The sequence below is a fragment of the Gavia stellata genome, chromosome 19 (genome assembly GCF_030936135.1).
Source record: "Gavia stellata isolate bGavSte3 chromosome 19, bGavSte3.hap2, whole genome shotgun sequence".
Taxonomy (NCBI): Eukaryota; Metazoa; Chordata; class Aves; order Gaviiformes; family Gaviidae; genus Gavia; species Gavia stellata.
Window position 1 is genome coordinate 13611545 of NC_082612.1, and position 489820 is coordinate 14101364.

Below are 489820 nucleotides of genomic sequence, written 5' to 3' on the forward strand. Positions count from 1 at the left end.
ATGTAAGTGGCCACCACTGAAGCGTAAACTTAAATTTAGCCATCACTTTGTAATAAAGCACACATCATAGCAAAATTGAGGTCTTACCACACACTAAGCTTGCCAGACATTTAATAAGGCATACACTTGGATGTTACTAATTACAGAATTTGCCACTAGTTTACATTAAGCAATATGAAATTTCAGTTGTCTGTCTGCTCTTTTAAAGATGAGAGATATCACTTTTAGATCTTTTGTTTATCTTTAAAGGAAATATGAAACTACATGGGGAAAAAATTATCATTTATTAACAATATAGCTGGAATGCATGCTGCTGCTAGAAATTATAGAACAGCATTCAGTGTTCGCACGTTAGAAAACGTAATTATTTTAACGTTCTAACATACAAGCATGCAAATTGTATCAACAAAGGCCTAAGGTTAAAAATCTCATAGGCGGTGGGTGATGGAAGTTCACATTTTACAGGCCTTGGGCTTAGATCAGAGGTAACAGTTGACAATATAAAATAAATGAAGACTACCTACAACAAAGAAAAGAGCAAGTCAAGAAAAGGGTAGGATATTGGGAGGAAAAGATTAAAGGGTTCCTGGCAAAAACTGCCTTGTCGTAGACAGGAAATAAGTCTAGCTGGGTGGCAGTTTTAGCCCTCCATTCCAGTTCTTTTGCAGCCTGGCAGGCCTAAGTGCTGTCAGCTCTATCTTTAGTGCTTAATTAGTCCTGATTTGACATGTTCACTCTTGTAGTTATTTTTTTTCTTCTTCTTCTTCTTCTCATGGGTCCAAGTTAAAATTCAGAAAAAGAAGATCTCTTGCCATGATCCTTTTCAGAGGAGCAGGCAGCTTCTTTCAAAACATAGGCCCGCTGTCAGCTGAACAAAAGCCATGTAAACCAAAGCTGCTTTGTATATCTCAGTAGCTCCTTCATGGAGTCACTGGGCATGAGGTGACATGGCCACCACGTAGGGGTGCTCTAAAGATAGACTTTAAGTGGTCCCTTCTGTAATGCTGATGTTCATTTTCCTGCCCCTTGGTCTATGCAGTCCTCTGTTTATTCAGTTTTTCTCCACGCTCTGGATGCCGCAGGACAAGTGTTTCTGTATCCCTTGATCTAGTTTATTTATGTGACTCCCACTTCTCACTTTTTCTTCTAATGAGCTGAGCTGTGCAGCCACTTTCAGTGGAAGTTCAGCAGCACCTCTCTGGGAGGGAGTCGTGGAAAGTGCCCTCTGAGAGTAGAGACCTGTGCTTCTCTGTAGAGAAAAACAGCGCTGGTTTGAGATAATCACAACAGCATTTTCATTTCTTTCTCTGCTCCTGCTTCTTTTTGTTTGTTTTGCGTTTTTTTTTTTTAATGAAACTAGATTAACTCTTCATATGGAAAATTGTATTTCTCTTAGGAACAGCTCTTTTTCGTTTACCTTAAGCTAGTTGGAAAGCCACGTTGAAAAACATTAAACTTCAAAATGAAAAAAGCAGGGCCACCAAGGGATTTGGATCAGCTCAGCTGAATGATTTTTGAAGTTATATAAGTGATGCAGCTATCAAAAAAAAAAAAAAAAAGAATCATGGCCATTTTCACCCACTCATGAGGTAGACCTGCAGTCAATTCAAAACCGCTATTGCTGGGATACTGCTGTGCAATAACATGGGGTCAGCAGTTCAACAGATGCTTCTCTGCCCCTTTTGCATATAGAAAGCTGCAGTGCACATTGCTTTTTAAACGTTGGTCCTCAAAAGACTGTAGCCTATCTAATTCTATATGCCGAGCTTACTGCCTTTGGTTGTTCAGATGAAAGGGGAAAGTTACACTGATTCAGACCCTGAAGAAATGACCAAGAAATGACCCAGAAGAAATAAGGGAGTGAGGGTCCCACGACCCTTCCGTCAGTCAGTCCATTCTGTAAATCATTATTAATGAAGTAGCAGTAACTTCACAGGTGTAATTAGCGGTTTTTTCTTCCTAGGATAGACTTGCAGAACATACAGACTATTTTGTGAAAACTCTAGAAATAGAGCAATGGTAAAAAACTATAGATAATTTCTACAATAAAAATGTCAACATTTTGGGGGGTTCGGTTTTTGGGGTTTTTTGTTGCATTTTTACATGAGCTTTTAATAGACTCCGTATCGTGCTTATAGAGTCATAGAAAAGCATCCCATTTTTGCTGTGCAGTATTCCAACAGCAATAAATCAAGCTACATTTTAGCCTAAGGAAACAAGCTTGGAGACCTAACTGTCTGTGTGTCCGTGTCCATCCATCACTCTATCATTACTTTCCCCTTGACATTATTTGCCAATTTCAGCTCGATTTTATAAAAGGGTAGAGATCTCAAAGACAAGTTCCTACAAGTTTCAAGAATGCAAGTATCAGAGCAGAAGAGACCAACACCAGTGTGTGTCCCCACCAGAAAGCAGCTATTTTTTATGCTGACCCACAGCAGCCAGCTGATATATTGATATGCATATAGCTGTGTACCAGCTACAGCAATGCCATTTCTTAGCCAACTTGCTTTCTCCCCCACTAAAAAAGAAGGTGTTTGAAGTATATGGAGATGTAGTAGAAAACTGGTGGCACTATATGATTAGAAGACATGAGGAAGGCCTGATGGGGCGGCAGCAAAAGAATCACACAGACCACAGAGCATACAGCTGGGATTACAGAGATAAAGACAAGGGAACTTCCATACAGACCACAAATCCCTGGTAAACCAAGGGTTACAGTAGAGCTTGCTTTGTATATAGCTATGGGAAATGTGACGCTGTAGGACACCCGTTAAAAGCACTTAAAAGGCATCGTAATGGAAGCCCTGATTTTTCTCAGATACATACCATGCTACCATTTAATTGTAAACGCATAAACTCAGCATTTTCAAGGAAGCTCTACACATAAAATTATCTAAAATAAAGGTAGTCTGTAGAAATCAAATCCCAAATCCAATCCCTATGCTTGCTAAAACTAGCAGTTGGATTCTAGGGTATTCATTGTCAGCCTCCTACAAGGGATGTTACTGGCTGCTGCTTTACACATTACCATCACATATTTCTATTGCCAAGGATAAATACCAGGTAAATAAAGGTTCCACCTGTGAAGAATTCCAGATCTGACAGCTTTAAGGCAAAGTTTCAGACTTCTTGTTGTTCCCAAATGCAAGGTTTCTGTGCTATGAAGACACACGGCTAGTGCCAGCTTAACTCAAACTTACTTGAACTTCCTAGCTACCCCTTGATTTTATTCATGCTGTAGGCTACTAAAGCAGCTTATGTTTTACAGTGAAGTCCTTTAAATTGCATGTCTAATCCTAATCTTTTCTGAATTAATTCAATCTCCTTTATAACTTCCCCTTAATGGCATACAAGTTAGAAGAAAAGAAAATAAAATCTTAAACCAAAAACCAAACACACACCCTCCTTTCCTTAAAATTACAATGCTACTTTGCTTATAAAGTAGGTAAGCACAAGAAGCTTCTGATCCTCAGCATTGCAGGGGTTATAATGCCACTAACTACATGGGAGTTATGCGATTAGAGCAGGGGAGCAATGCAATGCTGAAACAAGCCTGTCAGGGGCAGGATTATACCCTTGAATAAATTTGTCTTGCTTTTTAGAAAGAAGGAATTACACTGATATAAAGGAGAAAGTCTATAGCAGTTTGTTGCTGTGTGTTAGATATATTTTACAATACAGCAGTTGCAATATTTTAGAAAAAAAAATTAAGTTAGAATAAGTGTGAAAGAGGACTTTACCTCATTCCCACTCAAAAAATACAAGGGATGTAGGTGGCATGTTGATTTTCTTAATTTAGACGTAGCAGAAAACAGAATGTTCACATGAGACCCTTCTGATACAGGAAAACCCTTTGGAAACTGTGGTGGTTTGTGAGCAGAAATTTCTTACGGAGGCTATCTATTTTTGTTTTCAACTGTTTCGCTTTAAAGAAAAATGAAAAAACAATTGTCCTCAAAGACAAATTTATCTTTCATAGCATATTATTTCAGCATTGGAAACTACTTCAAGCTCTACCATTAGTAAATGTCTTCATGTAGACGGCATCCAAGCGAGTATCTCTCGGAACTGGTACAGAAGGCAAGATTGCAAGAAGAGACATGCTGAAAGCAACTGGGCAGGGGGTGGAAATCAAGCCATTAAGGTTTTTTTTCATAAAGTAACAACTTCAAACACTTCAAAGTCCTTCTCTCTTCGTTTACAACCAGGACTGAATACTTTGTGTAACCTCCTTCTACTGCTGATGCTTGTAATAAGTGAAAAGGGGCAAGACTGCAGTGATTTTGATTTTATAGAACTTCATTAATCATTTAAATGCAAACAAAGACATTCACATCCAGCCTCATTGTGTTCCCATTGGCAAGAACTGTCAAGCCTTGAACAGTTACTCCAGGTTTGGTTCCTCTTGTATTATAATGGTCTCGGCACCAAATACTTTGCATTGGAAATTAGTCACTTACTACAACAGTGGAATGAAAAGGATCTGTATGATTTGGATTTTCTCCAAACCACAATTAAACTTCAAAAAAACCAAAATCAAACCAATTTTCTCCAGTGACAAAAAGCATACATTATTCATTTCTTCCTGTATTATTCAGCTCCAGGTTTTGGGCATGAGGGATTCTTTCTCTGTTCTAGGTTCTAGTAATCATACTGCTTTTGATTTAGTGCCCTCTTTTGCTTGATAATGTGAGTGCATGTTGCCCAATGGTTAATTATTCTCAATTAGCCCTCACAGGAGAATAACATTTCCCAGTAACTACTGAGAAAGAAGATAGCCTTATGCAGTAAGAAAGAAGCCAGGAAAAAAAACCAAACAAACAAAAAAAATCACATTATGGGAAGGTGATCATTGAATCTCCACAGATCCCAGTAATTTAATTACGTTACAGAGAGGGAAAGGGGAAATATGATCTTGATACATATTACTGTCTCTCCTCTTCCACTTACTCTCTATATTTTCCCCTTTAATTTAATTGGTTTGCATACTGCCATCAATGCCAAACTGAGAAGACAAAGTACAGGCAGCCAAACTTCCTGAGATGAAGCACAGAAACTATAGCAATGTATAACGTTTTTCCTAGGGCATAAGCAGAGCTCACACATATATCTTTTGAAGGATCATTAAGTCATGAGGGCTTAAAATAAGAAAAACTATTTATCACTAAACAAGCGAGATTTTTAGATAATTGAGAGGCACTGAATCTGCACATGAAGCTGATACAAATAATTAACAGACCACATGAAGAAGAGTCTTCTATTTCACAGAAGCTTCCCATTTGTTTGTTATGCTGGAGCTGTTGAACATCAACCACAAACAGCCTTTCAGAGCTTGCTAAAGCCATCATTTGAGTTTGGTAACATAGCAAGAGGAAGCGGAGAACATATGCAGGTAACTAAACCACTAAGCAAATCACACTGTTTCAACAACCTGTTTAATTACCTGTAGTTCAAGCAAATGGCAGGAACAACTCCAGCACAGAAACCTCCAGTTTCAGCCCTTCTTCCCATCCCAATAAAGTAGGAGGAGGCAACATCTCCCACAGCATCCCAGACAAAGGAGTAAAGACCAGAATGCAGGAGAATCCAGTTATCCACAATGAAGTTTGATGCCTGTCACTCTGGAATAAACCTTATTTCCATCATCCCATGCACCTTCCATCTTCTGCAGCAGGTGAGCAGAGCAAGAACAAAGCGCACAACCAAGAAATACCTTTCCTAAGAGCAGAACTACCTGTGTGGCAACAGGGGCCACACTCTGTGTAAATGAGCTAATCCACAAGCAGCAGATCAAGTGACACTAGCGCCTATATCCTTTCACACAAAATGCCTTCTGTCCCTGCATATCTCCCCCCACCCCATACATGCCTGAGCTGTCCTCCTGCAGCACTGCTGCCTCAGTCTTTCACCCCCTAACCACCAGCCGAGAGGAAACTCCAAAATGCTCCTCAGCTGCATCATATATGTGCATTTGCACACCTGCTGGCAAACAGAATAAGCTACTGATCTCCTCAGTCATCACTCAGCTGGTAGGAACTTTGTGTCCCTCCCACCTCTCTGGTAAAACAGAAGTTGGGGTTGGCTAATTGGCTCAAAATTTATGAGGGAGAGGAAAGGAGAGAGACCAACAGGACGGAAAAAAAGCACAGCCGTAGTTCTTGGGTTGGTTTGTTGGGGTTTTGTGGGTTGTTTTGCTTCCAGAAAAACAGACAAAAAATAGTATTTTATTACATCGTCGAAGCTTGCTGCACAGGCACAAGAAATCTTGGTTGAAGTATTTCACTCTCAGATTTTCCAAATTTTGAGTACCAACTTGCAGTTTGAATGATATTTTTAAATACTTGTCTTATGGCTTTAAGAAGCAAATGAAAATAAAATTGAAATTCTATATTGGCATCAACACTGGCAAAGGGTAAAATTTAAACTGCTAGATGGACTTCATCTGTCTCCAGCTCTTCAGCTAAGTGAATTGCTGCTAGCAGCAACAGGCTGTCATCCTTCACGTGAACTAGAGCTAGAGGAAGGTGAAATGCTTTTGCCAGCTGGTTTCACAGATACTTGCTGACTGCAGAGGAGCAATTCGCAGTTTGGACAAATTCATGAATGTCAAGTTTTATTCTGAGCTTTGAAGTGTATTGTCAAGAATGAACCTTTTCCCCCATCTCCTTCAGTCTTGCATTATGTCTGCTGTGATTTTTTTCTCCTTAATGAGCCAATACTCTTTCACCATTTCCTGTGGTTCATCACAGCCTTTGTGTAGCAACTCAAAAAGTCACTTTTCTGGAGGTGAAGGACAGAAAAATATTACTCTATGTGGTAATTAGCCTCCATACTAGCATGACTGATAAAAGTGATCAATGATGGCCAGGGATCACCTAAACCAGTAAGACAAAGAATTTCTGATTAAGCAACAAGGCATTCTGCATGCAGTTATCAGCTATTTATGTTGAAGAGCATCCCTCTGCAAATTGCAAAATATCTCTGTTGTTAATCTGGGATAATCAAGTGCTGAAGCAGACCGTGCTGTGCTACATGTCATCACAGCTAAAGTTTATAATATATTCCTAGTTCCTTTGGCTTTCAGGACTAGTGTCTTTTTTTTTTTTAATAGGATCTCTGACCTGAAGCATATGTACAGGCTATCCTGGCACTCTTATGTTTTTTGAAATCAGAAAGATGAAAAGCTTTGGAAAGGACACCATAGGTTGTGCTTCAATTCTTCAGGCATCTGTTCCCAAGGGCTAATATATTTTACCATGTACCAGGGCAGTTCCAGAGATAAAGGGACATTCAGCAAAGCCTACAATTTCAGAAACCCTAGTGCCAGCTGCAGAAATTAGAAAGAGTTTCTTTCACTGGGAATTAGTGAAAATGAGAAAACGAAACATTTCAGAGTATGCATCCATCAAAGGATGTTTAATCTACCAGATAAATAAAGATAGACTGATATTTTGTTGGATGAGTGCCTAAGACTTTTATTCCAGTAGCTTTGTCTACAAAAATTGCTTTTAATCACAGTGGCTTTATCCTTTAAGCAGAAGGCTGTGGTATGGCTTCTTGAAGTTCAGGAGCCTGATTTTACCTCTGCATTATTCCAGTTATTCCTAAGCAGGCATAGGGGCAATAGGCTGTATTTTTGTTGGATTGCTATTATAATTTGCTTTACAATGGGGGAAGGAGCATGCGTTGCTTTGTGCCATGGGTAGGAACGTCATAATGCTGTAATTTCCCTTTTAATGTTTTTCCAAAGTTCTGCTTGAAGAGAAAGCAGTCAGATACACCTTATAATTCACACTTTCTATATAAATTGTGTATAATATACCTTCTTTGGCCCTGGTTTAGAATTACCACCATTTTGTGGTGGCTGTAATGCTTTTTAGCTGGTGGGGGTCTCAGTAAAAATGTAGTGGCAGATGAACACTCATGCACATAGCACAGTGGAGGGTTAGGAGAACAGTGTCATGCAAACCCATTATTCATTATAGATTTTTTCATTATTAAGATAATACTAATATGACAAGATTATTTAGCTATTCTGTTCTTTATTAGTCCCTAAGAATCCTTGTCCATTTAAACACCTGTGGCATAGCTTTCCATGGGGATTTTGCTGGCCATCTGCAAGCGCTCGGAGAGGAGCTTTACCATAGCCTAAATTGCTCGGGATTTGTCCAAGAGTGTTCTCTCAAACCTCCATGTTGTTACACCACCGCTGCATGTCACTGCTAAGACAGAACAACACAGAAAGACTACAGCAAGCTGAATACGGTTTGGTAGGAATGGGGCCCAGCACCCCAAAGGTAGGAGCCACCACTTCGATCAATGATGATAACTTCAACCAGTGTTATTTTGATTTTCATGCTATGAAGTACCTATTGCTACTACTTGCAAATGGGTTTTGTTCTCAAAGCAGAAGCCTTAAAAATGTTTAGTCCTGGATATTATTGTGCAAGGAAGGGTAGCATCTAAAATGTTTATGCGGGGGGAAAAATAGATCTTGTACAGCCAAATGTCCTATGCTTACAATTGCAAATGCAAACTTGGGAGCAAACAAGGTTGTTATTTTCCCCATGACCCAATTTAAAAATACTAACAGGTAATTTTTTATAAGATTTTAACTTAGTTGAAACATTTTACTTACATTGTAGCATGGAATGTTACAATGGTATAATTATGCACCACAGTTTGGACCAAAAGTAAGAAATCAATGTACATAATGAGACAAAAAAGACCTAGAACGAGTTCACCTGACATGGTTTCAGTTAAGTCTACTGCTTCTCTTAGCACGTGTATTTATTACATGCTGGGTGGCACTTTGACAGTTGTTTCTGGATGCTACTTGCTAAAGCAGATACGTTAATCACAGAAGCATCTCTCTAACCAACTTAAATCGTATTGGGTTGTCTGTTGCAGCAGTGAATACTGGTCCTAAGGAGCAGTGTGTGGTATGACAAACTGCACAATTTCTTTTATGTCTCCAAGGAAGAATATGAGGTTTCACACAGGAATCAGCTGGTTGATTGCCACAAATATTTCCGTTAAACTTTTCAAAGGCTTCAGCACTGTTTACTGGGAAAAAGAAAAAAGAATCTGGTTTAGAGGAAGCAACAATACATGATGTTTAGCAACAGACTTGGTTCATCAGGTCTTTTTCATTGCAAACATTCAAAGCACACTGTAAACTTGACTGCAGGTTATCACTTAAGTGAATTACAGCATATAAACACTACTGCTGCATAAATCATGCTTATCTGATGGCTTGTGAAAATTTGCTCTGCTACCAACAACAAAGCGCAATTTCAAGGAATCCTTCATCCTCAGCAGTGTTGCTCAGGTATAAATGAATTCCCCCGCATGCTGGACACATTCCACTAAGCCTTACTTCTACAAATAGTTACTTGCTTAACTTTAAGCACGAGTAAACCAATTGTGTTTGCTGAGATTACTGATATAAGGAGCTTCATAGCAGTGTGAATTTGTGGCCAACAGCCACACACAGAGGAATACCTGTGCCCTGAAAAGAAAGGGGAATAATAATATATTCCTACTCCGGCAAGCTCTCAGCATCAATTCAAGGCTTCATCTGAGGATTTCATCCATCACTACTACTTCTATCCCTTCACCGAATAATTAGTATTTTTTTAAAAAGTGAACTGGATACTAATTTGATTCCCACATCAACATTCTTTGGAGGTTTTTTTTTTCCTTTGAATTCCCCCCAAAATACAATTTGTTTTAATGCAAACTGGAAGTTAAGGTCCTTACCCTAAAAAGCTTACAATCAAAGCATACACTAAAAAAAAAATTAGTTCTTTCCTAACTGGGAATGCATTGTGGCTCTTGACTTATAAATTGGAAAAAGTCAGCCTGGCTTTCAATCCAGCAGCAATCTTCCAGCACTAAGTAGTAAAATGTTTGGTAAACATTTCTCTTTTTTTTTTCCCCAACAAGAATGAATCAGAATGTAGTAAGAGACACTTTTTGTAACCTTGTGATGCTATAGTCATAAAAATACTTTTTTGTCAAAAAGATCCCAAGCAGTTTAAGCAGAATTCAGTGGACCTCTATTCTGGTAGCAGATTAATCTATTTTTCACCTATTTTCAATTTGTTCCATCAAAGGTGCTTCCTACAGCTTGCCTTCCCTCCCACTCCCACCCCTTTCAGTTACCATCTCTGCCTTCATTAACTGAATTGGATATATTGGGTATTTGTTGTCTAAATCAAAATCTGGAATAACAATGCAATGATTTTTAGGATTGCAAAATGTTTACAGGGAAAAATAGAGATTCCTAACACTATTGCTTTCTCTATATCACTGCATTTATGTGCCCCAGAGTGGAGAGAATTTCTTGGTACCTTATTTTTCTGATATGGTATCCTCAGATGCCCTTAGCTTTCACTTCGAGCAAAAATAACAGCTTTGAGAGGCACACTCTCGCAATTTTTCTGCACATCTCATCCACATTCATTAAATATATGTTCCCCTTCACACCATTATTCCCAGTAAAACACAAAAATTCTATTTGGTAGAGGAACATATCTTATACTAGCATTTTGTAAATTATTTTATAATTGCAGGATTGACTTTGCTTTAATTTTTTTTTCTTAGTTTCGAATACTAAAACAACATGGAAAAAGACCATGCAGTTTAAGAACAATATTTACCTTTTATGTCAAGAAAATAAGGGGCATTATCTTATTTTATACTGCAGTGGATGATGGTATAAGCAAACATGCATTTGCAAAGGACTCAGAACATAACGCTAAGGTTGAGTAAGTGTATTTAGAACATACGTATTGAGGATATACAATGAAAAATAACTTTTTGCTTCATTTCCTTCTGCTCTTGCACTGCTGCTCCAAGAATTAGTGTATGAACTGTTAACTAGCAGCAAAAATGATTTTGAGTATTCCTGACCTGGGAGGTTTATTTGCTCAACTTTCAGTTGTTTCTATTCTAATTAATACCTTTTCCACCAAGATTCATGTTCATATTTCAGCCAAACTTTTTATTCCCTCGGGTTTCTATCACCATCCTACAGTTCATTCTGGAAAGGGAAGTCACAGGAATAGTAAAATAGTAAGAATATTGTGGACAAAGTTTTTTCTTCTGTAAAGTAATAAAGCCAACTGAGTGAGATACTAGCAAAATTGTAAGACTATTATATTCAATATTTTTCATTAGCACAAACTAAAAGTGCAGAGAGACTAATAGTGAAAAAATTTCTTCAGAAAAAAACAGTCCGGAAGGTTAAAACCTCACCATGTTTACACTGAGGATAACACCAGAAGAGTTCACTTGTATAGGGCGATAATCCACAAGTCCAGTATCTATGTAGTTTAAACCAAGGTCCAAAGAACACTTTTTGCCTAGAAGAAAGCTACAACGCTTGGGTCTTTATCCAGTTTGCATGGCACTAAGATAAAGCCATAAATAAATACCCAGCGTGACAATTGATACAGAAGAGTTTTGCTCCCTAGCCTCTAAAAGATGCCAGCAATGGTTCCCAAACAGTATGAAATACTTCAGTGAAGTTCTTTTTTGCAGTGTACTTACTGGGAGCAGAAATACAAATTCACCATCAGAGCTCATGTGCAGACTTACCACATGCTGCAATTGCCACTAACTGAGAAAAAAAGAAAGGTGAAGAGCGGGAAACCCCATGCTGCAATTGTACTGTGTACCTTTAGGGTTCCTTAGCAACTTCTTCAGGTGTCTCCTCCTCCACAGAAACTGAAAACGGAGACAAAACACCAATGAGAAACATTGGAAACAACTTATTTGACGACAAATAGCAGAGTAAGTTGTTTCCTTTAGTGCAAAGGATCCTTTGGACTAAAGGGATACAATTTACAAAGTCACATTAGGTATACAGACGTTTTTCCTTTTATCTTTTTAATTCTAACTGTTAAAGCGTTTAGAGGCCAAACTTCTAAACTCCTTTGAAAATCTCCACAGTGATGATTTTAACACACTTTTTTCTTTGCATTCAATTATATTGTTCAACTTCAATAGCAATATAAGATCGTTTATAGCTTCATTGAAACACTGTGAGGTTTATAAATATCACATGCTCTATATTTTTCTTTGCAGCAGTGTAACTTAAGAAAAGTCTATCTTTCAAATTAAGTCAGATGTTAAAGTGTGTTACATCACATGCAGCTCAAGGGAGAATTTCTTGTTCTTAATGAACTTCACATCTAGCCACTTAGCAGGGCACTGAGCTCAAAACACCCCCGCGGTCCAGCTTAGCAATACCTATTTCTACTGCATGGCATATAATTTCAAAATTAATTTTTCTGCTAACACTATGATGCCAAACACAGTCATTGCCAGCAGCCACATTGCATCACTTGAGTTCTGCATGCTCTTGCAGCTAGTTCAGGGCAAACAGCCATTAGTGCTTTTCAGAGACAAAACATTTCGGACCCAGCTGTACTCTTGCACCTTCTGCAATTTGCCCCGACTCTTCAGCATCAACGTCCTGGCTCCTTGAGGATGTGTCAGAAATCTCTTGAGGTGCTGAGGCTACTCCTTCTTCGACACTGTCTAAGTTTTCCTCATGGGCAGAAGAAGCTGCAACATCCAAGACTTCACTCACAGTTTCTATGAATCAAATTAGAGAGATAATTGTCTTGTCTTTCCATTCACTGGCACAAATGAGGGCGAGCAGTCAAGGCTCACAAAGCATGAAGTACCTACCTAACATACATGTTTGAAGTAACCAAAGGCAACAGGATCTATCAGATGATTAAATTTTATAATGCAAATAAAAGTTTGCAAGTGGAATTCCAGGGAAAGTCCAACGCTTCCCAACCCTGGAGCAGAAAACTATAAACAAGAGCTATTTTCATGTCTTTAGACAAAGGTACGTATTCTCTAAGGTATATATTCCCTTACATATACCCTTATTTTATTTCCTGATTTCTGTCCAATTATTAATGATGTGCAAGATACTAATGGTAAAATTTCCATGGAAATAATTCTGGTCTAATCAACACCATAAGGCATTACACATATACTCCACATATTCTTGCAAAGATGTCACAAGTAGTTTTAATGTAGAAATGTCCTAACATCAGGCTGAAGGGTCAGGCCGCAATTCCAGTATAGCATGGTTGCCAACTAGCCATTTTTTAATAGTCTGTAAGGATAAAGCAATCTATCTGTATAAAAAGTCTGTAATATGTCTATTTATTAGTGTGTCTCTATACAGATACACCTGCAGAGAGACTGAACACATCATCCAGCAGTTACATGTTAAATTTTACTTGGGTAAATTATCTCTTACCATATTCTTCTAACCTTTCTGTTGGAGGTCTCCATCATCACACACCTTAACTGCTCGGCAGGATAAGGTTTGCAGGGACTTTGTCGTTACAAATTGTGTCCTATACTCAGATACACATATATTAAATACAGCTAACTAAACAGCTTCATTAGACGCTCTATAAATGCAGTAAACAGGAGTTTTGTAGAGCTCGCATCCCATGCCCTTTTCCAAATGTCAGCTTGCAGGTGTTTAAATACAGCATATTCTGAACATCAACTATGTCATGTTATTTTGCAGAATACTGACTGAATTTTGAAGAAGCAACAGAAAAAAAAAAGAAATCAGGAAGTGCTACCTTTGTCTTTATAGGGAACAGCTATGCTATAAAAACAGTATGTTTGAAATTCAGAACATTAGATATTTTATAGCTAGCATCACTTGATGTAAAGCAATATATATGCTGTGGTAACAAACTGCTTGTTTTGAGTTTGCAACATCAAACATTGTATTACCTAAAACTTGCTCTCTGGCTTATAGTATTTCATCTTGCTAATTTTTGTTTATTTCTTGTAATGTTTCAGTGTTTTAATTTCTTTCACATTAAGAAGAGTAGATCAGTAAGCGAGTAGAAGCGAGCAACATGGACTTTCCTACTTTTTAATAAAACCTCACTTCCTTTGAACGGGAATTGTGTTTATTTGTCACCTACGGGAATATCTGTCTTGAAAACGAATGTTAACACTTACACCACTTGTACTGAACAATTTGCCTCCGGCCTGAAGTATTCTTTATGGCTATCAGAAAGGCAGTCTACTGCAATACGGACTCCTCACAACGTGTCCATCCAGGTGTCTGCAGGGTAGTTATCACTCCCTAAAATACAAAGGGCCCTGTAGTGACAGGGATCGCGTTTTTGAAAACCTATGTCTGTACATACGAGTAATTGTCCTCGGTCTGCAGAAAACTCTAGCTGGTACTTTCATTTTTTAGACATTCAAGTGGCTTTCACGTCCGTTCCTTGAGCGCACGTGGCTAGAGTTTCGTAGCAGCCACCTTCCCGGTGCCACAGCTGAAGTGCTCTTTCCGAGAAGAGCAAGCTGGCAGGAGCTGGTGGTCCAAGCGCACTTGCTCACGGCAGCACCACACATGGCAACTTGCAGCGGGTCATCCCTGACATCCATGCCTTAAGGCGTTATCTCCAGCAAAGATTCAGACTGGCCCATGAAGATCATTTTGGCATCATTTCTTTGGCCTACTGTAACTGCAGCAAGGTATCTAAGTGTCTTTTGGTGCTTTGAACACCATGAAAACAAGAACCAGTCTATAACCACGAAAGCTATTTTGAGCATTTATCTGACATACCGAAACAAATCTCGGTGTATTTTTTGGTGGTTTGTACACGGCTTGGTCTTGGAACAAACGCTCTGTGTCCCGCTCATAAGGTCAACGTGGTTTTCTCTGTCCTAGGGAATTGCTGTGATCCCAGGGCAACAGCAGATGAATGACGACCTGGCAAGACGAGAACAAGCCCCCACCTCTCAGAATCGGGACTGCCACATGGTCCCTTCTCTGCGGGGAACATCAGACACACTGCCCGAGTCCCTCACGTCCTCTCCTACTGATCAGCTGGTAGCACAAAGCATTACAAAGTTTACGAACGTCTCTTTTTTAATTTCCCTGAATGTTAAATTTAATCTCAGTGCTATTTTTCCCCCCTTTTTTTAAACCTGCATGCATTTCATATTTTTTTTTGTCCAGCTTAATCTCTCACAGCTGTTCCATGTAAAATCCTGCAGTAACATCCTATCTCATAAAAGAGATTTTAATCTATGCCTGGTACAATGATGACTCATTTTCCATAATCCTTGGAAGAAGGATTTCATTCTCTATCTGTTCAATTATTGCAAAGTTGTTAATAAGCCTGTTGTGAAACTCTACAGCCATTAATAGATGTAATTGAAATCACTTCTAACTTTTGTTAGTTCAAATACTAAAAAATTTAAGCTTCTTTATTTTTCAAAATAGTTGTAGAGGAGTTACAGCATCTTAACTGGTTCTGTGTTGTTTTCTGCATGATGATCAGTTTGAAATTCTGAAGTCCCCGTATTTCCTTGTGCAGCGATGACTATGACCCATTTTGTCTATTTATGCCAGCTTTCTTACAATTTCTACAGGCTTTGACTGAACAAAATAATCTGCATTGTGCAACTGCTTCTCTGCAATGAAGACACATGGTATTTAAGTGCTGTCCGTGTTATGTCTTCTGCTGAATGCCCAGCTGCTTTATTATCGATACTACACAATACTCCTTCAGCTCCTCAACATCTTTAACAAAACACTCGCAGCGTTCCAGTCAAATTGGTCTCAGTCAAAGGATGATTCACCCTGACCCTTACAATTTAAAATCTGCCAAAAAATGGGAATGTTCTTGATTTTTTAAATTTCTTCATATATTCACAAAAGTGGGTTGATTTGTTTGTTTTTTCTTAATTTGGGGGGGGGGGGGGGGGAGGGAATGATCCACATCATTCATCAATAGCACTGGAGTTAAATGGTTTCATAATCTTACCATTTCATTGGGTGTTTGGTATCATGTCCCCCTCCAAACCTGAGTAGGATATATTACTCTACAGAAGCTATACACTTCATAGTTTCATACAAGGTATTATACCAGTAGCAAAATCTCAGCCTTTGTGTATAATACTAGCTATTTCTTCTGAAAAAGAGGTATCTATTTTTCTTATGCTTCTTCATCAGGCCTTTGTCAATTTTAAGTTTCCCCCTGGGATAAGTAGCTAAGTCCCAGTACCAGTGGCTACAGTTTTCCTCAATTTTGCTAGGCATTTGTATATACTATTGCACTTACAGATCTGAATTAGGAGCTTAACTTCCTTGTGCTTTCAACAAAAGATAATACAAAAGAACTTCAAGCCTCAGAGAAATCAAACTAATCACATTTACTAACTATAGGCAAGTGGTTAGGTTTCGCATTTTGCATTAACAGCTGTTCTGAAAGCATTCAGAGGGATTTTAACATACTGAGGATTTTGAGGACAAAAGTCCTCAGGCTAGTTAGACCCCCAACATATTCCCACTACGCCACCATCAGTACATAACTCAACGTCTTTGTATTACCCACTGCTTACGATATTGCCTGCTTCTGCCCAGGATAGCTAGATGCACTCTCAAGTGGTCTTTAGCTCCTCTGCTTTATGAAATAACCGTTTTGAGAAGAAATACGTCCTTCCAAATTGCACATGCAGGAACAGAACATGACTGGGCAAGCACCGGCAGCACATTACATATGCACCAAACCCAATACCAAACCGTTTATGTTACGAAAACACATCTGTTTTGAGTAAATACAGAAAAGGAAATTGATTTTACAGACAAAAGGAAATTGGGTTTTTGCTTTTAAACTTTTTTTTAAAAAAAGGCAGCAGCATTAGGAAGCTCCAGTAACTTATTAGCACAATAGCCAACATCTAATTCCACCTAGAAATACAATTTTTAGGAAACTATGCCTGTCATTTCAGTGGAAAAAAAAAAAAAAAGCTGCTTCCTGTATAAAGTAATTATTCCTGCAGTCTTTAAAGACACAATTTTTACTCTTACAAGCACTAAAGTAGCGGCACCGAGAGCACAGGACGCTACATTTCTGTGCATTCACCGTAGAACAGAAAACAAATCCAGGGCACGTCTGCATCCTCATGATTGTCGGTTGAACTGTCTGAATATTCGTGAGCTCAGCATTCCCCCAGCAGAACAGAGAAGCAGGGACTTGCATGCCCCGTGTCACTGACTCATCTTTGCTCCAGTTAAGAATAAAAAAATGATTAAAAAAAACCCCACACAGATTGACTTTCTTCTGCTAATAACAAAAAAACCCAACACAAAACCCCACGCACGGGGATTGCCTTTCAGAATCCAGATCCCACTGCTTGCGTGGCCTCTTCCCCCAAAGCTTTCAAGCATTTAAAACAAGCTTTCCAACTCTCCTGAGGGAGTTGTTATGCAGGATCAGCCTGGATTTTTGTCTGGGATGCAAAGCTCTAGCCTGAAATTAAAGGGGCTCACACTGGCAGTCACGTCCTACCACCTGGGAAACAATATGTGATAGGATGATCCTGAAGCCGGCAGGCGAAAGGGAGGTATGGAGCCAACCGACGTGGCACTGGTCATGATAAGCAGAAACTGAAATCTGCCAAGAACTTGGTTCTTGCAAGAATTTTTGTACAAGATACCATTTCTACAGGACACATGTTGTCAGGCTTTAGCGTTCATTGTTCATAAAGCTGGATTTTCCAAGCTGTGTTTCATACCACATACCAAGTGTGCAAGCTAACAAAGCAAACGACCAACTGTCCGATACGTACGTGTTATTTCATATATCAGGTGTCATTGACCACAATTCCTGAAGAAAGCAATAGGATATATGAGATCAAGAAGAAGAAGAAACAAATAGTTGACTTCTTTATTCTACATGTCTACAGTCACGTCAGCATTGCCAAGAGGAGTAAGCAGACGAGTCAGGAGCGAGAAGTTCTGCTCCTCCTCTAAGCAAGCTTGGACTACTCTGGGAGCAAGGTACCTTCCTTTGTTACAACACTGAGCTTTCTCCACTGCTAATTTAAACTGCTGCTTTGAAGCTCAGAGCAGCCCTTCAAAGAAATCAACCATGTTAATGTGAGGGTTAGGTCTTCACACTTCCACTGAAGTAGCAGCTAGTTAGCAACTAATTGTTAAGAAAACAAACAAACAAAACTTATTTTACATATAGAAATTATTCTAAAAAGGAAAGAGCTGCTTTCCTCCTTCCTCAGGCAGGGGAAGCACTTTACCTTGTGAAAGAAATATCTCTTTCTCTTAACATGAAAAGCAGAGGAAGCAGTCTCTCACAGAGCAGCATTACAAGAAGGAAAAGTCCAAATTTTTAAAAAAGCGTGGGGGCACTCTTGGAATTCAGAATTTCACTCCTACAGCAGAAGTTTTACCACCTTTGGCCAGTCAGCTCAGCACCGCTGCAAATGCTCTCCTTGTTCAGAGTGCTTTTCTGTTGAAACTTTTTTATTAGTATCTACTGATACCAGTTTACAGATGACTGATCCAAATAGCCTGTAGGCATAATTAAACTAACTTGTATATTACAATTTTTAAATCTTACTGGACTTCAAGCTTTTACCTTGTATTTTTAAGTGGCTTTGTAAGTATTTTTCCTTATTTACAATACATATGGAGAAGATAGCTGTTCCAGATATTAAAATGAAAATTATATTCAGTTTTTGCCTTGCTCCAGGAGAGGTGGGGATTTTTTACTCCCCAGGAGGGAAGTTTCATAGCAAGATCATACAAGATACCCACAACCTTCTCAGGAGTACAGCCTATATTTTTTCCCCCGGTTTTGCACTTCCCTACTAAAAACTATCATATTTTGATTCTAATCCTAATCCTTTGTTTCATTTTAAAAGTGATATTTCCAGTTAGAAACAATAACAAAATCTGAACAGGTTACCTGCAATTTTTAAAGATATTTAAAAATACACTTTTCCAAGTGAAGCATTTCACTTAAAGCAGTATCCTTCATATCATAATATTTTTTTTAAGCAGTCAAGATGAGGCTGGTATCTGTAATGCAGAATGTCAGGTCCAGTTACTTTAAAAAACATTCTTTGCAGAAGAATTTGGCTTTATAAAGCTAAAATAATACAAGTTAGCCAGCATAATACAAATGGAATCTGCCTGGAGCGCACGAACCAAAGCCGGAGTACAAAAAAAGGCTTTGATATTTCAAGCTGCCTGTAACATAACCAATGTCACACACTAATTCCAAAGGAAAATAAAAAAGTCTGATTTAAGTGTGAAAACAGAAATAATATTTCATTTACAGTCTTTTAGAGAACTACTCATACTAGAAAGTGATGCTGTTGTTTTCATAAAGCTTCTCCTCAGTAAAGTCCACTGAGGGTCTCGGGGTGTCCCCTGAAACGTTAGGAGAGGCAGAGCAAAAAATTGCCCATTCCTTTTCATAGTTTAAAGACCCGCTAATGAAAAACTGACAGTGGACTTGAATTCACTTTTAAAAAGACAAATTCTGCCATGTTTGAAAAGTAATTCAAGAATGTCTTTGAGAGAGACTGCAAAATAGAGTAGAAGAGGTGGGGGCACCTGGCTCCCACACATCTAATCCAGGGGAGAACACAGCGGTAGCAGTAAGAAACTGTGATTCCCTTTACGACCAACTTAACATATTTTGGTTCCATCATCAGCTTTAAGGAAAATGGAAAAGAAGTTCCTTCAACAGTGGCTTTTGTTCTAAATCCTGAGGTGGTGGTGACAGCAGAGGTCCCATTCCTTCCTCTCATCAGAAGGCACCTGCCACCCAGGTACGGCTGACCTGGCTTCAGCATCTCCTCCCTCCGCTCACAGAGGCTCAACCCCCCCATCAGCCACCTCAGCAATGGGAAGAGAGGGAAATAATCGTCACCGGGTCAGTTTGGGACAAAATAGGCAAAACTGTGCGTATGTCCCTGTCAAGCGAGCAGGTGCGTCAGGTTTCATTGGCCAGGAGGACACAGGGAGCTCAGCACGGAGGGCTTGCAGATACCCACCGGGACCATCCCAAGCACCAGGAATGTCACTCAGGACTACCTGAAATGCTCTCTCTCTGCTCACTGGCCTTTTATTCAGCGACCATTTAACATTATAATCAGCTAGAATAAGTTACCCATCTCTTTGGAAAGGAAAAACACTTAAACATTTAGCTTAAAAAGGAAAAAATCTACTGGATGGTTAACCACAGACCAACGCCTCTTGCCAACACTGTGAATTCAGCACTTGAGCTTCAGACAGGAAAAAATAACCCTCTCAGCTCTACGTGCCAAACCGAATCAGGGGACTAACAATTATTTAGAAAGGCACTGATTATTTTTCAGTCAGATCAGTTCCTTGAATGCACAGGACAGGAACTAGTGGGTGGCGACTGCTGAAGCCCACATTGCGCTCAAGAAATTCTTTGTGGAACTGCCCTGGCCTGCCCAGCCTGTTGTTTGGACATGGCATGAAGGCAGGCTCAGCCTTCCCTGCCTAGCCATACCTCGCCAGAGCCCGCTGGCGTCAGGAGTTTTCTCCCTTTAGCACTTCAGCTAGTCCGTAAGTTAAACCCGAACCAGAGGCTCAGAGCCCAAGGTCTTTGAGAAACTGATGAATAAAGGAAGGCTGGGACATCTAATTATCCTGCCACTATAAAAATATGACAGCTTTTTCTTTTTGCAAGCCATCCATAAGTAATCCAGACAAAAATCCATGAAGTCCAGTGACAGCCTAAACCTTGGCGTTATGAAGCACATTTTTAAGAAAAAAAAATTTCTTCACTCCATACAGCAAGAAAAGAAACTTCATTCAACCAAACATTTCACAGGTTGTTTGTGCCTAATGTAGGTCACTAGTTCCTAAGAAAAGCCTCATTAGTTCATACTAATGACCAGAAGGCTCATTTCAAGAGAGCTTATTCTCAATGGATCATTAAAAAGATTCAGAGATGCCTGTAATGGTCAGAATAAAAGCATAACAGTGCGTACCACATCAATCCCAAATAGCTTATAATACCTCATATAATTTCAAGTATATCCTTTTATATTCTGTAACAAGGATTTATAGCAATGAGAGGCAATTCACATTGTGGTTGGTTGGTTGGTTGGTTATTTTAAACAGACTACATCCGCTACTGATTGGAATGGATCACGAGGAAAACTAGTGCAAATTAACATAAACAGCATATACGAAAATGCACTGATAATTTGATGTATGAAATCCTTCAGAAGTTCTAATTCAAGTTAGGCATTTTCTTTAACACTCTTCATCCAAAGTAATGCACCAAGTTTTACCCACTTACATTGTATTCAAAGGAGCAACCAAAGTTCAGCATGTTGTTTTTTGAAAAGGATGTTTCTCCCTGCAATGAGAAACACTGCCCAAAAATTAATATAAAAAACCCCATCATTACCGTTCTGGTTTGAACTGCCACCCCAGGAGAACAGAAGGGAGTCCCTGTTGCCATTTTCTCTAAAGCAGGACGCTAATTGTATTCCTCTGCATGCTGTATTTACAGAAAATTTTCACATAACACAGGTAATACTACTTAAGGTAAAGTAAATGCTAACAGGTTTTGTTGACCAAAGTGAGTTCCTGCTTTCCAATTAAAAGAAATAAAGTTATTTCAGGATGCTTTTTACATCTTGACAATGAGCTATAAATATTTCATTAGTAAAAAGCAGTAAGTCCATTTTCTCCTTAATAGTGACATTTAGGCATTATTCACTTTATGTCCTTTTACCAGCTTTAATCTTTTTTTGAGAAGCTACTTGTCCCCTTGTTCTACAATAGACAAATGGGAAGACAGTTATTTTAAGTAGTTCTCCCCCACTTACTTGTTTGCACTCTTAGCTGGGAAGTTCTAGGGGTTTTTTTCCATTTCACCGGGATCTTCCTCCCCAGCCCAGTGCATGCTGCCAAATTCTCTTTTCAGCTAAGTTGATCAAAACCGAACAGTCTCTCCATTTACCAATTTGTGTCTTCAGATGCTCACAACTTTTACAGAAGTCTTTTCTAAATATTGTTCACATTCTTCCTACAGACATTTTCCAGTTATACTATGACAACTCATCTACAAGCTCATTTTTATGAAGGAAAAACAGGAAGAAGAGAGAAGAGACTAGTGGCCAGTGAATGGCAGTCAGAGAGATGCAAGATAAATGCAGCAGCTAAGTGTGAAGCAGAAATACCCAACAGAAGTTCCACAGGTCTGGATACTTCCCCAGTAGGATAATATTCCCCTAATTCAACTTTCTAGAGCCTAATTTAGCTAGCTTAGTCCACCATAACCAATGAAGAGAAAAAAATCCTCTAAAAGGAGATTCAGAATAGAAATCCTTTATTACAGCTGGTAATTAGCACAGATTTCATCAGATGATATGAATACTTCCCCTGATTCTATCTGTCTTCTGTTACACCAATCTATACCTAGAGACCCATTTCATGCCATGACGTTACACATATGAAAATAGCAGATAATAATAGGCCTGTTATGAGATGCTTCTGATCTATACAAGTGAGGTGGAGAAGAGAAAAAAAAAAAGTGTAGTTATTTTCACGAGGTCCAAGTGTGAACAAGTGGTATAATCATAAGGGAAAAGGTCTGTCCGGCCCCATGCATGCTGCATCTTACCCCAACGCCGAAGGCTGGGAAGAGCTGCAGGTTGCACAGCTTTTCCTCCTTCCTCCATCGCGCGCAAACAAAAGCCTGGATGGACGTGTTTGTTCTACTGAGCAACGTCATTCTGAAAGCCTCTGAATAAGTATGAGCAATTGCAAATTACTTTGAGGACTTCTCAGCAATCTTCAAAATGCTCCCTGTGTCAGAGCATTTGAATACGCGTCCAGAGTTTGGTAATTTAGCAAGCAAAAACAATGTACACTGATGATGTCGGATGTTTTTGTCTGCTTGGCATCATCGTGTGATCGGGTCAGCAAAAGTCCTGGCCAGAAAGCACTAACTCCGGTCCAGTGCAGCCTATATTTGTTTCTCTAGGCTGCAGACAACTGGCATTGTAATGCCATTCGAAGCTGAACGTGGAAAACACTGGCACATTCACCCGCTAATCCTCCCCAAACCTAGTTACTCACTCAAATGGTGTTTGAAGTAACAGAGAGGAGACCACGTCCTTCAATACTTATAAAACTAGAAGACAACCTGCGCTACAGAATTCAGGAGTCCAAAAAATCACAGGTTTGGGCTAATCGCTTTTGCTATTCGGGTTGGTAATGCCAAAACCTCAAGCCTCAATGCTAGAGTTGGAGAAAAGTTCATAGCGGCAATCCAAAAACTAAAAGTCACAGATGCAACAACACTGCCTAATCCAAATAGCAGCTTGCTGATCTGTGCATTTTATAGCATTTGTTCTATCTGAAGACTAATTGATCTTAATTTATGGTCCCCAGACACAGTGCACTAAAAGGAGAACAGCAGGAAACTCAGCAGCATCAGGCAGTAACCAAGAGTGACAGCGCAACAGCTCAAGTAATGAAAAGGTACAGAAAACTAGACTCTAGAGGAAGCTATAACCTTGGGAACAGAGTTGCATGGCACAGTACTTTTTTTTGCAACAGTATTTCACAGAATTCCAGATACCAGTAGTGAGTTGTAAATTGCTTAAATTGAGGCAAGGAGAAAATTCCAGCCAGGTACAATCGTAATGAACTTTCTAACACTGAAATTACCCCGATTAAGTATGAAGTACCTACCTGCAAGGTTGAGGGTTTTTTTTTTTTGGTTTGGGTTCTTTTGCACATCCATGTATAATCACACATTCATGTTATCTGTATACATACATATGTATGGGGCTGGAGCTGGGGACAAATGGCCATCGGCACCTTGCACTTCCAAACATATTACAGAAAGCCTTATAGATTAAAAGAAACAGCAGAGGTTTACTGGTAACGATAAAAATACGTACACCTTCATCTGCAGAAGTAACATCAAGCTACCAACAAAACTAATAAAAGTTATTTAAATAAGTATTCTTTTTCAAAGTAAGCCTGCATTTCCCTTGGCAGTTCTGAAAGAAAAATCCTTCTCTACCTCAGTGAAAAGGTAGATACAGTTTTTTTTCCTCTAAATGGAGAGATCACAAATTATGAAGATGGTTAAATACAAAACTGAAAGGTATTTCCAGAAGGATTTTAATTATAAAATTATTTTTTTAGAAACACAAATAGCTGTTGACTGCAGGTAAACACTGAACCAAGCGGTACATAGAGAGCAGGCAACTTTTGAATCAAAATACCATCTTCTTATATTTTAAGTATTATGCCAATGGAAAGTAGTTTTTATGTAGCTTAAAGAAAAGGGATACTGGTTTAAGCTTGTGCATGCAAGACCACGCGGTCAAGAGCCGGAGGCCCCCGCCAATTCCTCGGAGATCCGAGGGAAGAACCGCTTCAGCGGTCGCGCCGTTCTGCTGCAGACGGGACCTGGAGGAGAGGAGCAGCGGAACACCAAGGTGACCCGGCGGCAGGAGCCCCCCCAGCCTCCCGGGGCAGGACTGGGTCTACGCAGCAGTCACCGCGGGACTCAGCCCCCGTGGGGGAACCTCAGGTGAACCGCCTCCGAGATCCACAGGGTTCACCCGTGACTGGCACACTGGTTACGAACAGCTACTGACAACAGGCTTCACTGGCGACCAGTGGCACGGGAGAACTGTTCTCAGAAGCGAGTTGTAACACCCCAGAAGCATTAAAGAGACCAGGCAAGGCTACACTGGGGAGAACACTCCCTTGCTTTAGAAACTAGTAATTACTGAGGGGAAGTACAGCCTTCCTGCTTGGTGTGAAACGCTTTAGCTAATACGTGATATCCTGATTAGAAGTTGGAAGGAAGATGACTGAAACAACATGCAGAAGTTTCTCAGTGTTTTTATACCCCACAGGTTCGTTTCTGACAGCTTTACCACACAGCAACGAATAACCACTGCAGCAAGATTTGACAGAGGACCCCTGAAACGACCCGCAGAATCCCTTATAAATATCAATCTAACAGAAGTGTTGTTCTAGTGCTGCTTTCTTCAGTATGTTGCCAGAGGAAATAGATCTAAGAAATCAGTAATTTCTAAATAGCACATCCACTTCCAGTCAATGCCAGCAGTAACTAACCGTTACAAGACATACCTCCTCTTATAAAAAAGTGACCACTAACTACATGAAGTCACCATGTCTAGAATTAGATCCTGAGACTTAATCCACTTATGCACAACACTTCTCAGGGAAGGTTCTAGCTGCTTCCTCTTCAACAGAGTGGCAGGAATATTTTGCATACGGAAAATCCCACCCTAGCCAACAATTAACAAATACCCCTAGATGAGCATTGTGAAAGGAATATTCAACCACTTCTAGATACAAGCAAGTGCCTACTGCTTAAAGTGAAATTTTGCAATTGCTCTGTAAAGCAACAGAGGTAAACACTGCAAGACACTTCTAAACATCTTTTATCTCTTAACAGCTCTAATTCACTAACTTTAACATAGACTACTTCCTTTCTAAATGAAAATGGTCTAAATATTCCATGGAAATGGAAATTTTAAGGTTGTAGGTATTTTAACTACTACCTTACAAATATTTTTGTATGCAAACAGTAAGCATCACTACAAATATACTTAATTGTACTTTTTATTGGCTGTAGTACTTTTAGCAGATTGGACCAAGTATTGTTTTAAAATGTTATTTGTAATGGATTGTTTTGCAGACAAGCACGGGAGCTATTCACACATGAATTAAAATCCCATTCATACCTAGACCTTTCACAAAAGTCAGCCATTTGAAGTGCTGCACCATTTCTCAAGTTCATTTGTTAAAAAGGCAATTAAGATGCATCCATTCCTCACCAGAGTCACCAAAGAAAAAGGCGAAAACAATTCCGGAATCTGCTAATACCTTTCAAGGTACTACGGTAACCTCCCATGGACTAGCAGTCAAAATACCTTTAATCTCAGTTTGACCTGTTTTGGAATGATCCTCTCAAGTAGATGTTTGTTTTCTCAAAGGAAGTCAAACATAGGTGTGCACTAAAGATTTCATGTTTAAGTCAAGCTGAAACCTGCTTCAGTGGTTTTCATACTTGCTACGGCCACCCTGAAGTCTTCCCTTCCAAAGCAAGAATTACAGTGAAGTTTCTCTTTCATGACAGGCTGGCAAGTTTTTTTGGTGTTTTGTTTGTTTTTTAACTGAAGACACCAGATGCAAATGTGTGCTGCTTTCCTATCAACCAAGAAATTGCAATTGCTTTATTTGTGTCCCTTCCAGCTTTAGCTGAACAAATCAAGAGGTAAGAGGATAAGCCATTTCTCTATCCTTACAGGTTAGCAGTAAATAAATAAATAAGTAAGTAAAACAGAGTTAAATTCTAATCCTGTATTTTGTGCAACTTATGGATAGGTTTGCATTTGTATTCTTGTGATTTTTTTAAATTACAGTAAACCAAAATATTTCAAACAAACTGAAAGTTTAAAATACTGAGTATGTAGCCACTAACTGGTTTAAGTGCTTAATACCAATTTGATGTTTTATTGACTTTTGAAATTTTTAGCCTAGTATATCCTTAACACTAAGACCATGACAACATTTTGGTTGCTATGCAAGATTCTGTTGAAGTTACATTGACAGAACAGCTGTAATTACTTAGTGTGAATCTTAGGAATGGCCAGTGAAATAAAGAGTTTAGATTCCTTAACAAACCCTTAAGAACCAGGTGACTGAAACAACTGTTTAACTGACCATATTACACGCTTACCTTAATAGAAGATCTTAAAAAAGAGAAATAGAATGGGGCAGTAAAATAAACTTTTCATTCTACTAGTCTTAGACAGTAACTCTGGTGCCACAGGCAGCATGCTTTTAGAGACACTGATTTGATAAACTTCATTACCTTATGCTCATGATATGCCAAGGTAACACCTGAAAGAGTTTTCACTGCAGGACAAACTCCATTAGGAATACTGACATTTGTTCTTAATGTTCTATAGTGAGAGGCAGAGTTTTAGAACCCACAACACACACACGCAAAAACCATATTCATAAGTTAACCTTGCACTGCAGCAGCTTCTGAATTAGCAGCAACTTCCAAATTAGCAGCAGCTTCCTGCTGCACGTCCTCCACAGCGGGGGATGCCTCTGGAGCCGGTAAGTCATTCTCCCCTCCAGTTTCTGGGGATACCCCCACACTCTCATCCTGTGCAGCAGGTCCAGCACTCTCATCCTGTGCTGCAGGTCCAGCAGCAGCTACTGCATCAGCCTCTTCCGTGGCTACCTCTTCTTCAGTGACTTCAGCCGTCTCTTCTTCATCACCTTTTAAGGATTTATTTAATACGATAAAGAGAGTAAAATGCATGCATGCAACACAAATTCACCAACTACTTTTTACCATCATCCTCATTTAAATTTAAAATGGGAAGCTAAGCTTTGGGATCACAATTTACAAATAAAGTCAAGAAATCAATAATTAATCCCCCCATATTGTCTAACGTGGCACCAAAAAAGATGTTTACAAGATGAGGAAACCATATTCTTAATTACCGAGTTTCATAACTGCTTCAGTGTAATAAGAAAAGAAACTGTGGCTTAAAGCAAGTGACTGCAAGAGGTGGGAGTGCAGGGAAGGATAAAAAAGGACCCCACCAAGTGCTTCTGCAAACCCACTCTGCCGAAAGGGCCAGTGATAATGCACCCATGGGTGTCAGAGGGAGCAGGATTCTTACCCTGTTCGCACCCAGCAGTGGAGTTACCACACTGGGAATAAGACATTTGCTACCATACTTAGAAGCTCTTACGGGGTTTATTACCCATCAGGCTCATGGATCAGAAGCGCTGCAAGCCAAGGTGCGCCTTCAGTTTGCGCAGGGCTGTTTTCAAGGTGGCTAACTGGGCTGGCAGCAGCTACAATAATGCCGAGCCCAGCAAGTTTTCAGATGGGTTTTGTGCCATCTCTTAGCTCTACGCTGGCACAGGTACTCTGCTATGTACTCACCCTGCTTTCTTTAAAGCTATCTTGAATGCACTGTGACCCCTGCAAGAGCCATAGCACTCAAGTAAAAAAGGTAAGGTCTGGGAGGCAGAATAAAAGAGAGGACGCTTACCGAAACTAGATGCATATAAGTATGAAAATAACTTGCTAATTTTAAGTGGTCAGCGTTCACTTTACTGGAGATGTGACCACTTATGACTGACCATTTTCTTTTTACAAATCCCAGCTGTCCTTTAAAGACTTGTCTGCACTGCTGTGGGTTGGACTCTTTAGAATCTGAAAACCCCAGTGTTTCCCAATCATGCATTACTTCAAACTCAGCAGAGACAAGTCATTAAAAACTAACAGCACAAAGCAACAAAGATACACAATCACCATGCAAACATGCACTAAGATCAAGTTAACAAAGGGAAGTTATATACCCAGTGTTCATTTAAAGTTTACCAGTAGAACCAATTCACCATGTGCAAAAATAGAACTGGAAATAAAGTTTGTAATACAGTGTAAACTAAGTGAGAATAGAAAGGAAAGAGCTTAAAGAGACACGGTCAGAATTTATTTCATTCATTTGTATCTGTTTAAAAACTAAACAGATCAATTTTAATTCTTGGTTATGCTAGTGCAAGCCTATCTTTTTTGTGTTCAGGTTTAAAACACAAGTCTATTCATCGCTCAGTAAAAATCAAAGCTTTATATTATGCAACCTGATCATGTCCCTTTAAGAGAACGCTGTATTTCAAAAAAAACCTACATCGATTACACAAAGAACAGACTAACAGCCAAGCTCAGCATTCAGTACACTTTATTGGACAGTCAAATATAGAGTGCATTCATTCAGAACAGCCAGCTTCTCCATCTCAGAACTGCCTTCTACAAAGCAGATTCAGTAATAAGCTCAATATGGTTTGGCCTTGCAAACATAGGTAGTTCTTTTAAAGTCTCACAAGTATGGAGTTTTACAATAGAAGGTATAAAGTCATCCCAAGGTAGGCTGCAAGGTACGCAATGGTGAACGACTGTCCTTTGTTTGTATTTAACTTCCTCGGGTTTGGAAAGAGATTTCCCTTGTATTTTAGTCTGGAAAGTGTAAAAGCAGAGTATAGATTAGAAAGATTGAATCAGCTTGCATCAAGTTAAAAAGAAAAGTCATTGCTAAAAAAGAAGGAAATCAGGAACAAGTTTAAAGGAGACACATGCAAATGGAAGACAAAACTCAGTATTTCCTAAATAAGCAAGTAGAACGTTCTGCAAGGCAAACATCATTTTACAGTTCAAATGATGTCCCAGATTTCCTACTGCTACTTCGAGTCAGGCTTCTGCCAGGGGCTTTTTTAAACCCCTCCCTAAATTTGAGAGTAGCTTTCAGTTAAGACGAGCTACAGAAAATTTGCTATTAGATCTTTTTTTAAATGTCCGATATCATTAATTAAAATACCATTAAATATCATTTCAACCCTCCAATAAACAAACAAGCCTAGAATAGCATTTGATTGTTTCTCTTGTTTTGACAGCCTTGTTTGCTACATGCAGGTCTTTATAATAGACTTCTTGGGTTTGCGCACAAAGGGAGAATTTTCCTTGGGATGAGAAACCACGAAAATCATTTGTATCAGGAAAGTCTCTCTCTGATCAGCTGCTCCCTAGTATTAAGTTCTTCCAGCTAGAAAGTTCTTCTCTTACCAGAGAACATGCAGCAAACATGCCATGAATGTGCTGTTTGGCATGCTGCTTCTCTATCCACCATTTCATATTCTTACCAGCACTGTTTTATAGCTTATTTTAAGCTTGATTTTGTGTTATCCTAAAAAATACTAGATTACTTTGAGAACAGAATTTTTAATTGCTCTTATCAGCAATGCTTGCTGTGCAAAAGTGTAAGAACTAACTGAATCTAAAGAACGCGTGGGGAAAGAAGCTGCAGCGGCACTTCTGGGAAAAGCAATACTATAGGTAACACTCTGTGACAAGATACACACAAAAATATGACTACGCAGGGAACAGGAAAAAAAGGGGAGGAAGAGAGACGTTAATTCTTTTGAGAAAGAGGATTCCACAGGAAAAGTAAGAACAGAAACCTCTTTTGGGAGGATACAGTCAGGAATGAAGAAGGATTTTAAAAACAGCTGATTCAATGGTAGTTGTGTATTGTGACTTGGAATTAGTAACTCAGAAGTCCAATTAAAAACTCTGGGTTGAGCATTTACTCAGAAGTCCAATATTGAAAATAGTACAGGAAATGAGTTTCAACTGTGTTCACTGTATGACCTCAGAAATGTTTTGGACTTCTTACTATCAATAAGAGAGGCAGCAATCATCTGCCATTGGTTGCGACATTCACGTAAGTTACTAATCAGTGCAAGGCATCAGATCATGGGATGTCTGGAGAGTACCCGAAGCCAGAATTAAGTAAGTTACAGAGCACCGAGTACTCTTAGCCCAGTCTTGGGCAATGTAAGTAGAGCCTTCAGCGGGTTAACAGCACCCCTGACTCTGTGGGTACCCCACTCAAACATTTCGGTAGACTAGGGTTAAAACTCAGTACCTTGCAGAAGTGAACCTTAAGAGAAAAGAGGGAATATACGGACATCATTTTGAGTGCCCTGGAAGGTTTGCTTAATGCTTTCACACCTACCATGTTCTTCTGACTATTTTAGTCAGAACACGATGAGTGTCACCCTCATTTCTTCCCTGAACAGCAGCCGACTAGGTCACTAGGAGAAAGTATCTACTTTGGTCCTGGTTAGATTTTTTATTTTAGGGACAAGGAAAGGATTGCATTGAAATTGTGGCCAAATTCTCAGCATTTAAAGAATTAAGTTTAAAAACTGTATTGCTTCCAGCTGCTTAAGAGAAAGGAAATTAAGGTGTTTTGCCATTTTAAATCTTAAAAACTGTAATTTTAAAGTTCTAAAACTAAAGGATGTGTTGTGGAACTTCAAGACTAACAACTTCAAAAGAAATAAATTTGGAGGCAGACAATTCAAAGCATGCTCTCACATTGAAAATGAAATTTAAACTCAGCATACTTTATTCAAATCTATTCTTTGTGTGCATGCAAATATATGAAATCAGTTCTCTAGATGTCAGCATCAGAAAAAATAAGGAAACGCTTCAAGTGCTATGGCTTCATTAATTCATTTATTTTTTAAATAACAACTAAATGAAAATATAAAGATCCTTAAGAAGTCATTTTTTCTAACTGCTTTTCCTAGCAAGACCATGCTTGCCAAAGTTCTATCTTTCACATTAATGCCGCTGTAATGCTGATTGATGTAGACAGAGACAACATTCCATTACAAGTATTTGAACTAACATGGTCTAATTATTTAAGCATGAGGAGCTAAGTAAGGATTTGCCATACATGTAGGCGGTGTCTGCTTTTCATTTAATCCTAAATTTAAAAGGACAAAATCAAAGTTGTGGGACAAGAAATGGATCCAATTTACAATATTTTTAAAAAACATAGGTTTTTTGCTATTGAACTGTGTTCCATGATGGCACGTGGCCTGGAGCCAAACTGTTGACTGAGAAAAAATATATTATCTCCTTCCCCCCCAACAAACAAAAGAACAAAACTGATTTTGACAGCATTATGCATTTAGTCAAGTTCCATTAAGCTTCCAGTAAGTCAAATGCAAATACCCAGTATACAATTAATGGTTCACACATCAACTCTTTCCATCCAAAGAGACTCCGGCAGGTTGTTCACAGGCCAGATTCACTGCCTAAACGTGAAGTCCATTCCCAAAATTTGTGCAGAAGTAGCTTTGTAACAGAACACTGCACAACCACCTTTGTCTTTACTCTCACTCACAGAGCTCAGATAAGGACCTGGACAGGGTTAAGGCCTGATTAGACAATCGAGAAATCCGTTCCAGATCATTGTGTACCCGAGGAAGAAGAGAGAAGAGCTCAACTCACCCTTGCTTGACCAAGGTTTGTTTTTCCGCCCCTCAGCTCTCTCATGAAGAATATTCATATGTTCAATATACTTGCTGCGGGATGAACTGACTACCCTGTAGGCCTGAAAGGAAATTATACCTAAACTTATTGCTACATCCCTACAAAGTTACCAAACAAAAAGAAGGGAGAGGGAGAGAAGGGTTTTTAAGCAAGTGCTACTGCTCATCTTAAAAGGCATATCAAACTATGCAAAGCAAGGTTAAAAAAAAGTATCTATTTTGCTCTACTAACATTTTTATACATTTTATATTTCTCCATTGTTAGAAAGCAAATACAATATACCACACAGCTTTCGAAGTGCTGCAGTGTTTCAGGAATTGAACACAGTATTTTAAAAGACAATTACAGTCAGATTATTTTTTAAAAAACTATGGTAAAAAGGTGACAGCAAGAGAATTTATTACTCCTCCAGATATGCAATCACACAAGTTTGATATTTTGAACAAATAGAAGCTACTTACCATTCAAGAGGATTATTTTGTGGGAGAGGGAAACATGTACCTCTCTGGGATGTGTTAGTCACTATCTTAAATCTCGGGGGAGGCTATGAAATGGAGGCTTTAGGGACGTGAAGCACAGAGTCTGATATATTTAGATGCAGGGAAGAGAACGATTACTGAAAAGCTTGACAAAAGTAGATGTTTACAAAACTTTAACATGATTTTTCTAAGTAACTAATATTCTTATCTTTTTTTGTGCCCCAATTAATGAGGTTCATAATATTTCCCTTGCAGCTTCAGACAGCTTACTTCACATTTGTCTTGCTCACTTTGAGATATTCTTAGTGTTTGTGGTTGACAAGAAGAGGTAAGGGGTTAGAGGCAGGTGCCTTACTCCATCTTTGGACACAGTCATTTCACGTATTTTTCAATACGTTTTCCACTAAGAAGGACAGCAGCACTAGATATCAAAGTAACAGTGAAACAGGTGAGCAATAGGCATTCAGTTGCACTAGTTCTCTTGACCTGATTTTTAAGGTAGACTGTATTTAATTATGTACTACGACATTCACCTTCTATTGACGGTGTGTGCCTTGACCATATTCTTTACCCCAGAACACACCTTACACCACGCCAACTCAGAAAGCACAAAGAGCTCCATTCCCAAACACTTACATAAAATAAACCACCAAAAGCAGCAACACCAGCAAGGAGATAGTAAATCATGTTCTCTCCAGAAGAGCCAGGAACACTCCCAGATGACATCTGGCGAAGAGGTGCTATAAAAACCATTATTGAAATTGATGTAAAATGCTGCTAAAATACAATCTAAAAATAGAACGACGGAATCTGAATTTTGTATGGGAGGGGATGATTATAAAAAGCTGTAACAAAAGGGAGAGGTACAGCTTGGCCATGTTTAGCACAAGTGAGTAACACAGGGCGTTGCGCCTAACTGAATGAGGTACACGGCTGCGCTCCCCCAAAAAGTGTAAGATTGTGAACTACGCTGTCTGCCTATCAGCTTCCAAGTACTGGATGCAGTCTATATAGACTAAGGAACCACCTAGGGAATGTTAAAAAAAAAAGGAACGCAAACAAGTTCCTGCCTAAGGAATGTAAAAGCATTAATCTGTCCTTATTCAGTCTTGCCGCAGTCACGATCAGCAGAGGTAACAAATCCTCTTCAGTTTAATAGCAGAGCACTTTAAGAAAAAGCCTTTTCCTTTGAATTCCCGTTCTTCCATTCTCAAGTGGGCTGCTGACATTTAGATACATGCCCATAAGCTCAAGTAACTGGCCAACAGGGCAGACAGGCAGGATTACACCATTTTATCCCTGATCGAGTACATAGTCACTATAATAGCAGTGTTAGCCATTTATTTTTGTTCACCGCTTCTGTGGTTTCGATGCTTGCTATAGCCTTGGATTCTTCTGTACGTCTCAAGAAGAGACCCAGGAAAAACACATGTAATTCTGCCCGTCAACAAGGCTTTCAGCTGAATTTCGTGACTTCATCCCAGCACAGCCGAGAAACGCCTCATGGAAAGGGTGCTCATTAAACATAAAATGGCTCTGAGCATTGCAATCGGTAGCTGCAAAAATAGTCTCAATCTCAACATATTCCCATCGTCTGCCAGATTATGTTTAGCATCATCTGCCTCGTGACACACTGATTTTCAGACTCCTCTTCAACCCTGTGGCATCCTAATGGATCTTCTGACATTGGCACACGCGTTCTGCAGCAGTTTCTCATTAATACCTCTCCTCGAAGGCTGCTCTGGTGGGCAGGAGAGTGCCGGGCGAGCCTGCGGCCATCCAGCGCGGCCAGGAGGGGCTTTGCTACCGGTTACACAACCCCTGATGCGCCAAAAGCCACGGCTGCAACACAGCGGGCCCCTCCGCGCTCCCTCCCGGTGCTCACCACCCCTCAGGAGACCGCTGCTCCGCCTGCCCGCCCGAGGGGTTCTACCCCTCCGCCTCCCAGCTGCGAGGTGGGGCGCGGAGACCACGGCGGCCCCCGCGCCGCGGGAGGGCCGTTACAGCTGCCCGCCGCCGAGCCCGCTTCCACGGAGCGGGCGGGGGGCACGGCCCCACCGCAGCTGCTTCTCCCAAGGGCGAGCCGCGCCGCGGAGCGCCGTCCCGCTCGGCGGAGGCAGCGGCTCCCCGCCCGCAGGCGGCGGAGGTTTCGCGGCAGCCAGCCGGCTCCTGGCGGCGGGGATGACCGAGCAGCCCTACCCGGCTCCCGCCCGCCCCCTCGCGCGGCGGGGCGCCGCAGCCCAGCGCCGCAACGGACCGCGCCAACGGCCGCGCCGCACCTGCCCCCCGCGACCTTCGCGCGTCCCCCCCCCCCCCCACCGCGGAGAGGCGGCGGCGCGTCACCCTCCCCGTCCCGCCCCGCGCATGTCCCCCCCCCCCCCGGCCGCCGCCGTCGCGTTGACCTCTACCCGGCCCCAGGTCGAGCTCCGAGGCGGCCCCCGCGTACCACGCTGCTTGAGGCGGCTCGCAGCGGTGGGAGCCCTGCTCAGGCGAGAGGCCAGCGCCTGCGAGGCGGCCCTGCAGAGATACATGGCGGCGGGAGCCGGGGAGCGGAGCGGAGCGGGCACCGCGAGCTGCCTGACAGCGCGGGGCTACCGCCGCAGCAGACGACACAATTCCCCCCCCCACCCCGCCCTGCACGGCGGGGCGGGGCCACTGCCGGGAGGGCGGGGCCGGCGCCAGCCCCGCCCCCGGGCCACGTGCCGGCGCACCTGGGCGGCCGCCCGCCGCTGCCGGTGGGTCCCCGGCGCGGGGCCGCGGGGGCTCCTTCCCGGGACGCAGGGGCCACGCGCCGAACGCGGCCCTACCGGCTACCGCTGCTGAAACGGTAGCTGGGAAATTAAACACAGCCGTTGGCGCTCAATACTCAACTAGACTGACGGCTCGAAGACCCCGAACGTGAGGAAAGGGAGCAGGGGTCGCATTTACCGCGGCGGGGGAAAGGCGGTGGGGAACTTCTCACAATAGGAAGTTCTCTAAGAGCCCTTTGCCAACAACTCCTGGTAGGAGATCGGGAGAAATCAACTGGATTTCCGGCAAAGGGCACCCGGCTGAACGCCAGGACTAAGGAGTTCGACGTTGGCACACAACGCCGAGGAAGTAAATCCCCGCTGGGGGATCGTGTTAGCTGTGAAAGTCACGGGCGTATCGGGGTCAGTGCTGCGCAGCTGTCCTCCTCCTCCCACACCGCAAGACAGTTGCCCTGTTACTTGTCCCTTCTCCATACATAGCTTTGATGATCCCTCCATGATTATTTAATGCCACATTCTGCCGCCTGTCATTATCCCGTTTTTCTGTCCTTTGTCCTTGACTGACCTTGAAGCATGACGAGAAGGTGAAGGCGTAAGCATTGAGAAGGCAGGGCTCACATTAGAGACCGACACTGGCTGTGCAGTGAGGCTGCGGGCACCTTTCAGGCAGCGAACAATTCCAAAAAGGCAGGCAGGGGAAGGCCAGCCACTCCTCCCTGACACACGCAGGAGCCCTGGGCAAGGCACCACAGGCGCTCCCCCTCTACCTCCCTGAGCAAACACCACGGAACTGGCACTGTCCCCTCAGCTGCCCACTACCGCACTTTCAAGGGATAGCTCCTCAGGGGACTGCAGGGTATGGCTACATCCATGACCAGCCTCCGAGCGCTGTAAGACGGAGAAGCTGTGCCCGAGAGAACCCGTGTAATAGCCGCTGAGGATGGGACTGACTAACGAGTCACTTGAACAGTCTCCAAGATTTGAGACCGCGCTTTCACCCTCCCTTTCTGAAAACACAGAATACATTTCAACTTTGCACGCAGTAGCAAAAGCAAAGCAAACTTCCTGGCAAGGAAAAATAATAAAGAGCCACACAGAATTTAAAGGCTGGCCACTTCCGGTTTTTGTTGTCTCTGACAAAGCCTCATTTCTGTTTAGGGTGGGGGGGAATCAATCCAGACCACAAAGGACTGAAGAACAACAGCACTCATGGAACTAGATCAAGCTTGCAAACAGATCTGTAACTTTAATTATGGTATCTCTAAGTCACTAGATCAAGCTTTGAAAGTCCACCTGGTCAAGACTGAGTTGAAAGCTGCTTCTTCGATGTGTGAAATAGCAAATGCACATTTCAGCATTTGTGCAGATTAGTTTTACTAGGTTTCCCATAAATCCCATTCTTGTATTTGCTTATCACTTATTTTATAAATTTAGCAGTGAAAATGATGGCAGGGTGAGAGTACACTTAACTTCTGGAATATTTGCTGAACTTCCTCTGAACCGATGTCTAATTTTGTAATGTACCTTCCAGAATAACAGAGAGAGTTTTGAAAATAACATTGATAAACTATGAAACAGAAATGCCTCATAAAACAATTTAAAGACCAGCAGAATGAAATATAAATGGCAAGAAAAGTCTTCATAAGTTTCTTCCAGACTTTAGCATTTATTTCATAATTCTGCACATGAAATGTATGAACATATAAGTATTTAGATACTTTGTACTTCTGCTGTGCTCATTTATTTGTAGGACAACTGGTGATCATGTTACTTCTTATATATATACCATCTGAGTATACCATCAACCTAAGAAAGAGGAAAAAAAAAAATCCTAGCAACAAGAAAAATAGACACAATGAATATGGTTTAGAAACATCTCACAGCATACTGTATTTTTAGCTGGAGATGAGTATTTATAGCAAAAATAACCACAGGACTCCAAGTTTTTCTATACCTAGTATAAGCAATTCTTTCATGTGGCATATTAATTGCTCTGAGGCCATAATCCCCAATAGATTTTTTTTTTAGAGAGCAGAAACACAATTATGTTTTTTCCATTGAAAAGGACAACCACCACATACAATTTCCACTACAATGCAAGTCTACAGGCATTGACTTCATATCATTCTTATGTGTAATATACAAGTGAAACTGAGAAAAATGTTTCCCACTGTAGACCTGTTAAAATAAAAAAAGAGGCAAAGATAAGCTATTTTTAGTGACCTTGATCTTCTTGCCACTAAAGCACTTGTAAGGTATTCTCTTTGCGACCTAAATTCATTACAGACACTGTAAGACATGTGTTATTTCCCAAAAGTTGCACATCCAAGACAGAAAGCTGGCAGTGAATATGCACACAAATGAATATATGAAAATATAGATTAGTCACCTTACCACTTTAAAACTGGGAACGAGTTAGAAGAATAGGAAAAGCCAAGATGTAAAGTATTAAGGGAAATAATAAGGGAAGAAGATAAGTCAGTCCAATATCTTGATCGCTAACAGAAGTCAGACCTGCACAATTTGTGTTCAGCTAAGTCTAAAGCACCTGTATGTACATACTTACTATGAACATCCTGTACACTTATGTTGTCTCTCTTCTTTTCTTCTTTCATATTCCATTACATCTTCATTATGCTGCTTGAAAAGCTATAAAACAGCAGTATATGATAAATTGCTATACAATGCACAGCCGGAAACAGAACAAAAATATTTCTACAAAATATAAAATTGCTATTATAGGAATGCAAACCAATATGCAACTGGGAAAATACAGAGTAAGTTATCTGTAAATTATCAATTGTCCAGTGAGGCATTTTTCCCACACCTTTCTCAAATATTTTCTGCTGGCCAACTGGGGGGGGGGGGAGGTTTCTACTGTCAATCAATCCAACACCACCCCAAAAAAAGGGGAAAACCCAAAAGGGAATCCATCCCACCCTGAAAAGTGTTGTCATCGTGGGAGCACTGCTTATCCTCTACATTTCTTCGTGAGAGCTACAACACCCTGCTTGCTTTATCAACAACATCAAGCCTGTGAGTTCTCTGAAACAGGGAACATCTTACAACTGCATTTTGCTCAGGAAAAGGGGGTCTTAATCAATTGACCACAGCTGAAAAATGAGAAGAGAATGCACTAATAGTCTGATAAACACAACATTATTTAGGCATATCCCTAGGTCTAGGACTTTCTCTTTTTTTTTTTTTTTTTTAAGATCTATTGGGGAAAATATGTTACAGCCTTAAACCAGCAGGCTTGAAGAATTAATTCTTCTGTTGTGGCTGCTTTAAGTTTGCAACAGCAAGAAGCATAATAAGTTGTTCATTTTTGTACACAACATAGATTTGGGAAAACATACTAACCAACATATCATGCTTCAGTCTTGACACCTGCTATAACCATCCATTACCCCAATCAAGCTAAGTAAGTTGTAGTCATTGCCTTCAGATCACTATGGTTTGGGAATAGTAAAGTTCAACAAAACCAAATGAAAACACTTACAAGAGCCCACAAGGCAGCACTGGTGCTAAACGCCAAGCCAACTCCAAACCAGTTTGGTTGGTCATAATTACGTCTTTTTGCAACAAACGCAGAACGAGTAAAAGCTAAAAAGGCAGAAGATTACAAATGCGTTAACATTTCTCAGGTTTAGACCACCAAGTCAATTACTGACACTCATACAATCGTGCAAAAAAGCCCCAAACCAACCACAACAACAAAAAACCACAAACAAATCCAATTATCATGTATAAGTGGTCCCCATAACATTGTTATAGCTCACCCATTTGTAGATACAATGCAGCATGCACTGCCTGATCCAAGTTAGAGGAGAGAGGGGATGGGGCGCTGCCAACGGTTCAAAACAGTGCCTTTTTCCCTTTCCTCTGGCCACAAAAACCATACCCTACCGCATCTTTTGCTTGCGCCGCCTCTTACTGTCCCCTGCAGAAAGCTCCCATCCCCAGGCCTTCCCCACCTGCCCCACACCCCGCCCCTCCGCGGGCACCCCCCGGCACAGCCTTCCTGAGGAGGGTCCTCCCCCCGGCCTGGAAGCAGCACTAACTTAATATCGAAAAAAAAAAATAATAAGACTAACTGGTTTGGATTAAAAATAGAAAGAGGAAAATTGCCACCGTAGCTTGCTTTAATTCCAGCCATGAAGCGAGGAGCGCCCCAGCTAAGGGGGACCCCCCCACAAGCAGCCGAGCTCCCAGGGCACTCGGGTCAGCGGACAGGCCCCGGGGCACCGCCGCAGCCCGCTAACGCAGAACGCCCTCGGGGCGCGGGCAGAGGACGACAGACTCCCACTCGCCTAAACAAAAAGGGGCTCCCCGCCACCCCGAGTCACAGCGAGCCAGGCCCCCCTCTGCCCCCGCCGCCGCTCACCGAGGCTCGGCACTCCCGCCACCAGCCTCAAGCGCTTCGCGACCCTCAGCGCCGCCGCCATCTTGTCGGCTCGGCCCAGCTCCGCCCACGAGGGCAGGGCCGCACGGCGCCGCACTGCCCCCTGCCGGGCCGGCGGCCCCGCCCCGCCTCCCGCCCGCCGCTGCCCGGTACCCGCGCGTCCCGCCCCGCCTCTCCCCCGGGCGCCGCGAGCGGACGCGCTCCCCCGCACGAGACCTGGCGGGCCGGGCGCCTGCTGCGCAACATCCCCCCCCTCGCCTTTAACTGCGTTTGCTGACGGTACAGAGCGGCGCTACCCGCCCCGCCGGCAGCGAGAGCGGGCTGCGTGTCCTCTCCGCGCGTGGAACCGGCTCCGCGAGCCCGGGCCGGCGCTGCACGCGTGGGCAGCGCGACGCCTGCCACCCGCCCCTTCCTCCTTAAGCCCACGTGCGCGAAGAGTGCGCTGCGCCCCTCAGGGCCAGCCAGTGACCGCGCTGCGCCGGCCACGGGCTGAAGGACGCGCACCCGGCTGCGGGCAGCGGCTCCTCGGCGGGGAGCGCGGCGCCGGGGCCGGGCCCTGACCCAGCGGGCGGGCGGGGCCGCCCCTCCCCTGCCCGGCCCGAGACGCCTGGCGGGGGCGGGGCTGGCGCCGGCGCGGGGTCGCGGCGCATGCGCGCGGGCCGTCGTGACCCGGCTGGGGAAGCCCTCCGCGGTGGCCATTTTGGCGGCTCCTCTCTCCGGCCTGCTCAGTTAGCACGTGAGCCGCCGCCCGGGGCTCGGCGCGGCGCGGGGCAGCCCGGCGCGCAGACGGCGGCCGGGAGGGGCCGGGCCCGCGGCGCGCGAGAGCGGCGGCGGTTTGAGGGAGGGCGGGCGGGGGGGGTGGGGAGGCAGCGGTAGCAGCCAGACTCCGGCGGGGAGGCTCCCGGCAGCGGCGACCGAGCAGCGGGGACGGGGCGCAGCCCGCCCGCCCACCCCCCTCCCCGGAGACCCTCGGCGGCGCCGGAGCCAGCGGCGGGAGCGGGAGCGGCGGGGAGGATGCCGTCGGTGAGCCTGCCGCCCAAGGAGAACGCGCTTTTCAAGCGCATCCTGGTGAGTGGCGGGCCGGGAGGCCCGGGCTCGGCCGCGGCGGGCCGCGGTCGCGGGGAGGCGGCGGCCCGTGCCCCGGCTCCTTCCCCGGGCTGGCGGGGAGCGGAGCCCCGGCGCCGCCGCCCCGGCCCTTGCGGCGCCCCGGCCGCCGGCTCCTTCCTGCCGGGGCAGGCCGGGCCGAGGGGCCCCTGTCACCCGCGCCCTGTCCCGCCCGGGCGCGGCCCCCGCCGGGCCGCAGGAGCGCCGGGGACGGCCGTGTCTCCTCGGCCGCCCGAGCCGGTGCCCGCTGCCGGGCAGAGCCGCGGGGCCGCGGGCGGGCCGAGGGGCTGCCCCATGCCCCAGCGTTGGCCGCCCCGAGGCACTCCGGCGGCTCCCTGAAAATAGCCCCGTGGCCGCTTCATTCATCGGTTTGCTGTCTGCAGCCGCTCTGCTGAACCGTCCTCCCTTGCTTTTCTTTTCTCTTCTTTTTAATAATTCAGATTTTTGCCTTAGACAGTAACCAGATTTGTTACTGGGGGGCTGGTGGGGAAGATGGCTTTCAAAGGAGGAAGTGAAGAAGGATGAAGGTTTTGAAGTCTTCCCGAAGTTTAACTTGCAGCTAACTCTTGTTATGACAGTCGATTTTTCTGGGTGGCAACCAGCATATGGATGAAAGAAGCTGTAGTGGAGTTCAGGCAACAAACCTGGTTTTCAGAATGAGATTAAGATAGCCTACAGTCCAAACACCGCCACAGTGCACACAGTTCAGTTGCATTTTAAGGAACTTGTTTCAGCTTTGATGTGGTGTTTCAGGAACCTTGTCTTTCTAAGGACTTGGGATGAATTGAAAATGACAGAGTTATGTTAGTGAGCAACTTCAGTGGATTTATTTAGAAGATTCTGTATCTGGGTCAAGCACTACATTGCTTTCTCTCAAAAAAGTCAGTTTTGTCTAAAAATCTTGTCTTCTTTCAGAGAGGCTTAGTCTACTGTTTTGGATCCTTCCAGAGACCAGAAGTAAGATGAGTACTGTGGTCCTCTTGGAGTAACAGGACTCTTACAGCTCTGTAAACTTTTGCCACTTAAAGGTGGGGGGGGAATGTATGTAGTCTTCTATCACTTCTTTTTTCAAAATATTTTGTGAAAATGAAATACATCTGTAGAACTAGAAGTCCCTATGTACAGGCATCTCATCATGAGACATGCAGCTTCAGTTAGGCTTAAAAAGTAGCTACAATGAATTGTAAAGCTTATTTCTAGTTTGAAAGATTCAGTCCTGCTTGGGAGTTGGTATGGCCTTGGACTAAGTGTGTAATTTTTGATGTGTTATGAGCTGGGAAAGTAGTAGCCTTGTTGCTCGCTCACCCATTTTCCTTTGTATGCTTTGAGGATGGCTTGTGTGGTTACAAGGCAAACTGAATCAAGGAGCCTTTCTGTGTTTAAAACTGACTGTGTTGGTTTTTAGGGGTTGTTTTCTGGGCTTGGTGCATGGCAGTCTCAGTATTTGTGTGGAGGGCAGGAACAAGGGAAGAATAAGAGTTTCTTTGGAGAAAATGCTGGCTCAGCACATGTGAGTTGGGTAAAGCTTCGCAGTTTGGTTCAAGTCAGAAAAGAGAAAGGTGTGCTTCAGCCCAAGCAAATTTCTGTAGACTGAGGCAATTTTAATTTTGTCCTTTTTATAACTGAAAATCTTTATTAAAAATACAAGAGTTTCAAGTACTGGGTAGGCTACAAGTTATTCTGGCATTTTGATGTTTTCCTGTGTCTTGCAGGGATGAGCCTGTGACGTTTGTGTAGCCTAGTATTAAGACTGCCCTGTGATTAGTTGTCTTTGTAACACATGGTGAATAGAAAAGGCTTGAAGTTGGTTTTCATCACGCTGCAAATTTGGCTAATGAGCTACTTGTCTTCCTTGTTATGGATAATGACCCTGCTTTGTGAAGTTTTGATTACGTGTTTGACTTGAATTAGTGAGGTGTCTTTTAGGAAGTCCCATCTATCAGTACAAGTCCAAAGAAACATTACTTCCCTACTCCTGTGCCTTCACTCCACCTCTCTCTTCCTGCAGTCTCTCCTTGGTCTACGCCTTCTTTTCAGGAGACTGTAACCCTTCATTATGCCCTATCCTCTGCCGCCTCTTCCTTTGGCCCACGGGTGGCTGAACAGCAGCAAGAGGGGCCAAAGGGACTTGAGTCTGTAGGGGCAGCTGGCTCCCAATGGGACCTCTGAGCCCCGGGCCGGCTAACAAGGTGGTCTGATTGTCTGGCCCTGGGTCAACACATGCTGTCTCCTTGTCCAGGCATACCATGGGGTTGTTCTTTTCAGCAGATGTTTTGGGAACCAGCCCAAGTGGTATTGGAAGGATGCATTACTCTTCAAATAGCTAATTGCTGGTACACAGGCTGTTTAGAGAAATTTAAAATCATTCACATTCTGATTTTCATGGAGGTAGTAAACACAGGAGTTAAGTAGGGAACAGTGGTGTGGTTTTGTAAGTGAAGCATTAAATGAAAAAAGGCAAAGTGATTTTGTCTGTGTTTTAAGTTCCTGAGGCCTCATTTCTTTGCCGTTTTTAAGAAGTATGCCTGTAACAAATGTTAAATGTTAAGGTCTTGCGAAAACTACACCAAGCTGCCCAGCTTCCCATAGTGAAAGGCAATAATTGGATTTCAGAGTTTGGGGTTTTTTGTTTGTTCTGTAGTAAACATCTTACATGATCAGTAAATTTCTTCTGCGTATGGATTTGCTTGCAAGCCAGCATTTCTACAGCTGACAAATTCTGAGTTCAGAAGCGTGTGCACTTTGCCTTTGCGTGTTGCAACACACTAACTAGACTAACCTCTTCTAGTCACTTTACAGGTATGTGGAGGTTCGAATAGAAACATTTTGCCATTTGAAAGGCATTTTACAGTTTAGTGTTCCTGTAGTACAAAGGGAAAGGGATCTGCATGATTAGTTTGAATAAAAAAAACCACCCACAGGATTATCGATCACTGTTCTGCTTGAACTTGCACTTCCATTAAAAAGAAAGTTTCTAGCTTATATTGTTCTTACAGTTTTAACTATTTGCTGTTAAGCCTGCAGGTAGATATTCCTGTTCTTCTGCTCAAAGGTTCTGTGGAATTTAGAAGAAAACTTTTTTCCCTTTTGTGGGTTTTTTTTTTTTTTTTAACCATTTGAACATTTAAAATCAATTGAGTCCATATCTTTCTTTTGGACACACATAATCTCTAGGCAGCCCAGAGATTACTCGAGAAGAATTCAGGTGGAGGCAGAGGAAACAGTAGAATAGCAAACACAGGAGTCGAAGGAATGGAGAAGTTGATTTTTGGTACCTAGAAGGCTGGATGCACTATGAAGTAATGGAAAAAGCAAATTACTCCATTTTTTCCCCCCTCTTACTAGCAAGTATAAAACTAGTAGTTGGAGGAAGTAGGATTGAGGGATTTATTTTTTTTATTAAGTATAACTGATGAACGTTCCTGGCATTTTGCCAAATTATTCAGCCACTGTATCTGGTCAGGTACGAGTCATCAAATATATTCAGTTTTATTTCAGAAATCCCAAAGACAATATTTAATTAACTTTCGTTTGGATGTAGAAGTTATTTCTTCAATACATTTTCAATATATTTTAAATACAGAGCTATTAGAGGTGCCTTACATTATGTGGAAGAGCTTTTCAGTTCCTTTAAGCAGCAGAGGATAAAGTTCCTGGAGTCAATATGTTCTGGCAGAGTAAGGTGGGGCAAATACTTCTCCCCATAGCTAGTAGGCCTAGCCTCTAGTTGAATATAGTTTGATCAGGGAGAAAACAGTCCGAGTATTTAAGAATTGAAACATTGTTGTATTTCATGATGCAAACAAACAATTCAAGTGAGGAGCTAAGTGTGTTCAGGCCTTGTTTAAATAGTTTTACTGATTTATAACTCTAGTACGTACTGTAGAAGTAGCATACTGAAGAAGGAAGATGCCGTGCTGGTCTGGACTTGTGTCTATTGCATTGTATGCAGATCAGAGTTTCTCAGTTTGTTCAGGACTGGTGATTGTCTGTGGTCTTCATGATGTCTGGAGAGCCATACACCTTTCATCTCTGTATCTGTTACCTTATGTGCTAGGCAGGCTTGATTAGGCATGACCAGAACCTGCGTCCATCAGTGGGGCATGACAATAACCAAGGTGTCTGCTGCAAGAGAGGGGGGTTTGAATTTCACCTTTAGTTGGTCATTTCTACAGTAATGCTGCTGTGGTTGAGGGTATTTATCTTTGAGATGGTCTTTTTCCTTTCCATGCTGGCTTTGACGAGTGTTCTCCTAAAAGATATAGGAACTTCCTAATGATAAAAAAGCCTGTTGAACAGCGTCTCTTCAATGGCTCTGCTGTAAATATGCCAAGTCCCTCCTGCTGGGCCATCTTCCTGTTTCTTCATTCCAGAATCTGCTCCCTGTCCCTCCACTTTCAAACTAGACAGACCTGTGCTTCTCCTTCACTAATACTTTCACCAGCACCAGTCCTTTAAAAATAATGTTCTGTCTCATAGAAGTTCAGGTGCTGACTTTAAGGTTGCTGAGGTGGCAGACTTGGCAATCTCCTCTTAAGTGATCTTGATTCAAGATTAAAGACTGATTTCCAGAATTTCACTTTTATCAGTAACCAAATAAATTAGCATATTTTGTATGCAGTCATTGTTGCATTTGCATGACTGTACAGTAATCAAGTATGTTCACCACTGGAGTTTCACCACGTACTATCTCATCTGAAACAAGGCTTTTCCAATATCTTGGCTGTTGAGATGTCAATCACTTGTTTTTTCCTTTGCGAAAAGGCATATCCCACTTGGCTTTTCCAAAAGTAGTAGGAAAAATTATGTCTTGGTTGAAACATTGGAGAGAAAATAAAGAACAGCCCTGCTGCTTTAAGCAGAGTTACTCTACTTGTTTTTCAGAAATATTTCTCAAACTTGCTGAAGAAATTAATTACTCTTTGAGACTCTAGGATACCATTAAGGAATCACTTGAGCAATACTGCTGTTACTAAAGCCTGTTCACCAAAGTAGGCCATTTGTTGTCATTGGGGCTGTCAGAAATTGTAGAAACAGGATTCCCTGCTGTAAATTTTTGAGCCGCAGCATGATTTTGTTCCTTACCTGTTTCAGTTACGAAAACAAAAGACCTATTAATAGAAACGCATCCTAATTTCTTCACCGTTGTAAGACCATAGCGAGTCTTATGTTGTTACGGCTGTAGATACTCTTAGCTGAACCCAAAGTAGTTTTTGTAATGATCTGAAACTAATCTTATTTGGGGCAATGGACTTAATCCAGCTTATATGGTACTTACCCTTTATTTTGGTTAGAATTTGATCAAGTTGTGTTTATGCCTGTTTTTCAGAATTTTTCTTAATGAGTTTTTGCTGATTGCACTTTCTGGGCACCTCAAGTTTAAATCTTTTGTCCACAGCAGCACTGTGTCAATGCAGAAAGGATGGTGATAAGGAGTTACATCTTTTCTGATTTTGTTGATAGGCGATTTGGAGAAAATGAACAATTGTTCATTGCCACCCTTAAAACTGAGGTCAGTGAGACTTGTTACAAGGATCTCTGTTTGGTTCTATGATACCACACAATCAAGTTAGCAAACCTTGTAATGTTGAAGAACAACTTTTCTTATCTTACTAGCCGCATTTAACTATTTCGCAATGGCTCAATGCTACAAGACATTTCGCATACCTCAGAGCTAAGGATGAAGAATACTCTGGACATAATACATGGGTAGAAAATGTCAGTAGCTTCACCATGTGTCTTGGGCTATGCGAGATGCAGCTGAGTTGAAATGTCCATGTCAGTCTAGAACAACCTATTGTGTGTGCTCCTTTAGCCCTTTTCATGCTATATCTTGGAATTTGAATTGATTTGCTTAGTTGTTTCAGATGATTGTTGAAAACCAAATATATCCTGTCCGTACCAGATCTTTTGGGAGGTACAGTCAGTTTCATGCTAAATTCAGAGGTGAAGCCTGAACATAGGGGTTCCAGGGTGATGGACAGTAGTCAGCTGATCTCAGCTGTCATATGGCCAAATTCATGGTAATTCTTCCCAAGAAGGAGAGATTAAAGTAAGCAAGTAGTGGCCAACAGAACTGGTGTTGAATAAAGGATTTTACAGCGAGAGTCTTGCTTCAGTGAGTAAGGATTTCTAGTTTTGCTTCTAGAAGAGCTGTAACTATTTGTCAGCAGCTGTTTCCAGACGGATTTTGTCAAATACAGGAATGAGGCCAATTCAAAAGCATGTACAGATTTTTTCCTGCTTTAGTATTAAATGGAAAGGTACACATATTTCTTTTCTTTCTAACTAATTTCAGGTTGAACCAGTTCTATTCCTCTGGTTATATTCCATCAAGCAGTGCTAGTTCCGAAGGTATCGATCACTTCCGAAAAGTAAGGCAAGCTGTGCAGGAGGAGGATTTCTTAGTTCCTTAAATTAGGCAGTTGCTGAAGTTGTTTCTTGTACAAAACAGCTCTGTTCATTAACACCGCAAAGCAATGGAAGAGGATGGTTGGTTTCGATTTGACAGCAAAAAATTATGCAAGTTTGCCCCAGAGTTTTTCAACATTAACATATCTGTAAGCTTTGTCTTTTTTTTTCAGTCTTCGGGTTTACATCTTGTATTTGTCATGAAACTGAATCAGTGTGGTGGAAGCTTTTGCCTAGAGCTGTTGATCTGTTTGATATGGTTAGTGCTCAAAAGACCCACTAATTCATGGTGACTAGTTGCTCCTAATGCTTCCAGCTTTCAGAATCTTCTTTGCTACATTTAGCTTGAATTAGTGCACCTTAGTGATTTGACCTGATCTAGTCTAGCTGTAGAGAGAGTAACTGTGCTGGAAACAGCCTTGAGCTGCACAGCACCTGGACTTACTATCTTTTAAGTTGCTGGAGGAAATAGATAGCATCTCAGTGTCAGATATGCATATCATGCATTCTAAGCGCACACCTTGGCTGATGCTAAGGCCAAGTATGCTAACGCTTTCTGCTGCAAAAGCTCTTACGGCCTTGTAGGTGCCAACATTGCTATGTCATGCTGCAAGTGTACGTGTTCATGGCTGCTACTGGGAGAAACTGTGGAATCCCCTAACGAGCGCACTGCTGTAGCTGAAAGGATTTGTCCACCGTGGTTCTGCTCAAGCCTCACAAACCTTCAGGGAAGAGGATAGCAGAGTGTCAAATACCTGAATTTTTCTGGCAGAGCAGCCCGTTCTCCATCGTACTTTATCCTGGGGGCTTTCAGATGCCAGTAAAAAATTTACCGGTGCCGAGGCATAGATCAGTTGTCCTGTCTGATAACTCTTGTGTATGATGAGGAATAGTCTGCAATATATTGCTGCTTATGATGACACAGGCTATGTCACCTGCTGAGGAAGAGAGCCTGAGTACAGTGGACTAGCAATGTGAAGTTAAGAGTGCATCTCCACTGTCTCTTGGGGCTGAATCCAATTTTGATTCTCATTCAGTGAAGTAAATCATATTCATTGGCTAGTCCATCATAGCATTGACTAAATTAGGATGCTTGCTTTAACGGTGTTACCATCAGTGAGAAGTGATTTCCTGTGGGGTTTTTGGTGGTGTGGGTTTTTTGGGTTTTGTTGTTTGTTTTTTTTTAAGTACTCAAGTTTGCATTAGTTTTAATTCAATTAATTTGCAGATACTGACATTTTAAAAATGGGCCTTAAGTTGGAGTTAAAAGTGTGACCTGGGAAAATATGTAATCTTAGAAAACAGTAAAAAGTTCATACTGTTTCTGCAAAATTCTGTCTTTTTAATAGAAATTGCATGCTATTGTTTAGTTACCGTTTCGGTTCAAAGGGCATAACAATTGGGAATGTCATCCCATCCCACACACCTGGGTCTGCTATATCCTTTTTACTCTCACCCCACTCTTTCTTATAACCAGGTGTGCTGGTCCAAGTAAGAATAACAAGACAGCAGTCAATAATGCCCCAGTGAGGAGCAGACAGTACCTTCTTTGCTTTGGTACTTATTCTTGAGGGAAAAACCTTTAGTTTTGCATGCTTTCAGGTAAGAAGACAAAAGGCAGCTTCTCCTTTATGTTGTTCTCCTATGACTAACTTCAGCTTGCTCATGAGACATTTTTGGGTTCGCTTCTCACCTGTTTAATCAGCTGCAAAACCCAGCCTGGATGGACTCTTATGAGACTTCTTTATTTTTACTGCTGCAAAGTGCTTTTAAAATGCTCTTGAGTCAGGTAGATTGGACATACACATCTTCTCAGGTGCCCCTGCTAGAAAGGCGGTTTTCTGCTTTCTGTGTTTTGATCTAGGTGATTCTTTGCGTAGGTTAAGTTGAGTCATACCTGGTGGCAGTGTAGATTCACTGTGCTATGAAGCTTCTAGTAAGACCCATGGTAACTCCTGGCGTTACACTGAGTTAGAGCTGCTGTTAACTATTGATGTTACTGAACATACAGGACGCTTTAATCTGTGGTGTAGTGATTATAAAATGTCTTACAAATAGCAAATTTAAGTTGGGATGGCTGTTAAATTATTTACTTCAGTTATTAAATGCTTGCAGGACATGAAGACTGCTTTGTGATAAAGAGGATTTGCACTTCTGGAAGTAAATAAGTGCAACATTTCATGTGTAGTGGTAGAATCTGGTCTGCCATGTGCTGTGTATTTGATGCTGAGATACATACCTGCATGTTGAAATGCTGCACTTGACTATTATCCTTGCTTTTTATTTGGAAACGTGCGTACCTGACCATTAAAATGTCCATTTAGAGAGGGAAGGAATATGTCAGAGGTAAAAAGTGCTGCCTGCTTACAAGTAGCAAATAATTAGAGAGCCTACTTCTGTACATTTCCAACTTACAGCTGTAAAATTTCTAAAATGCACTTGTGAAAATGTATTTGTTTATATAAAGAAAGCAATGCTGAATCAAGTTTGGGTAAAAGTCATCTCTGTGCTATTGTCTTCAGCCCTTAAGAGCGCAGCTATAATGGGTAGCGTGGCCCTTGCATATAGCCTTGTGGGGAACTGGAGTAGTTGCTTAAGAATCCAAGTCAGTCTTACTTGCTAGCGGTAGGTTTGATAACAGGGTTTAGAAAGTAGATGCACCAGAGAGGCAAGATTCAAAACTGGAAAACTGGGGTGAAGGGGAAACAAACTCCATCTAGCAGTTAGCTGTCTAGATGTAGGTAAGCTGTAAATAGTTAAGTTCTTTCACCTTTCTTTATGGCAGTCATCAAGGAAGAAATGCGGAGGAATTCATTCCCACTTGGCATGCTGAGCACGTGTATGTGTAAGATAGCTGCTGGCCAAAGACTGATGCTGCACAGATGCCCTAATACAGTTTAGGGATCTGAACGCCAGGACATGAGCCCTCCTTCCACCTCAGACTCGGGATTCTGGAGAATATGGGCTAGCTCTGTTCCTTATAATTTCACTGACAGTCTCTGTCTAGTAATCACCATGCGTTCAAATTCACTGAATAAATACTTGGTGGGGGGAGCAGTGTAAATGCAAATTGTCTCCTACCTGCTATGGTCTTGCATGATTTTGAAGGAGTCATACTCTGTCTGCTTCATCTTCTTAATTCTTTGTAGAATTGTAGTAAAGCGGGTGCTATTTCCTTGCTATAAATATAGAAAATGAGTTAAAGGGTATAAAAAGAATCTTCGTGTGTTTGGAGTAGGCTGTAATTCTGGCCACAGCATGTATAGAAAAGCTTGTTAGATATCTTAAAACATCTGGTAAATTACTAAAGGAAAAGCTTTGAAGGGCAGCAAATGTGTAATAGAGATTCAGTGCTGATGAAGAGTTGGGTTCTTTTTTCTTCTAAAGCATTAGCCTTAACCTTACTTTTTAGAAGTTTAGCTTTTATGTTTTCTCATTGTATGATGTCACAAGCCATAGCTGGAGCACTTGTCTGTCAAGCATCACAAGCAGGCTCTGACTGCTGGCTTTGGAAGTGTGTATGTGCAGGAGTTTAGCTTAGAGGAGGCAACTGTGCTCTTTTAGCAGTCTCTAGAACAGAGAAATAAGTTACTTCTGCAGAACAGCTGTCCCAAAGTAAGCGTCGGAGGCCTGGGGATGACTACTACAAGCTATTCATCTGGGAGGAAACTACCCAGATGAAGACCATTTCTGCTTCCAGCAAGCCTGTATCTTTATGTCCCAAGAATATTTGATGTCACCATTCCTGTTTCTGGGATTTTTTTTTTTATTACTAGTTCTTTTTTTTCCTCTTACTCAGAATCTACTGTCTCTCTCAAGGATTTTGTCTCCCAGGTTGTGTATTACTCATGCTCATCTTTCCTTGTGTTATTATTTTCGTTCATTGTTTCCCCTTTTCAATATCTGCAGTCTCCTTTTTCTTAAAAGATTTTTCTTTCATGTTTCTGTTCCTTGAAGCCACAGATTCACCAAGGTTTGTACGAGCCATGGTGGCATATGCTGCATTCCTGACTTCTCTCTCATTCACACCTTTATTTAAGCTTGTTAGTCCATAACCTCTTTGGAGTAGGAGATAAGAATATGCACGGCTTCAAGTAGTGGAATCTCAATGATGCTGTTGGACCCACTTTGATGAAACAATCTTGTCTTCTTTTCTGAAGAAGGAGAAAACATGACCTCGATTTCCTTTCTTCCCTTCCTTCCACTGTTCAAAACATACAATGTGTACATAGAATGCATACATAGAATAAGGAAACTCATAAAATGACACAATTTGAAATGTTTCTGTTAACAGAATGAAATAGGCTCAAAGTATTAATCTGAAAGGTTGAAGAAATTGTATATAGGAAATCACTCAAACTTGTCCTGATCTAGAAACACCTGAAAAAGTGACCTATGACACTTTGCTGGGGGATATACGCAGCTATGGCTAGCTCTTCATTTGGCACTTCAAGTGATACAAGTACACGATCAGTTCCTGATAATTTATTGGTCCTACCCAGTGTTCTCTGCGTTGATGGGAACCTTTCTGGAGACCTAAATGGATATAAACTTGGAAATTTTTCCTCCCTGCAGCCTAAAGGGAGAATTTGTTACAATTCTCAGCAAGTTTACTCTGTTATAAAGTACCTTGGATTGTAAATTCTGTATTACTCTGAGAAAAATCCATGTGCAAATATTTCCTGTCTCTAGCATATATACCATCTTGCCTGACTTTCCTTAAACTTCAAGGTGAAAGACTGGTTGTTAGAATATGTAAAATGGAACTGTTTAGAGATAAGATTTCATGTTCATAGCCAGCATCTGAGCAGCTGTACTTAAAGGCAAATTGCGAAACCTCGAAGTACCCCTTCTGCTTGTGACAGTGCCTTAGTTACACTGGAGACGAACACGTTCTTAAGCTCCTGTGGCTGCACCACTTTTGTGACAGGTTTTGCTGCTTTCACACCTACCTAGGTGGGAGCAAATGGTGGTTCTGCTTTCAGGGAGGAGGCCTGGGCGGTAACTTTTATGACTGATGATTTCAGTTTAGGAAAAAAAAAAGGCTTGATCCTGTTGTGTTGTCACCTGTAAGCTCTCTGTCAGCTCTGACCAGTGGCTGATTAAAGTGACTCAGCCAGCTACTTGAAAGCAGGTAATGACTAAAAGGTCTAAATAACAACCAGTCAAGTTTAATAATAAAAAAAAGATGCCTATACAGATTTCCTCTTACCTAACCCTTAATCTTCCTTTGCTAGGTGGTTGCCCTGCTAACTTTTCCTGTCCTTGGTGATAGAGGGAGTTGCCTTTTGGAAGTGTTCAAAGTCAAGGTGGGACAGGGTTTTGAGCAACCCGCTGAAGTGAAAGATGTCCCTACCCATGGTAGAGACATTTTGCTAGATGATCTTTGAAGGTCCCTTCCAATCCAAACCATTCTAGCGTTCTTTTGTTGATACGTTCCTCTTGGAGTCCTTTTTGCTCTCTGAGCGTCTTCCTTCTCCTCCTCCTCCCCTTTCCCACGATTCCCTTTCTCCAAAGGGTGGCGGCAGGATAGGGGGAGCAAGATCCTTGGTTTGTGATGCCTCTTGGTCTTCAGCCTTGGTATTTCAGCTGTATGACTTCAGTACCTAGAAAATAATACATCTACTTAGTGGTATACCAGTTTTTTATACCTGTGAAATTTGTTGTGGGTGTTCCCATCTGTGCTTTGGAAGAGAAAACTGGACACTAACCAGCATTTTTCATGATGCAAAAGCAACATAAAGCAGAGAAGTTGAGGTAGATAACACCATTTTCTTTTTTAAGCATTTCCATAACATTCATGTAACTTCTTAAAGTTTTAGTTTTAGAATTTCCTGCTTGATGGGAAGACCTGTTGGGTCTGCCTCTCCTAACTTTTTCTGATGAGAGTGCTTTAGAGGACAAATTGTGTCCATACATGCTCATGATTGCTCCTGCATAGTTAATTTGGAGCAGATGGAGAAAGGGTGGAATCCTGAACAATAACTTACTTAGGATGACTTGAAAACTGTTGGCTGTTGCCCAGTTTTACACTCCTGCCAGCCATCCTGCCACCAGAACTGGTCAACTAGAGTCGGTGAGATCCTGTTAGGAATTACTTCCTAGTTACCATAGGATTTGGGTCTGTGCTCAAGCAACGTGCGTTTCTTTACTCTTATACTCAAGTCGGGGCATTGCTATTACAGTAAAATGAAACCTCAGAAATTCTTAGCATTTGCTTAAGTGACTTAAAGTGTATTAATTGATGTTTACAACATTACTTCTTCCTCCTTTGGCTTCTATTTAAAGATTAGCACAGGGAGTGGGTTGTCAGAAGTAAAATACTAAAACTGGTTTTAAAAGTTCATGCTGTGTGCCATTTTGCATTGCAGTTGCCTTGCATAATGAAGCAAATTGCTTGCAAAATGAAGCAAAAAGCATACACAAGCAAATCATTGAGAGTTGGATTTAATAAAACTGTAGAGGAATGTTTTAATTTGCAGTATGGCAAGATAATGTTTGTATGTATATGTGATATTCAGATTGATCGCAAGAGGTTGCTTTCCGAGAAAGTTTAAGCCAAGTTCCAATGATTTCATTTTCTTTCTGCCTGTATGGTTGTTGGAGGTTGTCTCATGGTGTTTCTGTGAAAGATAATTGAGCCAAAGTGAGTTCAATGCTTACCAAGATACGTTATGACATAAGGTTTGCTTATATTTTAAAGGAAAGTTGAATCTCTGTAGGCACTTAGGCTTCTGTGGTATCTTATCTGAGAAATTGCTGTATGATAATGTGTCTTCAGTTACACATTTAAATTTGTGTTCTTACTAACATACACTATTTTTTCTGGTGATGGAAAGAATTTTTAATCACAGGAAGATCATTAAACACAGTTCATTAAAATGTTAGTACATTTTCTAAAAGCCCTAGCTGCACTGATGCTTAATTTCGGGGGTGCAGAAATACTTTCACTCTAAATTTTTTGAATAAATGTACTCTGTTCTTCTTCAACAGAGGTGTTACGAACATAAGCAGTATAGAAATGGGCTGAAGTTCTGTAAACAGATCCTTTCTAACCCAAAGTTTGCAGAACATGGAGGTAAGTTTTCAAACGGCATGCGGTCTCTTTTTTCCCCTATGCTTTAGGATAGTGTAATAATTTGTAAGTTTTATAAGTATTTATAGCACTTTATGGTTGACGTTTTGCCTATAAAGCAGAAAGAGCGTCCAGAAACCTGCACCATGTTAAGCACTTATTGTTGGTAAGATTTGTAATTTTAAAGACTGGTCTTACCAATAGTTAGTAGTCATAGCTTGCCATTCTTTATCTTTATGCTGCAAGGCTAATACTCATTATAGCATGGTGCAAGTATGCACTGCTTAAATCACTTTTCAGGGGAAATTGTTATTCACTCATGTAGAAGTGCAAGACAAAAGGAAGAGATTGAATATTGTTCAGCACTGTATGTCTGTCAGCTCTGTGGTCTTTTTCTGAAGGAATAGTCTTATTGTAAAAGAAGAAGTAGCCCCTCGCAGTATTTTCAATTGATTCTTATTCCTGAGTTGAGTGTTTCTTTCCACTGTCCAGAAATGTTTTGGGTTTTTTTCTTTGCCAACTAGTTTGGCGTGGGTGGATGTGTGGAAGTCTCAGTGGTGTGAATAAATACTTGAGTAGTTATAACGCTCCTTTACAGTAAAAAAAAATACCTCTCCAAAACGTTTGTAGAGCAGCTTTTAGTGCCTTTAAAGTAAAACGCTGCTTCACTTTTTGGTGGAAGTAATGCATAAAGTTTATTGTTGTGTATGATACACTTAAGTGAATAATCTGCCAGTATAGTTTTCCATGTGAAAAAAGAATGCAAAATCTTGATGCTGCTGAGCCTAAATTAGCATTTATACTGTATTTAGAGTTGCTATATTAAGCTTAAAAGCCTATGAAAATGGATAACTGATACTTATTTAATTTTTTTTTTAAAGAAACCTTGGCAATGAAAGGACTAACATTAAACTGTCTAGGGAAGAAAGAGGAAGCTTATGAACTTGTGCGTAGAGGCCTAAGGAATGACTTGAAGAGTCATGTCTGTATCCTTTTTGAAATGGGGCTTTTGCTTATGAGTGGAAAATGTTTATTTCTACAACTACTTGATTTATAGAATTGCAACAAAAGCCAGTACTACTAGACTTCAATCTGGAAGTTCAGAATTTTAAATTTTGTTTCCAATACATAAGATTATTTTGTCTAAGCTCTCCAAAGGGCAGATACTCTGCAGCTATCCTTGCAGTTACAGTTAGCACAAGTATTATTCTGGCTTGCTTTGTTTATTTTTTTTAATCATTAAGCTGCAACTATAAACATGTGGTGGGCTGAACTAGGCATTTAAGCATGTGGTTTGCTTTAAAAACATTAGTAGTTGCCATTACATTGATAAGGACTTGTCATATACTTAGAATGCAGGAAGTGCAAGCACTTTAGTTGTCTAATATAAGCCCTTACTCAAAAACTTGTTTGAGTAAGCATGGTAGTCTTTTCAGAGATCCTATTGCTTGATTCCCTTCCCCAGTATGCAAAAAGTACAGTTTGCAGCATATTACATGCACCCTGTACATGTAAGTGGCAAACAGCTCTCTCTTCAGTTTGCAAGCAGTTTCTTTGTACAGCTGAGGAAAAGAATTGTAATAACATTACTGTCCATCTATAAAACGGCTTGAGAGGTTTTTACCAACTGTTCCGTCACTGACACGTTGGATCGGTTTTCTCCCTGCTCAAATTCAGTAGAATCCTTAACAGAGTTTTCCAGGTTGGCATGTCTATGGCCTTCTTCAGAGGTCAGACAAGAAGTATGACGAAGCTATCAAATGCTATAGAAATGCACTGAAATGGGACAAAGACAATCTTCAAATCTTGAGAGATCTTTCTCTGCTACAGATTCAAATGAGGGATCTTGAAGGTTACAGGGTAAGTATACATATTTATGCATTACATACAAATGCATTATACTGCATTTATTACCAGCTTCTGGGGAACTGCAGCAAAGGTGGCAAATAGTTCAAAAAAAATATATGGAGTTAGATCCAGAGTGTTAAAACTATGTGCTACTCAATACTTTATGAATGTAAAAGCAGGTGTGCTACTGAGCAATTTCCATAAAGTATGCAGATTTAATGGGATATTAAATGATTCTTTTTCAGCTCAGTGCAGAATTGTTTTGCTTTTTTAATGCTGTATAATCCAGCTGTAGACAATCCTCAGTCTTTTTGTTATTTTCTTGGAAGGATTCCTGCAGGTAAGAGGCAATGTATTCAGAAGATGACTGTTACTCAGGCAAAGGAATTTCTATTTTTTAATAACTTTTTACCATATATCCCTCCTCTTTTAGATCAGTGGCCATCAGTTTTCTCTTGGCAGTGAGTAACAAAACAAGCAGTATGCTGCATGAAACATCATATTTTGCTTCCCAGCCAACCTGGTCATTAGTGACAGCTCCTTTGGGTCCAAATACTTCTTTACCTTTCATGTGAGCTGTAAGATTGTGGATCAGAACCCTTGAATACTCCTCTTTCTTGATTTTAATACTCAAAATGTTTAGATTACTATCTTGGTTTTTTCTGGTTTTGGGTTTGGTGTTTTCTTTTTTTTAGTAAAGTAGTTTGGTAACTTAAATTGGAACCATCTTTCTGCCTGTTACTGCAGCACCCAGTTATTTGCTGCCTTGCGTCAGTTGTCTGTACTTAACCGTGTGAGATGTTGTTTCACACTAACCAACCATTATGAGGTGGTAGTGTCACAGCTGTGATACTTCAGTGAAGAGGAATACAAACTTTCTGTTGTCTTCTCTATAAATGCTGCTCCTAATGTAGTTAGAAATTTTTTTTCTGTCTTGAATTGCGAGCTGATGTCTAGCTTGTCAATACCTTCATTTCTTAAAAAGTAGCAGCTTCTGTTTGGTATGCATATTGCAGAGATGTTTATGTGGTTCAGGCGAAGTTGTAGTTGCTGCCCATGATCAATGTACGGCTCACTTAGGATTAGACAGAACAATGACTATAGAAGATTTAATTGTTTCTTACTGTGCCATCCAGGGAAAGGTGACAATGGTCACCCTAAGTATTTATAATTCAGGCATGAATTAATTGAAAAAAAACAAACTGCATTAGTTCCTCCTAAATTTCATTTTTGTGCCTGGAAACTTGTCTGGTTTTCAGCTGATGCAGGCTGGTGGAATGAGGCATTCCTTTTCTGTGCAAAAAAAAAATAATATATTTTTACCTGAGAGACTTTGAAAACCTGACATAAAATATTATCCAGGTTTTCTTTGCACCTTTAAAGTTGTGATTGTTAAAACACATTAGTTGGTCTCTTCCTAAATTATTTCCTTTTCAAATTAGGGTAATGTTAGTATGCCAAGAACAAGTTTTGTTCTCAGAGCCGTGTGGAACCATCAGCTAACATAGGTCCTCAGCGAATTTATTCGCAAGTTAGGACATTTCTTAATCACTGCTTTTTTCATATTACTAATTTAGAAATTTGACTCCTGTCTTGCTGAGACAAAATAGCCAAAACTTAGCATAGGTGCCAAAATCCATTTGCAAGTGTATGTTCTCTTGGCCTTTGGATAAATGTGAATACAAACGCGTGATTGCTAAACATACAAGGAACACATGGTCATACAATGCATTAAGGATTAATGTTAACATGCTTAGAAGCCAGTAATTCATGACTGATCGTATGCTAGTTTCTGAAGAATGTGAATTTACTCTCAAAACCAGGAATAAGGTTGTGGGTTTGGTTTTTTCTTTGCTTCAGTTTCCATCTTCTCCTACTTTATAATATTTTGAATGATCTTCATTCTAATCAAACTGCTGTAACTAGTTTTATTTCTTTGTTAACTTCTGATTGTTTGGGCTTTTTTAGTAGGTAGTAACTTTTTTCCTTTCTTTAAATTACTTGAAGATGTCTTTCAGGAGTCTGTAAAAAAAGAAAAAAAAAAAAAAGAAAGAAAAAAAAAACCAACCAAACCAAAAAAACCCCAACCAAAAACCAAAACAAAAACCACACCAAAAACACAAGTAATAACTTTTCCCTCAGATTAAAACAGCACGATACCAAGCAAATCTGTTGCATCTTCCAGCTGTAATTATCTTCTCGCCAAAGAATAGGGATGCACTTGCATGACCTATTTCGCCTAACAACACTTTGAATGATTTAATACATATGTACTTCCAAGGTCAATTTGAAACACCAGTACATAGTAAATGTTCCTGCAACTGAAACCAAAGTAGCCTTAATTGCATTCTGTTTATAAGTGGTAAGACAGGAAAAACACGTGTGTCATACATTAACAAAGTTAGTCTGACTCATCAGCATTCAATTGGACGCGATGTGTTATTTTGTGGGGTTTTTTTTCTTTCATTCAAGACCATCGTAGTGTTTTAAAGTTTATTCTTTCTTTTGGTTAAAAAAATAAATATTTGCATATAGAAAACTAATTCTTAGTGGCATTCCTTAAATATTAGAATACTGAAGACAGAGTATTGCATAATATGTTCTACACAGCATCAGAATAAAGTCAGGAAAATTAGTAGCTACTTTTTTGCAGGAAACAAGATACCAGTTGCTTCAGCTCCGACCTGCACAGCGAGCATCGTGGATTGGTTATGCGATTGCTTACCATCTGCTGGAAGACTATGAAATGGCAGCAAAAATTTTAGAGGAATTTAGAAAGACACAGCAGGTAAGAGGAAAACATGAAATTCCTATATGGATTGCTGCTTAAGCCAAAAATAAAACACTGCTTCCTTTCATGATGTGAAAACTTTATGCAATTTCTTTAGTCAAATGAATTAAACCCCAAATGATTCTAGAAGGCTGAACTTCCTCATGTGTCTTGCTTTCCTATGTAGACATCACCTGATAAAGTGGACTATGAGTACAGTGAACTGCTGCTGTATCAAAATCAAGTCCTCCGGGAGGCAGGACTGCATAAAGAAGCCTTGGAGCATCTTTGTACCTACGAAAAGCAGATCTGTGATAAACTGGCCGTTGAAGAAACGAAAGGTAATTACTTTTTGAAGGTACATTTAAATGCATAGTATACAAAGGAATGCCATCTTCTGGAACTTCATCTTTGATTTGGTTTTAGATTAATTGATTTAATCCTGCTGTGATAAAGGACTGCTTGTCTTGCAGCCTATCATACTCTTCCCCCGGGTTCATAAGACATCAGTAGAGTACAGATACACTGTTCTGAAACTTCTGAGCTGATGAGCGTTTCAGATGGATGATCCTGAATTGATGTCCTGAAATTCTGTTTGGGTAGTGTACCCAGACCCATGCTATTACAGTTTTGATAGTGGTCCTGACAGGGACACCACTTGCTGAGAGGGCAGAATCATCTTTGGCAAAGTAGAAGGCTTTTATGGAAATAGGTTCTTCAGCTAGGCAACCCAACGTAGGCTTCTGTTACTGTATTACTATAATTCTAGTGTATAATATTAGAACAGAGCAATGTAATACTGTATCTTATATTCCATAGCTGGAATTGCAGAGTGATAGAAGTTCATTCTTACAGCTCTATTAACAGGTGCACTTTTTCAAAGCATGCTTTGTTCCTCTTCTGCTTGATGCTTGTACAGTCCTTCTGTGAAACTTCTAATCTATCGAAGGTACTGTTTGCTCGTGGCCCACACTGAAATCTGTTTGGATGATTGCTTGAAGCAAAGAGAAGAAATCTTTTTACTCTATAATATTATTCATGTAGATGTTGTAGCTAGCTCCCTATTCCTGCTAACAGTAATCTTGCTGTCTTGCAAAAAGAACCTAGGGACTGAGTAGTGACAGTGTTATGGAAGGTATGTGGTACTTCAAGGAGAATGATTGCAGACAACTCTCCACTGTTGCTGAATAGGTTACTTGGTTTGCATATAAATGGAAATAGATGTAGGGATTACACTGTCACAGACCATTTTTCAGACATAGTAGTGGGAGTTTTAGTTTTGGGGGTGCGGTTTTACGCGTTATCTTTCAGATAAAAGATCTTTTGATATACTATGTGTTTTTAAGTTTTTGATGAAGGTCCAAGGCTGGTACTGAAATAGGATTTTCAACTAGGACTTCACCAAAAAAACCAAAACCAAACCCCAAAACAAAACACAAAACCTTCTAGCAAGTTACCAGAAGAAAGGACGGAAATACTCTCTGCAGTCTGTGCACTTTCAACAGGGTACAACTGATTAATTCTTTTGGGCACAGCTCCTGTTGTGTTGGTAGGTCCAGCTGAGGTGCTGTGCGTACTATAGAAAAGCCTGCTAATAAATGAGTGTTGTCTACAAATTCTAAGTGCATGCGCAAAAGCCATTGTGGATGAAGTACAACTGAGAAACACTGAAAATAGTATTGGCATTTGCCGTTAGATAAAAATTGTAACTTTCACCTCAGAGAAAGAATTTAGGTTTATTTTCCAGATTCTGTCATTCTCAGCAAGTGAACTATTGATGTTTTCCCTGGCATTAGATACTGCACATAGTCCTCAAGTTATTGGTGGGAAGCAGCATCTCTTGACAAAATTACACCTCAGTTGTGTGACATAAGGAAGAAGAGAGGTAATGCTGACTTGCATTTTCCTCTTGAAACCAGATGAGAAAATTTTACCTTAATCTAGAATGACACTGTGTCACCTCTGGTGTGTAATCTTTTGGTGCCTAACAGTTGCCAGTAGCAAAGCTTTGTTAAATGTGGATTCCCATTGTACAATGAGAAATTGACTTTTGTTCCAGTTCCAGCATCAGCAAAGATGCTCTATACAGTTGTTAGATCTAGACTTCAACAGTTGTATCTTGTAATGAAGTATCATTAAAAGGAAATTTGCTTGCAGAATCTTGAGAGTTCATTAATCAGATCAATGGCTTGATTTAAAACATTGGTATTTCATAAAACTAACTTCAGACTGAAGAACCATTCTTTTATTTGCAGCTCTGCAATTTCAGTTGGGTATTCAAGATTATATATATGTATGAAATACCATGTACAGCTTTTAATTGCCTTCTGTAATAAACACTGCACTCAAAGTAACCAGTCACTTCAGTAAGTGAGAAAAAACCATGTGCATCTTGCGTTTAACATTAAATTTTCAAGTAAGTTTCAAGAGTTACTGGCTGAGTTGTAGAATCTTACTGTAACTGTGATGATTTTTTCTAAGAAATTAGAATCTACATGGAGTTAAGGATTTTCTAATCTTTTACTGTAGAGTGATTAATATGACACTGCTTCAGTATCTTGTTACCTTAATATAAAACTTCTTGGATTCCACACAGGAGAACTCCTGCTTCAGCTTGGCAGACTTGAAGAAGCAGTTGAAGTCTACAGAGGACTGCAAGAAAGAAATCCTGAAAACTGGGCCTACTACAAAGGCCTAGAAAAGGCACTTAAACCAGGTAATGATTTGTTATGTTGTAGTAAGCAAGCTGTTCCTGCGCATTTGGAATTTATATATTTACTGAAAACTTGTATTGCTTTAAATAATAAAACTATTATTTTAAAATGTCTCCATTTAAGTTTTGGTTTTTAGTCATAGTGTGTATATAGTGTCATAAAGTTTTCTTAGGAAAAGCTGGAACTATTTCTTGTATTGTTGTTACCATGTCTTATTTAAAACAAAACCAACAAAAAATGCAGTAATCTTTGTGTGTGGTTGAAAGAAGAGAATTTTTTCTTACAAGACAGTTTTGATTTAGAATTTTTCTTTTACTGTCTCTGTTATCTTAATCTTACATTGTAGGTAATACAGGTTTTGGAAAAACAGGCATGATTCTCCTGAATTGTTTTCTTTTTTCAAGATTTCAGCACAGTGATAAGGCAGGAACTCTTTTTAAGATGAGAGACAAGCAGTTAGTCTTCTACTGCTGGAGGAGGAATTTACAGCTACTGAATAGCTGAAATCATTTCGTGTGGCAGTTTTAAAAAGAATAAAATGGAAATTAGTGTTCTTTAGGAAGTAAACAGCCATTAGTTGCTATATATTCTGATTCTTTTTTTAACCAGATATAAATCACTCCCTGCCCCCCTTCCCTTCTTGCCAAAAAGGAAGGAAAAAGTAAACTGTAAAATTCTGTTCTAGCTAATATGATGGAGAGGCTAAAGATCTATGAAGAGGCCTGGACTAAATACCCAAGGGGACTAGTTCCAAGGAGATTACCATTAAACTTTTTGTCGGGTAAGTGCTTTTTTGCTGAGCATGTAGTGATCATCAGTCATGTTTCTTAGATACTAATGTTTTAACAGCATAAACAGTCTGCAATTGACAAGTAATGTGTGGTAAAACAAAATCAACAGGTCTTTTTCCTCTCAAGGTGAAAAGTTTAAGGAATGTCTGGACAAGTTTTTAAGGATGAATTTCAGCAAAGGTTGCCCACCGGTCTTCAATACTTTGAGGTCATTATATAAGGACAAGGAGAAGGTAGGTTCCCCCCCCCCACTTTTTACATGATCTACCTCGTAGCTGTGATGCATTAAAGAGATGAAGAAACTCTTTTCTTCAGTGCTCACTCGATCAGCACTGTTGTATATTATGGCCTAGTATATCTAGAAGTCAAGTACAAGCATACATAGCCTTGTGCCAAGTTGGTAAATGCGGAAGACTAAGATTTACTTAATTATGAGCTGCATAAATGTTAACTGAGGGAGGCTTGGTCTTAATTTGTTAAAAAGAGAGGTGAGATTGAGTGCATTCCCATCTGTATTGTAATTCAGGATATAGCAGAATTCTCTTACCGAAAATAAATAGTTTGGGCAACACCAAGTAGTTCAAGTTGAAATAAAATATCTTGCCCACAGATTTTTTTTTTGTCTTGTCTTGCGTGTGTAGGTGGCAATCATAGAAGAGCTCGTGATAGGTTATGAAACCTCTCTAAGAAGCTGCAGGTTATTTAACCCAAACGGTGAGTGCTAAGACTGGCATACTTCATGGAAGTAGTGCCTGGTATAAGCGTTATGTGACCGTTCAGAGGCAGGGAATCGGTGGGGAGTGAAGAAATTGAGATGATGGGTTTTTTCCTTTTTTTCCCACCTAACACAGAACTGAACCATAGCCATCCTTAGAATGGATTTAAGCTGTCAGTTATAAAGTATGTACTCAAAATCTAGTCACTTGTTTTAAAAGTTTTGCCATATCCACAAATTTGATCATTTCTTTGCGGTTTTGAGTTCAAGTGTTCTATGTTCAAGGCTTGAGTTTATCATTCTCCAGGAAACTGAAATTTGAAAGCCATGTTAAATCTTTAATTACAGAAATGTCAAACAAAAAGGAACAGATACTGATAGCACAATATTCAGGGGGAGGGGGAGAGGGTTTTGGAGCTTTTGGTGGGAGCTGGGGTTTGTGTTCTTGGGAGTTCTTTTTGAGAGTTAAAAAGCATTTTCCAGGTTTTGACTGACAACTGTTTTGTTGTGAGGTACGGTTCTACATGTATTGAATCTAGCCTTCATAGTTTCCTCTCTGGTAGCTTAATGATGGGTTTTTTAGTCATTTGTCCAACTGCTTCATAACAGAAAATCTCCAAGAAACAACTTTGCTGCATAGGGTATCAACAGAGGATAGTCTTGAAATTTTGGTAGATGGATTATAATGGTGTAATAATCAAGATAGCATGAATGACAATATACATTAAAACTTTACAGGATAATCCTGATTATTAAAGACATCTTTTATTGAAGTTATAACCAGTTACTCCCCTGCTTTGCAGAAACATTAATGCAATACTTCATTATGAAATTCTCATCTAAGTTGCCTGTTAAACTTTTGCCTTGAATTTAATGCTATAGGCTACAATATAGCCACTCAATACCTGTTTGAATTTGTCGAAGCCTTTCAAACAGATTTGCGCTTTTCTGGTTTAAGGAAATGGCTTCAGTTGAATATTTGCTTTGATATTAAATTTCATTCAAATAAACAATTTTCTGCTGTCTTAAAATGAACAAATGCGTATAATTGCATGGTTAAGTTATACCATAAAATGAAGAACCAGAACCTTTTGGCAGGACTAGAGCCCTGACAGTTTTGTGGGTTCCCCTTCCTCCCCCCAGCAAGGTGCTATGCTTCATAGTCAAAATTGAGTAATGAAATGAGCTTTTTTAAGACTTTGGTAGATTTTTAAATTTCAACAGAGCTCTCTAACTTTCAAAAGTGACTTGTGTATAGGAGTATTTTCTAGGATATGTTTAGGTGAACAGTGCCGATAAATTGATCAAAGGTAGAAACAGAAAATCTTTTTAAAGCTGGGTTTTGGAACAGACAGCCTGTTTTGTTTGAAGATATTCGAGTCTGGGTTGAAAACACGCAAATGCTGAATGTACTGAAATCCTTCATGTTGTTACTGTGTAACGCTTGTTTTAGTGGGACTTTTTGCTATACCATTCATCTAAACCAGTTTTAAATAAGAACTCTACATCATGCGTTAAGCTGCATTGAGGGACTAGTTGGAACAAAATGCAACTCCCTTCTGACCCACTAACTCGCTTTTCCTTTCCCTTAAAACCACAGTATGAGAAGGGAACAGTATATGCTCAGGTCTTGTCAAAACATAGACTTAAATTTTAATGGACTTACCTGGTCTGTTAATGGTCCTGTTGTGACAGCCTGATAAGGAGTCAGAATTAACTTCAGTGGCTATATTTATAGCACTCTGCTTCTGGCATGTTGTTTTAATAAACTGAACAAAACAACTCCCTCTTGTTTTTCTCCCTCTAGATGATGGTAAAGAAGAACCTCCAACCACTTTACTTTGGGTCCAGTATTATTTGGCTCAACATTATGATAAAATTGGACAGCCCTCCCTGGCTCTAGAATATATAAATGCTGCTATAGAAAGTACTCCCACTTTGATAGAACTCTTCCTTGTGAAGGCAAAAATCTATAAGGTAAGTTTGGCTTGCTCTTAGTGACCAGAGGTTATTCGTTTGTTATGATGGAAGACTTTTACATATGCTTATACTTTCCTGTAATGTTTTTGATGTGAACATTGAAGTGTTAAGCTTGTGTTAAACAAGACACATGGATAATGCATGGAAAGTTACTTAGTGAATTTTAGTGAGTTTCTAGAGAAGGGTATTTTTTGGCTACTACTTGGGTTTTTTAGTGTGTATGAATAAGCCCCTGTGAAGATTTTTAAGTTGATAAAAGACAAGTATACTGCAAAATGTGAATTCTCAGTTTACAATTACATTTTTCATATTAAAAAATCACACTAATAAATGTAGTTGAGGTTTTAAATGTCTTCCACTTGTTCTTATCCTGCCCCCACTATTTTTAACTACTTGAAAACAATTTCTCAACTACACCATGGTATTGTATCAGAATGGGATTATTCAAAGTGGCCTTTAAGCATTTTCAGGAAAAACGTGTAGTGCCAGAAGACCTGTAATTCAGAATGAGGGAAAGTAATTTTTCTCCTTTTTTTGCTTTAAAAGTCTGTTGTTTTCCTGAAGAAAGCTATTTATTAAAAAATGTCTAAATAAATAACTAATTATATTAAACAGTGAGTGGGTAAAACATGCATGGTTTATAATTACTGAATCTAACTTGAATTTCAATCTCTTTAAGCATGCTGGAAATATTAAAGAAGCTGCAAGGTGGATGGATGAGGCTCAGGCTTTGGACACAGCAGACAGATTTATCAACTCCAAGTGTGCAAAATATATGTTGAAAGCAAACTCCATTAAAGAAGCAGAAGAAATGTGTTCTAAGTTTACAAGGGTTTGTAGCCTTTAACTATAGCTCTTTTGAATAATGTGGGCCTAATCCCTTGTGGAATAACTTTTTGTGTTAACTTTCCACTCACCTTTACTATAATCTTTAAGTACTGTTTCAGACCAACTATGATTGCTTGCTTCACTAATGGTAGTTGATATCAGGGTTTGAATTAATCTTGGATAAGCATGATTCCATAGTATTAAGTGAAAACTCTAAAGCTTGGATTTGATCTTTTTTGCCAGGTAGGAAAAATACAGCCTGCCTGTTTTAGAGATAACTACTCTGAAAAAATAATTTTCTGAGAAGTCTTTGGGTTTAATGTTGATTCTATGGGATCCTTGAAAGATTTGATAAAGTTGCCCATGTATCTGTATGCTGGCATAAAAAGTTTGCATTACGCAGACTGCTTGATTTCATGCGTCAGTTTTTGTCCCTGCAGTAACCTAGTCTGATAAGTTTGATCTCACAGGTTAGTTCCTTTTTAAACTGACTTCTCTTGCTGTTATTCTTTCATAACCGAAAGTCAAAACAGCTCAATGTAGTCTTTCCAGAATATTTGGCAAATCCTAGTTTTAGAATACTGGCAATATCGTTTATGTGTTGTCAGTAGGAGGTAGGCATCAAGCTATTGGGACCTACCTGCAGAAGTAATCCTTTATTGTTTGTTGTCCCATTTTTCTCTTCTCTCTTGAAGAGCAGGCAAAACCTGGAGTCAGGTAGGTTGAACAGGGGGGTATTTCTAGGGGGAAGACTGAAGGATTTTTGTGAAATGGAGGCTGTGTGCAGGCAAACACAGAGGGAGGGGAGGTTCTGTTTTATATGAGCTCAGCAGCTTTATGTGGAATTTTTGATGCAAAACTGCAATGAGTCTAGGTTAATTGGCTTCTCTCAATGCCTTAGGCAGCTTTAAGAAGATGTCAAAAAAAGCAAGCATACCAGTTGCCCAAAACTGAACTCTAAAAATATAATTTGATGATGTTGCTCTGTGTAATCTTTTTCATCTCCTTTTGATCTTATGTCTAGTCCTCAAGTACACACTGCTTAATTAAAAAACAATAATTAAAGAAGACCTAAATTAAGCATAATGAAAATGGAACTAACAATTTTTCTGATTTTTAGCTGCCTAAATCAGACTAGTTTAAAGACTGCCTTTCTCTCTCATTTGGGGCATTCTCCTTACCCTTCCATTTGAATATTATCTGTCATTTTTCCAGCTTTGGCTCTTGGCTGATTCTTGAATAGCCTGGTTTTTGCAAGATCAGAGTGAAGTCAGAATGGTTGCATCCACCCCAAGTAGATGACTCTGACATTAAGCACTTCATGCTGCAATGTGTTATTTGTGCACACAATATTAAAAACAATGAATTAATGTCTCTCCTATCCTTAAAGACGAGGAGGTGTCACAGTTAAATGGTCACTACCTGGCTATTTGATGTGTATTTCTGACTCTTCCAGTAAGTGGAACATAGAGGAATATTTATTTGCTTTATTAATGAACAAAGCAAGTCCGTCTTAACTGTGGCATTTCTGACTTTCAGGACACAAGTTTTGAAATTCAGCATTCTTTTGGTAGCCTCTTTATTTGTGCTTTTAATTAGAAAAAGATAAAAGAAATGGCAGTTAACAAATTGAGTGAGGCTTTTTTTAACAATGCTGTCTTTGCTTTTAGGAAGGAACCTCGGCAGTAGAGAACTTGAATGAAATGCAGTGCATGTGGTTTCAGACAGAATGTGCGCAAGCTTATAAAGCAATGAACAAATTCGGAGAAGCACTTAAGAAATGCCATGAAATTGAGAGAGTACGTATCTAGTTAAACTGCCTAAGTTGGAAAACACTAGCTTAAGTTTACTGTGCTAATATGTTTCCTTTCTGAGCAGTAACAGTCTACTTCATGTAGCTTCAGGAGACATTTCGTTTCCTTTTGGCTACTGGCAAGTTGATTAAATTACATTTCCTCCTAAAAATGCCATTGTTAACTGTGTATTATAAAGAGATTCTATAAAGTTATTTGAAGATCCAGGAAAGAACAGAAGACTCTCAGAAATAATCTTATTTTTGGCAGGGTGCATAAAAATAGGTATTTGTGTAAAAAAAACAAGAGTATGTGTACTATAAGTCCAAAAAGAATATGGCTGAGCTGACAAGCCCAGCCTTAAAGTAAAGGAAAGATGTTGCCTTGGTTATTGTTAAGCCATTTTATTATAGAGGGCGAGAATAAATGTAAAAAACTATCAAAAATATTAAATATCTTCTCCTTTAAAAAAAAATATTAATCTACAGTTTAAAAGAAGCTATGAGAAATATAAAGACTTCTTATAGTAGAAGTTGTATCCAAAAAGGGGGGATACTTGCACATGTAATGCAGATCCATAGTAAGGCAAACAAAAAATATCAGATGTGCAACTTCTAAACAAAACAAGTATGGGTTTAGTGTTTTTATAAGCACATTAAGGTCTAGAAAAAAGACCAGACAGCTGAAATGTCTAGAAAAAAGACCTGACAGCGTGAGTGAAGTGCTCGAAGAGGAGAACTTAGTAGGAAGCTACACCTCTTTCCAAGTAGAGAGCTGTAAGGCGATTTCAACACTGATGCTTTTCTGCAGAGGGGACTAGTCTGTGGAATATTCTCAGCTTAGAACAAATCAACAAAGTGGTTTGCCAGGACCGTATTCTGTTCACATAAATCCTTTAAATAAATTTGTGTAAAATCCTTTTAAAAGAATTTGTTTAAGAAACTACTAGTCTTGTAAATTGTCCTGGGTACCAGAAGAGGTCAGCAAATGAAGAGCTGACTCAGAAATGTTTTTTAGGGCGGCCTAAGGAATTAAGTCACTATGTTCAATTTATTTATTGGATTAATTGATTGAAGGTGTAGTAAAGATCAAAAATAAGACAAATATGTTGTATTCAGAAACCATCAATAAAGCTTTTATAAGAAAAACCAGGGCCTCTTAAATTTTTTTTAGAGGTGCCAGTTAAGCTTAAGGCAGTCTAGTTGATAAAATGTGCTGGATTTCAGAAACACTTTTCGTCATCCTTCACACTTTAAAGGATCTAGACTGTCTCAAAAAAAGAAGAGACGTTGATATCATGGATTTAATAGCTGGTTCACGGCTGGGAAAACAGAGTAGGAGCAAATAATGAGCTTTTACAAGAAAAGGAGTTTGTCATGGACATTACTAAGGTGTCTCTAGGGTCTCTGTTATTTGATATATCAATAAATGATCACAGCAAAGTAGTGAGTGAATAGTGCAAGGACAACGCTTGCACTGCCTCAATACTAAATGATAAAATGGTGCATGAAACGTAATGTTCAACACTGTAGTCGGTGAAGGAGGGACAAGAAGAATTCTTTGCCTGTGCATAAGTAGTAAAAGGTCTTACACAAATTATTGCTGCTCAGGAAAGAAATTCTGGAACCATTATACACAGTGCTGCAAAAACTTCTGTGTTGGTGTGGAGCAGCAGTCAAAAGGACAGCACTGGGAATTAAGTGACTAGAGAAATAGTACTTCTCTTCCATTATATATATAAATCTGTCATTCTGTTTACATCTGAATATCCCACCTCCTTAAAAATGTGCTAGTAAAATACATGCCATGGAGTAACTTCGACATGAAGAGATTGCAATTAGCTTGTCATGCTTGCTATTTTATCCTCAGCTTTGACAAGCAACAACTGAGTTTAGGATTAAGTTGTATGAGATCATAGGTGCGTGGAGAACTTAGAGCGGAGTGGCTTTTCACCGCTTCTCAAACAAAAACAAGGGGACATCAGGTGGCGGTGAGGAAAGCAGATCTTGAACAAAAGAAAGTATTTTCTCACACCATTTGTGATATAAGTGTGGAATTCATTGCCACAGTATTTAATGAAAGTCAAAATTACACTTGACTGAAAAAATCAGAGGAGTTCATAGAAGAAAAATTCTTCAAGTGTTGTTTAAATACAATGAATGTAGAACCTTTGTCCCTTAAACTGGAAATTGTCAGAGGGTAGTTACTGTTAGGAGATTGTGAAATGGGTGAATTTTCGTTCTGACCTAAGGTGCCTTCTGTTCTTTTCACCATGACTTTATTTTTGGCGGGTTTTGTTAACTCATGTTTCTAAAAGTTAGGGTGTATTTGTCAAACAGCAGGATTTTACTAAATTATTCCTTTGGGGGGAGTATATTAAAAAAGTCAAGGTTAGTATCTGATTGTTAATACTTGCTGAATAATGTTATGTTATGTTGTGTTAGCATTTTGTAGAAATCACGGATGACCAGTTTGACTTTCACACTTACTGTATGAGGAAGATTACACTTAGGTCTTACGTGGACTTATTAAAACTAGAAGATGTACTTCGACAACATCCGTTCTACTTCAAAGCAGCACAAATTGCCATAGAGATATATTTGAAACTTCATGATAATCCCTTAACAGATGAAAATAAAGAACATGAAGCTGATACAGGTATTCAACCCTCAAGATCTATTAAATACAGTTTCACTAATTAGTGGATATTTTATGTAGATCCAGTATTCTTATAGTTGTCAGCTGTAGTAGCCAAAAATAAGAGTTTTGTCATAACTCAAAAAAGGCAAATTGTAACTTGGCCTGCGTGTAAAAGTAGATGTTCTACTTAAAGTTAAACTAATGTATGTTTTTATCTTAGTAGTTATAAAACAATTATGGTTTTTGTAGAGACAATTGTAATTCTTCAGTAAAAACGTGTTTGTGTTAGGAAATGGCTGAGAAAACATGGAATTCTCAAGGTTGCTGGTCCATGAAATAACAGACTGAAGCAGCTGTGCTTGGTGGTAGCTCTTTTTAAAAAAGCATTTTATCAGTATGCAAAAATTTGACTAGGTAGCAACTTAAACTTTATCTCTTGCTTCTGATGTAAAAATAATGTTTAAATCCATCAATTTTTTTTTTCTCTCATCTCTGATTGGAGAGCAACTTAAGTGATTATGGCTTGGGGCACCTCAATTGGTATGAACAGAGGGTATTGGATCCTTCAAGAGGAATTTGTCAAGTTTTAATATTTCTCATCTCAGTTCATTTGTGTGGCTTCAGGTTCAAATTAAGAAAAGTAGAAGTGTAACAGAATTTCTTGTAGCCACTTTCTGATGTGTTTTAAATTAATTCTCTATGCTTTAATTGGAGGGAGGAGAGGATCTGAATATTAATCAAATGTTAAGATGTCTGTAGGGCATTAAAAGCAAAGCTGGAACTATCTACACCAAAGTGCGACTATTTCACCTTATTTCTGTTAGAGCATTTAATTACTACATTAAACATAACTTGTGTTCTGTAATGCCTAAGGAATAAATCAATGTGTATTGGTGTGCACTTTTACTGCTGACGCTGGATTTGTGGAGTCATGCAGTAATTACTTTGTCCTGCTTTCAGCATGTTAAACTACTGTTCTAATTCCTATTGCCCTGATTTCACAAAGGAGTTTGTGAATTATGAAGCAGCAGCGTCAACTGTAAAATAACCTATCAATACTAAATAAGCTTTTACAAATATTGGCAGTATTACTAGTTAGTAGATATGGTTTAAAGAAGATGATGGTATCTGACAACTGATTGAGACTTTAATATTAGACATCAACACTGTCTGGTTTTGCCCTTTGCTTGTGTACAGCGAATATGTCTGACAAGGAGCTAAAGAAGCTACGAAATAAGCAGAGAAGAGCGCAGAAGAAAGCACAGTTAGAGGAGGAGAAGAAGAATGCTGAAAAAGAGAAGCAACAGAGGAATCAGAAAAAGAAGAAAGATGATGATGATGAGGAAATCGGAGGACCGAAAGAAGAACTTATCCCTGAGAAATTGGCAAAGGTGCTTACTAATGTAATAATAAATTCATAGAAATTTCTAGAAAAGCTACAGTGAGCACACATACAATTTGAAAGCCATTCTGATAGCTTGTTTATTTTTTGTATGGCTTCCCTTCATAGCTGGCATTTTAAAAATAATTCTTTTCTAGGGGTAGTTTGTTGGGTATACTGTCAGTAATGTGATTAAATCACAGCTTTTGTGCCTGGTTCTCAAAGGCAGCGATTGAAGTCATAGACATTTGCTCCAGGTGGGATTATCTTCATGTGTGTATTGCACTAACGTGTTGATTATACCCTATTTCTAGTTGATCGGATGGAAGTCTTGCTATTCTGTATGTAAGGTGATTATCATTCACTCTTTATGTCCCATAATATTTTCTTATTTATTAAGCATAGTCTGTGAAAGAGGAGATATTGAAACCCTGAATGCTTTAACAGCATTTGTTTGCATTGGGGGGGGGGGGGGGGGGGCGCAAAAAAAAGGGATAAAGAAGCTGTTTGGAAATAGTAGTAGACTAGACTGAGATGGATTTTGAGATCTGGATTAAGAACTGTAAAGCTATATAAAGGGGAGGTGACCCAGAAGACTGTTCTTGTGCTAAAAGTTGTACCTGTAAGGAGCAGGAAAGCACTTGAAAAATGTGGGAAGAGATAATGAAAATATATAGAGACTGGAAAAATTAATTTATAGTAGTATAGTATCCAAGAACTGATAGGTACAGTATTTTCACATTACATGTATAACAAATATTATTGGCTCCAGAGGGGATGATATTTGAAAGCTGAGACAGTGAACTTCACTTTGTAGCCAGGAAGCAAGTGACTTAAAAAACTTGACTAGTCATTTAAGAATATTGTCGGTCTTCCCATTGTTTAGCTCACTGTTTGCAAGAAGCAGCACTCCAGTTGCAGTGCTAGTGAAGATTGAAATGGTTGTAATGAACGGAATGTATTGAAATTGAGTTCTGGAGTAGAGGGATGTCATGGGATATCCCAGGAAAATCTAGGCAGTCCCCAAGATTATAGGGAATAGTTGCAGCTGTATAAAGCATTCCTTTGGCAAATCTTCCCCAATTATATTACTAATTTAGTATCAGAATCATGATATAGACACTTCCAAATTCACTTGGTTCCTAGTGCCAGAAGACCGTTTCTGACATAGTTGGTCACTTGCAAACAGTTTTCCTGAAACAGTTGCCCCTAGCTGCCTTTGGATATGTCACTTTGGTATTAAAGGCGTAGCTTTGAAATCTTGTTTTGTTGTAGGTTCCAAATAGTTTAAGAGCACAGTTGTGATTGATGTGTGCAAACTCATAACAGCACATATAAATGAAGCAATTTTTTAATGAAAACTGCTGTAGTATATGGTTAGCAGGAGCTCCATAAGGTGTCCATCATTGTCTTCAACTCAGTTATTTGCAATGAAGTGTGTTGCTTCAACATTACTAAGTTGTTGTCAACGGACAACAATTAAATATTGTATCTGATTCTTGGAGAGTGGCTTATGTTCATAAAAACATAAATATGAAGGACAACAGACAGTTCGTGTTCGAATTACCGCTAACCTCTAGGTGCAAGAGATCTGTCTGTAAAGAATCCTTGCGCAGAATTGATTTGTGTTAAAGCTGTCCATTTACTGGATTACGCTAGTTAAGACCAGGAGAGCGTGATCAATACCTAGTTACTTCCAAGCTTGCTGTTAGTATCTTGGCTGGGAATGCCGCCATGACCTGGCAGCTTTCAGGAACCTGTCTGAAGCTCACCTGAACAGACTGTCAGGGGCATAAAGTAGTCATTTACCAACATCTGAGGCCCATGGGTGTAGATTGGCATACGAGGAGCCATACTGCCCATTACAGTACAGGTTCAGCTGCAGGTGTGTTTACTACTGACGTATGATAGAAGGCAAAGACTTCTATCTGTATTGGAAAATGTGATTTTTAACTATGACAAAGCAATTTTTTAGACTTGACAGTCTGTGTTTAGACACTAAGACTGAGTGAAAGATGCAAAATTTGTAACAGAAGAGGTTCTAAGCATCTTAGTGCATTGCCTTATGAGAGTAACTCCTCTGATGTGACTCAGCTAATTCTGTTGTAGAGTTACTAGGTTTAAACTTTGTGACTTAGTTGTGTGTCACTTCCTTGAATCTGTAGGTTGAAGCACCTTTGGAAGAAGCCATTAAATTTTTAACACCCCTGAAGAATTTAGTGAAGAACAAAATAGAGACGCATCTTTTTGCCTTCGAGATCTATTTTCGAAAAGGTAGGTGAGGAAACTAATGAAAGAAAGCAATTTGAGGTTCATAAAGATGTGTATTAGAATTTAAGCAAAAATTATTGATGAGCTATGAGGAATCAGTCCCTGTCAAGACACACAACTTTTCATTGGTCCAGCACCCCAGCCGTGAGCAGTCTGTGAAAAACCGAAGTTTGAACGTTTGGTGATTATCCACTTTCTTTGCTGAGTTTAAATCTATAAGCAGTGAGACTGTAGTTAATTCTCCCAGCTTGTATTTGCCCTAGTTATTTGTTTGTATCTATAGTTTGCAGAACTACACGCTGTAAAGAAATGGTGTGCAGTTGCCAATGAGAACCGGTCTTTTGAAACACTCGACTTTTGAATTCTTGTATCGGTTACATATTATGCTTTAAGAACTTACTATGTTCAAATTTACTTACTAGTTTAACAGGCTTAATTCACTGGTTAAATAAACACATATTAGAAAAAATGGCTGTGCAGTACACTCAGCTTTAATTTCTTCTAATTTCAAACACTAAATACTCCTGCAACATAATGCAGTGGGTTCCAACCACAGGTTTTTGAACATTTGCCAACACTTTCTTTTCCAGAGAAGTTCCTTCTCATGCTTCAGTCTGTGAAGAGAGCCTTTGCTATTGATTCTAGTCATCCTTGGCTTCATGAGTGTATGATTCATCTCTTCAGCAGTGGTATGTATCTGTTTGATATGACTTCATCTGTATATGCTACCAGATGATGCCTAACCCACATACAGTCATTGATTTTTAGTTTATAGACTGTTAGCACAATTAATTCTAAATATTTAATACACATAATAGAAAGCTTTTTAAACAACCGATTCATGCGAAAATTAAGTATGTTCATTATGACTGCAGCTAGATTTAGTAGTTATTCCAACAAGTATTAGTAAGTCTTTTTTAAGGCTGTGAGTAGTATGGAGTAGTATGGTGAACCCCTGAAAGAGTGAGTGAAGAAATGGAAATTGCAGAGTGAGGAATCTGGCTTATCTGCTGGCAGCCTGTGTCGGCATGCAAGGAGAAGGTTTAGAATTCAGTCCTTTTTGTTAGAAGGTTGGAAGGATTCTCTCCCTTCCTTGCCCCAAAGATCACCCTTCCTGTTGATGGCTACAGACTAGATACATTTAAGAGCAGACTTGTATGACTTTGAGCCTAATAGATTTTAATCAGTAAGGGGGAGAGTGTATGGGAGTAAAAAGGCTTTGGCTTTTTCTAAGCATTAGAAAACTGTCACACTTAAGGTTTTTCCAACCAGATCCAGTTATTTACCTTTTTGAATTTTGTGAATTTTGAGATTTTTAAAATTATATTAATAATGTAAACATAACAAATACTAAAATAAATGCATGAAGTAGATTTTACTGTGATTACCTGTGCTCACCTTGATTAACTTCTTTTTTTTTTTTTCCCAATTCAATAGTATCTGAAAGTAAGGATCTGCCTGATGCAGTTAGAACAGTGTTAAACCAAGAAATGAATCGGCTTTTTGGAGCAACTAATCCAAAGAACTTCAATGAAGCTTTCCTTAAAAAGAACTATGACTCACTACCACATAGATTATCAGGTATTTTGCCTTTATCCTTTTTGTGCCCTGCTTCTGTGTATTCTGTGCTTATCTAGCAGTGGCATCGCAGTATCGGCACCAGTGATGTAAAAATCACTCTTTCATCAGGAATGCTTTTCTTCTCTGTGTCTGTTTTTGTGATAACATAACCACCAGGTTGTCTGTGGTTTTCTTTCTTTTTTTTTCTATATGCTGCTAAAATACACATTTTTAGACCTCTCTGGCCTGTTTTCGTTTCTGGTGCATGCTGGACGTATCATAAGACTGTAACTGTATTTAATGCATCTGTGAAATAGCTCATGTGAGCTATGGTATGTGAAGTAGTATTTCCAAGTTGCAAAGGTTTTTTTGATACATGTATTTGAAGAGGCTGACTGCCAAGAGAGATGCGCTGAGTGCTCAGCAAGCCAGGTAACACCCAGAGCTGTTGGTAGCCTAACAAGAGGAACTTAGATGGTGCTGGTTACCTGTTACAAAAGGCTGTCTGTCAATAGTCACCACATATTACAGTGGGTACTATGTGGGAAACAGGATGTAAACCTCCCAGAGGAGCGGCATTGCTGTTGTGGCTCAGTCTGGGCTCAGACCTGGCCACAAAAAGCAGTGAGTTTACTCTTGCATCTTTTCTGGCATCAAGTCCCTTCAACTGCATCTGTGCTGTGGGACTCAGAACTGTGTCCTGACACGATACTGTAACAAGAGCTCTGTGTGCACATCTCTTCTGTGCCTTGGTTTCTGTGTGAAGGAGATGTGAGCAGTGTTGCTGGAGGGAACTGTGTTGTGTTGCAGCAGCAGGTCTGATTTGTTATTTTCACTGCCTGGGATTCCATGGTACGCTGCAAAATGCTCCTACCCTGAAGTAGAGACAATGCCTATTTGTTTTAATGCTTTGTCTAGTATTGAATAGTAGACTTAAAGCTACCCTTCTGCTTGCTCAGGTGTCAAGCTTTAATGCCTCAAGTGGTTACATTTTGAAGTACTACTGTAGAGTTCAGTATCCCCTCTTAGTCATATTATCTCTATTTCATGTTTATATATATAAGATGGTTTTGGTCATCCACTGGGTGATGAAGCTTATTTTCCCTCCTGTAGCTGCCAAAATGATGTACTATTTAGATCCTTCCAGTCAGAAAAGGGCAGTGGAGCTGGCGATGACCCTGGATGAATCCCTCATTAACAGAAATCTTCAGGTAACAGATATTTATAAATTTTAAACAACTTCTCGTATATCTATGGAAGCTTTATACAAATTATGGAGGTAAGAGGAAGCTGAAATGATTGCTGTGCCTTATGGTATGGTAAGGAGGTTGGGTTGAGAGAAAGGGGTATCAGGTTCATCTGAACTGAAATGTTTAATGTCCTTTTTGCACATTTAAATTAATTTAGTTTTGTTGTAATATGAAAATAGCTAGCTAGCAGCAGAAACCATGTTATTGCCGCAGGTAATGGGAAAGCTTATTAAACGCAAGAGAATTCACGTGGTAAAAGATGCTAAAGCTCCCCAATAATAAGAAAAGATTGTAGTCTGTCCAAGCTTTAGCTGTTCACAGGCAACTGTTGGCAAGAAAAAGATTGACTTAGGAGTGGCTCAGACTCTGCGAAGGCTTACCATATTCATCCCCCTGCAAGCTGTGTGAATTATCTTAGTTTTAATAAAAGGTGCATATGCATCTTTTGGCCTTAGTATGTAGTTAAGTAAAAAGCTTATCAAACTTTGAAACTCCAGTCCATTCTGGTGGTCATGAAATAATCTTCCTGTGCCACTGCCACCATGCCCCTTTCCTGCTCCCCCATCTTCATCTGGGAAGGTGATCAGTTCTGACTTGCAATTCAAAGTATTTGAGAGAAGGAAACTTTTTTAGTATCTTCACATGTTTCTTATAAAGAATTAATAAACATGGGGTTTTTTCTTCCTACGACCACACGCTGGCAGAACCTTACCTGACAAAGCAGAGAAGGAATAAAATGTCCTTTCTTTTTTCTAGTCTTTTCTAAACTATTTTTGTATTCCAGTCAAACCGTTTCTTTTGGCATCCCTGTGAGAGTGTCCAGCACATTTAATTAAGTATTAGAGAGATTCCTTGGCAGGCTGTGCAAACTTTAGGACATTTTGTTTCTCTCCGTTCCCCTGGCATATTATTTCCTTATTGTGCTCTTTATGTCTGGGGACTCAAGAATTTTTTAGATCTATTGCAAGTAAAATTGGTGAACTTTGTAGTAAAATTTTTGTTTTGTGGGCGAAAATCAGCATTTTCCAAAAAACAGACATCCCTTTGGAAATATACTGGGTTCAACAGAACTTTAATTGTGAAGGATTTTAAGTTCACAATAGAATTTTTTGACAAAACAGAGGGGAAAAAAGAGACAAGAAAAGACAATTTGCCATGATTTATAAACTTGCTTAGGGTGTTAAAGATTCAGATCCTTCCTCTAGCTGATCTGGCTATGGGACACAAACTCATGTCTTCCATACCCTAAATACATATTTAGTAGTTTTCATAAACTATTCTCTTGTTTGGGATTTTTTTTTTTGCATTCCTGTTTGAACAGTCTCAAAGAGCTTAAGATAGATTATCAATAGATTTAGAAAATAAAAATTAAATTGCCTTCAGCAGCATTCTTTTTGCCTCGTAGCTGTGTTTTTTGCCTGAGGGTGGGATTCTGGGAATTGGACTGGGGAAAGATTAAAATGTAACCAAAAATGCTTGGTTGGTTTAGAGGTGTTACCTTGGTAGGACTACAAGAAGCATTTACTGACTTAGCAGCATATAAAGATGATGTACACAGCATTGTGATAAAACTGAAAAAATTCAATTTAAGCATTCTTGGTGCCAACATAAAGTAAGAGTTGGAGTTCTACTGAACTTTTAGATGGGAAATTGAAATTGCCCTAGAAGATGAGAATCTGAAGGAGTCTAGGCATTCGTTGAAAGGCATTCTTGTGTGCGAAGAGATCAAACTTACTACATTTCATTTCCGTAAAGACCAGCTGTCTCAGGGCACATTGCAGGCATAAATCGAGATACATTTGACCTTCTGTGAATGCCAGTGTCGCAAAGAGCAAATGTGAGGAAAAGGGGTTGTTGAGGAGGACTTCATAACCCCATAGCGGGAGGACAGAGCAGTTAATCTCAATACACAGAACAAATAAAAGCTATGGTAAATGTCAGAGGAGTGGAAAAAGACTAGCTTACTATGCTAATGCTAGCATACACGACATGGACGGATGTTAAATGCTGCCAGGCTTTAGTGAAGCTCAGCAGGTTGGTTTCTCATGTTTGGAATGTGAGTTGGAAAAAAAAACCTAGGAAATCTCCTTTTTCTCTTCTAAATCATGAACAATAATGGATATGAAACTGCGGATATATCTGAAGGATGTGATAGCATCTGAGTAATTTGGTTTGATTCACTAGTTACAGACACACTTCTGTAAGTCACATATCCTTAAATGTAAATTATTTTTTTCCCTATCAGAAATGTTTTCACATCTAATGACTGTTATTCAGCTGATGCTATTTTTACTTATTAATTATATTCCACAATTCTCCCAATTCTATCTGAAAGCACGTTCACAAAAATCATTATTAGAAAATTACAGTATATATTCTGGATTCATTGTTTTTATCTGCGAACACTAGAATTCAAATGCATGTTATGTATTGCTGAAAGGTTCAGTGTATCCCAAGGTGGGGAGGGACCACAAACCCAAAAAAACACATTTAGTTGCAAGTAAGCCTGGTTCTTGGTTACCAACTAGTAAGAATCAAATTTTTTTAGGGAAATAAGGAACAAGTGACAAATGAGTATTTTCATTTTCAGTCAAGATTTCTAGCTGGTTTTTAAACTGCATTATTTTCAATCAGACGACACTGGTATTTCATGCTGTGTCTAGTTAAAGAAAGTGTCATTTGATACTGATAGAAACCCAAAAACAATACTTGGAGTTTGTTTTCTTTGAAGTATTGTATTTCTGGTTTGTGAGTGTTCCGATGAATGTTTAAGAAACCATAATGCTTCTTTATTTTTCTCTTTAATTAGACTTGTATGGAGGTATTAGAAGCTTTATGTGACGGTAGCCTTGGAGACTGTAAAGAAGCATCTGAAACTTACAGAGCAAATTGTCATAAGCTTTTCCCTTATGCTTTGGCTTTCATGCCCCCTGGATATGAAGAGGATATGAAGATCACAGTTAATGGAGATAGTTCTGCAGAACCTGAAGAACTGGCCAATGAAATATGAACAACTTTATTGGAAAAAAATGACATTGGACCATATCTGGTGTATAATATTTTTGTCACGCACCTGCTGAATTGTTCTAACTTACACAGAGAACAGAAGGGAAAAAAAAATGTTGCCTTCAAATAGTTTTACTTTTTTTTTATCCTGCTGACAAAGTATATATATAAAATATCTAACATATTACTGGATATAGGTTGTTCGGTTTCTTAAAAATTAAAAGCTGCTAAAATTGAAGAAAAAAACTCCTTCTCCTTACCTACCTACCCATGTTTTTAAACTAATTTATATGAAATCTGGAGGCGTATAGCCCTCAGAGCAGGTGTGTGGCAGAAATATTACTTTAAATTTGTCTTGTGAGATTACTGTTATCTCAGACAGCAAAAATGCTGTTTTAGCACTGGATTCTTTCACTGAGCACAAAGAGTTGATGGGGCTTTAGCATCTGACTGATTTTGATACGGGGATGATTCTGTCCATAGGAAGTATGCAATGTGAATCAGAATATACAGAGAAACCTGCAACATACGTGTTGTGTTGTGGATGCTGGGACATACGGATATCAAGCAGAATTAAGAAACATAGTGTGTTCAATAAGCTTGTTGTGTCTCTGAAATTCACTGTACACGATCAGTTTGGTGTTCTTGCACCACAGTTTTTAACTGAAGGAACCAGTTAAAACTATCTCTCTTTGAATTAACTTGGGGGGTGGGGTGGGGAGAATCGACATTGCTGTTCTTGAGATGAACCTATCAGCGTAGGTTGGCCAAACTTTTTAAAACTGTAATGCAAGAACCAAATAAAATTATGCACTGTGATGTGGCACCAACTAATTAGAAAGATAGCATGCATTTTTCACATAGAGTGAAAACAAAATGAGAACATACTATGGCTTGAAATTGCAAAGAGGAGAACTCCTGACTACCATTTTGACTGATCAAGAGACTAATAGTTTAAAACCTCAGCAGGCCTTGTTCACGTTATGCAGAAAAAAAATAAAGTGCTGCAGTTTAGATACCTCTGGAACTTTTCCACAGTGTCACAGGTTTGTAATACTTGAAGCCCTACATTTCTAAGAATATATTTCTTGCTCAGTTGTTTCAGGCAAGCCCAAGACTTTGTAACTTTTAAGGGGCCCAAGATTTTTTTTCAATAACAGACCAGCTTCTTATTCCTGCAGTTACAGATGTAATTTCCTTTGTCAAACATAAGGTACCAAATATAATGCAATAAAACGTTTTGAAAAACAATTGTGTGAATATTTAAACCAATCTCTGTTGTACTTCGAAATGAATGGGTTCACTAGAGTGCAGCTCAGGGTTGGCTTACTGTGCTGTCCAGTTATGCTAATAATGTCACTGCTGATGGGTGGTTGTTGAGTATAAAGTGCAAATGCATTATATGTAAATACTGAATGTCTGGGAAGTCCTATAACACAGAATGCTTTACTACTTGGCTTTTAAGTTCCACCAATGTTACGTTGAATTTTATTTTCCAAGTCAAGCTTCAGTCTACAAGTCTACTGTGTTAATAATATAGATAAGTGCTCAAATGTTTTTTTTTTTTATAGGCTCATCATATAAAACAGAGCAGAAAATAAACTACAGCTTATAAAGTGAGTGCCTTCTTTGCTGCAGGAGTTCAGTTACAGAGTATCAGTCGTGTGGATACACAGCCTTCCTCTTCCACATCATGGAATTCAGTGATTGACACGTACAGTTAAGAAATCCAGGAAGACTTATTGGGGTTTGTAGTTTTCTGTCAGAAGAACAGTTTTTTGTTTCTTGTATATTCAGCACCACTTTCTTTTCATGGTTAGACTATTCTTGTGTATGTTTGCAGCGTAGTTCATGTCAGAAATGTAAGTTGTATTGCTATATTTGTATATTTAATCTGCTGGGCTTTTAGGGACTAGAATACCTATAGAGCCTTTAATTGACTCTGGTATTTATGTCGAGATCTCAGTCTTTTCTGCAGCCTGAGATACTTGGACTGCATGTCTTCTGCAACTACTGAAGATGGTTCAATCTTGCCTGCACAAGCTATGAGCTTTTGGCCTTGCCTCTGAGTATTGCTGCCCTTTTCTTGGCTTCTGATGCTTAGCTGGAGGCAGATGAGTGTTCACTCTTTTTAACAGATTGTGAACTGCATCAAGCAATTTTTTTTCCAAATTCTGGTTTTTTGGTGCTGCCTATAAATGGGATTATTTCCTTTACTTTTTCACCGCCTGTTTTTGTGTTGAAATACATGAACTAAAAGCAAGAAGTTACATGTTATCTTTCATTATGCAAGTGGGAAAGGATACTTCTGTGGGCCTTCCAGAAGCCTCCATCTACACATCTATTGTGATTTCCCCAACGACACTTCTTCATAACCTTGCTGAAAGGCATCTATAGTGCTTCAGAGATGATGCTTTCGGATTAAAGAGGTTCCTCATCCCCTTCCAGAAGACTGCAGTCTCAGGAAATGAAACCAAGTCAAGAGTTTACCTGAAGAAGAAGGTTCTTTAATTGGCAAAGGAATTGTTATTCCTTCATCTTCGCGTCTCTCCCATTAGATGCATTGCTAACTTCTGGGGAAGAGTTTTTAAGAGCTGGAAATGAAGCTATGATCCAATGCAATGAGTCTTGTGAAGCAGTAGCAGCACAGATTGCCATGCTACAGTGAAAACTTTCCTTTGCATGCCGAGATCCAAAATTGTAATCATTGGTGCTCGGCTGCCAAAGCAGGTGAGCAGGGATTGCAGTCATAGTCAGAGTGACCTAGAATGTCGCTTACTAATGACGTGATTTGGTTTGATGCTTCATGATTTTCACTGGAGAATGATGTTTTCACCATCAGTGGAGCCACTGGTGATGACATATACCATGGATATCTTTCTTTGGGGGAGGAAAAAAAGTTCAAACAACAAATTTTCCCTAGATAGAGACATTGCATGAAGCAATGTCCAAGTCAGAAGTGGACAAATTGTAAGTAACTGAGAGTGGTTGTTTGCCCCAGGATGATAGGTGAGGTATTCACTTCTTCCATTTGGAGACCAGAGCATTCAGATATGTGGTATGTGTGAACAAACAGGTAAAATAGTTTCAAAATTATCTATTCAGTAACTCACTTTATTTCTTTGCATCTTAAATGCCTTAAAAGCCTCTATATTCTTCTACAGTTACGGTTTCTTTTCAGTAGAGGTCTTAATACTTCCATGTTCACAGGGGAGGAATCATGTCTTCATGTGTGATGTGTCAGCCAGAATACAGAATGAAGTTTGTCACTCCGTTTTTCTCCTAGCGTAGGGAGAAAATTCCATGTTTTCCAGGGAGCTCTCTAGGGCTAGATGAGGTACGTAGAATCAGCCTATTAAATCTTCCTTTAGTGTTTGCTTTGGTTTGTTTTCCCAGGTCTGGCAGTGCACCAGCTGTACAGCAGACCCTGGAAGTTGGCGTAGCACCTTATTCTTCAGCCAGATTGAATTGTCATTGTCTTTCTGTAAAGAAAACACTGATGAGAGTAGGGTGAAATCAGGCCTGAGAAACCAGAGGTGCAAATACAATTTCAGTGTCATGTGAGCAAGTTCAAATAATAAAAGATCTTTTGTCCAACATGATGCCTTTGAGGCTTCGAGCAATGGTGCCATGGTTCCTGCAGTGCTAGCAGCCCATACACCACAGTTGTGCTTTGAACATGTGCCACTAATGCTAACAAAACCACTTGATGCGATAATCCAGCTCAAGATACCTGAATTAAAATGATTTTTCCTTTTTCATGATCACTTTAAATGTTTTTGCAAGTGTTCTGTACTGGGTAGCTAGCTACCTTTGAAATCCTTTCCCTGTCTTTCCCCCTAAGAAAGTTTGCTCTAAAAATGCAGTTGGTACCTCTGCGGTAATGTGAAATAGCTCCAACTATGTGGAAGTAAGAGTTACGCTTGTCTGATAACATACTGCTTTGGTATTTTGTGGAGGAAAATTATGCAAATGTAGTATAATCAGAAAGTTGTACCAGTAAGGAATCGAGCAGTCTATAAGCTCATTAATGGAAGTTACAGTTCTAGACGGAGGAAAACGGTTGCTGAGCTTGGGGAAAGACTGGCTTCCAGGAGCATTCCAGTTGTGAACTGTTCTTGGATGTGGTAAGGAGCAGAGGGCGTACACTTTTACAAAACTCATGGTCAGGTTGTCATGATTACATTTCCTGGAAATTAAAGCTGCAGTCGACAAACATCAGTTTTAATGCCTGTTTCGGGCAGAGACTCTTCTTCCCAAGAGCATACAGCCAGCAGTGAGAATGGCAAGGAGCAATTGATAGAGCAGCTCAGCAAAAGGAGACTGAAGCACGTTATAAGGAGGTGGCATAATAGAAATTCCATTTTAGATTAACTATAAAATAGCTTTTTTTATTACTAGAAAGATTACTGAAGCTGTAAATACTATAAATGCAGTCTTCCCATGCCAAGGAAGCTGTAAATGTGTATTACTTTTAGAGTGGTACAAGCAAATAGTAATATGTTCACAAAGATTCTAGCTTTGTATGTTGGTCTTCAAGTAAATTGTGGCAGAAAACTCGGAGGACAAAGATTGTCCAGTTTACAACAGACCATATCAAAGGGTTTGTAAGAATATCGCAAGAGAAATATTACTAGAAAATCCAAAGCATCTTGGAATAGCTTTCCTAAGATGTTTGTTGTTTTAATTGAAAATGTTACATCTGCTAACTGTTCATAACAAAAGAGAAAAAATACTTTTACAAAATATTTCTGCCTGGCACTGCCCATTCAATATCTACCTCTACTAGTCCTAGTCTAGTTCAGCTACTGCATAACTTTAGCCATTTAGCACATAACATATGAAAAAGTGTCATTTACCTGGTTGGTGAACAAATGTATGATGATGGATAACGTTTAGTTTTAAACTGTAATGCAATAAACCACAAACTTAGTCAAAGTCCTGTTGGTTCAGTGCAGCAGCATATTTATTGCTTCATTGCTGGTGCGTTCAAAAAAATCTTAATTATGAACTCCACCGAGTTACTTGCAATTGTACTGGGGTTTGCTTTCCCTTCCAGCCTTCCTAACTGGTTAACAATGTTGTACTGTGTTTTTACGCTCTTCTCTGGTGGTAGCAAATATCAAAACTGGCAGGAAGTCAATCAATGAATAAAAATGCTGAGTTCTGTTTGTAAATGAGTGCTAGTGTTTCCTTGTAGGGTTCAATGTCCTCCTTAGATGCCTACCAGCTTTGTAATAAGCGATCCCTTGACTAGTTCCCTTAATTCCCCATTGTCTCCATCCACACTGACGGGTTGTAAATTGGGGTGCGGGTCTTGCAAAAGGGAGAAAGATCAGTAGGCAAAGGCTGTGGCTCTCTTCGGAGTCGGGCCGGGTAAGAACCACCTTGGCAGGGAGCTGTCTTCCCTACCCTACAAGCTCGTACATACATATAAAAAGATCCTTTGCTCTTTCAAGCTACAAAGAGCCAATATGGGGATTTGGGAAATGCTCTTACTGATGGATTGAATAAAAGGGGTTTGAGAGGCAGCTGAATGAAGAGGCATTTGCTATTCTCCTCAGATCTGGTTTGGGGGGCAAAAATAATAAATCTCAGTAGCCTCTTCCCCACCCATGAGCCCACAAAGCTTTCCTGCCCCAGCATCCCCGGATGTCTTGTGGTTTTAATCAGTCAGCAGAGAAAGTAATATGGTAATGCTGACTAATCGGAGCAAAACTAACTAGCTAGCAGCTGGCATGGCATTACAACAACCTATAATGTGTTGTGAACTTGACAGTTAAGATTGCCTGGAAAAAAATGTTAACTACTGTGTATAATGAATAACAGTTCTGATTAACACTCTACAGTGAGCACAAAGGGCTTCAGCAACCTGCAGGGTCTGTATTTTGTTATAAATAAATAAAACAGGGGTGGTGGTGAGACACTGAAGTGATTATAGCAATATCCTCATATTCACCCCTTTGGATGTGAAAGGAGAGCTTGTTGCAGTAAGGGTTCCTTTGCATAGATCGTACCCTACTAAAAAGTAACATCCCCTAAAAAAATAGCATCCCCTCTTTATCAATGTCCTCAGTGGTTTCATTTTAATTCTGTGAGAGGCGAGGGGCATTCACGCTGGGTAACTGCCTGCCTCGAACTTTTAATACCTTCAAACTTCACCCTTCCATTTCTGAGAACAGCACCTCATGATTGTCTAGAAGAGGTCTTAAAGTGCAGAAGATTTATGAGTAGCCAAGGTAGTCTGGCAGTTCATACATTATTTTATCTGCATAAATCTGTCAGGACTGACTTTTCATCAGTACCTCTCCATTCCATCAGGTATCTTCCTACCTTGTCATTATGCTTCTGGAAACTCTCCTGGAGGTCCCACGTGCAGCAGCAGAAAGACAACATCTCTTCGGGGTCGCTCTGTCCCTCAAAACACTGGAGGGATGCATGCTAATTGCCTAGCGAGTCCCCTTCCTGCAGCTATTGAACCTCACCAGATGCTGCTGGAGGTGAATTAATACTGTTCTAAAACAAAAGAAACTAGTCAACTCACTGTACAGTTGGCAAAGCAATGTCAGGGTTCTGCTCCCTTTAATTTTTTTTTTTCTAAATAATATGTGCAAAAGGAATGTTCTCATTTGGATTGCATGACTTCGGCAATGCCTGAGCTGTTGTGAAGCAGGGAAGGAGGAATCCCGCTCGCTTTACACCTTAGCTGCGCTGTAGATGAGGCAGTCAGCGGTACTCCAAAACTGGACTCAGCTGCTACTTTATTCCCATCTGCCTTCATGCAGCTAACCCGAGGGATGTGTAAATGCCCTTTATTTCGGGGAAAGTAAAGGGTGAGCAAAGATGGGGCTGTTGAGTGGTTCATGCAGAAAGACTGGCACTTCCACGGTAAGCAAGTGCAAGTCGTGGGTTTGTGAGGGCTTCTTCAGGACCTTGCAGCGCTTGGCATTTTCTCCTGAACTTCTCAAAACTAAGAGCCATCTCTCTATTCTTCTAAGAGTCCCACAGTGATGTCCTAACAGCCCCTGAGAGCAGGACCAGCTCTGTTTCACTAGGTAAACTTTGTATGATTTTATCACAAAAAAAGCCCAGACACTCCTCATAATGTATTAAACTGCTTTTATTAATTATCTGCTAATTTTTCTTGCAGTTGTCTTTTTCATCTAGAAGCATCTTTAGACAGTTTTAGGGCAATGTTGGTTTCTGGCTGTTTACGTCATGCATTTCAAGCATTTTTTTTTCCTCATAGGAATCACCAAGTGTTCATAATTCTGCATCTCACTTCACTTGCAGTATCAATAAATATCTTAATGAAATGTAACTGGAAAATATTTGTGTTTGAGCTGGGAAAAGAGTCTTTTTGCTTTATTGCAGAGTAAACTTGTTTGTGCTTTTAAATTCCTGTTTTGTCCCCTGATGAGCACCTTTCCCCCACGTCTCCTTTACCTTCTGTTTAGTATCACAGGACCCTGATGGTGGAGGATGGTTACCCGCTTCTGTTAGAACTTGACACTGGCAAAACCGGGCTGAGACTTCTTTATACTGCTGTACGTAACGTACAGCATGTCACGGGCTGTCCTGTGAGCCACCTCATCCATCCAAAATCCTCCCCATGCAACAGTTCAGGTGCAGCAAGCCTGACCCCTACCCTATCGCCTCTTTCCCGAATTCCCTGATGCTCCAAACTAAAATACAGAAAGGAAACAGGGATAGAGAAAACACAATTTTTAGCTCCTGTCACTCTCGGGCAAACAAATTCGCTTTTTCACACAGTCTGCCTTTGCTTAGCTTTTTTCCCTCTGGCGAGGCGACCCCGAAGCACTTTCAAGCCGGGTAAACCCCCTGCCCAGCCTTCTGCCTTCTCTTCCAGCCCCGACGCGTGACCGTCTCTCAAAAGCCCAGAGAGCAGAGAGCACAAAGGGATGCGAGACACTGGTTTCCAGGCAAAAACATGAATTAACAACTTGAGAGCATCCCGAATCTTCTGGCTTGGTTGCACTGAAAAGGTTAACCAAGAGTGAAGCCGTCCTGCTTTTTCTAAGTTATTGACAGGTACACAAATTGCATGCGTGCTATGTGAACAATGTATGGTGACCTAAATTTACCCTTATGTAAAACCCTGAAAGAGAAGGGAATGGCGGAAAAGCCTCGTGCCGCAGCTACGTTAAAACTGAGGAAGCAAAGTCATCTGAGCGCAGGGCCACGAGTCCTGTGTCTGGAGGCACGGGCTGTTGCTGAATGTTAAGAAAGGGCAAAAGAAAGACTGACGCCACTGGAATAAATACAAGTAGGAACGCTGAATACAGTAAGAAACTTAAAAATCTGATAGCAGAAAGGACATCTTCACAAACCACTAGGAAAATGCAGTTTTCCCTTGTACCTATGTTAGCAATATTATAAGATGCATGGGCTCCGTCTGTTTTGGGGTGGGTTTTTTTGCTTTTTCTATATACCTTATAAATTATTCTTCCTGGTGAGATCATAGTATTTTCAATAGCACAAGCACATTATAGTATTTGCTTTCTAATATCCTGTCATACGTAGCCCTCTTAAAAAGCAGATTTGTGTGGCTGACACCTTGAAGACTGATGTTCTTTCAGAGATGTCCTTAGGGCAGTATCTCAGCGCAGCTGTGGAACCACGATACCGGTAAAGAACCAGGTTAGCCATCCCAGCCTGGTGGGTCTTCCCAGCCTCTGCACGGAAACCAACAACTGATGCTAGTTGCAATGTTTTAGGGTTTTTTGGGGCAGGAGGAGAGCAGAGGAAGGGTTTGCTATTTATAAAGCTAATGCTGATTTTATTGGAACCCCCGATCTTATTCTTGCTGAAAACAAAACTGAGGTTGCTGATGTAAATGGGATTTTACCAAAAGGGCCTGAAGTGGGGACAGTTCCCAGTTTTGTTCATAGGTGGGGTTTTTTAATTCAATGTTTTAATGAAAACAGGAGTAGGACCATGCCCTTGCTAACAAATGAGAGCCTGGAAAAAGAAGGAGAAAAGCTTATTCTTGCAGAAATAAGTAACAAAACCACAGTCTGATATCGTACTATTTGAAGAAAAACCTGTTGCCAGAAAATAAAATGCACAATGTATCCTCACAGCAAACAAAGCCTTGGGGCTCAAGGTCTTCAATCTGGAGCTTACACATGCGGGCAAATTGTCGGCAGAGCACAGTACAACGGGATTTGTTTGCTGCCCGGGAATGATTTATCGGAGGCCCTGGTGCAGACAAGTAAATATAGAAGCTTCGTGACATTTGATGAACCTTTCTGCAGTGCTGCTTGGGGACAGGCAGAAAGCCCTTGAGCACAGCGTGTACAACTGCAGGGAGAGAGAAAGCAGGGACGCAGCTTTTGGTTTAACACGCACTTGGTGGAAATCAAAACACTTCAGAATAGCTTTGCCGTCGGCTGGTGCCGTCGGCACCCCCGCTGTCGAGATGCTCCCCGTTAGGTTTTCTGATCCCCCGCGGGTGAGTCAGCCCAAGGAGGCAGAGGGCAGGCCCAGCACCGGAGCGGGGATGCGTAGGCTGCGTTGGTACAGGTTTGGGATGTGCGGAGAGCCCGTGTTTCAGCGATAAGCTCTTGACGCAGAAGTGATTCAGTTATCAACACGGCTACCTAGAGAGGCCAAATGGCTCATTATTTCAGTTACCGTCATCCAAGAGCTGCAGGGCGTTACCTTTCCGTACAGACCCAAATGGCCAAGCAGTGTTTCAAGCACTGAAGACGCAATCCCGCAGCCATTCACGTTCCTATGAGTAGGGACGGTCAGTGGGTGCTCCTCTCAAACTACCACTCATAAAGCTGCAGATGCTGCCTTTAGCACTAAGGGTCCAGTTTTTCTCTGCCCATGCTTGGCAGGGGATTCTCATGGCAGGGGAGGTAAGGCTTCTGTCAGACACAGGCTACGGTGGTATGTCCGGTGGATGAGGACTGTTATTATCATCCAGACAACCTAAAACATACACTGATCTAAACACTAAAGCCCCAATCTCTCATCAGGCATGCACTGAGAATAAAATCCAAGCATAAGACAGAAATGGAAAAACTTTTCTTTCTTTTAATTTCCTTAGAGCTTTTAGTTCTATAGTTTTGACAAGAACAAGGGCACGGAAGTGAATGAGAAGGTCACATTCCAGTAACTGGCAGTAAAAGCAGCTGTGTCAAAACTTTATTTAAATGCAAAGACAGATGAGACATTTGGCTTTGTGACTTCAGCAGGGTATGTTAATACTTGCTTTTTCAGTCTGCTTTAAGAACCTGACGTACAGGGTCCTTAAATCCTATCTCCTAAAAAGCTGACCTTTCTTGCTGCAACATTTCTCCCATCTGTATTTTAACATAAAGGAACATGTCAATGGGAGGTCCAACTCTTCTTAGACTTGCAAAGTCGAGTCTTGCAACAGCAGAACTTTTCCTTGCAAAACCACAGGACTTTCCCCTGCAAAAATGGAGGATGCGAGGCCTCGCACGAAAGGACAAAGCCCCCAGAGGAATTCAGAAGTCAGAGGGACAGTATCTCTGCAGAAACATTAAAAGCATTTTTAATCAGCAAACTACCAGGCTCAAAAGGACACACCTGAAAACTTTTTGATCCCTTCAGAGAGTAACGAGCAACATGAGACAGTCTTAGACTTACACTTTTTTCCTAATTTGTTTCTTAACTTAAAACCCAGTAGACATAACTTTTCGATATTGAACAGTTTGCATTTTCGTGGGACTGACAAGTTAAAATACGTCTTCAAGGAAAGACAGAAATAACTATTCTTGAAATGCTGAGCAAGCCCAGAGACTTGCAACTATTTTCAGAATCCCCTTCCTTAGAAACGTCTACATCTGCTAAATAAAAATAACTGTGAACTTAGGCTCTTGTACATTCATTCACCGAATACATCCGAATACCGTATTAAAAGTACTTGTCCTTGCAAAAGAAGAAAACCAAAGTTTTTTCAAATGCTTACATAGCAAGATGTATTTTTAATTCATTCTGTTACTATAAATAAATTCAACTAGATTTGCTAGTCTCCAAATATAATAGAAAGGAACACCCAGAAATAGTCTGTGCTGGATGAAATGTAATGATCCCATCGACACCTTTATCCCTACATATATATCAGAAGTGATGAAATTTCCACTACTACACTCAAGTAGCTCATATAGAAGTGACTTCAGTCCACGAGATTCTCCTGAGATCGCCCTGCATGGGAGTTACTGCATTAGCCATCATTTTTTAACCCATCACTAATTAAGAAGATCTGGCCTTGTAGCCTTACTGATTCATGGCTGAGGACCTCCAAGGAATTGTATGAGCCTCCTTCTCTTTATAGAGAATTTGCAAAGAAATACTGTACCTCCAACTTTCTTTGGCCACCTCCCTGTATTTGCCAGAGTGAGGAGCACTTTGGTTCGTGGGGATTTCCAGGAGCGCAGTCCCACCCACTGCAGTGCTAACCGGGCGGCTGCATCCGCCTGGCCATGCCCCTAGCAAGGGGGAAATGGGAGAGCGATTGGGAAGATCTTAACTGACATTCTTCCTGTAGCGTTAAACACATCTCTCAAAATTTTGGAAACTGCTGTTCTGGCTCGTATTTGGAAAACATTGTAACCTGGCGTATTACATTCAGGGTTGGCCTTCTCTGCTGAAAAAGGGCCGTGTACTTCACCTCAGGGCTACCAACTGGCACAAAATACCCTGAGGTAGAAAAACATAGCGAAAACAGAATACCTCAGTTACTGTGGATCAGCATTGCTGAGGCATCAGTTACGGGACAGCATTTTGGATGCCCTACCTTGCTGTAGAATTAAAAGACAGGGCTTCACTGATGATTTTTTTATTTCAGAGTAACTCATGTGCACTTGTTGCTCTAAGATAAGCAGCTTTCACAGCGAGAAGCAGCCATTGGAGAAGATGCATGAATCCCATTCAAATACTAGCATGAATGTTCCCTACAAAGAAAGCTGGAAAGAAATTTTACCAAGTAACTTTCACTGTTTATTGCCTTTTCACTCCCGCTTGGAGTTCAATGTCATACGAGTTAATTTTTTAAATTTTTTTACGCTTAAAAAGCAAGAGTGACCTAGTTCGGTGTACTTCTGACTTAACCATACTGAGAGTTTCTGTGTAAGAGCTGCATGGATTGATCTAAAAATCCTTCAAGCTATTAAGTGTATTTGTAAGCTGCTCTTATGTAGGCACTGCAAAATAATAATCATTTAAAAAGAGAACTCTATAACGTTGTGATATACTTTAAGTTCAAAAGGTGCTTTAAAAACAAATAGATTTTCTACTTTACAGCTGTTGGTAAAGCACTTTAAATCAGTTAGAGGATCAACTTTAAAGTAAGTTTTAAGATAATTTTTAATTTACAAGTGAAGTGTATCAGGAATATTTGTTCTTATACAAAGGTAGACTTTCGACGGAACAGTTTTGATGCAATTTCTGTTTGTGAAGTCCCTCACCACGGATCAGCAGAAGTCATGAGGGTGTAAAGGCAGGCTCTCTTATCCCCTTGCTCTTGTAGTCTTCCCTTAAGCTTCCTCTGCCCACAGCAGGCAGGAGAGCAGACTAGCTGGATTTTTGCTCCAGCCAAGCTGGAACAGTTATAATTGTCATACCAAAACAACACTGCATCAGTTTTGCATGGGTTTACGTACCCAAAACTCAGTAGGCCACAAACTTAAAGCAGTTGTTTACATGAAGCTCTTCACATGTAAGCTAGTTTCACACTGCTTGGGCTATACTGGATAGAAACATAGCTCCTCTTCCTCTTGAGCTACTGCCAGATGGACTAGATGACGTCTACCAAAGGCCATTGGGCTGGAGAACGGAAAGTTTTGACCTTTACCATTAACGGATGTGTAGCATACCCAGCATACATGAAGCTTCTGTTATCCTCCAGCTGAAATGCGTGGCTAGCAATTAATTGTTGATCACCGTGGGACAGGTATCTCTCAGCCTCAGCTGGACTTGAAAACCGTGCGTGTTCCACCTGCGGTTCTGCAGATCGGGATCTTGGGATTTCTGGTCCAGCTGGCAGAGTGTGCAGAACAGAGCAGTTCTGTGAGGAGGCAGAGGGAGGTCCGTACCAAGTGCCAGCTGCCCTGCTTGGGGCATTTACCCGGTATCTGAGACCCTGGGTCAAGTCCCTGTGATGGGACTGAAAACTGAAATTAGATTTTTCCAGACCTGATGCATTTTAGCCATCACCTCTTCCTACTTTCCTGCTCTGGGTCTGACCAGACATGCCATTTTGAATCACCGAACACTCTCCTGGGAAAATTTTAGTCACTGAAAATACATTCCCATGAAAAAAATTCAATTTTGACAAACTGGAATTTTGTCATGTACACAATTTAGAGATTTAAGCAATCTCTACACAGCTTAGGAATTCTGGCTGAAACTATGGAGTCTGCCCATATAAATCAACTGACCTTTCCATCTCCATCTTACCACAATTCGGAAGGGCAGTGGCATCTGGCTGTCAAGCGCAGAACAGAGGCAGTGACTGCTGTCCTCTCGATGGGAAGCCACCTTCCCCCGAAACTCCTGCTCTGGAGGAACAGCTTTACCGGAGAAAAGGAGGAATGGGTGGGATGGGTCATGTCAAATCACGGATTTCTTACTGATTTGTTAAGGCTCATCAGGAAGTCTCATGACTGGTGTACTAGGGAAGTTCAAAAAGGACAGTTAAAACCCCCACATGTACTTTTACTAGCTCAAGCTAAGGCAAGCCGCTGCAAGAAGAGCAGGCAAATTCTGAATACCATCAAGAAACCTTAAGCAAATGAGGAGCTTCATTAACTGCACTCAGGATTTTATTTTGACCCCTGGAAGAACTGGGCATTCTTTTAAGTAAAGAGTACTTTAAGTAAGCAGTACTTTACTTCCTGTACCCAGAAACCCTGAGCAACATCTTTACATATTGTCCACATCTGGGACAGTATTTAAACTCTGCCCAGCCCGTGCCAGTGAAGGGTTTTCAGAAGCTGGATTCCCCTGGGATCGTCACTCTCCAACGGGAAGCGTTAGCAGACGGTGACTCTCAGAAGGTATTTCCTGCAAGTCTGCTCTTTCAGGGCCCGGCTGTGTTCCAGAGCATCCCCGTGAAGGTGGTTCTGCCTGTCTTATGGCTAACGAAACAGAAACTAGGGTGGCCGTTGACAGTATTGAGAGGCAAATTCCTGGGCAAGGTGTTGGGGGTGTCTGTAAAATTAGGGGAGTATAAAAACCTAATGACTCAGAATGCCTGCGGCCACTAGATGGTGTATCGATTCTGCATTTAAAGAGCCTTCCTTGGTGAAATAAAAGCTGTTCAGAGCTGTTGAAGAGCTCAGATCTAATTATAACTCACTTTGGCCCTCTTGGCATAACCCAGATCAAACTCAAGTTAAATGAGCTGCTGGCAGACCCTGCCAAACAGCTGTTTAAACTCTCCTTTTAGCATGCTAGCCAGAGCCCAAACCAGAGCATCCCCCGCTAGAATTAGGACTTCTCTACTCCTTTAACCATTACAGATATGCTTGCTATGCAGCCAAACACGTTTTACATTCTGACTGCAAAAAGGAGCCATTCTGTAGAAGGGACAGTAAGAACCCAAGCGTGGCACAACCTCCTTTAATCTTACTTTCACACCGGAACAAAATTACTCCTCTTCTTTGTCAGAATAAATTATTTGACAGCATAAATGAAGGTATCTTGTCTCAGAAGAGGACTACAGGGTGGAGGCACTTCTCTGCAATCTTCCATGAGGTTGGTCCAAGGGAGCGGGAAAGGGAATAACAAGATGGGCACTGTGACTAAAGCTGCTTTGAACTCAGGGCATTTTATTTTTTTTACTTAATCTAGCCAATTGCTTTTATAAATGAGCAATGACAGGCTGCTCAAAGCACTATCCTTCAACCACATGACAGTTGCTCTACAGGGAGCAATGATCCAAGGATCGTTTCTCACTTGTGCAGGCAGAAGCCCCGACTGGTCGGAAACATGTGTAACGGGCTAAAGCGGAGGACTCCCAATGGCTATTATTAGGTATCTGATCCAAACCTCAGGAATCCTGGCTCAGCTATCAGTTTGCAGGCCAGAGAGCCACCGTCAGGGTAACGCTTCTCTCAATTACCGCAATCTACATTTGCTTTTCAGTGTAGGGGTTAAACTCTTTTAATTTTGCTGGTGGACATTGCTTAAGCTCGATGCCTACATCCTACCTCTCCCCTAGGCTGATGCGCTCGGTGAGTTTATTGAGATTCTTAAGGCAATGCCATACTTATTGTGAGATACGCCAACCGCTTCTGGTCCACCTGTCTCCCTGTCAGGGATGAACTTGCTGCCGTCTCACCGCCATAGAGGACGGCAGAACGGCCAGGCCGGAGCGCAGCGATGGCACCGGGGTGGGCCGAGATCCGCTTCCCCCTTGCCGCCCCACGGCGCGCACACGCAGCCTCAACAGAACGCCTGCCCAGCAACGCCGGCTGCCCCACCGCCACCTCGGGCCCGGGCACCTGGGCCCTTCCCGCTGCCCCAGCCAGAGGCCCACCGTGCCACAAGCGGACCCTCAAGGCGATGGCAGAACGTTCTCCCCACGAGCAAACACAAGGCCTCTGGTCTTTATTCGCCACCAGTGCCGGCACTTCACAAACGTAACCCCCGGGCGGAGGTGCTCCTCCGGCACCGGAGGGAAGGGCAGGCCGCTGCCGCTTCACCCCCGGGCGCCGGGCTGGCTGGGCGGGGACACGCCGCTTCCCAGGTCCCGACGGTGCCCGGGTTACCGCCGCAACTCGCTCCCGCTTCCCGCCCCGGCGCCTCAGGGCCTGAGGCCCGGCCAGCGGCTCCCCCTGGCGGCGTGGGCCGCGCGGCACCGACGCTCGCGCACGCGGACTGGCGGAGGGGCGGGCAGCGCCGCGCTCTCGCGAGATCTCCCCGCGCTGCCGCCCCCAGCCGGCGGGCGGGAGGCGGCGAGACGTGACGGGACGTGACGTGTCGCGTCGCGGCGGGGCGCTACCGGCGGCGCGCGCGCTGTGGGCGGTCGTTTCTCCCCGGGGCGGCGGCTAACGGACGGCGGGGCGCGCGCCCGTCCGCCGCGCGGGAGGTAGGAGCAGGAGCAGGGGGAGGAGAGCGCGGCGGTCGCGGTCGTGTCCCCGTTCCCGAGGCGGTCCGCCCGGGCCCCCGGAGCGATGATGGCCGCGGCGGCCGACCTGGAGTCCTCGCTGGAGCTGAGCCTGACGGGCAGCGGCGCGCTCCCCGGCGGGCTGCCCCCCGCGCGCTCCCGCATCTTCAAGATCATCGTCATCGGGGACTCCAACGTGGGGAAGACGTGCCTCACCTACCGCTTCTGCGCCGGCCGCTTCCCCCAGCGCACCGAGGCCACCATCGGCGTCGACTTCCGCGAGCGCGCCGTCACCATCGACGGCGAGCGCATCAAGGTACCGCCGCAGCGGGACGGGACGCGACGGGACGGGACGGGACGGGACGCGACGGGGCGAGCGCTCGCCGCCCTCCCCGCCCCCGTGCTCGGCCCGCCGAGCCCTGCTCGGGAGCGCTGCCCGCCGCGGCCTGCTGCTGTCCCCCGGCCGCCCCGCCGCTTCGGGCCTTGCGGGGAGCGGGGTGCACCCGCCGGGCCGCGGACAGGAGGGAGCAGCCCGCGCCTGGTACGGGGCTCCAGCGTCGCTGGAGCGGCAGCTGGGAGGCAGGAGAAGCGGGGGGAGAGGAAGGCGCGGGTGCTGGCGGGTGTCAGGCTGGGGCCGGTGAGCCCCTGCCAGCCCCTGGCAGCTCGCCTCCAAAGGCCGGGGCAGGCGGCGGGGCTGTGCGCGGTTGGCGTGAGGACCGGACGTCCCGGCCCCCCCTGCCGCCGTGCCGCTCGCCGGGGTGGTGGGTTGGCTCTCGGGTCACGCTTCCGTACCCCCGGAGTTAGTGCGGTTGTGCCGCGTAGCCGGTGGCCTCGGCTGCCTCTGCTCCGCAACTTTGTTTAAGACTATTTTGCCTTGCTCCTATTGGAAAGGTAATTACGATGCAGGTTTCTATGGTGGTGAAAAGTTCCTGCCATAGGCCAAGCCTTTGCGCAGCTTTTGGCAGGTGTTAGTCGATAATTTCTCCTTAAAATGGACTTCTAGGTAGATCTCTTACTTACCAGTACTTTAGTGTTGGATGTGCCTGGCATCAGCGGCTTCTTGCCTCCCAGAAATTCTACTTCTGGGTTTATCAAGGATCACGCTTAATTGGCTTAACCTTCAAGCCCACGAAGCTGTGCAGATGCCACTGTTACGAGCATTTTGCTTTTAAAATGTCCCGTTAAGAAACTGAACATTGTTCAGGAGTGAACGGCCGCATCAGCGATAGCAATGTGTTACAACTCCTAATTTTTTTTCTAGGATTCTGTTAAGATTGCTGCATGTTTAGGCAAATGTGGTACAGAACTGGACAGCAACGTTTGACCGTTGTTTTTTACTCCAATTATAGGTTTAGCTAAAGCTTAGTCTTGCAAAACTAAATTTACTGAAAAATTGGATGGGAGGAAAAAACGCTCTTTTGGCTTCTTTGCACTGTAAAGCAAATTTTAAAAGTATATGAAATACACCTCATCTGCCTGGTAGATTACATCAATGCTAGTGGTGATCCTAACAGTCCTTTGCAGATTAGACTACTAGCTGCTTACAAATGCAGTTTGCTTTCTAGGAGTAACACGGTTTTAAACAGAATCCCCTTCTACTTCTGTGTTATAGTTTGTTTCCATGAGCAAAGCTTAATAATGTGTAGAAAAAGGGATTAACAGTACTCTTGGAATTGTACTTTTGCATTTGTTACCACCAGGCTTTGTAATGACAGCTTACAGTCATGTAGCTGAAAGCTGTAGTTTTTCCTTGCTTACTTACTGATTAAAGAAATTGTGGAGGGCATATAAGTCCATTTGGTTTCCTTCTCTTGTGTTTTTTTCACTTCATATCCTCCTTTTTAACTAAAGAAGAAAAATGTGTAAGACTCGCTGTTACTCTTTTTCTTTATAAAACCACTGAATAGCACTTCTTTAGCTGATGGCTGAGATTCTGTACTCCTTTAGATGATGGCTGAGATTCTGCGCTCCCTGGGCTGTTGCTGTCCGTGATGGAGGAGAGAACCTCCTGAGGGTTATCTTCTTGTCAGCACCATCTTATTGACTGGCGTTTTCACCATCTCTGAATTTTTTGTTGGAGAGAAGTGGAGAAGAATATAGCCTAATCCACAGTTCTGAGATGTTTCACAAAGGTTATTGTGCCATTTTGTTATATATGTTGTGGTAAGTTGTTTTGCTGCGTTCTTGAGAATATTGCCTGTTGAATATACCAGTTCTGGTTGAGGGAGACGGAGAACTGAAGGAGGCTCTTTTGAGACACATCGTTTTCCGGGAAATTCTGCTTCAGCTTTAAAAGGAATAAACTTCATCATTATGGCCAGGACTCTAGCTCTTAAGGGGATGCTGTGTGCCATCAAGTATGCACCAATTTTTGGTTTTTTGCCATCTTCTCTCCCTCATTTCACCTTTCTTGCTTGTAGCAGTGAGCTCCAGCAATGCCTGCTGAACCAGGAAAGAGAGAAGCTCAGATGAACTGAATTGCTGCTGTTCTTGCTGTGCCCTGAAGGGCTTGCTGAGCAGAGGGATTTTTCCTCTTGCGTTGAAGGAGACTGTAAAGTAGTGTCTTCTCTTTCTCTCTTCTCCCTTCCCCCAGCCAGCTGGATGGTCGTTCTTGTGCTGCTACAGTACTGAGCATTTCCCTCGCAGCTGGGAAAATGCTGTGTCATTGGCAGGAACACAAGCACAGTTCTTCTCGTCGGGGGTCTCCCACACGTGAATTGTGTAGAATTCCAAGACATGGGGACAAGCGTATTCCTTTGTAGCTTGTTCAGTAGGCTAACAGCTTCGTATGAAACACCGATGCCTAGATGAGATTAATAAATTCAAATTTTCAACAAATTAATTTTTTGCATTCTAAATTTTCCTCTTCCTAAATTGTTCTAAGCATTGAAAATTGAAGAAAACAATGATGTCACTCTTTACTGACCTACATTAAAAGAGCAAAGGATGCAAATTAAATTCAAAGAAGAAAGTCCAAACATCATGTTCTGTATCTTTGAGCTCTTCAAGGTTTTTTTCCCACATCTTGTAAAAGTTTGCCGTTGTATCTTTATTAAAAGCCAGTTATGTTTTTACCAGCGTGTTATAAACCATGCATGCTAAGGGAGTCCTTGTTTAGAAAACAGCCTTTCTGGATCTGCAAAAGGGAGTCAGAAGGTGGGAGGTGATAGCTGAGTCAATATACGCAAGTACCACTTGTCTTTCCTAGGGAGTGTGACAAAGTGGTTCTGTCCACAGTTTTATTAGCGAATTATGTTGTTAAACCAAATTTTCAAATCACGTATTTTAAAGGGCTGTTACAAAAAATGTGCTCCCTTGAAGATGGATGGTATTGAGCTAGTAATGAAACAGTAATCTTAATGTTAATTCATCAATGCACATCTATTAACGTGAACATTTTCAGTGTTGTTTTTCAGTAGAGCAAATATTTTGGGGGGGCCAGAAATGGAATGGTCATCTCAAGTTCACCTGGTAAGAGGAAAAAAGACACTTCTAAAGTGTGAAATTTTCAGTCTTGGGGAAGGATTTGCCTCTCAGTGGAAATGATTCCATGCCAAGAATATTAACATTTTTAGTTTGAGATAATACCCTTCAAGCTTGAAAGCTGCATGTAAATAAAATTTAGAGGAACTGTAGTTTACGCTTAACTTGGAAGTTATGTAAACCTTTAATTTAATTTCCCCTTCTCTACCGAAGGCTGGCAATACGCTTGCGGATCTGTGCTTGACTGAAGCATGACTGATTTCTGCTCTTTGAATGAGGCGGAGAGAGAAGTGTAAGCTCATAGCTAAAATGATCTCCCTCTTTAAATTAATTTGATATAGCATTTTCCAAGATTATCTATAGTGATTCCTTAACATTACGTTGTCTGATCGTAAGGATTATTTCAGTCTGTCCTTCTTTCTTCTGTCTTTAATTTGTCAAATTCCAAATTAATGAAAATTTTCCATGAGGCTCCTGACTTTATAATGTTTTGTAAGTGCATAGAACTAGAAGTATCTCTTATCTGGGTAGGTGAATGAATCTTACCCAAACTTAGGTGCCTGTATTTAATCTGATTGTCTAGACTCCCTTAACAGACCACGGAGATGCAGCCAATTGTGTTCAGAGTGTAATACCATTGAAAAAAGCGGGCGTTTGCTCCAAAATGAGATGGATTGCAACTGACTACCATTTTCTGCGATCAGAGGCTAGGGCGACTTAATAATCATTTAATTTTGCTTTTCTTAATAATCTTAATGACCCTTTTAGAAGCAGCACATGGATCTTCGTAAGTCTGTGTATCAGAAGCTGCAGATTACTGGACTAGACTACGGAAGCCAAGCTGTTCTGATGTTTTCATGTAAATTCTCAGTTCCCCTGATGAAACCAGTAACTGCCACTTCCACCTGCTCCAATCTGAGTTTTTCTCGAGGATGGGTGACCAGGGTTGAACGTAATACTGCAGAAAAAGTCACACCATCCTGAAACATCAGTTACTCTTTTTATCTCCACTCTATAACACTAGTGATTCATAATGTCCTGTGATTGACTCGTGTATCTGGATCGTCATCCGTTTTAATAATTTCCAAACTGATGAATCCTGCACATATAGGAAAAGTGTTTATTAGTCACTGTTATCAAGACTTTGCATCTGCTTCTATTCAGTTTCACCCTGTTTCTACTGTTCCACCTTTCAAAAGAATGTTATGTGATGCTGTAATCCTCCTCTCTATCAGTGATGCATCTTAGCTTCTTGCCATCAGCAAATTTCCCTGACACTTGAGTTTCCTTATTTTTAATATTGAAGTCACTGGTAAAAATGGTAAACAAGGCAACTTTCAAGATACTTGCAATTTCTAAATAAATTTTACTGAAACATTTGGATCAAAGGAATGCAGAACTATGGTAATGGGAGAACAGTTTCATCAAGGGAAGATGTCGGCTGTACCTTTCATGGGAACAGATTGAATTGTCTGTTACACTGACTAGGCTTCAAACAAATATGTTCAGTCTATTTGGGACAGAGTGATGCGTACCTGGGAACAACAGTAGTATGTTAAGCTAACAGGAGGTTTATGCTTTCTTTTTTCTAAGTTTTTTTTATTCCTTTTATGCATGCTTTGATACCACAAACCACAGTATGGTCCTCGTTTAAGCATTAAATAAGCTTAAGTTAGAGGTTCATCACAGGAGGGTTTGAGTCCAAAAGATACACCGCAGAGAAAGATTTCTTTGTCCTGTTTTTGTCGGTGGTGTAGTTATTCAGGCATGGTTTGATTTCTTCCTACTTTTATATAGTACCACAATAAGCAGTTAACTTCACGCTAAGAACAAAACTTTGGGGAAGGTGACGTTATTTAGGGCAATAAAAAAATCATGTCAGCCAAGAGTTGTGCTGTGAAATACATGTTGTTTTTTCAAATAAAAGTGCTACTGCCAAGACTTCAGGATTTGTTTCTGTAAAAATCTTACAAAACACATGCTCCAATAAACTTTCAGAAATTCGTATTTGTGATCAAGGTGCATCATCATTTCTTTCTGGCTTCAGTTGTGAGCAGCTTTGAAAGCAAAAGTTTCTGAAATTGTGTAAAAGCAACAGTTTTCTTCACCACAAATTTTTCAGTACGATAAATTCAGAAGAGTGGGTTTCTGTGATCGTGTGATTCCCCTAGCTACAGGTGATTTGTATTATTTTCCACCATGAGTAATAAAACATTTTTTTCTGTCATTGTCTTTCCCTTTTCAGATCCAGCTATGGGATACGGCAGGCCAGGAGCGCTTCAGAAAGAGCATGGTGCAGCACTATTACAGGAACGTACATGCTGTTGTGTTTGTATATGATATGACAAACATTGCCAGTTTTCACAGTCTGCCGTCATGGATAGAGGAATGCAAACAACACCTTCTTGCCAATGATATACCACGGATTCTTGTTGGAAATAAATGTGACCTGAGAAGTGCTATTCAGGTACCTACGGACTTGGCCCAGAAGTTTGCTGATACTCACAGTATGCCATTATTTGAAACCTCTGCCAAAAACCCCAATGACAATGACCACGTGGAGGCCATATTTATGACACTGGCTCACAAGCTTAAAAGTCACAAGCCATTAATGCTTAGTCAACCCCCAGATCGCGATGAAATACATATAAAGCCTGAACCAAAACCTGCCATGACCTGCTGGTGTTAAGTCATACTATTGTCAGGTATCACCTTGTCTTGTTTGCAAATGCTTCAAAATTACGATCTTGGCAAAGTTCCAGGTTTTGGTAGCAATTATAGCGAATCTCTTTGGCACTTTAATGTGTTGGTTTTGTTTTTTTTCTGGTGTAGATGTGCCCATCTCATGTTCTTGCACTTTGTAATTGTACTTTCTGAATTACTGAAGTTTCACTATAAATATACGGGAAAGTAAACTTTCAAGCGAAGTTTTGACAAAGCAATTCTACTTGAGCTCTTGCTGCCTGAGATTGTTTTCATCACTTGTGGTAAGGTTAGAAATAGTAAGCCAGTTTACTAACATTTTTGGTTGCTACTTGCATTGGAATAACGTATGAGAAAAAGTGTCTTGTGACAGCCAGATAGCTTGATTTTTGGGTCAGCGAGTGGGGAGATTTTTGGCATATGAAGGAATATTTGGTGACTGCTAGCAAATTGCTAAGCAAGTACCTTTTTATTTTACAAACAAAAAACAGGACTGTCAGATAAAGTTTGGGCTGTCAGTGTAGGTGCAAACTGCTGGCTTTGGCCTGTCATTCCACTGTAAACTTCGTCGGTTTCTTCATGGCAATGGTAAGAGAATTGACAAACTTGTCCCTACCTCTGGATAATTATTTGGTACTTAAAACTTCGTTATTTTTTCATAATTAGCACGTAAAACTAAACTATGCATTCCTTCTTGCGGAAAGTACTGTAGCACAGGATTTGGGGTAAATTTGGGCCTATAACTGTCTATAACTTCTCTGACCTTACTAAAACTTCAATGAGGATTTACTTCTAAAGATGCTGTATTTGCGTTGGGTGTCCCAGGGTAAGTAAAAACACTTAAGTAAATAAAAGATCGAGTGAAGTTGGCAAAAGCATACTGGTTTTCAAAGATAGGCGTTTGAGAGGATTTTGGTGAAGCTGAATGCTTTTCAAATATCTTGAAAAAGCTTTTTACAGCCAACTTGATAACGTATTTTAGGGATGGAAATGCTTAGGACAAAATGTTAGGAACATGGGACTTCCTTGAAATACTTCTGAATACAAAATAAATTAGATCTTGAAATGTGAAGAAAAGCTGCCAAATACATCATCTGTTACAGATTTTTGAGCTAAAACCTGCTTGTGTAATGTCATGGCTGTATGTGGGGCATCCTTGGCGTTACTAAACTGAGTTAGTAATGTGTTGGGTCAGATGAGGGAAATTACCTCTCTAGAACCATCTTCTTCTGTGTTCTCATAATTGCAACCGTTTCATTTCAGTTCTGTCTGAAGGTCAAGTTTCGTAACAAAAACGGTGCTAGGTTGCACGTAATTACATAAAGCGAAATGTAAGCCATAGAATGCAATCTATGACTTCATTCATATGCCATGTCCAACAATGTTTTGTGACTTAGTTTTTAAAGGAATTGAAGTAAAAATGAAGGGTTTTGATTTGCAATGTGTAGTGTGTGATGCTGACTGGAAACTAAATGGAAGGGCCAGTTCAGAAGCTGCCACCCTAGCGATCACCTTAGAAACAAAGTGTTGAAACAAGATAACTAATATTATTCAAGCTACTACAATTAATGAGATGTAATTCTATTGCAAGTTATACTGACAAAAGAAAAACGCATTGACTTTTTTCTAGATTTAGAAAGAGCATTCAATGTGGTCTAATACGATTAAGGTGTTTAAAAAGAATCTAAACAAAAGGTAGTATTTTTTTCCTGTATAAAGCTGCTACAACTGTGACAGTAATTTTCTTTAGGAAACATTTGTAAAAGGGAACTTTTGTATTCACTCTGAACCTTACATGACTAGAATTTGGTTTACAGTCCTTTCAGAAACAATCAGCTTTTTAACACTAGTGTCCTTAATGATTTTTTTAAGAAAAGGATTGATCTTAAATTTACATGTATACTATTGTAAATAAATATGGTTTACAGTCCTCTTGGACAATTTGTTTTTCACTCATGTCCTTAATCCTTTTTCTCAAAAGGATCCATCTTAACTATTTGTATAATAATTATGTCAGCAAACACTCTATTTTTTTTTTTTTTTTAAATAAAAAAAGCAGAATGAAGAATTCCAAAGTCAGTCAGTCAGGTTGGGGCTTGAGGTGACGAAATCATATAGCTACAATGTTACTGCTAAATTTGATATCAAACATCTGCAAATCTGTTAAGCTTTATTTGCGTTATTCACAACCTGTAAATAATGGCCCTCATGTCATTAAAATTGTGTGGAAACAATGTTTAAGTATGTAATTTCGTCTTCAGCACAAAGCATGTTTTACTGGTTCTGCCATATGCTTCCTGGCTTTCAGTGGTAATGTTCTGCCCACAAAATTGATGTCAAAAGTACTGAATACTTTGTATATGTATTTTCACTTTACCAAACTGTAAAGTTGGGTTATTTTGTATGTGTTGGGGGGAGGGCAAGACACAATCCCAGAAACCTAATAAACTGGCTTTGCCACAGACTGTTATCCCTTGTTTTCAATAATTGTACTAGGAATGATGATATGATTTCTTATGGTAAAATCCATAAAAAAACCTATAAGGGAGGAAAAAAGAGTTTCTTGTTTCTGTGTGTGGGATGACAATTTTGTGAAAGACTGTCACAATACTTGGACTACTGTCACTGCTTGCTCGTGATGGCTCTGAGTTGTTTTGAAGCATCTGAAGCACCCACCTGATGATTCAGAGGCCTGTTCAGGATTTATTTCAGATTCCAGAAGAATGTGAAGTGATACAACAGTTACAGAACTAGGAATTACTGACCCCTGAATGTATATCAAGACCCTAGAGGCGTCTTCTCCATTACTCTTCCCTTGTTGCGAAATAAAAGCTCTTAACTTCACATACAGGTGGGGCTGCTTTGTTATCTCAAAAGTCAGCCTTGCAGGTTTCCTTATGTGTACGCATGCACACGCGTGTGCGTGCAGACATACACCTGGAGCAAGGCTTCAATTCCAACTAAGCTGGCTTTTTGGTAAATACCATAGCCCTTTACATGCAAAAGAAATCTCCAATCATCTGTGTTATATACTGTTTCACTACTGTCCTATTTATGCTCCTCTTCTAGTTCCACACTTAATAGTGTATTAAAAACAAAAAGGTAGAACACCTTTTAGAGATTATTTGCATCTTTAAATACGATGGCAGTCATCACTGCTCACACAGGCTGTAAATTCTACTGAATGACTAAAAGAACGTGTCTACTGTATGTGTATACCGGGTGCTTTTGGACCCTGGGAATGACCAGGAGGGACTGGGGTAGACTACCAGCAGTGCGATGGCGTTGTGAGCCCGTGTCCTAGATTGACACGAGCTATTTCATCAAACTGCTTCGGAAGCAAGCAACTTCCAACTTAGGAAGGCAAGAGGCCGGCATACAAACTCTAGATGTGTCCTAGTATTCATGCATATACTTACTGTGCATTAGGGTTTTCTTGGGTTTTTTTTTCATGTCTCATCTGATGTCTTCAAGCATCAAAATAGAGGGGGGTTTTTTATGTGTACTGTAATCTCCCCAAAGCAAAAACTGCTGATCCAACAAAGGGTCTAAAGTACATAGTCATTAAAGAATTTGAAAGATGAAATAGCTCCACCCTTGTCATTTTTTCCAGCTTTATAAACCAATAACTTTAAAAGACAGCTGTCCAGATACAGTGAGAATAGATGAGGACCCCCTAATGAAAGTAATATCTTTCACTTTAATCTTATTTCATCTCTATGTCTTAAATTATCTAAAAATTAGTTAAGCTCTGACTTTGATGAAAAGGAGTAACGTGGGTGTCCATACAAGAATTAAGGTAGAGGCAGCCCTGCCTCTTTCGCCTTTGCCACCTTCATCTGTGACTCACGGGGGCTTTCCCACCAGGAATCAGCAAACTGGAGAGCAGAAAAGACATGAGTAACTGTTTTCCTTCAAACACCACAGCTTTGCATAAAGACAAAACTGATCAGTGTAATGCTTGCCCAGGCTTTGATCACTCTTGGACCAAAAATGGCTGGTTTTGCCTTTGCCTCTGATGACATTTGACCATGCGCTGGGAGAGCAGCTCCTCTATTTTGCAGCTGTTCATAGATGCTTATTACCTGCTCCATCCTGCGTGGCACGGCACAATTGTCATCTCTCAATTGTAACCCCACACTAACATTTTACCCAACTGATCAGCTACAAACTTGCTGTTTTTATAAAATTCATTGTAAATCCCATTCCTTGTCCCCGCTTGGTGAGTATTTTCACTTCCACCAGAATAACTCATTCTAATGGTCTTTTTTTTTCAGTGTCCTGCTTTCAAGGCTATTGACCAGTGTTTTGTAACATCTCAATTCCCAGATAAAAAGTAGAGCCACACGTCATTTTAAAGTAATGTTACTTTTTAAATGGCAGTCTGGTTTTACATGCAAATCAACAGAAATCTGACATGTAACCTTAAATCTAAAGTTGTAGATAACATTAGAAATTGGCATTATTCTGGGACTCACAAAAAAAAAAAACTCTTTTGAACGTGGGGGTTTTTTCTTTCCCTCTGTTGACACTGGACGCTCGAAGGAGGCCTCTCGTTCATCCGGCTGAGCGGCGTGGCCAGCGAGGGCTGTGAAGGGGCATTGAGAGGGAAAGAATTGCTGCTGGTTTGCAGTGAGGTCCCAGCCTGGCTGGGCTCTGGGCACCCTCCCAGCTGCAAAGCCAGCGGCGCAGAGGCTCACACCTATTGAGGCACTTGCTGAAGGCAGCACCGTGTAGCCCAGGAAGGTATTTCCAGGCACGTAAAAGGTGCTAGCCACCCAGGCACCCCGCTGCGGTGCACAGCCCTGCGCCGTGCATCCCAGAGGTCCCCACTACGCTGATTGTTGCTGGTGTGTACATGCACAGATTGTTACTCCACTGACCAAGAGTTTTCAAGGTGAAATCCTAGATCTTCAAACACTTGATGCAAATTAATGCCAGCATTTTAGTAATCACTTATTTAGATATTTCGGAGTATCAGAAAAGGACTACAATCGAGGTATCGACAGAGCAAGGCCTCTTAAAAGTCTAGGTAAAAAGAGTAATTGCGGAATAGCCACAGAAGAGATATCACTGACTGACTACGATAAGACAATTGCTGAGGAACATGTTTTGACATCACAGGGTCATCACAAGCAGTATCTCACTTTCCTCTAGCTTAATGATTTACTCTTGCCACTTTGCTACATCTGTAGGGAAGGGAGAAAACGCTGGCACACGTGCCATCCAGTGAGACACACTGAACGCAGCACACTGCAACCTGAAGCTAGTTGCACATCTGGAAAACAGGGAACAGCACACTTTTTTGCTCAGGATGTTGCAGATGTGGGCTATTAGCGGAGTCCAGGACTTCTTGCTGCATCTGATTCTGAAACCTGTGGGGTGCACTTGGGTCTCACGGTCTGTGCTTCCATTAAAAGAGATGAAGTTTGAAAACAAGACTTTGCTTACACATTTAAAAACCACCCCGACAACAAAAACCCACCAGAATCTTCAGGTAGTTACTCACTCCCAGAGAATCAAGGAAAAGCAACTGTGTTTGACAGCACCGAAGAGCTCAAGGTGCCTCTCTCTTCTTTCACCTGCCCATCATTATCCATCTTTCTGTACCATCAATTGATGTCAGGTCCTAGTTTAAAAGAAGTTAATTCTCTTTATAGCCCTGCAAAGAGCTTGCAGTGCCAGCTGAAAGCAGCAGCCCTGCCTCTGCGTTTGAGAGTAAAAGCAGAGTCAGAGCTTCATTTTGGAAGGGAACAGTGGGGTTTTTTCTTTCTACGAATCCTAATATTTTTCAGTAGGAGGTTTACAGAGTGTCAAATTTAAAAAAAAGAACTAGCGTTGTCTTTCTAACAGCTTATAAGCTCCTTTTTAAATAGACTTTCTGTTTCAGCTGCTGCCAAACCCCTGAAAAACAGAGCTGTGTTGCACAGCTGTAGCCATCAGCATGCAAAACCACACCGGCAAAATTACAACAACGTGGAGCCTACACACGGACACACACGGACACACACACACACACAGACACACACATGCGGACAAACACACACACAGACACGGACACACAGACACGGACACACAGACACGGACACACACACACACGGACACATGGACACACACACAGACACACACATGCACACAGACACACAACACGCACACACGGAGACATACACAGACACACACAGACACACAGACGCAGACACAGACACACACATGCGGACACACACACACACGGATACAGACACGGACACACAGCCACACAGACACGGACACAGACAAATACACACACACGACACACGGACACATGGACACACACTCACAGACACACACGCTGGGGGGACACACGGACATACACACACACAGAAACACACATGGACACACACAGAGATGCACGCACACACACATGGACATACACATGCACACTGACACACATATACACACACAGAGACAGACACACACACAATAATGTGGAGCCTACACACACACACACGGACGGACGGACACACACACACACAGACAGACACACAGACACATGGACAGACACACAGACACACACACACACACACAGAGATACACAAACAGACACACCACACACACTTACTAACTAAAAGGGAAGAGGCAACTAGTGTGTCTGTGAGCACATGAAAAATACGAGTCATAAGACCGTGAGCTTAGCTCAGTACTTCCCTTTTTTTAAAAAAAAAAATTATTTTTTTGCTGTTTGCCTCGTCTCTTTGAGAAGGTCACAGGCAGAAAAAGGCTCTGTTGTGAAGCAATATGGTAAATTCCCTCTTAATGAGTAGTTTTAGTTGTTTATTTAAAAAAAAACACCATATTTTTTGCATCTAAATCTCACGTTGTAAAGCAAAGTCTGTGTTTGAAGACCATTTTTCCTCTCCCGTGGCCGAGGGGCCTAATCTTGGTTGTTGCTTTGAGCACAGAGCCCTGGAGCTGGAGAGGCTTTCCTTCAGCTCTCGTATGTCCCCCTCCCTGTGCAGCAGCAGGTTAACATGAGGGTGTTGTTGGTAATGAGCCAACTGCTGAAAGTGCTTTAAAAATCCCATCTTCAATCTTCATCAAGAGGGGGGGGAAAAAAAAAAGTAAAATCAAATAATAAAATAAAATAAAATAATAAAATAAAATACAGTAAAATGAAATAAAATAAAATAAAATGAACTAAAATAAAATAATAAAAATAAAATAAAATAAAATAAAATAAAATAAAATAAAATAAAATAAAATAAAATAAAATCAACCGAAGCTTAGTGCTACTGAGCGAAGCTGGCAGAAGATGAGTGCAAGCAAAATTATGTTGTCTTTTTAGGCACCACAGTTCAACTGGAAGCCCTGGCCATGGGCTGGTGGGACTGCTAGGGCTTTCTGAAGGTTTAAGGAAAAAACCTACGTATGTTCATGGAAGAGGATTTCTTTTTTGCCTGTGACTAAATGGGAGGGAGGGGGCTCCAAGCTACAAGGAGTTGGTGGTAGCGTAGGGGGGACGTGTGGTATGAGCTGACCCTGCCCTTACATTCGTTCCTAAGCATTTGGGGTGGGATTTTTTGGCTTTTGGCGAGCACAGCGTGGCCAGCCCGGCTCTCCAGCCCCTGCCCACCCAGGGGACCCCCAGCCCTGCCTCCCCTCCCCGTGCCCAGCTGGGCTGATGCTCGGCTTGGGGGCCGTTGCAGAAAGGTGGACATATGGGTTGAGGTTCTTGGGTGCTGGTACGTAAACGCCTGGTCAGCCCCCCCACCATCCCCACCCTCCCACAAACTGCCCAGGGGAGTTGAGGGGCTGCTGTTCTTCTCGCCCTTCCCAGTCCTCCGTCCCCCGGTGCTTTGCTTAGTCTGGGAAAGGCAGACAGTGAGAGAACGCTTAAACTGACCCTAAAATCCATGCAACAGCTTTTCCATTTACGCCAAGGTATTTTTAACCCGCTCATAAATCAGAGGCAACGAAGGGCTCCTGGCTTCAGCAACTAAAGCTTCAGCTGCAGATTAAAAAAACATTTGCTAATCAGAGGGGGTTTTCAAGTTCCTGTATGTGATTATTCATCCTCATATTACTACCACTAAGTGCTAACTTCAACACCGAGCTGGTATCTGAGTCACTGCGACACTGCCATTAAAAAGCACAACGCTGGCAGCCCTCGTGATGGGCTTCTAAAGCTCTCAGTGGTTCTGCTGGTCTCAAATTGCAACTGCATTGAAATAATCTGTTTCAAAAGTTTCAGCTTTCATTAAATAGGTATATTTCATTTTTATGTCTGGTGATAGGTGATGATATCTGGATATATGTTATTGCTATAGAAAATAATGACCAGAAAATATGTATGTTCACACATATATATATATATATTTTTTTTTTTTTTTTTTTTTTTGCATCATACACTTGCATACTTTGGCAATGTAATGCACCACGTGTGGGGGTGTGTGTGTCTCTGTGTGTGTACACAATGACAAGTTTTTGTTACAGCAGTGAGGTGGCCGTGTGGTACATGACACCCGTGGGAGCCCAGCGCCAGCATCTACTACCAAGCTCCGGCTCTCGGGCGTTAGGGGTGATGGGCTGTTTGATATAGCAGAGTTGGGTCAATCAGGGGTGCTAGGCTGCCTGCCCAAGGCAAAATAGAGACACAGAAGCAACTGCGATGAGATACTGCTAGGGCAAAGAACTTGCCAAATGAGAGCACCAGCAGTAATCCGAAAGCAGTCTCATGGTTAGTAGGTGGGGGGCAAGGGCTTGGCAATATTTGCATGTACTGTTTCAGTACGAACACTAGCTATACAGCAGCTAATATTGATTAAAAAAATGTGATGCGTGTATTTAAAAACATGTAGTGGCCAGAAGTCAGAAGATGAAATATAAACCAAAGTAATTTTTTTTTTTTAAATTAAGACAACATATATATGTCATGTCAATTAAAGAGAACACACACGTTTCTGGTAGTACTGAGCTGTAACCAAAAAAAAAAAAAAAAAAAGACATTACTGCAACAGCTCAGAAAGTGCAAGTGAAGCTGTGCAGTTCTGCAGTGTGTTCCAGTTTGAGTGACCTGAAGAGGTGCGGGACACAGCAGTCGCTATCTTCACAGAAAAGCTGCTAGGGAAGGCTGGGAAATGCTCTTTGCTTTGATGGGCTTTCCCTAGAGTTAAGTCCAAGGATTTTTCCCCATACTTACACACTGTTAGTGCTGGAGAATCGTAGAATCATCTCTCAGGTTGGAAGGGACCCATAAGGATCAAGAAATCATGCGGGATAACTCCAAAAAGTGCATGCCGTGCTCTGGTTATATTAGGTGTGTTTTCTGCCGACTATATGAAAAAGAAAAGAAAACCTTCCTCCTTTTAGCTGCAGGCCAATACCCCTCTCTGTTTTCAGAACATACCTGTACTTTGATTGATTACTGCTCCCCCCGTCCCTTCCCAGCTCTTTTAAGGCTCCCTTCTGCAGCCTGCTTCTGCCCAGCAGCGAGCAGAACGTTTGCGTGGACCGCAGGGTGCCGGACGCGAAGGCAGCGGCCGGCCGGGGCGGCTGATGCAAGAAACTGCTGTGCCAGAGCCACCGAGACCGAGCAAAGGCTTTGGGGAGAAACTCTCGGTTTAGCAAGCCAGATGATAATTCTTCTGCTATAAACTAGTACCCTTCTGCAGTAAGTGGCTTATATTTTTTCTTTAATGAGCAAGACCTATGTATCCCTGGGGTCATTCCCAACACAAAGTATTTTAGGCGAGTTCATCTACCTATAGCAAGTTTGACTTCTCTTAAAAAATTAAGTACTTCATTCTATGGAGCACGCAGAGCTGTGGGTTTTGGGTTTTTTTATCCCCTGGCTTCTCACTGCCTTTTGCCAGCAAAGGGGAAAGAGATTTGTGCCCAGCAAAGGTGACTGCTTGCCACTGCCCGAGCAGCCCGGCAGCGTAAGGGAGGAACTGCACCAACCGTATACATCTGGAGCTTGCAAACTGCCGTAGAGGTGAGGAGTGGGGAGACTAAACCCAATGCTGGCAGCAAACAGTGTCCAGCGCACGCCACATCAGTCTGAAACCATCCGTATTGCTCAACGAGGCTGAGAAAAAAAGCAAAGTGTTCCTGTCGGCGCACAGTGTAAGTATTGGCTTACAAGACTGCAAGTGAAGTTACAAAACAAATTCTCCCAAACAAGCTAGTTGTCAAAAACGTACCTGAACCGGTTCTCTGATCCTCATCGTGATGAAGACCCCCTCCTCTTCCGTTCCTCCCCCAGCACCTTCTCGCCCTTTCTGTGGGGGAAACGACTTCCAGCAAATACTTTGCCCTTAGTTGAACGTTAACTCACAAACCCAACTTCCCCGATTAACCTGCTGATTACGCCCTGTGATTAACTCTGGCCACCGCTAACAGAGAGGCTGGCAGCCTTCGCTTTTACAGCCCGGGGATTTTGTGCACCTCGTTCTGCGCAGCAGGGAACCAAGTAACATTTGGCTAAGCTTATTCAAAATAGATAGAAAAACGTTTTTTTGGACATAAATGCCTTGTCTTTGACTTAATAGAAATAATGCTAACACAAGGTGAGCACGAAGTGCTTGGTGCCCATGGAATTTTGTCGTGCGGCACCACATAACCCACGTCAGAAGCGAGGTGCTGGTGTCCTGCCCGTAGGCTGCTCGGGTTAGATTGGCAGTTTCTAATATGCCCAAGAAAAGAGCTGGATGTTTGGCCTCAAGGAGATCTGAGGCACGTTTGCATCTGTCATTCCTCTTCAAAATGCCAAGTTATTTCTATTTCTTAGCAGCGAGGCATAAGGTGCCTGTGACTAAGGCGCAGCACCCATGTGCGCAGGGTGTTTCGGTGCAGAACAAGCTCTGGGCTCAGGTGGAACTTGGAGTTTCTGTATTTTCCCCTGGGCTCCGCTTGCATTATTCTGCAGGCGCTGTGCTGAGGTGTACCTGCTGCTACACCCACCCCTCGACACAGCCTGCCACCCTGTCGTGCGTAACCGTGCCTCCCTCCAGCACCCACGGGCCTTTGCCCACCCCAAAGGGGAAATTTTGCGGTGCTGGGAAGGAACAGGGAAGTCAGCTCGGTTCCTGGGATCTTGCCAACGAGGAAAAGTCCGTGAGGAACAAATGACGATGCCATTTCTACTGGCCGTACGATAGATGGGTGTTTGCGTAATAAATAAAAATCCAATTGACTTCCATCAGCGAAAGCCGGGGGTGATGCAAACAACGAAATGTCCCTGGAGATACGGGCAGGCTCTGGGAAGGCACCGTAACCGGCATGTGGAACGAGCTACTAAATACAGCACTGGAAGCTGCAATCGGGAATATATTTTCTGCAATGCTAACCAGTTAGAGGGAGTGACATTAAATTGGTATTCCGTTTCCACCAATTTCCATATTGCAGCTGTTTCTTTTCTAGAAACTCCCCTTTTGTAGAAAGAACTGTTGAAATTGCGTGTCTATAAGTGATCTTAAGTGCTGGTATTGCAATAGCAACACTGCAGTTGCACCATTGGAAGGAAGGACTGTAAAAAGAAATACGGCCATCAAGGGCTTTATAGCTGATGCTGAATCAATTATATGCATTTTTATTTAGAAGTAGCATAGAGCATACTTCTCTTTTACACATTCATAATTCAGTATCTGCTGTAACGGCTGTTTCACAGCCAAAGGAGTACCTGCCACACTGGCAGAGGTCTGCCTGTCACTACCCACCACGGATCGACCGCTTTCAAAGCCGGCCGGGAGGAACGGGCCGGGTCCTCGCCTTGCGCCGCAGAGCTGTGCCAGGAGGACCTGACCTGCATCAGCTGTGGTTGCGTCCGCCTTGCAGAACAGCCGCGGATTTCACACCCTCATCTCAGCAGTTACCCTCCTGAGCTGATGGAAACAGTGCCGCGTTCGAACAAGGACTAGCGAGGTCTGTTCTCTGCGTGCTTGCAATAAAAGCTAATTGCTCTGTTCAACCAGCAGTCGAACGCTGTTGAATTCTACTGGGTATGTACCATCTCATACGGTAATGAGTAGTTACAGAGTAGTATTTCTGGATGGGACCATAGCTTCCACCCAGAAACGGCGCAGTGGCTGAGCAGTACATTTTAGCAACAAACTATTTGAGCAAGTTTCTCCTTTCAAAGGCAAAATCTGTTTTAGACTACAGGAGAATCAAAGCCACATTGCTTTTAGCTATTAGCAATCACAATAACCTCTCAGGGAGTCTTACTTTCTTTTAGTGTATGAGAACAGCAGTTTATGTTAATCAAGGAGAAAAACCCCAACATTTCATCGCAGGCTGTTTGGAGTTACGCCAGAAGCCTCTGAGGTTGGGGAAAGTAGTCACGCTCGGTGCTTTGATGCTTGCTGACACGCACTATACCAGAGGAAAAGGCACAGCATCGCTTTTTGAATTACAATGTCTGAATTACTTCAGTACAGTAATTCAAACATTGATACCTTCAAATGGACATCTGCAATGACACCAACCGTGTCTTGCATGGCGTAGGCAAACACATGAAGGTATTCAGAGCCAAAGCCAGAAAGAATTTGGCTACCGTGGCGCGTAGTCGAACTTGCAGTTGCCAGAACAGGACCTGCAAGCCCAAGCCAAGCTGCTGGCCTGAGCACCGAGGGATGGGGGCAGCTCCCCCAGCCGAAGCCAGGCAGCAGAGGAAGCGATGTGTGACCAGGCGGAGGCAGGCCGGTGGTCAGGGCTGCTCTTGGTCCCAGTACCTTTCTTTATAATCCCCGCCATTAACAACCTTAATGGTTAACGTCAGTAACGCCGACACTTGGTAAGCACCCTACATAGAATGGGGTGCCAGAGTCCATTAGGACTTCCTCAGTATGCAGCTTAAGGTCTTTTTCTGTTCGAGATTACAACCAAAGGTGTAAAACATCTTCAAATACAAACTCTTCAAAATTTGAAGATGTTTAGTCCTAGGAATTTTACAAATAATTTAATAGAAACTAACTGTCCATCTCTGCACCTCACCACCCCCAAGAGACTATGAAGTTGGACAGGATTTGCTAACTTGCATACGCCAGGATTAATTGCATACCGTAATGCTCATTTTTGATGATGTAGCTGTGGAAAGCTGTTTTGGAACCAAGGATATTTTAAGTACACATGTGATAAGCACAGACTCAGAGGACTGCCCAGCATTTTGTCTGTACAGTGCTTTCATCAGGTGAAGGTCTTCATTTATGTGTTGGACTCCCTTTACTGGTGTTATGAAAAAGACTTCAGTCTCTAAGAAAAAAAAAAAATCAAGAACAATTTAATTCCCTCTTCTCTTGGGAATGGGAGAGGCACCTTATATGCTGCAATAAGATAAATCTTATCTGAGATCATTCCTGGAGTTACATGCCTTGTGGTGGGCATGACTTATCCTACTACTCACAGCACTTTCTCAAGATGGGCACTTCCAAGCCCTGTTCAAATGAATGTGCCGTGTCAATCTACATCGTGGGAGAAGTAATCTACCACTTCATGCTCAAGGCCTGCAGGCAAGATAATCACTTGACAGACACCTGTAAGCCTACCTGAAAGTGAATCATAAAGTACATATGGGAATTTTATGTACCTCAGGAGTTGATGGAAGTTGACTGGAAGCTGTAGTTCCTTTGTCGAGAGGACCAAGAGGTCCTCTAGAGAATCTCCAACAGAGCACCTTGGTCTAGATCTGCAATGAATTTTAGCAGAATGGGCCCCAAAATAAGTGGTTTTTAAAAGTTTCAGTCTCCAAAGTTGAAACAGAAAAACCTGAACTGAATTCAGAGTATCTAAGTTACTCTGTAAGAGGAGCTACTGCAACTCCAGTTCCTACCACAGTCCAGCATTACACTTCAGCACTAAAACTAATTGCATGTACACACGTACACCCCACAGAACCCACGTTTTGAAAGAGGTACCTGAATGGCATTGGCAAGGCTTCGTGTCATAAACTTCACCTGCCCTCATCCCTCCCAAGAGGAAGAGGGAAAGCACTCTGAGGCTCAGTAATGAAGTGGGTCCCTCATTATCCTTCACCCATTATCATATCATCTAGATAATTCAGTGGGTGAGGGGGAGAAATGGAGATTGCAGTTAGCAGGGGGAAATACTCCACAACCAGTTTCTTTTAAAAATTAATTGTATTTAATATTTGAATGCCTAAGGCTAGCACTGCTAGACGAATTGCATGATGAATTCTAGTGGAATAAAACATGATACAGGTACAAAAGCTGGAGGACAAAATGCTCACGCTTTCCAGAGACAATGAGGTATTTTAACTGTACAAAGTCTGAATGTCCAAAAACACCTGCAGATCTTCCCCTTCGCACTGTTATCTTTGCTGAACGTCGGGCATTCCATAGTTCTCTCTTTCTGTGTGTTTTTCAAAAGGCCAAGGAAAAGTGCTTAACCATCTTTAAAGACGAAGAACTTCTTACATCTTTCTTGCCACATTTTTAGACTAGCAGCTTTAAAACATTCGACCACTTTTTCAAGCCATTCTGATATATGGTGGAGGTTTGGATGCGTCTTCCTCTGCATCTAAGTCCTGGGCTGGAAACCGATCTGGGCAGTTAAAAATTCTGCCCCCAGGGCCTGTGTAGGGAAGGAAAGAGGAAACCTTTAAACCCGGTGTAGACACTTGCACAAAATCCTGAGTTCCTTATGGCTCGGAGTATTTTGGTTATCAGGATTTTGGCCTGGGATGTAAATCTTATTCAGGATGTTCCTTCCACGTCCCTGGTGAATATCCAAATACACGGAGGGAAAGAGTTACTCACTTTGTACAGCGCAAACCATTTCCACAGCCTGACTTTGGTCCTCACTAGGTTGCAACCATTCCTATGAATGAAACAATGCCATCAAAAAAAATCATCTGTGAGTTTGTTCAAGAAGATATACTTGAACTCATTTAAAAAGTCTGTGTAGTCCACTCCTCCTAACAAGTTTTAGTTTGAAAGTTTAAAGCAGCCTGACATTACACACTTGGTATCTTTAGTGAAGAACAGCTGCCTTGTAACCTGTACCCATTCAGTCCCTACCAAATGAGACAGTTGGATGTATACATTAAATACAGCATCAGAATTACTCTAGCAGAGAAGCAGCTGGTATGTACTGAGCTCACGTAGCAGAGACACGCAGCGTGTGCCCCATCACTTGAGGTAGAGTCCTCATAAATAAGCAGTAAAACATGGTGTGTCGTCTTCCCTACATTTCACACACGGTACAGGGGATATTTTTATTATTGAATTTGTAGTTCTAAGGATAATGCATCTTGGTGTGTAAGTACCAGTAAGTCTTTGAAATGCTGTACCAGGAGCAATCGTGGGTTCAAGGGTGAGAGAAGAGGGAGCAGTTTTTGAGGAGAGCAGAAATTCATAGGAAATGGGACCACAGTAGCTTGAGCACTAATGGTTTGGAAAATGGAGATAACTTATGCTAGGTCTTACACAAGATTGTAAATAACAGGGAGGTAGTAAAAGGAAAAATACAAAAAGTATAAAACCCTTCTAACACTCACTTAATTTCTTAAAATTAGCCCTGGATGACTGAGGTAGAGCTGAGGTTAGGTTTATAGAAGAAAAACACATCTTCTCCCCGATTTCTCCCCCTCCCAGCCACACTCAGTACAAACAAATGGGTGCCCTGGGCTCCTCACTCACCATCCCAGTTACACTGTCGTAGCACGAGCAGCGTGGAAGACTCCGGCATCCCAGGTAAGCCATCACCAGCACCACAAAAGCACTGCAGATAGATGCGGCTAGCATGGCTACGTTAGCACCCTTGACTACTTTATTAAGTACGAACTTCTGCAAGCAGAAAAAGAAATGTTAAAGCCATATTCAAAAAGTGAAGCTCTCCACCAAAAAATATTCTAGTGGCTGCAACAACGCTGCGATTGCATCGTAGGAGACTGATTCAGAGTCAGTGTTATTTAAGGCTTTTCTTCCTGTGCTCTGAAGAACAAGCCAAGTGTGACCCTCAAATAGGAAAAGAGCAAGCAGTAAAACAAGGCTTCTGGTTAAATGTAAGACGCTATGCAACGGCATCAGGTTTGGAAATAGCTTTAACAATGAGTAGAAACCCAAGGAATGGCTGCTCCTCTTCACACTGCATATGAGAAATGTCTTCTCACTATACCTTAGCGACCTGACATTTCGATTTGTCCTGCAATAAACTAACGAACAGCTTCATCCACGTGGAACGTCTTCATCCCCACAGGGAGCCATCGCTTGTACCAGGTTTGAGGTACAAAAGGGCTAACTCATTCCTTCTTTTCAGCTTTACTGTGGAGGATACACTTGAAATAATACCCAGTTTTAACCAGCTGACCTGTAACTGCTGTAACTTCATCACCGGAGGTGCATGCTGGAAAGGATTTGAGCCTGGCAATTGCTGTCTCATTCCAGGCCAGGGATACGGCCAGCACAGACCCCTTTTCATGAGCAGCACCGTGATTTTTTCCTGGCACAACCCAAACCCTCTTGCACTCAGCAGCAGCAGCAGTTAACCCGACTGCAGTGTGTTCAGGCGCATACCTAGCATGCACGCCTGCGGCATCGAGCTGCTGCTCTCAAGCAGCTGCTTCTCAGACGGGCATCCAGGCGAGCCGGGCGTTAGGTCACATAGCCACCGATACTAGCCATGCTGCAGCAGCAGCGAACGGCAGGAGCTAGCTGTAAAATGTCTATCTAGCCCTGCGTGGGATTTGTGGTTTTCAGTACCTAACTCGATACTTAACTGTAGGCTTGCACATTTTTTTTTTAACAAGTGCCCTGCTGCAGGCACCACTTCAAACTCTGATTTAGGAACCCGGGAAGTCTGGTTCTATTTCCAAGTCGTGCCTAGCAATGTCTGCAGATTAAGACAGTCGTGTTCCCCAGCAATACGATATCAATACTTACTGTATGGATAACATGGACTGGGGCAGAACTCAGCTCCTCCTCTTCACCATAGTTCAGTGTGAGGGAGCTATAAACTATTACGATGAGGATGGCAATGCAAGAGATAATGGAAGCTACTATCAGCACATTCACCTAGACAAAAAAATTAAAGGAGAAAAAGAAGGGGAGCGGGAATTAAAACTACCCTCTGACAAATCCACACAATTAATACAGACAAAATGTACTAACAAGCATTGTAGGCACTAGCCTTCGACCTCTCGTAACACTAAAAAGTACATGGCAGCAACAGTCACTTGGAAGCCAAACACAAGAGCAGTAAAGGCTTCCATGATACCGAATTTCTGAGCTACAACTGAGTCCCAAATCTTAACCACGGGTGCTAGTTGGACCCGAAGACTTTGTTCTTAGACATCTCTTACTTATAAACAATATCCCCCCTTGTTTACATGGCTGGAGGGACCTGCCTAGGAAATGCAAGTCAATTAACTTGTTTCCTATTTTAGCGTACACAATTCTTAACAACAGGAAGGAACACCAAAAGAAATGCATTCAAAAGCAAGCGTTTTTACAGATTTTTGCTTATTATTAGAGCCAGCGCTTGTCTGCTACAGCAGAAAGCGAGGTAACGCTGCATTCTCCTTTTGCTGAGGAACATAGCAGCTTTTAGGAAGATAACTCAAGGAAATAAGCTCTCGATTCTGCAGAAGGACCAGCCAGCTCATTCCCTACCAAAACTGTTTTCAATTGCCCCGAAAACATTTTGCCCCCACCCTGTACACACACAGTCCACCCCCCCTCCAGGCTTACAAGAACTGGATTCTTCCTCTGAGAGGAAAACAAAGCCAGGATGCCTGGGACTCCCATCACCTGCAGAGCAGAAAAGGAATGGTAACTGGGAGACAAGTATCGGATTCAGAAGATAAACTACTACAGAGCAGATGAAAGGCCCTTGTTTTCAAGGCTTGGATCAGAGTAACTGTTGCGTCAGAAATGGACGGAGAATTGCTGATCCCTTCTGTTTTCCTCTGCGGCATCTCCTGGGGGCAGGACGCTGCGTGAAATGCATCTCGCCCACTTGCTATCCCCACGGCAGCAATCCTCCGACTGCCCTTACGGCTCTGACCAAATAATAAAACTGATTAAATAAGTCCAATTAAAGCGGTAAAAATGCGCACTGCTTTCCCAAGTCCTTACGCATCTTGTAGATGGAAGAAAGATATTGCTGAAAGGAGGCGGGCAGCCTCCGGATGGAAGAGAGCGCTTCGGTACAACTGCCTTGCGGCACGAGCTCACCGGGCTACGAACGGGAATGTCAGGGTACGGAACGCCCGGCAGTGGGGATGCCGCTGCCCGCTCCTCGCTGCAGTACAGAGAATTAGTGGCACTGCGCTGTGGGACACAGATCATCACCCAGACATTCATCTACCTGACGCGAGGACGATGCGTTCCCCTCCTAATCTTCGGTGGCCTCTCTGTGGTCACTGCGCTTCTGCCAAAAACCCTGTCAATTGCCACTCTGCCCTATTTTCTATGTTATCCAGTAGAAAGGTATTTTATTTAGCTGCTTCAGAGGGAAGTCTGCTTGCACTCTCCTGCCTATACCACGATAAGGAAACTTGTATTACCTGGGTTCGAAGAAGAGCTGCCAAGAAGTCCTGGCCTCCCTCCCAGCCCCAAGCTGAGTACTAGTAGGTAGCAGTGGGGAAAAAAACCCCACAAAACAAAGCATAGAAATATAGCGCAACTTTACCATCCCAGCCCAGACTGGAGCTCTGGTTTTGCCCAGCTGAGACTCCGTCCTGAAAACGCCGTCTATGAACCCGCTGACGACGCACACCGTGCTGAAGGCTATCTGGAACAGCCCCAGCACCACCATGTTCCTCTGGTTGAAGATGAAGTATCGATAGCGATCCATTCTGCTCTCATTCACACGTAAACCCCCACGGGCGAGACTGGAAAGCAGCGTCGCGGCCCTCCAGCGAAGGGGGGAACAGCTTTCCTGGGCAGAAGAAGGGAGAGGCGCATCAGCGCGGAGCGCGCCGCGGTTGGTGCGGGGCCCGGCGGTGCGGCGGGAGCAGGCCTTCACCGCGGTACAGAGTCCGTCTCCCTCGGGTCGGCGGCAGCGAGCACGGGGGAGCGGCCTTTTCCGAAACCCCTCAGGCTGCTGCTGGGCGGGGGCCCGGACCCCTCTTCCGATCCTTCTGGGCAGGGATGTGCGACCTCCACCTCAGACCCCGCTGCCAACCTTCTGCCTTCGGGCTGTCCGCTGCCCCGAGGGGCGCGGGCTTTGCTGGCGCTGTCCTCCTCCGCGCAGGTGAAGGCGGTACCTCGCTAGGAAGCCGCTCACCCCCTTTCCCCAACGCCGGCGAGGCGCCCGCACCCCCGCGGAGGGGCCGCCGGCACCCGAGACCCGCCTCTCCCCCTCGCCGTCTACCAGACGCCGAGCAGCCCCGTGGCTGCTGCAGCCGCGCCCGCCGCCCCCCGCAGGCACCGAGGAGACCGGCCCGGCGCCCGCCCCGGCTCCCGTCCCGTTCCCCGCCGCCCCGCCGCCGGCGGGACCCAGGAAGCGCCGCGCCGGCCCCGCCCGGGCCGCGGGCTCCTCACCTGCGGCGGGGCGCGGCGGCACCCGGCCCGGCCCGGCCCGCACTCACCGGCGCTGCTCCGCGGCGGCGGCTCCGGGCGGAGAAAAGGTACGGGGAAAGCTCCGGCTCCGCCTCCGGGGGGAAAAAAAAAAAAGTTCCGAGTCGGGGCGAAAAGAAGCCGAAGAGGTGGGGAGAGCCTCCGCCGTGTCGGCAGCGGCCCGGAGCCGCGCAGGGGACGCGGCTGCTCCGCCCGCGGCCGGGCGCCGGCTCCCCCAGGGCCCGCCGGGTGCTGCGCAGGGAGGCGGCCCCTCCGCCCGGGGAGGCCGCGCAGGAGCCCACCCCAGCGCCTCCGGCCAACTGCGGCCCTGACCAGCGCTGCGCCAAGGCTCGCCTGCCCTCCGGCCTTCCCCAGGCACCGGTGCCTGGGTTAGCCGCCTTGAAATACGTTCGCAGCACCTCCGCGGTGTGAGCCAGGGATTGTAACGCCAGTCCGGGACCCGAACACAGCCGGGCGGGGTGAGGCGGGCCCGCTGCAGCGTCCCCAACCCAAGCGTCACCTTCCGCACAGCTCGATTTGGAGAGGGCGCAAACACAGCGCAAGCACTCATCCTTTCAGGTTCAACGAGCAATGCCAAGGCCAAGCAAGTCCCTTCTCGAGAAGGGAGAGCACAGCCTTCGCGTGCCTACACCCAGCACATAGGCACAAGAGGCCGTCAGTTACCGCAGCGATTGCAGAGATCACAGGAGGGCAGGGCAGGGCCCAAAGTGGTGCCCCTTTCCTCGCCACTCACGCCGCAGGATGCGTACGTGGAATTTGGCAACACAGCAGCAGGTTACCTGCGAGGAAGGCAGCGCTGCTGCGTGCTGCCGTGCCTTCCTGCTGCCTCAGAGTCGGCAACGGCGAGAGAAGAATACACCAGTGCACGTTCGCATGCTTTAGAATGCAACTGGTAAAGACACTTTGGCACACACCGGCAGGATGTTCTTCCATACCACAACACAACTAGAGCCCGTGTTACGTGCACTGAGAAGAGAGAGCCGAATAACTGAAGTGGCAGAGGTACCAGAAAAAAAAACAGCCCACAAGGCAGTGGTGTCAGGAGCGTTCTGCTGTTCATTCGCTATTAATATAACGTAGCCTAGAAGTGTGGTACCTGTGCGCCAAATCCTGCTCCCGTGCATCAGCAATAACCACGGCTGCAAAGCAACCACACAGTACACAAGCAAAGGGGAGAGGTCAGAGGATGCCCAAAACCATGACACACAAATAACAAGGAAAGATGACAGTTCTGTTGAATATTTTAATATCTGCATTGCCTTCATAGCGCAATTAAAGCAATCTTTAAAATTCACTTATTACAAATGTTTGTCAAGTCTGTTTTTCCCCAGAAACATTTTTCTTGCTTCCTTGCACATACACCCAAACACACTATAAAAACCTCATTCATAACATCAAAGGAAGGGCAATCATCATTCATGTAAACATCTTTCTTAGAGTTATCCATTTTTTAAAAGTCATGAATAAACCTACAGATGTTCAGTAAGGCTCATAGTTCGAGTACAAATGTCATAAAACACCTATCAAGTACTGTATACAAGTTAAATACTCCGGGGTTAACTGTTAACGCACGTGTAAGCTTACCCCAAGGATTATTCTTTAGCACTTAGTTCTTCAGAACAGAGACACCCAGTAATTATGGGCTAAAGAGTATTAAAATAGCAGAAGGCCCAGCAGAAACTGTTAAGTAATACACAATTTTAGTCTGGATCTTAGCTCAAGAGTTAAATTCAGTACAGTTACAGTAGGAAAAGTTTTTTAGGAGGAAGTCTGCAGAAAGGAGGGATGGGTCCGTTTGTACAGTATCATGGAGGGACAAGCTGAGAGGTATGTCCTGAAGATGTGACTGGCCTTGCTATTGCAACTATTTATGACAGCTGTGTGTAATGCTGCATAAATACTTTCCCAAATAGCAGAAACGACCATTTGTAATTGTAAAGATCATTTGTTGCATCTCCCCTTTAAAAAAAAAACCTACTTATTGGTAATCAATTACACTTGCATCTTACAAAAAGACTTCCTTTTAAATTTGTTTTCGATCTTACTGGAACTTTTTTTTAAATATTCATTCTACCATGAAAATATTTCATACAAACGTCATTTTACATACAAATATGTTAAAACTTGTGAAGAGGGTCTTCCCACACTCATGATTTTATGGCTTGAACATTTAATTGCTTATAATTTTTGTATATCTATTTCTCCTGGAAAAAAAAAAAGTAGTTACAGTAAAACTGGTAGAGAAAGAGGGCAGGAGCTTCAATTGCCTGAAGACAGAAGAGCGCCAAGAGGAGGGACCATTCAACAGATAGTGACCTTAGTGTTCAAAACCTTTGATCTGGGGCAAGTAAACATGCACTCAATCTTGCACCTTTTTTTTTTTTAAAAAAAAAAAGGAAAGAAAAAAAAATCCCTTATAAGACTTCTTAGAAATGCTTTGTGCAAAAATATAGTTCTCATGTTTCTAGTACACAAAGCAAAAGGAACAAGTTCACCCCGGGGTGCAGGTGAGCCTGAAGCCCACTTACACCCACAGGTAAAGCTGCTCCTGCGCCCGCGGTTCCTCGCCCAAATGCTCTCAGCATACGACAGTGCAGTGTAAAGTGAGGAAGAGGCATCTAATGCAGCACCCCAGCATATAAGGAGACACTTCAGCAATATTGTTTCCAAAGGAATTATGTTTTTTAAGCGCTTGGAGGTGATTCCTCAGGCACCCACAGCTCCAGCAATTCTGCTGTGCCAGAGGAAGAGAAAGCAGCAGATAACCGGCTCTGTACAACTCGTTACCTCACCGCAACGGCAGCATTTTCCAAAAAGACTATCAAATCGAGTGAAAGGATAGAAATCACAGAGGTCTCTGGGACAGAATTGACACCGTACAGTTCCTGGCACAACCGAAGTGGCGAGCACCGGTTTCGACTGAAGGACAAGGGCACCCACAAAGAGTGACGGGGTCAACTCATCCACAGTCGGGGCTCCCCCCGGGGCTTGCAGCCAACTGGAAGGAAACGGAAAAGTGACAGTTTCCACCACTTTTCCGCTTCTCGTACCAGATGGGTTATGTTGGCTACTTGGCTCCTCCAGTGCCTGGCAGAGGGCGAGAAATCCCCGATGGCACTCTTGCTTCCACGCCAGCAACGTACTACAACAGCCCCGGGAAAGAAACCACAGCCACTGACAACTGTGTGCAACACTGAAAGCTCCGCGTCCGAAAAGGCTGAACTAAGGAGAAGGCTGCCTAGTCGCTCCCGGAACACGCAGCCGTGCAAGGCCAAGCAGCCAGCCTCCCTAAGGTCTCAAAACTGCACGAGTCGCCCAGGAGCTGCACCTGGGGAAAAGCACGGGCCATCCTAGCGGGTATTGTTGCAACTGTGGAAAAAGTCAAAAAGCTATCACAGCTCTCACTCTGATCGCTGAAGAGTCACATCCATGTATTTCCTTTGACATTTTCAACAGTTAAGACTTATATGTACTTATGTAGCTTAAGGATTTTTAAATTACTACCAAAAAATAAGGAAAAAAAGCCTTTTCAGATTGGTGAAGAAAAATCAGCTATTTTAGTAGATCCCCAAAAGTCAAATTATAGCACGAGACTCAACTTGAGACTCCCCCCTAGGCCTAAGCCCTTTTCCCTCTTATCCAGAGGAGTGACCCAGCAGCAGGTAGCTCTCAGCTGTAACTTCTCATGCTCTCTTGTCTCCAAGATTAACTGCTTCTCCAGAAAAGTAAGCTTCAGTATTCTTGGTGACAAAGCACAGTGCTGCCATAGCAGGAAGATCCATTTAAGATTTTTTTTTTTTTTTTAAAAAGAGACAATCATCAGCCTATAATACCAGCTGACACAGGCTCCTTCTCATAAAGGAGCTCAGGTAACAACCCTAGAGGAGCCACATGCAGCACTGCAGATCAAAGGCAGATGTCGGGAACTGATCCATACCTGAAAAAAGCAGCAATTCCAGGTTCTCTTATGCCATTCTTTAGTCACAACGGTACTCCGAGAGCCAGCTGCTCACCCAGGCTCAGCTGACAGGCATCAGCTCTTCTTCCAGTTTCTGTGCCGACAGGACAGGTCTTTGGCCAGACTCTGAGAAGTGGAGCTGCTTTACTTACTGCATATTCACCAATAGTCAGCTGCATTCAACAGACTCACATGGATCTCTTTGCAAAATGACTGCTTCCTCTGCTTCAAATTAAAACCATGTTTTGGTGTGGGTCTCGTGTTACTACTGATAAATAGTTTTGCTAAGCTGGTCTCGCTATGTAGTGAGCCCCAGAAGCTGAGCTGCAATACGTTGACCAAGTTAAGGCATTATTTGGAGTTCTGTAACTAACCTGTGTTTGAACCTGTGGTTGCCAACGCACACCTCTCAAAAACCTCTGAAGGACACACTGAGCCCTGAGCCCTTTCGCTACCCAGTGGTGAAGAACATTCCAACCATCTCCACTCTAACAGACCACAAAGAAAAGGAAAACAAAGAAGAATTAAAAGGCTTGGTCCTGAATCAAGCCAAAGCAGCTTTATAATCACAACTTTTATAGAAGGTTGGTCTCTGAAGAAGGGATCTATAGGAGGACCAATAGATTAGAAGAGCAGAGAGAGAAAAAGGACAGTAGAGTTAACAGAGACAATAGCCACAGCTGTGGCATACTACCAGGCTACAAGCATACACAAGAGCAAGAGAATCCGCTTGACTGTCACCAAATTAACAGCTTTTGAGAACACACAGAGGATACCTCAATGCCTTTTTTTTCTAGCATTGCCCTAATTTTAGGATGCAACCTTCAAACCTGATGTGCAAAGAGCACCTATCTTGTATTTATCTCAAAAATCAGGCAACATGAAGACTGACAAACCTATTAAAACATAAGCAAGTCCACACAAAGAGGAGATAGCAGAGGAATCGGAGACGGATCAGGAATGAAGCCAAAGGAGCTCTAGAGATCAGAACATTTTAAGCACGATTCCCTAGTGGGCAAAGAGGCCAGCAGTCCAAAGCAGGTTATCAAGACTGTGGAAGGAGTTACCATCCATTCACAGCAGGGTTCAGTCACATATCTTCCCTCTCCTCTTCCCTGCACTTAAATACAAGCCTCAACTTCGCAAACTTCACGGTCCTGGCAGAGTAACCCACAAGCTGCACACAACAGCATCCTACCAGAGAGGCATGCTTTTCTGCAAACGGCTGGAACAGCACTGATCTCAAATAATGACCTGTGGGCAGGTAGAGAAAGATCAAGACATGCGTATTTCTTTTTGAGGTTCATTTGCTGCAGCTGTGCTGCCAATCGGCCTTTGACAGCTCTCCCTCACCTGTGAGGCTCAGTTCTGTCTCTGCACACTCAGCTGAGTCCCTGAGCTGTCACCTCTGCCAGCCAGCTGCCTTGGACAAGAAGCGGAGCTGTGGCCCAAGTCTCCAGCGCGAGGAGATGGGTGGTGTCAAAGCTCACATTCGGATCGCTGCTGGAAGAGTGTTAAAAGCCCTGAGCCTACTTGCCCCCCCCCAAGCACATGCACAGAGTAGCTTTTGTGCAAGCTTAAATGGTGAGGTGCTGGAAAAGGTTTGTGATCAGTCACAGGGACTACACAGAGCCCCAGGTTAAAGAGGTTCTTGTTAACAACTCCTAGCTTTGTACAGGTACCAAAGCAAGGATTCTTCGACTGCACAAAACAGCAACCTCATCCTTCCACGTGCAGGTACCAACCCGACACATTCTCCATGTCTAGCTCCCCAGACAGCCAGACACCTCCAACCCTTCAAGCAACCAACCAAAATGTGTTGCAACAGAAAGGTAGGTCTGATTTCCAAATCCTTTATGTTACATATATACAAACTTTTTTAAACTACAAACATTTAAAGAAAGTGTTGCAAATGCATTCGAGTTTTTCCTAAGCTGCTAAACCCAGAAGAGAGCATCGGAGTCCCAGGAGGGCTCCAGTATCCAGACTGAGATGATACAATATTTCTCTCTTACACAGCATTAGGCAAGACCAGTACAGCATCTGAAAAAATGCACAATTTCCCTACCCCTGAAAAACCCCAGAACACAGCCCTGCAGATGAATATTCACAAGCCCCCACTGTTGGCTGCAACAAAGCTATGGACTGACTGCTGTTTCTAAATATGAGCAGTGAGTGATGTTTTTACATTCATTGTTTGTCTTTCAAAAACAATCTTTTCACTTCTTTTTTTTTAAATCTTATTTTGATATCTCATACTATATTAATTTACTGTGTCTTAAACCAGTACTACTGAAAGACGGCTACAAGGCTATATTCTTTGTCAACTGAACACATAAAAAAGATACAGCTCTTCTTAACCAAGTACTACAGCCTGCCCTCAAATACATACACCTCCTTTAAGAGAATTCACGTGAGATGCAAGCATCTCATTGCCAGAATTTTTGCCTTAAGAACTGGCCGCTTTAGCAGGTGAAATACACAAACCAACTCATGGACACTAATGCAAGTAATGCGCTTGCCTTCCAGAACATGTACTTCTGAAAGTCCTTCAAAAAGTGAATCCATTTTCTCCTTTCAGAAAATCTTCATGCAAAGAACAGCTTCATTTGCGTGTCATAATCATAAATTAAATAAAATAAGCCAGCCGTAAAGGCTAGATAAATATTAGGTTTGGACATGTTGCTATACTATTTAGAGAGCCACAGAGACCAACACACAGCACTCTCACATACACACACAAGCCTTTCCACTAGTTAGAAAGGATTTTCTCCCGCAAAAGAGGATTTGTAGAAAGAACAACGTTCAGACAAGAGGAAAGGGGAGTTAAAACCCAGCCTCCTATATGCTAATAAATAAACTGCTCTATTGCAAGATTCAGATCAAAGGTTTAAAAAGGCAAAATTATGCTACTATTAGAGAATATCAAAATATTACTGTTATCATCACAAGTGGCATATATGCAAAATGCAGTTGCACAATAATGCCTAGGCAGATAGAGCGCAACACTAAGTCTGCCGACTAAAAGTGAACGATATACCCATTTTAGTTTTCTGTCTAGTCTTTTGGCATCTTTGCATATGGTGCAAAAGCAGAAGCTACCAAAGAATATCACGTCTCGTATAGAATATTAAATAATTTCTCCAGATAAGACTGTTGCAACGCTAGCTAATTTTAAATCTGCTATGAGTAACACAGTCAAACCTAGTTAGTATGCAAGAAACTTATCTCTTAACACAGAATGCAAAGTTATGATGCAACAGCATGAACAATCCCTGGTTGTCCAGTTTTCAGTATAAAGGTAGTGCATAGATCCAAATTTCTATTTCAGTTTGCTGAACGGAGAAGGAGCTCCCATTTCACTTTTGCTGGGCAGCCTGGAAAGCTTTCAGTTCCAGCTGGTACCACTCCGGTGCTTCTGGCCCATTTTGCCCAATGGGATTGTGGTCGTATCCGTAAGCCACTGTTAATTCTTCATCCTTCTCCACAGCCCTGATGGTACGGATACACTTGATAGGCCCAAAACGAGGATGGACAAACCTAGACAAAGAATAGAACACCTTTGCTAGGCTTAGCTGTCAATTCACAGACTCTGTTAGCCCTTTCTATAGTTTCAGAAGTCACTTACAGTTCAGAGTAATACCACATAATCTGGTATCAGATGAGTAGATTGCTTTGAGTCAACCTTATAAAGACTTAAGTAATAAGGGCAAAAATATCAATATATTAAAGCAGCTTTGTGTATTTCTATTTTTGAAGTTTGTCAACAGTCCTGCAACACTGCTTGTTTGTAATAAATAAATAAATAAATAAATGTTAATCACTGCCACATGCCTTGGGCTTGCAGACGTAAGCATCTGCATGACAGGAAAACAGTATAGATTATGAGAGACCAGAGAGCATGGAAAATTGCCCATCTTGATTTCCTCAGTCCAGGTTACCCACCAAACAATCACAACACACTTCTGTACATCTTCTCCCAGGGTCCCCCAGTAAAGGGAACTGGCTCATTTAATAACGGAAAACTATTTTCTACGTACATCTCTCCACAGGTCTGTTCATTTATACATTGGTATGAAAATATTTATACCCTCGAGCATATGTATACATCAAAAATTTCCTAGTACTCTGCACCCACGGCAGAGCAGCAAGATGCTTATTTTTTGAGTTTCAGAAGTGACAGCACGTTTCATGGTGCTAGTCAAGCATCTGCAGTTCAGCAAATATGGTGCAGTCCTAGCCAAGCTAGGATTGAGAGAGCTATGCTTATGCATTTTAGAATCAAGAGGCAGGTCCTAAAGTCCATGACAAAATTTAACACAGTTGCAAACTTCAAGATACTCCACGGTGTAAGTCCCAAGAGACATCAAGCACCTGCAATGCCATCCAGTTTCCAACTCGGCCCAGGTAAGCAGGAACTCCTTCCGTGCCTGGACCCCTTACTCCCAGCCCCACTGGTTGCTCCTCATTCGGCCGCCCAGAAACACCCCGTGAGCCCAGACTGCCGGGCTGGACTCTACTTACGGGTCATAGATGCAGTTAGGAGTAAAAGAATGGTTGGCCTTATGCCCCAGCGAGGCACAGTACTTGGCGGCGTGGTTGTAGGGCTCTGGCACGTCTATGACTGTTTCGTCATCCAGGGATATTGTATTTCCATTGAGGGCCCAGTCTCTGCTGTCTACCTAGTTTGCAAGGCAAAAATCCAGTGTGTGTGTGGAGGGGTCAACTTTGCCAGCAGTTTGAAAGCAAACATTCAAATATACGCAACTAAAGCTTTTCCTGTAAGTCATTAAAAAAAGAAACAAACCACCACCACTTTTTTTTTAATATATATATATATATAAAAAACATATATATATATATAGGTGAACATGCACTTTCTTTCAATTAAACGCCATCACATTAAATCTTAAGGGTGGGAAGGGGGTGGGTGTAAAATCCTACTATATGAAGATTTCAGAAGGAGCAATGAAAATTCAGACTGACTTTTTTCTCTCCTTTACCTCCTGGTGTGTAATTCGCACTCCGTTGTAAAAGGACATAACTGTACTGGCTTCTGCTGCTATTTTTGAAAATAATCCTTCTCCAGCACTGGAAATGAGAGAGACATCAACATACACCCTACAAGGGGAAAAGGGCATGGAATTAGTGATTGGCTACAGTTTTCATTTTCAAGAAGTATTATCACAACACAACTGGCATAAAGACTAATACTTCAATATAATAATAAAACTAATAATAATAATAATTCAAAACCTCCAAATGCAACTCCCTTCTCCTTCCTCTCCTCCATACGTTCTATTTTGGCAAAATGGAGATTTGGTGAGAAGTGGGGGCTGACTTCATCTGTAAGTTTGAAAAATTTTTTTTTTTTTTAAAGGGCTAATCTACTATTACTCCTCAATGATGCCTTCAACTCGGGAACACTCTCAGTAACCTACCAGAATCCCAGAGGTCCCCACTACGCTGATGTTGCTGGTGTGTACATGCACAGATTATTACTCCACTGACCAAGAGTTTTCAAGGTGAAATCCTAGATCTTCAAACACTTGATGCAAATTAATGCCAGCATTTTACTAATCACTTATTTAGATATTTCGGAGTATCAGAAAAGGACTACAATCGAGGTATCGACAGAGCAAGGCCTCTTAAAAGTCTAGGTAAAAAGAGTAATTGCGGAATAGCCACAGAAGAGATATCACTGACTGACTACGATAAGACAATTGCTGAGGAACATGTTTTGACATCACAGGGTCATCACAAGCAGTATCTCACTTTCCTCTAGCTTAATGATTTACTCTTGCCACTTTGCTACATCTGTAGGGAAGGGAGAAAACGCTGGCACACGTGCCATCCAGTGAGACACAATGAATGCAGCACACTGCAACCTGAAGCTAGTTGCACATCTGGAAAATAGGGAACAGCACACTTTTTTGCTCAGGATGTTGCAGATGTGGGCTATTAGCGGAGTCCAGGACTTGACTGAATGTCTTTGAAACACTAAGAAATCTTCCCAGTTTAATCTCTTAAAAAGTATTGCTGTGTTCTATCCATTAGAGAGCAATTTCATTGTGCGAATCAAAGAAATTCAATCAAGTCCAACGCTGACTGATATTCAGTAATGGGTTCCATTTCACAAACCCTTACACACTTTTTAATTTTAAATGAGAAAAGGTTTACAAAATTAGGCCCTAAATACATAACAGCAAAGAAACAGGGACACTATCGAAAGAAGGGAGAAGAAAAAAGCCTACCTCTCTGACTCGTAAGGATCAGGAAGAAGTGCATTTGTAGAAATGCAGGATGAAGTAGATTTGTCAAAACTGTATACTGGGCCTAAAAAACAGAAATCAAAAGAAATAAACTAATTGGCAGTACTGAAAGCATGCAGCCCTTAACTTAATCAAAACATTCAAAAATTAAATTTTAATGACTGCAAGAAATAAATGTTATGCTTCCACAAAAAGGTATTAAACAGAACTGCACCTGTAAAAGGTCTTCAGAGAGATACTGTTTCTTGATTATTTTTCCCCTCAACATACTAGAGTAGCAGTATTATCACAAAAAGGTGATATATACGTTCTTCAAACTACCAACTTTTAAAGGAGGATTGGACAGTCTTTCAAAACTGACCCTCCTAGAGTCTCTAATTAAAATTAAAAGTAAAGCAAAACTTAGAAGAATATATTCAATAATACATTAATTATAAAAAAAAACTTGGACTATTTTAAATACGAAATGTTTTCTAGTCCAAATCCTGAAGAACGTCAGCCAGAAGATAATGTTCAGTAATCACAAAGTCACTTATTTCCTGCCATTAATAAGCAACTCAGTGGTACAGCTCTAATTACATCCTTACATCCCTCTACAATCAAGTGCCAGAGGACTATCTGGGAGATCGGTTAAGATGCAGGTGGAAATAAGATGGGGAAAAAACCCCAGACCACAATATTACAAAGTTTGGTGAAAGGCCATTGCCCTGGTGTCCAAGATCTGTCACGGCTGAAGGCAGCTTCCTCCAGAGTGTAATTCAATCCTATTTACAAAGCACAACTGTACCCTCTCAGAAGCTATCTTTTAAGTTAAATTTTGATTTGCTATCACAACTGAGAGATTTAAAAAATAAAAAGTCACATGCATTTGCTTCTCAACGCCTTTTTGGTGAGTTTTATGTTCTTATTTCATATCGAGCGAGACAACCCTTGCTGGCAAAAGAGTAAATGTGTTAGCATCGTCCCTGTTTATTACTCATGGCCCTGTCCGCAGCTTAACCCACTCACCTCCAAAACATCACATACACCTCAGAGCAACAAAACCACTCCAGAACTATAGGCCCAAGCCGCCGCTGCCCCGGAGAAGGAGCAGCGCTTACATGGGTCGAAGGCACTACCCGGACCCTAACCATTCCATAGCCACTTTCAATCAGCAGGACTAGACAGCCTGAAGGGTGCTGGTCAATCGGACTGTTACACAACAACCAAATCTAGTTCACTAATTCCAATCCCTGTGCCCTTTCAGCCCCATAACGCAGGTGCCAGAACATTCACAGCGCTAACATTCACTTGCACAAACCCAACTGACAGAGCTACAACCAAAGCACAGCCTCCCTCTCCACTTCGAGTTATTTTACTAACAAAACAAAGCCTGTAACCGTGTCAGCATTAACACGGCACAGAGGGCAACGGTGTGTGCGACAAGCAGGACTGTGCCCACGAGCGTGCAAGAGAAGGGTTATGAAATGCACTTCAGCAGCACCACCGCGTGGGTCACTCCCCATTTGTTCCCGGAGCAAAGGGATCGCTCCACGTGCCCTTCGGTCCAACTTTATAATTTAGAAAAAGGGCTTCTCGCTAATAGACTTCTTATCTCATCACAGCCAGCCTTTACAGTCTCTAATAGGGAATGTTATAGAAACCAAGCTGTTTGCAGCGAAGAGCTGGTAGTGAGAATACAAGTTTCTGTGTTAGCTGAACTTACTGCCTGGTACTACTTCAAACTGAGGTTTCCCATCTTCTGCAGAAGTCAGAGTTGCCAGTTTTGCTTCTATCATTTCTCCATCTATGAACCTTCCAGAATACGCAGTCTTTCCATCTGGGTACACATAGGCTATTTTCTCTCCAGTCATCTCCCCTTCTTCATTCACTTCTCCCACAAGGCTGCCTCCATCCTGAAAGCACAGGCAAGAAAGAAAAGGCAGAGCATTTAGTTGTATTTTACTATCTTCAGTAAATGAAAACGATTTTTCCCAACTTTTTAAAGAAGCAATCTAAGCTACAGTAAGTTCAGATGTGAGATCATGAAAAGGAGTGAGAAACAGACACATGAAGAAGCTGGATGAAGTCATTCCAGTCAGGATAAAACTGATAAAAGAAATGAACGGGGTTTTCTGTATTGTTTAAAACAGGCAAAACCCAAGGTCTTTCCTTCCATGTGACACAAATAATGAGTTTCAATTGGCAAAATTTTTATGTGAATAGTCTGCGAACCAAGGCCCAAAGCCACACACAAACTTCGTCTGAGTTTTGTTAGTATGGTACTGTGCTGGAGAAAGAAAAAATTAAAATGCTGCCTTACTCACTGCTAATTCATGGTACATCAAAAGACTTGAGCCTATTAAAAAAAAAAAGATTTGCTGGATGACTGGGAAGTATCTCTGTCCCAGCATCCCCCCCCTCACTGTCAGGTGATACTTGATGAGAACAACTGTTTGCTGAAAGCTATCATCAGCAACACTTTTCCTCTCTAAGGTTTACACATTTTAGCCCTGGGCTTTGCCATCTGGGATTTGCCTGCAACTCCGGTTAGGTCTATTTACAGAATTGCAGAATGAGATGCATAGATTAGCACAGGTCTAACGACTTCATGTGTTTATTTCAAAAAGGACAAGAAAACATCTTCAAATAATGCCCTGGAGCAAAACCAGCAGGTGTGACGTGGAAACAGACTGATTCAGATCAAGATCGCTGCACACAGACTCTATTTCAGAGCGACACCATTTTGTTCAACTCCAGGGATGAAAGAGCTTCAAACATACCATAGTGAGGAACACTGAAACTTAAGTCTGGGTAAAAATTTGTGCACATGGCATCATGCACAGAACCATGCATAAACAATTGCTTCCATGGCAAAGGTTTTTTTGAAACACCTTGCATCCTTTAGTCTTGTGAGATGCTAATGATAAACGACCTCTAAATAGCCACTTTTCCAGAAGGTACAGCAACACTTTGTCATCTGGAAGATGAAACAGGAGACATATGACTTGAAGGGTCAGCTGTGTGTATTTTATACACCGGTATTGAAAAACTGCTACTTGTTTGGCAGCGTACACCAAGCGTTTGTCGATTCTAACACATGCTTAATGGCAATAGTGAAAACCAGTAAATAAAATGAACAGCCAATGGTGAGCATTTGAAATGAATCTGCTACTAAAGTACGTGCAATACGTAACACAGAAATAGATTGGGTTTTGACCAGCAGCTTGATTACATGCAGATGTTTCCCCCTACTCAGCACAAGGTAAAGATTGAAAGGTTCAAGTCTAGAATGTTGTGTAAGGCTGAACAGGGATTAAAATTAGAAGTTACATCTGATTTGTTGGGGGAAGCCAGACTTCACAACATACCCTGCAGAAGTGGACAAAGTCTCCCCTCCTCATTAAGAGCGGCAGGTTGCAATAGCTTGCACAGCTCCCATGCTCCTCACCTGCAGTCAGCACTACAAAGTGGCAAAATCACTGTCCCAGCTTTCCCAAGGAGATAGACATGAACGCACTTCCAAGGGGCTGGGTTCCTTGGAAGATGAAAATAGTGGAGGCATCTCGCGGCCTTGCTGAATCCTGCCTACTGGGCAAACATTGAACACTGAAGCGGTTTAGCTGTATGTTGGATTATCCAAAATCAGAATGCACAGAACTTCCACCCTGATTTTTGCATGTTGACTTTTGGATAGCTGGTGGGTATTTGTTTCAGCTGGGGAGAAAAGAAAGATACATAATGGTACTATTCTGCGATGAAGAGAGCAGGTGGTCAGGCTTACCGGATAATAAATCCAACAAACTCCATGTCGAATGTTGTCTTTATACTGCCCTTTGAATATCAGCCGCCCGTCACTGTCATACTCCTGGGCTGGTCCATTCAGCTCTCCATCCACGTATGTGCCATGAAGGACCACTCCATCCTCGTAAGTGTAGATTCCCTGGCCTTGCAGGGCATCATCAACATAGTACCCTTCCAAGGTGCTGGTAAAGACAGAAAGAAACAGCAGTGGAAGACTATTCACCTCTCTAAGAGGTGAACCCAAAGCCTCGACATGAGGCACAGCACAACCCTGCTCCTCTGCTCGTCATTCTACATATTACTGGCACCGAGAGGCTGAGGGGAGACCTTCAAGGAAGTCAGGTCCTAGGAAGAGGCAACTGTTGACGCCTGGTTTGCTATTGCTGGGTGCTCTACAACCCTCCCCGAAACGCACACCACCACGGCAACAATCACAGCTTTTTTCTCGGTGGCGTCTCTCCGAAAGCCCAGGCTGTGGAGGGGCAGAGCTATGCGCAGGCAGACTGAAAGGTGTGCTGAAAGGCTTGGCACCAGCTGCCGGGGCTCCCTCGCTGGGACACTGCTTCCAGCCAGCATCTCTCCTCCGTCCCCTGCCAGGCATCACTATCCCCCATGTCTGAAACTCTGATGCGTTCGCTGGTTTCAACCAAATTTGAGTGGGACAAGGGGAAGGGGAGAAGGAAGGTAAACCTGACTTCTCCAGAAAGCCAAGATGAAAACCAAACTTTTTTCTACAGACGTCCAAAGGCAGAGAACAACTTATGCTGTCCTTTCACCAGGGTGCGCTTCATGGGCACAGCATTATTCATCTAAATTACATTGCTGAGCTTTTTATATAGGCTGGGGTAGCAAATTACAGCAGCAAATGGATGCTCGTGGTCAAAGAAGAAATTACTGCCCAAGCAGGCTACTCTCAGGTTAGGATTTTCTACCTCCTACGTTTGGATCTTTACTGATGTCTCTCTGGTGAGATGAAATTGAACTGCCGTACAGGTGGACCGCAAAAGGGCACAAACTCCAGCCTGCTACCAGTTCAGTGTTAGCTGCCTAGCGATACACTTAGCAGCAATCTGTACCAGATTTGCTAAAAGCACTGTCATTCTTCATGTATTTCTATTAAAACGGAACACAGCCTGTCAAACAGAACTAGTGCTGCACTTGGATTCGAACAAAGAAACATTTCACTTCAGTTTTGTCTTGCAAACCCTTTAGAAGGGGCGCAGTAACGTCTTGCAATCTGCTTCGCTTCCTTTCTGAAAAAAAGGCTGCTGAGAGACATTACACAGAATGAAAGCATAAACATAAAAGAGGATCTACTCAGTTATTTCTTTCTCAGGTTAGAACTAGCATTAGGAAATACAAACTGTTTAGCTTTTACCCCAGTACATTTAGCTAACAGCCCGCTGCAGTACACATACTTTCACTGCATAATTCTTTTTCTGATGCAGATGTCTAAGGCCTGGGAGCATGTGATTCCACATGTTTTACAAAATTTTACAAAACAGATATTCAAAAGCTGCAGGAGGAATGTTTTCTCAGAATTAACTTTCTGGTTTCTAAAGCTTCACTCTCTGTCTTTACATAACTTCGGCAAGCTGGCTGAGGTTTCCACGGGAAAACACACTACAATACACTACGGTAAAAGCCTCAATGCAAACCAGATGCAGAGCAGGAAGGGGCAGGAAAACCGTTTTACTTTTCAGTCGGATGAATTTCTTGATCCAGGTAGCTACTGAGCTGCACAGACAGCTATGGCACCACAGCACAGGGAAGGAGCAGAGCAGATGAGGGAACCACCAGAGATCTGGGCACTTACTCAACTATAAATGACACCACTTTCTCTTCTAGTTTATCACAGATCACCAGATTTGACTTTCATTGTAGCTGGCAACACACATAAGAGTCCACATGTAGGATTACTCTTTAAAAGAAGCAGCCACCCCCAGTTTATGTAATGAAACAGACCAAAAAACCTACCTTTAATGATATTAGTTGAAGTTAACAAGTTGCTAAATTACAACAGTGCTTCAGCACTGGAAAAAATGTCTTTTCTTTTACTGTAACTCAAATCTCTAGGTTTTTTTTTCATTGTATTAAGCTCCAAACAATGTCCAAAAGGTCCATCTCTGCCTACTCTCGTATCATTTGAGGAAATCAAAAGATGGATATGAGGAAAAATTTCTTTACTGAGAGAGTGGTAAAACACTGGAATAAGCTGCCCAGGGAAGTGGTGGAGTCACCATCACTGGCGGTGTTCAAGGAACGTGTGGACGAGGCATTGTGGGACATGATTTAGTGGGCATGGTGGTGTTGGGTTGATGGTTGGACTTGATGATCTTACAGGTCTTTTCCAACCTTAGTGATTCTGTGATACCTAAAGAAAGAATTCCATGTCTTCCAACCTTACCTAGAAAGTCAGGTTCTCTAAAACTTTTATACTTTTCACAGTTTTTGAGTTATTTCCACCCTGCTCCCCTCTTCTCTCTCTCTGTCTTGTTAAGCTCTCGAAGGATGGAGTATGCAGCCAGACACGATACTTGCAACTAAGACCTGACCAGCATGAGGAGGAATAAACAGCTTCTGTGTTTTGCATAAACAAAATCTTGATAATACAAACCCTGAGCTAGCCTATATTTCTCCGGTTTGCTTCTCATCTTATCACACCTGTGATAATATAGTTTTACTAAAGTCAAGTTTTATCAGATATATGGTCTTCCCATTATCCACCAGGTCTAGACGGGATCTAGCATATCCACTACCTAAAAAATAAACCAGTGATAAGAGCTGGGGGGGGAGGAATACTTACTGCAGTATCCTTCCAGGTATTAAGTTACATCGACAGACCCTGATCCATTCGCCCCCCACTCCCTATCTCCCACCCTTCCCTCTACATGGGAACATTGAAAACTTTTTCTTAAAAATAATACTGTTCTGTACTGTGTTCTGGCAGATGTCAGTTAACAAGAGCTTCTAGTTAAGGGAGAACAGCAGCCGCAGCTCCGTGCCAAACACGGCTCTCACGCTCGCAGTTATTGCGCAAAGCGTTTTCTGAAGTGCACTCCAGCAAGCGTTGGCACTAATGAAGGCTCAAGTACACGATCCAAAACAGGGAGTATGCCAGAGGTGAAACTTCTCTCTCTGAAAGAATATGTTGGCTTTTGTTGCATTTTTGAAGGGGGAGGAAAAAACAACCAGTATTTCATTCCAGGTTTCCCCTCCCTTAAATAACCAACAGGAAGGGGGCAGCTATTCCAGTAAGGGGAAAGGTTTTCACTGAGGCAAACAAGGCAGCCAGGCAGCCGATCCTATTTCCCAACACTCAAAAAATGAGAACGCTTACACTGCTGCCAGTCCAGCGTCTGACAGGACTCAACTACTCCCCGACAACAGACCCACAGCAGTTCAACTGTCAGCTGTTACCAGCAGCCTGTCAGGGAAACGGACCCAGGAACACTGAAACCAGCTAACTTACTGCCCTGAAGCACACTGTACTGTAAGGGGAGAGATGTTTTGAGAAATTTTGGGGATTCATTTCTCTTCTTCATAAACATTCAGCCTTGCCCATGGCACAGTTAATGGCAACAGCACGTCCTGCCTTATACCAGGTCATTCTTCCCACAACACCTCACGGCGCCTGAACCAGCCACTTCAGAGAGCAATTTACTTGTGCTGGCTGGGTGTAGCTAGGTACATCGCAACATCTTTAGTAACTAGTCACTGCTTGGTTAAGGCTGCTTCAGCTAAATTAAAATAAGCTTAGGGCAGTTTATAAAAATATCCCATTTTCCAAAACCACATTACAGACTATATTTGTATATTTTCATTCTGCTAGTTCCTGAAGTCATACAGTAGCCAACTGTTCCATTTTTTTAAGCGTTATGAAAATTACAGGAAAAAAAACCAGTTGGCAACACTGAAGCAGTACAGAAAAGGCTCAGCAGCAGCCTGAGTTTTCCCACAGAGCACTGCCTGTACCCTGGATTACTTGGAGGAGCAGCCCTACAAACAAAATAGTGGGTCAGTTTCCCTGACTGTACAATCAGCAACTGCTCTGCTGAGATCATCAACAAGCACAGAAGCGTGATGTACATGTGTCCATAGAGACGCTGCCTGCCAACTTAAAAAAAAGGCTATTTTAGAGAGGTCAGCTGCTGGGCAGTACTGATTTTCAGTTACTCATACAAGATTTAATAAGCCCATTACCAACAACAGTGGGGATTTTTCTTCATCCAAGCTTGGAGGCCTGATCCATTTCTGCATAACTGAATAGATAGATTATCTTTCTCATGAAAAACCCCCACAATCCCCAGTATGAAGCAATTGCAAAGGCAAGTACAGACAAGGAGCTGACTCACTGAGACAGCACAATACCTCCGCTCCTGCTCAGAAGTTCTCTGAGCAGGAGGAGAGTAGACCCGGCACGACTGTCAGTTTAACGGCTGCTATTCATAGTGCCACCGACAGCTGCAAAACCACGAAGAATCGTGTCATTTTATACATCTGCTGCTCCTTTGGAGGAAGTTCTGAGCAACTGCAGAGAGAAATGCTGCAGTTGGGGGAAGACGAACAAGGTGTTCATAATGAAGACCTGGGAAGAAAACACATGCATAGGCACCGACCAGCACAACTTCACTGTCACAATTTCCAGTGAAGAGAGGGGAAATAATAGGGGCTCTTCTGAAAATAAATCAGGCCACAAGCAACTTGCAGAGGATTAGGTAGAGCTGGGAACAAAACCATATTGAACTCAGTCCTTTAACCACCAAACAATTTCCAAGACCAAGCAGAGGGTAAGCCTCTCTGTCAAGGTCCTACGGCTGTGCGCGAGGTCTGGCACAGGGAGCTCCCACTCCAGCTGCAGTCTCTGTATAGGGCTATAAGACAAACAAAGAATTCCACTCGCAGTTATGGACTTGAACTTTGCAGTCCAAACCGCTGCCAGCATGGTTTCCAATAGCTCTGACCACCTCCCAGTTCTTACGGCCTCCAATTAGTTCGTAACTTTACAGTGCTAAAAGAGCTGCCTTCTCCCACCAGGAAACAACTCCAAGCACCATATTACGTACAAAGCCCCCAAGCCCCCAAAGGTATGGCTACAGCAGCAGTAGAGAAAACTTTCCAGCTACAGTTTTTAATGAGAAAGCTTATCCAGAAACTCAGCAGCATACAATCAATGCAGGTTAATTTTGTACCACTGCAAGCAGGAGGCAGAATATAGAGGAAAAATCGAAGAGTCAGTGTCTACCTTCCATCAAAAAAGAAGAACTTGCCGCGGCCATTCTTCTCTCCATGCACAAAGTTTCCCTCAAATCTGTCTGTCGACGAATAGGTGACTGTACAGAATCCATGTGGCAACCCATCATCATCTAGATGCCCTGAAATGAAATCCAGACAAAGAGCAAAAGAACACATTAAACATTATGTAAAATTGCAAACCTGTTCTGATTACGTAGACACTTGAAATGCGGTAGCTCCCTAGTACAAAACAATAATCCGCATCAAAACACTTCTGTTAGGAACAGTGATCCGAGATTCAGTACAACTGAAGTCTGTACTTGTGTAACGCTTCGCTTAAAAATAAAAAGGGTCAGGATAAAAGAAAAGGGATGACAGACAGTAGAGAGAAGATAAGAATAAGCAAAAGACATATTTGTAAAAGAAAGAAGGTTCATACTATTCTAACTTGTGTTAATATACGTCTTCAAAAATACAATAACTCTATCTAAAATACGTATTTCCTGGTGAGAACAGAATATATTTAGACTTTAATCTACTACATAAGAAAAGGGTTGTTGTTTTCTTTTGATAAATACATGTTTTACAGCAATGTGGGTGTGCCACCTTGTAGCTATATCCACAGGAATTTAAAGAAATAAAAGCATGTAATATCTGTAATACTATGCCCTTGCAATATGTCAGTCAGCTTGCTATTTCATAGTTTAAAGGCTGCTCTCCAGTGCCTTTCTGATGTGTTCACATTACATTCTCCATCCCGTTCCCTTTCCTAGCCATATCAGTTTTCCCCATTACAGCTGTTGCACATGAGGAAGGCAGAGGGATGACACACTTGGATCCTCATCTTCATGGGTCTGTATTTTACAGAATACAGCTGGCCAACTCTGATTAAGTTGAAGCATAATAATGTTCCTATTGCATCTCTGTCTGCCTCTTCAAAACCAAAAGAAAACGGAAGAGGAGTGTTTTAAACAATTGCTATTGCCTGGTTTACCCGTGTGAACTTGGAGTCCTTAGCACTGCATTAGCAGAACACTGCTCTGACTGCAGAATGAAGATGCTCAAGCTCAGCAGGGCTGCTTTCAGCACAGCGATACGCCAGGTGCGGGTGTAACAAGCTCCCATCGTGACATTTTAGCAGGTATAAATTTTGCATGAAAACTGACAAATAAATAAAAGCTAGTGTATATTTGTGTTCTTCTACCTTTCTAAATAAAAACTGACCTCTCATCCCCTGACTCTCTTGATGAGGCATACAAAGCCATTAGAGATGAGAGACAGCACACCCATCCACTTCTACAAGCTTTGGGTCAAGCTCTTCCCTGACGGAATTTGCCCTGAACTGAAAAGGTTCAACACACACATAGAAAGGCATAAACAAACTGCAGCGTGGGGGGGAGCGGTTACAGCCCAGGCTGATGCAGGCAACAAGAGGCACTTCAGTATTACCAAACCTCGAGCCCTACGCCCAGAGAGAAAACGAGCTGTGCAGACTGCAGTGGGAAAAGCCAGCCACCCATGCGGCTTCAGAAGTCCACCTCGTCATGCCCCGACTGCAACAGGTCCGCAGGGCTCTGTGGGGATAAGGGTACCCAGACGGCACGCACGTGCCCACGTGTTCTTCCCACATCACCATAAGCTACTGCTCCCCTGGGATGCTTCACAGCCCCCCCGGGACATCACAGCCAGGGCATGGTAAGGATGTGGGGCAGCATCTGGTTAGAAGTCCTCTCCTATGAAACACATGACCTGCCCCAGCCTTTTAATACCAGAATGGTTGACAGAAGAATGCCATACAGCACAGGATAATTTGTCAGGATATATTTCCAAACTTTTGTCTCTCTTAAAGTAAAATTTCATTAAAAAAAAAAGGAAGAGAGACAAAGATAGAGGAAGGAAAAAAAAAGAGCTAAATGAATGTTCCTCAAAGTAACCCAGTAAGGCTGCGCAGCTTCATCAGCCATCTCCTGCGCTTGTTACACCAAGCATGGAAATGCACCTAGAAAGAAGGTGTGCAGGAAAAAATAACGCCGAGACATCTGAACTCATCCAAGAGCCAAGATTCCCTCCTTCACCCTTCCCACGCGCGTTCCCCAAAGTTTCTCTCGCACCTGCTCTGGCACTTGCCTAGCACCCTCTGCAAGTGGTGCAAGTCACTAAGTTGGCAGAAAATCCTTCCCTTCCTTGCTTTTGGTTCGGGAGGCTGACCCCGCAGCCCACCGCCACGGCGGAGCCGGGTGGCTGGGAGCCCACCTGCCCCCCTCGGGGGTAGCAACCCACCTTGCTTCCCGTTCAGCCACTGCCCAAAACATCACTGCCCTCTGAAATTAAGTTCCCAGTCCAAGGCAGATTGAAAACAGTTAAACGTTTAAAAAGTCAATAAAACCAATCAGACACTGCTTACTGTCCAAGCTGAGAGAAGTAACAGAGTAAAAAGAGGGAGCAAAACCGGGGGGGGAGGAAAAGCTACATCACTAAAGGCTTTTAATAACTTCGAAGAAGAACCCTTTAAAAGAGAAGGGACAGCACGCTGCTCTTTCCAAACAGAAGAAAGGCTTTTTTTCCTCCCATTCAGTCAGGACACCCCTTTTTGTAGCAGGGAAAAGTTTTAGCAGTTATGTCAATTTAACTAAAAGGTCAGTGAAATTTCCAATGTGGACACCTCTTTTAGAACAAAACCAACTACGTCGACATTTATGGTTTTAATTAAAGTCTTCAGTTTTATCAATATGGGAAGGGTATACTGGTGTAAGTTAACAAACCCTGAACAATACAGTACCAGTCTTCCCCTCACTACAGGAGCAAAACTTCTATAAAACACTTGGATTAAAAAAAATATACTGACAGTATTGGTACATTATACTATTAAAAAAAAGCCCCAAACTTGCAACTTTGTTCTCTGTGACTATTCAGTTTTGTCGAGATTTTGCTGGAATGCAAAGCCCAACACAAAAGCTGCCATGCTTATACACAGCACACACGTCAGGACTTCGGCACGGTAGGATACAGACTATCCCAGAGATTTAAATGGTCAGCTTTGATGCAATGGCCTCTATACAGAGTCCTAATCTCAGCCATAATACAAAGAATCCAATTCTTCTAATATGCTAGAGACTTTCCCCTACTGAAAAAAAAAAAATCATCCCCCACCCCAACAAAAAAAGAGACAGTCTCTCTTAGTCAATAGGGGAAAAAAAGCAATTTCAAGTTTAATTACATAGATGCAACTTTTCCTATACGGCTGAGGCCTTAGGCTCTAACTCTGTTTCAGATGAAGTCAATGGAAAAAATCCTCATTATTTCAGTGGGAGCAAAGCAGAGTGTGCTCCACTTCCCTTTCTCGCCCCTCTCCTCCATTTGTGAAAACAAATCCAAAATGTCTAAACATGTTTTTAAATTATTGTAAAACCTCACTTCTGTTACTTCTTTAAGGGTGTCTCAAGATCTCCTCTTAAGCTCAGCCCGTGAACTTTTCAACAAAAGGAATTACACTAATAGGGGCCAGTTCACAACGCAGCATGACAGGGCCACTTACCAAAAACACTGATGTATACAAAGCAAAGATGAAAACCCTTTTACTGTCAGTATTACTATTACTTTACAGAAGACATACAGTGTGCATCATCAAGAAAAGATTCTGGACACAAAGATGCCAGATGGATGTTTTGGGAATAACAACACTAAACCAACGACCCACCCCCCCAGAAAAAAATGCTGATTTCTGTCATATTTCTAACTTCCTTCAGGTAAGTGCAAAAACACCCAGCCATCCTATTCACCCCCCAAACAGCACCCTGCTTCTGCGTCACTTGGAAAAACACGTATTTTCATATACACTGCTGAGAAACGTATGCTTTAAAAACTCCTTTCCCTAGCCCACAGAAACGCTAAGCAACTCCACGATACGGCAGAACGCTTTACCGCTGACACGAAGATCGAAACTGTGACTCTTTGCCCAAGACACAACTGCAATCCATAGATTTGAGGAGCAGGGAGGGGAAAAGACACGTCTATTGCGGTACAGGGCTCATCCCATCCATAGCACCCTGCGTTTGAAGAATCCCACTCCCCTCACAACCATGTTTTACCCAGCAAAGCTTCTCTTTGGCTCTGTTACCACATTCCCAGACAATAAATCCAGATCCTAGCAGCAGCTGCTTAGCTCGCATCTGTTGTTAAACTAAGCTGCCGCGCTCGACGCCTTCTTCGGAGAAGCGCGCAGTGAGGCCTAACCCTCCTGCCACAAGGCACCAGCAGCCCGCCGCCCAACGACGGGAACTACCGGCACCTTGTCACAGGCGCCTCCGTACTTCGGGTGCTTAATCCCAACAGCTGAAAATCCAGGCTTGCTCCTTCCGACAGGACCGTGCCCTGCGAGGAACCTTCGGGAACGTCGGGCTGGCACGCTCCGCGCGAGGGCCGCACGAGGCCAGGCCGCACCGCGCTCCTGGACGCCCCACAGGATGACAGCGCTGCCGAGTCGCGCCGCTCGTCCCGAGGTTTCCGTCAGTAATGCCTTCCAGAGGCACGCGCCTCCGTTTTACGACTCTTGCGGGGTCAGTGCTCCCCTCCTAAGGGGCTGGCGCCGAAGGGGTGCGCGGTGCCCGTGAGACGGCCCCCCCCGTGAGACGGGCCCCCCCGTGAGACGGGCCCCCCCGCTCCCGCACGGGTGACTCGACTCGGGCTCTGCTGCCCACGTACGTGACCGCAGCCGCTCCCGCCCGTCGCCGTTTGCTTCTCCCTTCGCAGGAAGGTAACGGCAGCCCCCGAGCGCGGCCGCCCCTCGCTCCCCGAGCGCTGCCATGCCTCGGCAGCCCCACCGCCTCGCTCGGAGCTCGCTCACCTCCTCGTTCACCACCGCGCTAAGGGACGCGGCCGCCCGGGGCTCGCAGCCGGCGCGGCGGCGGAGGGAGGCGGCAGCCCAGCCCAGCCCAGCCCAGCCCCGGCGCCGTGCGGCGGGAGAGGCCCCGGCCCGCCCTGCGAACCGCAAAGGGCACCGGCTGCGCGGGGCGGGGAGCGCGGGCCGAGTGCCGCCGCCTGCACGGGGGGCACGGCAGCAGCGGCAAGGCACGACCGGGCTTCGCTCCCCACGTTAAGGGCAGAGGTCAACGTCGCCACCGGGTTCAGGAGCCTCACACCCGGGCTGGCGGTGCCGGGGGTACGACAACAGCACGGGGCCGGGGCCGGCCGCGGGCTGCCCTGCGCCGGACCCGCCCGTGCAGCGCAGCCGAAGCAGCAGCCCGGTAAGGGCGCCAGGCCCGGCCGCACGACACGGCGCTGCCCCCCGCTCCGGCAGCCCCCCCGCGCCCCGCCGGTCCCACACCGCCACGTGCGCGGCGGCGGCGGCCCGGCAGCGCGGCCGTTGCATAAGCCCGCTGATGTCATGCGCTGCCGCCGGCCCCGGGCGCCGCTCTCGGGCCGCCGCCGCCGGCCCGCGCCCCCCACCCCCTCAGCCGCCACCCGGGGCCCGCGGGGCCGCCTCTCCCCGCGCCCGCCGGTGCCGGCGCCCCCTCCCCGGGGCAGGTACCTTCCACGGTCTCCTCCAGCGTCTCCTCGTCGCTGTCCATGGCGGCGGCGGCGGCGGCGGGCGGGGCGCAGCCGCGGTAACCCGGGCGGGCGCGCGCGCGCCGCCCCGCCTCCCCCCGCCCCGAGGGAGGGCTCGCCCCGTAGCCCCGCCCCCCGGACCAGGAGGGGCGGGGTGTGGGCGTGGCCGAGGCGCTCGGCGCGCGCCCGGCGGCCGCGAGGACGGAGAGGGTTCAGGGCGAAGCCCCCCGCGCCCCGCAGCAAAATGGCGGCTGGCGAAGATGGCAGCAGCGAGTTCGGCCGGGTGTCAGCCGCCCAAAGGCGCCTCCAGGGGAAGCGGATCCCCCCGCAGACGCGTGCGAGACCCAGGCTGACGGGGATGCACATGGTGCTCAAGCGAAGGCGCGAGGAAATCGTTAAATTTCTGCCGAAGAATGCTGCTAACGTGGCACAAAGCAGCACAGACGGCAGGAAAATCCCAACCGAGCCAGCGCTGGGCCCCCAGGGTGCTCTGCCTTCTACAGAGCGGGCACGGCACCCTCAGACTGCTGCTCCGAACGTGCATTGGTACAGCTCACCCCATGAAGTAGGCCTCCCTGCGGACCCCTAGCAAGCACCATGACACCACCGCTCCCTCCCCACGCCAAGAACCACTCTTACCTGCTGCTCGTGGCGTTGAGGGATTTAACTCCCAAAACACACAGGCTCTTGGATTTCAGTTTTGGAGGAAAGGCGACAGCGGGGGGGTGCAATTTGTGAGCTCTTACCCAGGGGACGTGAGGACGGCCCTCTATCACCACACGCCTCGGTGTCCTGCAGGGACCTCACTCTCCACCACAGCTTGCCAATACGCAGGAATCACCTTAAAGGAAAGTCAGAGTGTTTCTAGGTCTTCCAGCCGGCCGTCTTGGGAGCGCAGGAGGTATCTCCTCCATCCTACCGGAGATGACCCAGACAGTCGAGCGCTGGAGCACGAGCTCTGCGAGGCGAGACTGAGGGAACAGGCCTTGTTCAGCCCGGAGAGGAGATGGCTTCGGGGGAGCCAGCAGCAGCCCACTGGCACTTACAGCAGCGCTACCGAGAAAACAGGCTCTTCACGGTGGTGGGAGGACAAGAGGCAACCAGCATTACTGAAAACAAGAGAGGATCAGACATGAGATAAGGAGAAACTTGCTCCCCGTGAGGACAGCCGAGCAGCGTATCAGGCTGCCCGGTGAGGCTGTGCAGTCTCCATCCTTGGGGACATTTAAAGACTGACCAGATAAAGCCCCAAGCAGCCTGATCTGACCTCAGAGCTGACCCTGCTGTGAGCAGCAGGTTGGAGTAGAGACCTCCTGGGGTCCCTTCCCACCTGAAGGACTTGGTGAGTCTATGCTGAGTCAGCCACACGCTGCCAGGCAGTGCTGCTGAAGTCAGGGACAACATCACACCAGGAAAACAGGACAGCTACAGCTTAGCGAAACAAAATAATTAGATACGTCTGCAGAAAGAGAGTTTGAAAATCTTTAAACAGGAGAATAATGAGGTTAGTATTTGACCTAATTGACATGAGAACTTATAAAATATTAAACCTCAAGAGCTTTGGAGGGGATTTGAGACGTAAAGAAAGCTTGAGCAGAACAGAAGGTCTTGCTTCTGTATCATAGGTGGTTAATTTGACTAAAGGACAGTCGGTCAGTTTTGCTGTTTAGGAGAGAGGATTTGTGGTTTAAAGACCATGTACTTCAAACAATTCTGATCTCAGCCAACCAAAAAGGAAACTGAGGCATGAGGACAAGGCATGGTCATTGTTTTCCTTAGATCTGCAGCTTTACTGTGCTCGAGCACAGTAATATTGTGCTTGAGCACAATAGGAAGCCCTACACAATGTATCTGTTTTGTTTCACTAACTGTGAGTCTCTGAAGAGATTAATTGATACTCAGCGCATACATCATGTTGGAGTTAGCAAAGGCGATGTGCTGGTGAGCACATACCTGGTGAGCAGAAAGGAGACGAGGCTATGGCCGGAGCTGGAACACACGGTAGGCACCCTTTTCACTAAGAGAGAGCAAGCGCTCAGGAAGTGCATCAGAAAGCAAGGAAACGGGCACTGCTGTGACCTACACACACAAATAAGAAAGTGCAGATCAACGGGACCTTTAAACATGGTAACATGGTGGGTGCTCACCTGCAGAAGCTCATCAGGATGTGGGATAGCAGCATTTATACTAAAAGCACACCCCGTTCCCCTACCTTTTGCCAAAAAAATCACACAGTAAAAATGCTAGGGTTACAAATTCTCCGAATATAAGAAATGCACCTCCAACTGCAATGTGGCCTGCTCTATATAGAAGCTATTCTCCTGCCTTTAACTGCATAACCACATACTCTTTTTCCAGAGGGCCCGTGCTCTGCTCTCTCAGTGCTGCCTTTTGCCCTGTTCATTCCACATACAGCCTCAGGCCTCGCTTTTTCTACTTACCATCCTCCACTGCGTACAAGGGCAACACTTACGAGAGCTTCTGCTCTTTGCCTTCCATGGTACCCAGCTTCCTCACACATTAATTAACTTACTTTTGCAGCACAGCAATGGCACTATGCATGTTACCATTTCTACAGTAGGAGAACTAAGAGACTCGGGCTAAGACTATCAAAGTGTCTGGTAAATATCAAGTACTGGATTGTTGTCAAGAGTTCTTAGCATTACGCAGCGTTTCACATGTTCAAAGCATAATTTCCGTTAACTTCGAATACAGCTGTAAGGACAGCATAGGAACGCTAAATGAAATTGATGGTAAACACACTGTTCTAGCATTTCATGGTGGATATTAAGAAGCGGGGAAAGTTGTAACATCAAACTAGAAAAAACTCAACTCGCACCGTTACCCGCAGCCAGGCTGCTCCATGAGAGCTCAGCCATCTGCTGAGCTATTCCCAACTGTCCCTTATGGAGCAGAAAACAAGCGGTGATCAGCTGCGAACAGTTTGGTTCAGCCAATGTGCCCACCACAGGAGTAATCCCAAGCAAATGCTTAGTAGGCTGCAGTGTTTAGGGGTCTCATCAGTTTAGACTTCTTCACTTGTTTTGGCAGGTTCTAGGCTGGTGTTCAGCTTTCTTAACCGTCTAAACAGACAAGCAGACATGTTGGGACTCACAGTATGTCTTCACATCATTAAGCATTTGTTCAAGTTTGTTCCAGCTGCTAGGAGCTGGTTGCCTCTTTTATTTTCTTCTAAGCAGGGGCCTGATGCTGCCTTGCCCTCCTTAAATGTTAACTCTGCATCCAACAGTCTAATCTTATTATTGTTTATGCAATCCCTTGCCTTACCTATTATTTAATGCCAACCTCTGGGAGGTAAAACAAAGCCTAAATCTCCCTGCACTACTCTGACTGTGATAAGGATCTTTTGGAAACAAGCACGTGATCATATAGTAAGAGAGAACAGCAAAACACGCAGAATAATGGGGTGAGGTTGGACATGCGATCTCTGTTCTTTTACTTCCTTTGCATTTCGGTTTGGAAGAGCAGTAACAGTCTCTTTTAACATAAGTGCATAAGACTCCTAATTAGAACAACAGAAAGTATCACAGTGACTCCTAGCTATGCTCCTAAGGTCACAGAATTAATGTGGGAGCTGGTAGCATCAGGACATGGCCACCCATGGGGAGGAGATGGTGGGGTGAGGAGGAGTGACTGTTTTGCAAAGGGGCCTTGGAGCTGCTTGCTGAGAGCAACAAGAGGAATCCAGAGATTTGGTCTCTCTAAGGATATTTTGGAAGGAAGTGGGTTTTGTTGATTTAAAATCTCTGCTCATCCCCTATGGTCTGCCTTCCTGCCCCTTCCTTACAGCTTTCCCCCTCTTTCTCTTCTTCTGGTCCTTTTCCCTTCCCTCAGTACTGAGCTCTGCCTGGCTGTGTGCCCCGCTCGGCTGCCCTTTTTGCCTCATGCAACCTAAGCAGAGCTCAGGTACAGCCTGCCACCTCGTAACAAATGGTTTTTGTCTTCTCTAAGCAGGACAAGCTTTATTAAGAGAGAAAAGGGAATGACTGCTTCCTAAAACTACTTGAAATGCTAAAATGAGAAATAACCCTTTCAACACTCCAGGCTGTTGCTTATTTAATCTGCAATGCTATGTGTTTACAACATACTCTGTTTTTTGAAGGACAGTACTTGGAGGCTTACATCGAGGCACAGCGGGTTGTCCTTTGGTGATTCCTGTGAACCATGCGCCTTCAGACATTTGTAACACAGAAGTGGCTCCTCTAACACACGAAAACTTTTGCACCTCTATAACAAAGCAGCAACATAATTTATGAATCCAATTTATATTCAAAACACTATAATTTTATTCTTACTGCTGCAGTTGGTTATCACTGCTCCTTTGTCAGACAAAACAAAGCAGCTGTGGTTGATATTTCTGGCCAGGGCTGTAACAGCTTGGGTATCTGCCGAGGGGCTCTAGCATTGTGAATCTGCTAAAGTCGCAATGTCAGCGCGTGTAGAGGCAGTCGTTTGTGTCAAACTTTTGTAGGAGGCTCCCAAATTCGGGGCTGCTGTGGATGGTCAGGCCCTCGGGGCTGTCTGGGTGCGAACACCTTGGGATGGTGGGTTTTACTGGATGGCTAGACAGAAGTTTTTTCCAGTCTCTCTGAAGTGGGAGGGTCAGAGCTACCCCAAATAAGGCCACAAAAGCTGGGCTTTTAGAACCCCAGAGCCTGGATAGGTCAGGAAGTATCTTACCAAACCCAGGGAGACCCAGGGCTCCCACTGCAATGAAAGTACACCTCAATTTTTGTCTAGCTCAAGCCAGGCCTTGCTGATGTAGGGAAGACTGAATGGTTCAAACTGCAAGCTGTGAACTCTGCCACAGGACACTGACTGAGAAGCTGCGCAGCAAAAAAGCATGAGTACAGCCTGGTTTCATGTCCAGCCTTATCATCAAGTCACAGGGGGATTGCAAGTGGATTTCTTTCAATTTCTACTCCCAAGACTTCCCTTTTGTATTCAAGGGAGGGAAAGAATCACTGAGCCTAAGGAAAAGTAGATTAGCTCTGCAGCCTAGCAATATTGAGACACACTCAGATATGGAAGAGACAAATTTATGTTCAAGTTGTTTATTCGGAATGAATATTGAATTATTTCCTTGGGAATGTTTCACTTGATCGGAGAGACTGACAAAGCGTCATCCCGAATGTGCAATTTTCAAGACACTTCTTTACAGCTAGGTTAATGGCGGTTGGGCTGTTTATTCACGAAACCTGGGACTCTCTGGGGATAATTTACAACTCTTGCCTCCCCCGTGCCTTACTGGCTACTTTAGGTACTTCACCGGGTTCAGTGAATGCCATTTGCAGGTGCAAATTGTATGAGCAGCCTGAGCTCACTAACTTGAAGAATGTATGTGGGTGATTCCCTGTCAATAGGTTGTATTGCTTCCCATCGACGGAGAAATCCAGAGAGTGGATGCTAGGGGAAGAAATATATATACCTTCTCAAATTCTTTCATCATAATATCATAGCATGCACAAGCTATGCTCAAGGCTTGGACACTACAGATTAATATCCTGCAGGGTAGAGACTCTGTGCCTCATACTGCTTATAGAGCCAAATACTGTTCTTCCTAACTGCTCATCAGTATGAACAGAAGACTTCCCTCTGCAGTTGAGTGCTCTACAAAAGATGACTGTGTTTAAGTGACACTCCTGAGCAGATGGCCTATGGTTCCTAGTACCAACAATATGCATCTTTTCTCTATGGTTTCTTGCTGCATGCATCAAATAATAAATTAATCTGAGATGGTTACTGATGGTCTCAGAATTTTTCTCCTCTGTATTTCAGTTCTCTCTTTCCTTGGAGATAGTGGAGAAATAAGGCAGATAAATCTCACATTACTACAAAAACCTGAGCTACTCTTGAGATTGTTCTTTCCTTGAGTTTATTTCCAGCAAAAGCGCCTGCATCTGGCTATATCCCAGTCCTTTGCCTGCCTCTCACAAAACCTCTAAACTCAGTATTGGAAACACAGAGAAGCATTCACATTAAGTAATGGAGTAAAAGGTGAGGAAAGTTTCCGGTGCAAAGCTGAGTTTGAACTTTTAGTCCATAAATTCTCATTATGGCTCATCAGTAGAGGAGGTCTTGTGGAACAGGTAAGGTTTCCTTGGTGTGTGTGCATTTCTTACTGTTCCCTTCCCTAACATTTGAAATTACCTCTCATGCCTAAGATTGGAGAAGTTTATTGTATTTCCCAGCCTTTTGAATATACACGTTATCTGGAAGCCATTCCATTTTCTAAATCAAATTCCATCCTAGTCTAGTGGCTGAAGAGGCTCTGCATCTGCCAGATGATGTACACAAGCCACATCATTTTGTCAGTAATGACATTCAAGCTATACGCTGTTCTCTTTTTCAGTCTGGGAAACTTGTAGTTTCCCAGGCCACTTGTACTTTCACAGGCCACAAGAGTTTAGACTAGATGGGAGCAAAACAAGGAATAAGGTAGATGGAAGCACAGGAAACCTGGTGGAGAGGTCTCTCCCAGAGACAGGGAAGGGATGTGTCTTTCTGTCTCCGCAGCATCACTTTACTAAGTTCACGGATGGGTTTATGCCTCTGATTTACATTGCAGCAAATTGTCCCATGTCTAGACTTTTGAGAGAGGTAAAGCAAGCGGCAATGGGGGAGCACACGCACCTGAAATTTTGGTAACAAGCTTCTTTGAATCCAGTTTCCTCATCAGCCAAATAATTAGTGGCTGGCTCCACATAGTGGTTTCTCATGTAATTCCACTGAGTAGGGGTTCGGTATTTGGTATTTTCTCTCTCAAAATAGCATTGCTTTAGTTTTCCAGTGAGTTGCCATTTGCAAGCCTGAACAGTCTCGCAGCCTTTGCAAGCCTCTGAACAGTAGAAGAGCGAAAGCTGGCTGGAGTCCTTCTGGCCACTGCCAGTCCCACTTGTGGCTGGAGAGATGAGGGATTAGAAAGACAGTTGTGTTCTCGTACGCATCACTGAGTGTGATATCGGGCGTCTGCAGAGATAGGGATAGCGTATCAGTGGGTGAGCTTGCCCTTTATTACCTTAAGGGTGCGCTGAGATTTCTTTAAAAAAATAGCAGAGAGCTTAATGTATGGAAATATTATACCAACCCAAGTCAGTGTCTGGCACTCTAAGAAATAACCACGCACATCCCACAACCTTTGCTTAGAGGTCTTGCAGCAGCCAAGTTTTTGACACATGGTTATGGAGAAGTACTCTGCCAGTCAGAACTCTCACTTCATCTCCCCCTCTGGAGCCTTCTTCCTGGTAGGAAAAATACCACAAAAGTTTTAAAGCCTCTTTTCTGCTGAAGCTGTCTTATTTTCCTCAACTCTCAGCTATTTAGCAGTGATCCGAGACACACAAACTTATCCCTCATGCTCCTTTAGTCCTACAAGCATGACTGATTGTATCAAGGATTTCTCTGTGTGTCAAAGAGAGCATAGATGCTGATGAGGTGTAGCTGTTTACCTGACCTTTTAGGGTGCTACAATGCCAAAGATGCTCCTGTGAAACATTTTTCAGAGGCCAACCTACCTATCCCTTCATTCAACTCATCTTTGCAAAATGAGCCGTTTTTAAAGCAGAGGACTAAAAGAAGAAGGAAAAGGCACGTGCCCGTTTTTGTTCACAGCTTCCACCTTTGCAGGTGACCCTTTTTCTGCACAGCACCTGCCTGTTGCTCAGCCAAAGCCTGAGTTACTGACAGGGCTGCAGTGCAGCCCCATATACAGTTTGCTGGAGTTGAATCCCAGAGCTTCAGAAGAATCCTCTGGCAAAGGAAAAAGGGCAAAGGGACTCTCAGATCTTGCTATTTGTTTGCTTCTACAAAGCCCTTACCAATATTTATTTGCCCATCTGAAGTGAAGATTAATTTTCAGCACTGAGTGAGGATTTTTAAAGCTACGACAAGTCTGCTAAAAGTATCTAATTTCCAAGGAAGTTGTGGTGAATGAGGTGTTTTACTGTAAAGCCCTTGTTAGTGTGTGTGCTGCGAACAGCTGTGTGATTTTGTGTCACTTCATTAAGGTATGACACCCCGTGCTACTCAGAAGCTTTGATTTTAGTTGTGTGTGTAAGCGTCTGTGTCAGCCTGAGAGGAAGCCAAGTTGATCCACACAAATAATGCTGGACTTGTGTACTGTAAAAAGCATGACTAAACTCTAACCAGAAACTTTTTGACACTTGTTAACAACGAGATGGGTTCCCGTCTGCTTCCAATTTTCCAATCTGTTCTCTCTGCGGGATGTGTGGGGTTAACATGTAGCTTTCCATTAAAAGACAATTCAAGAACTGGTACCTGTCATTGTTTCTGGGAACTGTATGCGCTGCTGGGACCAGCCAGTGAGAATGGGGATTCTGATGCTCCTTTGAAGGTGCTAGCACATACAACTCCAGCTGCTGAGTCTTCAGCTTACAGCACTGACAAACTCTCTTCTTGCGCTGAATGTCTGGCTGTTTCTGGTAAGCTCTGTCTCACGATGCAGTGACCACAAGTCTGTAGGTGCAGCACATAGGCTCTTCCTTGGCCTGTCTCTGCATGGACCAGTTGTAAAATTAAACAAAGTGATGCAGAGGTATTTAAGATGGCAGTGGGGGAAAGGAGAGAGAGAAAAGACTCCTCCGACCTGAGGATGTCTATATAATGTATAAAGGCAAACTCAGTAAAGATCTGATGGGGTAGGACAAAATCTTGTCTAACTACATCGTGTTAACTCGTTCACCAATTAGCACTTGCCCTCTTGAGACCCAGTTGAGAGTTTGGTTCACACAGCAAGACCACGGTATACAAACAACTGCTGTGTACGTGCATGGCCACGGAGTGTGACCTCAGGCTCTGAGATGTAAGGAATCATAGCTCTCAACAGATAATGCAGCAAGCAACAGAACTGCAACCTGATACCACACAGGATGAATAACTGACATGGTTAATGCACACATGTGCACATGCATCTGGATACTACTCTTCTAAGCTCTTATCTCTACCGCAGTGATTTTTGATAATCTGCCTCAGCTGAGAAGCAGATGGGGATGCTTAGCACTTCCATTTTCTGTTGATAGAAGTAACATGCCGTAAGTGTATGCATGAAACATCCCAAACATCTATTCCTACAGCAAATCAGATTTTTATAACCCCATCTTTTTAAAGACAGCTAACGATAAAAATTGTTGCACCACTATTTAATTCTGTCTGAGTTTCACAAAATGCAGGTGTGCAGTATTAAGCTTTCTATCTCTATGTATGTCCCTCACTTTTCACTGATTTTCACAGGACCACTCTTTCCAGAAACTAGTCTGACTTACTAACAAAAGAGAAAGAAAGGCGAGGTTCAGAATAGTGCAACACTCACTCTCTAATCACATCCTTTCAATTAATTGAAACAGAGGCTGTGCAGACCTCAACAAAACAAAAATAATTTCTTCCAGATATTTCTAGAGGCATGGCTAGTGTTTAGAATGGTGTTGCCAGGAGAAGCTAAGAACCTGTATGTTTTCACTTAATCTTTGGTCTACAAATCTATGTTAAAATGTATATGTAAGTACTGCGATAGGCAGGTTGGCAAAATGCAGCCGTGAATCCGCACAGTCCTCAGCTGCAGCTGTGTACGCAGAGTCCATGTGAAAAGCTGGATTTATTCTAGTCACCAGCAGGCCAATCATGTGGGATACTGCTTTGTGGTAACTTAAACCCTCCACACTGTTGTTGAAACTATGCCTTGACAACACACAACTTATTTGGCATCCTATGTTAGTGGGGACTGGTATTGCCCTCCTATTGCTCATGCTCCGAGGCAGGCAAGGTCTTTGAGCCAACTACTTCACACCAACCAGTCTTGGGCAGAGTTTTCCCGGGCAGTTTTTTCCTTCAATATACACAAGCCTTCTTCTGAAATTCTCAGGGCTCTTCTGACATTGTGCAAACTCACAGTTAATGTTAGATCAGTTATGCCCTGCAACGGCAGAAAATTAAAGCCACTGCTGTGGAACAGCTGTGCACACTACTTGCTTTCAAACATTGCTGAAAGCACTTGCTACTTTTTTCTTAATAGTGATGCTTCCAAATGTATGCTGCCAATGTAGTAGTGAATGTTTTATACACCCATCTAGTGCTGACAGAAGGGCTGCATTCTGATCAGTTTGCACAGGGAGGCATGCAATTCTGTCAGTAAAGCCATCAAAATAAGCCTTCTATTCAGAGTGCCCATATCTTGCTAGCAAGAACATCCACACATCCACCTGCACAGAGGCAGTGCTCCAAATAACTCAAAATTTGGGTTAACTCTCAATTAAAAATGTATATGTTGAATCTCTTTCTTCCTCTGAAATGCCAGGTTGGCAATATCACTGGACCTGGGGGCAGACAAAATGCTCCTTTGATGAACGATCTCTTCTTGGCTGTGCGACAGACCCCCCAGGGAGCCCACTACAAGTCATTTCAGGCAACACTTTCCATAACATTTTGCCCTGGCTCGGGTCTACTTACTGTCATTGACTTTTGCTTGCAAAGGAGCAAACCATGTCTAGGTACTTCTGAAAAGCCTGCGCTTCACCCTCCTGCAAGCCTGACTGAAGCCTTGTGCTTGACATGCTTCTCACTGACTGTAAAGCTACTCTCCTTCTCTTTCTGTCTCTCTCTCTCTCCATACCTCACACATGCCATAGATGTGAAGATGTGGAATCCCATCCACATAACTGTTTTGAAGCTAAATTAACGTTTGTAAAGCATTAAGGTCCTCAGTTATATAAATCTGAAGTATTGCTAGTAGCTAGGAGCTTCTTTGACTGCAGACCTATCAAAAGAATGCAGGAAGATGGGGTGGGCAGGTGCACACTCAGGGAGATGCATGCCTCTGCTGAGTTTTCGCCCGCTGCCTCTTTTATCTTGGTCAGTCCCATTCCATTAGTTGCCTGTTACTGCGAGCTAAGCCAAGTGCTGCACTGATATATACCCTACCATTCAGAAAGCTTAGGGCCAGCCTTGGTAATTCTGCTGGCCAGTGCTTCAGGGAGAACTGGGGGTATTACTCATCAAATGAACTGAGTCATTCTCCATGTACTTCCTAGAAGGATTATGACCGATGGTAATTGCTTGTAATGAACAGGCACCCATCTTTCCAAAAGATTAACTTCCATTGCACAGGGGTGAGGTAATCTGCACAGGTTTATATCATACTCCCTGCTTATGCCCAGCTCAATTTTAAGATGGATCTCCTTCCTCAAAAAAGCTCATAAAACGCCTAGCTCTTGTCTTTATTTCTAAAGCCCCAGTGGTTTTGTTAGACAGACACATGGCTACAGCAAAAGGTTATTTCATGTATAAAATGCAAAGCAACAGGCTCGATAGCCCTCGGAGCAGGGAGAGGGCTCTGTTGGCAAGGAAGGAAGCTGGAGGTAAGAGTCCTGTGTACCATCAGAAAGGCCACTGCACAAATATGGGAGAATTGCAAACCCTGACCGTGCAGGAGGGATAAATTAATGCACACCCTAGCTTGTTCTGGCCATCCTTCCTCCTGAGCGCTGCCCTGATACACGTAATGACGAATGTTCTTCGATGCACCCATCTTGGGCGGGACCTTCTGCTAGCATAAACCAGAAGGTTGGCGTAACTTCTGAAGCTCCTCATCTCCTTATTAGGGTGCAAAGCCATCAGCTACCCCACATTCACACACTCACTGCCGTCTCTCCTGCAGCGTCCCACAGCGCGGAGGCTGGAGCACAACTCTTGGCGTGCTTTTGCAATCCTACATGGCATCCACAGCTGTTTTGCTGCAGGGGAAAGGGCAGGAGTAAGAAACAACCGGTGCTGGCTACAGGCGCAGACAGGCTGTAGATGTAATGCACGGATGTTCGGTGCCGCTGGAAGCAGTTACTAATGGCTGCAGATCTGCATGCACAAGTAGCTTATCAAATTATACTCGGGCCTACATCCCCCTCAGTAATCAAGGCTCTGCTGGCAGTTCCAATTACACAGTCTCTTTGTCACGGGTTAATAACTAAGCTGTAAGCACTCAGTCTACGGCAGCACACTGTGGCAGCAAAGTCTTGGAGCATTTTGTTCTTAAAGCATGGGTTATTTCTATGGGTTTTTTTGTTTGGTTTTTTTTTAAGAACAGAGATGGCAAATAGTAAGAGAAACAATTAAAAAACCAACAATACACTCAGAAGCTCACTAGGCTCATAAAATGGAAATCTGATCTGCTTTATGAAAGTTATTTCAGGGTTTTTGCATTTTTAATTTAAAAATGTTATTTATCATTCACCAACCAGTCGCTGTGTGTTTCAGTGTTACTACCTGCTTCCCTATTATCACGATGGTCTGACAGTAAAGTCAGACTAAGAAAAAACGAGTTAGTGGATATGCTGTCACATATTGCCATTTCTATCGAGTTTAGTTTTGAAAAGTGTCTAGACATTTATCAGGCAGACTGACTTTCAAGTACCAAGTTAGGTGACCCATCTTGCCCCCCGGCATCCTTCTCGCTTCCTGGCTGGTTTGTGCCTTCACTCACACGAGCCCTGGCCGGCAGAGGACCCAAGCTGCGCACCAGCATGTGCAAGTGGTTGTGATTATTTCAGCAACCTGCTCTCCTAACCATCATTTGGGGCCACCGCTTTTCCGATCCCAAGCGATTAAGCCTGGAAGGTGACACAAGGCATTTCTGCAGCCATGCAGATACACACACACGTGCACAAGTGTACTTCTCTGCAGTAAGGATCAGGACTAAAGTATTTAAAGGATCAACCTAATAAGCTTTGGAGATTCCCTAAGTTACGGTGTCTCTAGGGCATGCTTATTTTTCCACTGTGCTGTAGCAATTACAGAGAGAGGTTTGTATTCAAACTAGTGAACCCAAACTTCAGTTTGTGCTAAATCTCAGTATTTGCCTAAAATATTTAACAGGAATAAAATAACATTAGTGTTTTGCAACTGGATTCAATAATAGCAGTGACATCTAATTAGTTCCCGTCACCAGAGGGCATTGGAGGACAAGCTGATTTTTAGAAAGCACGGGCCCTATCCCTTAGTCAAACCCTTGAATATTAATGAAGTCAGTGGGCCTGAGATCTCCCTCTTGTTGGCACAAACCGAGCAACTCTGGCACCAGCAAACAAGGAGCAGGGCCCTGGGTTTGCCCCATGCAGAGCTGCAGGCTAAGGGGCATCTCCTCACTTGCTCCCCTGCAGCTGTGCACACATCTGAGGACAAGCTTGAGCACAAATCAGGAACGTGACTAAATGGTGCTTCAGAGATTGCCATGCAGCCAAGTCACAAGTGTCTTGGGATGGCTCTTGAGGGACCAAACTGCTGACCGACAAAACCTTGCCAATACTTGGCAATCAGCCTCTTGGGTCCCCAAGCGTGGCACAGTGGGTTATTTCAGAAGACAGAGTGCAAGAGAGGCAAACAAAGTGCCCGGGGACCTTCCTCCTGGACAGAGCTGAGCAAGGGGCTGGGGGACAAATTTGAGCTATCAACCCACGGCTCCCCAGCCCAGGCCAGCTGTCTTGTAACACACCTACAGCGTACATGGAGACTACGAGGCTCTTCTAGGCTCCAGCAGTTTCCTTCTAATTCCTAGTCTGATTCATGAAATTCATTTCTATGTTAAATACAGGCTCAGAGGTTTACAGCAGGAGAAGATTTTCTTAGACTGCCTCACTTGATTGAAGGGTACCTCTTCAGATTAGCAAGGGAATAAAACCAATCTGAGCCTGGAAACAGCGTGAAAAGTACTCACTTTGTCTGGTGTCAAAATGGCAAATACATTTCAGTTAGCAGAAAGAGATACCGTCCATTAGAATCAAACAACGAGGCTTTCTATGCGTTATGAACACTTTGCTTTTAAATAGGAGGGAGCAGGACAAGTGGCCCTGGTCTCTTATCAACGTAAAATAGCGATGCTCATTTATAAACTACGACTGTGGCAAATTTATGGCCCATGTCAGATCCCCAAGGCTATGAGATCATTGACTTCAATTAGAGAGTGAATACTGCTGTGTAACAGCCAAAGGCCTTTAAGTCTAAGGCAGGGGTTCTTGTGCTTTTCAACCAGGGTCAGCTCAACACCCTAATAATAATGTTTCAGGTTGTATCAGGCAGTGGTTTAATTTGGATCATATTCTACTACCCTGTTTTTCCTTCAGACATGTATTTTTTTAATTCCAATTCTCGCTTCACTTCATTCTTGCAATATGCTAGGCAACTACAACAGCCAAGTGAAAGAGTGAAAGCAATGGGGTGTATGAATTTATTTGCTGTTTTAGATGTAAAGCCTTGGCAACTATACAAAATACAATAATCAATGTATGGACCTTTCCAGCTCATCACATATTCCCCCAAGGTAGCATGTATACATTGCCAAAACTGCTAACTCATTCATTTCTCTTTAAAAGCCAGGTGATCTCCAAAAAATGAGTTGTGAAAGTTGTCACATTGACATAGTTGTGGATCACGGGAAAGAAAAGGAACTGCCTTGAAGCCCTTATAGAGAATGCTTCCAAGTTGCCCATGAAGTTTAAAATAAAGAGGATCTGACATGAATTCATGACCCATGTTGATACTGGGACTTGCCTCAAAACAAAATGCAACCCATTCTCTACCCTGTATAAATTGCCTTATTCGTTTCAAAGCTTGCAATCTGGAAAGACACAATTTGCCACGAGTACTACATCCTTAAATTTTTTATAACATCAGTAGAACAGACTCAAAATTACAAAAAGCAGGGATTAAACAAAGCAATGTTTTGCTGGGGTTACCTGGTTTTGTGCGCTGATCTGAACACTTTCACTAGTGTGCTTTTAGCAGGAAAACTATTTCAAGCAAGGCCAAATTTTAATTTATTTTGAAACTTAATATTTGCATTTTAAAGCAAGTTAAAATAAATGTCTTCTCCACGTAGAAGTAGTGTTTTAATTTCAAAATAGAAAAATGCTTGGAATATTAATCTTTTTTGCCCATTAAAAAGTTGACCTCCTTCCACTCCCCTTTGGGGAAATGTGGTATTTAAAGTGACAGGTAAAACCAGAACCAAAATCTTAAAATAATACTAAGTTAGCAAATGCCAAAAAAGAAATTCTGATTAAGAAATAAAAACACAATAATGCCCATGGGAAATTAAAAAGGGATAAATTTCCAAAATGACCTAAAATGCTTTTGTTTACTTTTGAATTAGCATAAATCATGAATGATACTGAAACAACACAACTTGATGTGTATTCCAATATTCTCTGCCCGTTGTCATGCTATGCTTATTTCAGGCTATGAGTATTTTATAAGAGAACACTGCTTATACAATCATGCCCACGTATGGTAATGCTCACATAGCTCTATCCACCAGGGAAACTAAGCACAATTTATATGTTGATGCACTTGAAAGTTAAGATAGTGGAAATGCTACTTCCCTACCTGCACCTCCAGATTTTGGCAGGTAGGCATTCCCCTACCATTTTATTTATTGCTCTATTTATTTTCTCCAGTCATTTTTCTTTTGGATTACCCGAGCAAGGCTTCCTAAAGGAACAGTACCAGTCAGAGAAAATGGACCAAAAGGCAAGTTTTGGTCCTCCTCTAGGGCAACGCTGCCTGCTTCCCTCACCTCCTCAGTGCTTACGAAATACATCTGCACCAACTCCCGTGCGCCGATGCTCTTCCACAGCTTCAGCAAAGGACTCGCAGCCTCTCATCTCTGCTTTGCTCCCTTCTCATTTTGAGATGCAGGTGAGGGAAATTCTAACATTTTCCTTGCAAGCGGCAAGGAAAACTACTGTGCGCTTCCGTTGTCTCCATGGGCACTTCAGTAATTTGTGGAAGCAGTAAACCAGTCTTGTGAGATGGGTCACACTCTGCAGCTTGACCACTTGAGCTGTTCCTGGTCAGAGATAGCAGCTAATGCATGAAGCACTTGTCACTAGTCCTCACAGGAGACACCATTTTTCTGGCAAGTGGGGCAGCCAGGATCGTAGAGGAGAATGTTATCAAACAGGCTAGGGGTTACAAGTCTGTCTGGGGCTTGTGACAAATTTTGAGAGGAGGAAGTAAATTTGCCACTGACAGACTTTCGAGTCTTTCTTGCTTGGTCCTTTCTATAACACATGTTGACAAAGTGTTGTCGCTCTGAAGTCATGGGCAAGGACTGCATGGCGTAAGGCACCAGTAAGCAAAGGAGAGCAAGGACAGGAGCAGTTTGCACATGCTATTGATTACACAAAGAAGAACCAGGCCGCTGAAATCCGAGGAAGTGAAGCGTATAACTGATTAGGGATAGGCAGAAATGGGACGCGTTATATTTCATATTGATACAACATAGAATGTGCCGTTTCCCACAAGCATCCCCTTCCTTCTCAGGAAAATAACTAATGGATTTTAGGAGCTGAGGGGGGCTTTTTCTGTCGGAGGGGTGTGAGAGTACTGTGGAATGGAAGGAAATACGGTTGCCATGGGCAGAAGGGAGAAGTGCTACATGCTCATGTCAGAGGCCCCGGATCTCAATGGAAGATATTTATAACTCTGCCTCTGAAGAAGATGAAAGTAGTTCTTATGCTGAGAAAGGGAACAAAAAGCGTTACCTAAAAATAAACGTCCCAAGTCAATGCCACCTATTTCTACATTCCCTGTTTCAGAGCTGGCTAAATGAACTACATCAAGAAACATTTGGGTTGTTCAAAGAGTAATAAGGCCATTCTGGAATTGGAATGGCTTTTACTCTCAAACTCTGCTAATTTATCAGCAGTTTTCTGTACTCTGCAATATCATCTCTCACTGAGTTGAGAAAGGCAATTCAGTCAGCACAAGGATGTGGGCTGATCCAGACAGGGACCAGGGTAAGGTGACCCATGAAAGTACACATTAATTGCACTCCCACATCACTTGGTTTAACTCCTTCTAGCTTCCGTATGAGCATTACCAGGTTATGCTTTGAGCTGACACGCCTTCCCCACTTCTGTTTCCACCAGAAAACCCAGAGGGGTTTTCAAGCTGAAGAAGACTGAAAACTACCCCCAACTGGGCTATGCTCATTCTCGAATTTCAAAGCACTCTCTCCAAATGACTTTGCAGAGTTTCACAAAACTCCGGATTTGTAAGCTATTGCACCCACCTGGGGTGCAGAGCCACTGCTGAGTAGGTGGAGCTGGGAAACTCTCTCAGATCTCTCTGTTTGCCTATGGAGCAGCCTGTGCTTAGAAGGGGTGCAAAGTAAAAGAAATAAACAAAAACCCGTAAACAACATACTTATCTCCTGGTCGCTGTAGATTCAGGGAAGAAATGGCTGACAGCGGGTAGTTACTGCCGATCACTTCTGTCCTGGTTTGATTTCAGAGAACTTCCTCCTAGAACCAGCCCGCCTAGGCTAAGTGAGCCTGATTTGGAGCTTGTTTTCTTTCTCTGAGGACCAGCTGGGCCATAGTCTCCTCTTCCTTCTCTACCGGTGCAATCCCATAGAAATGCAAGCTGCCCCCTCCTCGCAGGTATGCCTCTCTGTTGTAGTGCCTTAGCACTGGGCCTTCATTTCTATAAATGTCTTCATTTCAGGGCCTTTCAAAGGTCTTCATTCTATAAAGCCCTTTCAAAAAGGCTATCCCTAATAAAAGGCATGGGAAAACCGGATTTTAAAGTGGATTCAGAATCTCCATCTAAGAGCTTTTCGACTGAGACTTTCATTTGTCTCTACTCAGCATGAAGATAAGTGAGTGGGTGTAGAGCAGGCAATATGCCTTAAAGCTGCGGTCAGAAACCGTCTCTGCATTCAATTGCAACAGATCAGACATATACAAACAATAACTACATATACAATCTAAATAGTATAGTGGCAAACTAGCAAACCAACCCCGTATGTAAGCATCCACTGTAAAGCCAGCTCAGTCGGTCGGTCAGAAGGAGAGCTGAATGCGAAAAAAAGAAATTACAACCCCATCTTTTTTAATTCTGCTTTACATTGGAGTTGGCTTGTATGCTGCTCTGCAGCTTGGGCCCCGGTGAGGTGGACATTCCTGTTCTGGGTTAGCTCCTTGTTGTCCTTGCGCTGACGCTGCGTGACCATCACCTGCTGAACAAAACCACCTACCTTGTTTGCCAGCTAGCTACATGCAGGCAGCTTTAGTTCCCCAAGAGGTAATTTTTTAAAGTAAAGGTTTCTGCTCGGGAAATTAAAAGGGTTCCTCCGGCTGAGAGCGGAGGGCACACACCAGCACTTCTGGCATACCCCAGCAGAGGGCAATGGCAGATGTACATATGCATCTGTCCCTGCAGAGCACCCCAGCAAGACGGAACGAAGTTCTCCCCTTGCCTGTCACATCTTGTCACAAGCTAGGGAGTCAGTCCGTGCTAACAAATGGAATAAGACCTATCTAGAGCTGAATCAAGGCCCAGTAGAAGATCCGGCAGCACATAACTAGCCAGCAGCATGAACAAAGCTTCCCAGAACTGTCCTGAGCGACAAAAGTCTATCAAGGAAAGGAAGGCCTCAGCAGGATTTTCATTGTAAGATCAGAACACACATGTGGTCTGGCTTTCTTGCTGTGCTCTTTTAGAGAAAACAGATAAGCAAAGCTATATTTCTTCTTTGGCACATCCACAAATGCAAACCGGAAAGACTAAGCTGGAAGTGGTTAGTGGGGAGGAGGAAAGGACAAAGAGATAAGGTGGAGACTCAGACATCAGGAAAAACCCTGGCTGCTTTATCTCTGTCCATGGAAACGTTTTCATTTTGAAATCTTAGTGTTAGCCTTAATGTCCTTTTGAAAGGGACAGAAAGCAATTCAGAGCAGAATTTGTTCAATGTACACATACCTAAAAACGAGAGCCACAATTTGAGGCAGTTAAGCCGGACTCTCTTACATTGGATTTTTGCACTTCTGAGTATAAAACCCTGGACATCTCAATTTGGGGCTGAAATATAGAAACCTCCAGAACCAGCAGCCACTTTAGAAAATGCCAATAAGATTGTATGTCACGTGCACTGAAATGCAGTGACCATTCATTAATTATGCAGGCATGCCACAAAAGCATGTAATAATATCTATCTTGACCAAGGAAGGATGTGAAGAAATGTTTACGAATCCTTTTACGGCAATAACCATAAATAAGAAGTAAACAGCGACAGGAGCAACTGCTGCTGTAATATTGCTGTCATTTGTTGTGCGTGCATCAGCAGGCGCTGCGAGGGGAAATGACTGTCGGAGGAGAGAGAAATATGTTGCCAAGCAACATGAGACCCTGGCCGGGGGACCCCTCCCCTGCCCGGGAGCAGACAAAGCTTCCCTGGCTTTAACGTACAACCACTCCGAAAGCTAAGCCGGGATCCATCAGGGGAGAGCGGACACGGGCGGAGTGAGCGAGCCAGAGAAGGGGTGAGAGCAGAGGCTCTAATTGGTGAGGAGAGGCTGCGGAGACCAAGAGAAGAAACGGCAATCGCACCGGGAAGGGATACAGAAAGGAGCTGAGGGGATAGACAGAAGCCAAGCCAGGATGGAGCGGCCGACCCGGGAGTGTGGCTGCTCCAACAGCACTTGGATCAAATCCCCCTCCAGTGTGGAAGGGCTGGACCTGACTGGGGCTGCTCGGCTGGAGAGAGAGATGGAGGAGCATAGCAGAAGGAAGATACTCTCCAGGGTTTTTTTTCTTTTCAAAACACGCCCATGTAAATATGGCAGTCACAGTATCAGCTGCTTACATTATTTTTCTCGAGGGAGCTGGCGTCTAGGTCCCTGCATGCTCTGCGACCTGCCAGATGGGAGGAGGGTGCAGCGTCTGGAATTCAAAGCTCGAGGGCAGCAGCCAGGTACCTGCTCTGGTTCCTGTCTCTGCCATTAACCTCCTCTGTTAGCACAGCCAAGTCACACAAGACTTTCAAGTGAATCTCAGGGAATGGAGCATCCCACCTGATAGAAATTTGGGAGCAGCTAAATACATAACTACAGCAGGCACCTTGGAAAACTGTCAGTTTTTCAATTATGACTATGACTGGGGCTGCTACATTCCCCTGGTAGCTGGGGTTGAGCAAGCATCACTTTGATACCGAGAGCCAACATTTACCAATAACGTCTCTGAAAAGCTGAAGATGCAGGCAATAAATAACGGCACGCGGTTGTGACTGTCTGTAACGCAAGCTGCGCTGAAGAGTTGGCCAGGCTGGAAGGCCTGGCTCGCCAGCTACCTGAGCGAATGCTAAGATCTGCCTTATCGCCTGAAGGCATCGGATAAGGCTGAACATGAGCACGATTCACCTCCTACTTCCCAAGCATAGCTGATTTCCACGAAGATGAAATTAAACTTCCTTCTATATGGATGAAAAGACTCCCTGGAGCTGAAGTAGTTCACTAATTAAAATAGCTCTTTGTCCAAGGTTAGCAAGTTAAAAAATAGCAAGTGCTACGTTGTCACAAATCTACTAGGTGTTGCAAAGGGAGACAAGAGATGTACAACCAACACGTCTTCAAATCTCTTGCTGAATCTCCATTAATCCCCTGCATTCCAGATATCAGAGCAGTCACGCTGGCCTGGGGATCTGCTTCCAGTTGGTCAATAGCAACAGGAAAATCTTTAAACCTCCTTTTGATCCAGACATAAGTCGTGCAGGATCTGCATCTCGCAGACCAGTCCTCGGTTCTCCCAAGACTACCTGCTGCAAACTGGAGATACCGTACGCAGAGCCAGCGGGACCGCGCGATGCAGGAAGTATTCTAACGTCTGGAAGCACCGCTGCCTCCCAGCTCCCATCACTTATTAATGAGTTGTTATTCATTGCTGAAATGCTGCCAATTTGTGTTATACAGGCCGTCAGGCAAGATGATCATACTGGGCCACAGCAGCTTTAGCCTGTGAGCGAGGCGCGGAGCGTAAGCCACGCTGATTTCCATAGGGTGAGGAATCTGGGAGAGTTGCTGCTAATCTTCAGGCATAATCACATGCACTGACAAAAGAAATGTGACTTGGCCTAACTCTCTCCTTAGACGTTATGTGACTGCAAGGCCCACCACATCCTGTCTCCAGGCTGGTAGCTTTTGCAGCACACATTAAATCTCTCACAAGGGAAGTCAAAGGAAAGAATGGAAAATAGCTTTGTATACCGCATTTCCTCCTCCTCTTCTGCTGAATGGGAGAGGCAGGGCTTGCAGAATTCCCTTCTTGTGTTAGGCTGTACCTCTTCTCTGGAGATTTACCGCTTGTTCCAGAAACATTCAGGTTAGGAGGAGGAGAAGGAGGTCTGAGACATGGGAGATGAGAAATATTCGGCCTCTACCCAGTTGTATGCCCCAGGTATTCCCTGATCGCCATACACACACAGCTTTTTTACGTGGCAGTGCAGATATGCTTGTGTGTGCACCATTTTCCTGAACGGGTTCTGATACTCTCTCCCAAGCCACTGCACCTCTGAGCTCCTCAGAGCTGAGAACAGGTGAAGATCTTTTAAGAAAAAAACCATGTTTTTTAACAGAAAAGCACCGTTCTAACAAAAAACCACCACATACTGTAATTACACTAAGGTACTTCTTACAATAATCTAGACTCCTCTTTTTGCTGCTACTTTGAAAGCCTGCTATGATTACAATGGGATATTATGCAAGATTGCCACAGTTTATGTTTTATAAACATATGTAAAAATACATTCTTCTCTATCGCAGTCCAGAATTGCATCCCAGATATGTTCTTGCAATGTCCAAAGTAAAAAAATATGATGATACCCAGAGGCCGTAAGGAAATCCAAGAGGCCTGTGGGCATGTGGGAATTTATGTGCATATAGCAACTCACATTAACACTAAAGGGAGTTAAAGCACATCAATCTTTTGTACACCCAGATGAGAACACCATGAACCAATTCTTTCCTGACTTATATCCAATATTGATGGAGGTGACATAAGGCTGCAGAAGGTGCAGATCAGGGAAAAAGCCGAACCTCTGGCTACTACTCTATTTAATCCTTTTAAATCTGCTCTGCCACCACCATCAAAAATAGTCTAATCTCATGCCACCAGTGTCCAGAGGATGGGGATAGAAAATGAGTATCTGTTTTACCATTTGGTAACACTGCCACAAAGCAGGGGACTCTGAACAACCAGACCTTAAAATGAACAGAATAAAGTGAACTGTTCATCCTTACTCTGATGCCCCTGCAAAGTATATGTGAAACAGCAGACATGGATTACAATTGGTATTTAGGAGGTAGAAATAGGAACATTTGAAGGAATAAACATATTTTCTTCTTCTTTCACCTGTTTCATAGTTCGTATAAATTTAAAGCCTGAGTATGACGCAGTGCCACACAGGCCCATGTTCTTTGTAATGTATTGTTGAAAAGCAGAATAAATTAATAAACTGCAGAGCTCGCCGCTGTTACTGCTGTAGCTAAACTGCTTTTGATACACGAGCTAGCCTCATACATTGTAATAGTCTTGATTTACCCCATAAATGTTTCCAGTGAAATATAGGAGAGTTCAGATATGTTTTCCCTTCCAGCCAGAGGAGCCTCTCTGTTCTTCAGAGCCTGTCTTCTAGAAGGTGTTTAAAAATAAAAGATGCTGCACTGCCACTTGTGACTGGCCTTTAAGAAGTTACACCCCAGCATAGACTGAACACTGCCCTTTGCAAAGCTCTTTTCAGCTCTTCCAGAGACAAAAACTGAGCAGCTTTGACAGTGTAACTCCATTAAAAGAGCTTATTTTGATCAGTCTGGTTTCATGCTTAAAATGCCTTTGGTCTCACTACCCCAACCATCTGCTCTCTCGTGACAGCAGCTCTGCCACCGTGCTGGGATTTGCCTTCGCTGCTGGTCAACGGGAGCTTCTCTACAGAGAGAAGAGCCAGCCTCTTTGGAAAGGTCCGCCAGGGACGCACACGTCAGCAAGAGGCAGGACCACTGATTTGCCTTAAATCCTGGGGCTACGCAGACTCCCAGCTCTGATATACAGCTGCTATGTGAAACTAGCAAGTCCCCTCCCTACCCAATGCCTCACTTTCCGCTGTTGTTAAATTATGGTTTCTCTAACCATAATAACTTGTTTTCCCTGTAGAGCACACATACAAAGTACGGCGCAGGAGTAAAATACCACTGTTCCCAAATGGGAACGACCTAAGTCTGGTAAGATACCACCAGTATCTCTGACTTCACGTTACATGTCACTGTTCAGAGCCTCTCTTCTTGCTTTCGAGACAGCTTTGGACAGCTGCAGAAAACACATGCATTTACAACAGCAGATACAAGCAAAGCACATATGAAATATATGCAAGTGAAGGGAATCCAAAATCAAATTACAATCATCAGGAGCAAGCTGAGAAATCAGCCACAGACAAGCTGTCAAAATGTCCTGGCATAACTGGAGAAATCTCTTTGTTGATTCTAGCATCTATTTACATATTGGGGCTTATACACATCATACACACTCTGGGCATCTGAGGTACTACTGTATTTCCACAATCATAAATAAATGCAACCTTGTTTTGTATATGAGCCGACTTCCTATTCCGGCCTACACAGGGAGGAAGCATAACGCTAGATCAAGTTGCCTGTGGACTACGTATGACCAAAATCATTATACATCTATAGGCAACTACAAACTCTCTGCTACCAGTGGAAAGTGAACAGAGACTTAAGCAGACTCTAGCTCAGCCATAACGGCCATGTAACTTATAATCTATCTGCTGATTTAATCCCCTGCCCTATATTGTATTCCTGCCTACTTTTAAGACAATCTTTGTTGGATTTTGCAAGTCTATTGCCATTTTGAAATTCACATGCTTTGAATAAAGTCAGAAAAAAAACCCCATGACTTCATGGCCTTAAAATGTTTAGCCCTTGTGGCTTTAACTTTTCAAATGACCAGCTCTGTCAGCTTCCTTCACTTCCCTCTAGCAGCAGGGTGACAATGTTTTGAACATTTCTGAGCCAGCCCCTAAAAACATAGAGAAACTATGTGGTCAGAAAGCCAACCCATACTACAACAAGAACCACAATTAAAGCACATAAATCAGCAATTAAAGAGTCACTAAGCACAAACACCCAACTACTGTTACTACAGTATATCTACTCTTCCAATCTTTAGAAAGAACAATATCCTGAATTAACCTTTTAAAATTTGTCAAGTTAAAATAAGTGATTTAAAGTCCTTTTTACGTTAGCCTTTAAAATTAGCAAATTTGACTAAAGTCAATGAAATATCCCACTTTAACATCAGCTGGAGACAAAGTGGATAGATAACCCTGGAGTCATAACAAACATTACACAGGTTTTGTTCCAGTGGTCTTATGGGATCATAAAGGTTAACAACACTAAGCTTCCTGTGAGTTAGGGCTAGCTGATAAAAAATATTCCTTGAGAGAGTATCTCCTAGTTTTCGGACTAGGCATAAGCTATAGGAAGCGTACTCTGGGCTCTAAAATGAGGGGAGATATTTCTTTCTTTCTCCGTTGTTTTACCCTTTGAACTATCCTGAACAATTCCTTTCTGCATGCTGACTACTTGTAAAGTGGCTGTCATGTCACCCGTCAGAGCCCAAGTTGTACATGTTCGGCAAAACCCGTAAATCAAGGGTAGGGACAACACAAAGCTCCGCTCCCCCCTCGCATCTCCTGCACCTGCTGCTTTCGAGTGGTGCTACTAGCGACGGACGCAGACCTCGCCGCGCTAGACCCTGTACAAACACAGAACAAAGTCTTCGCCCCCAGAGAGATTGCAACTGAAATCTAAGACATAAAAGAACAGCTGAATCCGCAGAGGCAGGAAAGGCTGGTTTTGTTCTCTCTGTGCTTTCACACAGGCAAGAGGCAGGCAGGGCTGGCTGACTGCATTTCAACTTTTTCAGGAATGAAAAACAGCCATAATTTTGCACTCCTGTCTTAAAAAGTTGGGCTGTTTTCTTTCCAGGGCAGACCTTTGTTGCAATGCTGCAAAGTACTGTAATTCTCCCACCTGTTGTTTTTCCTTATTGCTCACTCAAGCTCTTCTCTCCTATACGCACATCCTGCTCGCACACGGAAGCTGCTGGGAACATGGCTGGTGATTTAATTTTGCTTGCGTCTGTCTCTCTTCTTTCTGCCTTCCAGCAATGTAAGATCTGTGGGGTTGCGTGGCTGGGGCTTGGGGAGGTTTCCACCAGTTCTGAAGTACTGGATGTTATTTTATGATAAACTGGCTGCTTTGTAACTTCAATTTCTGAGAACTCCTAAGATTTTTCTCACCGGAGCATTGTTTACCCTCGCTGTAGTCTGAGAGGGAGTTGGCTCAGTGGGACAGATTGCTTTTCCCTGTGGGAGAAACGCATTTGTTTTCAATTCCATTTTGTTTGCTGACTTTTCGGAATCATACTATTGTGAGAGCTTGTAACTAGCTGTAAAGTTACCCCAAAGCCACATTGTGTCTTGGTTTCGATTCCTATTTAGGCACCTATACAACTGAAAACCTCAAAAGTGAGAATAAATTTGTGAAATCAAATACACCAATGCTGGACTGAAAGCGCTGTAAAACCTGTTTCCTGAAATAGAGAGATATACTAAGTATCTGAAACAAAAGAAGAAAGCAAACCTTTACAACAGGCAGCAATAATATGAGATATTCCATATTATGTTCTCATCGTTACATTTCTTTAAGATCTAAATTGATTTATTTTATCCACTGCTGATATGCCTCTGAGAATCGAGGACTAGGGAAGGAAGGGGGCAAGCCTGAGACGCTTTTTGCTGTGTATCAGTCAAAAACTGCAGCAGCTTTTTAAATGCTTGTCATTATTTTCTTTGAAATCTGTTGATTCATATAGTCGTGTTTACACCAGGAAACAAGACACATTTTGAAGGCATTTGTGCTATACTAGTATGAGATTAAAAGCAAGTTAAAAATAACGACTCTGCCTTTTTTTCAAATATCTATAGCACTGCCAACTTATCTACCAACCTATCTATGTGGCTTGATAGTTTGTTTATTTGTTCTCAAAGCCTCAACTACTGAAATAACATTTGTACCCGGCAGAGAAAAGCTTGAGAATGTGACCCTTTCAGGTTAAAAAAAGCCCAACACAACAGAAGGCAAATAAAAAACACCTAAAATTTACATTCTCTTTTTCTGTTATCAGATCAGTTACAACATACCCTTGTGATCTTCACAGAACATTTCTATCTGGTGGCAATATTTACCATCAACTTCTGTGAAAGTTCAACTTGCCTGCCTTGATTTTTAACATAAAAGTGGGAAGGATTAAAAACAAACAAACAAACATTAGCCGGAAAAGTACTGCAGTTTGGAAGCTCAAGGAATTGTACAGATACTGAAACTGCGAAGGGAGGGGGAAAATACATATGTTCTTCTTTGTGATGGTTAAGCTATATTAGTTAATCTTAGTTAAAATCACAGAAAGGACGAGATAACCTGGGTTTTAATTGACACTGGCAATCTGACATCACGCCCAAAGAGAAACCTGTGTAAGAATCTGATCTGCTGGTCTGATTGAAATCATCACAGCTTGGCTTGCTTTCAGCATGCTTTCTAGCATGGGTAAACCAACACGGTTTAATTTATGGGAGTTCAAATGAATGTTGTGAAACCGGCACCGTAAGCATGTGTTACAACCAGTTCACGCAAGGGGAGCAGCCCAGCGTGTGACTGCTCGCTGTGAGCAAAACACGCACAACATGCACAGGTGCTCTGTTTGCTCTTCTGTGTATTCTGCTGAGCCGCTGGTCCCCAGTTAGGAAGGTGCTAATGGGCAATACCACCTCCCTGAAGCGGTGCTGGAAGTCAGGTTTCACTTGGCAATCATCAGAGGTACGAGATTTAGTGTCCCAGAACCATGAGCTATTCAAAGAAATCAGGTCAGTCGAAGATTAAGCTGTGCAAGAAATGCTCTAGGGTAGAAAGAAAGAGCAGAAACAATGCAGGATGTGGTTTCCAGTCATGAATCCAGTTTTAAGCAGATAAGATTTGCTTGAGAGATTAGTGTTTTGTAGACCAATGGGAAAACAAGGGAATCCAATGAAAGGTCATAATGAATCCCAGTCATTGATACAGGAGAAAACAGGGAGGACAGGAGTCCCACCACTCCTCTATTTTGAAGCATCTCTCTGAACTAGCACCTTTTAAAATCACTCTTGGTAATTCCAGGACCCAGCAAGGCATTGTTAAAAAATATTTGATTTTTTTTTTTTTAAAGGTTGTGAGGCCAGGCCATGCAAATTAACATGCACTGTCATACACTGCGATACAGGTAGCAGCTTCTCTACAGGCTTTTTAACAGATATAAAATGTTTGAGAGTAATGTTCCTTGAAAGCCTGCTTTGTCGCATATTTTCACAGTAAAGACATTAACTCAGTAACCATAAATGCCACCTGAAGAGGGAAGCAAAAAAAAGCAAACAAAGGCAAGTCAAGCATACTTTGTAACTACCTCAGTCATGTAATTTAGCCTGCTAGAATTGGACAACTTGATACAGGGGGAAGAAAAGGCTACGAAAATCTTTACTTACTCCTGCTGCAGTGCTTTCTGGAGTCCTCACGACAGCACCTTCAGTGGGTTGGGCAGAAGAGCTCTCCCATTGCTTTATTATTTACTTTAGCCCTTCTTAAACCATAATCACAAAACTTAAATTTGGAGTGGCACCACTACTTTCCATTCACCAGAAAGGAACTAAAAGGCAAGTCCTTTGCAGTTAACAAAAAATACAGTAATTATTCCTCATCTGAGCTCTTTTCAAGTCCCTGGTAGGCATCTGTCTTGTTCTGCACCCCGGGCTCACCTTTTCTTTTAAGGTGACAGACATGACTCTTGTTCTCCCGTTACACAGTGCCACAGCTTGGTTTTCATTGGCATATAAAAGCCCACTTCTCCCTAATTGAAGCAAAGTTCCATCAATCACAGCGGAAGCCACTAAAGAAGTAGATTTTATGATGGTCGGCCATACTATCGTACTATCACAACCTGTTTCTGCGTATGGTTAACCAGCGTCTCTCCTGTGCAAATCTCGGCCCCTCAAACTAGAGCCTTGCTGACCAAGCAATACCAAGGGCAAATCGCATTGCAGCTGAGGCCAGGGTTATGCCGTGGCCTTGACGATTTGCTTTGGTTAATTGTACTGAACAAACAAGAACAATGTGGCCCCTACAGTGTCTTAATCTTCTTATTTCCCCCAGTAAGTTTATTTTGTCCAGCATCTGTTCAAGGCTTTTTTTCAACTGATTTGGATGCAATGAGCCACCTCGGCTTGCCTTAGTTCCTCAGTAGAAAAAATCTGATCCTAGACTGGTTGTAAGCATCGAATGGCTCGGTGCAGCCAGAAAATGAGGAACGCATTGCTGGCTAAAAACGCCATCGCACAAAATACTGTGGCTCACCTACCACTTTGACTGATAAGCCAGGCAGGATTTGCCAGCACGTACCATTTGTCATAAAAAATAGATCGTTCTGAGGACGACAGAAGTTAAAAAGCAACTTTTCAGTTAAGTTTTCCGGGAAAATAATTCTCAGAGGTAATTCTTGTGCTTCCACAAGTCTCAGTCTCCCTGAAGCATGTTCCTAAACCCTCCTCGCCACCACTCTTCCCTTCTGAAAGGGCTGCAAGGTGGCAACTAACGGATGAATCACCAGGCACGCACGACAAGAGATGTGTGGGTGGGACTGGAGGAGGTCTTGCTGGATGCAAATACAATGAAAGGTCCTGTAAACCTGCCTTACAGAGAGATATCTGAGATGCTCTGACTAGTCTCAGGAGAAGAAGGTTAAGAGGTCACTTGAACACAGCCCGCAATTACTTATATGGGGAGAAGACAGATGGGAAAATGCTTTTTGGGGAAAAGGCATTGGCCACAAAGCTAAGGCATGAGGTGCACATGGCAGCACCACTAATATCTCTAGCTGTATTTTAATGCCACTGCTCCCAGAAGGGAGGACAGAAGGTATGCTCGAGGCTTGCCTCTTAGAGTCTTTTTAGTGAACTCAGGTGGGTGCCTCATTTCTGGACCCAGGTAAAGTTTAGGTACAAGGTAGATAGCGAGCTTCTCATACAGGGTGGCTACAACACGACCAGAAAAATAGCTCCAGGTACCTAGAGAGTTTTAAAGTCAAACAGGGTGATGCCAAATAGCTCTGCTGCATACAGAAAATTGCTGTGTATTGCCTTTTGTCCTTGCAAGCCTCTGTTCAATTTTCAGGGGGAGACTTCTGTAATGAGGACATCAGTAAAATGAGGTATACATATATACATCAGAAGTGATGCTAGAAATACAGGTCAGAAGTGCAGAGATAGTGTTTGATTGGTTTGGGGTTTTTTGATAAGTAACTGATATTTAGTCACTCTACAGTAAGCAAGCTATCTTTTTCATGGCACTGCATCAGTTCTATAAAATGCTTTTTACAAGACAAGTAAGTACTATCAGCTCCCATCAGTGGAGGTGGAAACAGCATAGGTCCTCCAACACATAGCTCTCAGAGCTCTCCAGCAGATGAGGCGGAGAGCAAGGAACAGGCTACAGCCTCCTCAATGGCAGCTCTCTGCTCTTTCCAACATACTGAACTTTGAGAGTCCGAGACAATAACAACAGATGGCAAAGCATGCACTACCAGATACGGGTAAATAACTTTAAAAAGGTGGCGACCAGATTTTTGTTTCCAAAGATTGTAACGTTGCCCCATAATTCAAAGCATCTTAGCGTCACTAAAACAAAATGACCATATGCTATTCAAGCAAGTAGGGAAGAGACTTCCATCAGGGCAATTTGGCTACTCAGATACTGCTAAGGTGGCACACGGCTGCTGTAGTGTGACCAGACCGCTCCTAGGCTGTGCAGTTCTAGGATTCAAGTGAGGTGGAAGGATATTTAAGTCATAGCTAGTGTAGCAAATGCAAAAAGAGAATAAACGTAATTCTGAATTAGCAATTTTTCCCCTTCCTCATGAGTAAGTCACTCTTACTTACTTTTGTAGGGAAAACTCTAAACTTTTGTAGGGAAAAACTAGTTTATCTAATATTGGTCTCTTTCCATCAGACGAAATGGAAAGGGCTGAAGAACAATGATCTCTATTTAAAAAATTACTGATGTGTTAGGGACGCAACTGAGCCGAGGAACTGTGTAATTCATGAGCCCTTATTTTTGCTTACAGGTCATTTTGCTTGGCTGGTGGGGAAATCAAGAATGAAGCACAAGGTCATGCCCCCAGCTGTCACTGGAGCTCCAGAATTTGACAGAACATTTCGTGCACAGTAAGTCCGGAGATCATTAAGATGGTGGCAATGAATAACAATTCAGTCCAGAAGAGAAGCAAAAACATTATCTTAAAACATTACCTTTTCTTTGCATCCTTTGCTCAAAAAAAAGAAAAATAATGAACAGATCGCTTTTCGAATGGTTCAGCTATTATTTTAATGATAATGGGGTAAGTTCAGCTCATTTAAAACAGTCAGTGCTCAAAATTCTGATCAAACTAGGCAATCAGATTACCCAAACCTAAGTAGGGGCTGGGAGCTAATGGACTGTGACTTAGAGAATTCAGATGTTCTGGATCTAGCAAGTTGTGCTGTCAGTTCTCGGACTGTGGCTAACACCAAACACGTGGAAGACAAGAGCACAGAAAACCTCTGTCTTCACAGTGGATAATGGTAGAATAGCCAATCTAAGAAGACACCATTTTCCTAAAGGGCTTCAGTTTGTGATTAGCTAATGACCCTATGCAAAAGTATTTATATTTATTTCAAACAATCCCATCTGCTGTAACTGTAGTTGTAGTGGATAACAATAACGAGACATTGTATACATTAGACAACATATTAGATAACAGAATACCTTAGATGTAGAAAGTTGCCTAATTCGTTAAAAGAAATTGATTCAGAAGAAATGATATCCTAAGAAAATATTGGTGGGAAAACTGATGATGTCCATGAAGAAAGGTGTTATGGTCCGCGCCATAAGAAGATCTATCGTGTGCTATCTTTGCCTGACAGCACTTCATAAAGGCAGTTTGCCCCAGCAGAGCAATCCAAGCTGCCTATGCACAGCTCTGTGCTTCCTCTTGCAGTCCCGGGAATGCTGACCCACAAAACTTGCGTACCGAGTATGGAGATAAGTGATTAACATCACATCCACATGCTGGAATTCCTGCCTGCCTCTGCCGCACAGGCATTTGATTTAGGATCATTTGTCCTATTTATTTCCGTGTAGTTGGGATCCAGATCCTTGTCTAAGTTTAAATACCAGGCAAGTATTTGAAATAGTTTATATTTGAGATTACAAAGAAGAGAATTTTTAAGAGCACCTAATGCTGGCTTGATTGTGCTCCCACTGGATTCAATAGCATTAATTTTAGTGGCAACTAAATGAGGCCAAAGCCAATTCTCCCTGAAAATCCCACCAATAGTTCTTTTCCTTTCCAGACTAATGTTCTTTCAAATTTATTCTGCAGACAAAACTGTGTGGAGTTTTATCCAATATTTCTGACTGTCCTCTGGACTGCAGGATGGTTTTTTAATCAAGGTAAACACTTTTTGTTTTTATCTTGGACTGAGAAGTTTTACATAACTTTTCAAAACACTTTAGTTTTATCAGGAGGTAAATGACCGTAGACATCTTTTTCCCTTCTTTTAATGGCATTACCTTAGTATAGCCTTTCTAGAAGAATGCTCAGTCACACTGAGATCCCCACTTAGTCGTGGCATTTCACATAGCCCCACCAGCTTTCACTTCTCTCTGCAGACCAAGGAGCCAGTACGTGGCACATTTATCATACATTCAGTGGATTTGCAGGGTGAGTCACTCAGAAAAGCAGCTCCCAGATACTTCCCACTAACAATTACGAGCACTGAAGCACAGCCATAACAGTGGCATCTCCAGCCATAGATATTGTACTTCAGGTATGCAGTGGGGACTCAGGAAAATCTATTATGTTTTCTCAGCCACCTAGCAGAGGGCATTTTTTGGCAAAATGTTCTGAACTCAAACACCACAGAGCTTTCATACCTCTGGTGGACTTTCCAAGGTGAGTCTGTGATGTCTCTTAACAATGATAGAGTGGAGTCTCATAGAGCTAGAACTTGTGACAGAGCCTAATTTTTGCATTCTGCTTTATTAACCCTTTCCCAGCTGATGTTTTAGAAGCATGAAGTCTGTGGGCTGGAGAAAGGATAACTAGCTCATGCCCACTATACCTCTCCTTCCTGAACGACGAGCTTTCTTCCCCATTTTCTATGTTTGCTCCAAAACAGTAATTTTGTTTTGGTGCTCTCTTATAGCCAGAGTCCCACCTCCACTGCAGATCCAATGTAAATCCAAAGTAGCACCACTTAAGTCAACAAACTGGATAGGAGATAGTACATGTGCTCATAGACAGACACTTGAATCAAGGAAAATCACAGTTGCTAACCAGCAACACAGACATGCGCTGTCATATGTAAGAAAAGAAGGATTATGTTAACCTCCTCTTTAGGCCATTTTTTCAGCTAAGCATCTCCCACAGATATGTTTACACGAGTTAATCCAGCACACAGTAAAAGCTGTCCTCTGTAATACTCACTCGCACGGTTTGAAAGAACACAAAATTATCCAGCTTAGTCCTGGATAATACAACTGACCTACACACCCTGCTCCATCTATCAAATGGAGGTGACTTTATACCCTTCCCACAGGGAGGTCAGAAAGCTAACTTCACTACAGCTTTCTCTCATGTCCTTGGATAAAAGCTGCTATATAAATGCAAAGCAGGTTATTAACAACATAAATAAGATTCTCTTTCCAAAACAAACACTCCCCTTTAGCACAAACTGCTGTAACAATACAAAATGACAGCGCTGGGTCAAGCCACAGTGCTCCAGCGCACTATCCTGTCTCTGGGATAACCACCAAACTGGGGGGGCTACAGATTCCTGTCAGTTCTTGAGACCTCCTTTCCAGGCAATGCTTTTAGATTTGTTTGGACAGTCCTGTGCCCACTCCTATCTGTAAACCCGTATCAAGAGCTTCCTGTAACGAATGTTTAAGAATACATATATGTCTTTTGCATGATTCTTTCCCAAGATAACCTCCAAGGGTATGGGTAGCAAATCCCCAAAGCTATATAACTAGAAAACATAACTAAAGTGGTTAACTGTCTACGCTCTTCATTTTTTAGTTTTCTAACTGTTTTTCCCCCCCCATTAATCTTTTCTTTCTTAGAATTAGCTTCCTTTCTGGGCGTGTTGTACGTGTTTGCCCGCTACAAGTACTTCCATGGTTACGTACAGTCTGTGAAAGGAAGGTAAGGAGCTACCAGCTGAATGGAGGTTAAAAGCTCCAGGCTGTGGTCTGAAGCTGGGCTGGGAGCCAAGGACTGGCAGTGAAAAGTGACTATAATTGAATGCAACATGTGTAAAGTGTCAGCAAGAGGTCCAAAGCGGAAGCCCTCAGGGAAGAGGGCTGGCTGTTACAGCAGAAGCCTAGGTTAAGATGTACACGTGCTACAGGTCACGAGAGAGAAAAGGTTTGATACTCACCTTGTGGGTGGCTGCTTTGTACTGAGCATACTGGCAACCAGACTTGGAGAGGTCTGAAAACAGAAACGCAGTTTTGCAGCTCCGGACCTGCTGTAGGATGGGAGACTGCTCAGGCAAGGCTTGCACAGCGCCTGCCTGCCTGCTATTTTCATTTTTCCTTAGATTGTCACATTAAGACCTTTACTCTAGCCATACAACATGCACTAAAGGAAGCGAGCAAATCTGGCCTTGTAGGCAGATGAACCTTCACCAGACAGATAAGAGAACACAGCTTCAGATAAGCATACGTTAATGAATGTTAAGTGCACAGCATCTTGTAACGTGGATTCTGCTTCAACAAACATGCACACTGGCAAAACACGCCTCCACTATAAACACTCAAACACACAGTTTATTTCTTGTTTCACTGAAGCCTCTGCACTATCTTCTGTGTCCTGACCTAAGGCTCCTCTTCCAGCATACATATCAGTCATAAGAAAATAGCATGATATATGCTTGTCATAAAATTAAAAGACTTTGGATGTGTATTTCTAGAGGAAGATACAACACAACCAGACTATTTTGTAGTGAATAATCCTGCAGCAGCAAAAGACTATGCTACAGGGCTATCTTCCATAGCTTGTATACTGATGCTACCATTCTCCTTCACACTCCCGTCTCCACCAATCCTTTACCCTCTTTGGAAGAGCTGTTGCTTAAGAGAAGGGAGAGGCTGCATATTCTAGAGCAAGTATGTGGAGATAATTCTGTATTTCCTAATAAGAGATGCAGTAATTCAAATGATGCAATGAACACCAACCAGAAGACTAGCGACTATTAAGGAAATTTGGGGAGCAAAACAGTCTAAGTAAATGAACAAGCAGAGCATAACGGACTTCTCTTTAATCAACAAACTAAAAACTCCTTGGTTCAAGAAATCTTTCCCATGCGTTACTTCAGTACTTAGACCAATAGTTTCAGCCTCTCAAGGAAGCCTAAGAACAGTGGCTGGCTTCACTATTAGAGCTTTACACTCTGGTGAGACTCTAATTTCTCTGCACTGAACAGAGGCTGCCGAGAGTCGGCCTGGCAGCCCAAGAAAATGGCTTTGCTGACACGGCCTGCCGCTGCATGCCTGCCTGGTGCTAACATTCAGCGGGCGCTCCAGCTAGCGACAGGTCAGCACAAGTCGGGCATGCAGAACCTGGCCCCAAAACATACAATAAGCCTCCAGCAGCCCTAGTAGCGAGAAGGTAATTAGCCTTCGCACTGATTCTCAACCGTAATCACTGACTACAGCTGTGATAGTTAAAAAGACAAACCTGGTCCACGCAGTCAAACAGCTGGTTACGACACATACTCGTGCACTTGACTACGTGAATTGCAGTTCAGATTTGCCAAGGCTGGATTTTTTAAGAACACAACAGGAACATGCACCTTCTGCTCGGTTTCTGTGCTGGAGAGGCCTTTGCAAGTGACCTGTATCCTTTATCACTCCCTCCACCTGGCTCTGACACATACTTAAAGGGCTAAGCGAAAGACTTCTCGTGCTCTCCTGAACCTGAGGAAATCTCGTACTTCGCTATTTTGAAACCCACGGCTAGATACGGCATGCCCAGAAAGGCTACTTATATCAGTTCTTTAGGCACCAGTGAGATTCTCAGGCTCCCCACACCCAACCTCTTCAGCTTCTCTGGGTATGGGGATAGCCAGCTATGAATCGAAGGCTGACAAGCTCCTCAGACCTCTCTCCAAAGCTAACGTGATGGGATTCTCCAAAGAAACCTTGCGTCGCTTGCTTTGCTGGCAGAGACCAACCCAGCAGCAACTCCCAGAATACGCCTGTCAGACCAGAGTCTGCACCAAGGCAACTGAGAACAGCTCCAGGAGGGTGTGCATGGAGGGGAAGCTCCCTGCTCACACGAGCCCAAAAAGTGAGCTCTGTGTTTCAAACCTGAAGGGCTTTCCCAGCCTCTTCTGCATGAGCTTTCGATTTTGTACAAATAAAATAACCCAACCCTCTCCCATCCCCAGCAAGTGCCCGAATGGCTGATTTTGTAGGATCAGCGCTCTTCCTTTCCGGTCTGAAAATCCATCTCCAAGTCAAAGTGATAACCAGCAGCAGACCTCCCAGCTCACTGGAGGGTGTACACACCATGGTGTACACACCATGTACCGCTCCTAACAGTATTTTTCTGCTTTCCATTTCTAGGTTAACAGGTTTTTATTTGAATTTGGTAATTCTGATATGCTTGATGACCCTGGGTGCAGCTGGGATTGTTAACAGCTTTCTGGATGAATACCTGGACTTCAGCATTATGAAGAAACTACGTAAATTGTTCTGAAGACTTTTTTTTTTTTTTTTAAATAAATAAATAACGTGGATGCTTTCCCTGAACACCAAAAAGATTATAGGCTGCATGTGAATAAAGCATCAGAGCTCTTTACTAACAGCCCTTTGCAATGTAAAATGCATGTTTTCCCTGAGCTGTTTGCGCTTTCACCTTTCCCTACAGTCTTGAAAAAAAGTCAGCAAGACAGAATGTCACGTCACATCTGCACTTGCAATTAAATGTTCTGTTTTCCCGTACAGTATTGTAAACCCTAAACAAATTACATAAAACTAAACCTATTAATTCACTAAGTAATTTAGTTGCAACTGGCACTGCAAGCGTCAGCCCATCTTACCCAATGTCCTTCAGCTTTGCCAACGCCTCTGTAGTCTTCCTTCACTCCTCTTCATTTCCCCCAGCAGTGCCATCCGTTCTGCACAAATGTAAAAACACGCTTCAATGCAATATGCTGCTGCTGCGAGGTCCCAATTTTCCAAGTATATCCAATCCCATTGCAGGAGGCTGTTCAAGCATATGTGGAAACACTGCTTTCTTCAGGAAAACATTTAAAGCTGCACTTGACCCTACGTTTCTGTGAAGGCCTTTTGATTTTATACGCACGTTTACAGCTCCACACACGCTCAAACGCTCGTAGAAGTGGGGCCCTCCTGTAGGCAGATCCCAGTCCTCACACAAAGCCTCTCGAAGACAGGCGGTACCCCCAGCGTGGCACTTGCGAGAGGGAGAGCCAGCCCAGACAAAAAGAAGGCACAGATGCTCGTCTAACAATTGGGTCTACTGCATTATCTCCCGCCAAGGCACAGATGGCTGGGGTGTGGGAAAGACTAGACAACCGTCCCAGCATGGCCACAGCTCTGGGAATCACAAAATGACAATGAAAAGCAAACTGACTATGAAAACAGTTTTCTGCTAAAAGCGGGGGGGGGAAGTCATGGCTTAGCACTAACAGCTCAAAGTATGCTGATGGTCAATTTAAACTGTGTAGAAGAACAGAGAAGCAAGGCCATGCCTGACTATTTTGATAGCTCCTCATAATTCAAATTATTTAGGCAATGCTGAATATACTCATGCTAGCTAGAGCCAGCAGGCAGAATTTTTCCTTGTCATGCCTCTGAAGACGTGATTTGGCCAAAAATACCGCACCTTTATACAATGAACATGCTTATGGTCTTTCTAAAAGTGTACTGAGGTTGATAACCTGAGCACAAAATAATTGAGTATTGGATCAGGTTCATAATAACATTTCATATGAAAAAGGTGGACACGTGCAGAAGTTGACTTGTGATTAAAAGGCACAACTTAGTGCTTGCAAGGGGCAAAGGCTGAAATGGCATCTGGAACAATAAAATGGAAAAAGTGCAACGGTGCAAGACTTGGGTCCAATAACGACTGCCAAGGGGAAGAGAACAGATCAGGCTGGAGCCAACGCAGCTGCGGGAAGGGCAACTCTCTGGCACTCACCTCCAGGGAGAAAGTACAACAGAACCAGATTTAACAGCCACAGAAATCACCGGGAATTCTTCCACTAACTTTCCTTCTTTGGGCTGAAAGACAGAAAATCCACCTACCCACCCGCCGGCGATGCTTTTAGACAGTCATGGGCAGCAGGAAGTGCTGCCACCAAGAAAAAAAAACAAGACAAAGGCCCAAACTACATAAGTAGTTTTGAAATACACACTAGAGGAGGCCCAAAGGTTGCTAACCGTGTTCAAATAGGTCTTTGCATCTGAAATTACTCCATTCCAAGCTTACCTGTTGTAGTGGTCTGGCGTGTTTATAAAGAGCTTCCCATTTGCCACCTACTCCACAGAAAGGAATAAACTGCTGCCGCACAGGGACAATTTCACATGTCAAAAAATGCAGGTCTGAGGCTGCAAAGCGTCATTCAGCAGCACAAAGCCAGAGTGCCAGGGCATAAACATGAACCTAACATCTTAGGAGCTGCACCAGCTAACGAGAGGGCAGCACTAGGCTTAGAGTTGAGGATGCTACCTGTCTTCTGAGTCACTTTTCCCCCAATAAGCCAGGACAGAATGTCTATGATCGAAAAGTGTTAAAGACTGACTCATCTATCATTAAAACAAAATACACCTATAACAGATGGATGCTGTCAGTACCAGTATTTAGTTTAACTCTAGTGATAACCACACCATGTCCTGCCTGCTGATGGAGGAGTCAGTATCAGGCTGCACATTCAGCACACGCTGCCTGTCAATGCAGATGTTCATCTATTGGTCATGATCAGAAACAATGATGGTCCTTGCTGCAGCTTCAAAGCCAGTTGCTCTCTAGCTGAAAGCACCTTTTCTCAGCAAGCCCTCTACCAGCACTTGCTGAGGTGCAACTTTGGCAAGCTGCTCTGATCTGGGCCAATCTCCTTCTTTGTGCCCCATTATCCACGTTTAGAATGGTAAAGGACTGACATTAAGGAGAGAAGGGGAACCTCACCTTAAAGGTTGTATGTGGAGCCATACCACATTGACATCCCGAACAGCAAGCTGTGCAAACAGAGCTCCGATGCCTGATCCCCCGCGACTCCCCAGTAGGCTGGAAACATGGAGAAATCGGTGTCGAGTCTTGAAGGCTACACGGCATGTTTGTTTTGAACAGGTCATATAAATCTGACAAGTCTACGTGCACTTTCCAAAAGGCTTCTGACAACACAATTCTCACTCTGCAGTAGTAGTCGGCGATAGGGAACTACTCCAAGCATGTGTCTTCATGCTTCCCCAGTTTCCCCATCTCTTCTTTCCAACTTCTACATCCAGCCCCGCATCTCCCTTCTTCCACCCACCTCACCTCCCAGATCTCAGCCAGAGGACTCCTACATCCTGGGCTCTCCATCTCTTGCCCTCCCCTGAAAGCACTTCCATACTCCCTACTTTTGCTCCCTACACGGACTAAACGCAAAAGCCTGGAGTTGCCACCTCTAATGAGCTCAGTTATGGACCAGCTCCCCCGCAGCAACTCCCCGAGCACAGACCTCACCGCAGCGCACAGGCAGTTTTGATAGCTCACCTCGCCCTGAGAAAGGGGCACCATGACCCCAAAGCAAGGCAGACACCTGACGAAGCACCCCCTGCCCGGCAGCTCATCGCGGCAACCCGTGGCCCCGCTGCCGCAGGGGGGGCTGCTCGGCTGTGCCTGGTGGGGCTAATCGGGGTGCGGGGGGTTTACCGGCTGCTGAAGAAGCCTGGGGTAAGAGGGGCAGCCTGCTACCCCCTATACCCTGCCCTGTAACGCCCCGACTCCGGCCGGCGAGGGCAGCTCCGCAGGGTGCGGTGAGGCAGCGATGCAGAAGCCCCGCGGCCGAAACCAGGCCCACCTGGAGCTGGCCTCCCTCCTCCCCCTGGAATATCACCCACCGAGGCGCAGGACTGGGGCGAGAGATGATCCTACAAACCAGCCTGGTATATGACTCAGATAACCATCTTTTATTTGTGGGGGGTTTTGTTTGTTTTTGTTTTGTTTTGTTTTCTTTAAAAGTGGTATGTTAACATCAGGTCTTTTTCTACATTTTCAGAGCTCTGTACAGGTCTTAAAAGGAAATAAGCAATGCTTAATGTACAAAGTAAAACCAGAAAACTAGAAAAATCTGAATAAAATGGAGCAAGTTGCTGTCAGGGATACAGTACAAATTAGTAATTAGACGTCATCTGAAGTGCAATACCACTGCAGTAAGGATGAGTTAAGGAATGAAATAAAAATACTCTATTTTAAACAAACAGTATATATATATATTTTTATATGTATATATTTTACAGATAGTAGACCCAGTGATATTTGTAGAATTGTAAAAACATATTTACAAATAACTTTTTTTTTTAACATTACATATACATCAGCACCATAGTAAGAAAGAAAAAAAAACAACCCCAAATCTAATAAAATCTGCCTCTCTAGTACTTGGTCCCAGTACGGAGTATTTGGAGGAAGCTTTACAAAGACAACAGAGACTCAGTCTTCATCACCATTTATTCACCAAAGCCTGTATCTCCCTCACGCACACGGATTTGCACTTGTCTGCTGCGTGATGGCTGTGTGTTTCTAAACCCTCATCTCCCCGCTCTGCCTTGGCAGGCGACCCCCAGTCATTCGCACCCGAGAAAGGGATGCTGTGCCGTCCCCAGCACCGTCCCCCAGGCAGCGGGCTCGCTGCCTCCTCGTCCCGGCACGCCTCTGTGGTACGGGGCGGGACAGGTATGTGCCACACCAGCTTGTCGCTCCCTCTCCCACACGCTCACGCAGACACACACGAATGCACAACACCCCATCCCTTCAGGGTACCATTTCTCATTGTCTGCCTATCCCTTCCGTTCAGGCTAGTCCGACCAAGAGCCACTTACCCGCAAGACGGACCGAGAACTTTGGCTGGCGCTCTCTTTCACTGAATTAGGGCCCAACCCGGCTCCTGCTGAAGCAGCGGACAGGCAAACCCCTATCATCTTCAGTAGGAACTGGAATAGGTCCTTGCACTGCATTTTAAAAAGGGGTTAGCTAAAAGAGATGCAACTAAAGCGTTTTCTAAAAATTCAGCAATCAGGGCAAGCTGGATTGATAGCTCACCTTGACTAGCTAGGCCATGTTAAAAACACAGCTTGTCCTGCCTACGTTATAGCATTTAAAACAGATACTTCCCCTTGTCTAGGTAAGCCCTGCAAGGGGTTACTGCGCAGAAGGGAACTGTAACGGGGCACTGAGATGGTTCCAGGCCCATTTTGCTCCCACTCCTTAATGTGATGCATATCTGTGCTCCACAGGGAAAGGCAGGACTTGAAAATGCAAGGTGCCAAGCTCCTCAGCTGCCATGGATTTCAGCGTCTCAGCGCTTCGCATCGCCGGGCCCAAGGAGTGCAGCGCACGAGGAGGTAATCGGTAGCTGGACAGTTGGTACTGGTAGCTGTACGCTAGAGACACTTTTGCTGCAGAGCACATTTTACGGCTCACAGAGGCCAGCATTAGGCCAGAGGTTCCCAAACTTTTTGGACTGTGGATCACGCCAACATTTTTTTATGCACCACTATATACCCTGATAAGCAGCTCTCAGCTGAAAACACTAAAAAGGTGATAGGTTTTGGAGGACAAGCTTACCTTGGCCTCAGACTGCAGCTTGGGAACCACTGCTTTAGACATTCAGAATGGCTGGCGTCTCAGTATTGTGCAAGACATATCACAGCTTCATTACAGTGCTGCTCAGCACTGGTCCACACAGTGGAGATAGTGATACGTCGCTATTACCTAAAAGCTTATTTGGGCAGACCCCATGTTTGTAATAACTACATCAATTATTTTACCCATTCATGAATGATCTTTACAGTAGTCCTTCACTGGTTCCTGTTCTTCAAATACTGCAGTGGGTTTTATTCCAGCAAACCAGAGAGATGAGACCAAACATCTGTTTAAAACTGAAGATCAGGTTGCATATAACATCACATCGAGAGCCCAGACACCCGAAAGTAATAGCACCTGCCAAACTTGCACTTTTCAAGAGGAGAGGAGAAACTCATTCTGCGTGCCAAACCCTCTCTGTACCTTCTCTCAGGCCTGTTTTCTCCTCTCCTGCCTGCCCCTTTGTGGCACTCATTGCTCACCTGAAAAAAAGTGCAGCCAGCTCACCTTGCTTTACACTGAAGGATAGGAGGGGAAGGAAGTGAACTGAAAACATACTGGGCAGGGAGGAGAGAGAGGCACCTGCTTAGGACCTAACTGATGTCTCTTGGTACCTCCTGGCCCTTCAACACCATCTGTAGCCGCTGTTCTGCACCCCCAGGCAGCTGATACACGCCAAAGTGCTCTGACAGGGAAGCGCTACTGCGAGTCCCAAGGGGACTAAATAGCTCATTAAGTTAACCCACCCACCTAAGACGTCTCCAGCAGCAGGTCCATAATCAAACTGTCCTCACCACACTGCCAAATTTATGTTCTCCTACAGTTTTATTGGATTTTTGTCACTCTGCAATGAAAATGGTAACCTCCCTGTGACTATTCAGGTGCTGCATGTTCCCTTGTGACAGCCCAGAGCCGGCCCTGTGGGCCTGGCCGTGGCTCACCGAGACCTGCTTACCCCTGGGGTTAAGCCTGTTTCCGACCAGGGCCTGTGCAATCCCCCATGGATGTCTTTAGGCTTTGCTCCTGGCTGTTTTCATCTGCTCCCCTGAAAGTTGCAGTGTTTACAGTTACATGAGGTGGGAGATATTGGGACCACCCCATACCACTGTGCAATGAAGCCTCATTTCAGTTGGGAAAGACCAAATTTTCCCAACCAGAGGCATCAGCTGGCTTTTCCAGTTTCCCCACCCTGCCTCCCGCCCCCCCTCCCGCCCCCCCCCCCCCAACACACAGCGGGTGCTGCCACACAACGGAGATTGCTTGGTGGAAGTCTTGGGATGCCGATGCTTTCATCGTCCCCTGAATCTTCCAAGGTTGGCTACAGATCAGCTCAGTTTGCACGATTAAAAACAAAAGAAAACAAAATAACCCCAAACCAAACCAATTCAAACAAAAAACCAACAATCCAAGGATGGGGAGAACATCCAACTCTCTCTTTTCTTTTTCCAAACGTAACAACCAAAGCTCCAGACTATACAAGCCCATTCACTGGGGGTTTCCAAACAACTCATCAAGTTCCTGTATCCACTCATCCCCTGGTCCGCTCTTAATGATGGAGTCCACAAGGTCTGCGCCCTCTGCTAAGCTGGAGAATGACCCCCCTGCTCCTTCATTACTGTAGTTGTAAGATATGTCCTGAGTGGGATTCCTCTCGTAGGCCTGCCCTTGGCTGCTCTGAGCAAAGTTACCACTTGGCATTTGCTGCGTCGGAGGCTGGCTAAAGCCAGACATCGTGGGGACCCCTTGGCTTATTGCAGGCATTACCATCGGCCTGGCCTGGCTGGCTCCTTGTTGCCCAGGTAGTGGTTGCAGCAACTGTCTCCCCATCGCTGGGTTCAGGGCTCTTACCGTTCCACTCGTGTCCACAACTGTCTGGTTCAGCCCCTGTGGGAAATGTTGCTTGGACAGCCGTGGCTGCCCAGACTGCATTGCGTACGTTGTGCCATTGTTGAAGGGCCCCATTTCACTGCTAGTCCTTCCAGGTATACCTTGTAGGCCTCGCTGCTGCCAGTTTTGTGTTCCTTGAGGGACAGTCCCCATCAGGTTTTGAAGTCGTGGTGCTTGTGGCCTGGGTAAGACCTGGCCCACAGGTCCTTTCATCTGCTGCTGATGCTGGGGAAGAGCAGAGTTTACCAGCATGTTCTGACCAAAATTGCCGACCATTCCCACCGCTTGTCCAGAGGCAGGCTGCCTCGTTCCCTGGCTGGCGTTATGTGCCATGTTCATGCCACTTTGGTTTGGGTGCTGCAACATTTGGCTCATCCCTGTGCTCATACTGTACATTCCCGGCTGGCTGGAAGAGGCGTTGCTGTAAGGAGCCATGCCCATGTCTGACTGGCCTGCGGTCGTGGGCAGTGTGCTCGGGTTCTGGGAGGGACCCATCGCCATCATGCTTGCGTTCTGGGCCATCATTCGGGATGTCCTCATGCTCTGGAGTGCTGCTTGGTTTCTCACAGCTGCTATATCCTGGGGAGAACCTACACCAAAAAGGGAGGAAGGTAAGAAAAAAACACAACCCTGTAAATAATCTTAATTAACACACCTTTGCATAAGAGAGAATCCATAGGAGCCTTCTGCATCACAGTAGGATTTCAGATTGCTGTGCTTTTTGAGCAAATAAATTATTGTTTCATGTGAAGGTTAGCAGAGAGCTAGAAGACTATCCATCCTTAGGAGATCTGCTTGCTGCCTAACGTTAACTGCATTTCAGAGATTATGTGTTCCCCACCTCACTCTGGCTGCAGCCTCTGTCCTGACCTGCCAAGTCCCCGCTCCTTGAAGGTGAGAGTCAACACAGCTCAAGTGCTGCCCTAAACAGGAATCACTGATCGTGTTAAGTATTCAATTCGTGAAGCGGGACACTGTTCAGCAGAGAATACCATTGATGCGGATGAGCAGCCTAAATTCCCTTAAGGCCTAAAATGAGGCTGGCAAGGTTAAAAGGCCAATGATTTACTCACTAAGTAATTCTCAATTATGACAATTTTGGGATGTGTACCCAAAGGGATTCATGGCTTCAGATTCTTGAAGAATTGAGGCAAAACGATTGCATGTGTGATGCATGATTACAGCCATGGTTGCCTCTCTGATAATAACCTGCTCAGGTAGCTAAGCTACACAGCAACGGGAGCTGCAGAGCTAAAATAGGCCTGCCTTTCTCTTACTTCATTGGGACCAGAAATGAAATTTTTAAGTGACCTGGGAGTCAAAGTCCCCTTTCAAAAGTAAATGTGAGTCTTTCTTTTTGCGTGTGTTTTTTTTTCCCCAGGACCAGTGACAATGTGCACCCCTCTCCATGAAAAAAATTAGTCCCTAAGACTTCAAAGTTGCATACGCACTGTGATTCAGTAGCACGTACCTTCTTCAGATAAGCCTAATTCAGCTTCTAGCAAGCAAATGAGAAAGCTTCCACTGGCCTTCTTCAATGGCAGCAAAGCAGCTGAACTTCAGTTTACCATTTGAGGCTCTCTTTTAAATATCTCCATTGTCTTTCAAAAGTAAGCCTTAAAAATGGAAATGTCAGGCTCAGAAGGCCAATCAATTTTTTAATAGCTCAGGAGGCACAAATGAATGGATTTTCTATATCACTGTTACTGATTAAGTCTATGGAAAGAAGAAAAATTGTTTTTTGTGGACATTTAAAGCAGGCAGAGTGTATTAGTGAATCAATATTATAAGCACATTTTACTCCACCTTAGGCCAGTGATGGGAAACCAGAAAATCCTAACCTTGTTAAATTCCACACCATGGCAGATAACTGAACCACGCTTGTGTCTTCCTTTCGGGGTGGGGGGAGCTATCGATTTCTGGGAAGCCAATATGCTTCTGTATTTACTACCTTTATTTAAAAACAATTACCGTAACTCTGATTATGCCACGGGTTCGCTGTGGTTTTGAGTCACTACCGTACCGAACTAAATAAAATACTCTGCAGATGAAACTCCGAGACTATGAGGCACACAATTACTCCCAGCTCAAACATTATTAAATGCAAGATGTAAATATAAGATGGTTATTTAAGAGTCATAAATTGTACAACAAAATCTGAATGTTCTTAAATCAGCCCCTACATTTTGTCCCTCAGTGGCAGACAACATACCTGAACATCCATAGAGAATAAAGAATTTTGGGCCCTGTTATGTACGTTGGCTTGGTTTCTGTGATGGGTATGAATAAAGGAAGTGTCATCACTGTAGTTTTGCACACATGATGCAGAGGATGGCTATGTCTCCTTTTTGCTGCAGCAGGATAAGCTTCTGGAAGATGCTTTTAGCTCATCTCTCTAACATGTAGATAAATGAAACATTTTGTAGCATGAAGAGAGACCATCTGGATCTCACTTGCACAGGGCAAATATAATGGCAGCTTCTACTTTATCTATGCTATCAACTAAATTGTTTTCTTAATGATTGGCACTGGGGTCTTCTCAAAGTTTCTTAATTTAGATCACCTCCTTCTTCCATGATTAGAAGCTGTCTCTTTTTGCTATGATTCCAGCAAATGCTTAAGTGTACAGATAATGATAAAACTCAATGCATCTTTAGCTATTTCTTAATTGAAAATGGCAGTTGAAAACCTCCAAAGGAGTCACTACCGGCAAGTGGTTCGCATACTACTTTGGTGAACCACCGTGCTTGGCATAAGAGGCAAGAGCTCAGACAAGAAGTAGTTAAAAGAGAGACGCAACAGATTTTAAGATTTTGGGCCACCTTCTGGTCTCACTTACACATAACCTACTGCACTTGATTACATTCTTGTGACTAAATAGGAAAAATGGTGAAATATTTATATTTAAATTAGCTCATTTACAAAAATGAATTCCTTGCTCTCTCAGATTAGCCTAAACTCTCTTCTGCATTTCTTTTAAATGATACATATGAAGGCAAGGTTTCAAAAAAGCATTGACGTAGAAAGATTTTAGATGTGCGTCTCATGGCGGTGCGCACATGTATTTTGATTTTGCAGATGAATTATTGGGAAAAAATTCATTTCATATAGAATTTATGCTGCCAAAGGTAAGAATGAGCAGGTGATTATAGAAGGAGCCACCCTGATCTATGCCAGCAGAAGATCTGGCTGCCTGTTCCCTTCCTGGGTATGAGAACTGCACTATGCTTGCCTCCCTTGTTTTCTGTTGCAGCTACATGACACTATCATGAACATACAGCCCAAGTGCATGTTCGTTTCATGTCTATTTAGAATCCATGGTTACTGAAGACATTCAGCTGATGCTTTGCACGTAAAAAGCTCAGAATTAACTTCTTTTTCTAAGCCAAAATGATTGTCCTTACTTTCTTCAGTCATCTGTGAGCACACTGAAATACTACTTGCTTTTTTTGAGAACGTTAAAAGATCTCCGTTTTCATCTCAGATATTTCACTGTGTTTCCCACACCTGACATTTATCAGACCCTTCTGCAGATAAAGATGACCTCTCTGAAATTCCCTGCTCATCAAATTAGATAAAGTAGGGAATGAAGAGGAGCAAACCCAAGATTCAGTGAGAGACACTAGCTGAAAAAAAAAGCGTAATGAGAGTGGAGGCAGTCAAGATAAATCCATAGAAGCCAGATGTCAAAGAGGCAAAACAAATGTCAAATCAAAAATGCAGCTTTTGCTGAGGGGAACAGAAAGGAAATTAGGAACTTAACTAAATACACAAACCTGGGCATTCCCCTTTGGTAAAATATGCAGTATGTGCAAATGTGCAACAGCCCGACTTCCTATTCTGGCACACTGCTTAAACCCTGGTCTTCACAAAATGCATGAACTTTCACGTGCCCAATTGACTCATTATTGGAAAAAGAATTTGACTTTTACCTTGGAACTGATTGACCTGTTGCACCGGATACGGGCTCCGCTGTTGCTGCAGATGCTGCCGAGGCAAATGGGACTGCTGCTGCAACTGCTGGAAATGAATGAGGGAAAGAAAGCAGAAGGGAAAAAGATGATTAATTAATTAGTGAGCTGAGAAAGGGGCTGGTGGAAAAAGTACTGCAGCAGAACCGCAGTGTTTCTTATCTAGCAAGCTGTTCTGGAGAGACAAGCAGAGTCATTTCAAGAGTCCTCCTGAGAGCACTTGGGATACTCAGCACACGGACTCCTTTTGGTTCAAAAAGGAATAAGCGCTGAGGCTAACATCATCTCTCCTTACTTACAACCACTTCATCTTGCCCTCTATAGCGCAAACTTGACTGTCTTCAGGCTGAAAGGAGAGGGAGGGATATGAGATAACTTGGCTCACCTAGGTCTAAGGGCAACTGTAGCCACACACCCTTTCCTTCCCCCAGCCCTGCCAAGGTCTAGAGGTTTGTGTTCCTGGCACAAGAGTTCCCTCCACCTCTGCACTCAAAGCACTCAGCTGCAAGGAGTACCGCATCCTGACCTGAGCACTGCAGCCTAGGGCCACTCCCGAGCCAAAACAGAAACGGCTACTAAGGCACATTTCCTCTTGTGCTTCAGAGAATGGTATTTGGGGAGCAGGTGGTTGCAAAATTCCTCCCTCCCTTGATCCAGCCCACCAGCCCAGCTTCTCTGCAGTTATCTTCTATGAATACTCATGCATCTAAAACAAAATCAAGGGCTGATTATAGAAACAGTGTGTTTACCAGAGCTCTCCAAGCCTAGGGTATACTTGACTAAGCAATTACTAAAAGGACGTATTTTGGTGCTTCATCTGGAGCTGTACAGATGCTGTGTCCAAGGATGTGTAACAAAGGTAAGAAAATGGCAAAGATGGGAAAGACGAAAATACTAATCCCTGCGTGCGTAAACACGTGTTACAAACTACCAAAAAGATAAAGGGAACCTTGTTAGGCACAAAACACCCAAAAGCTAGGAACCTGAGGACTGTGACTTCGTCACTTTTCATCTATGCCAGCACACTTGACAGCCACAGGCTTGTGGTTTTTCAACACTTTTAGGCTTGCCTTCAGCAGCCAGGTCAGTGACTGGCTCTTGGGTTTATGCACTTGAATCGACCTAATCCATGATGGGGGAACATTACCGCATCCTCACCCTTCTGCGCTTGTTCCCCTCTGAACAAACTCATGCATCTTTACCCTGCATATTTCTAGGAGCATCCTTCCTCTTCTTCTTTATCTAGTGAGGGTGAATTTCTCATGGTCCTCTTGAGAAGCAGGAAAGAGGGGAAGGCTATCGGTATTTCTGTAGTTACACAACGTACACAAGTTCTAACTCAAATTAAAGCAGACCCCAGGTCTTAAACTGTATTTCCCCAACCAGGGAGGTGAAGCCAAGCTTAAAGCAACTACTGACCTATTAGAACATTTTCTAGGTAGCGTTAGGGGACTGCAGGTTTAAAATTGGGTGTGAGCTTACAGGAACTGAACAGTGTGACTTTCCACTTTCTCCTGGGTTGCTTTTAAACTACAGCTGAGTTAAACATGCATAAACCATCACCATTCAGACCAGTTAATTCAACATCTGTATTGCAAAGGCCGAGAGCTCCAGAAGCCAGGTGACAGGCTCCAGTGCAGCAGTTCCACACTGCCACTGCGAGAGGTGGTTTTACTGTTCTCCCACTTCGGCTTCTGGTTCCCCCCTTGATACTGCCTCTCCCTTGTGCTAACATAATTGCTTGTACTGGTATGTGATAAACTGGATTAAGGAATTGATATAGGTAAATGCTAACCTTTTCCTTTGCTAGGTTACTTTTAACCCACGTCAATTCTTTGTCCCAGACCACCGCACAGCTGTACGTAGCTTTTGCCAGTGCAAGACCATAGTCAGAGGTAGGGGAGAGAACCAGCAACTGTAACTGCAGCAGAGTCTGCTTCTGCCAGAGTAAATGCACCATGAAATACCAGGTTAAGAGCTAACTTTTCCAGTGTCTAAAATCCCCATGTGACTGTCAAGCCCACAGCTGGGAACATGGGTAATATTTGCCAAGCTAATGGTAGGACCGAGACAGATGCCTCTTCTTTGATAACTATTGCTGAAATACCACGATATGAGCCACAGAGGATTACCAAATATAAAAGGAAGGGCTGGTGTTGCACTGTCTCTAGCGCTCATGCTCTCATACCAGCGTGCACTGCAGTACTGGAGATGAACGGATACTGTACCTGCTCTGCCAGGATCTGCTGCTGCTGCTGCTGCCTTTGCTCTCTTAGAAACTGTTGTTTCTGCTGCTCTATCACGTGGAGCTGGGCTCTCTGCTCAATCAGCATCTGCTTCATGATGGCCGCTTGAGGTTGGTTTCCCAGGAAGGGACCCCCAGAGCTCGTGCCTGTCACCACGCTGCTGGAGCCCGGTGGGACAGAAGGCTGCATAGGCCCTGTGGTCCGAGACAATCCCACTTGATGCTGCTCCTGTGCAAAGAGAAGGCCTCGTTACTCAGGGTGCTCCGTGGGCAAGAGAAATTACAGCTCGTTAACAAGAAGCACTGTGTCTGTGGGCGAAGACTGGAGCTTGAAGAAAGTAAGAGTCCTCGGAAAGATGCTCATGGCTTGTGACCAAGCCACGGGCTGTCCCCCACGGGAGCAGGTGGCAGGTTCCTCTTCTCTCCTGGAGTTCAAAGCCCCCTCAGATAAAGCAAGAGCACTTCGCAATTCATTAATAATAAAATGATAAAGTCGTGCACCAAGCCTATTTTCATTCAGGATATGTAACTTCAGAGTAATGGTTTTGCAAACTTTTCCTCCCTCATCATGGAGACAAGAAATACATTTTCTCTCCGTTTCCCTTTCTCCATAACGGCAGTTTCAGAGTCTTCTGGACTGAGGAGCCGAGGTTTTGGGCGCACACAACGAATAGCGGGAGCTGGCAGCATTGATTCCCCCTGCACTGCACCAGAATCTCAGGGTTTAACCACATAATGCATTTATTTAAGATTTCCATCCGGCAGCAATGGCCCAAAAGCGCGCAGCCGAAAGGCTGCAGGGTGTGTGGCGCCACAGACACCTTCTCCTGCACCCACCCGACTTTCTCTTGACGTTTCTAACCCCGTTTGCCTTCGAGCGCCCGGAGAACGAAGCGACAGAAGGCCGGCGGTAAATCTCAAACCCTCCTCTCTCCGCCGGCCCTCCACCGGGCGCCAGCCATGATGAGATAAGAACCTCCCATCTCCCACTGGGAACCTCTGAAACGCCCGGGGAGCCCTCCCGGCCCGCGGCGAGCAGCACGCCGCTCTCCCGGCGGCGGACCGGCCGTTTACCCCCAGCCCCGTACCGCCCCGGCTCCCGGGGCTGCCGCCGTGCCCGCCGGCGCCGCCGCCCGCCGGCAGGTGTCGCTGCCCGCCCGCGGCCCGGCCCGCCCGGCGGGGGACCAGCACGGCCCGGCGCGGCGCGGGCACCGCCGGCGGAGCGGCACCGGCCTCTCCCCGGTGCGGGCGAGGGGGGCCGGGGAGCCGCGGGACACCCCCCCCCCCCCCCGCCGCAGGCAGCAACGGAGCGGGCGTGCGACGGCGGGGAGCGCTGAGGGGGCTCTGCGGCGGTGCCCAGAGCCTTGGCCTTAACAAGCCGCCCCCCGAGCTGCCGCGGAGCGGGCGGGTCCCTCGGGCCCCCCGGAACACGAGGCTCTCCCGCTGCCGGGGACACAGGAAGCTTTACAGCAACCCAGAGCCTCCCCTCAGCGCTACGGAGGGAGCCTTGCTCAAAAGCAGACGGCCAGCTCGGGCCGTATTTAAACCCCAGGGATTTGGGGGGGTGATGACAGCGCGGCGGGTGCAGCACCGCTTCCCCAGTCCTCGTTCTGGGTACGCCCTGGTGTAAAGGAGCTTAAGGATTTTCTTCTCTCTCCCATCTACTTTCCCCATGATAGTACCTGAGCGCCTCACAGCCCCCTGCGTGTGTTGCCCCTGCGACCGAGCAGCACTGCTCCGCGTCCCAGAGGAGGAACCGCAGCCCCGGGTCACGCTCGCAGCCTGTGCTCGGCCGGCGTGGGAGAACGGGAGCCCCAGAGCCGGCACCCCTCGCCGTGGGGCTGGCTCCACACGCTCTGCCCTGCCTGGGCACCGCTTCCACCCGCCGCCGGGCAGCCTGCCCTCACCGTCCCACACCTAGCTCTTCATCAGCGCCCAGCTCTCCGCACCGCGGGCTGGGACGCACGGGGACGGCCTGGCGAGGGAGAGATGAGTAACGCTGTGGTTAGCTCAGCCTGACTTACCGTAAGACAAAAAACTGCGCAAGAGTCGCTCCGCAGGGCAGGACCACCTTTTATCAAGTATTGGGAAAGCCACTAGCACATCCCGGCTTGCGGTGATACCAGCGCTCTTCACCTCTGCCGGGCTATGCAAGCCAGAGTAAGCCCTGCAGAGTGCTGCTTGCTTGGCAGGGCCGGCCTTCACATTTGCTCGTTAGAACCTCTGTAATTGTTTTAGAGAGATGGGTACTCATTCAAAAACACTAGCTTGATGGAAGGGACCTATATCACTTTAGGATCCTTTGTGCAAAGCATGCCAGGGTGAGGTTTAGATTCATCTGGTTCATGGATGGTTTGAATTATGTCAATGACTGTGTGATTGGGAACATACAGAAAAGTAATCTTATGACAACCACCCCAACCCGGTCAATGAAAGGGTTAAAATCAATGCTTGAGTGTAGCTTGAGAAATTAGGATCAGCCTTTCTGCACGAAGGTCACATTTTCAAGGACCCTTCCGAGGAAATAACAAGAAAATACAATTTGTCCACACCTCTACTTTGCACAGTTATTCCCTGAGGGGCTCTCTGCTGAAAGGCAGCTCTCCGATATTTAGCTTCTTTCTCTTTTTAACATCTACCCTGGTTTGAAAGTTCCCTCCCTGCTCCTCTTTCCACTTCTGCCCCAGTCCTGTCTCATGCTGCACTCTACAACCTGTCAAGCACGGTCCCGGCAGCACCCTGAGGGTGAGGGCTGCGGCAGCTGCTGGGGCTTCCCCGAGCCAGGCTCAGGGAGACGCACCCGCTGATGATCCCTCAGCTGCTCTTGCACCCAGCCCTCCCACCCACCCCTGTCGCTGAGCTCCCGCTTTCTTTGCTTTGGGGGGGACACTGTCTCTCCAGCGGAGCTGACAGTGAAGGCTTTTTCCTACCCCCCCCCCCGGCCCTCCCCTGACTTCTGATGAAGTCATCAAGCTACAGATTGCATAACCGATGCACAGGACTAGCTTGTGTTATACTGGGAGACAGGCCAACTGCTTCCATTTATAGACAAAAGCAATGCCATGCTGCCAAATAATGGAGCCTTTGCTGCATCCACTACAAGGAAAAAGAAAAGGGGGGGAAAACCCCGGGAGCCAAAGGGCATGCTGTGAAGTGACATCACTCGGAGCTTCCTCTGCCGAGCCTCAGCGCACAGCTGCCTTTGGGGCTGCAGCCCAAGTCCTCGCTGAATCGCCTTCAAAACAATCTTATTATAGAACTACTGTCCTGGCTCTTATGCACGCACGGGTACGCCTGAGGGACACGTTCACCCCACAGCAATGCCGCAGAAGGCACTCTATTCTGTATCGTATTACGTTATAAGTTAATTCCAGAGTTTAAAAGGAAGAAAGCTTTGACGGGAGCCCCGCCAGCTGACGTGAGCCCTGTGCACTGTGCAGCAGCTGGAGGAAATACAAAGATTAGCACAAAGGTGGTACTTCCAGTGTTGTGTGTTCAGTCATTTCAAGGTGCAAGAGTTTACCTACTCACAGTGAAAACTTCCTGTTTCCAGTTTTAATCACAGGTTTAAAGCCAGGCCTTCTTCATCAAGCCGGAACACCACCCTCCCGCTCCAAATATTTCTTCGCCTTTCCATTTTTTTTGGTGAAAGCTCTTCCCAACCAATGATGAAATGCCCTGCTGACATCACCGGGAGCAGCCCTGGGTTGTGTGTCCCGAAAACAGGAGCACAGCCCAGGCAAAAGGTCTCCGCAGGCCGGGAAATGCTCCCTAGTGCCTGGGAGCAGAGCTGTTTACCAAGAGCACCTCTGCAGCCTGACACTGCTGCTGTTAAGCTCCGAGGAGGGGTTGCACGGCCCTGCCCAGTCCTGGCAGCAGCGCAGGGCCACATGGGCTTCTGGGTGCCTTCGGCTGTCCAGCCACCGGTGTGCACACCCACCCTCCTTCCACGGTTCCCTCTGGAGCTCTGGCATGGAGGTGAAACCTGGAAGTGGGCTGGGGGGTGAGTACATGTGTGTGGCTGGGAACTGGTGATGAAAGACGCAACGCTGGCCTCTACACGGCTGCCTCTTGCAAACCACGCCTGCTCCAGGCCCAGACGTAGTCTCACCGCAGGAGCCGAGCACCGAGTCAAGCAACTCGGGCTAAGTGCAGCACTTACACAGTTATAGAGCTTCAAACCCAAACTAGTCCAAGCTTCACTGACAACGCTCTTTGCTCCTGCGCTGCCTGCCAGCTCCCTCATCCTCCTCCTGCGCCCTGAGCCTTCCTGCCCCTAGACCTCCTGCTCCTCCTCCTCATTCCCTGCCATCCCTTTCTCCTTCCTACACGGCTCTGCCTTGCCTCTGTGTTTTCCTTTCTCTACCAACCGGCACTGCTGCCTCTTCACTCTCCAGACACCCTCATCAGCACCCCGGCTAACCAGCTCCTGGCTGCACATCACCTCGCAGCTGACAGCGCTGGTACCCAGCGGCCCATGCCCGCAGCCTGACTCACCGGGCAACGCAGGCTGCCACCGCTCCAGAGGGATCCCCGGGGATCCACAGCAGCAAGGGGACAACCCAGCTTCTTTCCCCAGGGCCCTGTGCTCATGTGCGTGTGGGCACGTGCACACAGGGGTGCCCTGTATGGGTGTAGGCATGTAGTCCCTAAAAAGAGTGACAAGACGTCCTGGAATGGGAAACACGTGCTGTGTTCTCAGCCTGTCTCTCATCAGCCTGTTACATCCAGGAAGATGGTACAGTGTGACTTCTGATTTTTCAACAACACCCAAAGCCACTGTGTGCTACTTGGAGGCTGCAAACAGCTCTCTCCTGATAACGGTGGCTCGTGCAGAGTCACACGCACTCCAGGCGGGAACAGGGAAGCTGCAGCTATGCCGCGAGGTGCTCACCGAGGGGCAGCGAAGCTGAGAGGCCGGTTATGCGAGGGCGGACGGTGCCAAGGCCTCTTCCCCTGACTCGGCCGTGCCACGGAGCGAGTTCAAACACACACGCTGGCCCTGGCTAAGCCTCCCAGGAACCCTGCTCGGACCCCTCCTGCCTCTGCATCCTCAGCCACCTGCTTTTAGAACAGCCCAGGGGCAGAATCGAGTGCTCGGCCCCTGGGAGCAAAACTAGGTATTGAAAAAGCCAAGCTGCCATTCACGGAGCCAAAAAAGAGCCACCATTTCCAAATGGTCAGCATAACACGTCTGGACAGGTTTTTCTAGTTGCAGAGCACCCAGTAAGATGAACTTCCGTAGCGACCTGACTGCTTAGTTAACGCCTACATGGGAGTTGCCCTCTGTTGATAATCTGACCCCTAGTTAAGCAATAGGAGCATAAATCCTGTGTCCTCCCAGTGTATTTCCAGGGATCTACTGGAGTGAGAGGATCCTCCGCAGGAGTTCAGGAGTGATCCATATGCATATATGTATAGTTATGCACATTAAGCATAAGGACTTTAAAAAGAGAACAAAGGGGAGCGGAAAAGGTATTTTCCTCTTTGTCTCAAATCTTACATGCCTCTTTCTTATCATGCAGTGATTTATTCCTTCTGTATGTCATTCAATCTCCCAACTACAGCTAAGAGCAATCACACTATTTTCTTTCAGAACAAGCAGAACGACCACCACAGCTGATGCCCTGAGAGCCGGGCAGCTGGGTGTGAGTAAGCGCAGGCAGGAGGGACCGGCCAAGCCTACTCATCGGCCCTCCCCTGCACAGCCTGATGATCAGAGCCCTTGGACGTGGTGAGCCGGCTCTGCTCCTGCTGAAGGCCAGGAGGGCAGAGCGGGACCCCAGGGAAAAGGGGGCTGTTCCAGGCAACTGCTGGCAGAAATCGACGGAGGAGGAGTATTCTGCATCTGGGAACAAAGTGTTTCCCAAAAAGCTGAGGGAAGCACAGACTTGAAAGCACGGTCTTAATGTGCAAAACGGACTATCAGACATGAGCTCGCTGAGCCGTTCGGTGGTATGTGAATTAATGCAATCCTTGAATATACAAAGAGTGGAAGAGCAAATAGAAGCCAGGAGGTGGCTTATCCTGCATACTGCATTAGAGGAACGATACTAGAAAAATGTATACAATCAGTTGTCTACATTTTAGAGTCAGAGCAGAAAAAGAAGACACAAAAATGATTTGAGGCAGAAAGTGTCTGCCAGTGAGCGACTTAAAGAGCTCAATCCATTTAGTTTACCACAAAGAAAACTGAGAGATGCTTTGACCATGGTGTATAAAAATACCTTTACGAGGGAAGAAATCCTTTAAAGAGTTCTTCTATCCAGTGAAGAAGACAAAACCAGAAACAAGGGCTGGAAGCTGAAGACAGATTCAAATCAGAAAGAAGAATCAAATTTTTACACTGTGATTTCATTACCCATCAGAAATGGCAGATCTCCATGTTTTGATGTCTTCAAGGATGACAGCCCTTCTGGATAAACACAACTTAGTGGTGTGATTGAATGGCCTGCAATGTACAAGATAGAACAGTACTGTCTGCCCTTACCTCCGCACAGCTCGGAGCTGCTGCTCCCTGGCACCCGGCCCTCCTGCGCCAGGCTGGTGCTGGGCTGACGGGCACTACTCCTTTATCGTGGGGCTCTTAGGTACTGCCTGTGTGTACGTATATATGTTAAAACAGGGGGTCTCCAACCTATTACTGGGATCAAAAATATTACTCCATTTCCATATACACTAAAGCATCATCTCTACCCAGTGTTTTCAGAGCAGCCTGAAAGCACATTCCTGTATTTCCCCAGAAATATTGCTATTAAATTCCTTGTAATGTTGTTACTTATTGTGTCTGGCAGGGATCTTAATCCCTCTCTCTAAATCAGGCTGCCCAAAGCAAAGCCACCTTTCGCAAAATGGTACCATCTGACAGACTAAGGAATTACAAATCCATTCATTTCAGACCTTTTTTTTTTTTTAGCCTTGAAAGAGCCAGCGTACAGGACGAAGGGACGGAATATGCCGGTTTACAACTCCCACTCTGGCAGCAGGCTCTGCAGAGCGGATTGCTTCACCTATTTCCTCTGTCATCCAGTCTCAGGGAGGGGCTACAAAGCTCTCCTCTCTCCCCGGGCCCCCGGTTGCCATGGTCTTTCATATAGTATCTGAGCGAACAAGATCCCTCTGACGTTTGACACCAGACCTCTGCATGCAGCCAATTTGTTTTCCTTTCACCTCCCTTCGCCTGCATCTCTCCTCCCTGTGTTTTCCATACAGTTTATTCTTTCCACAGAACAAACAGGATCTGTCAGACTATTACCCCTGTGTATTTTTGTTTGCTCATCAGAGGGACCAATTTCTTCATTTCTGGTGGTGAAGTAGATAACAAAGGGTTTTAAAATGAGCAACTCTTTTTCTAATACCATTTAAGAGCTAAAGACCTTCAGAAGTTCATCTCAAAGACTGCACGGCAGAAGGGGTCATCCTTTTACCGGGTGGCACCAGAAGCCCTGCCTCCCCATTCACCACTTCTGCTTCAGCACAGGGGTTTGACTCCACAAACCCTGAGCAGTGCTGGTGGGATTCAGAAATGCAGCGTTTCAACAGAACGCTATTGAATTTCAACCAGCATAATTAAAACAGGCTCATTTCCTCTTTTACAAATAACAACTCTGGCGTTTTCTCCCCTCCCCCAAGAAAGAAACCTTTGCAAGGGAAATCACTCCTGCTTTTCAGTTTTGTTTATCCTCCGTTTCACCAGCTAGTTCCAAGGTATGGAGCGTAACGATATAATGGTTGGGTCTGTGCACCAAGGAAGAACTGTTCATTTATCTCAAATAACTAGTTTCCTTGTAATTGCAATTTTTTGTTAGTCGTATTATTTTTAGGAGGAAAAAATGGATCAGCCCAAATTAAACCCAAAATAGCCTCTTCACATACATCTCTTAAAAAAGGGAGAAGTATACAAATATAAAAATATTTCTGAAGTGTAAAATGAAGATGAACTCTTCTTATTTGCTTTAATGAGTTACAAGTCCTGGCTCAAGCGGAGCCTCTTGCAAGGCTATGGTTACCACCTAGTACCTGCTCGGTCACCTGTGGGACGCAAACCTCGCAGTCTGGGGCAAGTCCCCATGGATATGCCCATACCCCCTGCGTATGGCAGGGGCTAGTGACCGTGCTACCAGCCAGCCCGGAGGAGCTGAGACCTGAGCAGGGCAGAGCCCGCGCGACTCTGGCAGGTCTGCGAGGCAGCCAGGGCTGCTTCCGATGCTCCCACCCAGCCCCTGCAACGGGAATGAACCCGCCCGCTCTGCGATCTCACCGGCTCTTGAGCTGTTTGCACCCGTGTTCATGCTCCAGTGAAACGGTATTTTACATCGTTTTCTTGCAGGAGTGAACTAACGGGGTTAATCAAGCCATCAGTTCGACCCACAGAAGGAATGGCTGCACAGACTGGTTTCTGTGAGGCAAGGCCGGCTGTGGTTTTACAGCGCATCGGTTACTCAGAGGTTACTCCCACGTCCGCCTCCCACCCCGCAGCAGTACGGAGCAGCCCTCCTCTCCCTGAAGAGCAGCCACCTGGCATGAGTGTCTCAGGGCAAGAGGTCTGAGGGAGCTGCAGATGGGCCACAAAGCTATCCCTAACTGGCCCCTTGGCACCGTCTCCGCAGCCGCGCTCTCCAACGCCTGCCCACAGCACCGATTTCTGAGCTCCGGCCCCTGAGCAGGGCTGGCGGCAGGGAGGGAAGGAGGGCGAGGATTTGAAGAAACACCAAGTGCCCAACCTTGTATTTTAGGCGTATTACGAGGGCTGTAATTACTCCCCTCAAAGACTGCTGCGTGAAGCTGTGCCATCACGGCATTTCACAGCGCGCCCCACCGCTCTGAAAGCAAGCAGCAGCCTTCGGGGAGCACAAGGCGGGAGGAGAGTTGAACAGCCAGCGCACACAACAGCTTCTCCACCCTCCTCCCCACTGCCTTCTACCACAGGCATAGCTGAGGACTTTCAAAGGTACGAATCAGGCCACTCCGGAGGAGCTGCGACTGCCCTCGCGGTGCCAGCTGGGCCCCGTCTTGTCAAATTTCCCGGGGCTTCGGAAGCTGGTCTGGGAGCAAAGCGGAGCGAGAACTGAGCTCCCCATCGCGGCTGGACCCTGAGGACGGTGCCTCTTAGAAATTCTCCTCCTAAAGGTTTTAGCTTTAATCAATGCCCCGTTCGAGTCCATCCTGGAGCAGGAGGGAGGAAAGCTAATGTGAAGCGTAAGGATAATCACGGCTGGAGAGCCCCCGGGAAGAGGGAAGAGAAGAAAAATGGAAGATGAAAGCAGGCAAATGGTTTAAACAAACAGTCGCACAGGGCCAATGAAAAGGGGGGACAGAGGGAAAATGACACAATAAAAATAAATGCTCTAAGAGAAAGAAAAGCTTCTAGCACACATAGGGAAAAATGTGGGGCCTAGAAAAAGCGAAAGTATGAGGAAAAGATGCTCTAATGGAGCTCTCGAGCAGCAAACACTAAGCCATTACCAGGCAGCCCCCTCCCTTCTAATGGCCCGAGCCTGTACCACATTATCACCTTGTACCCCATGGAGTTTGCCGGTTGTTGAGGTATTTCACGGAGCCTGGCTCTAGCTCACGCCTGGCAAAAGCTGCCTGAAGTCTGCGGACAATTGCAGAGGGTTTTTTTTTTTTTACTCTAGGTGAAATTTTGTTAAATTTCCCCGTGGTTGTTTTGTTTGAGCATAAACAAAAGGTATTTTTCACACTTAAGGGCGTTTTTCAGATCCTTTTCTCTGTGCTGTGATAAATGAAATCCCTTTCATTTTTAGAAATTCAAACTTGGCACTTGTATTGCTCCTCAGCAAGCAGCATGTAATTTGCCAAGCCCGAAAGAATCCTGGCTGAGAAATAAACACAGTGGGCCATATGCTCTCCTCCCCATATGCAGAAGGCACCTTACCTCAAAAACTGGGACGAGGCTGCAATTGCCCCATGTCGTTGCTTCTGCCAAGGCAAAAAAATCCACAGAAAAATTCAGAGCAAAGGTTTGGGGCTCTCCACAAACTAGCCCTTCTTCTGCATGCCTTCAGGGACCTCCCTGCACTGTCACCGACTCTGTTGCTGGCTTCTGGCCGGGCAGAAATGCGGTGAGGGGTCAGGGAGCGCGTATGCCAAGTCCCCGGTGCTCACAGTAAAGCTGCATTATCTTTATCGGTATTTCCTGGCACAACTTGCTTTGCAAGTGAACAATCTGCAGAGCACAACTGTTCCTTTAATACTACTCTTTTCTAGCTCGTTCACCTCGTGTCCTCACAGGAGGAAGATCACACACCAGAAGGACTCGGGTGAAGTGAGGACTTCTTTCTGTGCCGTGCCTGTAAGAAACACAGAGGGAGAGCGTGCCATGTACACGCAGTACCTCAGTTTTCTGGGGGGCTCTGGCAGAGGATGAGTGTGACTGATAAAAGCACCAAAGCAGACTCATTGGTGCTTATGAGGAATGGTTATCTGCACAAATTCACGCATAAATTCCATGACCTTCCCCTGTCCGACACTGACTTCAAAGAGTTAGAATAACTCCCTTGTCTTCGGTTGCAGGCACGTGTCCGTGCAGCCTCTCTGCAGGTGGTATTTCAGTCTAAAATCAAGAGCCAAATGTTTCCAAAAGGTAGCCGGCAAGACCGAGGGAAGTGCTCTTCCACTACAGCTGCCCAGCAAAGCCACATTATCTTTGCTGTGGTTTCAAATAAGTAGCTGCTGATAAGCTGAGGTGGCTGGGATGGCACACCAGGTCTGTGATTTCACGAGCTAGTTCTTTTAACATCCTTCAATCCAGGCTAGCCAGATCACCTCGTTCCAGAACTTGAAACTCTTGATTTTTCTTACACCTTGGACATAGTCTTTGTGTTTCCATTAGCCACCCGGCCATTGTTTTGACATTCAATCTTAACAGTGCCAGTGAAAACTGAGACAAGGTATTCCGATTTGGGCTATGCCTAGGTTGTCTTTAACCTTGACATGCTCTTCACTGCATGGCTCCTCCCTTCTCTCTAAGGTCTCCTTTATTTATATGGCTAAGGAAAACTCCACTATTGAATTAATTTCTTTTGCAAGGCCCAGTTCAGCTCAGCTTTTAGCAGTACTGACGTTATCCCTAGACTTCCAGGTCTCTAAGGCATAGCTTCATTTGCTGATCAAGCCCTTATTCATGCCGTCTAAGGCTTTCTGGATATCCTTGATACCTCTTCTGCGACAATTACTTATCTCTTAAGCTTTAAACTTACTTTTTTTTTTTTACTTCCTCCACAACATGAATGCTTTTTTGCCTCCTTCTATCCTGCCATCTTCCGAATGCACACTCATGTTCGCCAGCTTAACTAGCCCTCACAGCTGCAATCCCAGCTGCCTTTTTGCAGCCTTTGACCCACTCCTCAAGCCCTGCCTTCTCCTGCCTTCACTGGAGACAGGTCTTTGCACAGGTTTGTGTTGATCTCTCCCATGAGAGACTTAACAAAGCAAGACATGATCTCCCTCTCCCCCTGTTTGTTTTCCTTCAAGTCCTGCCCGGCTCTCCCCTCCTGGCCACAGAGGCAGTGGCCTCATCAGTGGTCCCCAGCCCTTCTGCTTGTCCTGGTGACCTCACTGTGTCCTGTCTTCTCATCTTTCTTGCCCCATCTGCCTCCTTCTTCTTTATATCTCTTTCTCCTCTCGCAGCACAAGCATGCTTCATCTTCATGCTTTTTTAAAAAAAAAAAAATCCAACAACCCTTGACTCCAAGTGACTCTCCAGCTCTCACCCTATCTCTCTTCTCAGTATTATCTCAAAGCTTATCGAGTGTGCTGCCTATGATTTATATGATTTAGACTGAATTTAGTCTCCATCTCCAACACAGATTCTCTTCCAAACAGGCTTTCGCTTCTCGCCTGTCACAGAAAGCAGTATCACAGAGTCACTAATACCTTTTGTCTGGCTGCAGCTCTGCACTATTACGCCAGGCTCGCTGCCATAGCCTGTCAGCTCCTTCTGGCACCGCTGACCACACTCCACTGGAAACCTGGTCCTCCTTTCCCTACTTGACTCCGACACCTTCAGTTGCTTGCTCAGTGTTACTCGGACTAGTTAGTCGCTACTCACCCTCCCACCCACCGCTGTTCTGTGGGTCCGTGTCCTCGTCCCTCATCTCCTTTCCCTCTCACTCGTTATCTCTGAGCAAGCTCACTCTCCGTACACATTCAAGGACCTTCTCTACACCAGCTACTCACAGACCTACCTCTCTGTCCCCAGCCAGTTCCCATCTGTTCCGACTAAATTCATGCCCTGCCTCTGGGATCACCTTGTGGATATCTGTCAGCTCAAGCTCAAAGGAGGATCTTATCCTACTCCCTAGGTCTCCTCTCCTTCCTGTTTCTTCAGTCCCCGTGGACAACACCATCGCTTGCCTATCACTCAGCCCTTAACCTGGTTGTCATCTTTGCCTCAACCCTCCCTGCAGAGTCCCAGGCTCTCATCGCCTCGCACCCTGACGGTTGCAGTCTTACCCTGCTTGCAGACAGCCAGAGTGCTGCTGCCCAGGTAATTTTCTTTGCCTGTCGTCTTGACTGTGCCACCTCTCTCTTTGCAACCCTCTCTCGGCTTCCCCTTCTTTTGGATTTCAGCCCCCTCCCTTGCTCTGAAATCCAGCTGCAGCATATGCCACCTCACGCATCATCTCTCATTCACTGCCGTGGCTTTCCATCACCCCATCATGACCCACCCTTTTCCACATGTTACCTTTTAGCTAGAAGTGCCTTCACGCTTTCCTCCCTGCTGGATTTCATTTTTGGGAGAAGATTCTCAAAATCATACAAATCTGACCCTGAACTCTGCCCCCAGTATAGTTACATTTGTAGAAGTTTGTAGAAATTCCTGTCTCCGTGATGTCCAGCAGTCCCTTCTGTTTCCTTGTACTCTCTGGTATGTTTGTCCCCCTGTGTTATCTCTTATCTTACAATTAGGTTGGAAGGATTTGGGGGGAAGGAAATAATATTTCCATCCTGCATCTGCAGGGAGCCTAGCACAATGGGACTCCTAAACTGCGACTACGACTCAGAGGTGCTACCCACCCTAGCGCAAGCAGTTACAAAGACAACTTCAATCTGCATACAGCTAAATATGCTATTTTATATTCTGTAGATGCGAAAACACCAACATTTCAATGTGCCTTTGCTCCACCACTTCTTCTTTTAAAGGACATGATATTAGTAGGAGATATTGTATGCTGAAAAAGTCAGGAAATGCTAAGTTACAGTTCCCACGGCAATTGTAACTCGGCTTCATACGGTAAGGCACAAAGGTTATCACCATATACAGTAACAGAGGATGCTGAACACATGCAAAGTGACCAAATTAGTGTTGTGGCAGATAACCAGGTCTTTGAACTTCCGTGCAGGTAAAATCTTAGACATTTAGGGGCTTTTAGCATTTAATTCTAGAAATGTGAAGTCCAACACCCTATAAATAAAAGTCAAAATTATGTTGTATAGCAAGTAACCGGTCCTAGCAGCAGCTTGTAGCCCTCTTTGCAGAAACACAGCTAATGGCAACAGGAAATATTTCCATTACTTCATGAGCTCTGGTAGCTGTCAACTGAGAGAGGGATCTGCCGATCAGAGAAATCTGGGAAGACATCAGTGTGTCAGAACAAGTGAGAAGACTTGACACAGAGGGCACATTTTTGTTGAGCAATTTGCATTAGCACTTCTGGACAAATTCTACATTTCACATGCAATTCACAAACCAACAGCAGCACTGCTAATTGGTGCAGTTGCCACTCAACTGCGGTGCCTCGTTTGAGCTATCACTAACGTGAATGAAGACTACAGACTTTTTTTGAAAAAATGCAGCAATTATTTTGCCGACTTTGAGTTGGGTTCCCCCTGCCCCCACTTTCATCCTTCTAATTTCATTATCTCAATACTTAAAAAGGACCTGGAATAGAAAAATGCAAACCTCAGAAAAGTCCCGTTGAAGTTATTAAGAAAAAACCCTGTTTGCCAAGAATGACGCCCTTCATTAATATAACCGTTAGCCCTACCATCACCGTGAATTTGACCGTGTCCCGGAGCACCAATGCAAAGCTACGCGTTGAGCTGAAAAAATAACAGTAAGTGGCAGAGTACTGGTGACTCTGAAAATCCCAGCCACCAAACCAAGGCTGTGCTCTGCACATACCTAAAATGCTGATGGGATGACAGAATCTCTCTGCTTCCTTTTAGGTGGTATTAGAAGTTATTTAACTGAAAACAGGGCAGATCTCTCATCCATCATTCTTTATCCTTTGTAAAATAGTGTCTCCTGAGAACAGGAAAGAGCTTCCATACTGCAGCTTTCTATTACCGCTGCTCAGAATGCTCAGGCAGCTGCGGCTCAGCTGAAGGAAGGTTTGGCTACCTCCTTTTCATAAAGTTGGATGGCTATTTTTAGGCCGTATTTCCTTTAGGCACATACAGCGCAAAATCCAAAGGAGCTAATGGGATTGGCAGGTGCATAGATTATTGGTGACCTCCTCTAGCCCAGTGTTCACATTTCCTTACTACGTTTTCTCATAATGTACAGTGAAAAAGGGAACAACCTACAATTAAAGATCTTTCTAGCTAGCCTTTTATATTCAAATGCTCAACGAGAGACCAGTGCACAATAGCGCAAGATGGAACAGCATGAGAAAAACTATACAGATGTCCTTAGAGCTAAATAAAACTAAATCTGAAGAACTGGATTTTTACTGGAGTATTTTGGTTGCATCTCTACAGACAAATAGGTATCTGTAATATACTTTCATTCTGACCCTAATCTTTCTGCAGCTGCAAGAATCCCATCCCCTTTTCTTGTTTCCCTCGAGATCTCCTTGGCCCCATCCTACTAAGGGTCCAACCTCGCTGATGTAGGAGTCATTAGCAGAAGCCACATCTTATCCATGCCTCCCAGCTGAGCTCTCCTCGGAAAGGACAAGAGAAACTAGAGTTAAGCTAGTGTAACTCCCAATCCTGATCACGAGTGGGTCTGAATCGTGGATACGGATGTCATTTCATTTTCCGCAGTGAAGCACAAACCAGACTGTTGGGCAAACTCCTGTAACACATCTTTGTGGTGTAAATAACTCAGCGTGGGCTTCCTTCTGCCACACCCTGGCTTATAGGCACAGCAGTCATGTTTCAGTGACTAAATCCTCATTTGCAGGCCCAATTATTTTGAGTACGACTGCACAGTCTTCTTGGAAATTGGTGCTATGTACACCCCCGCTCCCCAGGCTGATTCGGTGGCATTCAGGGAGGCAGGGGCTGGCTGGGAGCTCTGTGTGTGCCCTGTCCTGAACGCGGGGCGCCCAGCACTGCCTCTGCAGGGCTGCTCCAGAGGGCACTTAGCCCAGCGAGGCTCTCCTTCTCCCGGCCCGCCTCTGAGCATCCCCCCAGCATTCACCCGGCAAGGCATGAAAAAAGAGAGCCCCTGAAATCCCCAGGGATATGGGTTGCCTCCTTCCTTCCAGCTACTTTATCCTCTGCCTGTATTCAAAAAACAGAGAGCTGATACCTCAAACCCTTCACAAAGCAAAGCAAACGGTGCCTCTGTGAAATCACAGGCTGTACTTCCCAACAGTAGAGCAGGGCTCCAATTTACCAACACATGGTATGGCCGTCAGCTGTGATTCTACAAAAACTGCAGAAGGTATCTTTGGACCTCTTAATATCTTATTTCTGACATATGGAGGGACTGGGGAGCTTGCAGCTTCCCACCTGCTTAAATATAATTCCCTACAAAACATCAAACAGATGCATTCAGGCCTTTGTAGACATATCATTACCTTATGTGTTCATGTAACGCACATCTGTAGCACATTGGCAGTACACCTAGTTAATGTGTGGGAGACTCCCTGGTTCAAAGCCTCCAGTGTTTCTTTTGTTCTCTAATGAATCCTTCTTTTGTTTAGCTCCCCCTCCCCTCAGGTTGTAGCTGTAACTCTGTCATTAGCATCTTAAAAATCTTTTCCTCCAAAACTACCTACAACACTGCAGTAAGCTGGGAACATAGTAGGAAGCACCTAAATGAATCACGAGTCTTACTTAAGACAGGTTTAACAGGTCTGGGGCACTGTTTTCAGCAGCACTGTTGCTTAGTTAGCAAACTCGGTAATCAAATATTCCCCTAAAAACCAGGTGAGGTGAAATTCCTGTGCTATATTCCAGCTGGTAAGCTAGGTTCATAATGTTTCAAATAAAAGATGCATTCATGGCTACTAGGAGTGTCACAATTTTTGTGTCTGCAGACCTGCATCTGCTTCTCAGTGCCCAAAAATCAAAGCATGCAGGCACCTCCACCGCAGCCCGCTGAAAATGCTGAGCTGTAGCCTTTGTGTGGAAACATTTTGTTGAATTTTCACTGGACTTCAACCTAATGACCCCACACCTGATTCCTAGGTATTATGCACGAAAACACACATGAAACACTGAGATAGCATCTGCAACACAGACTGGCAACTGTGGTGTCCACCAGATTCACTGTCCCCTCCGAGTGCTGGCATCTTCCTGGGCTTCACCAAAGGGGACCAGATACCAGCAACTTCTGGGAAACAGGTAGCAGAAGAGGCTGATAAGGAAATGTTATCACAGATAGGCACACAGACAGAAAGACTTCACTCATGTTCCGACAGCCATTTGTCTGGGTGAAATGCAGCGGGGGTTTTGCCTTTAGAAGCTAATATTCACTGCGTTACTGTGCTTTCGGCGGGCTGAGGCCGGTTCTTTCCAAAGTTGTCAGACCTCTTCTCCAAGACAGCTTGGGGACTGCTAGAGAAGGCCAACGGTCAGGGTGTGATCTGGGGAATTTCCTCTGCCAGAAACCAGCGGCGAGGCAGGCAGGCCCCACCGCTGGCAGAAGCGCCAGGACTCCCCAGTGCTGTGCTGCTTACACCTCACGGGCATCGCCGGCAACTCACCCGCAGCGCTCACGCTTCCACGTTATCTGAGTAACTCTGCACCCTAGTAAGACAGTTCAGCTTTATAAAAAGATTTGGGATTCTTAGCCAGCATGGTGATATGTGCCTAACATTGTCAGACGACTCCACGTTGTAACAGAATTGGCAGATTTCAGCATTCGGTTTGTCACTGCAAAAAAATCAGCTCCTTAACAAGCACAACACATTAGCAATGTGTATTGTTGCTCTATACTCATCAATTAGCATTATTATCTTTATTTTACTGTAAGTGGCATGTTTTCTTTGCTGGCTTCCTTCCAAAATCATCTGTTACTCTGAGCTGAGGTAGTAGTATGCACTCTCACTGCTTATGATGAGACATTTCTCTCTTAAAAAGCATAAGCACACCACCACCTGAAGAATGGTGTAGCCTGGGAAAAAGACGACCATAAATAAACCCCATTCTTCCTCTCCCTGACTTTTCAGAAACAATCCTGCAGCAAACTCCAGCTCCTTTGGCTAGCCACTAAAATCAGCAAAGGTATAGAAACACAGAATCATTTAGGTTGGAAAAGACCTTTAAGATCATCAAGTCCAACCACCTGAGCCAAGGCAGAGCCCCAAGCCTTCAGCAGCTGCTGGGGGAGTGGTGTAGGGAGCTGCCGGAGTGCCCCTGCCTTCCTCTTGTTCCTCCTCCCCGCGGAGTGGGAACCTCTCTCCCGTGGCTCTCCGCAGCGACTCTAAGTGCGGTGGCAGCCTCAGTTACAGATCCCCTGGTGACAACCTCCCTTCTGAAAACCAAACAGCCAGCTCACTCAGATCAACAGCCACCTCACTCAGATCAACAGCCACATGCAGCTGCAGAGGAGGAAGGCCTCCTGCCTCTTCAGCAGGTGCTGGGCACGGACACATCTGCTTACAAGAGGAAGTGACTGAAGATTTACAATGGCAGAAGCAAGGTATACCACCTGACAGACCGATTCGCCTTTTCCCGCCCCTCCAAACATTTTCTTATGGCCTAAAAACACATCCTGTATCTTACGCGAAATTAAGAGGAGCGCATTGACTCTTAACCGCCACATCATAATAGAATCACCTCTAAAAATTCATATTCCCATACCCAAGCTTGTACGTGGCAGAATCACTCCGAGTGTGTGGGACCAGTTTGGCACTGGTGCTAGGAAGAGAAACAAGCCAGCGTTGTGTGTCTCATTTATATGTTTTTACTATTATTTTCCCTCACTAATCTAAGCCTGCTTCAAAATTAATTTTCTCGTCTTTCTTAAAGGCTGTGGCCACGCTGACTAGCAGAAGTGAAAAGCTACAACGTTTTTCTGAAGCCAAAGTCATTGCCTACAGGATGAAAACCTTCATCCACAATGGACTCAGCAGTCAAAGCTGAGTGCAGAGTGCAGCGGTGCAATGTAGGTCATACGGTCTTTTCTACGGGACTACAAACAAGATTAGCGCAGAAAGGGGTCCAAAGATTATTTAAATGCCAAAACGAACCTAATTGCCTAATTAATTGAACTAAGCCCCGCCTCCTCCAGAATAATTCGACCCGTTCAGCACTGGAAAAAACTCGTGTTGACACTGCCCTTGTTTGTTTGGCTGCGTGTCAGCCCGAGAGGGTATATTTAGCTTTAGCGCGCTTGCAGGACCGCATCTTGCAGCTCAACAGGAAATCTCTGGAGTCAAAGCTAAAGATATCACGGCACGCTCGGAAATTTACAGCCAGCTGTAAAAGTGGAGCTGCAGTGGTCAGAGTCCTCAACAGCCTTCTTTTAAATGAGCGAGGAGGCTGGATTAAATACTTCACTGTACTGAGTTCACGGCAGGCAGGGTGCACCCGCCGAGCTAAAAATAGCAATAGAGGAGGCTCTTCTCTTGCTGGGATAATACTGAATTGACACGTCCCGTTCCCATTCCCAAGCTTGTGCTCACGAGTAGGTGGGAAGGGGAGAAATCTGAGGAGGGAGAGCTGGGGACTGCATGCTTGTGAAGGGTTGCTGAAGGAGCACGGAGATCTCCTCCTCTGAAGCTTTCAGAACTTTTAACAGTTGTCGGATCCATTTCAAAAGAGATAAATCACAAAAGAGAACACGCATCCAATGCAGCTTTTCTTTTCCATTAAAAAAATCTAGACGCAGGTTATGGCACCAATTCCAGGGCCAGTGAACAGACAATCTTTTTCTTTCAGTCTTGCCCGTCCTTGATGTTTTTAAGTGCCATTTTGCCGGATGGTCTCACGGCTCCTGAGCACACCTCTCCAGCGCTGGGCAAGCACGGGGCACCTCGGCTGCAGCCTCATCTAATGCCTCAGTCTCAGAGAAACACGTTACGCGGGAAGAATTTACTGAGGTGACTTTTGTGCTAAATGCTGAAATGGTTAAAAATTAACCTGGGTATGGAAACGCACACCCCTAAGGTCTCTCTCCCGAAGCCAGTGGTGATATCCTGGGGGGTGGCCCACAGCGTCAGCACACCGGGCGAGCACCTGAAGCGGCCTGTGGTCCTGCGAGATGATGCCAGCCGTGTGCCCCCACAAGTCATGCCGCCTTGCCTGGTTCAGTCACCCAGCGGGTGGAAAAAAGCAACCACCACCACGGAAGCCCGGGGAAGACAGGGCCTTGGAGCAAACCGTGACTCGTGGGGAGCTGCTCTGCAGCGTCGCGTTTGCATGGCCTGATCATATAAGCTTCACACGGCGTTCTGTAAAGCACTGGACCGTACTAACTCAGCAAAGCTCCGTGGTATGCTGAAGGATCAGGCCCTTCTACTTCACCACCGTTAAGGCATCAGTATGACCCAGGACCATTCTCTACTGAGATAATGAAAAGGCAAGATGTAAAAACAGCTCTTGTTTTCTGTTAATAAGTGCTTTCTTTCTCTATCTTATCATTTTCTCTCAAGTGATGGTTAGCTGACTGTTTGCATTTCATCTCAGCTTTGGGAACGCTTTGTACAGTCCAAGTAATCCGAGTAAGCCGGAGCACACCTCTCTTTGCTCCGTGACAGGACAGCTATGTATGTTTGTGAAGCAAAATCAAAAAGAAGTAAATGTAAACAAGCCGTCCCTCTTTGAAGAGCTCCTTGGGATACAAAGTGTTCTGTCAATAGCTGTGTAAGGGTATTTCCTTAGAATCTTGCATGCTGTTGATACCAAAAAAAGCAACTTTGAGAATCTAAGTAAGATTAACCTGTTTTCTTTCAAGCAAAAAGCTGCCGGTGCCACCCTGCCTACAACTGACTGGTCTCACAAGAACAGACTAATTTCTTTGCCTCCAGACAGGTCATTAACTGATGGAGAGGGGGTAGGCAGGTGGATGTAGTCTTAGGAAGTGTGCAGAATTTTGGTTTTATTACCCCTACACAGGAGAAGGCTAGTTGTAAGGCTGGGGTTTGGCAGCCTGATGCATTCACAATCCGAATTTTGGAAAATCGCTCCCCTGCCTCATGCCTCAGCATCCCCACCTGTACGGCCAGAACGACAACAGTTCCTCTGATTTCACCAGACTGCCCTGACCCCAGCAAAGCAGCCGGCAGCCAGGGAGCTACAGTGCCAGCATGCTCTAGTTACATCCTCAGAGAATACGTTTTCTCCAAAAAAGTCCCGAATTGTATTCCTTGTCTGCATGCACCTGAACAAACCCACAGGCAAAAATCTTAGAACAGAACAAGGAAGAAAAGAAAGAAATTTCTCTATTTCATTCGACACCCGCTTCCTTTGAGCAATGTTACTGAGAACATAGGTTAAGGAACAGGCAGGAGAAGGTGAGAAGGCTTCTTGGCTAAAAAAGAGGGATTTGCTGTGGCGCTGACAGTGGCAGCTTTTCTGGATCCTGAGTCAAGCCTCTCCTTATTTCCAGAGCTGGGTGAGACAGAGTGGCAGAGCCCCGTGAATCTGTCGTGGCTGTCGGGAGCGGACAGCCGTGCGCTCCCCCTCAGCACGCTGCTTCCTCTTCGTCAGGTGTGATTTGGGTGCTACACACTGCCGAGCACATGTTCAGCCCCTTGTTACAGGCGCCTTTGCGGTGCCAGAGAAAGGCTGGGTCGCCGTCGGAAGACTGAAGGGATGATGCTGAGATGGGGGCCGAGGCTGGCCGTGGCCGGCTGCTTTCGGCTGCTCCCGCGGCAGTGCTGCTTGCTGGAGGAGGTGCGGTGCCTCTCGGGCTGCGCCGGCATGCTACGCTACCAGCACCAGCTTATTGCTGAATCTGCTAAAGGAAGCAAAGTTCAGCAGTAACCAGGAGACCCCTCAGCAGGGAGAGACCCTGCAGATTTCCCATGAGTGGAAGAACTCGAGAAGGTGTGGAGCCCTTCTGCGCCGAGGCACTGGTCCAGCCGCCTGAGCACGCGCCAGGGTACAAGGCTGCTCAGCAGCTTGCTCTCCTGGGGCGGCTCTTCAGGATGGTGACAGCTCCGCAGAGCAACGTGCCGCGATCCCAAAAACTTGCTGTGCCAAGTCATGACCTGATTGGCAGATGATGGGAGTCAAGCCACAGTCCCCTGAGTACACACCAGATGCTTAGAGTGCAAAACCGCTGCTTTGGTTAAGCTGTCTACGCTTTCTATTATGTGATGTACTTTGAGCTAAAAAGGCTCTCCTTGGATAATCCCGGCGTTTTAGAGCTTTACCGCCAGCAGTGCTCTCTAAGGGCACTGTTTAGAGAGGTGTCACGTACTAACGACAGAATCACAGAAGGCAGAGATGGAGAAGATCACCTAGCCTGTCTCTCAGCCTGTACGGGGTTGCTCCCATGAGGACTTTTTAGTCCAACGCACAGGAATTACTGTAACGACAGAATCTCACAGCACATCAATGCTCCTTAACAAACAATGAAAAGCCTGGGAAGAGGAGGTGATCAAGAACTTTGTGATATATGCCCGTTAGCAGACAGGTCCTTCTAGAGATGGCCTGGAGAGTGTTCTTGTTAAAAGCCAATTGGATGAGTGACATTTAAAAAAAAAAAAAGAAAGAAAGATACATGTGTCACTTTCCACCAGCTTCCCCCGGCTCAGTTCAGACAATTACAGCTTAACTACCAGGGTTAAGTTGAAGCCTTCCACAGTGTCAGAATGTAAGATAGAGAGGGACACTGTCAACTTCTTCAGGTATTGAAATCTCATTTATGAGAAAGGAAGGCATTCTCTGTCAGCGCTTTCTTTCACATCTGAAAGTAGTAAGTCAAAGCAGTTACAAAGGAAAAATGTGGTGGGTGTTTTTCACAGTAGCCTTTACCTGTGGTCTTTCATTCGCATGGCTGCTGTGAGAGAAGCCTGCTCAGAGGCTCTCTGGGGTAAAACTGTTTTGCCATTTGACAAAGGGGGAACAGTGCCTTCCCCACAAGCCTCCTCCTGATGAGCTCCATCAGACGTCTCCCAAGCAAGTCTCCAGCCAAGCCATAACCACGCCACCCACAAACCTGCCGGCTCCCTGCCCAAGGACAACACATGCCCATGGGTGCAGACTGGAGTAGCAGTGTCGCCACCCTTGAAATCACAGCCCTGGATGTGCAGCAAGGTGCTGCTTTACCATCCTCCCTTGATGTGCTCCCTGAAGCTGCCACTTGGCACTGAGATGGGGGAACTGGGAGCTTACCTTTAATCAAAGGTGCCTACTCACAGGCACAAGATGCCTCAGAGTTTCATTCAGCTCTAAAGTGCTGTTGAGGCATGGCAAAAACCTCCCAATGGGAAGGTGGAAGATAGGTAAGAAAGTGGTCTGAAAGCTTCTGCACCCTGGGAGTGAAATGCCTTTCTCACACTACTGAAGAGACTAAGAAAGTACTCAGGCTTCTAATAACTTGTAACGTACCAACCAATGCCAAGCTGTAGGTACCACTGGAAGACACGGCACCGTGGCAATCACTGCTTCTGCAAGGAACTCTTGAAAGGACAGGATGCTCCTGGTTTCTGGAGTGCTGCAAATCTCAGTGCTGCAGCTCTCTTGTATTGCAAAATCAGGGGCTGGTCTCTCCTTCCTCCACCAGACAGTTAAGGAGATAAATTAATACACCTGGAGTTGGTTCTGCTCCAGACTGAAAACTTTACATCCATAGAGTACAGAAACTTGCTTAAAAAACCACAAGAGCTGAGGTGAGGCATTCAATCACCTTTGATTCAGGAATCAAAGTCTTGGGACAAAAATCAACTGAAGAAATACCAAGGTGTGACAACATTACCGCTCTGCTTATGCACGGCCAGGTTCAGCAAGGGATAAACGGAAGGGACACCGTTTTCTGTGAAGAAGCCTGGGAAGGCAGAAACTTAAAGCAGAACGATGTAGAAAGCTACCAAATTTATTTCTAGCATTGCCAACATAACTAAATGTTATGTTTAGAAAGGGAAGATAAGTTTTGCTGTTTGTTTAATACCATTTCTTAAGACTTTTTTCCCCCCAATGTTTAAGTAGTTATCTGGAGCACTAGAAGTCAAGAAATCCAAGATGCAGCCCTTGCTTGCCCAGAATCCACTATCGGATCCTGAACATATCTATCTATACAACGGGGAAAACATTTCCAGTGTGTTGAGACACATGTGCAAAGTACTATTACTTCTTCCACATACACTTCACCACTTTCAGAGAAAAATTTGTTCTTGGACACTTGCACAAAGACCATGCCAAAAGCAATGGCCATGCACGTACACTGTCAAAAAACAGGCTTTGGCTTCCTGAAGGGAAAGTTTTTGTTGTTTGATTTTCAGCAAAGGCCTCTTTCCAAGGGCACAGGGAACCACCCTTCTGCAAAACAACAAATTACAAGTGTTTCCCTCAACCACACACGCGCTCTGTGGAAACTGAAGAGGATTCATTTGGGAAAGCAGGGAGGGACTGCACCAAGCTCTGGGAGAAAGGTGTTATTTCTTTTTCTCATGTTTCTCATTGTTAAACGATCTGCCTCTCCTCTAGGCCACGGTACACATAGCATAGCTGTAGCTTTAACTGCTGTCCACATGCATCTCTGCTTGCGAGATTCACTTGGCTACCTCATTTCACGAAGCAAATCCCAGAGTCCTCAGGCCGGTGCGGGACCCTAGGGGACGTGGCAGTAAGCAGTAACCCTCCATGAAGAAATGGTGCTTGTGAGGAATTTTACTGCCGTGTCCGCTTCCAATGCAAAGAAAGGGAAGGGGCAGCCGGCTGAGGGAGGAGGGAAGAACAAATTTATACCTTCTGGGGCAGCAAAGCCACAGTAACCTTCTGTTCAAATCTTCTACAAGTTGCTTCTTTATGCTGACTACTTTCCACCCCTCTCAACAGCTCCCTGTTTTAAGGCATGGCCCATCCTTGCCCTCTCCTACTTTCCGCATAAAGCACTCCACGATTCTCAGCTGCAACACGTTCCTTTTTTCAACAGAAACATCTGTTTTCAGGGACGTAACATGCAGGCACGCACATGGCCCTCTCCTTCACACCAGCTCAGAACTGGCATCTTGTCCACTGACCCAAATGAAAGCTGTCCTGTACAAACCAGTCCGGACAAAAGCCAACAATTTTAGACACCGGAGATCTCAACCAGAATGAAGGTGGCAAATGACCCAATAACACACAACTATTGCTGTCACCAAAAAGTCTTGACTTTCACCAAAAAGCCCTCTCAGAAAATCTCTACTCATGTCATTTTGATACACTGTGAAAACTACTTCAATAGGTTTCTGATGCTCAGCATTTTTAAATCTTCTATACCAATGACTAACATATTTTACTGTAGAAAATGCGGTTTCCCAGAAGAAGCCATTTCAGAATTTGGGGTGCCGGGAGGGACAGGACAGCTCAAAGTCCTGTTGCAGTGCTGGGGTCATTTCTGACCTGCCCATTTTGAAATAAAAGTCTCACTCATTATTCATGTTTGTGCACATCCTTAATCACTGGGTACAGTGTTAAGGCCTTTAAACAAGTACACGGGTCAGAAGATGGACCTGTGCAGCACTGTGGTCAGGCCGAGGTTACTGAAAGGTTCAGCAACAAGAGTGGTTATGAAAAACAAGCACCAGCATTTATTTACAGATCCACATACCCACTGGTTTGATTTTATTTTCATCCACAGTGGGATCTTCCGTCTATATAGCCTCTGAAATATGAATCTGTAACTTTATTTTGGGGGACAGTCTTCAAAATCATTTGTTACCAAATGTCATGCTCTTGAGTTTATTTCAACTACTGCTCCTTCACTGTGCTAAAATAATGAATAATAAATAATGGTGGTGGCAGCAGCAGCAATAGCAGCAGCTGCAGAGAGACATCCAAACACAATCCATACTACAAAAGGAAACAAGTCGTATCTATTTCTCTCCTTCTCTTTTAATTTCTTTTCCCATTTTTTACCATGGATTCTGCTGTCGTTATTGTCCACTTTATCTTTTGCTTCCCCTGCTTTTTTCTACCAAGGAATGTGGAGGTCTCTAAGAGGTCGAAGGATTTCACAACATCAGCCCTCCGCTTATTTTAGGTACTGACTGCCACTGGAATACATAATTAAATCCTAACAACTGGGTAAGAAGAAGGTGCCCCTACCAACCTTTATTCTTACTTTTCTGCAGATCTTTTGCATTTTGGACTCATCCTGGATAGGGATGATAAATGTCTATTCAGATAAATGTTAGTCGGCATACCTACCCCACTGGACACCAATTTAGTTTATTATTCTTCCCTCTATCACCTCGGACGCTGCTGAAATGGAAAGCACAAGTAAAACAGTGCCTGAAGGATGAGCACACACGACACCATCGGATTCCTTCTCCCGTGAGCGCCGGGTCTGTTCTCCAAAGTGCCTGGTCTGCTGACAAGTCTCTTTTCCTTGGCTAGTCACACAGGAAACCACCAAGGTTGCATTGTGGGCTCTTCTGGCTGACTTATCCCTCACACCATGATAGGGCTGAATGGCTCCTACCAAGCTAACAAAAAACCCCGTGTACACGCACGTTAGAGCTCCGAGAAAGAATTACAGCCTGTGGAGGCAAGACAAAATACTTAATAGGTCTGAAAACGCTGGTGAAAGAGCAAAGTAAAGCGTAAGAAAGATGTATCTGTCTGTGATCAGAGGCTGCTCCAGCCCTGAAAAACAGCCATCTATCTGCTTGCCCCTCTCCAAATTTGACTTAAAAAGTGAGTTTCAAGAGAATGGCTCAGCAGGGGTGTTTAGTGACTGAAATACTAAATCTGTGACTTTCATAAAAGATGCAGGAACAGCCCTGTGTGATCTGTACGCCAGGCTGATTACCGGATCTTTGTTCCCTAAAACAGCCACCGTAAGGAGTGCTACAAAGCTCACGTCTTGGAGGAAAATGGGTGATTCACTCTGACCACCTCTGGCCACTAAATGAACACCGCTTGTGGCACTAAAAAGGCAATGCGCAATCTTGTTGGCTGGGAAAACAGTGACATTATTTCTGAACCATGGCCTCACAAAGTGCTTTCACAGATGGGCAGAACTTGAACACAGAGTTTTACTTAAATACTGGGACCGGGTAAAAAGTTTCTTTTGAGACTTCTTTTCCCTGGAAAATTACCATTTCAACTGCATAACATTCATCACAACAGGTTCCTGTTTTCAGGGGGAAAATTAGTAAGTTTTGCCAAATACTGGGGAAAAAAGTGCTTAAAAAACAGAACACTTCAGACAAATCTTCCCATTTTCAGCAAAACACTTTCACATTTTTCAAGAAGAGTCGCTAGTTTCTACAGAAGAAATAACCTACACTCTATCCAGCAGTACTCAGCGCCAATTTTTGTCCAGTGACACTCCCTTAAAGGCAACCTTCTGACCAGAGTCAGATGGATGGCTTTGTTGATGGCTCAGCATTTAACTTGATAGATCACTGTATAAAAGACCAACCAAAAAAAATAACCCTATGCAAACTAAACAGCACATGCTGACCACTTCTAGAAGGTACAGCTTCTTTGCAAAAGTTGATTCATTTTGTGACGGAAGTGGATCCGTTCTGTAACAATTTATGAATACTATAAGTTGACCTGGTTATTGTAATGCTTACTACATAAATGTACTCATTTCATTAAAGGCTACCAAAAAAAGCAACCAGGAAGGAAACAAGTAGTCCTGACAAGCCATCCGTTAGTAATCACGGGTCTGCTGAGAGACAAAACTTGCACTATTAGCACTGAAGATCCTACCTCCTGCCTCTAGCCAGCTAACAGATGGTTTGGAAAGGACTCCACACAAATTCGGTGAGAACAAGAACAAAAACTAAGGAAGTTCAGAAAGGGACTTTACGAAAGAGGAAAAGACTTGCTGGGGGAAGACGACTGGGAAGGACATCTGCTGGGATGTCCTGAAAAGTCTGCCCAAGCTACCATCTGCTGGGCAGGTAGATGTGCATGTGCACCACTGATTTAAAATACGTTTTATCCATAGGGTCTCTCCCTCCTGTAAAAATAAACAAAACTTTGTTTGCCCCCGGCCATAAGTTCCTGAGGAAGAACCAGATTTGTCCAAACTCAGTCCAGTCGACCCCAAGAGAGTATATAGCCTACAGCCCAGTGTAAGAGTGGGAGGGTTTCAGATATGAGCCTTGGGAAAGATAAAAGCTTGATGCTCAAGCCTTGCAAGACAGGCTTGAGAGAGTCCAGGAAGGGAACAGAGGAGCTTTACTGGCTCTGCCGCTGTGCCAAGCCTCACTTGAGATTTGGAACCTTCAAAGAGTTGAATTTCATGACAGTCTTCCACTTAACAAACGTATAGAATTAGTCTGAAGGACCTGGAGGAAGGGAGACACCAGCTACCTTCTGGGGCACATCAGGGGACCAGAGTCCTACCTTTGCCATCACATGTGCCTTTCTTTGCACATTAGGAAGGCTCATAGAGGTGGTTCCTTTTCTAGATACAGAACAGCATTGTTTGCGAACTATATTTTTTTACAGTGACAGTAGTCTGGAATCAAGTTATGGTATTGATAATTTACCTTTTGAAGCCAACCAATGCAGACAATGGAAACACATGTTAACACTGCCCCTTGTTCTCCCACAAGCACTTTTCTCTATAGACACACACGTGTGTAAAAACAAAGCAACAAAAATGCTCTTAAACTTGAATTTTTTTAACCGTCATGCTAGGGGACTTGTCCAAGGGCACTCTGTGTATCAGATCTAGATTCCTAACAGGAAAATGCTGTAGCTGTTTGGTTTATATTTAAATAAAAAAAAAAAAAAAAAGGAAAAAAGAAAAAAGTAGCATGCCTGTGCAGCAGAAATTATAAAGACAGTCCTTCAGAGCAGACAGTGAGAGACCTGGCAGTTCTCTCTGGCTGTGTAGCTCAGTGTGACTAACACGACCAAATGTCAACACACGCTCCCTAAACCCTCGCCCAGACTAATCTAGCAGTAACTGTCCCTGGTGACAGGGAGTTTCTTAAATCAAAGTTCCAAGCAGCAACTTGATGGATGTGCTGCTCTAAGCGGTGTGGAGCACGGCCACGCTGGGCGAGCTGATAAACAGCCACGCGGCGCTGATTAGATCTACCTGCTCCTCTCCCTCTCAGGACGCGGTGTCGCATTCAAGGTTCACAGCCCAGGAACATGCTGCAGAGCCTAAGCCTGTACTGGTGCGGGCTTCCTCCTGCCTGAAGCGAAGGGCTGTAAAAATCACTTTGCCTCCTCATTTGCAGTCAGGCTCTGCTTTCCACTGCTAAACACCTACGTCCCTGCCTCCCGGCTTTCCGTGATGGGACATCCAAAATTGACAGGCATCTCTGCAAGCGGCGCAGAGGGGAGCAGCTCTCAGCTGCCACTACCTACAATAGCCAGGGAGTGTTTGTCAGGGTGGCTGGTGGCAGACCTCTATATAACTGGAAGTGAATGGGGCTTCTGTGCGCCTTTCACGCCATTGTGTACAACTGAAGTTCAGGACAATGAGAATGGAAACATTTTGCCTGTTGTTGACATCTAACTGCCTCCTGGAGGATACAGTCTCCACCAGACAGATGGCTAATTTCTTTACCCTAACCTCCTCCTACAGCACTCCAGTGTTAGTATGATGTTCTGCCCCTGGAGTGAAGCCCTAATTGCTGTCAAACGTTCAGAGACAGAAGTGGTGTCTACACATCATTCATGCAAGTGTTGTTACCAGGGTGTGAATTAAACAGCAGAAGCCACTTGTCAATTGACTCCAACGTGAGCTGTTTTGCTCAAACGCTGGCTCGCATTTTAAAGGATCAAGGTTGACAATTTTTATTTCAGCGCAGGCAGGGACTGTGTGCACCAGAAGACACAGCATCTTTCACTGAAGGACCCTCAGCCGCTTTCCTTCCATTAGGCTTACAAAGGACGCGGGGTGCTCTTTCCCCTGATCATTCAGAAATCCTCCCACTGAAGAAAAATGTTCATTTTCCTTTGTCCTCGCCAGCTAAAGGCAAGTGGCTGTTCAGCGTGAAATGGGCACTGAGCACAAAGCCAAGACACAGAGTTCCTCATTTGTCTCGTTCACACATAAGACACGTTTTGGGACCGACAAACTTCTTGCTTCTTGGAGACGCGGCTGCCATTGAACAGACAGGTAATACTAATGGCCAGACGGTGACAGTCAGCTATTGGTAGGCTGATTGGATGCACATTCATCTTCAAATTATGTTGTGTGACAGCACAGGCTGCTGAACACCATTTTAACATGCAGAGTAACTCCTCAGGAGGCTCTTCATTATGCATTCAGTGGGCTATTTTCAGACTAAACAGCATGTCAGTGGCTGTGTTTATCCCTTTCCACCTGGGCAGAGGAAACAGTTCAATGTCCCTTCGGGGAATTAATATATATTACAACCCACACGTCGATTCTCCTCAACAGACAGAAATGGCCAGACGTATTACATGTTTCCAGAAAATATTGAAGTCCTGACAATGAGGGATTGCTAGGGGAAAAAAACGCATTCGAGCAGAGATCCTCAGTTAAAAGGAAGCCAAACTCCCCAGGATCAGCATGAAACGCTCCCCATTCTCCCTCCACGCGGAGGTGTGCACGCACAAACACGCACACAGACACGCGTCGTCTCTCGCACAACTGCTTCTGACAGCGCACTGAGAGGGGCACGCTTTTCCTGGGTCTAAAATGGTGTTAGGAGGCACGGCGCCTGGATCCCCCACAGCCTTGCGAGCTGCCCCACATCAGTGTCCGCCCCGGGATGCTGCCGTCCGCTCCCGGGCTGAGCAGGCGGCATCTGCAATGAGGCTCAGGGGGGCCTTCCCTCTCTCTCTGTCTCCTTCCCAGCGTGATTTACTTCCACTTGCTGCAAATACTTCATCTCGTGCCCTTTAACAAATTCTGCTGGTGGCTTCCTGGGAATGGATTCATGCCCATGCCTGTAACTCCACAGCAGTGACTGAAGAATGTAAAAATCTTATTCTTCCTCTTCTTTTTCTTCCCTTAACCCACATAGCTTTGCCAAAAAATGGCACCTGCAAGAAGCTACTCTCCCCAAGCCTCGGGTAACACCGGCGACTTTTCCTGGACGTAGCAAGACCAACAAAGAGCAATAAAAATGTTACGGGGATGCCTGTGGTTTTCTTGCTCACAAAGCAGGGGTGGGGGGACCTGGCTGGAGGTGGTGAGGGTGGGGGACATGGGTGCCAGCGGCAGCAGGGAGCAGGGTGGGAGGTGGGCAGGAGAGCAGCACCGGGAGCAGGCCTCCTCCTTGGAGAGCTCATGGCCCAGCACAGACCTGGAGCTGCAGAGAGGTACCCAAGCCCCAAAGGCAAGACCCCAGGTCTCAGCCCGCCTCAGTCCCACCATGTCAGGCTCCAAGCAGGGATTCAAGCCAAGGTGCAGACTCTGCCATTTATTTATTCCCAGACTTTAAAGCGGCTGCACTACAGTACTGAGCCTTATCAAGTTTGGCGCAGTCCGGGCTCAGAGCAGAGTGTGCTTCAAACGGAGCCACTGCTAATTAAACACCTCTAATTAAACACAGAAACATGACCGGTGGTTCTGGAAGTCCCTGAGCTGCAGACTGCTGAAAGCTCAGAGGGTCTCCTGAGGGAAAGCTCCACAGCCCTCTCCTGCCCTCACGCTCCTGCCGAGGCATCGGCTCACACCCACTGTCCAGGACAGGACGCCAGCTCCATGGACTGATGCTGGTCACCGTCCTTAACGTCCCCACCACCACCGTTTCCAGCAGCGCGCACGGGAGGGCGGCGAGGGAGGAAGTTACATGTGTTCAGTGAGCAGCCCTGACACGGGAGATCGCAAGGTCAGCAGCCCCCCTCGCCACCAGTAAAGCCTAAACCACATTTGAAATGAAAGACTGTTTATTAAAATTGACATTTCTATGGTGCCTGCCCAGCTGATTAGAAGTAACAGCTGTGAAGCCAGCAGTGAAGAGGCCCGATATCCCAGAAGCTGCAAAAGCACTTTATATCCCGCTTCATTACTGATTTAACAGCCACAGGAAAAGATTTAGAGCCAAGTTTCTGCAGCCTGCGAGGACCACGCTGCTCTGCGTAACCACCTGCAGTGCCAGCTGCCCGGCCAAGGGGAGCTTTGTCACCCGCATCCCGGGCTGGGGCAGACGCCAGGGATGCTCGTGCGAGTGCCCGCGTGCGCCGCGTCCGGCAAGGGTCGGCTGGCAGCTGCAGAAGGTGGAGGCGATCCCCGGCTGCTCCGGGCTGGGCAGCGGAGGATGGAGGTGCTGCTGGCAGCTCCGCGGAGGCAGGGCCGTTCCCCCTAGCAGTGACAGTAAAGCACATTTGGGATGGCTTTCTGTGGCAGAGGAATATTGAATTCATTATACTGCAGGGAAAAACTGAGAGGTTAAAATAAAATGGCAGCAGGTGCATCTAATAAGATTACAAGGTCCCCCAGGGATGTACTGGGAGAGCGGTTTCACCGTGTATTTTAAACCAGACTATACTGTTGAAATCAACAGGATTTTAGTTGCAAAAGGCAAGCTAATTGAAAATTCAATTCATGATTATTCAGGTGTAAGGAATAACACAGCCAGAGATGTGCTCACATAAAATCTGCTTGATCTAAGCTAGGAAGAACAAAGTGGATGTACCTCATGAGTATAAATGTGTGAGACCTGAGTATGACGATATGGGTGGAAGTATACCTTACAGACATTTCTGTACTGTCATTAAAAAGACATTCCAGTGAAAACAGAATGAAATATATTGTGCTAAAATACCATTTAGATTCTGAGGCTTTCTGCTTTAATACCTCGCACAGCCTCAGAGGAGGGGCTAGAAGTGCCAGTGTATCACCCTGAACTAACCAAGCTGTTTTCAGATCTGTAGCTTACAGATGACCTTATAGAATGAACTAAAACAAACCTTAAACTTTATTTTAATGTATCTGTAAAACAATTAAAGACAAACTGTAATTCTGCCGTGTTGCATCTAAACAGTAGCTGTACAGCCACCTTTCAGACGTGCTCATAAGGCAGAACTGACAGCCTGAACGGAGGAGATGCTCCGAAGAACCTACGTAACCCTTCAGCTAAATCATGAATTCCTATTTGAGCCAATCAATCCGGCTCTCCAAGTGTCAGCTGGTAACACACACATCTGTCAGCATCCAAGTGCTGCAGTCACAGGGTAAGCTGTATTCACAGCTGGAAACTTAGCTTAGCAATTGCTTACATTTAAGTAAAAGATAACCCTGGATTATGCATTTCACACAGCAGAGGTTAAAAACGAGACTGGGGCTTGGGTTAATGCCAGTACAATGTTTCTGTCTGACCCCGAGCACATATGAGGTTGCCTTTAGTAATGTTTCCTCTCAGTTCTACCTTCTGTGTTGTCCAGGAGAATTAAGGGAGGGCAGCTCCCACTGCAACCAGGACTCACCTGCATAGCTTGTAGATGCAAAAGGAGTCAGCTTTTACTATCAAAAATCCTATCCTATTCTCTGTGGGCAACTTCCAGCTTCTGCCTGGGAGCATACACTTGTTCACCTTTATATCATTACATTAGCTTGCATGTTGACAACTGCTATTAATGTCTACACAGGTATCTAAGCACCCTATGGGATCCTACCCGCCCTTGTGAATCTTTACCTCTAGGGCTCAGGAATAGAAAGCATCTCTATATGTTTCACCTGAAAAGACGGCAGTAAGGTAGACATTTCAGCTAGCTAAGTAGAAACCAATGTGTTCCTCAGACAAGCTCCAGCTGGCCCATCCCAAAAGGCCTGCAACATCAACAGCTGACTGGTAATGGATAAGGAAGGCAATTCTCAACATACTGAACACCCAACTTCCCAGGAGGCTTAGAGAGATGTGCCCATTTCTGATCCGGCCCTAGAAACGGGCAAGGAGCTACTGAAACACAACTGGCACCGGTGCAGGTTTTGTTCACCTCTGAGCATGGGGCACGCATCCTGCCCTCTCTGCCGGCAAGCAGACACCTTCCTCCAAATCCAGCTGCTCTGACTGAAAAGCTCCCTCTCCCCCACACGGTTCCTATGCTGTTTTCCATTGCCTTCTAATGAGAAGTGACAACTCACTCAAATCATCCCGTGCAGAAACTTGTGTAAGTGCTTTCTACTCCACTGCAGTCCAAATGAAAAGGGTTAAATAGTACAAACAGCAAGTCTTTCCTAATCTGCTCCTTTTAGCTGAAGCAGGACAGGGAATATTCACAAAAGCAGCGATGCCGGCACACTTGAGGAGAGGAGCAACCAACTCTTCCAGTAACCGCAGCATAGTCCATTGGCAGTCTGAGCTCCTACCTGCACCCTTCCCCAAAGCAGCGGGATTCAGCTAGACCGAACCATCTGAACCTTGATGTCTAGTTATGACATGTAAGAAAGAGAGCTTGGGTAGAATAAGAAGAGTGAAAGTGAGAAAAATTGCATATTTCTAATAGTCTGGAGAATCTTTGACAGAGAAGAGAAACCACCACCACCTTCTTTTCTGAGTTATTTCTCAGGCACGAGCAGTACTGGAGAACCTGTGAGCGAGGCTAGCCCTTGACTACACGTGCTCCCCGGAAGTGATCGATCCCTGCTTCTCCTTCCCAAAAGAAACAAAAGCAGAAGCGGAATTATTTCTGGTACCTCAGAAATGGCACTGCTCACACAAGACTATCCATCGTAAGCGATGCGTGTACAACGTTGCACTAACCTCTTCAGTGCCACCCATCTATCACACCTACAACGCTGCTGCTATCTGTTGATATTTTTTTGAAATCTCTCTACCCGTACATTTCCTAGTGCATCCCTCACAGAAGTGTTGATGAGCAAACTAGACCCCTAGTAAATACTACAGGAAGATACGAAGAAGATTATTTTAAAATCAAGCAGTTAATGAAACTTTACCATGATTCAGAAGCACTTCAAGGGCTACAAAGTGAACAGAACGATAACCACACATTTGACTGCAAAAAAGATGCAGATTCTTCTATACTTTCAACTAAGGTTTCCCAGAGCTGCGGTCACAGAGGACTACTGGTTTAGCTCTCTGGGAGGTACCAGGAACAGTGACTTGAGCAACCAGGCTCTCAAGCGGGAATCTGGTCCAATTTTCTGGACAGCCATCCTATGAAGCAGCATCCCTGTATTCAGCAGATGCAACAAATGAAAAAAGAAACACCTGGCAGCTGGCCCTGGGGTTGCTCTTTGGAACTGCTGGGAGGAAGAGCTGGGCCCTTTCTCCAGGCCATCTTCCTTTCCCCTCCGACTGGAGATTCCCATGGTCCCTCACCCTCCGGCTCTCCCTCCAGTGAAATCAGAACCACTCCCGCGGTGTCAGTCAGAGCTGGCGAGGGATGCCAGTGACTAAATGGTGCAATATGGCACTCAGTGAGGCTATCTGAGGGGCTGCATCGGGGAGCAGGGACAGCTCACCTTCCCCTTCCCGTGCGGGGGCTCATCGCCCGTGCCAGCCCGCAAGATCAATGAACCACTCTGCAGTGTGGGAGTGCAGCTCTCGAGGTGACAGTCCTCACTGAACGACACAAGGGCTTCATCACCTCCTCTGGCAAGTGCTTCAGTGCAGGAAATCATCCCTCCCCTATCACTCCACACAGGAGCTGCCTTTTTTTCCACCAAGTCAGCAGCTGCCTTAGAACTGAGACCTGCTGTGAAATAGGGTGCACATGCAGATATTTTAATTCCATTTTATGATTCTTAACATCTTCACCTCAAAGGCAAGGTGCTTTTTAACTCTGCTTCATTTTTAAACAGCAGGAAATGTAGTTTAATATGTTTTTCCAAAGTGGTAAGAACAGAAAGGGAAAAATATAGGCAATTGGGAGAATAAATGGAACAGGAAACTGAATGTTGTATCTGCAAAACAGTGTGTACTTTTCATGCAGAGCTGATTAGCATGAACCAAAGGGTTTAAGAAAGCAAGAAGTACGGCACTAGAGAGAGCAGGATGCCATTGCTGACACAAAGGTCTTTATCCCTAGCACTTCACGTCCCTTCTTCCTGACCCTTGGCCCTTTACCTCTTTGTGTCCCAGTTTTCCTAAAAAGGAAATCACAACTGCTTCCTTCCTAATAATTAGGAGGCCGATCCCTGTCACTAACTGGTGCTGTCGGCACACCTACCGCTGACCGCAGCAGGGGATCTGGGCCAGGAGGGCTCCCCAAGCTTGGCACTGCTGTGTAGGACGCCAAAATCCTTGCACCTCCCTGCAGCATGCAAACTCACTGATCTTCAGTTGACAGTTAGCTCTCAAGCGCTGACGGATGAAGCTGGGGCTGTGTCCATCCCACTGCACTTCCACAGCGGGCTACCTGTGTGGTAGGGAGAGCTTCGCTGCTGGAAAAGCCTCTCTTGCACGGCTGCAGTCCATTAAGGCAAACTGCAGTCTGTGCCAGTTCACCTTAATGTGCTGGGCTGTGAGCTACGGCAGCTCGGGAGCTGAATCAAAAATGATGAAGCTGCTCTCGCTGCAAGGGGAGCTACTTTGGGACTAGGGGCGGATGACAGCTCGGCACAGCAACTTCCTCCCTGCTGCACGTTAACTCGAGAACATCTGCGGGTCAAGGCCCTGAGAAGGAAGGAGGGTCACCGAGGGACTCCACGGGTCGCAGTCTGTTTCAATACCGACCCCGTCAGGTACATACATGTGTGTGGCACCTACATGTGTATGGCTGTGTGCCATCTCTTTGCAGTTTTGCTGCCATACACCTTATCCCATTCCCACCCACATGCAGGGATTGTAGCCCATAACCTATTTTTTCCTCACTGTTCCAAATGCTTCACTTCACTGCAACTTCTTAGAGAGAGGGAGAAGTGCCTGTAGCGCACAGAAGGGGCAATCCGAAGAGGGAAGGATGCTGCTGGCTCCGAGCGCCGTGCTCAGGGCCTGACACTTTGGCACCTGGGAGCCAGCAGCAGGAGAGCGTGCGGTGGGCACACGTTTATTCCCTCTTCTCAGCCCAGAGACTCTGCTGGAAACAGTGCAAGCAACTTGCCCGGGAGACTCTAGCTGTCAGTCAGCCACGCTGGCTGCACTCCTTTGTTTCTCAGTCTTTCTCTTAGGGCCCTGCACAGAGGGAGGCTGAAGCGTGTGCTCAGCAGCTGGGCTCCATGCCCACAAAGAAAGAAGGGAAGGAGATGTCTGAAATAGTGGCAGAGCAGCTTGTTTGCTGCAAGGAAAAGAGGCAATGTCAGCTCTGGTGCTGCACTGGAAATGGAAGTGGGCTTCCCCTGGGGCGGCCAGCGAAATAAGTGGGTGCTGCAGAATCAAATGGTGCAGGTTGTGTTTCAAAACCGACAGGTATCACTACTGAATGGCCCGTAACAGCAATACATGACTCGCTGGCAAGGCAGCGGGCACAGGCTCATACAGAGAGCCAGCAGCACCTCTGCGAGATGCTGTGAGCCAGCACATTGCTGGGTCCCATAGCAGAGGCTCTCATGCCACCATGCAGCTCTGCCGCCGAGCTCACGTATCCCCCCGCACATAACCCAGGCTGTGGAGACTGCTCTGGCCAGGCTCGGAGGGATGGTGGGCTCAGGGGAGAGGAGCCTGGCCCGCCGTGGCCCAGTGGCAGAGCAGGAACACAAGCCAGACCTCCAGGCTCCCGCTCTGGTCCTCCGTGCCCCTCGCCTTTAGCCCCCTTGTTCATATGTACTAATTTGACTTTATATATAATTTACATATTTATTCTTAGTTGCAGCTATGCACCCAAAACTACTCAGACCACTGGGGTTTAACAAACAGTTAAGAAAAGATCATTTTGATAGCAGCAGTTACAGATATATACTAAACACAGTAACAACTACACCCCACTGTTTCTACTGTGAAAGTGAAGGGGTGAATTAAGAAGCGCCCTCTTCATTTGGTTTGTGGCTGGTGGCTGCTTTGGAGCCCTGTTATGTTGTTATCGCTGTCTTTATGACTGCCCAGGGAAAGAGCAATCGCAGCTTTGTGCCTTCCCGGAGCAGCTGTCCTCCTGCATCGCTGCAGCCGGCAAGCTGACACCAGACCCCAGCGCTATGCTTTTTATGGCCATTCCACTTCTAAGCGGAGCGACAAGGAGCATGCAGAGTCATGCACCGACCCAAAGAGATATTAGCTAATTGAAATTGTGCCGCCAGTGCACTAAATGCTAGTCACTTAAATCAATCGCTTGCTTCTTCCTCTCACCTCCATCTCATTCTCTCCACCTTCCCCACGCCTCCATCCTTGCTTCCCCCTCTCCTCCTTCTCAGCCCCCCTCCCTTTCCCAAAATCCCCCATCTGACTCCTAATCCCTCCAGGGTGATTAAAGCAGGACCGACAACAAAGGGAAGGCGACAGGAAACCCCATTATTTACCCTCTGCAGCACATTCTCCCCTTGGGCTTGCAGCACCCACGCCTGCTGCAGGTAGCTGCCCCCCAGCCCCGGGCCGATGGTCCCCGCCAGCTGGGGTACCTGGGGTGCTGCGCAGTTGCAGCGGGCGCCTTCGCCCCTCCCTGCACCTAAGAGGCACTCGTCTTTCTCAGAGCAATTACCAGGAATGATTTATGTGGCCAGTCAAGAGGGCCTGCCAGGGTTCTTATTTCATCTCTGAAAAAAAGGAACTCTGCTGGAATTTTATCAGGGAGCTTGGATTAAATTGACAGCTGCCTTTTGTTTTGTTTTTAAAGACCTTCCCTTTGGAGCGCGGCATTCTGCCTGGATCTGGGGGGGAAAATCCAACACCAGGCAAAGGGTACGAGCCCTTCCTGTAAGAGAAAAATCCATTCTCTTCTCTCCATATACATTTTAAGTGAGGCCGTTTTTAAGGAGCTGACATCTGAGAATGATCCCCACTCCCACCGACTTGAAACAGCATTTTATTTCACTTCACTGAAGCCACCAAGGCAACAGCTTTTCCTCCCAGTACAAGTGTCTGTTAGGCTGACAGAGGGAAACGATGGAGTCTCCATCTCAACGAGAGCCCAGTCTCCGAGTTCAGTGTAAAACGCTGCCAGCCCCACCACACGCAAAGCCTCCCACGTACCGTCCCGCGGCCAGGCGCGCAAACGCACCGGGGCACACAGATGCACGGGGCAAGATGCGTGCCGGCAGACAGGCAGACGCGCTGGGAGATGCAGATATTGAAAGCCAGGACCGCGCAGGGAGGCAGATGCCGGCACGTCAACTGACTCGGAGAGACCCGCGCAGCCAGCAAGGCACAGGCAGACATGCTGGGACACACCGGAGCAGAGCCCGTATGGAGCACGCAGGCAAACACAAGCCGAAGCGAGGCGCACACGCGAGAGACACGCCAACAGGCACGCAGCTACCGACAAAATCGCACGGCACAAAAACGTGCCGACAAAGGCAAATGCAAACGCAGAAGGCAGAGACAGACACACAGACAGAGCTGATTAAAACTTCAGGCTCTGCCAAAAGCGAGAGGTACTAACGAGTATTTAACAAAGTCAGCTGCCTCTCGCCTTCCTTTGCTTAGTGGTTGGCTCTTGCGCACCCTTTGAACATATTTGAAAGCATTTGTTCTCTAGATAACACAATTTAGGCTTTATATATATATATTTGTGAGGTAAAGTATAACACGAGGACATAAAATTACTGAAGATGCCAGCGGAGATTACAGCATCAATGCTGAGAGGTCTAGATCTGTGTGTATTGCCTTAAAAACAATTCTGATTTTGACACAAAGCATCAGTCTTTCTCTGTACCACAGGGTGGGAGGAGAAAAGTATGTTAATTTTGTATTAAAAAAAGTGAAAAAGATTACAAAAGAGAGATGAGCAGTCCAACAACAACACTAAAAAGGTGACAGAAAGAGGATGCAGGGCAGTATAATTCACACAAAGGAGAGGCGTGTCTCACTGCAAAGGGCTCTCTCAACCCAAAATCCAGGCATTTCCCAGACACAAGTTTAAAGTATTTTCAACAAATTCACCTACCTAGATGCCTGCTCTAGCTTCTGGTTTTTTCTACTGACATTTTCATATTTTCAGATGATTCTCTGCCTGCCATCACTTCACGGAAGAGCTAAACATGCATTTTGGGGAATGAACCACACAGAAAAAACACGGACACCAACTACACGCGTATGCTACTAAGTGCACCACGACATTAGACAGGAGAAAAAGAAAAAACACTGTTTTCCTTCATACTTTCTCCTCTTGACACCTTCAGTATTGCCATCATCAACAGCAACCCTACTCGATTTCAGAAGAAAAGACGTTTTAAAGCCAGTTGGCATCCCTTTGAGATGCAAAACCTTTAAGATCCATTTGTTTCTTGCTGCTCTGCCCACCCAAACTGCTGTGCACCCGTCTGGCACAGGTGTCAGAAGCGTGGTCCAGCTAGATAGGGCCAGACTGGTCCAAGAGCGTCCTTCCTTTCAGAGACCTTTTTTGCTCTTCAGCTTCTACCAGAGATCACCAAACTGCTATAGCCACACGCTGCAATGCAAACTGTCTTGCTAGGTCTACTTGCCTGGGCGCCTGCTGATTTAGGGACACTCAGGAACACCCGGGCAAAACTAATTTTGTATTTCACTGCTCATACAGCAAAGCACGTTAACATCCCCATGAATGCTCTTACGTCCAATAAAGTGGCCATGGATCAGAAGTTCTCCACAGTGGGCCCAGGATGAATCACAGCACTTAACGCTGAATCCAAAGAAGCTGCACTTGTGTTGCTACTTCATGTATTACAAAATGGCCACATTTTCTTACTTCTTCCTGACTCCCATCACTACTTTTCCTGTAACTGGGCATGTTTACAGAAGCTTAAGAGCATCCAGCTTCCATGCCCTGGCTTCACTCTCCCAGCTATAGGCTTTCTGCCCATCCCCAGGCAAACCTGGCACTGGAGAAGTGATATGGAAAAAGCACCAAGAAAGCAAAGGAGAATACAGCCTCTCTGCAAAGTGGCAACATGCCTTTGTCAAGTCCCTGACTCAGCTGCGCTGGCTTCTCTAGCTTCCCGATGGTACGGTAAGGAACGGTGCAGCTACAGCTGTATGGTATGCACAGATGTGTCTTCTTCAGCTGTTGCTGGGGGGAAATAAAGGCTGACACAGGCAGGATGTTCTCGTAGAGGGAAGAGGAAAATAAAATCAATGTAAGAAGCCAGTGGAAGCTGACTGCTGTGGATCTGTCCGTTATCGCACTCTCAGTAAATACGCTCGCTGCACCAGGCTCTTTGGTTGGCCATGTTGGGTGCTGGAAGCACCGTTACCCTGGTCAAAGCAGCACACTCAGCAGTGGTGCCCAAATCCCAGTCCTGCTCTCAAAGCTAACATAAGAGCAGTCACATCCCAGAGCCTGTAGTTAAGCACCTGAGGAAAAGTGGTGGATTTTTTCTGAGCTCTTAGCATCTCTGACTGATAAAGATATTGCTGCTCCCAGGACTCGCATCCCTGACAAATCAGGCTACTTAAATATAGACAGCTGTCTAACGTTGGAGACCTGTGTTTGAAAATGTGATTATCAGTCATCTGCTGCAGAACAGTTGCCACCTAAGCATGCAGCTGGCAGGGGCACTCTGTTCTCCTCTTGAAGTCAGGGGTGAACACTTTGGCATTCAAAGACCAAGCTAGCATCTTCACCACCGATCTCTTAAAGATCTCACCAGGACCAGTCACGCCACCCTGCCTCTGGTCACATCACTTGGATAAAGGAGGAGAGCTGGTTATTCTCTGTTAAACAAAGAGGGTTATGTTAATTTTATGCTAATTAGGTGCATCCATACTGCCCTGCTGTAGAATTACTTCCTCTGCCCAGGTCTTCTCCACACCGCAGGAAGGATGATGGGGGAGGCGACAAGGGGAGCACAGTGAGGATGATGAGTATAATGCAGGGAGTCCAGCATCACCGAGAGAAAGAATGAACCCCTGTTACCTTCAGCGGGCTTTGCTCCATTTGTGGCTCAGTTCCCTCCCAGTGCAACCCTTTGCAAGGCTGCCAAGCTCTCAGGCCCTGAAATAGCATGTCAGGCAGCAGAAAAAACAGAGGGGAGGGGGAGATGCAGATAAAAATAGAGAGAAATGTTGATTGCATTGTTACTGCTTCAATTAAGCTCAGACACTTCAGCCTGATGAGTCAACAGCAATGACAAGAGGGCACAGAAAACAAGAGCGACTGCAATGCAAAACCAGTTTACCAGTCCCGTTAATGTGGAAGGCACTAAACTCCCAAACCAGTCACTTTGATAGGGAAAGGAGGAACAGCTCTGACATTGTCCCCTCCGTGCAAGTCTGACAACAGCAGCAAAAACAACAAAAAGGCACGGAGTTAATAATGACCTAGCAGCGAGAGCTGACGGCTCTGTAAAAGAGCGGCCCTCAACAGCCCAGCATGCAGCAGTGGGGCAGTAAAAGCGGGGCATTAGAGGCCAGCTCGGCTTGTTCAAATGAAGCCATTGTATTCTCCAGGGGCTTAAATCACACTTGTGATGCTTTGTGTGTTGCTTCGGCGGCAGAGGAGGCAGAGAAGTAACAGATGGGTATAATTACAGGGACCAAGGCACAGTCCCCTCTCCACCACCTCGTGCAATGCATGTTTTCTCTACAGGAATAGACTGCCCTGCGCCCCCCATGAGCGGGGGTGATCCTACCCCCTCCCTGCACCATTGCTGCTGCTGGGAGCTGACAGAGAAGGGAATTTGGTCAAGGTACAGGCGCTGAGCAAAGGGGAGGACCAGCAGCGCTATGGGACAAGAGGTTTCCATGGGAGGGCTGGGTGGGAGCAGCCACCAGCTGCCCCAATCGGTCCCTCTCTGCAGCTCTGAGTGGTGGAGGACAGGCATGGGACTGAGGCAGGAGACAGCGTGGTGGATGGCAGGCAAAAACTCTCGAATGACCTTTGGACTAAGAAATTACTGTTGTGGTTGTCTGTGTCACGCACTACGTAAAGTCATCTCCGAAAAGAAAAGAAGAGAAGCAGTTGATCACAACTTCAAACAGTCTTGTCTCTTGGCCTTGCCACACCATACCCTGGGAAATGTTCACCTCCCTCTGTGAAGTGGTTTACAACACACATAACATCAGCATTTATTGCGCTGTCTGCCAGCGCTCCTCCTTTGACCATCCCCATCAAAGGGATGCTGAGGAAATCACGTATGGGACTGCTTATGACCAGCAGCAGTTCCACAAAGCTCTGCTCCGCAGCCTGGGCTGCCCAGGTTATCCCATCATGTCCCAACACAGGCGTTCATCCCACCCTTGTCCTGTCAGCGTAACGTAATGGTCTTACACATAAAGGTTTTCTTAGCCCAGTATCCCGTCTCTGACAGTAGCCAGCCATGAATGCTTAGGGAAAGCATAAAAGGAACAAGGACGAATATACAGCGAGCCTTCCCCTGGGATCCCTCCCAGCTTCCAGCAATCAGAGGATTAGGAGCATCCTGTGCTAGAGACTGCGTCGATCTAGCACACACTCATTTTCAACTGCAAACTGGTTTCTCCTTCATGCATTTATCCAACTCCTTTTACATGCAGCCTTTGCAACAGCATGCAGCAGGGAATTCGGCACATTAAGTAGATGATGTGCAGAAAACCAAACCAACCATCCTTTTGCTTTAAACCTGCTGCCCACTCCTGTGCTGCTGGAGTGCTCCAAAGATACTACAAATCTCATGCTCTTTTTCCTTGACGGTGGGGAGACCTCACATTTGGGGCAGTTCCCTGGGTACCTGCCTCCTGAAGTTCCACCTGTGTCCCCTTTGCTGAATGGCTTTTCAAGCGATTCCCGCCTGTCTGTAGCTGACTAGCTAGCCATCAATTGTGGCAGGCATATACAATTTTAAGACGATGCTACGCTTAAGTTAAAAAGGTCCCTTTTGAGCCTAGAGGCCCATTAACTTGCATGGTTTGGGCTTGCTGTGCCCACCGGTGTTTGAGAAAGCAAAGTGCCAAGCAGCACCTCCAGCTGCCTTTGGCTCCTTCGCCCACGGGAGAAGGTGCCCGGCTGACGTGGGCTTGATTGGGGTGGCGTTCGGCAGCAGTCTGGAAAGGGGCTCCCACACCTAGCGTGGCACAGCCTGTCCACCACCATCCCAGAAGACAAGCAGAGTGTGCCAGGCTTTATGAGCTGAAACGCTGGCAGTTTAACACCACTTAGCTGAGCTGGGCTAGGTGCTGGTGCAGGAGAAAGGAAATGCCGACCTACTGCGAGCCTGGGCGCTCCACAAGCACACCCGGGAATTGCACTTTACCTTCTCAACTGGGGCTGCGTCTGAGTGAAAGGGAGCTGCTGAAAGGAGAATGAGTACACCTGGAAACACGCGATTGCACCTCGGGTGAAAAACTGCATACCCGCTGCATGGTGGGGATACAGTTATCCGCTTCTGAGACATGAACCTGCCAGAGAGGAAAAGGGCTGGCACAGGATTAGAGCAAGTGAAGCTCGAAAGTCCTTAGATCCTGTGTTTGCACACGCACGGGGCCAGATCCAAGGTTCACAGTCTTTCTGGTAGCTATTCATCAAAACATTTGCACTGCCAATTTGGACAACATTCATTAAAATCTATGTTTAGTTTGCGAGGCTCATGCCAGACTGTCCAAATAAATGACCCACCGAATTAATCTCTTTTCCTAATGTTATCTCCCGATATTTAGGATGACTTCATGCCAGATACCTTGCTAAAGAGAGGAGAGTTGGGCTGGGGGAGGAGCAGGGAGGGAGCTGCTCAGGGGAAGAGCCCAGCCGATATTCATTCCCTTTCGCTCCCCTGTGAGTCCCTTTCCATCACACTACTGAGCACAACACAATTAGTGAAAAGGGCCCATTTTTCCTCCAGGAGCCAAGGTCCCAAAAAGGTACAGCTTCAACATCATTAGCAGTTCATCTTCTTAAACCTCCGGGCAGCCCCTAGGCAGATCCCCTCATGCAAACCCCACACCCCTCCCCCTTTTTGGTGTCTGCTTATCAAACTAATGAAGCACATCTAGACTGAAAGGTCTTGGGGTAGAAGACAGCAGCTTAACCATGATTCAGTACATGTCCTTTCCCCTCCTCCTCTTTATCAAATAAAGCAAGCAGAATTTCCTACACTTAAATGGAAGGGAGGAGGAAGGAAGGAGGGTAAGGGGAGGGAGACAGTTTGTCTAGTAATTCCCTGCAGAAGGAGATGTCTGTTTACTTTCTTTGACTGAGCACTTGCATATTAAAAAGGCTGGGCTCCTTAGCGGACAGGATTTATCAGTGCCACATTTTCTACTTGATAGGGCAGAGCTGGCGATGCCAGAATAAAACAACTTCTTGTGACCTTCCCCTCGCCCTTCTCCGAGTCCACTCCGTGCAGGGGAGCCGGCGGGGGGATGCAGAGGGAGCTGAAAGCCAAGAGCCGTGCGGTGGGGAAGGATGCTTCGCATGCTATAGTCCTAAAACAAGAACACCACTGCAAAAGCAATGAAAGCACAACAAGGCTCCATTAGCTTTTTTCCATTCAGTGATATCCGGAAAGGCAATTTCCAGCTTTAGGTAAAAACACATAAACATCTTTCATCATGTCACTGACCTAAATATAGATGATTACTTCAAGGCAAGTGAAGAAAAAAAGGGGAAGGAAAAAAGAGCCCTATTCTTCTACCTTCAAAAGCTATGAAGCCCTACAAGCAGACTGCAGTAAAGAGGAGCAATAGATAACCAGTCAGATGTGAAGAAAGACAGAAATGCATGTTCTTGCACGATTGTCCTGACGGACCATTATTCTGCGCCCAGCATTCATCCGCCCGGCCGACACAGGCCTCCTCTGTGCCCACCCGCGCTGGGCTGGCTCCTGGGCTGCCCGCTCCTGGCACCCGCACCCTTCTCCCCGCTGCCAGTGCAGCACAGCGAGCAGGACCTTTGCTTTGGCAGAAAGCCTCCAGAGTTCAGATTCTCATTAACCCCATCTTAGCCAGGCCACTCCACTGTCCTGAAGGGCCGGGCCATGTTTTTCAAAGGGACATAAAGCTGCCCTCCGACCTAGGGGCACACTTTTAAACATGTCAAAGCTACACAGGAGCCCGCGTCATGCCAGCCTTCAGTGGCACTTGTGCACCAACGTCACTAAGAGCATTTGAGCTTGTTTTCTCCTGGGTCACCCTCACAGCAAAGTAAGGTTGCACTCTTCTTGTCAAGGATAAGTGGCTTTGCTCACAGCACCTCTGCCAGTTTGCAGCAGCCGTCCCGACACCGCAGTGCCAGGGAGCCCACCACTACCTAACAAGCTAGAGGGTCCCTGCAGAGAAACACACACACTGCCAACGTGGTAGCATGGGGATGTACAGGCCAGCTCTTCCCACTAACACAACCCAAATATTAAATATCAGTGACAAGCCACGATCCTCCACATTTAATGCACGTCCTACCATCCAGAACCACAGAATCGCACTTTGTGACTCTCACTGGTATGTGCTGGGGACAGAATTAGGTCCTTAGTTGCCCCCTGCCTCAGTTTAGCCCTGCACATAAATGGTACATCAGCAGTGTATACAGCAAAACTGCCATCTTGGGACGGTGTGTGAACCAAGTCATAGGGGTTTGCAAAGACATCCGTGCATCTTGGTGATAACCCGCTGTTCATTTTAAATCAAGTAACATACGCTTAAATACTATGTGCTATTATGAGTCATAGCTGTTGTCACAGTTTAAACTCAGTCTTCACTCTGCTGGGTCAGCAGGAGCTTTGCCTGAGAAAGGACTTTGGGAGCAAGAAAGCTATTGTTTACACAGTAAAAAATTATTCTTGTCAAATAAACTGGATATATTTAAAAAAAGAGTTTACTAGGGATACCTCATTGTCGTAAACACTTGTTGCTGTACAGTATCTTCCCAAGGATTGTGCAATTGCCTGTTGCTCAGGGACTGACAAGCCACTTTGAGTTTAGGCTGTCAGAGGCTGCCTTCATTTAGACCCAAACAGAAACCTCCCCTTGCTCCCTAACTCTAGATCATCCTGCATTTGCAGCACTAGGCTTGGTTCTTCTGAGACAATGCAAAGGAAAAGCTCAATTGATCTACTGTACCTGCTTGGAAATCTTACTGTATTGGGAAGACTTAACAAACCCCAAGTTTTGTCTCTTGAAAGGCAAGGACCAGATGAAACCAGCCAAAAATACTGTGCACGTATCAACCTCATCACAGACCAATCATGCAGACTATAATGTTGACTGAAACCCAAGGAAGCCACAGGATCCTTTTTTAAACAAGTTTGAAAAATAGTAACAAATAACAAATTTTTCTCTCCCATTAATGTAGGTTAATAGTAATTTCCATCAATGCACGTGAGATCAACATGTGGATTTGAGTGTCAGAAGGGAAAAAAAAACCAACCCCCCAAAAAAGAAGCTGGAAGCTGAGGGAAGTCCTCCCTAGAGGACATGAGGTTTGCAGGGGTCCAGCCCCGACACCACTTAAAGGAAATCTGCCTTCAGACATCAACAGCTCCGCTGGAGAGTGACACCCTCATGCTCAATCCTGTTTGCAGGTCTTTGGGTCAGTCAGTTTAGCAAGGTCGCAGGCCTGGGCTGCACTCTCGTGCCTTACTCTCTTGACTGTTTATTTGCTACGCAGAAATAAGCAGTGACCAAAAATAGCAGCACAACAAAACCAACGTGCCATCGTCAGACTGCAAGTCACCCGTAGTAACTGCACACATCTTTTTCCTCAGGAAACTGGTTCGAACGTGGGTTGTGCCACAAGTGAAATTGAAGCCAATGCCTCATTCTGGTCTTGTTTCGTCCAAAAGACCCCAGAACTAGTCCCGGCTGGGATGGGCATCCTTCCGAGGGCCCCTGGCGAAACACAGACATAGGTGTCTTCTGCTGGGCCCCCCAGGTTTGCTGGGATCCCACAGCCGGAGAGAAAGAGAGCAAGCGGTGGCTTGCAGTGTAGCTGCCCAGAGCTGTTCTTGCACCCCGCTTCCCTAAGCACCGTATCCAAGAATGAAAACATATTAAATGGTTTTGTGGAACCTTGCAATATCACTACAGGTGATAAAATACACCGCATTGTAAGTTCTGGAAAGTCCTGGGAATCACTGAGCCTCTTCCATGGAGGACCCATGTTTTGTGAAGAGTCTCTCAATTACCATTTCTCCTTCTGATGCTGCTTTCAGCCACCATTTCAATTGAGAGATGAAGGCTACAAACAGTGTCGAAACCCCCTATTCTCTGTCTCACAAAATACCTACTGCTTAAAATGTCAGATGACATTAAAAGCCACACTCTCAACTCTGTAACAAAATTTGCTTTAATTTTTTTTCCTTGGAAATGCACAGGTATTCTTGCAGTACAGGCTACTTCTCACCCTTCATAACGTGGTCTTTGACACGGTCTGTGTTGGACTTCGACACACAGTACTGTGTTTGTAAAATTTGCTGCCAGCCTGATATGCCTCAGAAGACTCCTCCAACACTGTCAATCCTGTGCACATACCCAGCTGACCTGAATGTAAAGACTACTAAAAAAAGCTCCGGTGCCCTCCGTGATGGGTGCTTGCAGGGCTGGTAGGTTCTGTGCTTCCCGACTTTCAAGCCAGCATGGGAGTGGCTCAGTGCACATGCCCACGCAAGCGAAAAGAGCTTTACGAGCCGTGTTAGGGTAGAGGAACCCACTGCATGAGGAATTTGCTTCTGAGGGCTGGCACCAACTGGATTGCTATTTCTCTCTCAGGTTTCACTATGGCTCTTCTTCCTAAGAAGTATACGTGAAGCTGCAGACCAACCCCAAATGCCTGTGTCCTCTGAAATCTTTAATCAACCACTCCGTGGGTTGAAGAGAAGAGCTGAAGACAGCACCAGGCCAATGCCTTGTCCACAGTGTTAAACATTGCAGAGGATTATTCTGAGTTAGAATACTGTTCTCTGAAGTTTAACATATCCAGCGTATTTATACTCTGCTCTCCATTATCATGCTGCTTAGCCTCTTTATTGTTTTAGCTTGAGGTAAAAACTTAGTCCTCCCTACAGAAGAGACCTGCTTTTTACCATCATTATTGAATGTATCTCACCGCTGTTAACACTCAGAAGATGTGCAATCTGAAGTTAAGCTTGCTGGGTCAAAACCAGGGGAACTAATGGGAACCTTGTCATCAAAACCGCCCTGGGGAAAACAATGCAGCTCGTCAGGAAATTTGTGAAAATGAACCGTAAATGCAGACAAGCATACAAACAGACACGGGGACTGCATACACAATTTTGAGTATGAGTGCCCCGACACACAAACTTATTTGTACAATGCAAACACCCAGAGGCACCAAGAACACAAGCATGCCTTTTCTTTAAATATCCTCCCTGTTTGTGCCACCATTAGGTTTCTGCCACTAGTAGCTGATGCCTGGTCGTGGCATTTAGCTCCTCCGTGGCCGGGCTGAGCTGTGAGCCGAGCCAAATTCAGCGTCAGAGGCCAAGAGCCAGCCTGCCGCAGCAGCTCCCTGTGCTCCCACCCATGGTGCGGGGCACTGGCAGGAACCCTCCATTGAAACACCACAGCTGGAGAGCTGCAAGTGATACGATGTACAGGGTTCAGGAGCCGCATGGACACAATGAACTAAAGGAATGGAAAACCTGCATAGATGTAGCCTGAAAACATGTCTCAAGAATATTAAGGGGGATGAAATGCCATTAATTAGAGTTATCCAGTTTCTGTACCTGACAGAGACAAGCTTGCTCTACAAAATGAGACTCTGGAAGTCAGATCCCGGTTTTGCCCCTTTTAAGTTTGGATTGCAGTTCCTAGCTGAGTCAGACAGACATCTTTCTGAGAGTGCCACATTTGTTGTTAGCTTGTGTGCATTATCACGTTGTAATCAGTCCAATAGCCCATCTCTTATCTAAAATATAAATACTAATTTCAGGGCTCAGGGAGAACACAGCTATTTTATTTTCAGTTTAAAAAAAAAAAAGAAAGAAAGGAGGAGGCCTGGCATCATAACAGTAATTTATGATTTTACTGGTGTATTATCATCGGGTAATAAGAGCAACTTGAAACTGCCAATTATCTCATAAGAGGGGTATCACCTTTTCTATTTTGAATGACTCCATCGATAAATGCAGGTTCTGCTTGCTAACACTTTGTCACATAATCAGTGGCCTTACAGCAGGAGAGACGAGTGCATGAGAAAGAGAGAAAAACAAAACCCGCAAACACACAAACACTTGATGTGAGCTAAGCCCTTGGCTCAGCAAAAGGGAGAGAGGAGGGGGCCGAGGGGGCTGGGAGGAATCGCCCGGAGCACTCGGCAGGTCACACACACAGAGTGTGCAACAGCAAACTCAGTTTACAAAGAGACATCTGTTCCATTACTTCGATGCATTGTGGCTAATTACATCCTGGCCCGTCTGTGAAATGACAGCCACTTATTCTCCAGTGAACCGTAAAATCTGTACATGTTCGATGTGGGCAGTGGGGAGTAAGAGGAGTGCAGGGGAGTAGGGGAGGGGGGAGGATGGAGAAGGGAGAATGGGAGAGCAGCACAGGCGAAGGACCAGGAAAACGTATCGCGTCTCTCCTACCAGTTTGGTGTCAGAGTTGGGAAAGGGCAAGAGGAGAAAGCAAGCCACTCTAGAAGAAAGGCCCTAACAGAGCGCTGCCATTTTGATGCAGGGCTGCACTGCCTGCTCTAACCCGAAGCTCCTCGCTCCCCACCTTTGCCTGTGCAGGGGGAGTGAGATGGTGCCAGCAGCAGAAATTACACCAGACCTGCATCTGCGTGCATAACTTGCAGGTTTCTACAGCATTTCTGCCATTGCTGTTTCTATCTTCCTTACCCGCTGGTCCTACAGCTTTGTTAGAGGCTATTCTCCTATACGCTAATTTAATTTTAGACTGAGATGAATTAAAACCAAGGACTTCTCATCTCCCACCACCTCCCACAGATCTTTAGAAATCTGAAGGAAGCTGCAAGGAAATGAATCTTGCCTCAAGTTTTCTACATAACAAAATGGGCCTTGCATTCAAGCGTGATTGCAAGCCACTGAGTCAGATAACACAAGGCAAATCATATTTCCAGACCTGGAGTATATAAGCCAAGGTATGGCATTCAGCACCATACCGGCTAACAAGCATAAAATCCTGATCCTAGCAGGTCTGGCAAAAAAACCTGCAAACCCTTCAGTAAAGCTGGGTTAAACATCAAATGAGCCAAAGGCTGCAAAGGTTTGAAAGTAACTTTTGTTAGGGGAATAGCGGCTTTGCTTGACGCTAGCGCAGAGCGCTCACAGCAGCGGCTCTACCAGCAGCTATCAGCTGGTGACTTCTGATCCCGTGTCCAGCCACAATCCCCGCTGAACAGACTTCTGCAAAAGTTTATGTTTCGGTGACTTGGGTGAACAGAGCACTGGGGTGGTGTTAAGTGGCCGGTCAAACTGTTAAGGTGGCAATTTAAAAAAATAGCTATGTGGTGAAGAGGGTGGAAACAGACTAGAAACAAAGACTGGCTGCTCAACGACAACTGACCAGCTCTGTAACCGGGGGCACTGCTTTTGTTCCAGGATTTCTGGGTGAAAGCATCACTTTTCCATTAATGCAATCACAGCTCACGTATTTGGGCATAATTTGCTCAGTGCGAGGAACTGCTCACTCCCAAAATATAAGCACAACTACGTGCACAAGGAAGGACGATAAAGAGGATTGCTCCTATCGTCTACAAGCCGAAGCTGTAGAAATCTGATGAGGTCTAAAAACAGTAGTGCAACAGCCAAACTAAAGACAGCTAGGATGCTTTGGGATGGGATTTCTTCTTGTACTTGGCTATGGGCTAAAGGGACATATTAATCCATCTGAATCCCTGACTGTACCATATCCTGCAGGTGTTATGGCCATTCAAGATGGTCAGATCTAGAGGGGAAGAAAAATACAATTTATCTACGTTCACTTACATGGTACACAAACAGATGCAGAAAAAGGGAAGCACTGTAGGCAGCTGGTTTGTGTTCACAGCTTAAAGCAAAACCACCTGAGGCTGAAGCATCAGGAAAAGTAGTGTGAGCATGCTGGTTTTGCTCCAACTTTAAAACTGGCCTCTGTAACTGTTGGCAAACCAATATAACAGGGAAAAAAGGATCAGGACCTAGTGTTCCTGCCAGGTTGGGAGTAAAAGTAACTGGAAAGTTTAATGGATTTTTCATTAAAACGTTTACCACTTCCTCCAACTTTTGGTCTGCAAGCTGTGGTTTCTGTTTTAATCTTCCTTTCCTGACAAAGGCTTCAACACTTCTGAGGGCCAGAATGAATATTTACAGTCACCTCGCTTGTGAAACACAGGTCACAGACTCTCTGGCAGTAACCTCTGCACGATGCTTGTAATGTCTGGTTGTGGCCAGGCAGGGATCCTCCGTGCCCAGAGCCCTGTGCTCTGCCGGGGGCAGCTCCGGCCGTGGGCCTGCTGCTGGGACGCGAGGATGCTGGAAGAGCGATGTCTCCAGGCCAACCTCCCTCTCCTGCGTGAAGGCAGCAGCAGCGGCACCGTAGCTCTGTGTGGAGTAGAGAGGCGTCTTCGTAACCGACAGCGTGACTGGCCAGGGTTTTGAAGGGTTTCTCCATGGGTAGATGCCCACACCTTTGAGCTCCGCTAGTGGCTGGCATATACCATAGTTTGCAAAACTCAGAGGTAAAGCACAGCTCTTCAGAAGCACCTGCTTTGACTGACAGATTTAAAGCAAGAGGCTCAGTATCACTGTACTTGACAAAACCTGAAAAGCTATTGAAAGGCATCTGGGCAACTGAACGCTGTCAGTCTAACTCAGAATGGATGATACATCCATCTTACCAATTTCACTGCACAACAGGCAATCGGAGAAGGCAGACCAAGGGGAAGGAGAGGGCTGAGTGGGCTGAATTCAATCTTTCAGTGGGTTCCTCTGCTGAAACAGCTGGTGCTTAGTTTATGGATAAATACAGGATTTCATTTTCCGTGGACATCAGGCTGCCTTTCCTCACCAGCACTGAACTCAGCCTCACAAAAGAAAAGATTAGCAGAAAAAGAAGCTCACAGTGTGTAACTCTACAAAGAGCTTACAGGAAGGATTTGTAGTAAATTAATACCATCAGCAACCACATAGCTCATAGAAGCTCGTAACCTTTTGGTGTAAACTGTGATCTAGTTGGCTAACACGTTAGGTGTAAGCTCCAGCAACCTCAATTATGCTCTTCACTCCCTGCCTATGCAGAGGGAACCTCCTCCCCACGCTGCCTTAATGATGAACTTCGTTTCAGCCATGTTTTTGTTGTACGTATTGACCCATCACCTCTGATCATTCATCTGGGCGTGATGGTCTGCACAGCGTCTTAGCCTGCTCTTGTGTCTGAAGCCTCAATGTTTTACAGTAGGTTATCACAAGTTCAACTTAATGGGAATCAAGGAAGCGTATCAGGTGCAGGCCCAGGGTGGATCCTGAGTTCATTCTGATCTGAAAAGATTAAAAGATACATTCCCCCTCCTCTATTTTATTTTTCACTTTCCTTTCACAATGTATATGGACACCCAAGGTGAGTTTCTCCTCTCTTCTCCAGCAAAAGCTATGACAACTGGAGAAGAGCAAATGGGTGACATCACAGGAGTCACAAGTGAAAAATGAAGCCATGGGAGAAGGCAGGGTTTTTAATCATTCCATTCAAAATGCTGCTTCCTCCTGAGTTTGTGTGGTGTGAATTCTTGCTCGTATCTATTTCATTAAGGAATGAAAAATTTGTAACAAAGGACATCTGTTCTGTAAATGCAAAGCTTCCAGCTCTTCAATAAAGATGAAAAAAGTGTCTTTGAGACTTTCAGGAGTTTTTCTGTCAGAAAGCGCAGATATCCTTGAGGCCTATACGGCAAAGTGAAATCTACCCGCTCTCTTTCAGAATCCATCCCTTCTCCCCCTACTGTGGCCTGATGTGAAAGCTTTTTTAAGCCATTTTCCCCAACTGTAAAATAAAGGTGACCAGTACGGGGTTTCAAAGATACGGCTCTGTGCTTCCTCTTAGGTAAATTCTTCAAAGGCAAAGGGAGGTATGACTTTGCAAAAGCTGAAAGCATTCCCAACCAGCAGCTGGAAAGAGCAAAGCGCTAAATTCGCCCCCTGAGAACCTTCCCTGTTCACAGAGAGATGCCACCGTTACGAGCCTTCCTGGTTATGCCCCCCTGGATTTCCCGAGCTGATGACACTTATCCCTGAAGTAGGGCAGATGCATGCACTGATTTTTCTTAGGGGAGACGACAGCAAGCCAACTGCTACTTATTTCCCATTACCTGGTTACAGTCTTGCTACCAAGGTGATTAGACAGCAGTGCATTAAGAAACCAGATGAAAAGAAGGAAACAATCATTTTGCCTTAAAGGAAAAGACTGGAGAGGAATATTTGTCTCTAAATTCGAAGGTTGACACAAGCAGCATTTGAACTAGCTTTACAATATTAGTCCCTCACCTATCAGAGTTACGCTGGTAGAGAACTGGTTAGCTTGGGCCTTTGAAAGTTCAGTATAAAAGGGATAGAGAAGAAAAGAAAACTTCGGGCCTATCTATTAATTAACAAGCCAACAGGGGAAGAGTTTTAGGTAAATGAATGCCATGCTAACTAAGGAAAACAAAGCCTGGAAGAGGCATTAAGAATATGTGTGCACATACACAAAATATACAGGGTTGCTACACACATAACTGCTTGGATCTCTGCAGTCAAATGCTAGGTCTTCTGTGCACAAATGCTACCTGTAAGTAAATCTGAATAGGAGCTGCTTTTGAAAACGTAAAGCAAGGCAAATTACACGTACTTTACAGATGCATGCAGAAGTGACAAGTTCCAGATGCTTCAGAAAAGCCATCCCAGGAAACAAATGAAACGCAGACACAAGCCATAGCAGAAACACCACTTCACATGTGAGCCTGCATGTCCTGAGTGTGGAGAGAGGGGAGGAGGGAAGTAGAGGGGCTATATTTTGACAGAGGACAGGCTCAGCGTTCCTTTTCATAAGTACCCATAAAACCAAACTGCAAATATAACACATGGCACACATACCTGACTTGTGCCTGCAACCACAGGGCATGAAGCAATGCCACGTACTTAGATCTATTCGGCCAGTGGCAAGGCAGAGCAGGGGTGCTAAGTGGCCTAACTGGAAGAGCTTACCCATTGGGAAGGTCAATCCTTAGAAAGCATATTTCAAGGAATTCAGAGCGTTTCGTGTTACTCAAATAAACCTAGTGTGACTGTGGTAGCTTGGAGGAAAGGGCTGTGTTTATGCACGATGGGCACACTAGGAAGCGGTGGCACAGTTGGGCTGCCCGGGATGTCTGAAGAAGCACAGGGAGGAAGAGACGGGAGCTCTCCCTCCCAGTCCTTGGCCACTGACCTTGGCGCTTAGGCTTCCAGAGCGTAACACTCAATTACTGAAACGGTTGCTGGCAGAATAAAAATAATGAGTTTAAGTCCCTCCGTGAGGCCAGTTTACAGTAGCTGCAAGTGCCGGTTCCTGGGGATGGAGCAAATATGCAGCTGGACCCTGAGTGTGCCGGGGCTGCTCACCGCCTCGTTCGGCGAGTACATGGGTCCCAGTACACCGGCCCTCCCGGCTGGTCACAATTAGCGGCGCTTGCTTTCGAGAGACCCGAATCATTAGCTGGCATAGAAAGTTAATCACCTGTCCACCATTACAAAAGGGACGGTCCCTTCAGGAGAAAGGTCGTTGGCTGGGACCGCTCAGGGGACAATGTCTGTTCTCTAAATGGTGCCCTATGAATAAATCAATGTCCAAATCCCAGGGCTTCTAAGTCTCTACAAACACAAATACTCAGAAAGTATATACATTAAAAACTGATTGGGAATAAACACGTCTCCCCCAGCCCCAGCTTTCGAGTGCTATCTCTCTGGTTAACCCCTCCCTGCCCAGGCTATCCTCTCTGCCTCGCAGAGTGTGTTTTGTTGTTCCCATAGTACATTATTTGTTGAAATAAATATGGAAATAAGGCTGAGCAAGACAGCCAGACTGAAATAAATTCATCACTCACGGGCTCTCAAGGGAAGAAAACCGCGCATTTTTTCTAAATGATTATTTCTGAAGCACTGAAGGAATGGCTATATCACTAATGAGGCCAGTGCTCCATGACTGCTGATTATAAATGACCTAAAAAGAGACAAGGGGATGGTGTATGTGTGTATAGGGGGATGGGGAAAGAGATGATCCTTAGGATCTGGAATTGTCTCCCCAGGCTCCTCAAAAGTCTGAGAGCATTTGTGGTTCACCACAAAGGCAGATCTGGCATATTTACAGCCACGCAAGGAAGTTTGGGCTGCAGTGTTGGGCTATTCTAACAAGTAGGCACACAATTCCTCTCCTCCCTTGACAGGTCACCATCTATTCACTGCAATAATAATTAAAAAGGAAAACGAGCTCTCCCCGTTGCCCCTGGGTCTAAATTATAGGTCCTGAAGGTTGATGCAGCCAGACTTGAGGCTAAAGGGAGGAATAAGATTCACTTATGCCTCTCTCACTCGCTAATTCCCATGGAAACAAGCAACTCACGACAAATGACTCAAATACGCTTGCAAAAATCTTACTCATATGTTTTGCTGGCTACCTTCCCCCACACCTTCAGGTTGAATGATTACAGATGCATTACACATGCAGCAATCCTAGAGCAGGGCTGACTGTGGAACAGGACAGGATGGCCACATGTAAAGGTGGGCAAGAGGCAAGCCACAAGCAGCAAAATCAGCAGCACGAATTCAGAGAATAATATAGCAATTCGGCCATAAAACCCTGCAGCTTTTAGAGTCCTAGCAGTATTATTTATATCACATGATATGTAGAAATGACAGCATCCACAAGTAAAAGAAAATCTAAGGGACAGCCCCTAATACATAATGTGACCTATGACCCAAGTCTGAGGGTACTGAGAAGATGGGATTTAGTTATGTATTTAATGGAGGTTTGGTTTATACACAGGAATTACGCAGGACACCTTGAAGAGCAGAGATCTGAAAATGAGCTTCTGCAGAAGTTCAGACAAAGGAGCCCTGACAGATATTAGATGGATTATAGTCATGCACCACTGCCAGAGGTTTCCTAACACTTTCTGAGGACTGTCCCTTTTTGCAGGCAGCAGTGTCCTCTTGCAAAAGCTGATGGGGTTTGGGAGATGCAGCTTTGCTTCCATCAAAACCGTTCGAACTTGCACGTGGACTTACGGTAGCAAACGGACACGTTCTCAGCACGGAGGCTCAGGCCAGGGCTCCTACTATCACCTACAGTCTCTACTTCAGCTGACTGGGGCGGCTCATCACATAAGAGTTACTGCAGTCTCAGTGGGGAACTCCAGAAGATTTTCTCCCCCTCGCGGGAGAGACCCTTTCCTTGGAGCCTGGGATCAGTCACTGATCTCACAGGAACCCATCGTTACAAAGACCGAGAGCACGCCTAGACTTAGCACAGCTGCCAAACCTAGGGGTGGGGACAAAAAGTTTAACTAAGTTTCCCTCCTTCTCCCGGGTCATTTGTCACAACCCTTTATAGCTAATAACCTCTCTGTAAAATTTATAAGCCAAGTTAGAGAATTACAGAATAGGGAAATAATTCACTAATAGCCTATATAAGGTGGTTTAGAAATCTTGTAGGAAAGAACTCCAATATATTAAATGCCACAGGTTTCAGAAGTAAATGCCGTACCTGCCACTCTTTTTAACCCTATTGAGTTCAGCAGGCCTAGATCTATGCCAGATCTATTTGAGCCTAGCCATCGCCGCAGCTCTTCTCTCAGAAACGTTGAGAGCACACAACCCATGCTGGAGCCTGTTTCCTTCTTCTCCCTCAGGGGTTACGGGCAGGGTTCCCTTCCCTCTCCTCATGTAAGCACACCTACAGACAAATGAAGTACCTCATTTGCTTTTCCGAAAGCCTTGGACTACTTCACCACAGAAAGTAAATCTGACGAGCAAGCGAAGACCGTCCACTGGGTTACACTGACTCTCTCCCTCTCGCTTGGAGCAGGGAGCATGAAGAAATCAGGCCAGATGCTGTATCGGTATCATTTCTGAAGTACTCTAATGAATCTGACCCCAGGCTGAAGCTTTAAAAGACTGTAGTGGCGTGTCACCGTAAACAGCTAAAACTAGTGTCATGTCAAGTGGTAACAAGGCCACTGCTGTTTTTACAAGCATCGTGCACTTAGCAGATAAAAATGAGCATCCTATCAAAGCCCGCCACAAGTTGCCCTAATCGCCAGCGAGAAGAAACAATGCCCCCGCACGATTGCTGTTACTCAGTGCCACCGATAGCAAGTCCAATTTCTTACAAGCTGTCCATTAGTATGATGAAGAGACTAATAACCACCACACATGGGTTTTTATCTTTTCTTTTTCTCGTTGTTGGTCCGCTGGCAACTGCTAATAGCTTTCCGGGGCTCCTTTAAATAAACAGAACTAATTACTCTGCACAATGGCACCGTGGCTTACAGGCAACTAATTATGTCATGGAGGGGTTTCTTAACATGCACATTTATTTGCAGAGGGCCACATCTAACATGAAGCAAATTTATTCAGCCTTTATGCTATCAGCTGGTACCAAAATAACACTGAATACACAGCAGATCCAGATTGCAGAACTTTAGCAGGCAAGCTCTCCCAGGAGACTGAAAAACAACACATGGAGTACGCATATTACAGAACATGTGTACCGTGTCGCTGCTAGCCTCCTGCGCGTTTAACGTAGTGCCATGGCACAGACTGGAACTGTTGTGTAAATAAAGCTCTGCTTTTCTTCGCTTGCATTTGCTATACGTTGAACAGGCAATCACCACTTGCTATGCCTTATGCCCCGACTACATGCCTTGCTGGAGGAATAATGGAAATCCTTGTCCAAAAAAGCACAGAACTGAACAGATGGGCAACATAAAAGACAAGATACACTGGGAAACTGTTCTACCAGTAAAAGAAGAAGAAAGAGAGAAGTTAAGTGACTCACTGTATGTCATGCGGCCAGCTGTGTTAGAGGCTGGAAACAAACTTAGGGTTTCCTGACACCCCCTCCCTTTTTAGACAGGAGATAGTGTCAAACCAACACTCATTTTTTAAAAACAGACTTTGCAGACAGATATCTAACTGGCAAGACAGGTTCATACCAAATTATTCAAAGTAGTTGTGATTGAATGCTTTTTTGAGCTCCTGCAAATCTAAAAGGACTTTGTTCTTTAAAGTGAGATGCTGGGTGAGAGGATTTAAGGTGTGCAGCTCCCCGCCCCGCCCCTGCATAAAAAGGAAATGAGAGCATTTGATTTGCAAGCATTTCTGGACAGCCACGTCGTACGAACAGCAACTCCCTCTCCTCAGAGACAATATCCTGAAAGGATATAGCAAGGACACCTCTCCACACACACTTATAACGATCCTCAGCATTAACAAGAGTTATATGCATAAAAAGCAGCATATATCTTGCTAAGCATGTCTGAGTGGCAGATGAACTGATATAAGAGGGCAGAGTATCTTATTTGGAGCTATTAGCTGACTGTCTGGTCAAAATACCTGTGCAGAAATGTATGCCCAATTATACATGTATTCAATTCTCATCCACGTATCAAGACCACCTACACCTCTGCAAAGAACGCGGTGCTTAACTTGCCATTTAAAGCATTCAAGTCAACAGGTTTCATAAGAAAATGGTAGCCTTTACAAAGGGGCTTCAAAAATCTCATTTAAGATCTGTGCCACTGTTTTCTGCAACTCTTTAAGGCTCTACCTTCCCCCTCTAAACAAGGGGATGTTTTTTTACAGAGAGCAAACTGAACTACAGATTGCAAGCTCACCGTAAAACTGTAGCAGAAACAGGAGACAGGTAGTTTTCTCAGGAACCAGGCTGAGCTTGACAAACAACATCAAGATAAAAACTACACCGCATGGTCTCCCACTATGGTTTTGCAGAGGTGGGTCACTTCAGTTACGTCCCTCGCAGTAGAAACGGACAGCCCTAGCAGAGACGACATACTCTCAGCGGGCTCCCCCCCTTTACAAAAGGAACCATTAGAAGATGACAAGATATGCATGGAAAACTCTGACGTGGAAGTCGAGGAAAAAAATGGCATTAACGAGACAAAGAACAAGGGTGCATCACGTCCTCGGTCCCTCAGCGTGCCACTGCAGTGTAGCACCACGGAGAGGGGACCTCCCGCTGCGGCTTACGTGAGCGAAGCAGAAGCCTTGGGAGCAACGGTTGAGCAGTGCTGCAGCAGGTCCTGTATTTATTAACTAGGCAGAAGGTGGCCAAACCAACCTGTTGGGAATCGTGTAATGTTAGGCATAAGGAGGTCATGTAAGGTCCTCATTAAGGGTATCATTACCCACCTTGATTTTGTACTGCCCAACTTCGGGTCAGTGCCAAATGCTAGCAAAAAAGGAACTGAATCAGCACATTTCTCTCAAGACTGGACAAACAACTTGATTAAAGCAAGGAAAAACACACCAATCCTGAAAAAGAGCTTCTGCTCAGAACCATCGCCTCTTCCTTTACGCTTCCGATTTTCAGATCAATTTAAAAGAAACTACATGTACCTCCACAGCGAGCATACCCATGACCTAGTTATCATTTCCCATGGGAAACCCCAAGGTCTCTTATAGCATTTTTCTTACTCTTATGCTAGGGAGACTAAAACACGATTACAGAGCAACCAACCCTGAATATTTAAAAATCAGGAAGCAAATCCCTAAAATCATGGCACTGGCCTTTCGATTTCTTCTTAGTACCATTAGGGTTTGGGTTTTTTTCCTCCATTTGCCTATTGTTGCAGGTACCAGGTTCAAGCTTTCCTTTGTTAAAGATGCTTTTTTCAAACCACAAAACCCAAGACTCTTGCATATGCTGCGGCTCCAGGATCTGCGGCCTTCCAAAGAAGACACCAGATATCAACTTCATGCTAAAACGTGAGCTGGAAAACATGGATTGCTCCCTATAGCTCAAAGCACAGTGCTCACTCATCAACCCTTCTAAGGCTCAGGAAGAGGCAGAAGCCACGCAGGGGTTTTACACCCAGGTCTCTTCAAATGAAACCGCGTTGCCTGAGTTCCCAAGGCCAATGGCCACACACAGAAAAAAACGGGGGAATTAACAATTTCATACAGTCTGGTATTACAGTCCTGCTCTTAGTGTGTGGTAGCAAGAAGTTATACACCCCTCCTAGCCTTTCCTCTTAAGGTTATTGGGGTAGCAATTCACATAACCTGTTGATTTTTAGTTATCTTAAGTGAATATAGGATTTATAAGTGCATTTTTCCCTCCAAGAATGAAGATGTAGAGGGCACTGCAAGACACATTTTGTTCTGTCAAAGTGGTCTGTAACAGGAACGGAAAACTTTGCTTTCTGATACTACAGGCTGAAGCATGTTGCGGGATGAAAGGAGGACAGGCTCTTGGTGCCTCCACACATGCAGGTTCCCTGAGTGGGTGCAGAGATCCATGCTCTGATCACAAGGCAGCACTGAAAGACGTCACAACTGCCAAAGGACCCCATGACTGCAGGCAAGCAGTGATTTTCCTCTGCCTTTAAGACTCGTATCTTCAAATTTATCACCCAAACAGGAGTCCAAAGACGGGCAACACACTAACACCTCCCTCCGGGAGGAGGAAAGCATTTGTTTCACTAGCCTGACGGTGTCAGAACCACAGGTCATCTCCTGCGTGCAGCTGCAGCAGGGAAACCAAACTCCCCGTAGGATGCAGTTCCACATGGGTGATTGACATACGTGGTGACTATTGACAGGCAGCTTGAAACTTTGGTATTTGTTCCACATTTTAATGCCTCAAACTTCAGTACTGTAGGATTCAGACCTCAGAAGCCATGAGTTCTGGGGACAGCGTACAATTTATAGGGGGGCTCTGCACCTTTCCTCTCCTCTCCCCCTACTCTTCTGAATATTTATACAGGATTTTTAAGGTTCCCCCCCCCCCCGACTGCTTGCAATTGATACAGGAGAAAGTAGAGGTCACAGGAAGAGTAAAGACACATAATCTAATTTTCATTTTGTCCATTAATCATGCACGATTTCAGCCAGCCATTTAACAAGGTGGAACTCTAAAGCGATCTCTCAACTGATGGGGGAAAATTCCCTCTAATTCCTGTTGCTGCAGCCTCTCTTCCTTAGACAGAAAAAATGGAATCCGTGTGTCCAGGAAAATGTACACTCTCCCGGAAGTTTTCTCAAAAGCTTGTTGCAAAATTTAAGTGTCCAGCTGAAGCTGTTGGTGCTTTGTTTGTGGAAGGCTGTTTTTTGGGAGGGTGTGTGGATCAATGCACACCCAGTAGGAAGCTCGGTATTTTAAGACTTTTTGATATGAAGCTGTCAATAATGCCACACATTATCCCAACTCACAAATAAGAAAGATCAGAAGTTCCCTGTGTCTGTACCCCTTATATGCTCTCTGCTATTTGCCAGTCTCCCAGCTAGTCAGGACCAAATCTCCTCTTTCCTAAAGCAAGATGCTGCTGGAAATGAAAAAGATGTGCAGTCATCATAGGTAAGCTCAAGGAGATTGGAGGCATCAGGCCTTGGACACCCACAGATGAGGCATTAAAAGGCATCTTCATTCTCAGCTGGGGTTTGATGAGCATTGCAATATTGGTCACCTTGGAAGATGATGATGTCTAGTCCTCAGCTCATTTATCTATCTCATACTTGTTTAATTCTTTGCAAAAATTACCTAGTGTGGAGAGGGAAAGAAATTTCTCTATGGTTTAAGAACTGACTCCCCCTCTTCATCAGTGTGAGAACTGCGGAGAACCCAGCAACTCCATATTCAAGGAAGCGTCACTATTTTGTAAGGTTTCTATGTCAGCTGTGCATGCCTCAGTCTCCCCTCCATTCATCGTGCTTTTGTCAGACAGAGGAACAGAGCAAAGCCTTATCCTGGGCTGAGAAGCAAGAGGCCCAAGGACATTCATACCTCCCTGATTAACCTAGAGGGGAACAAAGGGGCCTTCCAAACCAAAAAGGCGATATGTCTGAGAAATGCTATCTATCTCTCTCTCTCACCAGATGCTCAAGGGCATCATTCAGCAGAAAGTAACATTTAGCAGTAGGTTCCTTCACCCTTTCAAGGTTTCAAAGAAACAGTGGGATGTTTAAGTAAAGTTTAAAGGAATGCATATGCACAAAAATAGGATAAGATTTGAGTATGTCAAAGACTGAGTTGCTGACAAACACTTGACCTATTTCAGAGGGATCCTGAGCAGTTCTGCTCTGTGACGGACAACGCATTTGCCAAGACAGCATTGCCACGCAGGAGCCTTCTTTCTCTACTCTGATGACTAAGTGCTCATCTGTTCTAGGGAAAAAACTGTGTTCTCCAGCTGGCTGCCCACCTTTCTCTAAAGAATTACATCCTCATTTCCAAGAGTATCTAGGTTTCTCTAGTAAGGCCACTAATGTAAGCAACAGTGCTACAATTCCTCGGCCCAGTCTTTAAGTCCCCAGAAGTACAGGAATTTCCCAATATGCCAGTGCTACCTCAAGTCCTGATGCAGGCTGTGGAGAGGTGGCATGGGGAGCAAAAGCCCCTTTAGCACGACTTTGATAGAAACAAGGTGACAAACAGGTGAAATGAAAGTTTTATTACATTTTCTTTTCATATTCTGAATTTGGGTCTCATAATCCTAGGGGCTAACAGCCAATGTCTATGACACCAGGAATATGGGAAGGATAGCAGGGATTATATTTATCTGTCAATGTTTCTGATGAGATTGACCAACTCTGGGAAGATGTGTGGGCATTCTTGTCAGAGCAAAATAATAAAAATGCAGATAGAAACTTTTAAAAGAAGAAATGAGAATTAGTGATCCAACCTGCACTCACTTGCTGTGGGATTTGGGGGCATCACTGCCCTTTTGAAAATTTCCCTCTGCACGTGAAGAACGCAGTCATGTGAACCGAGATACCACACCTACAGTCAAGAGTACGGAACAAGAACAGACGTACTGGCTTAATTCTTATGACTCTATTACATTCATTTTTAACTCTCCAAGCAGAAATACCATAAAGTTCAGGAAAGACCTTCTTTGACATGAAGACAGATAAACAATTATATATAATAATTAAAAAGGGTTTTCACAGTGCCATTACTGAGCAAGCCGTTCAGTATTACAAACAACATTATCAGGTGCTGAGCCAAACCGTATTTCACAAGGCAAAAACCTGATCAGAGACCACAGTTGCAAGGCGGGTATTATGTAGTGTTTTCTGTTCACATGCTTGATCCGAAAGTAGCAGCATAGAGCTAAAATCTTGGCTGCTGGGTCTGACTTTTGCTACATGTGCGTGTGTTTAGTAAATTACATATTGCAAGCAACCCCTGGGTGTGCAATCCCATCTCTGCTAATAGACTTTTATATTCTGACAGGGACGCTCAACAACATGAAATAATCCTCTCCAATTTACAAAAGAAGTTCCCAATCTAATAGTTTAAACTATAGTTTAAACTAATAGTTTTAAACTATTAGTGATCCATCACTTGCAACAAAACCCAACATAGCTTCTCTGTAAACAGCCTGGATTTTAAATATTCACAGTGGCTGTTTGCCTGGGTGTGCAGAAATTACTAACTCTGCGCTCCAACTTCTAGAGACATTGTCAAAGACAAGAGGGGATTGTAGAAGTGGACTATTTCCTGGTTAAGTATTTTAATGAGTTACATTTTTTCCCCTTTCCTGCATTATTCTAAGGAAGAGAATGTAACTCTACTTGTGGGGGGCAGGGGGAAAAGCAGCAGATGATGTGACAGGAAAGCAGAGACAGGTAGGCACAGAGGCCAAATAAAAAACTATTTTTTAATAACACCAACATTTGAATGCCAAATGCAAAGAGAAGCAACAATAAATACCCAAACTTGTTTCTAAAAGAAGGAATAAGCCCCACATTCCTTCAAAAAGCTGGTATTTAAAAATCTGATACGTGCCTTTTAAATAAATAAAGCAGTTCAACTTTGGAGTGACTGAGATACTTTAACTTTGTCATAACCTTAATTTTGTACTTGAATCCAGATACTATGATGACAAGCTCATTGGAAATCATTTGATATGAAATAGGGAAAACAAAATAGGACAGATCCCCATTCCTGACCAATAATGATCCAATACAAAACATGTGCATATGCTTCTAAGAACAATGACGACAAATTCTTTAAATCCTTGTCTACCTTCTGCAACTGAGCCAGGAGATTTCCTTCCAAAATAAGCCTGATTTTTTAAAATCATATGCTGTTTTTAGACCAAGATTTGTGCTTTTGTCCTGTACCCAAATTCTTCCTTTGTGGAAAAACAAATATAAAACCAAATATTGTAAGTGTGCTCAAAACGTCTCAAGTGCTGATCATCTTTTTTGTTGACACCAGTTATAACAGGGATCGTTTTGCCATTGTAAAAAAACAAGCCTAAATGAATGCTATTAAGACATCCAAAACTGCACCAAAAAATGATGGTCCTACCCTATTAATTTCTGTTTTCCAGGAATTGCTATCGATAATGAATACTGTGTATTGGAAGACATGGTCTACTTTCTTTCAGAAAATAACCATAAGGAAGATCTCATTGCTAAATACGTTTAAAAACCAGAAAAGGGAGGGGGAAATCACAGGCAGTAGAGCAGAGAAGAGGTGGGCTTGGGTGAGATAGAGGCAGTTTGCTAGAGAATGCAAAAATTCTTGGTTTTCATTACTGTCTGACCGCAACTTTTTTTTAACAAGGGCACAGCATTTATGTAACAAGGGATTCACTCATTCGATGCCAAGCTGTGCCTGTGTACTACTGGGAAGTGAAATAATTACATCACGTGTACTCCCCTTTCTCTCTGGAAGAAAAACATGCCTTTGCGCAGAACTTGACCACCTGAAATCGCCCCACAAAATTCCTCAAGGGAGTCGTGCTAGCGCGGGTGCCAGGAGCGCAGCTCAGGGCACCAGCTCCGCTGGCTGGAGGATCGCCTGCACTGGGACTCACAGGAGCTACGGCTCCACTAACAAGCCTTGGGACTTGGGTGCGTCTTTAAAGGACATTAAACTCCCGTGTGCGGAGGTGGCTCTTGTACAAGCCTGAGGCTTAGGTTGCTGTAGGTTACTTCCTGGGGTCTCCATGTAAAACAGCCCTGAAAACGTCCCTCGGGTACCAACCACTGCAACCTCTGCCCCAGTCGTTTATTGTACTCTGCTCTGAGTATCGGCACTTATTCCCCAACTTCACACAGCTTTGAAGCAGCATATGACCAAGCAGTTTATGACCTGTTTCTGCAGTAATAGACATTAACTTCCCTGAACTAATTAGCAGAAACAGCATACACCTTCTCCACGAACCCATCTAAACACTGAAGCTTCACTAAACGTACTCTGATCCCTGGTCAAACTACGAGGGTCTGATTTTCCTGCACAGGATAAGGTGGGATCTTGCTGCTACCAAGGCTGCAAGCCCCAAATGCAACTTGACTAAGGACTGAACTGCCCTGTTTCCAGAGCTAATGCAAGCTCCACATGCTAATTCTCTGCTAAGCCAAAGCATGGGGCTTTGATTTCCTAACCTCAGGATGTTATCTGGCTCTAGCATAGGATTACCATTAGCTCTGTACGTCTGTCCTTACAGCAGGGTCACTGTCATGCCATATGCCACTTGGACAACCTTTATTCTTTCTAGATTTTTATTTTTTTTAAATCACAGTGTTCATCTGGAAAAGCCTGGATTCCCTTGGCTTTCAAAATCTGCTTTGCATTGCTAATGCATGGGGCTGTAGGCAAAGTTGCATTAGAGAGACAGAGAAAGACAGAGAGAGATACACTAAAAACCTGTTAAGATACAAAATGTCTTCAGGGTGTTCCTCTCTTAAATATTAACAAAAAAACCAGAAAAGGTTTACTCAATTGCCATTTACCAAACAAAAGACCCAGTTCTTTTCTAAAATGGCTTCTGCATAACTTCGTTAACTTCAATGAATATTCCTGACTTGCACCAGCGTCACTAGAGAGTCCAACCTAGAAAGAGCAGGTCAGGCTCCGCATGGAAGTCATAGCAGGGTAGGGAGTCATGGCATCAGGACACACAAGGTATCCTGATCGTTTGATACAGCAGGAGAAACCTCCCACAAAATTCACGGACAATTAATTCTCCCTCTCCCCGCTCTGGTACTGTGGTAAGAGAAAGGGTCATCAGTCCCCAGATTGTCACTCTCTCAGCAGAACAACAAAAGAAATCAGGGAATCTGGAGGGAGAATTGAAATGGCTGTTCCAAGATCAATGCCTGGCCTTCTGGGACATTAAGAAGATTTTATACTCATATAGTACCTTTCATCCCAAAGGAACTCAAACACCTTTCTAAATGATATACTGATCTCGCATGAAGACGACATCCATTGAAAGGAAGCGGAGAAAACCACGTCCATACAGGTGACAGCGAGGGGCAGGGACTGTGCTGCAAGAAGCACAGAAGAGCACCCACAGGAGATACGGGGCCTCTGCCCCAGGGCTTTAACAAGCCTGGGCCTGACTGGGAACCACAGACTTGTGAGTCCCAAGAGAAGAGACATGTGATGTCTTATCTGTCATGGGGGACTGCTGAAGCAGTCAGCAAGGACTGACAGTGTTCCTCCCCATGCCTGGACAAGCAATCCAATCCAAACAGCTCATCAGAGGCTGCTCAACCCCCCCCATCGACAGCACAGCACTAGAACCTGAACAGCATCTCCAGTGCTCTGTAACACTGCTCCCTGTATTCCCATTTCCCCTTTCAGCGGACGGATTGCTGAGAGAGCTTACTATGCTTTATAAAGAAGTGAACAAAGAGAAAGAGTCTTTTTGGTTGACAAAAAGGAAGAAAGGAAAAAAGTGTGAAGGCAAGAGCACAAGGAGAATGGACAAAGATTGCAAGGGGGTGCAGGAGGGAAGAGGATGACCAAAACATAGGGAAGCCACCAGAAAAGGAAAGAGAAAAGACAGTTAGGCTTGCTTCAGTGGGGCAGAACATCAAGTCAAACCATGTATGTAAGAAGCAAATGGAAACGCTCCACAGCCATTCAGAAACATAAGCAAGAACAGCACGATTGTATTGAGGTTGCAAGGGAGATCCAGGGCACATTCCTGTTGTAGATGAAGACAACAGGACTTTTTCTACCAGCTTAAGAATGAGCAAGTCACAGCAGAGTTTGGACTCAAGATGAAGAAACCAAAGAAAAAGAGCCTGTCTCTCATTGAAAACCGCCATGGTTCCCTGCCTCATTCCCACACCTCATCTTCCACTGCTTTGCCAATGAAAAAGCTCAGCACAGCCTGCGGATAAAGGAGCGGCACCGGATGCATCCCTACCAGGGTATCCAGTGGAATAAAGGTGCTCCTGCAGCCCTGACTCAAACTGGTCAGCTCAAAAGTGTCACTGGAGAGCTCGTGCAAACATAGTTTTCAAGGAAATTCAGTTACACTCGGAGGCAAAGATACAGCAAGTGTAATCCCACCTAGGGTAAATCTTCAGCTAAGCATCAGATGCTTGAAACCAATCTTAACAGCTCGTCTTCCTGTGCCTCCTGTATTTCCCTATCCCCTCTCAGTCTGGGGCATCCACATATGGCTGAGAGTTTGTCCATGCTGGGACGGTAGGATACAGATGACAGAGGGAGAGACTACAGGTTGACCTCATTGCCAGATAAAATCCATTATGCGTGATTAAAACTTAACAAAATGCAATCACATTAAAAATGACTATCATGAAGTGCACCATGATTTACTGACTAAATGAATGAGAAATTTATCTGAATAAAATAGTCCTAGCCCTACTGCATTGGCAATGCATGATAAATTGCTGATTGTGAGAAGATCATTGCTTGCTGTTGGATGACATACATACATTGATTTTTCCTGACAACACTAATTAGCATAATGGCATCTCCACGTATATTACATAAAGTTTCCTCTTAGCAAGCAAAAGTTATTTCAAGCCTTCGGGTCCCAAAAATGCAAAGAATAAAGATGGAGAGGAAGGATTTACAAACTGCCTCCTTGTCCTTTATTATGCAGATCAAAGGTCCAACCCACTGGATCTTACTTAATCTTGAAGAGATGGGAACAACATTCAAGAAAACGCAGGCATTGTGCAATTAAGCTGTGATCACAGTGGGTTGTTTTTTGCATAGCGGTGATCTAATTTTGTGAGGCCAAAAAAAGCCTTTGAGAAAGAAGAATCTAATCCTAAAGAACTAGGAAAAAAACCATTTCTCCAATTTCATTAGACGCACGGGGGGTATACCGTGCAATCCTTACATAAGTGCTCCCATTGACTAGGGCTGTGTAGGTGAGAAAGCACTCACTAAGCTGAAAAGGCAAAGCACAGTCTATTAATAGGAAAATAAGTGTTGTAGAATAGGTAAGGAAAACGGAGGAGAGAGACCACATGATTCTCAATTAATGGAAAGTCAATCACAATAACCTACTTTTTTTTTTTCTTTGAAAAATCTGAGAGGTGATAAAAGACCACCTTAAAAACAAAACAGTGCCCTGCCATTCAGTGCCCTCAGCAGTACATGGATTTCAGACTTGCTTACGAGGATTTTCCAGAAGTCCATGCTTTTTCCAGAGGAATGTCCTTCTCAGGAGCACGAGTGAAACAGCTCATTTACCTACATTAATATTTTGGGTTTTTTTACAGAGTACACTGTACCTAGAGCAGAGGGCCTGACCAGAAGCAGAGGAAAGCAGACACCTAAGCTGCCTTTGGTGAAAGCAGCAATGCCGGAGTGCACCCAGGGGAGCACCCAGCCTGCGCTGGCCACCCCACAGCTGCTGTTCGGTACAGCAGTCGCAGTGCTGGGAGCTCTGCTGAGGTTACAGCCCCGACGTTTCCACTCCGCTTCGACCTATACTGCACGGGGCCAAAGCTCGCGAACCCTCTCTGATGCGAGGCGTAGCGGGGTGGCTGGGAGGCGGAGCGGGTAAGCAGGATGCTCGGGACAGGGGACCGGATAATCAGCTGTAAGGGGTTTGGGTTCTGCTGGTCTTTATTCGGCTTCTCCTGCCCAGCTGCAGCGGGAGACATCCTGCTCAGAGCAACGCGTACACAGGCGTTCGCAGCCACACGCACACAGTGACAGGCACAGAAGAGAGAGTCAGGGGTGCAAATACTGCAGCTTTTGCTCCAAGGCAGTAGAGCTTAGGGGTCCCGCTCTTCCCACGAGCTCCTTTCTCCTGAAGGGCTGCACTGGTACCCTTGTGCCAGACGGCAGTTTTTAACCCTCCCCAACCCCCAGTCATCGCCACCGCTGGAGCCTTTTCCACTGCTTCATTAGCATTAAAATCCCAGGCTGGCAGTGCAGCTGGCCCCGGCCATCCCTAGCCAAAACAGCCTCCCTCGAGCTGCGAGTGTGTCTGCAGGTGACACCTGGGTCCCTTTCAGCAGGGCCCTTGGAAAACAGCCCACCCTTTATGTAACCGGCGTCAAGGATTATTTTTTTTGGTAGTGGTTTTCGCTCTTATCTGCGGCCTGGGAAGGACTGAGGATGTAATCCCCGTGCTGTCTGCAAACCAGGTGCAGGAACCGGGCAAGTGCCAATGGAAACTTCTGCAGCAGCGCAGCCGGTGACTTTTCTTGTGTCATGGTGTGAAATCTCTGACATCTCCATCTGAAACGTCGAGCTTCACCCGCTTCAGACACACAAGCTTTTTGGTACTGTCCCATACGTTTTCCCCACTGTGCTCTCTTTTGGTGCACAGAGTAAGGTTGGTGGACGTGAGCAGGCGCTGGGTTTCTTCTTGATCCTGGACTAGCAACCCCCATGTGGTAAGATGAATGAGGTAAATACTGTCTCAGAGCGACCACATACATTAAATTTTACTATACATCTGTGTGCATTGTGTAGTTGATGACGTACGTAGTAACTATTCCAGAAATGTCTTAAAAGGCTTTAAATATTTTGGTTCTATGCATCTCTCCGTGGGAACTGTGAAGCTGTCTTCAAATGATGAGACCAGTTTCACACGACATGAAGGGCAAGAGAAAGTATCATTAATACAGCTTAAAAGTCACCCAAAAAAAAAAAAAAAAAACCAAAACCCAAAACTTAAAATTGCTTTTCCATCTGTAAGAATGCAAGGGCTTGTAAGACTAATTTACTGCCGCCTTCTGCCAGAGACAAATCCTCAAGGTGTGGGAAACAACATGTCACTGGCAATTTAACAATAGAAAAGTCCTCCTTCTTTAGTTTTGTTTTAGCTGTCTGTGATAAGGGTACACTACAAACAATCTTGATCCAGTGAAGCTGCTCCATAGTTCGGAACATTGAAGTCCTGGCTGAGATGGATTAGTGGGCAGCCTGAAGGTGGAGTGGCCAAATTTATCACATGGATGGTGCCACCACATTAGTGAGATTATAGCTAAGATCCCCAAGTCCTTCATCTGTCCCATGACTGGTTAAAAAAACATTTAATACCACAACAAATATTTCATGCTATTTCCATCTGCCGGAGGTATACAGACCACAGAAAGCCATGGTGTCTACAGTGATTTCCTGCACACTGTGACAATACCAAAAAAAACAGTCCTGTGCGATTAAATGGATAAGAAGGGGAGGCAGAGAAATAAAAGCTGGATGAGGGGAAACAGAGGGTAAACTTGAGCAGGGAGCTTAGAGGGAGAGAAAGAAAAATGGTGAGAAAAGGAACAGACAGATAATATAGGACAGACTGTAAAAAAATAAAAAACCTAACCTGCTAGACTCAGAGGGAAAGAAGTACACACTGGAAAAATAATTCCCTGGGAAGTGCATGTTGGGTACTCTCAGGAATTTTGCTTTCTCTAGGCAATGCTATGTACAAAAAACAATTTAAAATGCAGATTCTTTTGAGGATGTTAACTCAAGCCTGCAAGGAACATAGTGTCAGAAAAGAAAGAGGCATCTTCTCAGGGCAGACCTTAAACTCTTTCTAGGCCGACCCTTTCAAACTATTTTTCTTTCTGTTTTTTCAAGACATTGTCTTTCCCTCAGTTTCTCCAAATAGCATAAGGAATCAAGAGACAGCTTACAGGTATTCCTCTGTTTTTCAAAAATGGAGATTTTTCAGCTAGCAGCAAACAACCTGTCAGAACAGATTTTACAGAAGGATGCTAGCATGAGCAGCCAAAGACTGAGCTTCTGGAGTGAGGAATAGACTTTAATATTGCACAAGTGTGAAACAGAAGTGAAAAAGAGACAGAGAAAACATTAAAACATGATTTTGCGACAGTGCTGCTGGACTTGGGCTTGCTTTCTTATGAAATACTTGACCCTGTCTAGACAGCTCCCACTCTTACTGTAGAGCAAGAGCTGCTAACAAGCTCCCACTGGGTGTAAATGAGGAAGCCACCTGTTTGGAAGATGTGTTGACACAGAATGGGTGGTTTCCTCCCAACGTGTAAGATATGCTTGCAGGCTAATGCATGCAAAACGTTCCTCACGCACACGAAAAGGGGCTAAATAAGGGGGGACGACTCAAGAATACACGTACGCACGCACTACATGAGAATGAAGAACATAGGGACCAACAGACTGGTTGCTCTCCTTAGTAACAAAGTTGGCTGTCTCAGACTTAATACTAAGCTGGTGAACAATAACATTAAAAGAGCAAGTTTCCCACTGCCCATGAGGAATGAAATCTTTGCTGAGAGAGCAGAAGCCACATTCTTTAGCAAATTAGATGCATCAGCTGGGATTTGGCAGAACCTCCTGAATGCAGGACTCCAAATCTGCACTTAACCACTTACTGGGACAGTCTTTCAAGAGGTATTAAGCATTCCTATTACGGACACATACACATCGCAGACATTAGGAAATATTTCTGGAGGGAACACACGTGCCGATAGCATAACACTTCTAGGTAGCACTGGGCTTGAATATCCAGAAATGCTGTGGAAAGCACCAGAACAAGGATCCACATAGATAAAATAAAAGACAAAATAGGAATTCAGAAGTGCAAGGTACACCTCACTGTTGAGCTGGAACATCATAGCCAGCCAGGTAGCATAGACGACTCATCAAAGAGCACTCCTTCACACAGACACAGATTAGGCAGAGACACAGAGAGCAGAAGTTCAGCTCGAGGCTTTGAACGCACGCCGACACCGGTCCCGGCATTGCAGTGCTGCTCTGGGATCGGGTGGCCAAGCCCTCTGCTGATGGCTCGGAAGCAGGCTGTAAGCCACACTGCTTTAGAGAAGGGACAGAAAAGCTCCCGGTAATATATGTCCAAAAAGGTATGGTAGCCACAGAGGAGTATGTACATGCAAATTTTAAAAGAGCTGTTGGGCTCCTCTGTAACTCCACAAAACACAGTGACATTGTCGGCTCACAAGTTCAGAACACTCCTGAGCTACAAGCCATGAACCGCAGTAAACAAAGGTGAGTGAAAATCAGCCACTAAAGATGGGACTATTACTTTTCCTCTGAAAATACGAGAGTCTTACTTGGTCCTAAGTTCCTGGTTGGAACATTCATCGGTCCTTACTGATGTTCTCCTCAAGCAAAAGAGCTGAGCTATATTCATGCGCTTGGGATAAACAAACAGCCTCTTTCAGTGTCACTGAAATGCTACTGAGTGGGGGAAGACGTTTAAGGAACATGGGGATTATGACAGACAAGGGGATTTTCTCTTTCTGGCAGTGCTCAGCCTCCCATAAGGTATTTGTATGCTTTAGCTTCTCTCCCTGTGTCCCTCTTCCTCTTCTGCCATTTCACAGAATCACTAAGGTTGGAAAAGACCTGTAGGATCATCAAGTCCAACCATCAAGCCAACACCACCATACCCACTAAACCATGGTCCCGCAGCCTTGCTGAGTTGCACCTTGCAGAATAGCACAGATAGTTGTGGACAACTTCAGTTGTGGCATTTCTGATTTTTTGAGCTCTTCACAGTGCTACCCAAAATGAAGCTGTTACTGAGTGTAATCTTTAATTAGCTGCAAGATCTCTGAGGCGGGTACTACCTCTTCTGACATGTGGCTCCCACACCTCACACAAAGGCCCAGACTGAGCACCACCACGGCAGAAATACTAAGATTTTCTTCCCTCGCAACATTGTCAGCTTGATCAGACGGACGTGACTGCCTCCAAGAGCAGTTGGAAAGGACTGCTACTTATTCCCCCACCTCCCCTCCCACTCGCAAAGGAACCCATTTCCCCATTACACTGATAATGCCGGTGATGGGTACAGCGGGAGAGGAACCCAGTGGTTTGCCCTGCTCCCCAGGCTAGCTCTCTACATGCACCAAAGCTCAACCTCAGAAACACAGCAGCCCTTCTGGCCCGGCCACCCCAAAAGCCAGCGCCTTTCCCAGTTAGCCTGCGAAGAGGAGCTGGTGCGGGAGACAGCAAAGGAGGATGCATACAGTGTGGCTTGCTGCCCATGCTCCCCCCAGCAAACAGCCCTCTGGGGGAAGGCAGACCCCATGCTGACTTTCCGTAATTTACCTCCCTGAGGGTGTCTCGTCTTCTGTTTACCTGAGTGTAGAGCTATGGGCAGGGAAGGAGTCACCTACATGTCACAGAAAAAAAAAAAAAAAAGATGATGGGGGGGAAAAAAGAGAAGAGGAGGATGGAGCTTACTTGTAACGTAACCACAATCTATTAATAATTCAAAATAGGCTTTTTAATTACAGGGTACCCTATAACCTTTACCCTTATCAATTGATTATTTGACAAGCACTTTTGCTTGCTGCAAGCTCCTTAACAGAAATCACAGCAGAGAGAGATTGCAGAGAAGGGAAAAAAGGTCCTTGACAGAGCAGGCTGGGTGATCACCGTAGAGCAGAAACTGCACGAAATCTACTTAACCGAGTTAAGCGGCAGAGTCATTCCATCCCTCCTGCAGTAAAGGGAGCACAGGGGGAAGGTATTGCTTATTCAAGAAAATTCTTGTTGCAAGAATATTTCTATATGTAAAATGAACCTTTTCTTCAAATACTAATAAAAAAATTTACAAGTTCACTTGGAATTAAATCTCAGTTTGTATAAGCCCCTACTACAGGAAGGAGATGGAAAAAGAGTTAATTTTTAATCCAGTCTCCAGTTTTCTTTACAAAGGTTGGGAAAGACAATGAGACTACACTTAAATTGGAGAATGAACTCCCAGGCTACCTGGAAGAGGCTTTCCTAGCAAAGGGATTTGCTAACAGTTTGTTCCCTGTAGAACAGAATAGTCAAAAGGCAATTTTAAATCTAACGTTGGCAGAGATACACGAAATGACGCTCAGGCTTAGAAGCGCTGCTAAGGGTGGAAATGCAGCCTGAAAGGAGGCAGTCTGGTTCATCGCTTACAATCAGTACAGCAAGTGGTAAGGGTCCAGCTCTCGTTAATCTAAAGTGCATTGTTATATGCCTGAAGACGACTAATAATTTATTTATTTAAAACCAGATCTTTACAAATGATAGGAAAAAAGGACACTTTACATGGTTCTTCTGTGGTACCTTCAGATCCAAAACGCAACAGTAAGTGCAAGCAGAAGGGCACTGTGAAATGCCCCCCCCGCTCACAGCAGAGGCACGCACCGTACAACGCATGTCTGCTGTTCCTTACGGTCGGCTGACTTGGAAAGTGTCCCCTGCAGAACTGCCCGCAGCGCAGGAAACGGGTGGACAGCTGCAAAGCCTTCCCTGGTCTTTCCAGAAAAGCCTCTTCTCTTCCAAAATTAGTTACAAGGCTTGCTTGACTCCCTTTAATGGCAAGGGAAAGCTGACCACTGACCTCGGTGCGGGTTAGAGCGAGACCTGGAAGGTTGGGCAGAAAAAGAAGAAGAGATCTTCCTTGTGCCTCCGAAACAGAGATGAAATAGAGGCCTCCCTAGCCCTGGATCTGTACTGTTAAATCTGGTCAGGAGCTGCTGCTGATTTTATTACTACTGTTAGCTGCAAGGTCTAGTAAATCCACTCCACGCAGAAAATGCGCACGCAGCCTCCTTGTCGGTGGCAAATGAAGCAATTTCAGTACACCCTGAGCAATTACTTCACCCCTGTCCTCAGCACAGACAGTAACTTGGAAACAATGTCATTTGTTTCTGTGAGGTGACTTTTCTAAAAGGGCTACGTGACATGTTAGAAATACAAACACGACCAAAGAGAAGCTTCCAAGAAAGAGGTTTGGACTTGCACCATAACCTTAGTTGTCCAGCTGGGTAGCACGAGAACAGATGACACTGAAATGGGGGTAGGGAATATCCCCAGTATTACATTATCTTGCAGTGCTATTGTAAGATTTATTGTTTGACATGTTTTCCTTTCACTTTCATATTCTAGAGTCAAAGGGGTAAGGGAGAATCAAAGCTTCACTTTAAGAAGTAAACTTCTGTCCCAGATAGAGCAAGAAGAGGTGGTTCAGAAACCAGGAAGACAACTGCCACCACCATCCCCAACATGTATTATTTTTATGAGCTCATTATTTTAAAGCCAGTTTAGAATTTCTGAATATTTACGACCAGCAGTGTTATGGAGCATGAGTTGACTTTTTTGAGGCATTCAGACTTACATATTCACGAATTTAAACACAGGAATATAGATTCCTCTGAAATTAAGGTCTAATTAATATTTCTGAGATGTTGAGAAGCAAACTGGCAAACTTGGGAATTATGGAAGGAAAATGAAAATACAGGGGCAAGAAGTACTCTAAACATCTGAACTCCAGAAAAAAGTAAAGGTAAGGACAGTCATGGTCTTAGAGACTGTGAGACAAGGACAAATTTAAAACTCCAAAATATTATCTAAGTGTAAGCTGTGATCAAACCTGCATCCTGGTTGGGCCACGCAAGGCCACAGACTGGAGAGAAAGGGATCAGACAAAGTCACACCAAAGCGCTCAGACAAGCGCTCTGCGAGCTCTGGCAGCCAGCGGTGAGGCCCTACACGGTAAATAGACAAAGCACACTGCCAAGGATGGGAACCTTACTCTTAGTCTTTGGATTAAGTCTTCTCTCAAAATAAAAACAGAGAACAGCAGAATTCAACTCATGAGCTGAACCCACTGTCTACATCAAAACACGACAGGTACTGTTTTGCAATAAACACTTTTCCTGATCCACAAAGAGTAAAGGCGCCAGCGGATGATTGCATTTACCCCTATAGCTTTCCCACAGCGAATACACTGATTCTTAGAGGTGACCGCGCGGGTGGAGGAAGCAGGACAGGAAGGAGAGCTTTTGATTTTCCAGAGAACACCAGAACACTGTTACACAAAGAAGAGGCTACGTGGATCATTCAGTCTCCATCTAGCACTGAAAGCATCGGCCTTTTCGTGCTAAATTAGTTATGCTGATGCTCAGAGGGCAGCAAACTAGCCTGTGGAGGAGCACAGTGTTGGGAAAAGCAGGGTATGAACATCCCGGTACGTTCGGCGGTGCTGTGTCGCCAGCTTATGACAGGTCCAACCATAAAAGCAGGCAGAAAGAACACAGTTTTACACCATCTGTATATTAACATTAAGAGCATATACAATAAACAAGAACAGTTAGAGAGGCTCATGAACAATAAGAAATGGATTATGACTGGTATTGCTGAAAGCAGGTGGAATGGGTCATGAGACTGGAGAACTAAAATTGATGATGATAACTTGCACTTTAAGGAGAAAATGGCCAAAAAAACCCCAGGAAAGGGTAGCACTTTATGTAAAAATATGCTGCTACCGGCTATAGACATTTCAAAATCACAATGCTTCGCGATTGCAGTCATAACTAATAAAACTAAAGGAGAGTTGGTTGGCACATGTTATATCATCAGACTAACAGGCCTCGCTAAATAACAGGACAAAGTGCTCTTTACACAGCAATCTAGATTATGTAGGAAGAAAAAGTATGCTATCATGGTGACTTCAAAATAGGGGACGTTTCATATAAACTTCGTGCAGTCGGTAATACAAATTTTCTGCTTCTTAAAAGTAACGTAGGACAACTTCCTCACACTCTGAGTCTTCAAGAAACTAGACAAAAAGCAAATGGCACAACAATGTATTTTAACAAATCCTGGACAAGTGGAGAAGTTTCTGAGAACCAAAGATTTACCACTACAACTGTGATATTTAAAAAGAGGAAAAGACCAGTTATTCTGACACACTCCCCAGCAAAACAATAGAACAATTGGTTTCAGTTCTCTACCAGTGATGACTCGGAGGATAAAACAGGAATAGTGGTCAGCGTGGTTTCAGGAAGGTAGGTTTCACCAAAGACATCTATGTTTTTCTTACCATAAGATGACTGGTTCAGTTGGGGCATGGGAGCACTGCTCTTATACTTCAATTTTGCAAGGCTTAGACTAGAAAAAAACCTTAGTATTGCAGAAAAACATTTACCATGCGGAATGAACAAAGTATGTATTAGGTTAAAAAGTACACGCGCACAGGTCACAAAATAAGGAAATACCAACAAGCCAAAATTTGGTTTTTAGGATTATGCCATGGAGATCTGACCTTAGCCAAGTGCTGCCCATCATTTGTTTCTAGTGATTTATGCTAACATGACCTCCTTCCCAACACAATGGGTAGATGATAGCAGGAATGGTAAGAAGGCCAGGCTACTGTTTACAAATTGCCTGGCGAGGTGGTCAGAATCCATGCGAGCACATTTCAATTACCCGTCTGTCCTTAAGAGTCTATGAAAGTCTGATTTCTGGGGAGCAAATTTCGGCATTTGTAAAAGGCAGGCACTGCATCTGAACTCCAGGGCAAACCTTTTGTGGAAAACAGTGGCTACGAGTCAAACATAGCATAGACGGGCATTCATTACATCTCTATAGGCTGTTCAGCAACTGATCCTCACTGATCTCAGTCATTATTTCCATTCCAGCTTGTCTCCCCCAAAATCTGGTAAAACAGTTGTGTTTCTGCCACACTTTCATGCAGGGAATACAAATCTGTAGACTTTCTTCTCTACTTTCAGGTAGGCTTTTAAAAAAGGCCAAATCCCAGAAGATCAACAATCTCTTTTTTCTCACTATCCCAAAGATAACCTTCAAAAAACTATAAAATCTCTTTTACAATTCCAGAGAGAAACACACCTTTTCACTTAGAAAGGACAAAGACAATTACATTTTGGAAATGTTCTCTGGACACAGACCTTCCTTTATCCTTCACATGCAAAACCAGACTGAGCAGATGACGCATCTTGAATTTGTAAGATTAAAGCAAAAGACAGAAAAGAGAATTTGAAGATACTCTTCCAGTATGGTGTCATTTCTCCCCTTCATTCACATCCCTCCAATTTCAAACAACATAACTAGTGATTTCAATAGGAACTATAATTGCAGCATCCTCACAGTCCCATGCAGGCAAAGATCTGCAGTCTAGTTTTATTTTTCTTACACCCATGGAGAATTCTGTTTTGTTTCGACCTCTCATTACTCTCCCTCACTCACTTGGCTCCAAACATCAAATTCTGTCTCAGTCGTTCAACATCTATTCCGTTGGGCTGCTTTCTTCTCTTACCATTACGTATACATATTGAACAGCTGGAACCAAGGACAGGCACAATTAATGATTCTGAAATTTTCCAAAGAAAACGTTTTCACTTTTCCCCAATTTGAAATTACTTTTTGGTTTAAAGAAAAAAAAAAAGAAAGGGAAAAAAGTGCCTCCCATAAAACCTTACATACACCTCAAAAACTAAATGGAACATTTTAGATTAAACAAAGCTCTAATTTTTGAGAGGAGGTTGGTTTAAGCTTGCTGGCTTTTACTTCTTAAATCCCATACAAAGCCTAAACAAAGCCCCTGTTGCATCTTGGTGTGAAACCAATTTCTTTCATTATCGCATGGGAACCAGAATAGCAGAGGACCTCTAGCCCTCAAACACCTAACAAGTTACGAGCCCCAGTGAAAATGTGTACTTGCTGTTTTAGCCTATAGCTCCAGATAAGCAAGAACGAAAGAACCACCCAGGAAAAGCAAGAGGCTAAAGGGCAATGCCTGCCACACTAACAAACAACTGGGTTTAGGGTAGATCAGGGTACGTGGGGCAAGGCGAAGAGCAGGAATTTGTAAGTACAAGCCTGACAACGTGGAGAACGGTCAGGCATGAGGGAACACTAGTAGCAGGACAGAACCTTGCTGAAGGTAGATGGGTCAGGATCCGACCATGGGTTTTGCTGCATATAGATGGGTCAGGATCTGACCATGGTTTTAACAGTCAATTCCACAAAAAGCGGTCTGAATTCCCTTCAGGCTAAGCCCAGAAAAATCCCCGACTCAAAAAACCAAACTGGTATCTGCTTTGGGGAAAAACAAATACCCCATCCAGTGCTCCTTTGCAGAGAACAAGCTATAGTATAAAACAGAGGACATTGTGGTTCAGGGCACATGGGTTGTTCAGCATTAGCGTGACAGAGGTTACAACCACAGTGCCAGCACCAGTCCTGGATCTGCACAGCAAAGCAAAGGACTAATACATCTGACAGGAAGAGTTTCAACACCGACAGTGCAGAAAAGCCTTTTGAGAAATCCTACTTCTGTTGCATAGTAGTTTTGCTAGCGAAGCTGCTAATTTAGCACTCTGCCTGTCCAACCACTCACATGGATATTGAGTTGCACAGCTTCCTTTCTCGCTGCCGACCTCTCTTCACAAGAGTATGCTGTGATGCTCAGCAAGCCGAGGACACAAGCCCAGAGCACCAGTACTGACACGTTAACAGGACAGTCATGGGCGACTGACCTCCACAGAGCATTTGCAAGGTCCCAGCTGGACTGAAAAAACGGTGTGCCTCTCTAAAGCATCCTCAACGACTGATGCGATGAGTACGTGTAAAAATTCTGCTTATTAACAACAGAAGTACCTTAGGCCCAAATAGACGTAGGTTTAATTAGTGTACGTAGTGTATGTAGTGCATGTATGCACACAATTAGCCATACTTGAATTTTACAGCAGTACACAGAAAATAAGACGAGGTGTTTTTGTACATGTCTGATGTTCCATAAATCATCTTTTGGTTCTCGAATATGCCCTTGTAATAGTCACCTGACAGAAATATATGGTCAGTGCTAATCATGAGATGCAATAGCTAGAACTTTTTTCCCCTTAAATGCCATTCGTTAAATCCTGATGATTATTTAACACACCCACACACTTTTACAATTGTGTATCAAAGACCAAAACGACAATGAAAGTAGGAAATATAAACTGACTGAAAGATACATTCATGTTACATTCAGAAATGTGTTTCAAACTGAAGAGTCCAGTCTCCTTATTTTCCATATATGATCTGGCAAGTCTGACCGTCCACATCGTGCAGTAAATATTAGAATCAGATAATCTGCATCAGTCTGGATTTAACTCAGCAACATCAAAATATCGTTCTTACCACCTTTGCAAAAGTAACCCATTTCCACCAAGCACATCTTACAATAATAAGCTTTCCAATTTTCCACATAAAAATGCTTTTCAGGGAAGCAGGAAGGGAAGGAATGAAAAAATACATTACTGTTAGAAATCTATTATTTCAACCTTCCTCACCAAACAAAATCCCTCTGGCGTAGACAAGTGGGCTTCACAAGTAGTGAAGGGACCTTTCTACAACTACACACAAGCAAGGGGTCCCTCATCCTGATGGGGTCATTAAATGTGAATTGCATATATTATATAACAAAGTATGGCTTTGCCTTAAGTTTTTTCTTTATAAGATATAGAAATGACTGAATAGCTGGACTTATTTTTGGAAGAATGTCTAGTTGTATCCAAATGTCTAGTTTTTCCTACATTAAAAAAAAGGAACTGAATGAGATTAGATATATGAAGTCTTGGGTTCCTGTTCACACTGGAGAACTGCAGTGAGATATTAACATGAATTTCTCAACTTATGAAACGGAAGAGATGACATTAACTCTTTCACATACGCAGTTTGTCCTCTCAACTGTTTGATGGGTCTGTTGAGTTCAACAGATTTAACAAAAACAAAGAAACAATAAAGCATTAGACAGCCTGACCAAACATCCTCTGCCTCTCAGTTACAACCTAACCAATTCTGTAGCTCAGATTACAGTCTGAGTTTTATATCATTATTGCAGTATTTCTCTAGAAAAGTCTTCACAAAAAGAAAAGGCTTTAGACCAACTATTTCTAATACAATAGGCAAGCAGAATTAAAATTGAGATACAAACCTTGGAGCTGTCACCATACATCCTGATCCAAAACCAGGAGGCAGATGAACATGTCTTTTTGTTTTGCAATTAATTTTAAATAATGTGATGGGCTCTGACCTGGTAAAGCTCCTACTCCTCCTATTGGTAGATCCCCAAATTCCACAGGCTGAAGGAATGACAAATTTTGCTGTATTTCTCCAGGCATTACAGTGTGAGTCACAGGTAAACCATGCTCAGAAGGAAGTACTCCTTGTAGGTGGTGTGGAAACAGCTAATTTGGTAAAAAGCTGTACACTACATCTATCAACCAATAAGTCTATTAGTGTACTATTCTATCAGAATTCCTTACATGTTTGGGTGGCACATAACTTCTGTGAAGGCATCACCTACTTTGTGAACTTATTATTAACTTTAATTCTTTTTAAAAACTTTAAAACAACATTAAGAAAACTTATTCTCAAGCCTTTCCACAACACCAGTGTGCAGATCTTTACAGGGGCTGCACAACTGAGAATACCCAGCTGCCCTAGGAGGCAACAGGGCATTACTATAACCATTATTCAAATCAATTATTAATTCATTCCAAAGCATTCCCCAAGCCTGGCAGCTGCAACTCCAGAGGTTAGCATGGAATAGATGCGAGACAGGGATGCCAAGTCGCTCAAGCCAGCATGGCTTTAGCCTCTTGCTGAAAGAGTCTACAGATTCGTAACAATAAAATACTTGAGGCTGCTAAGACTGCTTGAAAGTCCTGGAATAAACCATCTCATTTCACACATGGTTCAAGCACCACTAAAAGCATTCACTTGTGCTTACTTCTTCTAGTGAAAACCAAAGGCACTCAGCACCCAAAACATCCTTCCTTTGCTCCCTAAGCCAAAATGCCAAACATGCTGTTGAAAGCTGACTGGATTCCTGCCCCAAGAAGGCGGGGGGGCAACCACTCTGTCTTTTTGTTGCAGTGCTAACTACACTGTGCGAACTAAGCCATGCAGTGGTTTGGGATCCAAAAGCATCAAGTCTTACATTATGAAAAAAAGGAAACAAACCCTCCAAGGAGGAGTAACTTCCAACCCAAAACTTCCCAGAGTAGCCCTGAGCACTCATCAGTAGAAGCACAGGAAAGAGCACTAGTTCAGAAAAACAGCCATTTAACAACATCTAAAGCATAACGCAACATCATTTCAGCCATTTCTTAAAACGATCAACCTCCAATACCGCATGGGAAGTCCAAGACGTGTCTGCAAAGACGTTCCATACTTTCCAGGAGAAAGAGGAGGAGTGAGTAGGATACCATATAAAGAGTTACTAAGCCTTTTTACCAGCCTCTTTTTGGTTGCCCGCATATCGTGCACTCGTGCTTACCTGACCAAGGGAAGGAAGTGTTGCATATGCCATGGGCTGATTCATCATTCCTTTCTGCTTCATGATGAGCATGCGTTTCTGTTCCTCGCTCAGGTGCGCCATCTGAGCTTGCATCTGCGGCTGCTGGGACTGCTGCTGCTGGATGTATGGCATCATGGGGTTCTTGCTGGGATTTGCCATTGGTGGGGTCATCCTCTGACTCAGCTCAGCATTGAAGTGGGTCAGAGGTTTGGTGTTGCCATAAGAAAGCATATTGGGCTGTTTGCTTAAGGAGTTCGTGCCCAGGTTATTTGGCTGCTGACTGATCATATTCATGTGGTTTTGAGGGAGGTAGTTATTAATTGTGGTCTTCTGCGGATTGTTTGCCATAGGAGGCACTATTGGGTTTTGGTTGTTAAAGGCTTGGGGATACATCATTGGACTATTTGGTTTGTCTGCGCTGAAGGGTCCGCCGTACGGACTAGACGGAGGGCCCACAGGTGACCAGCTTGAGGCTTGATTTGGATGCTGCTGCTTCTGCTGCATGAGCTTAGCTCTTTGCTGCTGCTGGGCTGCCATTTGCTTGAGCTGTTCAGCTGGAGACAAGTCAGCGCTTGGCATAGTCACAGGCCCAGGCCCTGATCCTGCCACAGTTGCTGCCGCTGGATTCATAAGATAGCCATTTCCAGACCGTGTCTGTGTCTGGCCTGGAGTGTGGGCCTGGCTGGGAGTCTGAGGTGACTGAACAACACAGTTCGCTGGTGAGCCGGCAGGGATTGGGGCTGGCGGGGCGCTGGACACAGAAGCTATGCTGGAGGCTGTGGAGACGTTTGAAAATGGAGGACCGGAAGAAGAAGGCCTCACCTGGGGAGACCCTAATGGGACATGAGCGAACGGAGAATGAGATGGATCGCTTTTCACGCTTGCACTCTCTTGAGTCTCTGTGGCAGGCCTGGGAAATTCCGGCTCCTTCTTCTCTTCAAAGTCTTCGTTGAACAAATCTTGTATATCATCTTCCGGAACAGTGTTCGCTAGTTCATCTATTAGCTCCTGCCACTCTTGATCGTTCAGGTTAATGTCTGAGAAGAGCTTGTTCTGATTTGAAAGAGATGTTTCAGAAGTGTCTATGCAGCTGGGGTCATCCAAAGGCTCTTGCTTTAGCTCCTTGTTCTGCAGGATGTTAAAACTATCGTCTAGCTCGTTGCAACCATTAACGGGGAGCTTTATCTCAGAAAGCCCACCGTTTTTACCCAAGTCTTCTAGACCACTACCGTGAGTTCCACTGTTCTGCAGGGGCAGGGGAGCTTTCATGTCAAGCTGGTGAAGAGGAGAAACAGCGGGCAAAGGCAAATTATTGGGCAAGCTGTTGATTGCCTCGATGCCTGGTACATCCTTCCGTATCCGCTTGCTGGTTGGAGAAAAGCTCCCATCACAAACTCCATTCTGCTGTTCTCCATTGAGGGGTGAACGTGCGCCTTCCAACTTCCTTTTGACCGTCTCTTGAAGCTTAAAGAAAAATAAGAGAAAAAAAAATTTAACCAGTTGCAGAGACAAAAAAAGTGCTGATGAGCCTTGTGACAGATACTCCCCATCAAGCCTACTAGTGACAATAAGTTTTAAAAACTATGATTAGGAAGTTTCTTTGATTTCATTCTTATGCCTTGATTGATTTGAGAAGACGGTCTAAAACAAACAAACGAAACGCCAAAAAAACCCAAAACCAAACCTGCCCCTGACGAGGCAGAACTGTAAAATATGTCTGTGCTCTCCAAGCTACCAGAATTTTATGGAGCAATTTGACTAATTCAACTTTTTGCTGCCTAACACAGTGATGAGACTTAAACAGTGCCTAGCACAGTGAGGAGTGGAATTACTAAAATTTACTATTTACTCTGAAAATCTTTTTCTTGGAAGTTTCTAGAAACTTCTTGAAAAATATCCACAATACAATTGATTGACTGCTTGTGTTGAAACATGTGTTGTCGACACTACAATTTTTTGAGAAAATTCATTAACATCGTTTCATTTCATTAGCCCTCTGTTCTTGGCTACAAAACATATTGAGAATCAGTTTTAAGTGAGAAAAAAATATATCCACCCTAAAAAATAGAAGGCAGTTTGCACAATGTTATCTCAATCAAATAACAAAAAAAAAAGGAAATAACCTGTGTGCTAGGAGCTAACGTAAAAGATAAATAACTAACAGAAATGATAGCAAGACAAGTCTCCAGGAAAGCAATTAAATTAGAATATAAGAATGTTACAAAAAAAAAACCCCAATAGTGTATTAACATAAGCTTTAACTCAGGTTAAAAGAAGCACAGCAAAGCACTGTAACAACCTATAGTCCTCTCCTATCACACTAAACGTTAAGTCCTCCACTTATGTACCAGGCTAAAAAAAGCATCCCTCTTTGGCTAAGGCAAAAAACAATAGTGGGGAGGGGAGGAAGCAAAGAGGTCACAGCTCTAGCGAATGTCTTCAGGACACACTTGCATCCTTGATACTAGAACAATAGAAGACAAAATACTGAAAGATTTTATCAATTTTTAAAGTACTTTTACTGGTATGAAAATCCCAGACATGCAGCTCCCACCCCTTCCCTAACCTAGAGGTCCTCAACCTTCTTTCTTCCCACAATCCAGATCCCATTTATTTCTCCCATCCCAGAGGACTAGTTCCCCTTTCATCCCATGTGTAAGACAGGCAAGCAAATCCATATCTCATCCCCATTTCAGAGGGAGTGGTTCTGAGAAGGCTGTGCCCTTCTCTCGCCCTTCAGGCCTGCGTGGCCTCTTCAGCACGCAACACAGAAGGATGTGGAAAACGCACTCCTTGCTGCAGTCCCAGCTGAACATGTGTGGGACACTAAGCTATGTGTGGGTCCTCTGCAGAGATGTGACCTTTATGACAAAGCAGAAAGGCAAATCTATGAGACCTTAAGCAGACCATCAACTCCTTGATTTGTACTGGAGCAGAAGAGCTTTTTTTATGTGGGAAAATGATTAACACATGGCTAAGAGTCACCAGTGGGTCCCTGTTGGCCTACGTGCCCGAGACTTTGCTGCCTGTTCCCCCTGCGCAAAGCCAGTGCGTGCCAAGCTTCCCAAAGGCTGAAATTCCTTCTCCTCTTGGCTTCTGTGGCGCCGCAGAGAGATGGGCTGTTCTGCGACAGCAGCCTCTGCCACACGGACCGCTGCTCGGCCGTGCTCTTCCTCCAGTGCAAGATACCTGCACAGCTCCACAGGAGCTGTCCTTAACCCGAGTCTTTCCCCACCAAAGGTTTCTGGGGATCAGGGAAGAGCGAGGCCAGTGGTTTGCATGGAGAAGTTCCTCTCCCTGTGCCGCAGGCTGCGACGGGGAACCAGCCTGCGGCAAGGTGGGGGTCAGGAAGGTTGTGAGCATGTTTTGGGCCTCCCCCCTGCCTGTGTGGAGTCCCCATCAGGGAGCTCCCACTCCTCTCCCCTTGCCCGACCACAACAGCTCTTGCTCCCATGAGCTCCACAGACACCTGGGTCCTGCACGTGGCAGCAGCTGCAGGTGGGCATGCACGCCGTGCCGGTGGTCTCTTTGATTAAAACTCCGCACAGTCACGTTAATCAGCCACGGTCTGCCGGAGCACACCGGGCTGCAGAGCACAGAGCCCCGCAGCAGAGCCATCACCTTCTCATCTCTCCATGCCACGGCAGCAGCGAGCTCTAGCAAGAGGTGCTTGCCCAGGATGGTAATTGCCTCATCTGTGCCATTTAACAGCAATGTGGAAGGTAAATCAACACCCAGGCCTAGTGTGAAGGAGAAAAATCAGATCCCACAAGGAGGCTTATGATATGGCTCTCACCTCTGCTGATTCCCTCCCCTAAAAACCTATGTTAAGCTGAACACCGCTGTATGGCATTACAGCTCCCTGCTGCTTTGTGACCGGTGTAACTGGTGTGCGGCTGTAGATTATAGCTGAGCCACTGAGTTTGTTTCACTGATCTTTATACAACCCTAGTTCAGACCCCGGAGACGAGGAAAGGACGATACAGATGTGGTAATGGCACCACTTCACAAGCACAGGAGCACAGTCGCTTCCAAGTTTCCTTTCTTCAGAGGAAGAAAAGAAAGAGCACAATCTGGCTTCAAGTGCAGGTGGTCAGTAACACAGTTGATACAATGGCTTAAAATAGGATACTTAAATGTTGTCCCTAATGGGCCACTCACACAATTTACAGCTGAAATCACCCATTTCAGCTCCTAAGCCATCTCACTACAAAGTCACTATCCCTCTTTGCCTTCCACATCAGAAAACCAGTCACCGAATGGCAAGTGACTCAGACCAAGTTCAACGGGCACGCAGATGCAAAAACAGGGTTCGAAGAAATGTCCAAAACTTGCGATGGCCCTTTGCCCTGAGTTTGTATTGGCCAAATGCTGGACTAAAGTAAGAACAGACATACCAAAGGACCTGGTGACAGGCTTCTAGTTGTGAAGAAAAGTTCATATAAGGAAGAGATGGGAACAAAATTAATTTGTCTTAATGACAAGTCAGGGATTAGTGAGAGCGATTATCTCCTGAGAAATACAAGAGAACTAACGCCACACATTTCACAACAGTTTAAAGGCATCCCTTACGGAATATCGGTCAGAGTGACACACTTTCAGGTTTCACATCATTTACTAATTTATCCTGAATCATTAACTTATTTGCACATGAATGTTTACCAAAAGAATCAAAACTATCTAGTGGCAAATAACCAGCCCTAAAAATATCAGCCCCTAAAGATTTCATCATGTGCTGAAACTTGGATGTCCCCCTGTACAAATACACAGTGACTTCAGCAAAAGTAAAAGCAGGCCCAGTATATAAATACTAATAATCGTGTTTATCATGCATTACAACAAAAAGCAGCTTTAACATGGAAACGATTTTCCATCAAATATCAAATGCACAGAAATCGTGCCTTGTCGCAAATGAAAACAAAATTAAGCCTATTTTATGTTTATGGCTCCATATTATTCCACTTCAGAGGTTTTAGGATTTGGGGAGTTAACAGGCACTAGAAAAAAACTAATCTTTTTATTTTCTCTGTTTGCTCATTGAACAACTGTAGCTCGACAGAAACATAACACGAAAGGTTTATTTGAAGGCAACATGCTGGATACAACCTTTGCGGGTGGGGAAGCACCTTGGTTCCGGCATTTTGGAGGGGTTGGGAGCCATAACAATAGATGCATCTCTTCTTTTTGGGGTACAATACAGAAATATTCTTATCAAATTATTTCAATGCAAACATTTATTTTCATATCTTGATTTCATTCCCAATCACCATGTCAACTACTGGATGGCTTGAATATCATACACTGATCATATACTGGCAAACAGTTTACCACCAGCAGGACTCCTCAGTGTCTTAGACTAAAATCCTAGCAGTTCCCCTTCCCTCTGTAAAAACAATGTCTGAAGTAAAATATTCTCCTGTAAAGTGTCTTCTCTCTCATTCTAAGAAGTAGTGTATAGCTTGTGCATGTGATTTACAGTATGCATCGTTAAGATATTAGAACAGCTTAGAGATTTATGTCTAGGAGCAGAAGACTCTTGCTGCATAAAATAAAAAGGAAAATATTAAAATAAAACAAAAATATTCAAATAAAACCCTTGCCAGTTTCATAGGCCTTTAGCTTTATTCACACAAAATACTTGGCCAATGGACCTGCATTTCACAGCAGGTTTCTACCCCAAAGCAGAAGAGAGGGAAGCAGGACTCGCTATTCTTTATATGCCTTTTGGAGAAACTCTAGTTGCAGAGCAAGAAAAGGTCAAACTTTGGCGGGTTGACTTTTTAAATTCCTCTCGACTGGGGGAGAGGTGGAGGGGGACGGAGGCTGTGCACGCAAACACGCAGACTCGAATGCCCTAATCCAACCCGCCCTGAAATTTTCGGCAGAGCTGCTCGGACATGCCACGACAGACCCAATACATAAACGAGAGCGTTGAGGCTGTCGGCAGGGCTTTCATCTGCGGGGAGAAGCTGCTCCGCTTCATCCCACCAGCAGCAGTTCATTTTTCAAAAGAAATGAGACCGAGGTGCTGTTGTTATAGCAACAGCCGAGCCGCTCGCCAGCCCATCCTCCACCGCCGCGCTGCCTTTGGTGGGCGGCTCTTCCAGTCATCCACGGGGAGTGACCAGGGCTGTGGCAGCAGCCTAGTCCTTTCACTGCTCTCTAATTAAAAAAAAAAAAAAAGAAAGAAAAAAAGAAAAGAGGGGCAGGGAAGCCAAGAGGCTGAATTCTCTTTCTGCCTGTAGAGGCTGAGCACGGTTCGCAGGGTCTAACACAGGTCCACTTCCACTCGGTGGCCGGATGATCTGTGAGCCCACAGACAAGAGGGCTGGGGTCACCTGGACAGATGCTTTCACGCACCAGCTACATAGCAGACATGTTGCCACTGACTTTTCTCTTGTTAAGGCAGCTCCAGCCACTTCAATACAAAGCAAGGGAGACCACTGAGAGGTCCGGCACGCTCCTTCCCCAGCTGTGCTGGGACACACCTTGCTCCGTAGCTATCTTTGCTCTCCATGGGAAAGCAGAGAAACCAGCCAAAGCCCAAAGTCCATTTTCCTCAGAGACGCACGTTTACACAAAGCAAGGGTTATCATATTCTCCACACTGCTCTTCTGTGACTCCTTCTGTTAAAAATAAAAATTGATCTTTTCCATTCCTCACATTGAATCACGGTACGGCCCACCAGCCACCCGTGTTCAAACGGGCCTCAGTTCCCTTCCAGGGCAATGACTCAGTCTTGGCCCTTTCTGCAGGACTTCTACTCTCCCTCTCATCAGCCTGTCTGGCTTAGCACCTCTTCTTCCTGGTGTTCCTGAGCTTGTCCCACCTTTCTTCTCCCTTCCTCTCCTTGAACTTCTCCAGAGAGATCTTGACACACACCCCCACCTCTGACAGGGAGTGCTCACCACGAGCTCTGCCAACCACCACCCAATTCAGCCATCTCCAGCCTCCATCCTGACAACTGAGTCAAGTTCGCTCCTTAACTTTTTGTGCTGCGCTCAGCTCCTATCAACAACTTAGCGAGTGTCCCAGGGGTTGCTGCGAAGCGACACTAAGCAATTTGATTTGATGCAACAGCTCTCCTAAGCAAAGACCTGATCTGAGATCAATAAGGAATAATCAGTAATGCCATTTGCATGCCAGCAATTCAGCTTCAACATCTGAAAGGAATCCTCGTTTCTTGCACATCCTTCCTTGCTGTACCACTTCCGCGATGGCCATTAAAGAGACAACAGTGCCCAAGGGCGCCACTGCCTGAGGTACAGCCACATCTTGTGACCCGTGTCTGAAGTCCATCAGCTCCACGGTGGCCTCTTAATGACACTTGCTGCAGGTGTCACGCAGAGATGGTGGGGAGCACAGGACAGCCTTTCAAAAGCTGCGTTGGAGCTGAACTCAGACAAGTGGCCAAGCAAAGCGGAGGTGGGTTACATACCGCTGCTTCCAACAAATGAAAGTATTTCATGCATCAAACCACTCCCCTACTACTCGAATTTCTTCACACTGCTGAAAGCACTGCACCAATGCCTGCTAACTCACAGGATGAAGCCTGACGTAGCAAATTGATTTTGGATCGCAATTGCTCACTTAAAGCACATGCTGTGCTCTTCCATGCTGGGCCTGCCTGCCTGGTTCTTGTTGGCCAGGGCAATGTTTCAAATACGCAGGAAATTCACATTGTGAAATCTGTTTGAAGTTGGTAAAATCTTGATCTGCCAACCTAGCCAGTAACCTGTTCAACGCTGCAGGCTCACAGAGTAACCTCTGCCTCATGAAGGAGGTCAAACCTTTGCCTGTTACCCAAGCTGCTACGGGCTGCTGGGGACCCTGTCATCACCCTTGTTTTTACAAAGTCATCGGAAGAACAAACCGACTCCCGTTAACGATGAGAAGTACAAGATGCTCAGGGCACCGGTTAAACCTGAAAGAGCTAACGGTGAGGAAAGTGATCCACTTCCTCACATTTTAGCCGGGCTGGCTGGACAGGAAGGGTTGTTGTCTCAAGCTGTGAGAGTACCGGCTGTCTGGATGCAAAGCAGGCAGCGCAGGGGTGCGCAGGCAATGGATGCAATTAATTTTCTCATTACAAAATTACTGGAAAGTTTAACTGGACTTTAAAGCACGAATTATTTCATGGATGAAATGCTGTCATCATTGTCCACCAGGCTTCCTGTGCAAGTGTATGATCTACGTGGCTTCCTCCTCTTCAGGTCCACCCAATTTAATCCCCCTTTAGCCCAATAGGGTGAACACTGGCAAAGCTGTAACCTCATGACTTAGGGGGTGCCAGCATTCTTCTGTCTGTGCAAAAGTCTTAATGAAGGTGCTAAGACCCTGAGAGCTAAACTACTTAGCTGGCAGTGCCTACTCCTGTCTCTCACATGGAAAAGCTGAGCTACGCTCTCCCTGCAACTGTCCTCACAGACGGCAGGAGCTAAATTTTCAAAGCGTGTTATGAGGATTTAGTCAGGCAGCCTCTAATTGACTTGTCTGGGAGTTGTGCTGATAAATCTTCACCCTTTGAAAACACTGCCAATCTGCTTTGTATCTGGACAGGAGAGGAAACTAATGATAAAAAGCAGACACTGCAAATTATTAAAGCTGTACCTCCTGAAAAACTCCTGCAAATCAGGGTAGAAAAGAAATGCAGGAACCTCTTGTGTTTTAAACTAAAAAGCAGCAAAGCAACATATCCAGTGTTGTTGCACATGCACCATAGCTACTCATTCACTACTCACTAGGTCTATAAACTGCATATGCGACACTAGAAATGGTCTCCTGGGGAAAATCTTGCCCTAATTCATCCTTGGATAGACACAAGTTGTAGCAAGATAGTGAAGTGCACTGGTGCCACCCTGCCTGCCTAGCGAAAGGGCATTTGGGACAGGAAAGCATTCTTGTGTTCTGCAAAGGAGCAGCAGCTCTCTGACACAGCCTCTTGCTTTCCTTCATCATTAAGGCACCAGTACAGTATGAGCTCTGTTTATGACTTCAGAACCAACAGACTAAAATCTTGTCTAACTGCTGTAAGGGAAAAGCCCTTCCTATGCTTAGACCAAGCAAGCTACCTTCCAGCTGCATGTGAAGTACTGCCATGGCACAATCTACATCCATAATATAATACTCCAGAATATTCTTGGAGAAACTCCGAAGGAGCCAGAAGAGACAAGGGATGGTGGAGGCATGACAGTGCTCCCCCGATCACACTGTTGGTTTCCATGGACGATGAGCTTCTAGTCAATCTCTTATTACCAAAGCCTGTCTAGTTTATGATCTCTAGATGACCGATAGCAAGCTGTCAGAAGGCTGAACTCAGAAACACTACGGTTGTCTCCCATTCATTTCACTGGTGTTAACTCCCCACAAACACCACTTCATGTCAACATGGATATTTATTTCACAGTTGCATGAAGTAGCATCTTCCAGTTCCTCAAATCAATGTGGGGTAAGTAATTTCAGGGATTCTTCCACACGACTAAGTTCAAGTTCATGCTATTTGAAGTGAAGGGTTTGATACAATCAGAAAAGGAAGGAGCCAGGTAGTCTATACACTGTACCTGTTCAAGCCCACATATTTCAGTTACCCCTCTTAGGGTAACATCATCATAAATGAAACTTCCATTTGAAAATAATTTAAAGGTCAGAATTAACACAATTCCACAACTAACACATAAAAAAAGAAAAATCTTGTGAATCTACAACAGGACAAGTTATACCGTGCTGCAAACAAAATGGTGAATTTATCCCACAGCTTGTCTCCATAAACCTGCCTCCTCTTCCCTAGCTGTCCCCTGTGCCTGACTGCGGATCTTGTCTGAGGACGTAGGTGACCTGAAGATTTCCTTGCAAGGACAAATACTTTTAAGGGAGTGTAGGTTATCTAAGTACAGGTTAAACAATTAACAGTGCAGTAGGCATTGGAAAGGAGACCCAAGCATGGGGGGAAGGGGGAAGGAAATAAATCTTTTGCATGCTGATTAATTAATACTCGTATTTTCTGAAGTCCTAATTCTCATTATGCTCCTGAGCCTTGTCTTTTGAGGAAAGGAAAATAAAAAAACCTGGGACACATGAGTTTGAAAGTAGAATAGTGCTAGACTATAGACCATAAAAAAAAAAAAAACCAAAAAAAAAAAAACAAACCACACAACTATCAGAAAATTCTAAAACAGAAAAGATATCTGAAACATCCAAAATGGATCTGTGTCTTTCCTTCATCCAAACGTTCCCTGATCGACACAATCAGCTTGATCCATCTCCAGGAAAGACGAGCAATGCTAGAACTGCTTGTTTGCCTCGCCTTTGCACATCTATTTAAAAGAATGCATGCGGCAGCAGTTTTGTAAGACTCCTGTACAAAACCCATAGCTCAATCATGAGAGGTGCTGAGGCCCACAGATCCCGTTAAGTTCACTTAGGGGTCCATTGATAAGATTACTTCCTCTGCACCAAAATTTCTTCAGAGATGGACGCAATGTCTGGTGGAACAACTCTTCTTTACATTCCTTTTGTGCTTTTAATACAAGTTACAGCCAGCACTATAAAAAATATTGCAGGATCCTTGAAGATCTGTGAAGACTAAAGGAGTCAAGGGATTGTAAAGGATGCCCCAGACATGTTCTGAATGATTCTGGGCACAGTTTGAGAGCTATTTGCCATGGACTAAATGCCAGACAGTACTGAACAGCAGTTTTGCCCTAAATATGGCCAAGCAAACCATACAAACTTTACTTCTTTGTTGCCTCAGCATCTTCACCTCAAGCTGACCCTGGGTCTCACACAGGCATGCAACAACAACTAATGGAAAAGTATGTGTCTGGTCTCCCAGATCCCAGCGATTATCAGCGTCACAGAGTCCCAAGGCTGGACCTGCTGTGTGGGGTGAACAGCAAATGTAGTATTTAAGTCTACTGACAAAGTGTAAGGAAGAAGAAAAGAGATTTGAAGCAAATCAAGGCTCTGACTCAGCCAAATATTTAAGCACATACCCTGAGTACTCTAAGCAACCTAAAATACAGAGAATGATTTATGCAATGAACAACTTCATCAGACCAAGGCCTTTGCTCAGGTCTTACCTTCCTTATTTCATCTACAGCAGCTGTCTCCACCCCAGGATAAACCTCTTCCACTCTCCCGTTGCTACTCTGAATATACATACACAGTGTAATTGATTTCCATATGTGCACCTGCCTTCATGCTTCCCCAAAGGACAGATCCTAAAAAGGATGCACTCTGTTGCAATCTGGTGAATCTCTTCACTCCCTGCGCATACCTGGAGCACCTAGGAAAGACAAGAGCCATGGGAAACCTGCCCAAGCAATTCATACTGTTTGCTGGCGGCTTTCACACCCTTCCAGTGGGCAGTGTGGACCGTTTCTCCCAGTGGCCCCAGTACTTTCCTCAACAGTGTGAATGCACATTTGCTTGTCACACGATAACGATGCCCAAGGTGGGCACAGATGCCAGTGTTGGGGAATGGGCTGCGAGGCACCTAGAAAAGATGGTTGCCAGGAGCAAATGCTAGCAGCACCTATAAATCACCTGGCCCAGAGCCCTCCTTCTGTCGACGTCTGAGTAACATCAAGAAACAAGGTGCCTGTGCTCAGTCGAAATGAACTACACTGACAGGCGGGGAAGGGCCCACCTCAGCAGCAACCAGAGCCTTGTGAATAGACGCCCCATGCTTGCCTGCTCTGCTCTCCTCCTAGAGCTGTTACGTGAAGTTTGCAGATACCTTATCACCAGGGTATCTTATCATTGAATGCTTTTGAAAAAACATTAGCTACTGTTAGGGGGAAACCACATCTCTACTTTCTTAAGCCATCTATGTATAAAGGTGCTCAGTTCTACTCAGAGCTTGTCTGAAGCAACACAGTGTCCCAGAGTATAGCAGCAGCAACCTGTCTGCAGGCAAATTCCCCAAGCTCCTAGCTGTTGGGTGGTTGAACTCATTGTAGCAATGGCAGGAAAAGTTTGCCAAAACCCCAAAGGTGTGTAAGGCTTCAGGATGTCTCCATGCAAACCGAAAAGATGACCAGAAGAAAGGTGGTCAGTGCTCTGCTAAACAGGTCAAATCCCCATTTAGTTGTGGCTGTGCACCAGAATACTATCAGACACTTTCATCTATTTGTGTATTTTCAAAACAGCCCTCCAAGGAAAGGAACTGCAACTCATAATGCTACATATGTCTGTACATGCCCATTGTGCACAACACAGGTTTTTTTACTTTTTCCTTTTGCTGGCAAAAAAGATTCCCTGCATTTTCCACGCATGTGCACGCATGCACATGTAGTTGCTGCCCATAATACTCACATGGGTTTTCATCTCGGCAATCTATGCCTACTAAGCGTATATTAGCAGCTAATCCAAATTAAATTTAGACTTCAAGTCCCATTCACCACTGAGAGTTTGTGCCTTTAACAGTGTCAAACACAAGGCGACAAAAAAGCATTTGCTATTGTTAGATGCTGTGGGTAAGACTGAGTCACTGGGAACGCTACAGTTCTTTCTTAAACACCGTGGAGGTATGAAGCACAAGACATTATAGTTTGCTGTTAGATAAGCCATAGAAGTGCACCATAAGCCAGCTGTGCATTCATATAATGGGCTTCCACTAATCTTATTTTCCTTCTTAAAAGACTTCTCATTCCCACCTTCTCCTGTTCTAGGAGTGATGAGCCACCTAGTACTAAGGCACTTTTTAATTTGTTAGTCTGGAGATAAAGTACTCTTGGGCTACTACCAGAATTATGTGGATTTTGGTCTCAGAGAAAAACAGAGGTGGGCTGAATCTAAAAAGAAAAAAACCCCACACAACTATTTGTGTGTCAAAAGAACCCCACAAACCATCACTTAGCACTTAAATGGTGTCTGTCATTCAAATGCAAACATATATTAAACCTCTGAATTTCACTTAAGACGACAGAGCAGGAGGCTTGCCTAAAGCTGTGTATGAAGTCAGTGGTAGGGTTAGAATTGGACTCAAATCTCCCAAATCCTGTGCCCAGCCAATGGGAATACAAAATACCTTCTATCTTCTCAGATCAATAGGTGGTTTTGCTTCTCTTTCTTTTCTTATTCAGGAAGAAGAAAGCGGGGGGGGGGGGAGCTATGAACAGGACAGAAAGAGCCTGGGAACTCCTGTAGGCACCGTAAGAAAGTTGCAGGCAAGAACAAGTTGATTCATTCCAGTCTTAAGGATGCAACTCATATCCCCTACACCAGGCAGAGATAGGAATGAGATAAATCATGCTCTAGAAGTATCTTTTTCTTTTCGCTGACCTTAAAGGGAGCCTTGGTAACTAGCTCAAAGAGAGGCATCCACATTCAGATGCCTGCATCTGGACCCTCCCCAAGCCACCAGCATTATTTGCCCAGTCACAATTAGGGCACTAATTACATGCTACTTTTGTTGACATCTGCGTTTAATAAAGATTTCTGTCTGTGGGTCGGGTCTTTCCCCCAGTTTCATTTCCAGAGGCTTCAGTTTTGTCCCACTAAACTCTAAAAAAAAAGCTTGAAATCTTTGTAGTTTGGCCTGTAATTATGATATTATGCTTGCTCTTGGAAAGAGTCTTACTTTCTTGTAGCGCCAAGGGAAAGAAGGTTGTGCAGCTCCAAGTTCTTGCTTAGTAACTTACATGCCTAATCACTTCTGGATTATTTAAAAGAGGCAAGGATAAGGGCAGGGGTAGCAGGAGGGGCTGTGAGTTTGAATTCCAGATAATAGTAATGTTATAGTCATGATGGTCTAAGCAAAGCCTGTAGAGAGGAAAAAGAAGTATTTTTAATTAGATCCACAGATAGCAGGGAAATATAGACAGGCTTTGGGGTAAGCAAGCACTTCTTCCTTCTTAAACAACAGTTGTAGCAGCATTAGTAACGACTTTAACAATGAGCAAGCATGCTCTAAGAAATGATGGAAAATCATGTAGATATCGGGCATATAGGATTGTGTGCAAATCTGCTGTGTGATAAAGCTTCCCACAGTACGAAAGTTTGTTTTTAAAGGAAATTACATGGGCAGCAGGTTGAGGTTTTCCTAGGGCTATTTACAATACTCCTTTATTTTCCTCCTTTCTTCTAAGCTTTTCAAAACTGTCAGATGAAAACAAAAGCCTGGCAATTAGCATATTTCAGAATTACATTAAGGGCCCAGCTTTTAAAATGCACAGCTGCCCGAGACTGACTTTTTTCAATGCCAGGTGGAAGACAAGAGGCCAAGAACCAACCTTGAATATGGTGGGTCCTGGTGGCTGTAGGATTTGCAGGACACTGTGGTCTCAGTACGTCTGGGGACATAAGACACTACCTTCCCCCCACCCCCACAAAAAAACAAGCCCAAAGCTGTCTGGTATTGCCAAACTCCAAATTCAGACCCGCAATAATCATATTCAAAGCATTCGACACTGCATACATAGAGATTTCCCTGACTCATCAGCAAAGTAGTGCCAGCCTTCTCTCCCCACTAATGAGAAAGGACCACAGTGCCTGAAACTAGAGCAGATATTTTTCCCCTCAAGTGTTCCCTATGTCTCTGTACAGCAGCATAAACTACCCAAGGATGTTCTGTCTGTACAGGGCCTGGAAATGTTACCAGACAGCGAGCTACTAAATGGGTACTGGGTGAAAGGCTCCCTGAGGAGCTGCGGGGGAACACAGCAGGGCACAGCGCCCTTCTTGGGAACGCCGTCTCTCCACGCAGCCACTGTCTAGCAGAGGTTCAAACCACAAGGATTCAGACTAAACCACAGAACCACACAGATTCGCCTCTCGGTCTCAGCACAGCAGGGCTGCTGCAGACAGCCTGTGTGCTCTGGCATTCCCGGCTTACGCTCCAACGTCTCTCTTGGTAAAGGCAAGCAGGCAGGAGTGCCTGGGGATAAAGCTGCTCTCGTGCTGCTGCCCTGTGTGGGGCTACGAGCTACAACTGGTCCCTGTCTCCTCTGCTTTCCCATAGCTCTGCCGGACCCCTGAAGCTCTCATCTGGGTGGCAGCAGCCATCAGAGGAGGCAAAGACAAACAAGCAGCAAGCTAGCAACAGTGGCAGCAGCTCTATGCGGTGACGGGAGGCTTCGGGGAGCTGGGGATGAAATGTGCATCAGGTAGGTGGGGAACATTTCCCCCCCCACGTTACATAGTCCCATCTTTTTTCCTCTCCTGTCACTGTGTCCCCTGTTTTCACAGTTCAGCTCTCACAGCTTCACACATAAGTTAAGGGGCTGCAGAAGGCAAAGTGGCTCTAGAGCATTAGCCTTCCTTCTGACAGTTACAAAGCCTCTTCTTGCTCCCACCCTCAGTGCATATTCATATTCTGTGATCAGCCTTTCCCCATTTATCTGACTTCTTTCTTCCCAGCTCTGCTGGTGCTTATGGGTCTTGGAAAAAGCCATGAGAAAAATTGACCTCATTAGCAGTTTCCTCAAAAAGTCAGTTGGAGCTGAGCGTCCACCTCCTACAGCAATTCTCAAACACATAAAAAACACAAAAGGAAACGATGCCTAGGGTTGCTCCAGGAATTCCAGCTACTGCCTATGAGAGGAACTTGCATAACTTGACCCCATCTGCAGTGCAAGTTGCAACTGTTTCTTGGCTTTCCTCATTTTCACCCTGCCCTTCAAGGACAAGAAGAAACCTTCTTCACGTAAGCAGGGGGCTGCAAAAGCAAACTGCTTACAGTTGGGGTCAGCAAGTGATCCTTACACCTGCGATGGCTGGAAGATGGGAAGACATGCCAGGGAAGGCTGACTCTGCGCCCGCTCTGTTTCTTACACTCTGCTTACTGACTCCTGTTGCAGAGAGAACACTGGGCTAAATGCCCCTTTGAGATGACCCAGTACAATTGTTCTCATACCCGCAGTGCCTGCAGAAGAAAAGCTACTTAGAAGCTTTTTACTAAAATGAAACAAACAGAACCCTCCCTCTACCAGTTTTTGAATGTTCTAGTTCTGAAGCATTTTGATGATAATACATGATTTTATAAAGCTGCAGCTATACAACGCAAAGTGGTATAAACTCCTTTCCAGTGACCCCTAAATAAAGAGGGGTCGGTGCAGGAATAACAACCTTAAGCACTTGCTTAACCGCTTTTTGAACATGGACTGAATGCCAGACTGACGTCATCCCATTAAAAGACAAACAAATGACCATACTTTCTCCTCTTCCCCTGGTCATCCCCCACCTCCTCCCAAAACTCCCAGCTCCAACATAACCGTGACCTACCTATCTGATTTTGGATTCCTAAAGACTATTTATTGCAGTTTAGTATCTGAAAGGAAGAACTGTGATAACCATCACACCAAACATGAGGAGGCAGAAGTAAGTGATTTTAGCTGTTCATTTTTCTAGAGGATCTCAACACTCTTTAGAAGGAGAACTCTTCTTACTAATATCCAGGGCATACAATATAAATAAAAGGTATTATTTCATACACAGAGTGGTATCGCAGTGAAAGGCCATGGAAAGTGAAAGACACCAGTGGGAGCAGCAGACAAGGGAGCCTTGAGGCCGAAACCTTTAACCTGCCGAGGCCCCCGATACGAATGACAATGTTGCGTACAAAAATTAGGCTTTGCTAGAGAACAGACCAGCCACACCACAGATAAAAAGTCACAGCACTGATAGAGTCACTTAAGGAAATGGGAATTGTCATGTTACTCGAAATGTATTTTCTCTGCTTCATATGCATAATGGGATCCTCTCAGAAAATGTAATCTAATTGATTTTATTTAAACAATCAACTCATTAAATTCTTGAAAATATAGAAGAATAAATATATGGAGATCCTAGATATACAAAGAGACTATTCTTTTTCCTAGCTTTCCTTACTTTTCACATATGATGCTGTGACTCAAATAAACTCCACATAAATTCTGAATATAAAAAGATTGCCAAATTAATTTTTTAATAGGGAAGGGGGGGAAAAAAAAAAAAATCAATCTCCTTGGCAGAACTTGAACTCCATTCCTCGAATGATTAGTTTGGCCACTGGAGGGCTCCAATATTGTTCCATAAAAGCAAAAGAAAGTTTACTAGGAAGGATAAACACAAAACAAATAGCCTGGGCAATAAAGTTCAGACATAATACCTAGTCTGAACCAAGATCTATGGGCTTGCAAGCATTTCGTAAGAGTCGGAGCTAATTTAACCGTTGTTTTGCTCTTTTAGCACAAAAGGAGTTGAAGAATGATTTTCTTACAGTTTGGCTATAAACATCTCCTCAAATACAGCACCTATTAAAATGATTTTTGTACGCAATACTAGAATGACTAGGTGTCTGCAGAAAAGCAAAACCCATAGGTTTCATTGGTACATGTCAGTAAAACACTTCTGCATGAAAGCCCAGCACTGCAGAGTACAAAAGTAGTACGTTCTCCATCCCACTCGTGACTCCAGTCTTCTCAATGAAAGTTTATCAAAACAAATCACGCAACTCAGCAACTGGGAGCACAGGGAGGAGAGCCTGCTACAGAAAGTCCTTGATTGTTCGGGTTTTTTTGGATAAGCCATTGTTGGGAGTTGTGTTTTATTTTTTAAGAAGATTTATATGTTCAGGTATAGAAAGTCAAGGAATAACTGGCCCTAAAACTAATGGGTATTTTCCCAGTAACATGGCAGCCAAGATTTTATCAGAAAAATGTATGTGGTCCTGCAGAAGCCAGTACGGGCACTGATGTCAGCTGATAAGCTAATGACTGCAGCTTATCAGCTGATAAGCTAATGACTGCAGCGCTCCAGTTAAGGATAAAACAAAAGCTATTTCAGTATAGGAGCATGAGAAAAAGTATTTCAGACATCATTCTATCTACAAACTTACAGAAGGGAGCAAAATGTCAAAGTACCCCCCGCACTCCCCAGTCCGTCTGGTTGGGGGTGGGGAGAGTTAATCCTGGGCTGAGATCCTGAATGTTGGAAGCTTCACATTGAGCCAAATTTTACAGCTGAGTTAAGCACTCCTGAAAATAAAGGAAGTTTATTAGAAATACTGAAAGATGCTAGTGGGTACTATGATAAGCCCAACTGAGCACTGTTCTTGTTTGATGAAGTGTACTGTATTGGGCTGATGCACAAAACATTGTGGTTTGCTGGCACCTTGCCCCGCGCACACTATTTTTTCCGCTTCTTCAATGTAAAGGAAAAAAGAAAAAAAAAAAAGCTTGCTTAAAATATCCCTGCCGCTCTCCTGTAGCCCCTTCCTCCAGCACATCACATGTTAATGCCAATCTGCTGGGAGACTGCAATTCGAACATAATGAGATATTAATGAGCTTTGCACATGTCCCCAGTTGCAAGCTCCCCCCCCAGCCCAGCTCATTTCTCACAGACCTACAGAGATGCTTTGCTTGTTTTCCTGACACTGCATTTGTGTCTCCCCCATCCTGCCCTCCCCAAGCAAGCCCTGCTGCACCGTTCCCCTGAAGCTGCCAGCTCTAAAGAGCACCAAATGGGCTGGCACTGTCTTGTTTCCTGGCCTAATGGATGCTTGTTTAAACACTGGAGCTGTTTGCATTGCTGCGGCTCACTGCATGTTAAACACAGTCCTCTGAAACCCTACGCCAATCCAATAAAGGTATCAGCAGTTCAGCGTGGGGAGGCAATTACTATAAAGTCCCAAGTGTGCCTTCTGAGCTCAAGGAAGGAAAATTTGATCGAACAACTAAAAGCAAAATCTGACTCGGTTCAGCATCTCGTGGAGGACACAAGGTTTAACTGCAGCCAGACCCATGGAGGGCAGGAGGAAATCAATGGACGAGCTGGGGAGAGCAACTGCACATTGTTAAGAGGGCTTTAAGCTGGCCTGTTAGCAATGCTCTCTGCTGCCTTCACAGAGCCGCCTCGCTCCCCCTTCGTCTATATGCCAAGGTGTGCTGTCTTTCCTTTTTTTTTTTTTAATGATATGCTGCCAATTTCTTTTCACCCTTCATCAATTCTTGAAACAATTCTTCATCTGGTAAAGGTCCTTCCCCTGTACAAAGTCATTGTCATATCAAAGGGGAAGTGTTACACAGGAACATCTATGATAGAGGGTTGACGGTAACCAAAAAAAGATCTGTGCTTCATCAAGAGATGAAAAAAATCCAAATCTCAGACTAATGATAGTCAATATTTCAATGGACCAGCTCTTTAGCTGGCCGAGGGCAGAAAATCAAGGGAGGAAGAAGCTGTATTTCAATTCATTTAATCCACAGAAACAAAGCTGCTTCCAAATGTTCTGCTTCCTTTACTTTTAAGGGAGAGATAAGGAGATGGGGGAGCGAAGGCATATTTCCATTTTATACTTTTTTCTTTCTTTTTTTTAATTTTAAACAGACTCTAAGATGGCCTCACTCTGAGGGCAGCTTTGCAAATGACGTGGAAAGTTTTCCAAGCACTTGCCATGGCCACAGCTCCCCTCAGGAACCTAGGAAAAGGGGATTTGCCACACCAGATCAGGCCAGCGAGCCAGCAGGCTTGGCATCGTGCCCCAGCTGCGCCCCACACCTCCGGCTGCTGAGGGGGCTGAACCCCTCCTCTCCCCTCCACACTGCAGGGAAGGGATCGTGCGTACGGCCGGGAATCAGGGGAGGTATCTCTGAGGGGGAACCTGTCCTCCTCAGAGCCAAGCTCCCAGTCGTGTGGGCCAGGTTTGTCCCGGGGAAGGACACGGCCGGCAGTGCACAGCTGGCACCTGCCCGTGCCCAGAGCTACCCGTCATCGCCCCAGCCAGGGCTGGCGTCTGGCTAATGGGCTTAAGGATCAAGCTGTCCCTTCAAAGCAAAGTTCTCACAGGTCAGAAATCCGGTGTGATCCTAAGAAGCACAGGCTGAAAGGTAGAGGTCTGCGCCAATTAACTGATTACCAAAGGATAAATGTCACCGGGCTGCCATCACTCCCGTCTGGAGACGCTGCCGTTCGCGACACTGAACCGAGGAGGGCAGGAGAAGCAGCACTGTCTAGTTTTAAAAAGGGCTATCTGTGGGGGGAGATTGTTTCCTTATTTGTTTTTTTTACAATTTAAAAGAACAACTTGTGGGGAGAGGATGGGGTTAATCCCAAGATCTCGCCTTCTGTGCTCCGGAGTTTGGGAGCCGCAAAGCCCCTGTGAACTCAAAACTCAGTGCAGGCAACAGGATGCCACTGGCGGCCTGAGTTCAGCTAGTTAAAGAGCGACTGCCTGATGGGTGTTCTGACAGAAATTAGGGGCTTTCAACCAAGAGGGGAAAAAACTGTTGGGAAACATCTGTTTTGTTAAAAAAAAAAATTAAAAAAAAAAAAAGCAGCACAGTAACTTTCCTATTTCCAGTTTTACAGCAAAATACAAACAAACAAACAGGACTTGTTTTTGCTGGCATTCCTTGCCAGGGCTGAGGGGTGGGGGGAGGATGAGCTGGAGACATAATGTCTAGGTAAAGGGGGAATCCTTCCACATACTGCCCTTCAGTCAGGGCTTTGAATCTGGAGATTTAATTTCCATACCTTACAACAAGGATCACTACTAAGAAGACAGGGCAAAGAGCACCGTCCTCGTGGGTGGAGCGATGCAGCAGCCAGAGCTAACCAACACCAAAACAAACAAAACCCAGGCTGTCTTGAAGGCGTCAGACCCAGAGATTCCCCGAGAGACTCTTGTCACATTACAACTCCTTTCCTCTCTTTAAGCTGAGAATACAGCTTCTGTGAGGGCTTGAGAAACCCACTCACCTACTCACCAGTGGTAAATGGAATGATTTCCTGATGAGACTGGGGAAGGATGTGGCTCTCAAAATCATCCGCTTCTGCAGAATCTAGCCTTTAATTTGAACAAAACAACACAACAAAAAAATCCAGCCCTCATGATTGCACAGATAACTTTCCAAATATGACCCACTGCCGTGCTGTTTCCGAGTCTGCAGATAGGCTTCTCCCGTTGCTCCCAAGAAGCTGCACAGTGAAATCAATAAGACTCATTAATGATAATCAGTACCCTATGGGCAGCAGCAAAACCAACAAGAATCCTGCCAATTTTGTCATCCTGCTGTTACTTGGGGAAGCTCTCTGATTGACAGGAAAGGTAGATTTCCCACTTGCTTGCATTCAGAGGCGAGGGGAAGTTGCAGACAGAGTCCTGCGGGAGGGTCCAGCCACAGCATCCCACAAGGAGCATCAGCACTTGCTCCAGTCAGAGAAGGGCTTTGCACTCTCACAATCACCTATAGATGGAATGAGGCTCTTTTCATTCTTCTTTTACATCCTGATGTCCTGCTCATCCCTGAACACCACAACAGGCTTCCCTGCCTCCTGACCTCACCAAGCTGGTAAGCCGATAAGCAAGTCCTGACACAAGCCATACCCTCAGATTTGAGATGCATGGGGAGCTACCTCATGAAAGACAGACTAGGCTTTTAGTTAACGCAAAGTGTCCTAGATGTTATTTTCACTCTTTTAACTCCGGCACAGTGACTAGAGGATCTGCCACCCATTGTCTTCCCGTCTGTTGCTGGTGAACCACTAAGGAGATGTTTTGGGACTCAAGGAAGGGACCCAATGGTCCCTTCAGCTTCAAGGTCTGCCTCCCCCCAGCTCTCCTCCCACTTCAGGGACTTCCAGTTTTTGCTCGTTCCCTTCAGACCAGAAACTCCTTGGGCACCAAGCCGGCCCTGGACCCCACCACGCATGCTCTCTGACATGCACCAGCACAAGCGACAAGACAGATGTGTAGACAGGACCACTGAAGATGAACTCCCGTGGAGATTTTCATTTCAGGATGAAATTATTATTAGTTTTTAAGATTCAGTTACTTGGAGGCATACCTTGCACACTTGTTACTTGTTTAAAACATATTTCACTATTTGATTTAAAATGGTACTTCCGAAGGGACTGATTGGTTTCCATCTTTGAGATCTGACTCAAGGAGACACGCAAAAACCACGGTACGGTTTAAAGCAGCAAGAATTTCCTCCTTCCCATCCCCTTTGAATAAAATGCGTCATGATAGCATAGCTATATATTTGAGTGGATCATTCCTGAGAATAAAATAGCCTTTTCCAGAACATAGGCCTACACAATGGAGATAGTTTCCTATTAATCCATATTGCGGAAGAAAAGTGTAATAAATTGATGTCTGTACGTCCAATGTCTGTAATCTGCTTAGATAAAAAACCTGAACGTTTTTATAATTCACACTTTCAAGGGAAATAAATGGAAGGATTCACAGAGCCTACATTTGTCAGGATAAAAACCTAGGGGAAAAAAGAAAAAAAAAAATCCCCAAAGTATTTCTCAAGCACAGTATCATTTCATCAGATGATGCACAGGGTGACGCTGAGGTAAAGGAAATGGAGAAAATGCCATTTCCTGCTTCATTTCCTCCAGGGAGAATCTGGAGCAAGGTTTCATCAGATTAGAAATCCAAACAACCACATGTAGACTAAATGTTTTGTTTGCAGTCCCAGGCCTCCAAGGGAAGTACCCTGCCACAAGCGGCAGTGGGTTAGCTCTGCCTCCGTGAAGGTGCGGCAAAAAGCGGAAGGGGAGCAAGAGAAGCTGGTGATGTGAAGAGTAAAGAGTGGTGGTTGTCACCTCCGATGGTGGTTTCTAGGCCCTGAGTAAGGCAAGTACAGGCTTCACTACAGAAGACAAGGTTACTGGCCTGGGGCTGGAATTTCAGGTTAACAGTTACAGAAACAGGAAAGAAAAAAACCCCAACCACCTATCTTTTCATGTCCAGAACAGTTCAAATACTAAGGGTGCCTCAATTACACATATAAAGGAGACAGGTTTTGAAAAATGCCAAGTATCAGATCTCTAAACATCAGACCTTTGCACATACAGGTACTCCAAACTTGAAAAACATTTTGGGAAATGTTTTCTGTTCCCGCCAGCTCACATCAATAGTCACTGCCTTGAAATCAGCAATGTTAGACTGGCATTTACCATCACTAACCACACAAATCTACCACATAATGATGCACAAAAATGGCAAAACAGTCATCAATTGTACTTTATTTCAAAGAATGTATCTAATGGGAATGTTGTTATATGCCCAAACATAAATAAACTTATATCAGAAGCTGCTGACTAGATTTGGTTTCAGTTCGGCTCTTTAAGAAGCCTGAAGAATGGAGGCAAATTGGACGCTGTTCATATGGGAAAGCACTTTGCAGAACACCCCAACAGTGGTCCAGAGGGCAGAATTTGAAAAGCACACAAGGGATTGAGGGGCTTCGGGACACTGACGCACAAGGGAGGCTGGTTCGCTTTCAAACAGCTGAAAACATCCCCACTTTTGGTCATTTGCTGTGCCCCACACTGGACCTCAACCAACTCCTAAGATCCCCGCAACTTACGGTACAGCGTTTAACATAAACTGAAAACTGTGCTAGGTTTACCTTAAAATTCCCCACTGAAATCTCACTGAAGTTAGCTTTGTGAGCCAGGCGCTGAAGTATCAGGTGCCTCTGGGACACCTCTGTCAGCCATTTGAAACCAAGAGGCCTTTGATTCTCTAGCACAGTCCTCAGCCTCATTTCCAAAATGGATTCTGGTATTTCCCCAATAAATAAAGTGTGGGTGACAGAGCCAAAACATTTCACTCGCAGTGATGCTAAGGACTGGGGATGGCCAGTCTGTGGCATAAGGACTGGATCTGGCCTGCAAGGTGGCTTTTCTTGGTGCCCATGTCAGCAGGACAAACAAATTACCAGCTGTGTGGTATTTTCAGCATATTCCTGGTGTCTTGAGCACTGCCAGTTGATTGCAAGGATTGACAGTTACAAAAAGGATTGTGGTTGATCAGGGCACCAGGCACTTTTCTACCAACTAAATGGAACAACTGTCCTTTTTGGCCTGAGGCACCAGGATTTATCAATCCTACAATGTAGATTTACGGTCATCTGGTAGCATATATTTTCTCTTTTCTCTACTGCAAGTTTAGGCGATCAGAGAAATGGTTATTAATGTTGAATGTGGCATCAACGGTGCTGAACTGCTCAGAGTAATGCAATTCCAGTAGCTGGCAACAGTAACTTCTCAGCGATCAAAACTCACATGCCAACCTGGAAGTAAGATCTCAAAACCATTTGTCAGAGGCCGGGCTATTCACAGACAACTAACACTGGTGCTCCCAGGAAACCTCACCCAGCCTTGATACAGGTACCCAGCCCCCTGCAAGTCACTCAGGCCCCATGGTGGCCCAGAGAACTCCAGCTTATGCTTCCTCGGACATGCTGGAAACACCATCACATACCTCTTTGCTCATAACAGCCTCCTCTCTCTCTCTCAATGCACCGTGAAGCATATGGATGTGTGAGAAAGTTCACTACACATTCCAGATCTCTGCTAGTTACACGATTTGCATCTGTTCAGCTGTACTTTTGCCTTGCATCTGTTCTGTGCAAGGAGGTATTGTAGAAAGCTTCAAGAAAGAAAAAAAAAAAAATCCAGACAAATATAATGCTCCTCTCAGCACTTCTATATGAGTAGCCGGGTTGATAGTTCTGCCTGTGGAGCTGACAAGTTTTGCATTGTATGTACGTGTTGTGTTGTCTGCCATTCTTCTCTGGAAGCAAGCACACAGACTCTAGTAGCAGCAGTGTTGTACAGATTGAAAGAAACAGCGTAAATCTGTTCAAGGCCTTCCCTGGAAGCCCTTCCAATAAAAGTTGAGGGATTATTTGTTTGCAATTTGAACAAGTGATCGCTCTGAACCAGAACTCCCAGAACTGAAATATTCCTGCACTGAATATAATTCTAGATTCTGATCTCCACTTCACATAAATCCCCTACCTGGGTAAAAGCTGCAAATCAAAACCAAGACAGACATCACGGGTAGGCCAACCAGGCAGCCTTTTGGGCTGCCTCATTTTGGCAACTAATTCCTACGGCAGCTCCTGCCTACCCACTCCTCGCTGGCCAGAACGACCTCAGGAAGTTGGCAGATTTTGCAAGTAACACGCAGTGGTGAAGACTCAGATCCACCAGGAACCAGTTGTCTCATGTCAGCCGTGACCACAACCCAGCTGTGAATGCCACAAAATTAGAGAAAACTTGAGTTGTACTTTGTGGGTAGCTCCCCCCCCGCCTCATTTTGATTACTTGGTCTTCCGGGACTTTATCTTCATCCTGGCTTACAAAGCATGCCCCGCTGGTGGGCTGACACAAAGAGAGCCAGTAGCAAAGGAGCCTGCTATTGTCTTAGTCAGAAAAGTCTCCTCAGAAGAATAAGTGACAGGAGGGAAAAGGAAACCCCGTGGAGCGAAACTACACAAAGACGGTGCTGGTGCTAGCTCTGCTTCTCTAGCTCCTATTGATGTTTATTTCTGAAACATGTCAGAAATAACAGAAACATCACCCAGCCTTGATTTTAAGAAGGGAGAGAAAGGAGAACGTCCTTTTCTTCTCTCCCCCATTTAGTCTGCAAGGCCAGCCCCCTACCCAGCCTGGCTGCCCCCTCGCACGCTGGCTCTTCTGCAGCTGGGGCTCTGCCAAGGAGGCCGTGCCCCGGATCGGAGGAGTGAATGCCCTGCACTGTTGTCCTTGCATTTGCTGGGCCTTTGGCCAGCTATTAGTGGTACGCCCTGTCATATATGATATACTCCTCAATGTTTCCAGGCTGGGCAGCCTGTGCCTGCTAAAGATTTACCTGATCTAATTTGCCCAGTCAAACTTTGGGTCTCATGAACGTATTATAGTAACAGGCGGCTGTTGACCTTTCGTGCCTCTCTGCTTCCTGAGGTCCATCCTGGGTGTGTTGTGAAACCAGAGCCTTGCTGTTACTGCATTAGGGTCTGGGGAGAGAAGACGGTAGAAGTGACCTTCAACTTGGACCCGTCATGATTTTGGTCTCTGATAGAAAGACTTACACTCTAAACAGACTGAAGTTTCCAGCACTACTGCTTTTCGGAGGAAGGAGGCAGATGGACCATCATTCTCTCCAGTGCTTCCCTGCTCCTCTCCACCCACCTACACTTCACCAGGGAGCCGGCGGACAGAAGGTCTCAAAGTGCCTATTTTCCACTTAGCCATTCCTGCCAGATCATGCTCTCAGGTGCCAGCAGTCACCTTGCAACGAAGTAGCAATACATTAAAGAGACAATTAATAGCATTAATACAATTAATAGAATTAATACAGCTCTCCTTGAAGCAGCATACTGATACTGGGACTAGGAGTAAGGAGATTTTATTTCTTTCAGGGGGAAAAAAAAATAAAAAAAAAAATCACAGCATTCTCACTTAAAACTACCTCTTACGCAGAGATGCTACAGAAGCCTTTAAAGAGCAGAGAAGGGATGGAGAGAGACCACCAGTAGGTAAAAATGTTCTGGTTATGAAACCCTCTGCCCAGTCTGCCTCAGTAAGTCGGTATTTCTCAGCATCAAGCAGCCCAAATTCATAGAGGAAGTACCTTCATGCAAATAGAACATCGTCTAGCAAAGAAATTCTCTGCTTTGCCATTTACTTAATGTCCTGGGCAAGGTATTAGTCAAAACATTTGTTCTATAAAGGTATATTAAATCATCCATTTCGGTCCCTTCTCTTCCAAAAGCTTTGGTCCTCTGTGGAAGAGCTTTTCTCTACACAGCCCACAGAAAGACAAGACACTCAGTTTCCTTTTTTTCTAGCCAAATATTCCATTAATCCTTACTAGTTTATAATTTTGACTCATAACAATCAGATTGTTATGTAATTCTTAATTGCAGCAAGAATTGTCTAGAGACTAATGCTTAGATCTCACTGACAGAAAGGGGTTTTTTTAATGTCTTAGATTATGGTTAAAGAAACATAAACACACCAAAGTTGCTCTAGGCAAAATATTCATTATACTTTCCCAGATGATGCCACTTTTGTTGTGGCACACTGTCAATAAAACAAAAACAGAATTACAAAGGTCTTGGCTCTGTTTTTACATTTTTTTAGAATAGGTAAGTGGGGAATTGGAACATCAATATTTGGCCCATAATTAATGAATTCAGCTCAACAAATTCTTTCCTTCACTGTGAGAAGTATTGCTTGAGCCAACAGTCCCAAATCCCAGGGAAAGCAGGGACAAGTGAGGTTTATTTGTTCGACTCTCAGATAGCAGTGCTACTCAAGCAAGTTTCTGGAAACAGAGGGACCTGCAGTGTTTCAGAAAATGAGGGAGCTTTTCATCCTTTATATAGGAAATGAGCACCCTTCTCAGGGGAGGGCTGCCATGCTACTGTTAAAACAAAGCTGAGAAACACAGCACATAGCCAAAATACCACCTCATGATCTTGAATTATTTTACCCACACTCAGCCATCGGGGTTGTTTATTATCGTAGCAGTAATTTTCTAGTAAGATGCTGGAATGTCTTTGAGCATGGTCCTGTCTAAATTAAAAATGTTTTCAATTATTATTATTTCCAACTAGAGTCTCCCTCTTTTGGGATTTTGCAAATGCCACTTGTGTAGATTTCTGCTCATCAGGTGAGCAGTCTCAATAGAATCCTTGCACCATGCTAATAGGAGAAACTTGTATGAGTCCCATGGGGGTACGAAAACAGTTTACCTTAGATACATGAATTTATATTGTTACATTATGAAAGCATTGCAGAAAGGAGAATTTCTAGCAGGTGTCAAGCTTTTGTACTGTGTAATCTATCATCAAATCTCAAAGACATTTGGCCAATTATTTTATTTTCCTTTTAAAAACCAAGGGGGCGAAATAAAAGCGAATTTAACATTTACATTACTATTTGCGAAAGTGGAAATAATGTTTCTTCCAGCAAGTTATGTCACTACTTTTTAGTGTAACATGTTGACAAATTAAATATTTTGCAGAAAAATTCTCCACTACCATTAAAAATATGTGGGTTTTTCCCCCCAATTTATGACAGCTCCAATCAATATTAAAAAATAAAAATAAAAAGAGGGCAGATGCTGCTCACTTTGAATTACTGAGTTTCTTTTAGGAATCTTTTCCTAGGTGCAGACTGAATCTGGACTTTCAAAATGCCTTTGTTTGACCAGACAGCAAAGCATACCTTGGCTCTGCTTTACTTCCCCCAGCACAGATCCCCTCCGGGTTCCCCCTGGCAGCGCACCTTTGCACAGCCAAACGCTCCTTGCCGCCTGTCCGCCCAGCACCCTCTGTCGCAGTACGCTCCGCAGTACTGCCTAGGAATTTCCCTCTTACTGCCTCAAATGCCACCCCAGTGTGCTGGCAGGAGAAACATGCGCACTTCTCTTTATTTTCAAAGAAATCCCTCTGAAACCTGACCCTCCACACACGGCCACCTGCCTCCCCACACCTGGGCTTCTACGGGGTTCACGTGCTTGGCTTCCGCATGTCTTGCTGCTTCAGTATGAAATGACCCTTGAAATCAAGCGAGATGCTTTCAGGAGGTAACGCTTCCATCCTCTGTATCTCTGCAGGTGCTCTAGGCTTGAGGACTTCACAGACAGCTAACTGCACAGAGGTACCACGGGCTCACGTCTCTCAGTGACCAAGGAAAGCATCCAACATCTGGCTGGTGCAAAACACTGAAACCCTCTCCTGGAGCAGCAGAGTGTTTACAGCAATGCAGTTCTCTCAGAGTAACTTTAATGGGAACTCAGTCCTGCATTGCATTTGAGAACTTTCTGAAAGGTGCCAGCTGTCCTTCACAGCTACGGATGCAACTTAGACTGTAATCCGCACCCTCAGCAACATTCAGGATATGCAAGTTGTGCCACCTGAATAAGAAATGTAGCACCATTTGGGGAGAGGTCAAGTTTTTACGCTGCTTAAACTAAAACTCTTTCCCTACATACGACGGGCACCATGAGTTACGCTGCATACACACAGTGCACGGAGACAGACAACAACTCTGCTGAGTAAGGGAAAGAGGCCTTAAAAAAAACCAAGCACACATCACTAGCCCCCACTCCCCCCAAATCTTCCACGTTTCCTGATTTCTAAACGTCTTCCTCTGCAGCCTTAAGATCCTTTGCTGTTCAGGTACAACACACACACATCACGAGCTCTCTACCACCACACCTCAGGTGCAACAGCTCTGCTATTCTCCGGAGCAGAGCGTGCCAGCCTCTGCAAACCACGTCCTGACTCCATGATAAGGACAGAAGTCTCCTTAACAGCTTGGCAGTTATTGTAAGGAGCTAGCAGTTCTCTCTTCAGGCATGGAGGCTGAATCATGCGTACTTTTTCATTGGGTTTGGATGTAAAACTTGCTAACTTCCCAGTTTTATTTTTCTATGGCAATCCTCTAGCAGGTACCCAATCGTAAACACAGCAGCAAAAGCAGATCCATATTAAAATCTTAACAGATAATTTGGGGTATAATAGAAAAGTGAATTGCAAGTTACAGGGCGGGGGGCGAAGGAACAGCAACCAGCTATGCCTTCCTCCTGACATTGATTCATTTCAGCTGGTGAGAAGTTACGAGCTGGGAACTGCACAACTACTATCACTGGTTTTGTCAGAGAATCCTTCTCAAGTTTCACCGAACCCATTTCAACTCCCGCTGCTGTTACAAAAGCATCATAAAAATAGCAGCAAAACTGTGCTTTTTGAAGCAAGCAGTGCAGAAAAATATCCTTCACAAAAGCAAAGTTTGCAGCATGCTGTAATTAAGCTCACATCCTGACAGCGGGAGCATGAAGTTTTATTCTAAATATAGCAGAAGTCTCTCCAATGTACAACCCCCTTTTTTTAATGCAAGATTTACAAAATTAGTCATTATATGCCAGCACCCTCCTAGGAATTCTTTAAAAATATTTTGGGTTCTAATGCAGGGAGCTTTACAGCAGGGATTCAATGTAATCTCTACTGTCAAGAAACAAATAAACTTGGTTTGTTTACTTACTACCTACACAGCGCTTGGAGTAGGGCAGGCACTACACACAGGCAGGAAGACGCAGCCTCTGCCAGGCCTGACGGCTTGAGCAGGCGGCACACACCCAGAACACAAAGGGTAGACAAATCCCTTGACTTTTCCCCTAACATCAATCTCTTTTCCCAGCTTTCAGCACCTGTTTCTCATGGCATTTTACCTTGAGCTGGCAAGGCAGTAACGACTCCATCAGCTTTGGGTTGTCTTTGTTTAATTCAGTCTAAAGCAGAGATTTAAGCCAGCTCAGGCAAGCTCATACTAAAACAGAGTTTGGCTAGCTGGCATGAATGAGACCACACCAAGTTTAAACAAGAGTTTGGAAACCATGTTCTTAAATAGATACTCTTAAAATAGATCAGGTCCAAGCCCTGATCCTAACTGCATCAGTTGAAGGCAGAGTAATTAATAATTTCCACAATGAAACCATCCTGTAACTCCAGAGAAATGAGATTCTGGCCTGTGTTTTATCTTTGTGTTTCTGGTTCAGGTTGCAGGCCTCTTCTGCATCCTGCACCACCTTTGCAGCGGAAAGGGAAGAGGAAGGAAGCCCCCAGGTCGCCCTCCCTGGCAGTGCCCATGTTGCAGGAGCTTCTCTTGGGTGGGTAAGTGGCCTGGCTCCTGGCGAGAGCCTCTGGAGAGGTGGACTTGGCTCTGAGGTAGCACAACACCAGGCAGGACGAGCATTTCCAACAAGGTGTGCACTGCAACTGCTTCAGACAGCTGCAATGGCTCCATAGCAGCTGGGTAAACTCCTACAAAAATAGCAACAGGCTGCCAGCAAAATCCATTTCTGATTGAGTCCAGCCTGCTCCCTCCCCACGCTCTGTAAACTGAGCCCAGCCCCTGGCAACACACAGCTCAACGCTGGGCTCTGGGGGTTGCATCCCATTTCATTGACTGGTGCAGCACCCAGGCAAGTTTGGTAGAAGGCGAATCCAGCTCCTCAGCTCCATGCCTGACGGCTAACCAGGCCACACCGAACCTACAGGAAAGCGGCAGGAACATGGGGATACCCTGGTGATACTAGCAAGTGCCAGTCCACTCCGGTACTTACACAAGAAGCCTTGTTCCCCAGTCTACACTGCCCCAGATGAGCCCAACGCTGTACCTTTTTCTGCCCTCTCCTGCCCAGCATTTAATCTGTGTAAAATGCAGGCCTACTGCACCGCACAGTATTTAATACTTATCAGCACACTGTGCAGTTTGTACATCATGCATCTTCCTGAAGGTAGGCATGGCAATGATGACATATAACATCGAACCTGCGCGTCCCTCCCAGGCTGTCTCAGGGATGGCCAACTTATCTGACTCAAACCCCAGGATCCTGCATGCCTGTGGCTGTTGCTCTGCTTGGAAGTCTTAGGATTTCTCCTGTTCTGTACAGCATGATGCCCAATGAACCTCTCTCCTACTGCACATACCAAAACTCACATGGAAAAGTGAGCAATGTTGTAGCCTGTATCAATTACCTTTAAAAACAAAATTCCAAACCCTGTATTTTATAAGAGGCTCCAGACTGTGCCTGGAAGCTGTGAACATGTAACAGTGAGCAAATCCACCGTCTACCCAAGGCTGTTTTCCTTGTGGTTTTTTTCAGTAGCATGCATGCATGCCTTCGGTGTTTACTGTCAGCAATTTTCAGCGTGCTGACATGGCTAAAAGTGACCACAAAGCCAATGCAAGCAGGCGAAGAGAAGAAACAGAAGTAGAAATGTCAGGAGATGCAGGCTCAAACTTTGCACTTCTGCAGCAATAACTACCAAGGTAACCTGGCTATCACAGGAAAGAACGTGATTAGCACAACTTAGAGCAGCCTCACCTTTTTCCTCCTTTTTCATTAACCAATAGAGCTTTGTTCCCGATGTTGCTATTTTTGTGGCTGACGCATGCAAAGAGCGAAGGAGAGCGCCTTTCACACTACAAGTGTTATATTTCTTTCCCTGCTGTTGGCTCATTCAGGGTGGCTGGGTTGTTTTTCCAGCAGCTTCATGGACTTCTCCTCTGCGGTTTAATTCCAAAAGCAATTTTTGGTTTGTATTTGCTTATTTCTGAGCAGCAGTTGAAAGCTAGGTGAACAACGCAGTGCCTGAAAACATCCTGAGAATGATTAAGAGAGACTTTAGAAACATCACGACAAAGTTTAGGTCCCCAGCTTGCCATGCCTTTGAGGTACAGGAATGTAAACTAATACATGCAGATTTTAAATATCTATACCTGAATTTTAAAACACTCCGTGCAAAAGCAAAAGTATTAATGAACCAGGACAGGCATAAAAAGCACTTCTTAACCTGATGTTACATAATAACAACTTCCTCTTAGTTTTACAAGCAAAACTTGTCAAGCCCTCCTCTCCGAGTTGCCCTTCTGTCTAGAAGAAGCAGCTGGAACAAGCAGATCAAAGCCACACAGGCCGTTGTTTCCTGTAACTCCCAAGCTGATGCAGAGCCATTTTTTAGAAAATGGAAAGAACCAAATGAAGATTTTCTTACCGTTCCACTGGAAAAAGCCCATCTCTGTGGAAAAGCTTTACTATAGTAACTTGCAACAATACACATGAAAAGTTGCCCGTGTAGCAGAAGTTTCCATTTCTCCTTAAGTTTAGTATTTCTCCATTTTTACATGTCAGTTACACTACAGGTGACAGATGCTAAGTACCACAAATTCAAAGAAAACCTGCAAAACAAGCTGTTTATTACACTTTGAAACCTTGCTCAGAATTAAATAAACTTCCCTGATTTTCCTTATTTGGGTAGTATTTCCAATGCTAATAGACATATATACATCAGAACAAAAAGTTCTGGGGTCACTATAGCTAAGATTAATGTACATACCACATAGCATCCAAATAAGAAGTACTGAAAAAGCATTGGCACCTGAACGTGCCTCTGAAGAGCTGCAACCAATTACAGATTTAATCTATATATAATGGAAATGAGTGCCTAAGTGTCATCATTTTTGTAAGAGAGATCCAGCCCTTTGCAGAGGAAAAGAGAGTAAGGAAGAGGACAATAAGGGAAGCGCATTCCTCTGTACACTGGTGCTTTCACAGGGAGCACTCAATCTCTCCTGTCTTTACTGACTGGGTTCTCCTCATCCAAAGTTCACCACTGTGTCTGCCTCCCTGTGCAGAGAGCCGAATAACACATCCAGCTATAATGAAGCATTCGATGTCATGGAGCTGCTGGATGCCTATGTCGTGATGGTCGTAACTTGTACGAGTGAGGAAGGAGCACAACCGTATAGATCCCACCGCCTCCCCGTCCTGTGAGGCTGTTTGGCGAGAATCAATAGCTTCCCCAGCCAGGGTCTGAGGTCCCAGCCTACAGGATCAATTCGGAGGCATGATTTGCTAGTTACGCTGCTGTGAACTCCTTGCAAGTCCCAGCGGTGCCAAGAGCAGAGCCGTGAACTCTCCTGACTGGAGGCAAGATCTGAGTTTCCCCGGAGTGACATTCAGCCCAAACCTTTTCCTGGGCTGTGCACAACCACCACCATCTGCTTACAAATGCCAGACTCGGAGTGAAACACGGCAAGCGCGGCCACCCCACGTAGCCCGGACTCAAGCAGCCGGGCTGCATAAGCACTCCCCCCATCCAGGCCAGTTTTGGGTGGCTTCTGGGCAGGGACGGCGTGCCCTGGCTGCACCCCCTCTGCAGCGGCTGCGCTGCTCCTTCCCCCTCTCCTCGGGGTCAGCTTGCGGCCTCCTTGCAGGCACTGAGCGCTCATTCATACACACAGCTTCGGGCGAAACAATGCAAACTAATTCCGGCCCAGAATAAAGGCGGCAAGGGGAGGCCTTCAAAACGTACCCGGGACCCGATAAAACAGCCAGCAAGAAAAACATTTGGAGGGAGAAACCCCAAGGTTGTTCTATAGGCACTTTTCTCTTTGCAACACAAAGAAGATCCCCAGCATCCCCCAGAATATGGGTTTCTGATTTCTTACGAATTTCCTTACATGCCCAGTTGAAAATATTAACAAGAGTCTTTTTCTAGTCTGATGCAGAAGTAATTCTCGGGGCCTGATGGACACTAACGGCCTCCAATGGCCCTGACCAGCCCCTACCTGGGCCCTACAGCCCAGGACCCCACGGCAGCCCCCCAGGGCCATCAGCCGCTGCCCCTGCGATGCCGCAGCAGGGCCGGTCTCCAGCTCCCCACAGCCCTGCCTGGCCACCCCTGGGCCCATGTCCCGGCCCAGCCTTGGCCCGTCCCCAGGGAGCTGCCCCATGCCGGGGGCTGCCTTGCCCCGGGCTGGGCTGGGCCCAGCTGCCCGGCCTTGCCCTGGCAGACCCCCATGGGGACCCCCTGCGGCCCCCAGCCTCAGGAAACCCTTGGCCCATGCAGCACCCCGACACAAGTGCTGGAGGGTTAGAAACAAGCTTCCATTAATTATTTTATTAAAATATGTTTTTCAAGGCCAGTAATTGCATGAAATTTGTCAGGTTTAGATCTTTTTTCCCCTCCCAGCTGTTTTCAGTCCAAGATACCAGAAAGACAGCCATAAAAATAACTGACCCTGTCCATTTTCCTTTGTCCAAATCCCAAGAATCGCAAATTTGGACCAACTTCAATGCAAGCACATATCACAGCTGAAAATCATAAATTTTATTCATGTTCTCTGTAATTATGGAAGGTGGAATTATTTGCGTAGCAAAATGTACCCACAAGCCCTAACAAAATACATTGTGAATCTTTTACTTTGCCATGAATGCAAACATTTTTTTAAAGAGAAAGAAAGATGAGAGATTATGGCTTCACGATGAGCTTCCAACAGCACTTAACTTTAGGCACTGCAAGGTATAGTGAATATAGCTCCCTGGATAGCGGACAGGGATAGGCGAGCTCTCCAGATTGCTGCTCGGATCCTCTAACTTGGTTCTGCTCCAAACGTGCCTCTGGAGGAACCGCTCCTCTTAGACACTTCAGACATGGTGCAAATACCCACCTTTCTTTACAGAATCTGAAATTTGCCTCTGCCCAACAGAAGAGGCTTACACTGGCCTTCCTCACGGGAACTGAGCTCACCCACCATGAAGAGAACGAGCTTGTAACGCTCTAGCACAGGAACAGGGACAACCTGGCTCTTGCTTGACATAGCTCTCAGCACCCATCAGCACAGGCCAATATGGCACGTGCGAAGCACATCACCTACCCTGCAATCAGGTGGACATTTCTGTCTAGTCTGTCAAAAGTGGCTCATCATGCTAAACCTGAGGTCCTTTCACTAGAGAGCTAGGGAAGATAAGGTGTTTTCCTTTGCATGCCTGCCAGAGGCACGCGTAAAAACAACCAGGATCTACCTGGGTTTGATTGATTAGCATAGCTAGAAAGTTACGTTCTTTACTGCTGCCTTTCCCATTTCAACTTCTAAAACTAAAAGCACGATAAAAATGCCACATCAGCTGCAGTGGTGAGGCATTAACTAACTGTGGGTTGTTTTGTTGCTCAGTCTCTTTCATGTCTCTTCCTAAACTGCAGTAAAAACATTCCCCCAAACTGAAACCAGACGGGGCAACACAATTATGATAAGAGTCACAAAATATAATCATTTGCATATCCGTGACTGACACAGAAGATCATTAATTAGGCATTCTGAGTATAAGTATATATGTATAAATTAGCATCTATTCATCATTTAAACTGTAATAGTTTTTTTATATCTGAATATTAACTACATAGGAAAATTACTAAGTTTTCTATGGAAGGGCATCCAACAAGAAATTTTATCAGCAAAAATAAAATGAGTATTACAAAAATAATCAACACACTTGAATGAACAGTGAAGAATTTGACCTCAGTAGCGCCTATCACCGCTCTGTTCCACGTCACTTGTTGCAAGCTCTCCGCTACCTCTCTCACCATCGATGCACACACATGCCCAGCTATTCTTTATGGTAGGAGCATTTCAGGAGTACTATCTCTGACTGAATTTAAAAGGCAATGTAAAAACCTTCAGGATTTCACACATCTGCTATCCAAGCAATCCCTACATCTCATTAATATTAAAGAAGATACAGACTGAGAGCAGAACTTTTAACTACACCTCTACCTAGCAGAGCTCCTGAAGACACACATCTTGCACTAATTCGTACTGAGGAAAATAGTTAGAAGGAAACAGGAGTTCTAAGTTTTTAAAAAAGCTGGATGTAACCTCCTCGGCAGGAAGTACAAGACACTTCAAAGACTGTACTTTTGCAAATGAAACAAATCTGGTGATTTTGGAAACGTGAGATGACAATTTGGAAAATTACCAAAGCTCACAGCTCTTGAGCAGAAGTAAACAAGACGGGAATGCTGGAAAAACGATAGGCAAGACAGAAACTAATGAAGATATAATTGCCAATAACAGCATTAGCAAAGTTTGCTTGGAGCTACAAAATGCACAAAGGGTAGATAAAAAAAGATAAAAAGGGGGTCCTCAGGTGGCTTAAGTGGAAGCAGCTGCTTTGCTATGCTGATTTACCCTTTCCAAGCATCTGGCCTCTACTTTTAAGAGCACCCATGCCTACAGTCAGCCAGTGAAATGGAGAACCAACAGAAACAGCATCCTCCAAAGGACAGATATTTACCTAGTAGAGAATGGAGATGAACTTCATAACATGTAAGTTCTTATCGGGCTACCTATACATGACAGAACTAGTAAGATACAGAAAATCAAAAGCACACTAGCAAAAGCACAAAGTGTAAAACCTCTGTTTTCTTCTGTTATTTTTTCCCTGAAGAAATAGGGAACACTGACTGTTCCCTGTCCATCAAAGTTGTGGCTTTTACGTGTAATGGGCAGCTGCTGTCCCACTATCTTCTGCATAGGTAGAGATGGGAAGTCCATAACCACAGCAAGCAATTTAGTTCTCTGTGATATCACTGGGAGTAATACAACCGTGTGACTGATACCTAAGTTGGACAATACAATCAAGAAGCTGGGGAAAAAAAAATTTAAGGAAAATCTGATTTAAAAAAAAAGGTGCAGGTTCCTTTGTGATTCAAGTTTCCTGAATTCAGCTAAATTTAGATTTAAGGGTAGCAAGCACAAAGAATGTGCTCTCACAAGCCCTCCTCATTCTTCCCACTCTTTGGCTTCATCAATATGCAAGCCAAGCCCACTGACCTTGCCCAGCATCTCTGCCTTACCCTATTATTACAATATCAGCTTATCCATGTCTTTAAAATATCCATATATAGAACCCATTAGAAGACTGAAAACTCATTGAAACATGTACACACACACATCCAAAAGAAGCAAAACCAGTACCAGAGTGTTTAGTGGTCCTGGCTTCTCCTCTTTGACTTCAAAGAAAAATGGGAGAAAGAAAACTCTAGCTTAATTTTCTGACTTTCTGCAAATGTAAATACGTCTGTCATACATCATCTCTGCATTTTGGGGTTGTTTTTAGCTCTCAGACTCCAGGCCTGATCTAGAGAGTTGTAGAGCGCTGACAGCTCCCACTAAACACACGCACGAATGACTCCAGCTTTGCCAGAACTAAGCAGGGGGTGGGTACAACTTTCTAAAGGTCCTTCAGAACAGAGAGAACTTGCGAATTTCTACATGCCAGCTTTCAAGCTCATGCCTGCTGAGCATGGTCCCTAAAATTACAGGGCTCCTGAGGGCAAGGAGAAGATAGGTCATAGCTCTGTCTTGGGGTCACGCAAAGCTGCACTGAACAGTATGTGGATAAAGCTAAAAGGTAACAATACACAGACAAGTACAGGCCACTTCTCCTGATGTCAAGGCAAGAATTATAACCACCAAAGCTAAGAAGATCAGTTTAAAGTGAGGTAGAGTGCTTAGCGCCAAGAACATCCATCCACCAATCCAGACTAACGCCTGTCATGTAACAAGCCATAGGAACCTCACAAACAAAACAGAAAATTCAGATAGTAGCTAAATGAAAACTGATGAGGTAAATATGCATAACTTGGTACAGATGGGTCTTTTCAAATGTCATGATTAAATATGAACGGGACAGGGAAAGGTAGTCTACAGGATCCAGTGCTCAAAGCAGCCTCAGAGAAGTGCAAGATTCCCATGTCAGCGGTTAATGAAAGAGCAAAGGCAAGTCCTGGTCATGGCCTTGCAGATTTTATCACTAGGACCTGTTCTTCTGTGCCTAAGAAGCTGCTAATGATCTGGTTGAATAGGCGTGAATCCCTAAAGGAAGGATCCTTCAAAGATAGAGCAAACCTCTTTGATTGAGGCTTTGATGTAAATAAAGTGGCTTCAGATAGTTTGGGACAAATTCAGCTCTCAAAGATGAACGTAATTCAAGCATTCATCCCAAACTCTTGTAACATCCACTGGCTATAGAAAGGGACTGATTTCTTAAAAAAGACTGTTCTGGTAAGAGGATGAGGGACAAAAGGAAAAAACAAGCTCTATCATTTACATGGAAGAGAAAGACCACCTTTGGTATGCTAGGCCATGGCTTTTCTGTGAGGACAATCAGACTGCCTTGCGCTTCGTGCTGCTGCAGCGAGCCTCCTTCTGGAGCTTGGGACAGACGCTCCTCTGGGACAACACAGTTGTCTTGGTGGCACAGCACAGCCTCACTCCCATCTTGTGCCTGAGGTGGACTGGGGGGACGGGTTCACAGTAGAAAGCCCACAGTGCATGGACTCTGCTGGAGGACATCATCCTCAGCAAGAAAACAGACTGAAAGAAAATAAAAGGGAACCACCTACAAGGAGCCAGTAGGATCAGAGGATGAGAAGGTTACTCAAAGTCTGAAACAAAAAAACCCCAAACCAGCTGTCAGTTTGCTTTCTGGCTCTTGCCAACGGTTACCCTTTCGTGAGCCTCAAAAATCTGAATTTACCAGAATTCTGCTCTAGCTAGAGCAACACTAGTTATACAACTTGATCTTAATTGAAATATTTGGTGCCTGCTGATATGTTCAAACAAATTCACCAGATCTTGATTATGCGCTGGCAATTAAAGACATTAAGTCAGTAGACAGACAGCAGGTTATTTCATTGCTATTTGACAAAGCCAGCCGTCGTTCTTTCCCCCTGTCTATGTGACAGCACTGTAATTAGCAGTAATCAAATACTATTTGTGCTAGGTGTTGTGAGTTTGCTTCCTTAGCTAGCAAGATACCTCTGCCAACTGCAGAGCGCAGAAATCTACCTCTGGTCAGACGATACACAAGATACAAAGAGAAGAAGAAAACAATGAAACACAAGGAATGAAGGATTGCTTATTTCAGGCTGAAGGAGTTTGTTCTTGAAAGCACGATTCAAAATTAAGAACATTTTTTATTCCTGCAAGTTATATATTAAAAAAATTAAGCTAAATTACAAAAGCCTGATCAAGTAATATTGTGAAATACAGTAATAATTACAATTATATTTAGCATTTATGTATTCCCTGCTTGAGAAATGCATGCAACCTCCATTAGCATTAATGGGTGTTCTACTCATGCATCAAGCAGAGACTAGAGCCTAATAGTGCATTACAGCTTCAAAGTGCTGTACAAACATTAACTAATTAATCCTCATAACCACCCTGCGTGGTAGGTAAGTGATACATGAAACGTATATCTGAGCAAGCCCAAGAGCAAGACAGCACCACTCTGTGCCCTTCAACACAGACCAGAAATTCATCACATTTATGCTGCTACCGAATTCAGATGTATTTTACAAGAGCAAGAGAGGGACCCATGGTGAGCCAAGTTCACTGAAGCCAGCAAGAAAAGAAGGGAATTACACCTCCCTCTCTCTTCCCTCCTCCCTTCCCTCTGGCTCGCATCTTGACGAGAGGAAAGTATTCATGCCCACTGCTTCCCCTTTGGATTTCTACTGGGGGGAGAGAGCTCCTGAATCCTGGGAAGGAGAAAGGAAAAGATCCATGGGAACCTCATCACTGCAGACTTCTCCGTCAGTACCATCCCCTTTGATATCTTGATCTTCCCCCTTTCTGCTACTATTCTTCCTGGCAGGCTTTTTGCCTTCAAAACCTTTTGACAAAGTCTGTATATCAAAGTTGCAACAGGACCCCAGGAGAAGGAACTCAGCCCACGATTTGGGTATTCCAATTATAGCACCTAAGTGATTTCTCTTTAAATAGTAATCTAGCAATGAACATGTTTCATCTTTCCCTGATGAAAAGATACTGCATTCTGAACGCCCATTTTGCAATAGGCCACAGGCAGGCACTTTGATGGTATAACTTTATAAGCAGCCAACTATTTTAATACCATGCAGAGAGGTCCCTGGTCATATATGCTCAGAGAGCATTTTAGAAAGGTAACAAGACAACACAGTAGTACATCATGAGAGAGAGGGGTTGCTCTTGGAGAAGAAAAAGGGGGAAAGGGCAGAAATGTTAAATCAGAAAGGAAAAAGGAAAAGCGGACGAGGTACTTAATGAAAACATTACACTGCACCATTTTGATCACTACTCTGCTTTCCAAAGCTCACTCAGCCCAGTATCTGCCATAGTGAAATGGTGAGGTAGCAGGTGCTCTGGCAAACAAACACAAAGATATTAAAGGTGTTTAAGGTTCCCCCAAAGCCTTGGAAGCTCACTGTCAGAGTCAAGGCCACAGCTGAAATCCGTGGGTCTCTGACAAGCTGGTCTTCTCCATGGAGAGAGGCCAAGCTCAACCTTCCTTTCTGCACGCATAGTCCTGATCTCGCCAGCAGCCACGGGCACTTCTCCATGGTTGCCACTTGCCTGCAAAGTGACGTGTGCCACTTACAAGTCCCAAAGCAGATGGGTGCGCAGAGAGAGAAGCACAAGCATGAACAAAACTGCACATTCAAGAGAGAAAGATGCTTTTAAAAGCATGCTTTACTACCTTCTGGTGTCATATCAAACACAAGAACAGCCAGTATGAAACAAGAGAAACCTTCTTTGAAGAATGCTTAGAGTTTTGCTTAAAGTAGCCCACACAACATAAATTATATTTCATATGCCAAATCTGCAGCTAAAGGTGGTACTCAAGACCAGATCACCCCGACTACTTTAGCATGCAGAGTTCAGGGTTTGGATGGCAACAGGAGCTATAGAAGGCTCAGCTGGTGTGTTTGGTCTTTAAAGATAGAAACACATTTGAAACATTCTGTTTTCATTTGCCACAGACTGCCTAGAAAGTTTACAAACACAGATCCTGAATACATATGTACTTACTTATATCAATCCACAACATCAATGAAGTTTCAACAAAAGGCTATGTGTAAATCATCTTAGAAAATGAACTTTCACATGCCCTAGAGTTTCCTGGTCAATATTTCAATAAAATGTACCGTGGTATAGAGAGGAAACAGTAGTGACAACCGTGAAGCTCCTGATGCTTGGGAAGGAAAACAGATCTGAGTTTTGGCTAGAACAATTACAAATTGAATTGAACTTTCTGGGTAGTGCTTTTCTGTTTGTAAAAATCAGGTTAAGACTTTCAAAATTGGGTGTTCACAACTAGAGGCAACCAAACCCAATGGGGGTTACAGTTCCCCTTCTCTTTATTTAATGTGATCCAAAAAGTCCACAGTGGCAGCAAATGCAGCCCTTGCCCCAGATAGATGCCCCTGCACTGACCATTTTTATATCGAGTGATAGAGCAGTGCCTCTCCTAACATAAGGCAAGCACATGTCTGCAGAAGGGAACAATATATTTTTTCTGCATTAGAACTGAGAACCTGTGTATTATTTTTACCTGCTTTTCTTTCAAGGAAGAAAAGGTTTTCCCAAAATCCTGTCTTGGTGAGAAATCAATCTATAAGCACAAGGAACACGAGGCAGCTTCCTAACCGTGGAGGCTTTCTTGCATGCTGAAAAGCCTGCTGTGAGCTCTGCCCTTACAGGTCTCACAACTTTTGGGGCAAGTGTATGCCGCCGGCTCCCTTCGCCTTCCCCACCCCAACCCTGACCAGGCGCCCGGACCCACCTTCCCTTCCCTGAGCAAACAGAAGCCCTGAAGCACTCCCTGCACACAACTCCTGCAACACTAACTTCACGCTGCCTCATCTTCCCAAAATGAAGATGACTAAAGGAAATTTCTTTCATGCCTTCCCTAATCCTGTTGCTTGATATGGAGAGAGAGAGAGAGAGAACAGCACAGAGCAATGAGATTGTGAGAAACTGGTCTCATTTCGAAGGAGCCCTCCCTCTCTGCTAGTAAATATTCAGCAAATGTTGTGACCATTTAATTTCTATCCTCTCTCTCCCCCTCAGTCAATGACTATATAATTTCCAAAGATGTTGAGGAAATATTCCCTGATCAGCTGAAATTTAGTGTAGACAAATGCAAGGTAATGCACATAAAAAGCAGCAGTTTTCTCATACACGCTGATGGATGTTATCTTAACTCCAACTGCTCTGAAAAATTCTTCGGCATCTCTGTAGGCAGTTGAGTGAAAACACCTGCTCTGTGCAGAAGGACAAAGAAGTGGCAAAGAAACAAGACAACAGGGCGGGAGAATGTGTTAATACAGGGAAAGAAAAAAAAATGTAAAGCCATATGTAAAGCCTTCATGCACACTCAAGCTCAAGTACTTGCTACCTCATTTCAAAAAGGATATAGGAGAACAAAATTTATTACAGCCATGGAGAAGTTCCCATCTGAAGAAGGATTTAAAAGATTATAACTATTAAGTTTAGAGAGAACTCAGGTCAGGAATGACCTGATAAAAAGTATGTCACATAGTACATGCTTTAAGGAAGGTCCCAGAAATGTGCCTATCTCCCTTTTTCTTAAACAGAAGAAAACGAGGACCCAGTCATTTAATGGAAAATATATTTAAGGGGCAGTATGTTTAAAAATAATGCTCAATGCCTTGTTGAGACAAAGGTCTCAAAGATTTCAAAAAATAATACATGTTCATTGCTAAAAAGATTTATAGTTTTGCTACAAGTTTGTATGGGTTATCAGTGTTCCTGCTTCAGCCAAAAGATAACTGTGGTAACAGGTAGGGGAAAAAATTCCTCCTTGGAGACCTCACTGTATCATCTCTCAGGACTTCAAAAGCACCTGTGCAAGCTGAGCACCCAGCTCCTTCTGAAATCCATGGGAGCTAGGTGCCCGGATCCCAGAGCGCTGTTGACCACCCCCAAAAGACACTAACCTACATCTTCAAACATCTAAAACTATGCCTACATGGGGCAACAGGCAAGGGCAAGCAACACCTGAGCCTGGGGGGACCAGACTAGCTGTGGGAGTAGGAGATCCCAGCTCAGCGTGGGCTCTGCGGACAGTGATGCTGGCTGGCAGTGCCTGTGGGGCCGGTGCCTCTGTGCAGCGTGGTGGCAGGGCAGCGGGGACGGGTCTCTGCCCCGAGGCACTGTACAGCGCAGACTTGCCTGGATCATCTCGGCAAATCCTGTGCGCTGGTTCTGGCCGCTGCTGGGGTGGCTGGAAAACCAGGGGCCCCAGTCCAACGCTGAAGACAACCCCCTCCTTCGGTATGTCACGCAGCTACTTTCGGGATGAGTCTGAAACATCCATGTCTCCAGGTCACAAGCAACGTGACAGGCTTCCAATTCAAAGCTGAGATTGAGTTGCATCAGATATGATTCTGGCTTGATTTTCAAACAGGCCTAATTCTGCTCTCACTTTGACTTTTTCATTAATGCAAATGAATTAACTCCAGCTATATGCTAATGCAGCTAAGAATACAATTCAGAAATTACAGAAGGCTATTTTGGGGATTTTCTTTTATTTCATGAAAGACCCTTAACTCTCTTAGTCTTTCAAAGTAAGCCAAAGCATTCAGACGTTGCTGGTACAAACTGCATCACGCAAGACACAGAAATAAAGAGTAAAACAAGTGCCATAATTTAACATTCAGGCGAGGCGGCTCAGCACTGTAAAGCCCCTACGTATTGTTGCAAAGGAACAAAAGTTTAGAATTGACTCCTCTTTCCAGAGAAGTAAAGGAACCCCCCCGCTGGCTTTTTGGTTTTGTTTTTTAAATTACAGCTTCGTGGTTTGTGCAATTACAACAAGAATGTATAAATGGAGCTGCTTGGCCTAAGGAATTTCGCCTAACACAAAGCAATCCAAAACACTATGATACTTGCTTGTTTGTTTGCTTTTAATGTTACTGATCGCTTCCCACCACAAATCCTTTCTATCTTTTGCCCAGTTACTCATTGCCATAGTTTACCAGTTCTCCTCTGCCTGACTTCAGCACTTTCAGGCCTGAGTTGATCCCAGAAATGCAGGAGGGTCTCATTCTGCAAAGTGCCCAGCACAGCCAGAATCTGAGGTTCACAGCGACCATTCTCCAGCAGTCAGGGCTGCTATGGCCAAGCCGAGCACGCTGCAGGCCTGCCCTCCTAGCTTGCGTTTTACAGCCAGCCAACACCCCCCCTTCATTTCATAAAGGATTCCAGAAGGATGGCAGTCAAAATGCAAATCTCTGTGGAAAGAAGCCAACTTACCCTCCCTGTGGGCAGAAAGGCAACTAGCCCTGTGAAAAGGATAATAGACTTGGGCTTTCTCCTTTCAGTGCCTGAGCATGTACAAGGAAGGAAAACTCATCTCCTGTCCCTTTGTGTAACATTTTTGCCTCACCATGAGCACCTGAGCTGCCCGGAGCGCAGCCCTCCCCATGCACGCTGAGGGCGTTTCAGAAGCATGCAGGAGCAATGTTATAACTATACTCCACAGGGAAGTCTAAAGGATTTGTGCAGGTTCTCCGAGGAGAAGGAAGGGTGATGCTGCCAACCAGCGCATCCCAAATCCTCTTTGAAACCTAAGACCACGCTGCGGGGACAGAAGCTTCTGTTAGTCTTGGGCACAGGTGGTGGCATGATGCAGAAGCTCCACTCCTCTAGCCTGACAGCATTCTGCCCTGTGTGACTGCGGTCACTGTATTTTTCTCCCCTTTGTGCTGGGAGTGAGAGCAGACCATAGCGCTCATTGTTCTCAGGGATTTACATGCCGGAAAATCATGTGCGCCCTTCTCTTTCCCTCCCTCCCTCCCTCTCACTTGCATGTGCACGCACAGAGCAGCCATCCCCTCCTCCTATACATTTCTCCGGGGCGGCTGCACCAGGCTGCGGGAGCACATCTGCACGGCCAGCCACACCTGCTCCTTACGCGAGGCTCCAGGGTGACTCAGAGCAAAGAAAGTTGCGGTTCAAGGGGTGGGAGGTGAAGAGATGTGTGAAAAATAGCTGGCAAAGTAATGGGATTAACACGAGCAATACTGTCTAAATCACGATATTGCAGGCGTCTTTTTGCTACTCACACCAGCTAAAAGCAATAAACCAAAGCATAAACAAGATACCTCCCCCAGCACAAGTTACATTAAGGCAGGAACTGACGCTGGGACTGCGTCGGGAATTGCATTACTTTAATGCAGAGTTGCAAAATTTTACTCATCCACTCAAGGCAAGTCGTATTTTGATGGACAAGCGAAATAAATAGATTTTTCGTTATAAGTGTCCTACTAAAAGGCTGACAAATAAATCTTCCCCCAGTGGTATTACCTTCCATTGTAGTTTTGGTGCTCTGAATGCCAGGAACATATAACAGGTATTTAAGTGCATTTGTTCATATTCGCATGGAACTGACTTTTTGCGTAACGAAAGTCCAAGTTTTTGTCTCAGCCATACTGGTGTAAATCCCAGCTAAAATCTACTCATGTTTTCTATTTAGGAAGAGCAAGCTTATTCCAAGGACATGTAATGGGATAGTATCAGTCGTCCCACTAACATTTCTTAGTACGCCCTGATTTTATCTGCTCTTCTGCTGGAAATAAAACAAAAAAAGTAAAAGGGAACCACTATCAAAGGAAAACAAGAGTCTGTGTTCTCGCTTCTCTATTTTCTGGGTGCATTTGGAATTCATGGGCATCACTGTAGTTCAACAGAATGTTAAAAGGTGAGCTGATGATTTACATCAACGAATTTGTAATTTCCAGCAAAATCTGTCCTAACGATGGAATTTCTTTCGTGGTCATGCTGTAGAACAAAAATATTTCTGAAAGGTTCCTCAGCTTTCTGTGCCTTCCTGTTTATAGACAGATAAAACTGTTTCAGAGCTGAAGCACAGTAAATTACTGCTTCAGAGACCCGTGACTTTCCTCTGCCCCCAGTTATGCACATTAATGTCAACTGTAACCCAGGTGTAGTCAAATTCCAAAGGCCTACATGCTTTTAGAATCTAAAATGCAGTTTTTCATTTAAAAAAGAAAATCCATCTGTTCAATTTAGGGATTTCTACACTCCTGTCATCCGAGTACCTATCCTGCTACCTAAACAGAATTAGACAAAATAAAAATCTGCTTCAGTGGTTAACTACCATCAAGATTGTTTTATCCTGCTTCTTCAGAGAATAAAGAATATAAAGAGGATTTAGGCACAAAACAAGCATAGTCTCTCCGTTGCTAGTGGCACGGAAAAGAGAATGCAGACAGCGAAGCTACCGCCTAAACACGGCATGTAATAGATTCCCTATAACCAGATCTGCACACTCACACAAAAGCATCTGCCAGCAGAGCTAGCGCGGGCACCAGCCAAGGACTATTTTAAAAGTGCAGCTTACGGAGCATTTCCTCCAACCAAGACGCAAACCCCGGAAAAGGACTTCCTGGCTGGCACCACTACAAGTACGCTCCGACTTTCTGCTGGTTTAACAGCATCGCCCAGAGCGACGCCCCAGACTGAGCGACACGCCAGCGGGAGCGTGGCCCGTGCCTCTGCGAGCCTGCCGTGTCAGCTGGCCACCAACCTGCAGCTGCCCCCGCCGGGCACCCTGCTGCCACCTTCCACCCCAGCACCGCTCGGCAAAGACGGCCCCGGCCGCCGGGAAGCCCTCCACACCCCAGCTTTATTTGCAGCCAGTTCACTTGGCCGGCCTGCACGGCCAAATTTAACCTACTTTCATTGCATGCTCAGAAAAGGAGCAAAAATAAGACAGGATTGTGCTGCCTCCATTTCAAGAGCATAGTGTCAGACACTGAACTTTAGAAAAACTCCCCCGGGACTGTTCAGACTAGGGAAAAATTGCTGTTTCCAGTGAACTGCCTTAACTCAATTGATTATCCCACTTTAGTGCCGATACAGACGCATTTTAGCCCCTCTCACACAATACTAGCAGGGCAAGCGAATGTTACAGACTGACACGCCGTTGCCAACGTGGCTTTACTACGCTGGCCTTGAATGAGCCCGAGATAAAAGGAGCTCTATTTTGTTAGTAGACTCAAGCCCAAAGCTATTTGTAGGCACATAAACTGTCTTTAATGTCACCATTTACTGCTCATTTACATGTATCGTACAAACATCCAGCCTCTTATGTGGGTGCTAAGATACAAATTTCAGTGCTTAAGTGCAGGCGTTTTAAAAACATGTAAAAAAAAGTCCTTCTCTTTCCTGTCCCATCTTCTCTTGGCTTAAAAGAAGGTGGTGATTGTGAGGATTCAAACACATACTGATAGACCATATTATTTTGAGTTACATGCCAAGAGGTTCTATGCAAAACTCTGCATTGCTTTAATTTCCTACCATTTTAAGTGTAACTACTTTGGACAAAGTCAACCAATCTCTTCTCTACCTTTATTAAACTGTTTTTTTCTTGAAGACGCCTGGTTTATATGATGGATCCAGACACCTGACAACAGACAACTTTAGAAAAAATATCAGCAACCATAAACCCAAACTGAACAGGCATTACTTCTGGGAAGGAAAACCCAAGTAAAATACAAATGTAAAAATGCTTTCAAAGCTTCGGCGGTGCTCGGACATGGCTGAAGCAGGCAGGCTGGAGGCAAGCCCCAGTGGTGCAGCCAGCCCAGCCAAGCAGGTGCACAACACAACAGGCTGGAGGAAGAGGAGGCGCGGGAGGAGCCAGGGCACGCTGGAGGTGCCGAAGAGGGCTGCAGACCTGGGAGCCCCGTGGACAGGCGTATACAAGGCTGCAGGAGGGCTATCCGTGGGCCCACCGGGATTGCTTCCACTAATGACGGGGCTCTGGGACTTTTCCCCAACCAGTTCTAGCTGCCTGCCCTGGCAGAGGATGAAGCTCGCTGAGCAGATAATTGACTAATGATCCGCATCTCCATCTCTCCTCTCTCCCCCTCCTGCATACAGGGTAATGCTGGCTGTGCTGCTCCCTTTCGAGACAGCATTCACACATCCACACCACTGTAAGAAATGAAAGCCCTGTGCATTTATAAAGGTGCTCCGTGCACTAGTTTGCTCTGTCCCTCTGATCTCTGTTCTCATGAAGATCGAGGCTGCAATATAAAATATATGATTTTTAACTGTTCAGCAGGATTATTCTGCCAGGGCTGGCAGCAAAATTAAAAGAGAGGCTGAAAGAATGAAGAAAGGCCTTCTCTTCCTCAGAGCCCTGCAGCTGAAGCCAAGGAGGAAAAACGGCTTAAGGCTCCCTTCTTCCTCCTCTCTCCCAACATCTACCTTCCTTTCTCTACAATTCACAAGACATGATATTCACATTCCAGTAACAAAGGTCTGTCTTCATAGCAAGCACTGGCCCAGGAACTGATACGGACTTAAAAGCAATGTGCACCCACAACAGCCTTTTGAGCGATGAGCCTGTTTCTCATGAAAAATTTCAGCCAGGAAGCCAGCACTGCTGGATCTATGCTCGTGTAGTCATGCTGCTGCCGCTGCAAACTCTAAAGCTGAGGCCGTGGAAGGATTACGCACATGCGGTCCCACCCAAAGGAAGTTAAGCTGCAGTTGGCACCACTGCAGTAAGTTGGTACTAGGGCCTTTGAACCCTAGTAGAGTGTAATAACGCAGAGGATTGGAAGAACTCTGGAAAAGTTACTCAGAAGTCCTGTTAAGACTGATACAATTTCCATCAGGTATCATGAACCGTCCTGCAGGACTCAATGGCCACATCAAGTCATTGACACAGGGCAAAAACTGAGATGTTGCAGGGGCTAGTGTCATCCAAAGAAGCTGTAATTTTTATTACATTCAGGAAACCATAGAAAAACTGTAGGCTTCTGCAAAACTGCTCATGACTTAAGAATATTCTGCATCTCTATTATAAATTGACTGATAATGTATGTATGCTTGTGCGTCTCAAATGTTTCAGAGAGACTTTACAGAAAGTTGCCTAGTGTTGTCTGTCCAACAAAAGGCTCAACTTTCTGCAGAAAACAGAAATTATTCATTAAAACGTTTCTGAAGCAGAAAATATTATTGCTGATAGAAAATTTTCTAAGATGACTGCTCGGTCTCTCTTGAACCTAAACACCGTATGTCCACACATCAACATACTAGACCTGTTTCTCAGGTGAGGGTTACCTGGCCGCTTTACAAGTGCTCTCCACTTCCTTCCCCCATGTCAGCAGTAATGTTCATGTAGTTGCACAATGGACTGCACCACAGTGCTCCCCAATTTGAACTTGCTCTCCCCCAAAAAAGGTAAGTTTTCAGCTGAACCGCTCCTCAGACAGCTCTCACGAACCCCACTGCTGGTGCAAGATAAGCAGGGGGAACATGGAGCGAAGGGCGAGAGACACGTAGAGCTGTCTGTCTCGCTTCACCAAAGCCTCATGCCGGACATAAGAGACTGGAATAACCTTGGCCTTAGGGTACTCTTTGCCCCAGTACTTGAAGTATTAAATACAACTAATTTCCACCATTAACTTTATTTAGAAACCACACTGCTCACTGCTGAAAGAGGAACCTCATCCCCATGCCCACACTGAGTTGTGTTCTGTGGTATTATTTAAAGACAAAATGTACAAACCAGCAGCTCAGCTGTATGTCAAATGACAAAACTGGGCTCCTGATTTTTTTTTTTTTTTTTTTTTTTTTTTTTAAATTTTTTAAATAGGCAGTAGGCATCCGCAGAGCTTCCCTGAGTGCACTGAAATGTGTACAAGCGCCTCACCAGCCAGGGCCAGTTTCTTTTCTTGCCTTCCTTCCACAAGCAGTCTCACTGGTGTCAGTGGAATTATTTGTTCAACTGCAGGGAACACACTGTGATAATAAATATGTCCTTCAGCGTCAAAAAACACCCCAAACTAAAACGCACAACCTGAAGGGCTGGTAGGGAATACTCTCTCTCCTTACAAGGCTCTGGCACACGGCAGAAACACAGAGAGTTGACATGAAGATGTCTGCCTCTGATTTGAGAGGCATTTTCCAAGGCTAACACCACCCCGATTCCCGTGTGGATCAGGATCATTCATTCCTGACTGAGGTTCCAGTTCAGGAGCATCTGATATGTTTCAGGTTCTTTCCTATTCAGGACAGCAAATTCACCACACGGTTAAACACACACGTGCACAGAGGCAGAGGACTGACCAGATTATAGCAGAAGAGTTACTACATCCTCTCATCTTTAAGAAATGACCTTGATCAAGGTCAAAAATATTGGAAACGCAGAGAAAAAAATGCACTGCCAATGCCCCTGTGGTGCCAGTTCTGTGAATAAAGTACTCCAGTGTTCACTGCTGTCATTTTTGTAGCTGTTACGAATGCAGAAAAACCCAACTTATAAATAAAAAGCACAAGGATGCCGTAACAAGCCTCGAGTCGCCAAACGGTTCCAACAATTAAATACTACCCTAACTTTAAAGGTTGTAACTGGCACCTGGTTATTTAAAATTCATCTTTAAGCACTGCTTTAACAAAAATGGCTTTTCCCGTGAAAAATCAAGAACTACATCTGAGTCAAACACTTGTTAAGAGATCTTGCCACCCTCCACTGCAGTGCTGAAAAAAATGCATTAGCAGAGATATAGGTTGGCTTCCTCCCCCTTTTCTGCTCATTACCATCAGTTTTGAGAACTGATTAGCTGTGGTTGTTATTCATTAGTCACATCTCTAAAATCTGAATTATAAACACCTCTGTGAGGTCTTATTCTAATCAACCTATTTTGAGTCTTGCAATTAATACTAACACCAGAAAAATAATTGAACAGTGTACATTTAAAGACCACCCCCTCTTCCTACAAAAATCCAGGCTTAGATTTGCATGAAAAGGAAGACTAGAATAAGATCTACAAACTCTGCCATCCCTGCTATACATCCCTCTCCCATGTACACTGCAGCCAGTTCAGGTGGTTAATACAGGCGACATAATGGGTACACGGTAAATACGATGCAGCCATCAATGATTTTCCTGATGGGGTCAGATGCTACACAGCTGATAGATCTCGGGAGGACAAGAACACGCAGGCATGACAGATTAAGTGACTGCCATTGGCTGTGTGCTTGCTCTGAATACTCAGCTATGGACAATAATCAATTACTCGGGGCTGCTAATGATACTGATCAAATGCACTTAGCACTCGGCAGCTTGAGGGCTACCATCCTGACACTTGGAAAATACACAGGCTACCCACGGGCAAGATGAAATAAGAGGCTGGTACCAGCAAAATCCTCAAAGTCAACAAGAAAAACAGCTTATTCCTTCTTTGCCCCCCGCCTGAAATTATAAAAAAATATTTGCTTAGGAGTAAGCACAATCTTTCCCATAAGACAATACACTTTAGAGATGCTATGGCCATCTGTGAAAGGTTGGGGCCAGCAGTTCCCATGGAGGGACCCCACCACTGCTTGAAGAATGACTTGTTACAGGAAACAAAAAGTCTATTCCTGTATTCCACCATAGGTGTTGGCTTCCAGAGGTCTGTGTAACAGGCCGCCTGGCTCCTGACATTACTTCCCAGGCTTGACCTATGATCCAGGGTGATTTGGCTTCCTTGTCATTATCATCAGCTCAAAATGCTCATCTCTTTCCAGCTTCTACAACCAGTGAAAGTAAAAAATTTTGCCACTGGTTTCAGAGAGTGCAAGATCAGGGCAAACATTTCTTAGTTTGTCTCAGGCATCCTAAAAGTCAACTCCCTCTTTTAAGGGTTGGGGCAGGGGTGGTGGTTTGGTTTTTTGGTTTTGTTTTTTTTTTTTTTGTAAATAACTAAGGTCTTGTTCCTGCACAAAAAAATTCTACTGCTTTAACTGTACCGGTTAGTTATTCCCTATTCCTATACAGAAAAATAATTCATTGCACAGTGATGTAAGACAGTGTTATACATAACTGAGACTATACCCTTCATTTTAGGGGATAATACCCTTCCTTTAAGGGGTTAAAAAAAGTATTACTCTAACTGACAGAGGAAATCACTTCTCTAATTGTTAAGAGAAGCAGTAAGTTAGACCAGACCTAATCCCCTGACTGGTTCTTTGCGCTCAGCTCCCAGAACTGGGATTTCGGGCATCGAAACCAACTTTTCATCCCTTGGGAATCACTCCTCCTTCTACTGTACAGCAGACAGTCCCATAGCAACACTTTGACTGACCACAGGGATCAGTTGGCAAGATGGAACATACTCAAAAATGTCTTTACAAGTACACTGCATTTAATCACCACAAGAAAAATAAATTGTGAAGAAATTACCAAACAGAACAGTCTGAGGAGAAGTTGTAACAGTTAGTCCTGCAGATAACTGTATGTTCCCTGGCAGCCCTTTCTCTGAATGCAGGAAATTAACTGCAGAACATGTCTTACTTTTCAAATAATAATAAACCAGCAAATGAACATACTGCAGATCTGTACCACCAACTTGTTTTTGCAAACTGTGTGCCAAGATTACTGCTCATCTGTTCTGGGGTTACCTCATCAGCAAGCATCAGCCTAGGACATGAGGCAGTGTGTACCATACCTGCTGGAACAGCAGGGGGGAGCTTCAACAGGCAGAATGCATAACTATTTGGATTTTTAGCTAAAATTTGCTCATTGTGTAGAATGAAAAGAAGAATCCTCACCACAATGCACAGTGAGGATTCATTAAACTGTTAAGAAAGAAGCTTGTACTAAGAGCCCTACTTAGTTAGTAATTATTCATTATTGAAAGAGCTAGCTCTAAGTATGCTAGCAGTGATGGTTAATCCCTTCTTTCCCTCATTTGTTCCTGCAGAAAGTGCCACAGGAATCCTTCGCAGCTGCTCGTTTTCAAAATCTCAGTTCTAGGGCTCAAGATACCCCAGAAGGAGAACAGCTCCTCATATCTCCACATGTACCAGCCTTCAAGTAAGTGCTGCCTGAGACTGACAAGTTCATGACATAAAGCAACACTGCTGGGGGCAAATACAACTTTGTCTGCACAAAATGACCTTGTACAGCATCAGGTCCAACACAGGTGCCTACAACCCAAACTGTTACATCCTCCCTCCCCACTGCTGCCTACAAGAATGGCAGCAAACTGGGTTCGTTAAGCCCTAAAAATAGCAGGCAAAGGGGAGGTTTTCTTGATGTCTTCCATGAATGGGAGGATGTAGCCAGTCTCTTAGTGGACCACATAGTGGTAAATAGAGGGGCAAGACACGAACTTCAACACAGAAAACTGCAATTATATACCAGGAAAAAGATTTTCCATGTGAGCGGAGTCAAACACTGGAGCAGGCTGCCCAGAGAAACTGTGGCTTCTCCATCCTTGGAGAGATAATCAAAGCCCAACTGAACGTGGTCCTCAGCAGCCTGATGCTTTGAGCAGAGGCTAGGCTGGATGACCTCCAGAGCTTCAACTACATTATCCTTATTCCACAGTAATGCTCGTTTTAGGAGAAGGACCTACATAGCTCTGGAGATTTCCTATCCCCTCCTGCTGTTTAGCCCTGGAATACAGCAGAATAGAAGAGCACTGGAAGGTGAGAATGGAGAAACAGGCACTCTCATTATTGATATTCAATTAATTTTTTCAGTTGTGAATACTGAAGGCACAAGGGTATCTTTTTTCTGCTATATCTGTGCTGCTCAGGTCTGGATACCTTCAGCCGTTACAGTGGATCCTGATATGTGGCTGGGGCTCACAAGCACTTCCACAACAAGCACTAGCTTGTTGCCAGCTTGAAGGACGTTAGTCAGGTGCTTTTTACTAGCATGGAACGCACTCCAACATATGCTGTCAAACACACACATTCAAGAAAAAACAAAAAAAGGAAAAAAAACCCACAACAACCACCACCCTCTGCTCAATTAAAGTACATTAAAAGGCAAAAAACAGGGACGCAAATCCTATCCTCCTTGTGAGCAGATACTAAACCAACGAGGTTTGTATTCTGCAAGCTGGAATGATTTCCCAGCGAGCCTGTTGGCCACAAACTTCTGAGAACTCACCAGAGAGGTCGCTACTTTAATGCAACTTGCTAATGCCATGCATTAAATTATTCTTGTTCTTACCGTCTGTTCCATCTAAGGGCTGCTTCGAGGCAATTACTAGTAACTTGTTATTGCATTCCATTACACAATTCACCTCTCAAAAAAATGCAATAAACTAATTCTTTCCTGTAACACACTCAGTGTACTCATTCTCCTGGCTACTCCGCATACCCAACTAAAATACAGTATCAGAAACATCAGCGTTTTCTCCACAGTATTAGGCATCAGATACCTAAGTTGCATACATAAGCGCCTGAAATGCCACAAAGACATTATCCCTGATAAATTGGTATTTCGAGCAAACATTTCAGAAATAAAATAATTCCTATCATTTAAGTCCTCCAGAATATTTAATTCACTGTGTCATTCCAATTCTCCCTTCCCTCATTCATCTCAATGCTCAAATGTTGCTCTCAAGACATATGCCTCTCTTACCTTTCTCTGGGACTAGAAAACTAGTTTTGCATAGTGAATCATTTATTTATTTCCATGGATGTCTCTGGGTTCCTTTGACAGCTTTATCTTACTGATGAGGATAAATGTTCTTTCAAAAGCTACTGCCAGACTGCCCTCATTCTCAGATGTCAAAGGATGCGGTCGGCAGAATCTGTCAAAAATAACTCACGTGGTCTGAGGGATCTGAAAATTACAATTGATAGTTTTGAAAAGACAATTGATACGTGGTAGAGCTGGGTAGGTCCACTTTACCACTAGCACCCAATCTCTTCTTGCCTTATTTCTCCTGGTCGCCATGGGAATTATTCATTTGAAAAACAAATTAGAAAGAAGCAGCGATATGACTTCAGTATTTCTGAAAATGAGATTGCTTTTTTCTCTTAAGGTTCTGCAGGTACTCGTGTCTAGAACCTTTTTGAAGCATAAAGGAAACAAAGTAAAAGAAGTTAATCTAAACTTAAACCAGAATCCTATAATGGTTTGGGGCTTCTATAGTGACTGCTTTTGCTGGCATCCAAATCTGACTCTGGAAGCTAATGACCATTTTTCAAAGTCAAATGCAGGAGCGACTAGCTGAGAAGGATTAGCAGAGGCAACTAGATTGACCCCACAAGTGCCAACAGGTACAGCGTGCATCCCCTGAGCCAGTGAGGGCACACGCAGCAGAAGGCCAGCTCTTCTCCCCTTCCCTCCACCTACCCCGCGGAGAGGCAGGGATTGCCTTCAGGAGGCCCCATACCCAGACTAAGCCTCTCCTCCCTGTCAGCGGCTGCGCCAGTTAGTTCACACATGCTCGCTGCCAGAGAAGTGGTGTCAGGAAGCTTTCAGAGCAGCACCTTGGCTTCAGACTTGCCTTTTCTAGGCTCCCAAATAGGACACAAGGGAGCAGGGGAGATAATGGCTTCCAGGCAATGACGACGGCATCATGTTTTAACTTCAAAAGGGCTCTTACAGAAAGGAAAATGGTTCTTTTCTCAACGCAAGCAACTACAGGTATCCGAGAGACACAGCACAGCTTCATAGTGAGCTCTCTAGAAAGCAGCTCCCTTGCTGATGTTCCAGATGTGGAGCATATTGACCTTCATGGTTTAGTGTCAGGCTTTTAGCTGGGTGGCATGAGCTGATGGTGGTCAAGGAATGCAATGGTAGGCAGCGTCCTGTACTTGGGTGTGCTGCCCAGGTGAGCACCGTCCAGTAAGAACATAAGCCAGTTTATTTAACATTTTTACATCCATAAAAGGAGGACGGCACTTTGGGTCAGAGTTTATACAGATCAGTATGAGCTGTTTAGCTCTTACCAGCCACCAAACCCTGTGTGTATGCTCACGCACGCACATACACAATGCAGAGTAGCTAAGCCTTACTACAACATTTTATCTTCGCAAGTGAGAAGATCAAGTGGCTACGGCACTTGAGAATTATCCAGTGCCTCCTTTCCAGTGGAGATAAATACAATGCTCATATCAAACCCGAGCATTGTGAACTGCATACTGACTGACAGCAGTACATTTAGCTTGTGTGTTCTCCCAAGACACTGTCTCACTGACCTTTTTTTAAAGGAATTAAACAAAATTATTCAAAATATCTTCTCTTAGGCTTGTTACTAGAAGTGCCCCATTATACTAGATCACAGATCCACTTAGTCTGGTATCCTTTCTTTGACAGTGCCCAGCAATGGGTGCTTAAAGATGGCAAGAAGCAAGGCAAATACAGAAGATACCTTCCCCTTGTACGCCCTACCCAGCTTCCCACAATCAGCCCGTGGGCCTGAAAAGGGCATCCAGACCATCATAGCTTGACATGGTCCATCCTTCCAAGAATTTGCCCAACATCTCTTTTGATCCGATTTAGACTTTCACCCATTATTGCAGCCTAAGGTGACGTTTCACAGCTTCATTACCTGCCCTGCTTCTCTCGTTTGCACCACCTCGGGTTCCTGCAGTTTCTACATTTGCCTTTTGCACCCGTTTGCGATTTTAACACAGCTCTCGCACGTCTTCAGCTTACTCTTACCCAGGCTAAACGGGGCTCAGCTATTTGCAGTATTCCATCAATGGAAATCTTCAGGCAGCAGTATTTGCATCTCCAAGGCCCCCATCTTACATTTTTAATTGTGATTTTACTGTGTATTTGTACAAAGAGTAAAAGCGTTCATGTGAACACTTGTGAGCTGTTGCTTGCAATGTGCCTGCAGTTTTGGCAGAACTGGGTGGCACTTCTGAACTGAAGATGAAAACTTCCTACATTTGAAGTTTACAGTCTTTGCTGAGGTTCATCTCAAATGGAGTAGTATGCTACCTGCAGTACACCCTACCAGAATACACAGCCTTCTCTCATACCCACCAAGCGGAAACACCAAAGCCAATCAAAAACTGAAATTAAGAAGCTATTTCTCTTCCTGTGTGGGCAGGAGCGCTTTGAAGTGTGTTTTAGATAAGGCCAGCATTCCTGAACCACACATTGCCCTGCTCAGGCTCAGGCAGGTATCTAGCTGCCCCAAGACTCAGGAGCCCCATAGCAGCTAAGGGACACACTGGGGCAAGTCCTATGCTGCCTGAATCTGTGCAGGTGGCCAAAACGGCCAGTTCATCAAGCAGTGTCTGCATGGGTCATGATTGAGATGGCACCGGCCAAGATCCAAGCCAGTTCCAGGCTTGGTCCCTCTGAAGCGTTGCCAAGTCACAGGTCTGGCTGGATGCTTCATCCACCTCACTGCAGTCGGTGTAGCTAAGAGAGTGCAGACGGCACACATATATGCCTGTCTGCATTTCCCAAGGAATCCGTTAGAGAGAGAGATACTAAGCTGTCCTTGCAAACAAGCAATTACTGTTTGCTACCGGTGATAACCTGGAGCCCTTTGTCTGCAGCAGGTTACTTGGCATGGCTGCATCTTCAGAGTTGTTTTTTCAAGAGGCCATTTTGGGATGCAGCCAGATCTTTGCAAGGTCCTGTAATTTCAATAATGAAATTAAAACCAGAATTCAGCACTTGTGGGACTGAAGGAAAGTAACACGTGGCTAAGTAGTGCCTGCTCACATTTTTTTCTTTATGACATCTCTCAATCTGCTAAATAAAAATCACGCAATTCTTCACGATCAAGAATGCAAATCATAAAACCAGCTTCTTGATAAGGCAGCAAGCGTAAGGCTGGGAAGCTTAAAGCGATACAGCTAAAAAGAAAATATTAATGGTTCTAGAAAAATTATCTGAATGGACTGCTCTCATCCTTGGTCTAATTCCTACTGTGCTTAGTGGATCTGGACTGGTGTATTTAAACAAGCTAGAATCCATAGCAATTTTTTAAAAAAAATTAGTAAAAATTAAGCAGCTGCTTAAATAGTAGAGAGAGAGAACATTGTGGTCCCAGGCAGGTCTAGGATCCTTTTGAGAGATCTGGGAATACACACTGGTAAGGACCTCACTTCCACTGAAGAAAAAAAAAAAAAAAAAAAAAAGAGGGAAGAAGGCCCCTCCTGCCTTACATGCTTCTGAAAAATCTTCCCTTGAACTACGTATAAATACATTCAATGGAGACCACATCTTTAAAACACAGCTTTTCATGCATGGGGTTTACACGGAGTGCAGATACTATGCATGCCAATTCTGTTGCATGCACAGCCAAAGCCCTGAAAACCAAGGCTCATAGGAAATCAGAACACATCTGGCCCCAACTCAGGTTTGCCATCAACCATAGTCCAAACGTTAATGCAAAGAGTCAAAATTACTTCTTAATTCCTAAATTCCAACTAATAGGAATTTTAACTACCAATTTATAATCCCTTGTGTCCCTCCAATGAAAAGCGGGGAGGAATGAAAACCAAATCTGCAGCAGACCCTTATGTAGAAAAAACTGGAAACGGCTGCTGTACAAACAGAAATTATATTACTAATGTGATCTGGCAGTTTTACTTGAATCCCATAGCTGCAGCTTAATCATATCTTTGACACAGCTAAATTGCTAGGATACAATGGGACCTGTAGCTAATAACATTGCTTCAAAAATAAACAAACTCCTGTTTTTCTAAAGTGATTATGAGGAACTCCCATATATTTTACATGAACTGCATCTGCTTAACCATCCTGTTCTGAGGCGACATCAGAAGTAACTGGCCTGTTCTCTGTCATGGTGGGAAGGGATCAGACAGTATTTTGTAACAGGCATTCCCGCTGCTGCTCTCAAATGCTCTCTTTTGGTTTACACTGACATTTAACACAGCAGCGATGGCGATTGGGAAGATTTTGTTCTTATTTTTAACAAGAGAAAACAAGACAGCGTAGATAGCAAAATCACAATTGATAGCAAGGACACAGGGCAGATAAAAAGAAGTAGGTTTAAGCACTGTGCCTAGCTTCCAAACTGATGCGAAGCCACAGAAACTCTCAGCCTCAAACTTCATCGCTCAGTCCTGGAAAACATGGCATCCAAGCATGGCCGGGCTCAGCAAGGTACCAGCTGTCCGGCATCCGTCTGGCACCAGGAGGTCTGCAAACTACCCCTTGTTTGAGAGCTCCCTAACCTTTTTCAGTTAAAACCCACTTGTGCTCAGTAAATACCAAGCACTTAACTCAGTTAACTGAAGCCAGCTGATTTTTGACTGAAGTGGATACAGGAGCACTCATGTGAGCAGTGCCAACCCAGATTGGCAGGCACGCTCATCCCCTGCAAGCGTTAGTGAGAGCTGCAGGTTAAACTCTTTATAACTCATTACAACTCTCTGAAGATCCTACCCCTACCTTCAGCTTGCATATGCTGGCTCTGAATACGGCTCAGAATTTCCTGCATTTGCAAAGGCTGGAGGGAGAAGTCATTCTGCTGTCACATGGGTTGGAAGATGTTTGGGAATGGGGTATTTTGGATAAAGATGACATAAACCATAAACCAACCCTCTTCCTCTTTACCGTTCCCAAATTTATGCTAGAGACATCCAGAATTGTGTTTATGAAATATAAACCAGTATAAAAACAGCCTGCTTGGTCCATCTCAGTATCCTGCACACCCACGGCATAAGACAAGGGTGTTCTGAGTGTTTGGCTGTTTCTTCTGGAAATTTAAGCAGTTCCTTTTCAGGCCTTTGCTGATACTTTACTCTTACAACAACATTGCCTCCACCACTAAGGCTATGCAACATACCTGAAGCTGCAAGCACTATTTTCACCATTTTCTAGATGGGTACAGTGAAGGCTCACTTCATCTTACTCACTTCTGGGTGGCACACAGATAAAAGGACCTTTTCTAACTACCCACCCTGACAAATCATGCTAGATACTGGGGATGAACTGGCAGTAATGAGGTCAAACCAGTCCCACAACTAACTTAGGTGGGATCAGGATTCTCCCTTGAGTTTGATCAGTTTCTTTCTTTCTTTCTTAAATCATGACCTGCACTAAAAGACTTACTATGTCAAACTGGTATTTCAGTTGCATCTGTTATAGTGGCAATTCTCAATTTTAGGTGATACTTCTTTTCTATTTGTGAATTTTTAATCAAAAATACTTTTTCTTTATTAAAGGGAGCCAATCTGATCCAATCAAGGTCAGTATAAGCCTGGAACCTCCTCCCCATTTTTACTGCCTATTCAGACAGGCATCAGACTTCACATGTGCATCAAAAAGAGCTCATTTCAATGCATTTCAGACAACACAGGTACTTCACAATGGGTTTATGGTTGTGTTCTTTTCTTTATTAACCATAGCACGTAAAGTAAAAGCACAAAGGCAGTTCTCAAAGAGAGAAATCCCAGAATGCTTTGGGAAAAAAATATCTAAACAACTATTCTGCTGTTCTCTAATGTTTTACTAAAGACACCATCATCCCTCATCCCTCCAGAAGTGTTCTTAATTAAATAAGAATCTATTAAAAAATACAGTGCCCCTCAGCGTAAACTCCCACCCCCACCCTTCTCTTTCAATTTTACAAGTGATCTATCTTGCCTTCTCCCTGCCTAGGAGCTCATTAGAAACAGCCCCTTCTGCACATATGCATCACCTAACGCAGATTTGGAGGGAGACAGACAGAAGAAAGGGAGAGAAAGAAATTAGAAAGTGAATGAAAATAGTAGGCCTGCGAGACAAGAAAGCAACTGCAGACAAAGAACACCCGGTACTCACAAGGGAACAATGAAGGCTGAGAGAGGAATGCTGGTACCATGGGATTAAAACAGAAGCCATTGCTTAACTTTGCAGCAGAGATGCAGTGTTGCTCTAACTAAATTCAATTATCAACAACAACCAAGGCAAATCAGACAGATCTATCGCATTGCTTTCTCTGGGTGGCAAAAGGTTGCCATTAAACACGCCTTAAACTTCAAATGGAAGCGCCAAGCACAGGCAGTGTTCCTGTCGCACGCACAGCCACTACCTGCCGATCGCTACGTGAAGCCCAAAGGATCATTCCCTGCCACCCTCTTTCCTCAGCACCCACTTCCCAACATTGCCCAGCTCACCCGTTAGCTGAAAAGTCCAAACTGGTCAAATCAAAAAGAACAATGACCAGACCCCTCTCCGAGAGCTACAGAGGTGACAAAACCGGCAGCCCAGGAGTGGCTGATTTTTCCATCCATTTTCTGTAACAGAGCTTGACTTGAGGAATTAACTCCTAACAGTTCACCTTAAAATCATTTTTACTATCCTGCAAGAATTTTTCCCACCTTGAGCGAGATACCTCAAGGAGCAGCATGGCATTGTTGATGGCAAGCGACTCCAAAGAAGTTCCCTTTGAGCTTTACTCTATGGCAGGATAAATGAGAAAGTAACAAGTATTTCCTCAACCTCTCTGACACCAGAAAGGACAAGGATGCGGGAACAGGCAGCACAGGAGTCCTGGGATTGAGACAAATTCAAAATGCAGTAAATCTGCCTGCCTTAATGCTAGGAGGGGCTGAATTCACACCTAACCTTCAGCCATTGCTTAAAATATCTGCAAAGAACAATGTGAACTCCAGGCTTAACCGGGGCCTTTTATGTAACTCCCCAGATATATCTGCCTAAAAGGTAGCTTTGCCCTCAAGATAGTCTCCACTTGTCCTGCACCTCCTGAAACTTGAGCTGTAAAATTACACAAGCCACATGCCTTTATTGCATTTTTTTTAAATAAAAAGTTGTTTCTGCAATGGATTTTAAGTAACTTCATACAACTGACTGGCACAGCTGCCTGGCAGTCCCTTCAGTACTGTGGTGGGAAGACCCTTCTGTCTCTGACCCTTGGAAAGCAGTGCTGGAAGGGACTAGGAGAGGGGATCCAAAACGAGGCCCCTAACTAAGCATGACTGCAGGGTTATTTGTTTGGGAATGTTTTGCTAGGTTTCCTCCTCCACACATGATGGCTCTGTCCTTCACCTAAACTACGATGGAATTTGCTCCATCCCCAGTTTTAATTAAATAAATACCAGGCATCCCTCTCCAAGACCAGTGCTTTCAGAAGATGATGCAGTGTTTCATTCAGGGAGACTCCTAGGAATTTCTTTGCTTGTGTATGTAGAAACAAAGGGATGCAGCCTGACAAAATGTCTTACTGACCTGAAAAAAAGAGTATCCAGAAAAGATTTCTGTCTTCCCCTCCCTCCAAATAAATTAAGATCAGTTCACCTTGTCCTTTTTTCTGAAGTTGCAGAGTCACCCCCTTGCTGAAACTCCAAGGCATTTTCATCTGATGGCTTTTTTCCAGTACACTCTCCTGTGAGAGTTTTGTTCTTTATGATTGCTAAGCTCACACTTGTGAGAGGACAGATAGCAAAAGCTGTAAACCAGACTGAGGTAACCACAGTCACACTGAGCAGCAAGCTTGATTAGATTTTTAATAATGCCAACATATTAAGCAGAATTGTGACAAGAAGAACAGACTCGAAGAAGCCACGGAGGTAGCTAGTTTTAATAAATCCTTTGCTGATCTGGGAAGTGGGAGGGTGAGAGAGCACTGATCTCAGCACATAAAACTGAGGCAGTAGCTCAGAAATTAGACCCTGTATGTTACTGAACTACTGCTGGGAAACCAGATGGAAAGACATACCTTCATATTCTAAAATTTAAGTAGCCAGCTCTTGGTTTCTAATGTCTCTTCCTGAAAAGTATTTCAAAAAATAGTAGTAAAAAAAAAAAAGTTAAAATCTCAGATAATTTTAGGAAGCAACCCCGCAGTTGTGGGGAAGCCACGCACACAGTTGTTTCAAAATGGAGGTTATACACCCGAAGCTTACTTTCAGTCTTCTAGCCTCTGCCAGGCTGCACTCAGACCACGGCGTTGCTGGCAGCGAGCTGCTTACAAACCATCTTGGCAGATGCTGCGCCCCAGTGCCTGGCTCAGCCGGGTGTCTGAGGGAAGGGACCGCCTTCTTCATGCTCCAGTGGCACTCCAGGTCCCCCTTCCTATTGCCTGTCCCTGGCTCTATCTATCTCCTCCCCATGGGGACTCCCTGGCTTCCTGGCACTTGGATGTACCATCAAATAAATACTTTGCCTTGTGCTGTTGCTTGGTCTCTGACCACGCTTTCACCTGGATCTGGGGAATGGTGCACCTTTTGATTTCTCCAGTTCTTGATCTTGGCCCACACAGACTGCTTGCTTTTTGTCCTGTTCTGGGCTCAAACGGATCTAAGTGAAACAAACTTACAAATATTTGTGATGAACTAATGCAACCCTATGCCAAGCAGCTACAAAGCAAGTCTCCTTGCAAAAGAAAAACTGCAAGATCAGAAGCTCTGTCAGTAAAGCAGAGTATTTTGTTTAGCCCTTAGTAATAAGAAAGTATGAGGAAGAAAGAATGTCAGAAAGTATTAAGAGCCATTAAAAGCAACTAATAGGTACAATTTTGCCAATGCCCACTTCCAGGTCACAAGAAAAATACCATTTTATTTTATCAGCAGCTTAAAGTGAAGGAGACACCATTTGCAATGATGAATCTTACACTCCTATCTTCAACAGGAAGGAAAAAAAAAAAAGAGGGGAAAAAAAAAGAAAAAAAGGCATTCGAAGACAAGTTTTGCCCTTTAACATGCATACCTGTTACCGCATTGATGGAATTTTGAGCTGAATAACACTTGGGTACGAATTGCATCAGGACCTTCAGGTCTCAATGGATGCTCCAAGTACCAGAGTCTGAGTAAGAGATGTTGTTCATACTGTCTGCCACACATATAAACTTTGCCTTTCATACGAAGAAAGGCATGTAACTGTTATTTGAGTAATTGCAATCCAATTACGGCCCCAGGACAGAACTGCTCCTTCGCAGAAATACATCTGGGTGTTTGCATATATTCCAGAACAAAGATAACAGAAAGCATCTTGTCCAGCTACAGAACAATCCTGCTTCCAGCCTACCTGGTTTGTTAACGAACATAAGCAGTGACATCCTCCCCAGATATCCGAGGGCTGCGCTGTGGTTACTGCTTGGACTTGCAGGAAAGGAAAATACAATGGCAGTGCAGGGGCTGCACAGACCCAGCCTCCCACTCAAAGCAAAGGAAGGACGCTTAGGCCCTGTCTGGGTGTGTGCTAAGTTGAATATTAATGTGCATGATAGTTACTGGAACCTTTACTATTTAAATTACTTGGTTTTATGTTATAGTGAAGGCCAACTGACAGAAATAAAACATTGCTTCTCTTGGTACTCTCTACTTAAATTGCAGCAGTAAATATTTTTACGAGTAGTGTTGTCAAATCTCAAGTACAGGTTCATCCCTCCAGATTGTACATCATGCTAGCTTGTTATCTACCATTTCATTATGAGCGTCCATAAATAAACTGGGAGCTACCTCTCTCCTGGGCTGGCTATTTCCAGAATTTAAGTAAAAATTCCTGCCTTTCTAATCTTCCCACACAAGAAACCACTTCTTTATTTCTGCTGAAAGCAACTAACTCTATATACCTGCCCTACCTGCCTGTGAGGATCTGCTCAGTAGCCCTAGAGATCCAACCTCCTTGCATTTCACAACTTTATACAAAATGTAAAAGATTGTTTCTCACATACTTCGAGAAACGTGAATCTTTCATAACCCGCCTTTCGAATAAACTCCTATTGCCTTTCTCCAAAAGAGAAATAAAAGTAATGATAGATTGAAAACGCAAATTTCTTATTTCTCAATCAAAAGAGAATGAAACCAAACTGATTTCCAACCACGTCTCAGAAAGGACGAAAGAGCAATAAATGAAAAACACGCTTTCCCTGATGGCTAAGGCTGTGATTACCTAAGACGATTTCCCTTTCAAAACTCTACATTCCTGTGAATCACAAATGTCTTTGATAGTGGCTTGCTGACAGTCTCCCATATGCTGGTTGTCTCAAAAATGCGCACAGCTTGTCCAGTGAAGTGCTGAACCTCAGCATTTTGCAACCCCCAAGTTTATCTAGCAACTACATTTGCTAGAAAAAAAGCTGCTGTTTGCTGAAACACATTTATAATCATTTCAGCTATTTCTGAGGCTGTATACAAGAACAGAATGCCCTGGCATATACAGTAACTAAAAGCGAGGGACAGCTCTATTTTGTGGTTGTTACATGTGCTGCTGACAAAGGAGATGCTGTTTGGTAACTAAATATATAAAAGATTGATATTGGCCTTTATTTCTGTTTCCTGATTTAACTTTTGTTTCAGAACATTACTGCTTTGGCTTACACACTTTGTCTTCCAGTAAATCACAGCATGCACTTACAAACACAGAGGGAGTCTCCAGCTTTTCCCAGGCACTCAAATGGCGATTAAAAAAATCCTCCTGTATCATAAACTGCAGGTCTGAACCTGATGAGTGACACACAGGCTGTAGAAAGGCAGCAGCTGAGGGTGAGAAAGGGAACTTTGCATAGAGCACAGATAGATTTATTGTCTATTTAATTACTTTTTGTGGTTTGCACTGGCAGAAGAGACTTTAACTGAAATTATTATACGTTTTGAGTATGCAGGACTCCATAAACATGCAGTTGTCCAAGCAGTGACACACACTCAAATCGCATTGCAGGGACTGACTAGTTTGTGAAGTTTTCCATTAGATGTTGCCTGCTCACAGCACAAGGGTACAGAACTGCACAGATGCTAGCCTGGCAGAGCTGCAGAACAGTTCAGCCCTGTGTACCGCTGCTCCAGCGACAGAGGACAAAAATAGATGCAAGTTTACAACTTGCAAACCCAGCTCCTCGTTCTTTTCCTCCAAACCTCTTCCTACACCTTTAGATCTTTCTAAGATGTTTACCCATCTCCCCCACCCCCAAGACCTTGCCTGCAGCATAGCAGTGTATGAATTTGCCTGGCAACCTGACATAAATATCCAACCAACCAGCAATTAAAGCCTGGCACGCTCTTAGCGACAGTGCTTCTGTGCACAGCCTTAAAACAAATCAGAGCTGTCCACCGGACAAGGAATTAACTCATTTTCTTTAGCTCAATTTATAATCTAAAGTTTGAGGGGAGAGGTGGGCACTTCCCTGCCTTTATTTTACTTCGCTGTATGGCATGTTCAGAGCTCTGCTACAGACATCTGTCTCCATCTTTGTTCAGAAAATACAACGCACTGTATCTTCTCTACTCATTTTTAAACTGGTTAGATAAATAACTCTACCAGGATGAGGTGAGATAAAGTGCAAGGAAAGGTGGGGTGTGAATGAGTGGAGATGCACTGGAAAACATAACAGAAATGAACTATGTTTGACTGACTCAGTCTGGGATCCTGTGGGTGCCCAGCACCCCGCCTCTCTTCACCGAAACCCACCGCCAGACCCAAGCTGTGCCCCAAGGAATGGGGCAGAGCTCTGGTGCTGAAGGGGATCATTTCAGAAGCTGCACGTCACAGAAGGGAGCAGTGTGGGGCAGGAATCTGTGCAAAACATCACAGACAACCTTCTTCAAGATTTCAGCTAATGCCTGTCTATGGAGCCCTGCGCTGCCCCGGGGGCAGAGAGGACTACCTTGCCCTGAGTGGCTCCTTGTGTACAAGCTAGTAGCTGGTGGCTACTAGCAGTTCCAGCAGATAACGGGAGCTACACCCCGCACAGAAAGCAGTGCTGCATCCAAGCGCCGCCAGCTTTGTCCCTCCGTCCTCTGGGGACATGCAATACACAATGAGCATTTCAGAGGTCAGCATGTCCTCCGGACTTCAAACCAGCAAACTCAAGATAAGTACACAGCAAGAAATCCCCACCTCATTTCTTTCAACTTATAAACGTGTAAAAATAAATGAGACCTGTATCCTATATCAGCTATGAGCGGAGTTAAAGGGAAGGTGTGACATTAATAGTTTCACTGTAATTAAACTGTTACATTCCATACTGCCCCACAAAACAGATTACTTGAGACTGGAAAACAACACATAGGACCAAGTCAAGTCAGAAACAAGGTTTCACTCCATCCTTGTTTGCCACTGTGACTGCACCAGCTTGCACAAAGGTCTGAGTCCCTGCTGAGCACACGGGAGTCCATCCCGCTGCTGCTGCCCTTTATATGGGCGATAAAGAACCCAGGTAAGAGATCCCCTGTAAAAGAAGTAGACAAGGAAGGCTGACATGAAGTGCCACACTTCGACACATCATAGAAGTCTTTTTTTACCTTTTGTTTAAGATAAAGCATTGCTAATGCAAATAATTTTCAATAATAATGCAGCGCGGTAATACTAGGACCTGGTTTGCGTGGGATGGAGGTGAATTTAAATGACATGCCTTGTAAGAAAGAACAAATGGAGATTAGCAGCCGACAGGCTGTTCCACATGTACTGTACTGCATAGTGGCATGGCTGGAGTGAGAAATGAACGGAAAGCCTTAACCCCTAATGTGCTGTTGTTTCCCCAATCCGCCTGCCAACTAAACGGTTAGCAAGAGTGCACATCAAGAGAGTAAGGTCAGGAGAGAGGGGGACAACTCAAAAGTGAAAATATTTCTTACAATCGAGACCAGCGCAGATACTGCAGACTTGGAAATCCAAGGGACAAAGGTAGCTTTGCCTTTCCCTCACTACCTAGCTCCAACTTGTAGGGTCAGGCCCTTCCATCTGTGGCTGGTACCACATAACACATTTGCCTGGCTGGCTGCACCCGATCGTTGCTATGGCATATACTGCAGTAGGTTTAACACACACAAACCTGTCCAGCCCACAGGGTTTGCCTACGTACTCAGCTGGTATCAAGACAAATACCGCATCCTTTGGATTCTCGCTCGGGGCTGACGGCCCTGGCTGCGTGGCACACCCAGCTGCTGCCTCCGCCGCCGCAAGCAGGGCCCAGGCTTTGCACGCAAGGAGCAAGGTGTTTCTCTTCCCTTTCAAAGCCCCTGGATTACTTGACATGACTTGCTGGCTTATGCAGAGGACAGGAGACAGAACTAGGCCCACTAAGGTATCACCAGTATCACCCTCCATCCGCCCCAGAGCAAAGGGCAATGGGAAGCAAAGGCTTTCTTCTCTTGGGCTTCCACCTGACTAAAAGCTTGGTCTGTCACGTGCACAGAGCATCACCTCCTTCCTTGATTTTTTTAAATTTATTTTTCCATGTCAGTACAACGTCCCAGAGCAAAATTGTCTCCATTCTGATTACTTCTCAAACCCAAGGAGTGTACTGTCAGTTAGTAAGTCCCTCAGATACTCAGCTTTGCCTATCTGAAAAAGTGAGAGTAAGCTTGTTGGCCACGTCAAATGCCTTCATGCTTTGTCTTTTCCCACAGGAAAGAATGGGAGCAGAGTCAGACTTCAGAAGAGTTAGTGAAGCTTCAACAAAGTAGAGGTAAGCAAAAGCAGAAACTCACCCACCACCCCCTTGTCTAGAGGCGGATGAATGTGAACAGACCACAATTTTTACAGTAAGCCATCTTTCTCTGTCCTCAAAAGCTTCATTTTGTACAGTATGGTGTTGCATACAATATGACTTCTACTATTTGTGAAGGCACATGCTGAATATTTGGGAAAATCAGTCAGCATACCAACTGACATTTGGACTCTTATTTTCATAACCAAAGGAATATAAACTTACTTTCCCGTTTTTATTTTACTTTCTAAAGCAAAAGCTTACATTGAGAGAGATCCTGGAACACTTGGGAAAGAGGCTAGTGACACAGAACAGTCCTGAGGTACAAAAAGAGGGTAGCTTTATTTGTTCTTCTAAGAAAAAGAGAGGAAAAGCTAATCCAAACAAACCATATGCATTCTGCCTTGTTGGTCAGTTATGGAGAAATCACATGTCAAACACGCAAATTATACAGCATGTCTTCTGAAACCTGAAACACAAGCTAGTTTGTCTAAATATGCTCATTTTACAGCTTCACTGGATAAACTAAAGAAATTAATGCTTCAGGCAGTTACCCAACAATGATAATTGCCAAGACCCCCATAATTAAAATCATGTTGTGAAACTGGATAAGAGAAAGCCCTATTTTGATCAGACCCCACGTAAATGTAATGCTGACGGTCAGCCTGCAGAGTCATGCACTATGCCTGAGCTCAGGGCTTTTCTTTATCACTGCCCGCTCCTCTGAACCAAGACGCAACTACTCTGTCCTGAGCACAGGCACCATAATGCAAACAAGATGTAACATCTCAGCTGAGGATCTGAATGGGAACACAGGGCACAGATAAAATGAGTGAAACCAACAAGTTTTAATCCAGATGTCTATACAGCTATTTCACAATGTGCTTTAAAATATTCAAATAAAATTAAAATGTTCATTAACACCATGACAAAGAGAAGCACAGGAATTTCATTCTGCTAATTGCAGTAACCCTCCCACCCTACAGTCAAAGTTTCTTACTCCAAATACCTCAGGAACACATCATTGTTCAAGCTATTGACAGTTCATGTTATGGCAGGTACTACTCAGTATTATCTCAGTTACTACTGCAAGGTTATATACCTGTATTTTTTATGTATATGCTTGATCTTTTTCCCCAGAGATAAACAGATGAAGTGGCACATTTAAAGTATATGTGTGAAACACAACATTTTTTAAGTGGTGACTGTGACGGTAGTGGCAGTATTGGCAGCAGGCTAGCATTTGGCTAATCGAGCCATTCAGGTTAATGAGCTCCACAATTGTGAGGATCCACTGGGAAAAAAAAAAACAATTCTTTAACATCATAAGCATTGAGAGGTTGCTTATCCAGGTTTCCAGAAGAATCCTATTTGTATCAAAGAGGAATGAGAAGGACACAAATCAGGGACTGAAAAGAGCCCTTCCCACACCACACCCCCCAAGAAAGCAGGACTCTCCCAGACAGCACCTATTTGAGATGCCAAACTGGAACGCCGAAACAAGACCCGTACTGATAGCAAATTGTGCAGACTCTCCAGCTCCTTCCTTCCAGTGGAATAATTAACAATGCTGGCAAGTACATTATCATAAACTTCAGCGTTAACACCCCCACTGCAAAGAACAAAGGCGATTCACATCCCTCCCTGAGCTCCTGCTGCAGACTGGGTGCCGATTCTGACAAGTTGCTCTGCGCCAATTTAGATTCCATTCACATTTGGAAGATTACGCTCATAACCGCGAGCTAGAGAACACTTTTTAAACGATGCCGGAAAGCACAGAAAACAGCTCTCTGAAAACCTGCAAGGCAGCCCAGATCACCTCTTGATTACACTGTTGGTTTAGCTGTATTTATGCAGAACTCAAACAAATAATTTATAACAATCATGCATAGCATCCTTTATCTCAAAGGATCCTGAAGTGCTGCTAGACTGAAGCTGGATCTTGCGCACTTAATTACCAGCCACCCTCTCCCTTGATAGGCCTACAAGTTGGAAGAAGCCAGATACCTGCAAGAGTAGGTCCTAAACACTTACATGAAGAATTTTTTTCCACCTCTGATACATAGTCAGCAGCTGACAACATACAGCAACACTTCAGCACTGGGCAAAACTTAAGTCCTGGTGAAAGCGAGGTGGCTGATGCCCGCTCTGCACTAGATAGAGGTGACTGGGAGGATTAGTCATGTGCAGCCCGTGTTAGCTGACCAACAGGAGCCTGCTCATCACTTCATTTGTTAGTAAAGTCTACAACTTGAAAATCTAGTGAGGATCGGAGCTGTTTTGGAGACTTACTTCAACACATAAGCAACAAGGGCACTTTCCTACTCAAGTCTGGTGGCTATACAGCTTTCATTGGGATACAACATCATCAACACAATCCATCTCCAGGCCATCTTCAGATTGATGAAACACACTCAGCAAGATGTGTCCTACACTACTGTCAAGACTGCAAATCCTGTGAGGTGTTGCAGCTCAGAAACGACACACAAGCGGAGTCTCTGGTATTTCTCATCTACGGTCCCGAGAGCAGACCTCAGGTCACTACACTTTTTTTAACTGATAAACTCCAACTGGTCTGAGAGCCACCCTAACACAAGCATCATACTTTTACGTGCATCAAACTTCTACTCTGTGAAGGTGGAGGTTTACAACAGAGGAAAAATTTCTGTAAGGGGCCTTGGGGATGGGACTCCGTTGTTTTTTTCTCTTGACGGTCTGCCCCATAGCCAGGACAAAGTCTCTGGTTGTGGGGTTGGCATTTAATTTCTGTCGGAGTAGTTAGGCATGGAAGCGGGAACAGCTGCTTTGTATTTTTAATGGATTCTACTGAGCAAGACTGGATTTCTAATGGAAAGCCAAGATACATACAGCACCAGAGAGGCATGTTTTTCAATATGCTGAAACAAGTAATAAATAAACCCCAATCCAAGGTGTTTCACTACAGATACTTTAAGTTCCTGAGGCTGTTAATTTATTCTGCAAAGTTCTCTTTCAAACAGCTGCCACGAACTCTGCAAGTGTGACAAAAAAAGCTGACATTTCTAGGAGGCAAGTGATGTCAAAGTGTAGCAACCTTATCCAGGAGGTAACAAAACAAAGGAGAAGATTATCATGCACTGGGAAAATAGATGACCCATAAAGAAGCAACTGCACTGTAAAAATAAACCAAACAAGATTCCAACCAAATCAAACCAGGCCATGCCCTTACTTCTTCTGCCCCTTCCAAATACCTCTGGTTGCTAGCCTCCAGAACGAACCGTGGCACCAGGAGTTCTCCCTTTAACCGGTAATTAGTACATATAGCCTCTCTGTTAGGCAGTACGCTCTGCTTAGACAAAGCCAGCTCTCAAGAGTTTGGGAATCCAGTGTTTCTGCGTTTTTTTACAGAAAGAAAAAAAAAAAAAATCCCTCTCACAGAGAGCAGACCTGTTTTTCACCTGACCTCTGTCAGCTAAGGATGCTGCACTACATTTGGATGTGAGTAATAACAATGGATATGACCTGCCTTGTTTACTCAATGTTAAGTATTAACAAGGCCTGTGCTATCTCAGCCACGGCCATATTTCACTAGGCAAGATCTGCCTGCATAAGTGGCTTTATACAAACACCAGCCCAGCCTCTGGGAAGGATAACGCATCCCAGGAACAGGGAAAAGAGGCCAAAGGTATTTCATGCTGCTTAGAACCACTGAGCGGTAAAATAAAGCTGGGGGGGGTGTGCGTGGAATCCGTGTTTGTAGAAAACTCAGCTGTTTGTCAGTCACAGAATGCTTATTTCCATCTTGAAGAAATACGGAAGATTTCACCTTTGGAGGCGACTTCTGGATTTCTCTAACAAATAAATAATAACTACTTCTCAGTAGACAAAGAAACAATGCTCCTCAGACTCTAGTCTGTAGGGATTCATCTTTTCAGTTTCTTATACACAGTGGAAATGTAAATTTTGTTATCTGCTGCTGTGGAGAGGGAAAGCCAGTGAAAGTTTATTGCAGCACATTCTCAGGATTCTAAACATACCGTATCACATACACACTGTAATGAGTTTTATTTTAACTGCTTTTGGAGATTGCTTTGGTGGACACTGAAATTGAATAACCAGCTCTGCTTACAGAATGAAAGAAACTATAGCACTATACATAAAAGGTCTGTCATTATGTTACATCCCAGGCAAGAGGGATGTGATGGACAGCTATTCTCCTTCTTGGGGGTTTAAAACAAACAAATAAAAAAAGCCAACACACACACACCCCAAAAAACAAACCAACCAAAAAACCCCAAACACACACATCCTGGAGCCATCATTTTCATGCACACGTACTTCATCGGGGCACACAAAGGTGCCACGGTTACAAGCTGGCAAGTCACACAGCAGCACTAAGGTAGCTTCCCCCCCCCAACACTACAATATCCTTATGGACAGACATCTGACTCAGAATTTACATTTTCAGTCTCCTCCCATTTTAAATGCTCTGTTTTACCCTTCTTTCCCACCTATAACCTCTCATTGATAATTTTTGTCTGGGGAATTGAGGCATTAGGAAAACTAGTCAGCTTGCTCTGAAACAAAGACAGAAGGGGATATTCTTCACAGCTTGAGGAAAGTAAGTCACACTTTCCACACTTACATACTTGCTTACTCGGATCTCAAATGCTGACCTCTCTCCCAACTTTATTTGTTCCACCCCACATAAATGAGCTATCTACCCATCAAGAAAATCTACAGTGACCTCTCTTTCCACCACCTCCTTTTTGCCACTGCTTTCAAAAGACAATCCAGGTTCAATCACACTTTCAGTGACGCCAGTGGAAATCTGCTTTGCCATTTACTTCAGTGAGAGTAGAAAGAGGTTGCACCAGAGGCCTGATCCTGGCTTGTCTACATACAGTTACTAAGCAATAAGCCTGTAGGTGAAACCAATCCAAAAAAAGACATCACAGAAAGCAACACAAATCCTATTGACTCTAAGTTTTTCCTTAGCAATTTTGTAATTAAGAATAATAAATATTTTAGAACTTCTTTTTTTTTCCCCTCGTAAGATCTACTACACATGAAACACTACTTTTACTGACTGCCCCGAGACTGCCTCGTCCTCTGTGTTAGTCCATGTTCAATATTTCACTAACAGACCTCTAAGCTAGTGCTTGACATTGGCAGGTCCAAGAGGTCACTAGTTTTGCAGTTCAAAACAAACCACCTAAGATACTGCCAGTATTTTAAAACATTCCCCACCAATGACAGGGAAGAGCAAAAGTCACCTTAACAACTGCTTTCAACATCAAAAATGTAAGTGCTGTACTGCTATGTTGCTTGTACTTTGTCCCTGCTTCTGGAGATTTTTCATCCTCCTTACAGACATAACGGCGGGAGCCATTGCTACGAAGAGTGTGTTGTCACATGCAGATTCCACCTGCAACCATTTCACTACTAACAGACAAAGACAAATGTTAATTTCCAGCCATTATAAGCTTTCTGTCCTTCAGTTTAATATTTGGATGCTGTTTACACTTGTTCAGTTAAAACAAAAATCACATAACAACCACCCAGACCTTAACCTGCCTATGCACAAGAAAACAAAATGAAAGATGCTAGGGGAGGAAAAGCTTTTGGAAGATAAAAGACCACTAAGTGGCAACGCACTCCTCCATCAGAATTTGATGAGAGCAAAGAAACATTTTTTTGGACAGAAGTCCCTAGAAAGTTTTCAGGAATGTTTATGCAGTATCAGTACTACAGGTTATGGCTACCTGACTACTGGCCATTGCCTGACAGATGTTAAAAGTAGCAGGAAGTTAGAAGCTACAAGCTTCATTGGTAGTATATAAAAAAAAAGACATCAGCTACTCTTAAGCCACCAGGAAAACACTACCAAAATCTTCAGATGTTACAGGCCCAGACAGCCCTTTAGGCAATGCTGTGGACAGCCTACAAAACAGTCTTTTCCAGCAGCTCCCCAGCCCGTATCATGCCATCTTCCTTCAGCTGGTCTGAACACACTCTTTTGGTACAGAGAGGTGGCAGGCCTGTATTCATCTGCCCTTACTTTGCAAGTGCAAAAACTAGTGAACTTGGAGTTTTTCTTACATCTGGGGAGATCTGAGTGGCAGCACTTATACATGGAAAGTCATCTGTCTGAAGAGGTTTGTTTGCAGGGGAGTACAGCACTGCTGTACACATAGCTTCTCATTCCTAGTTCCTCCTTCTTCCCTGGACTCTGTTAGTACTTCAGCATACATGATGCACATTATCCTTTTACTCCTCCCCTCTTGCACCGTTTGTCACTACTCTCTTCACTATCAAGATCTGCTACACTGACTTTGCTAACCCATGACACGCTGCATTGCCTCTCCCACCCCTCTTTCTCCACAGCCTTCATCCCCTCCCACCGGTTCTCCACCAGCGAGGAGCCCCTCACCCAGCCGCACTTCCACCCACCCACCCGCTCGCCGGCAGGCAGCACACGTCCGCGCACGTCCTCCCCAGTCCGTTACAACTCTGTATTGTTTTGGTACATCTGCTCCATTTAGCCTCTACGCGCTCGTGACACCCACCCAGCAGCAAGGGACCATGCTCCCAGCGCATAAAACCATAGAAGTGTAGAGCATGCCCTGGGAATGCTCTTGGTCAGTGGCAGGGAAGAGTAAATGCGAAAAAAATGCTTCAGAAGCAAAAAAATGTATGTAGGAAAGGGAAAAATTAGAGAATGAGAGAACTGCTCATTATTACATTAGCAAACCTAAACTATTTATAAGCACTACATCTATCTATCTATCACTTCAATTACATGTTTCTAAATGAGGCTGAAGCAAGATATCCATAATTATTACTGAAATGCCATTTTTACATTAGCCCAACAGTTGTGCGTGTTCTTCACAAAATGCAATAAGCAAACCACCAATTTATTATTTTCTGTAAATTACACATAAATCAATCTAAATACCTCTTTTGCAATAGATTTGACTTTTAACCCAGAATTCCTATTTCCTTTGAACAGCACAAGCTGCAGAAAGCATCCATTTCCCTTCTATCTCCTCTTTTAGAGAGCTTTTCCTCCCCCATTCTGTTTAGTCTAAGGATGCTCAGAGGAAGAAGTAGCATTAAAAAGGCTTGTTTAACTTGCTTGATAAGACTGTGTTATTCTTTTACTTCTCTTCCCTCCTTTTCTTCCATTTGTCCTTTTGTGAAGCTCTTTCTTAGAGACCCTCAATGCTAGCCACTCCACTCCACTCTCCTCTTTTCTGTCACATCACCGTTTGCCTCTTGCTTCCTCAGCTGTGAGAAACACTGGAAGTGATGTGTGCAGCCCAGGGATGCGCTTCCTTCATTTGGAGAGAGCAGGAACAGAGGCTGGCCAGCCCCTGCACTTCTCCAGCCCCGGAGCTGATCCTGGCCGTGCCGCATGTTTGCAGCCTCACCCCATCAGTGTGTACCGTGGTCTGGGGACCACCCGTATTGTATGCTGGTGCCCCACCTATTCTCCCACCTGTACATCCCTTACGCCCAGGTATTTGCTATCCTGCTCATTCATTCCCTCCCTTGCTGGTAAGACCAGCTTTCTTTTCTATCTCGTCACTGCTAGAAACACTTTCCCATTCCCATAAAAGCAGCAGGGAGCTTTACAAACCAGAGACTTTGCCTTCGGACTTCATGGAGAAGGAAACGGAGGCATGAAAAGGTGAGACGCCTTTTCCAAAGTCAGGCAGACCACACTGAGCAGGCCTGGACACAGACCCATTCGAGGTGCTGATTTGCTACTGTCTATTTTAGTTTGCTAGAGATGTAGCCGTGGTCTAAATATTCTCTCTCACCACATATAATTTCCCTGCCTGTGCTTTTAAAGGTTTAAGCCACATGCAAAGCATAATCTATTCTAGGACAAACATTTTTTTCTTTCCAAACTAAACTGTTGCAGCAACAGAAGTTGTTTGAAATGGTTGTGCAGGAGCCCCCACAGACACTCCCCACTATCAAACACTTCTTTTCCATCACTCTCCACACAAAGCACAGCAACAAATCCCTATACCAGATGATGACTTTTTACCAAAACCTGTATTAAAAATAGTTATAAAAGTTGATGAAATTTTGATCAGCCAAAATAAAGACTAAAAGTCTGTATCTGAGCTGCAACACCACTGTAATTCACTTGTCATTTAATGCACAGCACTGGCTCAACTCACAGAGAAGCGTGAAAAAATGTGTAACTATCCCATGGTGAGGCTACTGCAAGCTTTCCCCGCTGCCCACAGCCTACCAGTAACCGAGCAGCCTACGGCCCCTTGCCAGCCTGTTAGCTTACCCAGCCCTTGAGCTGGAGATGCACTGTCTGGAGACAAGAAAAGATCAACCTTCAGGTCGGCTCCTCTCTCACAACCCTCTCAAAAGGGTCACAAGAACAAAGCAGAGAGCCCCAGACACGTTTTAGTAAGCTCAGAGGAGATGTTCTGTCCCCCTCACGGCTGCTTCTCTTGCCCTCCCTCGGATCAGCTGGGAGCCTCAGCTCCCCCCTAGCCCTTTACAACACACTCAACCTTACAAAGCCCCAGCAAGCTGTGTTCCAGCCACCACCTCAGCTTTTTGTTCTGCTGCAGAGGATTAGGCACTGCAAAGCAGAGAGGCAAGGAGAGAGGAGTCCCACACCCGCAGCATCCTCCTGCTCAGCTAGCCAGACTTCTGGCAGGAGCCTCCTGCTCAGCTCCCCCTCTGGGGGAGACAGGGGATTTGAGCTCGCATTTAGCAATCACCAAACAATACTCCATTCTCAACATCACTCTAAAGAGAAAATTAACTAGTTCCTGATCCCGGGATTCCTCTAGAAGGGCTGCACCCTGGTAACCAAACGTGGGCAACGTTCAAGGTAGAGTAGCTAGGTATTGAAAAATAAACATCTGAACACAAAAGTGAGAAACCTTCCACATCTGCTAAGAACAGGAGTTGTCTTCTACTGAAAAATTACAATTTAATCCATCAATTGATAAATGCTCTATCTTCCCATCCCACAAAGTTGTATATTGGGTTACAGCATAAGTCCTGCCTTCCATTCCACCTCCATTCCTTGCCTCCTAGTTCAAAAACAGTTCTGAAGACCTACCTGTGCTTTTTGTCCTATTGCCAAGATCACGCTCAAATCCTTCTCACTCTGACCTGACCCTCAGGACCTTGTCTGGATTCTAAGGTTTGTTCCAACCACAAACACTTTTAACACCCCTTCTGCATCCACTTTGAGCTGTAAATGTAGCTTTCACTCTACTGAGCTACCAGCCTGTATTGCTAGAGGGGTGCCTGTCCTACAACTCTGTTCTCATTTTGTATTTACCTACTGCCATTTCTGCCTGTTCAATAAAACATCCTTCTTCAGCTCATGACAGAACATTTCACTTGGTGTCTTATGACTGGAAAAGTCTTTGCAAGTTAAGATACCCGGTCATCCTGCCTTTGAAGCCATGCTAATACTCTGCTTTCTTGGTTAGTCTTCCACAGCTATCCATTCTCTTCTCACCTCTTGCCTACAAGGAAATACATACTACAACTCAAAACAAGGTATTATTAAAATTAAAGAGAAAGCAAAATAAGAATCTCCCGTGTTTACACAAGAGTTATCTACATATTTGCATGGTCTTTGACTATATCCAATCACCCACACTTTCTGAATTACAGTCACTCAAATCACCAGCTTTCTGGGGAAAGGAACTTGCCATCTGGAGTTTACTTTGAGGATGCAATGCCAATCCTCAAATTACTATTAAGTTTTCAAAAGCAGAGACTAGGAGCCAGATATAGATCTACGTTTTCACAGTGTACATCCACTTTAACCCATCTTAAGACCATGTCGTTACAAGCACGGCAGGAGTCTGGATTTTGTTTTTATCAGTTTACTTTCTGCTGGCTCAGCCCTACCAGCCAACTTACTATGCGGCTGTAGGAAATTTGGTGCTGGCATGAGAAGGCGGCAGGAATAAGTGTCCGAAAGCAGGATCTCCACTATTGGCCATAGTGCAGATTCGTACTAGATGAAAGTGAAACAGCGACTGCATCCAAAAGCCCAAGGAACTTGCCTTGTAGTTAAGGACACCGTTGTAAACTTGTACTGAAGAAGAGGACAGCAAAGTCTGACTGCAAATGTGACGGGAGGATAATCTAATTCTTACGTAAATATTTTGAAAGAGAGAATTATTTTAAAGTCATTTTCAGTGCTAGTATGCTCTAGCTCTCCGCATGGGTACTTCTGCCTGGTCTTTTTTCACCTGATTTGACTAAATAATCAAGGACGATATTTGCTCATTCTGAGATTACTGAAGACGTGAGCAGCGCATCCCAAGGACAGACGTTTTCACATTATTCCAGGAATATTCAGCACATGGCACAGGTGCCGAGAGCACAGAACCCCATCCTGTGGTACTGGCAGGTCCTATAGACATTCAATTTAGCTAACTATATAAAAAAAATCAAGCCATTGACAAACTTTAAAATCAAAACTTGACCCAGTACAAGCTGGACACGGTGAAATAAATGGCAGAGTTCATAGGTCTGAATCAGAGCACCAATGTCTCAAGGAGGACATCATTATCTGTTTCGCTAATTACAATTGTGACAGAAAATGCACGTAATTAACAATTACAAGACATACACACACACAAAGTGAAAACTATTATATTAGTATTAGGGCAAGCAGAGAGTATATAGCAAAAGGTAACTCAGCCTCAGCATTACCTCTCCTAATTCAACCTTGGTAACTGTACGGCAGCAGCTCTCGCCGGGCCTGGCCGGTGAGATGTTTGCCGGGACACTGCAGCAGCAGTCCAGGGCCGCTCCACAGGCCAGAGCTCCAGCGCTGCGCTGGGACCGAAGAGGCATGCCATTTTGTCTGAAGGGAGCATCGCACTGACATTGGGGCGGCTGGCACTTTAAGATCTCCGGGAGGTTTGGGTTATGAAACCTTGAATAATTCCTTCACAAGCAGCATAATCTTATCTACACTGAAGGGCTGTGTATGCTAGAGTCAAGGCAGGCTGGACAGAAACTTGCAATGAAACTTTGAAAATAAAATTCAAAATAAAGGAAAAGGTTGGGGTGGCTCACACAGAACAATGAGAAGCAGATGCTCACACGGAATAAAGCCCCACTTCAGCTGGCTATGGCTAGCCTGTGGAAAAATCGCACCTTATTAGCAGGTGAAAGAAGCAAATGTATACTTCTTTGCTGACTGTAATTTCAGCCTTGGCCCAAACGGTCCTTTTCCTTACCCAGGAGTGCAATTATTGCATCTTGGTTTGCATCTCTTAACAAAATACAGCTTTTAAGAGACAGCTCATTTCTTTACCTTTAGGGAATGCCTGGAAGTCTTTTCATTAAAATGCTAATAGAACAATAAAGTTTAACACCGAATTTCCTCCATTTGAGTTTGAAAGCAAATGCTTTGGTCTAATTCTGATCAGAACAGTGCCTATTTTTTCATTAAAGTTTTATTCTGATGTATTTATTATTGAGGAGCCTATGAGGAGCTGCATTATATTCAAGAATGAACTGAATTGAACTTTGAAGCAAGAAACAAAGCCTGTCTATGCAAGGAAGCAAACTGCAAAAAGAATTAAGAGATGAGGCTTACTGCATTTCTAAGTGGTTTGTCACTGTAATGTAGCAGTATTTTGTTGTTCTTGGGGCTGCTAACTGCACTTACCCCTTTGGTCCGCTTTATTTGGTGTATTCATTAAATAACAAAGCATCAACACTTGGCACGCACATTTGTGATGTTTCCTAGACGGGCTCTCGATTAATCTACATACTAATGCAAGAGGACACATTCTGCAATACAAACAAGCCCTGTGTCACGTTGAGTTACATGTTCTTTGGCTTTTCCCAGTGTGTGGGAGGGTGCAGACTCTCTACAAACCTACTGCTACCCAAAAAACGGGGCGAGAATGCTTCCAGCTTCCATCGTCCTTGTCAGTCAGTAACAACCGAGGATGAAAGAAACGCTTAGCTTAAAACTTGTCTTTCTCAAAATAGCTGTAGATCAGCAGTGCCCAGTGCTTCTTTTACTTCACTACTGCAACGGCCCAAAGACATAATTTGCGGGCCAGCCATGCAGAGCCAAAGTACATCATGAGATTTAAAGAGGATTCAACGCTCCAACACATTTTCCCTTAGCTCCACTCAGCCTTCTTGGAGTGCTCTTTAAGAGCATTGGGTTATACGCTCTCAATAACTGAACACTTAAAGAAACCGCAATCCATGCACTTGCATGCACACAGCCACGTGATTTTCTCACGGTAACCTTCTCCTTTCTTTTCCTCTGCCCTTCCTCCCATTCCCCTTTTCCATTCACATTACAGACTCTGTGGGACGGAGCCCAAACCCTCTACCTGACATCCTCTGCAGTCGCCCCGCTATGAAGGAGCAAGAATACACAGTAAGGTTAAGAGAAAAAAGGGAATACAGCATGCACATGCTTTCCATTTTGTGTATGAAAATGAATCCACATCCTCCTGTATCACCTGCCCTTATTTGAGAAATTTCTTTTCCTCTGGTTCTCATTATAGTTTTAATGAAGCAAGGAAAGCTTATTTAAAATCATTCTGCTACAAATGAGCTGACTTAAAAAAAAAAGGTAATGCATTACTAGAGGTGAGCCTCCTAGCCAACTCTCCAAGAGGGTGTTTTTACAGAATCCACAGGGAGTGCAGTTCCAGGGAGGCAGACCTCTGCTTCCAGGAGACACCTGAATGGCACGGAGGGCCTGACAGGACTGCCTCGCTTCTGCTGTGCTGGAGGAAGAGGAGGGCAGCTCTGCACGGTGCCACCCCGAGGGCTGCAGGGCTGGGTGAACAGTGCCAGGGCAGGAGAGGAGAGTAGCCCCGCACAGCCACTCCTCCCAAAACTGCGGGAGCAAACCCCACACAGGGGCACTGGCCTTCCTGGCACCTTCTGCCCTGGTCAGTGATTCTTATCAGTCCCCATGTTCTCTTCAGCAAAATTCCTACAGAGCTGACCAAAATTCAAGTGCATGACGCACCCCTCCTTTCTCTTATCAGTTCGGGACATTGCCACCAACGCAAGGATTCCCAGCCAGAGAGCTGCGCTGCTCCTGGTGCGGCTCTGTCCGCGGCAGGCTGGACCCAGGGCCACGCTAGGCTTCGGGGGGCGGCAGCGGTGCTGTGCCGCGGGCTCTGGGTGCTGTGCCGCGGGCGCTGGGTGCTGAGGAGCACCGGCTGGCCATGGGGCACAGCCCACGCTCCAGAGCCCACACTGCCTTCCCGGGCAGAGAGAGAAGGAATTTTAGCTTTGCCACTGATGCTGGCAAAATAGCGAACGTTCCCAAAGCGCTGGAAACTGGGCCTGTGAGAGAATTGTACAACATGTTCTCCCTTTCTCCAGAAAACTGCCTTTTCATTTCAAGAAAAGATTTCAAAAATTAAAGCGCTAACTACAAAGAAAAAAAACCAAAACAAACAAACCTTTCCATCTCAATTACTGCACAAACATTCCTTCAAAACTGTTAGAGCTACATGAAAGGAAAATAAGCACAAAAAGAATTTGAATAATGCCTGTGTTTAAGGGTTACTATCTAAATAGCACATACCCCAGCACTTAGGAATCACAAGGCTCATTCAGGTAGGAATCTCTCCAGAATACTGTCTGTTAACACCTCACGGTGCCTCCATTTGTTTTTAACCCTCCAGACCCAGTTAAGGTCACTTAATGTCGAAGCACTAACACCACAAGCCAACATCAGTACAGGGGTTGCCTGACTTACAGAAGTTTCAAGGCATTCTGAATTGTGCTTTTATTAAAAAAAAAAAAAAAAAAAAAAAGGAAAAACAAAACCCAAACCCTTTTAATAGTGTAACAAAATCTCAGCTGGCACTGACTAGACATAATCTTATAAGGGTCTTTTGTCTCTGCCTGAACTCTTCGGGTATATAGCACTCTTTTCTGTGATAATTGGTTTGGCTGTCCATTCCACCCATCAGGTGATAGAAAACTATCAATCAGACTAAATGCAATGTGAGAGAAGTCTCTTTAGCCAATTAGTTGGTAATGAGAACATTAGCCACAGTATCTTCTGCAGAGGGCACCTTAGCAATTCCAGCGGAGCCCACAAAGATGACAGTTCTATCTGTATGATTAATAGCGAGCGTATGACATTATAGGAATTCTACACAGTTGTGTAAAATCGGGGAGGAATGATCCACTTTATGCTGTTAAATATTTTAAGAGCCACAGATGATTTTATATTACATTCTAATACATACACTTATTTTGTGTCTTGAAATTAACTCTCCTGCACCAAGAATAGTTTTTACAAGATTTGGAGTTCTCCAGACAAGAGGAGTTGTATAAATTCAAGTAATTGGGAGCAGCAGTTACAGAGTGATAGAGTCCTCTTGATCCAGTGCGGGTTTGAACACTAGCAGGGCAAAACTAAGTCAGCCTGTTTCTCCACTTTCACCTTAAGTATATTCTTCTGACTCTATAGAAAGTGGCTTAACTTCCAATCTGGCAGGTCAGAAACAACCACCTGTGTAATGTGCAAGGCAAGGGGAAGTCAATATTTGGTTTTCCCAGAAAGATTTTTGGGACGGAGAGTACTTGCCGTATGAACACGCATGCATACATGCAATGGTGTATTCAAATGTGCTCTGATCTCAATGGGATCGCACCCCAAAGTCCTTCATATCAACCGTAAAGCAAGGGGAACTCAGCTGGACTGCGGCACCGGCAAGGAGGGGATTCGAGGACCACCGCTCCCAGCACTGGACCACAGCCACCCCTGACCTGTGAGTTGTCTTTAAAACACCAGGAGGGCACTGCCAAATGCCAGCACCCTGAGCTGACGGACCAAACGACCTGATGCTAAATTTCAAATTTAGTCTCTATCGCTGGATTGCGCAACAGCTTATCTGCGCTACAACAAGAAAAAACTACACCGGCACTTGAATTGATTTAGTTACACCAGTGAAAAATCTTTAAATTGGCACGCTGCAAGGCTATATTCCAGATTAGCCTAATTGGAGTTAATTGACAAACCAACTTGAAACAATTTGAGTTTCCTGTTGTGCCAGAAGGGTGCTTGTAAGAGAAGTCTACAATGGGGCAGCTATTGATACATCAATTTATTTACGCTACAGACTCGCCTAACACAAACAAAGCCTGAACGAGCTGCGTTGGGGCAGAAAAAGAGGGGAAAGGCAGAAGAGATTAGCGAACAGTGCAGTTATGGGAAGTGACAGGGCAATCAATAAACTCCAGGTTCAGGGGGTAAATTGAACTGACAAAAGTCGGCCTCAGTTTGCATACCAAAATCTCATTTGTATAAATCCTCTGTGGAGAAGGAAGGAGTAATGCAACCACTAGGATGATGTGAACCTGTTTTTCTTCTCCAACTACTCTTTCAAACTGTTATTTCTTCCTTAGTGCTTCCTTTTATTGAAGCTTTGTTAAGCTTGAAACACACGGCAAATTTCGGATGGAATATATTAAAAAGTGCTTAGATGCCATGGTGATAGGCACATTGGGAACACCACACAACACGACAGCCGAGATAGACAAATGGGTTTGCACACAGTGAATTCTGTACAAAAGAATTAAAATAAATCTGCAAAGGGGGGGGGGGGGGGGGGGGGCAGAAACCACACCAACCTTCATGGGAATTTTACAAAGGTGGTAAAACATAACAGGCCTATCATGCAAACTCACACCTTTGGTGAGCGAACAAGCCAAAGTAGTAAGAAATACTCTCATGCAGCATTATACAGAGATCTCAACGACTTAAAGCAAGCAGAAATAACCTTTCAGAAGTGCACGGACTTTCCTGTGCAAACCCTATGTATATAGCGATGGTGGCTCTGGGGCAGGGGAACAGTGAAGGCGCTCGGGGCAGGACAGAGACTGAGTTTCACCCAGGCAGGCAATAGGTGCCAGGCACCTGCTCTGCACCGGCTCTCCCAGCACCCGCCCTGCAGCAGCAGCAAGCAACGGGCAGGAGCAGCCAGAGGAGGGATGCCGCTGCAGGTGGCCCCGGCCCAGAAGAGCTCAGCCCCGGTGGCCTTGCTGCCAAGCCGCATGAGGGAAGGAGACCCCCTCCATCGAACAAGGCTCCCCTGGCCTTGGCTACAGGCTCAGGTACCTGTTACACCTTTCACAATTTGCTGAGGCTTTGCATGAGGGAAGACACACACTTCTGAGAGCGGAGGCACAAATGAGCATTCACCCCGAGGTGTTTTGTTTGTTTTCTTGAAACCTGCTGATCAGAACTATTTTTTAATCAAGTACACTTCCGTGCTTTTATGTAATATTTTTTTTATGTAAGGGCAGTTAATCTGGTAATCCTGCAAAGGGAGCTGTTCAAAACTGGAAATTAAAATTGGATTGACAATTGTGGATTGACAACGTGTCATCTGTTAATTAAAGGTAAGTGACAGCTGTAACATTATATTTCATTGTACAATGCAAAATTATTGACTGTGGCAAGCTCTTCAAAGTTTTATCACTCTTTTACAGTAGTCAGCAGGGTTAAAGAGGCAAGCACGGTCTTAGCTCTGCAAAGCACTAAACAAATTTGCCAGATACTTTCTAACAGACGGTTTCTGTTGGCTTGAAAGGGCCAGTGTCATGTCCCTGCTCGGTGGCACAGCAGCAGCTGTGACATGTCAAGGCAAAAGACATGACTGATTCACATGGCACCTGACTGTAAGCAGAGCAACCTTTGGTTTAAAGGAACACCCAGAGAAGCACTGGTGACCCTATGTTAAAACTATTGCATCACATGGATTCATTCAAATTTCACGCTTCTCTTCCTTTGCAGACAGGAGAACAGTCTTTGCCCCCAAATCCTTGCCTTGACATTGACATCCTCACCAACCACCACCCTGCCTTCAGTTTCCCACCATGTGGAAAGCTCAACGCTCCTTCGGTCCGGTCTACGTGTTTTATTACATTACCTACAATCTGTAGGTTACATTATGCACTGTGATACATTGTGGACTTCACTGTTTGCTCATCGTCTTCTGGTGAGAGCTGAGGAAGAGAAAGGTCTATGCTGATCCTTTTAGATTATCAGGAAACCCTTCACTGCTACTGCTCAGAGCCATCAGTAAACCATCTGTTAACGATCATGATGTGGCTTAAGTGGATCAATTGTCATTTATGGGTACAGTCATTGTAAAAAAATCTTATTTCTTTAATGGTATATTTGCGTTTCACAGGCTTACTCTGCTCATCAGGTCCAACCACCAGTTCCGAGGGGCAACTCACCCCACCCAACCACTGTCCCTCTGCAGATATCGTTTATCTACCCACCATTTGTCTTGAGATTTTCAGCTGGGGAAACTTGGTGGCTGTGGCTCCCAAACAATAATTGTTGAACATTCTCCTCTCATTTACACTTAACAAGAAGGCTATGTCTTTTCCTTCCAGGTCCAGAACTAACTGCAATCATACACGCTGCTGCTTAGAGGCTAGACGAGTGCTATATTCCCACGTACGACAGCAGGCTCAAGCCAGCCATAGGGCAAACACAAGTACTTTACGCTGGCACTTAGTCACTGGCACTGATGGTTTACAGATAAAATTTACTCATTTCTTTGCTGTGCCTAGAAAACTTTGATCAAGATGCAAACATGTATAAACAGGGAGAACTTCAAATACAAGAAAAATAACCTGCAAGAAGACTCCACAGTAGGTTAATACTGAACATTAGGCTACCAAGCACATGCTTTAGCTTATCACTTGAATCGCAAAAAAAATGGTGCTCCATTTGTGAGAAGCGAGCCATTACCTCTTTCTTTTTACAAAATATAACTACAAGATGGCCAATCCCTATAGCTACTGACCCTGTGGCTGTTTGCTCGTTGGGACTGCAACAATCACACAAGTGCCTGCAGTGTGCTCAGCAACCTCCCCCTCCCCAAATACTCAGGAAAGAGAGCAGGGAAACAATAGTTGTAAGGTGATAAATGTGTCATAATTAGTGAGGGGAAGGCTGAAGCCCCACTCAGTGTTTCTCTGGTTGAGGGAAAGATAAGCCTCACAATACATTCCAGTATCAGTGATTAGTAACAGATTAACAGCTATGAAGACCACAGCAAAATAACTTCACAGTGTTAACTCATTCCCTAATCACAGCTTGGAGCTCACAGCACAAGGAAAACCATTTTTGCCTGTGTGTGCGTATAAATACAAAGGAGCATCATATTCTCTTTCTTTCCCCAGGTATTACTGCATTTATCTCCAGAACATGAATGGCTATTATGAATTATCTCCACCATCCTGTGTTCTGCCTCTCCCCTCCCCACTTTGCTGTGAAAGGGGGGTGGGAGGAGAGCAAAGAAAAAGACAGCACCGTTGGATTCCCTTTCTTCAGCTTTTACCAGCCTTCGGAGGTCAGGATGCTATTGGCTCCGCTCTGTGTGTGAGCTAGAGCTGTTCACTTAGCAACAGAAAGCAGAAGCGGCAGACAGCAAAACCATCTAGCTACGTGTGTGTGCGCCTGTGTGAGAAAGGAGGAGAGAAAGAATGGTTTAGGTGATGCACTCCGCTGCTGCGTGCGGAGGGTCCCCTCTACAGAAGTGCTGTGCACCTCCAGGGGTGGCAGCAACCGGTGCCGGTGCTCTGCACCCCACTGCCTCCCACCCACAGAACCGCCGGAGTGCTCAGCATATTGCATTTTTTTAATATAGGAGCTTAATTAGAGCCTACTAACAACAACAGACAGTCTCAATAAAGCCTGTATTTAATGCAAGTCGTAAAGAGTGTCTCCTGTGCCTGAAACAATAAGGATATAAAAGGCAGTGTGTTAGAAGAAAAAAGATGAGAAAGGAATGAAGCCAGAGCTAAGGGTACGCAGAAAGGACAAATGAGTTGTTTACTCCTATCTACCTTTTCTCCCACTGTCCATCAAGGCAAAAACATCAAAACTTAACGAATTTTAGTAAGATGCTGTCTGTAGTGTTATTCAGCCTCCAGAAGGATGAGCTTATATCGCAGCTAATTCTAAACAACAGTTTCTTACTGGGAAGGGAAAGAAATAGCAGAGGAAGGTGTAGACAGGAGAAATACATATTTCACAGATCTTAGCTCCTCTATGAGACACAAGAGACTTGTGTTGAGAGATTACTGAGTAGAGAGATTATTTCATGCTCCCATTCAGAGTGACATAAGAGATTTCATGCAGATCATTCCACAGGGAACATGCAGCCGGCAACCCTCCCATGCGACTGGCATCAGATATTTTCCTTCCCGACGCTGCTGTGGAAGAGCTCTGAGCACACACTGGGGAAAGCATCATTTTCTTATATGTAAGGCACGTCTCCCTCCTCCCCACCCCATCCCTAAATAAATTAATTGTGGAGCCAATGTAACTGACCCCATTCTTTTTCCCCAACTGCTCTACATTTCTGTTCAACTTTAATTTTAAAACTGAATGTAACTTCCTCGACGTGTGGAGTGTATCACTGCTCGTCCTTCCAACTTTGAACAGCTAACCTCTCAAAGCAAACCCACTTTGCAAACTGCCAAAGCCTACTGAAATACAGTAGCTGAACAAGTACTTCAGTTCTTCACAGCTCTGAACAGATGGGGTCGAAAAAACCAACCAGGATCCTCTTGCTATTTAGAATGGGGAGCTTAAAAGCAACCAAGTGTGTTGTTTTATCCTTTTCACCTCTTTTGTGTGACAATTCTATTATGTTTTCCTTATATTCAACGATACAATGGATATGTAATAAAGGAAAGGAAACGGTACTTCCTTAGATTCAATATATCCGAAGCGTATATGTAATTGTTAAAGAGGAACCTATGTTTTTCAAGGAACAGAACTAGAACATGGGTTGCAGGCCCAGTTCTCCTATTATGTCCTCCATAGAAGGATTCCACCTCGCCAACAAAACCTACAGCTCACGGGAACTGGGCAGAGGTGGAACAAGTTGGCTATCAAGAGTAGCCCATTGGTACTATGAGAGGCAGTCTGGCATAAATAAAAGAAAAAAAGAAAAGAAAAAAAGAATTAAAAGAAGAAGACGGAGAGGTTCACCCGCCCAAGGAAGACCAAAGAGCACTGTAAAAATTCAACAACTCAAAGATGAAAAAGAATCCAAACAACAGGTAGGAATCACAGCTACACAATGCAATGCCAAAACTGAAGTCTGCTGTCGTATAGTTTCAAGAGATGGGAACAAAAAAGAATTAGAGCTGGTCTCCAGTGAAAATGAGTGTCTACAAATGTGACCTGAAAGGTATCGCCCCACACCTCCACCTAGATGATCAGTAAGAGTGGGGCACACGCGGCACCTCCGGGGGCAAGCAGCAGCTCCGGGGAGCACGGCCTCCTTGGGCCCCCCGAGGAGACCCCTCAACGCAGGGCACGGCTGCCGCTCCCCACGCTGCAGAGCGGCAAACGCGGCAGGGCCCGGGAAATGCCCGCTTTCCTTTCTGCACCTCCTGAATACGCCAGTGAGCAGCAAAACGGTCGATTTTCAGGATGCCCTGGCTAAAAGAGGGAGAAGTCATCCCCGAGGTGGGGCCTCCTTGCCAGGCAAGGCGCCGGCCCAGCGCCCAGCAGGCCCGGGGGCCTTCCCACCCGCTCCTCTCCTCCCCAACCGTGGGCCTTTCGAAACAAAGCTGTGTGGGAGGCAGCTGCCTACCTTGCTGCGTAACCCGTTCCCGGCGCACAGCAACCTCTGCAACCACAATTCACGGTCTCGTTTCCGTCAGTCCGGCAGGAAAGCCGAGCCAAGGGCTGGTGCCAGCCAGCGGGGCCCTGCCAGCCTCGGCCCTGTCAGCCTCGGCCCTGTCAGCCTCGGCCTGCTCCGGCGCCAACGGGGAGCAGGGCCGGCAGGGACCCGGCCGACCCGCGGGGTCACCTGGGCTCTCACCCACGGCTGCTTCACCGTTACCTCCAGAGGCTTTAACGCATTTCCAATCGGATTCACCAGCTGCTTGGTTTTTTGTTGGGTTATTTTTTTCTTCTAACATCTCTTCACCTCTTCTTTCAATTCAGATATATTTTTGCTCACTACTTCTGCTTTATATTAGGGTTTTCTTCATTCCTGCCACGCGTTTGCTTTTTCACTGCATCTTATTGTTGCACTAATAATGGTTTTTAACCTTTATTAGTTTTTGAATCATTGCTCATCCACGTGAATAAATTAAAGGCACTATAGGAAGAGGTATGAACACTTGTCCTGAAGATGCAAACATCAGTGATCCTCTCATTTCGCCTCCTGTTATTCCTAAAATTCACGCATTTGCTTACATTAGATCAGTCCTCCTTTTCACAGCTCTTTACGGCTGAAAGCGCCTAACAGAAGGGAGGCCCTGGCACGGCCACCTTTCCTGTGCCTCAGTCAAACTCTTACCAAGGCCAGTGGGAATGTGAATGCCCCCTTACTGAAAATTGCTTAATTGTTCAGATTTTGTAATTTGAAGAAAAGAAATACTGATCTTCTTCACCAGTAACACGAAAAGCGTAACGTGGAAGAACAGCCCTGCGGAAGGCAAGGACTCGGTTCTGCGGAAGGCATCAGCTCCTGTTTGTTGCTGAGCTCTGAACTCGGGAAGAGCTGGGAGCCAAGAGTAGTGTCCTGCTTTGCAAGACGTAGTAGCACCTCTCAAGGCAGCCTGCTGCACAGTGCTTGCAGGAATTATGGTACCAAATGCATTTCAAATGTAGCAGGCCATTCTCTCTCACTGGCCTCTATCCCCTGACAGTGGCAGTGCTCCAATTTTCAAAATAAAAAGTGCGTGGCCTAGTGTATTGGGGCGAATCACTGCATACTGAGGTATCTTCTCTTCTACCCCTCAAGCTGCTTTTCCCAGCACAGAGCCTCGTGCCCACAGGCAAAGCGATGCCAGAAGGACTGGACTACAACGTTCATCCATCTTGCTCACGCTGCGAGGAGCGGTTTCATTTGTTTGGTACCTATCGCGAGCAGCACAACCCCAATCCTTCCTGTATTCCAACGCCCCTGAACGCACCGAGACGGTCTGGCTGGACAACCTGCAGATGTTGTCCCCTCTCTGAACTGACTGAAGTCACGCAGCTGCCCTCAGAGAGGCACCGAGCCTCGCGGAGAGGCAGAGCCCATTTGCTGGACCTTGGGACGGCGATAACACAGCCGGCACAGCTCCAAGCAGGGGTGCAGCAGGCGCTCTCTCGCCCACCCGCAAAGGAAGCTGCAGAGATACCGACCGTATCCCACGGTGTCTGCACAGGCTCAGGGCTGTCCCACAATTTCCACATTACACATACACAATTTAAAAGCTCGCACTTTAAGGATTGACTTGCATGCCCAGCTCTGAAGTGGCATGACCTGAAGAAGAACTGTGTCTGCTAACAGCCCGTCTTTTAATTTGTACTTTAAGTTACCGGAATAAGCGGGGGGAAGGGAGTCATTAAGTGTTTTTGTTTTTTTTTTTTAAAAAACACAAACATCGCATTTCCTATATGCTTCAGCAATTTCACTGTAGGAGACAAATCAATACTCTTCTCTTTGGAGTTAAAGATTCTTATTTGGTAAGGGAGAATAGGGGATTTGCCTTAACGAAAACAATACATACTTCTTTAGAAGAATAAAACCCTTCCTTTTGTCTAGTTTCTGTTTTGTTGATAAAAACTAAGCACACTAGAGAGAAGGGTTTTTCTGTACAGACAAGATTTTCATAAACAAACTCGCTCCTTTCAACACATCGAAGGAAAAGCAGAAATGTGTGCTGAGAACAAGAAAAAGCCTACAGGACAAAAACACTTTAGAAAGGGCCTGGATCTCGCTCCCAAAACCCAGCTATCTTCTGTCCTTCCTGAGCGGCCACGGAGGAGCAGCTCAGGCCAACAGGACACCACAATAAAGCAACAACTGAAGTACACATCCTCCATCTCTTTGCACGTGATTCAGTTTTGGTTGTTTTGGGAGGGTTTTTTTGGGGGGTGAGGGTATCACTCTTCACCCAATCCCTAGTCCTGTTCGTGCCCATACCACGTTGCCAAAACAATCTTTATTTCTGTGATGAACATGACAGCTAGCTGTAAGCTCCCACCTTTCCACACCACTGATTTTAGCATAATCGTTTTTGTAAACTAAACAGAAAGGTTTACATAAAGGTTTTCTTAGTTTAAATAATCTGGAATTCTTAGCAGCCAAAGGAATTCCCCATTGCTTCTAAAACTGAGGTCTACCTATATTTTATATAGATTCTCTTTAAGCAACAGCCTGCTTTTAAAATGTCCATACTGGTTTTGGGAACAGAAATTAAGTCAATACACAGAATGATGGCGTTTTGCTGACAGACAGTTGGCAAGCAAAACATCACGATGTCATCTTGCTAACTGGCACACCCTATACGCTGTCGCTGAGGCCTTCTCAGTAAACATGACCTGGCACTAAACCACCGCGCTCTGGCTTTTTGCTTTTGTAATGGACTTTCTCACTTCTTCATGGGAGGCCTTTCCTGCTGCCTCATTTTATCAGAGCAACTCTAGACATGTCAGTGGGGTCACACCCTTCTTTCACAGGGTGGATCACCAGATCCTGCACCTCCAAAGCATTTTACTGTTTGACCTACTCTCACAGCACGTTTACGGCACGCCTAGGGCAGAGGATCCAGGGGGATACTCCCGTTTCTCCTACAGATGGGAACTGAGGCAGCTGACATAACTCTGCTAAATCAAACAATATGTAAATAGCAGCATGACAATGAAAAGCTCAACTAGTCAACTCCTGGCCTTACACTTCCTCTGATTACATCATTAATTACCTCTTTAAAAAAAAGAAGTCTTACAAAGTTATCATTACAAAACATTTACAAGCAATCGTGAACCATTTGGTAGAACTGCTGCTTTATGTCACTCGCATCCCTGGTAACAGAACGCCAGCTGACAGTCTCGCTGCTGGTGTCAAGTGGTTCCACCAAAAAATGGACTTCTTTTCCAAAGCCTCGGTGGTATGATGGCTCTTACCATGGGAAGAGAATTTCACAAGGCAGACGAATAATGGTGAAACGCTCTGTGACTGGCAGAGTGAAATCCAGTCCCACAGACAGTCAGGAAGGCAGCAACAGCAGGTGGTTATCAAGACAGTTTCATCAGACAGTCGAAGGCCACGCAAAGCTTTATAAATCAGTATGAAGAGTTTACAACTGACACACCATTGAACAGAGAACACTAAAGACTTCCCCTGTTCTGAAAAGCTGATTTTTGGCATCAGCCTTCCTGCAGCTTTTAGATTTTGCTTACAAGAGTTAAAGAGTGGAAACAGATAGAATCAAATAACCCAGTCTCAAACTCAAGAAGGCATGAATTAAAATCTGTCTCCATGACTGAGGGAAATTATCTGCTGCTGATAATATTCCTCAGATAATAAAAGTCAGGATGTGAAACAGCCTAAGTACTGCAGGGGAACCAAAACAATAAATCAGGATGCTAGACAAGTGTGATGTCCTCTACTACCTGAAAGACAGTTTCTCCCACCTGAGATTGGACCTCTCTGCCAGGGTCCTACCCCTGGTGAGAAACCAAGGGGGAGGACCTGGCCACAGATGCAGCTACCCCAGGCAGCCCTGCCTGGCATTCCGATACCCTCAGTGGCAGCACGCAGGCAAAAGGATGTGTCCCTGAAATCAACTTCACATGGAGCAAAACGACACCTGCAAACAACCGCTAAAAAATTTAAGTCTTATAAGGAGACAAACATGGTATCTTCCTGCAAACCCAAAACAAGATTCTAGTGACAACTGTAACAATTCAATAGTCGACCTTTTAAGTTTGGGAAGGCAAGAATTACCAAGGGCACCCAAATAGCATTTACAATTACACATTTCACTAGTCTGAGTCTAAAGTTACTGAGCAGTAATTGAAACTGGAAAATCTAAAACAACTGACAGATGGCAAAGTGTGCAGGAACAGCCATATTCTATACGACATAAGAAATGAACTGAACTTTAATCACCCTAACAATATCATAGTCACTGAAGAAGAAAACTTCCTCTCCACCATTTACTATCAAACCGAGATAACACAGAGGCACAAACAAGAACTCCACACGGACTAGGGGTGCAGGAACTAGTGATGGGCTCAAAGACCTTGCCTATGTATCATTAGCTGAAAACTGTCCCAGGTATGAAGAGGGGAGGACTTCACTTCCCAGCAGAAATACAATGAAGCAAGAGGAACAACCATCCAGATAATGCTCTTATCTATCCATTTTAGCTATACAAGTAAAAACTTCTGTTAATAAAACCCAAAGAGAAATTCACTGAATTTTTTTTACCTATAATGCAAAAACTATTCCTCTACTTCAAACAATCTACCAGATTTTTCATGCCCTGTGCAATTTTTTCTAGGGGGGGAAAAAAAAAAAAACCACACGAGAGAAAGAGAAGAGAGAGAGGCAAGAGAGACATTCTGTTCTCATTTTAATAACCTGATTCTTAGAAAGACTGACCCTCCAGAGAAGATAATTAGCAGCCAGGCCAGTAATTCTCTTTAGCCACACAAGCGCAGCTGTTAACCCCTTCTCTAGAACAGGGATAAAACACTGCTATATAAAGGATAAGTACAACTGCAGCGTGGATCTTGTGTGTGACATTCCAACAACCCAACATTTCTTACCAAGCTTGACTGGTCCCAAGAACCTTCTGCATCAAGCAGATGACATGATGTAAGAGTTGAAGATGTCATCTACATGCAAGGAAGTCCAAATGAAGCAAATAATGCTGTAATTAAGGGTAAAAAAGCCATAAAATAATAGAAGAAAGCTTGTAAAATGTTTGAAAGATGCAATATAAACAGTTTCCCTGTACAACAAATCCTTAGGACAGTTTGGAAGCAAATCACGACAGATATCCAACTTAATGTGCTGATCACATGACACCAAGAAACAGAGATGTCACAGTAGCAAATCTATGATCAAACTATGAGAAATCTGAAAGAAAACCTGAGACGGGACTGAGAGGGCAATAAATGGCCAAAATTAAAAGAGGATTTATAGTGTCACAAGAAACAGTAACGTTTTCAAGAGAATTATTGTGAACTGAGCGCTGAATGGAACAATTTAAAGAACAGAGAAACATAACAGTGTTACCATTGTACCTAAGAAGCAGAGATTTATGGGCAGCACCGGTATCAGTGGGAGTATGTTTTGGCTATTATAAATCACCACCTCTTCCCCATTTAAAAAGCATTCCGGATTTCACAGTGATCTGAAACACTCCTAGGGCCAGAAGGAGCTATGCTGATTTACATCTCGGAGGATAACGGCCTATGATGCTGATGAAGCGAGAGCGGTTTATGCCAGCAAAGGGCATGCTGCAGTGACTTTGGAGGAGCTCTGTTAAGTCCAGGCCATTTGCGGGGCTCCCTCCCCACTTCGCTTGCAGGTTTGGACGCCGGGACTTCCCGAACCCTGAGCAGCTCAGTGTGCGGCAGGAGGCTGTGCAGACAGACTACTTACTGGAAGAATAAACTCAACAGATTCGTACTCAAACTGATCTCCACCCTCCCTGCCTGGGTGAGTCCCCATCAGGGTCCAAATTGTGTCCAGTGAAATAAATACAGGCTTCCAGCGAGAAAAATAATTCCCATTAGACTTGAAAGAAACAACTTGTAAAACACACCAACAAAAATAGCGGTAACACAATGACATATGTTCTTACCCAATTTAACCAAAAGAACGGATGAGACGTGCTCACAAGACACAGGGTGTCCCCCCCCAGAATACCTTCATATCCGAGCTGAGACTTTCAGCCAGAAACAGACATACTAACCCATCGTGAGTTGTTCAGGCACTAGCAATGTTTTGGTCCTACCTTTACTGGCATAAGTTTCTGTGTTATGCAGCAGCTCTCATTAAGGACTGGATGGTGGAACCATTTGTTATTAAGTGGCTACTTTAGACTCTGGCACTAGGTTAAACTTAAGTGACAATAATCTAAACACAGGGAGTTTTGTGGTTCATTAAGACACCTTTTTATTTGAACCCCTTTGAGAGCTCCACGTCCCTTCTAGTGCTGCTTCGCTAGCAAAGAGCATCTTGTCTAAATTGCTGGCTCAAATCCAGAAAAAATGCATAGTAACTGAAAGCCATTACCATCTGGTGACTGTTCAACATCCTATGTGGTACGCTAGCCTGCGTCCAGCAGTGGGTGAACAGGTGTCCACATAATACCAGCCATCACAGTTGTCACTGGTTTGTAATCCCATTTGCAGACGTGACACTCAGGCAGAACATTGAAAGCCTGTCATCCTTCAGCTGATCCCCCCGGCATGCTTGTGAGGAAACTTCCTTACTGCTCCTCTGCCCCACGCTATCGAGTGGCTGTCGGTGAATTCTGTGCTGGATTTCATTCACTAATACTTCCATTCTTGTTCATTTGAAAAGAACAAGCAAACAGCACTAACAAAAAGAAACGCCCTTGGAAATCCAGTGTTGTGCAAATACACAGGGACTAAGACCTCTCTCTTTGCCATTCAGACTCCAGAAACACCAATACTCCCCACAAGATGGGACTCCTTTATGAAAGCAGTAGTGAAACCAGCTATTATTTATGCCCAGTAGAAAAAGCATTTGCTACCTATAACTTTAGAGAAAAGAGAAATAACAGACTCCTTCCCTGGGTTCAATGAGTATCTAAGGAAAATAATCATTTTCTTCAAAAAAGGCCGGCCCAACCATAACGTCTTATTAACTTAAAAAACATATACGTTTGCCTAACAGACAGATGTCAAGTCAGCTAAAATGGAAAAAAAAAAAAAAACACCCACAGAAAAAGGCAGGCTATGGATTTCACTAGTGTCTGGGAGTTCACAGAAGTAGCCAAGTTTACAAGGATAACAAATTACCAGGACTCAGATGAGCCATAGTAAGTAATTGTTTGTGCATTCCTAGATCATAGCAAATATGAGGTAAAGGCTCATTAACTTACAGCTTTCCCACTGAGGTATAAACTAACACATTGTACCTGGTATTTTCTAAGAGCTTGCACACAGGCATTTAACTGTTCAGCTAAGGCCAGGTAGCTTGCAAAGCCATGAATTTCCCTCAGGCGCACGACCCCTGAGCTGAGCACTAATAACTAACCCCATGTTCACAAGGGAAAGCATCCTCCACGTGGAAAAACCCCTATCGGTAGCCACCGCCACGCAGCGTGGCATAGGAGCGAAGGCTGCCCGTGCAGCTCCATGCCAGCCAGCTTTGTTATGGCCATTTGAATCCCCCCGTTCCACCCAACAGAAGCACTCTGAACCTTTGACAGCCAAGTTGGTTGAAGCAGTCTTGAACAGAGACCGAGTTAACACCGCAGGGAGGGTGTCCTCCAACAATTTTACAGAGGTGAATGTCCAGTTTCTAGCTGGTTTAGTTTGTTCCCTCAACAGTCTGCAGAGAACAAGAGCAATGAAGAAACGACACTCCAAAACCTGTGTTGAGCTCTTTATAACCAGCAAAACGTACTACAGGTACTACAGTCTCCCGTGGACTTACATCATTATACTGCTCCACAGATAGCAAATTAGGAACATCCCTAGTGAGTTGCCAAAGGGCCTCCTCTGAGCAAAGGATGAGCACCCCAGATCCATGCTCTTTTTGGCAAGTGATCCATACAATCTAAATATTTTCCAGCTAACATTAATAACTCCCTCTTGTTCCTTAAGGCTAGCTACTTTCCTTATTCTATACAAACTTCACCAACATTTCCATGTCCAGAAAAGCATAGCCGCTCTACACAATGATCAAAGCAAAGCTTTCTAATTAATAAAAAAGCACTGTGAAACTTGCTGGAAGGATAAAATATGGTTACTTTCCAAACACCAAGAGGAAACCAGCTTCAGAAATGCTTTGGCAAGGTCTAGAAAGTGAGATTCTTAAAGTAAACCCGGAATGCCCAAACTTAGTAATTACATATTTTACCACAGAATGTACATATCTAAATCTTAGTCTTTGTGTGCAAACAGATAGGGCTTTGCCATGCTGTTGCTCCAGCCTTATAACAGAATTACTCCCTTTACATCATGCAAGTTAATTACACCAACACCCAACTACAGAAATGGAGTAGAGAAATCTGGCTTGGTTTTTTTGTCCTATGCCTGCCTACATATGTTAATATATGTCTGTATGCACACACAGCCATGAACGTTCACGTTGCACTGAGATAAACCACGAGCAGAACAATGAGGATTTTGTCATCTTTAACACAGCCCTGTTATATATAACCTTGCAGCTTAAACATAAGTTTAAACCTGAATCTCTCACACACATAAAGATACATACTTATTTATAGCTACAGCAATAGGGAGGCTACTGAGAAAAGTAGAACATCTTTGGAAAAAGTGGGTGGTGATAATGCAAAACAGAATCTGCTTTTCAACTTTACTGGTGTGTCTGGTCTATGAAAACTGTGAACTTGAATCCCCTTTTTCTGCCCAGTGGAATTCTTTGACTCATTCTAACGTAACCCTCTCTTAGGGATTTGTTACCTGACCTGTCGCCTCAATTGCACTTGAGGAGCGTGGCTGCATTCTGGCCATCAGAAAATCGTAGGAGGAGGAATGGAAACGGACTTCTTCACACTTTGTGTTCTTACACAAGCAAAAGAGCAACAGAAAGCAGGCAGTGCTGGGCATGGAGTTCAAAGTTACCTTGCCTCGCACTGAGCAAGGATCTCTGAACTGCTGGAAATACTGGGACACCGTCTCGGAGCCGAGGGTGCCTTACAAAACACAGAACTGCCCAGCCTCCCCCCCTGCTTAATATCTGTGGCATAAATTTTGCTCTCATTTCATAATTCAGGGGAAGGGAACAAGTTCACTGTTGGGAAAGTCAGTCACTTGAAAGGCTAGCTAGTAACTCAAAGTTTATTACTCAGTGGAAGGGAAGTAAAGGCTTGAGAAGAGGTCACGTGCTGCTGGGCTGCACCCAGGAGTGCTGTGTTGTGTGTACCAGCACGGCAGCATCAGATTGAGCACGGGACACGGTCTGTCTGCAATAAAGGTACACTTGACTGGAACTGTGTAAAGCTTGATGGCAAACACATTGTGGTTCGTGGCTTATTCAGCTCCATCTTCATCTCGGGTTTTTTGTTTTCCTCTAGCCTTTCATCTGTAAGGGTCTTCAGGGAAAATTTGTGTGTTCTGCATTGTAAGCTTTAGCAAAGAGTAATTCAAGATGCTTGTTATACACGCTTATATAGCCGGTAACCCATCACAGATTGTGGTTTAATGTGTAAATCAAGTATCTGTCATGGGTATTTTGCATGTTAGATCGTATTTCTATATGTAACTGCACAGACTATTGAGAGGCTCTCTTCATATATCCTCAGCCCTCTGTTGCTCCTCTCAGCTCACAGTAACTGCAAGAAAAATAAAGCTGCATCTGTCTCCTCACAGTGAAGGCGATGGGAAATGGGAAACAATGAAGGGTCCAGGCCTGACTCTCAACTTGCTAAACATTGCAGGTGAAATTGCATTTCACTGCAGTCACCACAAGGCCTGCCGCTTTCTTTACCAGCATCAGAATTTCACCTATGTGCACGTTGCCTTGGCTTTATCCCGGCACTTACATCATACCAGCCATACTAGTTTTAACTACAGCTTTATAATACTGCAAGCTAATTTCAATATTTAACACTACATCAGAAGGGCTCAGTGAATGTTACGAACACGGAACAGGCCTCCCGTGCCTGCCTTGTGCAGGCAGAGACTTTGTAAAGACAGCGTATACTCGGCCAGGCTGTGCAAACGGTTCAGCTGTTCAGAAATTTTGCTGACCTCTTGTTTAAGTTAACTGCAGACTTACAGGGAGATTTGTAAAACATCACTGCTTCTAATATGTTCAGTTTATAATCGAATAACTTGTTCATGGCTCACCCAAATCAGTCAGGCATGAAATGTTTTCTGTGGACAAGACAGCTAAAACAGTTGCATTCACTTCCATTCCCTGACCTCAGTTGGGCTCTTGGGATTTTGCATGTTGAGTCAGGCAGAGAGAGCACTTGAAGAATGGGGTTAAAACTAAGTCAGCCTTTCTGTTCTCTCTCAATGATTTTCAATCGATTCCAACCTCTGCTATTGTCAGCTCAGCACAGATCCACTGTGAAGTTTGCTTTTCTCTGCCTCTTACATTACAGCCACTACTGAGGACTTTGCAGTGCTGGAACCATCTGACAATTTTGTTCGGGCAAAAGAGAACCAACGTTGCTGCTCCACCGACACAGCAATGCCAACAGAAGTAAAATCTTGGTTGTGTAATTGAAATGAATAGTTATGACTTGCTACATGTGCTGGGAAAAGATCTGCTGAAACAGAGGGAATCAACTAGGTGGTTTCACCTTGGGAGAGCAGCTGTATTCCAGTCTGGAAACCTTGCATGTTGTGCTGATGCTCTGATGTACTCATCTGCGGGGCCTTGCACACATACAGGAGAAGAAAAAGGTTCTTAAACATAGAGATGGCACAACAAAGGTTGGCTTTCAACACAGCAAATGTGGGAGGAGGTGTTCCCACATCCTCTGGAAGAAGTGGGAGGCCACACAGAAGCACGTTACAGGTCTAGTGCAACACGCAGACCACCAGCTGAAATGTTTCATCTACAGTGGCAGACTGGCAGCCTGACATATCATGTTATCATGACTGCGGTGATAAAAATATAGCTGGGGGATATATGAGTTATGTCCTACTGTCTGAAATCTCAGCAGGCCCAGTAACTAAGCAACCTCTAAACCTTTGCATTCCTCATTAAAGTAATGCAAGCCCATTAACTTTGCTTGGACTGATAAGGGTCAGAATTTAACCTAGTATTTCCGAGTTGGCTTTCTTTTTCCAGTACTGCCAAAAGTCACACATGATTATCCCATAGGGTACCAACAGCCAAGTGAACACCCAAAGGAACCCAATATTAAAGGAGACCCAGCTTTTCATGCCTCCCATCTATATGGGAACTAACATAGTTGTGGTCTTTACTTTATATGTAAAAAAAAGAAGCCATGAAAAACCAATTTTCATTCACACCTCTGCCATTCCCCCATAGAATAGCCCTGGGTACGTCACCTATGTCACCCTTTTGCTTCCTCTCTCTTCCCTAGGCCACTGGTGCTGTGCCTGCACGCCTCCCTCCAACCCTGTCCAACCCACTAAACAATAAAAATGGAATCAATTAAAACAAAGCAGAAGATGAAGTGAAATGGAAGCAGCAAAATGCTTGCCAGGCGTCACCAGGTGTTTCGCTAATATACTCCATACCTTGCCTTCAGTTCTTCTATTTCAGCCCCATTCAACAAAGCATCCTTATTAGGATACAATCCAAACAAGTACTTAAATGCCTACTTAAATGCTGTCATTAATACAGATGATTTAAATACTTTCCTGAATGAAACCCTTTAACTGTAAGCTCTTCAGGACAGAAAGAATGCTTTTGTTTTGGCTCACACAGTATTTAAATATCAGGTAGAAGAATGCTCTTCATGGCTGCATCGTTGGCTGCTGACAGCACACAAAAAAGGACGTACCTTTCTCACTTCCTCTCAGCTTTGTGCTTTGGATGTTAAAGAAGGAGCAGACAACGGAAGACACTTACAGATCTCATCAGACAGACCACTAACCATATGCTGAGAGAAAAATCCATGGAGCTGCCATTTCTGGAACAGAATTACAATCATTCAACATCAGAGTTTTCACTTGTACAACAGGAAAAGTGCTGCTCAATCCATTCCAAAAGACATTAATATGATTTGTTGCTTGCCCAATGCTTTGAGATAGAGAGTCCTCTTTATGCCAATACTAAAATTACCAGAACCTCTTTTTTCCTGAGTCTCGAAGTGTTGTTCATGGCCTCCTACTGTGGGTGGACTACCTTCTCCTGACAGCAGCTGAGTGCAACTTCCACCAATACCTCCGAGCAGCACTCCTACAGAAGGCAAAGGGGGCCCCACGAAGCAACCACAGATGATCCAAAAGGGCTTCATGGACGCTGTGGCACTCCTGAGCCTCCCTGCCCTTAGAAGGGAGTGTGCTCAAGTCAGCGTTTTTTGAGTCAGGAATTGCATTTTGCCCTCCCTTTCCTTTCAATCATTTAATTAAATCTTTGGTAAAACAATAACAAACAAGAAAACACTCCCGCCCTCCCATCTTCCATTTCCACGGCAGAAAGTACAGCACACGTTTCGATTAGGCAGCCACCCTCCCAGCTGTGAACCGAGTGAACCGAAATTCATGAATGCGGCAAGGCCACAAAGAATATGTGCATATTGTACAGTCTTAAGCACACACAGGACTCCGATCGTGGTGGCATGTTTTGTGTCATTTTAATGATGCACGGCCCTGCTAGCTTCCCCCCCTCTAAAGCTTTATGTAGGAGGCATAATTATGTAATAAAATTCCTGTTTCTGCAGCATTCGCCCCGTACCAACACAGAAACGCAGGCTTTATTATTCTTCCCAGCTGGTAGGCACTGAATTACTAGTGTTTTAACCCTCTTTGCACTAAACCCTCAGTTTGATTTCTGACTTGCAACAGCAGGAGAAACAACCACTGATCATTTCTGTTCTCTCCACTTGTGCGGTTGATTCTTGGCCTTTGAGATCATTTTTATCAGCTCATAAAACACCTGCTTGTTAAGGATCCAATCTATTTCCTGGGGTAGCTTTTAGTCATCGTGGTCGAGTTGTTTCCAGGACTGGTATGGCTCAGCCTCGGGACAGAACTACTTGACCCGGTTTTACACTGCGACTGCACGGAGAAGGATGGCACGCACGCTGCAAAAGGGCAAAGGTACAACCCAGCGGTACGTTATGCTGCTCTGCTGACTACAAGGCCTCCGTAAAGGTGAGACCCCAAGTATGTGATTGATACTGAAAGGGTCGCTTCCTTTGACATCTTGGTTTCATTCCTTGAAAGAGCAGGGGCCACAGGCTCGCACGACATCTTCCCTTGCTGCGAGGAGCCTGGTTGCTAGGCAGTCTTTGTTTCCGAATAGCAGGGCATGGGTTTGCTTTTCAGTACCCTGCTTGCTGTTACTCAGGGGTGCAGCCATTTTGGAAGAGCTGTTAAGCAAAACGTGGACTGAAATCTGAGATAGGAGCTAGTGGCCAACAGACCTTATTGGTGTCTTTTCCACCAAATGGACTGCCCTCTCCATTGTGGGGGCATCCACACCCAGACAGCAAGATGGTGATCACCCAGAAAGAGAAGGCCTCTTCCATTCCCTGATTTACGCTCTTTCAGCCAAAACATTAAAGACACTTTACGACGAAGGTTTCCGAGCCAGATGCTGCCAAGCTTAGGTCTGAGTGGGCAAGAGCTTACAGTTAATTACCAACTAACGCCTTCTTGTGGTAGTGGAACTCTTAGGGATGATTTGGAAAGGGATCAGGTACCCAGGACCGTGCATACTACTGGAGCAGCCTCAAGCAAGATCACATCTTGACATCTCCCTCTAATGCACAGCACCAGAGACAAAGCACGCCCCGGGACTGCTGGGCAAGGAGGTGCAGGGGTGCTCACACACCTCCTCTCCCCGTGCCGCAGAGCAGAGCCTGTTCCAGCCCCGATAACACTGTCCTGGAGCCCCAATTCTTCCTCGCGTAAGCAGAGTGAACGGCCAGCTGAGCTACATCACGTCTGAGCCCCGTACCTCCACCTCTCGTCCCTACAGTGCAGCGACTCCCAGAGCCTTCCCTCCACCTTCCCTCATCGCAGTGATTCTGCCAGCTCAGCTAGCAAGAGGGAACCGGATTTGGTCCCTCGATGAGGTACTTGTTACACAGAAAATCCGCCACCAGCAGGAACATGCCCAGGAGCAGAACCTGAATTCTGCAGGCTTCAGAGCAGAATTATGCCCCAGCATCTGTATAACATTTCCACAATTACAATTCACAGCAGCTTTCTTATTAGAGAACGTGGCTGTTGCCACTTTAACAATACTCGTTCATCAACCCTGACTGACCTTTATTCGCAATCTCCCTGAGCAAGTATTTCCTGCTACCCGTCTGTGGTTGACTTGAAACACCCAGCAGCCTAATTCTGGGATACAGATACCTCTCCAACCGTTTATTCACGCGGAGCTGTGAACGCAACACATCATCTTCCCAATAACCTGCACTGAGTAAGGCCTACTGAGTCACTATCTTCATTTTTCTGTAGGCATGAATTTTCATAGCCCACCACGAGCACAGTGTAAGCAGTTGCACAGCAGCACGGACCAAAAGAATAACCGTAACACGAAGGAAGGAGGGGTGCTTTACCGTCACGGCCTGAATGCCGAAAAACAACAAGGAGTTGAGGACAAGACCATCTTCCCCCAACCCTGGCCCCCTGCACCCTGACTAATCTGGTCAGCCTGACCGCTTCCGCCAGCTCTCCTCCAGGAGGGCTAACGGGGAGGATGATCCCTTGTTGGTTAGCGGTGTCCTGGGCCATTTGTGCTGCTGGTTAATGGAGCTGTCATCTGCTTACCCTGCATCGGGTGTGGTAAATACACTTTCGCTTTCATCAGCAACCTCAGTGAAAGTTCCCCATAGCACGGGACTCCAAAGAAATTCTGCATTCTTGAAGAAAGTTATAGACAGAGTTGTAAAATCTTCCGCTCACCTCTCCTTTCATTCCTGCGACCATTTGTTTTTGCTATGTAAAAATGTTTAATTGGGGGAGGAGGGAAAGAAAACATTTTTAAAAATTAGGATGACAAATTCTACCCTCTCTCATTGCATAGCTTCCCCTATAAACACACACTTAAGTAAAAGGTGTTTTTTTTTTTTCCCCGAGCCGTGCCACGAGAGCTAGTGTGAGACTGGGGAACAGGCAACAGAAGAAAAGATGATCTGACCTTTGCCTATAAACATCTTGGGAGGGGCGGAGGGGAGCTCAAAAAGGTTTTTCCTCCTGTGAAGCTTCAGGCAGCCACAGGAATGTATCTCTAGGAACAGGCTGGCTGCGTAACTGGATAGGACAAGTTCAGAGCAGCGTTGCAGCTTGCTCTGCCGCCATGTCGGAGGGGGAGAGGGAGGGAGAGGGAGCTTCAGCTACAGAGGCAAGCAACTGCTGCGGGGCCGCTGCTCACGCCCTCAGCACCCGCAAGGCAGAGCGCAAACTCCGGTGGAGTCCGCAGCAGAAAGGGGGGACAGCCGCGCCACGCAGACTGGCTGGTTTTTGTTCCTGTAGCTGCTGCATCTCGAATCCCTGCGCTGGAGCTGCGTTTGTTGCCAAGGCTTGGCTGTGGTCACGAAGCAGCTTGGGTAGGGCTGGGATCAGGCTGAGACATGAAGCTGTGTCCCTCAATAAGCAGGGCTGGGATAGCAACGTTTCCACTTTCTAATGATAAGTCTTACGAACTTTGTGTAACAGGAAGATCAGCGTGTGGGTGTATTTATGTTGAAATTAACTTACGTTTAATCACATACAGCAAATAGTTGGTTTTCTGTCTACTTTAACAGAGTCTGTTTCCTCCAGCAAAAGTACTTGCCTGAACTTGAACGTTAGTTCAGATTAAGGTAGGATGTGAAACTAAAGCACTGCAACTGGGGGTATCCCCCCGCAGAACAGGAATATCTTGATCCACTGTGGTTTAGCTTAGCTAAACTGGATGACAGTGTAAGTCACACTTCTGAGAGGTCCCCGAAACCATCAATTCCTTGCATGGCTAAATTCTTATTCACAGATGTCATTTCTGTTATGTACTGTTAATGAAGTAGGATATTTTTTTTTCCTTTTGAAGTGGTAAAGAAAAAGGAGATTTTACTACTCTAACATTTTACTGTAGAAGTCCAGATTTACTTTGCTGGAGGTTTTTTTGTGTGTGATGGGGGTTTTTTTGGCTGAAGAACTGCCCACGCTCGTGAGTGCAGTTTGACCTGCTAAGAGGATGCAGTTGCTGCTGAGTTTGGTCAGGGCTGGGACCACTGTGCAAGGACAGCAGCTGACATCCACGGCTCTGCTCAGGGATGTCTAACCTCAGCCCTTGTTGGCCAGGCCAAAGTGAACGTACGCACTGCCCATAGGCAGTGTTCTATGGCATGGCGCTCCTAGTTTTATCCTGCCACTACCTGACTAACTTCCACAGAGGTAACATCGCTATGAAATAGAGAAAGCGCAAGGCGAATCAAATCTGGCAGTTCTTAGATGGAGCCCAGTGGAATGCTTTTTCCTCTCAGTCGCCCTAGAAAAGAAACCTGGAGCAGCCCTATACAACAGGCCCCTGCAGATACGGACTTACGCTGGTACTAATGACTTTCAACTTGGTCCAGATGTTTAAAACACCCTCCAGGAAAGTAAATTTATATTCATTCTACAGATCCCATTGACGATACGACCTGATGCACCAGGAATCTAAATGACATGCCCAAACCTATAAAAGCCAGTAGAGAGAAGGTAAGGAATACAGAGTCTCTTACAGAAGACAAGAGAAGTTATCTGAACTCTATACTGTCAGTTCTATGCACATACCATGTAAAAAAGCCAAACAAACCCACCATATTATTTATATTATTTTAGTTCTTTCCAATCTGGAAAGCAAATCTAGTAATTCAACTATTTTTTTCTTTCAGTTTATAAAGATCTGGTTAAGTACTAATCTGGTTAAATAGTATATATCTGTAGTTGTAAACAATGCTTAGCTTTGTCATTAAACAGGACTATAATCAAAGTTTTTATATTTTAAGTATATTTGTGTGCAAGTACATTTCTCCTGCAATGGTTAATCTGCAGGAAAGAAGAAGGGAACATGTGTAATTAGCACAAATGTAATCAGCATAAAATGATGGGAAGGGAAGACAAATGAAAGTGCTTTAGAAAGGCTGTTGGTAATGGTGTGCTGTTTCAGATAAAGATTTTTCCATGCTTCCCTCCCAGGTTAGACTGCAATTTCTCTCTCAATAAGTTTAGAAAGCCTGGACCAAATTCTTCCTCGGCGTAATTCCACTTGGATTGATTATATCAGGATGAATTTAGCCAAGTGCTTCAAAATCATGCTTCATTTCTTTCTCAGGTATATCTGAATATAAATTATGAAACTGAAGAATGAGATAGAGCAGAGCTAAGTAACTTGAAAAACAATGCATCTCATCTTTCTGGCTTTAATCAGGCAAAACTCCAACACGAGCTGTACCTAATTAGAGGTTGGGGTTTTCTTCCCTTTTTAAGACCCACATTACCTGTTTCTTTTTTCTCTTTCACACTTGCTAGTCTTACAATTAACATTTGTAAGCACTATGATGGAAATACATTAAAGATGAAGAAAAATATCTTTTTCAGAATGCCTTTTCGGCTGTTTGCAAATTGCCAGCTTTGCTGCGGTTCTACAGTCAACTTCTGCTGAAACTGCAGACTCATTGCACGGGAACAGCTATCACTATGTGGCAGGCAAGTTTGGGCAAGTGCTGTCTCCAAAACAACTTTTACTACTTATTATTACTCTTTCTTTTTCAAAATATAGCTCACAAGATTTCACGTCAACTATGTCCTCTTAAAGACCGTGGTTGTCAGCTTGTTTGTCTTCTCCTTTTGTCTAATTTCACATGGTCAGGCTTCACGTTTTCTATAATGACCGCTTATGTAGCTGGAGTTTACTATGTTACCAGAACTGCAACATTTTAAGTAGTCTTTAAGCATTAGAACTGAATTTTCTTCCCAGTTGTGTGAGGATATCCTACTGACAGGCATGTGTTTAGAAAAAAAAAACACAAACAAACCAAAACCAAACAAATCCAAAACAACCAAACAAAAGCAAAACAAAACCAAACCCAAACAACTCATTAAAAATATTTACAGACTTCAAAAGAACTGTTCAACTGAGAATTGAAAGGTGCCCCAGCACCACTTTTAACTTTTTTTTTTTCATTATCTGGCTGATATACAGCCAGATAATGAACGAACTTGAAATACCCAAGATAATAGCTATTAAGTTTTTAAGGAATGATAGTGAAATAAAAATCACTTCTGAAAACTTTTTTCCAAGTCATTTAAGTTTCTTTTCAGTGCTATGTAATATTTTTCCCTTCCACTATGAAAAAAAATATGAAAAAAGCGATCTGTGTAGGAACCAAGATGAAAACGGAGACGGCAGGAGGCGAGGCAGTAACACAGAGAGCCCGACAGAAATGCGCTGGGCTAACGATAGCCCTCTGCTACAACCCAAACAGGCAGCTCCCGGCTCTGAGGCCGTGTTTGGTCCTTTGGGCTGAAGCGGATAAAGCCACACGCGTACGCAAACTTCTGCTGGTGCCATCACGCAGAGCGGTGGCAGAGGGGATCCAGCTCCAGCGCACGTCCCCCGGGAGGGGAAAGCCACCGCCGGGGCAGAGAGTGGGAAGGGGATTAAGTCCATAATGCTTCTGCCTGGTAAAAGAACACACCAAATTCTGGCAGATCAGATTTCATCATTGCTCTACTAAACAGGGCCTATATGTGCTTTTTCACCCAGGCAGAAGCCTAAAGTACAGAAACTATTCCACAGTCCCAGAGACGGGCATTGTGTGCCCTTCCCACCTTAATAAACAGGGCATATCACCATCAAAGGCCCTTCTGGAATGGGGCTGAAGTTGTTTCAACTATCGCTCCTTCTATCAGATTTACATTTCCCACACTAACCCTCACCTAGTTTATTGCCAGGTGCCTTTCTGCAAAATGGGCTGTTCTGCTCTGAAGGCCCGCTCCAAGACGGCTAGAGGAGCAGTAAAGTTAAAGCAGAAGCCATGGCAACAAAGGGATAAACTGAAGTGACTGCTCCCATAGGGAAAAAAAATAGCCTGAGAGTAGCTGTCCAATGAGGATTGCTGCGTGAGCATAAGGAACAGGCTGGGAAGCTGCAGAATATAAAGAATTCCTGCTGTGTTTCCCCCAATGTGTCTCCTTTATATTCAAGTGTTCACTAAACCGGTTCCTGCATGCATTAGCTTCTCACATCTGGAGACACTGGTTCAATCATACTTTAGCCTATACGTCTCCATTTCTTCCCTAAAGAAAAAAAAGTGTATGCAAAGACGAGCAGGTATCCAGAGGAACCCCACAACAGTCAAGGAAAATAACGCACCTTAACTTCCCAACAGATAGAATCTTGCTACAGGTTTTCAGCATCCCTCACGTTTCTTGTGAACTGCACACAAGCTGTAAAAATTTCTAGTTTTTGGAACAACTCTTTTGAATGTGAGAATGTACAACCATAGAGAAGTACTGATGAATATTTAGGAGATTTTAAAGTCACACTTAGGGCACAAAACCCCCTACCAGCTCGCAGCTACTGAAAAGAGGAGCTCGCACGTTCTCTTGCCATCTCCTGTCGCTCACTCCTCCCAGCCATAGCTCATAAAGCTTACTCTGTGTGGCATTGATTCTTGTATCTGCCAATGAGCCATTTTAACTTGTTAAAGGGGTAGAAATATCTGGGGGGAAGGGGCAGGAAAGCTACATAGATTTCCAGTGGGTTTGGGAGTTAAAAAGAAAAAAATAAAATCTCCCGAGATGGCTTAACAGTTGGCAAAAAGGTGAGGAAGTAGAGACCAGGAAAAGCTAGAAATGGTGGGGAGAGAAACTTGCACACAGAAAAAGTATTTCTTTTCTTGTCAGGTTTTTGAGCAAGCCATTTTCGAGCCTTTTGGAGAAGGTTTGAAACCAACAGAAAAAAGCTGCTTGCTGTGCAGCTGCAGAAAACTGGGCAATTGTGGCTCCAGACCAAAACTAGGAATGGGCTTAACTGGGGACTAAAACAAGTTAATAGACTGTAGATCCATCAGTCGTTTCTAAACAAGAAGGTCTTTGGCTGAGGAAATCCCTTGACCACTGATTATCAGAAACTGGAAGGATATAAGGCAGGATATAAGGAAGATCACTCTCTTCCCCCTTGGAATCTGCCAATGGCCACTACCAAAAATCAGAAGGCCAAATAAAACTTGGCACAAAAGCACCCCAGAAGGCGCTGATTTTAACTAGTTGTGTCCCACCCAGGAAGGCCAGCAGACCTGCATTAGCCAGCTGAAGCTGTTTCCAGAACAAGGCTATTTTCCAAGCACGGATCAGAACTAGACATAACCACTGCTGACTTTTTCATGCAAAGGTGACTGTTTCACCACTGAGCCTTGTGAAAAGGCTTTCACACGACTACGCCACAAATACTTGAACATATTGTCAAGTATTTATTATATGATATGCCTAGTTTTGCTTTATCTTTGGGCACCACCAAAGTCCTTACACTTCAATGGATGTTTCCCCACACTGAGGGTTCAGCCGGACTAAGCGCTTTGGAAACTCCTCTTGGAAGGTTTCCCAGTTCTTCTATACAGGCTTGATTGACAAAACCAATGTTGTATCTCTTTTAAGGATTGGCAATCAGGCTGCTTAGCCCCTCTTCCAGATCATTAGTACTGTTCAGTACAGTAGTATGAGCCCCAAGGTGCTCTGCTGTTAACATTTTCCCAGGATGACAAACCAGCCTTTTCCCCTGGTGAGAATTTGCCATTTCTTTGCTTGCTATCTAAAATAGTTTTTAAACCTGTAGTACGACTATAAGACTCACCCCGTGATTACCAGCTTTCCCTAATAGCCTCTTCTGAGAAACTTTAACAAGAACCTTTTAGGAGTGGAAATAAGTTACAGCATAGCTAACATTTCTGCCATTATTCACTATTTTAACTTTTTCAAAGAATTCTAATATAGTAGACAGAATTTACACTTACAGAAAGCTACACTGGTTTGCGCCTCAGGTACTTTATAATGACATCTGTAATGACTTTCTCAACAATTTTCCTAGGTAGTTAAATGAGGGTCATGAGTTTATAATTCCCTGGATCACCCTGATCATCTTTCCCACCTCAGTAAGAATGCTGGCAATCTTCCAGATTCTTCTTATTATAGCTGTAATGATAAATTAAATCACATTTATTTTGGGGTTGTTTTTTCCTGGGAGGTAATTCAGCTAATACTAAAGAAATTAACTACTGACTTCATAGATTAATGTAGTCCAAATATTAAAAATATTAATACTCTCTACATTTACATACACATATCAAACTGCTTTAAAAATAAAGCCAATGTCTTTATCTCCATTTTGAAGACAAGGAAAATGAAGCCCAGACCAGGGCATTATGGAACAAAGCTCCAAGCAGAGTCCAAGTCTCATACTTGTATCACTGTCTGCTAAATCATGTGATTCAATGGTGTCTTATTAACAATAAAACTATCTCTACTCCTGCCAACTCTTTACCTTTACTAAAAGTAATGCTAAGCTCAAGAAGTACCCCTCTGTATGGAAGACCAGTGTAAGAAGTATTTTACATTTTAAATTCTCTCTTCTTAATTGTCCCTTGAGCCTCCTGAGCTATTCAGGCTCATCAGCTCTCCAGTGGATTTCCAATATTGTTCTGGAAGAAATTACTGTTTTGGTTTGTTTTTTTTTTTTCTTTTGTTTAATATATTTGTCCTTTTAACTTCCTTTCATCCATCTTGGTCCCTAGCTTTCCTACAAAAGCATATACTTCACTCTCCTTGCATGACTCATGTTAAGTTTACTTCCCCCTCGCCAAGCTGTTTCTCTAGCCTGCACTCTTGTCCCTTCTCATTTAAGCATATTTTTTTAATTTTTCTCTCCTTCTGCTCCTTTCTCTCCCATTTCACTATAAAGTGAAGTGTCATCATTCTGTGTGACGGTTTTATTCATATAAACATCTAATCACATTCAGTAGTACCAAGCTGATGGATGCAAAGATACCCTGCAGCCATCAGTTCCATGGAGTAAGCAATTCGGTTCTTAATTTTTTTTCCTGGGCCAGATCCTCAAAATGGGCTAAAACAGAGCTGTTCTGTGCAGCCAAAGACTAAGAGAGAAGCTGGTCTTCCTCATATTAAGTTAATGGATTACTCCACCTTGTTTCAGGCTCTTCCCAATTAGTTTCCTCAGTCATCTGTTCTGGTAATGGCAACCTGATATTCTTTCATTTCTCTTTCCAGAAAAAAATCCTTCTTGATGCTAGGCATCACATTAACATTAATAACTTCAGTGGACATAGCATCTTTTATCCAGAAGGATCCCAAAGAGCTTTGGAAACTCTGTACAATTTCATTCACTGAAGTAACTCAGCCAGAAGGAGGATCAACAGCTGCTGTAGAGCAGCACATGGAAACGTGGCACACAATAGGGTGGGAGTTGCAAACTGACAATGGAGGGAGAAGTTAGGTGAATAAGATATAATTATTGCACCTGGAATTGGGTCGGACATTGCCATTAACACCCTTTTTCTAGGAAAAGTGTCATGGGATAGCTACTATTTGTAACATTTTTCAAATTCTTGAGTAAGCACTTCATCCAAAATACACAAGGTGAAATTTCAGCTCTCGCTCCAGTGCTTGTGTACCAGGGGAAAAGGGAAGGGAAGCTCTCCTCCATGAAAGCTCCCATGACATGGCAACAGTAAAAGCCAGCTCTACAGCTTGCTTCATGGTCCTCCTTGGAGGAGTTTTCAAGCTGCAATATAAAACAAGCATCTCAAGAAATGCATTTCAGTGGGCCCCTACCACACAGGATTGCAGACCTTGTGGTAGTGCTGTGGTCCTGTGGCCGATGCAAAGGCTCGCAGGGCACACGCTCACTCATGAGCGTATGGTGGCTTACTTGGGACAGCTGATCGTGTTTCTTGCTACATGGATGGCTGCATGCCTTGTAGCCAGTCATGACTTGTAATAACAACCCCATTTTTAGGCATACTGAATCTGGTGTCTACCCACCTAACACACCAGGCTGTAAACCACAGATTCAAAAGTTACCGTGAGCAGCTCTGCCACCCATACAGCAGAAGTGCAGCAAATAGCTCAGGGTGACATCTCGGCCAGTTATCCTACTGTAAGTCATCTCTACTTACGCGTCAGACCACTAGGCTGTGTAAATAATGTTGAAGTTGCTTCAAGCTGCAGATCAGCCCAAGATCAGGAGCGTGCAAGAGCAGTCTTATTCTGCTTCATCCTGCACCTTTCTTAAAAGCAGACATTCCATGTAAGCTACCCTTTTCCTTTACTCTTCATCATGCAGTTAACACTACAACACCCGGACATGGGCTGAAGGCATTTAAGCTGTAGGTACCCAAGTGTTATGCTTTGTAAGAGGGTCATGTTTTTCAGTAATATTATCACTTTTCCTTTTCCTTCTCCCCCCACAATTAGTCATGTTAGCATCTCCCACCAAACAGTGACCTGCCCAGCTTAACAGTTTAAAGATGAGATGAGACAGCATTTCACAGTACAGTGTAACCACATCCCTTTCTGAAGATAGTTACTGGAAGACATAAACCAAGCCATCGAAATGGGTCAGCCATAGTTACTTCTGGAATGAAATCTTGCATTAAAACTCCAGACAGCCTCTCTCTTGAATACGTCTGAAAACTAAAACCAACCCCATAGCAAAATGTTATTGTTTGGGGTCCTGACAGATTCCTTACCCACTCCTATGCGCTATGTCCTGTATCATTTACAACCTGTTTACATTAGAAGGCAGATGGAGCCATTATTGCCCTTCTGGCTGATTTTGCCGGCTCTTTAAACTCTTCTGAGATGCTGCACTTGCCATCCCCGCTTTGATCCAGAGACTGACAGCACACTACTTACTGCTGCAGCTTTACTGTCTGTCCTGGAATTTTTATCCCTGCCGTTTCTCTACTTTATAGTCCTTCACGCTGAAACACTCCTGCAAGGAAGCTCCTGGAATCTTTTATGCAATGCATTACTCTTCCACGGGTAAAAACAACCTGTGTTTTCTACAGAGTTTGTTATGTGCCAGTATTACAATATTCATTGCTCACACTGTGTCTCAGACCTGCCAGTCCACTCTGCTCTGCAAAAGCATCAGAGGCTCTTGCTCCTGGACTCTCATCTGCTCAGTCTTTAAAATCTAGTGAGGAAGGAAGTTTGGGTTGTCGCTTATGAACGTTAGCAAATGAACCATTTTCACTTGTTCATAGTGCAAGGCAGGAGGGAAACACACTGCGGAAGCCCAGTCAGGGTGTTCCACGCTATGACTCGTGTTGAATCTCAAGCTGTAAAAAATAATTTCCAAATTAAAGATAAGCGATATATATGCTGAAAAAGAAACTACCTGGTAAAATAAACTTGTATATCTTCTATCCATTTAAGTTACTGCTGTCAGCGTTGTTCTTCAGATGTGAAGGAAGTATGTCATCCCCTAAACCGGTCAGTGCGAAATGTACAGTTTTTATTCGTAAGCATTGAGATCTACAGCTTATCGGGAATATTAAAACCTATTTCTAACTTGCAGCTAATACTACATCTACCTTTATTATTTCTCTCCTAACAGCTCCTACCTTAAAAAAAAAAAGGCAGCTAGTCAATCTTAGGAGAGACATGACAAATGACACACGTTTCAATAGGATTTAACAATAAACAGCCACCTCAACAAAGAGAAGCCTTCCCCCACCTCCCCACTAAAGCAGAATCAGACAAGAAGCTAAGTGAGACATGCGAACAGAGGAGCACTCCAATTAACGTCTCCTTTAAAGCAGAGACCAAAGCGGGCTGCTGCTCAGGATGCGGAGGGCGCGGAGCCCTCATTGTCACTCGGGCACTTAGCTCCCCGCCGCCCGGTTTATCTCTCGCCAATTACTGCTTCATCTGCATCTCAATGCCTGCCCCGGGAGCCAGGGCCGAGGCTCCGGCCCCAGGAAACGCGGCGGAGCCCACCGGTTCCCGGGCGGGCTGGTGCCGCGCCGCGCCCCCCGCCTGCAGCCCCGCGGGCGCCGCCCGCAGCGGGGCTCGGCCGTCCTGCCTGTGCCCGCCCGGGCCCACGGCACCGCCGGGGCGGGAGGCAGCCCGGTGGAAACCGAGAGCCCGCAGGAGGCCCCGGCGGAGGTCCGCAGGAGCGGTGCACGGGCGACAGAGGCGTGCTGCCTCCCGTTCCTGCGCAAGTCTCGGTCCCGGCGCGTCTCCCGGTGATGGGTTTTGCATTTTCTACTCAAAATTCACCCGCGCTGGAAAGCGGCGTGGCAGGCAGGGTCCGAGCGCTTCACCGCTCTCGGGCTTAGCGCTCCTGCTCCCGCAGCCCCTCCAAGCACTGGCCGCGCATTCAGGCCCACGACGCTGGGTGCTGGCGAGCAGCGGAAGAGAAGCAGCCTGCGCCGCACGCCCTCCGTGCAAGAATGGCACAGGAGGTCTACAGGAAAGAGTCGGAAAGTGCTCTCCAAAAAGGAGAGGGACAGGTTGGCTTGGCCGCTGCGAAAGACAGCCGCCTCAGGGATGGCAATGGAAGGTCCTTTCTTGAAAACATAACAAGTGAGAAACGGAGCCTGCAATATGGGTCCGGTAGATGCAGGAGACGATCTTTAAGGAAAACGACAAGAAGGACCAGGCTGAAGGATCTTGGCCATAAAAGCAATTCTTTTCGCCTCTGTGTGTATAAATATATATATATATATCCCTGCCTCTGCATTCTGCATGAGAAAATGCAAAAGCAGGGAAAAGTATGTCACAACAATTTAGAAGTGACATTATGAGAGCCTCAACAAGATCTTGTTGAGGTGTCCAGAAATGAAACTAGTATCTTCAGCAAGATGACAGTGTATCAGCTTAGTTGTCTTAGAGGGGGAACAACCGGCTGTGGCTAAGCCACTTCCATGAAAGATGGCAGAATTAAAGGCCAACATTTTAACTTGGAAGAGGCGGCGGCGGCATAATCACAAAGCAGCAGACATGAAGGTCACGTACTATGGACAGTGGCTCAGATTTTTTTCTTGCACATGTGATTGCCCTGAAATGAGGTACAGAAGGAGATAAGGACACCTGCACAGAAAGCTTGAGTGGAATGAAGAGGTATCTCTAAAGCACAAATTCAAAAAAGCAATCACAGAGAGAGGAAAAACAGGGAGTGGACAGAGTCAGGGGGGACAAAGGAATCCCTACCAGGGAACGGACGGCGTACTTGAGCAGGTTGAAGGTACTGGACTGGTCAAGGAGGAACGAGGATGGAACCAGGGTTCCTAGCTTCTTGGCTAGGGAACGGCCATGATGCACATTGATGGTGTGCTATTACTTGCTCGGCTGCACAGAGCTGGGAGCAGATGCGAGAGGGTGTAGGATGAGACCGGGGAGGCTGGAAATCCAGAGGGCAACTGCTGGCTGCGTACTGAGCGGAGGGGAGACGAAAAACACAGCACTTGCAGCTATTCAGACCTGTTGCTTTGCTTCCTAGACAGCACAGCTTAAAGACAGTATCATGTAAGTTCATCAATATTTAACGGATTCCCGTCCCCAAAGGGTGAAGCCTGCCTATTTGCAAAGTATCACAACTGAAATTTACCACCCAGTTTTAGAGGGGTTTCAGCTCTTGAAACCATCCGTGTACTTCATAGTATTTGGAGGTCAGGGATCAGTCTTCCTAGGTGACAGAAAAGCCAGCGCTGCCTCCATTTGTCAGCCCACTCGGTGACATCTCATCACCACACAAGGTGCAGCAGATACCCCTGCGGAGAGGGAAGAACCGCTCCATCTAGATCTAATTCAACATGGCCTCTATAACTGACATGGGATTTCTTCCGATTTCTGCAGCCAAAAAGAATCAGATGTACAGAACCATCGGTTTGATTTGCTGACAAGATGCATTTCCATGGGTTTTCCCCATGAGTGAGAGAATTAAAAAAAAAAAAATCTGTGGGCAAGTCAGACTGTCCACCCACTGCACAAATGGGGTGGGATACAAATAGCCAGCAAGTGCAGAACAAATGCTACCTCCTACTTGGGAGTGTGTTAAGGAAAGGTTGGTTGTCACTGATGAGCTGCAATCATAGGGCTATAAACTACCCATAGCATATCTCAGAAGCATTTTGCTCCATGCTAACCAAAGAAAATCAGAGATAAAAATCAAACCAAAACAAAAATACACCGCGTGTCTTTTCTTCTTAACTAGCCACCAGAAAAGCAACAGAAGACTAAGATTTGCTGTGACACCTAGATTGCTGCTCCCAATTAAGAAAAGCACATGTGTGTAAAGCTTGCACACACAGAGCTTATTTTCCCCTGCCATCAAGACCTCTCTCCTTTGAGAAAAAGGAAAGGATATTTAAATAACCCAAAGCAGCTTCTAAAAAGTAAGTAGCCAGAGCATGAACTATGGTTAATTGAAGGCCAGCACAAAAGTAATTTACCCTTCCTTTTGTTTCTTTTTAAGTGTTTTTAAACGCTTTTTTTTGGCTGACTGTATATTTGAATCCCTCTGTATTAATAAGCTGATCAGTTACTGGCTCCATATCTGCTAAACTCAGCCAACAAACTGCTCTTTTCTCTTTTGTCTCCAAGCCAAAAGAAACTTTTATGGGGAATAAGTTCTCCCCCTCCCCCTGCACAGAGTCACAACACAATGGTGATTTGGAAACCTTCCGTTTATCACCAGGAACAAAAATGCTAAGCCAGACAGCAAACAGGGGTTTGAAACAGGGTCTCTGGAACAAAAACTCCCACCACCACAGTCCGCACGACTCCTGACTCAGGCCTTCTGCCTCTGAACACCACCACTGCACAAATAGTGCCGTCCTGCCGTTCACTTCATATTGGCTTGGCTGACCTTGTGTTCTCATATCATTAAAGTATCTCTATATCATTAAAGTATGGTTTATTCTGCTACAAAATGTAACGCAGCCTTTTGTTTCTTGATTTACCAGTCTGGTTCTGCCAAACTCAAAATCTGCATTTGCGAAGTATGCCTTTTCCCTGTAGTTTTAAAAGTGGAACAGTGGTCTGATCCAGGCATCAAATCTGTTCGGTGGAGAAGGAGTTCCACAGAGGGGATTTCTTAAGACAAGTTGAATGACAGCTGGGGAAGAAGAGTCTGCTGGAATCATCTGGGATGACTTCGCTGACTGACATTGCTTCTCAAAGTGACACTGCAAGACAGTCTGGTCAGTAGCTAAAGACCAAGGCTGGCTCCACATGACTCTGCCCAAATGCTCCGCTCCAGGCTTACCCTGTTAACCCCACCTTTAGCAACCAGCCCAGCCAGCTCTCAGATAGCTAAAAGATCTTGGCCATGGAGGGCTCAGCTTCCCATCAGCAGAATTAGCGCACATTTGTGGTAGCCTCTGTCACTGCTTACGGAGCTTTGACTCAAACCTGCTGCTGCTTCCCATTTTGGTGTCCTTACCATGCAAACTGAGGGATGTACGTGCTCCCGTCCTACCCAGAGATGACTGCTCCCTTAAGAACACACAGTATCTACCCTCCGTGTACCAGCAGCTATGAAACATTCTCCACGTGTAGTTTTCCAAAAGGATGTTAGATCTTCTCTAAATCAGCCTAATTCATTGTTTTAGTATCCATCACCACCATCTCCACATGCACAATACCCCTTCATGCTGAATTGTCAGAGAATTATGCTATCTGAACACCAGACAGCATGAACAACCGACAAAACAATAGCCTGACTGGTTAAGTTATGACAGCTGTATACTGGGTCCTCCCAACTGAGATAGACTATGGCCTTGGCTGAGTGGCAGTAATTATTTGAATGTTAAACTATAAAAAGCAAGACAAATTCCACTGAAATCCTGGACCACTTTGAAGTAGGATGCATAATACAGCCAGTTTCCTTTCTGCCTGCCCCACATCCCCAAACAAAGACAATGAGTCAGACAGTATGAAAAATCCAGCTCTCAGATTAATATTGCATAGAGTCTTCTAGAAGTCTGTAATAAGAAAAGCACAGGCAGAATTGCAACAAATAACTACTTTTTTTTTTTTTAACCCACACAGGACAAAACACTGCTCTGTTGGGACTGTGATTTAGTGTTGCATCAGAGGCAGAGCTCCTTCTCATGCATGCATGTGCACATATCATCTGAAACAGCTGAGAACATATACATTTCAGCTTCCCTCCCACTGGTCAGTCAATTTAATTAACAGCAATCATTAATTGCTACAGCAGGCAGAAGTAACCTGACTATAATTTACATCTTGACAGTAAGCAATCAGCCAGGTTTCCAGAGGCAGACAGCACTCACCGATCTTGGAACTTCATTGAAGTTTGGGTGCTTGGCACCAACTGGGTTATATTTCAATTTCAGACTTGGCCTGTTTTCCAGGATTTCCACACACCCCCCATCAGTGTCTTATTTTGTGGGTCATCAGCTTCTTCTTTTGCTTGAAGTTCTGCCCCCCCCCCCCCCCCCCCATTTTCTGCTCTTCTACATCTACTGTAGAAACCCTTACAGCTGATCTTCAACGTAATGTAGCTCAAGCCGTAACTAATATAGCTTGATTGTATACAATTGATGTGGGGCTCGAGCTTGAGCTAAGCGTTGTCTTTAGCCAAACTATGTGGACCCAAAGTCACAGGCTAAAGCGTGTCTGTTACAAACACTGAGTGAACATACTATGACGATCTGGCTATTTAGTGCTATTACTCTAAACACTTCAACTGACAAATAATATTTTACAATACAGCACTGACAAGAACTAGGTCACCCTTGGGGGAGCTAGCAACTCAGAATATAGGTATCATGACCTCCACTGCAGCAAAGGCACAGTTTGAATATTGATCTCTGTAATTAAACCCTTCTTTCACACATTATTCCAGTTCTGCAGAAATAGGATTTAGATGGAGGTGGAAGATGTTGATGCTTACAGAGCATATGGAGAGTGTGGAGGCAAAAGAGGCACTAAACACAAGTCTCTGCTACATGCTTCAACACCCTCGCTGCCAACGTGTTCAGTTCAAATACTTACTACACATAGTGGATGAAACATTTCTTCAATCCCAACAGTTAATGCATACTCATAAATGAAGAAGAGGTGTCTTAAAAACTCCAAAACCCATAAGCAAAGCAGCACTACACTGTGCACTGTAAACTCTATTAAAAGAAAATTAAGGACGTAAAGTCAAACCCTGGGAAAGGCTCAATATAATTTTTCACCTGCACATATAATACTTGGCTACAGAATCTGTGAAGTAGCAAGTGCCCCACCAAGCACACCTTTTTAAAGCTGCTTTTTTTACCTGTTTCCCCCAAATGTACAGTTCAGCAGAGAATGCTCCTACTTTTCATCATCCAGTTCCCTGTCTCAAGGGAACTCAGGAAAATTATTTTTTCCTAGCAAACAGAAGTCTGTAAGAATTTTCAAATCAACCATATATGGTACACCAACTTGTTTTTATTATGGAAGAACAATTCCAGCACTGACATTCTACTATAAAACACTTCATTCAGTAATTTTCAAACCTGGGTGCCTGAAGTTAGGTTCTGGAAGCTCCCAGAAGTGTACTTAGGCACTTAAAAGTATTTGCCTGGAAAAAGTATCCTGCACTGCTGGAGCAGGGAGAGGCAACGAAGCCCAGCATTCTTTTCTCCTGCCTTGACAAACAGTCCAGCCCCACTAGCCCCATCCAAACACATTGCAAAGGGGTTGTATTAGGTTTTGTTGTTTGGGGTTCCCCCACACACACTACAGAACACATTCATTCTTCAAGCACTCCCTTCTCTAGGAAGCTACTTCTCTTCACATTCAAGGCTCTTCATAGCCTCTCTCTTCCTCCCAAATCACATTTAGACTTTCACCTCTGATCAGCCCATGGCAGACACTGACCCCTCTCCACTTGTTACACTCTCAAACAAATCTCTTTCTGTGCTCTCCTTCATGCCTGTCAGAATCTCTCCATAAACTCTCGTACTTCCTCAAATTCCTCCAGTGTTGGGATGGAGAATGTACTGAGACCATTGCTATCATGTTCAATATCCTGTCACTGCCACTTTGCTCTCTGCCCGCTACCCATCCGTCACCTCTTTTTATACCTGGAACACAACTGTCTTTTTGTACAACATAAGAGAGCCCTGGGCTTTGGCTAAGCTCTTCATACTCTGGTAATTCAAGAAAGTTAAAAGCAGCAGTAACAGGGAAACCGCAGAAAGGTTTAATAGATTTGACCACTTACAACACTAACCTGTGGGAGCACACACTGGTCCCATTACCTGTGCTGGCCTTCCTCAAAAATAGCTGCACAAAAGCTTCAGAAATCATCACTATCATCATCACCTCCTCTACCACTTGGGCAGTGGCCTTTTTACCTTTCTTCCATTACTGCTAGAAGGAACGGAAGAGACTCTGCTGCCGGAATTCTTTACCCTGGTCCCTGAGGGCAGGTGTGTTTTCTTCTTCTTCAGCATATTTATTATTTCCTCTGCTGTGCAAGGGTATTTCCAAACAGAAAAGAAGAATCACAGAATCACTACGGTTGGAAAAGACCTTCAAGATCATTAAGTCAAGAGTTGCTCTCTGTAGCAGATGATACGGAAGACCCATCAAGCTAGCATGGCAGCGATGGCCTACTAAAGCCCAAGCTTTGGTACGTGCTTTTGGAGAGCACAGGAACTCCCGGAGACACAGCATGTCTGTCAGACCTGGGAACGGACTAAGTAACTACCCCATCTTCATTGCCACCGTTACCCGTGCCAGCTATATTAAAGCCAGGATAAATCATGCTAGCCTACACCACAACTACAGCTTCTTGTTAACGTGTGAATAGTCTTGGCTTTTCTCTGGCTGGTCCAGGGCACATGCTGACCAGCAGGACCGTGCACATGTAAAAGCACATGCTCTGATCCCCTTTGTTTTGTGGCACAGCTGCACTCAAACTGACAGCGTGTCAGTGTTGGCATCACTGGCAGAACAAAGGAGACAAAGGCTGACACCGGAGAGGGAGACTTTGTTGGGCTCCTGAAGCAGCAATGTTAAGAAAAAAAAAAAGATTTAAAAGATCAAACTTTAGGAAAGGATGCCCCTGGGCCAGGAGTAATTTTTAAAGGAGGAGGCTCTGCCTATCTGGCATCTGTGAAATTGGGGGCTCACCATTCATAAAAGCCCGTCTTTCCCTACAGTTTTGTGCAAGAAAGCGTGGATTTGGTGAACAGAGACAGATCCAGTGGCTCATTCCCTGTGGCAGTCCAGCCCTAGCAATGCATGTATTGCCTTATCTCTTTGTAAACAAGCTAAACTAGGCTGGGCTAAGTGCGCAGGAAAGTACACTAACCATGAGTGGATTTCAGGCTCTTGGCACTAGACACAGTCACTTGGTTTAAGTGGCACGTGTCTTAGTATTAAGGCTCATGCTAAGCAGTTGCAAATGGATGTGGCAGGCACACTACACTCGGCACCGAGTTTAATGCAGGGAATTGCATATGCTCCAATACAGCAATGTACCAAATGATCTCAGAGGCTAAAAACGCTTATTGGGAACTTACATCTCTGATCTTCTTCCTCCCCATCCCCAACTCAAGAATGCCCAGAATGGCCTTTGTATAGCCTCACCTTCAAACATGCCCTGATCTGCGCTTATTTCCAGTACTATCTAACACGCAAGGGACATTTCCAGGGAGACAAAAGGCTGTATCTCCATCCCAAGCAGCTCACAAGCTAAGGATGTGTAGAGAGGACTGATGTGCCACTTCAGTCTCTCCCTTCGCACAGCATCAGAGCCAAAACTTACTTCCATCCACCCAATTAAAAGAAGTATATTGCTGCATTTATTTGGGTGTTAGTACGACAAGAGACATCTCCATCAGCTGCACTGAAACCCTGCAAGTGACTTTTGCAAATGCCATTGTTCTTAGACATAGGATTTCATTACATAAAGCCTGCCCACTGAGAAATATGTTGGGGGGGGCGGACAGGAAGGAGGGGGAGGGAGGCTTTAATCAGAGGTGGGGGAAAGAAACCCTCAGAGATCCAAAATAAATGATTCTTGATTCATAGGGAGGCAGGAAATACAGCTCACACCCAAACAGAGACACTCCTCCATGGCAGACAAGCATCCTGATGATTGTTGGCTCTGTTGTTACAACAGGAAACCCCCCCACTGTCAGAGGCACCCACCCGTGTTTTTCTTTTCTGCTTCCCCCGCAGGAGCTCGCGGTGAGTAGTTGCTGGAACATGCTGCAAAGCAGTTGAAATGAGAAACATCTCGGAGATGCAGCATCTTTCAACTCACTCAACAAATGCCTTCTTTAATTCAAAGGACTGACAGTGAACAAGATATTACAAAAAAATATTTCCCACGGGTTAACGCAGCAAACACTATAGTACAAAACTTACGATACGCCACCATATGGCTTCTGCATTTTTACTAATAATGTAAAACAACATGTACTGTTGTAACTGCAACAACAGTACAAACTGGTTGCAGTTACAAACTGCAACCAACACTGGTACAGCTTGTTTGTGCTGGGATTAATGTTGAAGTGGTTTCTTATTAATTATTTAGGTCTAGCATTGTATCAAAAAAACCTGAGGATGGAATAATAGTATTTTTATTTAGTTATTTTTGACCTAGGGTATGATTAAACTGTTTGTGAGAGCCAGGAGTCCAATTTTTCAGAAAAACTGGCATGCAAAAACACTGCTTACTTTCAAAACAGAAAGCACTACGTCGGCAACCTAGTAAAATACCTCTTAAAAGGCATGGGTTTATACCAAGCAATAGCTGCGGTCACTATTCCGAGCTGAAAAGATGAGACAGAACCAAAGAGATCCGTCCTGCTGTAATGAACTGCAAACTTAATCAGGATCCATATCGGTTTGAAATACGTAATCTGTGCTGTCCATTTCCCTCCTCCTCTCTGTGTGCGCGCAGATGGTCAAAACCTCACAGCTAACCCTGAGCAGTGGATAATGAGGTAATAACTCTGCCCAGCCTACAGCCTCTGTGGTTACTTCCAAATTAACATCCAAACTGCATTATCAGATTCACAATACCAGAAACAAGAGTCTAGTTCGCTGGCCAGGCCATCTTGTTAGTCAGGAAATGGTTATAGGAGCTACATTTCTGCACCTATTTTTGCTCTTCAAAGTTGTGTACGGCTACTGTAAACATACACATCAAACCATCTCTATGTTCCAGCTTCAAGAGAAAAAGAACAACAACAAAAAACACTGAAGAAAAACCAAAAACAACCCCCTCCTACCCAGACTTTTCCTGAATACTAATGCTAAAACTATTACAAATGCTAATTTGGTACCAACAACCTATGATTAAAAAACAATGAAGCACCTCAAGCACATGAATTAAGGCATCATCTTAAAACACTGCTCTTTTCATCTTAAGCTAGAAAACCCTTATATATACATCTGGGCCTTTTTTTGCTCTCAATGATCTCAAAGCTGTATTAAAGATGCAAATCTTTATGTAAGATAATCTAATGCATTTTGGGTCTGAATGAAAGCTAAAGACACCACACTACTTTTGAAGAGAACCACAGATGAAGCCAAAATCTCAGTGAAGATTTTTCTTTTTCCCCCCTATCTGTAAACACACGCTGAAGGCAATCTCATGGATTATTGGGATGCCTATTGAGTTACTCAAGTACCATTACCTAACATTCAGCACTTGGTAAAGAACATCACTACTTTACATATGCTTTGAATCCGTAAAGTACTTAAGCAGAGGCAAGGATGCACTTTCACAGCTCTTCGGAAGCAAGGATCTCAAAGTTTAGTAACACTAATTCATCTTTACAGTTCTTTGTTTATCTGTGTTTTAAAGTATAGGAAACCAAACCTCGAAGGGCCGATTTCGTTCTCTGTGTTGCACTGCTCACCAACAGCAAAGCTTGAAACAGAAACCATAGTGCTCAGTGCCTTTTCATGTGCTCAAACCATCAGACACTACTCCCTCAATACTATACCAAACTTTTTTTATTCTCATCTTGTATTTGTGCATAATGTTTAACCTACCTAACATCTTCCATCAATAGAGTGATAAAGTAGGCAAAAAGCCCAAAATTCTTGCAAACATACTGGCCGTTCGAGAGAAGGAAGAACAGATTGCTTGCCCAGAGCCAACTGTTAAACTGTAGGATCTTCCTTTCCCACCCCATCCTTCACTTCTGTCTAAAACACCGAAATGTTTAGAACAGGGGCAAAGACCTAACGTTGGTCAAGTGTGCGGCAAAAAAAAAAAAAAAAAAAATCAGTTACCAAAAAAGGAAAGAACCCAGAAGGTCCTCCACTCTCACCCAGATCAGAACTTTCCTTTATACAATGTGTCTTTGCAAGATCTTGGGTTTTTGGTGTTTTTTTTTGCTAATTCATTCTAAATATTAAATAACTCCCTACATCAATAGTATCCTTGATTGATTCATAAGTCAGTATTTGATTGCAGTTAAACACTTCATAGGGACCTTTGGTGAAAAATAAAAGCTCCTCCTACAATCAATAAACACACTTGTATCATCTAAAAACCCAGAGATACATCAAACAAAAACATGTAATCCTGGGTTCCAGAGTGTGGAGAAGCCAAATACTAGCTCAGAAAGCACTAAGCCAAGAAGTTAAAATTTTTCTTTTTCCCCCGCCATTTGAAAATTGTAGCCACACCGGATTGATCATATTTTCCAACCGACAAAAACCGAAACATCTACATTGCTTGGCTGACATCTTCCAATTCACAATTCCATGCAATTAACAATTCCAAGCAATTCCAGCCTCGCTGTTGACTGCAAGACTTACCCTAAAAACTGTTCTTTATTACGCTTCGTTTTTAGTGCTTTTCTGTTTATGATCTTGCAAAAAGGTGCCGTGATTCCAAAGGTGATGATACAGAAACCCACAAAGCCTAGCCAAGTGCAAGATTAGAAGCACTCTTTCAAATGCCTGCCTACTTTCAACTCTACTTTTTCTACTAGCTCTAGTCTTCAGTACTCACAGCATCAGCAGAGTTTGGGGTTTTTCCTCATAAATGCTCCCCCTGCCTGCCTCTGCATTTGAAATAGTGAGACCTACCTTGCTGAGGCAGGATGAGTAGATGAGAGTGGGGCTTGTCAAATGTTGGCCGCCCCCGTGAGATGAAGTCACTTTCCCCCTCACCGTGTTACCGGTTGCTGGCTGGCAGTCTAACAGAGCAAGTGAAACGTAGGATAGAAAGTTGGAAACCAAACTATCCCGTGTGCTCTCTGAAGCAATGTTGATTTTTCTATGTACCATTTAGCCAAAAGAGCACGGAGGACATGAATTTATGCTTTGGACAGACCACCAAAGGCATATCTGAACTAACAGATAGCATGTTTCAACAAACCATGGGAAGAGGTAGGCAAATCTTCCATAGGATCTCCCATAACTAGACAAAGTAGTATTTCCACTTCAGATCAGAGTGAAGTACCAAGACCAAAACCACCCCAAAGCCACCCAACTGAATTCCCACGGACAAAGTATTGCAGGAAACTTAACATTTGACTAGAATGAAAGTTTATTTTTTTTCACCATCATTTCCATTATTCTCTTTGCAAAGAGTTTGTCTCCATTAGAGGATGAAGGTAGGTCAATAGCTAGTAGTAGGCAGTGATACATAGCAAAATTACACAGATGAACTAATTTTAGTGTCAGGAACTACTGTAAATCTCAACAGTTTGAAAGGTGCTGTCAGCTGCAAAGGGAAGGGGATGAGAGTCAGAATCTATTCGGAACTTCATGGCATGTAGACCCATTAGAAAGATAACTGCTCTGAAAAAGAAATTACTTTGTAGCAAGTCTAATGGACATTTTCTATTAGCCATCTTGACTTTAAAATGTTATTTCCCAGTTTAAGTTTTGATATCCCTTTAACATCTCCACCTCTGGTCAACTTCCTATTAGCAATTACATCCTGAGATACAGCAGTGAATACATCGTACTTTCCTCAGTTAGTATTGAAGTTCTGGGGTCTGCTCCAGCTGTCAGCTAGAAGTATTTGCCTTTCTTCCCAATTCTTTTCCATCTCAGCCTAACACCACCATCATCTTGACTTTGAGAAAGCATCAACGACATAATAAAGACGTATATTTGTATGTATTTCCCCCTTTAAGACTGTTTTTGCTCACATGGAGGCATAAACACTCTAAAGAACCATCCCCGAGCCATCTACAGCTCTCACAAAAAAAGCTGCTTTTAACGCTGTCTAGCTCTCTTCCACCTGATCCTATAAACACTGCTGGCAATTTTTCCCCCATGCCTCTAACATATTTTCACTTAGCACCAGTTTGATGTATAAGATCTGACAGCCAGGCAGTTATAGGCCACCTGCATCACTGTCGCCATGACAACAGTGAAAGACAATCCATGATCCCATGCCCTGGTCACACGTTTCAATACAGCTTATCTGTCCAAAGCCACTGAGTCTAATGGAAGAGAGTAATTACAATCTTCCACTCATTGTCAAAATTCTCGCCATATAATGCTCTTCAAAATTATTTTATTCCTCTCACATGGCTGCTTTGCAAAAAAAGAAACCAAACCAAAAACCAAATACACAACCAAAAAATAACCAAACAAAAAACCCACGAAAGAAACCTTAAGTGGGTTTGGGAGGAAGAAAAAAAAGAAAAGCAAAGCTGTGACTGATACAAAAAAATATAGCAGTGTGAGAAAACTGTCTCTTTGCAGTGCCGAAGGACTCATCAGAAGCAGGAGAATGTACCAACGCCTAATAGGGATAAATGAAAATTTTTCTTCTATTCGTAGAGCATCACTTAAGATCCTTTCGGCTTTGCACTGAAGTGAAGAGAGGATATCAGCTGCCCTCTTTTTCCCCTCCCCTTCCTGGAAAACTTCCTATCAAAATGAACAAGCACCATACTGCACTGTGCGGCAGCAACAGCTTCACCGAGCAGCATGGCTCTTCAGATGATCATGTCACTATAAACAGAGAGGGAACCCTGCGCCTGAGACGGCTGAGCGGCAGCTCCTCCTCTCCATTTCACCCTCTTTAACAAAGTTCCAGGCTATCCCCTCGTTTTCCATTTTTAAAGCAGAGGCGCAGGGAACAGCTTCAGAACCGTATCCTTTCTGATCATCGTCCCTAAAGGATCACTGTGTTCTCTCCGTTTCTGGCAGAAAATGCCAAACCGTTATTCCTCTGTCTATGGCCACAGCCATAATTAGGACGGACTGATCGAGCGCTTTGCCCCAGCACAGCCTAATTTTCCCCTGCCTGCCTCAGTCTGCATCTGTAGAACAGGGACATGACTTCCCTGCCTTACAGGGAACTGAGAGGATAGCCGCAGCAAAGAGCGGAATACAACAACAACAAAGACCAGCGACTTTGGACTACGGCAAACGTTGGACAGCAAGTGCCTCGGCCCCTCATCCTGCAGGAGATATGATTACAATACCTTCCGGCACAGAACTTGGTGCCGGAGGATCAGGTCACAGCCATAATCAATGAAAGAAGGTTCTCTTTCTGCCTGATACTCCTTGTCCCAACCCTTCCTTCTCCTCCAAGCACCTTAATGCAAATCGGTCAGAATGTCAAAGCTCCAATTCATTAGGCATGTAATACCTCTTGAATTAGTAAAATACGATAAATCAGAAACAGACAGACAAAAAGATCCAGTAATTTATTAGAATGTTTCATCCACCCATGTCCAAACCACACTAGTAAATAAAGATGTCAGATGACTGCCCATTTTAGAGACGTATTTTTAGTTGGATGCTTTAGGCCACAGTGTCAGCACTGGGAACTGAATGCTTCATTCACAGCAGATTACTTGCATTTGCCATACGCTGTTACCAGGGATCAGCTGACACACAGTAACTCGACTGTACGCGCGGGCCCCAGAGTCCTCGCTCTCAACTCCCAAACCACAAGGTAAATAAAAAGTCAGTCTTTTTGGGTCTGTACTTACAGGAACACAAACAGGCCTGAGGACCCTCAGCCCTAGCGTAGTTCAAGCGTGCATCTGAATACTTGCGTTACCTCCAGCGTTCATGGCAAAATTACTTGGAAGAGAAGCGACGCTGTGATTTAATGAGTGACACTCGTTTTTAGCGGACGGGCCAACGAAAACGTTATCACCAAGGAAGGCAATAGTACCGCTAAGCCTCTGCGGGGCTGCGCCTCCCTCCCAAAGGCGGGTACGGAGTGCGTGGCGGCAGACGCGAGGCGGAGAGGCAGCCACCCCTGCGGCTGGGTGCTGGGGACGGTCAGCGCTGCCCGCTCAAGCTGCAGGGCTCCTTTCGGGGGGCAGCACCCCCGGCCTGGCGCAGGGCTCAGCCCAGCCGGCCCCCGAGAGCACGAGTGGTGGCATCTCCAGCGATGACGAGCAGGCAAGGCTGGGCCCTGGGCTGGCCGTCGTGAGGCGGGCGGGGAGGTTCCTCAGCTGGCGTAGGTCGGGCTGGCGGATGCCATCCGAGCGCCCGGGCCGGGCTCCCACCCGCCAGCGCGGCCTACCCCTTCCTGCTGGCACCGGTTCAGCGGCATCGCAAAGGGAAGGGTGCCACCTACAGCACTGCGCACGGCGCGGCCTCCGGCGCCGGGGCCTGCCTCGGCCGCGGGATTAGCCGGGCCCGCCGCCTCCAGTGGAGGCTTGGCGGTTCCTCCACCAGAGCGTGGACGACGGCCTCAAAGGGCGGCTTTCGCTGCGGGAGCGCAGAGGGGCGGCCCCTCAGGCGGACTCTTGCCTTGCTTTCCTTGGGGTCTTACTGTTGCGCTGCCAGCGTTTCCTCTTCCACTACGCTCGCACGTCAGCGCTACCGAAACCACCGCACCATCTTAAAAAAAGAGGCGCGGAAGTCACCTCAGCGTCAAACACGCTTTACTTCAGGACTTCTTCGAAGAAGACTTGGTCCCTGCCCCTCACACTTACGCCCCGAATTCCTTTTTCTCTCCCTTCCACGGGAAAGATGAATTCAAGTAACATGTCTTCTCCCTTCCATGAGCCACATCTTTTGGAGTTCCTGGGTGTGCAACGTCTGACCTCTGAAAAGGCATTAGAAGCGAGGTGCCGCTTCCCTTCCTGCTTTTAACCCCACTAAACCACTGTTAATTCATCCAGGAGATGCATAGCCAATAGGTAGAGTCTGAAAACCAATTCTCGCTCTTACGGAAGCACGCCGGCTCTATCCGTCAACTCTAATCCGAGATAAATATCCCCGTGCAGGATACATGACACACAGGCTGGCCAGAAGGAAGACAAAGAAGTTGAATTAGTCTGATAGAACCCACCTGCCATTGTTGATGAAACGGTCGGTAAATGAATAGGTATCCATAGCCACCGCAAAAGCTAAAAGCATCATCCAGTAAAACAGAATAACGGTTTAGCTAAATAGGACGATTAGGTTCTCCTCATTTCTTCACGCTCCGGTTTTTATTACACAAGAATTTCTCTAATTATTACAAATTTGCAATGAAAAGCAAGCTCTGGTCACAGCATTGGGACTCTACAAAGTCAGAAAACAGGAAAAATTAGCATTAATAACTGTTTAATAGCTCTAAAGGATAGTCTAATTTCATTCATAACTGCCTGAGTGTTTTCCCTGCTTGGGGTGACTTTAGGAATGACCCCAGTGAGCCAAGGGCCACAACAGCACGCTTCACTGAAGACTGACGTGGTCAGAAAGCACCTTGTCTAATAAATTCTGGATACCAGGAGGTGAAATCCGCTGCTGACACACCCGGCAAAGCATCTCGATGTCTAGAGGCCTGTGCCTGGGGACAAGCTAGAAAGCAGCCACAGGGGGATAGCCACAGATGACCACCACCATGCAGGATCTTCTCCGGCACTGTGGACAACTAGTCTGGAGTGAAAAAAAACCATCACGCTGGAAACAGGCCAGGGCAAGGTCACAAGTCTCCCTTTGCAGTAATCAAGCCATTCTGGTGCTCGGTGTGTCTGGTGCAGTTCAGCTAATGGGAGGAACAGCAGCTGGGAAGCTCCTTCGCCAGCTTCCCTGTCTTCCAGATACCCACTGTCCAAACACCAGGCTTCTACATGGTGATGTGTCTTCTGCTCCCCAAGTCTCACTCACATCTACAGCTGCTGCAAGGATCTAACTCCTTATCAAGTGTGGCATGGGCTGGTGTGGGGGGAACAGGACAGCAGGGCACACTGCTTTTGCTGGGATCTCCTGCACGCACAGAGTCACTGAAGTCTTTACACTGCGGCTCGTTGACAACGAGCCAGCTGGAAAGGACCAGATGGAGAAGCAAGTCTGGTGACCTGACAGCAGAAACCCAGTGCAGAAACATGAGGGTGGAAAAAACAAATGCCCAAAATCAGAACTCCGCTGTTCTGTTCCTCTCGCACTGTTCCAAGGCATTCGGTCTGTTAATACTCTTGCTCCTGTGGCTGAGAGCCAAAGACTTCAAACCTACAGGGAAAGCACCATCACCCAATGAGTCTTCAGCCTTCAGAAGAGCAAAATCCTACCACTGAAAGTGACACGGGTCAGAAAAATCTTAGATAAGGTCTCATCTATCTGGATTTATATATATTTATATATAAAGATTTATATATATTTATAGCTATCTAAATAAAGACTATTGGAAGCCAAAATGTGATGAGCACAGCAGGCAGGAGAAAAAAACAGAAATGTGAATCCCACTCAGAAGTGAGGCGAAGCATCCGAGAAACACCAAGAACAGTGACCAGAGAGACCTGTGTACCTCTGCATCATGTGCTTCCGCACCTATCATGCGTCTCCTCCAGAAGCACAGGTGCCTTCAGCTGAAGCTGCAGGCTAGTGCTGTAGCTGGCAGCATGCTGAAGAGGAGAGGTATAATACTCGATACCTGCTTCGCCAAATGAGGTGTTTTCAGACAGACACACCAGACATGGATGCAGCTGCACATTTAGTACTCGCATACACTGACTGCTTCTGTACTAATGAGCCACCACGTTCACAACCAGCAAGTCGTATGTTTAACTGGACATTCATGTTCAACTGGACACGTCAGTTAGACATCTCCAGCTTCATTGTCACTGCACACGTTAGTAAGTATTTAACTGCATTTTTGTTCTGGTATTTATTTATTTATCCTTGCAGGCTTAATTTATTCAGATTTATTTTCATACAGATGCAGGATCCTGCGCTGTCTGCCAGGCTTTACATCAACCCAAAGACATGCCTAACTTGTGTTGTCTAAGAGCTATTGTTTTAAAGGGAAAAAAAAAAAAAAGATCCTAACTAAGTTTAAACTCTTATCCTGCAGGTTCCTGCGTGTTTCAAGATCTCACCTGAAGTCCAAGGGTGGTGTGGCCTTACCAGTTAGATGCGGTATGTAGAACGGAAGCTTTACAGCAGCTGGGACTAATCCCCCCAATACTTTCCTAGTTTATTTCACAACAAGCATGTGCTTTTCACAGTGCTGACCTCCTGCTGAAACCAAGAAACTCAGCTACTTCAATGAGAACTGATGTAATGCGGCTTCATTTTTAGTAGACTACAAACGATACGGACTTACAGGATTGAAATCCCCTTTCACTACTTCTTTCTCAAATGTGTAAAGAGGATGGTTTTGCCAATAATAAGAGAAAAAAGAGCATATTCATTAAACTACTGTTTTGTAGAACTAGTACTTGTACACAGTCTGGTGAGCATCCAACCCATGTAACTTTGAATCAGTATTCAGTCTTTCCTCAGGAATAAACACAAGAAATCCCCTAACAGATCTTCACCTTCCTGAAAGGCAAGCCACAGCATTCCTTCTCTAGCGTTATTTCCCTATCTCCCTACTGCAGACATCAGACTAATCCTAAAGAATATATGCAGCAGAGAAGGATTAATAAAAACATTTACTTTTCTAAGATACAACAATTAACAGATTTGCCAGATGAAAACAGACACTATGTCATGCTCAAAAATGCAGCAGCCATTCCTGTATGTCAACAAGTAAACTAATATTAGTTGCAAAGAAAGCCACAATTCACAACCAACTGCGTCTTCTAAAGTGAAGCCTGACTAAAGGGAAACACCTACAATGTGAACCTGGATGCCTTTGCTAATGAGTAATGAGAGGTATTAAATTACAGGCTGCCACAGACACCTCCCCTGAAGAAGCCCAGCTTTTAGGGAACATGAAGACTTATGCAACAAACTACTGACTAGGGAGAAACCAACAGAACCCTCTCTATCGCTCAATAATACTCCAAACTCACCCAGAAATAGGCGCTGTATTTTTATTCTTACTTAGTGAGCCACAATTTGTAAAGCTATGACCATAAATTTTCATAAATAAATCTGTTTAATTTCTCTTTCCACCCTGGCTTAATGAACAGTTAGACACTATTGACATCGGAGCCATTACCACCTTCTTCTCCTTCCCTTCTCATAATAGATTGCCCTCTTAGGGATTTTTCATATTTCTCATTAACATTTATTATATTAAGCCCTAAACCCGCCTACAGGTGTGAGAGTACTGAATCTAATCTCTGTCTGGAATGCATTGTAGCCATCCGTACGGTCTGTTCCAGGCCCTCGCTGGATCAGGTCCTCAGATCTGATTACCTGCGAGTTACTGTGCCTACCAGTATCTAGAGAAAATGTTATGTTTAACTGAAGCTTCAAACAGCAGGAAAAGTGTTTTCTAGCAAATACTGCAATAATTTCTCACCAAGGGAGGAGAGGGGGAATGGGGGCTTTTTTTCCAGTACTGTTTCTCAGTTGCAGCAATCAAGGAAAAATAATTAAGATCAGAGTATAGATTATTTACTCCAGCATAAGGAGGGGTGGCAGTGGAAATCCAGTCTGAATTTCATAGAAAGGTAAGATCTTTGAACCAACTGTGAACGCCAGTCAGATTTGGGCCGAACATTCCAGATATCATTAAATACAGAAATAAACTCTGCAAGTATTTATTTATTAACAACCGTAATGTGTGGCAGACCATTTCTACTTTTGTGCTATTCCATTAGTTATCCACTTTTATTCCTGCACAATAACCAATGACGACTCATTTTTCAAGACTTATGTTTTTTTTCATTTTCCAGTTTTGCACCACGTGGGTCTGAAAAGAAATGGCCTAGATGTATCTGTCTACGTTCTAACACAAATGTAACTGGGAAAAGGAGATCGAGCCACATAAATGTTCCTACATTAGTCTGTTGCATGTCATCTTTTTCCCATTTTTCCCACAGTCCAATTTTAGAAATTCTATTTTTAGTCTATCAGAATTTGATCTTTTTCCATGGTCAGAAAGGAAAGGTTGGTCGCAGCTGAGATTTGCTAATGTTTTCCTAATCACAGAATCTGGGGGGGAAAAAAAAAATGTATGCAAATATATTTTATTACTCTGCACTCAATATCTAACTCCAAAGAGCAAAAGAGAAGAGAGCTCTCTCTTACATACGTATCTACAAATTAAAAATTATCATGATATTCGAGCAATCTCCAGCTAAGCGCTTTCCAGTACGGTCCACCAGGTTACAGTTAGCAAACAACACTTAAATTAGTCCCAAGATAGGAAGGTTGTCCTTTTCTACAGAAAGTAGCATTTACTGCATTTGCCAGAAGATCTCTGTGGCCTGATGAATTGGCAACAGTATCAATTATATTTTCATTAGGTAAACGTAGACGTACATTAGCATTGTTGGCAAAACTGCACGTCATGCTATATATTGTTACACAATCTTTAAACTAACTGTTCATTTCAGTCACTTCTAATAAACACAACCTCAAATTCCGTTTCTTGTCTCTGTCCCTGTGCATCTCCATGCACTGCGATGAAGCAGACTTCTTAACCAAAACCACAGTGAACCACGCTTCTCATTCACTCGGACCCATGTCGCATCCCAGGTGTGCAAGGTACTTCCCAAACAGTCACAGACTCCTTGTTCCAGGAATTACCGGGAAAGGTTAAAACCTCGTAACTTCCCCTTTGCTTTCTACTGCAGCAAGATCTGTACAATCAGAAAAGTAAAATATCTGCCAAACAATCTCTTCCAACCCCCACATATACCCATTTCCTCACGGAATTTTACTATCAAGCACCCTCATATTTCTCCCCCACGTCCTTCTAAGGGATAAAGCGCTATCAGAATCAGGTCTCCAGCAAATCCAACACAGACTTAAAACTCACTGGTGATGGAAACAGGTCTCAATCTGTACGGATTTTATTGTCATCGATACAACTAAATAACGAGGAGGAGGAGACTAGGTAAAAAGATGCATTCCAACGAGACAGGCCAACAGATACTGAACAGCAGCTGAACAAGATAACTTGGGAACTTGAACTCACCTCTACTAGGACTTTAAAATTTCTTGATTACCTTTGATTTTTTCCCCCTTTAAGAACACGAAAACTAGCCATTTACCAGTCCAGGCACTGAAACTAAGACTCTGGAGATGATACCAGCATTTCACAACCCTCAAGCCCGTCTGCTAATTAACTCTAAACATTGTGGAACGAAACCTGGGGCATTACTCTTTAAATTAAACACAAATATTTCTTTTGTCACTATGTCTGCACACTAGTTAGTCAACAGGGAAGGGAAAAGGAAAAAAGTGCTTTTTGGAATCCTCCACCAAAGCAACTTTGCATTCCTAACACCTACTAAAATAGTAGACCACCAGTTTACAATTCAATTTCTACAAAAACAGCTTCTGTGTTTTACTTAAACATTTTGTCTTTCTTCATTGTTTTTGACACTTAAAATGACAAATGATTCTGAAATTGCACTTGGCATGTAAGAAAACTTCCCATTATGGTATCTCATAAAACACAGTTAACTTGGGTAAATAGAAGTAATCCGTTTACCCTAGTTAGCAGAACAGCGTGTTCATTATGTCTGTTTGCTCCGAAGACCACACCACACACCTTCACCACCTGGCATGGACAAAACCCATCTGATCTGGAGGCTGGAGTGGAAAAAGCACCATTTTCTCCTATGATTTCAAGCTAAAGGCAAAGGGACAGGGAGGACAGAGCTTGAAGTCCTTAGTTAAGAAAAAAATCTCATTGAGGTCCCACTGATTTTTAGCCCAGTAAAAATGAAAAGAACAGAATGAAAATGGTAAAAGCTTAAAAGAAATTAACTGTATATAGACAAGTTCCATTATGATACAAAATATTTACCGCTCACGGACATCTGTAGAAATTACACATTTGTGCTGCATTATCATCTAAATCATACTGTTAAACTGCTCAACCCTTCCTTATTCTGATACAAGATTCATGTTGAAAAAGCACAAAGGAAGATGTTTTAACTGATGAGCATAGCAAAGGAAGCGCAGATAGACATCAGACAGACCGTGTCAATGACTTCAAATAGGGCGGAGTAAGTGTAGTGCTAAATGGTAGAGGGTCTGAAGTCCCAGCCTGTTCCCACTTAGTTTGAAGGCAGAATGGCTGATATAAATCAAAGTGATTTAAATTGCTGATTTTAATCAGGATTTAAATTATCAGGCAGGAAACCCTGATCTGAATAAATCAGTTTGGGGGCATTTGTGGATTTGTAATTGTTTTTCTAGGGAAGGGTCAATTCTTACTGGTTGGTAACTATTAAAACATGTTACTTGGCAAATCCATGTGTCCTTTATATCTGATACTTTTTCTTGATATGTGGAAGGACTATACTGTTGTACAAAGGCCATATTTCTTGCAAGACAATTTCTTCCTCTTTTAAACTTTCTGTTTGCAATTGCTACAAAGCCACGTGTAGATGCAAAGTGAAATTCTAATACAGCAAAACACTGGTTTTTTAATTAATTTTTTAAAAAATACATTCAGTGTTTCTGTTATGCAAGAATAAAAGTTTATCAAACTGTTTTTTCTCTGTATTTAAAGAGCTATAAAAATTAGTTGATACCTTGTCTTTTGCCCCATGGGAAGCAGAAATCTCCTCCTGCTCTCTCAACAATCAGCTTTCAGCCTTAAATGAACTAATTGAGCTGAGCAAACCGACGAAGACACCGTGTCAGGACCCACGCAGAAGACTCCTATTGTCTTGGCTAGAATTTTAGGACCCCCTTGTTCCAGACTATTTCCTAAATGTCAACCTTTGCTCGTTCAATTCCCTTGAAAACTTCAGTACAAAAAAAGCGACCGAGCGCCGTATTTATGGTTGGATTACCAGGTGACAGGGAGTTTAGGCATCAGTTATCCTACTTTCACATCTAAATTGTGTTTAAAAAAATTAATTTTAAGTTTACTAATTGAGCTCACAAGTCTAAATTATTAAAAACTGGGTAAAAATAACACTAATTGAGGGGGGGAATGTTATGGGGAGGGTGTTAAAAATAATTAAAAAAATCACACGCCAAACAAGGGCTTGAGCAGAGAAATGGAAATGAAGCCCTATAACAAACAACTCATGAAAGAATAACCGCAGCTGACGTATGAAACAAACCCCCCTCATCCATCAGTTTATTCTGGTCAGTTTTGAATTACCTTTTTGGAAGGTAGACTGCAAGTAACCAGAGGGACAACAGCATAACCTCAAAAACTGGGGGAGGAAGAGTGCTTTATGGACCTGAGGAAAAGGAGTATTAGGAAAAGATATTCTAAATATCAAGATCTTGTTTCAAAATTTCTTGTCTTACTATTCTAATTCCTTCTAAGTAGGTGGGTGATGTGAAAATCCAGACAGAAAGTGCACGCGAGGGGTAGCGATGCTGCTATTCGTGTTTCTTCACTATGACAGGGACTATGCTACTGGAAACGTGAAGGAAACCCTTCAGACAACTCTAGTGATCAATAGATGTGGCTTAATTTTAGTCTCTGTCTATCCTTCTTCAGCTTGCAAGGAACAGGATCACTCATGTCTGCAGAAAAAAAGGCAGCAGATTTTTCCTTTACCTGGTCTAATCTATTTTACTAAGTACAGTAGCAGTTCTTCAGAAAAAGACACAGCGTAATTGCTACTATTACCAGCATTATCCACCCTGTGTTTCTTAGTGAATTCTTCACTCGCCGCCTCTGTCTGTCTACTTTCTGGGGCAGAAGCTGAGCGAACAGGGCAGAGTACAGGGTGCTCAGTAATACACGCATATAAAAGCGATCAAAGGCTAAAGTACACAGCGAATCTGCAAGCCTTTCTCACGGATCAGTCCGTGCCAAACCAAGAAAAACAAATGCAGAAATACTATATGATGCTTGTTTTAAAGCTGTTGTCAAATCTTTCTCCCACTGCACAAAGTGAGTGAGAGAGACTGTGCAAAGTGCACTGAAAGAAACCACTGCAGAAAATTATTAAATAAAAAAATAAAATCAGAATACACCAGGTGTCATATGAAAGGGACACGTTTCGTACAGTATCTTTTTTAGAGCATTTGCCCCCCTACCACAAAACAGTTCACTGAACAGTTGAATTTTAGCCCCAGAAGGAAATACTAGTACTTTGGCCATTACTTTGTTTTAATAAATTACACTTTAACACCTGGAGCAGATCTCAGTCGGATAGTCACCAACAGCATGTATTATTTTACGAAAAAATAATTTTAAAAAAAAGGAGACATTTCAAACATTAACCCCCAGTTAAAAGAAGTTATGCATTCCCAGCCATCTTAGCGGCTCTGTAGAAACACGCAAAAGCAAGGCAATTCGAATTAAAACCACCACGCTCTTAGCGCGAAGGTGAAGTCGGAAGCTGCTTCAGGGCTGGGCGCCAGCAGGCTCTGGCCATCCCGAGCTCCATTCCAGCCCACCTCACGTGGGACAGAGCGGCAGCTCTCCCGCACGTCGCGCTGGGCTGCGGCCGGATTCTCCTCGACGTGGCTCCCCTTCCACAACCGCATCAGCGGCGGCGACCGGGCACAATGGGAAGAAGCCCGGGCTACAGCCAAACGGATCTGCCCGGTGGCCATCACAACAGGCGCTCGCGTGAGTGTGTGTGCTCCAGCAGCTCGACGGGACTCCCCGCAAGCGGGAAGGGAGCCAGAAGGACTTCTCGGCTCATCTCCGTTTCCTTCAGCTTTCAGAGAAGTTTGTCCTCTTTCTCTTGTCCGACTCAGTTTCCAGCAGTGGGTAAAGATTAAATAAATATCCCAGCTAATGAACAAAAAGAGGTAATATAAAACCTTCCTTCAAATTAAACTTACTTCCTTTTACGTAAAACCCATCTCTCGCTCGCGGGCTGCTGACCAGCACATCAAGGAACGAGTAACAGAGAGCGCACATCTCCTCCTGCCGCCTAAGCCTCCCGACAGCCCTGCCGTGGCCAGGACGGCTGGCTATTTGTATGTCCAGGGTGGCGCGTGAGCTCAGCGCTTATCACCAAGGTTTTCCCCTGCACACAGCAGCAGTCCCAAGGATTTTTTTATTTTTTAAGTTGTGGGAAGGGGCTCCAGATATTATACACCTAAAACATCTTACACTTTCTGAGAGATTTAAGTAACTTCTTTACTCCCCTTAACTTGTATTTTAAGAACAGTCTTAATTTCAGCATTTATAATTGTTTTGGTTAATTCTTTAAGAGTACCTAATGTACTTGCTCATATGAATGTATTGAACTAGTAAATGCTTTTAATATTAAATACGGAAGAAAACAGCTTTTTGATGCTCTTATTTATCCTGCAGAAAAACCCCGAAACCCTGAAATCACACGAGTGGATTAACCCAGAGCTCAGCACATGCTGACTGGGGACCAGTGGGATTCTGCCTCTCCACATCATCCTTCTCCAGCTCGAGCTGGAGTGCTCGGATGGATCTGACAGGACAACGGGGAACACAAGCCAACAGCACAGCCTCCTCATTCCTTTTTACCTTGTGCTGCTGGTAGCACGAAGGGCAGATTAATGCCCTTTTCCCAGTGCTTCCTCGTTTGCTAGACTAACACGGGCAGGTGTTACTGCTCAAAAAAAATATCGAGCTGGCAGCACCTCGAGAAAAGGCAGTCAAAGGAGAAAGCCTATTTTGGCCCATCAGGGTCTCCACGCCGTGACAGGCTGTGCGGAATTAGCCCTTCCAAGTCAACAGCTATTTGCTACAAAAATTCAAGATGTATTTTTTTTTGGTTGTCCTGAAGAAAACCTGCAGCCTTCGCGACTGTGTGGGTCAGAATGTATTTCTCCTCACATCACACCAAATGAAAATAGCTTCACATACCACCACTGGGAAGGAGATTGCCACTTCTCCATTCCCATACATTCTGCTCAGTGAGATGACAAGATTACAATCCAGTTTTCACGAAACAATGCTCTACCTCACAAAAGTTTCAGCCAGAAAGAATAAAGCCAACACTAAACAAATTTTTAAATATAGCCTAGTTCTGAAACTTCATCTCCCATGTGTGACTGAGCCATTATTGAGATAAATCCACATGCCAGTAATTTGGGATACTGAACTGAAGCGGCCAGTGAAACCCTGTTGCAGAAACAGCGAGTTGTGTTGTGGGTTCCCCCCCGCCCCTTTGGAGGAATTAAACTAACTTAGCAGTGCCAGGATGAAAGGCCTTCGCAGAAAAATGATTTTGGAGGAAATGAAGACTTTTTCCAATCACATAATTTTCTTGAAGTGTCAGAGCCCTCCAATTCTTCAAACTTCCACCTTACAAACGGAAATTAAAAGTATGGTCCCAGTTGTCAAAACACACATTTACCATAAATAAATCCATTAGTCACTGCAAGGTTCTCTCTATATGAATTATACTGTCTTACGAGCAATTTTGGCGTGAGGTTACTGAACTGTAAAGGCTAGCTGTACGTCTCTTCCCTGATACTTAAAACACTAATGCAACATCCTCTGCTACAAGGAATGATAACCTTAGAGCAATGCGATGTATTTATTATTATAAAGCACTTGTGAAAGTATGTTTTCTTAATAAAAACCGAGCCATCAGTGGACATCATTTACGCTGAATGAAACCAATCATATAGCCACTGCACATAAATATAAACACATACCCGAAATGAACGTACAGGTTTACTGTGAGGAAGCAGAAATACAGTATATTTATGTGCTTTTACGTCAGTTATACCACCCAGAGAAGTCACGTTCACGCACAAACGCTGAGAATTCTGAAGATTCGGGTCTCCCTCCCTGGAGGGGCAGACACATGCCCTGCCGCTGGAAGGAACAGAAGTGCTCTGGTTTGCACTCACAAATCCTTTATCCTCTTTCTTTCAGCCAGAGCCCGGCCCACACACCTCAACAATCGCTTAAATCTAATCTCTCCTCAACTTGCAGCAAGATCTTGCATTTGACGTGTGGCTTTTAATGTCTGTATTAGTTTTTAATAGCTTACAGTTTGTGGATCCTCAGCTTTCAGGGAGGGAGCGGGGGTTTCCCGGCAGAGATGCGGGTACCTCTCAGAAATTTCCCATGCACAAATTGCCTTTCTTAACTGCCACTCACAGAACATTGCACGATCCCAAAAGCGTGCAGACAATATGTGAGAAGTGACAGCTCTGGATTTCTGAATTCTAGAGTTTAGAAATAAAAAAAAACTATACACAGGGAGCATTGGAAGTGCTGACATCCGACAGAAAAAAAGTTAGGAATAAAATTGTCTTCTTAAATGGCTCAAATACAAGCAATGAATCTCTATTTTTTGGGGGCAGTTTGCCAAAACTCAGTTTACTACAAGAATTAGCGTAGTTCTTTACACAAGTATGGGGTTCTGCCTGTCAGTAGTAACTTTCCAAGATATCCCCCCAAATTTGTTCTAAATATTACCACAAAGCTTCCACAGCTGTCTCCACGGATCTCTTTTACTTTGTTTCTTTTCTTACATGTTCTGTGTCTCAAAGATGAGCTAAATGAAGTTAAATGACCCCTTTAATACCTCATTATACAAACAATCTCTTTACAACGTAACATAGAGTAAGAGATTGATTTATATTGATATATACAGAACAACAAAAGGAACAGAAGCAATACATAAAAACACAGCTGTTAAGAATGAGAGGAAAATAAGCACACCATTGCTTAATATTGCCAAAACACACGAGACCTTCCGTGCAGTTCTACAGTCCTAGGAGAAAGAAAAGGGTCTCTCTCACAGTCCGGCGGATCCTACATCCTAGGTGTGAAACTCGATGGATTTTCACAGAATCACTAAGGTTGGAAAAGACCTGTAAGATCATCAAGTCCAACCATCAACTAACACCACCATGCCCACTAAACCACGTCCCACAATGCCTCATCCACACGTTCCTTGTGGAATTTTCCCACGCTCTTGCAACATTAAGCATCCCTATCATTCTTCTCTTTACCTCAAAGCCAAATTCAAACTTCTTGTGATGAAGGCAAGGTCAAATTACCTAAACTGGATACAGATACTTCTCGGACAGGTAAAACGTTGTGCTGAAAATACACAGTCAGCTACATGTGTCCTTCTGCCACCCCCCCAGAGGAAAGAGGACAGCTCTGTGACATGAGGTCCCTTACTGAAACTTCACTGTTATGAATGTTTACATCTCAGTGTTAGGACTGAAACATGAAATACTGCAGACAAAACTTAGTTCCATCAACTCCCCAAACAATTTAAGTCTGCAGAAGGCATACTTTTGGATCATACAAATCCTATTACAAAGCACTCTTCAGAGTTCTTAAGACATTCTTATGGAAAAACCTCAGTTCTTCTGCCTGAGACAGTAACGGCCCAAGTTGTGCAGGTCCAAGTATGCCTGATGAAACACAGGATTAATTTTCAAGCTCACCTGTTTAACAGTATGCAACTCAATTAACCACTCCAACGACCTGAAGTGCTAACCACCCACTTCACATGCTATGGCACAGCCAGGATTGCTCAGCCAACACAAGGATGTGATTATAACTATGGCTTATTGCATTATCACATCTGTAAATCTTTCTGAAAATCCTGGCTGTTTGGTGGTGTAGCTTGACCTCAAGGACAGAAGCTCATTCCCTCCCTTCCAAAAATATGAGATGCTACCACCCAAGGGAAAGGAAATCTCTCATAGCTGGTTAGTAATACAAAGCCTGCGGTGCGCTCCTCGGCATTTCTCTCTATATCCATCAGAAAACAGGAATACAGCCAGCCACTAAACCACCGTACCTAAAATACTTCCCACTTGTTCTACTGGTTTGAGGAATATGCATTGCCTTCTACCTGCCATAGCAATCAAGTCTGTAAATTGGTTTATATTAGCAGTGAATGTATACGCAGCAGGGGAAAAAAAAGTATCGAGATGTAGCTTGTTTTAGCAAAACAAAGCTAATCCATCAGGAGAAAAACCCACACCACTTACTTAACCAACTTTAGAAATGTGTAAATCGGATTTGGACATAAAGGACTTAATGTACACACATCTGTCTGTTACTAATGTGCAAGAGGTCACTTGGGCAATGGTTTTCACATGAACTGCTGCAGTCTGTTGGTGACTTCCAAGCAATATGCAACAGGTAACTAAGAAAAACAAGCCTGCTGCCTGCAGGCTTACATTTACCGAACGACTGTCATATAAATTCATTATCCGTGCCACTGGAAAGTTTTTCCAATTCCTCAAATCTGAACAAAACCAAAACAAGTCACCACCTAATTTAACAACAAAGCAGAAAATCAGATAGCAGAACACACTGTAATGCTTTGATAGACATAAGATCTGGAAAAGCAAGAAAACCCAACTCCAAAATGGCTGATTTGCCTGATATTCATGGCCAACCATGAGTACGGCCCACTTAAAAGCCCCAGCATCACACTCTGGCTACTCAAGCTAGCAAAAGCTGCGTTCATTCCAAGCACCTGTATTCTCACTGACGAGCTGTGGCCAGCGCTTGGTGAAGCCCGAGCACACGGGCGGAAGCCAAGTTCTACTCTCCAGCCTGGTTCAACAAGGCCAACACCCTCTTCGGTGTTTCTGCGCCTCTGCCGCAGCCGATGTGTTTCTGTCCAACTCTACCTACCCTAGTCCGGGTTCTGTCCATCTCCTGACCCACACTTTCTTCCCGTCCACTTCCCCAGGTCTCTGCAGTTCTGATGCAGCGCCTTCTTGTTTCTCCTTCCAAACTGGAAGGACCCAGCAGCGCAGAGAAGGCAAGTTTTCTTATCTACCGCTCTCAGGATGAACGGGCTAGCGGTCCTTGAGAGCTGGGAGGAGGCACTGGGGGAAAGAACCACCAAGTTCCTGCTACCGTAGGTGGGAACATGCTCTGGGCCCACACGGGCACCTTCCAATTGGTCTATCAGGGCTACAAGGAGGCAGACTATAGTCAATGTGGATGAAGTCTTCAGCACATGTTAGCAAGCAAATGCTAAGCACATCAAAGGTATATTTCCTCCCCCCTGATAATAAAGTAGCCAATATCCCTCTCCTCTCTACTCCCACTGCTGCTCGAGGGACCACAAACGGCAGACCGCAACGCGTAATTCAGATGCGCTACAGTTTCTCATTGTAAAGGTCTCAAGAACGTCCAAAAAGAGCAGGGAAAACAGCGTATTTTCCCCTAATCCGAATCTCAGATTAAACAAGTAAACCACTTTAGGCAAACTTCTCCCCAAGTTTCCAACTAAGAAAAACCAGCTTTGAAAATATAAGCAACCGAAACCAGGATTTTTTTTATTATTTTTTTTTAAAAACCCACACCACACGGCCCTAGGAAGGCAGCCTTACGATCTACATGTGAGCGCACCTGCTGCAACACACAGCCTCTGAGGGGGTATCCAGACAGGTGGTTACAAAACTCTGTCATAAACTGCAATAACATATACATTTGACTTTCTCATCTGCACTCAGGCTACTAATCCATCTCCACTAGGACAACCGTAGGGACAACTGTACTTGGCATTCTACCTTTTTAAGCAGAAACAGGCAAAACCAACCAGCCAAAAAATAAAAACCCAACAAGAATAACAAGAAACCCCACGCCACAAAACCCCCAACCAATTAAACCAAGGGCAAAAGCAAGAGAAAATCCTACCCAAAGTGAATTCTTGCAAAAATTCTGTCAATGTGCATTATAAAATTAATAGTATATGGATCTTGTCTAGTAAAAAAAGAATTAAAAAAAATATATATTGCACTGATGGAAGTTTTATACAACTGTAGGCATTTAGTTTCCTCCCTTCACAACAGGGAAGACATTTGATTTTTAGTGTAAATATTGAATCTTAAAACATGTAAGAACTGTACATTTGTAAAAAAAAAAATCTCTGAATAATATGAAATATTTTATATGAGTTTGTTTATGCTGTGTTCCTCTACAGAACCCTGGGTATATGCCTTAATCACTGTTTTTTCCACTTACTGGCCTCAGTTATCTTCCTACATTTACAAACGTCAAAGTTTGTAGATGAAGAGCTCAGAAAAGCTTAAGAAAAAAGGTGCGTTCTAAAAATGGAAAAAAAAAAAAAAAGTGAAGTACTTTGCTTAAAATTTGTTACATATTCTACTGTTATTTGAGGAGACCAGCACAATTCACTCCTGCCATTACCTTTATGGGCAAGCTAGCCAGTCCAAATCTGTTCTGATAAAGAGTTTATGTGACTTTACGACACATATTCCCCATGCATTCACTATCTACAACAGATAAGTCACAGATTTGGGAAGTAAATAATTTTGAAACCAGAAACAAGGTCTTCTCAAGTAACCACTAGTGAAACTTGACATATGGAACACAGGACATTAGAAATACAAATATTGCTAATGCTATTGTTTATCTGTTGTGCTAACAGGGGGGATTCTAACAGGTGAGCTAATTCTGAAATAAAACATCTGAGAAAGGAGAAAAACACAACCAAACAAACAAAGCCAAACAAACAAACAAAAAAAATCCCACTGAACATCCCATCACTAACTTATTTAAAAAACAATTAAATCACCTACACCAACCAGCATTCAAAGTACAGTTTCATGAAAAATCCATTCAGAGAATTATAATTTACATCATCTTTACTAATTCTCATATTGCAAAGCAAAGTTGGCAGATGTTGCTTCACCTGTGATTTTTTCTCCTGGACTACTTGAATAAAAGTTACTATCATATGGCTCAGAGCTGGATTCAGACAAAAGGAAAATAAAACTACGTGCAAGTGCCTTTATCTTGGACACAGCAGCTCACTTGAGTATTACCTCAAGTCCCATATGTAAGTCAAGATACCACATTCCATGCATGGTGATACCTTTTACGTGGGCCTTTCATAATTATTTTACCTAGTTTATTTTTCTACATGAAATTAAAATGAGCATAAACATGTCTAAGTAGCCTAAAAAAAAAATAATATGCAGTTACCATACTGTAAAGATCAAAGTCATATTCTTCCTTGTTTTATCGGAGAGGCACAAACAAAAGTTTATCAATTTTCAGAAGGACATTAGGAAACAAAAGAAATATGAACACAAGCGCTTTTTTTTCCTCCCAGGAAGGCCAGCAGTCACTTACCTGACACAAGTCCACACTGTGGCCAGCATGACGTCTTCTTTGGACTTGACTGGGGTGAAAAGATGTTCTTCTCAGCCTTCTTTACCCTTTGGACCATCACCTCATCCTTACAAGTAACTGTATCAGTATTCCCAAAGACACTTCCTATAATGCTCTGTCTGGTGGTCCATAAACCGCTGCAGTATTTCACTCCCCAATTAACTACAGCTACGCACCACAACGACCAGGCTTTCACCAGGGAGCTGACCCGAGGACACGGGCATGGTCACAGGGGACAGGCAGAGCTTGTTTCACAGCTTTGCTGACACGGCTTTCTGCCCCCCCTTTCCTCTAGCCCCTCTTCCTCGGTACCGCACTGGGCAGTTTCACCTCCCGACAAAAAATAAACACCCTTTTTCTCCTAGACAGGTAATTTCCCCACTATCTTCCTACCACAGACGGGCTCGCCAGGCCGGCACCGGCGCAGGTATAGGACTGCAGCACAGAGGGAAGAGGAGGAGACCACCCCATTTCATGGCAGCAAACTGTTAACTTGCTTCAGCTGCCTCACCTAACTAACCCTAAAGCAGTAACATCTGCAGAGACCATGAAGAGGTTAACGAGTTAGGTTTTCCACAGGCGGGGATGTTTTCAGTACCTGCATAACAAAGTTCTTGTATTGTATGCAGCATGCTATGAGAATGCAGATATTTCATTTGGATAAACTACTTAACAGACACGTAAATGTAATGTGTTCTTACCACTGGCTTTAAGTAGCATGAAATGTTACAGTAAAAACAGAGTAAGAGACAAGTTTGCCATTCCTGAGGAATCACTTTTTCAAGATACTTGGTATTTTGACACAAAACGAAACCCACAAAATACCGTGTTTCTTGTATTCAAATATCCATAGCAACTGTAAGAAAGATGGCCCATGCCAACTTCCCAGAAGCCTTCTCCGGCTGTAGCTAGACTGCCATACACTTTATCCCAGGAACAGGTGAGGGAGAGGTGAAGTTTTTAATGCCGCTGGTCAAAATCAATTTTGGTTTTGCTATGCTACCTTCACAAATCTCCATTATCCCTACCCACCGCTGGCATTTCCCACAACAAACACGTTAGCGAGAAGGGCACTAAACCCTAGTGTGAATATAAAGTTTTTTGTTTTGCTGTAAATGAAATGGAGGAGAAAAAATAAATGGATTTTTTGTTGTTTTGCATGATGTAGAACACATATTAAAGCGTGTTAGAAAAAATAAGCTCCAGTCAACTCCCCTGGGGTGAAAAAAAGGTAAAGCCAAATTCTCTCAGGTGAATTTTCCAAACTGCAGCAATCCAGCCTTTAAATAATCTTTCAGCCTACAAACTAGCTAGCACAAATTATTTGTCATCAAATTAGGAAAAAAGATAGCACTGCAACCTCAGCATGGTATCTCCACTTTTACTGGAAGGCAAAGACTGCAAGCTCAGCCCAGAAATGTGCTGTAAGAGAAGGACCTACAGATTATTTTGAAGCATTACTTCACATCCAGCCACGGACTGCACGCCAGAACGCTTCAGCCAATTTGGAGCTCAGACAATGCGGCCACCGTTCAGTTACAGAAGCCTACGGTCTTCTGTACGAGTCCGCTAAAGTCTTCAAAGCTACATTACCTGCTTCAGTGACAACTAAAAATACGTATAACGAAGAGAGATACTGCTTGCCAAAAACATCATTAAAAATCAGTTACCTAATGCCAGTAGCAGTTTTCCCTATGCTGCCCCAGTTACGCACTGGAATGCAGTCCAGAGGAATCAAAACAACAGCCACCAGCTTCAGAGACAAAAATGAACCGCAGCAAAAATCACAGCTGAAACGTAACAATCTTTTTAGCAGCCTAAAGACAACCACTGCCAGCTAAGGCAGCCGTATTTTAAAGTCATTTTCTCAAATACTAGAGAGTCTGTAACCACAATATTCCACATAAACAGAAGCGGGAGGAAATGCTACAATTTCTCTTTTGGCTAAGTGCTGGTCTGTCCTCCTTAATGTAAGGGAGTATCTTAAACGATTAAAAAATTCCAATACTTTCCAGAACTCTTCCAGCGTCTCATCTGCCATAACCACCTCCCTTCCTCCTTTAGATGAAACACAATGCCAAAACATCACAGCGGATTAGATATGAGCTAAAGGAAAGAGGCTGAAAATATAGAAAACGGGTGCATATCAGTGGTTCTTAAACTTTTGGGACTAGTATATCCCCTTTCACCACCAAAACTGATCACTGATAAATCCTTTCGCTTTGTCTGTCAATGCAGTTTAAAAACCAGCGTATATGTACGTATACCGGTTTATAGAAACACGCATACAGGCTTCTTGTCGTGATAACACCCAGGGTCAGAGTAAGGTTAAGGACCAACTCCCTGCTCTTCACCTGGGTACACGACATCCAAGGACTTTCAAACAGGCCTGAGATTTTCACAAGCAGCATAAAGACGAAGCAGATGAGCTACGCCTTCACTGCAGCACTTCACAGCTGTTTGTGGACTCTCAAGACCACGACAAAAATGAAGTGGAATTGTTGTATGAAACCCAAACTGCTCCTGGATGGCACGTAGTTAAAGCAACGTAGGGAGGAGGCTGAAGTGTGAAGGAGGGAGGAGGGGAAGAGGCACAGCCCCACCTTCTATCAGTCCAAACGCAACTCCACCCAGCCTCAGTCGCTGAGAGCCGAGAACCTCATACAACGCTACAGAGCCCTATACGAAAACCTTACAGAAAGTGGCCTTGATAAAAACCAAACACGGGAAAGAAAATCCTCGACCTGTTGGTCTTTCTGTTTATTAGCTTAACTATTCCAAAAGTCATGAATTCAAACCTCTTTTCTACTCCATGTGTGCTGTGGTTGTGCAGAACTGACAGCAAGCAAACAGCAACAGATCAGCTTTGCTACCAACAGCACTGCGGCGTTAGCCTCAGCAGTTACACCGACGGCCAGAAAATACAAAGTTCCTATGGGCGGACACGCGTCTCTCTCCTCTCAGGTCAACTAAACGTTAAAGTATTCTTATCTCCTCGCCAATTTTAGCTGTATGTGGTGGCAAACAAAATCAATACGAAAGAGGGAAGTCTTGAAAGAAGGCAGCTCAAGCCCTCCCTGTAAGCATAAAGTTTCAGCAGCTGCTATCTTATTAACTACTGCAAGTTTAAAAAGGCATTTTCTCTTAACTCCTGTGAAACTGGGTTTCAAGTACTCAAAAAGCAAACGATGACTTTTGAGCTACAGACATTGTGAAACTGAAGTGTGTGAGGGGGAAGCAAAGGAGTAATCAAAGTTACGTGATTTTGTGATTCACCATCTTGGACAAACTAGGAAAATAAATACTTCAAACTGCTAAGACTCCCCAGTTCCCACTGAACGTACAAGTACGTTGCTTATCTGAACAGCCTGTGAGATCCCAGACTGGAAAACTGATTACAGGTTTGTAACTTCAGTCTGAGATTGTAGCTCACGTTTCAATTCACAAACCAATACACTTGAAGGATTCCAGCCAGCAGTTCCTGGCTGCCAGACCTGTCCTTAAACCTCTGCTAAATCCCTCACGTGAATTATGCATATTGGAGTAATACGCAACCAAACGTCACGTACGTGCAAGTGTTTAAGTAAAAGTGAACTCCAACTCTTTTGCTACTTACAGCCTTTCCTGTCTCAGGGCCCGCGTTCAGGAGCAGAATCATGTGCACTGACACCAACCAGGTGTTACTTAGCTCAAAACGCACGCTACCAGGTGAGCACGTTTTAACTAATAGGTCCCAGATGTTTATCCTGGGATAAGGGTGAAGTTTCACAAGACGATTAAGGTGTTGCAAGACTGAGTTGCCCATGGGAGGGACAGTCAAACAAATCATGGATCTGATCCAGCAGAAAACTAACCCAGGAGAAAAGGAAGGAATGCGTCTGTCCTCCCTACCTGCTCGGTGACCAGCTGAGGCACGGGAGAAGGGCTAGCGTGAGCGCAGGCAGGCAGCAGGAAAATACGTCACTGACAAGAGCATGGAAGACGGGACTTCCTCAGTGGTGGCAGCTCAGGTTTACACCAGCTAAAGCCACCGGTGAAGCCTTAAGCTTTAGGTCAAGTTACTGTAAATTTAGGTTAACCTAAATGCAGCCAATTGTCCTAGCACAATCAGGTGTTAGTATTTTTGGCTTTACATTAGCAGCATGAATTTTGGACATGTTCCAGCCAAAGCTCTTCCTCCTGAACTTGACAATGCCTAGAACTTCACTGCAGGACTTTCGACACGGGATATTTGGTCAAGCTGAAGCTTCGATGTCACTCTGACTGGCTACCCTACGTCAAAATACAGCTCGCCCCGCTCCAGCTATGGCCCCTCATTACCCAACCCACTGTCTGTTAAAGGGACACACTTTCTACCAGAGCATAGAAAGGTCATCAGAGGCTAGGAGTGCTCGAAGTGAAGAGTCTCTCCATGCCTTTCAGTTTGCTAAGCTGAAACCTATTGTGCTGACTAGCTGCAAAAGGAGGTCAACACAAAAACTCCTCGTCCTAGAGGACAGTAATCACACAGGAGCATCAGGCGTGAGTTGGTATGAAAAGGAAAAGAAAAATGGGAGAGGCTGCGGAATAAGAAAGACAGAGAGATCCACCCTTATAGGAAGAGCAAAATAAAAAGGCTTACAGGATGACTCCGTCTATGATGCATATGAGAGAGAAGGAGCATTGCTGGCCTGGGATTTAATTCCGCTATCATCCCAGTTTTGCATTTACTACTGACTCTACCCCAGTGTGAGCAAGATCAGATGTAGCTTATTAACTAAAGAGATGCTTAATCCTACTTAGTCATCAGGCGTGAGTAAGGGCTGCAGTATTTGACCTCTTGTGGACAATAAAAAGAAACATCTGAAAAATCATCTTTCTTTTTCATCTTCACAATGCTAGAGAAAGAGACATTTCCTATAGTGTAACTGATGAACTCCCGAGCACCTGTAAAGTAAGTTAAACAGCAATATTACATGAGAAAGAACACAAGAAATGTGCAGAGGTTTATGAACATACACAGAGGTACACATTAAATACAGCAGGTGTACGCTTTAAAAAACTACTCACAAGACTGACAGCATTCTTTGGCACTCAGTTTCATTACTGACATTATCTGTGAATCACCAAGACAAACTAAGAAGTTACTCTTTTCACTCGGGATACCTTTTTGAACAAAAAGGAGAGACTGGGGGGGAGAGGGGAAACTACTTGTCTGTGGTGGACTGTCTGCCAACAAGGAAGAGATATAACCAGATTTCTAGAATTCTGAGCACGTCATTCTGTCCCTTCGCAAAGCAAGCTGGAAGGACTGGCCTGCCCGCCTCCCTCCCTTCAGGTAGAAGGGCAACGTGATCATTAACTTCCACGAGGCAGTGCATCAGCCCAGGATGGGTAAAAAGCAGTATTGGAAAATACTGTATTTGCCAGCCGTGTTTTCTCTAGCTTCAGAAAGTAATTCTGAATTGGCCTAGTATGCTTTGGCAGGGGAGCAGAAAAGATGATCTAATAGGTCATTTGACTTCCGTCACTAATTTCTGTGATCTAAATAACATTTTATGTTATTTTATGTTTAAAACTCAATTTCCTAAGGACTGGTTTTAGGGTTAGAAATGGTCAGTATGACAGTAGCTCTCAAACCCATAATGATGCTAAATAAGAAAAGTCTTGAAGAGCTTTTAAAATAGGAAGAAGTGGCTCCAGCCCCTTTATACTTCATAGTAGAGCTCAGATGCAAATAAACGTGCAGTAGAAAGTCAGTATGGTAATTACAGATGTAGTGTTTCATTGGGCAAAAAAATGACACAAAATGCACGATAAGAACAGCCGTGTCAGGGGTAAGAAACGGGGGGTGATATAACTTGAGATATTTATTATGTATTTGGCTATTTCTTCTATACTTGGGTATTTATTATGTACTAAATATACATCATTTATTATCTATTTTATATATAACGTGTGTATATGTACACACACACACACAAAGTATCTCTGAACCACACACAACGACATGGACGCAGAGCCAGAAGCCTCTTGCACTTCAAGGAGGAAACAAGAAGGCAGATGAGCTCACAAAGAACCAAAGAACTGAAATAATGTGTTGATATTTCCTGGAACCACTCCGAAGATGAGCAGCGGAGTTTTGGATGGGCTGCAAATTTTCCCAATACTTCCTTTGAGAACCAAGTTGGTACAGCATTCGAATAATCCAACTCAAAGGCACGGAAAACAACTTTGGCTTTTGCCAGGTTGAACTGGGGCGAGGGGAAAAAAAAAAAGTCCAACAATTTTAATTTTTGTGCACATCCCACAATCAATGCCTTGGGGATGGGATTAAACTAGTTGTGAAAGCCACTGTTCTCCTGAAGTAGAAGAGGTTGAAATGGCTACAAATCCCGATCATTTCAAAACGCAGCAAGTGAAAACTTGGTCTATACCAAGACACAAATTCAGAGTAGATCAGCAACTCATGAAATACGGCCAAGCCCGTGCTCCTACACCCCCTCTTGAAAAAAAAGGCTCCCATCGATAACTGCTTGTCAGTTGACACAGAATCCTAAACAGTGGAAACGGCACAATCCCTGTCACGAACTCAGGGAGCCAGGGGGTCAACCCCGGGGGTGGCGACAAGGAGCACCGTACGGACCGGAGAGTTTGTACTCCACCAGCTGAAGAAAATCAGGGGGCACGTCTTCAAACGACAATCATCTTCCGAAGACGGTTTTTACCCAGCTTGCCAAAAGGGCACCTCAGCACGTGTGTCAGCCCAGCTTCCGGGCGCGTTGGCCGGGTGCCTGCTGCCCCGAGCCGGCACACACCTCCCCTCCCTTCTCAGCGCCCCTCGATTTGGAGAGGGACACGCACCCTGATAATACTTTCCTTTGATTTGCCCTGGTAAAAAAGAATTGGAAACACTACTTCTTCCTACCCTCCTTGTGTTTGCTGTCGTTTAATCCTGACTGCTTCATTTCCAAATTGTGCGGTTTAATAATCTGAGGGAAGAATTTAACAATGATTTTGTGTGAAGAGTAAAGTGGTGGCAGATCCACACGACTGTTCCACTGCAAACCTCTCAGCTGGAGTCTACCAGGGAGTAAAGAAAGAGAGAAATGTAGTTCACTGTTTTCTCACGCCGAAAGAAAACGTTAAATAAAGCTGAACTGTTTTGGTAAATAAAAACCATGCCGCACACAAACAGCAAAACTTACCAAGCTGTTCTGACTGCTGGAAATGAACAAGTTGGGGGGGTTTGTGCTATAAAAAAGCATAAACCTCTCAAAGAAAATACTTTTCAATTGCTTTAAAAGGAGCGATTTCTCAGGTTTTAAGTATTGCTTTCACGTGCCTGTGAATGCTCCCTAACCTTCCTAGACACTAGGCAAAAATCGTAATTTACACTCTACAAGTGAAACAAAGCAGATAACCTTTCTAAATTTTTCGGCAACATTTGCGTACGCGTTCTTAAAACAAACAAACGAAAAGGTTGATGGAAATGGGTCATTTTTTTATCAAGTGTTAGAATTCCGCTTTTTAAGGTGAAAAGCATAGCGCACATGGAGTACGTTTAAACAGCCTGCAGACCGTAGCACCAGAATTGGGTTACGACGGATTTCTCAGCAAACTACCCTCTGATTAGGCTACTCTCAGCTCTTCCAGCGTCCCGACCTGAAACAAACCAGTAACAGTGAAAGCTGTAACTGCGTTTCCTCCTTTTGTTACTTTGTTTCCACAACTTTCACATCCCGGCTTGGCTTTGGGTCTCTGCCCCAGACCTTCAAGGGAAGGCCCCCGCAGGAGCCCCGGCCCTCAGGGCTTGTCCTCGGGAGGAAGGGGACGGGGAACCCGCCGCCAGCCAGGGCCTGGCAGCAGGGCAGCCGCTCGGGGGGCAGGCGTGTGCCCGCCATGCTTCCCTGGGGAGGCACTTCGGAGCCCTCCCGAGCCTCCGGCCCCCTTCCTGGATCGGGTGGGCGCGAGGCGGGATGCGAACAGGGGTTTGAGGGCAGTCTGGCTGAGGAGAGGCAGTCCCCGCCTCACGGAGCGTGACCAGAGGCTCCCTGACCGCCCCGGGAGCGGAGGGAGCCGAGGCAACGCGTCAGGCGCCCGTCCCGACGCCTCAGTCCTGCGGGCGGGGAGAGCGACGGGGCCGTGCCCGGCTGGTACCGTCGGTTCCGCCGCTTCCTCTTTGCGGAGCGGCCCCCCCGCACACCCCCCCCCCCCCCGCCGCCGCTTTGTGTGGCCGCTGCCGGCGCTCCCTCCTCTCCCCGCCGCGGCGGGAGCCGTCCCGCTCCCCCGCCTCCCGGCCGGCCGCGCCGCGCTGCCGGGGGCCGCTCTCCGGCGGGGGGAGGCGGGAGCCGCGCTCCGCTCCGTAGCGGCGGGGCGGGCGGTGGGGGCTGCGCTCGGCTTTTGTTTGCCGCTGGCCAAGCGATCCCCGCCTCCTCGCCCTACCGTGCCGAAGCGGGGCCGGGGGGGGCAGACAAAGCGCCCGGTAGGACGGCGAGGGGCGGAGGGGAAGGGTGCTGCCCGCGGGACCGCGCGGCGTCGCGGGGGGGGGGGGGAGCCGGCAGGCGCCCGGCCCGCGTCAGGGCCCGGGGAGGACAGGCTCGGCGCGGCCCGAGATAAACACGCTGCTCCCTGCTTTCACATGCGGGGGGGGGCGAGGGGGAGAGCCGCCGCCGGGCCGGCCGCCTCCCCGCCGCTTTGTCACGGAGACCCCCCTCCCCAGGCGGGGGCCGGGGCAGCTGCCGCCCCGCCGGACCCTCCCGCCCCGCCGCGCCTCTCCGCGCAGCAGGGGAGGGCGGGGGGGAGGGACGTGCGAGGCTCGTAAGCCACACGCTGCCGTCGCACCTCCCCTCCCTCCTCCCCGCCGCTCTCCGCCGCCCATTGTGCGCCCGGCAGACGGCGAAGAGCCAGCTGCCCCGTGCCCGCCCCCGGGCTGCCGGGCTCCCCCGCCCCGCCCCGGCACGGCACGGCACGGCGCGGTCCGGGGCGGGGGGGGGACACACGTCAGGACACGCACGCGTGTCCCCCACGGCGGAGTCGCCCGCTTTGCCCCCGCCGGCCGAGCCGAACACGCCGCCCCCCGCCCCGCACGGCTGGCGGCCGCGACCTGCTGTAAATAAGGCTCAGGCGGAGCGCGGGGCCCGGCTCCCCCCGCACCTCCTCTTATTATTCATCGGTGCAGCCTGGGAGTGGGAAACTCCGCTTCCTACTCGCCGCTACGCTCCTACCGCCTCAGCCCCCGCCCCCTCCCCCCCCCCCCCCCCCGCGTTAAGCTCCTTAAAACCCAAGGAAACTTTAGGAAGCGACTCAGCCCGAGCTGCTGGCTGGCGCGGGGAGCCGGGCTCCTGCACGCCGGGGCAGCCCGGGCGAGAAACCGGCCCAACTTTTCCTCCCGGCCCGCGGAGCCAACTTCCACCTTCCTCCGCGGCGGGGTTTAAAAGGGCGCCCCCCCCCCCCCCCCCCCCCGCGGAAAAGCCGTGGCAAAACACGCACGCACGCACACAAAACCCTGCTCCGGCTGTCGGCAGCCCGCGGCGCGCGCCCGGCACCGCTCCTTCCCTCTTCCCCCGGGGCAGCGCTTCCCTTCTGAAAGAGACGGGGGAAAAAGTTTGTCCGCTCCCCCCGCCCCTGCCCGTGAGAAGTTGCGGAGCCACCCGGCAGCACCCCCCCCGCTCGCCCAGCCTGCCCGCGGCCCTGCCACCGCCGAAAGTTGCGCCGAGCCCCCTTCCCACCCCCCTCCCGGAAAGCGCCGGGGGCGACCTCCGGCTCATCCCGGCGAGAGCCTCGGAGCGGACAGCGACCCCCCCGGCCCGCGCCCCCTCACCATGATCAGAGTGTGGTTCCGCTGCTCGGCCGTGGCAGGCTCGGCATCCTGCTGCTGTTTGCTGGGGTGCTGCTGCTTGGGGCCGCCGCCGCCGGCGCCCGTTTTCTTGGCCCTCTGCTCCAGGGTCCGCTGGTAGAGGCTCACCGTGTCCCTGCGCTCCAGCTCCAGCTGCTCCGCCTGGGCTTGCTGGTACCTGCTCTCGCAGTTGACATGGTGCCGCCGGCAGCCCTCGATGCGCTGCCGCAGCCGCTCCACCACCGTGCTGTGCTTGGGAACGCCGCCGCCGTTAGCGTTATTGTTACCGGGAGCAGCGGCAGGAGGGCCGTGGGGAGTGCTGTTAACCCCGATACCGGCCCCGCCGAGGCTGCTGTTCAGGTTATTGTTGATGCAGATACTGCTGCCATTCGCGGCGGCAGCGGGGGCTGCAAAATCCCCCATCCTCTTCCCCGGGCACACTATTTTGGAAGAACTTTTTATCCTACCCGTCACACACGCACAGTCTCCTCCGGGGTCCTGATGGGATACTTTTTAGAGAACGGGAGGAGGGGGGGGGGAGGGGGCACCACCATGTATCAGGGAAACAGCGATCCCAAGCAAATGTTTCTCTTTCCCCCCAGCCAATCCCTCTCGAGAAGCTCCAAAACATTAAAAAAAAAAAAAAGAGGGGTGGGGGGGGAGGGAAATAAAGGGCGAAGGTGCTAAAAGGTTATCGCCAGCGACACGGCCAACAAACACCCGAAAAAAGCAGCACAACAAACTAAGCAGCGGCGGCAATTCGGGTAGCAAACTCCGGGGAGATCAGAGCAGTTCCTTTCCTCCTCTTTCTTTTTTATAATCCATTATTTCGGAATAGATTCCGTGAGATTTCCGGAGGTTTTGCCAAAAGCCGTCTCTCCCCATGTATAAAGAGAAACACGCGCGCCCCTCCACATGCACACGCAGGGACATACAGCCCCGCTCACACGCACGTTCGCACACACACATCCACGCACAAGCGCACGCTGGGCACCCCCGGCGCGCTCACTCGCGCTCCCCGGCATCAAAGGACAGGCAAAGCCGCTTTCTTATTGTATTTTCCTTCTGGAAAAAAAGTTTGGCTGTTTACGCCGCACCGTGTTCGCAAAGTACTTTGGCCGCTCAGCTGCATTTCAACAGGAACCTAAATCGCAAATCCTCGGGCGGGGGGAAGCAAACACAGGGGCAATCCGGGCCGAGCGGGAGGAAAGTCGAGCTCCCGAGTCCCCGCGGAACGCCGAGCTGCGGCAGCCTCCCGCGCCGCGCCGCGCCGCCCGCCGCTCCTCCCGCCACCGTCACCGCCATCAAGCGCTCGCCTCCTCCGCCGCCGCCTCCTCCATGCCAGCGGAGTGATACCAGGGCAGGAGCGCTCGGTAAACACGGCGGCGGCGGCGGCGGCGGCGGCTCCTCCAGGCCGTGAGGCAGACCCGGGGACAAGGTGCAAAACCCGGCACGGACGTCGCCCAGCAGGAGCGGACATGGCGCTCCCCACCCCCGGCGCCCGCCGCCGCGCTCACGCCCGGCCGCGGCGCGGGGCGCCCGCGGGCGCGGGGCGGCGGAGGGGAGGGAGGGGAGCGCCGCGGAAGGGGGGGGGAGGGCGACGAACGGGACCGCCGCCCCCGGGGCGCCCCGCGGCCTCCCGCTGCGCGCCGGGGCTCCCCGCACCGCCCTCTGCGCGGGGGGGCGGCCGCCCGCCTCGGCCGGCCGGCGGACGGGGCGGCCGCGGCGCCGGCTGCGCGCCCCGCGGGAGCGGTGCGGTGCGGCGGGGGGGGCGCAGCGCCTGTCCCGAGCCCCGGCCCTCGGGGGGGCGCCGGCGGCGAGCGGGGGGGGGGGGGGGCGCGGCTGTTGGCGGGCTGCGCCCCGCGCCGGGTTTCCCGTCTGTGTGAACTGTCGCGCAATGACCGCGCAGGGCGCGCGGAGCGCTGCGCCCGCCGGGCCGAGCGCTGTGTTTGACACAACGGAAGGGACGGGAGGCGCTGGGCAGGAACGCCGGTGCCGGCGGAGGGCGGCTGCCTCCCTCCAGCGCCCGCCGGTCCCCGGACCCGGAGCAACGTCCCGCGAACCGAGCGTTCACCCGCGCTGCGGACAAAGCTCCTGCACGCAGGGTGTTGATGGCTATTTTCTAACTAGCGCTCGAGACGGGCCCTTCCGGTCCTTTTCTTTTTAGTATACCTATAGAAACGAGAATTATCTCAGGGAGACACCCTTCTTCTCCAACGCGCAGCTGGAGACGAAGAAAATTGGGAACTCATACATTAGTCATGAGATCTGATTTAAACCGTCTTCATTTCTCCCATCGCAGATTAGCGTAGGGTACTATTTCTACGCCGCTGACAGCGGCAAAAGGCTGTCTTTGTCCTCCTTAAGTGCTCAGCGGTATGAAATTGGGTTCAAATTTCATTCCTGTTGCAACAACCCCTGACTACGTTGAGATGGAAATTAATAGTGGGCAAATGGAATCGGTAATTGGCACCTTCCCTGCGCTGGGACTAACGGGCACGTCTCCCCCCCCCCCCCCCCCCCCCCCTTAAAACTTTTCTTCAGTGCCCGTTTGAGAACCGCAGTGAAGCTACTTACTGCTCTTCGCGATCGCCGGTTACCGCTTTATCACAAAGCAAACGGGGGGAAATTGTAGCTCTGCTGAGAAGCCGCCTAAGGGAGGGGAAACGGCAAACCCTGCGTCATTTACGAAGACGGGCATCTCTTCCCCGGGAGCCGGGGGATGCGTTGCGAGCTCTTCGGTCACCGCGCCTCTGCCCCGCCCGGCCCCCGAGCATCCCCCGGCCGTGCAGGAGTACCTGGGACGGGACGGAACGCAGGGACCGGGGGGAGAGGAGGAGGAGGAGGAGGAGGAGGGGGTTTTCTGGTGCGTTCGGGGGTTTGACTGTTCGTTGCTTTTCTGATTGCTCGTTCGGGGGTTGATTGCTCGCGGCTTTAATCGAAAGGGCAAGTGCCGCCCGGGCCGGGCCGGAGGCTGCTGCTGTCCAGCCCCGGCCCGGCCCCGGCCCCGGCCCCGCCAGAGCGCCCCCTGCAGCCCGCCGGCTGCCAGCCGCGCGCCAAGGGTGCGCAGCCCCCACAGCACCCAAGTCCGCAAAGAACGTCTCTTCTGCCCGCGGAGTCAGAGATGCACGTAAAAGCAGTGCGTTTGGGTTTGTTTGGTTTTGTTGTTGTTTTTTTTTTGTTTTTTTTGTTTTTTTTTCAGACTGCTTTTTGGTGCGTTTTACACAAGTTGTGTTCTTTTCCTAGGAGTAGGACAAATACCGTTTGTCAATCTATCCCGAGTCACACCAACATACCTCAACTCCTTTCCCGGCGGAAAAGGACCTGGGGGTGTTGATCGACAGCCGGCTGAATATGAGCCAGCAGTGTGCCCAGGTGGCCAAGAAGGCCAACGGCATCCTGGCTTGTATCAGAAATGGTGTGGCCAGCAGCAGGGAGGTGATCATTCATGCCCCTGTACTCGGCCCTGGTGAGGCCGCACCTCAAATACTGCGTTCAGTTTTGGGCCCCTCACTACAAGAAGGACATTGAGGTGCTGGAGGGTGTCCAGAGAAGGGCGATGAAGCTGGTGAGGGGTCTGGGGCACAAGTCTGATGAGGAGCGGCTGAGGGAACTGGGGTTGTTCAGTCTGGAGAAGAGGAGGCTGAGGGGAGACCTCATCGCTCTCTACAATTACCTGAAAGGGGGTTGTGGTGAGGTGGGTGTTGGTCTCTTCTCCCAAGTGAATGGCGACAGGACAAGAGGAAATGGCCTCAAGTTGTGCCAGGGGAGGTTCAGGCTGGATTATTGGGAAAAATTTCCTCACCGAAAGGGTTGTCAAGCACTGGCAGAGGCTGCCCAGGGAGGTGGTTGAGTCACCGTCCCTGGAGGCATTTAAAAGACGTGTGGATGAGGCGCTTAAGGACATGGTTTAGTGGTGGACTTGGCAGTGTTAGGTTTACCGTTGGACTTGATGATCTTAAAGGTCTAAATGATTCCGTGATTCTATGATTCATTACATCACTTTGGCAGCAAACATGGTATTTTTTAAGCACATGCTGGATTGTTACAGGATTAAATTCCAGCCTATTAACAATTTAGGAACTTTTTATCTCTCAGCTACGCCCCTTAGTTCTGCCAGGCCGCACGGCCCAGGGGTGATGATTTGAGTAACAACGCTCCGTAGTGACCGGTGCTTAGCATTAGAACTTTTGCAAACAGATCCATCACCAGTTTTGTGAAAAAACATCGGAACGCATTCTAAAAAGAGTTGATTCTGACCAAAAGATATTTGTTTTAACCTCAGCCAATCAAAAAAGATGAGCAAATACATATCTGCCTGTTTTCCCACTCATTTTAACAGCAACAGTGGTGATGCCTGCATTATTCTATAGTACAGCCTTTTATAAGATAAAGCCCTATCCCCTATATCTAAAAACAATCAACAGAATCAGTATTTCATAAAAAATGTTATTTTACAGCTGTCATCCAGCACCTAAGAGCTCGCTGAAAATTTTCATCCAACAGGAGAGTTTTCTTCTAAAACCAAGCATTGAATGGCAATTGTAAAATAGCATAGCAGAGGTAAGATTTCACAGGTCATTTTTCCACCACTTTTATTTTAAGGATACTTAAACAAACATGTACCAGCTTCTGAAAAACTAAGGCCAAAATGAGCTAGTTAGGGAACTATTTAAATTCAATTTTTGTGCAGGACAACACTTCTGCTAAGTCACTGAGTCTGGATAATTAAAAACAGGAAAAAACCCCTGAGATTATAGCCTGGGCAATGCAAGAAATAGAGAGATCTCAGCGTCGTCCTACTACTGATTATTGTCATTAAAACAGATGCTCTTCACAACCTTGACCAAACAACTCTGTTCTGTGATCGGACACAAGCACAGACTCACTCGTGACAGATGTGTGCACTTACATTTATCACCATGGACTTAAGGCACACTCACCTCTTACGTAGTAATTTACTTTGCACGCACAAACATGTATATTTGCTCTATACCTCCCCCCCCCCCCCCCCCGCACATCAGCTATAGAAGACTACCTTCACAACTGGAATTTCAAAGGAATCAAATATATCAGAATTGTAAGCGATGTAAGATGAACTTGCTGATGCCAGCAGTTGAACACTAATGCCTACTGGTATCAGCTGACAGGACACTAATTACTAGTTACAGGAGATGATTGCTTGGTAAAGGATCTATTCAACGAGTTACGATTTTCAAAAATTATAAAGTACAGGCCTGATCTGTGAAAAGATACGCAGTATGAAAATACAGCATACGTTCTCAAGATGATTATCATGACAGAGATCTGTCTAATTAGGAAGAATCTATTTTAATGCTAAGATATGAAAGAGCCCAGCTGGGAGAGGAATTTAGAGGAAGACACAGAAACATGACTGTTAAGCTGACAGCAAGTGCAGCCTAAGCATGTTCCAATGACAGCTTCTAAAAAAAAATTCATCTCAGCATTTAATCAATAGTGGTTTCAGAACAAGTACAGCCTTACAGATAATCTAGCTAGTCATATTAGTGGGAGGGGCTCCATAAATAATACCGAAAATACGCCTTTGCAGAGCAACATACTGAAACCACTTTCCTTTTGTCAGCTGAGCTAGGGGTTATCCAGTAGATGGGCAACATCAAAAATACCACCCTGAGGATAAATATGAATCCCACTCCATTACAAACCCCTCTCTCATTCCCGGCGCTGCCAGTCAGGTTGGAAACTGCAGTCGTTGCAGCAGCGAGTTTCAAACCATCTTGGGCAACAGACTAACCTTCAGAGTGGCCGCCTGGGTAGAAACCTTTCTGAAAGCTCCTGCTATAATTAAATGGTTTATGTCTAAATCCATGGATGACACGGTGACACAGGCATCTGCTGGAAGGCGAACCTCGAGTCAACCACGCAGTGCGTTCACTGAATATAACTTTGAAAACCAGCTAACAGACACTTTTTGGGCCTGCCAGAAGCAGCGTTCTTACACGGCGAAAAGGGCTTCGGAAGATTTCTGCTGAAGGTTCTCTTGGACACAGTGCTATCTCACTGAGCAAATCGGATGTACTTCAGTTACTATCGCAAGCTATTTAAGTGCATGTTGTCTAGTACATCCGTAGTCAAAAAAGAACAATAATGTCATTTAGAGAGTAGTTAAAGCAAAGCCATACAGTTGAGGGTTGACTGAAAACAAAAAACCCCACAACCTCCGTGAATGTATCTGTGAAATCCAACTACAGCATGGCAAAAATTCTCGTGACAGCTGGGGTGGCCACAAGCTACGGCTGTCCAGCGCTGCAGGAATTCTTCAAGGGATAAACCGAGGCTGGAGCAAAGAAAGTTGCTCTAGTTAATGAAAAAGTCATCAAGGCTGCAAAGGAACAGAAGAACCAAACAGTGAAGGTAGGAAGGGGAAGCAACAAAGAAAATCAGAAAGCGAGTTAAAATTGCGGAAGTCAGAGCTTTAAGGCATTGCAGGAAGTGGAGTGATCACTATGTGTAAATACAAACAAAACCAAACCGCCCTCAGAACGACGCACTTTCCAGCCTATGCATTTCAAGTTGTAGAACATGGGGAATCCAAGTCAGAATTTTTACAAAATCTTCCCAGTTGTGAACAACGCTGAAGGCTCCAATTCAGCCAGGTATTCCAGCAGGACAGGCACATGGATCGAGACACACGCTTACCTAAGTACGCTGCTGAATCAACGGCTGGAAAAATACGGGGAAGGAAGGCAAAATGTGTACCTGTTCTCTCCTGTTCTGATTACAGATAGGTCACAACAAGAACACTAAAAAAAAAAAAAAAAAAGGCCAATTGGCGTTGTTACCCGTGCACTATCTTGTCAGATTAATGTTATGGAAACACATCCTAGTTTAGAAAGCGGAACTCAGATATTAGTCCCGATATACCACAGTATGTCTCTCTGTTATTTTGAAAATCTGGTTCTGGAGCTAATAGATGCCCTGTAGGAGATACCCAGGGAGAGAGCTAGCAGGGAGCTTGAAGGGGGGAAAGGAAAATCATCACTCGGGCACAGGCCCCATCTAAGCCTTTGATCTGTCACGCTGATCTCAAGAGAATAACGGGGTTGGAACGGAGGAGCCAGGGGGGTGGAGGGGAGAGAGCGATAACAAAGGACACCAGGAAAAATCCCAGAGAGATGCTTCTGGGGGTTCCTTGCAGCTTACACTAGAAATACACATGAAGCAACCTACATTTCTTTAACCATTCTTAGACTGAATAGCCCACTGCTTCTCAGTAAAGACTGCCCCATTCCCATTTAGCTTGAATTAACAGGGCAACAAACAAAAAATCCCTCATCAGTAAAATCGCGTGCCAACTTTGGTGATGAGGTAGCAGCTGCGGGAATTTTATTTTTTCTCTCCAAGGCAATTGCTGTTTAGATGTCAGCCATTTACAAGAACTTCAGAGTGAACATGATCACTTTGAATTTTCTGAGCCAGAAGAGAGCCTGCACCTATTGAAAACGATGGTTTATCCTCCTTCATACGGGAGACGGACGATTGTTCTGCGAGCCTTGGCATAACCAATCAAGTTTAATATTCAAACAAGAACATTTTTGAAAGTTCTTAAATTACAGGGAAAGAGAAATAAAGGGTCGTTTTCCAGAGTGGTAATTTTTTGTAAGATACATATAAGTTCAGTCTTCAAGATAGAGAAATACTATCTTTTCCTCCCTGTGCCAACGTGCTGACCGACAGCACCATTGTTTCACTGAAACTGCTATAGTTTACAAATCTACATGTATCTAGCATATACTTAAGAACCTATATTAAAAGTACATCACTGAGGTTGCAGTCTTGCAGTCAATGAGTTTAAAGCCACCAAAATTGGAGCGCTTGTGCAATCTTTATTTGGCTTCCTTGCGCAATCCACAGCATGATGAAGTCTTCAAATACACCCTCGCACACTATTTTTCCCCAGGATGTTTGCTTCATTCTGTACACAGAATTGTCAGTGCTCACCAGTGAGCAGCTATTTAGTACATTTTTTCCCTTTTTGTTCCACATATCACCTCATGTCTATTTACTAATTCAAACCCTTTTCACAGGCATTCATTTCCTCAGAACGGCCACCACTACTGCTCCTGAGTGCTTCACATGTACCAATAAACTGATTTTCACAATTCATTGCAAGCGAGAGGACAGTGCTCTTACTCATGTTAGAGACTGGAAACTGAAACAAAGAAATTAAGCTTAAAAGGTTTTGCTAAAATGCCTCATTTGAGCTGATTTTTTTTGAAAGAAACAACTTAAAGTACACTGTGGTTTATAAGAGCAGCCCACATCAACTTCAGTTGAATCTGTAGGTGCTTAGCATTTCTGCTAGGCGGAACCCTCTTCTCAAGTCAGGTACCTGGAAAACAAGGAACGCAATTAGTGATCATCTGCAAGAAGCAGAGTTTACGTGAATCAAGTAGCATCACTTAAGACAGCTCAAACATTTCATCTCAAACACATAGAGTTCAGTAAATTACAGGCAAAACCAGAAATTAGACCTTATAGGAAAGAAAGTATTACATACTGTTTTTCAGTAATATTTTAAAAGAAATCTTTTTGTCCCACTTTTTCCTGTAGACAGACCTTTCAAATAGCCTTTGCTGAAGCAAAGTCAAAACATGCTGGGTTTAAAAAGTACTGCTCAGCAGAAGTTTCCCTGAAGCCAGAAAATGCTAAAGAGGTAAGATATTAAAATAACATGAAAAATCCCCAAAAGGATACAGAAAAGATCCCTGTTCATGCTTGGTCATGTTAACCAAAATACAAACCCCAGTAACTACTAGCTACATTAAAAACCAAGCCTGCATTCAGGCTATTTCCAGAGTCACTAAAGTTACTGGACAACATTCATCAGAAGTCTAGAACGCCTCCCATCTTAGCTCAGGCTTGCAGTGAACTAATGGTTTACAGCAAACAACAGCTGATTAGATTCCAGTTAGACAGGAAAAAAAAATCCTTCTCATAGTATGAATAGTGAGACTTTAAATAGATTACTTATGGAGGCTGCTGAGTCTCCATCATTGAAAGCTTCAGGAACAGGTTAGACAAATTTGTCAGCAAGGCCACAAATGTAATTGATTTTGCCACGGAACAGTGCGACGGATTAGATGACTTCTTAAGGTTCCTTCTGGTCCTAACTTTTCATAACATTACAGTTATTTAGGGAGCTTGAAAGTTATAAATATATTCAAGATGTTAATAATGTCATTTATTTAATTCTGACTTTGGTGTGTAATGAGAAGTTTACATATGAACTTAGTCGTTGGTTCAGACCACAGGTCCATCTAGCACAGAGCTCTATCTCTCCCAGTAACCATGGGAGCGGGCGCTCAAGAAAAATAAGAAGAGGGTAAGCACATACCTCCCAGCCTTCCAACATTTTCAAGTTAGGTTATGTGATTTATCTAGTTAGTAGACTCTACAGCGTCTCTTCCAAGTTTTCTTCCAGTCTCTCCTTGCAACTCTATAAACTCCTTGATCCAGAAAGTCATCTGAGGAGGAGTACCACAAGTCCACATAAGTTGTCTGAAGAACCGGTTCCTCTGGTTTGTTCTGAATGAAGCTCTTACTAGCTTCTCCCAATATCCCTAATGCTTGTATTAGAAGAGACAGTGAAAAGCCAATGCCACTCCACTTCTCTCCAGACCTCTCAGTTCTGCAGACCTCTTCTTACATTCCCCCTGTGTCATATTTTTTTCCAAACGAAGATTCTTGGCTATTCAATGGATGGAGTTCAGTCACAGTGTACCTCTGATCATCCTTGTCATCTGAATACTCTTCTGTTCTAGTATGTCCTGTCCGAGATAAATGGACCAGAACTGCATGCAGTATTCAAGTGTGTAAACCTTGGATTTTTACAGTAGTGTATGGACTTGAAGAGTAAGTGTAATGATCCTTTCTGTTTTGTTCTCTATTTGCTTCTTCATCATTCCTAACCTATTACTTTTTTTTTTGTTCAACTACTACTAAGTGATATTTTCATGGAGCTATCTACCATAACCCAAAGGTCTTGTTCCTGAAGACCTTTGGGCCAGCTTGGAAATGATCCAAGATGTGAAGATAGGATTATTCTTCCCCAAATGTTATCACTTTACAATTACCTACACTGAATTGCACCTGTCATTTTATTATACAGTCAATCTTTCTGCAAGCTATGCAGTCTTCCTTTGTCCTTACTACCTTGCATAACCTCCTATCATCAGCAAAGCACCTCACCTCACTGATCACTTCCCTTCTCCACGTCATTTAAGAATATATTGAACGGTACGGGTCCCAAGATAGACACCATATGGAATTTCACTAGTGATCTCCCTCCTGTGCAAGAACTGACCATTTACTTCCATCCAGTGATGGTCTACCCTCTGTTCACATCTTTTAAATCATATTCTCATCCATTCCAGCGCCTTCCTTCTTATGCCAGCAACATTCTTGTCCTAAGACACTTCAATAAAAAGTTCTGTCAAACGTCTTTTGGAAATCCAAGATGCCTCTATCAGTCAGATGATCCTCATCTACATATCCCTGACCCCTTCAAAGAACTCTGAGAGCTTTCTTAACTCTCACTGATTAGATAATACTTATTCAAGTAGATACTAATTCTCTCTCATTACAATATCTACTCATTCACCTGGAACAGATGTCAAATTTTAGTTTGCTGGATACCCTTGGAACCTTTCTTAATGACTGACATCACATTTGACACCTTCTGATTTTCATGTACTGAGCAATATTGGAGAGACAGGACAGGTTACATGCTGCTATTAGCAGATATTTCATCCCTGAGTTCTCTTAGAATTCTTGGGTAAATCCTTCAGACCCTGGAAATTCATCTGTATTCATCTGCCTTTTGTACCCTTACCTCTTTCAGATACTTCAATTTCAGAGACATTCTCTGCCAAGTTCCCCGAATGCCCCAAAAGGGCTCTGGAAGGACAATCTCCCTGATTTCTTCCACAGTGAACAAGGATGCAAATGGTTCAGCTTCTCTCCAGTGATTTTCTCCTCCCCGAGAGTTCATCTTACACCCTTGTCATATTCAGACTCACTGCCAATGTTTTTTCCCTCCTGATATGTTGGAAGAAGGATATTGAACTATTTTTGATTCTCTTAGCTAGTTAGGTCTCAGACTCATCTTTGGTCTGCCTAATAATAATTTTAATAGTATATCTGTCAGTGTTTATGATACTTTTGGGTTTTTTCATTTGGATGTGTCTTTAGCTTTTGGAAGGACACCTTCTTCTTTCTAATAGTCCCTCTTTGCTGTTTGGCCATGACCGCTTCTTTTTACTTTCTCAGGCGTGTCCAGTAAATCGTGCGTGTCAGCATTGTGCCTCCTCTTTGGTGTCCTTCTGCAGTCATCATGACCCCTTTATGGATTTAATTGTCTTGGGTGCCACTCTTTGTTTATTCTTGGTAAACTTTCTCATTTTCACATAGTTCCCCATGTTGAAATGAACACAAGAGCGGTGGGCATTTTGGCCTCTACTGCTCCCCAAAGATACTGAATCCAAGAGTGTTATGTCATTCTTAAAGAGCAGTCTTAATGTTCAGCAAGATATATATGCATATATGGATAGATATACACGTGTGTGTATATGTATTCCTTATACATAATTGTGTGAATTGCAATATAGGGCAGATGTGGCTGGTAAACTGGGAAGCAACTGTGACAGGACCTCTGGTTCTTCCTGGATATAACCAGACATGCGTGGGGGTTCATTTGGATCTGATCTCATTTCTGAGTTTGCCTGAAACATACGCTGATAATAATTAGCACTTATTGCATGTAGCTCTCAAACCCTTCTAAGTGTCATTATCCCTCTTTGCAGAGCAATTACGAGCCACAGAACAGTGAAGTGACAAAAGGCAGTACCTGTGATTCTTCATTTCACTCTGCTACCTATATTGGCATCTCCTTTATTTGCTAGGAACCACTAACTTTGCAAATTTTTGGGGGCATTGCTTTCAAATCATGCTATTACAATTATAGTTGATTTTATGTGGTAAACATGCCCAAATGAGGTGTTTACATCCTTATGTTCAGTCCCTCTTTGTCTGCATGTAACAAATATTTTTGTTGTAACAATGTAACATAGCATGATTTCCATGCAATAGCTATTTTAAGGTAACTTGTCAGTTTCTTAAGCTTGTTTTGCATTTCGTAGCTCAACAAGGCATTCTGATTGAGTAAGGCGATACAGACACAAAGCCCATGTTGTTTGGGCTTTGAGCTCATGGATGTTCCCATGATTCATGCGGCACATATTCTAGAGAAATCTAGCACTACAGACCAAGAATACCAAAGCACCATCTTTGCATAAGTACACAGTCTATAAACAATACCCCATAAAATAGGAAATACACAACAGCATTTTTAACTTTTCCATGGTGTAGCATCGAAACCTAAGTGTACAGATTCTTTTTGCCTAATTCTTTTCCTATGAGATGTACAGTCATTCCTTTTCCACTTCACTTTTCTGACTACCCTTTCTTCTATTAATCTATGTTACTCATCCAGAACTCAGTAAAAAAGTGTCTTCGTTTTGCATGCCTCACTCACAGGGAGACAACCTGTCAGGACAATAATTTTGCATCTTGGTCTATACTGATCTAGGGTCTCCACCAGTTTTTCACAGCAACTTGCATAGTTGTATTTTAAGCTCTAGGTCAGTACGCTGACCATGGTTTCATTTTGGGGGTAGAGTTACTTGCTTCACTAGCCAACCAATTTGGCTTGTCAAAACCTGCAAATCATAGACTATAGGAAGGTAGTACCTTTTCCTTACAGGTTTGGTGGGGTTTTTTTGAATCTACATTTCCTTTCTGGAAAAGGAAACACATGCTGCCGCAGCTAGTATGGCACCAGAAGCTTGACGCTTTTTTCTCTGAATTGACCGCTATCGGCCATTGTTAATTATCAGTTAAAGCAGGGTCACAGACTTTACTTCCATAGAGAAGAAAAAGTTGAATTGTTCACTACCCAGTGGGTAATATTTATCAGCCCTTCCAGTACTCTCACACACTAGATGTAGTTTTATTTAGTAATGCTTTGATGCTAAGTCAAGCTCTGTGTCGCATGTCATCTCAACCTGGAATACCCGCAAGTTACTCCCTTTAACCCCATCTTACCAGTTTTGTCCCAAGTGTAGCCATGCATGTTGCCAGCTGCAAAAAAAAAGCTGCTTTCTTTGGTGGGGTTCCTTTGGTGTTTAATAGCATGCTGCTTATTCAATTTCTATGTCAGTGTCACACTATTCAGTTGCTGCATGGATTAGGTACCTTTATGTGCATAAGAGCTTTTCATGATCCATGAAAATTAATCAAGTTGAATACTGTATTTAATGAAAGCATCTAACTTTGTGCAGATAGGAAAAAACCGAAAGAGAGACCTGGAAAGTATAGAGTATCATTCCATAAATAGCAAAGATACTGAATTGGCAGAGTTAATTATTCTTCAGCTGTCCACGTCATTCTGTTACTAAATGAACAGTCCATTAAAATGTATACTAGCTCTACGGACTTATTTATTTGTACATGGTTCTTCGATACAATTTTATAGCAGCGACACTGAGAAGCCAAAAACTGGATACACAGTTTCCCCATTTTTCTGTCTTGTGACTCAGAAAGAGGACTGCCATCTCTCCCACATTGCCTGGTACAGTAACTTGATTGAAATTTCATCTCCAAAACACGGTAACAATAGAAGTTTGGTACTCTACCAATATTTAAAATTCCCTTACAGTCATTGCTAATTTACTGATTCTTAGCTCTGCTGAATCAGCATCACTGAAAGCAATGTCTCCCCTTAATCACTGACAGAAAGCAGTGCCTCTGCAAGGACAGAGTCAACAAAGAACAGGATTAGGGAAGACTGACAGTAGCTGTATCAACTCCTATACAATCGTTTTAAAATTATCTAAAATCACTAACCTTTCACTTCTGGAGCATGAGGTTCAATTCTGTGTTTAGCCATGCATGAAAATGAGTTCAGCAATCTTGGTTTAGCCTCCGCAGAATCGTTTGTGTAATTTGCCATGATTGGCAGATTTTGCTGTCGAGAAAGAGTGAATATGAATTAGAAAATAAAAGTGAGGTTTTGTCAGGTTGAAAAATCAAACATCAATAAATCTGAATGTCAGAATCACAGAGAACAAATTCAGAGCTGAAAGCCTGGACCTTTGTGCAACCCTCACATGGACAGAATAAAAAAATGGAACAGAAAGCAAGATCTACTGTAAGCACAACGTAGCAGTCATCATGGCATCAATGGAGCAGTCACCGAAACAGTACTGTGAGTAGGATGGTTGCACACCAATGGACTACTCCTGAACTCTGCTCCTCAAAATGCACGGTGTCTTCTTATCCACAGGAGGAGCTCTCGGTACTGCCCACTCGAGTACAGCAGGCAGCTTTGTGTCTCAAACACGCCCCGCATTTTGCGAAGGCCAGCAGCTCGGCTTCACCTGTCGCCATGAATTCCGGGGTGCTGCCTAGAATCAAAAAGTCAACAGTCTGTTTCTAGACAGTGAAGAGGATGGTGAGTCTCTCTTCTCCGTGAAGGAGCACTTCCTGAACAATAAAGAAATACAAATTAAAACCTATAAATACACATGAAAGAGAAAAAATTAGGAAAAGGATAAAAATAAGAGTGAGAGAGAAGTGAAGAATGGCAACCCTTCATCTGTCATAGTCCTCTTCTCACTTGCTTTGGGTGACTAACTTGGATCCAAACCCGAGCCTCCCATATGAAATGAACCCAGGTGACAACCACTGAACTACCTCAGTAAGGAGAGTGGATAGTTCTTTTCACTCAGGCTGTGATTAACTTTTTCTCCTTATGTATAATTTTTTCTTTGACAAATACTAAACTTTGCTTAGTTAGAATTCTTTGAAAGTAACCATACAATGATGCACTGGCATTTCAAAGTTTAAATGGAACTGAAAAAAGATGGCATCTTTTCTCTTGTGACCCAAATCAAGACACATGCCTGACGCAGATGGTTCTTATATTATACAAACTCTCAAGAAGGAACGATGTCCTTCTATTCATTTACACAACATCTGCCACAAAAGGATATGGATTCTGACTGGAGCCCTGTGCATTACTGCAGTATAAATACCGTAAAACTCACCTATACCTTTCACTCAGTGCTCTGTCTACAAAAAAAAAAAGCCAAGGTGAGGAAAAAGATGGAGAAACACAAGAGGTTGATTGGTTTAACATAAATACTAGCTGCAACTCTTTCTGTAAGATTTAACTGGTTTGCTTTAATAAAAGCAGCAACACCACGCGTAGAGCAGACATTAACAAAGGGGATGTCTAAAGCACTCATCACCTCTGCAGCTCTTCAGATTATATTTAGCACTCCACAGTCATCGTGTTATGTGGGGAACCCTGCAAATAAAACTCCAGCAAATCTAACCATCTCTGTTACTCAGCAAGGAAACTGCTTCTGTTTCCATCCAAAACCTTGCATGAAATCCTGTCAGATTCACAGCGTAATTCAACCTGTTGTATACTAACTTTAATGTACAGCTACTTTCTACCTCACACAATGGAAGTCTATACCTAAATCTCTAATAAAGATATTCTGAGCTGTGATTTTCTGTAGAAAATTTTTCAGTTGTAGAAATCTTTTAATTATTCTTTTCCTTCCTCTGGGATGTGTCTTCTGCATCCAAGACTATAGAGTTAGGTTAGTGTTAAGTCTATTTTTTTCCTCTCTGGGTTCTTTGACAATGCGGTCTGCTTTTGGGAAGAGACAGTGCCACTGCCACCAGCAGTGAAATGCCCTGTCACACTCCTATGTTGTAACATAAAGACAGACTTTTAGCCCACCTCTCATTTTCTCAGTACTACTTCAAGAACTGTCATTTAACAACAAAAAATAAACAAAGCAAAAGAATGACAGCAAAATCTAATTTAGCCATCCTTTGGCTAAGTCCACCAGGCATATTAGAACCTAATCCACCATAGTCTTATTTAAAAATGGGTGGCTGAAAGGTGCCGTAGGATTTATAAAAAGAAAACAGATTGTCTCAGAGGCTGATGCCAAATAACTCATTGCCTGAGTTATCACCCTTCAATCAAAAAGTATATGAAGAAACTACATAAGTCATTTAGACAGCAATCACCATGGAGTTATGCTGGCCTCTCATGTCAGTGATGAAACAGCTAAATTCCCTGACAGTGGTGAGTTATTCCTTTTATCGCTGGCAGAGCTGCCAAAAGAATCATCAAGGCTACATGCATGGAAAACATGAGGCCTCTCCAAATTTGAGTGATAAAAACACAATGTGTTTTATTACTTTACTTTAATCTTTATAATTTAAGTTTTGAAAAAATTACAACAACATCAACCATAGTTAGGCAACAATGTGATTCATTTAAACTCAGTATTTAATTCCTGTAAGGAAGCTTTCTTCCAGACCGTGATCTTCAGAATTTGGTTCCCACCTCCCTCTGCCCCCAATCTCTCTCATAACTAAACACGTATCTTTCAGCCCTGACAAAGTCAGTATAAAATATTGGGTGTTTTATTACAAATTTTAATTCAGTCACTTTGGATGTGGATTTTCTTTCTATATAGCAATGACTTAGTATAGGAAGTTGATAATTTTTTGTTGCACTTTAACATTGATAGAGAGGTCATATGCCGTAAGCGAGAGGATAGGTGTTTAGAAATAGTTCTCTGCCTGACCTGATTGCCTTTAAAAATCCTAAAGAAAGTAAAAATACATTCATTCTCTTTTGTAGTTTTAAATACTTGTTTTAAAAACCTAGCATATACTGAAGAAAAGCAAGTTTTGTGGGTCTGATTTCAATTTGAGCAGAATTTCAGTTAATAACATTGCACACATAAACCCTCCTTTAACAGTCCATAATATTAAACTGAAGACAGGATTGCTAAAAGAACTTTGTTATTTTTTCTCCCTATTAAATCAGCGTTACAGACTTTCAGCAGATGTCTTTAATAGACATTGTTATTAAAAAAAGTATTACATAAAATAAATTCAGACCATTTCACGAGCATTACTTACTCCCACCATTAAGAGCAGAATTTCTCCTGTATTTTCAAATTATTACATTTATGCCTAATGCAAACAAACAAAACCTCATCATCTCCAGACACTATAGACCTCTGTTAGCATCCATACTATTCCTATATTTAAAAAACTACCACTGCTTCCATTTACAGTAACCCCCTATCTTTACAGGTTTAGAAGCTGGCCTTAAGAATGTGTTCTAGTAGAAAAGTTTCAGCCCAGAAGCTTTTTTTTTTCAAGTTGGGAAAAACATCCATCTTCTTTTTAAGCTCTTGGGTGCCAAGAGGTTTTGTAGCATCAGGTATTTTTCTCAGCTTTCATAACTCAAAAATAATGTCAGGTTTGAGTTAATTTCTTGCAACATATCAGCTAATAAATATGTGCCTTTGCATTTAGTATCAGAACTTCTTCCAGCAGCAGGTTCTTTTGTGGCCATTGAAAAGAATAGTTTAAGGCAATCATTAAAGGTTGTAGGATGAAACCGGAGCGATTGAGTTTGTTTCGTAGAGTAGAATATTTCAGTTCGAAGGGACCTACAATGATCGTCTAGTCCAACTGCCTGATTGCTTCAGGGCTGACCAAAAGTTAAAGCATGGTATTAAGGGCATTGTCCAAATGCCTCTTAAACACTGGCAAGCACAGGGCATCGACCACCTCTCTAAGAAGCCGGTATAGATACAGGTACTTGCACACAAGCAGCACCTTAGCTTTATGGTTGAAGGGTCACCAGCTCAGGGTTGTAACTACACCACAGTCATTGGGTTTAGTCAAGTTATTAGATTTTCAGGCTTCAGAAGAACAGTCTTCATTCAACAGTAATCATTATTTATGTTAAAATTTCAAGCTCTTTAAAAACTGGCAAGAAATGTTAAAGAAAACGAAAGCTGTTTTCTTTATCCTCCTAATTCTGCTTGGGGAAAATATCAGTGAGAATTTATAAGTAAATTAGGGAATAAAAAATAAAAGCTACCCAAAAGCTATAATTGCCACTGAGGCATACTCTCATTCATACTATGGATTCTGGTACTCTTTTATGGTGTTAGATGCTGTTGAATGAAGAAAGTGCATCTGAGAAGCTTGTCCAAAGCATCCTAGTTTTAATATCCTCTACTAGTAGTAAAGCAGCCACAATAACGTTGAGTTGTCCCCGAGACTCACGTCAGCTGTAGCTGCCTAGCTACATGTAGTACCCACATATAGCACTGAAGCACGAGGTACGAAGCACAGGAATTGTTTGAAAGAACTGCTGATGTGATTAGGCAACACCTGAATTAATCAGACACTTCATGACATAAGATAACTCATCTGGATGGCCCCAAGATGTGTCTACATCTGAGAAACAGAATAAAAGGAAAAAAAAAACCCAGACTGAAGTCACAGTTCTGCTGTACCCCCAGATATAATCCGGCACAGCAGGTAATCTTGCCCACCTATACATCTTTTCTCTACTATGCACCTTGGCTGCTTCATCTGCTAAAGATATAAATCACGGTTGCCTGGAGGGGCCAAAATTTAGAAGGATGTAACCACAGGCCAGGGAGTTGATGACTGACTCTGACATCTGAGAATAGCTCTGAGTAAGCCGCTGCTTTTCTATCAAGAGTGGGATCATTTTTTTCCCCTCTAGGTATACACATTTCATAGCAACAAATTCTGTTGCTATTTAGGATTCACTGGCCACTTCCATTACAAATGTTCTTTTCCTGAGATTTATAACCAGAGCTTTTGTTACCATGTCCAGTGCCAGACAAAACTTGACTCATTGTGGGTTTCATTGCAAAACCAGCACTATAGCCACCTTCACAGAAATTTTTGCAATTCTTTTGGCGAGCTTGAGACAATTACTAGGTGATGTTAGAACAACACATAGCTTAAGGTCAAGAGTCAGCAGAAACTCTTCAACTCCGGGTTGATTTGGCTGTTTAAAAATAAAAAATAAGGAATCCTCTGCATTCAAAGTAGAATCAGCATTGAGTGGAGGGCTGAATCCAATGATTGAAACCAAAGAAAACGTTTGTGTGAACCCCAGTGAGAATCAAAATAGCTGCATTTTGCACTGCTCTATTTATAACTCTGTAATTTCAAATGGTAAGACCAAAAATAGTCATTGCAATATGTCAGTTCAACGTAATCTTTATTTCCAAGACACGTAAATCAGGCTAATTTTTTTTTTTAGACAGTAGTAAAATAAATAGTTTTCCAGATTGTTTTAGAGGGTTTTTTGTTACTAAATTTTTAGTCCTTTGTGGCAGGAGTTCCTGGCATCTGAATATGGCCTTTCCCTCATCTGACTTCATTTAGGATATACATCTACCAAGGGACTTTCAGAAATATGTAATGATTCAACAAGGCAACTAGTTCAAGTGGGGGATAATTAGGCTTTCACCCTCCCCGTCACTCGGTGCCACTGTTTTTACTCTCTCCATCTCCGTTGTATCCTTAAAGGCAGGGGATCTGCAGCCAAGCGTTGCACACTCCCCACAGCCAGAAACTTCCTCTGAAGCTGCAGTGCGTAATTACAACCAGCTGCCAAGGGCTGCTGAGAGCAGGAGGAGCAGCACCTTCCTGCCCAGCCAGTAACCCCCAGGCTTTGCCATGTGGACACCCCCAAGGAGACTCCCGCGCTCTCGTAGTAAAAGTTAAGAGAGAGCAACGATCCCCCTTCCTCTTCCCTGTACCAACAGAGATACTAAAAGGACAGGGTATTTCAGCCTCCCTCCCTCTTCTCTCCTTCCCCAAAATCCACTTGTTCAAGGGGAAGAAAGCCTCCTTCCATGGCCCCTCTGCTGCTCTCAGCCCTCCTGATGCACACACTGCTCTTCACCCTGACTGGCACAGGCACTGCAACGCTGCAGCAAGCCGCGTTACGAAGCTGTGGAACCGCTGGTGACAGCAAACGAAGATGAAGACTCTTTTTGAATTGTATTTCAATTCAATGAAGCTCCTGTGAGCTTCACCTGCAGCGCAGGATTTTACCTTTTAAAATGCAGAACCCTTGCTGCCAGTCATCAAAGTTCACGCTAAACCTAAACACTATCCTGAGGTGTTTGAGACTCGGGGACATCAGGTATATACAGATGGTACAAACTGCCAAATGATGTTTTGCGGTTATGTAGCACTAAGAGCACAGAACTCTTACGCGCTGATGAACTCTCTCCCTTCAAATCAAATTTATACCTAAAGAAAGCAATACCAGATGCGTTGAACATTTTGCTCAAAACAACAGAAAAATCTGTGATGGAGTTGGGGACAACAAAACTTGCATTCTTACCCTTACACTGTGTTAGGATTACTGAATTATAGCATTCAGACAGTAAAACTGTATTACATATGGAACTGTAGACTCAACCTGTACAGATAGGTAGACAGCTCATGTGAAAGAATCCTATACCAAACAAAGTCAACCTGTGTTTTCTCTCACAGGACACTGAGCTTCACAAGGGTATGGGAGGGAACTCTCATGAGGCTTCACAAGCAGAAATTTCTGCAAAAGGAGGAGAACACAATGTGTCCCATAAACTCATGGTATATACAATCAGGGCTCTTGGGTAGAGCATCAGTATCGGCTGCATCCATGTGCAACGGCTAATAACAGTAAATGGGAGTATCAGAAGTGCCCAAGGGATTTAGGAGCACAGCACATATTATCAGGATGGATTTTACACTCCGGGAATATAAAAATTCAATAATTGGGTTTGGTGTTTACACCTCTTTTCTTTTTTTTCTTCCTTCCTTCCTGGGTGGAGGAGTACAGTCAGAACAGCAAATGAAATCGTCGTTCCAAAGTCATGACCTTTTTTTGAGCCATAATATGTAGCTGTACGGGAATCCTGTCAGGTTCACTGTTTGCACTTTCCCCATGGGTGTAAACATGCCTCAAACACTCCAGCTTTCATGCTGTACTTTTCTTTTGCGCTAGCATTGCCTGTACAGCACACACATCGGCCTTTCTCTGTCTCTTACTGCACCACTATGGGGGCATTGCATCCTCCTCACTAATCAGGCTATAGTTTTGCGTTAATAATATTGACTTTGGGACCAAAACAGGCTTAAGAAAATGCCCTCTGCTGTTTGCCTTGGCCAGTGCTTATCCTGATTCATTTCACGGATCCCATTAACACTGGCAAGAGAGGGAAGCAAGGGGTGGTAAATTGTGGTAAAAAGAGGGATGAATGAGCAATGAGCAGATGGATAGAGAGGAAAGTGGTAAATATTAAACCATCTTTGCTGTTGGAGAATGTGCAAGGGAGAAAAACGTTCTCAAAGAGCTTGGTTATTGGTAAATCAACTTTACTCCTTTGAACGCTTCTCTCTATTACACATACTCCACTTTGCACGATTTCAAAGTAGCAGCCACAACACTTGGAGTGGGATCTCGGAGCCTTAAACAGACTGCATAAGTCTCACTTTAAGCTAAGGCAACTGGGAGAGGAAAGAAGAATGGAGGCATGAGAAATGCACACCACAGTAGAGTACAAGGACAGAAAGGGCAACGCACATTCTATAGCAATGGAAAAAAAAAAAGAATACAAACCCAAGTGCTTGAGGTACACAAAGGTGTACACAAAGGTGTACACAAAGAGACATACTTGGAAGAGAACTGGAGGAAGATGGGCTCTGCCCAACGCAAAAGCCCAGTTTTGACTGCTGTAAAGGTGGCTGTAATTTCTAAAAGTCGCACAGGTAGCACAGGGAAAAGTGCACACCTGAACAATGCCACTGTGGTAGCATTTTGCACTTATCGTGACCTGGTGTCAATGATGAGTAAGCGAAGTGGTGAAATAGCAAGAGAGGCCACATAGGCATAAACATACGCAGGTGGAGTGCCTACTTCTTTGTTCTGCCTTTTCAATTTCTGATAACCTTCTGAAACTTAATTCCTTATTAGTCTTCTTTAAGATTAATCCAAATTTCCATTTTTCCACCTTCAAGAATGGGCTCACACACCTCAAATAAAATTCTGATCTTGACTGTTCAGTCTGAATGTTTTCTTGAGCACGAGCAAGCTCAGATGACCTTATTTTGGGCAATGTGCAGCTCCCAGTGACTTAGCTATAGGATTTGCTAAAGGAAAATTCTTAGGCTGCTAACTATGAACAAGCTTCATATATGAACAAAAATGTGTAGGCTCTTATACACCTAATGGTATAAAGCACTAACAATTGAGTGTGCAAACTCAGAGGATGTTGTCCTGTAATTACCACTCTGTTGGTGCCAGCCCAGTACTTCTCCAGTCAAATCATAGAATCGCAGAACAGTTGAGGCAGGGGATACCTCTGGAGATTATCCACTCGAAGCCCCCTGCTCCAAGCCAGTGGCTGAGAGGTGTGTTCAGTTGGGTTTTGAGTATCTCCAAGGATGGAGACTCCACAACCTTTCTGGGCAACCTTTGCCAGTGCTTGGTCACCCGCACAGTGAAAAAGCCTTTTTTTATGTTTCAATGAAACTTCTTGTATTTCAATTTGAGCCCATTGCCTCTCATCCTGTCACTGGATGCTACTGACAAGAGTCTGGCTCCATTTTCTTTATATCCTTCCATCAGATGTTTAGATAATTTATTTAGGAGAAACCATGGTGTAGGAAAAGGTCTACAAACACAAGTCTAAAACACAAAAGGTCTTCACTTCAGTCTTGACACATAAAAACATGCCCCACTCCCATTTTGCTATCAATATAATTAAAGTTGCAAATTCATCATCTAGCTGTTTCAGTGAGGATTCTGTTTATCTGCTTTACATGTATATTCTCTACGTTCCTCTGCCTGCTCAGTAATCACTGGGATTATTTGATAGCAACTAAATTATTTTATGTTTACAAATATACCAACTTGGTTCCACTTAAAAACTTCTCCTGTTTTACTTGTGTGTGTGAAACAAGAGTCCAACCCTGACTAAAGACAAGCTGCAAAACTCTGACCAGTCAGCAAACTATCCTTTAAGCGCTTGGTGAAAACAATAAAATCCTTTAATCTTATTTTTTTGAAGTGTGATATAAACCAGGGACTTTCTCATTTTTAGCAAAGGAACAAAAGGTAAATTTCTATCAAGATTTAGACGTGTACCAGCAAGTCCTTCCAGACAGTCTATGAAAAATCGTCAACAGTGTTGTCAGACTTCAGAAAAGTAACAAGTATCTTATTTCAACAAATGCGATTTGATCACTAAAACCAACCTTCATGAAACGCAGTTGCAGGTTTGGGGCCTCTTACCCTCTCCCCAAAAAAGCTGACAGTTAAAAGCTTGTAAAAGCTGATAGAGTTTTAAAATCAAAAGTTTGCAACTTTCAAAACACCCCTCATCTCCAATAGCCCTGCGTTCCCTTCCCCCAAGTCAGTTCTGGAGAAAATGTCCCAGTGGTGATCACGACAAGGATTTCTGCTTGAAAGCATGGTTTTCTTTGTTACCTTCAAATTCTACAGAACTGTTCACCATACACTCACTGAAAATTTGGTCTTGGGTAACTATTTTCCTCTGTTAGGTTTTGCTCTTAGCAAAGTAAAACAACTACTGCAGTTTCGGCACAGCAGAGTAGGAATTTTTTTTTTTTTTTTTTTACACTCCTTTTGCATCATGAGCAGTTATTAACTTGCCCGGAAATCAGAATCTATTAGTGTGGTATGGGAGAGAGTTTCTGGCTAAATTTGCAAGCCTGGTAATTAGAGACAATATTTTATTTCTCTCTGTACATCTTTGAAAGATAATAACCATAGTGCCCAATGACAGCATTTTTACAATTTTCCTTCAGACCAAAACTGCAATTTCAGGCACGTTAATCATGAAAAAGTCACTCTCATAAAAGTCTCAAGAAAATGAGCATAAGATGGAAGTGCAACGAATATAGCAAAAATCCTTATTAGCCTACAGGCCAAAGTAGAGGTGGTGTAAGACTGTAAAGACACAGGCTAGGCATGGATAGCTGTTCTGATGAAGGGACAAAGCATTAAGAAAGACCACAGCTTGTTAGAGATGTCAGTATCAAAGACTGACTGGAATTACTTAGAATGGTTCAAGGTAATAAATCTTCAGCAAATGGAATGTACTTAAGAAAGGAGAAATTTAGGTCAAATCTCAGGAAAAGATTTCTAACTGTGAAGTACAGCAGGTTATGGAATATTTGCCTGAAGGAAGAGACACAAGGCATATCCCTGGAGGCTTTTAAAACTACACTGGAAAAAGCACTGAAGTATCTGATACACAATAATCCTACCCCAGGAAGGAGAAAGGCCAGATGATCTAATTGGGCTTTTCCATCTCTGCTTTCTGTGATTCAGTGGTAATTCCACTGGCCAGTTCTAGTTCCAAATACCAAAATCCAACATGAACTGTAGGCATCCCCTGTTGAACGCCTCTGCTTTAGAATAACTTACCTCTTCACCCCAGCATGGAACGCAAAGGCTCTTCAGGAATGAAAACAGATCCCATGTTTTAAGTTACTTTTATTTGAATATTCTACAGTACGATGAGAAGAAAACACATTAAAAATGTGAAGAGTCATTGTATTTGTACTTAGAGCAGGGATCAGATGTGTTCAACCTGGGCACTCACATTAAGATTTCCAAATTTTGAATAGGAATTGTACCGATACTGTTTAATGGAGGTAGATTCTGTAGGTACTTTTATAATGTTGCTCAGCATGAGGAAGAGTGATAGAATGAGATTCTGTGAACTTTCAAAGGCAGGCTTACACCTTTCTTACTTTCTGCTTTTTTTTGAGCTGATGCCAAAGGAAAAAGAAAAAAAAAAAAAAAAGAGGTGATATGTTTTACATAGAGTCCTCTGAAAATCTTACTCTTTTCACTTAAAATGACCACTACCTGGTCTTGATCTCAGGTTTGGAAAGAGCTGCAGTTATCTGCCCTTCTGAAATCCACAAAGACACACGCTGTTCTTCAAAAGCTCTTGTTCCATCACAGTTGAACACAGGTGAGTAGCAAGGATTGGGCCAACAGTCCCTCTAAATTTCATGGAACAGGTGAATTACGTAAATGGCACTAGTAAGGGTTGTAGGACGGGATGAAAATGTATTAATACATGCACAAAGTGCATCAGCATTACCATTTCAGTTTGTACGAGGAGTGTGCTTTTGAAGAGACTTCTCCTGGTTGTTTTGTCCTGGCTGGTTCATGCCATGGAGTGGTTTGAAGCTGGATTACTTTCAAATGAAGCTAAACTGGAAGATGTATTCCAGCCATTACCAGACATGCAGTCCACTGCTCCAGACCAAAGCTAGTACAAAGCAAAGCGTTCTGAAAGGCATATAGCATGGTCCTCAGCATCTGCTAGAGTCAGTGTACAGATCCACTCCCACTGCATCACGCTACTTGCTAATGCAGACGTAGCCATCACCCCTCTAACAGCCCCCTTCCCAAAACTGATGGTCCAACTAACAAGACCGTTAGGAAATCAGTGGAGAACCCGGAGCAAAACCATGCACACTAGAAGTCCTGCTCGGCAGTGACTTCTTTTCTATCTCCGCCCTAAGTCAGTCTCTTGATTATTTCAGCACTTGCATTAACTCAAGCCCAAATCCTGCCGGCCGGCTTCACAGCCGGCACGCCCATGCCGCGCATGGGGGAAAGGAACACCGCCGCTTCGGGCCTCCCCCCCCCCGGCAGCAGCGGCAGGCCCACCGCCGCAGCGTGCCTCGCACCGCTCCCCACCGCCGCTCCCGCCAGCTGCGCGCTCCCTCCTGCCGCCCGCCGCGGGAGGACCCGCGGAGCCCAGGGGCCGGCGAAGCGCGGGTGGCGCTCAGGCGGCGGGCCAGGCCGCCGGCGGGGCGCAGACCGTCCGCTTCCGCGGGCCAGCCCTGTGCCGAGAGCTGCTGCGAGTCAGCCGAGCGCCGCTCCCCGCCCTCCCCGGGGCCGCCGGCAGCGGGGCAGCCCGCGCCGAGCCGCTCGCCTCGCCCGCGCACCGCCGGGGAAGCGACCTCCGCTGTTGCCCAAAATCAAAGTGCCCTTTAAATGTGCCGCTGCCCAACGGAGACGGTACCGCAAAGCGCTTGGAAGCCCCCGCGCACCAGAGGAAGTCCAACTGGAGAAGGCGCCGGCACGCCGCCTGCCACCGCTACCCCGAGGAGCGGATCCCGCGGGACCGGGGCGCGCTCCTCCAGCCCGGCGGCCCCCAGCAGCGGCTCAGGCCGAGAGGACGGCGGCGTTACCGTTTACTCACTCAAACAGTGCCACCGGCCGACGCCCGCAGGGGACTTTGTAAGGGAAAGGTGCCCGTACGGGCGTCTGTATCTCACCTCCCAGCTTCGGAAACCTGCAAGCTTATACTGGGACCAGTGATCTCCGGCGCAGCCGTCACCTACCTGCCACAAACGCAGGGTGGAAACTCTCTTATCGTTCCACAGCCAGCTTTGGGGAGCGCTGCTGGCGCACTACGGACGCGATCCCCAGAAGAGGAAGCGGCGCACCGGCCGTGTCCGGGCAGACGGTTATTTTCTTTGCAGGGCAGGACCAGACCTGGACAATCACCACCTAAAGTCTCCCGCAGCTTCAGCCCGCAGGAGGGTCACAGTACTTGAAACAGCGGCCTGTGCGAGAGCTGCAAAATGCCCCTCGCGTTCGACTGTCGCCCCCCCAGCCCTCCGTCCCCTCCGCTCCCGCCAGACCGCTGCCCCGCTTCCCGGACTCCAGCGGCGGCGCGGGCCCCGCAGAGGCCAGGCTCGCCCCCTCAGGGCCGCTCGCCGCCTCCCTGCACAAAGCTGCAGCTACCGCGGCAGCCCTGCCGCCCGCAGCAGCGGCAGGAGCGGGGCAGGCTCCTCCCGCCAGGCCGGAGCTGTCACCGGCAGGGCAGGGGCTGCGCCGGCAGCGCCCGAGCCTGCGGGCAGAGCGGCCTGCGGAGGGCTGGCCCGGCCGCCGCCGCCTCCTTCCCAGGCTGCTCTCCCCGCTTCCCCCGGCTCCGCCAGCCGCCCAGCGGCGCAGGGCAGCCGGGCGCGGCCCGCCGCAGGCCCTCCACCTAGGGGCCGGGCGGCGGCACTGCGCGGAGCCCGCCGGGGGGCGAGGCCCGGCCCGGCCCGCCGCCGTCCCGCCTGCCGCCCTCCCCCGGGGAACGGCGCGCCGGGAGGAGCCGCCGGCGGGCAGCCCTGGCAGCCGCGGGGGCAGCGGCTCGGGCAGGCGGGCGGAGCGGGGACGGGTCTAGCGGCGAGAGCTGTAACACAGCGCTCCCCCCGAAACTGGCGGGGCAAGACGGAACGTAATACAGCGTATATTAGGAGAGGATGAGCTCTCACTTGAGTAAAATTTCATTAAAAACGTTTTGAAGAGAACAAATGAAAACGGTAAGTAGAAAATCGGACGAAATGCAACGCCTGTTTATCACCCGCCAGACGCTGCAGCTTGTCCTTTTCCCTCTCTCGCAGCCACCCCAGTCCAGGAACACCCAAGTCAAACATGCAGCGTGCCAAGGATGGCCCTGACAATCACAGTGCCCGTCCCATGACAGGGGACTGAAACGCCTTGGCTTACAGGGCCTAGCGGGAGAGAGAGAGGGCAGGGCTGCTGCTCCTCACATAGCTATCAACACCACAGAGAACGTTCTGCTTTGAGAACAAGTGAATACAGTTAAACCGGACATTAGAGCAAATATTTGAACCACACTCAGGTGGTGACTGAGGTTGGAATGATCTTCCAATCAACACAGTGTAGGCAAGAAGGATAACTTACATTTGAAGAATTTATAAAAGTTATTATTTTCTGGTGTTGCCTGCAGTAGTAACAGCCTGGATTGCCTCAGTTTTACATTCCTGTTATCTCTATATATCCAGTCTAGAAAGGATGAGATAGCCCAATTCTAAAGCAGCAAACCAAATGTCTTTTGAGTGCTCTCCACTGATGAAGAGGCACGATGCAAAAACAAGATGGGGGGAGCCGCTACTGACATGTGTGACAAACGGAAGGTGGGCACACAGAGAGCAGGCTGGGGCCTGAGGGGTAGGGCAGCCTTTCTGCAGAAAACCAGACCTCCAACACAGGACAAGCAGTATGAATCAGCGGTGTCGTTCTCCAGGGGAAAAGGCAAACATCATATTTGGTGTGTAACAGGAAATTGCTCTGTGAGACAAGTGAAGTAATCCTTCTACTTTATTCAGTACTATTCACAGAATTGCTAAGGTTGGAAAAGACCTGTAAGATCATCAAGTCCAACCATCAACCCAACCCCACCATGCCCGCTAAATCATGTCCCACAATGCCACGTCCACACGTTCCTTGAACACCTCCAGGGATGGTGACTCCACCAACTCCCTGGGCAGCCTGTTCCAGTGTTTCGCCGCTCTCTCAATAAATAAATTTTTCCTAATATCCAACGTAAACCTTCCCTGGCGCAACTTGAGGCCCTTTCCTCTTGTCCTGTCACTCGTCACTTGGGAGAAGAGACCAACACCCACCTCTCTGCAACCCCCTTTCAGGTAATTGTAGAGAGCGATAAGGTCTCCCTTCAGCCTCCTCTTCTCCAGACTGAACAACCCCAGTTCCCTCAGCTGCTCCTCATCAGACTTGTGCCCCAGACCCCTCACCAGCTTCGTCGCCCTTCTCTGGACGCACTCCAGCACCTCAATTATTAAGGCATCAGCCGTGAGTGCAGCGCCTTGTTTTTAGCACCACATTTCAAGAATGATGTCGATGACTGGAGAGAGCAGCAGCGAGCAATCAGAATGATCAGAGGGTTAGAAAACACGATCTACAATGAAAGATCAAAAGAACTGCCATTGTTTAATCTCCAGACAGGAAGACGGAGGAGGAATATGGTCACAGTTTTCAAACGAAAGGAGTAATTTGTTCTCCATGCCCGTCATAAACAACAAGTAATAGATTTAAATTGCAGCAAACTTTTTTAATGATAAGCACAGTGAGATGTTGAAACATATTGCCTAGAGAGGTTGTGGTATATTTGTCACTAAAGAACAAGTTAAACAAACATATTACAAGACTGACATAAACAGAGTGGAACTCTTAATGGGGATGAACTTTACGACAGCCAGAGATCCCTTCCATTTCTGCTATTATTTTATGAGAGAAAAAAATGCTTTTTTGCTTCAAACACAATTAGGATTCAAAAAAGGGGGATACTATTTCCATTTTTTTTACTGGCTTACTGCATGAATTGAGAAACCACCAGTATTTCTGTATCTCAGCTCCCCGTCAATAAAACGGAGGTGGTAACACACAATTTATGAGGATACTGCGAGTCCATAATGCATTATTGTAATCTTGTGGATCCTGGGAAAGGAGGTGGCATGCAAATGTAAAATACTTCCAGACCCTCAGTTTCTTTTTCATGCTTGGACTGCTTTAAATACTGTAATTTGTTTTCCTTTCTTTTCAAAGAGTTTATAGGCTAAGTACACTGTGATCTCTACTAGTAACAGTAGTACAGCTCTTCCCAAAGAGGAACAAAACAGAGTTCATGCAGTTTAATAGAACACTGAAGTTGAGAAATGCCTCTAGGTTAAAGAAACCCCAAACCCTAACCGTTACATTTCATACTACTACAACTTTCTTTTAGCATGTAAATGTCACCAGAAGAAATTTCTAATCCAGAAACAGTGATCCTTTCTGCTCACTTATGCAAGTTGAAAGGTCTCCTGAAAAAAATCTACCTCCCCAAAACAATGAGTGAACACATACAGCCAACACTAGCAGTGAAAGTTTAGAAGACCTGTCCAACTAAAGCAGAGCTGAAAGACCTCATTGTTACTTCCCTTCCAAAATGCAACAATGGCTTATAGTCACTAGAACTTTAAAACATTATTTGTTGTTAATAAGGTTTATATTTAAAGAAAAACAATTCAGGTAAGCACAGCATACTGTGTAATCCAGAGAGATAGCTGCAGTTCAGATCCACTAAAAATGTTGATCCACGTTAAAGTAATTTTTAAAAGCCTTATTCAGACGCTTCTTTCTAATCATCTTATAACAAGCTCTTCCTTTCTGCAGATTCCTGCACCAATACCCAGAATAAACTCTGCCCCTTCTTGCCATGCCAGTGTCCTGCTCTCCTGGCAGCCACCTCTCTCAGCAATCAACACAGACTCCCAGAGCCCCGTTCCTCTGGGGTACCAGGGTGGGGGCTACGAAGGCGTAGTGGCAGTGTCTAGGACAGAAACTGCACAGGAAAGCAAGAGGGACAGTGATGGGCTATGGCACACATCAGTGCGAGGCCTATCAAAAAACGTTGGAAAACCCCCCTTGGCCCTCAGCAGGAACTTAATCCTTACTCCGGCTGTTTGCACTGTAAGACAGCATTTTCGAGTCCACTTCTGACATACATTTTTTCTAAGCACGTGTATACATGTATTGCTTTCTAAAGTGACGGGGATGATTTACACCTTGTTCCTCAGGTGTGCATCTACATTTAAATGTTTAAGAACACAATCTTGGAAAAGTAATTTGAAAAATTATTTCCTTTTAGCATACCAGCTGCTGAGATGATTAAGTCACTAATACTTTCTAAGTTCTCCAGCTCTCAAGAGACCTCTTGCATTTGGTATTATTTGTAGAGGTGCAAAATCCCTAATTCTTATCTAGTTTAAGTCAAAACCAATTGCAATCAACTCACTCTCTTAAAAAAATTATTATTACAAAGACATTGCATCAGAACTGCTGCTACATTCCATTGTTCTTTTTTTACAGCACTGCTTTTAAACTGATTCCTTCTCATTTATTAAAATTGAAGACAAGTATTACAAACTACATTTAAAAGCATATTTGTATTATTTTAAGAGCTAGAGTTCTACACAGGAGTTTGATTACTTTGCTCTATATACCAGTATATTTGAAGATGCACGGAAAAGTTTTGCAAAGATTTGATGAGCAATCAAATGCTTTTACTACATAGGAAGTCAAGGAAAGTCAGACACTTAACCCTTACTTGTGCTTATCAAAAGCCTCCTCTGCCAGACGTATCATATATGGCCTTTGCTATTAAAAAAATAAATAAAATCACAACAGCGAGTAGAAGTTGAGAAGAGAGAGATGATCAAGTATATTATTAATGGGGCTGCTCAATATTTAGTACTGTACGTGACTTTCAACCTTTACTTCTGCAGTTCTCTAAGATTTCAAGTGGTAGCACTATCACTGCCATCTCTCTTCTGCACCTGGGGAAATGCTTCAACCTTCTTCAAAACCTTTCAGCAGGAAAATTTGTGAGAGTCAGTTCTCCTTGGCTTCTGTCGACTTACTACTGTTCAATAACATTCTTTTGGTGTGCAAAGCCATTTGCATCGACAGTTCTTCACTGGTCACAGTCAGTGATACTTTCTGGCTAGGTGACACCACATAACAGTACAATTCAATGATAAAGCGATTCTATAAGTTCTACCAAAACTCGTACCTAATCAAAGTCCTCAAATTACAAACATACAAACTCGAGTTAGGTAATACAGTTTCTTGAATCAGCTACAGAGAGGAATCACTAGGAAGAAAAACTGAGTAGGTGAAGAGCAGCAGCCTGGAATGAGGGCAGAGAAGAAAAGGATGACTAGGAGGACAGGCTGGGGAAGACTGGGTATAAAGGGTCACAGTTGTCCTTTGGACAGAAGCTATCATTGCAAAGCCTGGAGCAGCCCCTGCCATGCCCGAATCCCAACTGCCTGTGGAACCCACTGCCAAAGCCCTCTTGCAGTATACGTGGAGAACACGCACCATAACCAATTCAAGTTTTTGCAAGAGATCTAAAGTTACGAAAGCGCAGATGATATGTATAGATACCAGTATGACACTATGTGACAAATACAGAATAGCATCTCCCAAAGACAACAGGAAGCTTTGCCAAACTATGTACTCAAATATTAGCAAATGCCAGAACCATGCAGCCTTTTTTCGCACGATCCCCTTGCTTAAATAGAGCGGCTCCGGTGGCAAACAGAGTTGTACAGCACAAAAAGCTATTCTCCATTTAATTTCTGCTTCATTTGTTGCTGGAAATGGAAAACAGTAAGTGAAGCAGAGACTTTCAGGAAGAGAAAGGAATATGTCACAGTTAAGACACCTGAAGAATACCCTGGTAAAATGTATGCTACTTTTATTCCTGCCCCAAGTTTTCCATGTAATTCTAGTTCCAGTTGCCTGTGATCAATTTTGCAGACACGCTCACAGTTTTGGTGTAGCCAGTGGAACTTGTGCATTCAACTTACTGAAGTGCTATAAAGTACTTTAAAACTCAGATCTTATGTGCATTAAATCAGATGCTTGTAATTAATGGATACCTCTAATATCTTCACGTCCGATTTTGTCCTCCATAAAACAGTATTAAGGCATCCTTTTGTTCACACATGGGACCCTTGCGCAGCAACTGTCCCTGACAAGCAACCTCCCTAACATTCTCTAATATCAACTCCTGTGCTTATGAAACAACTCAGGCATGTTACGGATGCACACCTGTAAGGAAGGCCACACACTGCACAAATAAATAGGCAAAACATTTAAAAAACACCCAAACAACAACCTCAATAAGTCTTTACAGCAAAAGGAGCATGTGGCTGTATCACAAATAAGCACTTCCATAACCCTGCTGGGTAGGTCAAAGAGCCATGGAAATGTGGCAGAGGGTTCAGTGCTAGATGGTACAAATCCTCTAGGGAGGCCAGGCACACATTTAGGTTATGCTATATCAAAACGGGAACCCTTACACCGTTGTCAGTGCTACCTGCACCTTCCAGGTTACAGACTTGTATTCTGATGCACAGATTTATTTCCATTTAACACTGTCCATGCTAGACACCAAGACAGACTAATAGGAAAAAAACCCCACTAAAACAACAGAATACAATGAATACGTACATTGTATGACACAATGAAGAAATACAAAAATGAGAAAATGAAATAGGTTAAATGTAAGGTGTTAATTATGACACTCCTTAATTTTGAATACTTGACTTTGCAGTCATAATGGTGTTATTCCAAAATAGTTGTGTGTGGATAGGGTACGGACAGATCTATACATAAAAATTATTCTCACAAAAGAGGGTCAATAGAAACAGTATGCTCAATGTAGTGATTTTAAGAAGTATCTTTAAACAATAAATTAATTTAATTAGTTAGTGTCCTTACATGTTTATATTTTATTATAAAAAATACTTTTATTTTGAACAACTAAATGTTGGATTTATTAATGCTAACTATTTACTAAATATTCATCATTCTCAAAGCTGAAAATTATTCCAAAGCAACTGATTGTTTTATTTGTCAGCTACACATATTAGGGCAACAAGAGCCTCCTTGAGACAGGTTCTTAATCCTCATTAAGTTGAAGAGCTGTCAGTAAATATCATGTGAAAGACAAGGCTATTGATATTAGAATATGTAACAGAGTTTCAAATCCTGTTGTCCCAAACTTGGTCAGAAGAGAAGATATTCTGTCCAGTTAGTGAAAGATGAAGACGTCTGGAAGCACGAGGATGTAATGATATAAGCACACTTAAAAACAGGGCCCACATTTTAAGTGAGACTGTGGGATTTGAGCCAAGATACATGTGTATCAGTCCTGATTCAACTGAATTCCTCTTTTAGAAATGCTGCCTGTGCTTATGATGCTACAAACATTCAGATCCAACAAAGTTAAAGAGAACTGATGGAAGCTACAGAGTATCTAATGAACTAACAGATGCCTTTGTTCCAATAGACCAAGCTATCATCATTTAAGAAAATTAACACTGTCTTTCATCCACTTGCTATGACTTCAATAGTAGTATAAGTGGCAATATTTATAGCATGCTATGAACAGCTTCTTTTCAAATTTGGATACAGGTTTTTTGATAAAAATACCTTAGAACAGCTACAGAGAAGCTAACAAAAAGTCCATCCAGCCCAGTATGCTGTATCTCCAACAGCAACCAATAGAGTACACACAGGAAGAGTATCGCTATGTACTTGCCATGTTCGTAAATTGTTTGTAGCTCAGGGACTTCCTTGAGCCAAAGTTAGAGGCTTAGTAGTTCTGTCTTTTGTGCTTTGAAAAATATGTCCAGTCACTTTTATGTGAACACTAACCTTCCTGTCATGCTTTCTGAAGAATACAGCATGCTAATGCAAAATAAATCGTGCATAGTTTCATGCCAAGTTTTAAGATTAGCTGTGATGCAGAACAGATGAACTTTCGAAGCAGGATTAGATAAGCTGCTTAATTAAGTGAGTTCAGATTCCTTAGGAAAGCTACTGGCGTTCAAAACAGAGTAAAGAATTCCGCAATAGTAGAAGTAGACATGCACAGTGTCAAGTCAATGCTAGAATTAGAAGGAAAGGTGAAAAAGAATCTCTCTCTTATGATAACAGAAAAATCCATCCAGAACTAGTAAATTATGATTAATTTCAGCAAATGACAGAAAGGTCAATAACTTTGGAGATAAAGCAGATTAAAAAAAAATTGCAAAATCAGCTCACTCACTTCTGAGAAAGCTAAAGGCATCCAATGTAAATATAACTGCTGTAATCCCTGCTGCTCACGCCAAGACAAATTTGTTGTTTTTAGACAAGACAAGGAAGTTTTTAGGATGCATGATTCTATGATGTCTGCAAAACCAGAAATAGTTCCTTTTTAATACATCAAGGCTATTGCCTACAATATGTAGTACCACGGACTGATAGGAACATACCTGTAAAATAAAAGATTTGGCACTAAGAATCTGACAGCTACCTTGTACGCATTTCAGAGCATTTTTACTTTGGAGTAGCTGTGTTGGGAGCCTTGCAGAAGGCATTATATGCAAGGAGTCAGGGATCTTGAGCAAGCCATGTCTGCTGTTTTGGGCCTGGTATGTCAGGCTTGAGAAGGCTGTACATTAGCACGAGTAGCCTCGGTAATGACGGAGTGCCCCATGCCAGCCTGTGCTGTGCGCTGGGGGATGCTGGAGCAGAGATGACATTCCAGCCGGTCAGGAGAAGATCATGTGATTCTGCTTGGTCCACAATAGAAAAGGCACCACGGCATGGGTGGGAAGAGGAACCTCGCCGCAGACAGAATCTGTGCAGCGTGCTGTGGGAAAAATCCACCCAGGGTCCCTCCAGATGCACAAATGGGGGGTTCCCAGCATCTGAAGGGCATAAGATTTACTCTCTATATTCTTCTTTTTAGTCTACCTTATTAAACCAGCTATTTTATTAAGCCATTTGTTGTCAGGCCTTTCTTACTGAGACCCAGAAAGAATCCTGCACTGCCTCTGTCTCTTCTGGCATGTGCAGAACACGAGCTCTGGTCGATTCTATAGACTGAATGCCCGTTAGCATTTGGAGTATATTGAAGTGTGGTCCTGGTGCCCAGCTGATTTAATTTCATCCACAAGGAAGTCAGTTTGTACACTCAGAGCAATCCATGATTTGAACAAAAATCCCAGCAAGTGGGGGTGATCATAATCTGACCAACACAAACGTAAATGCACCCCTAATTTAAGATTATCATGGAAGCAGACTATCTGTCTTTTATGCACAGGTACAATGGACTAAGTTCTGAGGAAGAAACGGAAAACAGAATAGAGAATAGAGGAATGAAAGGGATGAGGGGATTAATTTTTTGAAAGACATATTTCAAGATTAGGTTAAGTAGTTCATAAGAAAACCCTGAAAGGAAGTAAATGTATGCTAAATAAGAACTAGAAAGTAACTTTCTCAGAGAACACTAATTATTTTGTATAAGAGTTATATGACAAAAACTGTAGGCAAATTCTCTTTTAACTTACACCAACATATAATCATATACATGTGCAACTTCCCTAGAAACCTGTCCCCTCAATGTTCTCCAAGTAATTTTCTCCAGAGAAGTTAGCTCACAAAATTTGTGCTGCCTTTAGCTGCTGAAAATTTTGAGCAGGGAATACTCTTCTCTTGGTGATTAAATAATTCTGTAGGAATCCCACTGTTGCTGAATCTAAATTTCAGTTTGAATTGTAGATTATTTTAAATTAAAGACATTACATTATTCTAAGTTAAAGGACAACATGTTCATTACCCAGACATTTCAAGCCCTACTACTGCATGTAAGGTTTGGCTCTCTGAGGCAGATACCACTGGCTCCAAAGAATGAATGCTTTTGAACGGGGAGACACAGACTAGTTTTATTACTCAATTAACTGAGCTTCATGAATACACTTGGCTGTCCACAAACAGCAATGTGCTGTCACAGCTCAGGACTCCAAAGTGTTAACATTAAAAAAAGAGGTGGTATCAGTTATTTAATTTGCGTAACCTGTAATGTAAGTAGTTTACAGAATGGACCATATAGAGAAGTTCAACAACTGCCTGTAGGATAATATATTCAAAACAGGAGTCACTTCTAATTATAGTACTGTTACTAGTAAATCTCTAAAGTTACTTTCCTTGTATGCCCAGAAGGACTCCCTCTTCAGAAGGGAAGTGTGCAGCCACAGGTAGCTCTGGGGGCAAGAAGGAGCAGGGAAGACAATAAAAACAGTGGAATCTTTCAGACTAGATTAAAGTATCTTTTTGTGGAAAAAATCCTTGGTAAGCAGCTGTAACCCATCATGTAAGACAATGAAATCGAGGGAGAGGGAGAGGGAGAGGGAGAGGGAGAGGGAGAGGGAGAGGGAGAGGGAGAGGGAGAGGGAGAGGGAGAGGGAGAGGGAGAGGGAGAGGGAGAGGGAGAGGGAGAGGGAGAGGGAGAGGGAGAGGGAGAGGGAGAGGGAGAGGGAGAGGGAGAGGGAGAGGGAGAGGGAGAGGGAGAGGGAGAGGGAGAGGGAGAGGGAGAGGGAGAGGCTTATTCCTCCAACAAAATGAAGCTCCGGTCAGGTAAATGAATTTATGGACATGTAGTGAGGCAGAACAAGAACAAAAGCCACAGGCTGCACTGAGTTGTCAGGGTGAGGTTTTGCAAAAAAAGACTTCTGTGATTTAATTTGATAAATAAAAAGTGAGAGGGAAGGGAAGAAATTGCACATGAAGGAATTTAAAATGCCTGAAAGATAGGAACAGGTATTGAGCTTGTTAAGAAAAAAGAAAAAAAAGATGTAAAGAACTGTCAGTAAAATAATTTCCATCCACTCAATCATAACCCAAATGTTTTCCTCCTTAATCTAAATATTCATGGTCTTGAAAGAAATGTGAAAAAGCTCTGAATAAGACAAAAGTCTTTCTAATCAACAATTGGAAAGTTGTCTTCATATACACAGCATAGCTTTAATTGATGAAGCATAATAACACTGTAAAATACAAATTTTTTTAGCTCAAGAAACTCTGTAAAGATGATGTAAGAAGAATTTATGAATATGTGTTTGAAAGGAGACATCCCATCTCTATCTTGATCAAGGAGTTAAGTGGCTGGAAAATGGACAGTGCAGAAGAAGGGAATTCTTCATTGTGTAATAAATTGTTAATGTGGGTTTCAGTTATTTGTGAAGAGTGAAATGTCTGTGGAGACCTCCTTTTCACCCAAGAATTTTACAGACTGTCTTTAAAGTAAACTGATGTATAGACAGGAAAGAAGTTAGAAGGAACAGCCAAACTTTATTGATTGAATCTTTTAGCAATCCTGGGATGAGTCCTGAAAATATCTTACTCTCCAAGCTTATACCAGGTTACACTTGTTAAGTGATGGCATTAGTAAAACAAATTCAAGATTACTGCAAATTCAGAAAAATAAACCAGAGGAAGCTGGTCGATTAAATACATTTTGCCCCTTTATCCCAGGCCAAACCGCAATATATTGCTTCATAAGGCCACTGCAAGAGCAACATGATGATAATCAGTTGAATATTTATTTGGCAAGACAGATTTGTCTGCTACAAATATATCTATAAAATTGTGATTCTCTGAATGTACTAGAAACAAAAAGCAGTCGTTCAGAAATCCTAGCCTGCCTTCTAATCAATCCTGTGCTCTAACGAGCTGTCTCTCTTGCCTCTCAAGTAACCTACACTTCATTGGTTTTCTCACTGTCTGCTTCTGAAATAGAGTCACTCACATCTCCAGTTCAATGCCTTACACCCTACATCAGCAATCAGCAACAAGGAAATCTCTCATCTCCTCCGTTGGCTTTTCCACAGTTCTTTGCCACAAAGACCGTGCTACCACAGGTGACAGCTTCTAGTATTTCACTTCTCTTACTGCTAAGAGCAACTAATTCCATAAGGCCCAAGCAAAACATGGTTTTGCATGCCCAATAATTTCATCTGTGACTGCCTGGGATATCAGACACACTCCCCAGCTGGGTCCCAAATGTCAGTTCTGAGAGTGGCTTAGCCCAGCAAGAAAAAAAAAGGAGGAATTCAACAACTGACTTAAGCAATGATTTACCTAATTTTTATCAGAACATTTTCATGAAAAAAACCCATATTGATTTTAATTTTGTCCAAGTCACTCTAGAGCTTTTTTTTTTCTCTCCCAATTTTCTTTTAGCAAATCAGGAGAGGGTGTTTCCAGTTCATCCCTGATGTGGAGTGGCCAGACTAGAATATGAACATTTTGTTCTAATTCATTACTAGAAATTAAAATTGCAAACCATACATTATTCTAGTATCATGGAAGCTTTTAACTGCACTAGAGACTAATTCTGGTCTCCGTATTCCTCCTTCCAGGGGACTAGGATATTTCCACTTCTGACAAGCAAGGAGGAAAAAACAACCACCATGCTTTTACCAGCAGCCACATTTTTCACTGAACAGCCAATTCCCTGCCCTCCTGCATGGAAAGATAACAAACCACTCGCAACACTGTCTACAGACACCAGCAGCATTATTTTGCTTATGCCTAGACTTAAGCGCAGCAGCAACGTCACAATACTAATTTTCCAGTCACGCGACAGCGTGTCCTGAGACCTCTTGAATCCAAAGTCCCCATCGCAGTGATGCACTTCATCTCCTGCCTACAAACTTTCTTTCATACAGCTACTGGTGAAAAAGTTCTGTAGGTTTAATCACTGCTGTAAATTTCAGATATTGCAAGTAATTTCTCCATGGAGAATTTAGACCCCTCCTCTAGCAAGTTAGCAGCATCATTTGTGTCCTATGTCAGCCAGTAAGTCCTAAAAGCGGAGTCCAACATCAAGAGGACTCTGAAACATGGACGAGCTAAAAGTGCCACAAACTCCCTTTTCAGTTCTGAAAAATGTTAAATCATGCTGTTGACTCCCAGAATGGTTTCCCTTTTTCATCCAGCCTATGCAGTGGTTTTGAAATATGGGTAAGCATACAGATAAACCTTCGGTAATGGGAATCGAGCCCTTTAAAAATCTGCAGACCTGTGAGTTTTGGGGGAGTTAGATAGTTCTGCAGAATTTCCACCCTCCTGACCCCCCCCTTCCTCCAAGCAAATTCTTGTCTCGCTGGTTATGCCTAAGGTAGCGTTTCTCTTTACAGAGTAACTGTCATTTCTTTTGCTTTAATTACCAGCCTTCGGGTTATTCTAAATCATCTGTGAGAGTACTGATTCCTCTTCAGAGGTGTGGTAGCACCAAGACATCTTCTAGGTGTAAAAAGACTCCTTCCAAGTCTCTATGAAGCCATGAAGCACATCCCAAGCAAAAAACCAAATCCCATTCATATTGCCACAGGCCATACTCTGCTGTGACAGATTCTATTTCCTCATCTTTTAAAATGATTTGATTTTCAAATGGTCCACAGAGAATCTAATGCTGATAGTTTTTCCCAACGATGTGCAAGACCCAAGAAATGGTCAACAGTGTCGTTATTCTGACAGATTTCCCCAGTGATCTGAAAAGCTTCTGCCCTCTTTGAAACTGCTTAATTAGCCAGCCCCTACTCCACACACCCATCTTGTGTAGGACCAGTATAATAGAATTTGTGTCTTTGTTATGTTGGGGAAAAACATTCCGATCCCTAAGCAGGTGGTCTCAGACTGTTCTGTTCCACCTCATTTGGACGTACAGCTGGTACTAGCTCTGCTAGCTCACGCTTTGTGAGGGCAACCATCGCAGTTATTTCTTGCAGCCAGGAATATTCAGCAACTGAACACGATCACGTCATTGTTCAGACCCACACAAACTTCAGCAGGTACAACACCTTCAGGATTTTCTTTTAAAATAAATCTTTCTCTCACTATGAAGTTTGTGTAACTTCTGAGCTTTGAGCTTTTACCTGTCAGGTCAGTAAAAGCATCCAACCCTAACAATCAAAACAGCTACCACGGGCAACGCTGTATATTTAAGAATTCTCCTTCTCGCTTTCTTCCCTCCATCCTCCAGTTATCAACTTTTTTTTTCCGCTTCACTGCACTTCTTCACATTACCGCAATTCCCCATTTTAAAGAACAAATTTCCCTATCCGCACGATTTTCAAAACTGCCATGAACGAGATTAAAACCTGCTTCCATCTTTCCCTGCAGCTGTACTTAACAGCAGTGTCATTCCCTCTCCCATGGCAGCAGCTCCCGCCTCGGCTGGTTCCAGCCCATGGTGAACTTGCCATCCCCTCTGGAATGGCACAGCCGTCCCATCACTGACCTCGGCCAAGGACAGCTCGAGCGCGATGCCTTTCAAGCTGCGCTCAGCAAAGGACGCTTTAACTCCCACTCCCCTAAGTATGAGAAGATACGCACTGAAGGAGATAAGACTAGCTTTGGGCCTGATCCCAGGAGGCACAGAGCTCATCATATAAATGCTTAGAGCCAAGGAGACTCTCAGTGCTTTGTTAAATTGGATCCAGAGCAGTAAAACATTTCATTCCAAGTGCATTTTCATGCACAAATACATGCTCTACTCCTCAGCCCTTCTAGAGATTTCTCTAATATTGTGTTTTAGTTCTCATGTTCTCAAATACAGTTTTCCTTAATTTCAGTATAAAGATTTTGAGAATCCTTCTTCTGGCTTTAGAGAGGGTATTACTTTTTTTTTTTTTTTTTCCAAAGTTTAAAGAACTACCCTGTTCAGTAAATTTAGCTCTTCATATTCCAAAATTACAAGGATAAGTGAAGTTAGATCATGTGAATTATGAAGTGATAATGTCTTTAGTTCTGCCCCAATCAGAAGTGTAACTCTTTAAGGCTTGTAATAATCATGTTCAAACATATTCAGATTATAATTACTTTTCTTCTGATAATGATAGCCCGTCTGATTGGATGATTACCTATTTGACTTTGATAAGTCTCGAAGGTCAAAGAAGATAATTACAGACATCTGTTTTCTAAGAAAAATAAACTCTTGGAAAATAATATTTAAAGTGACATCTGCAAATAAGCATTTTAGAAGCATGCTGCTCATGTGAAAGTCACAGGCAGGCAAATAAAATAACAAAAGCAAATTGTAAAGTTACCGAGTTATCACTCGGTTATTGCTTTGTAAATGTGCAAGTTTTCTTTTGTTACTTACATAAGCACAAATAACTTCAGTCTGATCAGAATACATTTGAGTAGACGTTAAGAATAAAAATAAATGAAATAAAAACAATGCATGTTCTATACATGTTTAAACCATTCTTGCAGGCATAGTTTGTTTGAAAAGAAAATCGTTTGTTTAATCAAAGAAGGGAGCAGATTATGTACCCCACCTGTTGCTACTTCCAAGTCAAGAGGAGGAATATTATTCAAAGAAAATAAGCCAAAGTATTCAGTGTTCCAGCATACAGTGATGAGAACGAGCTCACTTCTTTGATTTGAGCTCTCATGTTCTCCAGTGGCCAAAAGGTGCACCGATCAACAGTCAGCACCAAGACTACAGACTACTAAAGTGTTAATAATTGCTAAACAAACAAATCTAGAGCAAAAGTCATATACATTTGTCTCCAGAAGAAGAAGAGGCAGGAAAAGAGCCATAGGACCTAAGACCAATTTTCTATAAAGCAAATGTCGTTCACTCAGATACTTTTCTTTCGCCTTGTACCCTCTACAGCAGGTTTCTCGTCAGGCAAGTGAGCACAAAAATGCTGTCAAGCCAAAATTCTCTGCTCGTGCTAACGATAACTTCTTCATTCCCAACCTTCACCCATTTCTTCTGCATCAACAAAATCCTGTAGTTTAAATAGCTTTTCTTTTCAGCAGACACTCAAATAGACACTTTGACAGAAACTTCTGCACTGCTCTCCTTGCTTGTCTGCCTCTACTGAGTATAGATTTTATTTTTACTTTTTTTTAAAAAGGTAAACAATTATACTTAAGAACTTTCTGGATGATCCCCAGTGATGAAAACCTAATTTATGCAGTTCAGCAAAAACCAGAAGTCACCATAACCTACTAAAGCCAACAGCTCACAAAAGACACATCCTCCTCCTGTTCTTTGTCATACCAAGTCATAATAAGATCAGCTTCAATATAATTACTTTAAATATTCTGTTAGATTGGTACACACAATCATCCACTTACGTCGATCTGTAACCTTTCCAGTTTTGTGAAACTTCACTTTGAGATAAAATTCCTAAATTCTTCTGCTTCGAATATCAACAGTGAAAAGAAATCAAGATACCATTACTTATCTTCCAAACTAGTCTCCAGAGGTAGGCTGAAATCAAGTTACAATCACCGTATCTTGAACAATGCACCTAGCTGGGCTGCATGATTGCAAGGAGATTAAGATCTTGTAAAACAGAGAAACATCCATTCTAAAAGAGATCATACTGAGAAAGAAAAAAAGACTATGCAACAGAATGTGGGAGAACACAGATTCTTGGATGGTAAAAATATGGTGATGAGCATTGTGTCTTACTCAGGAGGGAACGCGGAATGTAATTAGGAAAGTCATTGGCAACATTAGATTCAAGATGCAGGCAGCTGGCCCACATCTTTGGAAAAGCAGCTAGATAGGCTTATATTTTGTACTTTGAAATACTAAATCAAAAGATCAGGGGCCTGAAAATTTACAACCTATTCCCAAAACGAATAACCACACAGTTCAATTTAATTTTAAAGCACCAAAAAAACGTGATAATCTGAACACAAGCAAATGGAAAATATGGGCAAGTAGGTGGCTTTTTCTACATTTCTTGAAAATCTGAAGATCTGAAAATCTGACAGTCATACAATAATGGCTAGATCCTTTTCAGGTAAAGTCTGATTTATGGTATTGTGCTATAGCCCTCAAAACAGACCTGTCTTCTAAAACAAGGTCCGTTATCTATTCTCAAGGAAATGAGGTGCTGAAGAAAAGCATACTCAAACTTTGTTAACATATGATAATCAAAACTTAAGATATTCTCTTTAAAATTTAAAGATTTTTTTTTATAACAAATGCAAGTGAGTATTTGACAAGTACTGAAACAGGAAAAGCAACTGAACATTAAATGAGAACCAAGATGAGTAATGGGATAGACTAACCCTAACTAAAATTGGTATTGTGCAAATACACAATAACAAACAGTTCTCCAGAGAAGGACTAACAGTCTAAACAGATGAGCCAGAGAGATGATCGGAGAAAAGATAGTCTCAAATTAGAGAAAGGTAAAAGAGCACAAGACCCATTAACAACCTTGCCCAAACTTATACTACACCTGGGATCCTGAGATTCTTGAAGATAATTCAGAACAGCACATTCTTCTGCTGTAACACGATTGACAGGAAGGGAATTTTAATTTCTCTAATGATTGCAGAAGACCTTCTCTGCCTCCTTGGATTGTGAAATCTTAACCAGATAGTGTTGACAGAAAAGAGGTATCATGTCATCTTATAACCTTGCATGGCAGGTTAGATGATTTTTGAGCTCTTCAGGAACAGAAGGAGCCACACATCTATTCAGAACCAGAATTCTTGCTTCCCTGGGTAACAAGTCTGCTGCTTTTTTTTTTTTTTTTTTTTTTTTTTTAAAGTAGCTAAGTCACTCTACCCAAAAGGTTCCCAGGTCCTGGCATTGTTCTCTTGTATTTCTAAAACCTCACTACAAGCAACTGCAACTTTTGTGAATTAAGGACTTATTATCAGCACCCAACCAAGTAAAAGGAGTAGCTATCAAAACATCACCTTGTTTGAAGCAGCCAGCACCCTTCCCTCACATTAACTCTCGACAAGATTTCATGGGGAAGTATTCCAAGAAAGTTCTCTGAGCTACAAGCTAGCTTTCACATGAACTAACATTTTATTACGTGTTTGGTGAACATGTGAGAAAGATCCCCAGTAATAGAACATGGCTCAGCTAGGATTTTTTTTTTATCTGTGAAGTATAATATTGAGACAGAATTATGTATCTTTTTAACAGTATAAATTAATTTACAATAAAGCTTTATTCGAGAGACTGAACATCAGAAGAAGAAAAGGTTCAATTATCACCCTTCAAATTTCCAGAGAGCGGCAAATTCTGTAGTCACTTGTTTGCCAGAGTCTGTCTATAGTCTTAACTCTAATGAACCAACTGGTTTACTGGTACATGAACTGGGAGGAAAGTATGAACTGGTTTCTACAGCCAATGGCATCTTTCAGTAAATGACACTTAAAGACCCAAACATTGTTATCAAGTAAGGAAAGAGAATCAAGCCAAATTTGACTAGTCAAGTGGTTACTGTTAGTGCAACACAGGGCTGGTGAAAACCCATAAATCAGTAAACAGGGCTTGGTTAATAATTTAAGTCCAGTCAGCTGGTGTTTGAGACAGTGGTGTCTTTATTGAGTCCTGCAGGCCCTTATGTTTCAGTTTATCTTACGAGAATCATCACCTGTAAGGGTGGACACACAATACTGAAGCAAGGTTACAGTACTAAGACTGCTGATTTGAGCGGCACCGAAACGGTGAAGAAAAAGACCAACTTTGACCATATAATCGGATTTATGCAGACAGACTCCGGCTGCAGTATGCTGCCATATGAAAGCAGTGCTTTGAAAAACCTTGTTACAGTTTACTGTTTACCCCTTTCATCTGTCTTTTCACCCTTCCTCCCACTTCCTCTCAAATGAGCAGTTTGATAACTGTTTTAATAAACACCTGCTTGAGAGAGATGACCTGTACTTTCCGTTAGAAGTTAATTTGTTCGGCACAAGCAGACTACCTGTATGTCTTGTACGTTCTTTCTGTACAACGTATCTAAGCCATGACTTTTCTTATCTATCCACACAGCTGAAACTGATTCTCATCTTGATTACCACAACATCCTTCTCTATGGCCTTGACAGATGCAATCCTGTCTGTCTTATTTCATTCAAAATACTACTGCAAAGATGATTTCTTTCAGCTCATTCTTTTGACCGGGCCATCTCTCTCCTTGTAGTTCTCAAATAGCAGCTGCTTCTCTACTACAAACTCAATTCACTCATTTTGATTCCTAAGGCTTCCCAGTTCTCTCCCTCCCTCCCTCATCTTCTTGTGCCTTACCGAGATGCTCCATTCCGATCACACGGGGATGCAAGCTTGCATGCCTCATCATTACATTCCCGAGCTTTCTGCCATGCTTCCCCTGGTGATTAGGAGATCCCTAAACATAGTTGCAACATATCGGCAATATTGCCCTGTTATCTTTCTCCACAATTCCCCTCAGAACCCTCTTTCCCTTGATGCCCTACAGAAAAGCTTTGAGAAAAGTCAGACTGTCAGTGTGCTGAAAATACTGCCTGGCATATTGCCAACATTATCCCACTGTTTCCTCATGTTTCCTCTTCTTTTTAGTTTGTCTTAATCGCAACCTCTTTGGAGCAGTGATCTTTTTGTTCTGTATTTGTACAGCATCGAACACAGTGAAATCCCCATCTGCGGCTAAGGATCAGGTACACAACATAAATATAAACAACGAAACTAAAGAGGTTCGCGGTTTCTTTGAGAAGATACTGCAGGGCAGAGCCTGAGGTGCTGCCAGTAAGCTCGAGTCGTATTTGTACGGAGGACTACATTTACGTAAATTATGCTGGCACACTTTCTTATTTCTAAAGGACATCATAATATTTCTCGGTAGCATTTCTGGCAAAATGTTATTTAAAAATGAGTTAAAAAAATTAGGAAAAAGCATTTTGTCAGGGCTGTTGGCACAGTTGTGAGCAAGAACCTCACAAATTACTGCACTCTAGATTAAATCCAGAGGGAAGTTTTACTATGAAGGCAACTATGGTACAGGAAAACTCAGCATTACAAACCCTTTTTTCTCCCCTGTGTCTCATGAGTTCAAGTATCTGAGGTAAGCATCTCACCTGTCCATCTGCAGAGCTTTTCTTTATTCTTTGTTCCATGTGAATGAATTTAATACACCCAGTTACGCAACCCAGTCCAGCCCTCCCCAAGAGCACATTTCCTATCATTTTATCCAGCCTGGTTCTCAGAATTTCTGGTGATCGAGCAGGTTTGCACACTTGTTATAACCTGACTACAGTTGTTCTGTCGTCAAAGCAGTCTGATCTGGATTAAATTTTACCCCTTTAAATTTCATCCTTTTACTTCTAGCATACCACTCCATATAATGCTCCTCCATCCTCACTGCTTACCTAGTCCAAATAATCCAGAAGCATGTGGTTTTGCTACGGTAAAGCCATAAAAAGTCCTCTAATCTCTCCTCATAAATAATACTTCTTCTGAGGATGTGTTTCATAACGGATCTAGCACTGACTAGGACATGGGAAACTCACAGTAAGTTCCCAGTTCTGCTGCCAGACTCCAACTTAAGGAAGGAACTATATCCCTTTCTCTTAAACGGGAACCCATCACAGAAATTGTTTCAAAGTTCCGTAAATGCACGTTAGTTCTTTTTAAATCCCTTGCTAACTTCAGCGTTCTTCTTTTCTTATATGAAATGCTGTGTCGCTTTCCAAGACACATCGTGACTGTTCTCCCTGCCTCTCACTCGTCTTCCCTTGCCATTGCCTGTTCTCATGCAACAAGAGGACAAGCAGAAGTATCCAGTGTTCTTCAGCATGCCTTTCTCTTACTGAGCTACTGTGCTGAGTTAGAAAGGGTGGCTCTCTAACATCATTAGGTTACAGAGCTCTGTTATCAGATATAATGTTAACTTTATCATACTACTGCTTTTCCAGAAAAAGAAGAAAATTGTTAAAAGTACCCTTTTAATTATACTGTCCAAAATGACTTGACCTAAGACTCCAAATATCACTGAAATTATTTCCAAAAGGTAAGTCCTATTGCCACATTACACATAATACTTAGGTAGTGAATCTCCATACACTCTGTCAGCATTTAGAGAAGAAACTGCATGCCCTCCTAAAAATGGTCACAGCAAAACGATGTTACAGTCATGGTGTTTAAGAGATTTGTACATTACTTATCCCCATATTTAACAAATGGCCACATGCTTGAGCTACTGGAAAATAACTGCAAGATTGCCTCAAGCCTGCGCCACAGTGAGAGTCCTGTGTTGTGATCCAGTAGAACCACACAGCGATGGCCTACGTGCAACTGTAAGAGCCTTACAATCAGTATGGACAGAAAGACAGCGAGCTGTTGCACGTTGAATGCGTTGCCTCGATATACACACCGAGACAGAAAGAGGGGGAAAGCCAGCGTATGCCTCTCCACTAAATGGCCTCTTGCGAGTAGTCCATGCTTGTGATGTGACTCAGTGACACTCGCGCACTACAGCAAGTAAATTATCATGGCTTTACACAGAAACCTGGCTTTCCGTGTCCTACCATCATTAGAGTAACACCTTCTTAGTTGCTGTGCTAAGTTAGCTTAGCCACCAGAAGAGCTTGAATGCCTATTATTTATTCATCTATCCCAAAGCCTAACTTTTCAAATCTGTGTGCACAGATGACAACTGCATTGCTTACTTGAGCCTCATCACACAAAACTGATTTAAATTAGGGATGTGTGCTGTGGATATTAGATTCACAGCATAAAAGTGCTAAAATGAGGTGTGAACAACAACAAAAAGCAGAAGTAGAAATGCTGAGGTCTGACTTCCTTGGTCTGCGTGTGTAAGAATTCGTTGCCGAGTGCTCTGGCACTCCTAGAATCGAGCAATCATTCCCTCCAAAACCAGGAGCTTTTATAGATTTGTTTAGTTCCACTTTCTATTCTACTCAGAAATACGTTCCGTAAAAAAGAAATTAATTTAATAATACTTACAAAAACTTTACATAAATATTAGGTATATTTAGCAGAATGAAATGCAACTGAACTACCCTTGGACTTTCCAAACTAGACTGTAGTAACTGATGATTAGATGCGTTCCCAGTATGCCACAACAACGTTGCAGAATGCGTTAGCTTAACTCACCTTTGTGAACTGCTCTGTGAGCATATGAAAATACTCATTGCCTCATCCATAATTTAAAATCAATGACAGTATATCAGGACAATGATTTAGTAAAATGTATTTCTCCATTAGCTGCTGCTAATTGGAAGCTGAGCATGCTCTCTGCGGACCCAAGCAACAACTATCACAGCAACTTCAATTAAAAAAAAAAGTTGAAAAGTCTCTCAATCAAACTTCTTTTTCAAACAAACTGTAAGAAACGCTTCCCTTTAAAAAAAGAGAAAACACTGCCCTCCTTTGGATCAGACATCAATGCTCTTCAGTTTAGAATACAGCAGGAAAATCTCTTCTGGAATAGACCTTGCAAACCATGGGCCACATTTTGTTCTAAAATACCAGAGTACAATTGTGCTGTAGTTTAAAGCAAAAGGTGAGAGATATTGTTGGTTTGCTTTTGTAAGAGACTGAGAACCATTTTAATAATTTTTACAAAGATGTAGACATACCTGAAGAGAAAAGGAAGTGGCACAGCAAAACAGAATTTTTGCCTGCTATTTCTGTATGTAAATAAAAACAGCTTATGTAAGATCATTAAAAATCAGGTGAAAGATGGAAGCTAGATAAACCATAATTAACCAAATTAGAAATAGGCACAACTATCAGTGACCAAAAGTTAACAAAAAAAAAAAAATCATGGTTTAAAATCTTATCTAAAAGGTATCACCCTCAAAACCCACACATCTCATGCCATGTTTGCCGTGGACCTGGCGATGGGAATATTTGTTAAATTCAACACTTTATGCAGTACTCCCTGGAACCAGCCCCAATCTGAATGACAACGGGAACACTGCTGGACAGTTATTTAGGGACATTACAAAATGGCTTGGCAATGTCTTCCCCACTTTCAGTAGAGAGGATAATTTGCATACAAACCAATGGATTTTAGGAAACATGTAGGTAGCACTCTCAGCTAATCAAAGAAAATAGCTATAGAGATCTGGTTTCCATGCACATGCAAAGTATACAACACAAAGAGCATGAATAATTATCATTAATGAATGTCAAACTTATCACTGAAGACTGGCTGTTGATTCAGAACACCGCTGGAGTGTGGAACTACCACTCCACTGGGAACTAATACAAGGAAAGGGACTGAAGTCTATTGGGAAAGTCAAAGATGAAGGGGACCTTCTGTGAAAAGAGTATTAAGAAAAAACGTGTTTCTTTTCCCCTTTGTAAGGCAAATACACCCCCTGACAGTTTGATCTGACTAATGAGAAAAGTACTGGTAAAAGTCACATTCTGAGAGGTGGCTTAGGTGCTGGTTTTTTGTTTTGTTTTTAACCACAACCAATTCTTCCTCAGTTTGTCAAAGAAAAAACTGAGTAAGCATCTTAGGATCTGGCTCTTCATACAGTAGCTGGATGTAGAGAACTAATAAGCCTTTTTTACAAAGAATCCATGGAACTTAGGAAAGCTGTTTATCCAATAATTTCTTGTACGTGCAGAGTCAACCTTCACTTTCTGTCTGAAATTGTTCCACTGGATGCCACCTCTGAAGTTACTGCATTTCACTCCCACAGGACGAAACTCACAATACCGTAATTATAAAGCAATTCTTCATTTTCCACTATGAAGGCATCATTTCACAGAATTGCTAAGGTTGGAAAAGACCTGTAAGATCATCAAGTCCAACCATCAACCCAACCCCACGATGCCCACTAAACTGTGTCCCACAATGCCTCGTCCACACATTCCTTGGACACCTCCAGTGACGGTGACTCCACCACCTCCCTGGGCAGCCTGTTCCAGCGTTTCACCACTCTCTCAGTAAAGAAATTTTTCCTAATACCCAGTCTAAACCTCCCCTGGCGCAACTTGAGGCCATTTCCTCTTGTCCTATCACTTGTCACTTGGGAGAAGAGACCAACACCCACCTCACCGCAACCCCCTTTCAGGTAATTGTAGAGAGCAATAAGGTCCCCCTTCAGCCTCCTCTTCTCCAGACTTCATGTGAAGTTGTTCAGTATAGTTTTCCTACAAATAAGGCCAGATTTCCCACGCATCCCTCCGCCCCCGGAGTAGATACTAGACTCATGCCTTATGTTTATGACCAAAGAGTAGGGAGCTGTGAACCACAGCACAGAGGTGAGCTACTGCCCATCAAATCATAATCTTTTTTGCCCCTGTGAGAGCCAGCCTACTATACTGGGCCTGCCAGAACTCAGCAGGACTCAGGACTTGCACTAAGTGACTTACGACAGAAACAGGGTCAAGTAAAGAGGGCTGAGAAGGCAAGAAAAGGTAAAGGTACACAGAAAGGGGGACGGAGCAGGGTTGGGGAGGAAGCGTGCAGCTGGGGTACTGAGGAGAAAAGTGTGCAGTAGAATGAGGCAACAAGGGGAGAAACAGATGTCACAGCTTTGCTTGAGTCCTCAGAAATACTCTTTGCTAAGACAGCTAAAACTAGGGGTGTTCAGGGCTGCCTTGTATTTGGGTAGGTACAACGCTCTTCTGTGATTAATCCTGCAAAACTGCGTTAAAGGTCAGATTCCCCTCAGTGGCTAAAACTGCATCTCCTCAAGTGAAACAGGAGACCCAACACCACGGGAAGCTAACAGATGTGTTCCTGCCGTTGTCCCTGGCCCTTCACTACGGGAGAACAGCTTTTAGGTCTATCGCACGTTACACAGGAACTGCAACTGGGGCACAGACAGAGCAAGACTTCTTCCTGCTGCTTCAGCTGGTCCATTTTTTGGCCCATGCCAGATAATTCCATCTCTAGACTTGCAATGTCTGAGAGCAACTTTTCTGTTTCTTGGCTTTTGGTGAATTTTTTTGGTAACAGACATTCACGTACAATACGTAATGTTACTGTTGCATGGGCCTTGCACCTGGTTCTCACTAAACGAGGTATAGTTACACCTCTTGCAATTTTATTCTGGACTGTGTTAACATCATGGTGTATTTCTTCCAGTCTCAGCTCCTGAACTGATATACTTTCATAACATCTTAGCTTTGTTGGTCTATTAAAAAAAAAAAGATTTGCTTGGGCCTGAAGAGATGTTAGCAGCATTAATGCTCATGGCTAAAGAATGCAAAGGCTAATAAAACGATCCTAATATTTATTATTTTTTGAGGCTGAACCATTTACAGAGTAGCATTTTTGAATCTTTGGGTTTGGCATTACTGTCACAGCTTCATTCTTTCCTTCTTAAATAGTTTACTTGGCTTGGAAATTGGGTTTGTTCACTACACTCTTACTGTTTTCTCTTTTCCCCTTCTACTTTCAGCTTTCCCAAATCAAAACTGGAAACCTTCACTCCGCTGTGATGCAATTCCCACCCAGGAAAGTTGGCAAGGGAAGCCCCTCAAACACAAATGTAGGAGGTAATACCTTGTAACAACCATTTCCACAGTCTCAATTTTTTTTTTAAACTCCTAAATGAAAAAACCCACCTTGATAAAACATTTTTATAATGTGAGATATGGGAACAAAGTAAATCCTGCACCATTTAAGTGCTATGACTCAAGGAATTAGATATAAAGCAATAGAATTTTTCCGTAATACATTCAGATACTTCTCATTTGTATTCAGCTTCTGCCAGGGTTCACAGGTATTGTTCTTTTAAACTTTCATTCCTTATCAGAAGTCTTGCATTTTAAAAATTAAAAAAGGAAAAAGATTCTCACATAATCTAAGATTTTTTTTTTTTTTAAGGAAACACCAACTATTGTAAGACTCATGATAAAACTAAGATCTATAAAGTCACTGGGAAATAGCCTATTTTATAGGGGCAAAAATGTGCCCAGAGATCCCTTCCTCCTCCAGAAACTGTTTTTTCATACATGAGGTCTTTCTCAACTGACATTTCTCTCCTATTGTATTACTATAAGCATTATTGATCATCAAGTCCATTAAAAGCATTAGTCACCTTAAATAATTCATCTCTCCAGACTAGCTTTGGCCACAGATGCCATCAGCAATAACCTTCCAGGAGACTTGTACTAAAGAAAAGCCAGCATAGTTGCAGCTTAAACAGACAATGTCCAAGAATAAGCAAGACAAAAATGATTGCGCAAACATGTCACATGATTACATTCCACTGGGGATTTCTGTGAGTAGCACACAATAATCTCAGAGTTCTGGAAACCAGGTATGTGACAACAGGAAATGCATGATCTTCAAATGGGGCATGTGTATGGAAATGTCAGTAATATTTGTTAAAGTATGGGACTTTGAAATAAAAATATCTACATGCATATGAAATAAAAATATATACATGCATAGATATACACACACACTTTGCCCTTTTCATTGTCAGCCTTTTAGCACCTGTCTGCTGACTGAGGAACGCCTTATTCTGCAGAATGCTCCACTGGCAGCTCAGTAGGCGAAGCACAGCAGCCTGTTTATGCGCTTTGGGGAGCGTTTCAGATACAGACTGTGAGGCTGGCAGCAGCAAACTCACAAATGCCAAATTTGGTTTAGCTAATAAATCGTCGGGGCTTTGGAATTCTGCCTGGTACTCTGGACCCAGTCCTCTTCACCAGTTGCACATTACAGAGCTATGAACAAGCCAAAATACCCTGTGACTGAAAAAGTGCCCTTGGTGCGCAAAGCATCCAAGACCAGCATATGCGATTCTGCAGGACCCTCTTTCAAAGCCTGCAGCAACAGCAGGTGCCCCCGTCAGAGTACTTGCAATGAAGCTGATCAAGCCCAAAGCAGGCAGAATTTAGGCCATAAGGAGACCGCATTTGATTTTTCAAAAAAGGTGTGAAATGGCAAAATACTTTAAAATATCTCCCCTATTTTTTCCCCTGTTAAGCGCTAAGATTCCGAGAGAAGACACAGAAGAGCCGGTGGGCTGACACACTGTTGGACTGCTTACCAGTATCCGCCTTGCCGCTGCAGCTCAGGGCTTATGAAAGGCAACTTACTCCGTTCCTGAAGTGAGCGGTAATTCTGAAGCCAGCACTGAAATCTGTGTTGCTAGAGCTAGACTGCTTAAGTACTCAAACTGGCTATCTCGGTACCTGAACTGTCGTGCAGGAAGTTTCTATGGTTGTATTGAGATCCACCCATTTTTGCAATCCTCTCATGAAGTAAAATCTATTAGTATTGTGTGAATTTAATTGTTGGTTAATCAACAAACTTTAATGGGATTAAGTCTCCCCCATCCATTTAACAAGGACAATTTTAATGACTACACATTTAAAATCTGAAGTGTTTTGCATTTAACTGCACTATGCAAGAGAAGAAACACACAGGTTAGCTGGTTACAGACCCGGAGGGTTCTAGGAAGGACCAAGAAGGAAAAGTTCCCATGTTCTGAATGGCCACCCTCACTTTAGAAGGATGTTAGCGGTCAGACCCATTAGAGAACACTGTCAAAAGCCTAAGGAACACATACCCTGGGGCAGGGTATGCACTGCCAAACTCACTGCATCTCTGTATTACAAAGAGGTGGAGGAAACATTTAGTATGACTATAGAGTGATAAAAGAAACCCGGTGTCATGTCAGTTTCTACACTGCTAATGAGTGAGCTAACCAATAATTTCCTAGTATCTTTAATGAACACAATGAAAAATTGTTAGAGGTGTAGAAATTACTTGATCCAACGCTATTCCTGAATGACTGCCATCTCTAGAACTATAAAGCAATGGAGTGATGGAGAACGCGGGCTTTCATTCAAAGGGAAAAGCAGACTGATCATTCCACAGTCCAGTGAAGAGTCCTGTTCTGCTGCACGCTGCACATGCCGAGTCACCTAGTTAAGAACTATGAGAAGATGTATCAGATGAAAGAGAAAGGAGTTGGGAATGGAAGAGGACACGCTAGTAAAATATAGATAGGCTTGCCCAGTCACTGTCTGGTTTTACAGGAATCATAACAAAATTAAACTTTAAGGTGTATTTGAAGTAGTGTGAAGCAGTAGATTTTTTTAAAATTTTTTTAATTTAGTGGGCAAATGTTCTCCAAGTCTAGGCAGATGCATGACAGGAAACTCGAGAGTAGAATGGACAAGTGTGAAGGAAAGTAGGTCTATTTTAAGACATACATACCAGATGTTATGAACAAGTCACTCATTTTCAGACAGCAGATCCAAATTTTTAAAAAATTACTGATGCAGAAAAGAACAACATGTATGCATTTATCAAAATTAAACGTAGTGAGAGGATATGAATGCAAGTGGGCAGTTGTTGTGGATGGTTTCCAGGTGGCCGATTTTGGATGCAGCTTCAGAAGCAGCATTTGCAAATAATGACGCTCATTTGTATAACATGCCCTCGAAGTGTATCCCAAAATTTGCAGGACTATCTCAGCCACAACATGGCTTGTAAGTATCTTAAACTGCTAAGTGGTGAGTGAGGAGGGAAGCAGAGGGGGGAAGAGAATATACACCTAGGAGACTTACTGACAAGTATAAATATACCCCAGTTTACAGCTTAAATCTGCAAATGACAGATTTCTACATTTAATACACTTCTGTCACCACCTTAGTAACTAACTGTTGTTCTGCAAGTAGGTTACTGGCACACAGTGTCAGTCAGACTAGCTTTGAACACCCTGTGAATTTACTAGTATGATTATTGCTTTATTAGCGTGCACTAAACACGTAGCACAGTTCCTTTCTGTCAAAGTTCATTAAAACAGAAATATGCTGGCAGCTGTCATTTCCTAACAAGACACATATTTTTGAAATGCTGTGTTTTATATACAGTGTGAAACTGATACATTGGATGCATTTTTATAGTGTTTTGTGTAAGAAAAATAATTCCAAACCCTTTGTTGTATGCTAAAAAGTACCAGCAAATTTACACAAATGTGTATTACCCAGTTGCACACTCAGAGCTTATTGTCTTACTTGAAAAAAATGCAAATCAAAAGGAATATTTTTGGTTTTGTTTTTAAATGTGCTGACTAAAAGCAGAAGGATACAATATCTCCTAAGAATGCAAAACATAGTTTTCCTATTTGAGAATCCTTTAGTGGCTTACTTAATATACTGCCTTGCTTACATCATATACATCCACATCTGCAAAACTTGCCTTCAAATTGGACTCTTGATCAAACCACTGTATAGCAAAAGCAAATGAGTGCATTAAGATTGTACAGTGCAACCTGATGGAAGATCAGCCATTACACCTGTGTTGCAACAGGGATCTAACCTACCCAGAGTACTCTGACCCTGTCCCAGTATTCTCTGAAATCAACAGAAATCTTCTTTTACTTGAGTGGGTTTTTGACTTAAAAAAAGAGAATCTTTTCTATTATTGATACTCAGAAAGTGTCAGAGCAACAGCAGGCATCTCTCTACAATTACACCTTCAGAACAAGGAGTCAGTGAGGTTTTGCCGAGTGGAACAGACAGCAAAAATGCCTCTCAACTGACTAACCTCCTGTCTCTGACCCCACTCTTCCCTCTTGCCTTTCCAAGTTAGAAAAATATTTTAAATAGAACCACTGAAAAGCGTTTCCAAAAGGCGCCACAGCTGTGGACTTCCAGAGATAACAAATTAGCACTGTAACAGGAAACAAGGGAAGCAGGTGAAAAGGGCTGTTGAATGTTCTGATGTTGCAGCTCAGCTCATAGTGCAAGGCTCAACCCTATAAAAAACGAGTGGTGTTGAAGTCTGCCTCAACCGCGCGATAAGCACTGTTCCACTGTCAGTATAAATGGGAGTCACAGCATGTGCTGTGGTTTAGCTAAAACGTTCCATACATCTGTACTTAACTCTGAGCCAACTTCCTTTTCAGGTCACTATTAAATCATTTTAATTAGGAAATAGTTACATGGTACTTACAGTAATAAAAATGTGAACCTACTACCAGGCAGTTTTAGCTACGGTGGTTTAAATCTAAGGATCTAAACCCTCCTGTAATTGTGTACTTCACACAAAAGTTGCCTGACCAACTACCAAATCCTGCGCTTGGAGAATCATTTCAGCACCAAACCTGAAGACATTCTTGGGTACTTATCTACTGCTTTCATGACCATCACATCCAGACAGTGATCTGCTAATGTGTTTGTTATCAATACTCATCAAAACTAGGCTAGCACATGGCTACATCAACTGGTGCTATTGCTGTGAACGCAAACGAAGGGCTTACAGGAGTGGCTGTAGGAGAGGCTGTCTGCTCACCTCCCCTACCCTCAACCTCCTCGGACAGTTTATACCGCCTATTTTAAAAGGCAGCCAGAGAGCTGCTAGGTACTCCACAACCTCTGTTCAACTTAGCAATGAAACCCTCAGAAAGATGAACTGATATTTTATAACCAAATTAACTTCTACATTAATGTCCATTTCTTCAGTGAAAGTGATGCACACATGGCAACAGCTAAACTCATTGTGCTCTGACAGTTAAGTCCATTACACAGCTTTCTTTTAAGCTGGTCAGAGCTCCTCTGTCTGCTGCTGCTCCTTTATGTTCTTCCTTATAAAACAAACATGGTGACAAGGAGAAATGGGTACTTACACTTTACATTTACATGGCATCTCCTAGCCAAAGACCTTATTTCACTAATAAAATATCAGGTTGCCACCAAAGAAAATGTTTCTCACCACAACACTCACAAAACCAAGCAAGCCTCAGATAGAATTCTACAATGCCTTTAAAATTATAGAACAGAGGTGTATGTTTAAACATGAAGAATCTTTTGGGCAAGAAAGAAACAAGATCATGTCTGTAGAGTCCTCTTAGTTAAACCCCATCCCTCTCTCTGCTGATAAATGAGTCTCCATTTCCACAAACAAGCTGTGTAGGTCTCCCACAAACCTAACCTGATTCCCAGGTCCTCATGAAAAGCAAAGGCCTTCTGTAAAACAGTGCAGCTCTAGGGTCCCACGCTGCTCTCTCTTTATACATACATGCACACAACTAGATACCTGCACCCAGAGACAAATATCTATACTTTCCCCTCTCCCCTTCTTCAGAGGTAGAGGCACTGATTGAGGAAACGAAGCAAGCAACCGGTCCAAAGGCCGTTCTTTCAAAGGGAGCTTTAATGAGCTGTGAAACACTTG

The 489820-nt window shown here is 44.1% G+C and overlaps 9 protein-coding genes and 1 long non-coding RNA gene across 12 annotated transcripts; 4 read left to right on the top strand and 6 right to left on the bottom strand.

The window, feature by feature from the left end:
• Positions 1–9046: 9046 nt before the first annotated feature.
• On the bottom strand, positions 9047–34863 carry MGARP (mitochondria localized glutamic acid rich protein). Its single transcript, XM_059826907.1, has 7 exons — positions 34734–34863; positions 32924–33027; positions 31767–31869; positions 26909–27169; positions 12451–12609; positions 11688–11736; positions 9047–9069 (listed from the first exon to the last, which is right to left on the bottom strand). Exons 1-6 carry the CDS (start codon positions 34816–34818, stop codon positions 11690–11692), a joined length of 759 nt encoding a protein of 252 aa, XP_059682890.1. The 5' UTR covers positions 34819–34863; the 3' UTR covers positions 9047–9069; positions 11688–11689.
• Positions 34864–36681: 1818 nt separating this feature from the next.
• NDUFC1 (NADH:ubiquinone oxidoreductase subunit C1) lies at positions 36682–39487 on the bottom strand. Of its 3 annotated transcripts, none has more exons than XM_059826920.1 (4): positions 39425–39487; positions 38540–38643; positions 37604–37686; positions 36682–36843 (listed from the first exon to the last, which is right to left on the bottom strand). In XM_059826920.1, coding segments are annotated over exons 1-4 (249 nt in total). In that variant the 5' UTR covers positions 39486–39487; the 3' UTR covers positions 36682–36842. The 3 variants fall into 3 exon arrangements, with proteins under 3 accessions (XP_059682903.1, XP_059682904.1, XP_059682905.1); XM_059826921.1 differs by lacking the exon at positions 36682–36843 and adding an exon at positions 36850–37215; XM_059826922.1 differs by lacking the exon at positions 36682–36843 and having other exon boundaries at positions 37603–37686.
• A 14439-nt stretch (positions 39488–53926) lies between these two features.
• On the top strand, positions 53927–81003 carry NAA15 (N-alpha-acetyltransferase 15, NatA auxiliary subunit). The gene is made up of 19 exons (XM_059826705.1): positions 53927–54035; positions 54914–55018; positions 55735–55892; positions 58534–58668; positions 58838–58991; positions 61247–61366; positions 62050–62145; positions 62282–62388; positions 62797–62869; positions 64678–64847; positions 65530–65682; positions 67349–67477; positions 69916–70129; positions 71309–71502; positions 73658–73766; positions 74354–74452; positions 75201–75344; positions 76437–76534; positions 79383–81003. Exons 1-19 carry the CDS (start codon positions 53927–53929, stop codon positions 79581–79583), a joined length of 2568 nt encoding a protein of 855 aa, XP_059682688.1. The 3' UTR covers positions 79584–81003.
• A 14751-nt stretch (positions 81004–95754) lies between these two features.
• On the top strand, positions 95755–102484 carry RAB33B (RAB33B, member RAS oncogene family). The gene is made up of 2 exons (XM_059826732.1): positions 95755–96003; positions 101416–102484. Exons 1-2 carry the CDS (start codon positions 95755–95757, stop codon positions 101857–101859), a joined length of 693 nt encoding a protein of 230 aa, XP_059682715.1. The 3' UTR covers positions 101860–102484.
• A 12820-nt stretch (positions 102485–115304) lies between these two features.
• LOC132318682 (uncharacterized) lies at positions 115305–121431 on the bottom strand. Its single transcript, XM_059826733.1, has 7 exons — positions 121399–121431; positions 120498–120746; positions 119555–119614; positions 118748–118879; positions 117506–117652; positions 116624–116684; positions 115305–115351 (listed from the first exon to the last, which is right to left on the bottom strand). Exons 2-7 carry the CDS (start codon positions 120660–120662, stop codon positions 115305–115307), a joined length of 612 nt encoding a protein of 203 aa, XP_059682716.1. The 5' UTR covers positions 120663–120746; positions 121399–121431.
• Positions 121432–128274: 6843 nt separating this feature from the next.
• SETD7 (SET domain containing 7, histone lysine methyltransferase) lies at positions 128275–146202 on the bottom strand. Its single transcript, XM_059826870.1, has 8 exons — positions 146163–146202; positions 140646–140775; positions 135381–135582; positions 133323–133512; positions 131600–131681; positions 130349–130466; positions 129870–130027; positions 128275–128885 (listed from the first exon to the last, which is right to left on the bottom strand). Exons 1-8 carry the CDS (start codon positions 146200–146202, stop codon positions 128705–128707), a joined length of 1101 nt encoding a protein of 366 aa, XP_059682853.1. The 3' UTR covers positions 128275–128704.
• Positions 146203–171161: 24959 nt separating this feature from the next.
• Positions 171162–181936, top strand: MGST2 (microsomal glutathione S-transferase 2). The gene is made up of 5 exons (XM_009814390.1): positions 171162–171219; positions 176255–176354; positions 177551–177621; positions 179296–179377; positions 181804–181936. Exons 1-5 carry the CDS (start codon positions 171162–171164, stop codon positions 181934–181936), a joined length of 444 nt encoding a protein of 147 aa, XP_009812692.1.
• Positions 181937–188539: 6603 nt separating this feature from the next.
• MAML3 (mastermind like transcriptional coactivator 3) lies at positions 188540–433133 on the bottom strand. Its single transcript, XM_059826935.1, has 5 exons — positions 432696–433133; positions 277799–279283; positions 195141–195386; positions 192874–192961; positions 188540–189531 (listed from the first exon to the last, which is right to left on the bottom strand). The coding sequence occupies exons 1-5, from the start codon at positions 433131–433133 to the stop codon at positions 188540–188542; spliced, it is 3249 nt and encodes a 1082-aa protein (XP_059682918.1).
• A 7437-nt stretch (positions 433134–440570) lies between these two features.
• LOC132318699 (uncharacterized) lies at positions 440571–459296 on the bottom strand. Its single transcript, XR_009484356.1, has 4 exons — positions 459084–459296; positions 446658–446778; positions 442090–442219; positions 440571–441084 (listed from the first exon to the last, which is right to left on the bottom strand). It is a non-coding gene; the product is annotated as an uncharacterized LOC132318699 (long non-coding RNA).
• Positions 459297–459326: 30 nt separating this feature from the next.
• LOC132318683 (collagen alpha-1(I) chain-like) lies at positions 459327–459737 on the top strand. The gene has a single exon (XM_059826734.1). It carries the CDS (start codon positions 459327–459329, stop codon positions 459735–459737), a length of 411 nt encoding a protein of 136 aa, XP_059682717.1.
• Positions 459738–489820: the final 30083 nt, after the last annotated feature.

Coding starts and splice junctions, on each gene's coding strand:
- NAA15 (XM_059826705.1), top strand. CDS start 53,927: ATGTACTCTGTTCTTCTTCAACAGAGGTGTTACGAACATAAGCAGTAT. Junction 58,992..61,246: donor GGCCGTTGAAGAAACGAAAG/GTAATTACTTTT, acceptor GATTCCACACAG/GAGAACTCCTGCTTCAGCTT. Junction 62,870..64,677: donor CAGGTTATTTAACCCAAACG/GTGAGTGCTAAG, acceptor TTCTCCCTCTAG/ATGATGGTAAAGAAGAACCT.
- SETD7 (XM_059826870.1), bottom strand. CDS start 146,202: ATGGACAGCGACGAGGAGACGCTGGAGGAGACCGTGGAAG. Junction 135,583..140,645: donor TTCTTCTTTTTTGATGGAAG/GTAGACACTGAC, acceptor TGTCTTTACCAG/CACCTTGGAAGGGTACTATG. Junction 130,467..131,599: donor GATCCTTACGAGTCAGAGAG/GTAGGCTTTTTT, acceptor TTCCCCTTGTAG/GGTGTATGTTGATGTCTCTC.
- LOC132318683 (XM_059826734.1), top strand. CDS start 459,327: ATGCCCCTCGCGTTCGACTGTCGCCCCCCCAGCCCTCCGTCCCCTCCG.
- MGARP (XM_059826907.1), bottom strand. CDS start 34,818: ATGTATCTCTGCAGGGCCGCCTCGCAGGCGCTGGCCTCTCGCCTGAGC. Junction 33,028..34,733: donor GAGCCGCCTCAAGCAGCGTG/GTACGCGGGGGC, acceptor TGGTTTTTATAG/CACCTCTTCGCCAGATGTCA. Junction 11,737..12,450: donor GTCGGGGCAAATTGCAGAAG/GTGCAAGAGTAC, acceptor CTCCGTTTTCAG/TTTCTGTGGAGGAGGAGACA.
- MGST2 (XM_009814390.1), top strand. CDS start 171,162: ATGGCTGGTGATTTAATTTTGCTTGCGTCTGTCTCTCTTCTTTCTGCC. Junction 176,355..177,550: donor GACAGAACATTTCGTGCACA/GTAAGTCCGGAG, acceptor TTTATTCTGCAG/ACAAAACTGTGTGGAGTTTT. Junction 177,622..179,295: donor AGGATGGTTTTTTAATCAAG/GTAAACACTTTT, acceptor TTTCTTTCTTAG/AATTAGCTTCCTTTCTGGGC.
- RAB33B (XM_059826732.1), top strand. CDS start 95,755: ATGATGGCCGCGGCGGCCGACCTGGAGTCCTCGCTGGAGCTGAGCCTG. Junction 96,004..101,415: donor TCGACGGCGAGCGCATCAAG/GTACCGCCGCAG, acceptor TTCCCTTTTCAG/ATCCAGCTATGGGATACGGC.
- LOC132318682 (XM_059826733.1), bottom strand. CDS start 120,662: ATGGATCGCTATCGATACTTCATCTTCAACCAGAGGAACATGGTGGTG. Junction 118,880..119,554: donor AGAGGAAGAATCCAGTTCTT/GTAAGCCTGGAG, acceptor TTTTTTGTCTAG/GTGAATGTGCTGATAGTAGC. Junction 117,653..118,747: donor CAGTCCATGTTATCCATACA/GTAAGTATTGAT, acceptor TTCTGCTTGCAG/AAGTTCGTACTTAATAAAGT.
- MAML3 (XM_059826935.1), bottom strand. CDS start 433,133: ATGGGGGATTTTGCAGCCCCCGCTGCCGCCGCGAATGGCAGCAGTATC. Junction 192,962..195,140: donor AGCAGATCCTGGCAGAGCAG/GTACAGTATCCG, acceptor ATTCATTTCCAG/CAGTTGCAGCAGCAGTCCCA. Junction 189,532..192,873: donor ACAGGTCAATCAGTTCCAAG/GTAAAAGTCAAA, acceptor TTTTTGGTGTAG/GTTCTCCCCAGGATATAGCA.
- NDUFC1 (XM_059826920.1), bottom strand. CDS start 39,485: ATGGCGGCGGCGCTGAGGGTCGCGAAGCGCTTGAGGCTGGTGGCGGGA. Junction 38,644..39,424: donor GGCGGGAGTGCCGAGCCTCG/GTGAGCGGCGGC, acceptor CTGCCTTTTTAG/CTTTTACTCGTTCTGCGTTT. Junction 37,687..38,539: donor GTGCTGCCTTGTGGGCTCTT/GTAAGTGTTTTC, acceptor GCTGTTTTATAG/CTTTTCAAGCAGCATAATGA.